The sequence below is a fragment of the Polypterus senegalus genome, chromosome 5 (genome assembly GCF_016835505.1).
Source record: "Polypterus senegalus isolate Bchr_013 chromosome 5, ASM1683550v1, whole genome shotgun sequence".
Taxonomy (NCBI): Eukaryota; Metazoa; Chordata; class Cladistia; order Polypteriformes; family Polypteridae; genus Polypterus; species Polypterus senegalus.
Window position 1 is genome coordinate 202,409,806 of NC_053158.1, and position 560,218 is coordinate 202,970,023.

Sequence of the window (560,218 nt, forward strand, 5' to 3'; positions counted from 1 at the left end):
TCGTGATCGTGAGTGAGAGGATAAAAGTGAAAGAAAAGGTAACTTTTACAAGTACAGTACTATAAATGTACATGATCTGTTACAGATGCAAACCAAATGTATGTGTGCACTGTATAATATTAACAATAACAGCAGCTCACAACGGCAAATATAGGAGGCAGTGGGGATCGAACCGGGGACTCTTGATTATAAGTCAGCAAATCTTACCACTACGCCACAGAAGCTGTTGTATCATCCTTGAACCTTTTGTGAAAGTGTTTATTTGATCTTTGGACTTCAGGCTTCACACATTCTATAGTTTATGCCTACATTTATTACTAAAATATGAAAAAGTTTCTGTTTTAACAATGTGTTTACACAGATTACTGTAGAAACAGAACAGACATGAAATGCAGTGTTCCAAATAACAATCTATTATTTCCACTCTAAAACTCCAGCAGTTCACTCCCAGATAATCAAACAAGGCATGAGCTGGGAGAACTTAGTGAATGTTCTGCAATGGTGGGGGATGGAATAGCCACCTGGTTGCTGCTTGTCTTAATCGGCACATTTACAGGACAAAAGACACTGACATAGAGGTGCGAACGGATTTAAGGTGGGCCGGATTTACGAGTTTTCTCGTAGGCTCTGGTAATGATAGTGTTAACAGGGTAATATTGATAATGATTTTACGCTAGTATTGATCATTTTGCATTAATAGTGTAAGAGCCAAATATTTGAACTTAATGTTAATAGTAAATTTACTCTTGTTTTGGCATAATTTGAGTGGAATGTAGGTAAAACATATAAAATGGCTTTTGGATGAAGTAAATGTGGAATGCCCAAACTTTTATATCAGTTAATTTAGTGCCAGAACACACCTGAATTTTACACCGTGTGAACATTTTCTAACTTTTGACTTTCTCTCTGTGAGGCACGAACCACAGTCCCAGCCAGTGTGGACCCTACTCCATTACCTGGCCAGTAGGCCTTGAATACGAAAGGTCATGGAGGGAATGAGAGTATTTCCTTCCTCAACTAGGACCTGGATGTGGAAAGACATTACAACATCTATAGTGGGGCTGGCATTCTAACAGGCACTGAGCGATACTCAGGATGGACTTGAGAACCAGTCCATCCAATGGGCGAATGCCTGCTATGGGCAGAACTCATGCATTTATCTCTAGTAGGACTGACTACTGCAATGTGTTATTCAGTGGCTCTTTAAAGAGTTCTTTATTCAGCTTTCAGTTAAGTCAAAATGCTACTGCAAGAATTATTACACAAACTAGAAAATACAAACTCATAACTTCAGCCCTCGGGTGCTTACAGTAGCTCCCAGTTAAGTTTAGGGCTAATTTCAAAATCCTCCTTTTAACAAATAAGGTCTTAAATGGCCAAGGCCCTGTTTAATTATCTGAACTTGTCATTACTTGTAAACCAGAGCACACACTGAGATCTCAAGATGCCGGTCTACTTAAGATTTCAAGGATTATTAAAATAACAGTGGGTAGTCAGCCTCTTAGTTACAGGGTCCCAAAGCTGTGGACTGATCTACCTGCATATATAAGAGATGCCCCTTCAGTCTCAGGCTGAGGGCTCATGATTTTAGTCTGGCATACCCTGACTAGAGCTGCTGATTAAATGTGCGTACTGCTAGTCATTTGTACATTGTACATTTGTAACGGATGTTTCTCTACTCCATTTCTCTTCTTGGTATCAGGTGGTGGCACTTAGCGGAGCACTGGAATCATTGGATAGAAAGATCCTCTCATCAGTTTGAATGGCCAGCACAGACTCCACCACAGAAAACCCAGGAGCGGGTAAGCGGGTCTCCAGGAATGTGACTCTATCTGTGTTGTGACTCAGCAGAGAAACAGATAACTAATTTCATGAGTTTAACTGAGAGATGCATGAAAAAGGCCACACAAACAAAACTAAAGTAAAACAAAATGACCAAAACGCAGATGAGAGTCAAAAATCACAGCCAACCCCTTCAGGCAAGAAGTCGAAAACCCGGCAAGACTTGAAAATTAATCAGAAAGAATTCAAGAAAACATTATAGAAGGATTTAACCTCAGATCGGAAAAAAAGCTGAGTGCCAACGTTAACCTTTGTGGAGTGCTTTTGCTTTACTGGGAGTGATAGCATGCTTTAGCGACACGGAATAGCCTGCTAAGAAAAAGTAAGGTTACAATGTAAGTTTGTAAGTAACGTCTCTGTAAATTGTACTGTGTAAGAGAAGAAAGAGTAAAATGCTAAATGCGTTAAACTGCAGGAAACTGCGAAGGGCTTGATGGCCATGTGTGGGGGAATGAACTTTAACCAATCAGAATGAAGGAAATAAAGTGTACAGCGCATGATTAGCACGGGCATGTAAGAAATAAGCAAATCAATGAAGTATTGTGGTCTGTGATTAAGGCATTCTCCTGAAAGGACCAATCAGTATAAAATGTAAGTTGTTGTATCACATGTTGCGTATGCCTATTCTGAAAATGAAATGCTTATAAATAAAACTCTGTGACTTTGTTCGGTTCTCATAAGAAGAAAAATAAATGCACACTGGCAAGCTTCCTCCTGCCTGAGTTTTTCTGCCTGATACTGTAAGTCTGAGGGGTGACTTTCTTCCACAGTTATTATCCCGTATCTATCTATCTATCTATCTATCTATGCTGGTAAACTCCAAGCCACACCCCCTAGAAACATGTGATGCGACCCGAACACAGTACGGAAAATGGCTTCCATAAGAGGATAAGGCTATAAAGATCCCGAAATTCTTCCCCGATCGTAACAGTCTAAATTTCATTTTCGCAATTTTAATGTCCTCCATTGTCAACTGGCCAAAGTTCATCAGTTACAGTTGGTTTCCATGTCTGTTTAATCAGCTCTACTTTGTTCTCTGTGTGTTTTATGTGTGCAGCAGTTCTGTACTTAGTAATCAGTATTATCTATACTTGTCATTTAAGTGAGAATTGTTCACAGCGCTCTGCACCTGCACTCAGCGAAGAACGCTACACAAAAATAACGGTGTATTGTATTGTATTTTCTTCATGCCCACCATACAGTCAGGCATGAACTTTGTGGCAGATGATGTTCCCTGCCTGCTGGATACCTTGCTGCATCTGCTTCAGGAGGAATACAAGCATTCTGTGAATTTTGTCGTGTCTGGTCTAACGAAATCAGAATGAAAGCCACACATGTACTACACATTAATTCTGAGGACATTTGGTTTAAACAATTTGTTATGATGTAGCTCCATGCAAACCATGCACAAAAATGATCTCCTTTTAGTGTTATGAAATAGCATAGATTTTCTTCTTTTTTTTTTTTTTTTGCTCTTTGTTATCTGAGTTTTGCACTGTCTACCACTAGATTTGCATGCATTACATGCAGTGCCTTTTTGCTTTGCAGCGATTAAGCTTTGGGTGAATCTCAGTATTAGTATTTAATGTGGTGAAATATACAAAGTGTATATATATTTTACAAATGGAAGTCAAGTTTTCATTTACTACTCTACCGTACTTCCCTTGTGAAAAAAATGAAAAAGAAAAAGAAGAAAGAAAGAGCTAAAGAGGGTTACTAGAGCTGGTCCATACTGAGTCTGGGAATCCCTCTCCAGTTGACGACAAGGGAAGAGGTCCACTTGGTGTAAAGGGATCAGTATCCGTGTCGGTCTCACCCTCAGCGAGATATCGTTTTTCTTTCATCCAGCTTGAGCTACATCCATTGAGTCCAAAAGTCAAATCCTCTTTCTCTTGAGAGATGCTGAAGCCGCTGGGGGAGCGCTCCAGTTCCTCGTGATTCACAGAAAGAAGTGACAGTGGGGTGTCCGTGTCCCTCACCGTGGTTCTCCCTTGCCTCGGGGATGTATAATCCATGAAAGGGCTTTGACCATCTCCTTCTGAAGGTGGGCTGTTTCGAGAATCCACCAGCGTACTGATAGGCAAAACGCTGGGCCGTTCGATGTAAAGCATGGAAGGATGAGGCAATCTCATGCAGCCTAACTCTTCCATCATCAAAGGCGATGAGAAGCTGGTATGGTGGGGCTCCTTCCTGAAGAAGCTGTACGGTGTAACCTTGCTGACAGGAATTTGGTAAGACATAGGAGGGCACGGCTCAGTGTAATTGAAGAAGACGCGCTTGAAGTCCGTGTATTTGTCGTCCTGCTTTTCCTCAGCTGGAATCTCTGGTTCGGAAATGTCTTTCGTTAATGGCCTGCTCTGGTCTGGAGGCAGTTGATCCATATGCTGCAAATGCATGTCGACTAGGAAGTCAAGTTTTTTCTCCATATGTTCCACCTACCAAAGAAATGTATTAAAGAAAAGTTAAAATATACCATACTTTTAGCACTAGAAAATAATTATAATGATACCATAACTTGCAATTCAGGCATTAGTTGGACCTTTTAAAACACATATACAGTGGAACCTCGGTATACGTCCTTAATCCGTTCCAGACCCTTTGACTTATACCAAACAGGACATATACCAAAACAAATTTTTCCCATAAGAAATATTGGGAAAATGATTAATCCGTTCCCATGAAAAAAAAAAAAATCCTATTGCTATTGGCATATTATACATTGATGGGGTTGTATAAAAAAATGTAAACACTGCTTAATACTAAAATACATAAATACAAAAGCAATTAGATGAAATAAATGAAAATTTTACCTCACTTTACTTTTTAATAACATCTTTGTTTTTCACAATCGTAGATACCGTCGTTCTCGGCAAACGGTATGCAACAGCCATGTCCCGGAGACGCATGCCATCTTCATACTTTTCAACAATCAATTCAAATTTACATGAAAAAAACACAAAATCACGTTGTGACGATGCAGGTTTGCTGTATGTATACTCCCATCTGCTGCCGGGGAGCCTTTGAATCCTACACCGACGGTAATGTGCCTCGCTGCTAACCTCATTGGTAACAACAAAGCAAGGGGATGGTGAAAAAGTGCAAAGTGCTTTTATTAAAACAATTAACAAAACAAGGTGTTCAAATTAAAGTGCAGTCTCCAAAGTTCCAATTAATAATCCATAAAATCAGAAGTGAAACGTGGAGGTTAAAAACAGTAGAAAAAAGTCTTCTTAAAAACAACGAAGTTAAAAGCAGGAAGCATTCTTTAAAAAAAAACAAGAAGAAGCCCGGTGCCTGCTTCCCAACTGGGGAGTCGCCCTACTTGCAGCTGACCTTCGCTCTGCCTGCTTCAGCCACTTCATCCATGCGCGCTCTCCTCGCTCTCTCTCGCGTCCGTTCTTTCTTTTTACTCCCCTTCAAGCCAACTCGCGCTTCTATTTATCAAGATAAGCAGCCCCAGGAACAATCATGAATGTGGACAAGTGCACGCCCACATCGCTAATCGCCCTGACAACCTTCAGCCACATAACCACCACGCCCCCTCACCAAGCTGCGAGCGCGGTGATTATTTATTTTAAAGCTGGACTTTGACAGGAGCTGTGGACCCGCTATATCACACACGTGAAAGTTCACAGAGAGTTATAGCGCGGGTTGTTCACTGAATGCTAGCAACTGGTGCACTCGTGGGCAGTCGTGGCTTTGTCTCGAGAGAGGTAAACAAGGTTAGCACGCGAGTCGTATTCCAAACAAAGGTCGTATACCAAGCAAAATTTTTTGTGTCCAAACAGGACGTATACCAAGTTGGACTTATACCAAAGCAGACGTATACCGAGGTACCACTGTTTTATGAAACTGTCTAAAACATGCTTTGTCCATTTTAAAACAAGGAGGATACCAAGAAATGAATTTATGTGTATATTTCTAAGAGGATTGACTACTGCAATGCATTATTCAATGGCTTCTAAAATCCTTCTTTAAGCAGATTTCAGTAAATTCAAAATGCTGTTGCAAAAATCATTACAAGAAAGTATGAACCCATAACCCCTGTCCTTAACACCTTACACTTGCTTCCAGTTAAGTTTAGAGATGATTTCAAAATCCTCTTTCTTAAATAAAAAAGCCTTTCTGTTGGCAAGCCATGTTTGCCTATCTCAATTTGTTATTATTTACAAACCAGTCTGCACATTATGGTCTTAAGATGTTGGCCTACTTGAGAGTCCAAGGATTATTAAAATAACAATGAGTGGTTGAGGTTTTTGTTACAAGTTTCCAAAGGTGGGGAACAATCGTGAAAGGAGAACCACCTGCAACTCAACATCACCAAGATGGAAAAGCTGGTGGTGGACATCCAAGATGTCAAAGAGCCTCTGAGACCAACCACAATCCAGGTGAGAAGGTGAAAGTGGTGCAGAGCTACAGGTACCTTTGGGGTTCACATAAACAGCAAACTGAAGTGGAATGACAACACAATGGTGCTGTACAAGAGGATCCAGGGAAGACTGAACTTCCTAAGGAGACTCTGATCCTTTGAGGTATGCAGCATATCCATCGTAACCGGTGTATTGTTCTGTGTGGTGGTCACCTGGGGAAGCAACTTGAACCAACTTATTGGGAAAGCCTGCTTCATTACAGGGATAACCCTGGACACCCTGGAAGCTGTTGTTGAAAGGTGGATAGTGGCAAAGTTGAATACCATCATGAAAAATCTTCTCCATCCCCTATAGGAGGCGATCTCTTAAGACACTTTTAACCACCACGATGTGCTAAGAAGCATATCTGGGGGACACTTTTAACCACCACGATGTGCTAAGAAGCATATCTGGGGGTCTTTTTTGTCAACTGCTATCAGGCAATTCACTTCTCCTCAATGTTTCAAATTAAATGCTGAAACTGATAACGTTCATTTACGTTTATTTTTGTTTGATTAATTGATGAACTGTATTACTTTTCTATGAGTCTGTGTCTTTATTTTTATTTTAATGCTATTGTATGCATCTACATTTCCACTTGGGATTAATAAAGTTTATCTAATCTAATCTAAGAGACCGAAATGGTAGTTCCCCAGTCAGACTTTGCCAATCAGAGGTGGTGCCTTTAAGAAAGTGAAATGTTAGCCTCAAAACTAAAATGAGAGTTTTCAATCCTGCTATCATCCTGATAGATAGATAGATAGATAGATAGATAGATAGATAGATAGATAGATAGATAGATAGATAGATAGATAGATAGATACTTTATTAATCCCAAGGGGAAATTCCCATACTCCAGCAGCAGCATACTGATAAAAAACAATATTAAATTAAAGAGTGATAACAATGAAGGTATAACAGACAATAACTTTGTATAATGTTAACGTTTACCCCCCTGGGTGGAACTGAAGAGTCACATAGTGTGGGATCTCCTCAGTCTGTCAGTGGAGCAGGACGGTGACAGCAGTCTGTCACTGAAGCTGCTCCTCTGTCTGGAGATGATCCTGTTCAGTGGATGCAGTGGATTCTCCATGATTGACAGGAGCCTGCTCAGCGCCCGTCGCTCTGCCACGGATGTCAAACTTTCCAGCTCCGTGCCTACAATACAGCCTGCCTTCCTCACCAGTTTGTCCAGGTGTGAGGCGTCCCTCTTCTTTATGCTGCCTCCCCAGCACACCACCGCGTAGAAGAGGGCACTCACCACAACCATCTGATAGAACATCTGCAGCATCTTATTGCAGATGTTGAAGGACGCCAGCCTTCTAATGAAGTATAGTCGGCTCTGTCCTCTCTTGCAAAGAGCATCAGTATTGGCAGTCCAGTCCAATTTATCATCCAGCTGCACTCCCAGTTATTTATAGGTCTGCACCCTCTGCACAGTCACATCTGATGATCACGGGGTCCATGAGGGGCCTGGTCCTCGTAAAAACCACCACCAGCTCCTTGGTTTTGCTGGTGTTCAGATGTAAGTGGTTTGAGTCGCACCATTTAACAAAGTCCTTGATTAGATTCCTATACTCCTCTTCCTGCCCACTCCTGATGCAGCCCACGATAGCAGTGTCGTCAGCGAACTTTTGTATGTGGCAGGACTCCGAGTCGTATTGGAAGTCTGATGTATGTTGGCTGAACAGGACCGTAGAAAGTCCAGTCCCCTGCGGTGTTCCTGACCACAATATCAGACCTGCAGTTTCCGAGGCGCACATACTGAGGTCTGTCTGTAAGATAGACTGATCCTGATCCTGCCCTGTGCATCCTAGACCTGGACTTTGATGGTGGGAGACCTCTGAGCCCTAGACAAAATTCACGTGAGATGCCTCCATACAATCCTGGGCGTCACCCTTCTTGACTGCTAGTGGAATGAGTCCATCTGACAGAGACGTCATCAGCAGCAGACCATTGAACAAGTCATCAGACTATCATGACTCAGACGTTTTCTCCACGTAGCAATAACAGACCCATCACAAATGCCCAACCGCTTGCTCCAAAAACACTGACCATCAGATTGGAAGGTGCAGTGATCAGCACCCAAATAAACCTGGGGGATTGCCATATTGAAGCAGAAATGAAACACATTCATCTCACTAAATATTTAACTCTTTTCATTCCACAGATTTATGATGTTTCTTCTACATAGAAAGAATTTAACTCTTTTAGGGCGGGTGTCGACCTTTGTCGACAGGAGGGGTTGAGGGCGATAATCAGCTGTTAATGGCGACAAATCTCACTGTCACATCACAGGCATTCCCTCTGTGCTTGGAGGAATGCTAGACTCGTTGACTCGGCCACTAATCCTAGCGTGTGCGTGAGTTGCGAAATGTAAACAATGGCAAGATGGCATCGACATGTGACAATGGAGCGAAGAGAAAACACTCGGCAGACAATGTTTTGCGCATTATCACAGAGTCGGACTCTGATTTTTCAGAATCGGATTTTATTGACAGTGATCAGGAGATCGAGCAAGAGAGTGAGAAGCCGGCATCAGCTGATCAAACACCAGCCAATGCCGCGCCAGCGGATCTGCTGCCAGTTGAGCGCCTTTGCGCAGCCGATGCATCTACGGCAAGGTTCGCGTGGGATAAATACACAGACATTGATGCGTTGAGAGCCGATCTGGCTGCTGGACTTCACAAGACGGCATGGCTCGCTGTTGGACACGACAGATCACCAGCTGCTGTACTTCAGGCTGCTCTCTCCTGATGCTGCTTTTCAGCTACCATCAGACGAGACAAACAGGTAGGCAGAGAAATTTTTTGAATCGCGGGCTGCGTTTGCATCGCATTCTCGTTTTTCAAAGTGTAAACCCACAACAAAAGACGAGATAAGTAGGCACCAAAGCAACACGTATTGTGAGCAGTGCAATGTGGCAATGACTGAAATTGGCTGCTTTGAGCGAAATCAGACTTTTCTGTGTAAAATGTATGTGATATGTACGTGAAATCATAGAGTATGCAGGCTCATACAACATGCAAGACAGTAACATTTGTCAAAAGTAAATATTTTTTGTTGATTTGATATGTTAAACAATTGCTTTGTGTTCTTTTTTAAAAAAATGTTAGTTTTTGGAAAAATATTCAGCCCTGGGAGATAAGAAACAAAAAACAAAATTAGCCCTAAAAGAGTTAAAAGAGACTCTGAAGTCTAATAATATGATTGGACAATATTCAATCAGGCATTTTATAAGCATTGAAGCAGAAAATATAATACCTTCAGACAACATAAAAGTCAATTTTTTGCCAAAAATGAAATCTTAATAAAACACACAATACCTACTTCTTACATGTAATACTTTACATTAAATCACATCCGCCACAAATCCCAGTGTGTTATCCCAGTCCCCTCTGTAATGATTCGGTTGATTTCTGACTATTTGCCATGCTTCCTCAAGCCCATGTCACATTAGACGACTTTTTCAGCAATTTACAGTCATAGCCTTCATTAATCCTAGCCAGTCTGAGGCTTTCAGCAGTGCACGCGCCTGAAAACGATTGTTAAATGACATACCCAACAACTGAGACCACCTAGTCTGCAACTGGTGTCACACACGTGTGATTGGGTGGCAGCTAAAGGACCTGAATAATAGTAGTACCACGCCACAACAGGGGGTGGCGAGCTGCATTGACTTTCTCTCTCATCAAAGTGAAATCCCGCTAGGTCCCGGCATCACTGATGATGTCACTTCCGGTCCCCACTGAAGACATCACTCCCGGTTCCGGCACTATTGATGACGTCACTTCCGGTTCCTGGCATTTAAAGCCGCCATATTCTCACACTCAAATCAATTCTGTTTTGGACTCAAACCTGTGAACATCTCAACAAAATTACCCATTCGCAGCCAGGGCATAATATACGGGTGGCTTCCCCAAACCTTTTTCAATGTCTTTGGACTGTTATTGTGACACTGGCTAGGATCAAATCAAACCTGTTTCATTTTCTCATTAGTCGGAGTGGTGGGCTGAATTGGCAGAAGAGCTGGCAACCAATGACTGCTTATCCAGAAGTACACTGCATAGAGATGCCACTGGTAGGAGACCATTGAACAAATCACCTGGGATGGTTTGGCAACATAGCGATAACAAACCCATCATGAATGCCCAACCACTTACACCAAAGGAATAAGGAACACACTTGTATGAGCAATAAGGAAAATGCGTGTTTTGAATTTCACAAGTAGATGAAGCTTGTCTGTCTGATGTCTCGTATTTTACATACCATAACGGGAAAAGGGCAGAGACAGAATTTGCTGCAATTGTTACTCCTTGGTACAGCACTGGTTCTGCCAGGCAGCACGTTATTGGCTGTCAGAAAAAGGGGCAGACACGATTGCACTACGAGAACCACGCTTGATCAGTAAATGTGATTTTAAGTTGTGAAATCCAATGGGGTGCAGTGAAGAGATGAGCAACTGCAATCAGCAAATTTGACATAACTCACGACAAAAAGTCTCATAATGAGACATCGGCTTAACTTGTGTAATCTGTGTAAGAGTGGGATTTGTGCCTGATGCTGCCCAGAGAGACTTCAACTGAAAACTGGAATAAATGAGCTCACTAAGTGGTGTAATTAGTTAACAAAATGGATGGCAGTAGATAGATTATGCTTATTTAAATGTGGTCAACTGAATCCGCTTACAAATACAGCATGAGGTTATGCGTACTATAGAAACTTCACAAGTGATTTAACTTCTCTGCTATTTAATCATGTGCTTCCATTTCAGAATTCACACTCATTACTGAAAAGGAGTTTCCAGGCCTAATGAAATCAGCAGGCCATGTTAGATGTTCACAATTCAGTGAACATTCCCAGCATTCCATCTGTGTGGCTATTAATCCATGGGGGTGAAATATTTTGAAGCATTCTTAGTGAAGTGAAGAAACCCGATTCCTTCTTGAAAGTCACAGAAACTATTCTGTACAGAACAAAGGCTTATTTCTTAGAGTGAACAACATGCGGCCACACTCCTTCAAGTAAAGGGATTGGGATTGAAAAGAAAAAAAAACTTTGCTTTGGCATTAATTTGTACTTGCTCACCTCAGAAATATGCAGTTGTTCAAAGTCTACTGGCACCCAATCGAATATACTGTACGAGGTGAGACACAAAAATAACCAGATCAATAAAAAAATATATATTTATTCTAAACATTGTCACCTTCTATAGTTGTGCTTGAAAGTTTGTGAACCCTTTAGAATTTTCTAGATTTCTGCATAAATATGACCTAAAACATCATCAGATTTTCACTCAAGTCCTAAAAGTAGATAAAGAGAAACCAGTTAAACAAATGAGACAAAAATATTATACTTGGTCATTTATTTATTAAGGAAAATGATCGAATATTACAGATTTGTGAGTGACAAAAGTATGTGAACCTCACAGATGATCAGTTAGTCTGAAGGTGAAATTCGAGTCCGGTGTTGTCAATCAATGGGATGCCAGTCAGGTGTGAGTGGGCACCCTGTGTTATTTAAAGAACAGGATCTATCAAAGTCTGCTCTTCACAACACATGTTTGTTGAAGTGTATCATGGCACGAACAAAGGAGATTTCTGAGGACATCACAAAAAGAGTTGTTGAAGCTCATCAGGCTGGAAAAGGTTACAAAACCATCTCTAAAGAGTTTGGACTCCACTAATCCACCGTCAGATAGATTGTGTACAAATGGAGGAAATTCAAGACCATCGTTACCCTCCCCAGGAGTGGTCGACCAACAAAGATCATTCCAAGAGCGAGGCACACATGTAATAGTCGGGGAGGTCACAAAGGACCCCAACTGAAGGCCTCTCTCACATTGGCTAATGTTCATGTTCATGAGTCCACCATCAGGAGAACACTGAACAACAATGGTGTGCATGGCAGGGTTACAAGGAGAAAGCCACTGCTCTCCATAAAAAACATGGCTGCTCATCTGCAGTTTGCTAAAGATCACGTGGACAAACCAGAAGGCTATTGGAAGAATGTTTTGTGGACGGATGAGACCAAAGTAGAACTTTTTGGTTTAATTGAAAAGCGTTATGTTTGGAGAAAGGAAAACACTGCATTCCAGCATAAGAACCTCATCCCATCTTTGAAATATGGTGGTGGGAGTATCATGGTGTGGGCCTGTTGTGCTGCATCTGGGTCAAGACGGCTTGCCTTCATTGATGGAACAATGAATTCTGAATGATATCAGAGAATTCTAAAGGAAAATGTCAGGACATCTGTCCGTGAACTGAATCTCAAGAGAAGGTGGGTCATGCAGCAAGACAACGACCCTAAGCACACAAGTCGTTCTACCAAAGAATGGTTAAAGAAGAAGAAAGTGAATGTTCTGGAATGGCCAAGTCAAAGTCCTGACCTTAATCCAATTGAAATGTTGTGGAAGGACCTGAAATGAGCAGTTCATGTGAGGAAACCCACCAACATCCCAGAGTTGAAGCTGTTCTGTACGGAGGAATGGGCGAAAATTCCTCCAAGCCAGTGTGCAGGAATGATCAGAAGTTACCGGAAATGTTTACTCCCCCTACCGATCACTACACTGCTCCATAGGTATCTTCCATTGATTGAAACAGTGCAGGAAGTCTTCTTCCTTGATGCTCTTCAACAGGCTTGCCGTTTCTGTCTTCACTTCATCCATTGAAGAAAAATGTGTTCCCTTTAGGTCATTTTAGATTTTCGGGAACAAGTACAAATCACAGGGAGCTAAATCGGGTGAATAGGGAAGATGATCGAAGACAGGAGTGTTTTCATCAGTCATAAACTGCTTTATGGAAAAAGCTGTACGATCATTTCGAACAATCTGATTCACCGTTTTGATGTTTTTATCCGTCCGAGATGAGCGTGGGTGATCTGGGCGTTGAACGTCTTCAACATTTTCTTGTCCTTCCTTAAATCGCTTGCGCCTCTCAAAAACTTGTGTGCAAGACAAACTGTTATCACCGTACACTGTTTCTATCAGTTTCTGTCACCGTTTTGTTAAATTTCCTGAGAAATTTGATCCTGATTCGTTGTTCGATTTTTTCACCCGACATTATAGCGGCAACTCGTGTAGCGATTGTTGTGCAAATACTGACTGGACTATTGACAGGAAATACCTAGCAAGTCGGCGGTTTGAAAGGGCATGCAGGAGGGGATATAGTTCTATGATTCACGTCCGGCCGACCTGCAGATGGTTTCCCTGGAAAGCCCCAAGCCCCGTCCTGTGATTTTTGTGTCACACTTCGTATGATAGCTAAACATCAAAGCAGTGTACTCATATATATTGTGGCAGGCGGCCGGGATGCCCCTGCTGCATATGTTCCGGGGGAGCAACCATGGGCAACTCAATACCTCCCCCAGGACACTTGTTGGCAGCCTCCCTGGCTGGCAGTGATGCCTCACCCTCCCACAGGGCTCCATGGGAGATGGAGTCCTCAACAGACCGTTTGGGAGTTGGGGTGGCCGCCAGGGGGTGGTGCATGGATTCCACAGCCCAGCTGGACAACTCCTCAGCTCCACCCGGAAGTGCAATTGGAACCAGATAGTCAAGCACTTGGAACACTTCCGGGTGGGCTATAAAAGGGGCCAGCCAACACCACTCAGTGGCCAGAATCGGGAAGAAGAGGACAAGGTTGCCAGGGATGAGTGGTGGTGCCAGAAGAAGGGTTGTGTTTTTTTACTGTGAGCACTTACCTGGGTAGTATCATGGCGCATGATGGCAATAAAGAGCAAGGTTAGGATCGACAGGATTTTAACACCTTCAACCACTTTGGGCACTCAGAATCCTCACTACCTGTGTCTATACTTCACAATTGTTCTACCTCCTGTATGCCAGGGAGACTTGCAAAAAGACAGCAAGTGTAATCAACTGCCTTGAGGTTTTTGCATAGCAAGGTTTCTCAGAACAATCCTTCACATATCTTGGAAAACTCATGTTACCAATGAAGACATTGATGAAACGTGTGACCAAGACACCGATAAAAGATGCAGATGGCAATGGGTGCAACACATGTTACAAATGTCTACTGAGGCGGGCATATGGGATTGAATTCCACCCTGTTGTAAAAGTAGAACAACAGAGAACAGTGTGGAGAAGAACAATTTGGGTGGATTTACTCAAAACCATGCAGAAGATACAGCATTGAATCAGATGGAACGATCTTACTGGTCCAAAATGACAAAAAGGAACCAAGAAGAAGAAGATTGTTAAACCTGCTTAGTGTAATTTAGGGTTCATGGGGAGCCTGAAGTACATTCCAGCAGCAACAGGCATCATAATAATAATAATAATAATAATAATAATAATAATAATAATAATAATAATAATAAGAAGAAGAAGAAGAAGAAGAAGAAGAAGAAAAAGAAGAAGAAGAAGAAGAATTTCTTTAACATGGACATTATCCCATACCTGTCTTTCCACTTTTATAAATCTCCCCATCATACTTTGGTCTTCAGCCTCTGGCAGTGGTGCTTTGGATAAATATGGCTCATTTTTGCTGTAATTAAAACAAAAGAAAAATTCAATTTTCAGTTAAATTCTAAAATTCTGTACAGGTTTAATTAAATACAATGAATAATCCTGAAGAAGAGGAAAGCAAACAGTGCTGCAAATACAATAATAATAATAATAATAATAATAATAATAATAATAATAATTCTTTACATTGATATATCACTCTTCTCACTATTCAAAGCTCTTTAGATACAGTAGTGAGAGGGGAGACACTTCAACCACCACTAATGTTTACCATCCACCTGGATGATATGATGGCAGCCATTTTCCGCCAGTGCACTCATCACACATGAGCTGTTAGATCATGAAGGAGTGAGAGAGACAGGGGGATGATTAGCGGGTCACAATGACCAGGCTGTCGACAGGACGGAAGCCAGGACATCGGAATACACCCTACTCTTTACTCAGGAGTCAGGACTTTGGTTTTAAGTCTCATTTGAAGGACTGTGCCAATTTCATAGCACATTGTTCACGTGACTGCACTGTGGCATTGGGATCCACGCTCAGACCACAGGGCAAGCGCCTCACTTCTGGCCTCACCAACACCTCTTGCAGCAGCAACCCAAGTTTTTTCATAGATGGTCTCCCATCCAAGTTCTGTCTAGGTCCAAACATACTAAGCTTCAGGTGGATAACCTGATCTGAAGTGCATGTGGTGTGGCTGTTGACATCATAACCATTGACCGGTTCAGCACTGGGATTTTTGAATACCATTTTGACCTGATCAGAGCATCTGGAGAAGATGATGGCCAAAGCACCAAGGACACCTTAGCTAATAGCTCTGATTATCTCGGTCAAAGATTTCCAATGGGGAGCACCTGACATGGACTGCATGCTAAATGATTTTAACTACATAGCTGAAAGAGTTGTGATTGTTACTGCTGTTATTTTGTCACCGTTGTGTGTTTGAGATGGCATTATAAATAGAACTACCATTCCACAGTGCATTTTCTAGCATTCTTGGAGCAAATGTTCATTGGTGGCTACAACATTACAAGGTCATTTTAAAGAAAAGTGCTATTTAAAATAAAACAATGAAAATGTGTTTATTTATTTATTTACTTTTGCATCAGCAGGTGAAAAACAGGAACCAGCCTTGTTAGGGTATAATGTTTCATGCACCTAATTGGAAGAGGTGGTTATCCTAGAAGGCATATTTGTGGGGTGTGTGAAAAAACCTTCAGACATCAGGAATCAGAACCACAGTTGCTGAAAGATGAGAGAGCCATGTTCACCACTGAATCATGCCAACCCATAATTTAGTACAAAGTAGAATATGTTGGAAATTTGAGACACCAGGAGAGCAGGAGATCTAGTCGGGATATAAACTAATGAATTATTGGAATTGTTGTTCTGGTTAACAAAGATCTTACTTTACTTCCTTGCTGTGCCAGCAGCAGTGATCACTGAAGGGTGTGAATGTGGCTTTCAGCTACTTATGGGACCACCTGCTTGGAGAAGAAGTACAGGGATTTATATGTAGCATTACTAACTGGTTAAAATAGAGTTAGTGTTGGGCTTCATTTTGATTAGTAAATGCAATGAAGAATTTCACTGTATATACATCTCTCTCTCTCTCTCTCTCTCTCTCTCTATGTATATATATATATATATATATATATATATATATATATATATATATATATACTATATATATATATATATATATATATATATATATATATATATATATATAGGGTGGGCAAAAGTAGGTTCATATGAAAAAACACATGCAGGTTATGATTATTACAATAGCTTTATTAACTCAATAGCTTTATTAGCTTTATTAACTTGAAAGAATGTCATAATGGCACAGAGCACTTACAGTAGGTACAATCTCGTAAGTGGTCAAATTGCCAGCCTCGCATATTCAGAATTGTAAGCCTACTTTTGCCCACCCTTGTGAGTGTGTATATATATATATATATATATATATATATATATATATATATCTGTATCCAATGTCTGTCTGTATGTCTGTCCGCTTTTCATGAGAGAACTACTTATCAGATTCCTACTCTTTAGATCGAGATTTAAATTGAGTTTTTTCAATAATTTGCTTGAACACTCCAGTTAATTTTGCGACCTCTCTCATCATGCTAAGTATTATAGTTTGCTTGTAGGAGTGAAATATTTGCGCTAATCCGCGACAGAGGCTGTTTAGCTCTGACAGGAGAGCGTTCCCCACGTGGGGAGAAAAGCACATGGCCGTGATATCTCTGACAAGCAGCAGCTACTCTCTAAAACACATGGAGTTCTGATCTCTCTCTCAAAAACAACAAACGCTACTCCTTAACAATCTGTAGATGATAATGTCTGTTGAACAAACAGGTATCGCTAGCTAAGCGGAGGGGAGGTGCACTTCAACATTTGGTGAGACTTAAGACCAACTCGAACGCTCTCGGCCCACAGCCACTCTGTTGGATTTGCTTAAATGCATCGGTACCGCAAGCGAACTCTGGTACTTAGCGCGATGAGAGAAGTCGAAGTAGTTCTCTCGTGAAAAGCGGACATACAGACAGACAGAACGTGCTTGGACCACGAAATTTTTAAAACTGTTTCTTAACGAGCACTTATAGGCCAAGGGTAACCTACATTCCAAATTTCAAGTCCCAAGTCCTCATGGTTGAGGAGCTTTCGTGATGAGTGAGTCAGTGGTGTTTGGCTTTTATACATATTGTGGGAGATGGCCGGCTGTTCATCCCAGCCAACACCCCCAGGCAGCCAGATTGAACCCTTCCTGTAGCATGGAAGTGCCTCAGAGACCAGCAGGGAATCCTGGACAATGGATTTTCTATTCCCAACCCTGCTGGATACCGTGGGGCCTACCAGAGGACGCTGCAGGGAGGCTCAAGGACTTGCATATGTGCACTATAACCCGGGATGAAGAAGGAGAGTTTTATCCGACCCGAGAGTGCTAAGAAGTCACGTGGACAGGGGTTCAGGAGTACTTCCGGGTCATAGACTATAAAAGACTATGAGAATCCCCAGACGAGTGAGCTGAGCTGGGTGGAAGGGTGGCAACGCATCTGGGAGAGGAGAATTGTGCATTGATTAGTAATTTGATTGTGTTTATGAATATAGTGGAGTGGAGAGTGCTTGGAGCACGTTATTATAATAAAAACAATAATAATTGGACTTTTACCTGGTGTTTGGTGGGGTACCTGAGGGTTCAAGGGAGCGATAGCACCCCCTACTATCACAATATATATATATATATATATATATATATATATATATATATATATATATATATATATATATATATATATATATATATATATAATCTCCAGTTCAGTTAAATTTGATGGCTGCTGATCATGGAAAGCTTGCCTCAAATCATCTCATAGATTTTCGATGATATTCAAGTCAGGGGACTGTGACGGCCATTCCAGAACATTGTACTTCTCCTCTGCATGAATGCCTTTGTAGATTTCCAACTGTGTTTTGGGTCATCGTCTTGTTTGAATATCCAACCCCTGCGTAACTTCAACTTTGTGACTGATGCTTGAACATTATCCTGAAGAATTTGTTGATATTGGGTTGAATTCATCCGACCCTCGACTTTAACAAGGGCCCCAGTCCCCGAACTGGCCACACAGCCCCACAGCCTGATGGAACCTCCACCAAATTTGACAGGAGGTAGCAGGTGTTTATCTTGGAATGCGGTGTTCTTCTTCCACCACTCAAAGAGCTTTTTGTTCTGACCAAATAACTCCATATTTGTCTCATCAGTCCAAAGCACTTTGTTCCAAAATGAATCTGGCTTGTCTAAATGAGCATTTGATACAACAAGTGACTCTGTTTGTGGCGTGAGTGCAGAAAGGGCTTCTTTCTCATCACCCTGCCATACAGATGTGCTGAATTGTAGAACGATGTACAGATACACCATCTGGAGTGAGATGTTCTTGCAGATCTTTGGAGGTGATCTGTGGGTTGTCTGTAACCATTCTCACAATCCTGCCTCTTCATATGCCACTCTTGTATTTTTCTTGGCCTGCCAGACCTGCTGGGTTTAACAGCAACTGTGCCTGTGGCCTTCCATTTCCTGATTCCATTCCTTACAGTTGAAACTGACAGTTTAAACCTCTGAGATGGCTTTTTGTAGCCTTCCCCTAAACCAGGAGACTCAACAATCTTTGTTTTCAGATCTTTGGAGAGTTGCTTTGAGGATCCCATGCTGTCTGTCACTCTTCAGAGGAGAGTCAAAGGGAAGGAAGCACAACTTGCAATTGACCACCTTAAATACCTTTGACCGCTCATGACTGGACACTCCTGTCTATGAAGTTCAAGGCTTGACGAGCTCATCCAACCAAGTAATCAGCATTGAGCAGTGACAGGCATTCAAATCAGCACAATGACAAGGGGACCCACATTTGTGCACAGCCAGTTTTTCACATTTGGTTTAATTTCATACAACTAAATACTGCATCACTAAAAATCTTTGTTCAGAAAACACCGCATTACTCAGATGTTCCTAGGAAATGAAAGACATACCACTGGTATCTTTTTTGTTGAAACGAGAGTCAATAATTATGCAGGCTGAGAGGAGTTCCCAAACTTTTTCATATGACTGTATACACACACTGTAGATATAAAAGCATTTTCCAAGCTTACACCTTTTCACTATTCAGATTGTAGGATCCCTTCATACAACGTAATTTCTGTAAGAAAGCAGCAAGCATTACAGAAGGTTTCGATCTCGCACTTTGGAATTTTTTGGAAGCTTAGGAACAACTTTTTGTTGAATTTCTTGCTCATGTGGTTTCAGAACCTTTTATTAAAGCTCACACTGTGCTCAAGATACACATTCCAGTCAGTGAGGATGACCTGAATGCGCGACATCGCTGGAGACGATTGTAGTGCAGAAAATGTCAAATGGCCCTGCTCAAAACGTCCGCACTGCAATATTAAAATTAGGTGGACAAACCTATTGGAATTCAATGAATTTATTACTATTAGTTGAAAAATGAAAAAAAAAACATAAAAAACCTTGGAGATTGTTGTGAGGGGTACACAAAAGGTCCTTTTTGGGGCTTCTTGTGTTTCGGAGTTGACGGTGGTCCAGGAGCCAGGATCATATCTATTCTGAAAGGGACAAAAAATATTAATGAAAAAGAAATTCTCCTAATATACCATGTTGAGTTTCCAGATGTTTCAATGGGTTGTGTTGCTAAACAAATGAGACTGACATTTCAAAGGTGCATTTGAAGGGACCTTTTATTCAACATGATTTAAATAACACATGGAAAAGGTAAATTCTCAGCAAAGTAATATACTGGAGGAGACTACAGTTAAACACACAAAAAGAAAAATAAAGCGGAGAGGCAGCCACAGGAGATCCATTTCCATCACCCACACAACTCCCTGCAATCCCAAATATTTACATGAGCTGCAGTCGAAACTGGCAGCCTCAACCCTACCATAAGTATCATTTATATTTTTGAAACAGCTTCCATGTTGCAGAACAAACTCCATAAGCAATAATTTGTTTGCATTTATATCTCAATTTTTTAATAAATAAATGATATTATTATGGTGTTATACACAGAATTACACTGGAATTATAAATATTTAGACTGATACCTAAAGCTTAATAATGTGTGCTTGTCGAATGTGCAAATCCACACCATTAAACATTCAGAACCTCTGCCGAATTTTATACGGATTCCTCATTTGCTGAGGAGAAGACCACAGGCTGCCTTTATGTCTGGAAAATTCCACCCCTTGAGATCTTAGTGTCCACACCTGCACTTTACTCAGGAAGTGCCCCTGGGAGACTGCTGTGCCATGGACTCACCCTACAGCAGGGGTGCCCAATGCGTCGATCGTGATCTACCGGTAGATCGCAAAGGTAGTGCAGATAGACCGCATTGCATTCAAAAAAAATCATATATCCTCCCTACGGCATTTGCCACTTGAGTGACATACAGGGCGGCCAGTCTGAGATCTCTTTTCTTTGGTCATCCCGCACGCACAATCAAACACACGAGCTACTGCAAAACTCCTGGCTGTGATCTAGTTAGCCTTCCAATTTATATCGACTAAAGAAGGGGTTTAAAGAAAATTTGTTTGGGGAGGGTATGGGCTGGATGTGGAATTGGAAGAGGATTTTTTTCTCTCACAATGTCACAATCGAAGTGCATTTGTCTGATCTGTCAATCTATCATTGCTATTCTAAAGAAGGAAAATGTGGAAAAGCATTTTCGAACTGTTCATAAAAACTACGAAACTGACGTCCTTCCAAAAAGCGATCTGAGAAAGAGAAAGGAGAGGAAACTAACATCGCAGATAATCGGACAGCCGTCATTTTTCACTCGGTTGAATTCAAAAGCTCCTTGACTGCATTATTTGGCTCTACTTATTTATACGAGTCAGCCTTATCCCACATGACGATTACTATATCCAAATACTGTAGTGACCATAAATGTATTGAATTGTTATTGTGCTATAAAGGTTATTCAGTTATGCAAGGTATGACAACATATATTTTATGTATAAAGTATACTCAGTATATACTGTGTATATATACTGTATATATATATATACACTCACCTAAAGGATTATTAGGACCACCACACTAATACGGTGTTTGACCCCCTTTCGCCTTCAGAACTGCCTTAATTCTACGTGGCATTGATTCAACAAGGTGCTGAAAGCATTCTTTAGAAATGTTGGCCCATATTGATAGGATAGCATCTTGCAGTTGATGGAGATTTGTGGGATGCACATCCAGGGCACGAAGCTCCCGTTCCACCACATCCCAAAGATGCTCTATTGGGTTGAGATCTGGTGACTGTGGGGGCCATTTTAGTACAGTGAACTCATTGTCATGTTCAAGAAACCAATTTGAAATGATTCGAGCTTTGTGACATGGTGCATTATCCTGCTGGAAGTAGCCATCAGAGGATGGGTACATGGTGGTCATGAAGGGATGGACATGGTCACAAACAATGCTCAGGTAGCCCGTGGCATTTAAACGATGCCCAATTGGCACTAAGGGGCCTAAAGTGTGCCAAGAAAACATCCCCCACACCATTACACCACCACCACCACCAGCCTGCACAGTGGTAACAAGGCATGATGGATCCATGTTCTCATTCTGTTTACTCTACCATTTGAATGTCTCAACAGAAATCGAGACTCATCAGACCAGGCAACATTTTTCCAGTCTTCAACTGTCCAATTTTGGTGAGCTCGTGCAAATTGTAGCCTCTTTTTCCTATTTGTAGTGGAGATGAGTGGTACCCGGTGGGGTCTTCTGCTGTTGTAGCCCATCCGCCTCAAGGTTGTGCGTGTTGTGGCTTCACAAATGCTTTGCTGCATACCTCGGTTGTAACGAGTGGTTATTTCAGTCAAAGTTGCTCTTCTATCAGCTTGAATCAGTCGGCCCATTCATTCTCCTCTGACCTCTAGCATCAACAAGGCATTTTCGCCCACAGGACTGCCGCATACTGGATGTTTTTCCCTTTTCACACCATTCTTTGTAAACCCTAGAAATGGTTGTGCGTGAAAATCCCAGTAACTGAGCAGATTGTGAAATACTCAGACCGGCCCGTCTGGCACCAACAACCATGCCACGCTCAGAATTGCTTCAATCACCTTTCTTTCCCATTCTGACTTTCAGTTTGGAGTTCAGGAGATTGTCTTGACCAGGACCACACCCCTAAATGCATTGAAGCAACTGCCATGTGATTGGTTGATTAGATAATTGCATTAATGAGAAATTGAACAGGTGTTCCTAATAATCCTTTAGGTGAGTGTATATATATATATATATATATATATATATATATATATATATATATATATATATATATATATATATATTGCATTTTTAATGTAGGTAGATCATTTTGACCTCGTCATTTTAGAAGTAGCTCACAAGCCAAAAAAAGTGTGGGCACCACTGTCCTACAGATATCCCAGTTTACACATTTTTTTAGGCACGATATCAACACCAAAGCAGCATCTACAATATATACTTGTGGATAAGTCGGGACTTGATTTTATCGTATAATTTCCGGTATTTTATAATTTCGGTCGTATAAGTCGAATGTGGAAAACATTTGCTATTGGTCCAAGAGATTATGATATGCTAACGTCCGCCTGAGACAGTAACCACGGAGTACACAGCCTTTTTATTTCCTATGTATTGTGCCTACGTGACCACACGGTAATACCCGAACTATTCCGAAGCGATGTTTGCACTGATTTTTGTTTTTTGGTATCTCACACCCTCATACACCTTTATCGTAACAGCATCTCTCATCTACAATGGAGCGTTCGATCAGAAGAAAATATGAAGCTGGTTGTAAATTAAAAGTCATCGACGTGACGAAAGAAATTGGTGACTGCGCTGCGGCAACAAAATTTGATGTGTCCGAGAAACTGGTGTGAGATTGAAGAAAATGTAAAAAAAACATATTTAAGTGTCATATTTCTGAACAGGCGTATAAGTCAGAGTCTGAGTTTATAGGTTTCAGGACTTGTGAGTATATATGGTAAATAAAATTTCTTGTTTTTTCTTGAAAACATGAAGAATATAATAAAGAACGGGGAGAAAATATTCAGTAAAAGGGCCGAGATATACTTGATGCTCAGAACATTTTCGCACACGCATCGTGGCTGCCATATGTTCCCAGCGCTCTTTTGACGGTTCCTCTGAGCACAGTATCAGAATTTAACGTAATGTGTGCACAAATTCGAGACAGATATCCCTGGAAAACGGAAAATGTCCGAGAGAAGAAGTGGGGATTCGGCCGGTACAAGATAACGCGTGTGACGGCAAGCCAACATGATCAATATGCGTGCTTCTAAATTTGATGAGCGGTTCGATGCGATGAAGCAAATCAGCATACTTAAAATCTGGGATGCGAAAGTTATCCTGGTGCTTTTCTTCATTCGTGTCTCACATAGGAACAACAAGCGTCACATAGTCCATCATCGTAATGACGAGATACATCTCACATACCGTCTTCTGTGTCGCCATCTTTTTTTTGCAATTTAGCAACAGTATCAGAATGCAAAGAATTTTGATCTTCAACTCACAACACAGCAAAACCAGATGTTGGGTTCTCACTGTGATGATTTTTCACACTGCCGCCTAGTGGAATCTTCCAGATTTATATAAAGTATGTGTGCAAATATAGAGAATGCACTGCTTACACAGCATCAGTGTACGTGTCACGTAGTGTCAAGTATATCCCAGCCCTAACCCTAACCCACTCATTGGTTTTGATTAGACTTCTTATTTTATGAAGGTACATTTTCACAGTTTACAAAGACTCAGTCTGGGACAATTATTTCAATTTGTGCTGCTAGCACTAAAACTCAATCTACTCCTCTGCCATGGCGAGCACCCTCAATGCAGCCTTTTGTCTCCATCATCCAGTTGAGCTTAAACCACTCTGATTTGCCCCGTTCCATATTCTTGAATAAAAGGTCTGGATGTTTGAAATGTAACCCTTAAAAATGTTCATCCACTCTATAGGAGAACTCATTTGACATTTTTCATTAAAATAAAATTCTGCAACATCCATCAATTCATCCATTATCCAACCCACTATTTCCTAACTAAAGGGTCACGGGTGTGCACTGGAGCCAATCCCAGCCAACACAGGGCGCAAGGCAGGAAACAAACCCTGGGCAGGGCACCAGCCCACCGCAGGGCACGCACACACCAAGCACACACTAGGGACAACATTTTTGACAGAAATTTGAAATGTACTTTTACCTTGTCTGGAGGTATTTGATTCTAGAAAGCATGTCAAGGTGCCCCGCTGAGTACTGCTCTATCACATCCTTCACATCGTAAGGCCTCAAGGTCTCTTTGAATCTCTTTTTGTTTAGAAGAAACTTCAAAATTCTGTTGAATGGAAAGAGTAAACACATTCAAAATTGAAAAAAGAATAGGGTCAGGTCAGGTCGGATTGGGGGGGGCATGCATTGGTGTATTGCTGCACCCACCACACGACAAAGCAGCTTGGAACCCTGGTTGGTAAAAGGGCAGACACACAGTCCAATCTCACCCACTGGAAATGACCCTCCATCTGCCACAGCCAGGTGTTATGTGGGTGTCCCTTTGGCCTGGTCCAGCAACTCAGGTCCTCAATAGAGAGGATTCTGTGAGTCAGATCACCCTTGGTCAGTCTGACGCTCCCTCACAATGCAGGTCATGTGCCTCATTCGGGACTCCATGAGCAACACAAAGTCAAACCAGCAGTACCCAAGGATTCTCTGAAGAGACACAATACCTAAGGAGTCCAGTCTTCGTCTTAGGTCACTGGATAGCGTCCATGTCTCGCAACCATATAACAAGACAGGAAGCACCAGGACTCTAAATCTCTCTAGAGATTTTGGGAGCACCACACAGAGACCTCATAACCCCCCAGGTTCTCCCAATCCATCTACTGACTTCATAGGAAGAGTCACCAGAGTCACATGAATGTCACTGCCGAGGTAAGTAAACCTCTCGACCAGGTCGACACTCTCTCCGCAGACAAACACACTGCTGATGGCCATGAGGTCTTTAAAGGCCTGGATGTTGTATTTTATCCAGGACACTCGCAAGCCCAGACACTCAGACTCCTCTCTCAGTCTCTCGAGAGGCCCGATCAGAGCCTACCTTGACTCCGCAAAGATCACAGCATCCTCGGCAAAGTCAAGATCAGCGAATCTTTCTTCACCAACAGACGCCCCACAATAAAACACTAAAGTCTGTGTGTCCTATCACTCTGAGCAATTTGATTGGTCAGGTTGGCTTTGGTGTGATTGGTCAGTTTGGCTTTAGTGACCCAACGAAAGAGGAAGTGAGATTGGGAGACTCACGAGGAGGGGCATGGGAGAAAGACATCTCAAGAGTCTGAGAAGTATGGAGGATTTATAAGTTGCAGTAATGTAATCTCTGCCCAAATCAAAATGAAACATATTGTATTAGCTAGCCGCAGGTTGTGAAAGGCCTGTATTTCTTACTTTACTTAATGCATGGGGAAGTCTCCTTTCTCACCAACCCTAGATCAGGAATGTGAGAAGTGATTTAGAGCATACAGAGGGAAGGTGCCCCTTAGGGACAGGTGGTAACTATGCTTTGCTTTTAAGAATAATGGTATTGGTCCAAGAAAATAGAAGAACCCACAATTATCTCTGAAATAACTTGAAACTGAAAAAAAGTCATTGGCTCCCATCATTGTTTAGTTCGTATTTAACAAAAATCAGACTTTGCTTTAGATTTTGGATTCAACAGAATGTTTCAAACAAGAAACCCAATGAAAATGGCATGGACGAAGATGACAAGAGCCTTGTTTTCACATTTTGATGTAAAACCTTTTAAGAGTTTGCAATCCCTGCCAACAAATCATTCCATGAGACCTCTGCACCTGTCCACTGGTCATTTGGCCCACTCGTCCTGAGCAATCTGCTCCAGCTGTGTCCGTTGTGAAGGGTGGTCTTCTTCAGACTGCATGTATCAGTTCTGTCCATAGGTTTCAAATCAGGGCAACTACAGTTAGGTCCATAAATATTTGAACAGAGACAACTTTTTTCTCATTTTGGTTCTGTACATTAATACCACAATGAATTTTAAATGAAACAACTCAGATGCAGTTGAAGTGCAGACTTTCAGCTTTAATTCAGTCGGGTGAACAAAACGATTGCATAAAAATGTGAGGCAACTAAAGTATTTTTTAACACAATCCTTTCATTTCAGGGCCTCAAACGTAATCAGACAAATTAAATAACTGGAAATAAAATGTTCATTTCTAATACTTGGTTGAAAACCCTTTACTGGCAATGCCAGCCTGAAGACTTGAACTCCCGGACATCACCAGATGTTGGGTTTCCTCCTTTTTAATGCTCTGCCAGGCCTTTACTTTCAGTTGCTGTTTGTTTGTCGGCCTTTCTGTCTGAAGTTTAGTCTTCAACAAGTGAAATGCCTGTTCAGTTGGGTTAAGATCAGGTGACTGACTTGGCCATTCAAGAATTGTCCACTTCTTTGCTTTCATAAACTCCTGGGTTGCTTTGGCTGTATGTTTTGGGTCATTGTCCATCTGTATCATGAAACGCCGCCCAATCAATTTGACGCATTTAGCTGGATTTGAGCAGACAGTATGTCTCTGAACACCTCAGAATTCATTCGGCTGCTTCTGTCCTGTGTCACATCATCAATAAACACGAGTGTCCCAGTGCCACTGGCAGCCATCACACTGCCTGACTCCACCGTGTTTTACAGATGATGTGCTATGCTTTGGATAATGAGCTGTTCCACGCCTTCTCCATACTTTTTTCTTGCCATCATTCTGGTAGAGGTTGATCTTGGTTTCATCTGTCCAAAGAATGTTTTTCCAGAACTGTGCTGGCTTTTTAGATGTTCTTTAGCAAAGTCCAATCTAGCCTTTCTATTCTTGAGGCTTATGAGTGGCTTGCACCTTGCAGTGCACCCTCTGTATTTACTTTCATGCAGTCTTCTCTTTATGGTAGACTTGGATATCGATACGACCAAGCCCTGGAGAGTGTTGTTCACTTGGTTGGCTGTTGTGAAGGGGTTTCTCTTCACCATGGAAATGATTCTGTGATCATCCACCACTGTTGTCTTCCGTGGACGTCCAGGTCTTTTGTGTTGCTGAGTTCACCAGTGCTTGCTTTCTTTCTCAGGATGTACCAAACTGGAGATTTGGCCACTCGTAATATTGTAGCAATTTCTCGGATGGGTTTTTTTCTGTTTTCGCAGCGTAATGATGGCTTCTGTCACCTGCATGGAGAGCTCCTTTGACCGCATGTTGCCTGTTCACAGCAAAATCTTCCACATGAAGCACCACATCTCAAATCAACTCCAGGCCTTTTATCTACTTAACTGATAAGACATAACGACGGACTTGAACACACCTGCCATGAAATAGCCTTTGAGTCAATTGGCCAATTACTTCTGAGTCCCTGAAATGAAGGGATTGTGTTTAAAAATACTTTAGTTGCCTCACATTTTTATGCAATCGTTTTGTTCAACCCACTGAATTAAAGCTGAAAGTCTGCACTTCAACTGCATCTGAGTTGTTTCATTTAAAATTCATTGTGGTAATGTACAGAACTAAAATTAGAAAAAAGTTGTCTCTGTCCAAACATTTATGGACCTAACTGTATAAGGTCACTTCAGAAGAGTCCAATGTTATGCTCTTGGGGGCTTTTCACTGTGTTTTGCCTCATTATCCTGTTGGAGGGTCCATGACACTGGGCGAGACGTTTCTCCACAACGTCTCGATAGTCTTGACATTTCGTCGTTTCCTGCGCAGACTCAAGGCATCCCCTTCCAGATGCAGTACAGCACTCCAAAACGTCTCCAAGCCTCCTCCGATGTTTAACAGTAGGTCTGATGGTCTTTTCATTGAAAGCTTGACTTTTAATTGTTAATCTGTGGACATAGAGCTGATGTGACTTGCCATAAAAGCTCCACTTTTGTCTCATCTGTGGCTTCTCAATACACATTTTAGCAAATTCCATTCTGGCTTTTGTAAGTGTAGTCCTCCTGGGTCTTCTTCCATTGAGCTTACTGGAAGTATATAAAGTAGAAAGAGTAATGGCCCCAGGACGGAACCCTGAGGGACACCACGCGACACACAGGTGAGGTAGAGGATTTATATCGGCCAAGTGTGACAAACTGCTGCACTTAAGTCAAGAAGGAAGAGACAATGAAGTGGAGCATAGTCTGCAGAGCGGAGAAGATCATTAACTACACGGAGAAGAGCTGTCTCAGTGCTGTGCTGTGTGAGAAAGCCGGACTGAAAAGGCTCATAGAGTGTATTGTCTAGAAGAAAAGCATGGAGTTGTGTAGCAAGCACACGTTCCATCACCTTAGCCAAAAAGTGGAGATTAGAGATAGGCCTGTAACTGGAGAGAGAAAGGAAGGATTTTTAAGAACTGGGGTAACTGCAGCAGTTTTGAGGGCAGTAGGAACAGAACTTGAAATGAAATATGCATTGTTTGGAGATGATTGGTGACTTGTATGATATGAATTCAAGAAAACAGTGAGTTTGAAAAATCACTCACATCTAATGATTTCGGATCTTCTCTGGGGGTCCCAACAAATGTATGCAGGCAATTTTAGAAGATCTTTGTAGAATAAGCCATACTTGATCTCTTATCGCACTTGCTTTGCTTTACTTGATGGCACCTCAAAGACATGCAGGTACACAGAGGACAACTGCTTTGCATTTCATCATGGCACATCTTCAATGAATGGTAAGGGGACCAACTCCTTTGACCACATCTGGTTTGTGAAGCTTCAACTGAGATTACCAGCAGATGAGTTTCTTATAAAGCACAGCATTGCCCGTAGTTAGATCAGTCCCATGTTAAATCACATTCATACCTCACATGATCCACTCCAGGGTTTGCCCGGTTTTCATCCACCCTCGAGTACAATTGGTGTGTCCACATCTACCTAAACAAAATGGGACTATGGGGGAAATAAGTTTCAAAATGAAATAGGTGTGAAATGGTGACCTGGTTCACGTGTGGACAGCACGAGTTCTTAAAGACCCCCCAATACATAGGAGACAGGCTGATCCTACCTGACCGCCCTGATTACGCCTTTAAGTGTTGGGATGCTCTCCTCCATCAGTATGTCACTGGGAAAGCCCTTTTCTTCAGTCCCCGGATCTGCTAGTGCGCCAGCATCTGTGGAAAAGGAAAGATTGGAGATGTAAATGACAGTAGATGTCTAGAATCTCCTAGAATCCTCTTCTTCACACACTGGCAAAAGAAATACATCTGGAAGAAACATAAAGCGTCATCAACAATTAAAAAAGCCGACTAGCCACTATAAACGAGACATGCTGACAGTGGGCTCAGAACGTATTCAGGCCCTTTCACTTTCTACACACTTTACTGTGTTGTAGATTTCATTTTAAGCGGACACATTAGCCATTTTGTCCATCACTCTACAATCAATAGCCATCAACAATAAAGTGAAAACGTTTTCAGAAAGGTTTACAAACGTAAAACATATCAAAATATAAAATCTCTCATGTATACTTGTATGCATGGCATACCCTATGGCAGTAATTCCAGCTTTGACTCTTTTTGGGTGTGTCTCTGCGTGCTTGGCACACCTGGATTTGGGCAGTTTATCTCATTTTTCCTGCCAGATCAACTCAAACTCTGTTAGATTGGATGGGAAGCATCTGTGAACTGCCATCTTCAGGACTCACCACAGATGCATTATGTTTTCCATATCTGTCTATCTATCAGTGTTTTATTATATAGTGCCTTTCTCATCTATCTATATAGTGCCTTTCATACCTATATACGAGTATCTACTATATAGTGCATTTCATATGTATCTATCTATCTGTCATTATATAGTGCCTTTCATATCTGTCTATTATATAGTGCCTTTCGTAGCTGTCTATCTATCCATCTATCATTATATAGTGCCTTTAACATCTGTCTATGTATAGTGCCTTTCATAACTATTAATTATATATTGCCTTTCATATCTATCTATCATTATAGTGCCTTTCATATCTATTTATTTATCATTATTTCATGCCTTCACATGTCTATTATATAGTGCCTTTCACATCAATCTATCTATCTATATAGTGCCATTCATATCTATATATATATATCATTATATAGTGCCTTCAAATATGTCTATTATATAGTGCATTTCACATCAATCTATCTATCTATATACTGCCATTCATATCTATATATATATCTATCATTATATAGTGCCTTTCCATCCATCCATCCATTTTCCAACCCGCTGAACCCGAATACAGGGTCACGGGGGTCTGCTGGAGCCAATCCCAGCCAACACAGGGCACAAGGCAGGAACCAATCCTGGGCAGGGTACCAACCCACCGCAGTAGTGCCTTTCATAACTATTAATTATATAGTGCCTTTCATATCTATCTATTTATCTATCATTATATAGTGCCTTCACATATGTCTATTATATAGTGCTTTTCACATCAATCTATCTATCTATAGAGTGCCATTCATATCTATATATATCTGTCATTATATAGTGCCTTTCATATCTGTCTATTATATAGTGATATTCATATCTGCCTATCTATCTATTATATAGTGCCTTTCATATTTTTCTATCATTATATAGTGCCTTTCACATCTATCTATCTATAGGGTGGTCCATATCTAATTATTCAATTTTCATTACGCTATAACTTCTTACATATAACATCAACCGAAAAATCCCGGACCATCGAGAAGCGAATTGATGACATGAAGAATCATCTTCGTGTCGAACTGGAATCGTCCCCGCATAAATCAAAGTCATCCAGACGATCTGGATCTGCATAATTAGTTTTGGAACACCCTCTATCTATCTATCTATCTATCTATCTATCTATCTATCTATCTATCTATCTATCTATCTATCTATAATATAGTGCCTTTCACATCTATCTATCTATCTATCTATCTATCTATCTATCTATCTATCTATCTATTATATAGTGCCTTTCACATCTATCTATCTATTATATAGTGTCTTTCACATCTATCTATCTATCTATCTGTCTATCTATAATATAGTGCCTTTCACATCTATCTATCTATTATATAGTGCCTTTCATATCTATCTATCTATCTATCTATCTATCTATCTATCTATCTATCTATCTATCTATCTATCTATCTATCTATTACATGTGCAGGTATGAGTGATTATGTTAGTGTAAAGAAGTGCACCCTGAAATGCACTTCTACCTACTATGGGACTGAGTCCTGTCTTGCTTCACGTCTTGCCGAATGTCGCCACTGGCTTCCCATGATCCTGTTTTGGATAAGTGGTTAAGAAACTGGATGGCTCTACAAATAATCAGGAGGATAAGCTGAGGACTTTGTTTGGTTTCTGACAGGATGCAGCTTTGCCTCGCCCGCTGTATCCCCCAGCTGCTATCGTAGGTCAGCCTTCTCTGATCACTGAGGACTGTGGTCATGGCACACTGAGCAGGGCTGCCTTCCCTCTGTGTTGAAAGGAGGGATTTCAGGGGGCAGATGAGATCGGTCAAGAGGAGAGCAGAGGTCAGAGACCCTTGCTTTAAGATAAGAGTTCTTTAATATCCACTAGACAGGTAAATGGAAGTCAAAAACAATCATTTATATTGTTAAGTTTATCTAAAAAGACAAGAGCAAAGATCAAAATTCAAGGAGCAAAAAAAAAAAAAAAAAAATTGAACTATTGTTTAAAAGAGCAGCTTTGGACAATTGAATGGCTTTTTTTTAAGTTCTTTGTGGCAAAGTGAGAGATATTTTCTTCAGGTCTGTATTCCTACCAGCTCAAAATTTAAAGATTAAATGTCATTAGCATGTAATGTACAATTACTGTCACACAGAAATGATGCCAAGGAAGCTAAAATATCCAAAATGCCCATGTATTTGACAAAAATATAAAAAAAAAACACGTGGAATGGTAAATAGTGACACAAGTTCAAAAATAGTGCAGCACTCAGGTGTGGAGTCACTGTATTGCATGACGGACAGAGGGTTTTGTGGGCAAAAAGGCTTTGTCACCAGGATTGGGCAAAAGGGTGAAAACTGCCCTGAGCAGGATTCTCAGAGGCCGCTCCCTGTCACATACTCACTCACTCACACACACACACACAGCCGCCATATTCACACACAGTGACTAATTGCAGGTGGCCATTAACATGACCTAAATTAACAAAAAAAAAGTACATTGTAATTTTGATGAAATGGGATATGCAAAGTTAGTCAGTCATGAAAAAACGTTAGGGAATAACAGAAGTGACGGGCAAACTTTATTACAGCAAGAGACCATTATGGATACCAGGTGGCACTCTGCTGAAAAATTAGGCGATGACCAGACACTCAGAGTTTGAAACTGGAACACTGTGTAGCAGGTATCACCATCATCTTCGTCTTCTTCACTTTCATTCTGTTCTATTTCTTTTATTTCTTCTTCTTCTATTTCTGTTATTTTGACTTCTTCTTTCATTTCTCCTTTTTCTTGATCTTCTTTTATTTCTTCTGTTTCTTCCTCCTTCTTTTAATATATGCATATATACAGTATGTATAGTCAGTCAGTCATTTTCCAACCTGCTATATCCTAACACAGGGTCACGGGGGTCTGCTAGAGCCAATCTCAACCAGCACAGGGCGCAAGGCAGGAACAAACACCGGGCAGGGCGCCAGCCCACCGCAGGGCACACACACACACACTCACTAAGCACAATTTAGGATTAACCTGCATGTGCTTGGACTCTGGGAGGAAACCCTAGCAGACACATGGAGAACATGCAAACTCCACGCAGGAGGTGAACCCGGGTCTCCTTACTGTGAGGCAGCAGCGCTACCTACTGCGCCACCATATATATAAGTCAATGTATGTGTGTGTGTGTGTATGTATGTTCCAGAATGGCTGGAGCGATTTTCACGAAACTCGGTACGCATGTTTCTCATTGGTTGACTAAAAATACTGTAGGGTGATATCAACCCTAACCCACCGCCTCCTGTGCATGATCCTGCACTCTTGTATGCTTGTTATCCTCCAGTTGACACTCGGAACGACCACCAGAGGGCGACCTGGAGGTGACTGCCAGCATTCTGTATGTTTGAGTGCCACCGCCGCCCGCCTGTTGCTTTTGCAATTAAATCGAGTTGGCCAGTTCCAAGCGTCAGCTGGATGATAACATACATACAAGACCGCAAGACAAGCACATTAGTGAGTCTTCATTGTTTGTTAATTGATTTTTATTTTTAACGTTATGTTTTTTTAAATTATATTTTTCTCAAACAATTTAAAAAAAAAAAACACTTTATTTTCCTCCCGGGCAATGCTGGGTATTTCAGTTAGTTTCTTCTATGTCTTCTTCTTCCTTTTACGTAACGTGTCTTTGTTTCAGAGGTTTCAGTGTGATTTTCTACCGCCCGATGTAGCAGGTATGCTCACTCATAGAGCTAATCTTCATTTGTTTAATGGCTGCTTTAATTCATCATCATCATCATCATCATCCACATCATCAAAGGTGGATCAGATCAAGGGACTAAAACCCACTTTTCACAAATGAACACTTAGGATTCTTCACAGTGGTTGATGTGGGAACAAATAACTGCCGGTCCTTTTGTCTGCTTCTTGGTGGTCCTCACGATGCTGTTCAAATTTAACACAAGCTTTCCCAGTTGGAGTTTTGACCGCTGTAGGCTGCAGTACGGGGCGTGAGTGAGTCACAAACACCCAACACAGTCTCACCAACGCAATAAAAGTATTTTTTTAGTTTACAGTAAACACCACCTTACAGGTTTCTTCTCCTTCCAGGACACCAAGCCAACAAATCTTTTCCTTTTCTCTTTTTCTCCTCCACTTCTCCCAGGTGAGTTTTCCCCGACTCCGCGCCATTAAGAAGGAGAAGATACGTAAACCAGGGAATAACCTAAACAAGTGTAAACAAGTGAAAATAAAATCGATACCTTCAGAACTTTGTCGGAAAGCATACGCCTTCATCCGAAAGGCAGTCCGGAATCGCTCTCGATTGGTGAAACCTCCCGTCTTTGGTTCCCTCGAAGGACTTTCCTCGATGGCATCAGTACTCATGGGGGTAAAGAGCTTGCCCTTTATAGCAGTGGCGCGAGGATTGGGGAGACGCACGCGATCCAGGAGACTTAGTTTTTGGCTGTAAGAGCAAAAAGTCAAATTAAACACAAATTAAGTCAAAATTGCTAAAACAAACACTAGAATTTAAGGAGGCTGCATTTGAATTCCATGCACAGTATTGGCACCAGCATGCCCTGCCTTAGGAAACATCTTTGGCTGTGTCTACCATTGTTATTCTCCCTGGCTGCTCCTTCTGGTTACTGGATGGCACCAATTAGTCTGCAGTCCCCGGAAGCCACTTGTGTGATTAACCAGCTAACAGGAGTTTTCATCCAGCGGTCCGGTAAAAATGAATGTTCTTGTAACTGCAGGACTTTCAAAAATTGCCCACTGGGTGGGGAGATACCATCAAACCCTGACTAGATAGTAGAAAGGGCCAGAAATATCTCTCCATTATATAAAAAAAATCCTGGGATGAGACGAGACTTTTTTCAAGTCCCGCGAGATGAGACTTTGGCCATGAGATTTCTCCAAGTCCCGCCCTCCTCTCATCCATATTCAACCACGCCCACGACCCTCTCACCTCTCATTCGTCTGAATGCTTTTGACAGACACAGTTCCTGCTCTCTCAGCTCTTATAAATTTTTACGTTTTACTCACTTTAAGTTCCCAATTAAAGAAGATGTATTATGTCCAAATCTTATTGAAGAATTTCATCCCGAAGGGATATCAACAGAAGAAATGAGTACACGGGCAATCCTAGCACCGAGAAACGATGAAGTCAAATGAATTAACGGGAAAATTGTCGATTGGTTACACTGCAAATTGGTGAAATGCGTATCAGTAGACTACGCTGAACCAGTTGGTGGTGATGGTCCAGAAGATGAAAACATCAACCTACAATATCACGAAGAATATCTACAACCGTTAACACCGTCCAGTCTTCCACCGCACAAATTACTGTTGAAAGAAGGATGTATGTACAGTAGTACATTTTCAGCGGATAACATTAGACACCAAAGGAGATCTTGATGTGCCATTCGTATTAAAATGTTTACAGTTTCCCGTAACTTTTGCAAAGACAATTAACAAATCTCAGAGACAAACATTTGAAAAAGCCTTAACGCGCACACGTAGCGGTCCCGGGACATAACAGCGTTTTAAAAACGTTACAGTAATGTGTGCATGCCCATCTGCCATGCATCTTGACATACTACCCATCAAATGAAACTTCAAAGTCTCGTCTTACCGATGATATAAACCATTTTGACACACAACAACCACAGCACTGACACTAAAGCCTTTTTTACAGAGAACTACATACTTTTAAGAGTTGACTTTCCCTACCTTTGAAGACCCCCTGCAAGTCAAACATCAGTATTTCCGAGCAGTATTGATCCCATTCTGTCCGTAAGGCTCCAGCGAATATAATCCAGTAAAACGATTAGGTCCAAAACACACGATATATCCTCAAAGGGGCAAAAACTCCGGAAAACGTTTCATAACTTGAGACCACCTACGTAATTTTTTTTCAATTCTATTAAACATATCAGATGTAATTTGTTTCTGCCGGTGATAACCATGCTACCGCATGTAACACGGAAGTGTTAGCTTCTGATCGACACCTAAGTTGGCCAATTACGACGGGTCTGGGGTTGACTGGCACCTCGTATAGCCAACGAGTGTCACAGACAGCTGAACGATGACGTACAACTCCAAACCCTGGTAGAATCTACCAGTTTGATTGGACACTGTGACTGACACTCAAAACTTACAGCCAATGAGCAGCCGAGCATTTTGATATGTAACTTGCCATACTAACTTGTAAACAAAACGATCGAGCTGCGTGAAGGTGGCATTTGTGCCAGTCTGCAGAGTTGGTGCGTGGTTGTTTATTGTGATTTCGCCAAGTTTTTTTGCATTTTAAATATGAATAAAAGTAGAAGTTTAAACGTAAATACACTCTCGATTAAATAATAGATGCATGTACGCGTTGTGAAAGTATTCAACCGCCCAGGGACGTCTAATGGCAGAGAGCGACATGTGACACGCCTTGTGCTTTCTGCTTGCTAGTGATTGCTGCCATCAAGTGGCACATGGAAAAACGCTGAGCTGTGTTGTAACAGTTTGTAAAAGAAATGTATATAGTTTGTGTGCATTTTATAAAAAAAGTAAAAATAAAAATATAAATATATTTTTGGCCCATAAGACTTGTATTGACTATTTTTACATAGAAATGTGTATTTTTTATTGTTTTTATTATTTTTATAACTAATAGAGTGACACTGTGTGTAGATATAGATTCCTTTAGGTGTAAGCTTTCAGTAGAGCCCTCATTGATATCTGTGGGTTGAAGCATTCAAAAGTTATTACACTTTTCCATACGTTCCAAAATGTGGATAATGGTCCCTCTAAAAGCCCTGGACATGCCCACATAAAAACTGGTGTCAAAATGTCATTTTGACAGGTATTCTTTTCAAATTTGAAATGTGAGTAGTCAACAAGTTATTCTGTTGGTACATTGTGTGTTTCTGTCCCCACCTACCTACTGCAGCTTTATTTTCCTTTATTTTCATAAAAAAACTTTGTTTTTTTTGTGAGTTCTAATGTGCATAACTTTTGATCAGTCACACCTACAGTGATTCTGACTACTAAGGGTGAAACTAGAGAATGTTACCTTTACAAAGAGACCAAACATGTGTTTATACTCCAGATAGTTCAATAACAGCAATGATTCTAATTTGGAGAGGTCAAATTACAAGCGATTTAGCAAAAATGACCCCGCTTGATAAGGGGTTTAATAGAGAGAAAAAAACAAAATTCAATCACGGGAAATTATACGTTGCGTTGTCACGATGAAAGTCCAAACACAGAATCAAAATTCAAAACGATCTTGACGAAAATGTTATTCCAAAAATTGTTTTTACTGAAGTTTTACAGCAAAAGTGTAAGTTTAAAAAGTATTTGCGTGTTAATTTCAAAGCCAAACAGAACAAATTCGCATTACGCAACAAATACCTCTAACGCAACCTGAAACATAATTTACTTTCAAATTATTACGTTTGACTGTTTTTTAATGTGGTTAATTACTCGCTGTAATGTAAAATAGTCATGCATATCTAACAATTCCCATGAAAATACCAATCTGTTCAAATTGTACATTCGTATCCCCATGCGTGAGCGGCAGAACCGCAAAGTGGTTGGCACGTGTCACTGGTCAGTTGTGGGCGAGCGAAACGAGCAGGGGGCAAAGCCCCCTAGTCTTTATTAAAAAAATAAAAAGTTTATTTAATACAGGAAGTGACAAAGAGTATACTGCATAAAAATCTTGACCAGAGCTGCACACAATACTCGCGATGTGGTCTCACAGGTGCGTTATGTAATGTCCCTTGTTTTTATGATATAATCTAACAATTCACTTGCTTTTGTAATTGCTTCTCCACATTGCTTAGATGATAAAAATGTTGTGTAAATATAAACCCTAAAACCATTTTTAGAGTTTCCTTCCTGTAGCTCAGTGTCCTCCATCTATTTATAACTGATGTTTTTTTTTGCTCATATGTAGCACCTTACACATTCCTCCATTAAACTATTAAGTGCTGTTTTTCAAGAATTCATCCAGTTCTGAACTTTGTCCAGGTCTTTCTGACTTGTCTTTGCTGCCTCCTCAGTGTCTGTCACCCCTCCAGTTTTAGAAACTGTCACAAGTTTACGAGCTGTACAGGAATCCAAGTCATTAATATAAATATTATACCCTGAATTCCAATTTCTTTCAGTTTAATGTCTTAACAATTTATGCGGAATGGCCACTGAAAATCAAAATAAATAGTACAGTGGAACCTCGGGTCACAAACGTCTCTGAACACGTATAAATCGGGTTATGACCAAAAAAGTTTGCCAAACTTTTGCATCTGTTCACGACCACACACTCGGGTGACAAACAAGCCAGTTTCACTTCCGGTTCGTACGCGCCGATGATTTCCACACATGTTCAGTCTCTCCCTGTGCATTCACTGTGAAGGCAGGAAGCAGGAGGAGAAAGCCAGTGAAGGAGAGAGAGAGAGAGAGACTGAGAGAGCGAAAGAGAGAGAGAGACTGAGAGAGCGAGAGAGAGAGAGCGAGCGAGAGAGAGCGAGAGAGAGCGAGTGAGAGAGAGCGAGCGAGAGAGAGCGAGCGAGAGAGAACGACAGAGACTGAGAGAGTGAGAGAGAGTGAGAGCGAGAGAGAGAGAGTGAGAGTGAGCGAGAGAGACTGAGAGAGCGAAAGAGACTGAGAGAGTGAGAGTGAGAGAGAGTGAGAGAGAGAGAGTGAGCGAGCGAGCACAGGCAGGCTTGCATGCAGCTGAGCAGGGAGTCTGGGTGTTTGTCTCAGTGTTATTCAATGTTTTTACATTTACTTTACTATCACACTGGGCATTCTATGGTATAATTAACTATTTTTGTGCTTAAAAATCTTTTAAGAAAATATATTTACATACAGTCCGTACAGTCTGGAACGGATTAATTGTATTTACATACAATCCTATGGGGGAAATTACTTCGGGTCACGACCAAATCGGATTAAGACTAAAGTTTTGGAATGAATTACGGTTGTGACCCGAAGTTCCACTGTACATGGGGTGTTCAGTTATAAAGAGGAATTTTCATGCTCTGTTCTTATGAAGAGTGCAAGGCAGACATGACACATTTGAGCTTGTCGTCAGTAGTGATAGCTGCTCTTCATCCCGCCTTCCTGACAGTTATAACCAACATTTCGGAGCAGGAGGCACACAGTAGTTACGCAGAAAATTATTATTACAATTTTGACAAATGAAGGAGTCATTCCATCTCAGATTTATTAAACTGATTAAAAATTAGTTTGGGGATGAGTGTCTCAGTTCATGTCAAATGAGGAGATTATTGACGCTGTGCAGGAATGGGTCAACATGCAATCAAAAGACTTCTACTGTTTGGGGATTTAGAAGCTTCCTGAGCACTGGAACAAGTGTACTGCAGTGGCAGGAGACTACATAGAAAAACAGTGTATAAGTCATTTCAATGTATTCAAATCATAAAGTGTAGCTCATAAATTTCTTTTATATTTGAATGCCTTTCATATTACTTACATTATGTAAATGTACGCATCTTAACTACCCCACAATTCAACAACCTCATGTTCTATCAGATGTATCGTTTTGTGATGAGAGCAGATTTTTATGAGAGCTTTGCAGAAGTAACCACAAGAGGGCAGCCAACTACCATTATTTTGTTTGATAAAGAGACCATTTAATTATTATTTTTATTTATTATTATCACAATGTAGTAGTAGGGTGCTGCACCGTGTTAACCATTCCGGATGCAATGAGAAAAGAAAAGGAAAATGACACCTTCCACTAAAAATATTTTATTTAGGCAGAAAAGGTGACTTCTCACTGCCTTTATTATTACAAAACAATTAAGAAAGAGTCACAAAGACAAAAATAATGAAAACTAGTAAAAAGAATAAGAGGAAATTGAGAGATGAAAAAGAAGAAGATGATGATGACGAGGGAAGCCTTGTCTTATACTGACTGAATCAGTGCTTACAAAAACTGTAAAAGAAGATTTCTGTGTAAACACCATTTCTAAAATCAGAAGAAGCCAGTGTCCTCTCAAATCGAAACCTAACGACATTTTCAGAAAGCTTTTAAAATATTTTCAAAAAATGTAAGGATTTTGTTTTAAAAAAAATTGTAATATCAGCACATTTTTATAAATCAGTGACACTTGCATAAATCAGTTTAATTTTAGTCAGTCAGTCATTGTCTAACCTGCTATATCCTAACTACAGGGTCACAGGGGTCTGCAGGAGCCAATCCCAGCCAGCACAGGGCGCAAGGCAGGAAGAAATCACGGGCAGGGTGCCAGCCCAATGCAGGGCACACACACACACCAGGATTGCCAATACACCTAACGTTAACCTGCATGTCTTTGGACTGTGGGAGGAAATCAACGCAGACACGGGGAGAACACGCAAACTCCATGCAAGGAGGACCCGGGAAGCGAACAACAGGTCTCCTTACTGCGAGGCAGCAGCGCTACCACTGTGCCCCCCAGTTTAAGTTTGTATAAGAATAAATGATACTTCATATTATTACACATATTAACTTGTTCATTTTTCAAAATGTCCAACATTTACCACTTTCCTGGCTCTGTCACGGTGCTTTAGAAGATCCTTAAAAAGTGCCAGACACAAAGCGGTGTGACCTTCATTGTACTCCTTCTCACCAAGGGCTGCTCTGCTGACTTTGGGACTTTCATCAGGCTTCACTTCACATTTTGTATTCAATACTGGACTGTAGTTTGTGAGACTCAAGGACTGTGTCTCTGATACATCCGAACAATCCGGATGAGAACAGACCATTAAGTCCACCAAAGCTTGCCAGTCCTATCCACCGAACTCCTCAAAAATAACATCAAGTTTTGAAAGCTCCTAATGTCTGACTGTCCTCCACACTACTTGGTCACGTATTCCACATGTTAATGGCTCTCTGTGTAAAGAAAAATGTTTCTACAAAATTTCCCCTTAACAAGTTTCCAACGATGTTCCTGTGATGAACTCATTTTAAAATAACAGTCTCGATCCACTGGATTGATTCCCTTCATAATGTTAAACACTTCAATCAGGTCTCCTCTTCATCTTCTTTTGTTTAAACTGTAAAGGCTCAGCTCTTTTAATCTTTCCTCATAACTCATCTCCTGTAGCCCTGAATCAGCCTCATCGCTCTTCTCTGGACCTTCTCTTGTGCTGCTATGTCCTTTTTGTAGTCTGGAGACCAAAACTGCACACAGGACTCCAGATGAGGCCTCACCAGTGTGTTATAAAACCTGAGTAGAACCTCATGTGACTTGTACTCCACACATCAAGGCGCTATATAACCTGACAGTCTGTTGGCCTTCTTAATGACGTCTGTACACTGTCTGGCAGTTGATCGTGTCAAGTCCACTACGACTCCTAAATCCTTCTCATGAGGTGTACCCTCCATTTTCACACCTCCCATTGTGTATTCACCTACGTGTAATACTTTACATTTACTGACATTAAATAGTTAACAGGCTCAGCTCTTTTCATCTTTCCTCATAACTCATCTCCTGTAGCCCTGAATCAGCCTCGTCGCTCTTCTCTGGACTTTCTCTTGTGCTGTTATGTCCTTTTTGTACTGCAAAAGTACTGCACACATCAAGGCGCTATATAACCTGCTATTCTATTAGCCTTCTTAATGTCTTCTGCACACTGTCTGGCAGTTGATAGTGACGGGTCCACTACGACTCCTAAGTTCTTCTCATGAGGAGGACTTTCAAATATGGACGTGAGCAACAGTGGAGCACCACCTGAACAGGCCCGTCTCCTTTTCTCTTCTTCTGTACACCTCAGACTCTAAATATCACAGCAGGTCAGTTCAATTGTAGAAATCCTCAGATGGTTCTGCACTTATGGGTTGTATTGATAAGGGGGGATGATACAGAGGAGAGTGAGGAGGAGAACGTTTGCTTCTTGGAACAAACAGAATTATCTACTCCAGTGGTCCCCAACTCTGGTCCTGGAGGGCCGCAGTGTCTGCAGGTTTTCATTCTAACAAGCTAAGTCAAGTCAAGTTGGGGAGCATGCAACGGTAAAGTGCGTTGCCGCACCCACTACGCGACAAAACAACTCGGGACCCCGGTTTGCAGACACGCGGTCCAGTCCCACCCTCCGGGAATGACCCTCTATCTGCCGCAGCCATGTGTTACGTGGGCAGCCCCTTGGCCTGGTCCAGCCACTCGGGTGCCCAACAATGAGGATCTTACGAGCCGGATCAACGTCAAGTGGGATTGAGTTTCTGACATTGGTAGGTTAAGACCCTTAACTCATCAGCAGGCCCTGTGTTCTGTAATCCGTCTTGTCGTTAGTTAGTTAGTTAGTTAGTTAGTTAACACTCTGAATTCTTGTGTTTCTCAAGTTTTATTGTTGTTATTGTTAATGGTGTATCATTATCTATCATACTGATATGTTATTCATGTGCATTTTGTGGCATTGCCCCCTGTTGTTTGTGAGTGGAGCCCGAGAAAGCAGCCCTCCAAAACGAGATGCCTTGGACTTTTTACATGTAAATAAAAATCCAGGACAAAATAATAATAAAAGAAAAATGTACTGCAAATCATAACTCTGTTCAGAAGTTTTCTGGCGGCCTCTACCCTTTTTCTCGCATGTTGTGTGTCGGGAGACCGCTAGGAATTTTAAAGGGCACGTCACGAGAGAGAGAAACACAAAACAGAAAATCAATACGTGCCATGGTAATAAAGTCCAAGATCGAGGACTGGGCGAAACCAAAGTCAGGAAATGAAGAGATCAATTCAGAAAAACAAAGAGGCGAGATAGCTTTTAGCAAAGTTTATTTATTCTTCGCAGCTCTGAAGTGGTTGGGTTTTTAAACCGTTTCCTGACTATTCTTGGGATTTCGTACTGGAATGTTTGATTCTGCACTGTAAAAAAAAAAAAACGTTACATTTACGGTAAAGCAGCGTTTCTCAACCTTTAAATAATTTGCGACCCAAGTTTTCATAGCAGTTTAAATCGCGACCCCCCTAACGTTATTTTAAAACCCTAATAAAATGTATTCCTATATTTTTTGCTGCCGATACACCGCTACAAGTTTTATTATACCTACTTCACTTTTATCGACATTGATCTAACTCTGTATTTATTTTTCTAGTATCAGAATGTAGTTGAAGTTCATTTGTTTTGGTTTCAATAGATGGATTTTCATATTTTCGATTTTTGTTTTGTTTTTTTTATTCACATCTTTGCGCCTCCTGTTTTGTTACCCACATGTTGAGAACCGCCGCGGTAAAGTAATGGCAGCTGGGTTGCCAGAATTTTAATGTAATAAATAATATGACTGCCTCGCAGTTAGGAGACCCTTAAGGGTTCGCTTCCCGGGTCCTCCCTGCGTGGAGTTTACATGTTCTCCCCGTGTCTGCGTGGGTTTCCTCCCACAGTCCAAAGACATGCCAGTTAGGTGGATTGGCGATTCTAAATTGGCCCTAGTGTGTGCTTGGTGTGTTTGTGTGTGTGTCCTGCGGTGGGTTGGCACCCTGCCCAGGATTGATTCCTGCCTTGTGCCCTGTGTTGGCTGGGATTGGCTCCAGCAGACCCCCGTGACCCTATTCGGATTCAGCGGGTTAGAAAATGGATGGATGGATGGATAATGGATAGGGGCGGCACGGTGGCGCAGTGGTAGCGCTGCTGCCTCACAGTAAGGATACTCTGGTTCACTTCTTGGGTTCTCCCCGTGTCTGCGTGGGTTTCCTCCCACAGTCCAAAGACATGCCGGTTAGGTGGATCGGCGACTCTAAATTGGCCCTAGTGTGTGGGTGTGTTTGTGTGTGTGTCCTGTGATGGGTTGGCACCCTGCCCAGGATTGGTTCCTGCCTTGTGCCCTGTGTTGGCTGGGATTGGTTCCAGCAGACCCCCGTGACCCTGTGTTCGGATTCAGTGGGTTGGAAAATTTATGGATGGATGGATAAATAATATGACAATATTTTTAGATCTACGGTATAACTTTGAAGTAAATAGCAGTTTTTTCTTTACAACACATTCCAACAGAAGGGAATGTTTAACCATAACCAGAAATTCATGTGGTGTAATAAACACGCCAATCAATAAACCATTAGAAAGTACTGTCAGGGTCAAACCCCAGTATGCAGTACGCTGCTGCCTCACAGTTTGGAGACTCGGGTCCTCCCTGCGTGGAGTTTGCATGTTCTCCCCGTGCCGGCGTGGGTTTCCTCCCACAGTCCAAAGACATGCAGGTTTGGTGCATTGGCGATCCTAAATTGTCCTTGGTGTGTGTGCCCTGCGGTGGGCTGGCGCCCTGCCCGGGGTTTGTTTCCTGCCTTGCGCCCTGTATTGGCTGGCCCGTGACCCTGTAGTTAGGATATAGCGGGATGGATGATGGATTTTGGAGTTGTTCACCTTTGCTATTTAACAGTTTTACGCAGTAAAATGAACAGATTTTTTCAGTGTAACTGTAAGGCATCAGAAAATGGTATGTAACATATTTTGAAGGTAGAAAAATATCGATTTTACAGAACTTGGCGGTAAAAAATAATGAAATGTATTGATTTGCAGGTCATTTTCAGTAGAACGTAAGGTAACTTTCCTTTTTACAGCATTTTTACCGTTAAATTTACTGACATTTTTTTATAGTGGGGTTTGTCTAGCCTGCGGTGGGCCTGGCGCCCTGCACCGGGGTTTGTTTCCTGCCTTGTGCCCTGTGTTGGCTGGGATTGGCTCCAGCAGACCCCTGTAGTTAGAATGTACTGTAGCTGGTTGGCTAATAGATGGATTTGCCTGGTTTGTATGCCTTTTGTACTCTTCAGAGTATTTTTTTTTCTTTTAAAAATAAATATTTTTAAATACAGATTCTTGTTTGCCCGCGTTATTAGGCGGGTTTGATGAATTCCCCTTCCGGAGGGCATTTTTAAGACGAACTCTGAGAAGCATCCAACATGCACTGCTGCACCGCCAGCCTAAATACGCAGTTGTGCTTCAGCGGTTTCATGGCAGATTTGATGTCACCCACACGTTGATGCCACACACTAACTACACTTAACTTACCCCAAATGTTAGCCGTTGATTCTACATGGTAGCCACAGTAACCATCCATCCATCCATTTCCTAACCCGCTGAATCCGAATACAGGGTCACGGGGGTCTGCTGGAGCCAATCCCAGCCAACACAGGGCACAAGGCAGGAGCCAATCCTGGGCAGGGTGACAACCCACCGCAGGACACACACAAACACACAGCACACACTAGGGCCAATTTAGAATCGCCAATCCACCTAACCTGCATGTCTTTGGATTGTGGGAGGAAACCGGAGCGCCCGGAGGAAACCCACGCAGACACGGGGAGAACATCCAAACTCCACGCAGGGAGGACCCAGGAAGCAAACCCGGGTCTCCTAACTGCGAGGCAGCAGCGCTACCACTGCGCCACCGTGCCGCCAGCCACAGTAACCCCTAATCTTAACGTACGCCGTGAAGCTGCTGGTCTAGACCTGCGTTGACGTGTGGTGCTGCGGCTCTGCAGTTGAAAATTGTTGGAGACTCCAAGATCAAAACAGAAATAACGTGTGCAGAGAGTGATGGCCGGTCGCACCACAAAAACATGAGGGTACCTGAGAACGCAAATAACATGGATGGCATGGAGAGTTTCTCTCCTCTGTTATCACTGAAGTTTGTTGTAACAAAGACGTCTAACCTGCAGAAGGTCCTTATTGGTCAGCACCCTCAGAAAATGAGCAACACGATAAGATAAACGTGAACTCCTTAACGCCAATGAACTTTATAAAATATTTAAAAAGGAGAAGAGAGTCCAGACTTTTAAGGCGACAAGAGAGAAATGACATTTTCCCGACTCTTCGGGATAATCAGCATTATTGATACTGTTAGAGTAAGACGTCACTCATAGCCAAGTCATACTTCTGAAGAATTTTGTTATTAACTCTATTCTTATTTTTGCAAATCATATGGTAAAATCTTTAATATTTATAACAACCTTTTGAAAGTAATGTAGGCATAGAAAAAGATTCACAAAGCCACGATCTATTGGGAGCAAGCAGGTTAATGGTCCCCTGTGATGGTCCTTAATTAATCTTAGCAACACTTTAAATGCAAAATCTGAAGGGCAAGGTCAAGAGGGAAATAATTCCAGATAAAACCAGTTTTTATGAGGGAAAGGCTCGAAGGGAAAGTTTTAAAACATTCAGAACTGCAGCAGGAGTGTTGTGACGTAACAGTATGACACAGGATCAAATAAAAATGAAACAAATCAACTTTTATTACCGTTAAAGGGGAAGAGACACGTTTTGCTATTTTAAAAAAGGAGACAAAGTGCTATTTCTTGTCAGAGCTTGGAAAAAAAAACAAAACTGTTCTGTGAAATGATAAAGCCACTGAAGTAAAAATGACCAGCGACACCATTAGTCTGGTGGGGAAACCTCAGACCACGAGAATCAACATGGAGGTGCTGACAAAATGTCTAGTCCACCTCATTAAAACACCCCTTTAAACTACAAGGAAGGAGAATATTAGGGTCCATCCAACCCTCAGGCCTGGGGTGCCTCAAAAATCAACGCTGAGTCCTCTCATCTTCTCTCTACACACCTCAACACTACGCCTTATCTTTGACTTCCATGTTTTTTTTCCCCCATCAGTGTGATAGATAGATAGATTGATAGATATGAATGGCACTATATAATAGATAGATAGATAGATAGATAGATAGATAGATAGATAGATAGATAGATAGATGTCAAAGGCACTATATAATAGATAGATAGATATGAATTGCACTATATAATAGATAGATAGATGTCAAAGGCACTATATAATAGATAGATAGATAGATAGATAGATAGATAGATAGATAGATAGATAGATAGATAGATAGATAGATAGATAGATAGATAGATAGATAGATATGAATGGCACTATATGATAGATAGATATACATTGGAGTTTTAATGCACACCCCTTCTGGATACCATGGGGGCTGCCAGGGGTCGCTGCAGGGAGGGCCAGGGACTACTAATTTCCCTATAACCCGGAAGTACATCTTAGTCACAGCCACAGGGGAAATGATGTACTTCCGGGATGAAGAAAAGGAGTTTTCACCTGACCCGGAAGTGTTAAGAATCACATGGACTGAGGGATCAGAAACACTTCCGGGTCAAGCACTTTAAAAGGACTGTGGGAAATCCCTGCAGTGAGCTGAGTCGGGAGGCAGAGGGACAACGCGTCTGGGAGAGGAGGACTGGTTATTGTATTGATTATTAGTGATTATTGAATGAGTATTGTGGAGTGTAGGATGCTTTGTGCACTTATTAGTTATAATAAAGTCAACTTTTGGACTTTTATCTGGTGTCTAGCGTCTGCTCGGAGGGTTTAAGGGGACGACAGTGCCCCCTATCTGCCTCAATAGATAGATAGATAGATAGATAGATAGATAGATAGATAGATAGATAGATAGATAGATAGATAGATAGATAGATAGATAGATAGATATGAAAGGCACTATATAATAGATAGATAGACAGACAGACTCACTCACTCACTATGGTCTGAGAACACAACAGAATTGTTAAAAATGAAAAAAAATTAAAAGAAAACCTTCTGACTTTGTGGTCCCAGACCTTTGCATGACATCAAATCTCAATCCAGACTCTAGTCATGTGTAGCTACTGGGTGGTAGAACGAGATGCCCACCTCCAATTGCAGTTCTGACTCCTTCAATGTGATTAAGAAGCGTGTAAAGACCCTTGTTTGGTGAATTTCTCCTTTATTGATTATGGCTTTGATAGATTATTATAACTATGGAAGTGTAACTCTCTTGTGTTTTGTGCGGAGCTCTAAATCTGTGATGATCACTTTGTACCCTCGTTCTGTCATACTTTTTCATAAACAGTGCCCCCAGACTGATGTTTATTCAATTATGTTGATTTCTTTTGTAAGTCGCTTTGGAGAAAAGCATCTGCTAAGCATAAACAATGTCAATGTTATCAGGTCGTGGTGATTTGTTTGATTTTAGCCATTTTAATCTAAGCAACTCTTCTCCCTCTACAATTTTCCGAATGCCTCTGCTCCTCCTTAGTGGTCCTTGTTAATGTTGGGAGGTGATCCACTTTTTCACATGTGAAAATGTCAGAAACATGCATGACTAGAGCCCTGCCTGTATATTTTAATTCTCCCTTAGTGTTTCTGATATATTTCACATCCTCCTTGACCGTTGGTCAGGAATCATTGAGGCAAAAATAAGACAACAGTCTTATTAAAACATTTTTCATTATTTACTGCTGTGCCAACAGTCAGTAATTATAAGGAACTGAGGGTCAGAAAGGTCAACCCAAAGTACAGATCATTACACAAGAGGGTCAAAGAGCTTGTAGCATCCTGAAAGGCCTCAGTGTGATGAAATCTAACACTCGGTTTGTCGTTCTCAGGGCTTCAGACAATGCTTCACTCTATCACTCCGGCCAGTCGAGATCAGAGTTAACCTAACTGAATGCTTTTAAGAAATAAAGGGATAACGGAGTACCAGTAGGAAAATTCACTCAAATATCGAGAGGACATGCAAACTCCACAAATGACAGTGACTGGGCTGGGACTGAAGCCCACCTTCCTGAATTTAAAAGATCTAAACACTGCACCATCATAAACTTAGTCAACCCATTTTTACACTTCACATGACATGTCATCCTCATATCTGCTTTATCTAATTCACAGTCTTGGAAGACAGGAGCCAAACTCTGTTGCACTCTGCAGCAAGACGGGAACCAAACCTGCACAGTGTGACTGCCCATTGCAGAGTCTCTCTCACACACACAAACACACAACACCAATTAACTTTTGACAGTCTAGTCACGTTGGGGAGCCTGCACTGGTACAGTGTGTTTCCACACCCACTACACGATGAAACAACTCGAGATCCCGGCTGGCAACCCCCCAGGCAGACACGCGTTCCAGTCCCACCCTCCGGAAATAACCCTCTATCTGCCGCAACCAGGTGTTACGTGGGCGACCCCTTGGCCTGGTCCAGCCATTCGGGTCCCCAACAATGAGGATCTTGCAAGCAGGATCACCCTCGGAGAAACGCGCCACATGGCCGTAGTGCCGTAACTGACGCTCCCTCACGATGCAGGGAATGTGCCTCATTCGGGACTCCATGAGCAACACAAAGTCAAACCAACGGTACCCAAGGATTCTCCGAAGAGACACACATGAAGGAGTCCACTCTTCGTCTCAGGCCACTGGATAGCGTCCATGTCTCGCAACCATATAGCAAGACAAGAAGCACCAGGACTCTAAAGACTTGGACTTTCGTCCTTCTGCATAGATATCGGGAGCGCCACACACCCCTTTCCAGCGACCTCATGACCCCCCATGCTCTCCCAATCCGTCTACCAGAGACATGAATGTCACCACCGAGGTAAGTAAACCGCTCGATGAGGTCGACACTCTCTCCGCAGACACACACACTGCTGATGGCCATGTCCAAGAGCTCATTAAAGACCTGGATCCAGCCTTTTTTGACAATGACGGTATCTATTTTTTGGACATGGAAAGAAAAGGTGAAACTCACAAATGTAAAAGAACATGCAGACTCCAGTCAGACAAGAGCCAGCCACTGTATTTAAGTACAGAACTTTGATTCATGAGGCGACAGCAGCAGCCACTGTGCTGGCCAGTTTAAACAATAATTAATAATTACAGAGCTGCCAATATGGTGACATCTACAGTGCCCTCCATAATGATGGGGACATAAACCCAATTGTGTTTGATTTCCCTCTCTGCTTCACAGTTTAAAATGATAAATCAAACAATTCAGAAATCATGATTAAAGTGCACATGGCAGACTTTCATTTGAGAGGATTTGGAGGCATTTCGGTCACACAACATTTCTTCTATATGGTCCCCTCCCATTTCAGGGCACCATAATGTTCTGCACAAAGCAATGGCAGGTCTATTAAAGTTGCCATATTTATATCCCTCATATGCAATGACTGCTTGAAGTATGTGATTCATCGACATCAGCATCCTTTTAAACTCCTGTGTGGTCTCAGCAGTATGTTTGGCTCATCATCTTGTTGTAGGATGAAGTGCCGTTCACTCAGTCTTAGAGACGTTTACTGAACTTGAGCAGATCAGATGTTTCTACACACCTCAGAATTCATTGTGCCACTGCCATCAGCAGTCAAATCATCAATGAAGAGAAGTGTGCCAGGACCTGTGGCAGCCATCCATGCCCAAGACAGAACATCCCCAGCATCGCTATGTTTAACAGATGAGGTGGAATGCATTGGATCTTGGGCAGCTCCTTGTAATCTTCACACTTTGCTCTCACCATCACTCTGATGAGGTTCATCTTTGTCTTGTTTGTCCACAAAACCTTTTCCCAGAATTCTGCATGCTCTTTGAAGTCGTTTATCACAAACTGTAATCTGGCTGTCCTGTTTTGGTGGTCTGCATTTTGCAGTGTGGCCTCTGGATTTCTATTCATGATGTCTTCTGCTGATAGTCGTCTCTGACACACACACACACACACATTGGCTCCCTGAAGTCTGTTTCTGGTCTGTCAGACAGGCATTTGGGGCTTTTTCTTTACCATAGTGAGGATTCTTCTGTCATCAGCACTGGAGGTCTTCCTTGGCCTAACAATCAGTCCCTTTGTGATTACTGAGCCCACCAGTGTGTTCTTTCTTCTTCATGATATTCCAGACAGTTGATTCCAGCCATCCTTAAGTTTGACTGTCTCCAATGGTTTGATTCTTGCTTTTCAGCCTCATGGCGGCTTCTTTGACTTTCATTGGCACAGCTCTTGGCCTCATGATGAACAACGACAGCTATAGACTCCAAAATGTAGAAGCAGGCCAAGGAATCTTATTAAGCCATGAAACCCACCTGAGGAATCACAAACACCTGTGACGCCAATTGTCACAAACATTATGGAGGGCACTATATCTAGTAAGGTAGATAGATAGATGTCAAAGGCACTATATAATAGATAGATAGATAGATAGATAGATAGATAGATAGATAGATAGATAGATAGATAGATAGATAGATAGATAGATAGATAGATAGATAGATAGATAGATAGATAGATAGATAGATAGATAGATATGAAAGGCACTATATGATAGATAGATAGATAGATAGATAGATAGATAGATAGATGTCAAAGGCACTATATAATAGATAGATAGATAGATAGATAGATAGATAGATAGATAGATAGATAGATAGATAGATAGATAGATAGATATGAAAGGCACTATATAATAGATAGATAGATAGATAGATAGATAGATAGATAGATAGATAGATAGATAGATAGATAGATAGATAGATAGATAGATGTCAAAGGCACTATATAATAGATAGATAGATAGATAGATAGATAGATAGATAGATAGATAGATAGATAGATAGAGATAGATAGATAGATAGATAGATATGAAAGGCACTATATAATAGATAGATAGATAGATAGATAGATAGATAGATAGATAGATATGAAAGGCACTATATATGATAGATAGATAGATAGATAGATAGATAGATAGATAGATAGATAGATAGATAGATAGATATGAAAGGCACTATATAATAGATAGATAGATAGATAGATAGATAGATAGATAGATAGATAGATAGATAGATAGATATGAAAGGCACTATATAATAGATAGATAGATAGATAGATAGATAGATAGATAGATAGATGTCAAAGGCACTATATGATAGATAGATAGATAGATAGATAGATAGATAGATAGATAGATAGATAGATAGATAGATAGATAGAAAGGCACTATATAATAGATAGATAGATAGATAGATAGATAGATAGATAGATAGATAGATAGATAGATAGATAGATAGATAGATAGATATTGGTCTGAAGACACACAATGGCTACAAAACAAAATAATTATAAAGGAAGAAAAGTTATAACTTGCCGATCTATGTCAATTTCTATATAACAAATGTCACACTGCAGAAGGTGATAAAGTGCAAGATTTCCAGAGAAAACTTCATTAAAAACACAAATCCAATGAATGTGTGAATATTAAATTTCAAATGGTGTGAGGAAATGAATTGGCTGGAAATTAAAAGACTTACCTGGCAACTCCTTCCAGAAGATCCTTTCTTCAGACAAAAACAAAAAGAAGAAAACACACATCATTAGTTATGAATTCAAACTAATTGTGTCCGGTTTGAAAAAAAGCATAAAACAGAGTTTTTTTAGAAGTTAGAATATTTTGAGAAAATGTGACAGATAATTAAACAAGAAAAATGTTTTTTTCCCCACTGAAGAGAAAACCTCCACATAATTAAAGGATTAAACACAAGGTGGCACTAAAACATAACTGATGTGAGTCTTTCCAAATACAGTGCCTATAAAAATTTTAATGCTAATTTATCATCGGTAAAACCATTTGCACATAATATACAAGATGAACAAAAATGAAGTTTGACATTGAAAAATCTTCTGTTCCTTGCCAGCTCTGATTCTGACTGGTATTATGTTAAGAAATTTAGCTGTGATTAATTATAAGAAAATTTAAATAGACATTTTACATCAAGCAAAATTGGTACATTTCATTAATTGGAGTGAAGTACTGTACTTTCTCTTTGTTGAAAAGTAAAAATAAAAAAAGATTTATATGAGTAGCCTCTTTGGCTTGTTGGTATTTGATGGAACAGCCAAATGCACTCTTTGACAATTTGGTCCATTTAGATCATCCATCTATCCATCCATCCATTATCCAACCCGCTATATCCTAACTACAGGGTCACAGGGGTCTGTAGGAGCCAATCCCAGCCAACACCGGGCGCAAGGCAGGAAACAAACATTTAGATCAAAGGCTGCTATTCATGTGATAGTGATTCTGATTCCTTAAGTAGATTTATCTCCACAAGAACACAGAATTCAAAGGATGGTTGCATTTTCTCTCATAAGGAGGTTTTGACTGTTCCTTCTCATGCACTTCCAAGAGAGCCTGGTATATTATGTTAAGTATTACAAATATGAAGTGAAAATGTTTGGTTTGAATGCACAATAGGAGGTCTGAAAATCGAAAGTACACCTCATGAGAAAGTCTTTGGAGTCATAGTGGAGTTGACACTGTCAACTGCCAGACAGCACACAGAAGCCATTAAGAAGGCTAACAGAATGTCAGGTTATATAGCGCCTTGATGTGTGGAGTACAAGTCACAGGAGGTTCTGCTCAGGTTTTATAACACACTGGTGAGGCCTCATCTGGAGTCCTGTGTGCAGTTTTGGTCTCCAGGGTACAAAAAGGACATAGTGGTACTAGAGAAGGTCCAGAGAAGAGAGACTAGGCTGATTCAGGGCTACAGGGGATGAGTTATGAGGAAAGATTAACAGAGCTGAGCCTGTTAACTATTTAATGTCAGTAAATGTAAAGTATTACACGTAGGTGAATACACAATGGGAGGTGTGAAAATTGAGGGTACACCTCATGAGAAGGATTTAGGAGTCGTAGTGGACTTGACACGATCAACTGCCAGACAGTGTACAGAAGTCATTAAGAAGGCTAACAGACTGTCAGGTTATATAGCGCCTTGATGTGTGGAGTACAAGTCACAGGAGGTTCTGCTCAGGTTTTATAACACACTGGTGAGGCCTCATCTGGAGTCCTGTGTGCAGTTTTGGTCTCCAGGGTACAAAAAGGACATAGCGGTACTAGAGAAGGTCCAGAGAAGAGCGACTAGGCTGATTCAGGGCTACAGGGGATGAGTTATGAGGAAAGATTAAAAGAGCTGAGCCTTTACAGTTTAAGAAAAAGAAGAGGAGAGATGACTGTGTGAAGTGTTTAAAATTATGAAGGGAATTTGCCCACTGGATTGAGACTGTGACATTAAAATGAGTTCATCAAGAACATGCGGACATAGTTCAACTTGTTAAGGGTAAATTTCGCACTAACATTAGGAAGTTTTTCTTTACTCAGAGAACCATAGACACTTGGAATTAGCGACCAAGTAGTGTGGTAGACAGTAGGACTTTAGGGACCCTCAAAACTCTACTTGATGTTCTTTTGGAAGAATTAAGTGGATAGGACTGGCGAGTTTTGTTGTGTTGAATGGCCTGTTCGCGTCTTTGACTGTTCTAATGTAATTGGCAAACCTTGACTTTCTCAAATTGGGAGGTCACCCTTAAGTTAAATCCTTCAATCCTTTAGGACCTTCTTTTTCTAACCCTAATCCTTACTTTAACCACATTTTATATGACTGTCTTTCCCATTCCCATCTAGCAATCTATCTTGATTTTCAGAAAGCATTTGATAAGGTACCACGTGAAAGTTTGGGCATCAAACTAAAAGTAGGAGTTGGGCTCAGAATTGGCTCAGACACAGGAAGCAGAGGGTGTTGGTGTGAGGAACCTCATCAGAACTGGCTGACATTAAGAATGGTGTCCAGCAGGGGTGAGTGCTGTGACCACTGCTATTTTTTAATATATATATATATATATAAACTAGCGACTGGGAGCCCGATCGAATCAGGCTACAAATTCTACGTTTGTGAAATCCATACTTTCTCTGCAAAGAATTATTTGTTTTTTTAAAGTCCTTGAAATGATTTAGTTATCATGGCACTGATTTGTGCTTAAAATAGACCTTTTCGGCCGATGTAATGAAGAGCTTCCTGTTTAAACGGGGCTGCGAGACATGAACTCAGCTCTTCGGCGCACCTCACTTGATTTTTTCCGCCAAACAAATTTTCAAAACAAACCGTATTTTACGACTCTAATCAGAGACGGAGTAATAATTATGTTGCCGTCGTCATTTTAGATCTGTTAATACCCAGCCGTCATTACTCAGTTTGCCAATAAATTTCAGAAGGTCGAATGCCAAAACCGAACTGCCCAAAGATAGTTTTCGACGTACCAAGCAAATGGTGATACGTTCTAAGTTACTTACGGTTCCGGAGCTGTCGAAGGGTTTAAGTCAGTCGACGATGTTAGTCCTGGAAAGTACACCCCACCAAACCAACGTTCCAAAAACCTGTTATCTGCTCGAACCAACACCGACTTACTATACTCGGCCATCCAGCGGCGTCACTGAAGCATTCGAACATTCTTAGCCAGTCATGCAATACTGCGTCCGCATTTGCCATGTTATGTTCTAACTTCAGAGGCAGAGTCCCATTGCATGGTTCTAACTTGTATTGAGTCGAGGTATTGACGCGAACGCCATACATACGGGGTATTGACGTGAACACTATACATACGGATAGTATCAAATTATATATAAGGATGATTTGGATAGGAATAGAAATAACAAGCTGGCTAAGTTTGCAGATGATACCAAGCAAGGTGCATCAGCAGATAATCGAGAATCCATTGAATCATCAAAGAGGCTTGGACAGATTTGTGGATGATGAAATTTAATGTCAATAAATGTAACATATAACATGTATGAAGTAAAAATGTGAGGATGAGGGGGTTGAAAACCAAAAATAAGCCTTATGAGAAGGATTTAGGAGTCGCAGTGGACTCGACAGTATTAACTTCCAGACAGTCTTCAGAAGCCTTTAAGAAGGCAAACAGAATGTCAGGTTATATAGCGCCTTGATGATGAAACTTGGATTTACGAGTTTGACTCTGGAACCATGGAACAGTCCAGTCAGTTGTAGACATCAACATCTCCAAAACTGATCAAAGAATGTCAGGTGAAATTGAACATCAGGACAGTGATGATCACTTTTTGACATTGATGGACTTCTTCATGATGGGTTTGTTCCCAGTTCATTGTTTATCAGCGACATTACATCAAAGAGCTGAGGAGTCTATGAGAAAACTTCAGGGTGAAAACGTCCAAAGAAGTGGCCCACCCAAAACTGCATTCTACACCTTGACAACACACCTACAGAAAGTATGTGGTCAGTCAGAGATTTTGACCAAAAGTGATGTAGTCATTGTTTTCTGCCCCTCATATTCACCAGGCTTCTGATTTCATGATTTGCTATCATGGAAGAAATCCAGGAAAAAATGGAGGGGGGTACTAGAGATGGCAACAAAAGTGGAGTACTGGTGATATTTTCAGGAATTTGAGGAGCTCTGAGACATCTCAAAAGGAGAGGATTTTGAAGGTGACTAAAGGATATTGCTGTAATCTATATATTAAAAGATTATTTTATTAACAATTCCAGGAATTTGTGGGTCCCCGGCTTTCCTTGTAGACCGGCATAGACCATCCCGATATATCCAAACTATAGGGGGGTCTGCTGGAGCCAAACCCAGCCATCAGGCAGGAAATAAACCCTGGGTAGGGCGCCAGCCCACCGCAGGGCATAGACCAAGAAAATTCACATTCTATAATTACAAGTAGATCATTTTAGGTTTCCTTTATTAGTAACAGATTGATAAAGCAACACAGTACACAGAGAGGGGCATAATAAAACATTTTAAAAAAACACAAGCAAGTCACAGGCGGCATCAGTTTGGTGACGTGAGGAATTATATGGGAATCAAAAACAGACATATATGCACAACACAAAGGATTGCTAACGATTTTGCCTTTTTCTGTTACCTTTCAATTTTTGGATCCGCATTCAAAATTCGCTTCCGTGATTCTATTGAAATTGAATTCTTAGCAGCGGCATAATGAGACCATGCAGACTGAATATCACAAGATACAGATAAAAAAAAAATACATATAAAAAATATAGAAAATAATGAGATAAAGAAATAAAACCAAAACAGAATTGTATCCTAAATAATTCTGCGTTGACAAAGACTTTACCTGAAACATGGCAGGGATATGACGGTTTCATAAAATCTCCAGGTGGCAATGAGGTCGTCTCGGGTGGGGTTGGTGGCATAATATCTCCAGGCTGACTGCAAATATTAAATAAGAAAATGAGGTGTAGGATTGAAATGTAAAACGTAATTTTACAGACTAGTAAGTGAATCAGGACCTCCATCTATCCATAGCATTACATATATTACTAGCTACGGTACCTGGTGAAGACAAGAAATACAATATTTTTGAAATATTTCCTATCTCTTGCCCTACGTGTATCTTCAGCACCTTTCTTCGGTATTTGCATGCATGTGAACGTCTCTTTACCATCACTCCTTCTCTCGAGTACCATCCCTTAAAGCCCCCTTCTCAGACTCTCATCATTAACAAGACGCTTTTCTCGCCTCCTGTCAAATTTTATGTTTTTTATGCTTTTGGTCTTTGAAGTTGGCTCTCTCAAAGTCCTTCTTATGTCTTTATTAATGTGTTCCCTCTCTCAAGCGTTATCCCTTAAATCCCGCTTCTTAGACTCCCATCATTATTGAGACGACTTTCTCTGATTTTGTAAGTTTTATGCTTTCAGTCTTTGAAGACGAATCTCTCAGCGTGCCTCTTACATCTTTACTATCTCATACTCTCTCTCTCATACATCTTTACTCTTTCAGAGTGTCTCTTACGCTTCTACTAACGCCACTTCACCGACACTCCATTTCTCAAAGGTATTCCTGTAAAGCCCAATTCACAGATTATTTTCAAGACTCTTTTCTCACCTCCTGTCTGTTTTTATACAGTACTTCCTGTCTTTGAAGGCGACTCTCTCAGTACGTGTCTTACGCCTTTACTAATGTGTCTTCACCGGTGCTCCATCACTTGATCGCAATCTCATAAAGAACCCCTTTTCAGATTCTGTCATTATGTTCAAGGCTCCTTTCTCACCTCCTGTCTGTTTTTATATTTCCCATCTTTGAAGACGACTCTCTCGTCATGCCTCTTACATCTTTACTATCTCATACTCTCTCTCTCTCTCTCATACATCTTTACTTTCTCAGAGTGCCCCTTATGTCTCTACTAACGCCTCTTCACTGACACTCCATTTCTCAAGTTCATTCCCTTAAAGCCCACTTCTCAGACTCTGTCATTATTTTCAAGATGTCTTTCACACTGCCTGTCCAGTTTTATACTTCCTGTCTATGAAGGAGACTCTCTCATAGTGAGCCTTTACTCCTCCTTTTGTGGCTCAAACTTCCTCTTTTGTCATGACACCTATGACAAACTGACCAATCCCATCAAAGTCAATTTGACCAATTAGATTATTCCGAGGGACCGGATATACAACTGCTTTCAGTGCGTCCAGGGCTTTCCTGATGTGTTTGTTCAGGCATTATGCATCTTTTGAACTCAGGATGCTTCCCCAGGACACCAGAGCATCCGGCAGTCTGTCTATCTATCTATCTATCTATCTATCTATCTATCTATCTATCTATCTATCTATCTATCTATCTATCTATCTATCTATCTATCTATCTATCTATCTATCTATTATATAGTGCCTTCTATCTATCTATCTATCTATCCTTTCTATCTATCTATCTATCTATCTATCTATCTATCTATCTATTATATAGTGCCTTTCATATCTATCTATCTATCTATTATATAGTGCCTTCATATCTATCTATCTATCTATCTATCTATCTATCTATTATATAGTGCCTTTCATATCTATCTATCTATCTATCTATCTATCTATCTATCTATCTATCTATATATCTATCTATCTATCTATCTATCTATCATATAGTACCTTTCACTATCTATCTATCTATCTATGAATGATGAAGGTATACATTTTCAAACCTGTATTAATCCAGCAGCAGGGTGTCTCCGTTTCTCAAAGTGCTTTTGCCGATGTTGTTCCTGAACTTTCAAAGCCAAACCAGAACCTAAAATTCCCTAGAAGAGACAATACAGATTGATGTTAATGTATATTGTTTGTAAACCAATTATTTTTAGAATCCTAGGGCCACAATCAATACAGAAGTCATTTTTCTGCTGTATTTTCCTAGGCTGGATAGGCTCTTGCCAATGACCTATAAAGGCATTAAACAGGTTCATGGCTGAGTTGTATCTTATTTTTCCTTATTGGATAAAAAAAAACCCAAAATGCTTCCCAATGCACTAGTAAAATAAAATGTGACATGCTTATTGGGAAACTGTCAAAAAATAGGATGGAAAATATAAAAGCTTTGTCTATTTATAATAAAGTTGAAGACCAGGAGATTAAACATTATTAAGGGATTTTAAGGCATGTGTCTTGACTACAGCACTGGACTGTAAACCACTGATTCTGCCTCATTCTTTGACCGTAAACACATCACATAATGGACATTAAAAATGTATCTGTAAATAGGTGTATTTTCACCTTGGATAAAGGTGTCTATATATATAATTATAAAAAAAAATCTTGGAAGGAATGGAAGGAGATGAGATGTGATTTTCTCGGAGACACCTTAATGTAATTCGAGACAAGGCAGTGAGACAAAAGGACAGCTGCTGTACAGGCTTTTAAATGTTCGAAGCAACGCGAGCGGCAGAGACTCAAAGTGGCACAACCTGACAGGGGGTGGGTGAGTGAAGCGAGCATGGAGCAAAGCACCCTAGTATGTATATATATATATTGCATAGTTTATTGTCAAATAATGCAAAGAGTACGTGACACGTGTTTCGCCCTTATTTGGGCTCATCAGGCAGACAGACTGACTGTTCCCGTGCTGGGATCGAACCTCGGACATCAGCGACGAAGTCTCTTTACGCTGCGCCACGGCGTGTGGTTCGTTTATTTGACAGCCTGTAGATCGGAGTAATTATATTCATACCATACAATCCGTTCATGACTCAGACTTCAAATGCAATATATATATATATATATATATATATATATATATATATATATATATATATATATATATATATATATATATATATATATATATATATATATATATACTAATAAAAGGCAAAGCCCTCACTCACTGACTCACTCACTGACTCATCACTAATTCTCCAACTTCCCGTGTGGGTGGAAGGCTGAAATTTGGCAGGTTCATTCCTTACAGCTTCCTTACAAAAGTTGGGCAGGTTTTATATCGAAATTCTACGCGTAATGGTCATAACTGGAAGCTGTTTTTCCATTTACTGTAATGGAGATGAGCTTGAACGCCGTGGGGCGGAGTTTAGTGTGACATCATCACGCCTCCCACGTAATCACGCAGTACATAGAAAACCAGGAAGACCTCCAAAAGCGCTGAAGAAAACATGCATTATATAATTGAGAAGGCAGCGAAACAATAAGAAGCGGCGAAGTGACATATACAACCATATTCATGAGTTCTGCTACTTGAAACAAAGCACGATGTAAACCTACACTTTAAATTAAGTTCATAGACAGGCTGCGCTGGCGTTTGTAATTTAGTGCCTGCCCATATAAGGCCGTCCGTCAGCGGCAATCCAATAGCAAACTCCCACTAAATATTCACGGGTGAAGGACTGTGCTTATGGAGAGGAAGATGAGATGGTCAGGGTGGTGTTTGACACAAACTCAGCGAAACTGCGAGAGAAAGTTTTAAGTGCCAGGACTAAGGTAACATTAAATACAGCCATGGACATAGCACGAGATGGCACCAGCACAGCTGGGAACCTTCGATGCATGTACACCGAGTGGCTCACGTGAACTGACGAGTGCACAGATAAAAGCAACAGTTCCAAAGAGCTGAACAAAACCGAATTACACAATTGAAAAGGCAGCAAAAATATGAAGCGTCTGATAAGCATATTCATAAATCCAGCTACTGTGGAAACAAAGCACACGGTGGAAAAAGTCAATGTCCCGCTAAAGGAAGACAGTGTAAAAAACCGTGCATGCAGTGTGTCAGGTCTCAGATAAAGAAGAAGACGAGCTGTTTATTGATGCAGTAAGAAACGAATCGATGAATGAAACCTGTCATCTTTACAACGATTGACAAACACGGAATGTAACTTGAACACAACACATCCTACAAATACGAACCTGATTGAAAGAAATAATGATAATCAAATCCTTGATGACAGCAACACTCAGTAACACTCACAAAACAAATACTGTATATTGACAGTCATGTTACGTTATTTTTAAAATGTTCCCTTTTCTTTTCTAGCTTTTTTAACACACTACTTCTCGCTGCGATACGCGGGTATATATATATATATGTATATATATATCCCGATCTACATACTCGAATAATGGATACTTTATTCGCCATCAATGATTGTTTTGGTAAAGCCATACTCAGTGTATTCATTAGATGAACGGTAAAAAGTAAGAGCGAGGGGAGGATGACTTATTGAGGCATGCAGGCTGTAGTCTTGCGTCAACTCTATCTGAATTGCGCGATCACATTTGAAAAATATATCTTTTCAAGTTCTATTTAGTCCATATGTGTCAAACTCAAGGGTCGGGCCACATCCGCCCGTGTAATTATATCCGACCCGAGATCATTTTATATACTGTATTATTGTTATTAATGGCCCGGTATATGAAGCGCTGGTAACACAATAAACTACAGATCCCATAATGCAGCGCTTCAGCTGCCTTGGCCGAACACTTACCGCGTTAATCAAGTCTAGCTTATGATGTTGCAAGTTATTGCGAAGCTAGCTCACACGATGCTGAAGAGAAAAGTTGATTCTGAAAATAGAGCCTTTAAAAACCGATGGGAGGCTGACATTTGTGGAGCTAATGTGGCTGTAATTACAGAATTTAATCTAAGACGGCACTATGAGACAAAACATCACGGTAACCTGAAAGACCTGAATGCAATGCAGAAGATACAGAAAGCAGAAGAATTAAATAAGAATCTGACACTTCAGCGGACGTTTTTACCCGTGCACAATCACAAAGTGATTTCAAGTGAAGCTGCTTTTATGGGAGACACAACCACTTGCCCCACTTTCCCTGTTGCCAAGTAATGTTAAACCAAGTCGTCACTACGGTGTTCCCAAATACGCACTTTGCTGATAAACTGAGCGCACTGAGTTTGCACGGCGCTTTGGTGACTTTGAAGAACAAAAAAAGTCCGTCTACATGCGGCTCGAACCTTGTGCATGTTTGGTAGCACATATCTGTGTGAGAAGCTCTTCTCAGTGATAAAGACTAACAAAACAGCACACAGGAGTCGCCTCACTGATGAGCACCTGCAATCCATCCTGAGAATCTCCACAACACAGAACCTCACACCAAACAGAAACGAACCTGTTGCCAAAAAAAGATGCCAGGCGTCCAGCTCTAAAATGACATATGAGCAAAGACAACTGAATGATTTGATTTGTTATTGCTGAAAGGAACACATTTTATTTATATTTCTAGGTTTTGTTATGCAGCATGTTCATATTTGAATTTGTATAATTTTGACAGGATATATTTTTATGGAGAGCAAAATCTTTTGGGATATTTAAAATCTAAGTTTATTTTTTATATAAAATTACATAAGAGTAAAGAAATTTGAATGTTTGTTCTTTTAACGTTTACTTTATTTCTAACTTGTATAATTTAGACAGGATATATTTTTATGGAGAGCAAAATATTATAAGTTGTTTAAGGTTTGAGTTGATTTATTCAGGAATAATATTCCTGTCTGTTTTTACCATTCCTACCAAAGATATTTCTGTCGACTAAATAAAAATTCCTTCTATTTAAAATTTAAATAGAACTTGAACAAATACGATAGTTCATAATATCCACGCAGACTTGCACGTAAGAGCGGGAGTTATCCGTTTTAACAAGCAGCGTATTGCACTGATACGAAATAGCTGTGTGTGTATATATGTATATATATGTTTATATATGTGTGTGTGTATGTATATATATATGTATTTGTGTGTATATATGTGTGTGTATGTATGTATGTGTGTATGTATATGTATGTGTATATGTATATATATCCATCCATTTCCTAACCCACTGAATCCGAATACAGGGTCACGGGGGTCTGCTGGAGCCAATCCCAGCCAACACAGGGCACAAGGCAGGAACCAATCCTGGGCAGGGTGCCAACCCACCGCAGTGTATAGATATGTATATATATATATATATATGTTTATGTGTGTGTGTGCAAATATATATATGTATTTATATATATATGTATTTATATATATATATATATATATATATGACAGCAACACTCATCACTCACAACAGTGACAAAACAATTACATTGACAATCATGTTACGTTATTTTCAAAATGTTTCCTTTTCTTTTCATTGCTTCTTTAACACACTACTTCTCGCTGAAGCTGGTATTTTGCTAGTATATATATATATATATATATATTTTGTGGTCACTGGCCCAGACAGGCAGACACGTTCATGTCACCCACAACACGTTTATTTACAATCATATATATACAAAAGTGCACCACAAACCCCCAAAGTCCCCAAAGTCCTGGCCACAATGCCTTACTTCCTTCTTCAGGCCGCTTCCTTGCCTCCTCCAGTAGGCTCAGTCCGACTCTCGCCCTGAATGAAGGGACGCGGCCCCTTTATTATCACCCGGATGTGCTCCAGGTGGGTTCCGGCAATCACCCGCCGACACGCCCCTGTGTGGCGGAAGTGCCGGCTGCTTCCCCGGGAACACTCCGGGTGTCCCTACTCTTCTTCCCCCTCAGCACTTCCTGGTGTGGCGGAAGTACTGAGGTCCAGGGCTCCCAAGGCACGGGAACGCCCCCTGGCGGTGACCACAGGCCCCTAAAGGGTGAAGCTTCAAAGCTCTGTGCCCGTGGCCCCCAAAGCAACCAGGATGGCGGCCCCCATGTGATCCAGGGCGCATGTAGACCCTCCTCTAGTCCCTCAAGGCGTCCCGGCCGGGTCATTGCCCCTGGCATCACTGACAGTATATATATATATATATGTATGTATATGTATATATAATATGACATGTGGCCATGGGGACCAGTTTAAAGGTTTGTGCAGGATGAATCTGGAGAAGCAGAAGAGTGTGACACCACCACTGACTTTGCTCTACCTGTTTCTTTTGAATAGGGGGTAGAAAACACCAGAAAACCAATGAGGTCACTTCCCTGACCCTGAAGTCCAATGAGGTCACTTCCATCACCCCCAAAGTCACACCCCTTTCAGTCTTAGCCTTGTAGAGCTTAAAGCCTCACTAGAATTCATTGTTCACTTTCAGACCAGCTTCTGAGGAGAGCAGAGTTCTGTTTTATTTGCATTTTTAGGCAATACATCAAACCTTTTGTGTAGCATGTTATTGCTACGGCATACAGAAGAATACAATTTATTTTTTGTATAGCTCAAAATCACACAAGAAGTGCCGCAATGGGTTTTAACATGCCCTGCCTTTTGACAGCCCCCCAGCCTTAACTCTCTATGAAGACAAGGAAAAATTCCCAAAAAAACCCTTTGTAAGGAAAAAATGGAAGAAACCTTGGTAAAGGCAGTTCAAAGAGAGACCCCTTTCCTGGTAGGTTGGGAGTACAGTGGGTGTCAAAAAAAAGGGAAAATACAATAAAATACACATAACAGAACACAAGTACCTGTAATCCTCAATACAATGCAATAGTGTAATAGAAATATTACAAGTACAGAGCAGAATTCAACAGTAGATGATATCACATACTGTAATAGGATTTGGATTTGTTCAGAGTCCTGGAGACCTCAGCCATCAAGCTGCCTCACACTATTGGCCAATCCACAGCCGAGTCAGCGCTGGGCCAGCCAATCCGATGAAAGGACCTCTTCACCTGATGATTCCAGGATAAATTTCACACAAACACTAGGAAGTCCTCCTTTACATAGAGAACCATAAAACACTTGGAATAAACGACCAAGTAGTGTGGTAGACAGTAGGATTTAGGGATTTTCAAAACTTGACTGGATGTTCTTTTGGAAGAATTAAGTGAATAGGACTGGTGAGCTGGTGAATGGCCTTTTCTCGTCCAGATTGTTCTAATGTTCTAGCATTTTTTTTTTCTTCTATGTTGCATTTTTTTCTAGGAGGGCATCCTAACTCTTCTTGACCTCTCAGGATTAATGAAGCTCCTGGCCAAAGCTCGTTGGTGATTGGCTATCTGGTGGCTGGTGATGCTCCAGACTTACCCTCTCAGCTTTCTATCTAGTTTCTGTCTGGATGTGCACTGCTGACCTGTGGTGATTAATCCTGCAGGCTCCATTTTAGTCGCTGTCTCCATTTACTTTTTTAACCCTTTGAACCTTGCCCTCACCACAGGGCCATCTTAACAGCATCATAAAGGCAAAGGAGTGCAATGGGGGGACAGGAAAACCAAAACATAAATAGGCATCAAAAACACTGAGTTCCCTTATGCTCCTGGGGGCCCCTGGTCAGTGCCCATTGTGCCCATACGTTAAGACGGCCCTGCACAGCATTTTTAAAAACAAGTATATTGATTTATAAAACAAAAATGATAGTACATAATGGTAATATGATGATAAGCCACAATATTATAACAACAGACTGATACAACAGAGAAAGCTGTATCACTTTCGCTCTCACAATTTTCATCATTTTCTGCCGTCCATTATAAGGCCCTAATACCAAATCTGTTATAGTGCCAGAAGCAATGCACAAAAACACGTTACGTGATTTTTCACCATCTTCTGATCAATTGCTACGCATCTCTTTTGAGACTAAAGTCAGCCAGGACTGTTGAAGTTCTTATGTGCAGGATACCCAGAGTCTGAGGTACTACATTAAAAATGACAGATTTATTCATTCTTTATGTTAATAAAACACCTTTCCTTTAAATGCTCATCATTTAGGGTTGGGGTCAACACATGAGTGGCCCCTACAGTTCACATGTTTCATTAACAAAACCTAAATACACAATCCAAGGGAACAACTAAGTAATAATGAGTGAAAAATGAACCGAAACTTATAACCTCCGAGTCTAGCTAAGCAGTAATTAGCCCTGTGCACTTTTTCACCTGTTCTCCCTGTTCTCCTCCCTACCTCTGGTTAGCAGAACCCTCGTCACCAACAGCCTCACAACTCTACACTCTCTGGTCCGAAGCATTTGAGGCCCTTTAATATTGTGTCCCGGACTTCTTCTGGTGCCCCAAACATAAGCACTTCTGGGGTCCTAACTACCATCGGCCTTTAGTGTTGCATGGGTAAAACTCCCTCTAGTGGCACCAGGTGTCCCTGCAAGTTAGCCAAACAGCAGAGGTGTATTAGAGAAGCGCATATTAGTTGTCTTTGTTAGTTGTGGTAATTATACTTCAAAGACAAATGATATTCTATATGGTGTTCCACAAGGCTCTATTCTGGGTCTGCTGCTCTTTTCGATTTACATGCTTCCGTTAGGTCCGATTATCTCAGGGCACAACGTGAGCTACCACAGCTATGCTGATGTACAGTGGTGTGAAAAACTATTTGCCCCCTTCCTGATTTCTTATTCTTTTGCATGTTTGTCACACAAAATGTTTCTGATCATCAAACACATTTAACCATTAGTCAAATATAACACAAGTAAACACAAAATGCCGTGTAGTGAACTGCTGTAATAATACACACCAAAGCAAGCCGGTGCTGACTCAGCCTGATGACATCATCATGTGCCGCGCCATCCGCTAGCTAACATCCCTTAACAATCGCTTTCTTTACCTTCGTTACCTTCTCTTTCTTCCTTAGCAATTATGCGTCTTGCTTGCCATGGTCTTAGTGAATTATATATATAGATACAGTGGTGTGAAAAACTATTTGCCCCCTTCCTGATTTCTTATTCTTTTGCATGTTTGTCACACAAAATGTTTCTGATCATCAAACACATTTAACCATTAGTCAAATATAACACAAGTAAACACAAAATGCAGTTTTAAATGATGTTTTTTATTATTTAGGGAGAAAAAAAATCCAAACCTACATGGCCCTGTGTGAAAAAGTAAATGCCCCCTGAACCTAATAACTGCTTGGGCCACCCTTAGCAGCAATAACTGCAATCAAGCGTTATGTGATAACTTGCAATGAGTCTTTACAGCTCTGGAGGAATTTTGGCCCACTCATCTTTGCAGAATTGTTGTAATTCAGCTTAATTTGAGGGTTTTCTAGCATGAAGCGCCTTTTTAAGGTCATGCCATAGCATCTCAATTGGATTCAGGTCAGGACTTTGACTAGGCCACCCAAAGTCTTCATTTTGTTTTTCTTCAGCCATTCAGAGGTGGATTTGCTGGTGTGTTTTGGGTAATTGTCCTGTTGCAGCACCCAAGATCGCTTCAGCTTGAGTTGACGAACAGATGGCCGACATTCTCCTTCAGGATTTTTGGTAGACAGTAGAATTCATGGTTCCATCTATCACAGCAAGCCTTCCAGGTCCTGAAGCAGCAAAACAACCCCAGACCATCACACTACCACCACCATATTTTACTGTTGGTATGATGTTCTTTTTCTGAAATGCTGTGTTCCTTTTACGCCAGATGTAACGGGACATTTGCCTTCCAAAACGTTCAACTTTTGTCTCATCAGTCCACAAGGTATTTTCCCAAAAGTCTTGGCAATCATTGAGATGTTTCTTAGCAAAACTGAGACGAGCCCTAATGTTCTTTTGCTTAACAGTGGTTTGCGTCTTGGAAATCTGCCATGCAGGCCGTTTTTGCCCAGTCTCTTTCTTATGGTGGAGTCGTGGACACTGACCTTAATTGAGGCAAGTGAGGCCTGCAGTTCTTTAGACGTTGTCCTGGGGTCTTTTGTGACCTCTCGGATGAGTCGTCTCTGTGCTCTTGGGGTAATTTTGGTCGGCCGGCCACTCCTGGGAAGGTTCACCACTGTTCCATGTTTTTGCCATTTGTAGATAATGGCTCTCACTGTGGTTCGCTGGAGTCCCAAAGCTTTAGAAATGGCTTTATAACCTTTACCAGACTGATAGATCTCAATGACTTCTGTTCTCATTTGTTCCTGAATTTCTTTGGATCTTGGCATGATGTCTAGCTTTTGAGGTGCTTTTGGTCTACTTCTCTGTGTCAGGCAGCTCCTATTGAAGTGATTTCTTGATTGAAACAGTTGTGGCAGTAATCAGGCCTGGGGGTGGCTACGGAAATTGAACTCAGGTGTGATACACCACAGTTAGGTGATTTTTAACAAGGGGCAATTACTTTTTCACACAGGGCCATGTAGGTTTGGATTTTTTTTCTCCCTAAATAATAAAAACCATCATTTAAAAACTGCATTTTGTGTTTACTTGTGTTATATTTGACTAATGGTTAAATGTGTTTGATGATCAGAAACATTTTGTGTGACAAACATGCAAAAGAATAAGAAATCAGGAAGGGGGCAAATAGTTTTTCACACCACTGTATTTATCAATAGCACCTGATGACCCCGACTCTGTTGATTCACTGACTCTCAATGTCTTATTGTGTTTCTGAATGGATGAGTAGTAATTTTCTCAAACAAAATAAAGAGAAAACTGAAATTTTAGTGACTGGCAATAATGGATATAATGAGGTTATTAGAAATAAACTTGATCCATTAGGATTAAAAGTCAAGACAGAGATAAAGAATTTAGGGGTAACTATTGCCCCCGACCTGAATTTTAAATCACATATTAATCAGATTACTAGGAGAGCATTTTTTCACTTAAGAAATATAACAAAAGTTACACCTCCTATAACTCTGCAAGATGCTGAGAAATGAGTTCACACTTTTGTTTTCAGTCGGCTAGATTACTGTAATGCATTCCTTTCAGGACCACCCAAAAAAGACATCAATCGATTGCAACGAGTGCAGAATGCAGCTGCTAGAAGCTTAACTAGGAAAAGAAAATCTGAGCACATCACCCCAGTCTTAGCGCCACTACACTGGTTACCTGTGTCATTTAGAATTGACTTTAAAATACTGCTTATGGTTTACAAAGCCTTCAACAATCTGCTCCATCTTATATTTCGGAATGTCTGTCACCTTACACTCCAAATCATAACCTCAATTCTTCAAATGAGTGTCTGCTTAGAATTCCAAGAGCTAAACTTAAAAGAAGTGGTGAGGCGGGTGGCCTTCTGCTGTTATGCACCTAAAATCTGGAATAGCTGACCGATAGAAATTCGCCAGGCTGCTACGGTGGAGCACTTTAAAAAAACTGCTGAAAATACATTACTTTAACATGGCTTTCTCATAACTTCATCTTAGTTTAACCTTGATGCTCTGTATATTCAATGAACTATTACTATTCATGGTGGCTCCAAAATCCTTACTAACCCCTACTTTCTCTTCTGTCCTTCTTCCGGTTTTCTGTGGTGGTGAACTGCACCACCACTATCTGATCAAAGCACCGTAATGTCCCTTCATTGATGGATTAAAGGCCAGAAGTCCACATGACCGTCATCATCAAATTCTTCCATGAGAACCCTGAGTACCATGAGGACTGATTGAGGTCATTTAGAATGCCTAGAGTGGGCTGGGTGGTCTCGTGGCCTCAGACCCCCTGCAGATTTTATTTTTTTCTCCAGCCGTCTGGGTTTTTTTTTTTTATTTTTGTCCTCCCTGGCCATCGGTCCTTACTTTTATTCCAGGTTAATTCGTGTTCCCTAATTTTAATTCTTATTTATTTTGGCTTTTTTCTCTTTCTTCATCATGTAAATCACTTTGAGCTACATTATTTGTATGAAAATGTCTTATATAACTACATGTTGTTGTTGTCTTCTCCAGTACCCTTGTGAGACTCCAACACACTGCTGACCCCCATAGCAGCTTGGGGAACCTCATACCTGCCACAATAGGGTGTATGTTTCTAGCTATAGCATTTTGAATGGCCTCCAACTGGGAGGGCAGCACCACACGGTGGTCAGTAGAGCCACTGCTACCTGGATTCAATTTTATAATACATAAAGGAGGCAAGCATTTACAATTTCACTTCAAATTACTGAAAAGAGACAATTATGTGAAGGCTCTAAAGTTGAATCTCTCATTGATTTTGAACATTTAAAAGGTTTGGCGGCCCAAGGCCAAAAGTATGACCTCCTATGGGAAGTAATTAAAATTTTTATTTGCAAGCAATGATGAGGCTTTTTTGGCAGCAGGGACATAATTAAAAAAAAAAAAAACTATAATGAGATTTGTAATATTTGATATCTAAACCCCATGCCTTTTGTTTGCCTTCAAGGAATGTTAATGAAAAATAAACAAATTGACTAATAACTGAATGAAAAAAAAAAAAAACTTAGCTGGCATTTAAGGGTTTCTAAGGATTCTGTATGGCAATGTTTTTGTAAAGATAACAACAGAAATAACAAGTAAGCTGGATAAGGATTACTGGTTGGCCAGGGGGTGCCAAGGGCTGAGGAGGTGCCAGGATGACACAGGCAGGTGTAGGTGACCTTGAGGTTAACAGAAATAAAATTGAACCTCCAACAACAACAGTAGAGAACTTGAGTTGGTGGAATACAATCACCAGGGAGTAGTGAGCCCCACAGCTACAGAACAGCACTCCAGAAACAATTTTTCTAATGGCGAGTGTGGAGAATTGATTGGAGACGAGTAATGCTTCAGTAGACCAATAGGTGGCAGCAGAGATACAGCACTTTGGATGGAAAACAAACCCTACTGACCAAACAGAATTACTACAGGCATGAAGTGCAGAAATACGGGGTGACACTAGCTCAGGGGTACTTAGGTACGTGAGGTCTGTGGACCCCTAGGGGATCCATAGATGTGTTTCAGGGGGTCCGTGAGGGTCAGATAAAAATGAACATTTATAATCACTATAAAGCCCAGTACTGTTGATGTAGAGTAGATGTAATAGTAATGGTAGTAGAAAGCGTAGTAGTAGTAAATCTGTATTTCATAATTATAAGGAGCAGCCATTACTTTTTGTATAAAAAAAATTAGTAACAATCAAATCTCGATAAATAAAGTACATTATATTAATTACATGTAAAGCTGCGTTTTTGTGAATATTTCTGGGGAAGGGAGTCAGATTCTTAAAGGGCTCCATGACTCAAAAAAGGTTAAAAATCACTGCACTAGAGAGTCCTGCAGCTTTTGGTGACTACCTATGGGAACTCTGGGAGAGGGTAAAAAAAATGTTAAATTAAGGGCACTTGGTGTCATGAACAGAGCTACCTTTTCGGGTGTTCTTGGTGAGCATCCAGGGGCCTGTGTTGGCAAGGGACCTTTTCACTATGGGGACCCGTCCCATAACCAGAATTGAACCAGAAATAGTTATTTGTGTCACAGAACATGGTTTGCCTGAGATCACCATTTTGGATCGACGTCCAGAGCAGGGAACTGTGTCACCTGAACTGGAGTGTAGTAGAGTCCGTTCCACCTGTTCTTCGATAATTTTAAAAATAGTTTCATCTACAACGGGGTCTAAAAAGGCCGCCAACATTGTAATTTGTTCCGATAAATCTTCAATTCTCTCTCTGAAATACGTAATATCTTCGGCAGAATCCATTTCATCGGCAGTAGTAAGCATTTTTCTAATTAATTCCTATGCTTCGATTCACCAATCAGTAACTAAAGGGCGTGTTAGAGCCCACCGTCTCAACTTGGACGAGTGAAAGTGACAGTTTTATTTCAAGTCGTATTTCATGACGGTTTGCAGGAATGTTACGGACAAAATGAAATAAATAAATAAGCAACAAAAAACATATTTCGTGACATGTTTATTCATTTATGCTGTCATTTCATGACATATTTATTTATTTAGGCTCACATTTCATGACACATTTATTTATTTATGCTCACATTTCACAGTACTTTTATTTATTTCATTTTGTCCGAAATATTCCTCCATACGTGAGCTGTGGAGCTCAGCTCGGAGCGAAATGAAGTGAATGAAATGAGGTGAATGGGAGGGGAGATGATCACGTGACTCCCCCACCCGCCTTAACTCTCCATCCCTCCACAAACACACAAACACAGTCTCTCGGATCCCAACTCTCCTTTATATGTACAGTGAACCCTCGTTTATCACGGTTAATCCGTTCCAGACTCTACCGTGATAAATGAATTTTCGCGAAGTAGGATTCTTTATTTATAAATCGAATATTTTTGCAGTTAGAGTATAGAAAAACTGTTTACGACCTTCTAAATACGTTTTTTTAACATTATTAGAGCCTTCTAGACATGAAATAACACACTTTAGTCACCATTACACTCATATTACCCAATACATTAGACAAAATAAGAGAAAATAAGACATATTAGACGTTACAAATATATTATTACTAGGGTCACCCGCCTTTTAAGGCGACCGACTTTTATCCTCAATTTGTGTACATCAGGCATGTAAGTGTAGGGAATGAGAACATTAAAGTGCCCATTCATAACATCTCCCAAAAACCTACGTTTTTTTTTATCCCCCTGTCCAAAGTCGTACAATGTCAGCCCGAATCTGTACCGCTAAAGACGGAGTTTCATGCACTAAATAAGCTAAAGATGAGAATAAGCAAGCACCATCTCCCCTGATATTTACTACGCGGTGAGGCATTTGTACTCCATCAACATTAATTATTTCCAGAGACATCATTTTGTCTATTTTTCCAGTGCATCGCGCACAAAAGCAAGGGGATGATGGGAGCAGCAGAACTCTGCTCACATCGAGTCGCTTCGTACCGCCGCAAGTAGTAAGTCTGTGATAAGCGGAACACCGCTACACTTTCCACTCACGGGAGGGAAGGACAATCCCGAGCGCTTTTATATAGTAGATTATTGTACTGTACGTTTAATTACACACACACAACCACTAACCTATGAAGGCACAACCTTAGTAGGAGAGTCTTCAGGTGGTGCAGTATCTTCAGCAGGTGCATCGTTGTCTTCTTCCGCTGAAGGAGTACTAAGAGTAGGCAGTGGGTATCTGGGTGCGCGGCTGAAGAAGATCTTGATAGGCAGTTGCTGGCGCTGTCTTTTCATATGCGTGAGGAGACTTTTGTAGGGTATTGCCATCTTTGATCATATCCAAGACTTTCACCTTCTCCTGGATAGTAAGCATCTTCCTCCGGCACTTAGTTTTATTGTCAGAAGGCTTAGAAAAAGCAGCACGTTTAGGAGCCATCGTGGGGCTTAGATAAAAGTTCTCATGCGTAGTGAGAGCGTGTATGAGAAAAAATCGCGATAGAGTGAAGCCACGAAAGTCGAAGCGTGATATAGCGAGGGATCACTGTATAGATGAGACAATCAGGTATGTAATACGTATGTGAATTTACACACTGTAGGGGCTCATGAAACATAAAACAGAGTGACATTTGTCATTAAAAAGTATTTTATGTTGATTTATGTGTGAGACCATTGCTTTGTGCACTTTTCAGAAAACTTATTTTTTGGGAGAAAATATTCAGCCCTGGGGTAAAGGAGAAAAAAAAAATTAGCCCTAAAAGAGTTACGGTCATTGACGTTAGAACATTAGAACAATCTGGACGAGAACAGGCCATTCAGCCCAACAAAGCCTGCCAGTCCTATCCACTTATTTCTTCCAAAAAATAACATTAAATCGAGTTTTGTAAGCCCCTACTGTCTACCACACTACTTGGTCACTTATTCCAAGTGTCTGTCGTTCTTTGCGTAAAGAAAACTTCCTAATGCTTGTGCGAAATTTACCCTTAACAAATGTCTAACTGTGTCCACGTGTTCTTGATGAACTCATTTTAAAGTCACTGTCTCGATGCACTAGACTAATTCACTTCATAATTTTAAACACTTCAATCATGTCACCTCTTAATCTTTTTGCTTGACCTATTAGAAAGTGGACCTCCATCCCAGTCTGAGGTCCAGAGCGCTCTGGAGGAAGTTTTCATTAAGGATATCTCTATACTTCGCTCTCTTGAGCTTTTCCTTGACCCTACTAGTCTACCAGTTCTTGATGCTACCGCCAACATGCGTCACCACTGAGTGGTATTCAGTAGAGGGTTACTGGTGCCAGGTTTCTATCAGACATGATGCTAATCCTGGTTTCAACAGATCTGAGAATTGTGCTTTTCACAGTCTAAGAGACCATCAGGTGTCTTTTTTCAAACTCTAAGCGGGCTTCCATGTACCATTTGCTGAGGAAAGGCTCCTGTCTGCTGGCCACTCCGCCATGAAGGTCAGTAGAGTATTGAATGGTCATTGTCCTTCTAGAAGTTTCTCCCTTCTCCACACAGGTTCTCCGGAGTTCTGACATGACATGTAGAACTGAGGCCAAACAGTTCAATCTTGGTTTCATCAGACCAGAGAATGTTGTGTCTTAAAGTGTGAGAGTCCTTCTAGATGCCTTGTTGCAGACTCCAAGTGGACTCTCATGTGTCATTGTCCCGCTCTGCCATAAAGCCCAAGTTAGAATGTTGCAGTGGTTGTTGTCCTTCTGGAAGAGTCTCCCACCTCCATACAGGTTCTCTGGAGTTCAGACATGACATGTAGAACTGCGGCCCAACTGAATCTCGTGTCTCACAATCTGAGAGTCTTTTAATTGTCCTTTTTTTGTAAACTCCAAGTGAGTTGTTATGTCATCTGGTCTCTCTGCCATAAAGATCGGTTTAGAATATTGTATTGGTGGTTGTCCTTCTGGAAGTTTCTCCTATCACCACACAGGTTGTTCGGACTTCAAACATGACACATAGAACCGAGACCAAGCAGTTCAATCTTGGCTTCATTAGGCCAGAGAATCTCATGTCTCACAGAGTGGGAGTCCTTCTAGATGCCTTGTTGCAGACTCCAAGTGGGTTGTTATAGTATGTGTCATCTGGTCTCTCTGCCATAAGGTCCAGTTTAGAAAGTTGCAGTGGTGGTTGTCCTTCTGGAAGTTTCTCCCATCTCCACACAATTCCCTGGAGTTCTGACATGACACGCAGAACTGAGGCCTAGCAGTTCAATCTTGGTTTCATCAGACCAGAGAATCTCATGTCTCACAGTCTGAGAGTCCTTTTAGGTGTCATTTGTGCAAACTCCCAAATGGGTTGCTATGTGTCATCTGGTCTCTCTGCCATAAAGATCAGTTTAGAATGTTGCAGTTATGGTTGTCCTTCTAGAAGTTTCTCCTATCACCACATAGGCTGTTTGGGCTTCAAACATGATACTTAGAAATGAGGCCAAACAGTTCAATCTTGGCTTCATCAGACCAGATAATGTTGTGTCGCACAGTCCGAGAGTCCTTCTAGGTGTCTTATTACAGACTCCAAGTGGGCTCTCACGTGTCATTGGTCCACTCTGCTATAAAACCCAGGTTAGAATGTTACAGTGGTAGCCGATCTTCTGGAAGTTTCTCCCATCTCCACACAGGTTGTCTGGAGTTCTGACATAACACGTAGAACAGAGGACTAACAGTTTAATCTTGGCTTCATCAGACCAGAGAATGTTGTGTCTCACAGTTTAAGAGTCCTTCTAGGTGTCTTATTGCAGACTCCAAGTGGGCTCTCATGTGTCTTTGGTCCATTCTGCTATAAAGTCCAGGTTAGAATGTTGCAATGGTAGCTGTTCTGGAAGTTTCTCCCATCTCCGCACAAGTTCTCTGGAGATCAGACAGAGTGACCGGACGCTGAGGTGTGGTGCAAGCCAATAAGCAGTTCTTTGATTCTGTCAATGTTAAAACCCCTTAACTCGCACACGTACCAGTCCCGGGACATAACAGCATTTTAAAAACGTTACAGTAATGTGTGCATGCCCATCTGCCATGCATCTCGACACCCTACCCATCAAATGAAACTTCAAAGTCTCGTCTTACCGATGATATAAACCATTTTGACACACAACAACCACAGCACTGACACTAAAGCCTTTTTTACAGAGAACTACATACTTTTAAGAGTTGACTTTCCCTACCTTTGAAGACCCCCTGCAAGTCAAACATCAATATTTCCGAGCAGTATTGATCCCATTCTGTCCGTAAGGCTCCAGCGAATATAATCCAGTAAAACGATTAGGTCCAAAACACACGATATATCCTCAAAGGGACAAAAACTCCAGAAAACGTTTCATAACTTGAGACCACCTACGTAATTTTTTTTCATTTCTATTGATCATATCAGACGTAATTTGTTTCTGTCGGCGATAACCATGCTACCGCATGTAACACGGAAGTGTTAGCTTCTGATCGACACCTAAGTTGGCCAATTACGACGGGTCTGGGGTTGACTGGCACCTCGTATAGCCAACGAGTGTCACAGACAGCTGAACGATGACGCACAACTCCAAACCCTGGTAGAATCTACCAGTTTGATTGGACACTGTGAGTGACACTCAAAACTTACAGCCAATGAGCAGCCGAGCATTTTGATATGTAACTTGCCATACTAACTTGTAAACAAAACGATCGAGCTGCTGAAGGTGGCATTTGTGCCAGTCTGCAGAGTTGGTGTGTGGTTGTTTATTGTGATTTCGCCAAGTTTTTTCGCATTTTAAATATGAATAAAAGTAGAAGTTTAAACGTAAATACACTCGATTAAATAATAGATGCATGTACGCGTGAAAGTATTCAATCGGCCCAGGAGACGTCTAATGGCAGAGAGCGACATGTGACACGCCCTTGTGCTTTCTGCTTGCTAGTGATTGCTGCCATCAGTGGCACATGGAAAAACGCTGAGCTGTGTTGTAACAGTTTGTAAAAGAAATGTATATAGTTTGTGTGCATTTTATAAAAAAAGTAAAAATAAAAATATAAATATATTTTTGGCCCATAAGACTTGTATTGACTATTTTTACATAGAAATGTGTATTTTTTATTGTTTTTTTTATTTTTATAACTAATAGAGTGACACTGTGTGTAGATATAGATTCCTTTAGGTGTAAGCTTTCAGTAGAGCCCTCATTGATATCTGTGGGTTGAAGCATTCAAAAGTTATTACACTTTTCCATACGGTCCAAAATGTGGATAATGGTCCCTCTAAAAAGCCCCTGGGCATGCCCACATAAAAACTGGTGTCAAAATGTCATTTTGACAGGTATTCTTTTCAAATTTGAAATGTGAGTAGTCAACAAGTTATTCTGTTGGTACATAGTGTGTTTCTGTCCCCACCTACCTACTGCAGCTTTATTTTCCTTTATTTTCATAAAAAAACTTAGGCGAGAACAAAAAAAATGTTTTTTTTTGTGAGTTCTAATGTGCATAACTTTTGATCAGTCACACCTACAGTGATTCTGACTACTAAGGGTGAAACTAGAGAATGTTACCTTTACAAAGAGACCAAACATGTGTTTATACTCCAGATAGTTCAATAACAGCAATGATTCTAATTTGGAGAGGTCGAATTACAAGCGATTTAGCAAAAATGACCCCGCTTGAGAAGGGGTTTAAGTTGCACACAGTTCTCAAAAGTTCTCCCCTTGACTCCTCTCCACCATCTCATCCCCCTTTATCAATACACCCCATAAAAGTGAAGAATCATCTGAGAATTTCTTCAAGTGACATATAATGCCACGCATGATCTCACACTCGGGCACTCTTGAATGGAGGTGGCGGGTTCTCAATGCATCAGGTGGGAGACGCTGCTCTACCAGCTGAAGACGCTCTGTAGCAAGGTGAATGCATATGTATGAGGCTGATTAGCATGCTCCATATGTGGATGTTTCAGGGCAGCATTCGACGCGCGTTCCCATAAACGTATTTACAAGGTGATTGTGGTTTATAACGGGTAAGCTGCCACAAAAATGTGCGTATGGCATGTTTCATGAATCGAATTTTATTTTATTTTTTTTGCTGTACACATTTTCCTGTCTTATTGGCATGCGCATATTTTCACGCTTGAATAGATATTCAAATGAGGCCCTAGACCGGAATTGGAGACACGGGCTTTATGATATGGAGGTCATCAAAGGACCCAGAAACAAAAGCAGGGCGGCTCAGGGCAAACGTACAAAAACCGCACAGACAGCCGACCATACTGAGGCTGAGCCCCAGACCCCTGCAGCAGCAACGCCATCCCCCTGTTGAAAATCACACGGCTGAAATCATCCTAATTGTATGATTATTATTTTTTTTTCCTCCTAGTCAAATCAAATTTATAATAAAGTAAAGACTGAAAATGAAACTACAGTCCTGTCTATTTTTTTTATTAGTGTCTAAAGTAATGCTCCTAATGGCGCCGGGGTACATCATAATTTATTATCACCGTAATGCAGATAAATGAGATGTGCATTCTCTGTCATTTGGAGAGTTTAACTCATTTATGTGATATCAGATTAAAATTTCTTCCATCTGCTCTTGTGTTCGGCTCTCACGGGAGTGTAATTGTTATTTGGCTCAGTTATTCCATTGCTGACACATCTTTAATTGACGAGTACGCCTCGTAATTTAGTACGGGTTTTTTTTTTTTTTATTATTTCTCTGTTTTGCACTCTGCTGCTCAGCCTTTAAGCCCGTCCTTCATTGGAGGAAAAATCAGAAATGACTTCAACATCATACTTACAGCTGGAAGGGCAAAGAATGAGACGCCAATGAGGACAAAAGTGCCAGCTAGAAGGCGACCGGCCCATGTTTTTGGGGTCTTGTCTCCATAGCCGATGGTGGTTAAGGTTATCTGCAAGAAAACAAAAACAAGACAACATGGAGCTGATTTTATCTCTTTAGCCAGCCTTATTACGGACCCATTATTTCCATTATAAGGATGCCATAAATTCACACCAGCATCGACGTAAAGTACATGAGTAAAACGTTAAACACAATTATTGTGGGCCATAAAAGAACTGCATAAAGCAAGCAGTGAGCGCGATGTACGAGCCGTAGTGTGCTTGCTGTTCGTGCTGGTAATGTTAACATTTATCTTCTTAATATTCAGTATTATGTGATTAATTTAACGTACAGTAAATTCTTCGAATCCATCTTAATAAAAGGACAGCTATCCGTGTGTGAGAGTCATGTCCTCCCCTGGCTGATGGGTTTCATTTTATTAATTTATGATTCTTTTAATGTTGACTTGCCTATAAGCTGCCAGTGTTAGTTTCAATGTGTTTTGTGGGTGGTTCCTTAAGAGGCGGGGCCACCTGCCAGTCACCACCAGGAACTGCCCTCCACCCTATAAACCCGGAGGGGTCTTCCACAGTTTCTAGTGATTTATTATGAATACTTTAGGGCAGGGGTCCCCAACTCTGGTCCTGGGGGGCTGCAATGGTTGCAGGTTTTCATTCCAACCCTTTTCTTAATTAGTGACCCGTTTTTTGCTGCTAATTAATTTCTCTTAACTGCTTCACTAAAAATCTTTGTTCGGAAAACACCACCGTACTCAGATATTCCTAGGAAATGAAAGACATACCACTGTTATCTTTTTTGTTGAAAGTAGAGTAAATTATTATGCAGCCTGAGAAGGGTTCCCAAACTTATTCATATGTCTGTATTTAATTATTATTAATAGTAAGCTTAAGATTTTGCCTCAGGCTTGTTATTATCAGTCTTAAATGAACCATTAAATTGGCAGTATGTTAGTCTGAGAATGTAAAGTGGGATTGATTAAATGTTTCTGTACTCAACTGGTAGCACTCTGCGTGTTGTACCTTATCTCAGAAGACAAAGAATATGGAGCAAAGAAAAAAGTAATTTGGAAAGGACTCAGAACTGGCCTGTCTCCATAAGTATGGATGTTCAATTGCTTTTAAAAAAGTTGGATGACGCAATACCTGTCAGAGCGAGTCACAGAGTGATCAGGTACAGTTACATTTCTAGAATTGCAGAGAACCAGCGAAGACCAGACAGGGTGCAAAATGCAGAAGGTGGACTATAAAGGAGCAATGGTGAAAAAGTAAGCACATTACAAACTAAAATGTGTTATCCAGTCTTGGAAATACTTACTACATTCATCAACCATACTGCCCAGGGGGATAAGTTACATCATCCTGATGAAAGTCTTTTAACTGAGGAACAGAAATTAATTACTCTGCACTAATATTGTAATGATTTAATAATTTCAACCCTCTAATGCTACTGGACTTTGGAATAAGCATCTATCTATCTATCTATCTATCTATCTATCTATCTATCTATCTATCTATCTATCTATCTATCTATCTATCTATCTATCTATCTATCTATCTATCATATAGTGCCTTTCACTCTATCTATCTATCTATCTATCTATCTATCTATCTATCTATCTATCTATCATACTGTATAGTGCCTTTCATATCTATCTATCATATAGCACATTTGATATCTATCCATCTATCTGCTGTGGCCTGTAGGGAGCATCTCACATCCACAAATCCCAAACACGACTTCCAGCAGTCCAGGACTCAAAATGAATTCAAATGTATTTATTTAAGGAGCTTTTATAAAAGGCCAAATTTCCCCCTGGGACAAATAAAGTTTTTTTTTTTTCTTTCCTTCCTTTTTTCCTTCCAGGGTGAGACTTGTCCTTTTTCTCCCTTGACTCCAACTTCCCTGATTTTAATTTGGGCTCAGTAGTATTTCCATTGTGTCAACATTGTAGTCAGCATGAAGTTCAACGACATGCAATCCTCCATGTATCAAGGGAGCCTCCTCCCCAGTTCAACAGCACCCTCTAGTGGCCCCCAAGTATCCCACAATGGCCGTCTTCCAATTAAATAGTGCCTTTCATTCTATCTATCCATCCATCCATTATCCAACCTGCTATATCCTAACCACAGGGTCACGGGGGTCTGCTGGAGCCAATCACAGCCAACACAGGGCACAAGGCAGGAAACAGACCCTGGGCAGGGCGCCAGCCCACCGCAGAGTACACACACAAACACCAAGCACACACTAGGGACAATTTAGAATAGCCAATGCACCTAACCTGCATGTCTTTGGACTGTGGGAGGAAACCCACGCAGACATGGGGAGAACATGCAAACTCCACGCAGGGAGGACCCGGGAAGTGAACCCGGGTCTCCTAACTGTGAGACAGCAGCGCTAACCACTGCACCACCGTGCCACCCTTCATTCTATCTATCTGTCTATCATATAGTGCATTTCACATCTATCTATTATATATTGCCTTTCATATCTATCTATCTATCTATCTATCTATCTATCTATCTATCTATCTATCTATCTATCTATCTATCTATCTATCTATCTATCTATCTATCTATCATGGTGATTACAAAGTTTCTTAGAAGCAGATATCAAAAATGTTCATGTGTTGCACATGAAGTCATCCTGTTCTATGTTCACATCTGAAAAATATTCCTAAATTAACCACTTCCTGAAATTGTTCTCGTGAACAAAAATGGAAGGCATTTGGATGTGCCTGAGCATTAATTTATTAATGGCTCCCTTTTGGACCTGCACAGGACTACATGAGAGCTGTAGCAGTCCTGGTGGGCAGCCCTGTTGATATCCAGTGTCACTAATGGCTACTGTATCAAGGAGAGGCTCCATCTGACCTAGAAGTGCTCTGTAATGGTAATAAGGCTGAACCAGACATGTTCCCGGGTCTGGTGTGTAAAGGAGCCACTCCACTTTCCCTAGGTGAGTACAGTTGGACAAAACTCACCCGGAAGGAGTGAAGGAGTAGACAAGAAAGAGAGATCTAATAAAGAGAAAGCACTGTGAAAAGAGAAATGAGCACAGGGGCATTCTGTATAATAAAAATACCTGATTTTGGACCCAGGACTGTGTTTGGAGGAGTTACGTTAAGGGCCCGGTGGCTGTGAGACGCCTCTTACTGGTCACACAGGTGAAAGTTAATAAAGTGGTCACTAAAGTGTAAATAGTTGTGGTATGCGTAGTCAACTCAGCAGAAACAAACTTCATACTAAAAGAAGTCAAATTGTGGATGCCTAAAATCTGTAAATGTATTCAAATGTGAGCCTTGTTGGAAAACTTAATCTATGTATGTTATATCCCATGATTTATATATCAGGAACATTAAAATGAATGGATAAAACAGGCATAGGAAAGGTAAAAACTATACAATTGAAGAAGTAAAAGCATTTAATGATTCTTACCAAGCCCCACCAGAGAGCATCTGCATAAGTGTCAAAGTCCTGGCTGTGGTTGGGACTTCCAGTAGGTGAACTCGTGATATCCATGACGACGTCGTCTTTCTCAACAAGGTAAACGAGGAACGAGGCAAGAATGAGCGACAGAAATCCAATGTACCAGGCTGTGATCAGCTCCTGAAAATAAAGAGAGGACCATTTTTACAACTAGAACCCGGCAGATTCTTTGCAGAAGCAAATGACACAAACAAGAAAATGTCCACCATGGCAGCTGCACTCAAGACTAAACTGTAGATTAACCGTTTTGAAAGCCGGAGCATTTTAAATGTTGGTTTATTTACTTCATGAAAGACACGTGATGGCTAACAGAATGTCAGGTTATATAGCGCCTTGACGTGTGGAGTACAAGTCACACGAGGTTCTGCTCAAGTCTTTATAACACACTGGTGAGGCCTCATCTGGAGTACTGTGGGCAGTTCTGATCTCCAGGCTACAGAAAGGACATAACAGCACTAGAGAAAGTCCAGAGAAGAGCGACTAGGCTGACTCCAGGAGTTGGACAGCAGACAGGCTTGGGCAGATTGGTGGCAAATGACAATTCATGTCAGTGAAAATAAAGTGTTACACATAGGAAGTAAGGATGTGAGATTTGAATACACAATAGGAGGTCTGAAAATCAAAAGTTCATCCCGTGAGAAGGACATAGGAGTCATAGTGGACTCGACAATGTCAACGGGCAGACAGTGTTCAGAAGCCATTAAGAAGGCTAACAGAATGTCTTGTTATATAGCGCCTTGATGTGTTGAATTCAAGTCACAGGAGGTTCTGCTCAACCTTTATAATGCACCGGTGAGGGCTCATCTGGAGTCCTGTGTGCAGTTTTGGTCTCCAGGCTACAAAAAGGACATAACAGCACTAGAGAAGGTCCAGAGAAGAGCAACGAGGCTGATTCAGGGCTACAGGGGGTGAGTTATGAAGAAAGAGTGAGACTTTACACTTTAAGTTAAAGAAGATTAAGAGGAGATCTGACTGAAATGTTTAAAATTATGAAGTGAATCAGTCCAGTGGATCGAGATGGTGACATGAAAATGAGTTCAAGAACACAGGGACACAGTTGGAAACTTGTTAAGGGGAAATTTCAAACATTAGGAAGATTTTCTTTACACAAAGAACGACAGACACATGGAATAAGAGACTAAGTAGTGTGGTCGACAGTAAGCCGTTAGGGACTTTCAAAACTCGACTTGATGTTTTTTTGCAAGAAGAAGGTGGACAGGACTGGCAAGCTTTGTTGGACTGGATGGCCTGTTCTCGTCGAGAGTGTTGTAATGTGTATCGGCGAGCTCCCTGTTTAGCGTCACGTCAGGCGAAACAGGAACCTCTGACTCGTCAAACCACTCGTAATGTGTGTCTTAAATTATAAAGACCTTTGTTATAGAGCTAAAAAACACAATCTCTATATATAAAATCTTCATTTGGATCTTGATCTTTGTTTGTCCGCAAATGAATTAGAAGAAGAAGCACTAGATGGCAGTAGAGAGAGACAGCTAAAACATAGGCATTGCATCAAGAATCTCCTCCAGGCTTATACTACTGAAGACTGTAGTACGCCAGTCACACCTCAAAACACAGACATTCAAACTAAACAAATTGTTGTGCTTTAAATTAACTAAAGAGATCTTCATTTAGATCTTGATCTTTGTTTGTCTGTGAATTCCACGCATGTGTAGACCACCTTCCAGTTTAGTACGTTGTTGTTACTCACGGATATCAACAATGTGTCGGAATAACGAAAGGGGTGGTGGACAGTGTTACGCTGGTCAGCTCCTGAGGCCTGGTTAGAGAATGAGATTGCCGAAGATAAAAGGTACGTGTCTACGTAACATATGAATGAAAGAAAGACAGTGGGTAAAATGAATGACAATGTAACAGCACGTTCTGGAAATTATTATTGTTACGTTGTAGCCGGCGAGTGCTGCACGTCTCACAGTTGTACCGTGGCTTGCTCACATGTGGGTGAAGTGATCCCTATTTATGCTTTAAAGAGCCTGGATACCCATGTGTCCCCCTTTTATAACCATTGTTCCGTGTATATTGCCTTACTCTTTGGATTGCCACAAAGCAACCTGCGAGATTAGAGAAAGGTTGATAAAAAGATCGTGAGAGGAAACGACAGCGTCGTGAAAATGAGGCGGACTGTGAACGGACTGAATCAGAAATAGTGTGTATGGCCTCCACGTATGCCAGTATGGACCCCTGACAATGTCTGGGTATGCTCCTGATGAGACGGCGGAAGGTGTCCTGATTGATCTGCCTGCTCTCAGACCTCCATCAGGGCATCAGTGACCTCCTGGACAGTCTGTGGTGCTCCTCTGTGATGTTGGATGCACCAATACGTGACGTCAAAGAGGTTCTCAATTGGATTCTGGTCTGAGGAACGTGCAGACCAATCAATGGCATCAGTGTTTTTTGTCATCCTGGAACTGCCTACAAACTCTGTCCATATGAGGCTGGGCATTGTCCTGCCCTTGAAGAAACCCAGGGCCTACTGCACCAGTATAAGGTGTGACAATGGCTCTGAGGATTTCATCCTGGTGCCTAACAGCAGTCAGGGTACCATTGCCTAGCACATAGAGAGGTATGTGCAACCCTCCAAGGATGTGTTTCTCGTGACTCTTTCACGTCTGTCACGTGTGCTCAGTGTGAACCTGCTGTCATCTATGAAGAGAATGGGGCTCCAATAGCGGAACTGGCAACTGTGGTATTCTTTGATGACTGCCTACTGAGCTGCACAGTGATTGGCAGTGAGGACAGGTCCAAATAGAGGGCATCAGGCCTTCATGCCACCCTCATGGATTCTGCATCTGAGAGTTTGGTCAGAAACATGCATACCAGTAGCCAGCTGGAGATCATGCCTGGAGATCAGGCACATCACAAACATTTGCAGTAATAAAATGCATTGCATTTGTCATTCCAGTAGACGGCACATCAGAAACATTTGTAGTAATAAAATGAATTATATTTTAAATACAACAGATGGCGCATCTGCTTTTATGAATCCCATACAAAATGGCATATAACAGAGACATATGCATTGTGTTTATCATTCCAAACCGATGGCACATCACAAATAAAATGCATTCCAATAGATGGTTCACAGCCACAGGGTGACACAGCTAGTCCACCTTAATAAATGAACAAGTGTCTGTGTACCGTATGTATGTGCTCATCCGGCTGTTATGTCTCTGTTATTCCCACAGACATTTGTAGTAATAAAATGCATTGCATTAGTCACTCCAACAGATGGCGCATCACAAACATTAACTCATCTTTTATGAATCCCATACAAAATGGCATATAACAGAGACATATGCATTGTGTTTATCATTCCAACCGATGGCACATCACAAATAAAATGCATTCCAATAGATGGTGCACAGCCAATGTTAACGCTGAGGTCTACGTTGATTACTTAGATTTCAACCCGTAGCACAGGGTAGCACAGCTACAGACATTAGTAATAAAATGCATTGCATTAGTCACTCCAACAGATGGCGCATCACAAACATTAACTCATCTTTTATCAATCCCACACAAAATGACATATAACAGAGACATATGCATTGCATTTGTCATTCCAGTAGATGCCTTATCACAAACATTTGTAGTAATAAAATACATTGCATTGCATTGTAATTACAACAGATGGTGCATCAGCTTTTATGAATCCCATACAAAATGGCTTATGACAGAGACATATACATTGCATTTGTCATTCCAACTGATGGCACATCACAAATAAAATGCATTCCAATAGATGGTACTTGGCCAATGTTAACACTGAGGCCTACGTTGACCACTTAGATGACAACCTGTCCTAACCAGGTAGCACATCTAGTCCACCTTAATAAATGGACATGTGTGCACTCGTCCAGCTGCTATGTCTCTGTTATTCCCACAAATGGCATATCACAAACATTTGCAGTAATAAAATGCATTGCATTTGTCATTCCAGTAGACGGCACATCAGAAACATTTGTAGTAATAAAATGAATTAAATTTTAATTCCAACAGATGGTGCATCAGCTTTTATGAATCCCATACAAGATGGCATATAACAGAGACATATGCATTGTGTTTATCATTCCAACCGATGGCACATCACAAATAAAATGCATTCCAATAGATGGTGCACAGCCACAGGGTAGCACAGCTAGTCCACCTTAATAAATGAACAAGTGTCTGTGTACCGTATGTATGTGCTCATCCGGCTGTTATGTCTCTGTTATTCCCACAGACATTTGTAGTAATAAAATGCATTGCATTAGTCACTCCAACAGATGGCGCATCACAAACATTAACTCATCTTTTATCAATCCCACACAAAATGGCATATAACAGAGACATATGCATTGCATTTGTCATTCCAGTAGATGCCATATCACAAACAGTTGTAGTAATAAAATGAATTACATTTTAATTACAACAGATGGTGCATCAGCTTTTATGAATCCCATACAAAATGGCATATGACAGAGACATATACATTGCATTTGTCATTCCAACTGATGGCACATCACAAATAAAATGCATTCCAATAGATGGTACTTGGCCAATGTTAACACTAAGGTCTACGTTGATTATTTAGATTTCAACCCGTAGCACAGGGTAGCACAGCTAGTCCACCTTAATAAATGAACAAGTGTCTGTGTACCGTATGTATGTGCTCATCCGGCTGTTATGTCTCTGTTATTCCCACAGACATTTGTAGTAATGAAATGCATTGCATTTTTCACTCCAATACATGGCTCATCACAAATATTTGTAGCAACAAAAAGAATTGCATTTGTCGCTCCAACAGATGGTGCATCACAAACATTTGCAATAATGTATTTTATTTCGTCAAATGTTGTAAAGACAAATGCAATTCATTTTATTGCTATATACATTTCTAATACATTCCAATAGATGGTGCAAAGCAAACATTAACACTGATGTCTACGTTGATTATTTTGGTTTCAACCCGTCTTAGATGGGTAGCACAGCAAGTACATTTATAAACAGATAAGCAGGCAGCGAAGCAAACAGATTAACAAATAATTTACACTTTAATTACCTAAAATACACAAAGGCTTCCTGGCAATCTATGCTGTCATCTATGAAGAGAATGGGGCTCTAATGGCGGAACTGGCAATTGTGGTATTCTTTGATGACTGCCTACTGAGCTGCATAGTGATTGGCAGTGAGCACAGGTCCAAACAGAGGGCATCAGGCCTTCATGCCACCCTCATGGATTCTGCATCTGAGAGTTTGGTCAGAAACATGCATACCAGTAGCCAGCTGGAGATCATGCCTGGAATGCACACTGCCATCAGGATGTGTAAAAAAGAAATATACTGCAACCAAAATGGACAAACTGAAGTGACCTCTGTAAGGGACGCTCCACAGCCCAACCCGGCTGGGATGTGGGAAGGCAGCATCTTTAGGACAGTGCCTTACTTGAAATGCTAGATGGCAGCTCCCTGGAATTACAGTGGTGCCCCAGATTCCCACAGGGCAATATGGGACTTGGAGTTCTTTATCTCAACCCATGCTGGGTTCCATGGGTACCACCAGGGGGTGCTGTGGAGGACTTGTATGAGATGAGGTTTTTGCCTGACCCGGAAGTGCTGGCAGGCCATGTGGACGGAAGACTAGAAAGTACTTCCGGGCTGGCCAATATCAATGGAACCACCTCAAATCCAGTCAGAGAGCCAGAGTCGGAAGGTGGAGGACAAAACTTGCTGGGAGTAGTGGAGGAGAAAAAGAGACGGAGAGAATCACTTGTGTGCCTTGTTACTTGTGGCTGTGATGGTGGAAAGCACTATGAAGGGTTTTCCTCGAAATAAAACAAATCATTGTGCTTTTAATTTGTGCCTAGTGTCTGTGGCGTTGGGTTTGAGGAGCAACAGTGCCCTCTAGTGTCCACACCTCTCAGGAGTTAAATACGAAAGAATAAACTAAATGTGTCATTCACATTGTACAGAGCATTTCTCGGTCTGTTTTAAGGATTAGTGACATGCAAGTGAGAGAATAATTAGTTTAGTTACCTTGCTGTGTGCATATATGGCTGAACCTAAAAGCTTCCACGTTCCTCCCCTCCTGTCCATTCGAAGCATCCGTAAAATCTGTAGAAAACGCAGACTTCTTAAAGAGGTGGCCAATACATTCCCTTGGTTTCCTACTGCCACAACTGGCACTGAGGCGATAAGTACAAAGATATCTGCAGGAAAAAAAAACAAAGTTAATAAATTAGGTCCTTAAATTGCTGGGGGGGTAATATTAGGGTGACCAGATTTGCTCTGAAAAAAAAAAATCTAACAGCCCCTCTGTGAAAGTCGGGATTGTGGGGTATCAAGATTTTACAGTCTTGTATGCAAACACGTTTATGCTCTTCATGCACATGACAGCTCTACTGCTGTGATCTTGCAGTGTTACCCGAGGAGCCCAAAGAAAGACATGGAGACCATAGATGGCAGGCCAAACAAGCCAAGACCTTCTACTGAGATCTGTCAGCATGTGGCCACCAAATAAGAAAGCTGGGACCAGTAGTCTCCTATCTAATCACCAGGGAGCAGCATGGATTACCACTTTGTATATTGTTCATCTCCACGGTATTATTATGAGTGTTTAGAGTTAGCATATAAGCATTCTTTCTCATGACATACTAAATGCATTCATACAACCGTGTATGCATTAATATATATTTGTAAATCGGTGGCCTTCCCCTGGACAGCTCTGCCACCTAGTTATTATGATGTAATCCACCTTAATAAAAGGAAAAGTGTCAGTGTGTCCATGCATCTGTATGCCAATCCGTTTGCTAGGCCTCTGTCATTCCAACAGACGGTAAACATTTGTAGTAATAAAATGTATTGCATTAGTCACTCCAACAGATGGCGCATCACAAACATTATCTCATCTTTTATCAATCCCACACAAAATGGCATATAACAGAGACATATGCATTGCATTTGTCATTCCAGTAGATGGCATATCACAAACATTTGTAGTAATAAAATACATTGCATTGCATTGTAATTACAACAGATGGTGCATTAGCTTTTATGAATCCCATACAAAATGGCATATAACAGAGACATATGCATTGTGTTTATCATTCCAACCGATGGCACATCACAAATAAAATGCATTCCAATAGATGGTACTTGGCCAATGTTAACACTGAGGTCTACGTTGACCACTTAGATGACAACCTGTCTTAACCACTTCAGTCCGGTTTTAGAACAAATCACAGCACAGAAACGGCACTCGTTAAAGTTGTAAATGATTTGCGGGTGAATGAGGCCGTTTATCTGTTCTCGTCCTCTTAGATCTGAGTGCTGCATTTGACACCATTGATCATAATATTCTTAGAAATCGCCTTAGTCAATGGGTGGGCCTCTCTGGCAATGTCTTAAATTGGTTTGAATCCTACCTGGCAGGTAGAAAATTCTTTGTTAGTTGTGGTAATCGCAACTTGAAGACACATGATATCCGATATGGTGTTCCACAAGGCTCTATCCTGGGTCCGCTGCTCTTCTCAATCTACATGCTTCCGTCAGGTCAGATTATCTCAGGGCACAACGTGAGCTACCACAGCTATGCTGATGACACACAGCTGTACTTATCAATAGCACCTGATGACCCCGACTCTCTTGATTCACTAACAGAATGTCTGACTGGTATCTCAGAATGGATGAATAGTAACTTTCTCAAGTTAAATAAAGAGAAAACTGAAATCTTAGTGATTGGCAATAATGGATACAATGAGGTTATCAGAAATAAACTGGATACATTAGGATTAAAAGTCAAGACGGAGGTAAAAAGCTTAGGGGTAACTGGTGACTGTAATCTGAATAATCGCATATTAATCAGATCACTAGGACAGCATTTTTTCACTTAAGAAGCATAAGTAAAGTTAGACCTCTTATATCACTGAAAGATGCTGAGAAATTAGTTCACGCGTTTGTTTTCAGTCGACTAGATTACTGCAACGCACTCCTCTCAGGACCACCAAAAAAGACATAAATCGTTTGCAACGAGTGCAGAATGGAGCTGCTAGAATCCTAACTAGGAAAAGAAAATCTGAGCACATCTCTCCAGTTTTGATGTCACTACACTGGTTACCTGTGTCATTCAGGATTGACTTTAAAATTCTGCTTATGGTTTATAAAGCCTTAAATAATCTCGCCCCATCTTATATATCGGAATGTCTGACACCTTATATTCCAAATCGTAACCTCAGATCCTCAAATGAGTGTCTCCTTAGAATTCCAAGAACAAAACTTAAAAGAAGTGGTGAGGCGGGCAGGCGGCCTTCTGCTGTTATGCACCTAAAATCTGGAATAGCCTGCCAATAGGAATTCGCCAGGCTGATACAGTAGAGCACTTTAAAACACTGCTGAAAACACATTACTGTAACATGGCCTTTTTATAACTTCACTTAGTAATACTGATACTCTGTATGTTCAATTTCCTCATAATAACTATTCATGGTGGCTCTAAAATCTGTACTGACCCCTACTCTCTTTTCTGTTTCTTTTTCCGGTTTCTTTGTGGTGGTGGCCTGTGCAATGATGGACGGAGTAAAAGGCAGAAGTCCACGTAACCATCATCATCAAGTCCTTCCGTGAGAATCCTAAATCCAAAGAGGACTGTTTGATTTATGTTAGGTAGAATGCCCAGAGGGGACTGGGTGGTCTCTTGGTCTGGAATCCCTACAGATTTTATTTTTTTCTCCAGCCGTCTGGAGTTTTTTAGTTTTTTCTGTCCCCCCTGGCCATTGAACCTTACTCTTATTCGATGTTAATTAATGTTGATTTATTTTGTTTTCTTATTGTGTCTTTTATTTTTCTATTCTTTATTATGTAAAGCACTTTGAGCTACTGTTTGTATGAAAATGTGCTATAGAAATAAATGTTGTTGTTGTTGTAACCAGGTAGCACATCTAGTCCTCCTTAATAAATGGACATGTGTGCACTCGTCCAGCTGCTATGTCTCTGTTATTCCCACAAATGGCACATCACAAACATTTGCAGTAATAAAATGCATTGCATTTGTCATTCCAGTAGATGGCACATTAGAAACATTTGTAGTAATAAAATGAATTACATTTTAATTCCAACAGATGGTGCATTAGCTTTTATGAATCCCATACAAAATGGCATATAACAGAGACATATGCATTGTGTTTATCATTCCAACCGATGGCACAACACAAATAAAATGCATTCCAATAGATGGTGCACAGCCAACGTTAACGCTGAGGTCTACGTTGATTATTTAGATTTCAACCCGTAGCACAGGGTAGCACAGCTAGTCCACCTTAATAAATGAACAAGTGTCTGTGTACCGTATGTATGTGCTCATCCGGCTGTTATGTCTCTGTTATTCCCACAGACATTTGTAGTAATAAAATGCATTGCATTAGTCACTCCAATACATGGCTCATCACAAACATTTGTAGCAATAAAAAGAATTGCATTTGTCGCTCCAACAGATGGTGCATCACAAAATTTGCAATAATGTATTTTATTTCGACAAATGTTGGCGATGCATTATCTGTTGGAAAGACAAATGTAATTTGTTTTATTGCTATATACATTTCTAATACATTCCAATAGATGGTGCAAAGCAAACATTAACACTGATGTCTACGTTGATTATTTTGGTTTCAACCGGTCTTAGATGGGTAGCACAGCAAGTACATTTATAAACAGATAAGCAGGCAGCGAAGCAAACAGATTAACAAATAATTTACACTGTAATTACCTAAAATACACAAAGGCTTCCTGGCAAATTTCAGACGCCCTCTCCATCCTTTGTATCTGCAGCAGCAGCCTGCAGCCCAAATCCTCAATGCAAACTCTGCTCCAAATATGAAAATGGTGAAGGTTTCCTAGAAGAAAAGTAAATAAATAAATGTGTAGCCCAAATGTATTTTTGTAGTTCTTATTTAATTTTTGAAGGGGTGAGGGCTGTGGTCTAAGAAGGTTCTAGATGGACATAAAACAATGCACTTTACAATAGGAGAAAAAAACCTTAACAAAGTTTGGACAGACTGGACAGATGCAGCTGATTCTCCAGACCCCTTCCCTTTCTGCACACTTTATTGTGTCATAGATCTCATTTTAAATCAATACCTACAGTCCAAAGACATTCAGGTTAGGTGCATTGGCGATTCTAAAATTGCCCCTAGTGTGTGCGTGATGTGTGTTTGTGAGCCCTGCAGTGGGCTGGCACCCTGCCCAGGGTTTGTTCCTGCCTTGCGCCCTGTGTTGGCTGGGATTGGCTCCAGCAGGCCCCCGTGACCCTGTAGTTAGGATATAGCGGGTTGGATATTGACTGACTGACTGACATCTGACATTGTTGCCCATCAATCTACACTCAACAACACATAACGACAAATTGAAAAGGATTCCATAAACATTTGCAGATTGATTTAAAATCAAATACTGAAACTTCTCATTCATGTAAGTATTCCACACCTTCAATGCCATCAACACCATCCAACCTCTGCTCCTTAGGGACAAGCTGACAGAGATGGGCGTAGATTCACACCTGGTGGCATGGATTGTGGACTATCTTACAGGCAGACCTCAGTATGTGAGTCTCGGGAACTGCGAGTCTGACATTGTGGTCAGCAACACAGGAGCGCCAACTTTCTTCGGTCCTGTTCAGCCAACATACATCAGACTTCCAATACAACTCGGAGTCCTGCAAAAGTTCGCTGACGACACTGCTATGGTGGGCTGCATCAGGAGTGGGCAGGAGGAGGAGTATAGGAACCTAATCAAGGACTTACATCTGAACACCAGCAAGACCAAGGAGTTGGTGGTGGATTTTAGGAGGCCCAGGCCCCTCATGGACCCCGTGATCATCAGAGGTGACTGTGCAGAGGGTGCAGACCTATAAATACCTGGGAGTGCAGCTGGATGATAAATTGGACTGGACTGCCAATAAGATGCTGCAGATGTTCTGTCAGACGGTTGTGATGCGTGCCCTCTTCTATGCGGTGGTGTGCTGGGCAGGCAGCATAAAGAAGAGGGACACCTCACGCCTGGACATACTGGTGAAGAAGGCAGGCTCTATTGTAGGCACAGAGCTGGACAGTTTGACATTCGTGGCAGAGCGATGGGCGCTGAGCAGACTCCTGTCATCATGGAGAATCCACTGCATCCACTGAACAGGATCATCTCCGGACAGAGGAGCAGCTTCAGCGACAGACTGCTGTCACCGTCCTGCTCCACTGACAGACTGAGGAGACCCACACATGCACTCTTCAGTTCCACCCGGGGGGTAAACGTTAACATTATACACAGTTATTGTCTGTTATACCTGCATTGTTATCACTCTTTAATTTAATATTGTTCTTTATCAGTATGCTGCTGCTGGAGTATGGGAAATTCCCCTGGGGATTAATAAAGTATCTATCTATCTATCTATCTATCTATCTATCTATCTATCTATCTATCTATCTATCTATCTATCTATCTATCTTATAGTGCCTTTCATATCTATCTATCTATCTATCTATTATATAGTGCCTTTCATATCTATCTATCTATCTATTATATAGTGCCTTTCATATCTATCTATCTATCTATCTATCTATCTATCTATCTATCTATCTATCTATCTATCTATCTATCTATCTATCTATCTATTATATAGTGCCTTTAATCTATCTATCTATCTATTATATAGTGCCTTTAATCTATCTATCTATCTATCTATTTATCTATCTATTCAGACCTTTCATTATATAGTGAATGGCAGAAGCAGTAATTATAACATTGAGCCTTCTTGAGTAAATCTCTACAAGGTTTGCACACCTGAATTTGGGTAGTTTATTCCATTCTTCTCTGCAAGTCCTCCCAGGCTCCATTAGACTGTAAGACAAGGGTCTGTTAACTGCCATCTTCAGGTCTCCCCACTCATATGCTATGGCGTTTAAGTGTGGACACTGGCTGGGCCATTCAATGACACTCAGACTGCATGTTTCCGGTCATTGTTATACTAAAAGCGCTGTGGTGTGGTGGCTCTGTGGCTAAAGGATCTGGGCTGGTAACTTGGAAAGTTGTTAATTTAAACCCTGCCAGTGACACATGGCACATCAGTGACAGATGATGCATGGCCAATGTTAACGCTGAGGTTTAAATTGATTATTTAGACTTCAACCTGTCTTAGCCAGGGAGCACAAAATGAGTGCTACTCCGATGGGCCCTCGAGCAAGGCCCATAACAAGGAGTGCTGTACAGATAGTTGACTCTGTGCTCTGACCCCAAAACTCTCTGGAGAGTAGGTTAGGGCATGACAAAAATTACACATTCCTAATACAAGAAATTATATACGGTGATTAAAGGATTACAAATCACTAAAAAAAACGCTGTCATCCCAGTATGATGTTGCTAGCGGGCAGGTTTGCTTCTAGCTGCATTCATCCTTCCCCCAATTCTAAACCAGTCTCCCGGTCCTTGCCACTTCAGAAGCACCCCAATAGCATGATGATGCCACCACCATGCTTCACTAATACCAAGTAGGTGATGAGCAGCGATGGAGAGGCTGCTCAGAATTGAGGGAAGGATGAATGAAGCCAAATACAGAAAGGTCCTTCAATAAAACCTGCTCAGGAGTGCACACCAGTTCAGACTGGGGCAACAGCTCACCTTTCAGCACGACACAGACACACATGATACAGCCAGATCAACACTGGAGTGGCTTTGTGACAAGTCTCAGAGTGTCCTCGAGTGGCCAAGTCAAAGCCCATGGAACATCTGTGGATAGACCTGAAGATGGCAGTTTACAGACGCTTCCAATTTAACAGAGCTTTAAAGGATCAGCCATGAAGAATGGGATAAACTGACCAAAGAGTGGGGTGCAAAGCTTATAGAGACTTACCTAAGAAAACTCAAAGCTGTACTTTTACTCTAATATTTCTGTTGTACGATTGTATTGTATTGACGATTACTTGTGTTCTCTTCTGTGTATTGTGTTGTATTTACCCCTTTTTTTGACAGCCACTGCATCCCCAACTTACATGGAATAGGGGTCTCTCTACGAATTGCTTTTCCTGAGATTTCTGCCATTTGTTTTCCTACAAGGGTAGACAGTTTTTTCTTGTCTTCTTAGAGAGTTCAAGGCTGGGGGTTTGGGGGATTTAAGCTGTCAAAATCTACTGCGACACCCCCTGTGAGATTTTGGGCTATACAAAAATAATTGATATTGTATTGCTGTCAGAAGGGCTTCAACAATGTACCTAATTAAGGGTCTGAAAACTGATGTGAATGAGAAATTTTTAATTTTAATCTTTATTAAATTTGCAAACCTTTCTGAAGACATGTTTCCACTTTATCATGATGAGTTATTGACTGGAGTTTGATGGGCAAAAATGGAAAACTTATCTCTCTATTATAAAAAAAAAAAATCCTGTAGAGAAAAACAGTAGGGCTACGATACGTGATCTTCACATTAAGATCACGGAAGACACTTAAAAGACCCACGAGACTAGAGAGATTGGCCACCGAGCGTCTCACGGGGACTTTAAACATGAGACTTTGTGCCAAGAGACTGACCCAGGACCGTCTCGTGATGACGTAGAACATGAGATTCTTGCAAGACAGGTCATACTTAGAAATAAATAAGAGCAGGGGCAGTCAGCAACTTGAACACGCTCAGTCGTATTTTGGCTTTGAGCACACACAGATCCAGGGCTCTCAGCGCAAATAAAGCGTATAAGGACAATACGTAGACGACAAATCAAAGAAGAAAGCAGCACGGAGAAAAGAGACACAAAAACGGTGGAAAAACAAAAAAAAAAAGAATAATCTAGGTGCAAATTCAGAAAATAAGGAAAGCAATGATCAGCCTGGAACAAGTGGAATTGAAACAAAAGCAGGTCCAGTCGGGACGTTGGCGTTATACACATGCAGAGCAGGTTAGAGATTATGAAAGCAGTGGAATTCAAAAGGCTCAAAAAAAAAATACTTGGCGCGATACACATGTGGAGAAAGTTAAAGAATATGAAAGTAGGAAAATTAGAAAGTATAAAAAAAAAAGAAAGTAAAAATCGCAGGAGTGCACACAAACGGAAATTATTACTTGAAAAAGGGAAAATAATCAGCACGGACCAGGTGTTATTAGAAAAAAAAGAAGGATGAAGCGAGGTCAGAAATAAAAGACAAAGAGTAGAAAACAAAGTAAAACACCATAAACATCGCATTACTGCAAAGAAAGAGAAACTATTACTCAGAGAAATAATGAAAAGGTGAATAGAGATCGAATATATTGTCGCACACGTGCGATTAGGAGGCAGTCAAAGAGCCTAAAGGTGAGTGAACTATCGAGAGATGTGGAGTGGTCACGTCTTACTTACCTGAATCTCTTCTCTCCACAGAAACCTCCACTTCAGGGTATACAAAATGGCCGACGCAACGTCACTTCCATCCATCACCAATGACATCACTTCCGGCTCATCCTAATGACGTTGGTTCTGGTTCCTGTCTGACGTCGCTTCATGCCAACCACTTCCTGTTTTCCATAATCCTTACTGTATAAAACCTCCATTTTCATCTGAATAAATTGTCAAATGTACCTTTGCAATCAAAAACTTTTGATCTCTTGTGAGGGATTGCCGGCCGTGTATCCCGGCCAACTACCCCAAACCGCCAGATGGAGCCATCCCTGCAACATGGAAGGGCCCCGAATTCCAGCAGGGCATCATGGAACTTGGAGTTTTTCATCACAGCCTTGCTGGATACCATGGGGGCCACCGGAGGATGCTGCGGGGAGGCCCAGGGACTTATACTTTTCCTTATTCACAATCACGGAAACGGAAGGAATGATATACTTCTGGGCTGAAGAAAATGGGAAGTTTTTACCCAACCCGGAAGTGTTGGATAATCACATGGACTGAGGGCTCAGAAACACTTCCGGGTCGAGGAGTTTAAAGGACTGTGGGAGATCCCAGACAGACGAGCTGAGTTGGGAGGCAGGGTGGCTAAGTGTCTGGGAGAAGAGGATCGGTTATTGTTTATTAGGAATATTGCTATTGGAGTATTGTGAAGAGGAGGGTGCTTTGTGCACTTTATTTTTGTAATAAATAATTATTGGACTTTTTATCTGGTGTCTGTCGTGGTGTCTGAGGGTTGAATGGAGCGGGAAAGCCCTAATCTGTCACACTCAAATATACGGGGATGGTCCCCAAACCTTTATATTTGTCAAGACTTGTTTTTTCAAGGGAAAACTTCACAATATGGACAGAGGTGATATGTCAGAAGTATGTAAATATTATAAGGCTTTGAAGTTTAAGTCAAGAGAATTTCAAAAATGGAGTTTACCTCACATGCATTTATTGGTTACATTGCAAAAAAAAATGATTAACTGCCGATGATGAAGATCGTTTTGTCTGTGCTGAAATTCCAAACAGATAAACCTATCCAGAATTACGGTAAAAAGTCATTAAACACACGTCTCACGGTCCTCATTAAGAAGATTCAGCACTTTGGGACTCGAAAGATTACAAATATTGTTTTCACAGAAGTTCTGAAATAAAAGTGAAACTAACGAAGTAGCAACAATTCAAAGAAAAAAAAAATCTTATAAGTGTGTATCTGGGAAAACAAAAACAGGGGTTGGCGAGCGAAGTGAGCAGGGGGCTAAGCCCATGAGTCTATTTAAAATAAATCTACGTACAACAAAATAAAGTGTGAAGAAAGTGAAGGATTCAGAATCCACCATTGAAAAAAATGAACAGAAGCTCAGAGAGTCGGCCATTTTAACTGAAGGGTAATAGCTATGTGAGGATTTGGTGGTGTGTCTGTTTCCAGATGAGAATAACAAAGAAAACAGTCATTTTAACTTACTAGTATGAGGAGCCAGTCTGCAGAGTCCTCTTCATATTCCTTAAAGGTCGTCAAGATAGCCAGAATTAAACATCCGAGTACAATCAAAAACCTGTAAAAGAGAAATTCTGTTATAATTACGAGACTGCAGCACCTCCCGTTCTAAAACTGAATCAATTGAACAGTTAATATTTCACAAGGAAGCATCCAGGCTACTAGAAGATCATGTGGAATCGTATATAAAGACTTTAAAAATGTCATTATCCTAAATTGTATAATGTTCAAATTGAAGCAGGGCTTGAATTTCACGTGGAAAAGAGAGGGGGATGTAGCAACGCACAGTGGACAGGGGTGGGGGATGATTTTATGGCTTGGGAGTTGTCATATATGAGTGTCACCATGCACGGTCTTCGTAATACCACAGCTGGCCGACAGGGGGCACTGCCGCTAACTGTGTCGTCTTCCTTTGCCTCCACAGTACTGAGAAACCACACAGTGAGGGCAACTGACTCCGCCCCCAGTCCATAAAAGCCCTGCCTCCCAGAAGGAGGCGTCACTTGTTAACCGGGGAGCCAAGAGTAACAAGAAGCCTTGACAGGCACAGCTTTTCTGTTAAGAATGCCAGAAGGTGACATTTCTTTCTGTAGTCATGACATCGAGTGCCATTTTTTGAAGTAAACGGGGACAGCTGGGATGGCACCCCAACATTTATTGCTGTTATCAGCCATGCAGGACCACAGTGTATAAAGAATGATACAATTATCATGGGCTTCCTGCTTTATCTTAATATATTTGACTCACAGAGGTCTTCTCTCCAGTAACTGGAAAATAAACACTGCCTAAACGCAATACAAAAAAAAAAAACCTCAGATATCATCATATCATCGTCACATGGATTACTAGTTACTAAGACAATTCGGGATTTTTTTCATTCGCACCGATGCTTCTGAAACAAGTCCCATTTCATACCAGAAACCTGCGTCAGGGTTGTGACGTTTGCATTAGTGAACATGGAGAAGACCTTTGCCGGACAATACTGCTAATCGGCGAAATTCGCCAAAGCGTTTTCCGCAATGAATATGTTGTGTTTGGCGAGGAAGTTGTTCGGAGAATATATTTCTGGAAACGCATCATGCCGCAGGCTTAGACAAATATTTTCTTTTCCCCAAAACCCATGATGCCTTGCAAGGCCACAGTGACATCACGGTGTTGTGGCAGCCGGGTGCAGAACTTTCATACGTACTGTAAGGTTGCTGCCCATCTGCTTTGCCCATGCGTGATACATTAATAAAAGAGAATACTTGCAATTTCTTAATTTGAGGGGTAGATTAACTTCTTATAATGAGAATAATACAAGAATAATAATACAAGTATTGCCACCTATATACTGTATAAGTGACTAGTTGGGGCTGGGTGGTCTCGTGGCCATGGAACCCCTTGAGGTTTTTTTTTTTTTCCAGCCCTCTGGAGTTTTTTTGCTTTGTTTTTTTTCTGTCCTCTCTGGCCATCGGACCTTACTTTATTCTGTATTAATTAGTATTGCCTAATTTTATTTTTAGATTTTTTTCTTTTTTTTCTTTCTTCATCATGTAAAGCACTTTGACCTCCATCATTTATATGAAGACATGCTCTGGAAATCAATGTTGTTGATGTTGTTGTAAGGATAATAGTAATACATTTTATTACAAGGCGCCTTTCTGAGAACTCAAGGACACCGAACAAACAAACAACAAATAAATAAATAAACAGACACATTATAAACAACTTAAAACATCAGAAAAAACAGAAGATATAAAATTAAAACCAAACAAAGCCACTGTAATCACAAAGAAAAGGCCATTTTAAACAGATGTGTTTTAAGTTTACATTTAAAGTTTGAAAGTGATTTGCTGTTTCTGAGCTCAGTAGGTAATGAATTCCAGAGCTTGGGAGCAGGACGGCTGAATGGAGGTTAGACGGGCGAGAGGGACGGAGGAAGAGGATCTAAGGTTACGGGAGGGAATGGCAACATGAAGAAGGTCAGACAGATATGGAGGGGCGAAGCTATGAATGGCCTTAAATGTTAATAGCAGAATTTTAAAATCAATTCGAAACTTAAACGGGAGCCAATGAAGGTGCTGCAAGACCGGAGTAATATGGTGAACAGATGAGGTTCGAGTGATGATACGAGCTGCAGAATTCTGGACTAGATGAAGCTTATGAAGAGATTTATTAGAGAGACCAAAGGGGAGTGAATTGCAGTAGCCCAGAAGAGAAGTTACAAGACTGTGAACAAGAATGGCAGTGGTATGAGAGTGAGGGAGGGGCGGAAGCGATTAATATTACGTAGGTGGTGTGGAACACAGCCCGGACACAGACAGGCAGACAGCGATGGTTCAACCCACACATGTTTATTATACATAATTCTAATATTTTCAACAGTGCACACAACCCCAAACAACTCCCCCAAAAGTCCAGGCCTCTAGCAAATGCCTCTTTCTTCAGGCCGCCTCCAACAAGACTTGGTCCTCTCCTCACCCGACTCCAGCCCTCGAATGGAGGGAGGCGGCCCCTTTTATCATCACCTGGATGTGCTCCAGGTGCCTCCTGATAATCTTCCGGTGAAAGTACCGGCTGCACATCCAGAAGCACTCCGGGTGTCCCTGGTCTTGGCCCCGGGTGTGGCAGAAGTGCTGAGGGCCAGGGCTTCTCCTGGCGGTGACCACGGGCCCCTATAGGGTTGAGCTTCCATGCTCAGTTCTCGTGGTCTCCAAAGCCACCAGGGCGGTCACCCCCTAGTGGTCTGGAAGAGGCACAATCCCTCCTCTGTTCCTTCCGGGCATCCCGGCTGGGTGCCACCCTCATCCGCTTGCCACAATGGAAATAAGCAGACAGGGTGATGTTATTAATGTGAGATTGGAAAGATAGAGTACTGTTGAGGATGACACCCAGACTCTTAACCTGAGGTGATGGTGAAACAACGGAGTTATCAATCACAAGGGAAAGATTATCGGCTTTGGATAATGATGATGACACCCTGACTAGAGCTGCTGATTAACTGTACAGACTGCATCTCTGTTGTCAGCCATTAGCACTAAAATATAAGTAACATGATATTTACAATTGGATACTCACCCTCACCTATTCTGTTTCTCTTCTCAGTACTCAAATGTGGCACTTGGTGCCATGGCCCACCTGCCAAGTTGTTGTGCCTGCCTAAGGTAAAGTTATCCCTGATGGAGAATAACAGGAATTATGGGAAAGAGGGGTCCTTTCATCGGATTGGCTGGCCCAGCACTGTTTCAGCTGTGGAATGGCCAAATGGGGGAGGCAGCTTGATGGATGAGGTCTCCAGGACTCAAACAAATCCAAATCCTATGATCTGTATATGTTGTGGGGCATCTAGTAAATTTAGTCTTGATACAAACCTTAAATTAATTGATAACCAAAAAATAAGCTGTATAATTAGACCAAGGGATAAAACCAGACCCTCCACCAGGGGCATCTGTAATAGAAATTTACTTTAAATTAAAACAAAAAATATATCAGCAGTTCAGAAAGAACCATGCAGTTTTAAATGCTGTTTATTGAACATTCACTCTCTTGGCACTAAAGCTGTTTTGGTAAATGATATTATATTGGTAAATGGTAAATGGCCTGTATTTGATATAGCGCCTAACTAGAGTTCAAGAACCCCCCTAGGCGCTTTACAACACAACAGTCATTCACCCATTCACACACACATTCATACGCTGGTGATGATAAGCTACTATGTAGCCACAGCTGCCCTGGGGCACACTGACAGAAGTGAGGCTGCCGAACACTGGCGCCACCAATCCTTCCGACCACCACCAGCAAGTACAACATCTGATCTGTGTCTTCTCACTGAAACCTGGCTTAGTAAATGTGACACTGTTCCCCTAGCTGAGGCGTCACCAGATGGATACTCGTTCCTTCATAAGTCTAGAGATTCTGGTCGAGGAGGAGGCCTTGGAATAATTCATTGTAACAAAATGCAAATCACTTGTAAAAATTTAGGCAGCTTTACATCCGTTGAGGCATTCATTTTAAATATTAAAACAGATTCCAACACAATTATAGTGCTAGTCTACAGACCACCAGGGCCATATTCATTGTTCATGACTGAATTTAGCAACCTTCTATCTGATTTGACTATAAATTATGATCACGTAGTTCTGATGGGGGATTTCAATGTACACATTGATGTAGAAACTGACACTTTTAGCAAACATTTTACTTATTTGTTAAATTCAGTAGGATTTTGTCAGATTGTCAAAGGTCCAACTCATAATCATAACCACACATTAGATTTAATTATAACTTACAAAGTTGAAATTCAAAATTTAAATATTACTCCATTAAATGTAGTTATTTCCGATCACTTCTTAATTACATTTGATTTAGTTCTGCCCATGCCAGCGCACTCGCAGATTAAAACAAAGACAGTGCGACATCTAGATTGTAATTCTGCTTCAAAATTTATAGATACCTTGAGTAAGTCGAGTGTAATTGTGGAAAACCGTTTAGATCAGTTAACATCAAATGTAAACGTGGAAAACAATTTAGATCAGCTAATATCACATTATAATGTGACCTTGAGAGATGCTCTGGACACAGTGGCTCCCTAAAACAAAAGTGATCAAAGCACATAGAAACTCTCCCTGGTTTAATGAAAATACTCGAGCTCTTAAATTAGAGTGTCGAAAACTGGAGCAGATGGAGAACAACAAAGCTACATGTCTTTCAAATTGCATGGACAGAGAGTGTAATAAATATAAAAAGCCCTCTTTAAAGCTCGCTCAGAATACTATTCTACATTAATAGATAGCAATAATAAAAATCCTAGGGTACTTTTAGAACAGTGGCTAAATTAACAAATGGGAATTCAGATCAACAGTGCAAAATACCAACAGATATTAGCAGTACAGACTTTATGAACTTCTTCAATGAGAAAATTAAAAATATAAGATCCCAGATCTCAGCATCACAGTACAAACCAAATACTAGCTTAGCAGACCCTGCACATTGCATTCAGCACTTTAGTAATTTTAATCCTGTAACTCACCAGGAAGTCTTAACTTTAATTACTAAAATGAAGCCCACTACTTGTTCCCTAGATCCAGTGCCAACAAAACTAGTAAAAGTGCAATGGATGTTCTTGCAGCCTATTCTAACCATTATCAATAGTTCATTACTGCATGGCACGTACCTGATGCACTAAAAGTGTCAGTCATTAAACCTTTACTTAAAAAGTCAGACCTAGACCCACACATACTAAATAACTATAGGCCTATTTCAAATTTACCATTTCTCTCTAAAATACTAGAGAAAGTAGTCGCCAGTCAGCTTCAGTCACACCTTACGCATTACAATTTATTTGAGAAATTCCAGTCTGGCTTTCGCACTGGTCATAGTACAGAAACGGCACTAACACGGGTTGTAAATGACATTCTGATATCCTCTGATGAAGGAAACTCCACTGTAATTATGTTGTTGGACTTAAGTGCAGCATTTGACACCATTGACCATTCTATTTTACTGCACAGGCTAGAAAACGATGTTGGGCTTACAGGCCCCGTGCTCGCTTGGTTCAGTTCTTATTTATCAAATCGATTCCAGTATGTACAGAAATGTGCTGACAGTACTCCATCATTATACACAGAAGTTCAATATGGTGTCCGCAGGGCTCAGTACTGGGACCTTTACTGTTTTCACTTTACATGCTTCCACTGGGATCTCTCATTAGGAAACATAATGTTAATTTTCACTGTATGCAGATGACACCCAGTTATACCTTTCATTTAAATCAAATGAAGTTTCTCCGATGTTGTCTTTAATTAGTTGTGTTAGTGAATTAAAGGAATGGATGAATGAGAACTACTTGTCTTTAAATACACATAAAACAGAGATGTTAATTGTTGAGGGAATGACGCTGATCACAGCAATATTTTGTGTCATTTAACTCAGTTGGAATCCCAATTAATTTTACTGAATCAGCCCGCAATCTAGGAGTTATCTTTGACTCTAGCATGTCATTTAAAGCACATATTACAAAGTGTCCAAAACATGTTTTTCCATCTTAAAAATGTTAGGAAATTAAGGCGCTTTCTAAATAAACAGGATTGTGAGAAATTAATTCATGCATTTATCTCTAGTAGGATTGACTACTGCAATGCGGTGTTCACTGGCTGTTCAAACTGTTCTCTATACAGCCTCCAGTTAATCCAAAATGCGCTGCAAGAATTATTACAAGAACAAGAAAATATGAACACATAACCCAGTTCTTAAATCTTTACACTGGCTCCCAGTTAAGTTTAGGGCAGATTTCAAAATCCTCCTTTTAACATATAAAGCATTAAATGGCCAAGGTCCGCTTACTTGTCTGAACTTATCATGACTTACAAACCTGAGCACATTAAGATCTCAAGATGCCGGTCTGCTTAGGATTCCAAGGATTAATAAAATAACAGTGGGAGGTCGAGCTTTTAGTTACAGGGCCCCTAAACTGTGGAATGGTCTTCCTGCTTCCATAAGAGATGCCCCTTCAGTCTCAGCCTTTAAATCCCGGCTGAAGACTCACTACTTCAGTTTTGCACACCCTGACTAGAGCTGCTGATTAACTGTACAGACTGCATCTCTGTTGTTAGTCATTAGCACTAAACATAAGTAACATGATAATTATATTTGAATACTAACCCTCACCTATTCTGTTTCTTTCTCGGTACCCAAATGTGGCATTGGTGCCACGCCCACCTGCCAAGTTGTTTGCCTGCCTATGGTAAAGTCATCCCTGATGGAGGATCACAGGAATCATGGGAAAGAGGGGTCCTTTCATCGGAGCAACGTTTCAGCCGTGGCATGGCCAAATGGGGAGGCAGCTAGATGGATGAGGTCTCCAGGACTCTAAAAATATCCAAACCTAATTATGTCATATCATCTACTGTTAAACCGTACTTCTAAAATTTTATTATTATGCTGTCTTAAGGAATTGTTCTGTTCTGTGTATTGCATTGTATTGTATTGACCCCCTACTTTTGACACCCACGCCCAACCTACCTGGAAAGGGGTCTCTTTGAACTGCCTTTCCCGAGGTTTCTTCCATTTTTCCCTACAAGGGTTTTCTTGTCTTCTTAGAGAGTGAAGGCTGGGGGCTGTCAAGAGGCAGGACCTGTTAAAGACCATCGCGGCACTTCCTGTGTGATTTTGGACTATACACAAATAAATTGTATTGTATTGTATTGTATATCATCTACTGTTAAATTCTGCTACGTACTTCTAAAATGTTTTAATTTTTATACTGTATTGAGGATTTGTTCTGTGTATTGTATTGTATTGACCCCCTTCTTTTGACACCCACTGCATGCCCAGCCTACCTGGAAAGGGGTCTCTTTTTGAACTGCCTTTCCCGAGGTTTCTTCCATTTTTTCCCTACTGGGTTTTTTTTGGGAGTTTTTCCTTGTCTTCTTAGAGAGTCAAGGCTGGGGGGCTGTCAAGAGGCAGGACCTGTTAAAGACCATCGCGGCACTTCTTGTGGAATTTTGGGCTATACAAAAATAAATTGTATTGTATTATATTTTGAGCCAATGACGAGAACCTCAGTTTTGTCACTGTTTAATTTAAGAACATTTGAAGAAAACCTGGACTTAATTTCAGCAATTCAGTCAGTAAGTGAAGATGGTGGAAAGGAAGAGGTGGGTTTACTAGCAAGGTAGAGCTGGGTGTCATCAGCATAACAGTGAAAATGAATGTTATGTTTACGAAAGATATTGCCAAGGGGAAGAAGGTAAATAATAAAAAGAAGAGGCCCCTGGACAGAGCCCACCTGAAGTAGCAGCAGTGGGTTGGGATGTGAAAGTTTTAAGCTGAATGAACTGAGTGTGACCTGAGAAGTTCAACCAATCAAGTGGAGTGTGGGTAATGCCAATCGAAGATAATCTATTAAGGAAAGTGGTATGATAAATAGTATGAAAGGCCGCACTCAGATCAAAAAGGATGACCTTAGTAATTAAACCGGAGTCAGCAGCCATAAGAAGGTCATTGGTAATTTTAACAAGTGCCGATTCTGTACTGTGAAGGGGGCGAAAACCAGACTGGAACTTCTCATATAGATTATTATGATAAGTGAGCGTGTAGTTGGATAGCTACTATTTTTTAAAGAATTTTAGAGATAAATGGCAAATTAGAAATAGGGTGAAAATTATTTAAAGTCAGTAGGATCAGCACCAGGGACCTCATGTATAACGCCGTGCGCAGAACTCGCACTATAACATGGCGTAAGCACAAAAGCCGAAATGTGCTTACGCACTGAAAAATCCAGATGCAGGAATCCAACTCCAACTTCCACGTTCTTGCGCTACATAAATCCCGATCAGCGTGAAAAGTAACGCTCGTGCACGCGCTTTATTTTAACGCCCCAACTCCTCCCAGAATTACACCTCTTTGGCCCTCTTAACACTGCAGAGGACACAAAAATGATTTTCTTTTAATTGCTGGTAATGACGGTAAGGCACATTACAACAGGCAGAAATTTGGACGTTCACGTAGAAAATGTAATTTCTATACCACAGCCGTCGTGTAGCGCCTTTCAAAAGGGATCAACTACTGAGAGATGATCCATATACATTTTAGCTGCTGTTAGTACTACTTATCTGTTGTGTTACACAGTCTTTAAAATGTAGCTTACCTGAAACCACTCCAGTAGTGCTCAATGTAGCTTTACTTCTTAACACGTTAATGTTTTACTGTTTAATAACTTATAGACTACATTTTATTTTTTTTCCCTTGTACTCAGTGACCAAAGCTATACACCACATATAGACACATATATATACCTGTGTGTGTGTATGTATGTATATATATATATATACATACATACATACATACACACACACACACCTATCTACATTATATATACACACACATACATACATATACACACACACACATATATATAATTTGTGTGTGTGTATGTACTTTGTATGTATGTGTGTGTATATATAATATAGATAAGTATGTATATATATATATATATATGTGTATATGTAGATATGTACTGTATATAGATATGTATATATGTATATAGATATGAAGATATGTATGTGTATATATGTATGTATATATGTATGTACAGTATATATATATTGTGAACTTGGACCCGGACACAGGCAGACGGACATCATATTTTCACCACACACCGTTTATTTACAACTATTATTTACATACAAGTCACGTGCACAAACCCCAGTGCCTCCAGCACCGATTCCCCCAATGTCCAGGCCACACAGTCCTGTGCCTCTTTTCCTCCTGGCCTCCTCCAGTCTTCACTCCAGCTCCGTCCTCTTCCACCCGACTTCCACTAATGACCGGAGGGAGGCGGCCCCTTTTATAGGAACCCGGATGGGCTCCAGCTGCTTCTCGACAATCTCCCGTGGACACACACCCTGTCGTCTTCCCCCCGGGATAATAAGGCACTGGGGCACCGCCTGGTGGTGGCCACGGGCCCCTACGGGGCAGGGCTTCCAAGCCCTCTACCCGAGGCCTCCAGCATAACCAGGACGGACGCCCCCTCTCGGTCTGGAGGAGGCACAAGCCCTCTTCTGGTCCTCCTGGGCATCCCGGCCGGGCTCCAGCCCCGACCAGGGACCACACAGGATATACCGGCATCGGGGCCGCCTGCCAGTGGCCACGGGTCCCTACAGGGCTGGGCTTCCAAGCCCTTTACCCGAGGCCCCCAACATAACCAGGACGGACGCCCCCTCGCGGTCTGGAGGAGGCACAAGCCCTCCTCTCGTCCTCCTGGGCATCCCGGCCGGGCTCCAGCCCCAGCCGGGACCACAATATATATATATATATATATATATATATATATATATATATATATATATATATATATATATATATATATATGTAGACTCAAACCGATTATGACAGCAGCAATCCAAGCTGTGAGAAAACACTAAAAAGGAGGCATGTCAGACGTCGTGGTACATTTTCTGATGCAGCTACAACTTCATGACGGTGCCGCCAAATACACAAAACAATTACTTTGACAATCATGTTACATTATTTTCAAATGTTTCCTTTTCTTTTTCTTTACTTCTTTAACACAATACTTCTCCGCTGCAAAGCGCGGGTATTTTGCTAGTTTTACAATATGAGCTAGTTTTACAAAAATGTTTAATACCAGTAATGGTGTACTGCACGATGACATGCATTTACTATACTTAACTTAAAGTTTTCTTCCTCTTTCTTTCTCTGTACGTTTATCCTTCGTTTGCTCAGAGGTTGATGTGCTTGCTGCTTCCTGAGCAGCTCTTCTTTTCTACACCCTAGCGGCCGCTTCTTCTCTTCTTCCGTTGGCATCTTTTCACGTTAAAACTGATTAAGTCAGTTTTTGTGCTGCAATTACTTTGTACGATTTTTCTAATTTTTTTACTTAAGCTGGCACTGAAGTGTTCAATCTGCTTCAAGAATGATTTAAGATATGAAGAGGTAGGGGAAGTGACGGCGAAGGTGGTAGGGAATGAAAATGGTGCCCGTACACATGCGCTGCACGGCCGCCCTGCAGCCCGCTGCCAAGAGTTGATTCTACAATAAAATAAAATAAAAATAAACAGAGTACCGTATATACTCACGGATAAGTTGGGACTTGATTTTACTGTATAATTTCTGGTACAGTGATACCTTGAGATATGAGTTTAATTCGTTCCGTGACCAAGCTCTTAAGTCAAAATGCTCGTATCTCAAATCATTTTTCCCCATTGAAATGAATTGAAATGAGATTCATTTGTGCCAGCCCCCAAAAAACCACCCCAATTTTTTGTTAAATGTTTTCAACATAAGAAAAATGTATTTATAATGAACAAATATTGTATACAAACAAAATAAAACCTAATACATAAAAAAGAATCTAAAGAAATAAACAGATGTTGGCGAAGCCGATTAGCGTATTGTAACGTTTCTTTCTTTTCCTTCACTTTTCCTTAACTTAATTTTCTTCTTCACTAGTTTTTTTCTTTTTTTGCCACGCTTTCATCACTTTCATTCGCAGGGCGTTTCAGTAGAAACCTGTCCAAGGAGCTTTGTTTAGTCCTCCCCATTAGAATGTTTCTGAAATGTGTTAGGCAAGTGTCATTAAATAGCGCCGCTGCATGATCAGTTGTAAGTATTTCAGGGTATTTCTTTTCTTTAAAGTTTGAAACTTTTTCCCACATTGCAAACACTTCCTTTATCTCACTTTAAGAGATAACCTCCTCCGTGATACCGATCTCCTGCAGAACCTCCGTATGCATCTGTAGTTCCGTCAACTCCTCTGTCTTCAGTTCTTTGATGGCTCATATTTCGAATTTTGGCTCGTAACTCAAGACAAACAATTGACCTAGTGACGGCTCGTATCTCAAAAATCGGCACTCATATCTCAAGGTTTCACTGTATTTTATAATGTTGGTCGTATAAGTCGAATGCGGAAAACTCACGCTATTGGTCCAAGGGATTATGATATGCTAATGCCCACCCACCAGAGAGAGTCACCGCAGAGCACATGTGAGTGTGGCAATGCGCTGTATCAGCGTGTGCTCCTAATCTCTCCCTCGCTCTCTATTGTGCCTACGTGACCACACAGTAATACCCAAACTATTCCGAAGCGACGTTTGCACTGATTTGTATTTTTTTGTATCTCACACCCTCATACACCTTCACCGTAAGAGCATCCCTTATCTACGATGGAGCATTCGATCAGAAGAAAATATGAAGCTGGTTTTAAATTAAAAGTCATTGAAGTGCCGAAATAAATCAGTAACTGCGCTGCTGCAACAAAATTCGATGTGTCTGAGAAACTGGTGTGATATTAGAGGAGGCAAGAAGATGTTAAACAAATAAATAAATACATTTTAAACGGGCGTATAAGTCAGGGTCTAATTTTATGATCAATATTTAGGGTTTCAAGACACACAATTTATACGTGAGTATATATGGTAATAAAAATTATCAACCTGAAAGCTGACAATAGAGGTCACGTAATATTGTGTGTACCGAATTTCAGGTCAATAGGTCAAACGGTTTACGAGCTACAGGTGATTTAAGATCCTGGACAGACAAACGGACAGCCACGGTAGCGTATTATATAAGAAGACAAATGGGATAACTGCCTCTTGGAAGAAGTAAATTAAACTTCCTCATCAATGAACGTAGTCGCCAGACGCACCAGAATGTTATACCACGTGTTCGTTTTCTAACTTTGTCCCAAATTTAAGACTAGTTTTAGGTAGTCAGACTTGTCAATTGAAATATATTATTTCTGAATTCCTATATAAACGGCATTTGTTTTGTTATTTCATTGTCATACAAGCACACTAGGGGGTCGTCTCTCAGGTAAGTGAGCAATGCCACCTCTGGACGAGTAACAGTCTTGTCTCCATCTTCAATAGCAGCCTCGAGAAGCCACCCCTTGAGGGCGTGGAAAAGAAAGAAGCCCCGCCCCTTCCGGTCCTACCCAATCGATGAGGATGGTGGCATCTCACGTTTAGATGTTGACCAGGCTTCTGCACTACCCCAAAGCCAGGGCGTCGTCCTTCTAGACGTCCGACGATAAGGACAATTGGTTAGCAAGATGACGCACATCGAAGTGCTCGAGATTTTGTTATTGGACGTGTGGCATCATTTCACCCCCAGTGCATCATACTGCCTGAAGCAACTACAGGGCAGGCTTGAGTATTTTTTCAGCGTCCAGACGAAGCCATGATGGCTGATGAAGCTCATGTGCTGTCACAGGCATACCTGACAAGCGGGCACATCTCTGTTGCAGTTTCAGTGATGCGAGGCGAGAGCAAATCCATTATAATCCAACGTGAAGACACTAAACGATGATATGTGATCCCCCTCTGACTCTTAACTGTGCAGCTTTTCGGTACGTCAGCACTTCTTTATTTATTTATATATTGTGAAAAAGCTTTCCATTTCAGCTAGGGGTTATAATGGGCTAAAAAAAGGCACTTAAAGGGCATCACAATGAGGATGGAGTTGACAAGGACAATCTAAATAGAGCGATTGTTGGTGTGCTAGTGTGCCTGGGCTGCCAGGATATGGTAACTCCTATTAATGTAGAAATGACCATGGAATTTAATTATCAAAATATTATTAAAATAGCCATGCAAGACGGATACAAATTTCATAAGCCAGGTGCCAGCATGGGGGGCTGGAGAAAAGCCTGCGTTCAGAGTCAGAAAGTTTACAGACACAGCTGTAGGTCTGCATAGAGAGGAAAAGAGAGAGCATTATCACACAGCGCCACCCTCTGGATTGGTGTAGAACAGTGGTCTCAAACTCCAGTCCTGGAGGGCCGCAGTGGCTGCAGGTTTTCATTCAAACTCTTTTCTTAATTAGTGACCAGTTTTTGCTGCTAATTAAGTTCATTAGAATTCATTTTATTTGACCTGCTCTGAGAAGTCAAGCAAAATGACCCCTTTAATTGGCTAAGTAAAAAGATTACAATAATACAAGCTTTCGAGGCAACGCAGGCCCCCTTCTTCAGGCAAGATGTTGCCTCGGAAGCTTGAATATTGCACTCTTTTTAGTTAGCTAAGAAAAGGTGTCATTTTGCTTGACTTGACTTGCAAAACGAATCCTCCTAGAAGAGAGATGCCCAGAGTACTTCCTTTCAGTTATCTGATATCTCTACATTTCAATTTTTTTTTCGGACGATTTCAATAGTTACTAGGACCCCGGAAATTTTACAGCACAGGCTTACATTGCTGGGACCATAACCCGGAAGTGGAAAGAACATTATTTCACCATAAACAACATCATTTTCACACACACACACTACCAGTTAACACTTCTATAACACCTCAGATGTTTTTAGTTTTTATGCAAACACATGCAGTTTAGTGTCATAATGTTTCATGAAATCAATGGCAAAAAAAAAAATAAGTCAAGGAATCATTACGTGTGCAAAATTGTATTCAAATATTTGATTTAGTCTGCTCCTTTTGCTGATCTAACAGCCAAACTGTGGTAACTCTTTTGATTCAGAATGCCAGTCACTCTGTGCAAGTCAGCAACTCTGCCTCCAGCAATCGAACCCCAGACCATCACAATTTCTCCTCCATGTTTGACAGTTGGTATCACACACTATAAGGTACCATCCTGTCACCAACTCGAAGGTGTGCAGACAACCTGGCACAGACACTGAAATGCCAGTCTCAGTCCTGCCATTCTAGAGTCAAGCAAATGTTCTAATTAAACTAAACTGGAATTAATGCAAAAAAAAAAAGAGACACAGTGGGTTTATCAAACCAAAAGTCATTTCCTGTCATTCTGTGGCCTTTTGCTGACAAATTATTTAGCAAAGCAGGGGCAGTAAAGCCATTAGCGACACAAAATGCTGAGAGTGTTGTTTCTGCTCAATGCTCTAAGCGAGAGCCACAATGGCACTTAATAATTTATTCCCACTGAGTGTTTGATGAGGAAAACGACTTCCATCTACTTGCATGTTCGGTATTTCTGATGGGGTAGTCAATGACAAAAGTGACGCCCTTTATACATAAATAAGAAATCACATTTTTAAAAACATTTTAACATCATACTGTATAAAATGTCTTGAAGCTGTTTATAAAATGTAAACTTTACTAAAACATTACTTGGAACTGTGAAGTAATACAACTTTATAGGGCTTTTTCTTGTCATTCTATCCATTATATCGTGATTTTCATTTCTCTATGAACTAAAGGGACTGCTTATTGAGTTCTGCTGCAACAAATAGCTTTTAAGCCTATACTTGGGGTGGTCAAGGGTCCGGGTCCACATGAATCACAGGCTGGACATAGATACATATATCTATAAACAGTATATATAAACATATATATATATATATATACATACAGTACATATATACACATATATATATATATATATATATATATATATACACAAACAGTACATATATACACACATATATATATATTTGTAGTAGGAGATCCACAAAGGGAAACAATGAATCATGTATCATAAAGTAGTTTTTATTCCTGAGCTTTCAGGAATCATAAAGTATATATACTTTATGATGCATTATTTATTCTCTCCCTTTCTGGATCTCCTACTACAAATATGCAAACTGTATCACAAACTATCGCTTACACACACATATATATATATATATATATATATATATATATATATATATATATATAAACTCAGCAAAAAAAGAAACGTCCTCTGACTTTCAACTGTTTTGACTTTCAGTAAACTTAATGTGTAAATATTTATATGAACAGTAAAAGAGCCAACACCATAAGACATAAAATAATAAAATGTTTCACAATGTGTCCCTGAATGAAGGGAGGCTCAAAATCAAAAGTACCAATCAGTATGTGGTGTGGCCACCAGCTGCTTGAAGTACTGCAGTGCATCTCCTCCTCATGGACTGGACCAGATTTGTCAGTTCTTGCTGTGAGATGTTACCCCACTCTTCCACCAAGGCACCTGCAAGTTTCTGGACATTTCTGGGGGGAATGGCCCTAGCCATCGATCCAAATCGATCCCGCTCCAGGGTACAGGCCTCGGTGTAACGCTCATTCCTTCAACGATAAACACGAATCCGTCCATCACCCCTGGTGAGACAAAACCATGACTCATCAGTGAAGAGCACTTTTTGCCACTCCTGTCTGGTCCAGCGAAGGTGGGTTTGTGCCCATAGGCGGCGTTGTTGCTGGTGATGCCTGGTAAGGACCTGCCTTACAACAGGCCTACAAGCCCTCAGTCCAGCCTCTCTCAGCCTATTGCGGACAGTCTGAGCACTGATGGAGGGATTGTGTGTTCCTGGTGTGACTCGGGCAGTTGTTGTGGCCATCCTGTACCTGTCACGCAGGTGTGATATTCGGATGTACCGATCCTGTGCAGGTGTTGTTACACGTGGTCTTCCACTGCGAGGATGATCAGCTGTCCTTCCTGTCTCCCTGTAGCGCTGTCTTAGGTGTCTCACAGTGCGGACATGGCAATTTATTGCCCTAGCCACATCAGCAGTCCTCATGCCTTCCTGCAGCCTGCCTAATGCACGTTCACGCAGATGAGCAGGGACCCTGGGCATCTTTCACAGTCGGTAGACAAGTCTCTTTAGTGTCCTGCGCTTTTAGAACTGTGACCTTAAATGCCTACTTTCTGTAAGCTGTTAAGGTCTTAACGACCATTCCACAGGTGCATGTTAATTAATTGATTATGGTTAATTGAACATGCATGGAAAACATTGTTTAAACCCTTTACAATGAAGATCTGGAAAGTTATTTGGATTTTTAAAACATTATTGTTGAAATACACAGTCCTGAAAAAGGGATGTTTCTTTTTTTGCTGAGTATATATATATATATATATATATATATATATATATATATATATATATATATTTAAGGCATTCGTAGTCTGAATCACAATCCGATTGTATGGGTGGTTACCTACCAGGTAACGCTTGTGGTTGGTCAGCAAGTCGGCTAACATCCACCACGGTGCCCTCTTTCAGTTGCGAGAAGCAGATCATACCCCAATCTACATACTGTCAAATAAACGAACCACACACCGTGGCACAACGTAAGAAGCTTTGCCGCTGACTCCCGAGGTTCAATTCCCGAGAGGGAGTGCAGTGAGCGTGTACGCCTGATGAGCCCAGAATTAGGGCGAAACACGTGTCGCGTACTCTTTGCATTATTTGACAATAGAAACTATTTCAACCATTCTATGATCTGCTTCTCGCAACTGAAAGAGGGCACCGTGGCGGACATTAGCCGACTTGCTGACCAACCACAAGCGTTACCTGGTAACCACCCATACAATTGGATTGTGATACAGACTATGAATGCCTTGAATGTAATTACCCCGATCTACATACTGCCAAATAAACGAACCACACGCTGTGGCGCAATGTAAGAGGCTTCGCCTCTGATTCCTGAGGTTTGATTCCTGAGAGGGAGTGCAGTGAGTGTGTACGCCTGATGAGCCCAGAATTAGGGCGAAACACGTGTCACGTACTCTTTGGATTATTTGACAGTAAAAAACTATTTCAACCATATATATATATATATATATATATATATATATATATATATATATATATATATACTAATAAAAGGCAAAGCCCTTACTGACTCACTCACTTATTGACTCACTCATCACTAATTCTCCAACTTACCGTGTAGGTAGAAAGCTGAAATTTGGCAGGCTCATTCCTTACAGCTTACTTACAAAAGTTGGGCAGGTTTCATTTCGAAATTCTACGCATAATGGTCATAACTGGAACGTATTTTCATCCATATACTGTAATAGACTGCAGCTCGATAGCCGTGGGAGGCGGAGTTTCGTATTAAAGCATTTAACCAATCACATTTCAGCCATCATTTGTTGCCAGGCAGAGAGGCTTTCACAATCCATTCTGCAGGCACTCTAACACAGAATAAATGTCGATTAACCTGTTGCTTCAAACAGTCAGATTTTGAGTTGGTGTCACTAGGGCCCTCTAGCAGGCGTACGACAACGTCACCGTATTCAGACCCATTGACTGGATAGAAGCCGATATGAGGAACTCTGCAAGGCCACTGAACGCACCGCAAGCTCTCCGAGCGCAAGATCCTCGTGTGCACTATGGCCAACTCCATGGCAGGATTCTGGACAATATTATTTGCCAGACACAGACCAGATTTCAAGACCTTCGAAAACCTAAAGTGTTTGTCACGCTCCTCGAGCCGAAGAAGTTTCGGGAATACAAGAAAAATTTCACGCATGCAGCCTTTTCCAGTTTAACACAAGAGCCACGGAGCGCTTTTTGATCTGTCTCAGCTAAAAACAGAACTGACTGTAATGTATGCCATGGATGATTTTGCAGGAAAATCCCCCACTGATCTTCTTGACTTCCTTCATCAGAAAAATCTGAATGAGAGCATCGGGCAGCTGTTCACATTGGTATATTTGGCGGTGAGCATTCCTGTGTACACTGCTTCTGTCGAGCGGACATTATCAGCCCTAAAGCGAAATCAAACTTATGCCAGAAATAACATAGGGCGGGTTCGCCTTTCAGCATTAGCTTCGAATGCGATAGAAAGGGACGTTTTGGAACTGAAGCGCACGGATAATCCGTACGACAGAGTAATTGAACTGTTTTTGAGGAAAGAGAGGAGGATGGACTTTGTTTACAAATAATCGAGTAAAATGTTGCGATTTTCCTAAATAATATTGCAAGTTTATGAGTTATTATTGATGTTTTTAATGTGTGTCGTGGCTGTCATCACTGGTTTGTCTATAAAATAAAGGCATTTATTGTGGCTACAGGAGTTATCTATATCTATATATATACCCCGATCTACATATTGTCAAATAAACGAACCACACACCGTGGCGCGACACAAGAGGCTTCGCCTCTAGTGCTGATGTCGGAGGTTCAATTCCCGAGAGGGGGTGCAGTCAGTGTGTACGCCTGATGAGCCCAGAATTAGGGTGAAACATGTGGCGCGTACTGTTTGCATTATTTGATAGTAAAACTATTTCAATATATTCAATATATATAAATCAGCGCTTCCCGATTCATTTTACCCTCGCATCCCCTTGGTTTGAGAAGAAGTATGAAAAAATATGAGGTTAACGCAGAAAAACAGATCAACAATTGAAGCTTTATGAATAATGGAAACTTTATTCGCCATCAATAATTGTTTTGGTAAAGCTATACTCCGTGTAATCCTCCTTCCATTTTCTAATTTTTTCGCGACTAGCCATGATTAAGTGAATGGTAAAAAAGTAAGAGCGAAGCGAGGGTCACTTATTGAGGCAGGCAGGCAACAGCTCAATAGCTCGCAGGCTCGATGAAGTGCACGTCAAGTCGATCTAAAATGTGCGATCAGATTCAAAAAAATATATCTTCTCAAGTTCTATTTGGATATAAGTAGGTTCTATTTAGTCGACAGAAATGTCTTTAAATTTCTATGGTGAGGAAAAATTTATGCAATGATGAGTAAATTTAACTTACATTCCTACCTAAGATATTTCTGTTGACTAAATAAAAATTTAAATTTAAATAGAACTTGAACAGATATGATAGTTCATAATACCCACACAGCACTAAGTACACGTAAGATTAGGAGTCATCCGTTTTAACAAGCAGCGTATTGCACTGATACGAAAAAGCCTGCCCATTTCATTATTTAGGAATGGATAGATAAATTAAAATTTTGTACAAAAAATGATTTTCATTTTTTCCCTCGATGGACTCTGGCACCCTCATTAACAGCTGCTCGCACCCCAAAGGGTATATATATATATATATGTGTGTGTGTGTGTGTGTATATCTATGTGTGTAGATATGTATGTATATATATATACTAGCAAATTACCCGCGCTTCGCAGCGGAGAAGTAGTGTGTTAAAGAAGTAATGAAAAAAAAAAGGAAACATTTTGAAAATAACATAACATGATTGACAATGTATTTGTTTTGTCATTGTGATGAGTGTTGCTGGCATATATATATATATATATACATATACACACACACAAATATATATACAGATACACATATATATATACATACATATATATATACACATATATACATATACATCCACATATACAGTATACATATACATATGCATACATATGTATATATATGTGTGTGTGTGTGTGCATATATATATATATATATATATATATATATATATATATATATATATATATATACACTCACCTAAAGGATTATTAGGGACACCTGTTCAATTTCTCATGAAAGCAATTATCTAATCAACCAATCACATGGCAGTTGCTTCAATGCATTTAGGGCTGTGGTCCTGGTCAAGACAATCTCCTGAACTCCAAACTGAATGTCAGAATGGCAAAGAAAGGTGATTTAAGCAATTTTGAGCGTGGCATGGTTGTTGGTGCCAGACGGGCCGGTCTGAGTATTTCACAGTCTGCTCAGTTACTGGGATTTTCACGCACAACCATTTCTAGGGTTTACAAAGAATGGTGTGAAAAGGGAAAAACATCCAGTGTGCGGCAGTCCTGTGGGCGAAAATGCCTTGTTGATGCTAGAGTTCAGAGGAGAATGAATGGGCCGACTGATTCAAGCTGATAGAAGAGCAACTTTGACTGAAATAACCACTCGTTACAACCGAGGTATGCAGCAAAGCATTTGTGAAGCCACAACACACACAACCTTGAGGCGGATGGGCTAAAACAGCAGAAGACCCCACCGGGTACCACTCATCTCCACTACAAATAGGAAAAAGAGGCTACAATTTGCACACGCTCACCAAAATTGGACAGTTGAAGACTGGAAAAATGTCGCCTGGTCTGATGAGTCTCGATTTCTGTTGAGACATTCAAATGGTAGAGTAAACAGAATGAGAACATGGATCCATCATGCCTTGTTACCACTGTGCAGGCTGGTGGTGGTGGTGTAATGGTTTGGGGGATGTTTTCTTGGCACACTTTAGGCCCCTTAGTGCCAATTGGGCATCGTTTAAATGCCACGGGCTACCTGAGCATTGTTTCTGACCATGTCCATCCCTTCATGACCACCATGTACCCATCCTCTGATGGCTACTTCCAGCAGGATAATGCACCATGTCACAAAGCTCGAATCATTTCAAATTGGTTTCTTGAACATGACAATGAGTTCACTGTACTAAAATGGCCCCCACAGTCACCAGATCTCAACCCAATAGAGCATCTTTGGGATGTGGTGGAACGGGAGCTTCGTGCCCTGGATGTGCATCCCACAAATCTCTATCAACTGCAAGATGCTATCCTATCAATATGGGCCAACATTTCTAAAGAATGCTTTCAGCACCTTGTTGAATCAATGCCACATAGAATTAAGGCAGTTCTGAAGGCGAAAGGGGGTCAAACACCGGATTAGTATGGTGGTCCTAATAATCCTTTAGGTGAGTGTATATATATATATATACACACACACACACACATATATATATACATATACATATCTACATATATATACACACATATATATATACATATCTACATATATATATATATCTACATATATATATATATATATATATATATATATATATTAGGGGGACTCAAAAATTAATCTAATTAATTAGAGGGTTTTAATTAATTAATCTTGATTAATCGCATGTAATCACGCAAGAAAATTTGTCCCAAAGCGCAAATGTTTTTTTTAATTTAAAATGGTTTTAGTGGGCGACAGAATCAAATAATAGACATGGACATGAATATTGTAAACTCAAGCTGTTTTAATTTCTGAAAAAAAAATGCATTTAAACTGCATTTCAATTCAAACCAGAAACAAAAATATCATCCCTGGCTAAAATTGGGCAGACTTAAAAATAAAGTGGTATTCTAAGTACTTTAAGTACATGTTCAGAATGGTATTGTCTTTAAATAATAATAACAAAAATTTCAACATAAAGTGCAGTTTTTCTTCTTAAAAAATAAGTCAGAAACATAAAAGCTAATTTGACCAGCTTCACCTTTAAACTCCGAGTAACCTTAGCCAAAATTATTTAGTACATTAGGCTAAAACAGTGTGATCATTGAACGTTCTGTAATTTGATGTAATTAAAATTATTAACGGTCACGGAAGTCCAATGAGCCCCAGTAAGAGCCACAAAGTCCGCTTTCCGTAATGCATCTAATTTTGCTTGCTTTTCAGTTTTATAAAGCTGTTGAATTTTACTTGAAATAGTCTCTCGGCACGGCAGTTGGAAAGCTGGATAACCTGACGCTAACTGTAGCACATTTTTTAACCCCTTATCTTCCAGCACTCTTAGTGGTCTACAGTCCAAAGCAATCCATTTTGCAAGAGAATTTGTATGTTTGACCGATGTTGACTTACGAATTTTGGTCCTGAAGCCCGTCATTTCATCAGGTTTGGGCTGCCGACACCTTTTGTTGGTACTCGAACTCGTACTGGTAGCGCTAACATCATACACAGTTTATGTGCTCGCTGTAACATGTTTTGCATTTAGATGGTACCGTAAGGTTGAAGTTCTTCGGTGGTATGCAAACTCCTTTATGCACAGTTTGCACAAAACCACGCTTTTATCAAGGCTTCCGTCGGGTAGTCTTTCGAAATGAAATTTGCCTCCGATCAGTCCTAACAACGCGCTTTCTTCAGACTCTTCCATTTTTGTAGCTGTGATGTGTGCATCAGTGTAATCGATGTACCAGGAAATCATGCATTGACAAAAGTTCCCCTTTGCTTGGAATGCAAAGTATGATTAAATGCATTATTTTTTTTAACGTGTTATAGAGCACATGCATCGAAGCTTCTGAGCTGTGCTTGTGCTTGTGCTAAGAAAAGGAAACATTTTTAAAATAATTTAACATGATTGTCAATGTAACCTTTTGTAGGGTCTGTCCCTGAGACTTATTAATTGTCATCGCGAAGCAGAGCCTTACTGGAAATTGGAGGCATTTGAATTGAAATGGGAGATCAGAGGGTGTAACGGGGATGCGAGGAATACAAACTCTCTCCCCTGAGCAACTGCCAGTAAAAATAGTTGCCTCAATTAGGTTCTTTTGCAGACACGTGACCTGAAGTCTCTTGCCGTTACAAAGTTTCAGTGGCTGTAAGGTTTTCAGTAATATTATTGGTGTCCCAACCCTCAAAATTAGATTATGCTCAGTAGTGCCTGGAGGATTCAGAGTGTGGAGAAGCCCTAGAGACAGCGTGTGTATTAACTTATGGATTTTTCTGTGAGTATTTGGTAGCAGAGTGACGAAGTTGCTTCCGCAAGACCGCGTTAGCTGCAGAGCTCAGCTCAGAGCGAACTGAAGTGAATGGGAGAGGAGATGATGACGTGACTCCCCACCCACCTTAACTGTCAATCCCCCCACAAACACAGTCTCTCGAAATTTGCGTAAGCACAGTCCTTCAGCAGCAATTTTAACTTAGTTAGAAAGTGATCAAAACTATCGTTTATACCCTGCATCCTCTCATTAAACTTGTATCCTGCAAATATCGTGCTAGTCGTGGCATGACAAATTCCAGCGGCAGCCTGTCTATAAACTTAATTTAAGGAGCGTGTCTACAAACTTACGGTTTACACCATGCTTTGTTTCCGCAGTAGCTGTACTTATGAATATGCTTGTATGCGTCACTCGCTTGATATTCCTTTTCTGCCTTCTCAATTGTGTAAAGTGTCTTTTCTTCAGTGCACTTTGGAGCTCTGCCTTGTTCTCTACATACTGCGGTCACAGTCAGTTCACATGATTACGTGGGAGGCGTGATGATGGGAGACACAACTCCGCCTCCCACGGCCACCGAGAAGCAGTCAATTACAGTATATGGGCGACAAAATAGGTTCCAGTTATGACCGTTACGTGTAGAATTTCGAAATGAAACCTGCTTAACTTTTGTAAGTAAGCTGTAAGGAATGAGCCTGCCAAATTTCAGCCTTCTACCTACACGGGAAGTTGGAGAATTAGTGATGAGTGAGTCAGTCAGTGAGTGAGTGAGTAAGTGAGGGCTTTGCCTTTTATTAGTATATATATATATATATATATATATATATATATATATATATATATATATATGTGTGTGTGTGTATATATGTAGATATGTATGTATATGTATGTGTGTGTGTGTGTGTGTATATATATATTGTCACGCACGCACAAATAGGAGACCGCAGACGGACCTTAAACCACTTCGGAAGATGTTCGCCGGCAGGGAGTGGCGGGGTACTAACCTTTCTCCTTTCATTTCTTCCAGGAAAAAAGACGCTCCGCCATCATAAGCCTTCCAGCACGTTTACTTCCGCCCTTCCTCCGCCATCTTTCCTGACGTCATCAGTCCCATCCTCCCTCACGGTTCCTTCCCAGCATTCCTCCACTTCCGGCTCCTCCCTTATAAAATGGCCGCCGACGCCTAGAATGGCTTCGCGCGTATGAACATATTTGTGTTTATATTTTGACCAGTTTTTTTTCGTTAATTGCGGATTGTCTACAATATAAGGGGCCGGATAACTCAAACCTTTATGCTGCTTGTTGTTGTCTCTTTTACAATATATATATATAATATATGACAGCAACACTCATAACAGTGACAAAACAATTACATTGACAATCATGTTACGTTATTTTCAAAATGTTTGCTTTTCACTTTCATTACTTCTTTAACACACTACTACTCCGCTGTGAATCACGGGTATTTTGCTAGTATATATATATCTATCTTCAGCTGGAGATCCTCACCATTCCCTACCAGGAGCCTTCATCAGAGGATAATGCTTAGACTTACAAGTTTGCTATAAATTGCTTTTGATTTTCCCTCTGATGAAGGCTCCTGGCAGGGGCTGAAAGCTCAGGAATAAAAACTGCTTTATGATACGTGATTCATTTTCTCCCTTTGTGGATCTCCAGCTACAAATATGCAAACCATATCACAGACCTTCTCTTCCATATATATAAGCTGGGACACCCAGGAGGACCGGAGGAGGGCTTGTACCTCCTCCAGACCACGAGGGGGCGACCACACTGGTTATGTTGGGGGCCACAGGTAAAGGGCTTGGAAGCCCAGCCCTGTAGGGACCCGTGGCCACCACCAGGCGGCGCCCCGGTGCCTGAACAACCCTGGAGCCCAGCACTTCTGCCACACCAGGAAGTGCTGGTGGGAAGAAGACAGGGGACACCTGGAGGGTGGCGTGTCTGCCGAGGAGTGCCAGGAAGCAGCTGGAGCCCATCCGGGTTCCTATTTAAGGGTCCACCTCCCTTCAGTCGAGAGCGGAAGTCGGGTGGAAGAGAGACGGAGCTGGAGAGAGGACTGGAGGCGGCCAGGAGAAGGAAAGGCACAAAGGACTGTAAGGCCTGGACATTGGGGGAACGGTGCAAGAGGCACTGGGGAGTGCACTGTAAATATTGTAAAATAAACGTGTGTGTGGTGAACTTAAGATGTCCATCTGTCTGTGTCCGGGTTCAAGTCCACAATATATATATATAATATATATATATACAGTGATCCCTCCTCGATTGCGGGGGTTGCGTTCCAGAACCCCCGACAGAATGTGAAAATTCGCAAAGTAAAAACCATGCGTTTATATTGTTATTTTTATATTGTCATGCTTGGGTCACAGATTTGCACAGAAACACAGGAGATTGTAGAGACAGTGACTTTAAAACACTGCAAACAAACATTTGTCTCTTTTTCAAAAGTTTAAACTGTGCTCCATGACAAGACAGAGATGACAGTTCCGTCTCACAATTAAAAGAATGCAAACATAACTTCCTCTTCAAAGGAGTGCACGTCAGGAGCAGAGAATGCCAGAAAGAGAAATGCAAACAATCAAAAATCAATGGGTGCTGTTCGTGCTTTTAAGTATGCGAAGCACCGCCCGACAAAGTGCTGCAAGGAAGGTGGCAATGTGAAGGTAGTCTTTCAGCATTTTTTAGAGGAGCGTCCGTATCTTCTAGGCCAGTGTGTGAACAGCCCCTCTGTCAGGAGCAGAGAATGTCAGAGAGAATGAGAGAGACAGAGAAAAGCAAACAATCAAAAATCTACGTGCTGTTTGGTAAGTATGCCAAGCACCGCACAGGAAGCATATCGTATATCATTGAGTTTTATTTAATACGTAATATGTGCTCTGATTAGGTAGCTTCTCAGTTATCCGCCAATAGCGTCCCTTGTATGAAATCGACTGGGCAAACCAAATGAGGAAGCATGTACAGGAAGTAAAAAGACACATTGTCCGCAGAAATCCGTGAACCAGCGAAAAATCTGTGATATATATTTAAATATGCTTACATATAAAATCCGCGATGGAGTGAAGCCGCGAAAGTCAAACCACGATACAGTGAGGGATCACTGTATATATATATATATATATATATATATACACACATACACTGTATATAAACTGCTCAAAAAATTAAAGGAACACTTTGAAAACACATCAGATCTCAATGGGAAAAAGAAATCCTCCTGGATATCTATACTGATATAGACTGGGTAATGTGTTAGGAACGAAAGGATGCCACATTGTTTGATGGAAATGAAAATGATCAACCTACAGAGCCCTGAATTCAAAGACGCCCCAAAAATCAGAGTGAAAAATGATGTGGCAGGCTAGTCCATTTTGCCAAAATTGAATTGCAGCAACTCAAATTGTACGCAGCACTTTGTATGGCCCCTGTGTTCTTGTATACATGCCTGACAACATCGGTGCCTGCTTCTAATGAGATGACAGATGGTGTTGTGGGGGATCTCCTCCCAGATCTGGACCAGGGCATCACTGAGCTCCTGGACAGTCTGAGGTGCAACCTGGTGGCATTGGATGGACCAAAACATAATGTCCCAGAGGTGTTCTATTGGATTTAGGTCAGGAAAGTGTGGTGGCCAGTCAATGGTATCAATTCCTTCATCCTCCAGGAACTGCCTGCATACTCTCACCACATGAGGCCAGGAATTGTCGTGCACCAGGAGCCACTGTACCAGCATAGGGTCTGACAATGGGTCCAAGGATTTCATCCTGATACCTAATGGCAGCCAAGGTGCCTTTGTCAAGCTTGTAGCGGTCTGTGTGACCCTCCATGGATATGCCTCCCCAGACAATCATTAACCCACCACCAAACTGCTCATGCTGAATGATGTTACAGGCAGCATAATGTTCTCCATGGCTTCTCCAGACCCTTTCACTTCTGTCACGTGCTCAGGGTGAACCTGCTCTCATCTGTAAAAAGCACAGGGCACCAGTGGTGCATCTGCCAATTCTGGTATTCTATGGCGAATGCCAATTGAGCTGCATGCTGCTGGGCAGTGAGCTCAGGGCCCATTAGAGGACATGGGGCCCTTGGGTCACCCTCATGAAGTCTTTCTGGTTGTTTGGTCAGAGACATTCACAGCAGTGGCCTGCTGGAGGTCATTTTGTAGGGCTCTGGCAGTGCTCATCCTGTTCCTCCTTGCCCAAAGGAGCAGATACTGGTCCTGCTGATGGGTTATGGACCTTCTATGGCCCTCTCCAGCTCTCCTAGAGTAACTGCTTGTCTCCTAGAATCTCCTTCATGCCCTTGAGACTGTGCAGGAGACACAGCAAACCTTCTGGCAATGACACGTATTGATGTGCCATCCTGGAGAAGTTGGACTACCTGTGCAACCTCTGTAGGGTCCAGGTATCGCCTCATGCTACCAGTAGTGACACTGACTGTAGCCAAATGCGAAACTAGTGAAGAAACAGTCAGAAAAGATGAGGAGGGAAAAATGTCAGTGGCCTCCACCTGTTAAACCATTCCTGTTTTGGGGGTCATCTCATTGTTGCCCCTCTAGTGCATCTGTTGTTAATTTCATTAACACCACAGCAGCTGAAACTGATTAACAACCCCCTCTGCTACTTAACTGACCAGATTAATATCCCAGAAGTTTCATTGACTTTATGCTATACTCTGATTAAAAATTGTTCCTTTAATTCTTTTGAGCAGTATATATATACACACACATACATATACACATGTATACACACACATACATACCAGTTTTACTCATGTACCACACGCCCTAAGATGCCCACACTAATTCTTACAAAGAAAATCGCGAAAATTGTTTTGCCCCATGTACGACGCACGTTGTGATTGTAAATGAAGCGTTTAGGGCACGTTTTCTGCAAAATGCCCTTCTATTTTAGTTGCATGACAAAAGTTTTTCTTTCTTCCATCGCCAATATCGAACACATGACTCTGGAACACCGTACTTGCGATCTGCTGCCCAATTTCCTATCTTCTCTGCTTACAAAATCACTAGTTTCTCTCCCGCCGTGAAGGAGCATAAACGCTTGCTACTATCCATGCTGAATGATGGCGCCAAACTGATTCAAAAACAAGAGCGAGAGAGAGACCGAGTGAGCGAGAGAGACCGAGTGACCGAGTGAGTGAGAGAGAGAGACCGAGTGAGAGAGAGAGACCGAGTGACCGAGTGAGTGAGAGAGAGAGACCGAGTGAGAGAGAGAGACCGAGTGAGCGAGCCCAAGCAGAAGAAGTAAACATTACAGAATTACATTTCCTCATGTATGATGCGCACCTGATTTTCTAATGCTAATTTTCAAGAAAAAATGTGCGTGTGGTACACACATAAATACGGTATATTTATATATATATAATGTGGCGGATGGCCGGGGTCCATGTCTGGCCGGGACGCCCCTTTGTTATATGCTTGGAGGGAGCAGCCATGACTGGTGCAAAACCTCCCCCTGGACACTAGATGGCCGCCCTCCTGGGTTGGAATGGTGCCTCGGTTTTCTGCAAGGCTCCATGGGAATTGGAGTTGGGTGCAGCCCTGTTTGGTCCTGCAGGCACCGCAAGGGGGTGCTGCAGCTGGGATACCTGAGCCCATATGGGCAACGTATTCGCCACACTCTGAAGTGCAGTCAGAACATGGCAATCAACCACCTGGAGCACTTCCGGGTGGACAATGAAAGGGCCCAGCAACCACCACTCAATGGCCAGAGTTGGGAGGAGGAGGACTATGCTTGGAGAAGGAGTGGTGGTGCAAAGGAGAAGAGTGCAGCCCTCCTGGGTCAGTAGAGGGTAGCCCTCCTGGGTGGCTGTGGAGCCACAGATTCCCACAGGGCATGCTGGGAATTGTAGTTCAGCACAGCCCTGTTGCGTTCCATGGGGTCCACCATGGGGAGTTGTAGATCCCTGCTTTGGGTTTCCATCACACCTGGAAGTGATTCCAGTTAACCCTGATGAGCCACCTGGAGCAGACCCAGGTGTAACGTAAAAGGAGCCGCCTCACTCCATTTGGGGAGACAGAGTCGGGAGGAAGAGTGAGAAAGCTCGACCGTGGAGGAGTGGAGGCAGAAAGGAGAAAAGAACGAACTGTGCTGCTGTGGGGAGCGAGGGGAAAAACGCCTCCCCACATGTAAATAAACGTGTGGTGTGCTGGAACTCGTGTCTCTGTCTGTCTGTGTCAGGGTTGGGGCAGCCGGAGCGTCCCCGGTTGACACAATACATACATAAGCAGGTCGGAGAGTTGATGGATTGCATATTTAGCTAAGCTTGTCTATGGCAGCAATATACGCAGCCCTAGTGTTAACCTTTCTCTATTCAATATCCTAACAGGAATAGGAAAAGGAAAGTCGGCACAAGTTTAATTGTGTCCTTCGCAGGGGTTTAACATCGCTACAAAATGGCACTGAGGTAATCAATCATTAGGTTTCAAGCCTTTAGCTTGCCTGACAAATACGAGGTCCCCGGGGACTTATCAGTGCTTTCCAGCAGGCGCTCTTCATATTTCTAGCTCATTGCACGCTCTGTCTTTTACAAGGCACAAGACACTAAATTACCAAGTGCTGCATTCATAAATACTCAGCCTGACAATTCTAAATAAAACTTGTCTCTATCACAGTTAAGCATGACGGGCCAAAATTATCAGTTCCTTTAGTTATTTTTTTTCAGCAAATGGAAATAATGAAAAGAAAATTGCTTTAGACAATGAAATACAGGGTGTGGCCCAGTGGCTAATGCTGCTTCCACATCGCGCCTGTGACCAGGATTCAAATCCCGGGCCCATTACTCTCTCTCTCTACCTCACTATATGGGGATTTCAATGTTCTCCCTTTGTCCCTAAAGGTTATTCTACCAGGTTCTGCATTTATAAAACTTTGCACAGATTTGATTGAAAAAATACACATATGCAAGGCCGGCTTAAGGGTACATTGTGCCCCTAGGCAGAGCTGGTTGCAGACACTCAAAAAGAGCCCACCTAAAGAGAGTCTGCACAATCAGATCTGTAAATGAAATTGAGGTTAAAAGAGGAAAATCTGCCCTCCGCAATCATATATATATATATATATATATATATATATATATATATATATATATATATATATATATATATATATATATATATATATATATATATATATTTGAAGTCAAAAAGAAGGGGTAGAGGTCCTCCTTGATGATTGGTGCCCTCATGTTCACAAACAAAGTGACATTTAGGTGCCCCTCAGGGCATGATGTCCTTTTGCCTAGAGCTAGCTCTGTACAGCAACAAACAGGACAATTCACACTCCATAAACATATCAGATTTCTAAAACCTGGCATACACATATTTGTATTGTAACGCCGTTGACAAGTTACATCAGCCACGGATGAATTACCCAAGTATGAGCTGGCATTACATCCCCAGTGCCAGAGGCGCATATATAAATGGCAAGCCTTCAAATTTCTGCACTTTTCCAACTAGTGTGGCAAAAAGTGAGCAGTCCTTCTAAGGACAGGAGGAGGAGTATAGGAAGCTCAAACCACCTACAACAAGTGCCCTCTTCTACACGGTGGTGTGCTGGGGAGGCAGTATAAAGATGAAAGACGCCTCACGCCTGGACAAACTTGTTAAGAAGGCAGGCTCTATTGTAGGAGTAAAGTTGGACAGTTTAACATCTGTGGCAGAGCGATGGGCATTAAGCAAACTCCTGTCAATCATGAAGAATCTACTGCATCCACTTAACAGTGTCATCTCCAGACAGAGGAGTAGCTTCAGCGACAGACTGCTGTCACCATCCTGCTCCATTGACAGACTGAGGAGACCCCACACTATGTGACTCTTCAATTCCACCCCCGGGGGGGGGGTAAACATAACATTATACAAAGTTATTGTCTGTTATACCTGCATTGTTATCACTCTTTAATTTAATATTGTTCTTTATCAGTATGCTGCTGCTGGAGTATGGGAATTTCTCCTTCGGATTAATAAAGTATCTATCTATCTATCTATCTATCTATCTATCTATCTATCTATCTATCTATCTATCTATCTATCATATAGTGCCTTTCACATCTATCTATCTATCTATCTATCTATCTATCTATCTATCTATCTATCTATCTATCTATCTATCTATCTATCTATCTATGGATAGTGTGTCAAGTCAAACAGCCATGTAAAAAAACAGAATTAATCAAAAACAGGACAATGCTATATTGGTGTTTGAAGTGGGATTAGAAGACCTAATGTCTGACTTATCAAAGCATGGAAATGCCTTGGAGACCTAAAATGGACCTGTTTGGCTCGGAGGAGGAGTTGCTGGAGAATCTCGAGGCACAAATCCATAATCTGGAGTGCTGCCGTCAGCAGCACTACTGGGATGAAGACAGAGGAGAGACTATCACCTTTCACTATCGCCTGTCTCTTTTCCATCTGCTAAGGACCACTAGCTGGAGTGTGCAGATGCTGAGGAGAGCCTTGGGCTCATGCAGCTGGGGAAAACTGTGACAGATTGAGTTGCCACTGACCTCAAGGGACCTGTGAGAAGCAGAGTCGGTGGTAAAAATCTGCAGGCAAAGGACAAGGCAGGTCGTAGAGGTGTTGTGAAGCAATGCCGGAGGAAGAATCTCAAAGCTGAGATCCAGACCTGGAACGCAGTTTGCAGCCCCAGACAGTGAAGAAAAACAGCCAGGAGACCGGAACATCTGCATCTCCACAGAAGGAGGTTTGCCTGCCCGCTTGCTTATAAGTGACCAACGTGCGTCAACACCTCTGCCACAGCGCATGGCAGTGCATCAAAATCTCAAGGATGAATTTTTGGACGTTTGCAATACTTTCCCTATACAAGAAAGTAAATCGGACTCAGGGTGGTCTAAAACGTAGAGATTCATCCAAATCTTGAAATCGGAATTTTTGGACGATTCCAATATTTTCCTCACAAGAAAGTAAATGGGACTCAGGGTGGTCTAAAATGTCAAGATTCATCTCGAGGTTGAATTTTTGGATGATTACAATCCATCCATCCATCCATTTTCTAACCCGCTGAATCCGAATACAGGGTCACGGGGGTCTGCTGGAGCCAATCCCAGCCAACACAGGGCACAAGGCAGGAACCAATCCTGGGCAGGGTGCCAACCCACTACAGGACACACACCCACACACCAAGCACACACTAGGGCCAATTTAGAATCGCCAATCCACCTAACCTGCATGTCTTTGGATTGTGGGAGGAAACCAGAGCGCCCGGAGGAAACCCACGCAGACACGGGGAGAACATGCAAACTCCACGCAGGGAGGACCTGGGAAGCTTAACCCGGTCTCCTAACTGCGAGAGGCAGCAGCGCTACCACTGCGCCACCGTGCCGCCCCGATGATTACAATACTTTCCCTATACGAGAAAGTAAAATAAAAAAAAAAATCTGTGTGCTGAACTTGTACCCTGCATCTGTCTGTGTCGGGTTTGGGTGACAGCAACGCCCTCTGCAGGCCACATGTATGACATTTAAAAAAAAAAAAACAGACACACTCATACTTTTCTAGTAGAGCCTGGGACCCCAAGTCTAAGAAAATGCAATAATTAAGCAGTGAAAACATAATTTTGCCCTAATGCCAGTTTTTAATTAATTCCAAATGAGGTGCAGTAATTCTGCTAAATCAATCTATTTGTTTCAGTCGGGGTTGGCAAGTTATATGCAGTTATACAGGACAATAAATCACAAGGGGCCACAATTTTTTAATTACCGCACATAACAGAAACAGTAGGTCACCTGAGACTTCCTCACACCAACCTAATATGGAGGAAGCTGAGATTGTGCTTTAAAATATGCCAACAAATGAGAGCCCCCCACCCATTTGTCAATGAATATGCGCTTTGTGTGACAGCAGGGTCGTCCCGTTAGGAGGAGGAGGTGACGGCGAGGTGTGAGTCATTGTGACCGCGCCGTCTCCAGCAAATGGGAGTCAAGTTCATAACAGTTAGATTGTGAGAAGCAACTTGATTTCCCAAATGAACTCTTAGATGTAATGTTCTTACCGAAAGAGCTGTGTTAATTGCCACACTCATTCCGAGCTGCAATATTTTAACTAATCACAGGCGGGCAGACAAGTAAAAAAAGATAGACAGACAGAAAATGGACAATATAACTTTATAACAGATCTATACAGATGTGGCTGTAAATATCAATATCTTTTCACTTCATAGTTTGCTCAGAACTAAACTCAAACTGACTGGAGTTCACATTCTTGTTTGATGTCTCAGTGTTTTCATTTTTCATTCTTTTCATTATGTGTATCTTTCTTTATTTTTCATTTCGTCAACCTGTATATGTGTTTCTGACGATGATGTGAGCGACACTGGAGCACCACAAAGAACAGGCCTGCCTCCTCTTCTCTTCAATCTGCACACCTCTGACTAGCAGGTCAGGTCACTTGAGGAAATTCTCAGGCGATTCTGCACTTCTGGGGTGTTGTGGTAAAGGAGATGAGACAAAGCAAAAGAGTCAGGGGGAGAACTTGGAGAACTGTCTGCAACTGAACATCAGCAAAACCAAGGAACTGGTCATTGACTTTCACCTCACCAAAGAACTTCCATGTCTGATCAGTAAGAAGGGTGTGGATGTAGAGATGGTGCGCTGCTACAGGTACTAGGGGGTCGACATCAATGACAGGTTGGACTGGTCTTGGAATACGGAGGAGCTAGAGAAGAATGGACAGTGCAGGCTCTTTAAACCTAACAGACTGCACTCCTTTAATGTGGGAAGTGACATCCTTCATATCTTCTATAACTCTGTGACAGCCAGTGTGGTGTGCTGGGCTGGTAGCATCACTTCAGGAGAGGTCCACCGAATCAACAAGCAAATTAAAAGGGCAGACTCAGATAAGGGACATAATGTACTCTGGACCCCCTGGAGGTCGTAGCCTAGGAGAGAATGAAGACTGAACTGAGTGTCATTATGGACAATGCTGCACATTCTCTCTGTGTCACAACACTGAGGACTTTCAACCAATGAATTATTAAGGAGAAATGCATCAGAAAACACAATGGGGGCTTCTTTATACCAACAGCAATATGCCTGTATGGTGCCTCACTGGGACTGGGACTGGGACTGGGACTGTCAAATAAGAAATTTACTTTCTTTTTAAATTTCCTTTTATGTTAGCCCAGTGTGTTTTCAAGCCATAGTGTGTGTGTGTACATTTATGTATTTATTTACATTTTATTTATTTATGTATTCATTTTCCCCAAGGACAAATAAAGTTCTCTTTCTTTCTTTCTTTCTTTCTTTCTTTCTTTCTTTCTTTCTTTCTTTCTATTATATAGAGTCCTTCCTATCTACAGGTACCTATCTACATATCTATCTACTCTATTTATCCACATGACTATTAAATAATGCCTTTCATATATTTCTATCTATCTATCTATCTATCTATCTATCTATCTATCTATCTATCTATCTATCTATCTATCTATCTATCTATCTATCTATCTATCTATCTATCTATCAGAAAGAGTCGAAGATGGAATAGCTGCCAAAGGAGCTTCTCCAAAATAATGAATTCCCCTAGGAATGAGCAATTTCTGTTTTTATTTTTTAATAAAACTGCAAACCTTTCAGACAATATGCCATCACTTTGTCAATATGGGCTATTAAGTGTCGACTGATGGGTAAAACTGGAAAGCTTATTCTTTTAGAGTTAAATTTTCAACCTAAATAAGATAAGGTCTGAATCCTGTTTGAATCCTCTGCATGTACATACCGAGGTGGATGATCCATTTGTGTCTACCTGTTGTAGGTGCGAGGAAGGAAGGACAGGCATCCTGGTGAAGATAAAGGGAAGATTCTTGCCCCACCAGCAGGTCATAATGGATTGCAAATGGGTTTACCAGGAGCACTTCATTTCAACACATGGCAGGTGGCAGTGTTCCTCAGGAATGAACTTGATCAGGACACCCACAGGGTGGCATGGGAATTGTAAGTCCAGAAATGCAGCCCTGTCAGGGTCTTTGGGGACCACCAGAGGGAGCTGCTGGGGGAGCACTGCCCTGGATTCTGCAAGATCTGTGAGTGCTCCAGACAAGTTGGGCATGAACAGTTCCCAGGTCGACTGTAAGAGAAAGCCCGCTGCCTCCAGACACTAAGTGATAGATAAATGAAGTGAAATGCACTAAATAGATAGATAGATAGATAGATAGATAGATAGATAGATAGATAGATAGATAGATAGATAGATAGATAGATAGATAGATAGATAGATAAAAGAAAGACTATATTATAGATAGATAGATAGATAGATAGATAGATAGATCACTATAAGAAAGAAAGAAAGAAAGAAAGAAAGAAAGAAAGAAAGAAAGAAAGAAAGAAAGAAAGAAAGTCTCTAGGAGGAGGAAGGAAAGAAAGAATTGTGAATGGGATATTGTGCTGCTGTTCTGGAGAACAAAGTGCTTTGTCAAATACAAATCCTTTAATTGAACCTGATACTGTGCTGGACATTAATGTGGCGCCCCCTTGTGGTTACACTGTCAACAGCCAAAGCATGCAAGTAGCAGTTGGTTTGCAGTTTTCGATGACAGCACGTAAAGCAAACTCATCTACAGGACTACACTGACTTACTGAATTTCTTTTTTGGCCGAAGCAGTGGCCCAGGGACAACATCAGCATACATAATGTCTACGCAAATATGTCTGTGCTTGAACCGTGTGTCTGACAGAAGGGGGAAGACCTGAAGCGATTGGCGGCACTCATAAACAAACAAAGGGCAGCAGCAGCTGTAAGAGTCACCCTGGGGAGCTTGACAAGAAGAATGCACAATTGCAGCGGTTATCCATTTAAGCTTGCGTTAAAATGAAAAACCCGTGGAACGTGTGTGTTAAATTTTCATAAAAAATAAAAAACTACTTTAAATTCGGATGCTTTCATTGGTCAAGTAAGTGCCTGCTTTTCTTCTTCTGAAACATTCATAGCCTTCCATTAAAACTCACGGCTTGCTCGCTTCTGAATGAGAGAACAAACTCCCCTAATGCATCAGCTTGGCCTGAAAACTTCAATAGATGCACAATAAACTCAGAGAGAAATGCCGGCTTTAGGAAGTTTCATACTCCCTGGATTTGTGATGGTGGGATTGCTTGTTTTGCTCGGGTGAAACAGAGGTGAGATGTTTTTACTACATGCTGCATGTTGATTTTTATGTAAGTCTTCTTTGTCTTTCGGATCATCTGTTTCCATTTCTTCCTGTCCTTGTCATCTTGTTCTGTCACCCCTATCACCTACATGTCCTTTCTCACCACATCCATAAACCTCCTCTTAGGCCTTCCTCTTTTCCTCTTGCTTGACAGATCTATCCTTAGTATCCTTCTCACGAAATACCCAGCGTCTCTCCTCTGCACATGTCCAAGCCAATGTAATCTCCCCTCTCTGACTTTGTCTCCAAACCATCTAACTTAAGCTGACCCTCTAATGTTCTCATTTCTAATCCTGTCCATCCTCGTCACACCCAATGCAAATCTTAGCATCTTTAACTCTGCCATCTCCAGCTCTGTCTCCTTCTTTCTGGTCAGTTGCACCATCTCCAACCCATATAACATAGCTGGTCTCACTACCATCCTGCAGACCTTCCCTTTCACTCTTGCTGATACCCGTCTGTCACCAATCACTCCTGGCACTCTTCGCCACCCTGCCTGCACTCTCTTCTTCACTTCTCTTCCACACTCCCAATTACTCTGCACTGTTGATCCCAAGTATTTAAAGTCATCCATCTTCTCCAACTTTACACCCCTCATCCTCACCATTCCACTGACCTCCCTCTCATTCACACACATGTATTCTGTCTTGGTGGTCCTACTAACCTTCATTCATCTCCTCTCCTCTCATATCTCCACCTCTCTAGGGTCTCCTCCACCTGCTCCTTACTCTCACCACAGATCACAATGTCATCGGCAAACATCACAATCCACGGGGACTCCTGTCTAATCTCATCTGTCAAACTGTCCATCACCATTGCAAATAAGAAAGGGCTCCATTTTTGCTGACCTGTTGTGTCATATTCAGCCCTTCATTCATCATTCTGGTACCCACGTAACCACCCTCTCCTTGAAATTCACCATTTTGGATACACAGCCCACTCCATGCATGCACAGCATTGGCGAAAACGTTGCACATGCAGTGACACTTCAAGTACGCGAGTGGGTCTTTTGTAAGTCACTTTGGATAAAAACATCTGCTAAGCAAATCCTGGGAAAGTAGCAATACTTATAAGGTGCCAGTTTCTCCTCTTGTACATATAACGATTTTGGTTTTCGTATGAAACTGCTCCAAATGCTCCTCAAGGCTTAACAAATTAAATACATAATCCAGAAATCGGAGCATAATGACTGCTTTGCCCTCTTTGACTTGCGGCACAGTGTCATGATGCAAATTGAGGGCAGATCTCACAAGGGGTTCTCTTGGCACCAATTTAATTCACCCTGTGCACTTCCATCACACGCACAAATTATTCAAAGGCTAAATACGTACAATTCATATCCAAAACTGGTCAGTTGCTCTTGAAATCAAGTGTGCAAACGCAGAAGTAAAGCCACTTAAGATGGACCACCCTTACGGTTGGCATGAAGCCTTCTGGATTTTTAAAATCAATGAAGGTTTTGCATAAGCCACATCGACATTTCTTAAACTTTTTTTTTTTCCACCCACCACACAAATTTTGTCCTTCTTAGTGCCTTCGAGGCTCTAAGTTCCTGATCATTGTCAATCGTGGATTCTCTTTGGAGAATCTCTGGCGAGATGCTGATTGCTGCCCGTGGCGTGTGATAAGGGGTCTGTGGCGTAGTCAGGTTCACATCGGAGAGTATGCACTGGTAAAAGCGTGTTGCCACACCCACCACATGACGAAACAGCTCGGGATACTGGTTGGCAATCCCCCAGGCAGACATGCAGTCCAGTCTCACTTTCCAGAAATGACTATCTGCCACAGCCAGGAATAACATGGGCGTCCCCTTGGCCTGGTCCTCCCACTCAACAACGAGGATCCTGCGAGCTGGATCACCCACAGGGAATCGTGCCACATGGCCATAGTGCCATAACCGACACTCCCTCTCAATGCAGGTAATGTCAAAATAGTGGTACCCAAGGATCCTCCGAAGGGACACAGTACCGAAGGGATCCAGTGCAGTGGCGCAGTGCGGGCCTTTAAATAAATAATCACATCCCGTGAGCATACAGGCTCTGAACGGATGCAGATGTGTGCATGACGGCGCTGCTCGTGGGTTGACTACGGTGCGTGGGCTGATCAGGCACTGACGTGCAAATGCGAGCGAATCAGTCAGGTGCCTCATTCATACCTATAAAGAAGAGCCAGCATGTAAAAGATGGGGGACAGAATCAGAAAAGAATAAGAGAGACGGAGGTTTAAAGAGGAGAGAAAGAGCACGAACGAACATGGCAGGATCGGGAGACTCTGGGGTGCAGATTTGAGGAGGCAGGCAGTCAGGTAGAGAGCCCTAAAAAAGGAGCGTCTGGCCGACTCTCGAAGGGACACTTCAGACGAGTAGTTTGAGGGAGCTGGACTGATCCGATGCTCAGGGGGGCTCTCGTGTAAAACCAAGGAGTGGCAGCAAGAGTAAGAGGAGTGAGGCTCGGGAGTCCCCGACGGAAGTAGTGACCCGTGCCAGTCAAAGGATTAGTTGTGCCTGTCGGCAAGACATCTCCTCTGGCTGCAGGATCCTATCGGGGTTAGCAGAGATTTTAGAACTGATTCCTGACTGTGATCTTTTAACCTTGTTTTAATGGATTATTTTTTATTTATTGTAATTTATCGACATTTCAACCTCCACATATGCCTGATTTTATGGATTACTAGGGGACTCTGAACCCTGCTCGACTTTGCTCGCCTTTTACCTCTTTGCGGTTCTGTTGCTCGCGTAATGGGAAGCGGATGTACAATTGACACAGATTGTTATTTTCATGGAAATTGTTACATATGCATAATAGAACTAACTATTTTACATTACAGCGAGTAATTAACCATAGTAAAAAATAGTAAAACGTTAAATAATTTGAAAGTAAATTATGTTTCATGTTGCATTAGAGTTATTCGTTGCATAATACGATTTCGTTCTGTTTGGCTTTGAAATTAACACACAAATACTTTTTAAACTCACACTTTTACTAAATAACTTCAATTAAAACAATTTTTTGAATAAAATTTTCCAAAATATTGCATTGAATTTTGATTCTATGTTTGGACTTTCATCATGGCAACATAATGTATGTTATGCCCGTGAGTGAATTTCGTTTCTTTCTCTCTAATAAATAAACGACTTTTTCGAATGTTTGTCTCTCTGATTTGTTAATTGTCTTTGCAAGAGCTATTCTAACGGGAAACTGTGAACGTTTTAATACGAATGGCATGCCAAGATCTCCTTTGCTGTGTAATGTTATCACCTGAAGATGTACTACATTACCTTTCTTGGATACATCCTTCTTTCTACAGTAATTCGTGCGGAGGAAGACCCGCAGGCCCGTCGCGACAAGGCAGGCAAACCAAGCAATTGCCTGGGGCCCCAAGACAGCGACTGGTTAAGAATAAAATGCAGCGACAAACTGTGTGAGCGCCCCATTGATAGTAAAAGCAGTAAAGTGCAATGACACTGTTATCGGGATCCCCCTCAAGGGGGGCCCCCTCGCTGACAGCAGCCAGCCAACCACGCGATCTCTGCTGCCGGCAAAATACAAAACTTCCTCGGCAGTCATGAAGCGGAATTATGCTTCAGGAAGCCAAAAAAGAAAGAAGAGAAAGGAAGAGGAGGATAAGAAAAAACAAGACAGTGGTAAGTGATAAATTAGACACATATAATAGCTCTACTTGTCTTGTACAAATGGTGCAATTTTGCAGCAGGTAGGCTAGCAGAAATATGTTTATGTATCATACATAAATGACATGACATTGCTGTAGCTTTGTAATAGGTTTTGATGAAAGTGGCATAGCATGCTATACTAACTATTCCACTGTGATAATCTATTTAGGAAAACCACACAATAAATTCTGTGCATCAAACATTAGCTTGGGATGTTTTTAAGCATTGGTAGTCGACTCACAGCACTACTAATAATTAGTAAACATTTAATTATAATTTCATTGTTTGTTAACAGTAAAAAGTTTATTTATATAGCACATTTCATACACAATGGCAATTCAAAGTGCTTTACATAGAAGAAATTAAAATAATAAAAAGAAATAAGAATAATTGGCCTCTGGTGAGAGGAAGCTGATAAAAAATTACATGAGATCCACGGTGGGCCAAGAAAGGCTCACAGGACTGGCACTTATGTCAATTGAGCGGGATGTTCGCCAGTCTTTGGACATGGAGGACATTGTGATTGCCTTTGCAGAAAACAAGGCTCGCAAACAGCAGTTTTAGATAATTTGCACATGTTTGAGAGAACTGAAAAATGTTAATGTGAGTATGTATGTGTGTGTGTGTGATTTTAAGTATGTTGGATTTAGTTATTGTGCACTTTTTTAATGTATATTTGATTTTATGGTACAGTGGTATTTTTTGCAAATGTTCAATTGTTGAAAATGTTCAAATTTTATGCACTTTATATGCAACAGCAGTATTTGCACTGTAAACCTTTTTTATTTATATAAAGTGTGAGTGAATTTAAACTGTATGGCTATGCTGTGGTTCCTTTGCGTGCGTGCGTGCGTGCATGCGGGGGGCCTCCATGTCCATGTTGCTTGGGGCCCCCAAATTCCTTCAAACGGCCCTGAAGACCAGATGGTGTTAACGGTTGTAGATCTTCGTCGTGATATTGTAAGTTGATGTTTTTGAACTGACTTTCCCAAGGTTTCTTCCATTTTTGTCCTTACAAGGTTTTTTTGGGGGAGTTCTTTCCTGTCTTCTTACAGAGTCAAGGCTGTGAGGCTGTCAAGAGGCAAGGCCTGTTAAAGCCTCCTTTTAAGGGTAAATTTCGCACAAACATTGGGAAGTTTTTCTTTACACAAAGAACGATAAACACTTGGAATAAGTGACCAAGTAGTGTGGTAGACAGTAAGACGTTAGGGACTTTCAAAATTCGACTTGATGTTTTCTTGGAAGAAATAAGTGGATAGGACTGGCAAGCTATGTTGGGCTGAATGGCCTGTTCTCGTCGAGAGTGTTCTAATGTTCTATAATGTATAGTAAAATAAAGTCATAGTGGTAGCAAAATATTTTATACAAACATGGTTTACATATATTTACACGGAAGTTGAGCATTGTGCATGTAAAGTTGTGTTTATCCTTTTTTGTTAAGTATAAATGGTTTATCATTTCCCTTTCTGTTTTATGTAGTTCATAAGTATTTTAAAAGTTGAATTGTTTATTAATGACATCATTTGCTTCTGATTCTTTCTTTAACTGCTGTGGAAGATGGCTGGGGCTCTTGCCCAGCTGGGACTCCTGGAGGATGAGAAGACTGGGAGAGAGGCAATACCTCCTCCAGGACACAAGAGGGTGCTTGGATGATTCTGGAGCTATTAACTGCAGCACTTCCGCCACACCTGGAAGTGCTGCAGGAAGATCATCAAGGAGCACCTGGAGCACATCCAGGGACAATATAAAAGGGGCCGCATCACTCCATTCGGGGAGCCAGAGGACGAAGCTTACAAATGGGGGAGTGAGGGCGGCAGAGAAGACGAAAGAAAGGAAAGAGAAAAGGAGAGAAAAGCACTGTGAGCATTATTGTGGTTGATTTAAGAACTGAGTAAGATTTTGTGTGTTAAAAGGAGAAGAAAAATGAAACGTGTGTGTTTTGGGACTTTTGTGTGTCCTGTGTCTGTCTGTAATCAGCCTGATCTTCCACACTGCATATCTGTAATCATCTTTGCATTGTGAGGGATGCCATGTGAGGACTGGCATCCCTGCCAGAGCAGTGCTGGGATCCTTACCCAGCCTGATTTATATGGCATGGAAGGACAGGGGAAAGCAAATTGCTTAGTCCCAGGGGTGCCCAACTCCAGTCCTGGAGGGCTGCAGTGGCTGTAGGTTTTCATTCTAACCCTTTTCTTAATTAGCGACCTGTTTTTGCTGCTAATTAACTTCTTCTGAATTCCTTTTAATTGACTTGCTCATGAAGATTCAGACCCCTCAATTGTTTCTTTTTCCTTAATTAGCAGTCAAACAAAAATGAGATACAAAATGAGGCAAGACACGGCCAGCAAACTGTGACCATCATACAGTGTCTGAAAATAAAGAAAGGTGAAGGTCTCAGGAATGCTGATCTGCTCTTAGAAAAGAGAAAATCAGTAATTTTGGAAATGTATGCTATTGCACAATGAGAGCAGCAACAAGCCATAGAATTAAAGATCGGGTTTAATTAACGACAAAATTCAGTGCCTCATTACGCAACTGCTTGGAGTGAAATTGGTTGGAGTTTGAGGCCCTGACTTAGTTGGTCTTCTATTGGCTTACTCACTTCACATTTCACTTCTGTTTGGGTGCCATTTAAGGAAAATAATGAAGCAATTCAGAGAAATGATGAAGAAATTCAGGGAAATATTTCTTTAAAACCAAGTCAATTAAAATTAATTCAAAAGAAGTTAATTAGCAGCATAAACAGAGCACTAATTAGGAAAAGGGTTAGAATGAAAACCTGCAGCCCTCCAGGACTGAAGTTAGTGTATTGTATCCCCCAAGTTAAGGTACCACAACAAATTTCCAAAGGGCACATTTGGGAATTGCAGTTCACTGCATCAACCCTGTTGGGTCCTGTGGGAGCCTCCCGATGCGTAGAAGGTACTATTAAGCCCTACTTTGTTGGGCTCCACCTTCACCCAGAAATGATCCCGGGCCACAGTTTTAGGACACCAGAAGTACTCCCGGGCTTTTATATAAAAGGAGCTGTGTGCATCAACTAATCACAGTTAGGAGGAGAAGGACAAAGCTTGTGACACGAGTGGAGGAAAGAGAAAGTATTACAGAGCAGAGTTGTGGTTGTGGGTTGTGAAACTATTAATTGTAAGAGTTTCCCACATTAAAAACCCTTTCTAGTCTGGAACTTGTGTCCGAGCCTGTTGTTTTGGGAGTTTGTGGAGCTGCAGTGCCCACTAGGGACCACAACATTAATTTTAATAAATTGTTGTTTGCCGTAAATTAGGTTTGAATTTCCATGGTGCATTATTCTACTCATTCCAGGTGTTCCCACTAAAGACGTTAACTCTACGAGACACTACACCTCCCGAAATGAAGGCAACAGCTCATCAGACCGAAGCTCGTCTCGTCGTGGGATTATTTAGGGCTGCCTACGCGGTCGTATCTGTCAGATGTTGTTCCATATTTTTCTTCTTTCAATTTTTCATGCTGATTTCCAGCTCTCCTTGGTGCAGTTTCACCTTCTAAAAGCAGACAATCAGCACTTTCCATTACCCACAGATCATGAGTGTCTTGTTGGCGGAATTAAAATGAAGGCCTATTAAAAAGAATTGCCTCTCTTTCTGTTTGCAGCGAGGTTAGTAAATTATTCAACATTTTCTAAGTAAGAATCTGAATTTCTGCCGGCCGTTTCAGGTCATTAATCTATACATTATTTTTCTGGAGCTGAAAGGCTATTTTCCATTTATCAGAACATTATACCCCCTCAGACGGGCATTTCTATATTTCTCGCTAACCCATCTGAGGGCAACCCTATGGTGTCCCATTCTAGACATTAAAAGATGTTATCAGGTAAGAATGGAATGGTGTTACAGTGGCTTGTGCTTCACTCTCACGGATCGAATGTCACACCAGGCCACTTTCCATATCGAGTTTAGTAAATTTGCCACGTGTCCGTATGGGTATGCCATTTTTCCTCCCGCTTCCCAAATAAATGGGTGTTCTGTCAATTTTTGAATCCAAATTGGCTTTGTGTGTGTGTACCCTGTAATGGACTGACACCAAATCCAGAGTTGTTTCCCATGTTAGGAAAGCCTCCAGGCCCCCATAAACCCCAAACTGGATTAACAATAATAATAATATTAATAGTTCTTGACATTTGTATTGTTCTTTTCTCACTAGGTAAAATGCTTTGAGTAGGGAGTGGGGAACCACTTTAACCACCATTAATGTAAGCATCCACCTTGATGATATGACGGCAGCCATTTTAGTGCCAGTACTCTCACCACATGTTACTGTTAGGTGGTGAAGTGGTGAGAGAGAAATAGAGGCAGGGGATGATTAGTAGACAAGAATGACCAGGTGGGCAATTTAGCCTGGACATTGGGATGCACCTTACTGCTTTCAAAGGACACTCAGCTATTGTTTTATGACCACAAAGGGTCAGCACCTCGGTTTCACATCTCATCCATTTTTACATCACAGTGTCCCCATCACTGTACTGGGGCTTTGGGATCCAGAAACAGACCACAGGGTAAGCGCCCCCTGCTGGCCTCACCAACACCTCTTCCAGCAGAAACCCATCCACCCACTTACTGGCCAGGCCCAAACATTTGAATATAAATTTAAATATAAACTTTAGTCCCCTTCTTGTCTGGTGTAGACCAACCCTTCATAACCTTAACTAAACTCTTTCAAGTTTATATGACAATTAAAAATCTCAAATTTTGAACATATGCATCCATCCTGCCTTGTGTCTGTCATACAGGCTAGCGGTGGCTGTGTCATGGCGTGTTAATGTTTTCTTGGCCTCACTAACACCTCTTCTAGGAGCAACCCAAGCTTTTTCCAAGATGGTCTCCCATCCAAGTACTGGCTAGGCCCACACACGCTTAGCTTCAGTTAGATGACCTCCTGTGAAGGGCATGTGGTATATTTGCAGGATATTTGAGAATGTCATTCTATTTCCATCGAGCAAGTAGTGGGAATAGAGAAAGGTAGAGGTTTGTGGCACAGTTCAACAATTATGCTTGGGGTTAAGAGAGAACATCATAATTAGGACTTTATTGATTATGTGCACCTTTCTGAGTACTCAGGAAGGGGATAAAGGGATCTGTATGGCGTTATGGAGGGCAGGGAATCTCACATGGATATTCAGGCCCTTAACCTGAAATTTGCTCCAGGGGTGCTGTACAATGATTGACCCTGCGCTCTGACATCTAAAGGTCACGTGACCCCATAACCCACTGAGATGAGAGAAGGTGTCATCACAACAACATTTACAACAACAACATTTATTTATATAGCACATTTTCATACAAACAGTAGCTCAAAGTGCTTTACATATTAAAGAATAGAAAAATGAAAGACATAATTATAAAAAAATAAATCAACATTAACATCGAATAAGAGTAAGGTTCAATGGCCAGGGGGGACAGAAAAAACAAAAAAACTCCAGACGGCTGGAGAAAAAATAAAATCTGTAGGGATTCCAGACCATGAGACCGCCCAGTCCCCTCTGGGCATTCTACCTAACATAAATGAAACAGTCCTCTTTGGATTTAGGATTCTCACGGAAGGGCTTGATGATGATGATGGTCACGTAGACTTCTTCCTTTTAATCCGTCCATCATTGTTGGAGCATCATGAAGCTTTGAGTAGGTGGAGGTGGCGCAGGCCACCACCACAAAGAAACCGGAAAAAGAAACAGAAAAGAGAGTAGGGGTCAGTACCGATCACTAACACTTTATCTCCTTCTTTCCCCACAGCGCTAAGAAACTGCCTAGTGAGGGCAACTGACCCTGTCCCTTCGATTTCAGCCTCCATAAAAACCCAAGCCACCCAGAAGAAGGCATCATTTCTGACCCCATAGATGCCCCAAATATGCTCAGCATGTGGAGCGGTCAGTCCTGCACCTGGCCACAATATATATATATATATATATATATGGGCGGCGGTTAGGAGACCTGGGTCCCGGGTCTTCCCTGTGTGCAGTTTGCATGTTCTCCCCGTGTTTACGTGGGTTTCCTCCGGGCGCTCCGGTTTCCTCCCACAGTCCAAAAACATGCAGGTTAGGTGGATTGGCAATTCTAAATTGGCCCTAGTGTGTGGGTGTGTTTGTGTGTGTCCTGCGGTGGGTTGGCACCCTACCCAGGATTGGTTCCTGCCTTGTGCCCTGTGTTTAGTCTGGGTTTGGCTCCAGCAGACCCCTGTGACCCTGTGTTCGGATTCAGCGGGTTAGAAAATGGATGGATGGATATATATATATATATATATATATATATATATATATATATATATATATATATATATATATATTATAATGAAAAAATCTTGGGTCGAGACGTGTTCTTCTTGGAAGACACTTTGACGTCCTGCGAGACAAGGAAGAGAGACAAAAGGACAGCTGCTGTGTCAGGCTTTTGCGCGACAAGCACAACACACAGCTCGGCAGCAGCAGGAAGCCAGCAGCTGATCCACCCGCATCTCCTTAGCATGTGTTCAGCCCCCTGCCCAGCCCTCTGCGAGCGGCAGAGATCCAGAGTGGCTGGAGCGTATCGCGCCCCTTGTGGGTGAGCGAAGCGAGCAGGGGGCAAAGCCCCTTCTGTGTATGTGCCAAGGGAGAAAGCATGGGCTGCACAATACCTCCTCCCTGGGTGACTGTGGTGCCTTAGATACCCGCAGTGCTCCATGAGAGATGGAATTCCCCACAGCCCTGTTGGGATCCAGGGTGGCCACCAGGAGGCACTGCAGAGGTTCCTGGGCCCGTTTTGACCGTAGTCCAGCCACACCCAGAGGTGCAATTGGTGGCAGGTGGTCAAGCACCTGAAGCACTTCCGGGTGATCTATAAAAGGGACCAGCAGGCACCACTCCAGGAGCCAGAGTCAGGAGGAGGAGGACAACGCTTGCCGGGAGGAGTGGTGGTGCAAAGAAGAAGAGTGTGGTGTTTTGGGTGTTTTTGATGCTTTTGGAGCTGTGTTGTGCCTGTGGGACACGGGGAAGATATGTGCCTCCAGTGTCAGTCTGTGTCAGTTCGGAGCGTATATAGCACCTTTCTTACAGTATATATATATATCTATCCACACACACATACTGTATGTGTATACAGTACATATATATATATATATATGTGTGTGTATTTATGTATATATATATATATATATATATACAGTATATACATACATACACACACACACATATATATAAGTACCTAATTTTCTTCATGTGTTTAATAAGAAAATAAAGTTGCTAGAATGGCCCTGTCAATCGCCCGACTTGAATCCAATTGAAAATCTATGGAAAGAACTGAAGATCAGAGTTCATAGAAGAGGCCCCCGGAACCTTCAAGATTTGAAGACAGTTTATGTGGAAGAATGGGCCAAAAATAACACCAGAGCAATATATGTGACTCGTTTCTCCATACAGGAGGCATCTTGAAGCTGTCATCAAGTATGAAGTCCATTTCAGTAAGCGTGTTCAATTCTTATTCCCCGTGTCATTCCACTTTATTACACATAATTTATGGACTTATTTGTTTTGATTTTTTTATGTGTGGCTCACTTGGGTTGTTACCGACAACTGGTGTAAATTTCATGTCAATAGCCCCGTTAGAAATACATTTACTGAGAAGAATGTTGACACGTTCAATACTTCTTTTCCCCGCTGTATGTATGTGACAAATAATAAAACTTGAGCTGGCAACTTGGATCACTTCCACCGGAGTTGGTGAGAAGATGCAGATTTCAAGCCCTACTTCTGGGAGCTGAGGTGCTGCAGCATTAACTACTTGACCACCAGGATGTTTTTGTGTTAGTCCCTCTTCACTTAGTGTACATGACTAGATGACACCCAAGGCCACCTAAACTAACTGCAATACTTCTCACAATGCCGTTAGCACAAAGTTCTGCACTTGAGAAGTCCTCATTTATTTGTTCTGTCGCAGTAGAGCCATAACCTGAGCCAAAGCATTGCAGACGTGCTGGAGTTAATCGACTACTTTGTATTTCCTATTAAATGATGACAGTCCATTTGCTGAATTCCTGTAGCTATTGATCTGTTTTCACCTTTCCAATGTAGAGCATTGCTGGAGTTGTACAAAGCTTGGAGGGCAGCAGCAGCCGTGACTTTCAAATGGCAAATTCACATTGTTAGGCCGAACTCTCTGACAACGATAAAATGTACTGTACATCTGTTTGCTTAGAAGATGATTGTATCCAAAGTGACTTACAAAACAGGGTACAAGTGTGATAGGACAAGATGACAAAATTGATTATCACAAGTGAGGAGCTCAGAACAAAATGGCAGAAAGTTACATGTCCCTTGATTACAAGAACATATCAGAGCCACCAGCAATTAGAAAGAAATTCACCAACTAAGGGAGTCCTCAAACGCTTCTGAAACACATCCAGGCAGTCAACTGTTCACACGGAGCAAACAAGTCCTCCAAGGAAAACAGGTGAGAATGTCACAAAAATCAGTAAATCTAACTGGAAATAGTAATTAAGAAACAGAACCCCGCAATGAACCAAATGATCTTGTAACAATGACCCTAGACTCTAAAGAGGGCCAAGCTACATTAATAATAACTGAAAACAATGGACCTGGCTGTTCTGTCACTTCTCTCCTCCCAACTTAGTATTAAGCAAAGATAAAACAAAAAGAAACATTTGGGTGCCCTTTAACCGTTCCCCAAGCAAATGCTCATCCCATAACAAACACTCCCCTCAAATACTCCAAAACCCCACTTTTTGTTAGAAAGGATGGCCAGTCCCAACCAACAGCACATATACAGTATATACATAAATATACACAAACACTTTCAATGTGGCCTGAAGAAACAAAAAGACACCCCCGAGCAGGAGAGGTACGTCACGTCCGGGCTCGATCCAATGAATGAAGAACACGTGCCCAATCCTTATGACCTCACTTCCTGTCTTCCCCTTTAAAAGCCTGCCCCTTTTCCCTTTTCCCTCAGTCTTGTTCTGGACTCAGTTGTATGCACTTCAGTGCTGTTTTTCTGATGAAAACGACTTTTGCAGCCGGGATACCATATTATTATACAGGTGGCTGCCCCAAACCTTTATCTCTTCATGTCTCGTTTTTGTGACAACAAAGAACGATAGACACTTGGAATAAGCGACCAAGCAGTGTGGTAGACAGTAAGACTTTAAGGACTTTCCAAACTTGACTTGATGTTTTCTTGGAAGAAATAAGTGGACAGGACTGGCGAGCTTTGTTGGGCTGAATGGCCTGTTCTCGTCTAGAGGGTTCTAATGTTCTAATAATCCATGCTATTCACTTCACCTGCCTCTGGTCTGAACGTTGTGGCAGATAATTTTCCATCATTTTGCGCACAAACAGTAACTCGGCCTGCTTCACTTGGTGTTAGCCCAGTCCTGCTAACAAGATGCCAAGTATTATGCTATGCAGCCCAGTAGATATTTTAAGACTTTTTGCCCCTGGTGTCACATCACGCTGTGTGTGTCGGGAAACAAAAAAAAAAAATTATAATTAAAGGACTGCAAGCAAAGCAACAGCTCTGCACCCCTGGAGGTTTTTCAACTGATATAATTCATTTTAGAAGTGTAGAATAAAAACTTCTGTTCCAATAATTGAAATGATGTCACCTGCTGAGCAAAGGATTGTTAGGGCACAACGAGCGGCCGATCACTCGCTCCAACTTGTGTGTCTTTTATTCACCGAGCGAGGTTTGAAAATCGGCCTCCTCATTCTTACAAGCCTTACTTACGTCAGGAGTTTTGTCCAATCTGCTGCGGACACAGTGGAGGCCACTCTGAATAGGCAGCGTGGTGTCACCATTGGTGGGAATTAAGGACTGAGAAGATCACTCAACAGCTTCGCTAAGTTTAAAGCCCCCTCTGGGGAGTCGGAAATATTTTTTGTGCAGTAATTACTTTAGCAAGTATGGCTTCAAGTGTCTCCAGAAAGCCTTCAGACCCTTCACTTTTTCACATTTTGTTCTGTTGCAGCCTTGTGCTAAAATCATTTAATTTAATTTTAGCCTTCATCAACCGATACTCAATACCCCCAGAATGACAAAGCGACAGCAGGATTTTAGAAATTTGTGCAAATGCATTACAAATAAAAAATAAATCTGAAATATTGTATTATCATGATGTATTTAGAGAACATGAAATCTGACTTGGTGGCATCCCATTCTGTTGCTTGACGGCGAGACGTTCCTTTCTACGCTTTGTTTGGACTCCATCTGAGGTCAGATCACACACATCTGTCTACAGAAGGTCCCGCAGTTAAACGGGCTATGAGGTCAAGCCAAAGTTTCAAGCTCAGATAAATTATTAAAACTGGTGTCAGGAAGGCCATCTGGCCATAAAAATCAGGCTATACACTCACCGGCCATTTTATTAGGTACACCTTTCTAGTACCTGGCCGGACCCCCTTATTCTTTTAAAACTGCTGTAATTCTTCACAGCGTAGATTCAAGAAGATGCTCCTCAGAGATTTGGTCCATATTGACATAATAGCGTCATGCAGTTGCTCCAGATTTGTTAGTTGCACATCTATGATGCGACTCTCCCATTCCAGCACATCCCAAAAGTGCTCTACTAGACTGAGATCTGGTGAATATGGAGGCCATTTGAGTCCAGTGAACTCCTTGTCATGTTCAAGAAACCAGTCTGAGATGATCTGAGCTTTGTGACATGGCGCGTTATCCTGCTGGAAGGAGCAATCAGAAGATGGCTACACTGCGGTCATAAAGGGATGGACATGGTCAGCAACAATACTCAGGTAGGCTGCGACATTTAAATGATGTCAGTTGGTACTAAGGGGCCCAAAGTGTGCCAAGAAAATGTCCCCCACACCATTACAAACACCACAAGCAGCGGCCTGATCCATTGTTACAAGGCAGGATGTTGTTGACGCCAATTTCTGACCCCACCGTCAGAATGTCACAGCAGAAATTGAGACTGGTCAGACCAGGCAACATTTTTCCAATCTTCTGCTGTCCAGTGTTGGTGAGCCCGTGTGAATTGTAGCCTCACTTGCCTGTTCTGAGCTGACAGGAGTGGCACCCGCTGAGGTCTCCTGATTCAGTAGCTCATGTTCGACGTGTTGTGTGTTCAGAGCTGCTCTTCTGCATACCACGGTTATAACGAGTGCTTACTTGAGTTCCTGTTGCCGTTCTGTCAGCTCAAACCAGTCTGGCCATTCTACTCTGACCTCTGGCATCAATAAGGCATTTTCACTCAGAGAACTGCCGCTCGCTGGACATTTTTTCCTTTTTCAGACCCTTCCCTGTACACCCTAGAGATAGATGGCTGTGCATGAAAATCCCAGTAGAAATACTCAGAGTAGCCCGTCTGGCACCAACCACCATGTCATGTTCAAAATCACTTCAGTCACCTTTCTTCACTATTCTGATGCTCAGTTTGAACTTCAGCAGGTCATCTTGGCAAAGGCTTCAGTCCAAAATGCATTGACTTGCCACCATGTGATTGGCTGATTTGATATTTGTGTTAGCAAGCAGCTGAACCTAATAAAGTGAACAGTGAGCGTAAATGTACCTCAGTGTTGGAAGGGTCAACTTGTAATGAGTCAGTATGGTGGCCTAGTGTACACAAGGAAGACAAAAATCACACAATAAGCAATTCCATGGATAGAGACCAGAACATCTCCAAGTCACTGAATATCTAGTTAAATCAATCATGAGGAAATGGAAAGAGTATGGCACGACTGGAAATATGCTAAACTGATGAAGACCAGTGGCCCTTAGGAGACCTCTGAGAAATCTGTAGGAGTGACAAGCTACAGTGGATGAGACTGGCAGACAACAGCCCAGGTGGTTCACCAGTCACAGCTTTATGGAAGAGTGGCAAAGAGAAAAAACACAAACAGAGGACATCTTGGGAGAAGGAACAAGGGGAGACTCTGTTGTCTGATGAGACCAAAATTGAGTTTTTTTCCCCATCAGACTAAGCATCATGTTACACAACACAACACTAAACAACACCTGTAAGGAGAATGTCCAACTTGTGGTGGGTCAGCATGGTGGGCTTGGATAAAGGCGTCAGGCAAACATATAAATGGGCTCAGCTATGCAATGAACGACAACTCCAAGCAAAAAGGTGATTGAGAAGCACAAGCCAGGGCTTGGAGATGAGAAAATGGCCACCAAGAGACCTTTGTGAGTTTTTGAAGAAGTCACAAGCTATGGTTACTGAAACCAGAGAGAATGTGCAGACAGCACTGGTGGAAGAAGGTCAATTGTTTGGAGGAGACCAAATCTGAGCAGGTTTCCTGCAGGTTGCAGTCAGGGTTATACTAAGACTTCTTAATATTTTGCTGAATTTATCTTACCCTCTACCTCCCCATGGTCTGCTGCAGAGAAGCCACCACCATGCTAAATTCTAGGAATGGGGTGTTCTTAGGATTATAGAGTAGTCAAACATGGTGCTTAACCTGATGGCCAAAAAAATCTTCAAACCATAGAATCCTCTTTTTAGCTGACTTCCGAATGAACCAGGCAGCATATTGAACTGCTGCAACGCTGCACCAGGGACAAAACAGTCAATAAGAACATAAGAAATTTGACAAACGAGAGGAGACCATTGGGTCCATCAAGCCCATTTGTTGTAGCTAAACTGTCCCAATATCTCATCCAGATCCTTCTTAAAGGTTGTCAAAGTTTTTCTGCTTCACCCCCATGCCTGGGTAGTTTGTTCCAGAGTCCCACAACTCTTTGCATAAAGAAAAGCTTCCTGGCTTCACTCGAGTATTTGATTCACCCTAAAGCTGAAAGAAACCTGCGGGATCTTCTTTATCATTCAGTGCTCTTGAGGATTTTGAATACCTGGAGGAGGTCCCCACAGAGTTTTAATTCTCGGAGTCTGTCACAGAAGGACATGCCCTCAAGCTCTGAGATGCACTTGGTTGCTCTCCTCTGCACAGCTTCAAGTGCTGCTATGTCTTTCTTATACTGTGGTGACCAGAACCGCACACAACATTCCAAGGGTGGTCTTACAAGTGCATTACATACTTTGAGCATAACGTCGCTCGACTTAATGCTAATTGATGGTGCTTCGTGACGCTCGCTGCTCTGCGGGTTGACAATCACGTGCCATAGCTTTGTGGCACTTGAAGAAGGACAACTGCCACTCAACCCACCACATCCCCAGTCTTTGTCTGTGTATTGCAACTTTGTGGAACTCACTACTTCACACAGTATCAGACAACCCCAGCTCAGAATGGAAATAAGGGAACATAAGTCTGGGAACAAAAAGTCTGGAACATTTCAGATTTTGGAATTTCGGATTAGGGATCCTTAATTTTATCCTGATACTCTGTATGTTCAGTTCATTATGATAACTATTCATGGTGGCTCTAAAATCCGTACCAACCCCTACTCTCTCTTCTGTTTCTTGTTCCACAGGCCACCACCATCTACTCAAAGCATCATGATGCTCCAACATTGATGGACTAAAAACTAGAAGTCTGCATGACCATCATCATCAAGTCCTTCCATGACAACCCTAAATACAAAGAGGACTGTTTCATTTATGTGAGGTAGAATGCCCAGAGGGGACTGGGCGGTCTCATGGTCTGGAACCCCTGCAGATTTTATTTATTTGTCCAGCCGTCTGGAGTTTTTTTTTGTTTTTTCTGTCCACCCTGGCCATCGGACCTTACTCTTATTCTATGTTACTTAATGTTGCCTTATTTTAATTTCTTACTATGTCTTTTATTTTTCTATTCTTCATTATATAAAGCACTTTGAGCTACAATTTGTGTATGAAAATGTGCTATAGAAATAAATGTTGTTGTTGTTGTAACCCATATAACAAGAAAATCAGAAAATTCCAAGGGACGAATACTTTTTACAGGTGGCTGTATTTGCAAAGCGGTTTTAAAAGCGCCACCCTTCTGCTTTCTGAAGACACTTTAACCCCAGTCTGGTATCTTTAAAACGGGGGACCGTTTCAGAAATCCTACACCAGAATGAAAGTCAAACTGCGTAAAGGAAGAGCTGGAGATCTGCTGCCTGCAACTCTGTTTTCTCTTTCTCACAGCAGCTTTTTGGCGCTTGCTCTTTTCCTCTAGAGGCCGCTTTGATAATAGCCACTAAATGTTTAATAGGCAGAAGAATACGAGACTTCCTTAAAGTCCTGAGATTTGCAGCTTTTCTTAGTTTTATTTTTCTGTTGAATGGAGAGTCCAGCTCATTGATCACCTCTGAAAACCAGGAAACGCACTTCCTTCACTTTAAGGATGAAATCACTGGACCGTAACTGACATCCCCATGAACCTGCCAACACATGAATTTTCTTTGCAGCAGTCATTGGGAAGTGTTTTAAATAATTCAAGTTTTTTTTTTTTTAAACAAAAGCAGTATGTTGGTGTGGGAATTCAAATGCATTATTTAAATACTTACTGAGCTACCCTTCTAAGGTGGGTTGAAATCTAATATACACACTCACCTAAAGGATTATTAGGACCACCATACTAATACGGTGTTTGACCCCCTTTCGCCTTCAGAACTGCCTTAATTCTACGTGGCATTGATTCAACAAGGTGCTGAAAGCATTCTTTACAAATGTTGGCCCATATTGATAGGATAGCATCTTGCAGTTGATGGAGATTTGTGGGATGCACATCCAGGGCACGAAGCTCCCGTTCCACCACATCCCAAAGATGCTCTATTGGGTTGAGATCTGGTGACTGTGGGGGCCATTTTAGTACAGTGAACTCATTGTCATGTTCAAGAAACCAATTTGAAATGATTCGAGCTTTGTGACATGGTGCATTATCCTGCTGGAAGTAGCCATCAGAGGATGGGTACATGGTGGTCATGAAGGGATGGACATGGTCAGAAACAATGCTCAGGTAGCCCGTGGCATTTATTGGCACTAAGGGGCCTAAAGTGTGCCAAGAAAACATCCCCACACCATTACACCACCACCACCAGCCTGCACAGTGGTAACAAGGCATGATGGATCCATGTTCTCATTCTGTTTACGCCAAATTCTGACTCCACCATTTGAATGTCTCAACAGAAATGGAGACTCATCAGACCAGGCAACATTTTTCCAGTCTTCAACTGTCCAATTTTGGTGAGCTCGTGCAAATTGTAGCCTCTTTTTCCTATTTGTAGTGGAGATGAGTGGTACCCGGTGGGGTCTTCTGCTGTTGTAGCCCATCCGCCTCAAGGTTGTGCGTGTTGTGGCTTCACAAATGCTTTGCTGCATACCTCGGTTGTAACGAGTGGTTATTTCAGTCAAAGTTGCTCTTCTATCAGCTTGAATCAGTCGGCCCATTCATTCTCCTCTGACCTCTAGCATCAACAAGGCATTTTCGCCCACAGGACTGCCGCCTACTGGATGTTTTTCCCTTTTCACACCATTCTTTGTAAACCCTAGAAATGGTTGTGCGTGAAAATCCCAGTAACTGAGCAGATTGTGAAATACTCAGACCGGCCCGTCTGGCACCAACAACCATGCCACACTCAGAATTTCTTAAATCACCTTTCTTTGCCATTCTGACATTCAGTTTGGAGTTCAGGAGATTGTCTTGACCAGGACCACAGCCCTAAATGCATTGAAGCAACTGCCATGTGATTGGTTGATTAGATAATTGCATTCATGAGAAATTGAACAGGTGTTCCTAATAATCCTTTAGGTGAGTGTATATCTATATATATATATATATATATATATATATCCATCCATTATCAAACCCGCTATATCCTAGCTACAGGGTCATGGGGGCAACACAGGGCGCAAGGCAGGAAACAAACCCTGAGCAGGGTGCCAGCCCATCGCAGAACACACCAACACACACACACACACCAAGCACACACTAGGGACAATTTAGGGTCGCCAATCCACCTAACCTGCATGTCTTTGGACTGTGGGAGGAAACCCACGCAGACACGGGGAGAACATGCAAACTCCATGCAGGGAAGACCTGGGAAGCGAACCCGGGTCTCCTAACTGCGAGGTAGCAGCACTACCCACCGTGCCACCCTACATTATATATAGATCTATATCGACAGAGACTTCAGTGTTAACGTTTGCAGTGCAAAATGTATTTTGTAATCCATCTCTACATATAAAAGGCAAAGCCCTCACTGACTCGTCACTAATTCTCCCACTTTCCATATTGGTGGGAAACTGAAATTTCGCGCGCTCATTCCTTGCAGTGTACTTACAAAAGGTAGGTATGTTTCATGTCCTATTGCAACACCCAAGGGGAGGGTGGGGAGGAAACGGGTGAACCCCCTAAACTGTATCAATAGATGGGGGAAACCCGTCCTCACTATTTCTGTGACTTCCAATACACGTAGGAAGCCCAAGTTTCCCATGCTCATCCTTTACACTGCACTTGCAAACGTTCAGTATGTTTCATTTCGCGTCGTGCCCCGTAATGAACTTTCGAAAATAACGTCTTCTTTTTGGCAGTTCTCACCATTGTGCTGTAATAAACTTTCAGAACTGGCCTCTCCTTTTGTTGGTTTCATTCCTTATTTCCGTTAAAAGTGAATTTACTTCACAGCAGAGACATACAAGGGCTGCCCCCGGTCCCCCTTCCTTTTTCCGTACAGCCGCTGTCTGCACACTTACCACATGGTTGGCTCCCTACATAAATACATTAACGACATCCCGCGCTCAAGTGCCTCCTCACTCACTTCTTTACTTTCCTCAGCTGTTTGTTGTGCTCGCTGCTCCCTTCTTCTTTACTCCACCGCTTCAAGCCTGTTATTGCTGGCCTCACTTCACGTCTTCCTGCTGGTGACTCCTGCCTTTTCATTTAGTTTCTTCACATTCAGGCCTCTACATATCTCTACTTTTGAAGTTCGGTGCACCAATGATGTTACTACGAAACTTACAACCACCAAAGCTTTTTAACGGCACCAGGCTTCAGATCAGATCTCTGTACAAGTCTTTACTGGAACTGGCTCAGGGAGAGACTGGATTTACTCCTCACATCGCTCTCATACCCTCTGACCTCTCATTCCAATTCAAACGCCGGGTCTGCTTCGCTATGACAATAAATAAGTCACAGGGCCAGACTCTAAAAAAGGTCGCCATTGACTTGACACAAGATGGCTTCTCACGGTGCTGACTGTACGTTGCATGCTCAAGAGTAAGCTCAGCTTGGTCATTTTACAGCCCGAGGGCAGAACTGCAAACATCATTTACAAAGAGATCCCTACATCCTAAAAATGTGCATTTCTCATACACGACATTTACAATCCGAAATGAAACTCTTTACAATCATCAAACTCTCTCTCAATACTAAAATAACCCTACGACAATTACATTGACAGTCACGTTACGTTATTTTTAAAATGTTTCCTTTTCTTTGTCATAACTTCTTTAACACACTACTTCTCTGCTGCGAAGCGCGGGTATTTTGCTAGTGTAGTAATAAAATGCATTGCATTTGTCATTCCAACAGATGGTGCATCACAAACATTTATAGCAATGAAATGTATTACTACAAATGTGACATCTGTTGGACTCACAAGTGCAAGGCATGCGTCTCTGTTATACGCCATTTGATATGGGATTTGTAAAATGCGCCATCTGTTGGAATGACCAATGCAAGCATATCTCTCTGTTATATGCCATTTGTTATGGGATTCGGAAAAGCAGTGTTAATGCTGATGAGATGTCATCTGTTTTGGATGCATTAGCGAGGCCTCATTTGGAGTACTGTGTGCAGTTTTGGCGTCAAGGCTACAAAAATAACTTAGCAGTGCTAGAAAAAGTCCAGAGAAGAGCGACTAGGCTGATTTTAGGGCTGCAGGGGATGAGTTATGAGGAAAGATTAAAGAGCTGAGCCTTTTCAATTTAAGCAAAAAAATAAATAAATAATTAAGAGGAGACATGATTGACGTGTTTAAAATTATGAAGGGAGTTACAGTAATACAGTGGATTAAGACTGTTACTTTAAAATGAGTTCATCAAGAACATGGGGACACCATTGGCAACTTGTTAAGGGTAAACATCGGCCAAACATTAGGAGAACCACAGACACATGGAATAAGTGAACAAGCAGTGTGGTAGAGAGTAAAAGTTTGGAGACCTTCAAAACTCAACTTGATGTTGCTTTGGAAGAATTAGGGTGGATAGGACTGGTGAGATTTGTTGAGCTGAATGGCCTGTTCTCATCTCGATCGCTCTAATGGGTTGGAACGACCTAGTAAAACTGATGAAAATAACCGAGCCGACCAAGAAATGGAAGTAAAGAGAATGACAAATGCAATGCAGGTGTCTGTGTTATATATCATTTGGTATGGAATTCGTAAAAGGAGTGTTAATGATTGTGAAGCGCCATCTGTTGGAATGAAAAAACTGATCAAAATAACCAAGTCAACCAAGAAATCGATGCAAAGAGAAACAGGGGAAAAAATACAGAATATTAAAAAGAATGCAAAACAAACTCAGAAATGGCTTTGACTTTTGATATCCACAAATGTGGATAAGGAAGTGACCCCAGAAAAAGTTCCCAGAATTGTTAACAAAAACTCTATTAGAAAACGTACAGCTCTGCGTTTTTAGTTACCTTCAAAATGCACTTCTTGAGGTACAACCATGTTAACATTAACGAAGAGAGAATTGATACCAGCAACTTGAGTTTGAAATGAAGCTCAGTGTTTGGTGTCAAAAAAAAATTGTGAAACAAGTAAAGCTTTGCCTTCAGCATAATTTGTATGACTGAAGAAATGCATTTTGAATAGTTGCTGTCTGGAAGTCTTTCATTCTCCATTCTGAATACGTCTGCCTCTCGATTAGTATTTATATGAATATCTATAGCGGGAAAAAAAAGATAGCCGAAGTTTTAATATCCACAACTACAATTAGAAGATTCTCTTATATTTGTTATTGTTTTTTTAACTATTTGTGTTTGTGTGTATGTGTGTGTGTGCACGCTTGAGACCCATTTGTGTGTTCCTTTATATTCATATAATGGGTGTAGAGGTCACAAAAGGCCTCTTGCTGTTTCTGGTAGCTGACCGGATATCTTGCTGCATTAGGACTCGAATGTAAATCACTCTTCACCGTGTTGCTGTTCAAATGGCTGGAAATGAAAGTCTCGGAGGCGGACGGGGCACATTCATTATGTGAAGGGCATTCCAACTCCAGAATCGGGCAAGGAGAAGAACCAAGTCACTCATCAGCTCACCAGAGGACGGCCACTTTTTAAAATTTTCTCCAAACATGCGCAGTCTCTGCCAGATGATTCACATTAATTGCAGAATATTGGAACAATTACACTTATTAGTGTAAGACAAGACACTCAACGATAACAAAAAAAAAAAGAACGATATTTTTAAAAACTGAACGAGGAAAACATTTTGTTCTTTTAGTATTCATCAACATCTCCACTCGAGTGACCTTGGCTGTGTCTGGCTACGTTTTGCATGTCTGTATAAGGGGATTTTCACTGATTCACTGCTTATGTCATCACAAAATATTTTAAGAAACGCCAAGATGGGAAACAGAAAAAGTGCACAGAATTAACAGTTAAGGCCTCTCTTTATAAGTACGTATTTATTAATTCAATTTGCTTTTATTTATTTTGTTTCGGAGAGCAAACTTCACTGATCACAGATGCAGAGTGTTGCAAAAAGATGGACAGAAATGAAAAGGACTACACAATAGATAGATAGATAGATAGAATGACTACTATATGATAGATAGATAGATAGATAGATAGATAGATAGATAGATAGATAGATAGATAGATAGATATGAAAGGCACTATATAATAGATAGATAGATAGATAGATAGATAGATAGATAGATAGATAGATAGATAGATAGATAGATAGATAGATAGATATGAAAGGCACTATTATAGATAGATAGATAGATAGATAGATAGATAGATAGATAGATAGATAGATAGATATGAAAGGCACTATATAAAACATATACAGATCTTTATTTGCCCTAAGGGTGCTATGGTCAAGCCAATGTGCATCCCTTGCCTCATGATTAAAGTGCTTCTTTATTTCTTTTTTGTTCTTTTTTTAATTATCATTTGTTATTTTCTATTGTATTTCTATAACATTATTCTGTCCATGTATTATTTATATGATAATCTAATATTATTTAGTACAGTATTCTCGTGGTTTTGTTAATTCTCTCGCATTCCTTGTATTTTGTGGGTGGGTCCGCAAGGGGATGGGGGGTCACCTGTCCTTCACAGTTAAGTGACCACCCCCAGCTCTAAACAATGGGCGGAGTTTTAAAGGTTATATTAAAAGCTAACTTTTCTGGGGCCAGGCTTGCCTTGGGGTGAGCTGTTTTGGGGGGGGCCATTTTTGAAGGTCTTGCTCTTCAACTGTGTTATGAAATCAGAGCATTCATTACCAGGATAAAATGAAGCTTCAAAATAAATAAATGTAGCAAAACACAACAACACCCCATAAGTACAAAACAAAATTGCTAAAATGAACAAAAAACTTTCTGACTATGATATAGGACACTGACACCATTGGCCTTCTTTGTAATTTGCTATACTTTGAATGGACGACCTATCTGTTTTATTATTTTTTTTTGTCCTTACCTGCGTGTCAGCTGCTTAGAGTTGTATAGAGTGAGAAGTCAAGCAAAATGACATCTTTTATAAATACTACTGTATATCGTTATTTGGAACACTTGCATTTCACGTGTGTTCCGTGTCTACAACGATCTATGAAAACACATCGTTGAAACAGAAATGTTTTTCATGTTTTAGTAATAATTGACAAAATGTAGACATGAAGTGTATAATGTGTGAAGCCTGAAGTCCAAATATCAAAGAAACACTTTCACAAAAGGTACAAATGTAACAGAACAAGTGCGCTTCTGTTCAAGAATATAACTGCAGAAAAAGAAGCCGCATTAGGGTGCAACATTGACACACATTTGCTACGACAGCTTCGGTGGCGCAACGGTATTAATTGTTGACTGGTAATCAAGACTTCACGGGTTTGACCCCAGATGAGTCCATTTTGAGAAGTGAGCTGCTCGTATTCTTTCTATCTTAGAATAAAAACATACATTTGATTTTAGTTTGTAACAGCCAGTGAAAAATGCGTTATACTTGTAAAGGTTAGCTTTGTTTTTATTCAGTTTTATTCTCTCAGATGCGTTCACGATCCCCCCCCCCTTCCCCATCTGACACTGCTGCTTTCACATAAAGACAGAGGTGAACTCAAATGATAACGACGGATCTACATCGGAGAAAGAATGCACGTCGCCACGCGGATTTTGCTGTCGCTGTACTTTATATATGTACACGGGAAGCTCTGCAGTCTACTTGTGACTTTACACTGAAGGAAGTAAGTAAATAAATAAAGGTAAATAAGTAAATAACATTCAATCTGGCTCTTATATACAAAGTACAGCGACGGCAGCTTCCACCTGCAGCTACAGACTCTTCAGTACGCGAGCGACCGTCCACGCTAGTGTTTAGATCTGTTTAGACCCAGCGCGGGTTCTTTTTCTGCAGTTATATTTTTGAATAAAAGCGCACTTGTTCTGTTATATTTGTACCTTTTGTGAAAGTGCTTCTTTGATATTTGGAAATCAGGCTTCACACATTATCCACTTCATGTCTACATTTTGTCAATTATTACTAAAACATCTGTTTTAATGATGTGTTTTCATAGATCGCTGTAGATACCGAACACACGTGAAATGCATGTGTTCCAAATAACGATCTAGTATTTATAAAAGGTGTCATTTTGCTTGACTTCTCACTGTATACAACTTTAAGCAACTGACACGCAGGTAAACAGACTTGAGCTGAGAAAACTGTGTGGGGTGGGAGATGTGATAGCAGGCTGCTTGCTGCTTATCAACACATTTACAGGACAAAAGACGCTGACGGAGAGGTGCGAAGTGATTTAAGGTGGGACAGATCTACAAGTTTTTTCATAGGCTCTGGTAATTCCATTGCAGGTGAAAAGTTGTTACGTTGTTAACATTTTAGACTAATTCCCTAAAAAAGGCCTTTTTGTATAAATGAAAATTACATTAGTTTTTAGTTTTTGGTAACTAAAACCTTTTTTTAAACCTTTGTCAGTTTACTTAAAATACTCTTAAAATACCAGCGCAAATGTTCATTCAATATCCCTGATTTGTTATAAACACAATCAATGGTTGTACAAATTGCTCTTTTGAATTTCTATTTTTGCTGATTTCCTTTTGATTTTGATTACCGGTTAGGGGTTAGGCTGTGGTGCAAAAGCTTGGATTTTTCTAGGTTTTAACTTATTTTTGTACATTTCATGTCCTGGTCCTCTTCCACCTTTCTGGCAGAGCACATGGGAAGTTTTCACAAATGGAAACTGTGTCATGATGTTAGGTGCTTTTGCCACTGGTACTTTGAAAAGTATCATTTTGGATGACTATTTCGATATTTTGAGGGCCACTTTATGTTTTGTAATTTTAACCCCATCATAACCCCATTGTGTTTACTTGCGGATATGAGATGCTGTGTTTGAGGGTTGCTATGCAGTTATTAAATGCAATGTCAAAGGTCATGAATCAAATGATTTTAGAGGTCAAGGCATATAAATTTAACTCTCTGGCGTCACTTTTTCAACTGATTTTGTGAATTCCCTACAGAAATACCAAGCTTATTCACGTTTCTTGTTTGCTTAATATTATGAATATTCTGACCCATTTCTGATGTTTTTGACTATAAGTTTTGCTTCAGGTTTTAAATTTGTCACTAGATTCCCTTTCTGATCTGCAGGTTTTTCTGACTTCGGCTTTGGTATTTACCTCCCATTTACCTTGCAGTCCTTTGATTCTTTCTGGCAAGACAAAATAGTTGTGAAGGCCTCGAAAGAATTTTCACTGGCCTGTCCATCAAAGGTTCACCTGAACTTTTTCAGACCACAAATATTTCCTGCTGACCCAAAAATAAGGGAGATGGAAAAACAACTAGAAATACGGCATAAAGCTTCACAAGAGGAGGGGTAACCGTAAGCCCATGGCTTGTATAGAAATTGACGAACGGTACTCTTTATGAATCAAAGATGTATTTGAAAAAAATTGCAATATACATAAACAGGCTCAGCAAAGCACAAAGCACAAAAAGGCATAAAGTAGCTAACTAAACTAGCAGTCCTCAGCAAACAAGTCACAATACCAAATACAAAATTTTAACCCAAAAACAATGCCGAAAAATAATCAAAAAATGAGTACATCCAGAAGGGAAAAGCCAGATCACAATACTCCACAATGAATGAATGATCTCCTGAGTCTTCTCGGCTTACTTATATAGCAGGAGGGAAGGCTAAAGACAAGTGGATGTCAAGAGGTCACGAATCAAATGATTTTTATAGAGAAAAGGGATATAAAAGGTCACTCTCTGGCATCACTTCTTCAACCGATTTTGTGGATTCCATTAAGAAATACCAAGCTTATTCATGATTCTTGTTTGCTCAATATTACGAATATTCTGACCCATTTCTGACATTTCCGCCTATGAGTTTTGCTTCACGTTTTGGGTTTGTCACTAGATTCCCTTTCTGATCTGCTGCTTTCTCTGACTTCGGCTTTGGTATTTACCTCCCATTTATCTCTCAGTACTTTGATTCTTTCTGGCAAAATGAAATAGCAATGAAGGCCTTAAAAGGAAGCAAAGAAAAACAGGCCGGGATCTTCACTGGCCTGTCCAGCAGAGGCTCACATGAACTCCCTCAGAGCACAAATACTTCCTGCTGGATTCATCTGGAGGCAACCCAAAAATAAGGGAAATGGAAAAACAACTAGAAATATGGCAAAAAGCTTCACAAGAGGAGGGGTAACCATAAACCCTTGGCTTGTACAGAAAATGTCAAACAGCACTCTTTACGAATCAAAGATTTATTTGAAAAAAAAAACATACAGAAACAGACTCAGCAAAGCACAAAAAAGCAGAAGGAAGCTAACTAAAGTGGCAGTCCTCAGCAAACAAGTCACAATACCAAATCCAAAATTGTAATCCAAAAACAAAGCAGAAAAATAATCAAAAAATGAGTACATCCAAAAGGGAAATAAGTCAGATCACAATCCTCCACAATGAATGAATGATCTCCTGCTCCTGAGTCTTCTCAACTCCCTTATATAACCAGGGGGAGGGCTAAGGAGCAGTGATGTCAAGATGGCCCCACCTCCTTGGGCTCCACCCACAAGGAAAAAGGAACAGCAGAGCATTAAAAAAAAACACAACATAATTATAGAATTAGAAATAAACCCAACAAACATAAGGACATGAAAAACTCAAAATTTGCAAAAACAAAATTGAACCAATATATAACACTACATGCCCACCCTTTGTCATATCCCTGACTGAAATCCCTAAGGAATATGTCCAGCATGTTCTTTTGGAAACCAAAGGGGGTTCCCTTCCTTGGAATTGATAGTAAGGTGTAGATGTGTACATAATATTTCGATATGGTCCGCTAATTCCTTTCTCTCTGTTTCTTACCAGAATCCTGCAATTAGTCTATAAAAATTGAGCCAGAAGCTTTACTTTTATTACCGTGAGTGTGCAAAATAATTCCTGGCTCCATCTGTTATTAAAACAAAAGGCTTTTAATGTTTCTTTCCTTTGTATTTAAATCAATGATTTTCCTGGAAACAAATAATCGATGCCTCCATCGCAGACACAATTTGAATGCTTGCTTTTCCTCCGGGGAACACGTCCTCATTCATTTAAACCTCATAACGAACGTCATTACCATGCAAAAACTCAAATCCCTCTGTGGTGCCAGCAAATGGACGGCATCAAAATGATGAGCTTAGCAAAGGCTTTGTGCTGAACAAGCCTTTGGCAAAGAAGCCACAAATTAAACTCAGTTAAAAACATAAAATCTAACACAATTCTGAGCATTAAACATAATTTTTTTCTTCCATATGGGCATGTTACTGCATTGCATAAGCTGCCGTCTAAAAGTAAATTCCTGAAAATGCCCAATTCAAAATTAAATGAACATTTTGTTCATACTGCATGGCTCTGCTTTCGGTTTATTTCTCTAATTTCCATGCAAATTACACATTTATAGTGACACAGTGGTCCTTAGGGAGCCAGTAATCTGGGTCCTAAACCTCCTAGCATACTGAAATACCATAAGGCGTTTAGAGAAAGCAAACAAGGTCTCACTGGGGTGCAGGGATCCCTCAAACCCCACATAGCTAGGAAAGGGCAGATATACGATGTTTATAAATGAACGATTTATTTCTCTTCTTAACAAAAAGGTCCACAGAGCAAGAAAGGCATAACAGGAGTTTCCGGAAAGACAATCCCAAAGCAAACAAGTCCTGTTACACAAATCCCAAGAGCACAGCAAATCAATAAACAATAAAGAGCAATAAATCACCAGAGAACTCAGAAACGCCAGTGCATTCAATGAACCGCAAGGGACTCAGGGTTTTCCACAGCCTTTATAAGGCTGCAGGCAATCCCTTAATGGTGATAAGCAGGTAAGCTTACCGTGACTTACAAATTAGAACACATATCGAGATCTCGAATTACCAATCTCCTTAGGATTAATAAAATAAGAGTGGGAGGCCGAACTTTGAGTTACAAGGCCCCTGAAAATGATCTGCCTACTAATATAAGAGATTTTCATTCAGTCTCAAGCTGAGGACTCGTGACTTTGTTCTGGCATACCCTGACTAGAGCTGCTGATTAGCTGTGCACACTTCATCTCTGTCTGTTAGTCATTTATGCAGATATAGAAGTAATACAATATTATATAACCCTCCTCTACTCTGTTTCCCTTGTTGACGCCTGGATGTGGAACTTGGTACCACCGTTCTACTGCCAGGCTGCTCTCGTGCATATGAAAAAATCACCTTGGATAAAGGAGCGTTGGAATAATCAGATGGAAAGATACCCTCATTGGACTGGATGGCCAGCACAGACTCCACTATAAAAAAAAACCCAGGAGCGGGTAAGAGGCCAGTGGGCCGAGGTCTCCAGGACTGTGACTTTCTCTTTTGCAATTGATATCTCCTCCATTGTCAACTGGCCATAGTGGATCTATTAATTAATGGATAGATACTGTCAGATTTCATTTTTGACAATTCAGTGTCTATCTTGTTCTCTGGGTGGCCCACTGATTTTAGGGCTGCTGCTATATTTAGTAAATGATTTGGATCAGAATATAAATAGCAAGCTGGTTAAGTCTGCACATAATACAAAGATGCAGTAGGAGGACTTGGAGAATCCATTGAATCATCACAGAGAGACCTGGACAGCAGACTGCCTTGATCAGATCTTTGACAGACAAAATTTAATGTCAGTAAATGTACTGCACCACATGTAGGAAGTCAAAATGTGAGGTTTGACTACATAATGGGAGGTCTAAAGATTGAAAGTCTATCTTATGAGAAGGACTTGGGACTCGTAGTGGACTTGACACCATTACCTGCCAAAAAGTGTTCAGAACCCATTAATATGGATAACAGAATGTCAGGTTATATAGCGCCTTGATGTGCAGAGTACAAGTCCAAGGAGGTTCTGCTGAAGCTTTAAAAGCTTTTATAAGCTTGGCTCTTAGAGAGTCGAGGCTATGGCTGTCAAAAGACAGGGCCTGTTAAAGCTCATTGCGGCACTTCTTGTATGATTTTGGGCTATACAAAAATAAATTGTATTGTATAACACACCGGTGAGGCCTCATCTGGAGTTCTGTGTGCAGTTTTGGTCTCCAGGCTACAAAAAAAGACATAGCAGCACTAGAGAAAGTCCAGAGAAGAGTGACTAGTGACTATGAGGAAAGATTAAGATTAAAAGAGCTGAGCTTTTACAGTTTAAGCAAAAAAAGATTAAGATAAGAGACCTGACTGAAGTGTTTAAAATTATGAAGGGAATTAGTCCAGTGGATCGAGACAGTGACTTTAAAATGAGTTCATCAAGAACACGGGGACACAGCTGGAAACCTGTTAAGGGTAAATTTCACACAAACATGAGGAAGTTTTTCTTCACGCAGAGAACTACAGAAACATGGAATAAGTGACCACGTGGTGTGATGGACAGTAGGACTTTAGGGATCTTCAAAACTAAACTTGATGTTATTTTGGAAGAATTATGTGGAGAGAACTGGTGGGCTTTGTTGGACTGAATGGCCTGTTCTCGAACCCTAAAGAGATATAGTGATTATGACAATCACACCTTTTCCCTAAGGAAAAGCTAAAAGGGGCACTTAATAAAAGAAAGGAATCAGACACAAACATACTGCAGCTTTGTAAGCAAGTTTATAGATGAGGAGGGTGATAGGGTGCAATAGCGAGGTCAAGAGTGACAGCTTTACAAAAAAGAAAATGGATTTAATAATCATGAAGGTGGTAACATTGTCAATAGGCAGACAAAGCGTCAGATACGTGACACTGGCAATAATCTGGCATAATGACAGAAAGGCAGAGAGTGCATCTAAAAAAAAACCAAACTGGTGCCAACAATGTAAAATGGTCAAGAGCAGATTCAGACTGGGGCTACCACAACTTTCATCAATGGCGGAGCTCTATATATTGTCACACAAGCAGGAAGGGCGAATGTCTTGCACAGATTTATTTTAGGGTGCACTAATGGTGAAGCAGGGTATACATTTCACACTGCCTCTTTTGACCTCTTAAGTGTGGTAAGGAAGCAACCTGACATCACATCCCATTCAAACTCTGCCTCTTCCTACCAGCCAGCAAAAAAGAGATGAGTAAGGTATGTAATTTGACCGGTGATGTCTAAGTAATTGCTCCTGCAACTATTCTCACGGCACCACTAGAGGGTGGCAAAACACTACTTTGCATGATTGTGGGCATCTTTTTATGTTTATTTTATGTTGTATTTTAAATGGCAGCCAAACAAATAGATAGATAGATAGATAGATAGATAGATAGATAGATAGATAGATAGATAGATAGATAGATAGATAGATAGATAGATAGATAGAAAAAGGCACTATATGATAGATAGATAGATAGATAGATAGATAGATAGATAGATAGATAGATAGATAGATAGATAGATAGATAGATAGATAGATAGAGTGAAAGGCACTATATGATAGATAGATAGATAGATAGATAGATAGATAGATAGATAGATAGATAGATAGATAGATAGAAAAGGCACTATATGATAGATAGATAGATAGATAGATAGATAGATAGATAGATAGATAGATAGATAGATAGATAGAAAAAGGCACTATATGTTAGATAGATAGATAGATAGATAGATAGATAGATAGATAGATAGATAGATAGATAGATAGTGTGAAAGGCGCTATATGATAGATAGATAGATAGATAGATAGATAGATAGATAGATAGATAGATAGATAGAGTGAAAGGCACATATGATAGATAGATAGATAGATAGATAGATAGATAGATAGATAGATAGATAGATAGATAGATAGAGTGAAAGGCACTATATGATAGATAGATAGATAGATAGATAGATAGATAGATAGATAGATAGATAGATAGATAGATATGAAAGGCACTATATGATAGATAGATAGATAGATAGATAGATAGATAGATATGAAAGGCACTCTATGATAGATAGAAGTGAAAAGTTAAATTTGTTAAAATACAGGTGAAAAAATCCCAGTAGCAAAATGCTTGTTGACCAGTGTACTTGGTGGTCATCTGTTGCCTCACTTCACTCCAACCAGTATCTGAATTAGAAGACATTTTTGTTGTTAATTAAACCCGTTATTTACCTCCATGGATTGCTGGTGTTTCCATTCTGCCACAGCAGACATTTCCAAAACAGTTGATTTTCTTTTTTTCCTCATAATGTTTTGTGGACCTGAGCAGATCAACATTACCGAGACCTTCACCTTTATTTTTTAATTACCACGCTTCTTTTAACTTCACCTGCTTGTTGTCTGGTACAGATCTTGCAATTGATGTGTAACGCACTTCCTACTGTCCAAAAGACTTGACATTTTCCACACTTACTCACTTCCCGATGACAATACATGAATCAATAATCAGTTCACTAATTGATCAATTAACCCATGTTAATTAAGAAATTAAATTTTCATATGAATAATAGTTAAAGATTTCACCAACAGATGGCGCTAGTAACGGATAGAAACCTGCACAAGGCCGCCAAATCCCAGGAGCCGGCACGCCAATATATATTGAATATAAAACAGAAAGAGAAAATAACGACACAGCTAAAAACGCAGCAACAAATTTCGGCAAAAGTTAAATGCTTGTGTGGCGGCTATGCAGTGTCCGCAATGGAGGTGGCCATCTGCCATGCATAAGATATCATATTGACATTGGCAGGCAAAGGGGCCACTGATTCTTTCTCTGCCCAGGGCTGCCTCGAGCCTAGAGCCGCCCCTGAGTACTGCTGCAATAAATTATTTAATCGAAGGTCACACACAATCACAGTGGCACCGTGTTTCCATGTTTAATAACTCCTATCATCATGAAAATTATATCACGTATACATCTCAGTATTTTAGTTATTCAGAGAGCTGTAATATCACAAATGTAATGGATGTAGTGTGTCCTGTCGGAAGACGAGAGTCGGTTTAAGAAGCACATAGTGATTCACACACACAGAGCACATAGAAGATCACATACAAAACAAAGCATTTAACGTGCTACTTTAATTACGATGTGATTTGAGAAACTGGTTAATTAACTTTAATGACAAAATAAACTACATGATTAAAGTGGAAATTTCGAGATTGAAGTTGACATTTCGTGTTTTTTCCCCAATGTGTGCCTATTTTTTTTTCTTTGTACCCTAATAAGCTTTCATGTGACACTCAGACGGTGGGCTACAACTCACCTTTTCATGGCGACTTTGATATCTGACAACTTCTTTTTTATTTCTGGCACTGTGCGACTTTGTGAACTTGAGCTTACGAGTTTCTCCAACACTCTATGTCACTCGATCAACTTCCTTTTGTTGATTATTCCACTGCTTAAACCAACAAATAGTACGTTTTTCTTTGCCTCCACTTGGTATTCGCTGAAATTCTTCCATTTTCCCTCGTGCTTTTCCCATTGTCTTTCCACAGAACGCTGAGCTTAAGGGCTATTTATATTGATTTGCATATTCAAAGAGGTATAATTCTGGGAGGAGTTGGGGCGGGACAGCAGGCGCGTGCACGAGTGTTACTTTTCACGCTAACTGGGATTTATGTATCGGAAGAACGTGGAAGTTGGCGAACGCACAGATTTATGCATCTGGATTTTTCTGTGCATAAGCACATTTCGACTTTTGTGCTTGCGTCATTATGCATGAGGCCCCAGGTGTCCATCATACAATATCAGAAAATGAAGAAAGAGGACGGTCTCAGGAATGTTGATCTGCTCAGGTCCCCAAAACATTTTATCAGTGCTCTTAGAAAAGGGAAAATCAACAATTTTGAAAATGTCTGTTAATGCAGCAACAAGCGACAAAATTAAAAAATTGGTTTAATTAACAACAAGAATCGGCACCTCATTAAGCAACTGGTTGGAGCAAAATTGGGTGGAGTTTGAGGCCCTGACTTAGTTGGTCTTCTGCTGGCTCCCTTACTTCACATTTCATTTCTATTTGAGTGCCATTTAAAGAAAGAAATGAAGAAATTCATATAAAACGATGAAGAAATTCAAGGGAACAAATCTGAAAAAAACAATACAATTAAAATGAATTCACAAGAAGTTAGTTAGCAGCATAAATAAACAGGGCACTCATTAAAAAAAAGGGTTAGAATGAAAACCTGTAGCCACGGTGGTCCTCCATGACCAGACTTGGCGTCTCCTGCTTTAGGGAGAGATGTTTCTTTAAAAGTATGTTATTCTAAAGCTATATTATGAGAAAGCAGACCACCTAAAGAATTAAAACACACAGCAGGGCTCTGTGACTCCTTGTAGCTGGATAAGCCGTGTGTTTACAATTCTGTCCACAGCACATCATTTCTAATGATTTGACACATTCCTGGACTGTGACAGCGAGCACATTGCTTTCAAAAGCCGAGATTCAGTACTGCAGACAATCTTGCTGATCTTGTCTTCCTCACTTCATTACCACGGATTAAGCTGTCTGTGGTGCTGACATGCATGCCCATATCTAACACCTACTCTTCGAGATCCGACTTGGAAAGCCACACTTGAATAATTCTTACAGAATAAAGCTTTCTGATAACCCGGGCAGTAGGAAGTGCAGACTGTCTGAAACACAGAAATGGCACAAGATAACCAAGAGGAGTGGCAGCAGGGTCCCAAGGCATTTGTGACACCACACTTTAGTCAGCTTCTCTGAGACCCTCCTCAGAATAAGAGGGTAAGGAAAATGGATGGATGGACTTAAGCATACATTAAGCTGACAGGAAATATGAATAGTAGTACTGCTAGTAATATATACTGTATGTATTGTCACGCTTGGGACACAAAGTTGCGCAGGTCCACACAGGGGTTACAAGAGACATTAAATTCAAATACTGGCGGAACAAACACAAGTCTCTTCGTGGTGCGATTCCGGGCAGACTGTCAAACCGGTTGCCACAGCTCAGCCTCTCGATCAAAAGAACACAAAATCTTCCTCCTCAAAGGGGGGCAGCGGCTTGAGAGCCCCGACCGGAGCAGAGGATGTCTGAGGGGATGAGAGACAAGATAGCCGTGGAGCGGACTTTTGAAAAGGGTTACTACTAAATGAATATTATACATCTTCTTATTTTATTCATCAAATTATATGGGGTTTGGGGTATATATATATATATATATATATATTGTGGAACATGGCCCGAACACAGACAGACATTGTTTTGACACCCAACACACACATTTATTATTTATAATATTTACAAATTTTGTCAAGTGCACAACCCAGTGACTCCAGCACCGATCCACCAAAGTCCAGGCCTCACTCTCCAGTGCCTTCCTTCCGGCCACCTCCACTCCTCTTTCTCTGGACTCCAGTCCGCTTCCACCCGACTCTTGACTCCGAATGAAGGGAGGCGGCCCCTTTTATAGCAGCCCGGATGGGCTCCAGCTGCTCCCCGACACTCCTCCGTGGACACTCCCCTGTGTGGCGGAGGTGCCGGCTGCGCACCCGGAAGCCCTCCGGGTGTCCCCATTCTTCTTCCCCCCAGCATTTCCTGGTGTGGCGGAAGTGCTGAGGTCCAGGGTTCTTCAGGCACTGGGGCGCCCCCTGGCAGTGACCATGGGCCCCTACAGGGTTGAGCTTCCAAGCTCTGCACCCGTGGTCCCCAGGGGTTACCTCCTCGTGGTCTGGAAGAGGCGCAAGACCTCCTCCGCTCCTCCTGGGCGTCCTGGCTGGGTACCACCCCCAGCCGCCACAATATATATATATATATATATTAAATATATATATAAAGCAGAGTCGATGTGGGTATGTATGTTTGTTTGTCCGCCATACAAATCTACACCGGGCGTCCGATCGCCACCAAACAGGGCATGGGGCTCCTTTGTGACCAGGAGAAGGTCATGGGGTATGTTTGGTTCAGAAAAACGTCCGTGGTGAAATGCAGGCCACCTTTTCACTGACACAACGTTCAGCACACGTCCCCGTACTTAAGATGGCCGCACGTTGCAACAGAACTTCACCGCGGCGCCATCAAGCGGTAGCTTTGGTCCCTGTGCATCGCTCTTTACCCATGTTTCTTTAAATTGCCAGAAGATGGTGGAAGTGTCCAAGTATGAGAAGGTCGACTGCTTTGATCGGGTGAAGGGGAACTACCGTATCAATGTAAAATGTGAACGACCTAGTGCGCCTGACCGGCTGACATACCCAAGTTTCCACAAGTCACACTCCCACATACTAACGTTCGTTATATGGCAGCACATTTGAACAGAGACTCGCCTTAAAAAGATAGCATCCTTTCCCCACTATTTTCCACACACGCAGCAGCGGTTGTATGTCACTTCTCTCTGTAGTTACCATTGCCAACGTCTGTTAGATAGCAGCACGGTTCAACACAGACGCTCCTTACTGTCACGCGCGCGAGTGGGAGACCGCGGAAGGATCTTGACACACCTGGGAAGACATTCGCCGGCAGGGAATGGCGGGGTACTAACTTTCTCCCTATGCTTCCTTGCAGGAAAAAAGACGCTCCGCCACCATAAGCCGGGTTTGCCCACACTACGTCTACTTCCGCCCTTCCTCCGCCATCTTTCCTGACGTCATCGATCCCATCTTCCCTTACAGTTCCTTCCCAGCATTCCTCCACTTCCGGCTCCTCCTCCATAAAATGGCCGCCGACGCCATGATTCGGCGTCGTGCATATGAACAGTTTTTTGTTTATAGTTTTGACCATATTTTTGAATATATTATGGATTGTCGACAATATATGGGGCCGGAAAACCCCAAACCTTTTTGCTGTCTCCTGCTATCTCTTTTACACACCACTCGCCTTTGTGTCAAGACTCTCCATCCAAAAACAGAAAACGGTTTGTTCTACAGTATTTCTATATTCTGTTTCTTTCATTTCGGAAATTCATCAGTTATAGATTCCTGGGCAACGCCAGGTACTCCTGCTCATCAGTTATAGATTCCTGGGCAACGCCAGGTACTCCTGCTAGTATATATATATATATATATATATATATATATATATATATATATATATCATACATGCAAAGAAAGGTATCAAGGTATTATGTAACAACCCTCCATGAAGAGAGTGGGTGATGTCACTAACATTTTCTTCTCCTTCTCTTCACAAAGCAGCGCACCAGCCCACTTCAGGCCCCATGTACAGCACAAGTCATAAGTGATGGTATGCCTTTAAACATTTGCACAGTTGAAAAGGGGTCCACCATGGACTGAACATTATTCACCATATTAATTATTTTTTGGTACAATGCTTAAAACATTCAGTTAATGCCATAGGCCAGGTAATTGTGCAGCTTGTAAACGTCAATATTGTATGCGATAAGCTAAAGTATACCACAATTCAGTGTATGTTATTTTTGCTGTAAACCAGGGATGGGCAAAGTCGTTCCTGGATGGTCGCAGTGGCTTCAGGTTTTTGTTCCAACCCAGTGGCCTAAGGTGCTCAAGTAACATTTCTGCTTTATTTTAGTTGTCTCGCTCGTTAAGATTTTGAACCCTTATGGCTTATTTTAGTCTTAAAGAGCTGTATTCTCGGTTTTTAATGGCTCCTTATTAGCATTAAGATGGGAATGACAAAGGAAAGCAGAATTTCTCCAGTTAGTTTATTTCCATTTCCACCTGTGCATATTCATCATGCACTATTGGGTTTAATTAAATGCTTGGAAGGAAAGTGAAGAGAAAAAGGTTAAGGACTGAGAATTACTCATTTATTTTAGGCTTCATATCATTTGGATGATATCCTTAGAAAGGAAAAAAAAAATCTAGGGTATGAGACTGACTGGACATGGCAGAGTTAAAGCAGTAACAATTCATGAAATTTAATTATTGGTAAGGTTTGGTTTCTAATTAAGCAACTAGGTTGGATCAAAAACCTGCAACCACTGTGGCCCTCCTGGACTGACTTTGCCCACCATTGCTGTAAACCTTCCAAAGCTTTGTCGAGGTACGAGATTATAGATCAATCCATTAAAGTTACCATTTTTACACGATGTGTTACAGGCTGAAATTATATTTATACTTAAAATCTTTCCTACTAATTACCTGCTTGGATTCAAATTAACACAGTTTTCAGTAAAATTGTGTTTCCCCATGACCATCAACAAAAGCCTGGGAAGCAAGAACTGATTTTACTCCTGGACACTTGAAAAGGGGCATATTCAAGACTAAGGCACTCAGTGAACTAATAATAACAACTCTCGGCGGGATATCGTATAAAGAAAAGTACTCAGTTACAATGTACATGTGGTATAACCGATTAACCGACATCACTACAACCAAGGCCCACTGTCTTAGGAAATGTTCTGAGTGAAGCTGGGCAATACAGTTAGTAATAATCAGAATTGTTTCTTTTCTCCTATATTTGTTCCTGTTTTAGATAGACAGATAGACAGACAGATACATAGAAGGAAAGGTGAAAATGTAGATTTTTACAGAAACTCAAGAAATTTAACAAACAACCCCCTTCAAATACACATAAAGAATTAAAAAATAAAAAGGAAAGCTTCTGACTTGACTAATGATGAGTGAGCAGGCAGACTGTAGCACTATGCAGGCATATTACTATATGTAGGAAGATGGGCCAAATAGCGTTTCTTCACACACTCCTGTTGACTAATATGTCAACTAAAACACTGCAGGGTCATAGACAGGATGAGTGGTATTGTTCATAATGGCACTCTGTTTTATCTAAATCCTGTCATTTTCCATTATCTCCAGTTGGTCCAGCGATTTTAAAATTAACTTAATTTTAATTTAATTAACAGATTTTTTAATTAACTCATTGGTTCGGTGAGCCTGCCTTGAAGTGTTGTTGCTGGCCAAGCATACCACAACGTAGAAAATCATACAACACCTTTCAAGTCTGTCTCTAGTATATTCTGCCTTTTCTAATTTTAATGCTCTCTCTCTCTCCCTCCACACCTTCTGACAGTCCCTCTGTTTCCTGAAGAGGCATTAGCTCTCTTGAAAATGTGTTCTTTTGAAATTGTGGCATATTAAATAATTAAACAATATCATAATATACCAGAAAAGGTGATATCCCTCCCATAGTGATTACGGCGGTATAAGAATCACATGAGACAAAATATCTTTTATCTTACATTTACTGACGTTTAACGCGGTTACAGATGGGAGGACATATGGACAGACTTTATCCAGGTGGGAAATCTGGATCAACACAGTCAGCCATTTTTTCGTCCCCACGCTGGGAGGTTTTTCGACAACTCTTTGTCGACACAGCCTCAAAGGGTCTGGCTACTGTCCAGGCTTTTTATACGGTTCTTCTTCAGCTTGCTGGTCCATTCTGTCTCCAAAAGGCTGAATTCCTCTTCCACAAAATACAGAAATATCATAGTGCTTACATGCCGATTCTCATTCTCCCAATAAGGAAAGAAGATTTGTGCTGACAGAGGACAGAAATACCCTATCCTGTGTTTAAGCTGACTATGCAAGCCTCCAGTTGTCTTTGGCTATCTACTCCAATGCTTGGCTAGCAATTCTAACTGCTGAGCCCCTGTGTGCCAAATTTAATATGCACATGTGAATAAAACTCATAACTCAAGTATTGTCCAGATATAGTGACATAAAGAAACATGTAGTATAACACCCTCTCTCTCTCTCACTGCTCACTGTCTTTCTCTTATGCTCCACCCCTTCACACATTCCATCTCTCCCTCTCTCTCTCTCTGTCTTTCTCCCTCCCTCCACACCTTCTGACAGTCTCTCTCTCACTATCTTTCTCTTCTGCTCCACCCCTTCAGACATTCTGTCTCTTTCTGTCTCTCTCAGGCTCCACCCCTTCTGACATCCTCTTGCTCTCTCTCAGGCTCCACTCCTTATGACATTCCATCTCTCCCTCTCTGTCACTCTCTCCCTCCCTCCACACCTTCTGACAGTCTTTCTCTCTCTCTCTCTCTCTCTGTCTCTCTCCTTCCCTCCATACCTTCTGACAGTCTCTCTCTCTCTCTTTTTCACTATCTTTCTCTGTCATGCTCCACCCCTTGGACATTCTGTCTCTCTCTCTCTCTTCTAACCCTTCCGACAGTCCCTCACTTTCTCTCAGGCTCCACCTCTTCTAGCAGTCCCCCTCTCCCTCTCTCTCTCTTGCTCCACTTCTTCTGACTGAATTTCTATCTTACTCTCCCTCACTGCCCCCTCCCCCTTTTATTTCAGCCTATGTGCCCCCCTCACTACACTCAAATCCAAAATTCCAACAGGTGAGAAACAACACAGGGTGCCACCCGTCTCCACTTCATGCTCTCCCACGGACAGGCTGGTTGCAAACCATGGAGCTCCACTGAGCATCTCTTGCCCAATTATAGATTCAGCTTCTACAGTAAACTAATATGACACCCTTTTTTTGTTGTAATTTATGTAATGAGCACCTGGTTTTGATTAGCAGAACAGAAACACAATTAACATTTAATCACGAGGCCACGCAGAAGCACAAATCAGATTTGATTCTGACTGGCAAGCATTCCATTGGGATCACTCTGCCAGAGCTGACATTATTACTATAAACAAAGTAGAGTAACACAACACAGAATGGCCAACAGAATTTCTAACACAATTTACCCATCTAATAATTACTGAATTACAGCAGTGGTTAATGTATACCAAGTGTAATGACAGGCTGAGATGCTGTAATAGAGTGTGCTGAGCCCTCTGCTATGACTGCATGGCCAGTCACGGACACACAGCCACCTACTCCATATTTAAACTCACTGATGATGTAACAACCATGAAGAGGAAAATGAATAAATTAATGAAATACCAAGAACACCGTCCACTAATTTAACATGAGAATTGTTGCAAAATTACTTGAGGGGCAAATCTACCATCAGGGCAAAATGGGATGCACGCCCAGAGTTCATTGATGGCAAGGTGTCTTTACATCTTGCATTCCAATAATTTTCAACCTCCTTTCCCAAGGGAAAATCTCGATTAACAAATCATGAGCCTTGAAACCAAGGCAGAACCCGGGTTTGTGTGACAGTCACATAAAGTTGCCCCTGAACCAGGATGAGCAGAGTGTGGCACAGCCTTGCAGTGCCTGTGTGTCTTAAATCTCCATGGAAGGGGAATCTTCCCAACCCAAGTTCATCACCACTACCCTGCTCAATGAAACAATCAAGTTTCCGCATTGAATTCACCACAGGGGACACCAATCCCCACTCGATGAAATGACCAGATGCCTGCAGACGAAAATGAACTGTTAAAAGTAAGATTAACTCCCTTCTACTCCCTCCCTTAACTCCCAGAGAGCATAACTACTTCTCAAGCCCTACTCTGGGGTAGGACATATTCTTGTTAAACACTATTTAATAAGTCACCGGGGAGTCTGTGGGGATCATAAACCAGCCCTGGGAGCAGGTTATTGTTCCACACAAATAAAACAGTATACTTGGCATAGATTAAGTTTAGTTGAGAAGATGTAATGTTAGAGTTTAGTAAGTGACAGTCATCTGTAATTTTATAAATGGCTGGGAATTGTACTGTAAACCGCTAACCACTACAAACTTTTTAAATAGCTGTCAGCCCTATCTTTGTTTCTTTCTCTCTCAGCTTTTCTCGCACACTCTCTCTCTTTCTCAGGCTCCACCCCATCTGACAGTCTCTTTCTCGCTCCGCCTCTTCTTAGAGTTTCTGTCTTTCTTTCTCTCGGTCACTGTACCGCCCTCCCCTTCTCTGTCTCTCTCTTTGATATCAGACTCGCTGCACCTCACTGCGCTCTCCCCACCCCTAATTAAGCCCAAAATCCCCAAATACTGTCCCCAGATGTGTATTGTCATTCAAGAACCATATCTGGCTTGACAAGACTACCGTGGGTAAGTATGTAGGTAGGTAGGTAGAAAGAAAACAAGAAAGAAAGAAAGAGATGTAGGAAGGACGGTCCTTGTGTGTGTGTGTGTGTGAACTGTTAACATTTGAATTTGATGATTGCATATACCTGTGGTGGGCTGGCGCCCTGCCTGGGGTTTGTTTCCTGCCTTGCGCCCTCTGATGGCTGGGATTGGCTCCAGCAGACCCCCGTGACCCTGTAGTTAGGATATAGTGAGTTGGATAATGGATGGATGGATGGATGATTGCATATACTGTAGTGCTGAACTGACCTCTCTGCATTATTCTTTCCTCTGCATGTCCTGGAGTACAAAAGAAACAGCACCATACAGCAATGTGGAGACTGGCAAGATCGGGAAAAAAAGCTCAAGAAAACGAACGATTACAAACGCAAGATGTTAGGCGAATGAATATGAATAATATGAATAATGTTGCATCCGTGCCACAATGTTTTCCGAAATGTACTATACAGGTCATGAAATGAATAATTCCAAATATCATATATACCTATGTCTCTGTTTTTTTTTTTGACATTATAGACCATAAGGTGCATACTAATTCTGCGTGAGCACTTGATTAAGGCAGATTCACCAGCGTTTGTGTGTCAGCTTTTATTCCTCCAGATCAGAGAATATCCAGTTCCATTGCCTTAAAACACCACTCACATTTACAGTTACTCCCAGTTTCAAATAAAAAACTAACAGCTTCCGATCCCTAGGGCGGTAGTATGTCAATTGTAATTATTATTTATCACGTGCGTGTGCACTGGGGACAGTTTAACGGCTCTAGTGACTGCAGTTCTACTACCGCTCCAGGGGGCTCCTTCCCTCTGCAGACTGGATGATACATCTCTGACGTCACTTCCAGTCTGCAGAGGGAGGAAGAAAAACGGCATTAGGGCACAGTGCCAACCCCTGGAGCGGTGGTAGAACTGCAGTCACTTGAGCCCTTCAGCTCTCACCTATGAGCACACGCATGACAAGGACATTGCCACTGTAAGAGAAATGAAATGACGACAATAAAGAGTTGGGGTGCCAACCTGGCATCACTATATGATGCCAATTCTGGTTTATGTTCAAGTGGACCCGGCTCTTCCTGCTGGAAGTGTCTAAAACCGTAAGATCAGCCATCTTAGTCCGTAAAGACTAGGGTCCCATCTGAATCGACATATTCAGCCAGTTATATGGGGTTTGCCATCCTGTGCACCAACTCTTTATGCTTTTTCTGTGTTGTTTCTCATATATTATTATTATCATCACTCTCCTCTCAGAGCACTAAGGTACGCTGGTGCGTTCGCCAAAGGTTCGACCGGACCTATCAGTCTTTGAACTCCACTTGTTGTTCAATGGAGGACTCATCTAAGAATGTGCCCAGCACATCGATCTTCAGGACTCTCTTTTCACACTGACTGTACACTTGAGCTGGTCCAGCTGCTCTTGGAATGTGGTCCTGATGGTTTCCAGTACACCTAAAGCTATTTTTATCCTCATGTTCCAAACATGTTTGACTTTGATCTGAAGGTCTTCATACCTGACGACCTTCTTAGCTTCCTCGTTCAGGATGTTGCACATCACATCGATGAAGACACACAACTTGCTCTTCCTGCCGTGGAACACAATTTACGGCCTACTCCCGGTAATGATATGGTCTGTGGGAAGGGTCTTGTTTCACATGATGACACGCTCTCTGGTGTCAACAACTGCCATTATTATTATTATTACTACTATTACCATTTTTTTCAGTGAAGCTGCAGTATTAGTATCAGAAAATTATGAGACATCACCATGATTTCCAACTGCAAAACTCCCTCATGAGTGCTACTGTGAGGCTTAGGGTGCCATAAAATTGTAACGTTCATCATTCTGAAATGTGAACTTCTAGTCTGTGCTGGGAGTGGGTGCAGGATGCTTCGTAACTACTTCTCAAGCCCTACTCTGGGGTAGGACATATTCTTGTGCTAATCCAACTTTATGTGCATTTCCCCAGGAGTCATTTGGAGACGCTGGACCTAATCATAGGCCTTATTTCATCTCCCTTCATCGTGCTCTTGTAAAATTAAATAGCAAATTCCAAGTTATTTATAGCTCATTCACCTTAACTGGATTTGCATGATGGATTTCATCATCTATTACATATTAATTAGGAGTCAAGAAAATAAATGAGCTCTCCTACTAAGTTTCTGTCTAACACCACCATGCCACATGACATTAGTTAACCTGTGATCTGCCTGCATATAATTCCTCTGGCGTTTCCTTCAGCAGGCGACTTATTTTAATATTTTCTGCATCAAAGACATGAAAGTTGGGGTAACACAGTACCACTCCGACTTCTCAATCCAGCAAATGCATGAATGAACTTAGCTCACTGCAATGGCCTTACTGAATTCCTGCTGAATTATTCAGCACACTAAACACCCTAACACAATGACTGTCAGGACAATGTGATGATGTAAACGTATAAATTATATGATAACTGTAAACCTTCTTCTTCCTCATCATCTTTAACCCCACCTCTAAGTGGAGTCGATGAGCTTGATCAACCTTCTCCATACAGCTCAGTTCTGAACCTCCTCACCAGTCAAGCCCTTTTCCTTCATATCCTCCATCTTTATATTAATTCATCCACCTCTGCTTTGGTTTCTCCAGGTCGAGAGGGGGCACCAACGCTAACCTTCTCCTCTCTTTGGCACAGAGAAGATGCCCAGTGAGCGTAACCGACTCTGCTCCTTTCCGGTCTCTGTTACCAGAAGAAAGTGTTTAGCGTTTCACCAAACTTATCGCAGGACGGAATTCCTTCTTCGCAGTATAACCCTTACGTAGCCCGATGGCAATCTTATTTTGGAAACATTTATTGTATTGGCGTGCAAAGCGACCCAAATTTTCATTTACTTTTTAACAGGTTTTTTTTTTTGGATTTAAACATGGACAACCAGTTTGGAACCCCAGCATTTCCCAGTGGCGACATGCAGCACCTTTCTCAACCACTAAATGTATATGTAACCTTCCCACCGTCAAACTGGCACGTTAGTTCTGTCACAGGATCAGATTACACTGGCGGGATCCACATTAAACACATCCCAATTTATTTTAATAACCAGTGGGTCCACTTATATTTATCCCTACTGTTATAACATTTCAAAGTTATACTTTATAAACACTCACCCTATTGTTAATTACATAATATAACCCCTCTCTTTTATGCACAAATATACATATACATTTAATCACTTATTTGTATACAAACAACATGTACTTGATTAATTAATTATAGATATGAAAGGAAAAAAAACACATTTATTAAACACACCACTTAATAGATATTATAGATAGATATTATCATAGTGTGACACAGACACACCCAATGTATAAAAAAAAAACACTTTGACTTTTATTACATTCAAGTTGTACATTCAAGTAACGCGATCACTACAAAATGGCAATACTCAACTTCAGCACCCTCTTTAGTCCCGATACCTGCACTCATAAACCAGGCAGCATCGGTTAGTAGGCAAACTCCAACCTCCCCTTTAAGCTTTAATAAAACACTCCCGTTACCGAAAGCTATAATCCAACATTATTATTCGTTTCTTCATTTTCGAACCGGACGTGGAGGTCGCTACCATTTCTTCATTTTCAACGTGGAGATCGCTACTATATAATAATGACCTCCACTTCAGGTTCGAAAATGAAGAAACATAAAAGGACGAAGCAGGGATCAGAGAACACTTTACTGGAACAATAAATAAATAAAAATGAACGTCTTTGAACTTGAACTATTTACAATTGCCTACAAATCTCTCATTGTTCTGGCCCAGAAGAACAGAGTAAGACACTGACTACGTAAAGCAACATCTTCTTTCTCGAACCCTCTCCTTCGAGACTGGCCCCCAAAAAAATAAACGTTAATCATACCCTCATTGTCAGTCCTCCACCCTCCCTCAATCGAGCGCAAAAGTCACTCCCAAGGGCCATCATCCTGGCTGAACATTACACTATATAACATATATGTTAACTATGTGTGTATAATATCTATATACACACACACATACACACATACAGTTAGGTCCATAAATATTTGGACAGAGACAACTTTTTTCTCATTTTTGTTCTGTACATTAATTACCACAATGAATTTCAAATGAAACAACTCCGATGCAGTTGAAGTGCAGACTTTCAGCTTTAATTCAGTGGGTTGAACAAAACGATTGCATAAAAATGTGAGGCAACTAAAGTATTTTTTAACACAATCCCTTCATTTCAGGGGCTCAAAAGTAATTGGACAATTGACTCAAAGGCTATTTCATGGCAGGTGTGTTCAAGTCCGTCGTTATGTCTTATCAATTAAGCAGATTAAAGGCCTGGAGTTGATTTGAGGTGTGGTGCTTGCATGTGGAAGATTTTGCTGTGAACAGACAACATGCGGTCAAAGGAGCTCTCCATGCAGGTGAAAGAAGCCATCCTTAAGCTGCGAAAACAGAAAAACCCATCCGAGAAATTGCTACAATATTACGAGTGGCAAAATCTACAGTTTGGTACATCCTGAGAAAGAAAGCAAGCACTGGTGAACTCAGCAACGCACAAAGACCTGGACGTCCACGGAAGACAACAGTGGTGGATGATCGCAGAATCATTTCCATGGTGAAGAGAAACCCCTTCACAACAGCCAACCAAGTGAACAACACTCTCCAGGGCTTGGTCGGCGTCTCGATATCCAAGACTACCATAAAGAGAAGACTGCATGAAAGGAAATACAGAGGGTGCACTGCAAGGTGAGAGCCACTCATAAGCCTCAAGAATAGAAAGGCTAGATTGGACTTTGCTAAAGAACATCTAAAAAAGCCAGCACAGTTCTGGAAAAACATTCTTTGGACAGATGAAACCAAGATCAACCTCTACCAGAATGATAAAGGCAAGAAAAAAGTATGGAGAAGGCGTGGAACAGCTCATTATCCAAAGCATAGCACATCATCTGTAAAACACGGTGGAGTCAGGCAGTGTGATGGCTGCCAGTGGCACTGGGACACTCGTGTTTATTGATGATGTGACACAGGACAGAAGCAGCCGAATGAATTCTGAGGTGTTCAGAGACATACTGTCTGCTCAAATCCAGCTAAATGACGTCAAATTGATTGGGTGGCGGGCGTTTCATGATACAGATGGACAATGACCCAAAACATACAGCCAAAGCAACCCAGGAGTTTATTAAAGCAAAGAAGTGGAAAATTCTTGAATGGCCAAGTCAGTCACCTGATCTTCACCCAACTGAGCAGGCATTTCACTTGTTGAAGACTAAACTTCAGACAGAAAGGCCGACAAACAAACAGCAACTGAAAGTAAAGGCCTGGCAGAGCATTAAAAAGGAGGAAACCCAGCATCTGGTGATGTCCAGGAGTTCAAGACTTCAGGCTGGCATTGCCAGCAAAGGGTTTTCAACCAAGTATTAGAAATGAACATTTGATTTCCAGTTATTTAATTTGTCCAATTACTTTTGAGCCCCTGAAATGAAGGGATTGTGTTAAAAAATACTTTAGTTGCCTCACATTTTTATGCAATCGTTTTGTTCAACCCACTGAATTAAAGCTGAAAGTCTGCACTTCAACTGCATCTGAGTTGTTTCATTTAAAATTCATTGTGGTGATGTACAGAACTAAAATTAGAAAAAAGTTGTCTCTGTTCAAATATTTATGGACGTAACTGTAGGTGTATCACATTTCAGGTCAATGGGTCCAATGGTTTGTGAGCTACAGGTGATTTAAAATCCTGGACAGACAAATGGACAGCGTATTATATAAGAAGATAAGCAGTCTTTGTGGCGATGCTAATCGCTTGCTGGGATAGGCGCTGGCCCACTGTGACCCTTTCTCAGGATTAAGTGGGCTTTGAATAAGACATGATATATATACATAAATATCAAAACTGGCAGTCCGTAAAATTTTATACAGAGCGCAAGCCATATCATTTTTCATTGAGAGGAATAAGAAGCTGTTCTGTTTCCAAACTAATAGAAAGTGTAGGCCAAACAGACCCCACAGACCGAAGGTGATGAAACAGTCCATTAAACCATCAGGAAAGGCTGCTTTAGCTTGACAAAGGATACAATTTGTGAAGCAGCTATTAGGGACCTCGGGCCATCCTGAGTGGGTACCATAATGAAAAATGACCAGGTTCTTTGTTTTGATGAGATAATTTCCAAATTGGCAAACTCTGGCAAGCTCTCAGCTCCACTCAGCAGACATTGTGCAGCGGTTCCCCTGCCTTCCAGCCTCCATTTAATCATTAAAGAGGTCAGACCAGGAGCCCGGGTGGCACTCTTCAAACAGAGAGACTCCTGGTCTTTTCTTTCATTTTGACAAGATCACAGAGGGTGGTCTATGAAAACAAGAAACTACCGGTGACTTCTGTGGTGTCACTTCAGTTCCCAATTCACAAATAATTATGGCACTGTGACCAGTCCTGCCAGGAGAAGCTTTGGCCCTCACAAAATTGGGGGGGGGGATTTGATTATGGATGAATGGACAGCTGACATAACAACGCAAGAAGTTTGAGAAACAAAAGAAGTCCATTCAGTACATCAAACTCATTTGTTTCACGAATAGCTAAGCTGTTCCAATATCTCATCCTCATTCTTATTAAAGGTTCTCATAAAAAAATATATAAATACATAAAAATAAAAAACAAATTAAAAAAATAAAATATCTATATAAAATATAAGAAAAAATAAAAAAATAAAGCAAGAAAGGTTCTCAAGGTTTCTGCTTCAACTCCGTGCGTCGGTAGTTTCTTCCAAAGTCCCACAACTCTTTTCATCAAGAAAAGAGGACTTTCAGAAAACATTTGATGAGGTGCCACATGAGAGGTTGGGCATCAAATTAAAAGAAGTGGGAGTTCAGGGTGATGTTTTTAGATGGGTGCAGAATTGGTTCAGACACAGGAAGCAGAGGGTGATGGTGTGAGGAACCTCATCAGAATTGGGTGTAGTTAAGAGTGGTGACCAGCAGGGGTCAGTGCGTGGGCTGCTGCTATTTTTAATATCTATAAATGATTTAGATAGGAATATAAGGAACAAGCTGGTTAAGTTTGCAGATGATACCAAGATAGGTGGATTAGCAGATAATTTGGAATCCGTTATATCATCACAGAAGGACTTGGATAGCAGACAGGCTTGGGCAGATTTGTGGCAGATGAAATTTAATGTCAGTAAATGTAAAGAATTACACATAGGAAGTAAAAATATTAGGTTTGAATACACAATGGGCGGTCGGAAAATCGAGAGTACACCTTATGAGAAGGAATTAGGAGTCATAGTGGACTCCAAGCTATCAACTTCCCAACAGTGTTCAGAAGCCATTAAGAAGGCTAACAGAATGTCAGGTTATATAGCGCCTTGATCTGTGGAGTACAAGTCACAGGAGGTCCTGCTCAATCTTTATCACACACTGGCGAGGCCTCATCTGGAGTCTTGTGTGCAGTTTTGGTCTCCAGGCTACAAAAAGTACATAGCAGCACTAGAAAAGGTCCAGAGAAGAGTGACTAGGCTGATTCAGGGCTACAGGGGTTAAATTATGAGGAAAGATTAAAAAAAGCTGAGCCTTTACAGTTTAAGAAAAAGAAGATTAAGAGGTGACATGATTGAAGTGTTTAAAATTATGAAGGGAATTAGTCCAGTGGATCAAGACTTGTATTTTAAAATGAGCTCATCAAGAACACGGGGACACAGTTGGAAACTTGTTAAGGGTAAATTTCGCACAAACATTAGGAAGTTTTTCTTTACACAAAGAACGATAGACACTTGGAATAAGCGACCAAGTAGTGTGGTAGACAGTAAGACGTTAGGGACTTTCAAAACTCGACTTGATGTTTTCTTGGAGGAAACAAGTGGATAGGACTGGCGAGCTTTGTTGGGCTGAATGGCCTGTTCTCGTCTAGATTGTTCTAATTCTAATTCTAATTCGAAGAAGAGCTTCCTGACTTCAGTCCTAAATGCACTTCTCCTTGATTTCCAGTAGGTGTCCTCGAGTATGTGAGTCGCCCTTAAGCTGAACGAATGTTGCTGGATTTCCTTTATCGATGCCTTTGAGGATTTTGCACACCTGGATGAGGTCCTCACACAGTCTCCTACACTCGAGACTGAACAGGTTTAATTCTCGGAGTCTGTCACAGTACAACATGTCCTTAATTAAATCCTCAGATGAATCTCGTGGCTCTCCTCTGCACAGTTTCAAGTGCTGCTATGTCTTTTCTTGAAGCGACAAGAAAGTCCTCGGCCTAAAATCACCACAACTCCAGTTAAATACTCCAAGATGGCTCATTCTTCATTTCCTGCAGTGACCGCTGCCTTGACACAAAGTTCAATTGAATAACACTGAGTCACAGACATTGGGGGTTATGAATCACCACCCATAGTTCATATACAGTAACACAAACTGACCTTCAACCCTTATCTTTTCCTTCCGTGTGTGGGAAACAGCCCGGACACAGACAGGCAGACATTGTTTAAGCACCACCACACGTTTATTTACAAGTCAACTATATACAGATGTGCACACAAACCCCCAAAACTCCCCCAAAGTCCAGGCCTCACAATGCCTTTTCCTTCTTCAGGCCGCCTCTGTTTCTCTCTTCCCAAGCTCTGTCCATCTACACTCCCGACACCAGCCAACGAATGAAGAGATCCACCCTGGATGTGCTCCAGGTGCCTCCCAATTAGTTTCTGACAACACTCCCCAGTGTGACGGAAGTACCGGCTGTGCACCCGGAAGCACTCCGGGTGTCCCTGGCCTTCTTACCCCCAGCACTCAGGTGCCTCAGGCATTTGGGCACCTTCTGGCCTCCTCTGGTCCTCTTGGGTGTCCCAGCAGGGGAGCATCCCCAGCCACTCGTCACACGTGCTTTATTAATAACCTCTGATAATTACTGTATCAAAGAATGACAAATCCTCCAACTACTGTCCCTAACAGGTAGACGTGGTGGCGTCACCCTGCTTTCTGGCCACTTCGTCTTCTGCTTTGTCCTCAGTTACCTGCACCTCACTGTCTCTGCAGTTTCACCACACTGTACACAGCGTATTGTGTAATTCAAATCTCAGTCTTGCTTTGAATGCTTTTATAAAAGCATCTTTAATAACGTGAGGGAGATAACACAGGCTCTTTATGTCGAGTGTCACGTCATCCATAATCTAAAGCAGAGCATTAGACGCTGGCCAGGTACGGTGGTTGATGAGTACCTCATTTACAATTGATTTCAAGACGACTGATTTAAGACACGATTATGTGGGACAGGCTGACTGAACAATACCTACACGATCATAAGGAGAAAGCAGGCCAGGATAGCATTTGAATCCAAGTCCCTGTAAATTTCATACAAAAATGTTAACCACTGCAGCAGTGAGCTCAAAATACAGAGAGGCGAGAACTGGAATGTCTCCAAGTTAATGGAAATTCATAAAGAGACGGAAAGATTGGAAAGGCAACCGGGACCCGCCTCTTTCTGCCTGGTTCCTGTACGACCAGAATAACCGCCAAATTGAGTATTCACAATAGGACTTATGGCGGAGTGGACTCATTCTGTGCAGTTTCATGAGATTTCTTTGAATTTCAGTTATTCAATAATACGGGGTTTGCTTAAGGGTATCCCAAAACACTGACTGACTGTGTTCTTGTTATTACAGCAAACAGATAATTAGATATGAAAGGCACTATATAATAGACAGACAGACAGATATATATGAAAGGCACTATATAATAGATAGATAGATAGATAGATAGATAGATAGATAGATAGATAGATAGATAGATAGATAGATAGAAAGGGCACTATATAATAGATAGTTAGGATATGAAAGGCACTATATGATAGATAGACAGATAGATAGATATGAAAGGCACTATATGATAGATAGACAGATAGATAGATATGAAAGGCACTATATAATCGATAGATAGATTTTTTTTTTAAAACAACGTTTATTGATATAATTGTTAAACAAAAACAGTATATAACATCACCCAACAAACAAAACAACACATATATACAGAAAAATAAAAATAATCTTGTTCAATATAACAAATGAGGAAAACATTTCCAAAAAAAAAAAAAAAAATCTGTCCTACCACACTGTAATTAAGCATATGGGGAAATATTATAACATCAAGTGTAACTCGTCTTCTTCACATTCACAGAGCACACTATTTACACACCATATATCGCTAAACCTTTCCAAATTCTTTGTACATTTATAAAAATTAAACTCCACTAAGATTCTTCTTTTACATAACTGTTTGAAGAACCCAATGGTATCCTATATATGAAAGACACTATATAATAGATAGATAGATAGATAGATAGATAGATAGATAGATAGATAGATAGATAGATAGATACTGTATTTTGAATAAGAATTATTCACTGTGTTCTCTGCCTGTGCTCATTGACAGGCGCTATACAAGAAATAAGTTGCATTGTTCTCGTTCTTTGTCATTATAGGTTATTGAGTGTAGATGGTGGACAAAAGCTGAAAATCCATCCATTTAAAATTAAATCTGTAACACAGTAAATTGTGCAGAAAGTGAAGGTTTCTTAAGACTTTCATATACTAAGGGAAATTAATGTTTAATTATGTTTCAAATTTACATTTTTTAAATACATTTTTAAGCACATACATTTTACATTATATTAATTTATACAGTATGTTTAGAAGGAAAACTTCTTCTCTAGTACAAAAGGTGACCGTGAGTCACATAAGGAATTGGCACTGAGAGTTGCAGTTGGCCGATCGGGTCGCCTAAAAATGTCTTTGTGTTTCACTGGAATATTACAGCCGTCCCTCAGAATCCTATGGCAGCAGTCAATCACAGAATGTGGCCGCCTGAGTATTTGCTAAACACATCAGCCTAATAACACTGCATTTCAGTAAACAGCAGGCAAAGCACAGCAGCACTCACAAAGCGCCGCGCTCTCCATGGGGAGTGATCGCTTTTCCCTAAGTGATGCAGGCATTTATACAAATGGTTAGCCTCCGTTCACCTTGGTTTCTCCGCAAAGATTCAAACATAGCTATTTATCTCAATCGCTTAAACAAGTCTTTTAACAACTGAAAACATTAAAAAAATACCACTTAGCACAAAATCCAGTGCAAGTAGGAGAAAAAAAAAAAACAACAGTAAAAGTTAAAACATAAATCAAGTAAAGCTTAAGATTTAATCACACAACAACTAATCCTCTTTTCCATGCGAGTTTCTCTTTGCTTTAAACCAGTGGTTCTCAACCTGTGAGGTGGTCTCCCCTAGGGGGGCTCGAAGTAACAAAAAGGGGGGCACGAAGATGTGAAAAAAAGAAAGCAGGAATCAAAAATGTGAAAAAAGCATCTGTAAACCAAAACCAAATTAACTTAAACTACATTCTGATACTAGAACAATAAATTTAGAGTTAGATAAATGTCGATAAAAGTTAAGTAGGTATAATAAAATATGCATCTACAAATTAAAAAAAAGTTAGGGGGGGCGCGATTAAAACTGTTATGAAAACTCGGGTCGCAAATACTTAAAGGTTTAGAAACGCTGATTTAAACCGAACTTTCTGTGATATAGAGAGGATGCTTCAGCTTAAACCGCTACCCCTACGGATCGAGAAGAGACCATTTTGGATTTGGCCTGTAATTAGGATGTCCTTGGAAGGTCTCACATGGGAGGTGCACCAGGAATGGCCCACTCTGGGGATGACACTGAGGCAGATCCAAAACAAGCTGAAGAGAGCAACCTTAAGGCATCTGTGAATTATCCAGGAGGAGTTGAATGAAGCTGATGAGGATGTAGCAGACCTCCCCGGCTCGACATGTTGCCACCTTGACTCTCATCAGGATGAACAGAATGGAAAATGAATGAAACGCATCTAGCCGAGTGAGCACACAATGGAAATGTGATCTTCCTGAATCCATCCATTATATAGTGCCTTTCCTATCTATCTATTCATTATACAGTGCCTTTCTTATCTATTTATCAACAATACATTCATGTTCATATCCATTATAGATATCAAGGTGGGCAAACTGGCATGCCGACCATGAAGGGAGATGTTTCCTTACCTGGTCAGGGCCCAAGCCTGAAAACCATGAGGACTGATTGAGGTCATTTATGTTAGGTAGAATGCCTAAAGGGGGCTGGGTGGTCTCGAGGCCTCGGACCCCCTGCAGATTTTTTTTTTTCTACAGCCGTCCACAGTTTTTTATTTGTTTTTTCTGTCCTCCCCGGCCATCGGACCTCACTTTTATTCTATTTTAATTAGTATTACCTAATTTTATTTTTATATTTTGTTCACCCTATAAAGCACTTTGAGCTACATCATTTGTATGAAAACGTGCTGTAGATATAAATATTGTTGTTGTCTTTTACTCCTCTGTTCATCTCAGGAAGCTTTATCCACCTACCACCCAACTCTGGCTCATCACTACAAGGTTGGTCTGGTCATGTGACCTGCCAGAACTTCTGGGTCAGGTGGAAAACCTCATTGCATATAACTCCTCCACATGCCCCCTGGTGGTACCCACGGCATGGCACCCAACAGGGCTGAGATTAAGAACTCCAAGTCCCATATTGCCCTGCGGCAATCCAGGGCACCGCTGTAATCACGGGGAGCTGCTATCTAGCATCTTCTTGTTCAGTGCCCTAAAGAAGCCACCTTCCCTCATCCTTCCATATCCTGGGCATCCTGGCCAGGTTTGGCTGCCGTGCATCTCTTACACTGGTTACTCAGTTTAGATGAACAGCCAACTGTAGGAAGAGTCCTGGTGGTTCTTCTTTTTCATGATTAAAAGGCCACTGTGCTCCTGGGAATACGCAAAGCTTTAGAAATGGTTTTGATCTCCTTGCCCATCACGTCTACCTCACCACAATTTGATGCCAGAGGACCACAGAGAGTTCCTTGGATTTCGTAGCTTGGTTTCTGAGGTGACATGCAGCGTGAAACGCTGATCCTTCTGTGTACCACCATCATGCTTCACTGGAGGTGAAAGGAATTAGGCAGGTGATGGGCAGTGTCTAGTCTTGGCCAGACAGAGTACTTAGTGTCTGTCCAAAGAGTTTTGTCTTTTCAGACCAGAGAATCATTTTCCTCCTCCTCCTCCTCCTCCTCCTCCTCCTCCTCCTCTCAGGGTCCATTAAATGCCACACAATGGTGGATTCCATGTAGCCACTCTAAAATAAAGCCAGATAAATGGAGTGCTGATCAAATGGCTGTGCTTCTGAGATGGTCACCCTTCTCCATCTCATCCAAGGACTTCTGGAGTACTGTTAGCTTAGCTACTGGGTTCTTCATCATTTCCCTGACTAAGTGTTCTTTCTCTAGGAAAGGAAAGGAAAAATAATCCTGGCGGTTTCAAACATCTTCAATTTCCAATCGTTGAGGTCATTGTACTACTGGGAACAATCAAAGCTTTAAAAACAGTTGCATCCCCTTGTCCTGATGTATGTCTCACCACAATTTGGTCAATTGAGGTCTACAGAGATTTCCTTGAACTTCACAATTTGGTTTTTGTCCCTGACATGCAATGTGAATTGTGGCACCTTTTATACACCCGGTCCACGTGTGCCTATCTAAACAATGTCCAGTCAATTCAGTCTGCCAGTGGTAGACACCAATCAAGTTCTAGAAACATCTCAAGGAGAATTACAAACAAACGGGATGCACAGTCTGCAGTGTCACAGCCAAGCGTTTGAATACTTAAAGGAATGAGAGATTTCAAGTTTTGATTTTTAATACATTTGCAATCTTTTCCGAAAACATGTCCTCACTTTGTCGTGAAGGATTATTGAGTGCAGATTGATGGTCACAAATGGCAAAATAAGATATAAAGCAGAACAGAGTTCTCAGAAATGAAGAGTCTGAATACTTTCTGAATCTGCTGCACACACACACACACACACACACATCCTCTGGATTAGCTCCTTTAATAGCCAGCTTCTCAGGATGGCACCACCCTTTCCAGCACTTTTCTGGTGTCTCTTCTTCTCACAGGTCCATGTGCCCCCCTCAGAACTGTCATTCCAAAAGCACAGTTGGGCACCAGACACCATCTGAGCCAAGTTAACAAACACTAACTCAACTACTGTTTGGGTACAACACTGAAAGCAATGGTTTGCTGTCTCTCCTGATATTACTGAATCCTCACTGAAAAAATGCAAGCGGACCGCAGGAAAGTATCTTGCATTACTGACTCTGAAAAGCACTTTGGGTCGTAATAGCATTTTAACTTTATCTGAGCTCATTGTTTTAAATTAGGCACTGTGTGAAATGATAAATACCTAGCAGCTCTAAAATTACCATCATTATCTGAACAGTAATGGCTCGGAGTACAGAACAGCCTATTATTACTCAACAAAATAAGGAACACAATAATTAATGAATTTCCCAAAACAATTGAAATGGAAAAAGGCATAGAGGGAGTTATTAATTTAAATTGCAAATGTAATTTTAGAATCCATGAAGATTTTAACGTAAATCATATCATCCCATTAACCAGCCTATTATCTGGTCTGTTGCGAGAGCGAGCCGTTGCCTTTGTGCGTATTGAACTGCGCTTCTGTCAGTGAACGGACTGTAGCATGACGCTCGTTTCCTTAAAGCCTTTTTTCAGGGATGCTTGGGAAGAGTACGGTTGCGGTTAAAACCTTGAACTTTTTGCCTGAATAAGGCAGTTCTTAAATACTTCAAATCTAGTTGAGCTTGGGAGGATCTGCCAAAAAGAATTGGATAAAAATAACTGAAATTCAGGTGCACAAAGCTTCTAGAGACTTCTATATATTTCAGGCTTTTTGAGGTTTCCCCCTCTTTTTAACCTTCTAAACCTGAAAAAAAAATTTCTGGGCCATCTCTAGACCATATGTTATGAAGGAAATTGCAGTACATCTTTATCATAAAGAGTAAACCAATAGGTGTCTTCAGCAAAAATGATCAGAAGAACCTGAAGCAGGTCATGATATATCAACCAACACCAGGGGCTTAACCCACTAATGGTTTAAGAGAAGTCAGCGTGGCTCCTTTTCACAAAACTTCAAAAACATGGGGATTGGTAACAAAGGCATGTGTATGTAGATAGATAGATAGATAGATAGATAGATAGATAGATAGATAGATAGATAGATAGATAGATAGATAGATAGATAGATAGATAGATAGATAGATAGATATGAAAGGCAATATATAACAGATAGATAGATAGATAGATAGATAGATAGATAGATAGATAGATAGATAGATAGATAGATATGAAAGGCAATATATAATAGATAGATAGATAGATAGATAGATAGATAGATAGATAGATAGATAGATAGATAGATAGATAGATAGATAGATAGATAGATAGATAGATAGGCGGGTGGTCCCAGGTGTCTGTGAAACCTGCTCTGGGAAATCCTCTGGGACAAAGCCTGAAAACAATGAGGGATGACATAAGGACATTTATGTGAGGTAGAGTGCCCTCTGGTGGCTGGGCTGCAGATTTTTTTTCAGCTTATCTGGAATTATTATTATTATTATTATTATTTTCTGTCCTTCTGACAATCTGAACTTATCATTGGGCTCATCTTTAGAGACTCAGAAAACAATATTATATATTAGAATCTACGTTTCTACTAATTATATACACTCACCTAAAGGATTATTAGGAACACCTGTTCAATTTCTCATTAATGCAATTATCTAATCAACCAATCACATGGCAGTTGCTTCAATGCATTTAGGGGTGTGGTCCTGGTCAAGACAATCTCCTGAACTCCAAACTGAATGTCAGAATGGCAAAGAAAGGGATTTAAGCAATTTTGAGCGTGGCATGGTTGTTGGTGCCAGACGGGCCGCTCTGAGTATTTCACAATCTGCTCAGTTACTGGGATTTTCACGCACAACCATTTCTAGGGTTTACAAAGAATGGTGTGAAAAGGGAAAAACATCCAGTATGCGGCAGTCCTGTGGCCGAAAATGCCTTGTTGATGCTAGAGGTCAGAGGAGAATGAATGGGCCGACTGATTCAAGTTGATAGAAGAGCAACTTTGACTGAAATAACCACTCGTTACAACCGAGGTATGCAGCAAAGCATTTGTGAAGCCACAACACGCACAACCTTAAGGCGGATGGGCTACAACAGCAGAAGACCCCACCGGGTACCACTCATCTCCACTACAAATAGGAAAAAGAGGCTACAATTTGCACAAGCTCACCAAAATTGGACAGTTGAAGACTGGAAAAATGTTGCCTGGTCTGATGAGTCTCGATTTCTGTTGAGACATTCAAATGGTAGAGTCAGAATTTGGCGTAAACAGAATGAGAACATGGATCCATCATGCCTTGTTACCACTGTGCAGGCTGCTGGTGGTGGTGTAATGGTGTGGGGGATGTTTTCTTGGCACACTTTAGGCCCCTTAGTGCCAATTGGGCATCGTTTAAATGCCACGGGCTACCTGAGCATTGTTTCTGACCATGTCCATCCCTTCATGACCACCATGTACCCATCCTCTGATGGCTACCATGTCACAAAGCTTGAATCATTTCAAATTGGTTTCTTGAACATGACAATGAGTTCACTGTACTAAAATGGCCCCCACAGTCACCAGATCTCAACCCAATAGAGCATCTTTGGGATGTGGTGGAACGGGAGCTTCGTGCCCTGGATGTGCATCCCACAAATCTCCATCAACTGCAAGATGCCATCCTATCAATATGGGCCAACATTTCTAAAGAATGCTTTCAGCACCTTGTAAATCAATGCCACGTAGAATTAAGGCAGTTCTGAAGGTGAAAGGGGGTCAAACACCGGATTAGTATGGTGGTCCTAATAATCCTTTAGGCGAGTGTATTTATATTATGTAAGCTAGTATTGATTTATTTTTTAGTTACTCAATATTGCTCTTGCATAATTTAATTTGTCTTTCTTTCCTTGTAGCAATTTCTTTGATATCTTGTAAAGCACTCCATTCTGTGTATGAAAATGTGTTATAGAAATAAATGTTGTAACTTTTTTGGCCAAACGTTTCACGAATGTATCTCTGCATCATGGAGCCTCAAGTAGGAGGAGTTGACTCCATTGGACGCAAAAAAAAGTCTACCTGCAGACATCCAGCTACGCCCACTAACTCTGTGGTTGAGGTTAGGGTTCTGGGAGGGTTATCTGACTCTGAGACCCTTCTAAGTGGGGACAACTCCTCCAAGGGGTAGTAAGTCAGCTCCATCTACTTGTGGCTCCAGGGTTGAGGCTCTGGGCTGCAGAGATCCCCCTCTCAAAAGTTGTGCAATTAAATGGGGTCTCTCAGTTGGAGCACCCCCTTCTTTTTCACTCATCTTGTCTTTTCTTTTACACTACCTATCAACTCCTCCATCCTGATTCACTCCTTGCTTTCCTCCTGTAGCACTTGGTGCCACGGCTCGACTTCCAATCTGTTTTCCAGCCCAAAAAAAAGCCCCCAGAAGTGCTGGGTGCTTTGGAATCAAAGGAGCCCAGCAGAGACTTATGAAGCCATTTTATCTAAAAGACTGGTCATTTCAACCAGAGACACGCGAAGATCAAAAAACAGTTAACTGACGTTTCATCAGAACATACGTGAAACAAGAAACAAGCAGAAAAGCGTTAACAAAATCACAAATAATTTAACATTGTTTATGCATCTCGGAAACAACACAGAGGACAAGGTGATACTTATATGGCCACGTCAGTGACATCACATGTAATGCAACCCATGAAGAATTTTGTGACTTATCGCCATAGCAACCATCAGCGCCATTTCCAGAATAAGACAACATCCACAGGAAAAAAACAAAATGGTGTTCCAGCATAGCAACAATAAATAAAAGCCCTTCTCAGGAGAATTTAAAAGTCAAAAATGAATACCTTGGCTATAAAAATAAAAAAATCGGGAGTCGTCTCCCCTCGACTTTCTCGTATACTCAGATATAGGGATAGATATTTGAGGAGTAAACCGCAAGACAATGATTACATTTTTACCAGTAATGGCGTACTGCACGATAACGTGCAGTGAATATACTTGACGTGAGCATTCCTAGTTTTCATCCTCTTTCTTTCTCTTTCTCTGTACGTTTACCATTCATTTGCTCAGAGTTTAATGCGCTTGCTACTTCCTGAGCAGCTCTTCTTTTCTCCACCCTAATGGCCCACTGCTTCTCTTGTTTCGCCGGCATCTTTTCGCATTAAAACTGATTACGTTAGTTTTTGTGTTGTAATTACTTAGTACGTTTCTTTAATTTTTCACTTCAGCTGGCACTTAAATCTTCAATCTGCCTCAAGAATGATTAGCGAAGGTGATAGGGAATGAGAACGGCGCCCATACGCATGCGCCGCACGGCCACCCTGTTTGATTCTACAATAAAATAAAATAAAAAGAGTAATACAAATCATCACCCCAAAAGCGGATAGTAGACGTCACGTTGTATATGTGTAGCAAATTTCAAGTCAATAGGTGAAACGGTTTGCGAGCTACAGGTGATTTAAAATCCTGGACAGACAAACAAACAGCCACGGTAGCGTATTATAAAAGAAGATATTAAGTACATTAAAGAACCATGAACAACAAATCAAATCAAATTAATAATATATTGAACATTTATTATAAAACTAAAGTTGAATAAATCGGACTCTGCAGCTGCATGAGTGATAGGTAAAGTACCACTTCCAGTTAGCAGAATTACCGCATATACTCTCGTATAACACTTAACACCACACAGCTGGTCAAGAGGGCTCAACAGCGGCTGGACTTTCTGAAGAGGCTGAGGAAGTTTGGTATGTCGACTAAGATCCTCGGCAACTTTTACAGCTGCATTGTTGAGAGCATCTTGACCAGCTGCATCACCGTGTGGTACGGCAACACTACTGCGATGGACCACAAATGCCTGCTGAGAAGATCACCAGGACCCCACTGCCCTCTCTGCCCTAGCATCTGCAACTACAGAGTCTGCAGGAGAACTGCCTTGATCCTCAGGGACCCCCAACACGAACTGTTCACACCAAGGTTATTACTGCTAACGAAAACTAAAATCAAAACTGAAACTATAATTAAAAAAACGTTTTCATAAACTGAAATAAAATAATTAACAAAACCGAAATGAAAAACTAAAACTAAATAAAACTATTAAAGTAGTTGGAAAGACTAACTGAAATAAAATAATAATTTATTAAAATATTTTTAGTTTTCATTTTTGAATGAATATTCTTGACGTTAGTCCTTAACCTTTGTAAGTTTAACTCTAAAACAGAATTTCCGGTGACAGAGCAAGCTGAGTACGGGTGTGTAAAGCGTGTGAAATAGAAAGCAATTTGCGTGCTGCCTTTCTTTGCGCTTGTTGTATATCAAGATGTAATTGAAACGGCTGAAATCAGAATGTGCTGGTCAACAAAACATTTACCATATGGACAGAAAAATCGCGAGTGAGTAACGTTTCAGTTTATTTCTCATGTGACTGCTTTTTGTCGACAGCAATTCACCTGCCACTTCACCCAGGAGAAATCATGTTTACTTTCTCATATACAAGGTATAGAGATATGGAGGAATATTTCGGACAAAATGAAATAAATAAATAAATAAATGCGTAAATAAATAAAAGTACTGTGAAATGTGAGCATAAATAAATAAATGTATCATGAAATGAAGCCTTAATAAATAAATGTTCAAAATATTAGTGTGCGCTGCTTTGGGCATTCCATGTCAAAGTACCTAAACTAATAGAGCCGGTGCAGCTTACCGTATATCAAACTGGCTCATTCGCCTTGTGATCGTCTTCTCCGATACACCATATAGATCTGCAATCGGTCGTACTTTTAAACCGCATAACAGAAGGTGTTCTATTGACTCGGCTGGAATGTCAAAGGATGGACGTCCAGAGCAGGGAACTGCGTCACCTGAACTGGAGTGTAGTAGAGTCCGTTCCACCTGTTCTTCGATAATTTCAAAAATAGTTTAATCTATATCGGAGTCTAAATGGGCCACCAACATTGTCATTTCTTCTGATAAATCTTCAATTCTCTCTCTGAAATACGTAATATCTTCGGCAGAATCCATTTCATCGGCAGTAGTAAGCATTTTTCTAATTAATTCTTGTGCTATCGATTCACCAATCAGTAACTAGAGGGCGTGTTAGAGCCCACCCTCTCAACTTTGACGAGTGAAAGTGACAGTTTTATTTCAAGCCGTATTTCATGACGGTTTGCAGGAACGTTACGGACAAAATGAGATAAATAAATAAGCAACGAAAAACATATTTCGTGACACATTTATTTATGCTCTCATTTCATGACATATTTATTTATTAAGGCTCTCATTTCATGACACATTTATTTATTTATGCTCACATTTCACAGTACTTTTATTTATTTACGCATTTATTTATTTATTTCATTTTGTCCGAAATATTCCTCCATATAGAGAAAGTATAATAATCATGAAAACATTCAACCTCAATATTTTGATGAATCTTGACGTTATAGACCTACCAGAGTCCAAAAATACCGTTTTTTGAAATGGTATGTGTGCGCAAGTGTGTCTGTGTGTATATAAACGCGATAACTCAAAAAACGCAACTAGATAGATGGATGAAATTCGGCATGTGGTTGCTACACTACAATTGGGCCAAATACATCACCCGGAAGTGGTATTTTACCTGAACACATTTTTTTTTTTTTTATTCATGCAGCTGAAGAGTCAGATTTATTCAACTTTACTTTTATAAGAATTGTTCAATATATTATTAATTTGATTTGATTTGTTGTTGACGGTTCCTTAACGTACATAATATAAAAATATAATAATTTTCTTGCGGTTTACACCTCCAAATATCCATCCCCATATCCAAGTATACAAGAAAGTGTACGGGCGACCACTCCTGGTTTTTGAAAATAAAACGGCACTGACTGAGAGACTGACTAGGTCATCATACAAGATCAGCATATTGTTGCTGACCAATCACTTTTGCTTTAAAAACATTGTTTAACAATGAAGCGACACAAACAAAGGTAGGTAGGCTAAGAGAGTCTGCCAAGTGATGAAAAACAAAACATATTATGTGGTTTTTTGTATTTATTCTATATTTATTCATTTATCTTTTTTAGCTCATATTCTCAACTCAAAATACCTGATATTGTGAAAGTAATCCATTAGCGGAATTGTATTTTAAAATATTTGTTTTCCTTTTTTCATGTTTCTCTCTCTCTCTGTCAAAATAGATAGTTGAAATATCATATTCTTTTTGCTCTTAACATGAACCTCATTGCATACCAGGGATTTTTCCTGCCTTACATCCAAACCTGCTGCAGTAGGCTCCAGGTTTCCTGGAATCCTGCTCTGGATAAACAGGTTTAGATAATGTATACAGTAATCCCTCCTCGATCGCGGGGGTTGCGTTCCAGACCCCGAGCCCCCCCCATCCCCCCCCCGCGATAGGTGAAAATCCGCGAAGTAGAAACCATATGTTTGTGTGGTTATTTTTATATATTTTAAGCCCTTATAAACTCTCCCACCCTGTTAACATTGTTAGAGCCCTCTAGACATGAAATAACACCCTTTAGTCAAACGTTTAAACTGTGCTCCATGACAAGACAGAGATGACAGTTCTTTCTCACAATTAAAAGAAAGCAAACATATCTTATCTTCAAAGGAGCGCCATTATAAAGGAGCGCGTCAGGAGCAGAGAATGTCAGAGAGCGCTCGCAAAGAAAAGCAAACAATCAAAAATCAATACATGCTTTTAAGTATACAGAAGCAACGCGATAAAGCGGCATTTTGTAGAGGAGCGTCCGTGTCCTCTGTGCAAACAGCCCCTCTGCTCACACCCCCTCCGTCAGGCTGAGAAAGCGAGAAAGATAGAGAGAAGCAAACAAGCACAGCGCGGGAAGCATATCTTATAGCATTGAGGAGTTTTAGTTAATATGCAATACATGCTCTGATTGGGTAGCTTCTAAGCCATCCGCCAATAGCGTCCCTTGTATGAAATCAACTGGGCAATCAAACTGAGGAAGCATGTAACCTAAATTAAAAGACCCATTGTCCGCAGAAAGCGGCGAACCAGCGAAAAATCTGTGATATATGTTTAGATGTGCTTACAATTAAAATCCGCGATAGAGTGAAACCGCGAAAGTCAAAGCGCGATATAGCGAGGGATTACTGTATATTGTTCTTACTCTCAGATGCTATCTCTGTCATTTTATGCCTATCCGTACTCCTATTACCTGCTCTTGCTCTGCTCATTATGGGTTTACTGTGCTTTATGTCTCACTGCCCCTAACCTTCACATTACATGTTTGTTGTTCTTTGTTTCCCTCAATAATGCTAGGTGGGGTCTGCACACTGATTCAAGTCTAAGAGTCCTGTTCTTCCTAAGCCCCCGTGATTTTTATGAGAAAATATTTTAAAATTTATAAAATTGTTCATATTCACTATTTGGTTTGGATTATGCCTTTTTTCATCAGACAAAATCAAAACCTGATTGTAAACCATGTAGTGCAGTAAGCTTCCACTAACATTAAACTTGTATCCAAATCTTAAGTGTACAGTTGTGTCTGATTGTGACACAAAACTAAACTCCGTAGGAGCTCCATGTCATAATTACTAAAACTAAAACTGAAACTAACAGATATAAAAATAAAATAGAAATGTCTTTGTGAAATAAAAACTAAACTAAAACTAAAAATACACGATGAAGGAAAACTAAAACTAAACTGAATTTCCAAGTAAGGTCAGAAAAAATATAGAAATAAAAACTTATATAAAAAGGCAAAACTATAATAACCTTGGTTCACACTTCTACCCTCAGGAAGGAGGTATAGACTTATGAAATGTAGGACTTCCAGACTAAAGAACTCTTTCTTTCCCAAGGCCATTAGACTTCTAAATAACTGACTGGAGTTTATAGCTGTGGTCCACCTCATTCTATCGACCTCACACAACTGTATTGGACTTGTCCATCACACACCTACCTGCACATTACATTTTGTACTTCTATTCTGTTTTTATACTTTATACTGCCTCTGTTACTTATTATCTACTGTATCTGCTACTTATTATTTATGTTTATCTTTATACGTTGGTTTTGGAATTTGGTATGAACAGCAAAAAAAGAATTTAATTGTACAGGGAAACGTGTTTCCTTATTGTGCACATGACAATAAACTTTGAACTGAACCAAGTAAGTCAGGTCTTGAAACATGAAAAATCGATCATAACATCGGACCCCGACTTGTACGCCCGTTCAAAAATACGACACTTCATATTTTTTTACATCCTCTTACCTCTGTCCAATCTCTCAGATCAGTTTCTCAAACGCATCAAATTTTGTTGCAGCAGTGTAGTTACCAATTTCTTTCGCCACGTCAACGACGTTTAATTTAAAACCAGCTTCATATTCTCTTCTGATTGAACGCTCAATCATAGATAAGGGATGCTCTTATGATAAAGGTGTATGAGGGTGTGAGATACAAAAAACACAACTCAGTGCAAACGTTGCTTCGGAATAGTTTGCGTATTACTGTGTGGTCACGTAGGCACAATAGAGACAGAGAGAGGTTAGGAGCACACGCTGATACAGCGCATTGCTCACCTGCATACAACAAAAAAGGCTGTGTGCTCCGTGGTTACTCTCTCAGGTGGGCGTTAGCATATCGTAATCTCTTGGACCAATAGCGCGAGTTTTCAGCATTTGACGTATGCGACCGACGTTATGAAATAACAGAAATTATATGTTCAAACCAAGTCCCAACTTATCTGCAGCAGAACTTATCTATACATCTATCTTATATGCAGCAGCCCAAAAGTTGATAGAAATCTACATTTTGTACCTAATACTTGTACGCAAAAATTGGTTGACCTAAGTGAAAGTGTACTCAAGTTGTCGTGTTTACACACACACACAGACACGGGGGGTCTAAAATGTCGAGATTCATCAAAATCTCAAAACGGAATCTTTGGAGGATTGAAATACTTTCCCTATACTTCATATACGAGAAAGTGAAAACATAAAAGATGTATAAATTGACCCAAACATTTCAAGAATAAACTAGAAAAAAGAAATAAAGAAACCAATCACAAGAGGGGTGATGGCTGCCTGGGGTGAGGCCTGTTTCTGAGGCTGACTGGCAAAGTTCTGGCTAGGTTTTCAATTATTTTGAAGCCAGTTCACTCCTTTTTGCCAAGTTATGATGTAGCTTCAATAAACACTGATTGATTAACTGATTGGGGCGGCACGTTGGCACAGTGGTAGCGCTGTTGTCTCGCAGTAAAGAGAGCTGGGTTCGCTTCCCGGGTCATCCCTGCACGGAGTTTGAATGTTCTCTCCGTGTCTGCGTGGGTTTCCTCCCACAGTCCAAAGACATGCAGGTCAGGTGCATTGGCCATCCTAAATTGTCCCTTGTGTGTGTGCTTGGTGTGTGTGGTGGGCTGGCGCCCTGCCGATTGCCCGGGAGTTGTTCCTGCCTTGTGCCCTTTGTTGGCTGGGATTGGTTCCAGCAGACCCCCATGACCCTGTGTTAACTTATAGCAGGTTGGATAATGACTGACTGACTGACAGATTAACTGATTGATTGACTGATTGATCGAATCACATGACACTTTAAAATAAAGGAACCTGCCTGTCTGTATTCACAATCCCGTCAAAGGAGACTGGAAGTGTGCCCTGTGCAGGTGCCATAGAAAATGAAACAGACATACATTTTCTTTTGACTGATATATTAATTTAGTATCAACAACATAATAAAAACTAAAATTGAAATTTGTAAATTAAAGTTTCTTCATTCATAATCCACATTACAAAAGGAAATACAAGTCACGAAAGGTGCTACAGTGGCTGGCGAGGCAACACAGTGGCCCAGTAGTTAGTGACATGGGGACACTCCTTATGACTTTTCTACTCATCCTTCAAAGACTTCATCACAGTAGCTATATCTTGTGCCCACCATGTACAACACTACCCCTAATTCTGAGCCGGAAGACTCTTTGTGATGACGAGTTACCTCAGAGCACATCAGAGGTCGGACCTCCAGGTACACAAAGGCTGATTTCTTTACAAAAAAATGACACGATGTGGTAGAAGTAAGTGTTGAAATCGAGCTGGCATAGCAAAAGAAACAAAGCCAGACAGCTTATTAGAGCTTGTGACAGTAGTGTGTGTCGTGTGCTGTCAGGGCAGAAAATCAAAGAAGACACAGAGGACTAAGGGAGAGCCGTCAAAGGGCAGCTGGAAAAAGACACCAGAAATGTGAAAAACATGACAGAGTGGGAGCAGAAAAGAGGATCTGAAAGAAGAGACGCATCAAGAATCGGCAGACTCCCAGGACGCCGCTCCTTTGTTCGGGAAATGCAGTAAACCGCAGAGCACAACGCGTACGTTGTTGTCTGTGCTGTGGCCTAATTGCTTCATTTGTTTTCAGCCTTGTGGAGATTTTAAATTAAACTAATGCTAAAAATAGAGAGGCAGCATGATGCATTCGTCTCTTTACATTTTTTTTTTTGGCAGACGCCATGCATGACATTAAACTTTAGACGTTCGAATCGGCTCCACCCGAAGTGCGCTTTGAAATTGCTGAGGGAATTGTGCAGCCAACAAAACTAAATTGAATTTGACTCAAAAGGAAACAAAACAACAGACGCCTGTTTTTAAATCACTGGCCGATAAGAATTTAATGGACTTGCTGTAAACAAAATTAGATGAGATATTGTGGGGCTTGACTCACTGGAGAACATCTATAAAATCAGTAAAGTAGCATAAACAGAAAGAAAAGACAGAAACATAAAAACAAAAGGCACTATATAACAGATAGATAGATAGATAGATAGATAGATAGATAGATAGATAGATAGATAGATAGATAGATAGATAGATAGATAGATAGATAGATAGATAGATAGATAGATAGATATGAAAGGCACTATATAATAGATAGATAGATAGATAGATAGATAGATAGATAGATATGAAAGACACAATATAATAGATAGATAGATAGATAGATAGATAGATGTGAAAGGCACTATATAATAGATAGATAGATAGATAGATAGATAGATAGATAGATAGATAGATAGATATGAAAGACACAATATAATAGATAGATAGATAGATAGATAGATAGATAGATAGATAGATAGATAGATAGATAGATAGATATGAAAGACACAATATAATAGATAGATAGATAGATAGATAGATAGATAGATAGATAGATAGATAGATAGATAGATAGATAGATAGATAGATAGATAAGGCACTATCTAATAGATAGATAGATATGGACTGGGGGAGAAAATGTTCACAAGGCATTATAGATTATAGAACTGATAGATGGCAGCCCCCCTGGGCTGTGGCAGTGCCATGATTTCCCACAGGGCTTCATGGGTATTGGAGTTCAGTGACTTCGCCCTGTAGGTGCCGCCAGAGGGTGTTGCGGGGACTGGGGAGCCCTTCTTAATGGGGCTTCAGCCTTACCCAGAAGTGCTCCTGGGCCAAGCCTTCGGGACACTGGATGTACTTCCGGGGATCACTTATAAGGAGCCACATGCCTTCATTCCAGGAGCCAGACTTGAGAGGGAGAGGAGGAGGAATGGAGGCAGAAGGAAGGAGAAGAGAAGAAGAAGTAAAGACATTGTTGTGTGTTTAATACTTTGCTGTATACTATGCATTGGTGGGGTTTGAAATAAAAGTGTTTCCCGCTCTTTAATAAAAGCCTTGTGTTTTGCTGGATTTATGCTTAGTGTCTGTCTGTGTCGGGTTTGGGGAGATGGTGTGGCCCCCTGGTGACCACAAGTGGTATAGTAGGCAGGAGTACCTGGCTGTCTGCTGGCAGGGACCTGCATTGAAAAATTTCTTGAGGCAATAGATAGATAGATAGATAGCTGAAATTGTCATAATATTTGTGTTTTAAATATTTCTCCAGTGTGTCTGGTATTTCCTTCAAATGGATCAATCGATCGACAGCCAGTACTTGGCAGTAGGGTATCACCATGAGATTTTGGGAGAATTAACAATATACCTAACTACTTGGCAGACTACAATCACCTTGAGATTTGCTGGCTTCTAGGCAGTGAGCCACCATTATGACAGCCATTACCACACAAGCTATCCATCACTTGGCAGGCGATGGTCATGTTGGAAACTACCCACCTCCAGACAGTTGGCAGTTACCTGACTTTCAGTCACTACCAACCACCACAAAAGCCGTCTGACGCCCACTGGTGGGCGACTATCGTACTCTCAGGTTTCCCAAATGATGGAGTACATTACAAGTAGTGTAGTAGACAGCAAGACTTTAGGGACTTTCAAAACTCAACTTGATGTTTTTTTGTAGGAGTGAAGTGGACTGGACTGGCGAGCTTTGTTGGGCTGAACGGCTTGCTCTCGTCCAAGTCTTTCTTAATTTTCAGAGACAGTCGAAATCACTTTCAGGCCTTGACAAAGAAGCTTAAGAGAATTCTGAACATCAAGGTCCTCTCCACCATGGTGAGAAAAGTCACCAGCCTCCAACTACGGAAAACCCTAGTAGGTCACATCTTTCAAGTTTTTGGCAAATTGAGAAAATGATGTCGCCCTTATAATTAACAATCTCTATATTTCATGTTGCCTGCCTAATGAAATGTCATCTCTGATAGAGGATCGCAGGAATCATCGGGCAGAAGGGTCCTTACATCGGATTGGCCAATGTTTGTGCAGCTTGATGGCCGAAGTCTCCAGGACTCTGAACAAATCCAAATCCTATGATGTGATATCATCTGCTGTTGAATTCTGCTGTGTACTTGTAATATTTCTATTGCACTATTGTATTGTATTGAGGATTACTTGTGTTCTGTTCTGAGTATTGTATTGTAATTACCCCTTTTTTTGACACCCACTGCACACCCAACCTGCCTGGAAAGGGGTCTTTATTTGAATTGCCTTTCCTGAGGTTTCTTCCATTTTTTTTTTCCCTACAAAGATTTTTTTTCAAGATTTTTCTTGTCTAAGTAGACCTGGGTTCACTTCCCAGGTCCTCCCTGTGTGCAGTTTTATATGTTCTCCCCGTGTCTGTTTGGGTTTCCTCTGGGTGCTCCGGTTTCCTCCTCATGCAGGTTATGTGTGTTGGCGATCCTAAATTGTCCTTGGTGTGTGTGCCCTGTGGTGAGCTGGCGCCCTGCCCGGGGTTTGTTCCTGTCTTGCGCCCTGTGTTTGCTGGGATTGGCTCCAGCAGACCCCTGTGACCCTGTAGTTAGGATATAGTAGGTTGAATAATGGATGGATGGATTTTTCTTGTCTTTATTGAAAGTCAAGGCTTGTCAAAAGGCAGTGCCTGTTAAAGCCCATTGCGGCCCTCCTTGTGTGACTTTGGACTATACAGAAATAAATTTTATTGTATTATAATGTATTTTTCCTGCACTTCATGTACACAATATTGTTTTTTTTTTCACAAATCATCAACATCAGCCATTTAAATCACGCAGTTGCAGCATTTAAATCACATGCTCGTAATCAGACATTTTAATTGGTAGGCGGTTTTTCCTCATTGGTCAGTGGAGTTGCTAGGTTTTTGTCTTGCAGTATGTGGACATACCAGCTTCTTCCATTGTGCTGTGACAGGAATGAAGACATATTTGGCCATCACCACTACCTTATAACATCGAGAAAGACCTGGAGGAGGAGGTTAGTAGCACGTACTGATACAGCGCATTGCCGCACCCACCACACGACAAACCAACTCAGGATCCAGATTAGTGCAGCCATGCGACGGGTGATACCTCAACACCACACTAGTTCAGATGGAGTGGAACAGGGTGAGGTCTTTTATGGTGGCTGGAGTGTCAATTCTGCCACCAACCCCCAAGTTTTTCCCTGCATGTTAGACAGCCTACAGTGCATCCGGAAAGTATTCACAGCGCATCACTTTTTCCACATTTTCTTATGTCACAGCCTTATATAATATAATATAATATAATATAATATAATATAATATAATATAATATAATATAATATAATATAATGGATTAAATTCATTTTTCTTTCCTCAGAATTCTACACACAACACCCCATAATGACAACGTGAAAAAAGTTTACTTGAGGTTTCTGCAAATTTATGAAAAATAAAAAAAATGGATAAATCCCATGTCCATAAGTACTCACAGCCTTTGCTCAATACTTTGTCGATGCACCTTTGGCAGCAATTCCAGCCTCAAGTCTTTTTGAATATGATGCCACAAGCTTGGCACACCTATCCTTGGCCAGTGTCGCCCATTCCTCTTTGCAGCACCTCTCAAGCTCCATCAGGTTGGATGGGAAGCGTCGGTGCACAGCCATTTTAAGATCTCTCCAGAGATGTTCAATCGGATTCAAGTCTGGCTCTGGCTGGGCCACTCAAGGACATTCACAGAGTTGTCCTGAAGCCACTGCTTTGATATCTTGGCTGTGTGCTTAGGGTCGTTGTCCTGCTGAAAGATGAACCGTAACCCCAGTCTGAGGTCAAGAGTGCTCTGGAGCAGGTTTTCATCCAGGATGTCTCTGTACATTGCTGCAGTCATCTTTCCCTTTATCCTGACTAGTCTCCCAGTTCCATCCCCACAGCATGATGCTGCCACCACCATGCTTCACTGTAGGGATGGTATTGGCCTGGTGATGAGCGGTGCCTGGTTTCCTCCAAAGTGACGCCTGGCATTCACACCAAAGAGTTCAATCTTTGTCTCATCAGACCAGAGAATTTTGTTTCTCATGGTCTGAGAGTCCTTCAGGTGCCTTTTGGCAAACTCCAGGCGGGCTGCCATGTGCCTTTTACTAAGGAGTGGTTTCCGTCTGGCCACTCTACCATACAGGCCTGATTGGTGGATTTCTGCAGGGATGGTTGTCCTTCTGAAAGGTTCTCCTCTCTCCACAGAGGACCCCTGGAGCTCTGACAGAGTGACCATCAGGTTCTTGGTCACCTCCCTGACTAAGGCCCTTCTCCCCTGATCGCTCAGTTTAGATGGCCGGCCAGCTCTAGGAAGAGTCCTGGTGGTTTCGAACTTCTTCCACTTACGGATGATGGAGGCCACTGTGCCCATTGGGACCTTCAAAGCAGCCGACATTTTTCTGTAACCTTCCCCAGGTTTGTGCCTCAAGACAATCCTGTCTCAGAGGTCTAAAGACAATTCCTTTGACTTCATGCTTGGTTTGTGCTCTGACATGAACTGTCAACTGTGGGACCTTCTCTAGACAGATGTGTGCCTTTCCAAATCAGGTCCAATCAACTGAATTTACCACAGGTGGACTCCAATGAAGCTGCAGAAACATCTCAAGGATGATCAGGGGAAACAGGATGGACCTGAGCTCAATTTGGAGCTTCATGGCAAAGGCTGTGAATACTTATGTACATGTGCTTTCTCAGTTTTTTATTTTTAATAAATTTGCAAAAATCTCAAGTAAACGTTTTTCACGTTGTCATTATGGGGTGTTGGGTGTAGAATTCTGAGGAAAAAAATGAATTTAATCAATTTTGGAATAAGGCTGTAACATAACAAAATGTGGACAAAGCGATGCACTGTGAATACTTTCCAGATGCACTGTACATATGCAGGGATTGATGCAGATTAATGTCATACCCAGGACGGAGCAATTGTAGGTTAAGGGCCTTGCTCAAGGGCCCAACGGAGCAGAGTTCCCTTTGGCATTTTCCCTTCTGATTGCCAGTGCAGATCCCTAGCATCAGAGTCACCACTCCACCCCAAAAAGACCCGGTAACCCCAAAAACTAAAAAATACTCACTTTTGATAAAAAATGGCAGTTACTAGTTTTTTTCCATTGCATGTGAGTTTTGTTTCGGCCTAAGGTTGTGTAGACTGAAGAGCTTGGCATAAGTCATTTGTTGAATTTTAATGCCACAGGTAGAGCTGTCATCAATCAGAAGTACAATAACATGGAAGTAAATGGTGGAAAAATCAATTAACACCTTTTGAGTTTCTGCAGTCGTTGACGTGCTGACGTGCAGTCATTGCTGGTTCCAAAATGGAGGATGCTGGACCCATCCGTCCATCCATCCATTATCCAACCCACTATATCCTAACTACAGGGTCACGGGGGTCTGCTGGAGCCAATCCCAGCCAGCACAGGGCACAAGGTAGGAACAAACCGCGGGCAGGGTGCCAGCCCACCGCAGGGCACACACACACCAAGCATACACACGGGACAATTTTGGATCACCAATACACCTAACCTGCATGTCTTTGGACTGTGGGAGGAAACCCACGCAGACACGGGAAGAACATGCAGACTCCACGCAGGGAGGACCCGAGAAGCGAACCCTTAAGGGTCTCCTAACTGCGAGGCCGATGTTGGACCCACGTGTTGTAATTTTGTTTGTTCTTAATTCTTCTAGGCCTCTCTTTCATATTTTCTGTGCATTAATTGTCCCTTTCTAGGTTTTGGACTAGGAGGATGCCAGATATTTTGTTGGGTTTATTTTCCATTGAATATTTTTCTCTATCCATCCATCCATTGTCCAACCCGCTGAATCTAAACACAGGGTCACGGGGGTCTGCTGGAGCCAATCCCAGCCAACACAGGGCGAAAGGTAGGAACCAATCCCAGGCAGGGCGCCAACCCACCACAGAATATTTATTTCACACTGTTGAAAAAAAATGGTGGCATTGTGACATCATTGTGACATTGAGTTATGGCTGATGACAATTTGTAATAAATGTCATCAAGGCACAGCTTTCCCGGTTATCCCGGGGTGAAGTCTCAGAGGTGGTTTCAAGTTCATGGTGTTGAACTCACGTTCCATTCCCAGTAACAATTTGTGAAGAAATGTCACTCTAAGAAGATTGGAGTTCTCCTGACTGGATTCCCGGCGACATGCTCTCTGACCCGATGTCAGCATTCCGAGAACAAATCAGGAACTGACCTGTGACATCGTCAAATGGGTATGGTTGATCGTGGAAACTGTGCCAACTGAAATGCTTAGTTCATGCCTAAACACAATGATCATCCATAATCATAGTCTCCACTTGTTGACACATTTGCTTGTTAAAATGTTTCCACAGGACACCCCTCATGATTGCTGGGGTCATCTTCAATTGACCATCAGCCCCATTTAAATAGCCTGGCCCAACACTTCACCTTATAAGACAAAGGTGCATCATCACCATACACAGTACTCAAGCTCTCATGGATTTTTTTTGGCTCCTTTCCGTCCTTTGTGAGGAACTGAATGACGGAATGATGCCCCCAAAATGTCACTTTCATTGTGGTCTTGCCGGAGTGCTTGATATGAAAGGACCTCAAACCGCATGGTGTGATAACGTCCTGATCTTCAGTGACCGGTTTGGACCAAGCACGCAATACTCCGGTGGATCATTTATTGAAACTGCAGTGGGGATGCCATCTTACACCATAATAGAATGCTGCATGTTCTGTTCAAACCGTCTCCCTAAACATGTTGAGATGGCACTCCAGTCATATTATTAGAGCAGTTCTTGGCAGGGAGCTTATTTCCTCCCACTCGGTCAGACGGTGAGTATAAATGTTACTTCAGACCTGCTGTAGAAATAGCAAGAAACTCAAAGGAAGTGTAGAATCCATATTTTAAACAAAATGACTCACTTGAAGCTCTATTTTTGCTCCCATCAATCGATTTCTATGCCCACTTACTACTCAGGGCTGCAGAAATGTCTTAAGGCCTTTCAGTGTTTCTATTTAGTGTGATCAGGGAATGCAATTTGGCATTGGGACAGTAGATGGTCTGGGGAGGCATATCCATTGTGGGTTGCAGGGACCTCCACGTGGAAGACGACGGTACCCTGACTGCTCTTAGTTACCAGGATGAAATCCAATGGCCACTGTCAGACCTTACACTGGTGCAGTGGGCCCTGGGTTCTTTCTGGTGGAGGACATTGTTTGGCCTCATGTGGCCAGAGTGTGTGGGCAGTTCTTGGATGATGAAGGCATTGATGCCAACGATTGGCCCGCACATTCCCCAAACCCGAATCGAATCGAGAACCTCTGGGATGTTATGGATCGGTGCATCCGCCGCTACCGTCAAGTAGCACCACAGACTATCCAGTTACTCACTAATGCCCTGATCAGTTCTTGCAGGAGATCCCCCAGGAAAACATTTGGCGTCTCAACAAGAGCATGGTCAGACATTATCAGAGGTTTATACTGGCACAAAGGGGCCATGAACACTACGGAGTCACATTAGAAGTCACCGTGGTCAAATCTACACATGTTGGATCAACCTGGGATTTCAATTTTTGACTTTTAGTGTGATGTTGAATCAACACGATACAATACAATTTATTTTTGTACCCCAAAATCACACAAGAAGTGCCACAATGGGCTTTAACAGCCCCCCAGACTTGACTATCTAAGAAGACAACCCTTGTAGGGAAAAAATGGAAGAAACCTTGGGAAAGGCAGTTCAAAGAGAGACCCTTTTCCATACACAGAACAGAACATGACTAATCTTCAAAACAGTATAAAAATATTACAAGTACAGAGCAGAATTAAACAGTAGATGATATCACATAATATGGTTTGGATTTGTTCAGAGTCCTGGAGACCTCGGCCGTCAAGCCAGCCTCCCCTATTGGCCATTCCACAGCTGAAACAGCGCTGGGCCAGCCAATCCGATGAAAGGACCCCTCTACCTGACGATTCCTGCAATCCTCCGTCAGAGATGACTTTACCTTAGGCAGGCAAAACAACTTGGCAGGTGGGCCGTGGCACCAAGTGCCACATTTGAGTACCGAGAAGAGAAACAGAATAGGTGAGGGTTAGTAACAAATTGTAACTCTCATATTTCTTATGTTTTAGTGCTAATGACTAACAACAGAGATGCAGTCTGCACAGTTAATCAGCAGCTCTAGTCAGGGTGTGCTAAGCTGAAGTTGTGAGTCTTGAAAGCTGAGACCGAAGGGGCATCTCTTACAGTAGCAGGCAGGCCACTCCACAATTTAGGGACCCCCTGTAACTAAAAGCTCGACCTCCAGCTGTTATTTTCTGTTTTTCACTGTGATTCAGCCCTCAATGCAATGGTGATTTTGGTTTCCATTGACTGCCATTACATTATTTTGCAGTTCCATTAACTTATCTGGCTGACGCCTTTATCCAGGCAACTTACAACATTTATGATACAACTGGTTCCATTTCTTTTGGTTTTTCAGTTGGAGCACAGGCAGGTCATGTGACTCGGTCATCATCTCAACATATTATACAGGATTACTCAATAAGGATGTAAACACTTGAATATTTTGTTCATCAAGTGCCAATGTGTTATTTAAGTGTTCCCTTCATTTCTTTGAGCAGTGTATACTGTAAACGAAGATATTTATCAGATTTGTGTATTTGGACAGGGATCCCTCAAGATTTGACATAAAACCAATGGGCTCGATGAACTGAACGGCCTCCTCTCATTTGCTAAATCTCTTATAAAAGTTGGCAGTATGGGAAGTTTTCACTCTCATATGGGAAAGAGCTGGCAGTGAGAAATGTGTGATGACGATGACACCAATATTCCATCCATCCATCCATCATCCAACCCGCTATATCCTAAATACAGGGTCACAGGGGCTTGCTGGAGCCAATCCCAACCAACACAGGGTGCAAGGCAGGAAACAAACCCCGGGCAGGGCACCAGCCCAACACAGGACACCAGTATTGGTTTTCGCAAAGTCTGCTGCTTCAGTGTTTTTAGATCTTTTTGTCAGATGTTTCTCTGGTATACTGAAATAGAATTACAAGCAGTTTATACGTTTCAAAGGCTTTTATTGATAATTACATTAAGTTTATGCACAGAGTCAATATTTGCAGTGTTGGCCTTTCTTTCTTTTTCAAGACCTCTGCAATTCGCCCTGGCAGACTGACAATCAACTTTTGGGCCAAATCCTGACGGATGGCAGCCCATTCTTGCATAATCAGAATTGGTGGGTTTTTGTTTGACCACCCGCCTCTTGAGGATTGACCACAAGTTCTCAATGGGACGTTTCTTGGCCATGGACCCCAAATTTTCGATGTTTTGTTCCCCGAGAATCTTAGTTCTCACTTTTGCCTTATGGCCCGGTGCTCCACCATGCTGGTCACCAACTGTTCTTGGATGGTTCGGAGAAGTTGCTCTCAGAGGATGTTTTGGTCCCATTCTTTATTCATGGCTCGGGATCGTTGGCACCACCAGTGCAGAGCTTCCTCAGGAATGGCAGCAGGCAGGTGTGGGTGAGGTGAAAACTTTTGAAAGATGGCCTGGTGAATGTCAAGAAGAGCAGCAAAGAAGCCAAGAAAAACATCAGGGACAGACTAATATTCTGCAAAAGGCAGAGCTGTTCCGTCATGTGGTGGGTTCTGCAGCTTGCTGTACCAGTGCAGACTCCTCAACCTGACCTCACCTGGGTAAGTCTATTAAAGACAGAAAATATTACATTATGAAGAAACCTTTCAAATGTGCTTCTTCATGCATTTAATATTTTTCTGAGCTTCTCTAGCGCCTTCAACACCATCCATCCTCTGCTCCTTAGGGACAAGCTGACAGAGATGGGAGTAGATTCATACCTGGTGGCATGGATCGTGGACTATCAGTATGTTTGTCTCAAGAACTGCAGGTCTGACATTGTGGTCAGCAGCACAGGAGCACCGCAGGGGACTGGACTTTCTCCGGTCCTGTTCAGCCAACATACATCAGACTTCCAATACAACTCGGAGTCCTGCCACGTACAAAAGTTTGCTGACGACACTGCTATGGTGGGCTGCATCAGGAGTGGGCAGGAGGAGGAGTATAGGAACCTAATTAAGGACTTTGTTAAATGGTGCAACTCAAACCACCTACACCTGAACACCAGCAAAACCAAGGAGCTGGTGGTGGATTTTAGGAGGCCCAGGCCCCTCATGGACCCCGTGATCATCAGAGGTGACTGTGCAGAGGGTGCAGGCCTATAAATACCTGGGAGTGCAGCTGGGTGATAAACTGGACTGGACTGTCAATACTGATGCTCTGTGTAAGAGAGGACAGAGCCGACTGTACTTCATTAGAAGGCTGGCGTCCTTCAACATCTGCAATAAGATGCTGCAGATGTTCTATCAGACGGTTGTGGTGAGTGTCCTCTTCTACGCGGTGGTGTGCTAGGGAGGCAGCATAAAGAAGAGGGACGCCTCACGCCTGGACAAGCTGGTGAGGAAGGCAGGCTCTATTGTAGGCACGGAGCTGGACAGTTTGACATCCGTGGCAGAGCGACGGGCGCTGAGCAGGCTCCTGTCAATCAGGGAGAATCCACGGCATCCACTGAACAGGATCATCTCCAGACAGAGGAGCAGCTTCAGTGACAGACTGCTGTCACCGTCCTGCTCCACTGACAGACTGAGGAGAACCCACACTATGCGACCCGGGGGGGTAATCGTTAACATTATACAAAGTTATTGTCCGTTATACCTGCATTGTTATCACTCTTTAATTTAATATTGTTTCTTTGTATCAGTATGCTGCTGCTGGAGTATGGGAATTTCCCCTTGAGATTAATAAAGTATCTATCTATCTAATAGAACCAGGATATAACAAGGATTCTTTTTTGAGGGAAATAAAAGATGATTCATTGAATTCCCTGTATCTATTATAGAGAGTTAAATAATACCAGAAACAAGAACAAACAATCCTCTGCCACGTATTGCCTTGTTTCGGAATCCCATCAGACTTGTCTTAACTCTTTTAGGGCTAATTTATGGGGTTTTTCTTGTCGTTTTGTCCCATGCGGCTTAATATTTTTCCCAAAAAAACAATGTTTTCTAACAAGCACACAAAACAATGGTTTCATACATAACTCAACATAATTGACGTATTTATGACTAATGTCACTCTGTTGAATGTTCCATGAGCCTCAACAGTGTGTACATTCACGTACTTATTACATACCTGTTAGTCTCGTCACTCATAAGCTGAAAGGCACCTTCTGGAAAAATCACAGCTTGAAGTAGTCAAGTGGCTGGTAATCCATAGCGTACACTAGAAGACCCTGTCCTTTGATGACGTCCAGTAGCCAGCTTCCCTCCCACGAATCTGTGTCTGTGTTGTCCCCTCTGGGCGACTATTGCCACAGGCACGTGTGTGTTCAGCATTACGATCAGCTGATGCAGGTACCTGTCTTTCATTTTCGATCTCCAGATTGGTTGCATCAAAATTGGAGTTCCACAAGTCAGAGTCCGATTCAGAAATAATATGCAAAAAAATAAATAAATAATACACGTGGCGTATTTTGCTTTGCCCATTCACTTCAGATGGCACAGTGGCGCAGTGGTAGCACTGCTGCCTCGCAGGTTAGGTGCATTGGCGATCTTAAATTGTCCCTAGTGTGTGCTTGGTGTGTGTGTGTGTGCATGCCCTGCGGTGGGCTGGCACCCTGCCTGGGGATTTGTTCCTGCCTTGCTCCCTGTGTTGGCTGGGATTGGCTCCAGCAGACCCCCGTGACCCTGTGTTAGGATATAGCGGGTTGTTTAATCACTGACTGACATTCGCTTCACTCTCTTGCCTGATGTCAATGCCATTCTAGACTTTGTTTACTCTCCGCCACTCTCACACACTCACACACACAGTAATTCAACGACAAGTCGATGGGTCTAACAGTCCTCCTCGTAAAGAGCATCTACCTATAATGTAATGGTGAGTTTTATCAACGTTTATAGTTTTCATCACCCAGTGCCCCTTTAGTCGACATCAGCCCTCAAACTCTTGAGTAAACAAAAGTCGACATCCGCCCTAAAAGAGTTAAATAGCCTTCAGGTGACTGCGACTGTAATGACAGCAGCACCTGAGGGTTGCAAACTAATCAAAGACTCGATCCCTGCTGACAAACAAGACAGAAGGGGCAAAAAACTGGAAGGAAACAACAAACGCAAAGTTAAACGAAAAGAAAACAAGGCAAGGGAGTGGGAACTGCGTCTGTGGCTCATCCTTGGTATGCAATACCACACAGGTGGCGAGAGGAGGCGCTATCGCCAATACTATCATCTCTTTCTGTTCCTAGAGGAAGAACAACACGCCCAATGCGGACAAATGACTCCACTCCTTCCGGTTGGCACTTCCAGAAAGTGTCATCTTCATTGTGGACTAACACTTGTCAGAGACGGGGCTCAATTCCAGCCATGAAAACCTTGAGAAAGGCATTGCCACACCTTCTTTTAGGATTATACACACCATCAGGCCCAATTTTTGTTAAAAAATTTAAGATAAACTGGGCGACCCACATTTGGCAAAAGTTAGGGCTGCATGGGACCCAAGACTCGATTGGGAGTGGAATTTGACCGTGTGAGTTGAGGAATGAACCTGTACAGGTAGGAGAAAGCTTCTTCTTGTTCTTTGGGGAAAGGGCGCAGTCCTGGGTCACTATAAAAATGAAACAAAATCCTACTTTGAGGAAGATAGGGTTTAAAGTGGAATAGGTATGAGTTTTGAAAATGTGTGATATTTGGTAAAATGAAAACGTTTCCACTGTTCCTTATAAAAATGGTTGTAAATGTGCAAAACATCTCTCCTTCCATCCCTGATCAAGATTTAAGGAAAAATAGTTCTTTTGACAATTATAAAATACTAGCTGTGTAAGCCCGTGCTGTTAAAAACCTGAGCTCCTAGAAACTATTGAAATCGTCAGAAACAAAAATTGAAATGTAGAGATGTCAGGTAACTGAAATGAACTACTCTGGGCGTCTATCTCCTAGGAGGATTCGTTTTGCCGATGTGCTCGCCTCGCTTGAGCATTAGCAGCGGGAGGAAAAGTATAAGGGATACCGTTTTGCCGATGTTAGTGGCTAAGCGATATCATCTTTCTTCTGAGGTTTCGTTTCGCCTACGTGCTCGCCTTGCTGGTGGATTAGCGGCTAAGCGAGTTTTCGGTTTCCTCAGAGGCGGAGCCCTTACCCTGACTCCACCTCTCACTTCCGGGCTGGACAGATACACACACACACACACACTTCCACGCGTTGATATTTATATATGTTATCAGCAATGTATGAAATGCAGGCATTGTATAGAATGCCTGGCGTGTTTAGGCAAAGTATGAAACATCCGAATTATTTTAATATTAAATATATTTTCCATAGGCATTGTATGTAATGCGTACGCATTATATAGAATGACAAATGCTATTTATGCAAAGTATTGTCTTTTGGCATTGCATAGAATGCCTAGGAAATGCATGAAATATTAATCGTTTCATACTTTGACATCCAATTTTTGGCATTCTATACATTGCCTAGGTATTCTATACAATGCCTGCATTCCATACATTGCCGGTAAGATATATAAGACAAAGGAGTGTAAGGTTTCTAAACTCTTTCGGGACTCCCCCCAACGGGACGACACGCTGAAGGGTCTCCCGAAGTGCGATTGCCGCATATGTGGAAGACCGTTTATCAGTTGCCGGGGCTACCGTGGACTCACAATGCTGCAGCGGCTCGCAGGTAAAGCAGATCCGAGTCGGCACTTGCCGTCAATGGGTGATGCCAGGAACATTATAAATGCAAGGAACAGGATTACTTGGCCACTAACCTGGCCATGACCCTGCTCAACTGCTACGTCTGTGTAAATGGTAGATCCCGCTACAATAAAAAACCACGCTGTTCCTGTTTCAAGTGAATAAAGTTGGTTTTGCTAAAGTCCTGAGACTCAGCCTTGTGTTTTGGGGTGCAAGACAGGGACTTGCATGTCACAGGAGATGATTTCTCTCAAGCATAAAAAAAGCTACTGGTGTGTGTGTGTGTGAGGCTGGGTGCACTGGGACAATTTTGGGAAGTGCACATGATTTTAAATGCTTTGAACTTGAGTTGTTAGGCAACTTCAGAACTTTTAACGAGGAGAAGTATGGTGGCACAGTGATTAGCACTGTTGCCCAGCAGTAAAAAACAAAGGCTCAGGCTTGCAAGTTTCCTGTGTAGAGTTTGTATCTTCTCTCTGTGATTGGGTAGATGAACCTTTTTAGCTGTGTCGTTGAATATTTTCCTGGTTCCCGAAATCGATTTGCCAATTGAAATCTGTTTGACTCATAGACCAGCGCCATGTGGAGTGGAGTCACATTAGGCGTTGTTGTCACAGGATTGTGATGATGCGGGTTCTGCTCCATGCTCCCATCTGGCTTCTGGGGAGCTCTCGAACCCGACACGATTGGTAATGTAACCGGATGAGCTGGCCACAAGGAAACAAGGGGATGGTGCAAAAAGGCACAAAAGTGCTTTAATTCAAAATGTCAAAACCAAAAGTGTTCATATAAATAGTGCAGTGTTCACAACGTTATTAAATAAATAAAAACAGGTAACAATCCCAGACATTTCAAACAAGGCTAAAATGAGATTAAAATCCTGCTGACAACATTGGGGTCACACCAGCCAAGCTCTACTCCTTCCCAGTCTCTCCAGCTCACCCAAGGTATATTCAGCGAGAAAGACTTCAGCCATCGTGGTCCTCATTCTACCGACCCCCGTCATGGCTGCCTGACCGCTCGGGGTTGGTTGTCCTCTCGTCTTCCTTCTCGCACTCTAAGTCATCCCTCAGATCCCTAGTGCAGACTTTTCCCCAATCGTACCCACTCTATTAACTCAGTGGGCACAATCCTGTCCCACGGGCGTCGATCACTCGCTCCATCTAGGACCCCTGACCACGCTGACCTCTCTCTTTCCCCAATGCTGCGCTCTCACTCTCCGCCTCTTCCTTTCTTTTACCGTTTTCCCCTTCTGCTTCGCGCTTCTATGATTTATTATGGGGATGTGGCTCAGGTGTGGTGATTAGTAGCTCCCGGCTTCAATTACGGAGGCGGACGATTCCTCACCTGTGCACATAAGCAAGGAAATGCCCGCCTAATGCAGCGTCCAGGAACCCCTCTGGGCACAGTACCGCGCCCCGTCTTTAAGCGGCGATTATTTATTTAAAAACCAGTCTTTTCTTCTGAGCCGTGGACCCGCTATACCACATGGATCAAATCTCCAAAAAGGATTCTTGATTGTTGTTGCGGACTCAGTTTGCCAACTGAAAAGCCAGATGAGGAAGGTATTGTTGTCGCAGGATCAAATCACCACGGGTTTCTTCCTCGTTGTCACCGACTTGATTCGCCACCAGAAAGAAGGAAAGTTTGCAATTTCCTCACCCAGTTGAAAACTGGGGCTGCTGGGTCAGAAGAGGTTGCAACCAGCGGGAGGGTGAATCCCATACCTGGCTGGTGCCCCACCATTTATTTTGGACCCCGTGTCATGCCTCGCATGACCACACCACTACCTCTGTTGAAGGACCGCACCTCCGCTTTAGTGCTCAGAACCTTTCTCATGACGACAAGGACTCTTTAAAAGAAGGAACACTGTGATCTCTGTCACTTCTGAGAAATCTCAGTCCCGACAGGGTTCTTCTTCCATCCAAATTTTAACAAAACAACACCTAGGCTGAAAATGCAATTCCGCAGAAACAAATGAGTGGCTGCTGGCAGGCAGTCCAGCATTTCCCCAGCGTGCCTTCCATTTGTTCTTTTTTGTATCGAATTACGTTTTGTTCTCTGCTCGGGAATCTGTAACAGAGTTTTTAACAAAGGCTTTCCTTGAGCTCTTTATTTTATTTATTTTTTTTTATGTTCTGTTCCTACATTAATGGCCTGTGTAATTAATGTTGAGATTGCCCTTGTCATTTAGCATAATTTAACACCATTGCCATCTTGGCTTTTAACGTTGCATCATGTTATTGCTGATAACATCACTTTGGCCTCATGGTAGTACAATACGGGCAGACGATCAGCCAAGTTTGGGTGCCAAACTTAATTATCTAGAGTGCCTATCTGAACAGGCCCACCCGTAGAAGCAGGAGAGAACTCGGCATCAGCTTTACTGCCATTTAAGCCACCCATCCTGTCGTTTTCTCCTCTGGCTGTGGTTCATATTTGTGTGCTTTGCTCCTATTGTTTAATTTTATGCCTTTTATTTGCATTTATGTTTCTTTTATTTATTACTAGCAGCCACGTCTCCACCCATGTAGTAGTGAAACAGGACAAACTTTAAAAATCAATAAATAAAAAGGTATCGCTAACTAACCAGCGGCAAGGTACGGTCCAAAACGCAGAGGTAGACCGGCTCCCCACTCCTGATGTCACACTCCCTCGGCCCGCAGCCTCTGTCTCAGATTAGCATGAATATATCGCTCCTGCAAGCGAACTATGATACTCAGCGCAATGATAGATAGTCGCAAAATCAACCAGAATGTTCAAGCAAATTCAAGAAACAAAAACAGATTTAAATCCGTTAAGTAGTTCTCTCGTTCGCTAGCTAAGCAGAGGTAAGGAACAGCCTGAGGCTGGCATGTGAGTGAGAAAGGATACGCCCCCCTCTCCTCCTCTTGGCCCTCTGCGTCTCTCTCGGATTCGCGTAAATAAATTGGTACTGCAAGCCATCTCTGATACTTAGCACAATAAGAGAGAAGTCGCAAAATCAACCGGAATGTTCAAGAAAATTCTAGAAATAAAACCAGATCTAAATCCGTTAAGTAGTTCTCTCGATCGCTAGCTAAGCTGATGTAAATTATGCTCAGAGGCTGGTGTGTGAGTGAGGAAGGCCCCTTACCTCCCCGGATTCACTCAAATAAATCGGTACAGCAAGCCAACTATGATACTTAGCACAATGAGAGAGAAGTCGCAAAATCAACTGGAATGTTTAAGAAAATTCTAGAAAATAAAACCAGATCTAAATGCATTAAGTAGTTCTCTCATACTCCAGCTAAACGGAGGTAAGGAACACCCCAAAGCTGGTGCATAAGTGAGGAGGGTCCCGCCCCCCTTTCCTCGGCCCACTGTGTCTCTTTTGGATTCGTGCAAATAAATCGGTACCACAAGCCAACTATGATACTTAGCACAATAAGAGAGAAGTCACAAAATCAACCAGAATGTTCAAGAAAATTCTAGAAAAAAAACAGATCTAACTCCATTAAGTAGTTCTCTCGTTCGCTAGCTAAGCTGATGTAAATTATGCTCAGAGGCTAGTGTGTGAGTGAGGAAGGCCCCTTACCTCCCCGGATTCACTCAAATAAATCGGTACAGCAAGCCAACTATGATACTTAGCACGATGAGAGAGAAGTCGCAAAATCAACCAGAATGTTCAAGAAAATTCTAGAAAAAAAACAGATCTAACTCCATTAAGTAGTTCTCTCGTTCGCTAGCTAAGAGGATGTAAATTACGCTTAGAGGCTGGTGCGTGAGTGAGGAAGGCTCCACACCCACCCACCTCCAACCCATTGGATTCGCTCAAATAAATCGGTACAGCAAGCAAACTCTGATACTTAGTATGATGAGAGAGAAGTCGCAAAATCAATCGGAATGTTCAAGCAAATTTTAGAAAAAAAACAGATCTAAATCCGTTATGTAGTTCTCTCGTTCGCTAGCTAAGCGGAGGTAAGGAACAGCCTGAGGCTGGCATGTGAGTGAGAAAGGATATGCCCCCCTCTCCTCCCCTCGGCCCACTGTGTCTCTCTCGGATTCACGTAAATAAATCGGTACTGCAAGCCAACTCTGATACTTAGCACGATGAGAGAAGTCGCAAAATCAACCGGAATGTTCAAGAAAATTCTAGAAAAAAAACAGATCTAAATCCGTTAAGTAGTTCTCTCGTTCGCTAGCTAAGCGGATGTAAATTACGCTCAGAGGCTGGTGTGTGAGTGAGGAAGGCCCCTTACCCTCCCCTTGGATTCACTCAAATAAATCGGTACAGCAAGCCAACTCTGATACTTAGCACGATGAGAGAGAAGTCGCAAAATCAACCGGAATGTTCAAGAAAATTCTAGAAAAAGAACCTGACCTAAATCCGTTAAGTAGTTCTCTCATTCTCTAGCTAAACGGAGGTAAGGAACACCCCAAAGCTGGTGCATAAGTGAGAAGGGTCCCGCCCCCCTTCCCTCGGCCCACTGTGTCTCTCTTGGATTCATGCAAATAAATCGGTACCACAAGCCAACTATGATACTTAGCACAATGAGAGAAGTCGCAAAATCAACCTGAATGTTCAAGAAAGTTCTAGAAAAAAAAAACAGATCTAACTCCATTATGTAGTTCTCTCGTTCGCTAGCTAAGCGGATGTAAATTACGCTCAGAGGCTGGTGCGTGAGTGAGGAAGGCCCCTTACCCCTCTCCCCTTGGATTCACTCAAATAAATCGGTACAGCAAGCCTACTATGATACTTAGCACGATGAGAGAGAAGTTGCAAAATCAACCGGAATATTTAAGCAAATTCTAGAAAAACAACCTGACCTAAATCCGTTAAGTAGTTCTCTCGCGGATGTAAGGTATGCTCTGACGCTGGTGCATGAGTGAGGCGGGCCCCACCTCACCCATTTCCCCCTCCCCTTGGTCCGCTGTGTCTCTCTCGGATTCACGCAAATAAATCGGTACCGCAAGCCAACTATGATACTTAGCACATTGAGAGAAGTAACAAAATCAACCAGTATGTTCAAGCAAATTATAGATAAAAACCCGATCTAAATCTGTTAAGTAGTTATCTCGTGAAAAGCAAGACAGACAGACAGACATTAGATTTTATATACATAGAGATGTCCATTTTTCTTTGTGTTCAGTTATAAGTAGAAATAACCCCGCTTATGTCCCTTGTGTTTTGTGGGTGGTTCCCCAAGGGGCGGGGCCACCTTCCAGGAACGGCCCTCCACTTTGTTTATAAGAGGGCCTCCCATAGTTTAAGCGTAAATTTAATATTGTCACCGTGTTCTGTGCAAATATATCTTATAAAATCAGATTTTTATTTTTTACTCACATAGCCAGAAGCTGAAACAAAGAACTGCCAAGCAAGCAATATGACGAGAAGCTAAGACTAACGGACACCGTGTGCAGTCGAAATGTGGGAAGCTGTAATCGTTTACTGTTTCTATCTGTTAATTCAGCACAAATTTGAGCCTTGTTTGGAATTTCATGTTTGTCTAAAGAGTGCCCTGGACGTGAAGAAAAGGTATAAGGCTTTGAAACATGGCCAGGCACTGCTTTGAAGCCAATGAATGGATGGAAGACGTCGCCATTTGTGCCTGAGAATGCCCTCTACATCTGTATTGAAGACACCAACAGGCTCCACTCCTTGGGCCACCACTCCAGGACTGGGACTTGTCACTGGCTTCATTCCTCTTTGTACTATCTGCAGTGTAAGCCGACATTAAACAAAATAAAGTTATTTCTCCTACATGATTTCTTACCGCCGTATCACTAGGGAGGAGTGTCGCCTTTAAGTGCTCCACCATATTAGCCTGGCGAATTTCTATCGGTCAGCTATTCCAGATTTGAGGTACCTAACAGCGGAAGGCCGCCTCACCACTTCTTTTAAGTTTCGCTCTTGGAATAATAAGCAGACCCTCATTTGAAGTTACGATTTGGAGTGTAAGATGAGAGACATTCCGAGATATAGGAGTGAGCAGATTATTGAAGGCTTTGTAAACCATCAGCAGTATCCATCCATCCATTATCCAACCCGCTATATCCTAACTACAGGGTCATGGGGGTCTGCTGGAGCCAATCCCAGCCAACACAAGGCAGGAAACAAACCCTGGGTAGGGCGCCAGCCCACCGCAGGGCACACACACACACCCACCCACACACCAAGCACACACTAGGGACAATTTATGTTCACCAATACACCTAACCTGCATGTCTTTGGACTGTGGGGGGAAACCGGAGTACCCGGAGGTATTTTAAAGTCAATTCTAAATGACACAGGTAACCAGTGTAGTGATGCTCAGACTGGGGTGATGTGCTCGGATTTTCTTTTCCTAGTTAAGATTCTAGTAGCTGCATTCTGCACTTGTTGCAATCGATTGATGTCTTTTTTTGGGTGGTCCTGAGAGGAGTGCGTTACAGTAATCTAGTCGACTGAAAACAAAAGCGTGAACTCATTTTTCAGCATCTTGAAAAGTCATAAGGGGTCTAACTTACGAGGAGTGTCTCTTCTGCTTTCTCTGTCTCGTTGTTGCTTTTCATGTTTCATTTTTTTTTTTTAACCTGTGCTAAGTTTTTTTGACTATGATTTTGGATTCTGTATTTGGCCTTTGTTTACTGTCAAATACCGTGCCTTGTCGGGCAGTTCCTTTGTGCTTGCACAGCCTTTTGTTAAAATACACTTTTTATTTTACAAAGATCTTTCATGGCCCTTTCAGCTTCTATTCAGGGTTTTGACAGTTTTTTCCCAGTGGGCCATTTTCTGAAGGTGTTTTGGGATTTGTGCTTTTGGGACTCCCGCAGTCACAACGCCTATAAATGTTATGTACCAGCCTTGGTTTGTGTGCATTTTCTGTTTAATTGTTGTATTTGATTTAGAATTGTTCATATTCTTATATCATGTCCATTATGTCTATTTATCATGTTAATGTTTATGCACGGGCGGCACGGTGGCGCAGTGGTAGTGCTGCTGCCTCGCAGTTAGGAGACCCGGGTTAGGAGACCCCTGCGTGGAGTTTGCATGTTCTCCCCGTGTCTGCGTGGGTTTCCTCCCACAATCCAAAGACATGTAGGTTGGGTGGATTGGCGATTCTAAATTGGCCCGGGTGTGTTTGTGTGTGTCCTGCGGTGGGTTGGCACCCTGCCCAGGATGGGTTCCTGCCTTGTGCCCTGTGTTGGCTGGGATTGGCTCCAGCAGACCCCCGTGACCCAGTATTTGGATTCAGCGGGTTAGAAAATGGATGGATGTTTATTCACTGTTTCTTATGTTCCTTGCATTCTATGGGTGGAACCCCAAGATGTACAGGCCATCCTGATACACTGCTGGTCCTTCTTCTGGCTTAATAAGTCCGTCAGAAAGAGAAGACCCAACAGTGGAGCACTGAGTTTGAATCGACGTTTGTGAGTTTTAAATTCCATGTTTATTCTGGTTTATCGGAATCTCCTTGGATTTGCCTTAGGATTGTGTATTGGGAGCTGTTCATTTTGAGGCAAATCCTTTTTTTTTTGCCATTTTCCATTTTTAGCTATATTTTCTACTTTGTTAGTAAAATGTTTGTTTCTATGAGGATTCTTAGCTGGCACTTTTTTCAGAAGCCAGAGGTTTATAGCCACCCTCTCCCTTCTTTGGTATTTGATCCCATTCTTTCTGGCAGATCTGCTCAAGCTCCATTAGATTGGAAGTGAAGCATCTGTCAACTGCCATCTTGAGGTCTCTCCAAAAATTTTCTCTAAAGTTTAAGTCTAAGCTTCGGCTGGGTCACTTAAGGACACTCAGAGACTTGTCCTGAAGCTGCTCCTCCACTGGTTTGAGATGTATGCATCATGTCAAAAGATGAAGCATTGCCCCAGCCTGAGGTGGCAGTTTTTCTTCAGTTAGGACCAGTCTTCCTGTACCTACCACTGAGAAGCATCCCCCTAGCATTATGCTATCACCACCATGCTTCACCGTAGGATGGTATTAGGCAGGTGATGAGTAGTTCCTGGTCTTTGTTCTGCCCAAAAAGTTCTATTTTTGTCTCTTCAGACCAGAGAATCTTTCCTCGTGCTCTCAGAGTCCATTAAATGCTGTTTGGCAAGAGTGGCACCTGACTTGACATTCTACCATAAATGACAACCTCATAGACTGCTGCTGAGATGACCATCCATTCCAACAGGCTCTATCATCTCATCTCACCCGTAGGGGTGCTTGGGAATTGAAGTCTGGAAGTGCAGCCTGTTGGAGTCCCTGGGTCTCATTAGAAGGTGCTGTTAGGGAATGACCTTCTTACTTGTTTTATGGTCTGGAAGTGTTTCCTGGAAGACAGGGAGACGGCATAAAAGGACATAAAAGGAATCCGCTGCCTCACATCGGAGGGTCTGAATTGGGTGGCAGTGGGCAACACTCAATGGAGGTGGAGAAGGGGAGAGAATTGTTTGATTTATTGTATTATGGTGGCAGATCATTGGAGAGAATAAAGTCTGTCGTTGTATCCTAATAACGTGTGGGGCTTTACTGCGACTGGGGTTTGGGGCTCTCTGGTGCCCCTTTGTGGTTACCCTCCACTTCTGTGACTCCCATAATAACACCAGCTGATTGATCGATTCCTTGATTGAGATGCTGAACTTTTCTTTTCACACCCAGATATCAGCTTTTCTGCTCCCAAGTATTTCACTCACTTATCGCCTTCTTTTTCAAACTTACTAATAAAAAGTGACATTTTGGTCTTTTCTTCCACTTTGTTTGATGCCTTCCTGGGGTTAAACTGCTTTCACCGTTCAGGTTTCCATCACAGCTGGGGTCTCGTGGATTGTGTCTTGCTCTGGCATATCCGATTCTCTTTCCTGTAACAGGATCCTCCTCTGGGCCCGGATCTCTTGGACGGCTCCTTCTCCTGCTCAGTTGTATTGATCCCAGACAGCAGCGGTGATGAAGCCTTGTTTGGACATTTGATAGCCCTCTATTGCAGCTAGAAGTTTGACCTTTGGTCCTCCGAAGAGGCGACATATTGCCAATTTGCTGATCACGTGACCAGAGTGCAATCTGTTTGCTGCCTAGGTGGATTGCCGCATTCAGGTCTAATTGTTTTATGGAATTGTTTGGAAATGAATAAGAAATGAATGTCAGGGTAATTTGAACAGGCTGCTGCCTCACAGCATGGGGGACACGTGCTCAAGTAATGCCTGTTCTCCTTGTATCCATATGGCATTTTTCTCCACTTTTCCTCCCACATGCCCCCCAAAATGTGCAGGTTAAGCAATGTGCAATTTAGACACAGGGAGGACATGCAAAGTCCATATAAACAGCAACGAGAACTGCAAGCAGCATCGTGTAAGTCATCAGCGTTGAATGGGACCCCGTTTTAGTGGTTTTAGAGTGTGATAGACCAGGGGGTCACCAACTCCGGTCCTGGAGGACCACTGTGGCTGCTAGTTTTCATTCTAACCCTTTTTCTTAATGAGTGACCTGCTTTTGCTGCTTATTAACTCCTTTTCCATTCATTTTAATTGACTTGTTCTTGAAGACTCAGACCCCTTCATTGTTTCTTTTTCCTTAATGGGCAGCCAAACAATAATGAGATACAAAATGAGCCAAAACATATGGTGTCCATCATACAATATCAGAAACTAAAGAAAGGTGAAGGTCTCAGGAATGTCACTCTACTCAGGTCCACAAAACATTTGACCAGTGATCTTGGAAAAAGAAGATCAATAATTTAGTAAATGTCTGCTAATGCACCACTAAAGTTGCAACAAGCCATGGAATTGAAGAACGGGTTTAATGAACGACAAGAACTGGCGCCTCATTAAGCAGCTGGTTGGAGTGAAATTGGTTGAAGTTTGAAGCCGTGACTTAGGTGGTCTTCTGTTGGCTCATTCACTTCACATTTCATTTCTGTTTGGGTGCCATTTAAGGAAAGAAATGAAGCAATTCAGAGGAACGGTGAAGAAATTCAGGGGAATTCGCAAGAAGTTGATTAGCAGCACAAACAGGGCACTCGTTAAAAAAAAATGAGTTGGACTAAAAACCTGCAGCCACGGTGGTCCTCTGGGACTGAACTTGGTCACCCCTGTGATAGACGACCTGGGACCTTGCTCCACTGGGACGTCTGGATAAGGGAAGGACCGGGAGAGGGGATGCAAGAGGGCATTGCTCAACCCTGTGAGGAAGGCCGTGGCCACCGCCAGGGGGTGCCTGGATGGTTCCAGAGCCACACCAAGAAGTGCTGCTGGATGAGAAAGTAAGTACACCCGGTGTGCTTCCAGGTGCCCATGCAGCACTTCCGCCACACCAGGAAGTGCTGCAGGAAGGTCTTCAGGGAGTACATGGAGCACATCCGGGTGAACTATAAAAGGGGCTGCCTCACTCCATTCAGGGAGCCAGAGTCGGGTGGCAGAGGATGGAGCTTGCGAGAGAGGAGTAGAGGCGGTAGAAGTAAAAAGAGAATAGAAAGAAAGAAAGTAAAGGATTGGCTATCTGTGAGCATTATTCTTGTTGGTTTGTGCACTGTGTGTGCTGTGTGGTATATGGCAGGCCATTCATCCCGGCCAATACCCCCAGGCCGCCAGATGGAGCCCTCCCTGCAGCATGGAGGTACCCTGAATGCCAGCAGGGAATCTTGGACAATGGAGTCTTTATACACAGCCCTGCTGGATACCATGGGGGCCGCTAGAGGATGCTGCAGGGAGGAACAAAGATTATTTTCCCTACAGCCTGGAAGTATGGGTTGAAGAAAAGGAGTTTTCACCTGACCCGGAAGTGCTGGATAATCACATGGACTGAGGGATCAGTAGCACTTCCGGGTCATGGACTATAAAGGACTGTGGGAGATCACAGATGGATGAGCTGAGTTGGGAGGAAGGGAACAATGGGTCTGGGAGTGGAGGATTGATTATTGTATATTGTATTGTGGATATTTATGAGTATAGTGGAGTGGAGGGTGCTTTGTGCACTTATTAATTGTAATAAAGTCAATTATTGGACTTTTACCTGGCGTCTGATCAGAAGGTTCAAGGGGATGATGGCACCCCCTATCTGTCACAGCTGTTAAGGACTCCGCATTGTGCAGAAACAAAATAAAAGCGTGTGCTTTGGGACATTCTGAGGCCGTCTCTGTTTGTGTTCCGGGCGTCTTTCACAAGAGATTGAAAAATCTTTTAGTCATCCCATTCTTTAAGGCAGGGGTCTCCAACACGTCACTCACAAGCTACCGGTAGCTCACCACCCCTTTCCAAGTAGCTCACCAAAGGGTTAATGAATCCTACATAAATTTGAAAACTTGATTAGTCAAATTGGGGTGGGCAGTCTGTCCAGAAAACCATATCATGATTCTTTTAACAAAAAATCACAATCTGAACTGCAATCCATCTTGTCAATGCGGCATACACTTAAGAGAATATCCGGACTCAAACTCATCAAGACCTAAGTAACACTTTATTTTGAATATCAAACAAAGTTCAATTCAATTGTTCTCTTGTTCGCTAGCTAAGCGGAGTTAAGGAACACGCCCAGAAGCTGGCGACTAAGTGAGGAAGGCCCCTCCCCTCGGCCCGCCGCGTCTCTCTCGTATTCGTGCCAATAAATCGAAACCACAAGCAAACTATGATACATAGTGAAATGAGAGACATCGCAAAATCAACCGGAATGTTCAAGCAAATTATAGAAAAAAACCTGATCTAAATCCGTGAGGTAGTTCTCTCGTGAAAAGCGGACAGACATACATTGTATTTTATATATTATACTGTATATTAGTAAACCTTCAAAATAATGCGCAGTTTAAGTCTCAGCAGCATTCTCAGCATTAGTAGAGCTTAGCAGAGCCAGATAACTATAAGGTTCTTCAGCAATGGGCTCTGAAAATGTCCGCCTAGTTTGGGTCTCCACACCTCTGTGAGTCTGACATGAATGTCATGAAGTCAAAGTTCAGAACAAGACTGACAGACGGACATTTAAATGACTCCAGATGAGTGAACCTCAGTGGCTCCACTCCACCCGACACCTCAGTGTGTGGACGAAACTCAGACCCGACAGCAGGTGCGGTTATAAAGCAGCTTTATTTTTCAGAGTCACGGTGAGAAGAGTTCCAGAAAAGCAGACAATCAAATATACATGACAGCGTCAGGGCTCTTCTGAACCCCGTCTGTTGGGTGGGGTCCAGTTTTATACCCCTAGAATGCGTGATTTAATATCATTATAAAATGTAACAGTCAACACTTTATTATACACAATCCTTGAGCCCCTTTAACGTCCCTTGTAAAACTTGATTTCTTGGCCCCTTTTGTTATGGCGTTCAGATGTAAGCTAAGGGACAACGTGATAAGGCAGACTCATGTGTGGAATGCTCAGACCTTGAGTCCTTTGCACAAACATTTTTCTGTTTGCTAAAACAAAGCATGCTGTTACATGGTTTTGTAAAGCTTACTAGTCAGACATGAATTAGTACAAGGGAACGAAGAGAACATTCATCTTCCACAAGTGCCAGTCATCTGACTAACTAAACAACACATCACACATGTAGGGTTGCCAGATTAGAAAATTAGAAATACTGTACAGGACACTCTTAAAATCTCTCTCTATATTACTATATATATTGTGGCCCCGGCCGGGACGCCCAGGAGGACGTGAGGAGGGCTTGTGCCTCCTCCAGACCGCGAGGGGGCGTCCGTCCTGGTTCTGTTGGGGGCCACGGGTTGAGGGCATGGAAGCCCTTCCCTGTAGGGGCCCGTGGTCACCGCCAGGCGGCGCCGATGCGGTTTATCCCCGCGGTTGCCGGTTGGGGCTGGAGCCCGGCCGGGACGCCTTGGAGGACCGGAGGAGGGCGAGTGCCTCCTCCAGACAGAGTGGGGGCGTCCGTCCTGGTTAGGCAGGGTGCCTCGGGTACAGGGCTTTGAAGCCCAGCCCTGTAGGGACCCGTGGCCACCGCCAGGCGGCGCCCCGGTGCCTAATTATCCCGGGAGCCCGGCACTTCCGCCACACCAGGAAGTGCCGGGGAAGACTTTGGGTGGCGCCCGGAGAGCCGCCAGGAAAGCAGCCGACACTTCTGCCACGCTGGGGCGTGGCTAAAGAGAAGAGGCCGGAAACACCTGGGGCTCATCCGGGGCATTATTTAAGGCCGCCTCCCTCCAGTCATTTGGTGGAAGTCGGGAGGAAGCAGACGGAGCTGGAGAGAGGACAGGAGGCGGCCAGAGGAAAGGCACAGTGACTGTGGGCCCTGGACTTTTGGGGAATTCGGTGCTGAAGGCACTGGGGTTGCGTGAGTGCATAACTTGTATATAGTGGATAATAAACAGTGTGTGGTGAAAAATATGTCGTCCGTCTGTCTGTGCTGGGGCCAGCGTTCACAATATATATATATAAATTTATCCATGCCACTTACACACCCAGACCAATATATTATATAAAAGTAGAGACATAAGTTAGAAACATAAAGCAAAGACTTTAATGGGTTATGAGGAAAACAAAAATAAAATCAATTGAAAATTATTGAATATGTGGACACTTTTTCTATAGTGTCATTTCTTGTGACTGAAGGCAGAGAGATATAATTAAAATTAGTAAAAATCTTTTATTGATACACACCAGGCAAAGGTAAAATGACAGAGAAGCACAGTCCTAGGACACCTGCCCTTCGTCTGCCCTGAGGGGTTGGTGTCCCAAATTTTTATAGGGCTTTTTGTCTTATGACTTTAGTTACACAAGTATTTCAAAATATTAGCCTGAATCAGTACTACCAGAAATCTAAAGGTGGAATACATCTGTTAGTTTCCTTAGTTTGGGGCTCGATGAGTCCACACTTGTGGTTTTTTGTGTAGTAACCTTAAAACAAGAAGTAGCACTTAGCACGCATACTTTGGGCAAGCAGGGTCTTCATGACCCTTGTCACGTACACCAGATTGATCAAGCTGTTTTGTATTCTTCCACAAATACAAGCTAAAAAAAAAATTCTATAAAAGTGAAATCATTTGAAAATATTTATTTAATACAGGGGCGGCACAGTGGCGCAGTGGGTAGCGCTGCTGCCTTGCAGTTAGGAGACCCATCTGGGTTCGCTTTCCGGGTCCTCCCTTTGTGGAGTTTGTATGTTCTCCCCGTGTCTGCCTGGGTTTCCACCCACAATCCAAAGACATGCAGGTTAGGCACATTGGCGATTCTAAATTGTCCCAAGTGTGTGGGTGTGTGGGTGTGTGCCCTGCCCAGGATTTGTTCCTGCCTTGCACCCTGGGATTGGCTCCTGTGGCCCTGTAGTTAGGATATAGCGAGCTGGATAATGGATGGATGGGTATTTAATACAGACAACAGAGAAATATTATTATTATTTAACTCTTTGAGGGCTGAATATTTTTTCCAAAAAACTCACACATAGCAATGGTTTCACACATAAGTCAACATTAAACATCTGTGGATATGTGCTGTGGTTGCTGTTGGCGTATGTTCGGCATCTCTGGTGACAGTGGCTGAATGGGGGCACCTCGATGGTTAGCAGGAATGCATGATGGGCCAGCTGCCTGGCTGTCTTCACACAGCAGGTGAGTGGCGGTGGTGATTGCAGTGTGACGCAATCTGGTTTGTACCTCTTGAAATCATAAGCGGTGGTCCTACCAGGCAAACGCTTCTGTAAGTGCATCAGTGACACAAAAGTGTTCAGTGCCACGATCACCTGGAGACCGATCAGATGGTACTGGTACCTCACTTTCATTTTCGATATCCATCTCCAGATCACTTGCATCATACACGGAGTCCAACAAGTCAGAGTCCTATTCAACGAAATGACGTAAAAAACGTCCATGGAGTATTTTGCTTTGCACATTCGCTTTGGTCTCTCACCACAAGTCAGTGCCATTTTAGTGGTTCTTTGCTCTTCACTACTAGGGAATCGAGGTTAAATCAACTAACCTGCGTAACTTTCCTTCTAGCAAAGAGAGTCAAACTAAAATGTTACAAAATTTGAAAATGAACTAAATACGAGACATTTGGGTGTCCCTGAAAGGTCAGTACAGGACAGGGGGACAATATTATGAAATATGGGACATGTCCCATATATAATAATAATAATAATAATAATAATACATTGTATGTATAATGCGCCTTTCCCATGTTCAAGGCACTTACAGAATATAACAAAGAACAACAGGGTATACAGTATATAGCATTGTACAAACCAAATAAATAAAGAAGATTACGACAGTGAATTCAGAGAAAAAAAGCCTAACAGACACCATAATTGATGGTCTCGCACACACACACAGGTGACATGAGCATCTTGACATGGAGGTAAACTGAGAGAAGGGTAATAAAGTCAAGTAGAGATAAAAGCCTTCCTGAACAGATGAATTTTGAGTTGTTTTTTAACAGAATTCATGGAGTCGGCTGATCTAATTAATTTTGGTAGGTCATTCCAGAGTCTGGGCACTCGCTATACAGTTGAAGGCCCTGCTGTCACCCATGGAGTGTAGATTAGTGTGGGGCACAACAAGTTGGCCAGAATCAGAGGACCTTAGTGGGCGGGCAGGCACATAGTGATGGAGAAGGTCACTGATGTAGTTTGGCGTGAGGTTATTTAAGGCTTTGTAGGTTATTAGTAGGATTTTATAGTCGATTCTGTAAGACACAGGGAGCCAGTGAAGACGGAGCAGGATGGGTGTGATGTGCTCGCTGCTGCTGGTTCGAGTCAGGACTCTTACAGCCGAGTTTTGAATAAGCTGGAGCTGTGATATAAGATTAGAAGGGGCACCTGCCAGCAGCGAGTTACAATAATCGATGTGGGATGTGATAAAATAAGGGACAAGTATCTCAGCATTCGTAAAAGGAGAGGAAGGAACGAACACGGGATACGTGATGGAGGTGAAAGTAAGAAAGTTTCTTAATGTGATTTATATAGGGGACGTCTGGCAACCCTACACGCATGCGACTGGACCTGTAAATAAAGTGACACAGTGACATGGAATAAACTGACAAATGAATAAGTCATATCTGTGGATTTGGAATTGCATTGTTCTGTTTTGACAGCATTCATGTTTTAATTCAATAGGGTGAGATACACTAGGAAATGCGTATAAAATGCACTTGCAGGTGAACTCAATATTTTTTTGTGAAGTTTTAATGCAAAACATTTTGTAAATGTTCAGGCAAAATGAGCTTGTTTAGTTTGTTTGGGTTGAAATAAGCTATGAGAAGAAACTTTAGAAAGCTCTCGGCCATCTTTATTTTGTAAAAGGAGTTCTCAGGGGAAAAAAACATTGGAGACCCCTGGATTAAACAATTGTTTAGTCACCTCATTCTTTAAGGTCTTTAACTCTTTGAAGGCTGAACACAGCTTTCTGAAAAGCACACAAAGCCATCGTTTCACACATAAATCAACATAAAACCTCTGTTGCTGCGTGCTGCGGCCGCCATTACACAGTCTCTTGTGGCTCAAGCCGCTGACGGGTGGCATGATGGCTGGCTGGCAATAATGCGTGACAAGATAGCTGCCATGCCGTCTTTGCGTGGCAGGGGGACAGGGGCGGCAGAGGTGGTCGCAATCGTAGTGCAATGCAATCTCGTTTGTACCGCTTGTCATTGTAAGTGGCGGCCCTGCCAGGCGCATCATCTCCACGAAAGTGTTCAGCACCACGATTGGCTTGTGACCGATCAGGTGATGATGGAAGCTCATAATCCATTTCTCGAGTACTTGTGTCAAAATCAGCGTCTGACAAGTCAGAGTACAATTCAGCGATAAAATACAAAACGTCATCCACGAAGAATTTTGCTTTGCGTATTCAATTCGATATCTCGGCCGGTTGTCCATACAATTTTTGCCACCGTTTGCTCTTTGAAACTCAGGGAATCTTGGTCAAACCAACAGAGCTCACATTCCTTCTAGCAAAGAGTCAAATTAGAACGTAATGGCGGTGGGCTCACAGAGGGGCTTTCAGTGGAGAAGGGCAAACAATCTGTAATGGCCTTTACTTCACTATTAGCACGTAGTCTTATCTTGGTCAACTGGAAGAATGCTAACTGACCTCTTTTAAGTCAGCAGGTCACTGATGTTGTACGTATATTATCTGAAATTGGAAAAAATTAAATCCTCACTTTGTCTGTGCAAAACTTTTTTAAAACCTGGCAGGATCTAATCAATAACATTTTAGAATAAGATTTTATATTGACGGAAAGGATTCTCTTCCCACTTTTCTACTCTTAAAGTCTGGCTGTTGGCCATTCTCTTGGGTGGGCTCCGATTTGAATTTGGTTTTCGTGAAGTTTGACTTGATTGTATGGAATGTTACAGGCTTTAAAGAAATTCAATAAAAAGGGGCAACCCAGCTGGCACCCCAACATTTAATTTTCGGATCCCGTGACATACCACGCACAACCACAACACATAACAGAGTCAGCAAAACACCAACGGGGAACGCTTGACAAAGAACTTGTGTTAGATCTAAAGCAGCATTGTGAGGACCACCAAAAAGAAGACAAAAACAGACCATCCAACCTGCCATTTTTTTGTTTCCACTTCAAGCACTGTGTGGAATCCTAGGTGCTCATTTGTAAAAGTATATAAACTTTTCTTTCTTCATGATGTAAAGCACTTTGAGCCACACTGTGTGTATGAAAATGTGCTATAGAAATAAATGTTGTCGTTGTCATTATTTATATTATAATATTATGCTGTATAAGATTAGATGAGGGCAGCACGGTGGCGCAGTGGGTAGCGCTGCTGCCTCACAGTTAGGAGACCTGGGTTCGCGTCCCAGGTCTATGGAGTTTGCATGTTCTCCTCGTGTCTGCGTGGGTTTCCTCCCACAGTCCAAAGACATGCAGGTTAGGTGTATTGGCGATCCTCAATTGTCCCTAGTGTGTATGGGTGTGTGTTTGTCTCCCGTGGTGGGCTGGCACCCTGCCCGGGGTTTGTTTCCTGCCTTGCGCCCTGTGTTGGCTGGGATTGGCTCCAGCAGACCCCGTGACCCTGTAGTTAGAATATAGCGGGTTGGATAATGGATGGATGCAAGATTAGATTAGATAAACTTAATAAATCCCAAGGGGAAATTTATATGCATACATACAGCAGCAGCAACAGGATAAAATACAGTGGAACCTCGGTTCACGACCACAATTCATTCCAAAGCTCTGGTCGTGAACCGAAGCAATTTCCACCACAGGATTGTATGTAAATACAATTAATCTGTTCCAGACCGTACAAACTGTATGTAAATATATTTTTTTTAGTTTTTAAGCACAAATATAGTTAATTATACCATAGAATGCACAGCGTAATAGTAAACTATATGTTAAAATATTGAATAACACTGAGAAAACCTTGAACAACAGAGAAAACTAACACTACAATAGTTCACGCTATAGTGCTAGGAACCGCTCACTAAAAACATTAAATTTTTTTAATGAGTTTTAAGCACAGGGAAAAAAATGAACATTTGAAAAATCCGTAATTTAATAAACCACCAAGAAAAGTAACATTGCCACAATGCACGCTATGAACCGATCGCTGTCAACAGAACTGAAAACAAAAACCAGCCTTTTCTACCTTGTGCATCCAACACTTCCTCTCGCTCGCTCGCTCACTCACTCGCTCTTTTGTGTGTGCCTCTGTCTCGCGTGTCTCTGTGTGTGTGTCTCTTTCACGAGCCTGGAGCGCCTGTGTGTGTGCCTGTGTCTCCCACGCCTGTGTGCGTGTGTGTGTGTGTGTGTGTGTGTGTGTGCGCCTCTGTCTCTCGTGTCTCTGTGTGTGTGTGTCTCTTTCATGCACGCCTGTGTGTGTGTGTCGCGCTCTCTCTCTCTTGCTCGCTCGCTCAATGCACAGGGAGAGACTGAACATGTACAAACCGAAAGGGAAACAGGCTTGTTCGTATACCGAGTGTGTGGTCATGAACCGAGGCAAAAGTAAGGCAAACTGTTTGGTCATAAACCGATTTGTACGTGTACCAAGACGTTCGTGAACCGAGGTTCCACTATACAAAGATACACACTCATAGGACAAATAACACAATCGGTTAATAGATCAATGAATCATTTATATTATATTATTTTATTAGATGGGATTAATAAAGTTTATCCAATCTAATTTATAGAGGAAATTTAGATGCATACAGCATCAGAAACATTACAAACAAGAATACAGACTCATAAGACAAACAATCTATAAATATATATCTTATACATAGGGGCTTTCGCCCCCTGCTCACTTCGCTCACCAAAGCACTACACGTTAGCAACTTTGCATCTCTGCTGCTCGCAAACGACAAAACTTTTAATTCTTGCGGATACGCCTCTTCATTTGGAAGAAACATTACTTTTTCCCTGATGGCAACATGAATTAGATGATCTACAAATCTCCGACTTAAAGTTTAAAGTCAAACAACGTCTACATACTTCTGTCATATCACCTATGTCCATATATTCGATCTCTTTTCGCTTTTCGTCACTATCACATTGAATTTTCATTTTGTGTTTGGAATTACATCGTGACAACTCAACGTATAACTGCCCGTGAGTGAATATCGTTTCTTTCTGTCTATACAAACTGTGTCTGACACTAGCATTCACACAAATGAGTAATGATTGAACCGTGTGCTTGGTTGTAAATGTTTTAGTTGTGGGCAGGACTTTTCCAAACCTCTTTCCATAAGCTCTTGTCTCATTGGGCTTGAAATTTTCTCTCACGGGATTTCACTTTCACCAAACAACTAATATTTCAATTCTCATAGATAGGCCTCTTCATTGGGAAGAAACACAACTTTTGTGTGATGGCAACACGAATTAGACGATCTACAAGTCTCCGACTTAAAGTTTAAAGCCAAACAATAGCTAAATATTTCTGTCATATCAGCTATGTCCATATATTCGCTTTTCGTCAATATCGCATTGAATTTTCATTTTGTGTTTGGAATTACACCGTGACAACGTAACGTTTAACTGCCCGTGAGTGAATATCGTTTCTTTCTCTCTACATGAACTGTGTCTGACAATATTATTCACACAAATGAGAGATGATTGAACCGTGTGCGTGGTTATGTGGACGGGACTTTTGCAAACCTCTTTGCATAAAGCCTTGTCTCGCAGGGCTTGAAATTTTCTCTCACGGGATTTCACTTTCACCAAACAACAAATCTTTTAATTCTTGCAGATACATCTCTGCATTGGGAAGACACACGACTTTTCCTTGATGGCAACACAAATTAGACGATCTACAAGTCTCTGACTTAAAGTTTAAATCCGAGCAATATATTCGATGTCTTTTTGCTGTTCCATTATTTCACAGAGTAATCATTTCCGTTTGTTTGCGCTAATGCGATCTTTACTATCATTTTTTTGAGACTTATGAATTTTCGTACTTCTATTATCTCTAACTTGTTCTGCATGTGTACCGCGCCAACGTTTTTGAATTCTTTACGACGTTCTACTTGGTCATCTACTCTTTGTCTTTTATTTCCGGCCCCTGGCGTGGTTAAATCTCTTGGCACAAAGTCTCGTCTTGCGGGACATGAAAGTGTCTCTCTGAGAAAATCACGTCTCTTCACAGGATAAAAAGTCTCGTCTCCCAAGATTTTTTTATTATAATAGAGAGATATAAACGTCTACATGAGGAAGTGTGTGTGTCTGGCTGTCCGGCCTGGAAGTGAGAGGTGGAGTCGGGGTAAGGGCTCCACCTCCGAGGAAACAGAAACTCGCTTAGCCGCTAATACTCAAGCGATTCAAGCGCGTCAGCAAAACAAATCCTCCAAGGAAGGAGACACCCAATTACCTGACATCTCTACATTAAATTTTTTTTTTCTGATGATTGCAATAGTTTCTACAACCCCGGGCTTTTTACAGCACGGGCTTACACAACTAGTATGCATATTATCCAGCATCGGTCTGTCAAATGTCCGCTTTTCACGAGAGAACTACATAATGGATTTAGATCGGGTTTTTTTCTATAATTTGCTTGAACATTCCAGTTGATTTGTATCATAGTTCACTTATGGTACCGATTTATTTGCGCAAATTCCAAGACAGCAGCTGTGGGCCGTGGGGAAGTAGGCGGGGCCTTCCTCACTCACACGCCAGCCTCTGTTTGAGTCGCTCTATTTCACGCCATGTGTTGGAGTGCACCTCGCCTCCACTTAGCTAGCGATACCTGTTTGTACAGCAGACATTATCACCTACAGATTGTTAAGGAGTAACATTTGACGTTTTCGACAGAGAGTTCAGAGCTACTTATGTTTTGGAGGGTTTCTTGCTCAATGCCAGAGATATCACGGCCAAGTGCTCTTCTCCCCACGCGTTGGACGCTCTCCCGTCAGCTGAACACCATCAGATACGGTGCCAGTGTTTGACGTCAGGGCGTACCCACCTTCTGCTCAGTCAGAATCAGTCAGTCATTCTCCAACCCCCTATATCCTAACTACAGGGTCACGGGGGTCTGCTGGAGCTAATCCCAGCCAACACAGGGTGCAAGGCAGGAAACAAACCCCAGGCAGGGCACCAGCCCACCACAGGGCATGCACACACACACATCAAGCACACACTAGGGACAATTTAGGATCGCCAGTCCACCTAACCTGCATGTCTTTGAACTGTGGGAGGAAACCCACACAGACATGGGGAGAACATGCAAACTCCAGGCAGGGAGGACCCAGGTCTCCTAACTGAGAAACAGCAGCCCTATCACTGTGCCACTGTGCTGCCCAGCCAGAATTAATTTTTTTTTTATTGTTTTTAAAGGTTGTCCTGTTTTACTACAATGTGGGCAGAGCCACAGGAGACAGCTAGTATAATATAAATGATTGATTGATTGTATTCTATTCTGTTCATCACGCCATGTCTCTTTTCCTCCATGTTCACCGCCATCCCTGATGTGCCCCACAGCGCCTTTGTTGCCCCGGCTGTGTTTGTGGTGCCGCCTTCCCATCTGCCGCTGGTTTCTGCTTGTGCCTCATGCTGCCAAAATTGACTTCTTCGCCTCCCCCTAAACTCCTGACACTCTTTAAGTAAGTAAGATACAGTATAACTTTCAGGGGTAAACAAGCAAAATTATAATAATATAAGGATTAAATCTTTTTCAATAAAAATAAACCAATGAAAAACTTAATTAAGGCGATATAAATAAAATATAAGGAAATAGTGCTAATAGTCTATTGAAGATCCTGCAGCTTTGCTTTCTTTCTTTCTGTTATTTTTTTTCTTCTTTTTTTTTTTTGCAGTGTAACTGAAAATAAAACCTCCCAGCATTGATTATGGCAGCAAAGTTAACAGAGGCACAGCTTTCTGGGATTTCACCATGGAAACCGAAATCCATCACGAGTATTAGTATTCCACGGTATGTCTGCACTCAGACAGGCCTGCTTTACATGTCTGCTGTCACGCTGAAGAGCAGGTTTGTGACTGATGTCTCACTTTCTCTTTTATCGCTGAAGAAATGTTTCAGTCGTTTATAATGAATCATCCACATTCAAACAGGATGCTTGGCTGTTTTCTTGCTCTTACAGACGGATTGATCCTGGAAGGGTTTTATTGCACGGGATGACCTGCCCATCTTCAAAATATTCACCTGCAGCACTTTTAAAAACTTGGAATTCAGATCTGTAAAAGTAAACAGGAAAGAGAAGAGACCACCCTACCCCAGTCTGCCCATGCTGTGGGGGTCTGTGAACGCCTCGATCAACAGTTGGCACAACTCCTGCTGTCTGCAGATGTCACAACTTGCTGTCTGTACCGTTCAATTCACGTTTAGCGTGCCAAAATGGAATCTTGGCTTGTCAGCAGGTTGTTTTTTTGTTTTGTTTTTTTTTTTACAGACAGACCAAGACAGCACAATAAAAATACGACAAACGAGAACTCGGCTATCAAACATAATCTGCACAATTAAATACAATGGAGAGTGGCAGACCGGAGTGCTTAGGGGACATCTTCAGGGTTCGGATAAGGTAAGCAGTGCCACTTCACTCCACACTAAGAGGGGAGTGTGGTTAATAACATCTCTTTTTTTTCCCTACAGTTTTGAAGACCACCCAGAACTCGACTGACTCGATTTGTCTGCCTCACCTGTAGGGCCAGCTCTAACATTTTGAGTTATTTCACTTCTTTTTTTCGTAGAGCGGTACCAACAAGTTTGTCCAAGTCTGTATTGGTGCACTGCAAACGTTATTGCTGAGGTTTACGTTACCTACTGTGTTATCGCGATATTTCCCTCTACTTACCCTTTACTTAGGGGTAAGTGTACTCATCAGGTTCATTACCAGGTTGGTCTACTGTGGCACCTTGAGATGAAAACATACATACATAGTGTCACACACGAGCGAGTAGGGAGCAGCTGAACGGCTCAATGGAGTGTGATACCTCGCAGGGAAGAGGTTTGGAACAGAGCGCTAACTCCTCTCTCTTTTGTTTAGCAGGAAAACTGAAGAACAAACAAGCCCATCAGGAGTCACACACTTGAGTTCCCTTCCATGTTTACAAACGCACCCCCTTCCCAGTCTGATGACATCACTTCTGGTTCCATGCTCCTACATCACCCAAATGTCCCTTGGATTTTTCCCATCAACCTTTGTACTTCCTGTCCATCCATTATATAAATCCGCCTGTTATTACCAACATGTCGTCCTGGCTGTATTCTTTATGTATACGAAAGTCTTGATAAGACGAGCGGACCTCACACTATATACAGTAGGGCAGGAAAAACCCCAAACCTTTATAGGAGTGTTGTCTCTTCCTTTCTATCGTTCAAAATAGATATACACAGACACACAGAAACTCAACAGTTCCCCATGAATGACACACACACACACACGCACTGCTGGTTAACCTCAAGTACTTTAAACCACACAAGTGCCATAGGAATCTGGCACTTCAAGAGACTTACTTATTGTCAGCATGAACATGCGATATTTTAAATCCAGCATGTTAGAGCCATTTTACTAATTATAAAAGATTCATAAATATTTTACTAGATGACAATGCATAATCTATGGGAGATTCCTAAAACCATAAGTAGAATTGTATTGGTACATTCTTGCCATTTCTAATAGCACTGAGTAAAAATTATTCTTCACTTAGTGACAGCCTTGCCATGTGTAAGGTGTAGAGGCATACGGTTTTAAACTTTAGTGTAGCCGCCAAAGTGTAAAACGCATGCTGAAAGAAATCTCTCAGTCCAAAAGTTTGTTTTAAAATTATTTAGTGAAAGTGAAAAGCAAATAATCCACACAAGAATAAAAAAAAAATAGTTACGCACGTAGAATAAAAAGCAAAAAAAGGAAAACTGTATCTTCTATAAACTTAGCTTTTCTTGAGAAACTTAATTATTTCTTTACTTAAAAGTTCTTTGCTTCTTCTTTACTTAAAGATTCTTAATTTCTTCTTCTGTACGCCTTAAGCGTACGGTACAGTACTTAAATAAGCACCGTTTTCTTAGAGTTGTTTCACGCACTCAAAAGGCCCGTAAGCCTGCAGGCACGGTCACGGTTTAAAACCGCAGGCTTCTACACCTTACACATGGCAAGGCTGTCACTAACTGAAGAATAATGTTTACTCAAAGCTATTAGAAATGGCAAGAATATATCAATACAATTCTACACATGGGGGTGTTAGGAACCTCCAATAGATTATGTATTGTCATCTAGTAAAATATTTATGAATATTTTATAACTAGGAAAATGGCTCTTACACAGCACATCTCAAACCAAAATATTACTTTAGCCCCTAGGAATATATTCAGGCATACAAAGGCTCAACACCCTCGGTTATCAGCCATTTATCAACCAAGAATACCTTACTTGACGTCCCTGCTCCCTACTATTGGGTGGAGCTCACACCCTCAACCTTAAAAAACCTTGCAGCACGGAGTGTATGGCAAACTTCCGGCAACCCCAGGTGTTCAGAGAAATCTAACTTATTACTTCAATCACTCTAGACATGAAGACAAAGCATAGAAAGTTAAAAGCAGTGTGGTATTTATTACAGGAGTAATAATATCAAATGGAACAAAGAATAATAGAAAATAAAATTGATAGTAATGTCTGGATATATACTGCTCAAAAAAATTAAAGGAATACTTTTTAATCTGAGTATAGCATCGAAGTCAATGAAACTTCTAGGATATTGATCTGGTCAGTTAAGTAGCTTAGGGGTTTGTTAAATAGTTTCAGCTGCTTTGGTGTTAACAAAACAAACAACAGGTGCACTAGAGGGGCTAAAATGAGACAACCCCCAAAACAGGAATGAATGGTTTAACAGGTGGAGGCCACTGACATTTTTCCCTCCTCATCTGTTTTGTCACTCGTTTTGCATTTGGCTACGGTCAGTGTCACTACTGGTAGCATGAGGCGATACCAGGACCCTACAGAGCTGGCACAGGTAGTCCATCTTGGACAATACGTGCCATTGTGTCTCCCAGCATAGTCTCAAGGGCATGGAGGAGATTCCAGGAAACCGGCAGTTACCCTAGGAGAGCTGGACAGGGCCCCTCGTAGAAGATCCTTAACCCATCAGCAGAACTGGAGAGATTTTGTATGAAGAATGGTCAGAAATACCTCCGTCCAGAATGCAGACACTCATCAAAGGCTATAGGAGGACAGCGTCTAGAGGCTCAAAGGAGCAAAAGGAGGCTCAACTAAGTATTGACGTCATATCTCTGTTGGGGTGCCCACATTTATGCACCTGTCTAATTTTGTTATGATGCATATTGCATATTTTGTGTCAATTCAATAAACTTAATGTCACTGCTGAAATCCTACTGTGTCCATAAGGCATGTCAGATATTAAAAGGAAGTTGCTACTTTGAAAGCTCAGCCAATGATAAACAAAAATCTAAAGAATTAAGAGGGGTTCCCAAACTTTTTCATATGACTGTATTTGATTGTACTGAAGCGGAATAATAATAAAATCTCTCATTATAATAAAAAAAAATCCAGGGACAAAACGAGACTTTTTCAGAGAGATTCTTTCATGTCCCTCAAGACGAGACTTTGTGCCAAGAGATTTCACCACGTCCGGGCTGGTAATAAAAGACAAAGAGTAGATGACAAAGTAAAACGTCGTAAAGAATTCAAAAACGTTGGCGCGATACACATGCAGAGCAGGTTAGAGATAATGGAAGTATGAAAATTCGAAAGTCTCCAAAAAATTATAGTAAAGATCGCATTATCGTAAACAAACGGAAATGATTACTCGGTGAAATAACAAAACAGCGAAAAGAGAGCGAATATATTGTTTGGATTTAATCTTCAAGATCGTCTAATTCGTGTTGCCATTAGGGAAATGTAGTGTTTCTTCCCAATGAAGAGACGTATCCGCGAGAATTAAAAGATTTATTGTTTGGTGAAAGTGAAATCCACGTACACTGTCACGCTTGGGTCACAGAGTTGCACATATACATGTGAGGTTTTAGAGACAGAAACGTTATTCAGACACTTCAAACAAACATAAGCCTCCTTCAGGAGTGAGTCGAGCTCCGTGTGTAGTCGGAGGGAACAGTTCCGTCTCTGAATTTAAAGAATAGAAAATCTTCCTCTTTGTAGGGGCGCACCTCGGGAGCGGGACTCCAAATAGGAGCAGAGGATGTCTGGGGGAGAAGAGAGACAAGGCAGTGAGAGAAAAGGACAGCTGTTGTACAGGCTTTTAAACGTTCGAAGCGCAGCACGAGATGCAGATCACGTGACACCGCAGCAGCAGTAAGCCAGCAGCTGATCGAGCAAAGAGGAGGTAAAATAATAAAAAAAAAAAACTGTGTTTGTTTCCCATTGTATCACTGCTTAAGAGAGGGTTTCAGAGGAGCAACCGCGTCTCCTTGGGGTGCATTCAGCCCCCCTCTTCACAATGCGAGTGGCAGAGATCGGCGAGCGAAGCAAGCAGTGAGCGAAACCCCCTAGTAAAAACAATAATATAATTTACTCATATAGCACCTTTCTATTGTAGTGTAATATTAATCCAAGTTGGTTTAATGCTTATATATTTGTGAGAAGATGTTAATCTGTAGAATTTAAATTGCCTATAGGAGTTCTACAGGTGACCATGATAATGGACTATCTGTGGACCGCTGGACATCACAATCACGAAGTTTTACATAGAAGCAATGTAGAAATACGGGCACCCCTTCACATTCATGAGGGTTTACAGGCTAAATAAATCTGAAAATTCATGCATGATACTTTTTTTCATTGAAGTAAAAACTTGACAAAGTGCTTTGAATTTTCCTCAAGTTATCATTCCCTAGTACTTTTTCCAATTCTTCGCAGTTTCCTTGTTAATTTCCTATCTTGAGTAAGTGGGCCATTCGCTCGATTGCAATACAGTTTGAGCTTCTTTTACCTCAGTTTGACGTTTATTTATGGTATTTTTTTCCTTTCCATTTACACCTTTATTTTTGCAAGCACTGTGCATTGCTGTCATAAGAATAATAGTTTCTGAGCCCGTTATGAATCCTGACAATATGAGAAATAAAAATACTTCACGTCTGGACGTCTGCTTAATCGCTAAACTGGTCAGCATACACTTTACATTGTATATTTAATTCTATGTAATTTTTGCCTTTTTTATATTGCTGTATCAGTAATAATAACGTTTAGTATTCTTTTTTTATCATCGGCTGCATCCGTCCCCCTCTCTCCCCACCTTTTACATCATTCCTTCCAGTCCTTCCTCACCACATCCATAAACCTCCTTTCCGGCCTTCCTCTTCTCCTCTTGTCTGGCAGTTCCATTCTCAACCTGCTTTTCCCTGATGTATTCCTCATTTCTCCTCTGCATGTGCCCACACCATCTCACTTGGTCACCCATACCCGTGTTGACCCTCTAATATACTTATTCCTAATCCTGTCTTCCCTCATTACCCTTGTAGGGTCTTCAACTCCGTCACTTTCAGCTCTGCCTCCTGTCTTTTCTTCTGTGCCACTGTCTCCAAACCATACAACACAGCTGGTCTCACTGTTTTATAGACCTTCCCTCTCACTCTTGCAGGTCCTCTTCTACCTCAAATCACTCCTGCCACTCTTCTCCACCCAGTCCACCCTGCCTACACTCTTCTCTTCACCTCTGTGCCGCACTCTCCATTGCTTTGGACTGCTGAACCCAAAGATTTAAATTCGCTGACCTTCACCACAGCCACATCCTTTCACCAGCTTTCCTCTCATTCACACTCATGGACTCCATCTCACTCCTACTGACTCTCACTCCCCTTCTCTCCAGTGTGTACCTCCACCTGTCCAGGCTCGCCTCAACCTGCTGTCCGCTCTCACTGCAGATCACAATGTCATCCGCAAACATCACAGTCCACGGAGACTCCTCTTTGACCTCATCCGTCATCCTGTCCATCACCATTGCAAACAGGAGAGGGCTCAGAGCCGATCCTTGATGTAAGCGCCTTGAGCATAGGAAAGGCGCTATATAAATAAAATGTATTGTTACTATTACAGTAATCCCTCGCTATATCGCTCTTCGACTTTCGCGGCTTCACTCTATCGCGGATTTTATATGAAAGAATAACTAAATATATAACACGGATTTTTCGCTGCTTCGCGGGTTCTGCGGACAATGTGTCTTTCTTACTTCCTGTACAGGCTTCCTTAGTTGGTTTGCCCAGTTGATTTCATACAAGGGATGCTATTGGCGGATGACTGAGAAGCTAACCAATCAGAGCACGCAGTTAAGTTCTCCTGACTGAGAAGCTAACCAATCAGAGCACGCAGTTAGGTTCCTGCGTGCTGAATGCAGTGTTAACCAGGAAGTCTCGTCTCGCTCATTCAGCATCAACGTGTTTCGCTGTGTAAAGAGTTGTGCTCTTTTGTGTTTTTGCGCATAGTCAAGCCCTTCATTATGGCTCCAAATGATCTGCCACTACTTCAGGGGCTGTGCTGAAGCGCCAACGGAAGATGTTAACGATTGCCAAAAAGGTAAACGTTTTGGATTTGTTGAAGGCTACGATTCTTTTTATTAAAAAAGTAGGAAAGGAATATAAGATCTACGGCCGCAGTGTCCTTTTAACCAGGGTGCAAAACGAGTTGTAAGTGGATGTAATAAGGCAGCAGTCTGGATGGAATCTGCTTTAGGGGTTTGGATTGAAAACTGACGGAAGAAGAACAACGGCAGTGCTACACAATCGCCTGAAGAGGCTCCTTTAAGGGCTGTAACGCTCTCCTTTGTTGTGCAGTAAAATTAAACTCATTGTTATCGGACAAGTCATCGTGTCATTGTTGGTGAGTAACCATAATTAATTTTCTATTTGCAGTATTTAGTACATGTACGTACGTTTAGTGTCACTGTACACACATTTACTGTATACTATTTTTCTTGCATTGTACGTATTTATTGCTGGTGGCCTGTCTATCGTAATGGCTGTAACATATGTGATATCGCAGACACTCAATATCTTTAAAATAATATTTAGGTTTTACTGTATACACTCACCTAAAGGATTATTAGGACCACCATACTAATACGGTGTTTGACCCCCTTTCGCCTTCAGAACTGCCTTAATTCTACATGGCATTGATTCAACAAGGTGCTGAAAGCATTCTTTAGAAATGTTGGCCCATATTGATAGGATAGCATCTTGCAGTTGATGGAGATTTGTGGGATGCACATCCAGGGCACGAAGGTCCCGTTCCACCACATCCCAAAGATGCTCTATTGGGTTGAGATCTGGTGACTGTGGGGGCCATTTTACTACAGTGAACTCATTGTCATGTTCAAGAAACCAATTTGAAATGATTCGAGCTTTGTGACATGGTGCATTATCCTGCTGGAAGTAGCCATCAGAGGATGGGTAAATGGTGGTCATGAAGGGATGGACATGGTCAGAAACAATGCTCAGGTAGCCCGTGGCATTTAAACGATGCCCAATTGGCACTAAGGGGCCTAAAGTGTGCCAAGAAAACATCCTCCACACCATTACACCACCACCACCAGCCTGCACAGTGGTAACAAGGCATGATGGATCCATGTTCTCATTCTGTTTACGCCAAATTCTGACTCTACCATTTGAATGTCTCAACAGAAATCGAGACTCATCAGACCAGGCAACATTTTTCCAGTCTTCAACTGTCCAATTTTGGTGAGCTTGTGCAAATTGTAGCCTCTTTTTCCTATTTGTAGTGGAGATGAGTGGTACCCGGTGGGGCCTTCTGTTGTTGTAGCCCATCCGCCTCAAGGTTGTGCGTGTTGTGGCTTCACAAATGCTTTTCTGCATACCTCGGTTGTAACGAGTGGTTATTTCAGTCAAAGTTGCTCTTCTATCAGCTTGAATCAGTCGGCCCATTCATTCTCCTCTGACCTCTAGCATCAACAAGGCATTTTCGTCCACAGGACTGCCGCATACTGGATGTTTTTCCCTTTTCACACCATTCTTTGTAAACCCTAGAAATGGTTGTGCGTGAAAATCCCAGTAACTGAGCAGATTGTGAAATACTCAGACCGGCCCGTCTGGCACCAACAAACATGTCACGCTCAGAATTGCCTAAATCCCCTTTCTTTGCCATTCTGACATTCAGTTTGGAGTTCAGGAGTTTGTCTTGACCAGGACCACACCCCTAAATGCATTGAAGCAACTGCCATGTGATTGGTTGATTAGATAATTGCATTAATGAAAAATTGAACAGGTGTTCCTAATAATCCTTTAGGTGAGTGTATAAACAGTGTGTTTACAAACATAATTTCAATGAATCTTACCTAATATCTAAGAGAATACAAAGGGATTATGCTGTATAACTCTGCAGGGAATATTTATAAACAGTGTGGGAGAGTTTATAAGGACTTAAAATATATAAAAATAACCACAGAAACATATGGTTTCTACTTCTCGGATTTTCACCTATCGTTCTGGAACGCAACCCCCGCAATCGAGGAGGGATTACTGTATTATTATTATTGATCCCTCTCTCACCTTAAACAAGGCCTTCATTCCTACTGCACACCTCACCGCCATCACACTGTCCTCATGCATACCCTTTACCATTCTCTCATACTTCTCTGCTACTCCCGACTTCCTCCTACAGAACCGTAACTCCTCTCTTGTCTTCTGTCATACGCTTTCTCCAAGTCCACAAACACACAATGCAATTCCTTCTGGCCTTCTCTGTACTTTTCCATCAACACTCTTAAAGCAAATATCACATCTGTAGGACTCTTTCCTGGTATGAAATCGTATTGCTGCTCTAGCATTCTCGATTTGAGGAGGAGGAGGAGGAGGTTAGGAGCACGTGCTGATACAGTGCATTGCCGCACCCATCACGTAACAAACCAACTCAGGGTCCAGATTAGGACCCGAGTGCAACCATGCAACGGGTGACACACTAGTTCAGAAGGAGTGGCACAGTGGGAGGTTTTTTTTTTTTTTATGATGGCTGGAGTGCCAATTCTGTCACCAACGCCCATGTTTTTCCCTGCAGGTATAGAGGGCCTACATGCAGGGCTGGATGCAGATTAATGTCATACCCAGGACGGAGCAATTGCAGGTTAAGAGCAGAGTCCCTTTTGGCATTTACAGGATTCGAACCAGCAACCTTCCGATTGCCAGTGCAGATCCCCCACCTCGGAGCCACCACTCTGCATTCTCGATTTTCATTAACATAAACTATTTTCAAAATTAGTTAAAGCTATAGAAAAAAAAGTCCAATTGATGTATTTCAAATGAAACATGTAACACAGTAAACCAGTGCTAATCAAAGCCCATTTGGGGTCCCAGGAGATGTGGACTGATGTTTCCCCCCTTGTGGTCCCTAGCAGGTAGTCAGTATTATTGGACTCTAATGACGTGTGTTCTCCCCTTGGTGTCCGGAGAATACGCACATTCAGTAGCACAAATGGCGCCCCTTTGTGTATATACTGCAGACTTTCAGAAATGTGCACCCTCTTGCATGCCCACTTTTACTTTCATAAGTGGTGCCCAGCAGGTAACAGTGCCCACTCAGTATCATCAGAGTTCCATGACCTTTCACCCTTGGCATCCAGATTGCACGCCCCTCAGATGACGGCGCCTTATGATGCCTCATGGGTGGACGGGCTCTGCAGTAAAGTACAGAAAGTGATGGGGTCTGAAGGCTTTTTGAATCCACTGTATCTATTATAGATAGATAGATAGAAATGCACTATAAGATAGATAGATAGATAGATAGATAGATAGATAGATAGATAGATAGATAGATAGATAGATAGATAGATAGATAGATAGATAGATAGATAGATAGATAGATAGATAGATAGATAGATAGATAGACACTTTATTAATCCCAAGGGGAAATTCACTATTCACTATTGTGACGGATGGCACACATGGGCTGGCATCCATGCTGGGATGGGTCTGGTTTCCTTACCTGGCTGGGCTGCTATTGTAGTGAGTGGGCAAGAGGCAAGGCAGGGCATTTCCTGCCCCAGCCAGAAGACTATCAGGAGATGCCAACGTCAAAGTGAATACGCTGGCATCCTGACTGAGATGAATTGAAGATCCTTACCCGGCCGGGAGGCAAGTATAATGGAGGTACAAGGGCAGATAGCCAATCTGGACTAAATTGCTCCCTCGACACTCTAGGTGGCAAACATCCCTGGGCTGTGGTACCTGTATGGACATCTGCAGGGCATGCTGGGAACTGTAGTCCTGTGGGGGCCCACTGCAGGAATTTGTGTGCCTGCTTTAAGGATTCCCGGGTCAAATATAAAAAGAGCTGCTCTGTCACATCCAGGCAAGTTGGAGTCGGGTGTGAGTAGACAAAGCTTGGCAGGGAGGAGTAAAGGAAGAGAGGAAGACGAGAATTGTATTATATTGTAATAAACTTTTCATTTGAGCCCATGTCTTGATGTCTGTGAGGCTGCGTCTGAGGTTTAGGGCTGTATGGCACCCCCTACCGGTCACACTATCTATCTTCCCAGAAGAATAGGCAAAGCGAATAGAAGAAAGAAGTAAAAAACAGAAAATGTAAGTTTTAGTGGTACCCTGAAGTTCAGACATCTCATTCTTTTTAAATGTTATTTGGCAGCGCTAATTAGATTAGGCAATCAATTGTAATGAAATCATCATTTGCAAGTGACTCATCTGCATCAGCTAAGTTCATTAGTCATCCCACATGTGCAGGCTATTCCAGACATTTACCATTAAATTCCCGAATCCAGTGTGCACACCTGGTCAGGACTCCAAGGCAGCCCACTATCTGCTGGGTCCAAGGCCTGCAATCAGTGACTATTGGAAAATGGAGAATATATGAGCTTCCCAGTGGGAAATTTCACCTCAGCATGTGAAAATCAACACAGAGAAATCTGATCATGTTTACACCGAGGGCAGGCTGGCATTCTGGAGAGAAACACGTTGAGAAGAGGATATCGGCGTCTGCACTTTATAAAGCAGTGAACGCTGTGTAAGCATATTGCTGGAAGGGTCCGATATGAGGAATTGTCAGGCACTTATTAGGAGGAGCAGGAGTTCCGGTAAGCGGAGAAAACAAAGACCTGCAGATGAGATCAATAAAAGGAATCGGGCAGAGACATGGCGAGGGACAAGCACAGGTTGGGCAGGCAGTGTGGTGGAGTGGCTAAGGCTTTGGACTTTAAACCCTGAGGCTGTGGGTTTAAATCCCACTACTGACACCAACGTGTGACCCTGAGCAATTGGAAAACCAAAAAGAAATGGAACCAATTGTATCATACAGATACATACATATATACATGTACACACACAGACACATGATTCTAGGAGACAAGCAGTTACTCTAGAAGAGCTGGAGAGGGCCATAGAAGGTCCATAACCCATCAGCAGGACCAGTATCTGCTCCTTTGGGCAAGGAGGAACAGGATGAGCACTGCCAGAGCCCTACAAAATGACCTCCAGCAGGCCACTGGTGTGAATGTCTCTGACCAAACAACCAGAAAGACTTCATGAGGGTGACCCAAGGGCCCCATGTCATCTAATGGGCCCTGAGCTCACTGCCCAGCAGCATGCAGCTCGATTGGCATTCGCCATAGAATACCAGAATTGGCAGATGCACCACTGGTGCCCTGTGCTTTTTACAGATGAGAGCAGGTTCACCCTGAGCACGTGACAGAAGTGAAAGGGTCTGGAGAAGCCATGGAGAACATTATACTGCCTGTAACATCATTCAGCATGAGCAGTTTGGTGGTGGGTTAATGATTGTCTGGGGAGGCATATCCATGGAGGGTCACACAGACCGCTACAGGCTTGACAAAGGCACCTTGGCTGCCATTAGGTATCAGGATGAAATCCTTGGACCCATTGTCAGACCCTATGCTGGTACAGTGGCTCCTGGTGCACGACAATTCCTGGCCTCATGTGGTGAGAGTATGCAGGCAGTTCCTGGAGGATGAAGGAATTGATACCATTGACTGGCCACCACACTTTCCTGACCTAAATCCAATAGAACACCTCTGGGACATTATGTTTTGGTCCATCCAATGCCACCAGGTTGCACCTCAGACTGTCCAGGAGCTCAGTGATGCCCTGGTCCAGATCTGGGAGGAGATCCCCCACAACACCATCTGTCATCTCATTAGAAGCAGGCACCGATGTTGTCAGGCATGTATACAAGAACACAGGGGCCATACAAAGTGCTGCGGACAATTTGGAGTTGCTGCAATTCAATTTTGGCAAAATGGACTAGCCTGCCACATCATTTTTCACTCTGATTTTTGGGGCGTCTTTGAATTCAGGGCTCTGTAGGTTAATCATTTTCATTTCCATCAAACGATGTGGCATCCTTTCGTTCCTAACACATTACCCAGTCTATATCAGTATAGATATCCAGGAGGATTTCTTTTTCCCATTGAGATCTGATGTGTTTTCAAAGAGTTCCTTTAATTTTTTTGAGCAGTATATATATATATATATATATTGTGGCAGATACCTGGGGGGGCGACAAGGCCGGGACACCTCGGACCACGTGGGAGCGACCACCCTGGTTGCTATGGGGACCACAGGTACAGAGCTTTGAAGCACGACCCTGTAGGGACCCGTGTTCACCACCAGGGGGCGCCCCAATGCCTTGGGGACCCTGGACCTCAGCATTTCCACCACACCCGGAAGTGCTGGGGGGGAAGAAGAGCAGGGACACACGGAGTGCTTCCGGGGATGCAGCCAGCACTTCCGCCACACTGACGTGTTGGTGGGAGATTGCCGGAGCACACCTGGGTGCTTAAAGAAGGTACGCCTTCCTTCAGACAAGAGCGAGAGTCGGGAGTGGAGTAGGATGGAGCTCGGGAGGAGAGACAAGGAGTTGGCCTGAAGAGAAAGGCATTCGAGGTTGGCCTGGACTTTGGGGTTTGTGCACAATTGTAAAAATGTATAATAAACGTGTTGTGAGTGATGTCAATGTGTCCTCTTGTCTGTGTCCGGGCCGGCTACCACAATATACATATACATATATACACATATACATATACATACAATGATAGCCGAAATTATCGGCACCCCTGGAATTATCCCAGAAAATGCACCATTTCTCCCAGAAAATTGTTGCAATTCCAAATGTTCTGGTATACACGTTTATTTCCTTTATGTGCATTGGAACAACACAAAAAAACAGAGAAAAAAAGCCAAATCTGACATCATGTCACACAAAACTCAAAAACTGGGCTGGACAAAATTATTGGCACCTTTTTAAAATTGTGGGTAAACCGTTTTATTTCAAGCATATGATGCTCGTTTGAACTCACCTGTGGCAAGAAACAGGTGCTGGCAATATAGCAATCACACCCGAAGCCAGTTAAAATGGAGAAAAGTGGACTCAGCCTTTGTGTTGTGTGTCCGAGTGTGTCACACTAAGCATGGAGAACAGAAAGAAGAGCAGGGAATTGTCTGAGGACTTGAGAACAAAAATTGTGGAAAAATATCAACAATCTCAAGGCTCCAAGTCCATCTCCAGAGATCTTCATGTTCCTTTGTCCACTGTGCACAACATAATCAAGAAGTTCACAACACGTGGCACTGTAGCTAATCTCCCTGGACGTGGACGGAAGAGAAAAATTGATAAAAGACTGCAACGAAGGAGAGTCCGAATGGTGGATAAACAGCCCCAATCAACTTCAAAACATATTCAAGCAGATTCTGCAGACTCAGGGTGCAACAGTGTCACCTTGAACTATCTGTCGACATCTGAACGAAATGAAACGCTATGGCAGGAGAGCCAGGAGGACCCCACTGCTGACACAGAAACATAAAAAAGCCAGACTAGAGTTGGCCAAAATGTACTTGAGGAAGCCAAAATCCTTCTGGGCGAATGTCTTGTGGACAGATGAGACCAAGGTAGAGCTTTTTGGTAAAGCTCATCTTTCTACTGTTTACAGAAAAAGGAATGAGGCCTACAAAGAAAAGAACAACACAGTATCTACAGTCAAACATGGTGGAGGGTCGAAGATGTTTTGGGGATGTTTTTCTGCCTCTGGCACCGTATGGCTTGACTGTGTGCAAGGCATCATGAAATCTGAAGACTACCAAAAGATATTGGGGGACAATGTAGGGCCCAGTGTCAGAAAGCTGTGTCTGCGTCAGAGGTCATGGGTGTTCCAGCAGGACAATGACCCCAAACATACCTCTAAAAGCACCCAGAAAGCGCTGGAGAGTTCTGAAGTGGCCAGCAATGAGTCCGGATCTAAATCCGATTGAACACTAATGGAGAGATCTCAGAATTGCTGTTGGGAGAAGGCGCCCTTCAAATCTGAGAGACCTTGAGCAGTTTGCAAGAGAAGAGTGGTCGGAAATTCCAGTTGAGAGGAGCAATAAGCTTGGTGATGATTATAGGAAGCGCTTGATTTCGGTTATTTTTTCCAAAGGGCGTGCAAGCAAATATTAAGTTGAGGGTGCCAGTAATTTTGTCCAATCCGGTTTTTGAATTGTGTGTGAAATGATGTCAGATTTGGCTTTGTTTCCCTGTTTTTTGTGTTGTTCCAATGAACATAAAGGAAATAAACATGTGTATACCAAAACATTTGGAATTGCAACAATTTTCTGAGAGAAATGGGGCATTTTCTAGGAAAATTCCAAGGGTGCCTATATATATATACACATACACACACACACAAAAACATATTATATATACATATTGTGGACTCGACCCGGACACAGACAGGCGGACATGTTGTTTCTCAACCACCACACGTTTATTTACAATATTTACAATTATTTACTTGGTCACACAGACCCAGTTCAGTGCACAAAACACCCCAACACACTCAGTCCTGGCCACAAATGCCTTCTTCGGGCGCCTCCACACCTCCTCTGTGCTTCGTCCTGCCTCCTCCCGACTCCAGCGCTGAATGAATGGAGTCGGCCCCTTTTATGCAGTCCCCGGATGAGTACCAGGTGTTCCCGGCATTCCTCGCTTGGCCACGCCCCAATATATATATATATACAGACACACACACACATATGTGTGTATGTATACTGTATATATATATATATATATATATATATATATATATATACAGTATATATATATACATATATATATATATATATATATATATATGTGTATATATAAATACAGTATACATATATACATATACATATATATACACATATAGTACATCCAGAAAGTATTCACAGCGCATCACTTTTTCCACATTTTGTTATATTACAGCCTTATTCCAAAATGGATTAAATTCATTTTTTTCCTCAGAATTCTACACACAACACCCCATAATGACAGTTTGACATCCGTGGCAGAGCGACGGGCGCTGAGCAGACTCCTGTCAATCATGGAGAATCCACTGCATCCACTGAACAGGATCATCTCCAGACAGAGGAGCAGCTTCAGGACAGACTGCTGTCACCGTCCTGCTCCACTGACAGACTGAGGAGACCCCACACTATGCGACTCTTCAATTCCACCCAGCGGGTAAACGTTAACATTATACAAAGTTATTGTCTGTTATACCTGCATTGTTATCACTCTTTAATTTAATATTGTTTATTATCAGTAGCTGCTGCTGGAGTATGGGAATTTCCCCTTGGGCTTAATAAAGTATCTATCTATCTATCTAGATAGATAGATAGATAGATAGATAGATAAGGCACTATATAATAGATAGATAGATAGGAAAGGCACTATATAATAGATAGATAGATAGTGTGGCAGTAGGGGCAGTAGTGCACCCTTGAACCCTCAGGTACAACTCCAGACACCAGGTAAAAGTCGAAGACCTTTTATTTATCTTTTCCTCAGTGCACCAAGCACCTTCCACACTACTCATTCAAACCACTATAACAATAAACACTCCTCCTCGCCCAGACACTTGCTCCTCTACCTCCCAGCTCAGCTCAGTGTCTGGACTGAGGCACGTCCTTTATAGCCCCTGACCCGGAGGTGTTCCTGTCCCAGCAGTCCACAGTTCCTTATTCCTTCCGGGTCAGGGCAATCAGTCTTTCACATCACCCCGGGAGCACGCCATTCCTTCCCGTCACGTGACTGTGACGTACTCCCGGGTCATAGGGCACAACAGATCCCACAAGACCCCCCACAGCGACTCCTGGTGGTCCCAAGGTATCCAGCAGGGCTGTGTATAAACACTACAGAGTCCATAAGGCCCTGCTGGACCTCGGGGCACGATCGTGCTGTCGGAGAGCTCCTCCTGTCGGCCTGGGGTGCGGACCGGCCTGGGAAGCCGGCAGTCTTCCACAATAGATAGATAGATAGATTCTAATACACACACACACACACACACACACACACATACACACACACACACACAAAGTATTGAGTAAAACAAACTAAAATGTGTCATCTTGTAATTGAGACGCCAGTTAACGCATTAAACCTAACTGATCATTTTGACATCAACATGTCTGTAACGTCGCTGACTCCGCCATATGCTAAGCATTGAATTATTTCAAATATCTGCAAGTAACCACCCATATTTTAACATGAAGGTCTCAGCCTTCCCGATGAGTGCTAATGTCAAATGTGAATTCAGAATTCCTCCTTGCACTCAAAGTGTAAAATCTTCATATTTAACGTATCTAACACACGTCTCTCCCAAGTGAGCTGCTGTGACCACAGCTTGTCAGTGCCCCCCTAGTGTCACTAACGCCATGACTTGTCTTCCTTTTGCACTCTCCCTTTTTTGATGCTAACCCACATTTTCTAAACTTTGAAATAAATAAATAATAATAATAAAATGACCAAATTCAAAATCAATAATACTCTCGAAATTCCTGTGTCTAAGCAGATTTAGAACATGTCACCTTTCTGCCAGTTTTTCAAGGTTAACGGCGTCAAGCCCGTCCTGCCCACTCAATGATCCACACAGAAAGGCCACCGGAGCAGAGGCAGTAGGCACATACAGAGGGGCTGGCGGACTGACAACATGAAGGTTTTAGCAGGTGGTCCTTTCTTTAGACCCAACACAGCTTTTCAGAAGTTGCCATAAAATGAATACGCCTAATAATCTTTAATAACTGTTGTCACAACTGTGGGGATTCTGTCATAACAATTTATTAAGCCATCTGTTCCATGCACCGCTTTCATGGTTCATAAACTCACCATTTCTCAATCTACCGCCTTCAGAATACCGGAGAGCACTGTATTTCAGGACCATCAAAGGAGAAATGTTACTTTAAAATGTTAGATGTACTGTACAGTATAATGTCTGTGCCGTGGTCCACCTTCACTCCTACTTTCCTCTGACCATTCCTACCCAAGTGCAGTTCACCTTGTATTATTGTGAAGAGGACTGTATGAAGTGCTATGGCAGTGAATGAAAAGCTTTTATTTTATTATTTACTAGCCATGTGCGCCCAACTACGTTGCGCGTGTTAAAGTTGTCTGTGAAGGGCTCCCTGTTTAAACGCGGCTGCCAGTCGTGAACTGGGCCCTTCGTCGCACAGCATTATGATTTTTTATAAGGGAAACAAAATTACAAAAGAAAACCCTTGGACGTTGATTCGATAGGAATGGCCTACTCGGAATCACTGTCCGAATCGTAATTATGTGGTGGTGTAGGAGCATTTTTGCTTCTGTCCGTTCACAGTCCGTCTCGTTTTCACGACGCTGTCGTTTCCTCTCACGATGTCTTCTCAACCTTTCTCCAGTCTCGTAGGTTGCTTTGTGGCAATCCAAAGAGTAAGGAGATATACACGGAGCAGTGGTTATAAAAGGGGGACACAAAGGTATCCAGGCTCTTCAAAGCATAAATAGGGATCACTTCACCGACATGTGAGCAAGCCACGGTACAACTGTGAGACGCGCAGCACTCGCCGGCTACAACGTAACAATAATAATTTGCGGAACGTGCTGTTACGTTGTCATTCATTTTACCCACGTACCTTTTATCTTCGGCAATCTCATTCTCTAACCAGGCCTCAGGAGCTGACCAGCGTAACACTGTCCACCACCCCTTTCGTTATTCTGACACATTGTTGACATCCGTGAGTAACAACATACTAAACTGGACGGTGGTCTACACATGTGTGGAATTCACAGACAAACAAAGATCAAGATCTAAATGAAGATCTCTTTAGTTAATTTAAAGCACAACAATTTGTTTAGTTTGAATGTCTGTGTTTTGAGGTGTGACTGGCGTACTGCAGTCTTCAGTAGTATAAACCTGGAGGAGATTCTTAATGCAATGCCTATGTTTTAGCTGTCTCTCTACTGCCATCTAGTGCTTCTTCTTCTAATTCATTTGCGGACAAACAAAGATCAAGATCCAAATGAAGATTATATATAGAGATTTTATTGTGTATTGCTGGGTCTGATTTTTGGGGCTCTCTGGTGCCCCCTTGTGGTTACAGTCTTTATTTTTGTTTTTTTTACTCTCTCTTTTGATTTGGCTGCTTTAGACCAGGGGTCCTCAATCACCGCCCTGGAGGGCTGCAGTGGCTGGAGGTTTTCATTCCAACCAGTTTCCTAATTAGATGACAATCCTTGCTGATAATGAAACCTGGCATTTAACTATTTGGCTTGTTAGTGCTTTCATTCATGAAAGAACATTTTTAATTGCACTGTAGAGTTTCCTTCTCTGAGAACGTATCCATGGGTTTTGTGGGCCAGAACAGATTGAAACTTAACGGCCCTTCCAACAAATACTTCATGGTGGATATGCACAGGTTTAAAAGGAAGCACGTTAGCTGGGGAGCTGCTGGTTTATTGGTTGTCTGCGTTTCGTTATTAACCAATGTCTGGTTAAGAAAACAGGCAACAATTCAAACTTAAATGCAGCTGTTTAAAGCTAAAATAGACAATCAAGGGTTCTGAATTGTAACTAGCAAGATGCCAAAAATTAAGCTAAAAAGCATATTGGTTTATTAGTAAACTAGCAGGAGTACCCAGCGTTGCCTGGGAATCTATAACCAGTGAATTTTCCAAATGAAAGAAACAGAACATAGAAATAGAACAAACAGTTTTCTGATTGACATTTTATTGTAATAGGTAATATACAGTAAGTGGTCATTCCAGAGGCTTTGGATACACTATATTTTTTGTTTTGCCTTGTGCTACGAAAATGAACAAATTCTGAGGATTGCCCGCTCTAGAACATGCTACGTAGAGTTGTCGGTATGAAAAGTATGGATTTTTCAAATTGATGCCTTTAACTTGCAGTGATTGGCCTTGAGTCTTATTATTTGACAGAGCAAAAGCCAAACGAACAGGAAAATGTAGTCGTTTGAAATAAAAGGGTAAATCATTCTGAATCATTGGAATTCTTCGTATGAAAACATCTTCACGTCTTGCTCAACGTTTCAGACACCCTTGAAACAGAGTTTTTTCTGACATCGGAAGTGGACTTTCTAATTCTACATCCTTTTTTTCGGTGGCATGGGTACATTAGCGAAAAGCAGGACAATTATAACGTGTGCTACACGGCATTACGTATGGAATAACCACCACAGTGAGATGAATGTACATGATTTACAATATGTCGGAAAGCAAACAAATCGCACCAGTCAGTCAGAAACACCAAGACTGAAATCGTACTGTGAGTCGGAAAGCGAGCAAATAGCACCACAAATACGGAAAGCCGGTCACGTGCACTGGGTCGTTCACGTTTTATATCCATACGGCAGTTCCCCTTCACCCGATGAAATCAGTCAGCCTTCTCTTACTTAAACACTTCCGCCATCTCTTGGCAATTTAAAGAAACATTGGTAAAGAGGGATGCACAGGGACCAGATGTGCCGCTAGATGGCGCCGCCGTTAACGTCTTTTGCAACGTGCGGCCATCTTGTTGATGATAAGTATGGGGCGTGTGCCGCACGTTGTGTCCGTGAAAAGGTCTCCTGTGCTTCACCACGAACATTTTTCCCAACCAAACCTACCCCATGACCTCCTCCTGGTCACAAAGGAGCCCCATCCCCAGTTTGGTGCCGATCGGACACCCTGTGCAGATTTGCATGGCGGACAAACAAACATACAGTACATACACACATACATAGACTCTGCTTTATATTAGTAAATAAATGGGTTCTAATTAAGGAATTGGTTGAAATGAAAACCAGCAGCCACTGTGGACCTCCAGGGCTGTAACTAAAGACCCCTGATCTACAATGTAACTAACATTTGTCTCTGATAAATAAACACGCTAACAGGGCATAGAATTAAATACCAAGTTTCATTATCAGCAAGGACTGAGTTCTAATTAGGAAACTGGCTGGAATGAAGACCTGTAGCCACTGCGGCCCTCCAGGACCATGAATGGGGACCCCTGCTTTAGGCCCATCTAGGCTTTGAGCTTGACGCCTGTTCCTCTTCATGTCTTTTTGACTGATCGCCAATGGACCCTTCCCCACCCTGCACGTATCTCTGTGTTGCCCTGGCCTTCAGGATCTCTAGTCTGAATCTGGCCCTTTAGTGGGTCGCTCCCTCTTCAGCATTGGACGAGTCTTCTCTGCTCACCCTCAGAAAGAGGGGTCACCCAATATCGATGAAGAGGTGAGAATCCGGTCCAAGCGGAGCTGAGTGGTGTGCAGCAAAGCCATACAGACTTTCAGATTTATTGTTTGGTTTTGCGTTGGCCTCCTCTAACACAGAGAGTCAGCACGGCTGAGCTTGCTTTAATATCTAACCAAGTCTCCAGCATCTTGTCAGCTGTCCACTTTAATGGCTAAATATTGATAATGGCCATCTTCATGACAGGTTCAGCTTCAAAGAGCTGACAAAATTGGCAGACGGCCTTTGTTCACTGATCTGCCTGAAAAGAGGCCGTACTCAGCTACGCTCTAATGGCTTGGAAGCAGCGCCGAGTTTCTCCTTATTTATTTATTTTTTTTTCTTCTCCTCCATTAATTTAAACACTTGCTGAAAAGTAACCTAAAAACATCTTAAATGTAAAAGTATCTTAAATATACGTTTCTAGTATAACTGCCTCAGTTTTTGATCTGTTATGGCCAAGGTGAGGTTTCTCCTCTAGTTCATGTTCAAAGCAGGGATGTCATAAAATGATAAACATCCATGGAAAAATGAAATGTTCCTTGTCTTGCATAATCCACGGTCTAAAGTGCTTATTTCATACTCTGTGTTCTTCACTTCAGGATCGTTTATTGTTTTCTTAAATATCCCATCCGTCTCCTACCATTTATCTGAGCCGGATCAAGGGAACAGCAGTACAAACAAAGATTCCCAGATTTCCCTTTCCCCCCCCACCACCTTCTCGTCCAAGTCTTTAGAGTCCTGGTGCTTCCTGTTTTGCTTTATGGTTGCAAGACATGGACACTATCCAGTGACCTGAGATGAAGACTGGACTCCTTCATGTATGTCTCTCCTGAAAATCCTTGGGTACCATTGGTTTGACTTTGTGTTGCTCATGGAGTCATGAATGAGGCACATGACCTGCATTGTGAGGGAGCGTCAGTTACGGCACTACGGCCATGTGGCGCGTTTCCCCGGGGGTGACCGGCTCGTAAGATCCTCATTGTCGCGGACCCAAGTGGCTGGACCAGGCCAAGGGGTCACCCACGTAACACCTGGCTGCGGCAGACAGAGGGTCATTTCCGGAGGGTGGGACTGGACTGCGTGTTTGCCTAGGGGGTTGCAAACCGGGATCCCGAGTTGTTTCGTTGTGTAGTGGGTGCGGCAACGCACTGTATCAGTGCATGCTCCCCAACTTGACTTGACTTGACCTGACCTTCTCCGACTCCTCTAGGAGGATACCAAGGCCAATAATCCTTTCACAGGCTTTTGGCATCTGCCCTGAGATCTTCTCCCCATCAAACCATGAACCATCAGGAGGCATCCTAATCTGATGCTCATACAGCTTTTCAGGAGGGATACTGAGGCATTCCCAGGCTAGAGGTGAGACATAATCTCTCCAGCATGTCCGTGGTATTCTCCAAGGTCTCCTACAGGTTAGGCATACCTGAAACCCATCTGCAGGTAGGTGTCATGGGATGCATTCTAATCAGATACCCTAACAACTTCAACTGGTTCCCTTCGATTTGGAGGAGTAGTGGCTCCATTCCGAGGTCCTTCTGAAAGTCTGCATTCCTCACCCTTTGCCCAAGATTGAGCCCAGAAGACCGTGTGAAGGAAGCTCATTTCAGCTGCTTGTATCTGTGTTTTTGGTCCTTTTGGTCACTAATCAAAGCTTGTGGCCATAAGTGGGAGATTGACTGTTAAATCGAGAGTTTTGCCTTTCGAGTCAGCTCTCTCTTCACCATGACTGACAAGAACAATATCTGTATAACTGGAAGAATAAGACATCATCCAAAGAACAAAGCGAGGGTCAGAGCGAGAAGACTAGCAATGCAGTAACCAAACCCAGGAATTGTTAGACAAAGTCGCAGTCAAGAAGAATTGCTAAGAGTTAAAGAAATTAGAGAAATCAAGGTAAGTGGAGCAGAACCCTGATTATCCACGCACCGATTAACCGAGGCGAGTACAGTAGAAGAACATCCGTGCAAAGATTAAACTACATGAATACAGTACGACAAGATTAATCAAGTTGAGTACAGCAGAACCCCAATTATCCACACAACAATTAACTGTGGTGAGTAAAGTAGAACCCAAATTATCTGTGCACCGATTAGTCAACGTGAATTCAGTAGAACCCCAATTATAGATTGGCCAAGGTGAGAACAGTAGAACAAGATCATCCTGCAAAGATAAAGATAAATGAACGTCAATATGGTACAACAAGATTGTCCACGCCAAGATTAGCTGAGCGGAGTACAGTAGAACCCAGAGTATCTACATACTGATTAACCAAGGAGAGTACCGTAGAACCCAGATTATCTGTGCACCGATTAGTCAACGTGAATTCACTAGAATGCCAATTATCCGCATACTCATTAACCGAGGTGAGTACAGTAGAACAAGATCATCCACGCAAAAATTAACCACGAGAATACAGTACAACAAGATTATCCTCACCAAGATTAATTGAGGTGAGTACTGTAGAACCCCAATTATCCACACACCAATTAACCGAGGTGAGTACAGTAGAACCCAAATTATCTGTGCAGCGATTAGTCACGTGAATTCAGTAGACCCCTGATTATCCACTTACCAATTGACCATGGTAAGTACAGTAAAACCCAGATTATCCATGCACCGATTAGTCAACGTGAATTCACTAGAATGCCAATTATCTACATACCTATTAACCGAGGGGAGCACAGTAGAACAAGATCATCCTCGTAAAGATTAATCAACGAGAATACAGTACAAGATTATCCTCGCCAAGATTAACCGAGGCGAGTACAGTAGAACCCCAATTATCCACACACCAATTAACCGAAGGTGATTACAGTAGAACCCAAATTATATGTGCACCGATTAGTCAACATGAATTCAGTAGAACTCCAATTATCTGCATACAGATTGACCGAGGTGAGTACAGTAGAACAAGACTATCCGCGCAAAGATTAACCAACAAGAATACAGTACATCAAGATCGTCTGCACCAAGATTAATCAAATTGAGTACAGTAGAATCCCGATTATCTACACCCTGATTAACCGAGGTTCTGCATTATCCGAGATGAACTTCAAGTGTAATAAGCTACTTGTCCTATAATTCAGCTTTGCTGTGAATACTGTACCGAATGTGTAAATACTAAACTTTTAATCTCGACTGTATCGTGCAAGTAGCCAAGGAGCTGGTAACTCTGGGAATGTGGGCGTGACTCACAAACTCCTTCCAATCACACTCCTCAGATACGGTCAGTGTGTCATCGGTACTGACCTTGTATACACATGCTCTCCTGTTTTGTTCCCTTTGGGTTTTTGTGTTTATACATTTCTGTAGTTCATTAACTCTTCATCTTGAGTATCACAATGAGAAGGTAAAGGAAGTGTGATGTGGTATCTTTACAAGGTAAAAAGGAAGTTTTGAAATGGATGGACTGGGTAGAAAAGTGGCTTGTAACTTAGGTGTTGGTGAAGTGTGTTACACTCCAGGTCACGGAACCATCTTCAAAAAAAACAGCGAGGGGAGAGATAAATTCAATGCAGCTCTGTATGTAGAAGCTGGAAAAGCAGGCTGAGAAGGTACAGCTGATGGGGAGATCGGCAAGATAATGGTCGCGTACAATTGAGTGACTTACAAAGAACGAGTACGAGAGAGATGTGGTCATACAGTAAACCTTCAAACTTATAACGGGATATACACCACTTGTGGATGATTTTCCTTACACTGGAATGATTCCTTCCGTTTGTCTACCATGATGTAAGCGCACCCCGATGACTCCCCATTGTTGACTGTCCTGGAACAGTTGTTCAGCCTCCACTATAGACAGTCTTCTCTGATGTTGTCCAGCCAACGTTTCTTTGGTCTTCCTTGATGTCTTTTGCCGTGAGTACAGCCATATTGCAGAATATGAGGAATTCTGTCTGTTGTCATACTTACTACAAGTCCAAAGTATGACAACCTTCTCTGCTGGATCTTAAATATTATATCAAACTAGATCCCAAATGAATGCCTGATGTTTTCATTCCGTAAAGAGTCTCTTCTAGATACGTCTAGGATTTTTCTAAGTATTGCCATTTCAAAAATACAGAACTTTCTCTTGTCTTCTTGTTCTAGTGTCCATGTTGATCGATTGGAATTTGATTGATTTCAGATCATTTGATTGATTTCAAATAATGGGGTGATCTATTGCCAGACACCTAGGCATTCACAGCCTTCTTTCTGAAGGCCTTAGAGATCTCTTTTGATCTTTGCATGATGACACCACACGTGTCAACAGCAAAGAGAACACCAGACCCTCATTATTTGAACTTTAAATAAGATAGTCAGGTCCAGCTGAATGCTCTACCAGGAAGTTTTAATCATTGGCCCCTCATCCAGAACTCCTGATTCTAATTGGATGGATTTGAAGTGGTGACAAAGGGAGGGATGGACTTACTTTTTCCACTTGACAGATCTGCATTTTTCTTCATTTAGATTATGAGAATGAATTCACCTTATCAATTTGATGTGTCATTTGTTCAAGTAGGTCACCTTTATCTGCTGGCACTGTCTGTGTGAAGATCTACCATTTACCTGATCAAATATGTTGAACAGGGGTGTACTTACTTTTTCACATGACTGCAATTTGTCCTAAAATATGGTCTGAACAAACACAATCTAATAACAAACAAGTGACTGTGTTGTTCTTGTATATATTGAATACTCCACTTAAATATTCACAGGTAGAGGATGGAAAAAGCCTGTGAACCCCTTGGCTGATGGCTTCAACAAACAGGAACGGCAGTCAGGAGGTAGCAAACGTGGAGTCGAACCAATGAAATGAGACAGGAGGTGTGGCTTAGAGATGCTTTGACCTACAAAAAGGCTCCAACATTATGAATTTATTATTCACAGAAACAATCTGCTAATGTAAAATGTTATTTCAGAAGATCTACAATCAAAGATTGTTGATTTGCAAGATGCTGGAAAGAGTTGGAAAGCCATTTCAAACAGTGTTTAGATCTTCACTTGTCCACAGTTAGACAAATCCTTATATATAATTTGACACTATCCGTATGTATGGCGTTCGCGTCAATACCCGTATGTATGGCGTTCGCGTCAATACCTCGACTCAATACAAGTTAGAACCATCCAATGGGACTCTGCCTCTGTAGTTAGAACATAACGTGGCAAATGAGGACGCAGTATTGCATGATTGGCTATGAATGTTCGAATGCTTCAGTGACGCCGCTGGACGGCCGAGTATAGTAAGTCAGTGTTGGTTTGAGCAGATAACAGTAAGGTCAGTTGGTTTTTGGAACGTTGGTTTGGTGGGACGTACTTTCCAGGACTAACATCGTCGACTGACTTAACCCTTCGACAGCTCTGGAGCCGCAAGTAATTTAGAACGTATCACCATTTGCTTGGTATGTCGAAATCTATCTTTGGGCAGTTCGGTTTTGGCAGCTGTTAAATTTTAACCGATCTCGGACCTAAAATGACCACGCCATCATAATTATTACCCCGACATCTGATTTGACTCATAAAATACGGTTTGTTTTGAAAATTTGTTTGTCAGAAAAAAATCAAATGAGCTGCGCCGAAGAGCTGAGTTCACGTCTCACAGCCCCGTTTAAAACAGGAAGCTCTTCATTACGTTGGCCGTAAAGGTCAAATCAGTGCCATGATAACAAAATCATTTCAAGGACTTAAAAAAACAAATAATTCTTTGCAGAGAAAGTATGGATTTCACAAACGTAGAATTTGTAGCCCGATTCAATAGAGCTCCCAGTCGCTATTCTTTATATTTGAGCAACCACCACTGTGCACACCTGCTGCTTTTGAAATGAAATTGAGTTGGCCGGTTACAAGCATTAAATGGATGATAACATCCAAACAAGACTGCAAGACAAGCACATTAGTGAGTCTTCATTGTTTGTTAATTTATTTTACATATACCCTGCTGTTTTTTTCTAAGACTCTGTGAAGTGCCATGAGCATGGGAAAGGCGCTATATAAATAAAATGTATTATTATTATTAAAGCTGTATTTTTATTATATTTTTCTCAAAGTAAAAAAAAAAAAAAACACTTTTCCTCCCGGGCAATTCTTGGTATTTCAGCTAGTTGTATATAAATGGAAATAGTTTAGTACTATGACTGCTCTCTCTAGACCTGGGCGCCAGCCAAGATGACTCGAAAAGGCACAATGAAAGGTAAAAGGCTTGAAGGAATCATTAGAGCAGATGAACATCTCCATTAATTCATCCTACCATAACCACTTCTTCTTCCTCTTTCAGCTGCTCCCATTAGGGGTTAGCACAGTGGATCATCCGTTTCCAGATCTTCCTCTTCTCTCCATCTCTTAGGCCTTCCTGGTCTCCTCTTGCCTGCCAGCTCCATCCTTAGCACCCTTCTCTCATTATACTCAGCATATCTCCTCTGCACATGTCCATACCAACACAAATCACACTTCTCTGACTTTGCCTCCAAACCGTCCCACCTGAGTGGACCCTCTAACGTCCTCATTTCTAATCCTGTTCATCCCCGTCACACCCAAAGCAAATCTTAACATCTTTAAATCTGCCACCTCCAGCATTGCCTCACCATCTCCAGCCCGTATAACATAGCTGGTCTCACTACCGTCCTTAGGACCTTCCCTTTCACTCTTGCTGGTACTCATCTGGTGTCCACACGTATTATTCATAACTAGCCAACCCACGGCGTACCATACTCCGCATAATCAGGCCAGTTTTTTTAATAATTTTTAAGCACAGGGAGAAAATTAACATTTGAAAAATCGGTAATGTAATAAATCAGCAAGAAAAGCAAAATTGTAACAATGCACGGAATGAACCAGGTGCGGAGGGTGGTACGGGAGGAGAGGAGAAGGACATCCACTCCGCTCCCTCCGTCATGCTAGTCTGCTGATTTCTCGTCCAGTATGCACTGCCTGCTCATGTGCCCACCTCCAACTCGTCACTCGAGTCGTTGTCGTCTTTGTACAGTCCTAGATGCAGCTGTGCCTCACGTAGACTTTTCATTGCTCTGTACGGTTTTGGCTGCCTTTCTATATATAATCCACCAAGACACCCGACCACGATGGGAGGGCGGTGTGTACGAAGTGCAGGAGCATCTAAGAAGACACATGTTTTGTCGCGGATGCGAATTGCTGTATGTAGCGTGTAAGACAGTTTGCTAGGGTGCACGTACGTCGTGCGTTGTAACTGAAAACTCGTTTTTTTAAAAGACTGCTCAATTCATTGTGTATACGACTGTAGGTGAATGAAAAGATCCAACTCTGGAGAGGGCAACATACAATACAGCGTTTTACACGCTGCATACAGCAATTCACATTCGCGACAAATTGCTTTACACGCTGCATACAGCGATTTACATCGGTAACAAACATGCCTCTTCTTAGATAGTCCTGTCGCGTCCACCCTCGTTCTCGAAGCATACACACCGCTTGATCATGTGGTGCCTCTGTGTGAACCGGTCAGGCACAGAGAAGGTCAGCTGCCGAGAGAGTGTCTCGACTGCTGCAGGGCCTGCATTGGTGAAGCAGGTGAGACGGTAATGAAACAGAGGTGCAGGGCTTATTGGTTTTTAAAGACTGCTTCCTTCATTGGGTTTTAACCAATGCACGGAACGAACCAACACACGTAACCGAAAACTCGTTTTTTTAAAGACTGCTCACTTCATTGTGTTTTAACCTCAGTTGTAAAGGATTTTTTTAGGGATACCCCTCACAAACAGTTTTACACGCTGCATATGGCGATTCACCTCCGCAAGAAACATGCCTCTATGAACAGTCAACGTGGGTCAGAGCTGCATGTGACCTCTACGACAGACGAATATAAATGACGCCAGTTTTTCTGTGTCGTCGCGTCCGAGTTGTCGTCGTATCCAATGATCTTGGAGTTGGTGGGCGTGGCTCTGTGAGTTGTCGTCATACCCAATGGTCTTGAAGTTGGTGGGCGTGGCTCCTTCCTGCATGCGCCATAGGTGTCTCACTTGTCGGCGGCTTAGTGAATCCACGCCCCTTCCGGCGTGCTATCCATGGTGGTCTTGCCTTAGTGAATTATATATATATAGATGTTACAATGAAGTTGATTCTTGAGTACTTCACGAGGGTGGAATAAACCTTTTCTTTGAACGTACTTGCGTCCCTTTGAATACTTTGTATTTTTATTTGTCACACATGTGCGCCTGTGGATCCCCTTCCTGGCTCTGCTGAGGTAAGCAGTGCCACATTGGGTACACTAATAGTTTTTCCCGTTCTACCCACAGTCCCAATTAATTATCTGCCAATAGAGGACAACAGACCCAAGCATAGCACCCTTGGCTGGCCCTGCCTTTCTAGTGGCCGGTGTTTGGGTATCTAGAAAGTTCCACCAACCCCTTCAGTAGGTGGTCTACTGTTTGATCCTGAACTTGGTCTGGATCAAGCTCCTACTATATGTGATATCCAGACCTCCCAAAGACAAACCCTTTTCTGTCGATTCGGCCAGCCCACCGTCTTTTCTGTTATTTGTGCCATCAAACACAGTTTTGGTTTGTTGTTTTGTGCCAATTAAATGGGGACACCCAATTGATGCCCCAACATTCTGAAGTAGGTTGTGCATTCCTGCCCATATTATTATTACGAAACGGAATGATAAAGATCCGATGACTCCAACAACCCAGCATAGCTGAGGAAATTCGGAAAAGACGACTACGCTGGTTTGGCCATGTGTGCAGAAAGGGCGAAAGCCGACTCCCTTACCGACTGCTGTGACAAAACCACCCAAAAACCTGGAAGGTACAACGAGATGCGCCAAAGATAATTTGGACACGTCAACTTGAGGATGACCTCAAATGACATCGAGCCTAACGGAGGCCAAAGTGACACCAAGATCAACATCGATCCAGCCGGTAGCATATTGTATGGGATGTCCAAAACCCATCGGTACCTACAAGAGCAAAATGGCTTAGAGGGAAGCTAAAGGACTGACGATGATTATTATGATCTTTGTGGTGAAGCCTTATCATTAGTATCAGAAAGTAAAACGCATCATCATGATCTCCAAACAAAGTACAAAATGCCCACATTTCGTTGGTCAAAGTGCCGTAAAATCTTGACGCCACTCACTCCCAAATGTGAGCTCCTGCTCCTCGCTGAGGGTGGGTGTGGGACGCTTCATAGCTTCTTCTCACACCTTAATCTGGGGTTGGACAAATTCTTATCCTAGTTAAACGTTTGGTGCAATTTCTAGAAAACCAGGGATAAACGATCCAGTCATTGCGGGACCCCCTAACTAACTGTCCAGGTTTTTGCTCACTAGCTAAATACAGACACAGATGACATTTTATGACCAATTAATCCAGGAAAAGCAGGCCATTCCAAGTGGTTCACATACTTTAGCTTGCCACTGTAGGTTAAGCAATACCTCAGGGACGGAGCTGGGAATTAATTTCAAGTCCATAACTCATATTTCTGTATGTGATCAATCACTTAGAGCTATTGTAAAATATTTTTCGAGGTTGCGTTCAAACCTGAAATCCCCCCCAAACATCTATGTCTATGAATGTAACATTTTATTTTATAAGTCATAAAAGAATAACGCATTGAGTGTGCAGAGCATTTTGGACTGAACAGAATGTAGAGACAGGAAAACTAAATAGACAAGGCATTCAATTAAACGCAGATGAGCATGGTCCACCGGGAGAAGACCAAGAAGCAGATGCTGGAGGGTTAGGGAATGGAAGAACTAGCTAAGGACTTGGTGGTCTGGTCATCTAACTGAAGCCTTCATTCAGGTAAGTAGAGATAAAGAGATGGTGTTGGTGAAGTTGTAAAGTCAAAATTGAATTAAAACAGAATGGAGACAAACATAGGTGGCATGGTGGTACAGCTGCTGCTTCGAAAAATAAGGAGACTGGAGTTGGCATTTAAGGGCTCCCTGCATGGAGTTTGCCTGATCTCCCCGAGTCTATGTAGGTTTCCTGCCACCGTCCAAGAACATGCAGGTCTGGTTGACAGAAGTTGCTATATTGACCCGTGTGTGTGTGTGAGTGATGGACTGTCTACCTGCCCAGCGTTATTCCTGCCTTGTGCCCAATGAGCTGGGATCGGCTCCATCTGCCCTGTGACTTCATGATAAATAAGCAGGTCAAGTAAACGGATTGATGGAAAGAAAAATCATCACTTCACAGAAAGCCCTATAGACTCCGGCTGCGTACTCAACACTCATTTTCTTTGTGAGCTTCTTCAAGTTCACATTTTTAACTGGAAGGGCCTTTCAAAAAAAAAAAAAAATCACTGAAACATCTTAGTCACCCATATGCCTGTCCTATAATGCTAATAATTATTTTAAACAAAGGAGTGGGAAATGAAATGTTTCATTACGTCAACAGTCAGAAGCTGTACACATCAAAAACCATCAAAACAAAATATGACTTCTTTAAAAAATGAAATGAGCAGAGTGTAGCGTAACGCTAGGAGAAGCCAAAAAACACCCAACCACAAAACAACTCGTGTTCACATTTCCTTGGGGGCTGGAGGTAGAATAGCGAGGATATCCCTACAATGATTAAAATATACAGGAAATCAGTTTTGGATATCATCTCACATCCAGTTAAAATGGCAACAGAAATCGGTCTTCACCACAGGAACTTTAAAAAGCAGCTTAGCTACTTCTGGGATCCCATAACTCGTGCAATAACTTGTAAAGAGCAAACCGCAAAGTACAAAGAGTAATTAAGAAAGCGTCGGACTTTTTAAGCCTCTGCGCAAACTGCTTGGTGGAGATGTTGGCATATGAAAAAATAAACCACAAGGTGTTAAGACACTGCAGGCTCAGACATGAAAGGCGCTATATGATAGATAGATAGATAGATAGATAGATAGATAGATAGATAGATAGATAGATAGATAGATAGATAGATAGATAGATAGATATGAAAGGCACTATATGATAGATAGATAGATAGATAGATAGATAGATAGATAGATAGATAGATAGATAGATAGATAGATAGATAGATAGATAGGATCTAAAATAGGCATTAACAATTCTAGTAAGAGAGCATGTTAAGAGCATGATTAAAGATACACAGAGAGATGTGAAAGGCACTACAAGAATAGATGTGAAATATGTCATATAAAATAAACCTATATAAAATAGATAGTTGTTCAAAGTGCAATATAAAATGATAGGTATTAAAGATACTATATAAAATGTGTATGGCTGTTAAAGGTGCTATGTGAAATAAATAAATGTGAAAGGCACTATAAAAAGTAGCTAGATGTGAAAGATGCTAGTCAAAGTAGATGTTACGTTCACTATATAAGATAGACAGATGTTGAAGAAACAATATAAAATCTATAGATGTGAAAATCACTATATTAATAGACGTTAAAATAGATATGTATTAAAAGTGTTACATTGAATATATAGATGTGAAAGTGCTTTATGAAATTGATGTTAAATGTGCTGCAGTAAAGATAGATAGACAGAGACATCAACGGCACTATATAACAGATAGATAGACATGAAAGTCACTATATAATAGATAGATAGATAGATAGATATGAAAGGCACTATATTACAGACAGACAGTCATACAGAGAGTTACGGATGAAGCGCACTCCCTGTTGCTACTTAACTTCATTATTTTCTGTTTATTACCCAGTCCTCGAACTTGTGGTCTTTGTATTAATTCGTAGTCTTCCCTCCACATAAGACCCCCCTGCTACTGACTGACACGTACTGCTCACACCTCACCTGTCCACTGCAGTCCATTACCACGCAGTTACTTTTTTTTTTTTTTTCAGCTGAAAGTGATCTTTGTATCCTAAAAGTAACAAATCATCACCACCGTGATCACGAACCATTTATTTACGAGCCACCTGACGCTGTAAACCCATCGCCCCGGTCTCCCCGCCGAGGACCCCACGCCCTCCAGGACGACTTATCTGGTTACTCACACGAACGCGTGGTAGAGCAGCGCCCATCCTCGGGGTCTTTCCAGCGCGTCGTAGATCAAGTTTTGAATCCTCCGATACTTTGCATTATTCCTCTTGACAGGTCTACCATAACCCAGGGGCGTTTTGGCCAGAAGCCCCAGACCCTGAGATCCTCGTTTGAAGTCTTCTCTGCCGGGCCCCACCAGCAAGAGGGTTCCATCTTTATCGGCTCCGGACCCCAAGCCCAAGTTGCCTTGGTCTAAGTCGCCCGTCAGCCCCGCCTTTTTGTCCTTTTCCTCTGCCGAAGCACTAACACCATTCCTGGACTTGATTCCCATTTTCTTTAGCGGTGGTGAGCTGAAGGCGTATTGGAAACTTAAAAGAGCTGCATGCCATGATCTGCGCGATTCAGCTCACATCGTCGGCGGCAGGAGGTCATCTGAGCATCAGGTCCCCAATAGCAGGAGCGAGGTGCTCAGTCTGGTTGGATGGAGAACATCGCAGGCAAGCCTTAGTGAAACGCTGCCATATCACAATCTTGGCGGGGCGTCGGTCAGTCAGATCAGCTTCGGCTGAGTACAGATGTCCGTTATACGGACGAACCCGAAGACCTAGCCTGTTATCTTCTTCATGGTAGCGGCCCGAGGACACGGATTTGCAAGACGTGCCGTGTGTGTGTGTGTGTGTGTGTGTTAGTAGGGGGAAGTCGTGCTCTCCGTTTTTTTGTTTTTTTTTTTGTTTCAGAGAAATCCTCGTTTATCTGGCATCTTCTGTAACGCTTCGCATGTGAAAAGGTTCATTCTGCACCGCCTGTGTTTAACAGCCGCATCCTTTGTTGAAGGCGGATTAGACGGACGAGCCTCCTCCTTGTCAAAGACAGACGCGTCCGCTCGCACGCAGTGCTGCCGCTGCCGCGATTGGTGCCGCGGCGCTCGCCACGACGAGAAGATCCAGATGTTGCTGGTTGGAAACAGGAGCTGCGCTGATGGGTGTGGAGGATGCGCTGGGAGAGAAGAAGCAGAGCTGATCACACAAAGTGCACGGAGCACACGTGATCACTTACACTCGCGTGTCAAAGGGGGAGGGGGGAAGGGGAGGGGAGGGGGCTTTGCTTACTCAGCTAAAAGTGACCCGTCTCACCATTCGAGAGCGGCATCGATATGTGCTGCATGTCTGGGGGGAGAAACGGCAGGACCTTACGTGGCACTGCTCATACTTCGGGAATGTGAGGATCATCTCGACTCTTCATGGGAGTTGATCATCTCACTCTCTCACTGGAATTATGGAAGGCACGAACTCAAAAGGCCTACACGATGAACGGCCGTGGGAAGAAGTAAGGACACCCCATGAAGGTGTTTTTTTTTTTTTTCCTTTAACATATGTGGACATATCAAGATGTGATCTTTATTTAATCGGTATCAATAGGTAAAGGTGATGTATAATTATTCAATTAAAAACGAACACCTGTCATTGCAATCTGTGGAAAAACTAAAAGTACACCAATGTCACCTGCAACAGAGAAAACATGACACTGAGACGCTGACCATAACACACTTTTCCAGTCATCTTTTGTCCAATGTCTATGTCCATTGAAACTTGGTCATTAAGGCCAGAATCCTGAAGCAATCTTTTTTTTCTTTTCATATGATAATCTGTCCGTCCATCTTCTAAACTCATTTTATCCTGAGTAGGCTCACAGGGAAGCAAGTGCCCATCCCAGAAAACAAAGGTTGGAATAATCCCTGGATAAGACAGCTGTCCATCGCAGGGTGTTTGCGATAATATACATTTTATATATACACACACACACACATATATATAAATTCCTGCATTCGGGACTTATGCCAAAGAGCATTATTTTGTAACCCCATGGACAATGAAATTGATGACCGGTTTGGTGCCCCAGTATCTCTTTGGACACCTGTCATTCCTGCACCTGGCCACTATATATATATATATATATATATATATATATATATATATATACACACACACACACACATACTGTCAAGGACACTAGAGGAGGTAATTACCCGCTGAACCAGGGGTTGGCGCTGTGTACTAATATCTTCTCTCTCTCTCTCTCTCTTTCATACTCCGTAGAATGATGTCACTTCCATTGTCTGCCTTCCTGGACCCGCCCCTTCCTGCCTCAATCCCATATACAGAAGGTCAGCCATGTTTGACTCAGTTTTACACTGAGCTCCCATCTGGAAAGATGTTGTCACTGTTGCTGTAAAAAGATAATTTGTTTATTTGATTTATTTTTATTATACACCCCAAACCTTTTTTGTGTCTGCTTCTTGTTTGTGTGTGTGTCTCAAGTCAAGTCAAGTTGGGGAGCATGCACCAGTACAGTGTGTTGCCGCACCCACTACATGACGAAACAACACAGGATCCCGGTTTGCAACCCCCAGGCAGACATGCGGTCCAGTCCTACCCTCTGGAAATGACCCTCTATCTGCCAAAGGCAGGTGTTATGTGGGCGACACCTTAGCCTGGTCCAGCCACTCGGGTCCCCAACGAGGATCTTACAAGCCAGATCACCCTCATGGGAAACACGCCACATGGCCGTAGTGCCGTAATTGACGCTCCCTCACAATGCAGGTAATGTGCCTCATTTGGGACTCCATGAGCAACAAAAAGTCAAACCAATGGTACCCAAAGATTTTCCAGAGAGAGACAGTACCTAAGGAGTCCAATCTTCATCTCAGGCCACTGGATAGCGTCCATGTCTCACAACCATATAGCAAGACAGGGAGCACCAGGACTCTAAAGACTTGGACCTTCGTCCTTTTGCAAAGATATCAGGAGCGCCACACACCACTTTCCAGCAACCTCATGACGTCCCAATCCATCTACCGACTTCATAGGAAGAGTCAGCATAGACATGAATGTCAATGCCAAGGTAAGTAAACCCTTCAACAAGGCCAACACTCCCTCCACAGACACACACACTGCTGATGGCCATGCCCAAGAGGTCATTAAAGGCCTGGATCTTGGTTTTTAACAGGACCCTCGCAAGCCCAGACCCTCAGACTCCTCCTGTGTGTGTGTGTGTGTGTGTGTACATATATAAAGATCAGATTAGGTTGGGCAGCATGCATTGGTACAGCACATTGCCATACCCACCACAAAACAAAAATTCTTGGGATCCCAGCTGGCAACCCCCCAGGCAGTCATGAGGCCCACCCCCAGAAATGACTATCTGCCATACCCAGGTGTTACATGGGCATCCCCTTAGCATGGTCCAGCCACTCAGGTCCTCATCACCGAGGGCCCTGTGAGGCAGATCACCTTCAGGGACTCGTGCCACATGGCCATAGTGCTGTAACTGACACTCCCTCACAATGCTGGTCATGTGCCTCATTCGGGACTTCATGAGCAACACAAAGTCAAACCAATGGTACCCAAGGATTCTCTGAAGAGACACAGTACTGAAGGAGTCCAGTCTTCATCTCAGGTCACTGGATAGCATCCATGTCTCACAAACAGGAAACACCAGGGCTCTAAAGACTTGGACCTTCATCCTTTTACAGAGATATTGGGAGCGGCACACACTCCTTTCCTTTCCGGTGACCTCATGACCCCCCCATCACTGTATTGACTTCATAGGAAGAATGTCACCAGAGTCACATGTATGTCACTGCTGAGGTAAGTAAACCTCTCGACGATATACGTATTGATAGATACTGTATACATTGGTGGGAAAAAAAATAGGTTTACAGCAAGTAAGCAAAACACAGTTTATTTTTGTTGTCTTTTATTATTATTATTATTATTAATATTATTGTGTGTTCGTGTGTAGCAATAGACAATAAGAATATGTAAATAATAAAGTCCTTCAATTTGAATACTTATGAGATTGTACCTAAGTGCGCTGTGCTATTGTGACATTCTTTTCAGTTAACAAAGTTGAGTTAATAAAGCTATTCTATATTAGTATAATCATAACCTGAATTTCTTTTTTCATGCAAACAACTGTAAACCTACTTTTGTCCACCCATATATATATATATATATATATATATATATATATATATATATATGCATACATACATACATATATATGCATACATACATACATACACACATACACATATATATACACACATACACATATATATATATATATATATATATATATATATATATATATATATATATATATATATATATACACACACACACACACACACACACACACACACACACACACATACATACACACATACATACACATATATTCAGTATACACACACAAATACACTGAGCAAATTTCCAGGGATATTATCAGGAATACCTTTACACACACAATTATCTAATCAGCCAATCACACGGCAGTAGGACAATGCATGAGTCAGGAGCTTCAGTTTATGGTCAAATCCAATACCAGATAGGCAGGGGGGATATGGGGCAGTAGGGGATGCAAAATCTTGTGGATTCTGACCGCGACATGAATGTTGGTACCAGACAGGTGGGCTGCTTTGAACATTTCTGTAATTCATGGTCTTCTGGGATTTTCGCACACACAGTAGTCCCTGGAGTTTATTCAAAATAATGTGGAAGAAAGAAAGAATTAAGTGATGCCTTATTGATGAATGAGGTAGGAGAAGAATGCCATATGTGATAATCCAGATAACCCCATGTACAACTGTGGTGAGGAAAAAAATCTTATAATAGATAAAGAGAAATGAAAGGCACTATGATAGATAGATAGATAGATAGATAGATAGATAGATAGATAGATAGATAGATAGATAGATAGATAGATAGATAGATAGATACAAAACCATGATTCTTGAGATATAAGTTACATATTGTATATATGTCCACCCATTTTTCAAACACACTTATTTAGAGTGGGGTATCTAGGCAGGCAACACTGAGTGATGTCAGTCCATAAAAGAATCACAAATTCATCTAACACAACCGTCTTTGAGATGTGAAGTAAAACTACCTAAAATCCATCAGGTATATGTGGGTGGGCATGGTGGTGGGAGTATAGATGAGAGGATTTCAAATGGGCAATGCCGAAGAACGGACTTGAACTGAGGAAAGAGCCGCTCCCATGAATATGCTACATTTCTTTCTGTGTTTACTTGTTTTAGTATATTAAAAATATTCCTTCCTTTATTCATCTATCTCTATCCTCCATTTACTGAAGCAGATTAATCTAATTTCTGTCACTTTTATTTAATTCCACTTCTCTGGACAAATGCATACCTTTGAAAAACTTTGACTTAATCTAATTAGTGACAGACCAATAGAAAAATTGAACGTTTTGTAACTTTCGGCTACGATGAACAAAAGAAAATCAATTCGCCGCTCCCTATAAGAAACTAAATAAATAAATAAATAAAGTCTTAGCTTTAGACCCTCTGGTAAATTCCATCATGTCCTTCGATTTATCGATCGGTTATCACTAAAAAAGGATGCAGAGCGGTTTCAAACGCGGCTGTTTATTAACCCCATTCAATGTTTTACCGAATTCACGGGTGTCGCAGTGTTTAGCGGAGGTGCCCAACAGTGCCAGGGTCCGCTTCGTGGCATGAAGACTTCATTCTTCTTCTTCATTCTTATGGAGTAGGCAGGTGCACAGATATGAGAGATGGGGAGGTCCCCTTGTGTTGAGGAGTCTCGCTCGTTATTTAGTGGCCGTTGAGTTTTCCGCTGACTGAGCTGTACAGCATATCTACAAGACCAAAACGCTAACCTCGCATAGCCACTTCACACCTTGTTGTCCCACGGCCCGTAGGTTTTCTTTTAATATTTAGGTGTCCGCCATCCCACGTCCCAAAGACATACCTGTGGCGTGAAGTGCACATTTCCGGTTAAATGCGCCCCGATTCCGACGGCATAGGCTCCGCTTCCACGCAGACTTGCAGTAAAAAGAGCGAGGCAAACGCACGCACACCTGGCCAATTTAAACTCAAGCACGTGCGGAACTGCTTGCTAAAATTAAGATGAATATAACAAACAACTCCTTCAGAAATGAAATCGGGATGTAGTTTGCATAATAACTTATCTTATATTGAAATTAGTCAGTAATTGGATAGTTTGCTTTGAAATCAACCAATTAAATGGAAGATGCTTTCATAAATCGTAAAAAGATATAGTGACAATGAACTGAGTGAACTGCGCCAGGTGGTCGCCCCCCAATACTTTAAGACCGAGCGATGTAGTCCGCCTCAGTCGGGGGGCAGTCGAGGTCACTAAATATTGAGTGACGCTCCCTAAGGGCGCCCCTACAACGCATCCTCCAAGTCCCCACCCATTTGCGCCTCTAATTGTGAATGACGCGAGTCTAAGATAGCGCCCCCATAAAATGGTGACGTGCTCGAGCAGACAGCCCGTGCTCGTGTCACACATCGAACTTAAAAGATATGCATAACACATTACACCGCTGCGTCTCGATAAGCAAAAGTATTTTGTCGTAACTCTCATTCATCCGTTCGTTTACTGCCTCTGTTCAATCCATTGATTATGGCCGCCGACGATCAGCTCGTATTTTCTTGGCGTCGCGTTGATTTTGGTTTTCTTCGGGTCCTGAACTTTCCTTTCACGTGCTAAACACGGGATGTCGTGTTATCCGGAAGAATCCGATTAGCCCGGTAATTGTTGCGTGTAACTGAATGGGTTAAGTGTAGTTTGTCGGGTGATCGTTTGAGTCTCGGGCTCGTTGCGACCGAAAACGTAAAAGGCTGTTAGCCGGGCGGTTAAACTCAAAATGTTTTAACCAAACACACAAACATAACTTGGAACAGAAATCATCATAAATACCTACACACAAGAATCCCGTGGATAAGCAGGTAAGGAAGACGGATTGTTGCGGTGGGCTGGTGCCCTGCCCAGGGTTTGCTTTCCTGCCTTGCGCCCTGTGTTGGCTGGGATTGGCCCCAGCAGACCCTTGTGACCCTGTAGTTAGGATGTAGCGGGTTGGATAATAGATGGAAGACAGATGGGTGGATGGATGGATGGATAATTCTTCTTTTCTATTCTTCTGCAGTGTGTCTTTGTCATTCCAACACATGGCACATCAAACATTTGTACTAATAAAGTGCATTACATTTGTCATTCCAACAAATGGCACATCAAAAACATTTGCAGTAATGCATTATTATTATTAAATATGTTTGTAACCTGCCCTCTGTTGGAATGACAAATACAGTGCATTTCATTACTAATCATTAAAAAAATATATTCCAATAGATGGTGAAAAGCAAATTTAACGTTAAGACCTAAGATGATTATTTATATTTCAACCCATATTATTTGGGTAGCATAGCTAATAGAGTATAATATATACAGCAGTGGTTCTCAACCTGTGGGGGCCGCGAAGTAACAAAAAAGGGGGCGCGAAGATGTGAAAAAAGGAAAACAAGAATCAAAAATATGAAGAAAAAAAATCTGTTGAAACCAAAACAAATTAACTTAAACTACATTCTGATACTAGAACAATAAATATAGAGTTAGATAAATGTCGATAAAAGTTAAGTAGGTGTAATAAAATATGCATCTACATTTCAAAAAAATGTTAGGGGGGGTGAGATTAAAACTGTTATGAAAACTCGGGTCGCAAATATTTAAAGGTTGAGAAACGATGGTATACAGGCAGACAGACAAACAGACAGAATGATAGATGTGAACAGCACTATATGATAAATAGAATAATTGAAAGGCACTATATGATAGAAATAAAAGACACTATATAATAGATAGCTAGATAGACATGAAAGGCACTATATAATGATAGATACTGTACGCAGAATAATTGAAGGGCACTATATAACAGATACATACATACATACATACATACATACATACATACAGTAATTGAAAGACACAATATAATAGACAGACAGAGAGACAGAAATGATAGGCACTGTAAAATAAATAGATGGAATAATTGAAAAGCACTATATAATAGATCAGGGGTGGGCAAAGTTATTCCTGGAGGGCCGCAGTGGCTATACAGGTTTCTGTTCCAACCCAGTTGCTTAATTAAAAAAAAATCCTTGTCAATTATTCAATTTCAGGGCTCGTTAGTGCTTTAGCTCTGCCATGTCAGGTCATTCTCATATCCTAGATATTTTTTCCTTTCTAGGGATATCATCCAAATGATTTGAAGTCTAAAACAGATGAGTAATTCTCAGTCATTCACTTTTTTCTCTTCATTTTCTCTTTAAGTATTTAATTAAACCAAATAGTGCACGATAAACACACGCAGGTGTAAATGGAAACAAGCTTAATGGAGAAATGCTGAAATTCTTTTGTCATTTGCATCCGATTGCTAATAAGGGGTGATTAAAAACCAAGACTGCAGCTGTTTAAGACGAAAATTAGCAATAAGGGTTCAAAATCTAAATGAGTGAGACAACTAAAATGAAGCCGAAGTGTCACTTGAGCAATAAGGGCTTCTTATGAAGCAACTGGGTTGGAACAAAAACCTGCAGCCACTGCGGCCCTCCAGGAATGACTTTGCCCACCCCTGTAATAGATATGTAGATAGAAATGAAAGGCACTATATAACAGACAGATACTGTAGGCAGAATAATTGAAGAGCACTATATAACAGATACATACTGTACATACATACATTCAGTCATAGATAGAGTAATTGAAAGGCACTATATAAAAGACAGACAGACAGATAGAAATGAAAGGCACTATATAATATATGTGAAGGATGTGATGTCCCACATTAAATGAACACAGTCTCCCAAGAAAAAACTGCCTGCCCTTTCTTCTCTAGTTCCTCAGTGTTCTGAGACTAGCCCAACCTGTCATTAATGTGGACCTCCAAGTACATGTAGGAGTAACTTAAATGGTGACCAGACATAGAGGCTCTTTGGTGTCATGAAAGTCAACGAGCAGTTCTTTGGTTTTACTGATGTTCAGTTGCAGACAATCCTCAAAGTTCTTCCCCTGACTCCTCTCCTCTGTCTCATCCCTTTTATCACAACTCCCCATAAGTGCCGAATCATCTGAGAATTTCTGCAAGTGACCTGACCTGCTATTATATTTTCTAGTCTGAGGTGTGTCAAGTGAAGAGAGAAGCAGGCAGGCCTGTTCCTTGTGGTGCTCCAGTGTTGCTCACATAGTCATTGAGCCTCACAAACTGCGGTCTGCCCCACAGAAGGTCCATTACAGTGGACACCATAGGCTCATCCACCTGCATATCTCCACGTTTACCCCTTAACAATGATGGCTGGATGTTATTGATAGTGCTGGATATTTAAAACAAAACACACACAGAATCCTCATAGTGCTCCAGCTTTGTCCAGGTGAGAATAAGCCTTGTGGAGCAGGTAGATAATTGCATCTTTTACACCAATCTTTATCTGATAGTCAGACTGTCATGGGTCCAGGTGGTCTACCACAAGAGGACTCAATATAGTCCAGGACCCATCTCTCAAAGGTCTTCATGATGTAACACATAAGTAGTATAGGAGCGTCACTATTATACATCATCAGATTTTGACAGGTGTATGTCCGCCCCTGGCATTTCCGGTACCCACCATATGCCACCTGTTAATGGGCATTTCCCCCCGCGGTCTGATCTCTGCCTGTTGTTGGGTGCGCTGTTTGACCGGCATCGGACCTTTTGTCAGTCGTGCGCAAGGAAAATGGTCGGCCGATCTTAGCCTTGATGCTAAAACTGGGGCTGATCATCTTTGTGATCCGAGACGGACCTTTGGGAGCCTGTAAGGTGTCATAAAAGGTAAGTCATCAATGGGGCGGAGCAGACATCCTGCTCCTATCTGCTTGCAGCGCTCGGGGTGTGTACAGAGAGTACAGAGAGCGTGATTGACAGATCCCGCGAGAGGATGTACAAGAAAACTTTAGAGAGAATCTATGACACACCCAAGGAACCTGGCAGTACAGCCCAAAACACCCCTTGAGCATCCGTTACCTCACCCACCTTGTAAAACCATGCCCTTTATAAAGCAAGGCATATGCCCAAGTGTTTAAAACAATAACTTTCAGAGTGGATGTACAAGGAAAGGTTTAAGAGGAATCTAGGACACATCCAGGGAAAAAAACCTGGCAGTGCGTCCCAAACACACCCATGGGTATAGCGTTACTTTGCCCACCATGTAAAAAACCATGCCCTTTATAAAGCAAGGCATATGGTAGATGCCCAAGTGTTTAAAACAATAACTTTCAGAGTGGATGTACAAGGAAAAAGGTTTTAGAGAGAGTCTATGACACACCCAAGGAACCTGGCAGTACAGCCCAAAACACCTCTTGAGCATCCGTTACCTTGCCCACCTTGTAAAACCATGCCCTTTATAAAGCAAGGCATATTTCAGATACCAAAAGTGATTTAAAACAACAAGTTTTATTCAATGATTCAAAAAAGATGCCAAAGTGTCTTAAAAACAACAAATTTTATTGAAGCAAAATTCCAAACATAGCAAAATAAGATCTGGTCTTCACTTTGAGTTACAAATTGTTTGCTATACATTAAAATTGTTTAAACTATGACTAAAAGCAGGAGAAACAGCCGTAAAATAATCACACAAGCTTAATTGTATAAAGATTTGCAATTCACTTGAAAAGAAAAAAAAACACAAGAAAATGTATACATATAGGGATGCAAATGAAAATTCAAAACCTGGTCCAACAGTGAGTCGGTAATACACCTAAAATAAAAATGTTTAAGCCAGCAAATATACTTTATATATTTATATTTCACTAAATTATGCAAACCTATTTTCTGTTTGGAACAGAGCCGACCACATAAAGCTGGTCTTCACAGGCTGAATCAGTTTTGCATATCCATCAATGGGTCTCTCTCCTGCTCAAATTCAGCTATAACATCATCCACATCAATCTTGATAGCTTTACGAAAACAAGGGAGATTGTACATTTTAACAAAGCACGCACACAGGACACAAATCTATCTTTTCTAGCCCTTTTGAGCATAAATAAGCTATGTCTATATGCAATAATTGGTTATATTACAAAATGTGTCCATCTGGTATGCATTTTTTCTCTTGACATTCCATACATTTTCCACTAAATGTTCAACAGAGCTAAACACATAAGCCCAAATGACTGAGCGACCAATATGGTCATAATGAATCTTTATTAGATATAATAAAAGGAGAAAACCTTCTATAGGTTGCATTACGTGTCACGCTGGGCAGGGACCTGGTTTTCCTTGTTCTAGCTGCCGAGTCTTGGTTCCTCTGACAACAGAAACAAAACACAAACAGTTAGCCGACAGAAAATATAACTCAAACAGATCTTGTTTAGCATGGATAATGCAATTTGCTTAGGTTTCTGTAAATTAATGTTGGTTTTAAAAAATAACAGTAATGGTGATTAGAGACAAGTTCAAAAGCTGCTGTCCGAATCTTGGACTTTGTTGCATGGTCTTTTGTATAAGCGAAAGTGTTTACTTCAGCAACAAACTGCTTCAGACAGTTTAGTATGAATTTTACTCGGTTTCACAATTCTTAAGCCACACAAGGCTTTAACCAAATAAAACACCGTGTGTATTAATCTTTAAATACTGATCTGTCGACAGATGCTGGAAACACAAGGGTGTATTTCCTCAGGATCACATTCTAGTAAAAGACAAGTGTGCCCATCCTGAGATTCGAACCCAAACGGCATGCTAAACAAGACCCAGTTAATACATCTTACACAGGTGCAGAACACGTAAGCTACAACAGACTTTACATAATGCTTCATTAAAATCAATCCGGCTCTGTGACTGCGATGGCTGACAAGTGTTTGAGAAAATACACAGGTCTTGAGACTTCCGCCTTGAAGTTGAACAATCTTTCACACTGTGCTTAAATACGTCACTGGCCATCGTCACTCTATGGGGGAAAAAAAGAAAAGAAATGTCAAGCAAAAACGTGTTGGAATGGATGAGTGAACAATACACTTACAGTATGCACAAACAAGCACAGCTGAGGTTCAAGAGAAACAGAACAATTGTTTCAATGATCAATTACCAGTAGCAAGTAGATTTAGCAGAGATGTCTTATTACTCAAAATTCAATGATGGATATAAAATTTATCCTCACTTGTATCAATGTGCTCTCAAAATATGCTTGGGCTGTGTAAATAAAAGGCCAAGACAGTTTCTCTGGGTTTTAGTTTGATCTTTAGACAGAGTCGAGTTCCTAAAAAGCTACATACAGGCCAAGGCAAAAAAATTTATAACACATTGGTACAAAACTTCTAAGACAGAACAATATTGTACATTTGTACATTTGTCACGAACAGCGATGTAAAGGCCAGCATAGTAAAACGGTTCAAAAGCACCTTAAAATCCAAAATGTGGAAATATTTTACATATGCCAATACTTTTCGGTATATAGATGTCCCGTCAGACGTTCTGCAGAGTTATAACCACAGTTTACACACCACGATTAAAACAAGACCTGTAGATGTGACTCCTGAAAATGCCCGAGTGTTTGGAAAACAATCTATGGTAGGGCGGGCAAAGAAAATCTACTCCGTGCACTTTGAAAATAGGTGATCATGTCCGAGTTTCAAAATTAAAAGTGTATTCGAAAAGGCTATGAGCAGTGGTTTATAGATGAGATATTTATTATCGTTGACTCTTTTAAAATGAATCAAACCTGTCTATAAACTAAGGTTACCCAGGTGATGAAATTAAAGAGAGATTTTATGCAGAAGAGTTACAAAAATAAAGCCCGATGCTAACCAGGTGTATACGCATCCAGAAAATTCTAACCACTCACGGGCAGGCGTGGTAGAAACAAGCATGTGTTGGCAAAATGGCTTGGTTGGGACAAGAAATTTAACAGTTGGGTCAAGACTTCAGAAGTGAAAGACAAGGAGTTGAGAAACCAAGAAAAAATGTCTAAAGTCAGAAGTGCATTTTATATAACACTGCTGAGTAATTCATCGGCCAGAACTTTTCCCAACACAACAGCATCATTAACCATTCAGGTAGCCAAGACAATAAAACAGCCCAGAGACTGGAAAGTGGCACTGGTGGAACTGACTTACCCACAAATGTTCAATTCCATCACCCAGGAAGCACCATTTACACTAATGAATGAGGAAACAAGAGAGTATGAAGTGACAGACCCAGAGACAGGATGTACCAGAAGGTTTCAGAGAGAGAATCTATTACACACCCAAGGAAACTGGCAGTGCAGCCCAAACACACCATGGGCATCCCATTACCTCAGCCACCTTCCAAACCATACCCTTTATAAAGCAAATCATAAAGTAAACACCAAGGTGTCTTAAAAACAATAACTTTATTGTATATTTCAAGGACACACACAGTTTGCATCCTTTACCTCATGATCTAACCCAACCCATCTGTTATAACAGGATACATAAAGGGAGAGAAAAAAGGATATCAAAGTATCTTAAAACAACAAGTTTATTGAAGCAAAATTCCAAACATAGCAATTAACACGTAGTCTTTGCTTTCAGAGTTACACACTGTGTGCTATACATTATATATATTTTTTTACATGTATGAATAAAGCAGGAGAAACAGCAGGAAAATATTCACTGATACATACAGTATATGATGTGGGCATCATAAATGTTTATGTTGGTGTAATGCACTCCTAGACAATAATGTTTTGTACTGTATGTTGCAAACTTCATTGAAAAGATTCCTTGAGCATTCTGTTCATAAATTTGTCAAAAGAGACTTTGGGTAAATTACAGTATGAAACTGCTTAGGAAAATTATACAAACAAGCTTGTGTGAATGAGATCAGTAACCCATTTGAAAAGAAACAAAAACACAATTGTATACAAGTATGAGAACACAATCTAATTGCAAACCAGGTCCAAACCTATCAGTGAACCAATAATACCCCTAAATAAAAGTGTTTAATTCAGCACATGTTTAATATATTTGTATTTCACCAAATTATGCAAGCCTATTTTCTCTGTTTGGAACAGAGCCGACCACTAAAAGATGGTCCTCACAGGCTGAATCAGTTGTGCATAAGCATCAACGGGTATCTCTCCCTGCTCAAACACCGACAGAACATCATCCTGCACCTTTCTCTTGACAGATTTAAGAAAACAGGGAGATTACACATTTTAGCATAGCACAGACACAGGACACAAGTCTAGCCTTTCTACCCCTTTGGAGCATAAATAAGCTAGGTCTATAAGCCCAAGAACGTTTTTAGACAGGCATAGATCCAAATTACCTGTTTAGATTTCTCTGGTTCATGTTCTACCGACTGGTTATCTTCTATAATGATGACACCGGTCTCTGCTTTAGCGGTATGTTTTGTTGTTGCAGAATCCATGTTTTGCTTCTTTCTAGTAAAAGAAAACAGATAATGGTGTGTCTCGGGATGGACCAGCAAGCTCCAATGCCACGAGGGACCAGCGAGAACGCTCGACTGGCCAAGCGACACAGGGACACGGGTAAGCTGGGATCGGCAAGATCCGATGCCGCGACGGACCAGCGAGGGCACTCGCCTGTCCAAGCGACACAGGGACTATGGTTAGCGTAGCCAGTTAAAACCTTGCAAAAGTGGTGGACTCAGCCAACCAACTTAAGCTCGGTCAAAGGAATTGTTAGCTGTAAAACAAGCGTTGGTGTCTCCTTTCTGACTTGGACAGCGGTGGACTCAGCCGACCTGCTAGGTCTCTGTCATAAGGAGATGGCTACCAGTGCTTGGTTTTAATCAAAGGAGAGACAGAAAATAAAAGGAGAGGAAAAAAAGAAAGAAAGAAAGAAAGAAAGAAAGAAAACACAGCACAACTTACCCAATTCTTATTACTGAGGAGCCGGGCCTTTTGGGTCCAAATATCTGTACTTAAATATGCTTTTGGGCGAGGCTTTTACAACGCTGGGGCCAATCAAAACGTTTTAAGAAAAGATTTTTTAAGATAACCCGCCAACATATTTTTAACCAATCAACAAACACATGCCGCATGTTAAGCTAGCCAATGGAATTACACCATGCTGGTTCGGGCGTGTGCTGAGTGCATCCAGCGCTTCCCAAATTCAGAACCGACAATCAGGATACACACCAGGCAGCTGTGATGTGAATGGTCTCATATGGCTAAAAGGCAATATGGCGCGACTGAATAAATGTGTGAACTGGTCTGTCAATGAAAACGGTGTTAGCATATGAATTTAACAGTAACAGACAAAATCTTTGTAATACTGCACATGCAATGGTGGCGCACTCTAACCCAGGAGATCTGGTTTTGCGATTGGGGACGAGAGCAAAAATAAGACGGTCTATCTATCTATCTATCTATCTATCTATCTATATTATCATGATTAAAATATGAATGTGTGTTATTCTAACATAGCCCCATAAACAATTAGTAAAAAAAAATGGAATGCTTTTCTTGTCATTCTTAATAAACACAATTTAATTTATAATACGCCTAGAAGTTGGTAAGACACGCTAGGGCTAATGGTTTTGTAAATAAATAAAAATCCGGTAACGCTTTAATATTTATATATAAGTCATGAATGTGTGTACACGTTTAATTAGTCTTTTCATTCCTGGCATGATTAACTTGTACCTTTAAAAGAAGAAAATGCATTATTTTGGTGCATAGCACCCATTTATTAAGTAACTAGGATATGTTAAGGAAAAAGAAGCAGCGTTGCTACTCTCTGTATTGGCCCGTGGCGCATGTATAGAGCTGTCGCTTTCTAAATCAGCACATCGGGGTTCGCACCTGGACAGTACAATATGACATTGACTCTTAAAATGTGTATGTTATTATGACCTTACATTAGGCCTACGGTGTGTCATTCTTTTATAGACACATAAATGAAAAGGTAAAATGGAATTCTTTTGTCGTTATTCTTAATACGCGCAATTTAATTTATGATAGGCCTAGAAGTTGGTAAGTCACGCTGGGGCAGACGGTCTTGTAAATAAATAAATAAATAAAAACCCGGTAACGCGTTAATATTTATGTATATATAGGTCATGATGGTGTGCACGTGTAATTTGACTTTTTATCCCTGGCATGATTAACTTGTGCCTTAAAATAAGAATAAGAAGAAAAAATGAACCAGAGCAGCGCATGCGTGTGTTGTCCGGTGGCGCACCCGTAGAGCTGTCACTTTCTTAAGATAGGGGATCTGGGTTCGAGTCCGGGCAGACAACAAAAGTAAAACATTGACTTTTCAAATGTGTATATGATTATGCATTACTGTATGTTATTCTATTATAGCCAAGTAAACTAAGTGGTCAAATGGAATTCTAGCAGGAGTTTGAAATGAGTAATAGATTTTTACTCGCGAAGGCAGATAGGAAGAGCATGCCAAATTTTAGGGGCCATCACACTGAAAGTTCTGCCACCCATAGTTACAAACCTGTATTTAGCTACGGTGAGTAAATTAGCGTCACGATGATCTTAAATCCTCACCCAGGGTAATCCGAAACACGTTTCTAACGGTTCAAAATCCTTATAAATAATTTTTCTTTACAAAAAGTAACACTCGTCAGGGGGACACTGGAATCTGTTGCTGCTCTTTAAGATGAGGCGAGTGTAGAGGGCCTTGTTGGAACATTCTAGATGTACTCTATTACATAAAATGAAATGATAAAATTCATTGGAATATACGTTTCATCGTCTGTCTATAAGTGATAACGGTGGAACATTCCAGAGGTATTACATATAATAAATGATGCAATTTAATTGTAGCACCTGTTTTACAGTTATGTTTCACCATGTGTCCATAAACGATAACAGCTGATTACGTCATGTTTGGTGGTTATTGGTCTATTATATATAACATGGACGGAATTACACATTAAATATTTTATGCATTTTGCATTATGGAGCATTATGGCTCGCTTCTTAGATTCGGATGAAACTGATGATCACCTTTCCGATTGCCACAGAATTAAGATTTGTATATTATATATTCATGCATAATTAGTGAAAAAAACTTACTTTGTCCCGGTCTGGAGATTGCTCCCGAAGGGATATAATGCTATTTGTATGTACAAAAGTGGATATCTTTTGGTTTTCTTCACTTAAGGATATAAACTCGTGAAATCGTAGTAATATATTTTTCTCCAGCGCACACCTTGCAATATAAAAGTGTTGCAAACACAATCTTATTCGCTGTTATACAATACTAACACGTACATCCGTTCACTCAGCTCGCCGATGGGCCCCAATAATCACACACGCCCATCCTCTTTTTCTACCGTGTGCCCATTTGTGAGGCCCTTGGCCAGCAAGGGTCTTATCGCTGCGGTCCATTGAGCTCAAGCAATGAACAGTGGCCCTGGACTGAACACAGGCCCCACTGCTTGTTGGTTGAACAAATACTTACAGCATCCAGATCGGTTTTAATAATGAAAGGATTCGTTAAACAACCAATGTTTATTTATTTATTTATTTATGTTTTTGTTTTGTTTTCGTACCTGGGATCTGTCATACTAATAATGTCGTTAAGACGTGTAAGGGTTCCTTTATGGTGCTCTTTTTCGGCGAGACAGTCATCAATAGAGATTCAAGCAATTTCTCACGTGCTGAAAATCCTGGTAAGAAATATTGTGGCGGTATTTTAAAATTGACTTTGTACATACAAATAGCATTATATCCCTTCGGGAGCAATCTCCAGACCGGGACAAAGTAAGTTTTTTTTCACTAATTATGCATGAATATATAATATACAAATCTTAATTCTGTGGCAATCGGAAAGGTGATCATCAGTTTCATCCGAATCTAAGAAGCGAGCCATAATGCTCCATAATGCAAAATGCATAAAATATTTAATGTGTAATTCCGTCCATGTTATATATAATAGACCAATAACCACCAAACATGACGTAATCAGCTGTTATCGTTTATGGACACATGGTGAAACATAACTGTAAAACAGGTGCTACAATTAAATTGCATCATTTATTATATGTAATACCTCTGGAATGTTCCACCGTTATCACTTATAGACAGACGATGAAACGTATATTCCAATGAATTTTATCATTTCATTTTATGTAATAGAGTACATCTAGAATGTTCCAACAAGGCCCTCTACACTCGCCTCATCTTAAAGAGCAGCAACAGATTCCAGTGTCCCCCTGACGAGTGTTACTTTTTGTAAAGAAAAATTATTTATAAGGATTTTGAACCGTTAGAAACGTGTTTCGGATTACCCTGGGTGAGGATTTAAGATCATCGTGACGCTAATTTACTCACCGTAGCTAAATACAGGTTTGTAACTATGGGTGGCAGAACTTTCAGTGTGATGGCCCCTAAAATTTGGCATGCTCTTCCTATCTGCCTTCGCGAGTAAAAATCTATTACTCATTTCAAACTCCTGCTAGAATTCCATTTGACCACTTAGTTTACTTGGCTATAATAGAATAACATACAGTAATGCATAATCATATACACATTTGAAAAGTCAATGTTTTACTTTTGTTGTCTGCCCGGACTCGAACCCAGATCCCTATCTTAAGAAAGTGACAGCTCTACGGGTGCGCCACCGGACAACACACGCATGCGCTGCTCTGGTTCATTTTTTCTTCTTATTCTTATTTTAAGGCACAAGTTAATCATGCCAGGGATAAAAAGTCAAATTACACGTGCACACCATCATGACCTATATATACATAAATATTAACGCGTTACCGGGTTTTATTTATTTATTTATTTACAAGACCGTCTGCCCCAGCGTGACTTACCAACTTCTAGGCCTATCATAAATTAAATTGCGCGTATTAAGAATAACGACAAAAGAATTCCATTTTACCTTTTCATTTATGTGTCTATAAAAGAATGACACACCGTAGGCCTAATGTAAGGTCATAATAACATACACATTTTAAGAGTCAATGTCATATTGTACTGTCCAGGTGCGAACCCCGATGTGCTGATTTAGAAAGCGACAGCTCTATACATGCGCCACGGGCCAATACAGAGAGTAGCAACGCTGCTTCTTTTTCCTTAACATATCCTAGTTACTTAATAAATGGGTGCTATGCACCAAAATAATGCATTTTCTTCTTTTTAAAGGTACAAGTTAATCATGCCAGGAATGAAAAGACTAATTAAACGTGTACACACATTCATGACTTATATATAAATATTAAAGCGTTACCGGATTTTTATTTATTTACAAAACCATTAGCCCTAGCGTGTCTTACCAACTTCTAGGCGTATTATAAATTAAATTGTGTTTATTAAGAATGACAAGAAAAGCATTCCATTTTTTTTTACTAATTGTTTATGGGGCTATGTTAGAATAACACACATTCATATTTTAATCATGATAATATAGATAGATAGATAGATAGATAGATAGATAGATCCGTCTTATTTTTGCTCTCGTCCCCAATCGCAAAACCAGATCTCCTGGGTTAGAGTGCGCCACCATTGCATGTGCAGTATTACAAAGATTTTGTCTGTTACTGTTAAATTCATATGCTAACACCGTTTTCATTGACAGACCAGTTCACACATTTATTCAGTCGCGCCATATTGCCTTTTAGCCATATGAGACCATTCACATCACAGCTGCCTGGTGTGTATCCTGATTGTCGGTTCTGAATTTGGGAAGCGCTGGATGCACTCAGCACACGCCCGAACCAGCATGGTGTAATTCCATTGGCTAGCTTAACATGCGGCATGTGTTTGTTGATTGGTTAAAAATATGTTGGCGGGTTATCTTAAAAAATCTTTTCTTAAAACGTTTTGATTGGCCCCAGCGTTGTAAAAGCCTCGCCCAAAAGCATATTTAAGTACAGATATTTGGACCCAAAGGCCCGGCTCCTCAGTAATAAGAATTGGGTAAGTTGTGCTGTGTTTTCTTTCTTTCTTTCTTTCTTTCTTTCTTTTTTCCTCTCCTTTTATTTTCTGTCTCTCCTTTGATTAAAACCAAGCACTGGTAGCCATCTCCTTATGACAGAGACCTAGCAGGTCGGCTGAGTCCACCGCTGTCCAAGTCAGAAAGGAGACACCAACGCTTGTTTTACAGCTAACAATTCCTTTGACCGAGCTTAAGTTGGTTGGCTGAGTCCACCACTTTTGCAAGGTTTTAACTGGCTACGCTAACCATAGTCCCTGTGTCGCTTGGACAGGCGAGTGCCCTCGCTGGTCCGTCGCGGCATCGGATCTTGCCGATCCCAGCTTACCCGTGTCCCTGTGTCGCTTGGCCAGTCGAGCGTTCTCGCTGGTCCCTCGTGGCATTGGAGCTTGCTGGTCCATCCCGAGACACACCATTATCTGTTTTCTTTTACTAGAAAGAAGCAAAACATGGATTCTGCAACAACAAAACATACCGCTAAAGCAGAGACCGGTGTCATCATTATAGAAGATAACCAGTCGGTAGAACATGAACCAGAGAAATCTAAACAGGTAATTTGGATCTATGCCTGTCTAAAAACGTTCTTGGGCTTATAGACCTAGCTTATTTATGCTCCAAAGGGGTAGAAAGGCTAGACTTGTGTCCTGTGTCTGTGCTATGCTAAAATGTGTAATCTCCCCTGTTTTCTTAAATCTGTCAAGAGAAAGGTGCAGGATGATGTTCTGTCGGTGTTTGAGCAGGGAGAGATACCCGTTGATGCTTATGCACAACTGATTCAGCCTGTGAGGACCATCTTTTAGTGGTCGGCTCTGTTCCAAACAGAGAAAATAGGCTTGCATAATTTGGTGAAATACAAATATATTAAACATGTGCTGAATTAAACACTTTTATTTAGGGGTATTATTGGTTCACTGATAGGTTTGGACCTGGTTTGCAATTAGATTGTGTTCTCATACTTGTATACAATTGTGTTTTGTTTCTTTTCAAATGGGTTACTGATCTCATTCACACAAGCTTGTTTGTATAATTTTCCTAAGCAGTTTCATACTGTAATTTACCCAAAGTCTCTTTTGACAAATTTATGAACAGAATGCTCAAGGAATCTTTTCAATGAAGTTTGCAACATACAGTACAAAACATTATTGTCTAGGAGTGCATTACACCAACATAAACATTTATGATGCCCACATCATATACTGTATGTATCAGTGAATATTTTCCTGCTGTTTCTCCTGCTTTATTCATACATGTAAAAAAATATATATAATGTATAGCACACAGTGTGTAACTCTGAAAGCAAAGACTACGTGTTAATTGCTATGTTTGGAATTTTGCTTCAATAAACTTGTTGTTTTAAGATACTTTGATATCCTTTTTTCTCTCCCTTTATGTATCCTGTTATAACAGATGGGTTGGGTTAGATCATGAGGTAAAGGATGCAAACTGTGTGTGTCCTTGAAATATACAATAAAGTTATTGTTTTTAAGACACCTTGGTGTTTACTTTATGATTTGCTTTATAAAGGGTATGGTTTGGAAGGTGGCTGAGGTAATGGGATGCCCATGGTGTGTTTGGGCTGCACTGCCAGTTTCCTTGGGTGTGTAATAGATTCTCTCTCTGAAACCTTCTGGTACATCCTGTCTCTGGGTCTGTCACTTCATACTCTCTTGTTTCCTCATTCATTAGTGTAAATGGTGCTTCCTGGGTGATGGAATTGAACATTTGTGGGTAAGTCAGTTCCACCAGTGCCACTTTCCAGTCTCTGGGCTGTTTTATTGTCTTGGCTACCTGAATGGTTAATGATGCTGTTGTGTTGGGAAAAGTTCTGGCCGATGAATTACTCAGCAGTGTTATATAAAATGCACTTCTGACTTTAGACATTTTTTCTTGGTTTCTCAACTCCTTGTCTTTCACTTCTGAAGTCTTGACCCAACTGTTAAATTTCTTGTCCCAACCAAGCCATTTTGCCAACACATGCTTGTTTCTACCACGCCTGCCCGTGAGTGGTTAGAATTTTCTGGATGCGGTACACCTTGTTAGCATCGGGCTTTATTTTTTTGTAACTCTTCTGCATAAAATCTCTCTTTAATTTCATCACCTGGGTAACCTTAGTTTATAGACAGGTTTGATTCATTTTAAAAGAGTCAACGATAATAAATATCTCATCTATAAACCACTGCTCATAGCCTTTTCGAATACACTTTTTAATTTTGAAACTCGGACATGATCACCTATTTTCAAAGTGCACGGAGTAGATTTTCTTTGCCCGGCCCTACCATAGATTGTTTTCCAAACACTCGGGGCATTTTCAGGAGTCACATCTACAGGTCTTGTTTTAATCGTGGTGTGTAAACTGTGGTTATAACTCTGCAGAACGTCTGACGGGACATCTATATACCGAAAAGTATTGGCATATGTAAAATATTTCCACATTTTGGATTTTAAGGTGCTTTTGAACCGTTTTACTATGCTGGCCTTTACATCGCTGTTCGTGACAAATGTACAAATGTACAATATTGTTCTGTCTTAGAAGTTTTTGTACCAATGTGTTATAAATTTTTTTGCCTTGGCCTGTATGTAGCTTTTTAGGAACTCGACTCTGTCTAAAGATCAAACTAAAACCCAGAGAAACTGTCTTGGCCTTTTATTTACACAGCCCAAGCATATTTTGAGAGCACATTGATACAAGTGAGGATAAATTTTATATCCATCATTGAATTTTGAGTAATAAGACATCTCTGCTAAATCTACTTGCTACTGGTAATTGATCATTGAAACAATTGTTCTGTTTCTCTTGAACCTCAGCTGTGCTTGTTTGTGCATACTGTAAGTGTATTGTTCACTCATCCATTCCAACACGTTTTTGCTTGACATTTCTTTTCTTTTTTTCCCCCATAGAGTGACGATGGCCAGTGACGTATTTAAGCACAGTGTGAAAGATTGTTCAACTTCAAGGCGGAAGTCTCAAGACCTGTGTATTTTCTCAAACACTTGTCAGCCATCGCAGTCACAGAGCCGGATTGATTTTAATGAAGCATTATGTAAAGTCTGTTGTAGCTTACGTGTTCTGCACCTGTGTAAGATGTATTAACTGGGTCTTGTTTAGCATGCCGTTTGGGTTCGAATCTCAGGATGGGCACACTTGTCTTTTACTAGAATGTGATCCTGAGGAAATACACCCTTGTGTTTCCAGCATCTGTCGACAGATCAGTATTTAAAGATTAATACACACGGTGTTTTATTTGGTTAAAGCCTTGTGTGGCTTAAGAATTGTGAAACCGAGTAAAATTCATACTAAACTGTCTGAAGCAGTTTGTTGCTGAAGTAAACACTTTCGCTTATACAAAAGACCATGCAACAAAGTCCAAGATTCGGACAGCAGCTTTTGAACTTGTCTCTAATCACCATTACTGTTATTTTTAAAACCAACATTAATTTACAGAAACCTAAGCAAATTGCATTATCCATGCTAAACAAGATCTGTTTGAGTTATATTTTCTGTCGGCTAACTGTTTGTGTTTTGTTTCTGTTGTCAGAGGAACCAAGACTCGGCAGCTAGAACAAGGAAAACCAGGTCCCTGCCCAGCGTGACACGTAATGCAACCTATAGAAGGTTTTCTCCTTTTATTATATCTAATAAAGATTCATTATGACCATATTGGTCGCTCAGTCATTTGGGCTTATGTGTTTAGCTCTGTTGAACATTTAGTGGAAAAATGTATGGAATGTCAAGAGAAAAAATGCATACCAGATGGACACATTTTGTAATATAACCAATTATTGCATATAGACATAGCTTATTTATGCTCAAAAGGGCTAGAAAAGATAGATTTGTGTCCTGTGTGCGTGCTTTGTTAAAATGTACAATCTCCCTTGTTTTCGTAAAGCTATCAAGATTGATGTGGATGATGTTATAGCTGAATTTGAGCAGGAGAGAGACCCATTGATGGATATGCAAAACTGATTCAGCCTGTGAAGACCAACTTTATGTGGTCGGCTCTGTTCCAAACAGAAAATAGGTTTGCATAATTTAGTGAAATATAAATATATAAAGTATATTTGCTGGCTTAAACATTTTTATTTTAGGTGTATTACCGACTCACTGTTGGACCAGGTTTTGAATTTTCATTTATGCCCTATATGTATACATTTTCTTGTGTTTTTTTTTCTTTTCAAGTGAATTGCAAATCTTTATACAATTAAGCTTGTGTGATTATTTTACGGCTGTTTCTCCTGCTTTTAGTCATAGTTTAAACAATTTTAATGTATAGCAAACAATTTGTAACTCAAAGTGAAGACCAGATCTTATTTTGCTATGTTTGGAATTTTGCTTCAATAAAATTTGTTGTTTTTAAGACACTTTGGCATCTTTTTTTGAATCATTGAATAAAACTTGTTGTTTTAAATCACTTTTGGTATCTGAAATATGCCTTGCTTTATAAAGGGCATGGTTTTACAAGGTGGGCAAGGTAACGGATGCTCAAGAGGTGTTTTGGGCTGTACTGCCAGGTTCCTTGGGTGTGTCATAGACTCTCTCTAAAACCTTTTTCCTTGTACATCCACTCTGAAAGTTATTGTTTTAAACACTTGGGCATCTACCATATGCCTTGCTTTATAAAGGGCATGGTTTTTACATGGTGGGCAAAGTAACGCTATACCCATGGGTGTGTTTGGGACGCACTGCCAGGTTTTTTCCCTGGATGTGTCCTAGATTCCTCTTAAACCTTTCCTTGTACATCCACTCTGAAAGTTATTGTTTTAAACACTTGGGCATATGCCTTGCTTTATAAAGGGCATGGTTTTACAAGGTGGGTGAGGTAACGGATGCTCAAGGGGTGTTTTGGGCTGTACTGCCAGGTTCCTTGGGTGTGTCATAGATTCTCTCTAAAGTTTTCTTGTACATCCTCTCGCCGGGATCTGTCAATCACGCTCTCTGTACTCTCTGTACACACCCCGAGCTGCAAGCAGATAGGAGCAGGATGTCTGCTCCGCCCCATTGATGACTTACCTTTTATGACACCTTACAGGCTCCCAAAGGTCCGTCTCGGATCACAAAGATGATCAGCCCCAGTTTTAGCATCAAGGCTAAGATCGGCCCGACCATTTTCCTTGCGCACGACTGACAAAGGTCCGATGCGGTCAAACAGCGCACCCAACAACAGGCAGAGATCAGACCGCGGGGAAATGCCCATTAACCAGGTGGCATATGGTGGGTACCGGAAATGCCAGGGGGGCGGGACATACACCTGTCAAAATCTGATGATGTATAATAGTGACGCTCCTATACTACTCACATAATATAATATAATATAATATAATATAATATAATATAATATAATATAATATAATATAATATAATATAATATAATATAATATAATATAATATAATATAATATAGGGCAACACGGTGGCAGTGGGTAGCGCTGCTGCCTCGCAGTTAGTCGACCCGGGTTCACTTCCCTGGTCCTCCCTGCGTAGAGTTTGCATGTTTTCCCCATACCACCGTGCCACCCGGGATTCCCCCATTCACTCCTATTTCCTCCCACAATCCAAAGATATAACCAAAGGTTAGTTGGATAGCTGATGATAAATTGGACTATGTATGTGTGTGTGTGTTATATGTCTGCCATGCAGTGAAGTGAATCTCATGTTGTGTTCACCACATTCACCAGTTAATCTTTATTGGGCACATTTTCCACCCTGTGATAGACTGGCTTCCTGTGCAGGGATTGTTCCTGAATTGCACCCTGTGCCTGCTAGGATAGGCACCAGCTTCCCTGTGACCCTACTCAAGATAAAGCAGTTTTAGAAGATGAATAGATTCATTACCTAATCTAACCTAACCTAATGCATTCTGTGTATAAAGATTGATACAGCACTAAAACAATAGGTAAGAAAGCATAGAAACTGCTGTTATAAAGTAAATAAATGAAATCTTCCGGTTTCATTTAGTTTTATTATAGTTTACTAGACTGCGCTGTCTTTTTAAAGAAATCAAAGATAAAAAAAAAAAAAGTCTGACTCAAAATTAAATGTTTAATTTCAAACATCGTATAATCGGAACGCATTGTTATCGGCAGGTTCAGCACCCTGGATAGAGAATGCGGCGCATTATGCCGACGTAAATATAACAAGTGAAGCGTTTGCGACTGAAAATTCTCACCGTTTGTCAGAGCGCAACTAACAACCTTTAGAGGAATGGGCATAAAATGATAAGCAAATAAATGTCAATACAGATTAGCTGTTTGTTGTCAATCAACGTGCATTTCTGTACAGTGGATTAAGAACGTCTTCAGACCCCTTCATTTACTTATTTAGCCGACGCCTTTATTCAAAGCGACTTAAAATATTCATGATCAGACGCACCCTTAGCGGTGTGCGGGGGGCATCGGGCTGACCAACCCTATGCGGGGCCGGTTTATGTCAAACGCTGTTACCGGTATGTGTGGACTGTAGAAACTTGCGCGCGAATTTAATAAAAACTAATGTTAACATGCACCGGATTTTCTCATTACAGTATTCAGCTAATTTTTGCAAGACAACATGCAGACTTTAATAATAATAATAATAATACATTTTATTTATTTGTAGGCGCCTTTCTAAACACTCAAGGACACCGAACAATAGATAAAACACAGATTATAAACAAAAGTAAAATAGAAAAGTTAAATCAGACAGAGCAATTGTAATCAAACAGAAAAAGCAGTCTTAAACAAATGAGTTTTAAGTTTAGATTTGAAAAGTGAAAATGATTCAATATTTCTAAGCTCATATTGTAGTGAGTTCCGGGGCTGGGGAGCAGAGCATTCATTTGGTGGTGGTAAGACGGACGAAGGGGTCAGTCAGGTGGATGGAGGAAGAGGATCTAAGGCACAGGTGTCTAACTTTTTTTGGGGGATTTAATTTTTTAAAACTTAAAACCCCTTTTTTCCCCAAAATTTGGGGTTTTGGGGCCAGGCCCGTCCCGGGGGTTTTTGTTTTCCTTTTTCCTTTCCCCCTTTTTTTTTTCCCCCCCGGGCCCTTTTTTAAAAAAAGGGCCGGGCCAAATTAAACCCCCCTTTTTTAAGAAAAAAAAAAAAAACAAAATTTTTTCCCCAAAAATTTTTTAAAAAATTTAAAAAAGGGGGAAGGGCCCCTTTTTGGGGGAAAAATTTTAAATTTTTTTTTTCCCTTTCGGGTTTTGGGGGAAAGCCCTTTTGTTTTTTTAAAAAACAGCTTTTTAAAGGGCAGAAAGGGAAAATCGGTTGATTTGGTATTTAAAATTAACTTGTTTAAACCCTTTTGGGTAATTGCAAAAATGGCTGTTTAATTTGATTTTAACGTAAATACGTTGTGTTTTGAATTTCTGGCTGTAGATCCACTTGTATTGTTTTTGTTCTTAAACGGAATGTCTCATATTGTAATTTACCAACAATATCTAAACATTTTGACAAATTTATAACAGAATGCTCAAGGAATCTTTTTCAATGAAGTTTGCAACATACAGTACAAAATGTATTGTCTAGGAGTGCATTACATCTCAACATAAACATTTATGATGCCCACATCATAACTGTTGTATCATGAATATTTTCCTGCTGTCTTCTCCTGCTTTATTCATACATGTAAAAATATATATATAAGTATAGCACAACAGTGTGTAACTCTGAGCAAGACTACGTGTTAATTGCTATGTTTGAATTTTGCTTCCAATAAACTTGTTATTAAGATACTTTGATATCCTTTTTCTCTCCCTTTATGTATCCTGTTATAACAGATGGGTGGTAGATCATGAGGTAAAGATCGTAACTGTTGTCTTGAAATATACTAATAAAGTTATTGTTTTAAGACACCTTGTTTACTTTATGATTTGCTTTATAAAGTGGTATGGGTTTGGAAGGTGGTAGGTAATGGGATGCCCATGGTGTGTTTGGGCTGCACTGCCAGTTTCCTTTGGGTGTGTATAGATTCTCTCTTAAAACCTTCTGGTACATCCTGTCTCTGGTCTGTCACTTCATACTCTCTTGTTTCCTCATTCATTAGTGTAAATGGTGCTTCCTGGGTGATGGAATTGAACATTTGTGGTAAGTCAGTTCCACCAGTGCCACTTTCAGTCTCGGCTGTTTATGTCTTGGCTACCTGAATGGTTAATGATGCTGTTGTGTTGGGAAAAGTTCTGGCCGATGAATTACTCAGCAGTGTTATATAAAATGCACTTCTGACTTTAGACATTTTTTCTTGGTTTCTCAACTCCTTGTCTTTCACTTCTGAAGTCTTGACCCAACTGTTAAATTTCTTGTCCCAACCAAGCCATTTTGCCAACACATGCTTGTTTCTACCAGCCTGCCCGTGAGTGGTTAGAATTTTCTGGATAGGTATACACCTGGTTAGCATCGGGGCTTTATTTTTTTGTAACTCTTCTGCATAAAATCTCTCTAATTTCATCACCTGGGTAACCTTAGTTTATAGACAGGTTTGATTCATTTTAAAGAGTCAACGATATAAATATCTCATCTATAAACCACTGCTCATAGCCTTTTCGAATACACTTTTAATTTTGAAACTCGGACATGATCACCTATTTTCAAAGTGCACGGAGTAGATTTTCTTTGCCGGCCCTACCATAGATTGTTTTCCAAACACTCGGGCATTTTCAGGAGTCACATCTACAGGTCTTGTTTTAATCGTGGTGTAAACTGTGGTTATAACTCTGCAGAACGTCTGACGGGCATCTATATACCGAAAAGTATTGGCATATGTAAATATTTCCACATTTTGGATTTTAAGGTGCTTTTGAACCGTTTTACTATGCTGACCTTTACATGCTATTGTGACAAATGTACAAATGTACAATATTGTTCTGTCTTAGAAGTTTTTGTACCAATGTGTTATAAATTTTTTTGCCTTGGCCTGTATGTAGCTTTTTAGGAACTCGACTCTGTCTAAAGATCAAACTAAAACCAGAGAAACTGTCTTGGCCTTTTTATTTACACAGCCCAAGCATATTTTGAGAACATTGATACAAGTGAGGATAAATTTATATCCATCATTGAATTTTTGAGTAATAAGACATCTCTGCTAAATCTACTTGCTACTGGTAATTGATCATTGAAACAATTGTTCTGTTTCTCTTGAACCTCAGCTGTGCTTGTTTGTGCATACTGTAAGTGTATTGTTCACTCATCCATTCCAACACGTTTTTGCTTGACATTTCTTTTCTTTTTTTCCCCCATAGAGTGACGATGGCCAGTGACGATGGCCAGTGACGTATTTAAGCACAGTGTGAAAGATTGTTCAACTTCAAGGCGGAAGTCTCAAGACCTGTGTATTTTCTCAAACACTTGTCAGCCATCGCAGTCACAGAGCCGGATTGATTTTAATGAAGCATTATGTAAAGTCTGTTGTAGCTTACGTGTTCTGCACCTGTGTAAGATGTATTAACGGGTCTTGTTTAGCATGCCGTTTGGGTTCCGAATCTCAGGATGGGCACACTTGTCTTTACTAGAATGTGATCCTGAGGAAATACACCCTTGTGTTTCCAGCATCTGTCGACAGATCAGTATTTAAAGATTAATACACACGGTGTTTTATTTGGTTAAAGCCTTGTGTGGCTTAAAATTGTGAAACCGGTAAAATTCATACTAAACTGTCTGAAGCAGTTTGTTGCTGAAGTAAACACTTTCGCTTATACAAAAGACCATGCAACAAAGTCCAAGATTGGACAGCAGCTTTTGAACTTGTCTCTAATCACCATTACTGTTATTTTTTAAAACCAACATTAATTTACAGAAACCTAAGCAAATTGCATTATCCATGCTAAACAAGATCTGTTTGAGTTATATTTTCTGTCGGCTAACTGTTTCTGTTTTGTTTCTGTTGTCAGAGGAACCAAGACTTCGGCAGCTAGAACAAGGAAAACCAGGTCCCTGCCAGCGTGACACGTAATGCAACCTATAGAAGGTTTTCTCCTTTTATTATATCTAATAAAGATTCATTATGACCATATTGGTCGCTCAGTCATTTGGGCTATGTGTTTTAGCTCTGTTGAACATTTAGTGGAAAAATGTATGGAATGTCAAGAGAAAAATGCATACCAGATGGACACATTTTGTAATATAACCAATTGTGCATATAGACATAGCTTATTTATGCTCAAAAGGGCTAGAAAAGATAGATTTGTGTCCTGTGTCGTGCTTTGTTAAAATGTACAACTCCCTTGTTTTAATAAAGCTATCAAGATTGATGTGGATGATGTTATAGCTGAATTTGAGCAGGGAGAGGAACCCATTGATGGATATGCAAAACTGATTCAGCCTCTGAAGACCAGCTTTATGTAGTCGGCTCTGTTCCAAACAGAAAATAGGTTTGCATAATTTAGCGAAATATAAATATATAAAGTATATTTGCTAGCTTAAACATTTTTATTTTAGGTGTATTACCGACTCACTGTTGGACCAGGTTTTGAATTTTCATTTGCGTACCCCTATATGTATACATTTTCTTGTGTTTTTGTTTCTTTTCAAGTGAATTGCAAATCTGTATACAATTAAGCTTGTGTGATTATTTTACCTGTTTCTCCTGCTTTTAGTCATAGTTTAAACAATTTTAATGTATAGCAAACAATTTGTAACTCAAAGTGAAGACCAGATCTTATTTTGCTATGTTTGGAATTTTGCTTCAATAAAATTTGTTGTTTTTAAGACACTTTGGCATCTTTTTTTGAATCATTGAATAAAACTTGTTGTTTTAAATCACTTTTTGGTATCTGAAATATGCCTTGCTTTATAAGGGCATGGTTTTACAAGGTGGGCAAGGTAACGGGATGCTCAAGAGGTGTTTTTGGGCTGTACTGCCAGGTTCCTTGGGTGTCATAGACTCTCTCTAAAACCTTTTTTCCCTTTTACATCCACTCTGAAAGTTATTGTTTTAAACACTTGGCATCTACCATATGCCTTGCTTTATAAAGGGCATGGTTTTTACATGGTGGGCAAAGTAACTATACCCATGGGTGTGTTTGGGACGCACTGCCAGGTTTTTCCCTGGATGTGTCCTAGATTCCCTCTTAAACCTTTCCTTGTACATCCACTCTGAAAGTTATTGTTTTAAACACTTGGGCATATGCCTTGCTTTATAAAGGGCATGGTTTTAAGGTGGGTGAGGTAACGGATGCTCAAGGGTGTTTTGGGCTGTACTGCCAGGTTCCTTGGGTGTGTCATAGATTCTCTCTAAAGTTTTCTTGTACACCCTCTGGGATCGTCAATCGCCTCTGCCTCTGTACACCTAAAGGATGCAGTGTCGCGGATATTCTTTACCACAGGCTGGTGCTTCTGTCACCTTTTAGACTCTAAGGCACAGGTGTCTAACTCTAGGCCTGGGGGCCAGCACAGGTTTTCATTCCAACCCTTTTCCTAATCAGTGACCAGTTTTTCACTGCTAATTCACATTTTAATAGCCCTGTTAGAAGAATTCAGTCCTCTGAATTGATTCATTTCCTCATTAAAATGCAGCCAAACAGAAATGAGATGTGAAACGAGCCAACAGATGACCAGCTAAACTGGGATTCAAACTCCAACCAGTTTCTTAATAAGAAGCCGATTCTTGCTGTTAATTAAACTCGTTATTTAATTCCACGGCTTGTTGTTGCTCTCGTTGCCACAGCTGACATTTCCAAAACTGTTGATTTTCTGTTTTCATAAGAACATCGCCAAAGTGTTTTGGTGAGTTGAGAGATCAGCCTTACTGAGGACCTTCACCTTTCTTTATTTTCAGATATTGTGTGATGGGGTGGCTTGTTTTGTGTCTCGTTATTGTTTGGCTGCTAATTAAGGAAAAAAGAAACAACTAAAGGGCCTGAGTTAAGTTAATTAAAAAGTAATTGGCAGCAGAAACTGGTCACGAATGAAGAAGATGGTAAGAATGAAAACCTGCAGCCACTACGGCCCACCAGGACTGGAGATTGACACCCTGATCTAAGGGTGCGGGAGGGAATGGCAACATGGAGGAGGTCGGACAGATACGGAGGGGCGAGGTTGTGGAGAGCCTTAAAAGTTAACAGAAGAATTTTGAGTTGAATGCGGAACTTAACTGGAAGCCAGTTAACTTTAGTAATTCTTTTTAAAGTTAAATTTATCAAAATATAACGATACAATCTATTAAAAAAGTACAATTCATAATGCATGACAATACCACAACAGTGCGAAATGCGATGCGGTGTCATGCGGAAATTAGGGGCCTCTTCTAGAAAAGGACCCAAATTGCGAGACCGATATGCAGGATGTCATCGTCATAACTCACGTTGATGTCATGTCAGCCGGTTATCACGTTTTTGTGCATTAATATTCGGACATATTTACGGCCTGCAAATAAAATGTGAGTTTCAGTGTTTCGACAGGAGGTGTGAAATTAACGTAGAGGTAATCATCATGAAATCTCTTACTGGTTTCCAGGTTCAGAGACGAAAATTCTCTTTTCTTCCGATTGGAAAAGCCGTTGATGACATCTTCATAGTCTAATCTGGATGCCATTTCTTTTTCTATACATAGAATCACCAGACCACAAAGCCTGTCTTAAGACATGGTTGATCTTTACTGAAGAATTTAACTTGACAAATCTGCTCGAATGGGACCACGACCTCAAAAGCAGAGCCCCTTAGGCGTGAGGTCACCCCAAGCGCTACTCTTATTTATGATACAAGTGGTTCCACTTCTTTTCTTTTCAATTGGAGCACAAGCAGGTGAAGTGGTTGTTCAGGATCACACAGTATTGTGTCAGCGGTGGGATTTGAATTCCCAACCTCAGGGGTTGAGGTCCTTTATCTTTAACCACTGCACCACACTGCCCTTCACCTTCCTCTCACTTTGTGTTTTAGATTTCATTTCAAGCTGATACAATTGCAATTTTTGACCATCAAGCTACACTCACAAACCCTTAATGACAAAGTGAAAAGATGTTTTCTATACCAATTTGTTACAAATCAAAATCTGAAATCTCACTCATTTCTAGAGGTTTGCAGAATGTTTGACGTGGTTCTGGCGAATGCTGATCACTTTTAAATCCTTTGAGAGGTTACTAGAACTTGAATGGTGTCCACCTGTGACTAAAATAAATTGACTGGACATCATTTAGAAAGGCATAGAAGGTCCAACAATTGAAATCTGGGGCGGCTACAGCCAGTACCAGCAAGCAGCACTGGGAACATGGAAGGAAACAACACTGACCAGTGTGGTAGTCCAATACAGGGCCCACCCACTAATCAACAGTTGACCTAATCTGTTAAGAACATGCCCAAGGAAGACTTCTAGCCCCACCCACAGTGCCCAGAGAAGGCTCCACCCCTTTCTTTTGGACACTATTAAAGTGTGCGGTTCTCTAGGAGGCGGAGTCTTATTTTGAGCCTTTGCCTCAACAAGGACAGAGCTCCCGCTGACGGAACCTAGCGGGCAGATAAGAGCCATTGTTATTTTGTGCTTGTGCATCTTTTCTGTTGTGTCCAGTGGCAGACCTTCATTTTTCGGTCCCTGAAACTTGAACTGTTATGGTGGCCCCTTCACAACAGACAGCAAGGTCTGGGTAAACCACCATTATCTTCTTCAAAGATACAGCAGATCACTACAGTTTTTTTGATACTTTAATAACCTTTTACTTTTTAATGATTATTTTGTATTAAAATACACTATATTATTAATATCTCTCAATTATAATAAAAACAAATCTTGGGACGAGATGTGACTTTTTGAAGAGACTTTTTGCAAGGAAGTCCGGCAAGACAGAGAATTTTACCATGAGATTGTTTCAAGTCACCTACTTATAACTATTTTCAAACAAGACCACAGTCATCAGGTGCATTCCGGCACTTAACCTGGACAGACACCAATCCATTAAAGGGCTTACTTATGAACACACACACACATTTACGAAGATCCAGTTTAGAATGACCCATTCCTCTAAATATGGCAGCGAGAACCAATGAAGTCAAACGAATTAACGTGAAAATTGTCAATCGGTTACTCAGCAAATTGGTTCAATGCGTAGCATTAGATTGAAACAGTTAGTGCGGAAGATGAAAACGTCAACTTACAATATCACGAAGAATATCTACAACCGTTAACACCGTCTGGTTTTCCACCGGCCCGAATTACTGTTGAAAGAAAGATCTTGTATCGTAATGTTATTGCGTAATTTATTGTTGCCTTCAAAGTTGATCGAACAATTCTGACATGTAAAATTTGAACAGGCAACAAGAAAGGTAATGTAGTCCATCTAACATGAGACACCAAAGGAGATCTCGATATGCCATTCGTATTAAAACGTTTACAGTTTCCCGTTACAATAGCTTTTGCTATGACAATTAACAAATCACAGGGATAAACATTCGAAAAAGTTGGTTTATTTATTAGAGAGAAAGAAACGAAATTCACTCACGGGCAGTTATACGTTGCATTGTCACGATGTAACTCCAAACACGGAATCAAAATTCAATTCAATCTTGAAGCAAAGTTAATATTGTTTATATCTAAATATTGTTTAACTGAAGTTTTATAGAAAAAGTGAAAATAATGCATAAGTAACAATTCCCATGTATTTGTGTGTCATTACCTAAACTAGATGGTGCTTGTTCGTTATTGCCACTTTGATGATAAGCAGATTGTATTTTAAGACAAATATACGAGGGGGGGACCCAAAAACAACAAGAATTTTTTTTTTTTTTTAAATCGTATATTTCTCAGAACATTTCCGAAATCGAATCACCCTCGAAATACTCTCCCCGAGATGCAATACACGTGTCCCACCGCTTTCTCCATTGTTCAAAACTGTTCTGGAACTCTTGCAAAGTTGATGGCCTTCCGTGCCTCTGTCGTTTGTTTCTTGACCTCCTCTAAGCCTGAAAATGTTTTCCTTTAAGGTCCCTCTTGATACTTGGAAATAAGAAAAGAAATCACAGGGTGCAAGGTCCAGGGGTGGGGGGGGGGGAGTTTGAGGCTTGCCATTGTCATCCCGTTTTTCGTGAGAAACTGCCGCACACTCAGAATTATGTTGCCTGCTCACCACAATTCGGCTCGTTTTCTCCGCACCTCATCACACAATCACTTGTGCACTTCAAGGACGCCGCTTGGCCAAATGACGTATGGCAGTCTAGTACAACTTGGAAAACGTCAGAACTAATGCCCCTCCAGTATTTTTGGGTCCCCCCTCTTTGTACACATCATTGTGGTTATTTCCAAAGGGGTCAACTACTGGTCCCTGCGGTGGGCTTGCGCCCTGCCCGGGGTTTGTTTCCTGCCTTGCACCCTGTGTTGGCTGGGACTGGCTCCAGCAGACCCCTGTGACCCTGTGGTTAGGATATGGCGGGTTGGATAATAGATGGATGGATGGGTCAACTACAAGGTGGTCCAGATCTAATTATGCAGATCCAGATCATCTGGATGACTTTGATTTATGCGAGGTTGATTCCAGTTCGGCGTAAACATGATTCTTCATTGTCGTCAGTTAGCACACTTCTCGATGGTCCGGGATTTTTCGGGTGATTTTCTATGTAATAAACTTAATAAGTTAGAGCGTAATGAAAATTGCATAATTAGATCTGAGCCACCCTATACTTTTTCTTGCCACTGTATCTTATAAAGTTCTTATATCTGATCTGTTATATGTTGCCCATTCCATCTACCCCTCTCTCTATTGTATGCAGTGTCTCTCAAATCAATTGTAAGGCACCCTTCCTTTTTATATTTTGCCTTTCCAATATTTCTATCAATTGTATGCGTTGTGCCTTTCATATCTGCTTATTACATGGCGCCTTTCCTCCTATCTTATACTGGGCCTTTTCATACCTATTGCTTTTTCTCTCCATTTTAAATAACCAATCAATCCATCTAATATGCAGTGCCTTTCATCACACGCACGTGCTCGGTGAGTCTCTTATGATGACTGATTTTGTTAGGACATGGGGGAGAATGGCAGAAAAAAATGGCAGAAAAGCCACCAGGAAAGTCTGAGTGACATCGCCTCATTTCCTCCTTTGATTCCCAGTCTGGTGCCAGCACTGAAGTCTGGACGGGCATACTGTGGGAATATGGGACAGCACAGTGGAAGACGCACTGGCGGCACACTGTTTTTTTTTCCCATGTGCCTCTGCCAAAATGACAGCTAAATGGGACCGCAGAACATTTTATAATAATTGTCTTGGTATAGTTTACATTATCCATGCCTTCATCTATTATCTATTGACTTTCAAATTTACCTCTCCATGCTATATAATGGATCTACTTTTCATTCCTACCTTGCATTTCCTATATATTATATGCAACATTTTATATCTATGTATTATGTACTATGTAGTGCCTATGGGGATTGTGGAAGAGAGGTGAAGAAAAGAGTGCAGGCAGGGTGGAATGGATATTGGTGGATCAGCAAGAGTGATAGGGAAGGCCTACAGGATGGTAGTGAGACCAGCTATGTGATATGGGCTGGAGACGGTGGCACAGGAGACAGAGCTGGAGGTGGCAGAGTTAAAGAGGCTAAGATTTGCATTGGGTGTGACGAGGATGGACAGGATTAGAAATGAGGACATTAGAGGGTCAGCTCAGGTGGGACGGTTGGGAGACAAAGTCAGAGAGGCGAGATGGTGTTGGTTTAGACATGAGCAGAGGAGATGAGGGGTATAATGAGAGAAGGGTACTAAGGATAGAGCTGGCAGGTAAGAGGAGAAGAGGAAGGCCTAAGAGAAGGTTTATGGATGTGGTGAGAGAGGACATGCAGGTGATGGGTGTAACACAGCGGTTCTCAAACTGTGGGGGGGCACTGAAGCTGTACAAGGGGGGTGTCGAATAAATGAACAAGACATCAAAATACATTTTTTACATTTTTATTTCACATTTACATTTGCAAGCATATCACAACGAATGCATTATAACTAAAATTAAAATAAAACATTTCTAAGGCACAGATCTAATCTATACTAATAAAAGGCAAAGCCCTCACTGACTGACTGACTGACTGACTCACTCACTCACTCACTCACTCATCACAAATTCTCTATCTTCCCGTGTAGGTAGAAGGCTGAAATTTGGCAGGCTCATTCCTTACAGCTTACTTACAAAAGTTAAGCAGGTTTCATTTCGAAATTCTACACGTAACGGTCATAACGGTTGACAACGTCCGCCATGTTGAACTTTCTTATTTATGGCCCCATCTTCACGAAATTTGGTAGGCGGCTTCCCTGCGCTAACTGAAACCAATGTAAGTACTTATTTTGGTGGTATGACGCCACTGTCGGCCGCCATATTGAACTTTCCAACATCACTAATTCTCCAATTTCCCGTGTAGGTAGACGGCTGAAATTTGGCAGGCTCATTCTTTACAGCTTACTTACAAAAGGTGGGTAGGTTTCATTTCGATATTCTACGCGTAACGGTCATAACCGTCGACAAAGTCCGCCATATTAAACTTTCTTATTTATGGTCCCATCTTCACAAAATTTGGTAGGCAGATTCCTTGCGCTAACCGAAACCGATACGCATACTTATTTCGGTGGTATGACGCCACTGTCGGCCGCCATATTGAACTTTCCAACGGTCTTTGTTACTTATGGGCCCAACTCCAAGAAATTTGGTAGACAGGTTCCCAACGCTAACTGTATCCTACTTACGTACATATATACGTCCATAGCCTGCAGCTCAGTCACCGTTGGGTCTCCCATGTTGTTGGCTGCCTGCTTATATAAGACCGTCTGTTGCTCCGGACTCTTCATTCCCTTCCTTGCTTCGCCACGGAATTCACATCTCCCTGCTGATAACTACAGCCTTTTTATTTAATCCACGGCTTCTCCACTGTGTTATTGTTCATTTATTACGATTATAGTTATTGTGTAGGTATTTTAGACTTACTTTACATTTCTCAGGTACCCATTTCCTTTATCGTTCCAACTGTACCCCGATTAACATGTCTATCGAGGTGATCACCATCGATCAAAGAACTGTCACTTACCGAGTGGTTTCCATGCCCGGAGATACCACCTGCCTTTTCCATTTTCTTTGTTACATATTGCGCGACCATATCAGGCTCACTCTTGATATCTGGAGGAACATTGTGTCTTCTGTATTGAATGACTGGGACAGGTTCAAGGTGTGGACTGATGACGGTACAGGAGATAATTAGACTACACAGGAGCTCTAGAAGAGTGAAATGCTTAAGCCCTTCACCTGTGGATCTGCATGTGAGTTGATGGCTGCCGCTGAATTGTTCGGGTGGTCGCTTTCAAGTGTAAATGGCCAAATATTTTACACCTTTTGCCTCTTCAACATCTTAGATTGACAGGTGACGATTTCAGTAGTGGACACTTTGAAGTTTATGAATGTTTAAACTCTCAAAAGCTGGATGTGAAGTTATCAATGAAACTGGTTGTATGCTTACAACGCTTGACAGATGCCGAATGTCACTTCAACACAACAAGTCCTACAAATACTGTCGAATTGAAACAAACCATGAAACTCAAACCGATTATGACAGCAGCAATCCAAGCTGTGAGATTTGAGACAAGATTACTGTTCACATGGCTGACTGTACGTTACATGATCAAGAGTAAGCTCAGCACAGCTTGGTCAGATTACAACCGGAGGGCCGAACTGACAATGTGGTATACAAAGAGATCCTTAACAAATAATTATTGGTATATTTTCCCTCAGTTTAATATGTGCCTGCTTTAAAGTACACTGCCTGTCCAGGTTTGGTTTGATATTCGAGATACGACACTCTGAGCTCCTTTTCTATTTGAAGTTTGTTTCTATGACGCAGCCGCTGCTGCTGCTTTTATAGTCGCGTATGAGAAGGCAGTCATTATGCAGTTAAATGGCCACCTCAGTAAACCTGCTATTCTTGATAAATTTCAGTCAGGCTTCAGAACAAATCACAGCACAAAAACTGCACTCGTTAAAGTAGTAAATGATTTGCAGTGAACGCAGACAGAGGCCGTTTATCTGTTCTCATCCTCTTAGATCTGAGTGCCACATTTGATACCATTGATCATAATATTCTTAGAAATCGCCTCAGTCAATGGGTGGGCCTCTCTGGCAGTGTCTTAAATTGGTTTGAATCCTACCTGACCGGGAGAAAATTCTTTGTGAGTTGTGGTGATTATAACTGGAAGACACATGATATCCGATATGGTGTTCCTCAAGGCTCTATCCTGGTCCGCTGCTCTTCTCAATCTACATGCTTCCGTTAGGTCAGATTATCTCAGGGGACAACGTGAGCTACCACAGCTATGCTGATAACACACAGCTGTACTTATCAATAGCACCTGATGACCCTGACTCTCTTGATTCACTAACACAATGTCTTACTGGTATTTCTGAATGGATGAATAGTAACTTTCTCAAACTAAATAAAGAGAAAACTGAAATCTTAGTGATTGGCAATAATGGATACAATGAGGTTATCAGAAATAAACTTGATGCATTAGGATTAAAAGTTAAGACGGAAGTAAAAAACTTAGGAGAAACTGTTGACTGTAATCTGAATTTTTTTCACTTAAGAAACATAGCAAAAGTTAGACCTCTTATATCATTGAAAGATGCTGAGAAATTAATTCACGCGTTTGTTTTCAGTCGAGTAGATTACTGTAACGCACTCCTCTCAGGAAAGACATAAATCACTTGCAACGAGTGCAGAATGCAGCTGCTAGAATCCTAACTAGGAAAAGAAAATCCGAACACATCACCCTAGTCTGAGTGTCACTACACTGGTTACCTGTGTCATTCAGGATTGACTTTAAAATACTGCCTATGGTTTATAAAGCCTTAAATAATCTGCCCCATCTTATATATCGGAATGTCTGACACCTTATATCCCAAATCGTAACCTCAGATCCTCAAATGAGGGTCTCCTTAGAATTCCAAGAACAAAACTTAAAAGAAGTGGTGAGGCGGACTTCTGCTGCTATGCACCTAAAATCTGGAATAGCCTGCCGATAGGAATTCACCAGGCTGATACAGTAGAGCAGTTTACAACACGGCTGAAAACACATTACTTTAACATGGCCTTTTTATAACTTCACTTAGTAATCCTGATACTCTGTATGTTCAATTCATCATAATAACTATTCATAGTGGCTCTAAAATCCGTACTGACCCCTACTCTCTCTTCTGTTTCTTTTTCCGGTTTCTTTGTGATGGTGGCCTGCGCCACCACCACCTACTTAAAGCTTCATGATGCTCCAATATTGATGGACTGAAAGCCAGAAGTCTACGTGACCATCATCATCATCAAGCCCTTCCGTGAGAATCCTAAATCCAAAGAGGACTGTTTCATTTATGTGAGGTAGATTGCCCAGAGGGGACTGAGTGGTCTCTTGGTCTGGAATCCCTACAGATTTTATTTTTTTTCTCCAGCCGTCTGGAGTTTTTTTTTGTTTTTTCTGTCCACCCTGGCCATTGGACCTTACTCTTATTGTATGTTAATTAATGTTGACTTATTTTTATTTTTTTATTGTGTCTTTTATTTTTCTATTCTTCATTTTGTAAAGCACTTTGAGCTACATTTTTTTTTTTGTATGAAAATGTGCTGTATAAATAAACGTTGTTGTTGTATTTTCAATCCAGAATACGTGACGGTATCTGTCGTGAACATTTGGGTAACAGTAAATCGGTGATAATGCGGCGCGACTGCACTACATTGGCAGCGTAGCCAATATTGCCAAATTGAGTTCAATAATTGACTGCCTATTGGATTATTTTCATGATACAACTAACAACGGTATAATATTTGTCGGACGAAAATACATTTGTCTCGCGCAGATTGACTTCATCGGTGTCCTTGTTTACGAGATTTTTAAAAATTAAAACATATTTAATCATTTCTTTACATTAAAAAAAATGAAATTAGAATAAATTATTTATTCTTTGTTTATGGGGGCGGCACGGTGGCGCAGTGGTAGCGCTGCTGCCTCGCAGTTAGGAGACCCGGGTTCGCTTCCGGGTCCTCCCTGCGGAGTTTGCATGTTCTCCCGTGTCTGTGTGGGTTTCCTCCGGGAGCTCGGTTTCCTCCCACAATCCAAAGACATGTGGATTGGTGATTCTACAATTGGGTCCGCTTGTGTGTGTGTCCTGCGGTGGGTTGGCACCCTGCCCAGGGTTGGTTCCTGCCTTGTGCCCTGTGTTGGCTGGGATTGGCTCCAGCAGACCCCCGTGACCCTGTATTCGGATTCAGCGGGTTAGAAAATGGATGGATGGATGTTTATGGGATTAGAATTACTACCAAAAACCACACAAAGCATTTTAACAGTTATTAAAGCACTTAAAAAATAAATTGCAAATATTTCATCGGTTAGCCGAACACATGCAAATCTTATGGAAGTAAAAATAATAGGATAGGATACCGCGACACCGCACGAGTATCATACGTTTGTTAGTTGTATCGTGGGTTATTCTCATCTATCTTATATTATGCAGGGGGCGCAGAATTATTCCACATAGAAAAGGGGGGACGTAAAATACGAAAGTTTGAGAACCGCTGGTGTAACAGAACAAGAGGACAGAAAGATATGGAAGAAGATGATCTGCTGTGGCGACTCCTAACGGGAGCAGCTGAAAGAAGAAGAAGAAGATCTGCCAATGAACAGTGCCGCACATTCTCAATCCCTTCAGACAAAGTTCTATCCATCCTTCTATCTGCTGTAACCAGTAGAGGGTGCCACTGAGCCCCAAACCTCAGATACATTTACATCCAAACCAGTCATGGGTTCAAATATAGGCCTTTTTTTTATAAACATTATTTTCACCGATAGTTTAAGACAGTGCTTCCCAAACTCGGTCCAGGGGACACACTGTGGCTGCAGGTTTTTGTTCTAACCAGATTAAATTTATTCTGTATTCAGAAAAGCACAGCAGCATGACTTTTACATTTATAAGACATTTAGAACTATGTCTGCTTTTGCTATTGATTTAAATGCTTAACTCTCTTTTGTTGGTTTCATTCTGTTTTGCCTTTTGTCTCTCTCTGCAGTTTTCCCCCTTCGTTGTTTCTTATTAAAGACAATTAAAAACAAGCAGAGCAGACAGCCAGGCAAATAACACGGAATAGTCAAAGGCTGCAACTACTTTAGCGTCAGAGCCACTAATTAGTAAATAATTAATTACTTAACCAGTTAGAACACCTGGAAAAGTAGAATGGAAATATCTCTCAATTAAGTAAAAAATCTTGGGTCGGGATGTGATCTTCTCGGAAAAACACTTTGACGCCCGCGAGACGAGACTTTACAACCTTAGGAAGCAAGACACGTGAGACGGTGACTTTTGCACGTCACGCCCTACTTAACATCCATTATCCAACCCGCTATATCCTAACTGCAGGGTCACGGGGGTCTGCTGGAGCCAACACACACAGGGCGCAAGGCAAGAAACAAACCCGGCATGCGCCAGCCCACTGCAGGCACACACACACACACACACACCAAGCACACACTAGGGACAATTTAGAATCACCAATGCACCTAACCGGCATGTCTTTAGACTGTGGGAGGAAACCACACAGACACGGGAGAACACGCAAACTCCAGCGCTACCCACTGCGCCACCGTGCCCCCACTTCACCCGAACCCTGACGTAAAATTACAAAGTCCTAAAAGGGGGAAAGGGGTTCTTAAACCATCAAACCATTGCTATTATTATCAATAATGTAACACTAATATTACATTTGCTTTGTGTAGGTTATAAATAAAGACATACAAAATATTGATCAACTTGTATGCAAAATTTCACATCACAACAATTGTACAAGTACTTGTCGGTTACACACAGCGGGATGTTTTCACTGACAATAACATTTATGCAACAAATTGCGTTTTCCGACCATTTTGATAGACGTCAGTATACTACGTGACCCGACGGCCACACTTCACACGCCCCTGCTTTTCCCTTCTTATCCAATATGTTCTTCTAGCCTGTTCATGTTACGCTATGTATTGTAAAGAAGTGACTATAATAACATCCCATACTAATTACGGGCCTATTCTAATATCGAGTCCTCTCACAAGTCACTACTAATTAAAATAATCTCCTTTCTTCCTGTAACGTGTGATGTTCTTCTCTCCCTCATCATCATTTCATTAAAGCGCTTATTCTTGCAAGCACGTTTTGCTAGTCTGCTCTACAGCCCACTTTCCTATCCTTAGGTCCGTTTGGCTATCTGGCTCTGCCCCGCGCTCCTCCTGGTAACACTGAAGGCTCCTCTCTAGTGTCTCACAGCCCATCTATAACAGCGGCGATCGCAGAATTGGGTCTGAGCGGCTCATTCTTTCCTTTCCTTTCCTTTGTTTATCTGCATTGGCTCACTTGAAACGGTCTGTGAGAAGAACCTTCATAAAAAATGCATGCCGGATTAACAGAACTGGGGCGATGCAAACAGAGAGATTTACAGTTGGCTTTAGCAAATGAATCAGAGGATGCGGCCGGACCCGATAAACGTACAGAAGAGCTGCTGCAGTATTTAACGTTGGCAGCGAAGCTCAAGCTGAGGGTGGTGCGATGACAGGCTGTCAAAACACACCATTAGGAGGCTGCAGTTCTAAAAAGGAGCCAATTATTCAGCTGATATTTAAAGTTGGGTTTATGAAGATAATTAACGTGACATCTAAGAACCACTAAGTGGAAATAAGAATTTAACAGATGAAGACATAAAGGGCTTCATTGCAATGTAACTGTAAAGGAGGGAAGCCCCAGCCTGCATTTTTAATTCAATTTCCCCCAATTAATGCAAAATCAATGCAAACATCTGAACTCAGACCAATGGCGACTAAGCATTCAGCCCGTCATTAATAATCGTCATCTTGCCGTGCTCTGGTCCTAAGCGTCCCTCTTTTCTCTTTCAGACTCTTTGCTATGTAGACCCGGACAGGACGCCCCAAATCAAACCCATAGCCCTCCTACCAGCCTGGTCACAGTTTGCCACGGACTTCTGTAATCATTCAATATGCCCCACTTTCTTTTACAGCTGTAGCGCCAGGTGACTGCATAGAGAACCAGAACAGAAGGGAGAGAATGTTAACACTGTTTACTCATACATAACTTAAGATTTGTGCAGAGTAAAAGAAGAGTTGGCAAAGTAACAGCACCTGATTAACAGGCCGCTTAGCTGATTTAGGTGTACCAGGTGGCTCTCCGTCTGCGTATGTTGATTGGTGTCTGGTCTGACACGGCCCAGCATGGCCCTTAGATGGAACAGCAGAGACACAGCATGGGCCATCTGCGGGTGTGATATCAATACGGTCGTCTGTGGGAGTGGAGCAGCATTAAGACAGCGAGCTTCAGCAAGCGCCAATGTATCCAGTCCTTGGCACACACTGGTGGTCTGTTTGATGTCCTGTCATCTCAGTCTCCATTTCAGTCCTCCTTGGCTTTCATCTCGCCACCTGTATTCTGTGTTACTGGAAAGGGAAGGGGTGCTCGTGCTTCAAAAACTTGTCCTTATATTCGACAAAGCAGAACTTTAAAAAAGTTTGTGTCTGATCTAGCAGGCTGCTATAAGTTACATGTGAAAGGCAGACTGGTTTCATAGAGTAAGAAAGGTGCTTATACAACTTCCGGTTTGAGTGAACGCTGGCGGGACTGGGCGCCGCTGCCGCCGGTAACTAGAATATTGATTTTGCTAGACTAGTGATTTTGATGCTTCAGCCTAACCTCCGCTTCGCTTGAAACCATCCATCCACCCATTTTCCAACCCGCTGAATCCGAATACAGGGTCACGGGGGTCTGCTGGAGCCAATCCCAGCCAACACAGGGCACAAGGCAGGAACCAATCCTGGGCAGGGTGCCAACCCACCGCAGGACACACACAAACACACCCACACACCAAGCACACACTAGGCTTACCGGTTTATTCTCTGACGCCTGAGCTGCCTGCGGCCTCCTCGCCTACAATGTGGACTGGTAGGATATTTGCTTGGTTAATGCTTCTTTGGAGTCTTCTGTCGCTCGTTATCCAACCTGCGACTGGCCTCCTCCAGTACCCAGCTGCTGAGCTGCTTCGACTGCGTCTTCTCCAGTCTGTGCCTCTGCTATTGGTGCTATATTTCAACCCGGACGCCATACTTCTCCCTCGCCGGAGATACATCCATCGTGGGTCCCGCCGAGATTCCAACGGACGCCTTGAAAAGGAATTAACTCTTTTGGTCTGATTTTCGCGCCCTCCACATAACACAGATAGGAACGCTGACCATAGCGTGTTGGCCAGCTTAGCTCGGTCGACTAACACCACTGTCAAATGCGACAGCAACATTGTCAGCTTTGGTCTATTGAACATCCACTCACTTACGAGCAAGGGACATCTCATTCAGGATCTCCTCATTGACCGTAAGTTTGACTTCTCTGTTTAACTAAGACTTGGCAGCAACCTCAAGACTTTTCACAACTTAATGAATGCACCCCCGGGGTTTCTTTACACTTGTCAACCCCGTGCATCTGGCCGTGGAGGAGGCGTCGCTGTAATGAAGAATTATGTTGGTTCGATTAAATTACAACCACTGCACACATCCGGTCAGGGATGGATGAAGATGTCCAAATTCTATTTATTAATTTCTTCCAAACTTATACAATGTGAAGATATGGTCTAAATAAATAATAATAAACAGAAATTAGCTATGCCACTTTCTTTCTCTGGCACGGTGGGCAGTGGTAGCGCTGCTGCCTCGCAGTTAGGGGTCCAAGTTCGCTTCCCGGTCCTCCCTGCGTGGAGTTTGCATGTTCTCCCCGTGTCTGCGTTGGGTTTCCTCCGGGCGCTCCGGTTTCCTCCCACAATCCAAAGACATGCCGGTTAGGTGGATTGGTGACTCTAAATTGGCCCTAGTGTGTGCTTGGTGTGTTTGTGTGTGTCCTGCGGTGGGTTGGCATCCTGCCCAGGATTGGTTCCTGCCTTGTGCCCTGTGTTGGCTGGGATTGGCTCCAGCAGACCCCCGTGACCCTGTATTCGGATTCAGCGGGTTGGAAAATGGGTGGATGGATGGATGGGCTTTCTTTCTCTTCAGTTCGTCAATGTTAACATTAGTCATTAACAGGTACTTCATTTATCCAGTAGATGGCATACTACACCCCAGATAACATCAATATCGGAAATTACTAGAACGTTAAACAATAAATCATTTACTCAACTTAAATAAGTAATTATTCTTAAAAGATATACATATTATATATGAGGAAACGATAATACCGCAATTCCATAACAAACAATGTGAGAAATTCTATATAGCGCCTGTTCAACTATACTTTAACTTCTTCAAACGCCAATATTTAGAAACAGTACTAAATATATATATATATATATATATCCAAATTACAAATGTAAACATATAAACAATATACTTTAATGATAAACGAATTCCACTTACTTTATAATTAATTACGCAAACTTTCACATTTAAACGAAGCTCCTACTCTACTGCTCAGACGCCACCAAACTAATCTAAATGTTCAAAGTGAAGCCCCGTGATTGGCCAAGTTCCAACTCACCACGGGCCAATCACAATAACTAATAAATCAAGATGGAAGACAACTAATTAAAGGGATACAACACATAAATAATACTTTGTATATTGCCTTTTCAACAGTCGCGATAATTTATCGCAGAAGTGGAAAGTCCTGCGTTGCCTGCTCCTGCTGTTAGCTCTTTTGAATCGACTGCGTGTCAACTGTCTGGGCCAGTTCCAACCATCATTGCAACTGTCTACCGTCCTCCTAAGTCTAACAACAATTTTTTGAACGATCTTGCTACCTTCCTTACCAATCTATCTGTAATTACTCCAAATATAATTCTGCTGGGGATTTTAATATACATCTGGACAATATCAATATCCCTCTCACTAGAGACTTTTTATCTTGCCTGGAGAGTTTTGGATACCAGCAGCACCGATGTTCCTACCCATTGTAAAGGACATATCTTGGACCTGATTGCTGCTCTGGTGTTGTTCCTTTTGATCTTACAGCAGATGAACTCACTATAACCGACCACTTTCTCCTCTCATTCAACGCTAAACTTACCTTTTCTGTTCCTAAGCTTCCACGCCTCATAGCCTTCGTAACATTAAGAATATCAACTTGAATTTGCTGTCTTCTAGAATTGATTCGCAAATGGACTTTTATAATTTATCCTCTCCCATAGAACTGGTCTCATATTATGACACTTGTCTTAATGGTATTCTTAATTCTCTGGCTCCGCTAAAAACCAGATCTGTTTCTTTTTCCTTTTCTGCCCCCTGGTTTACACCTGAACTTCGGCTTCTGAAAGCTAAAGGCAGGCAACTTGAAAGGTTGTTTAAAAAAAACAGACTCTTGTCCACAAAGAGATGTATAAAAATCATCTACTCTATTACAAGGATTGTATAGCTCAAACCAAATCTAATTATTACACTCAGTTAATTACTTGTAATACAGGTAACACCAAGTCTTTGTTTTCTTTACTTAATAATGTTACACAACCTCCAGACTCTTTACCATCTCACCTTCACTCAACTGCCTTCTGTAATTCTCTTATGTCTTTTTCAATGAGAAAATCCAAAAGATACATCAGCACCTTGGTCCAGATCCTTTCTGTATTTCTTCTGAACTACACTCACCTATTCACTCTTTCTCTTCTTTCCAGCTTCCCACTTCCTCTGAAATCTCAGATCTCATCTGCAAATCCAAGTCATCTACTTGTCAGCTGGACCCCTGCCTACAGTTTTGGTTAAAGCCTGCCTCCCTCTCTAGTCCCTCTTATTTCTGCCATCATTCACTCTTCTCTTACTACTGGTATTATTCCCTCATCTTTCAAAACTGCTGCTATAACCCCAATACTAAAAAAACCTGGTTGTGATCCTACTAATTTCAATAATTTTCGCCCCATTTCTAACTTGCCCTTTATCTCCAAAATTCTTGAAAAATAGTAGCTATCCAACTTCACACCCACTTGTCTCACAATAATCTATATGAGAAGTTCCAGTCTGGTTTTCCCCCCTTCATAGTACAGAAACGGCACTTGTTAAAATTACTAATGACCTCCTTATGGCTGCTGATTCTGGTCTAATCACTATTCTCATCCTTCTTGATCTGAGTGCGGCCTTTGATACTATTTGTCATACCACTCTCCTTAATAGATTATCTTTGATTGGCATTACTCACACTCCACTTGATTGGTTTAGATCTTACCTCTCAGGCCACACTCAGTTCATACAGCTTAAAACCTTCACATCCCAACCCACCGCTGTTACTTCTGGTGTGCCCCAAGGCTCTGTCCTGGGGCCTCTTTTTTATTATTTACCTTCTTCCCTTGGCAATATTTTTGCAAATATAACATTAATTTTCACTGTTATGCTGATGACACCCAGCTCTACCTTGCTGGTAAACCCACCTCCTCTTTTCCACCACCCTCACTTATTGACTGCATTTCTGAAATTAAATCCTGGTTCTCTTCAAATTTTCTTAAATTAAACAGTGACAAAACTGAGGTTCTCCTCATTGGTTCAAAATCATCATTATCCAAAACCAATAATCTTTCTTTTATTATTGATAACTCTGTTGTTTCCCCATCATCTCAGGTCAAGAGTCTGGGTGTCATCCTCGACAGTACTCTATCTTTCCAATGTCACATTAATAACATCCCGGTCTGCTTACTTCCACTTACGTAATATTAATCGCATTCGTCCCTCCCTCACTCCTCATACCACTGCCATTCTTGTTCATAGTCTTGTCACTTCTCGCTGGACTACTGCAATTCACTCCTCTTTGGTCTCCCTAATAAATCTCTTCACAAGCTTCAGTTAGTCCAGAATTCTGCAGCACGTATCATCACTGGAATCCCATCTTTTCACCATATTACTCCGGTCTTGCAGCAGCTTCATTGGCTCCGATCAAGTTTCATATTGATTTTAAGATTCTGCTACTAACATTTAAGGCCATCCATAACCTCGCACCTCCATATCTGTCTGACCTTCTACATGTTGCCATTCCATCCCGTAACCTTAGATCCTCTTCCTCCACCCATCTGACTGTTCCTCCCGCCGTCCAACCACCATGGGGAGCAGAGCTTTCAGCCTCTGCTCCCAAGCACTGAACTCATTACCTGCGGATCTCTGAAATATCAAATCATATTCATCTTTCAAATGTAAACTTAAAACACATTTGTTTAAAATGGCTTTTTCTTCTTCCTCCTAATTATAGTGGTTTTGTTTGGTTTTAATTTTAGATTTTCTGATGTTTTAAGTTGTTTATAATTGTGTGATATTTATTTATTTATTTATTTATTTATTGTTTGTTCGGTGTCCTTGAGTTCTCTGAAAGGCTTGCATAAATAAAATGTATTATTATTATTATTATTATTATTATTATTATTATTAGTATTATTATTATTAAGATACATACAGTATGTAAGGAGATATACTGCATAATAAATAGATTCATAGACAGAAATTCACTATAAGTGATAGTGAAACAGACAGAAAGACAGACAGGCAGAAGACAGAATATAAAACAGAATATAAGAGACAGGCAGACAGACAGACAGACAGAAGACATGATATAAAAGACAGAGACAGACAGACAGGAGGAAGACAACATAAGTGACAGACAGACAGAAGAACACACAGTGTAAGAAACATACAGAAAGATAGACGGAAGACACAATATGAGAGACAGACAGACACAAGACACAATATAACAAGCAGGTGGGTAGACAGACAGACAGAGAGACAGATGGAAGACATGATGTAAAAAGACAGACACAGACAGATAGGAGGAAAACAATATAAGAAACAGACAGACAGCATAAGTGACTGACAGACAAAGGAACACACAATATAAGAAAGAGACAGATGGATGGACAGACAGACAGAAGACAATAACAGACAAACAGAGGCGCACACAATATAAGAGACAGACAAACAGACAGAAGACACAATATAAGAGACAGACAGACACAAGACACAATATAACAAGCAGACAGACAGATAGGCAGGCAGACAGAGAGACAGACAGACGGAAGACACGATGTAAAAGAGAGAGACACAGGCAGACAGTCAGGAGGAAAACAATATAAGAGACAGACAGACAGCATAAGTGACCGACAGACAGAGGAACACACAATATAAGAGACAGGCAGATGGATGGACAGACAGACAGAAGACAAAAACAGACAAACAGAGGCACACACAATATTAAAGACAGACAGGCAGAAGACAAAAACAGACAGACAAACAGAGGAGCACACAATATAAGAGAGAGACAGACAGACTGACTGAAGGTACAATATGACAGAGATCTATCCATCATTTACTGCTTTTCATATTTGGATCCCCATTATGAAGTGCCTTTCATATCTATCTAGTTTTCAGTAAGTGCCATTCAAATCTATCTCATCGCCCTTCAGCACATTTCAAACACTAACTTGTACTCTTCTATGATGTACAGTATATACCTGTATAGCACATGTTAGTTTATCTATATATCTATTACTAGACAGCACAGGGATAACAGCTGGTCAGGAAGGGAGCTGTGACATTTCCAGACCTTGGCAGGAGGCCATAATAATGAATGGATGACTGGAATCGCTTGACATCCTGAACGGGATGGTTAGCAGTCCCTTTCCCAATTAGGAGGCCAGTGGAAATGCACACCGCTCCAAAAGCTGGCGGTCCACAGGGGTGCGGGGTCTCTTTTCATCCCATAAGGAGACCCAGACCGCCATTGTGCCAGCCATGGCTCCCCAGAGTGAAAGCAGGAGGATCCAAAGACTGAGGACCGGACCGTGTGCCTACCTGCAGTCGTCCTCTGTGAGTGCAGAGGGAAGCTCCAAGCCTGGCTGGGGACAAGGCGAAGCACAAACACCCGTCCTGTTTCCATGTCTGAAGGGCAGACATTGGTATTTTAAGCGCAACAACCACGGTCACAGGTGGAGGCGCTGTCCATATTACGCTCACGGATGACGCCATGGGATGGCATCATGGTCGTGTCTCCCGCCCTTCTCTTGTTTAACTCTTTTGGGGGAGAACTGTGACTTGGGACATGCCGGCGCTCCAACCTGTCAGAGGAGAGCCCTTGCGGGACAGGCTGCTTCGCCCTATGGGCTTCAGCTGGGGAGGAGCAGTGTGACAGATGACCAGGGATCCTGCCTCCGGGATGCCTGGAGGAAGGACGGACTGGGAGAGCGGCACTACTCTTACCTGGGCATCTGGACAGTCCTAGAGCCCTGGAGGACATCGCTTCCACCACACCAGGAAGTGCTTCCAGGTGCAAAAGCAGCACTTCCGCCACACTGGCGAGTGCTGCTGGAAGTTCATCATCATCAGGCACCTGGAGCACATCCGGGGCACGATAAAAGGGGCCGCCGCACTCCATTCGGAGAGCCAGAGTCGGGTGGAAGAGGACGGAGCGTGCGAGATAGGAGTGCAGGAGGCTGAAAGAACAAGGACTGGGCAAAATCTGTAAATAGTGTGTAAATAGTGTGAATAAAGTGTGTGTGAGTGTTTGGACATTCTGATGTCGCGTCTGTCTGTGGTCGGGCTATCCTTTGCACCTTTTAACAGATAGAATAGTATCATGATGAATAATATTTCAAAAGGTTCTAGAAAGGTACCCAGTCAAACATAAGACATCTAGATAAGACAGGACTTCATTACAAAGTATGCTGTTTAGTCCTGCACAAGTGACAAATGGCCGCACTTCAGCAGCTAGCAGCTCTTGGCCGCCAATGTTATCACCTGCAGGAGTGTTCAGGACAAACTAGCAGCAGGTCATCTTTAAGAGCCGTAATTCACTTCCATACTGAGAGCATAGCACTTTACCTTGTGAGCCACTGGGGAACACTAAAACTAAAAGCAGGTCAGAATCGGCAGGAAGCAGGAGCTCATCTGCAATCTGTGCTGCCTCCTGTAATCAGGTCTGACCTGCACTTGGCATCCATTTGACATCAGAGCTGAACAAAAGCCGCGTCTTTTATAAGAAGACTTAAGAAATGGCAACGGTTAAGCATTTTTCAGGCTGAGTTAATAAAAAAAAGGGAATTTTTGATTCCTACAGTGGATCTTCTTGAGCATCATCATCATCTTCTTCACACTGGAGCTCTGCTCTCTGCATTATGAGTGATTGGCCTCCATGGACACTTCTTATTGACTTTCCAATCTAAGTGGTGAGGCGGCCTTCTGCTATTATGCACCTCAAATCTGGAATAGCCTGCCAATAGGAATTCGTCAGGTTGATACGGTGGAGCACTTTAAAACACTGCTGAAAACACATTACTTTAACATGGCTTTCTCAAAACTTCATTTTAATTTAATCCTGGTGCTCTGCATATTCAATTAATTATCATTACTATTCATGGTGGCTCCAAAATCCGTACTAAGCCCAACTCTCTCTTTTGTTCTTTTTCCGGTTTTCTGTGGTGGCGACTTGCACCATCACCACCTGATCAAAGCACCGTGATGCCCTTACATTGATGGATTAAAGGACAGGAGTCCACGTGACCATCATCATCATCAAGTCCTTCCATGAGAACCCTGAATACCATGAGGACTGATTGAGGTCATTGATGTGAGGTAGAATGCCTAGAGGGGGCTGGGTGGTCTCGTGGCCTCGGACCCCTGCAGATTTTATTTTTTCTCCAGTCGTCTGGAGTTTTTTTTGTTTTTTTCTGTCCTCCCTGGCCATCGGACCTTACTTTTATTCTATGTTAATTAGTGTTCTCTGATTTTAATTCTTACTTTGTCATTTTTCTCTTTCTTCTTCATGTAAAGCACTTTGAGCTCCATTATTTGTATGAAAATGTGCGACAGAAATAAATGTTGTTGTTGAGTCTAATTTGCTGTTGGTCTAAACCAGCGGTTTCCAAGTTCAGTCCTGGGGGACTGGTGCGGCTGTTCCCACCAGCTTCATGATGACTTTGTCATTTTACCTCTGACTAACCTCATTGTAAGATTAGCTGGTCCCTTAGCTTCTTCACTTACTCTGCATTCAGAAAAGATGAGCAGTGCAAGATTCACATTCATATGAAATGCTGAAATATTTGTATTTTTGTATAGTTGTAAACTAAAAACTCTTTGCTTTTTCTTCGAACACTAATGTAGTACAATAGGACTAATAGAGACACCCTAAACCCATGAGCAGAGATTTTCATGATGAGTATTCTGCATGTCCTACCATGTCATTTGAACGTCTGACGTGGATCTGCGAGGGAAGCGAAGGTATTTCATGCGATGATGACTCCAAACGGACATTCCAAACAAACACTCCACATGATACAGTTGTGCTTGAAAGTTTGTGAACCCTTTAGGATTTTCTATATTTCTGCATAAATATGACCTAAAACATCATCAGATTGTCACCAAGTCCTAAAAGTTGATAAAGAGAAACCAGTTAAACAAATGAGCCAAAAATATTATACTTGGTCATTTATTTATTGAGAAAAATGATCGAATATTACATATTTGTGAGTGGCAAAAGTATGTGAACCTCTAGGATTATCAGTTAGTTTGAAGGTGAAATTCGAGTCCGGTGTTTTCAGTCAATGGGATGCCAATCAGGTGTGAGTGGGCACCCTGTGTTATTTAAAGACCAGGATCTATCAAAGTCTGCTCTTCACAACACATGTTTGTGGAAGTGTATCATGGCACGAACAAAGGGGATTTCTGAGGACCTCACATTATGATATGAGATTTTGCATATAACTTGATAAATATTTTGTATGTCTTTATTTGTAATTTAGGCAAAGCAATGTAATTTAGTGTTTACCCCCTTTAGGAATGGGTCTCTTTGAATTTTATGATAGAGATGGGGGGGATGTGTCTTAAACCAGTTTGGCGAGTATTTCTCTGCTAAAGTCTTTCAACCCCCGCAAGGAAGCCAGGTTACCCTAACATATGGTCTTGGGGTGGCAGGTGTTAAGATGTTCTATTTCTGCCATTGGTCTGAGGTATGGCTGTTTGGATTTGGCTTGTCTCAGCGGCCTTTAAGTACCATGATGTCCTATTGGCTCTAGGGGTTGGACAGAGAATCTATAAATCTGCTTGCTCAACCACATTCTCGCTCTTACTAACCTCTGATGATGAAGAAGTATCTATCTCTTATTAACATATGAAAGAAGCCTCTTACTAATCTCTGATGATGAAGACGACAAAATGAAGAGCACAGCTCAGCAGACATATTGAACAGGCTTGCACCCTGTTCTGAAGAAAGCTGAGCACCAATGATGCCTTAACTAGAGACATTAAGTAACAAACAGGTCTGTGTGCCGCCTGAAACTACACATCAGCATTTAATCAGGTTGTATGGTTGCCAATATTCAAATGTACTGTACATATTGTTATTACTTATGAATATTATTAATAATACATTGTTTAAATTATAACTTTACTCCTCTAGATATAGAAGAGAAGGTGGGGAGAAGTTATATACTATAATACCTTATAAACAGTGGTAAGTCTGTGAGATTAGGCATTGTGACAGAGGCTACATATTTAAAATACAAAAGGGGAAAGTAGAGCAATATATTACTCTACCAAGACAAAAACAAGTTGTTGATGCTCATCAGGCTGGAAAAGGTTACAAAACCATCTCTAAAGAGTTTGGACTCCACCAATCCACAGTCAGACAGATTGTGTACAAATGGAGGAAATTCAAGACCATTGTTACCCTCCCCAGGAGTGGTCGACCAACAAAGATCATAATAATAATAATAATAATAATAATACATTTTATTTATATTGCTTTATATTTAACAATCTCAAAGTGCTACAAAATAAGAATTAATTAACAAACAAGATAATCTATAGAAATAATTTAACAAAATGCCTTTCTAAAAAGATAAGTTTTTAGGTTTCGTTTGAAAGCATCAGTTGACTGTGGGGCTCTCAGGTAGTCAGGGAGAGAATTCCACAGCCTCGGCGCCATTGAAGAAAAGACCCGATCACCCATACTGCTAAGCTTAGTTCTAGGAACTTGAAGAGTGTTAGTATGCACAGAGTGGAGGGTGCGTGAGGAAGTCTGAGGGATAACGAGTTCCTGTAAATACAAGGGGAGCAGATCCATAGATGCACTGATGGGTAAGGAAGGAAACCTTGTACTCTATTCTAAGTGGTACAGGGAGCCAGTGAAGGGTTTTCAAGATAGGAGTGATGTGGCTATGCTTTTGCACCCTCATGAGGATCCTGGCAGCGCTGTTCTGAATGTACTGGAGTCTCTGGAAATTCTTGCCAGGAATCCCAATAAGGAGCGCATTACAGTAATCCAGCCTGGACGAGACAAAGGCATGGACAAGCCCTCTGCATCTGCCAGGGTGATTGTTGGACGGAGTTTAGCAATGTTCCTGAGATGGTAAAAAGATGACTTACAGAGATGTTTAATGTGGGTGTCAAAAGTGAGTTGAGAGTCCATTTTAACACCCAAATTTGTAACAAATGTAGAAAGAGGAATGTTTTGACCAGAAAAAGTGATACTGGTGATGGTAGAAGAACGAAGATGGTGTGGTGTGCTAACTAGAATGGCTTCTGTTTTAGATATGAAAACAGTTGAGCCTCATCCATGCCTCTATTTCCTCCAAACAAATAGTCAGTGTAGATGTTGGCAGAGGAGCAGTAGAGGAGGTGGGGGTAGTCCTAAGATAAAGCTGAGATCACTTCAAGAGCAAGGCACACGTGTAATAGTCGGTGAGGTCACAAAGGACCCCAGGGTAACTTCTAAGCAAATGAAGGCCTCTCTCACATTGGCTAATGTTCATGTTCATGATTCCACCATCAGGAGAACACTGAACAACAATGGTGTGCATGGCAGGGCTGCAAGGAGAAAGCCACTGCTCTCCAAAAAAAAACATTGCTGCTCATCTGCAGTTTGCTACAGATCACGTGGACAAACCAGAAGGTTATTGGAAGAATGTTTTGTGTGGACGGATGAGACCAAAATAGAAATGAAAAGCGTTATGTTTGGAGAAAGGAAAACACTGCATTCCAGCATAAGAACCTCATCCCATCTGTGAAACATGGTGGTGGTAGTATCATGGTTTGGGCCTGTTTTACTGCATCTGGGCCAGGATGGCTTGCCTTCATTGATGGAACAATGAATTCTGAATTATATCAGAGAATTCAAAAGGAAAATGTCAGGGCATCTGTCCATGAACTGAATCTCAAGAGAAGGTGTGTCATGCAGCTAGACAACGACCCTAAGCACACAAGTCGTTCTACCAAAGAATGGTTAAAGAAGAAGAAAGTGAATGTTCTGGAATGGCCAAGTCAAAGTCCTGACCTTAATCCAATCGAAATGTTGTGGAAGGGCCTGAAGAGAGCAGTTCATGTGAGGAAACCCACCAACATCCCAGAGTTGAAGCTGTTCTGTACGGAGGAATGGGCGGAAATTCCTCCAAGCCGGTGTGCAGGAATGATCAGAAGTTACCGGAAATGTTTAGTAAGGGGGGTCACAGCAGATACTGAAAGCAAAGGTTCACATACTTTTGTCACTCATAAATATGTAATATTCGATCATTTTCTTTAATAAATAAATGACCAAGTATAATATTTTTGTCTCATTTGTTTAACTGGTTTCTCTTTATCTACTTTTAGGACTTGAGTGAAAATCTGATGATGTTTTAGGTCATATTTATGCAGAAATCTAGAAAATTCTAAAGGGTTCACAAACTTTCAAATAAAGTCTGCACTTCACATTTAAATTCTGTGCTAAAACACATCAACCCCTGAGAAGAAGCCAGATTGCAAAGTACACCCTGTTTGGGTTAAAGACTGAAGTCTCATTTGATCAGTTGAACTTGATTGCGATTTTATTTAATTCTCCGTAATCCTGGAAGTATTTAACCCAGTAGGAAAAACACATAGAAGCTACCAATTCCACTCCAGCCACTGCTGGGTCGGGCGCATTGGTAGGTTACAACTCTCTACTCTTTGAAACAAGGGTGACCCACCTCTGAACATTAGTCATTTGTTACCAAGTTGTCACTCAAGAAAACATGTCACGATGGGTAGAGGCCAAGAGCTCTGCCAAGACCTTTACATCAGCATTGTTGAACAACCTAGTGATGGCACCGTTGATTTCTTTGACATCTTGTAAAGCACTTTGAGCTCCATCTTGTGTATGAAAACAGGCAATATAAATAAACATTGTTGTTGTTGTTGACCAATGGATTTCCTAACTCCTAAAGACCATCTGACAAACTGAGCAAATTCCACCTGCACTGAAAAAGGCCATCGTCATACCCATCGACGAAAGGCGACAGCTGTGATTGCACAAACTATCGTGGCATCAGCCTGCTTTCCATTGTAGGCAAAGTTTTCATGAAGATCACTCAGTCCAGACTGTCGAGGTGTCGAGGAGCAGACTAACCAAGAAGAACAGGCAGGCTTCTGTCCAAACCGGAGATGCTGCGACCAGGTCTTCACTATCCAACAGTTGATGGAGAAAAGAATGGCAAACAAACAGTACTCGCCTTCATCGATTTTGAATTGGCATTTGACTGCATTCACTGGTACACCCTGCAGCAAGCACCGGAGACCAAATATATACCTGAGAAGATTGTCAAGTTTCTCCAAACGAATTACGACCAATCATCCACTCAAGTGTGGATCCGTAATGATCTTTCTGAGGAGCTCACCATCATTACTGGTGTCCGCCAAGGAGATGTGGCCTCCCCACTGCTTTTCAACATTGTGTTCCAGGATAGGAGTGGAGTTCAGTTTGGTGAGGACCAATTTCTAACAGATCTCATGCCTGCTGATGATAGCACCATATTGGTCAATAAGGATGCGGAGGCCACAGATATCCTCTACGACATCGTTCACATTGCCCATTCATATGGGCTCAAAATCAATGCAGACAAGACAAAAGTACTGACAACCGACAGATTGCCAGCCATTGTTCAACTCAATGACGTTCAGATCAAGCAGGTCCAAGAGTTCAAAAATTGGGGTCGTTGGTGCAGGAAAAGAAAATTGCATCAATGGCAGAAATCCACAGCTAATATGGATCAAGCAGCTGCAGCATTTCTTCCCTGAAGTGGTGTCTGTGGAGGCAAACCAACATCTCGACCAATGCCAAAGTTTGCCAATTCTGGACTCTGATTCTGCCAGTCCTCCTGCATGGATCAGAGACGTGGATCCTACTCAGATCAGATTTAGTGAAGCTCAAGGTCTTCTGAATGAGTTGTCTACACCAGATTCTACGTGTCTCTCCATGCATTCACAAAAAAATGAAGAGATTCGACACCAGTGCGAGAATCTGCCAACCATTAACGAGAAGATCCAGAAGAGATGACTACGTTGGTTTGGCCATGTGTGCTGGATGAACCACAATCGGCTTTACACTAAAGTCCTCTGGCAAAATCTACCCACCCAGTGGATTTTCCAGAAAACCTGGATCAAGCAGATCAAAGAATTGAGAAATTGTAGACTTGACATCGAGGAGGCCAGAAACACAGCCATGGACCGCCGGGCATGGAAACACATTAATCCGACAACCATTGGCATCCACAGCAGGTGTCTGGCTTAGGAACCAATCCAAACCAAATGCCAGATAGGGATCAAAAAAAGAAGAAGAAAATGTTCCTCATAGGTCCCTAAAAATACCTAAGCTTTGGAGATGTAAGCATCATGGTGTTGGGTGGTTTTTCTTCTCATGGTACCGGTGGATTGCAAATTATTGAAGGGCATGATGAATGGTGCCATGTACTGGAAGATTCTTGAGAAGAATTGGTTGCCATCAACCAGGAAGATGTAGACATCCTTCTAGCAGGACAATATTCCTAACGACGCTGCAAAGGAGACTTTGAAGTGGTTCCAGATTGAGAAAGTAAAGAGGTCTGAATTACCAGACTTGACCCCAATAGAACATTTGTGCACGTTTTCTTTTCTTGTTGTTTTGACTCCAGTATTGTGGAATGTGTGTGGACTGTCAATGAGCCACAGTATTAGCCAGCTACTCAATGGCTCTATAATCGGGCATACCAGTCATCGATCTTCGTCACTGAAGTGCCTCCTGTGTTTGACTAGAAGCTCAGGAGTTGTCACCGCTGTTCTCCTTTCACACCATTATGGTGTGTAGCGTTGCATTTTGCGATTGTAACAATCACTTTGGTATAAGGACATGTTTGTGTAGGTACTCATCTTCCTCGGACACGTGTGCATTCTGTTTCCTGTACTTGAGGCTCAGCAGATGACCCTGCCATTCTTCTTCTTCATCATCTTCCTCTTTTCTTCTTCCCATATAAGCTCCCTCAGCAATGAACTTCTTGCTCAGAAGATGTTGCTGCTGTTTTGTCTTTCTTGTCATGTCACCCCTTACGAGCAATTGGCTGTAAGAAAGACTTGAACCCCAAGACCTTTACAGAGGATGGCACTGGCCATGTTTTTTGCTTCAATTGTAGCTATCATGTCATAAGCTCTCGATTAAGTCCAAGATTAAGGTTCTAGCCTCAGTGGTTAGTGAGTAATCGCATCACAGATGAACACAGTATATCTTTGCTGTGCTACCCATCGAGTACAGGTTGAAATCTAAGCAATCAACATAGACCTCAGCATTAACGTTTGCAGGGCAACATCAACTGCAATTTATTTTGTAAAGCATTTAGGAATAAAATGTAGTCTATTTGTCACTCCAACAGATGGCGCATCATAAATATTTGTAGTAATAAAATGCATTACTACAAAATAACTGCCATACAACATACATGCTACAAACAGTGCCATCAGTTGGAAGAACAAATGCAATGCATATGTCTCTGTTTTATGACATTTGGCATATGATTCATAAAAGCAGTGATAAATCTGTGATGCACTATCTGTTGGAAAGATAAATACAATGCATATGCCTCTATTATATGCCATTTGGCATGGAATTTGTATAAACAGTTTTAATGTTTGTGATGCGCCATCTGTTGAAATGACGAATAAAATGTGTAAGTCACTGTTATCAATCAATCAATCAACATTTATTTCTATAGCACATATTCATACAAAAAAAATGTAGCTCAAAGTGCTTTACAAAATGAATAGAGAAATAGAAGACACAATAAAAGATAAACATAAGTCAACATTAATTAACATAGAATAAGAGTAAGGTCCGATGGCCAGGGTGGACAGAAAAAAAAAAACTCCAAAGGCTGGAGAAAAAAATAAAATCTGTAGGGGTTCCAGACCAAGAGACCACCCAGTCCCCTCTGGACAATCTACCTAACATAAGTCAAACAGTTCTCTTTGTATTTAGGGTTTTCATGGAAGGACCTGATGATGATGGTCACGTAGACTTCTGGCTTTCAGTCCATCAATGTTGGTGCATCATGAAGCTTTGAGTAGGTGGTGGTGGTGCAGGCTGCCACCACAAAGAAACCGGACAAAGAAACAGAAGAGAGAGTAGGGGTCAGTATGGATTTTGGAGCCACTGTGAATAATTATTATGAAGAATTGAACATACAGAGTATCAGGATTAAGTTAAAGTGAAGTTATAAAAAGGCCATGTTAAAGTAATGTGTTTTCAGCAGTGTTTTAAAGTGCTCTACTGTATCAGCCTGGTGAATTCCTATTGGCAGGCTATTCCAGATTTTAGGTGCCTAACAGCAGAAGGCCCCTGCCCGCCTCACCACTTCTTTTAAGTTTAGTTCTTGGAATTCTAAGGAGACACTCATTTGAGGATCTGAGGTTACGATTTGGAATATAAGGTGTCAGACATTCCGATATATAAGATGGAGCGAGATTATTTAAGGCTTTATAAACCATAAGCAGTATTTTAAAGTCAATCCTGAATGACACAGGCAACCAGTGTAGTGACATCAAAACTGGAGAAATGTGTTCGGATTTTCTTTTCCCAGTTAGGATTCTAGCAGCTGCATTCTGCACTCGTTGCAAATGATTGATGTCTTTTTTGGGTAGTCCTGAGAGGAGTGCGTTACAGTAATCTAGTCGACTGAAAACAAACGCGTGAATTAATTTCTCCGCATCTTTCAATGATATAAGAGGTCTAACTTTAGCTATGTTTCTTAAGTGAAAAATGCTGTCCTAGTGGTCTGATGAATATGCGATTTAAAATTCAGATTACAGTCAACGGTTACCCCTAAATTTTTTACTTCCGTCTTAACTTTTAATCCTAGTGCATCAAGTTTATTTCTGATAACCTCACTGAATCCATTATTGCCAATTACTAAAATTTCAGTTTTCTTTATTTAGTTTGAGAAAATTACTATTCATCCATTCAGAAATACCAGTAAGACATTGTGTTAGTGAATCAAGAGAGTCGGGGTCATCAGGTGCTATTGATAAGTACAGCTGTGTGTCATCAGCATGGCTGTGGTAGCTCACGTTGTGCCCTGAGATAATCTGACCTGACGGAAGCATGTAGATTGAGAAGAGCAGCGGACCCAGGATAGAGCCTTGAGGAACACCATATCGGATATCATGGGTCTTCGAGTTGCAATTACCACAACTCACAAAGAATTTTCTCCCTGTCAGGTAGGTTTCAAACCAATTTAAGACACTGCCAGAGAGGCCCACCCATTGACTAAGGCGATTTCTAAGAATATTATGATCAATGGTGTCAAATGCAGCACTCAGATCTAAGAGGATGAGAACAGATAAATGGCCTCTGTCTGCATTCACCCGCAAGTCATTTACTACTTTAACGAGTGCAGTTTCTGTGCTGTGATTTGTTCTGAAGCCTGACTGAAATTTATCAAGAATAGCAGGTTTATTTAGGTGGTCATTTAACTGCATAATGACTGCCTTCTCTAGAATTTTACTTAAGAAGGGCAGGTTAGAAATGGGTCTAAAATTTTCAAAGGCAGAGGGTCAAGATTATTTTTCTTGAGCAGGGGTTTAACTACAGCAGTCTTAAGACAGTCTGGAAAGACCCCCGTATCTAATGACGAATTAACTATGTCCAGAATATTGTCAATTAGCACGCCTGATATTTCTTTGAAAAACCTGGTTGGTATTGGATCAAGGACGCAGGTGGAGGGTTTCAGTTGAGATTATTTGGCATATGATTCCTAAAAGCAGTGATAAATTTGTGATGCACCATCTGTTGGAATGATAAATACAATGAATATGCCTTTATTATATGCCATTTGGCATGGAATTTGTAAAAACAGTTTTAATGTTTGTGATGCGCCATCTGTTGAAATGACGAATAAAATGTGTAAGTCACTGTTATATGCCATTTGGTATGGAGTTTGTAAAAACAGTTTTAATGTTTGTGATGCGCCATCTGTTGGAATGACAAATAAAATGCATAAGTCTCTGTTATATGCCATTTGCTATGGGATTCGTAAAAGCAGTGTTAATGAATGTGATGTGCCATCTGTTGGAATGACACATGCAATGTATTTTATTACTACAAACATTTTCAAGGAGATATAGCAACTGGACAGACACACGGGCATTTATCCTTTTATTAAAGTGGAGAGACTCTGGGTTTAATCCTATTTCTAACCTTCATTTTGTTCATATTAAATGAAACTATTTTTTTAAAATGCATTGGATACTTTAAAAGCAGGTGTGTGCATCACCATGCTCCATGAGGGCATCACTGGCACATTGATACACAATAAGTGACAGAACAGATGGAAGAAAGCAGCCACCTCATTTGAATGTGCAAATAAAAATAAAACAGTGCTGACAAGAGCAGCAAGTGGAAAATGAGAAGTCTTTGGGAAGTGCTACTGCAGTGCTTGGCAGCTCCTGCGACACACATCAAGTTTTATCGTTCAGAACGATGAGGCTTGTGTGCCTGAAAGAAGGGTCTCGGAAAGCGGTGTGTATTCATTCTATAGCCGGGCTTCATTTAAACAAGAAAGAGTGCTGAATAGATGTAACAGAGATGGTGTGCAGTGCACTTGCTCTTTATTTCTCGTGCCAGTGTCCATGGAGTTCATCCATTTGGTTTGTGTTTAGTATCCTTCAGGCTGCAAACCCACCTGTGGCTTCTCAGAACTCTGATCAAGTCTCTTCATCCACCTGCCGAAAACCAAAATGAGTCTGAGGAAGTCATATGTGCAAGTGAGAGCACTGGCAGTCGGGTGGCTCAGCGGTTAGCACTCTTGCCTCATAATTCTCCTAACTATGTTCAATCCCCATTGCTGTGCCCCTCTACGTGCAGTTTGGACATTTTGCTCAGTTCTGATTGGTTTTCTGTGGGTGCTCCATGCATGTCAGGATACTTACTGTATGTTCTTACTATAAATGGGTACATGCAAGGGCTACCTGGGAGGTCCCATGATGAAATTCTGGGGTTCTTCACAACTTCTTTTCAGCATCTTGAATTCTGCTGTCAGGTTGAGCTTGCTGGTATGGCCTGGCCTGGCCAAGATGTCAGTGTTTGAAATCTTCTTTACTTGTAGATGATCTTCTTGACAGTGGAATGGTTGACATCCATCCAATTGTTTGGAGATCTTTTTAAATTCCTTCACAGATTCATAGGCATCTATAACCTTCTTTATGGAGGCATCAGAGAGCATTTTTGATCTCAATAAAGTCCTGATGTACACTTCAGCAACAAAGAGCAGCCCACACTAATTATGTGAGGTCAGACAAGATCCTCTCTCATGATGTTTTGATTCTAGATTGAGATATCTGAAGTAATGCTAAGTGTAAAGGTACACTTACTTTTTCCTACATGCAAAAATCTACATTTATCGTCATTAAAATTATACAGTGGACTACAAAATGGAAAGGTGCCATGATGTTTGTTACATTTGGTCACCTTGATCTATAGGTGCTACTTAAATGAAGAAGAAATCTTGACATGTCCACATCTGTTAGATCAGGAGAAAAAAATTATAGGGTGCACTTACTTTTTCACATTAGTGTTGGTGTGTGGGCTCAGCAGTGGACTGGCATCCCATCCAGGATTGGTTCCTATCTAGGATAGGCACTGACCCCCATGCATGCTGAGGCTCCAGGTCTCAATAACCCAGAACTGGATTTAGCAAGCTGTGATAATGTTCTGTTAAAGTTTTCTTTTGTGGCTATTTGAGTGTGTGGAAGAAGTTATGGACTGGAGGCCCATCTAGAATTGGTTGCTACCTTGAACCCAGTACTGCTGGGACAAACATTGGCCCACAAGACTTGTAAATTGGATTAAAGGGGCTTGAAACTGTTATGTTAAATCTTCCAAATGTGGATGTTTGTGCATGATGTGGAGTTTGTCCCATGAAGGTGTTTGTGTGCCCTGGCTCAAGAATGGACTAAAGTGCCAGCCAGGACAGGCTCCTGCCTTGCTCCCCATGCTGCTGAGTTAGGCTCCAGGTCTCAATGACCCAGAAATACATTTAGCAAGCTGTGAGGATTTTCTGTTAAAGTTTTCTTTTGTGGCTATTTGAGTATGTGGAAGAAGTTATGGACTGGAGACCCATCTAGGATTAGTTGCTACCTTGAACCCAGTGCTGCTGGGATAAAAGTTGTCCCACAGTGATCCTAAACTGGATTAAGTGAGCTTGAGAATGTTATGTTAAATCTTCCAAATGTGGATGTTTGTGCGTGATGTGATGTTTGTCCCATAAAGGTGTTTGGGTGCCCAGGCTCAAGAATGGATTAAAGTACTCACCAGGATTAGTTCCTGCCTTGATCCCAGTGCTGCTGGGAATGGCTTCAGTCCTCAATGAGCCAGAACTGGCTGTGGCAAGCTTTGAGAATGTTTTGCTAAATTTGTTTCATGTGGCTGTTTGAATGTGTGGAAGCCATGGTGGACTGTTGCCCCCATCCAGGATTAGTTCCCGCTTTGAATCCCAGTGCTGCCCAGATAGGCTTTGACTCCCACTAACCCTGAATTGAACTAACCAGGCTTGAGAATTTTGGGCTAAATTTAACCTAATGTCAATGTTCTCATGCGTTGCAGCAGAGTTAAACTGGCTTTGCCTACGGGCTTGATTTCTGCCCTACAACCCAGTGCTGCTCGACTCGGCTCCAGCCTCCCGCGGTCCTCGGTTAGTTTAAGTAGGTTCGAGGATGTTATGTAAATATCCTGTGCCGTTTTGTTCACGCATATCAAGCAAAATTTTCAGACTGAACCCTCGCCCCTGGCCTACACGTCAATAACTGAATACAAATTTTCAATTGTAAAGTCAGTGAGGTTACACTTTAAAGTCCAAGTCCCTTGGTGTCCATACTATGACGTTTTTAAAAGCAGTTGTGCTGTTTCAGAGGAGCCATCTGTGCTGAGCCTCATGTCTCGGCTCCAAACCCGATCAGCGTTTGTTTCTATGGTGATAGTCAAAGACAGAAGAAAATTCTTATATTTTTATCCTCCTTGAATTTTAACTAACAGCCGATGAGACTTTACCTCTAACCTCGCCTGCTGTACTAACATTCACGTGTGAAATGCTGCGGCGGCGGAGACTGCCGCTGTTGATGCCATTTTCAAACTCTTTGCTTTATTTATTTATTTCTCTCTATTGACTAAGCATATCATGGCAAGTCATTTTTATTTACAGAGCGCATTTAAAACAGAAGCAGTTGACCAAAGTGCTGTACAGTTTCCATAAATAGACCAATAAATATATCCGTTAAAAATGAACAAGATAGAGCAAAAAGTACTCTCTTATGCCAGTTTAAAGGAACAGAGATGGGTTTTCAGCCTACTGGATCAACCAAAATTGGTCCAGAGCTAATATAAAGAGGTAGACTATATTCCAAAGGTTACGGGAAGGTACTGCAATGGCGCGCTCCCCTTTAAAGTTTAAGTCTAGACCTCCGCACGGCCAGCGACTTCTAGTCAGGGGACCTGTAAGTGATCGTGAAGGAGAATCAAGGCTGGCTGTATATCTGACGCGAGAACCCGAGATGGGTGTTGATGCAGCCTGGAGTAAAAAGGGCGTGACCGTCTGTCAATCATTTCGGACTTCAGCATCTGTTTGGAGAGCGCCACCGCCCAAAAGACGTCAGACTTGGAGACACGCCTCCGCTCGCGCGGTGTTGTCTCTGCTCGCTGCGCTTGGAAATTTTCTAACTATGTGCCTATGAGGACGCGACGCCGTGCATCCAAAAACAAAAAAGATGAACGATGGCAGACCGACTCCACGGGTTCTGTTAACCGGGCTAATTCCCCCCCAATTCATGTCAGAGCCGCCCCACCCACGCTATGACGTCAGTAGGCTCGCCACAGTGAATCGATAGACGCTTACAAGAAGGTCCTGGGACGGCCTCACTCTCTTTAATCTTCTAATTGGAAGAAAAGGTGTTGCTGTGCCTTGTTGATGGTAATTGGGTACTTGTGTACTAAACGGACGGCACGCACCCTTTTTATTATCGTAATTGACGTGTGTGGCACCAAGAGAAGTTATTTGTGATATTCACCGCCAAGAATTTAAAACTGCAGACCCTCTCCACAGGTTCATCATTTAGGAACAATAGAAAAAAAAAGTCAAACAATTAAAGCGATTAACTTCAAAACAATAACAACACAAGAATTGGTATTTAAAAACAATAAACATAATACAGAATGGAAGGCAAAACGAATCTCTGCTCTACACTTTTCTTGGTCATTTCAAACTGCCCAGCAAGCTAAAAGACGTCTTACCTTGCTTTCTAAGTAACACACTCGATGTGTGAACTTACGGGGTTTTTAACAGACTTTGTGACTGACACCTTAAACAGATTCCAGTAATTAACTAACAATTTTACAGATTGACCGGATCAGAATTTATAATGTTTGAGCCACTGTGCCCGCGGACCTGAGGAGTGCAACCCACCGGGGCTTAACAATACAACGCGATGTGCAGTGGCAGCAAAAAAGTATAGGATTACAAAATATTAGATAATAATCCAAAAACAATCATAATAATAATAATTATCATCCTTATACTAAATAGCGTGGATACGGAAGCGTATTAGGGCCACGGGTGAAAAAAAAAATACGAACACAGTGAAGAAAAAAAAAATCTAAACTTTAATCTCGACATTTCCACTTTATTCTATTGTTTATTTTGTCAGTAGAATGTGGCAAACTAAACATCTTAAAATGAATGTTCAATTTACTAGATTTTCACGAACCCCTTCATTAATTAATGTAGCACATTAAATGCTTTATATTAAGTGTTCCCCGACCCAGTTTTTAATCTCTATGCGCTTCTTCAACTGACTTCCTCTTACACTGTGAAGCGCAGACAGCGATCGCCGCACATTGACTTCATGATGTTCCTGCTCTAAGAACATTCAGAATACTAAGAGAAATACTTGATATCTTCTTCACGATGAAATGCACTAAAGCATGTATTAAACATGGGTGGCGGGGCACGGTGGCGTGGCTATAGAGCTGCTCCCTTGCATTAAGGGGTTCCCAGTTGTATGTTCCATGTAGTGAACTTTATGGCAAGTGTGACGAGGCTCCAAAAAACTGGATATATAAATGGGTATCGCACAGGTTTAACTGCGATATCGTGTAAATGTTGGGTTCGTGATGTGGTGGTCGGAGACACGAACGCAGAATTCAATGGATGTTCTTCTGAGCGGGCTTTCTTTATTACATTACATTATTTATTATTTCTCTATCTGACGTACTAAACTTCCAGTTCCAATCCTTGTTTTTTCTTTCTGCACATAACCAATCACCACACGATAAACGTCTTTGTGAAATTAAAACAAGTTATAAACCTAGACCCCAGAGTTTTCAAAACTTAAAATGTACAGAACTTAAAATGTATTAAAGCATATGGGGGCACGGTGGCGTGGTGGTTGCACTGCTGCTTCGCAGCAAGGGGGTTCCGGGTGTTCCCTGCCTTGAGTTTGCATGTTTTTCTGGTGGGCCTACTCGGCGTGTTTCAGTTTCCTTTCAAAGACATGTAGGATGTGGGGTTTTGTTCTGTATTATTGACCCTGCTACTTTATATGTTGCACGTATTCACCCTGCGATGTGTTGGCGTCTCATTCAGGATTTACTCCTGCCTCGCACAAGATGCTTGCTGGGATGGGCGCAACCCTGAATGGATGGCATAATTAAACATGTATAATGAAGATTTTTTTTTTAATTTCTGAAAACTCCACCCCAGCAAGCACCGTGCCCCCCACATGCTTTAATAATTTAAAGTTCTGAAAACTCCGAGGACTAAGTTTATAACTTGTTTTAATTTCACAAAGACGTTTATCTTGTGGTGATTGGTTATGTGCAGAAAGAAAAAGCAAGGATAGAAACTGGAGGTTTAGTCAGATAAAGACAGCACGCATGCAATAAAGAAAGCCCGCTCAGCAGAACATCCATTTAATCCTGTGTTCGTGTCTCCGACCCACCAAGCCCAATATTTACACAATATTTAAGTTAAACCCGTGCGATACCCATTCCTATATCCAATTTTTGGGACTTTGCACTGCACTGAACATACAACTGGGGACCCCTTAATGCAAGGGAGCAGCTCTATAGCCACGCCACCGTGCCCCCCGCCACCCATGTTTAATACATGCTTTAGTGCATTTCATCGTGAAGAAGATATCAAGTATTTCTCTTAGTATTCTGAATGTTCTTAGAGCAGGAACATCATGAAGTCAATGTGCGGCGATCGCTGTCTGCGCTTCACAGTGTAAGAGGAAGTCAGTTGAAGAAGCGCATAGAGATTAAAAACTGGGTCGGGGAACACTTAATATAAAGCATTTAATGTGCTACATTAATTAATGAATGGGTTTGAGAAAATCTAGTAAATTGAACATTCATTTTAAAATGTTTAGTTTGCGACATTCTACTGACAAAATAAACAATAGAATAAAGTGTAAATGTCGAGAATAAAGTGGAAATGTCGAGAATAAAGTCAACATGTCGACTTTAATCTCGACATTTAGACTTTTTTTTTCTTCGCTGTGTCCGTATTTTTTTTTTTCACCGTGGTCCTAATACGCTTCCGTAATACGGAATATGCCATCGGGAATGCAACGTTAAACTTTGAACATACTGATAGAGATTTAGATCAAAGAATAAGCATCTGTAAAATTGGGCTTACATGAAAACTGTCTTTAAATCTCCGTAAATCTCGTCCTCTGTTGTTTACCATCATCAACGACCCGCTATTCTTTCATTCGTCACATTCGTTATAGTTGCACTATATACCATCGCGACATTTCTCTAGCAACGCTCCACTAAGAACCTCTTAGGGTTTTAAAGGTAGTGTATAAATTAGGCACTGGATGTGTAGTATTCTTTATTCGCTATGGAAGCTTCCGTAAACGATTCAATGCAAGGCAGATGGTTAACTCAGAAAAGGCGTTTAGTTTATTAGCGCACACAAAACAGAACTTTACCAAAGACGTCCGTCCCCATTACTCTCTATTATTAACCACTCCCCTCTATTTTTTCATTGGTTATCTGGTTTATGACAACTTTATTTAAAACCTTAATTCACAATATATCACATCCCCCTTTTTCCAAAACAAAATCCACTTTTCTTCCTTACTGTTTTGCATTTTGAAAATAACCAACTATGTACACATGCACACACATTTTTTTCTTTTCATATTATCAGTTCACTGCTGAGTACCGTGTGCTTATGTAGTCCTGAGACTCCGAGGTCTTGAGTACTTGGCCTCCTGCTAGATCTTACATTTGACTGTTGCCCATTACAAAATCTTTATATCTTTCAGGTATTTTTACAACCCTGCCACTTCTAGTGGATCTTTCTCGAACTTGACTGCCCATTTGGTCTTCCCCTTGGTGGCTTTCTGGAGGTGGTATGCCTGCATTTTCTTGTGTCGGCACTTGTTCTGTACTACAGTGGTCTTCTTCATCTTCATCAACTATAAAAGTGTCACCATTGTGTGGCCTAAGATGTCGTCTGTTGCATCTATACTGCTGGCCTGTTGAAGTCACAGTGTCATATGACCTTGGTTCTTGACGTTTTTGTACCACTATTGCTGGTTTCCAGCCTTGCAGGGTTTCTACATTGACTTTTGCTCCTGGACCAAGGACAGAACGTGACTTTGTGTGTTGGTTATAATAAGTTTTCTGTTTTTGTTGCTGCTGTGTTAGTCTCTGCTTCATTTTCTTTGTGTATCTGGGTTTCAGCATGGGACTTGTTACAGGGAGGGTGCTTCTGAGAACACGACTCATCAATAACTCTGCTGGTGAGAAACCTAATCCTGTAATTGGTGTATTTCTCAGACTGAGTAATGCAAGATGTGCATCTGAGTTCGTTTGTAGAGCCTTCTTAAGCATCAGTTTGATCGTCTTTGTTTTTCTCTCCGCCATACCATTTGACTGGGGATATCCAGGGCTGGAGAACTTCCATGTTATATCCCAACCTTTGGCAAAGTGCCGTACCTCAGTACTTGCAAAAGGAACATGGTCACTAATCACTTCTTTAGGAATTCCATGCCTTGAAAACACAGCTTTCAGTTTCGCAATCACTGTTTGCGCCATTTTGTCCCTAATCTGCTGTACTTCTGGGTATTTAGAAAAATAGTCCACTGTGAGAAGAAATGACTGACCTTGTAGCTCAAATATGTCTAAACCAACTTTGTACCACAGCAATTCAGGTAAGTCATGACTTTTTAGAGGTTCCCCTTGATTTCTTGGGAGATGTTTGTTGACAAGCACTGCATTTTCCTATCATTTGTTCTATATCTGTGGACATGCCAGGCCAGTTCATGTACTTACGTGCTTGTTCTTTGGTTCACTGAATACCTTGATGAGCGATGTGTAACTTTTCAATCATCATCAACTTCATTCTGGTAGGGATGATAATTCTGTCACCAAACATAAAGACACGATTACTGATCTTGATACTGTCTCTGATTGGCCAGTATACTTGCTGTGCCGCATCTACCTGCTTTCTGTGCATTGGCTAGTACTCAATTCTTGGAATGTTTCATCCTCTAAGTTAGTTGTGTATTGTGGAGGATGGCCGACTGTTTATCCCGGCCAATACCCCCAAGCCGCCAGGTGGAGCCCTTCTTGCAGCATGGAGGTCCCCAGAAGACCAGCAGGGCATCATGGACAATGGAGTTTTTATGCACCGCCCTGCTGGATGCCATGGGGGCCACGAGAGGGAGCTGCAGGGAGGACCGAAGAGTTCTTCGTGCCCTATGACCCGGATTTTCTCCAGCCGTCTGGAGTTTTTTTGTTTTTTCTGTCCCCCCTGGCCATTGAACCTTACTCTTATTCGATGTTAATGTTGATTTATTTTTTATGATTATGTCTTTCATTTTTCTATTCTTTAATATGTAAAGCACTTTGAGCTACTGTTTGTATGAAAATGTGCTATATAAATAAATGTTGTTGGAAGTTCGTCATAGGAAGAGCGACGGGCTTCCGGGGTGAGAAAAAGCATTGTTTACCCTGACCCGGAAGGAATTAGGACTGTTGGATTGGGAACACTTCCGGGTTGGGGATATAAAAGGACTGTGGGAGCTGAGTTGGGAGGTAGGGTGGCTAAGCGTCTGGGAGTGGAGGATTGGTTTATTGTATTTTGTGATTTATTATTGGAGAATTGTGGAGAGGAGCGTGCTTTGTGCACATAATTATTATAATAAATAATTATTTGGACTTTTATCTGGTGTCTGACGTGTGGTCCGAGGGTACAAGGGTGCGAGAAAACCCGTAAATCTGTCACAGTATATAGATCTTCCCCAATAGCTTCAGTTGCTTCCATGGTATAAACAACTTTCTCATCTTCACACATGCGTTCCTCAATAGCTTCTTCTACATCATACGCTCGGGATAAGGCATCAGCTATGAGCATATCCTTGCCTGGTGTATACTTTATTTGAAGATTATAGCGTTGCAATTGAAGAAGCATCCTTTGCAGACGAGCTGGCGTCTGTCCTAAGGGCTTTATGAAGATGGCTTCCAGTGGTTTATGATCTGATTGCACAACTACTGGGACACCGAAAATGTACTGATGAAACTTCCTTGCAGCAAAAACTACAGCCGGCAGCTCCTTCTCGATCTGTGCATAGTTGCATTCTGATGGCGTCAGAGCTCTGGATGCATATGCAACAGGTTGTCCCTCTTGCAAAAGACATGCACCAAGTCCATCTTTTGAAGCATCAGCCTGAAGAACTATTGCTTGCTTTGGATCAAAGAATTTTAGTACTTGTACCTCCATCAGTGATTTCTTGAGATTATCCAGTGCTGTATCATGTTCAGGACTCCAGAGCCATTGTGCGTCTTTCCTCAACAACTGTCTCAAGGGTGCTGTTATTGCTGCTTCATTGGGAATGTATTGTGCCAGATATTTAATCATGCCCAGTAGGCACTGCAAAGCCTTCTTATCTTCTGGGTTTGGCATATTAACAATTGCTTTCACTTTGTCATTATCTGGCTGTACTCCCTCGCTTGTCATTATGTGTCCCATATATTTAACTCTTCCGACCTTATATTGTATCTTCTCTTCATTGAATTTAATACTTTTCTGTCTTGCTCTCTGCATCACCTCATGAATGATCTCTGCATGCTCCTTTTCATCTATAGCTGCAATAATCATGTCATCTGCTATGATGTGCACATCAGGTATGTCTCCAAATGTTTCGCTGTTCTTCTGTTGGAAGACCTCACTTGCAGATTCGATTCCAAACGGGAGACGTTTAAATCTGTACCGTCCCTGGCAGTGTACTGTGCTGTCTCTGGCAGTGTCTTAAATTGGTTTGAATCCTACCTGGCAAGGAGAAAATTCTTTGTTAGTTGTGGTAATTGCAACTCGAAGACACGTGATATCCGATATGGTGTTCCACAAGGGTCTATCCTGGGTCCGCTGCTCTTCTCAATCTACATGCTTCCGTTAGGTCAGATTATCTCAGGGGACAACGTGAGCTACCACAGCTATGCTGATGACACACAGCTGATGACCCGACTCTCTTGATTCACTAACAAAATGTCTGACTTGTATCTCAGAATGGATGAATAGTAACTTTCTCAAGTTAAATAAAGAGAAAACTGAAATCTTAGTGATTGGCAATAATGGATACAATGAGGCTATTAGAAATAAACTGGATACATTAGGATTAAAAGTCAAGACGGAGGTAAAAAGCTTAGGGTGATTGTTGACTGTAATCTGAATTTTAAATCACATATTAATCAGATCACTAGGACAGCATTTTTTCACCTAAGAAACATAAGTAAAGTTAGACCTCTTATATCACTGAAAGATGCTGAGAAATTAGTTCACGCGTTAGTTTTCAGTCGACTAGATTACTGTAACGCACTCCTCTCAGGACCACCCAAAAAAAGACATCAATCGTTTGCAACGAGTGCAGAATGGAGCTGCTAGAATCCTAACTGGGAAAAGAAATTCCGAACACATCACCCCAGTCTGAGTGTCACTACACTGGTTACCTGTGTCATTCAGGATTTACTTTAAAATTCTGCTTATGGTTTATAAAGCCTTAAATAATCTCGCCCCATCTTATATATCGGAATGTCTGACACCTTATATTCCAAATCGTAACCTCAGATCCTCAAATGAGTGTCTCCTTAGAATTCCAAGAGCTGAACTTAAAAGAAGTGGTGAGGCAGGCGGCCTTCTGCTGTTAGGCACCTAAAATCTGGAATAGCCTGCCAATAGGAATTCGCCAGGCTGATACAGTAGAGCACTTCAAAACACTGCTGAAAACACATTACTTTAACATGGCCTTCTCATAACTTCACTGTAATCAAACTCCTGATACTCTATATCTCCAAATCATTATAATAACTATTCATGGCGGCTCTAAAATCTGTACTAACCTCTACTCTCTCTTCTGTTTCCTTTTCCGCTATCCTTTACTCAAAGCACCGTGATGTTCCAACAATGATGGGTGGATTAAAAGCCAGAAGTCTGTATGACCATCAACATCAAGTGACTCCATGAGAACCCTAACTACAAAGAGGACTACTGTGTCTCATTTATGTTAGGTAGAATGTCCAGAGGGGACTGGGTGGTCTCGTGGCCTGGAACCCCTGCAGATTTTATTTTTTTCTCCAGTCGTCTGGAGTTTGTTTTCTGTTTTTCTGTCCACCCTGGCCATCGGACCTTACTCCTTTTCTATGTTAACTAATGTTGTCTTATTTTAATTTCTTATTTTGTTTTTTATTTTTCTTTTCTTCAGTATGTAAAGCACTTTGAGCTACTTTTTTGAATGAAAATGTGCTATAGAAATAAATGTTGTTGTTGTCCCCATGGAGTGTTGAAAGTGCAGAGCATTGATGACTCTCTATCCAACTTGATTTGCCAATATTCATCCTTTTCATCCAGAATGGTGAATAATTTTTTTCCAGCCAGTTTGCTGTGGACTTCATTGGGAGTTGGTGTGGAGTAATGTTGCCCTTTTGATAGCCTTGTTCAACTCATGTAGATCTAGACACATTCGGAGTTTGCTGTTTTTCTTTTCTGCAATCACCAGACTGCGAACCCATTTTGTCGGTTCTGTTACTGGTGTGATAACATTTTGCTGTTCTAGATGACGTAGCGTTTCTTTCAGTTTGTCCATAATAGCGAATGGAATTTTCCGACAGCAATGTATAATTGGTGTCACCTCTGGATCAATATGAATGTGATGTTCACCAGGGAATTCACCCAGACTTTGAAATACATCAGGATATGTGCTCACTAACTCTTGTATAGTTGCTGCTGAGTGCACTTGTACCTTGTCAACTCGTTTGACTATAGGTTCAATGGTTCACATGCTTCTCTCCCTAAGATTGAGGCTGTTTAGTGATGAAGAACTTTAATTCTGCTTCTATGCCAGCAGTACTGCCCTGGTCAAGGTCACAAATGACCTTCTGATGTCAGCAGATACTGGTTCTCCTTCTTTACTCATTCTCCTTGACCTGACAGCTGCTTTTGATACAATTGATCATGATATTCTTCTTCACCGTCTGCAATACACCCTTGGACTTTCAGGAACTGTTCAAAATTGGTTTACATCTTATTTGACCGGTAGAACTGAGTATGTCGCACTTGGCAGCGCAAAATCTCACACCCATAATGTTACCTGTGGTGTTCCACAGGGCTCTGTGTTGGGCCCCATCCTTTTCATCATTTATATGCTCCCCCTTGAAAGTGTCATTAGCAGACATGGTTTTTCTTTTCATTGTTATGCCGATGACACTCAGCTTTATCTTAGGACTACTCCCACCTCCTCTACTGCTCCTCTGCCAACATCTACACTGACTATTTGTTTGGAGGAAATAGAGGCATGGATGAGGCTCAACTTCCTTCAGCTAAACAGATCTAAAACAGAAGCCATTTTAGTTGGCACACCACACCAGCTTCGTTCCACTACCATCACCAGTATCACCTTTTCTGGAAAAAAGATACCTCTTTCTACATTTGTTACAAACTTGGGCGTTAAAATGGATTCTCAACTAACTTTTGACACCCACATTAAACATCTCTGTAAGTCATCTTTTCACCATCTCAGGAACATTGCTAAACTCCGTCCAACAATTACCCTGGCAGATGCAGAGAGGCTTGCCCATGCCTTTGTCTCGTCCAGGCTGGATTACTGTAATGCACTCCTCATTGGGATTCCTGGCAAGAGTATCCAGAGACTGCAGTACATTCAGAACAGCGCTGCCAGGATCCTGATGAGGGTGCGAAAGCATAGCCACATCACTCCTATCTTGAAAACCCTTCACTGGCTCTCTGTGCCACTTAGAATTGAGTACAAGGTTTCCCTCCTTACCCATCAGTGCATTTATGGATCTGCTCCCCTGTATTTACAGGAACTCCTTATCCCTCATCCTTCCTCACGCACCCTCCGCTCTGTGCATACCAACACTCTTCAAGTTCCCAGAAGTAAACTTAGCAGTATGGGTGATCGGGCCTTTTCTTCGGTGGCGCCGAGGCTGTGGAATTCCCTCCCCGACTACCTGAGAGCCACACAGTCGATTGATGCCTTCAAACGAAACCTAAAACTTATCTTTTAGAAAGGCTTTTTGTTAAATTATTTCTATAGATTTTTTGTTTGTTAATTTTATTCTTATTTTGTAGCACTTTGAGATTGTTAAATATAAAGCGCGATATAAATAAAATCTATTATTATTTATTATTATTACTGCATCTCAGGTAGGCACACCCAGCAGGATTGATCCTGGCTCCACCATATGCAACCAGCTTTGTTTTGGTAGGTTCAAGAAATATTTCTCCTGGAAGTCTTTGAAATTGTATTACTGACATCACATTGGCATCTGCACCAGTGTCCAATTTAAATTTTACTGGAACCCCTTGAACTGACAAGATCTCATGCCAAGCTCCATTTTCAGCTGTCTGTAGCACATTCCTCTGGGAAAACTGTAAGATTCCAACAAACAGCGCATCAACAGTCTGAGGAGACTGTTCTGCTTTAGACCTGCACATCTTATCATAATGGTTCATTTTGCCACAGTTTCTGCACTTCAGGCCATATGCCGGACATGTTTTGGGACGATGCTCTTTCCCACACCTGTTGCATGATTTTGTGTCACCTTTATCTCTTTTGTAAGAGACCAGTTTATCATTTTTGTCTCTATGCTGATTCCTTACCCCATTCTGAACAGCTTTCTATTTGCTATGTGCCTGTGCTTTTTGTGCCCGGGTAAGCATGTGAACTTCATTTTCTAATTTCACTTTTGTCATTGTGTTCATTTGCTCTCTGGCTATCTCTGAAGCTCTGCAAATGTCAATGGCTTTTTCTAAAGTCAGACCAGGCGCTCTGAGAAGTTTTTCTTTCACATGCTTGTCTTTAACACTGAAGACAATTTTATCCCTTATCATATCATTCTCTGTAGGGCCAGATTCACAGTTTTTGCTCCGTTGCCAGAGTTCGGTAACAAACCGCTCTATTTGCAGAGGCTCTTGCATATTGTAAGTCCAAAACGGATGTCTTTCAAATACCAAATGTTTCTTGGTGTGCAATAGTTTTTTAAAGATTCCAAAACTGCATTTACTGTAATCGTTTCTGGATCTGCCTTGGCTATTTCAAGTGTATTGTAAACTTCCAGCGCTTCCTCTCCTAATGTATGCAACAAAATGGCAATTTGCACTTCTTTTGTCTTCTTGTTTATTTCCACCATCATGTACAACAACAACAACATTTATTTATATAGCACATTGAGAATTTCCCCTTGGGATTAATAAAGTATCTATCTATCTATCTATCTATCTATCTATCTATCTATCTATCTATCTCTCTATTATATAGTGCCTTTCATATCTATCTATCTATCTATTATATAGTGTCTTTCATATCTATCTATCTATCTATCTATCTATCTATCTATCTATCTATCTATCTATAATTTTCATACAAAAAGTAGCTCAAAGTGCTTTACATAATGAAGAATAGAAAAATAAAAGACACAGTAAGAAAAAAAAATCAACATTAATTAACATCGAATAAGAGTAAGGTCCAATGGCCAGGGTGGACAGAAAAAACAAAAAAAACTCCAGACGACTGGAGAAAAAAATAAAATCTGTAGGGATTCCAGACCATTAGACTGCCCAGTCCCCTCTGAGCAATCTACCTCACATAAATGTACAACTTACAGTGCATCCGGAAAGTATTCCCAGAGCATCACTTTTTCCACATTTTGTGATGTTACAGCTTTATTCCAAAATGGATTCAATTCATTTTTTTCCTCCGAATTCTACACACAACACCCCATAATGACAACATGAAAAAAGTTTACTTGAGGTTTTTGCAAATTTATTAAAAATAAAAAAACTGAGAAAGCAAATGGACATAAGTATTCACAGCCTTTGCCATGAAGCTCCAAATTGAGCTCAGGTGCATCCTGTGTCCCCTGATCATCCTTGAGATGTTTAATTGGAGTCCACGTGTGGTAAATTCAGTTGATATGACCTGATTTGGAAAGGCACACACCTGTCTATAGAAGGTCCCACAGTTGACAGTTCATGTCAGAGCACAAACCAAGCATGAAGTCACAGGAATTCTCTGTAGACCTCCGAGACAGGATTGTCTTGAGGCACAAACCTGGAGAAGGTTACAGAAAAATGTCTGCTGCTTTGAAGGTCCCAATGAGCACAGTGGCCTCCATCATCTGTACGTGGAAGAAGTTCAAAACCACCAGGACTCTTCCTAGAGCTGGCCGGCCATCTAAACTGAGCAATCGGGGGAGAAGGGTCTTAGTCAGGGAGGTGACCAAGAACCCGATGGTCACTCTGTCAGAGCTCCAGAGGTCCTCTGTGGAGAGAGTAGAACCTTCCAGAAGGACAACCATCTCTGGAGCAATCCACCAATCAGGCCTATATGGTAGAGTGGCCAGACGGAAGCCACTCCTTAGTAAAAGGCACATGGCAGCCCGCCTGGAGTTTGCCAAAAAGCACCTGAAGGACTCTCAGACCATGAGAAACAAAAGTCTCTGGTCTGATGAGACAAAGATTGAACTCTTTGGTGTGAATGCCAGGCGTCACGCTTGAGGAAACCAGGCACCGCTCATCACCAGGCCAATAACATCCCTACAGTGAAGTATGGTGGTGGCAGCATCAGGAACTGGGAGACTAGTCAGGATAAAGGGAAAGATGACTGCAGCAATGAACAGAGACATCCTGGATGAAAACCTGCTCCACAGCGCTCTTGACCTCAGACTGGGGCGACGGTTCATCTTTCAGCAGGACAACGACCCTAAGCACACAGCCAAGATATCAAAGGAGTGGCTTCAGGACAACTCTGTGAATGTCCTTGAGTGGCCCAGACTTGAATCCGATTGAACATCTCTGGAGAGATCTTAAAATGGCTGTGCACCGACGCTTCCCATCCAACCTGATGGAGCTTGAGAGGTGCTGCAAAGAGGAATGGGCGAAACTGGCCAAGGATAGGTGTGCCAAGCTTGTGGCATCATATTCAAAAAGACTTGAGGCTGGAATTGCTGCCAAAGGTGCATCGACAAAGTATTGAGCAAAGGCTGTGAATTCTTATGGACATGGGATTTCTCAGTTGTTTTTTTTTTTAATAAATTTGCAAAAACCTCAAGTAAACTTTGTCACGTTGTCATTATGGGGTGTTGTGTGTAGAATTCTGAGGAAAAAAATGAATTTAATCCATTTTGGAATAAGGCCGTAACATAAGAAAATGTGGAAAAAGGGATGCGTTGTGAATACTTTCTGGATGCACTGTACATTTCTGTTCCCATCTACACCAATTTTCACTAACATTGCCGGTTAGGACTAGCGGCGGCGGAGGCTTAAACTGGTCCATTTCACTGGTGCGGACTTAAAATCAAATGAAGCAACTTACTGCCGGCCCTGTTGCCTGTCGTAAGTTCTCCGGGTCTCTTTATCTCGCAACTGGCAGCTCTCGCTGTGTTTTGGCTTGAGAAGTTCATGAAGTTTTCTACAGGACGAACTATCTCCCACTTCTGACACCATGTAGTATTCTTTATTTGCTACGGAAGCTTCCGTAAATGATTCACTGCAAGGCAGATGGTTAACTCAGAAAAGGCGTTTAGTTTATTAGCGCACACAAAACAGAACTTTACCAAAGACGCCCGTCTCCATTACTCTCTGTTATTAACCACTACCCTCTATTTATTCATTGGTTATCTGGTTAATGACAACTTTATTTAAAACCTTAATTCACAACATACCACAGGATGCATGCATGTAAGTGTATGAGGGTTCACATTTCACGTTTTTGGTTTTATTAGTGGGTGGTGCAGTGGGTAGCACAGCTGCTTCACAGTAAGGAGACCTAGGTTCACTTCCCTGGTCCTCCCTGCGTGGAGTTTGCATGTTCTCCCCGTGTCTGCGTGGGTTTCCTCCCACAGTCCAAAGACATGCAGGTTAGGTGCATTGGCGATCCTAAATTTTCCCTATAGCGTGTGCTTTGTGTGTGTGGGTGCCCTACAGTGGGCTGGCACAGTGCCCTGTATTTGTTCCTGCCTTGCGCCCTGTGCTGGCTGGGATTGGCTCCAGCAGACCCCGTGACCCTGTGTTAGGATATAGCGGGTTTTATTATTTAGCAAGTTTCATGACAATGACTCCTTTACCAAAGTGCCCCCTACAGGTCATCCCCCTTGTTGCCTCACTGCACGCAATGACCATGCTGCGCAAGAGAAGAACAGAAGCTTCTGCAACAGTTCAACAGAGCTGCCCAAAACAGCTGCCAATGAGGAGGACATTTACCTGTACAGGTGTCAAAGCAAGACCTCCAACATCATTGGAGACCTCACCCACCTGGCACATCACTTCTTTAAGCTGTACCCTTCAGGACTACAGGACTATCAACGCACGCCAGAAGACTGAAAAACAGCTTCATTCCCAAGAATGTTAAACTACTCAAGACTTTACCACGCTAGAGAACCTCTCTTATGTGCAATATTGAAATATAAGCGCAATATATATTTAAGTTAAATCAATTCTAGAATGTTAGACACTTAATTGTTTGCACTTTTAAGTATTTCAGGCTTCGGTTATACAGTAAGTATTGTCATTTTGCTGATTGCTGTCCTTAGTGAAACAATGCCAATAAAGTCTTTCTATCTTACCCATCCTACTGCTGCTGGATTATGTGAATTTCCCCTTGGGATTAATAAAGTATCTATCTATCTATCTATCTATCTATCTATCTATCTATCTATCTATCTATCTATCTATCTGTCTGTCTATTATATAGTGCCTTTCATTCTATCTATTTATTATACTGTATAGTGCCTTTCATTTAATTATCTATCTATCTATCTATTATATAGTGCCTTTCATTCTATCTATTTATCTATCTATCTATCTATCATTCTATCTATCTATCTATCTGTCTATTATATAGTGCCTTTCATTCTATCTATCTATCTATCTATCTATCCATTATCCAAATGCAAGCAGCGCTTATTTCTCCTCCATAAACTCAAACTATTTAAAGTAGACAAGGACCTCATGTTGTCCTTCTATCGCAGTCTGATCCAGTCTGTGGTCTTTTTCAGTTTCATTGCTTGGTTTAATAGTCTGACAAACCAAAACTCATAAAAGCTCCAGCAGATTACGAAGTATGCAGCTAAAGATATTGGGGCTGATGGAGATGATCTGACAAGTGTGTGTGTGTCAGAGGGCAGGCAATGTTGAAGAAACTGGAAATCATCGTAACTGATAACAGTCATCCATTACATGGAGAACTAGAGTTCAGTAAATCAGGAAGGAGAGTCGCTTTGAAAACCCACACAAATCATTCCAGGAACTCCTTTATTCCTAGTGCCATACTACTTTTCAATAAGAAATATCGGAGATAATGATTAAGGTTTTGATATGCAGTATATCCTGTAACCTTTTTTTTTGTGTAAATATGTATTATCTAACTGCCTTACCTTAACCTTTCTTGTTTCTATTTGTCTGTTTTATTTCATTCTGTCTGATATTAGATGCAACTGAGAAGGCACACTTCATGTTTTCTTGTGTAAACATGACTAAATAAAGAAATCTTAAACCTTAAAACCCACTATATCCTAACTACAGGGTCATGGGGGTCTGCTGGAGCCAATTGCAGCCAGCAAGGCAGAAAACAAACCCGGGCAGGGTGCCAGCCCACCACAGGGCACACACACCAAGTACACGCTAGGGACAATTCAGAATTGCCAACACACCTAACCTGCATGTCTTTGGACTGTGGGAGGAAATCCACGCAGACACGGGAGAACATGCAAACCCACGCAGGGAGGATCCAGGAAGTGAACCAGAGTCTCCTAACTGCGAGGCAGCAGCGCTAACACTGCGCCACCATGCCACATCTGCTTATAATCCCAATGATTCATAAAATAAAAGTGGGAGGTCGAGCTTTTAGTTACAAGGGGCCCCTAAACTGTGGACTGGTCTGCCTGCTACTATAAGAGACACCCCTTCGGTCTCAGCTTTGAAATCCCGGCTGACGACTGACAACTTCAGTTTAGCAAACCCTGACTAGAGCTGCTGATTAACTGTGCAGACTGCATCTCTGTTGTTAGTCATTAGCACTAAAACATAAGGAATATGACAGTTAGAATTTGTTACTCACCGCACCTATTCTGTTTTTCTATCCTCTATCTTATCTTATTACCCTAAACATACACACAAGGAATTATATATATATATATATATATATATATATATATATATATATATATATATATATATATATATATATATACACAGTGGTGTGAAAAACTATTTGCCCCTTCCTGATTTCTTATTCTTTTGCATGTTTGTCACACAAAATGTTTCTGATCATCAAACACATTTAACCATTAGTCAAATATAACACAAGTAAACACAAAATGCAGTTTTTAAATGATGGTTTTAATATTTAGGTAGAAAAAATCCAAACCTACATGGCCCTGTGTGAAAAGTAATTGCCCCTGAACCTATTAACTGGTTGGGCCACCCTTAGCAGCAATAACTGCAATCAAGCGTTTGCGATAACTTGCAATGAGTCTTTTACAGCTCTGGAGGAATTTTGGCCCACTCATCTTTGCAGAATTGTTGTAATTCAGCTTTATTTGAGGGTTTTCTAGCATGAACCGCCTTTTTAAGGTCATGCCATAGCATCTCAATTGGATTCAGGTCAGGACTTTGACTAGGCCACTCCAAAGTCTTCATTTTGTTTTTCTTCAGCCATTCAGAGGTGGATTTGCTGGTGTGTTTTGGGTCATTGTCCTGTTGCAGAACCCAAGATCGCTTCAGCTTCAGTTGACAAACAGATGGCGGACATTCTCCTTCAGGATTTTTGGTAGACAGTAGAATTCATGGTTCCATCTATCACAGCAAGCCTTCCAGGTCCTGAAGCAGCAAAACAACCCCAGACCATCACACTACCACCACCATATTTTACTGTCGGTATGATGTTCTTTTCTGAAATGCTGTGTTCCTTTTACGCCAGATGTAACGGACATTTGCCTTCCAAAAGTTCAACTTTTGTCTCATCAGTCCACAAGGTATTTTCCCAAAAGTCTTGGCAATCATTGAGATGTTTCTTAGCAAAATTGAGACGAGCCCTAATGTTCTTTTTGCTTAACAGTGGTTTGCGTCTTGAAAATCTGCCATGCAGGCCGTTTTTGCCCAGTCTCTTTCTTATGGTGGAGTCGTGAACACTGACTTTAATTGAGGCAAGTGAGGCCTGCAGTTCTTTAGACGTTGTCCTGGGGTCTTTGTGACCTCTCGGATGAGTCATCTCTGCGCTCTTGGGGTAATTTTGGTCGGCCGCCACTCCTGGGAAGGTTCACCACTGTTCCATGTTTTGCCATTTGTGGATAATGGCTCTCACTGTGGTTCGCTGGAGTCCCAAAGCTTTAGAAATGGCTTTATAACCTTTACCAGACTGATAGATCTCAATTACTTCTGTTCTCATTTATTCCTGAATTTCTTTGGATCTTGGCATGATGTCTAGCTTTTGAGGTGCTTTTGGTCTACTTCTCTGTGTCAGGCAGCTCCTATTTAAGTGATTTCTTGATTGAAACAGGAGTGGCAGTAATCAGGCCTGGGGGTGGCTACGGAAATTGAACTCAGGTGTGATACACCACAGTTAGGTTATGTTTTAACAAGGGGGCAATTACTTTTTCACACAGGGCCATGTAGGTTTGGATTTTTTTTTCACCCTAAATAATAAAAACCATCATTTAAAAACTGCATTTTGTGTTTACTTGTGTTATATTTGACTAATGGTTAAATGTGTTTGATGATCAGAAACATTTTGTGTGACAAACATGCAAAAAAATAAGAAATCAGGAAGGGGGCAAATAGTTTTTCACACCACTGTATATATACCCCATATATACTGCCCATAATAGGCCATGGCCCACCTTGCTGCCCTTTTCCATACCTCAGTCCATGCCAGGTGGCTGCTAGAATGCCCACCCTGGAGTAGGCGCTGCTACTGTAGCCTCTTCCTGCAGCCTTGTCCTGGCACAGCATGAGAATGTCACTCCTCCTCCTCCACAGGTGTGCTTCGTATCCCCTGGCCTCCGGGTCAGGTAAGGGAGTAGGACCATTAAAAGGCAGGGACACCCATTGGTCCCTCACATGTCACATACACAAAATCCAACTGTGGAACAGAGAAGACGTGAGGCAGTAATCAGAAATGGCTTTTGTGCCATCTTGTATTCCAAACACACACACACACACATTGGCACGGCTGCTGTGTTTCTCTGTAACTGGCAGGCCAACTCCAGCCTAATTGAGCCTTTTGTTCTGTTCTTCCCGCCTGAGTCAGTGATGCGATTTCTTATAAAGGGTTTTATTATAATACTGTATCTAGTAAGTGAAGCGTATATGACGTGTTAGAGACAATAGCTAAGATTTTTCATTTTGAAATTGTTTAAGCCATTTTTTTTTTATGTTGCACGTTTCACAGTTTGGTAGGTCTATGAGGTTTACACGGATTATCAAATACAAAGGAACAATAAATCTATTAAAGATTCAGAAAACAATACAACACAAAACTGTGCTGACTGGAGAAAGCCAGTTAAAGAATTTAAAGAGAAAAAATGGGAAAGAAAAATGGCGTACAAGAAATGATCGCATCATGGGGGCTGCCTAAGGGCTCTAATGAATGTAATTATCCTCCAAGCCAGGGGGTGGCGCTGTTTTCTGATCCTATCCCTTACTTTCTCCCTCTGCAGACTGGGTGATTGACGGCCCTTCCATCACTGATGTCATGTCTAGTGTCCATCCTCCTGGACTCGCCCCTTCCTATCATCTTCCTTCATAACCTGGAAACCCAGCTACGTACTTCGGTTCTTTTTTGGACTCATATCTGTAAAGACCTCTCTGTACCTAAATGCGCGTGTATTTACACAATCAAAAACTCTCACATTATAAGGGGTTGCCAAGGTACCCCACCTCTTTATCTGTGTTTTTTGTGTCAATTTAAAATGTATAAATCAAAACCGGAAGTGCGAGAAATGGGGGAACAGAGCCCGAAACGCTAACCAGAAATCGAAGTGAAGAAGTCAGGAACCCAAAGAAACAAGAAGATCACATGAAAAAGTCGTAGCTCTGATCCAATCTCGGAAACTGAGGAATGGCTCGGGTGACCTTAATAGCAGCATGCTGGTGAAGTCTTTGCCAGGCCATTCCAATGAACTATCGGAATGTTTCCATAGAAACGGGTGATGCAAACATCCCAAAACTATAGGTGGGCAACGGCAAAACAAAAAATCATAAACTTTTCAATATCATTTCCAATTAAGAAACGAATGACAGGAATGGAGTCTGCGTGTATAAAAACCTCCTAAAACAGGTTACGCCATAATTTACAAACACACACAGAATTTAGGAAAAATGACAGAAGCTGTCAATCATGACAAAGGCTATGTATGCCTCAGTATTTATGTGTTTACTGTTTTACTGATAATTCTGAATTATTATGTTTCATATTTATTTTTGATTTTCTGCAATGGACTGGCACTTGTTCCAGGGTGTTTTGCTGCCTTGCGCCCTGTGCTAGCTGGGATAGGCTCCAGCATCCCCCTGTTTAGGACTAAGCAGGTTAGAAAATGACAGATGATGTATTTTTAATTATTTTCCATTGTGTGGCAGCCCCATGTAGTTAGTAGGTGGAGCCCTACTAGACGGGACCACCGTGATGTCACAATACAATACAATTTATTTTTGTAGCCCAAAATCACACAAGGAGGGCTGCAATGTTCTTTAACAGGCTCTGCCTTTTGACAGCCCCCCCCAGCTTTGACTCTCTAAGACGACAAGAAAAACTTCCAAAAAAAACCCTTGCAGGGAACAAATGGAAGAAACCTTGGGAAAGGCAGTTCAAAGACAGACCCCTTTCCAGGTAGGTTGAGTGTGCAGTGGGTGTCACAATACACAGAACAGAACAGAAGTAATCCTCAATAAAATATAATAGTGCAAAAGAAATATTACAAGTACAGAGCAGAATTCAACAGTAAATGATATCCCATAATATGATTTGGATTTGTTCAGAGTCCTGGAGACCTCGGGGATCAAACTGCCTCCCCCTATTGGCCGACTCCACAGCTGAGTCAGCGCTGGACCAGCCAATCTGATGAAAGGACCCGTCTACCCGATGATTCCTGTGATCCTTCATCAGAGATGACTTTACCTTGGGCAGGCAGAACAACTTGGCAGGTGGGCAGTGGCACCAAGTGCCACATTTGAGTACCGAGAAGAGAAACAGAATAGGTGAGGGTGAGTAACAAATTCTCTCTATCATGTTACTTATGTTTTAGTGCTAATGACTAACAACAGAGATGCAGTCTGTGCAGTTGATCAGCAGCTCTAGTCAGGGTTTGCTAAACTGAAGTCGTGAGTCTTCAGCTGGGATTTCAAAGCTGAGACCTCAGGGGCACCTCTTATAGTAGCAGGCAGACCACTCCACGGTTTAAGGGCCCCCCTGTAACTAAAAGTTTGACCTCCCACTGTTATTTTATTAATCCTTGGGATTAGAGGAAGACTGGCATTTTGAGATCTTAATGTGCGCTTAATCCGGTGAAAGGACCCCTCTACCCGACGATTCCTGCAATCCTCCATCAGAGATGACTTTACCTTAGGCAGGCAGGTGGGCAGTGGGCACCAAGTGTCACATTTGAGTACAGAGAAGAGAAACAGAATAGGTGAGGGTTAGTAACAAATTCTAACTGTCATATTCCTTATGTTTTAGTGCTAATGACTGACAACAGAGATGCAGTCTGTACAGTAAATCAGCAGCTCTACTCAGGGTGTGCTAAACTGAAGTTGTGAGTCTTCAGCTGGCATTTGAAAGCTGAGACCGAAGGGGCATCTCTTATAGTAGCAAGCAGACCAGTCCACAGTTTAGGGGCCCAGTAACTAAAAGCTCGACCTCCCACTGTTATTTTATTAATTCTTGGTATCCTAAGCAGACCGGCATCTTGAGATCTTAATGTGCGCTCAGGTTTATAAGTTCAGACAAGTAAGTCGGACCTCAGCCATTTAATGCTTTCTATGTTAAAAGGAGGATTTTGAAATCTGCCCTAAACTTAACCTGGGAGCAGGTGTAAGGATTCAAGGACTGTAGTTATGCGTTTTCTTGTTCTTGTATTAATTCTTGCAGCAGCATTATGGAGAAACTGGAAGCTGAACATCTCCATGCCTCCACTACTCTAAACTTCTCTCTTTCTTTCTTTCCTAGGACACGATCCGGAAGCGGAAGTAGACAATGGCCGAGATGGACCACATAGTCGAAGAACTCCAGCCCCTCGATATCCAGATCCAGAAACTCCTGTCCAGACGGAGGCACCTGAGGGATTTGAAGGCTCGTCTACTAAAAGAATCCTCCCCGACATCTGAAATTTGTCACAGCAAATCGCGGTTCAGTAACATCGACTCCACGCTGTGCCACTCACTTTCAAGACCAAGTGAGTTTTACCCCCACGCCTCGTCGTCGGAGAAACGGCGTCAACAATGAGGAACTTGGCCTGTTTCAGCTATGCTGGTGGGGGTTTAAGGCTAGAGCACCTCCACCGGCACAGGCAAGGATCTCCATCCAGAACCGATTCGACCTTCTCCGCTCCTCAAGTTTGCCTTCAAGTCATCATCAAGCTCTTCCATGTGAAACCTGAAAACCATGAGGACTGATTGAGATCAGTTATGTTAGGTAGAATGCCTATTGGGGGCTGGGTGGTCTTGTGGCCTCAGAACCCCTGCAGATTTTATTTTTTCTCCAGCTGTCTGGAGTTTTTTTTGTTTTTTCTGTCCTCCCTGGCCATTGGACCTTACTTTTATTCTATGTTAATTAGTATTGCCTCATTTTATTTTTTAATATTTTTTCTTTCTTCATCCTGTAAAGCACTTTGAGCTGTATAATTTGTATGAAAATGTGCTACATAAATACATATTGTTGTTGTTGTTGTTGAACATCCAGTGACCACTGCATTTGTAGGATGGATAGATAGATAGATAGATAGATAGATAGATAGATAGATAGATAGATAGATAGATAGATAGATAGATAGATAGATAGATAACTGCATTTGGAGGATAGATAGATAGATAGATAGATAGATAGATAGATAGATAGATAGATAGATTTTTTTTTTTTTTTTAAAAGCAAAGATAAACACAGGAATAAATACAAAAAACACAGTAAACTCAAAATCTTAAGTCTTACAAAAACACGTACACACATTCCTAATGATGAATATTCATTTTAAACCATTACATATTCATATGTTCTTGGATATATATTTATCTAATCCCCCCATTGTTTCCACCCTCCAATCCCACTTATTCTCAATTTATCAACCCAACTAAAACATCAGAGCACAAATTGCAAATTATCTTCATCACATACATAGCACATATTCACACCACATTTCCTTAAAGCTAAATTATTTGTGGACTTATAAAAATTAATCCACTAATATCCTACTTTCACATACTTTTCTAAAAAATACAACAACATTTTCATTTCCTCTCCCAGTAATCTTGTTTTACGGTCTTCCATATTGACAGTTTTGCTTGCCCGATAATAAAATTAATTAAGTTCATATTTTCTCTGGCATTTGGATTTAACCCCAAACACAAACACCGTGCCATTATAGACCCCAGCCCTTCTACTAGACTAAAAAGGTCTGGAGCCTCTCACAATACATAAAAGCATGAAAGACACTTTCCCTCAGACCACAAAAGGGCAGCAATCTGAGACCCCGGACATATAATATAAGAAGGAGTTCACCGCTAGTATCCCAGTACCAACCTCCACTGCAGGTCTAGCCAATGGCGGCTTGTACAACGACCTCCATGCAGGGTTCATGAGGGGAAAGTGTCCTCAGCTGCTCCAGGTTGTTCACCTTCACATAATCCTGTACAGCTGTTTCCCGGCACTGTAGGTAGAGATAACGCCTCTAGAGAACTTAAGGCTAAAACATTAGTCTCACCATCTCATCAACAGCCGGAGACACAGTGTTGGAAAATTTCAATTGGCTTCAGTTGTGATGAGAAAATTCCGTGCAGGAGTGTCATGGATTCCCTGTCCATTGATGATTGTACCTGCCACAGAAACTTCTCCATTAGCTCATTTTCCCAGTCAATTATGTCCTTTAGTTATTCCATGTATTATGAAATGATTAATAAAGTTTTCAGAAAGTCCTGTAGCAGTGCCAACAGCAGGATTGTAGAACAGTGGTTCATGAAGGACCCAAAATGTGGAGAGGTCATCACAGTCCTTTTTATCCATAGTTGCCATGCTGCTAAAGGCTTTTATAAAACTCTGGCACCTGTAAAGTCTTGATCTTATCAAGTGGCACAGCAGACTTTTCCCAAGTCCCATATGCCTGGCCTGTTTAAAGAAGAGTACGGCTAAGTTCATCCACTGGCTCTGCTCAACAGGATACAACAGTTTTGAATGAAGGCGGAAAGCAGCAATCCTGCTGGTAATGTCAATAAGTCCTTGTCCGCCTTCATCCAATGGTAAAATAGAACGCCCTTCTGTATCCAATGGGTACCAATGATCGCCTTCTGTATCTGCTGAACAAGCAAAGTGGAGGTTGTAACAAATACATGCCACAGGCTGGAGGTCACCAGGTTATTAATGACCAGCATCCGTCCTCTATAGGATAACTGAGGGAGTATCCACTTCCATTTGGCAAGCCGAGCTGTAACCTTGTCCAACAGACCCTCCCAGTTCTTTTGGATGTAGTGGTCATCTCCAAGATGGACTCCCAGGTACAGGAAGCCTCCAGTTGTCCACTGCAGACCTCCTTCCAGTCGAGGAGGACTACATCCTGTCCAGTTCCCACCAGCACTGCACTACTTTTGTTCCAATTCACTTTAGCCGAGATGCTTTACTGTAATTCCTAGGTCCAAATCCTTCTGGCTTGTGATGACTACAGCAAGATCATCTGCATAAGCAGTGACTTTCACAGGGTCCATGTTGCAGTTGGGGATGGAGAGACCAGTCAGCACCTTCCTCAGGTGCACCAGGAAAGGCTCCAGCGCCAGAGCATATAACATGCCGGACAAAGACAGCCCTGTCTGACTCCTCTTCTGACACTGAAAGGCGCACAAGCCACCATTGACCTTTATGATACCAGAAATGGAATATATTTAATAAAAGACCCCCCAAACCCAAACGCCTTCATGGCATTCCATAAAAATGAGTGACTGACCCTGTCAAAAGCTTTTTCCTGGTCAAGAAAAATAAGACCAGTCTGAAAACCAAACAGTTCTGCAGCAGCCAAAATGTCCCGAATTAAAAAAATGTTATTAAAGATGGACCTGCCAGCCACGCAGTAATTCTGATCAGGATGCACCACTCTCCCTAAAACTTGGACCATCCTGTTGGCTAAGGCTTTAGAGAGAACTTTATAATCAGCGCATAAGAGAGACACAGGCCGCCAGTTCTTAATGAGACACAAGTCTCCCTTCTTCGGCAGCAGCGTGAACGGCTCTACGGCAGCTCTGTGGTAACAAGCCAGTTTAAAACTCCACGGAACACTCCAATAAGTCCAGGCCGATGACATCCCAGAACTCTTTATAAAACTCCACTGGTATTCCATCGATTCCAGGGACCTTCCCTGTTTTCAGCTGTCCCAGGGCTGTGGTGAGTTCTGCAAAGGTCACCTCTCTATTTAGCTCTGCCACATCTGCATTGGGCAGCTGCGGTAAGTCCTGCAAAAAGGCCTGTTGGTGTTCACTGCCACCATCACCATCTGCAGCAAACAGAAGTTCATAAAATTCGCGGACCACCTGCCTTATTTCACTGGGCTCTTGTGTCTCTCTGCCATCGGGTGTTCTTATGCAATGTAAGATTTTACTCTGCGAGTTTTTTTTCTCTAAACCAAAAAAGTATTGAGTTGGTGCATCCATCTCAGTCAGTCGTTGAAAGCGGGCCCTCACTAAAGCCCCCTGAGCTCTGGTCTCAAGCAGGTGGGCCAACCCCAGTTTAGCAGAAGTCAGGCTCGCCTGAAGCTGCTCATTTGGACCCTTCTCTAGAAGCTGTTGAAATTCAGCTATTTTAATTTCTAAAGCTGCCATTTCTGACCGCAATACTTGGGTGACATTTCTGGTATACTCCTGACACAAGGCCCGGATGTGACTCTTCCCAACCTCCCACCACTGTTGTAAGCTGGTGAACTCCTTCTTCATAGCCTTCCAGCCTCCCCAGAAATGAACAAATAACTCTTTAAAGTTCTGATCTTTAAGGAGGAGTGTGTTAAAATGCCAGTATGGACTACGGGTCTGTAAGTGTTACAAATAAGTGTACAACACACCAAACTGTGATCAGAGAATCCAGTAGGCACAATAGAGCACACCTTAAATAAGCCTAACAGGTGCTTAAAACTATAAAAATGATCGAGTCTCGCCATTGAGATCGTATTTCCACTCGTCCGCCCCCAGGTGTATTGCCGACAGGCCCCATTTTGCCCTCCACACATCTTCCAGCCCAAAGTCCTTAATTATTTTACCTAAAGCTCGTGCTGAGCAAGGGTGCGGTTCCACATTATTTCTGTCCATTCTGGTATCAAGTGTACAATTAAAATCCCTCCTAACACCACCACTTCTCAGGGTCACACTTGGATAAAAGATCTCCTAACTTGTTAAAGAAGTGGAGCCTCTCCTCACCCTCATTCGGTACACATTAATGAAAGTGACGACACTGCCATGAAATTTCACCGTACTTTTAGGAGTCTCCCTTTCACCAGCTCCTCAGTACTACAGACTTCTACTTGAAGCCCCCAAGAAATAAAAGCCACTCCAGCACTAACATTTGTCCCATTACTAAATAAAATGTCCCCTTCCAATCCTGCTCCACTCCCACTGATTTGCTCATCAATGTGGGTTTCTTGTAGAAAGGTGACATTCAAGTCTTTTGTCTCAAACAATGCGACCCTCTTATCTGGACTTCTCCCACCGTTAATATTTAGGGTTCCTATGTGTACACTTGCCATGGTAACAGAATATATAGATAAACACACAATAAAACACAGGGACCACCACAAAGACTGTGGAGTGGATTTAACAGGGGCTTAGCCATTAGGTGGTGTTTAGATTGGACTGTTTTCTCAGTTTACTTGTTAAATTCTTTAGCCTCACTAGTTCTTTAACATCAAACATTGCGGAGGCTGCTTTGTCTCGTCGCAACCCGCGGACAGACGATAGAAAGAGGTCAATGTCAGGGAAAAATTCGGCCACGTCCACCCCCTTTTTTCCGGCGGTATTCACCAAAAACTCTTTAACACTTTGAGCGCTGTAACCCCCCCTGGCTTTTAACTCTGGGGGCTCCGAGGCAGCAGACCCATCGGAGATATTACCGTCGTCATGCTCTTCCCCGACACTCCCGCATTTGAGACGTTATCGGCCGTCTCCGCGAAGACGGAAAATCCTCCTGACAAGGACCATAGGCGGGATCCTCTCCAACGACCCCGAGCCCTGACTTAAAACAATTTTCTTTCGTGCCCGATCTTCTCTTTCTCCTTGCCTTTTCTGAGCAGGAAAATCACTTTCTGCTGCAGCCGCTGTTTGATCTACCGTTTCACTACCGCCTTCATTCGGCTCATCTCTGGGAGGCACTTGATTCTCCTGCCCTTCAGCTCTAGTAGCATTTTTATTCTTATCACCTTGCGCCTCTGCGCCATCAGCCACAATTTCGTGATCTTCCACTTTCTGCCCCTCTATTTCTGTGTTTGTACGGCCAGTTTTCTTGCTCCCTTGCTGTCTCTCAGGACACTGTTTAATTAAATGAGCTTCACTCCCGCAGCCAAAACATTTCATTTCGTTAGAAGTGACGAAAATCACATAATCGAAACCGTCCACTCTAAACTTCATTGCCACATTTAATTCGATAAATCCGAATTTTCGATACCAGACGCCCATGCCGCTCCAACTCTTTCGCTATAGTTTCATTTTTGAGACCATACAAAGGAGAGATATTCCCGCTCATTCGTGAAGCTGACTTAATATTGTCACATCCGACCCCAGTCAGTTCCACTCGCTCACACTCGAGACAACCACCCAGCATGCACAGCGACAGCAAGAACAGGAAGGAGATAGATAGATAGATAGATATGAAAGGCACTATATAATAGATAGACATTTATTTCTATAGCACATTTTCATGCTCAAAGTGCTTTACATACTGAAGAAAAGAAAAATAAAAAACAAAATAAGAAATTAAAATAAGACAACATTAGTTAACATAGAAAAGGAGTAAGGTTCAATGGCCAGGGGGGACAGAAAAAAAAAAAACTCCAGACGGCTGGAGAAAAATAAAATCTGTAGGATTCCAGACCATGAGACCGCCCAGTCCCTCTGGGCATTCTACCTAACATAAATGAAACAGTCCTCTTTGGATTTAGGGTTCTCACGGAAGGGCTTGATGATGATGATGGTCACGTAGACTTCTTCCTTTTAATCCGTCCATCATTGTTGGAGCATCATGAAGCTTTGAGTAGGTGGAGGTGGCGCAGGCCACCACCACAAAGAAACCGGAAAAAGAAACAGAAAAGAGAGTAGGGATCAGTACCGATTTTAGAGCCACCATGAATAGTTGTTATGATGAATTGAACATACAGAGTATCAGGATTAAGTTAAATTACGATTAAAATGAAGTTCTAAAAAGGCCATGTTAAAGTAATGTGTTTTCAGCAGTGTTTTAAAGTGCTCTACTGTATCAGCCTGGCGAATTCCTATTGGCAGGCTATTCCAGATTTTAGGTGCATAACAGCAGAAGGCCGCCTGCCCGCCTCACCACTTCTTTTAAGTTTTGTTCTTGGAATTCTAAGGAGACACTCATTTGAGGATCTGAGGTTACGATTTGGAATATAAGGTGTCAGACATTCCGATATATAAGATGGGGCGAGATTATTTAAGGCTTTATAAACCATAAGCAGAATTTTAAAGTCAATTCTGAATGACACAGGTAACCAGTGTAGTGACATCAAAACTGGAGAAATGTGTTCGGATTTTCTTTTCCTAGTTAGGATTCTAGCAGCTGCATTCTGCACTAGTTGCAAACGATTTATATCTTTTTTGGGTAGTCCTGAGAGGAGTGCGTTACAGTAATCTAGTCGACTGAAAACAAACGCGTGAACTAATTTCTCAGCATCTTTCAGTGATAAAAGAGGTCTAACTTTACTTATGTTTCTTAAGTGAAAAATGCTGTCCTAATGATCTGATTAATATGCGATTTAAAATTCAGATTACAGTCAACAATCACCCCTAAGCTTTTTACCTCTGTCTTGACTTTTAATCCTAATGTATCCAGTTTATTTCTAATAGCCTCATTGTATCCATTATTGCTGATCACTAAAATTTCAGTTTCTCTTTATTTAACTTGAGAAAATTACTATTCATCCATTCTGAGATACAAGTCAGACATTGTGTTAGTGAATCAATAGAATCAGGGTCATCAGGGTCTACATAATAGATAGATAGATAGATAGATAGATAGATAGATAGATAGATAGATAGATAGATAGATAGATAGATAGAATGAAAGATAGATACATAATAGATAGATAGATAGATAGATAGATAGATAGATAGATAGATAGATAGATAGATAGATAGATAGATATGAAAGGCACTATATGATAGATAGATAGATAGATAGATAGATAGATAGATAGATAGATAGATAGATAGATAGATAGTGAACCCAGGTCTCCTAACTATGAGGCAGTAGCACTACCTACCATGCCACCGTGCCGCCTTTGTAGAGAACATCCCAAAAGAATATATGGAAGATTTTAAGAATTTTTAATGGTAAGTAAATACAAACATGAAAAATAAAAGGAAAGACGAGTGCTTCCCTCCATACTTTACTGATTCACTTTGTGAACATATTTCTTAATAGAAACTGAATGAGAAGAACTTAGGGCCATTTCTCCTGTGAAATGGAGTCACAAACATAAGGAAAATGAGTAGGGCCTACGAAAAGTCCCAAAAAGAGGGCCAGGACCTACACAGACGTGCCTGGATATGGCCTTAGCCCAGGCAGCCAGTCTACAACTACCAGATGCAGGCTTTGGCCTGTATATATCCTTATATATAATTTGATACTATCCATAAGTATGCTGTTTGCAACAATACCTCAAGCAGCCACAAGAGCAGCGGCCGTGGGAAGGATGCGTAAGAAACAAAGTCACATGACTGACGTGGAACGTAGACTTGCTAATGTGACCACACGCACACAACGAGCACAACAAATGGATGAGCAGCGTACGGCTACAAATTCTACTAACACTGAAAGAAATCGTGCAAATCGGTAACAAATGACAGATGAAGAACATGCACTACAGAATGCTACTAACGCTGACTGACATCGTGCCAGCCGTGCACAAGCGACTGAAGAAGCTTGAGCAGCCGCAAATGCAGCACGGGTTGAAAGAAATCGAGCAGCCCGTGCCTTGTGGCAGCCGAAAAGGTCTATTTTAACCAAAAATCAGTGCCATGATAACAACAACATTTCAAGGACTTAACAAAACAAATAATTCTTTGCAGAGAAAGTATGGATTTCAAAAACGTTGAATTTGTAGCCCGATTCGATGTCTTTGTAAATTTTCAAGTATTGGATATGTGTTTATTTTACAGTATTTTTTTTTTTAATATCTCATTACACTTACATTTTGTTTAACATCTATGTGTAAAAAAGTCTATTTATCTATCTATCATCAATCTATCAATCATTGGGGTTACAAGTGATAAAGTCCAAAGAAATGTTAGCCACCCCAATTAATAAGAGAGCAACAAAAACACTTCACCTGGCAGCAAAATAAACAAGCACTTCATGGAGCAAGCACAGAAAATAAATAAATGAATCGTAGCCTCTGATGGCTTTCTGCTAAGTGTCTGTCTGTAGAGCTCCGACCTGCAGTAGCCTCAGGGCAGGGTCACTCACCCTCAAGGGGGATCTTCTTGAACCTGCCCAGGAAAGAGACAAGACTGTTAGCTATAGCACCCCCTCTTGCTCTGGAGTGGTATTGCATACAAAATCTGATAATGTGATTCATAGACACACATGCTATCTATCTATCTGTCATATAGTGCCTTTCATATCTATTTATCTATCTATTGTATGGTGCCTTTCATATCTATCTATCTATCTATCTATCTATCTATCTATCTATCATCTATCTATCAATCTGTCTATTGTTTAGTGCCTTTCATATCTATCTATTATATAGTGCCTTTCATTTCTATTTATCTATCTATTGTCTGTTGCCTTTCATATCTATCTATCTATCTATCTGTTATATAGTGCCTTTCATATATATGTATCTATCTATCAATCTATCTATTGTTTAGTGCCTTTCATATCTATCTATCTATCTATCTATCTATCTATCTATCTATCTATCTATCTATCTATCATATAGTGCCTTTCACATCTATCTATCTATCTATCTATCAATCTATCTATTATATAGTGCCTTTCATATCTATCTATTATATAGTGCCTTTCATATTCCTGTATGATTTATGCTTAACGTAGTAGAGCTGCATTTCATTCAAATGGTCCCCCGTATTTATTGTCAGAGTGACTGTCACGTATGCAAGGCAGCAATTAAAGGAAATCACGTCATTAGTTATGCAAAAAATGGCAAAAACTCGTAGTCGTCTGATATTTTCTCCCTGCAAAACCAGAAAATAGAGGTGGGTGGGAATACCAATGGCGTTCTAATGACTTGCTGTCTCATGCTCACAATTTTCAGCCTTGTGCACAGAGAAGAAGTCATTTGCAGAGACAAAATAACAAGTCATCATTAAAGGCACACATTTTCTTTCCGCTGTGTTCCCTCCGGAGTGACAGAAATCATTTCCTGACAGAAGATTTTGCAGCATTCAGCAAGCCGTGCCCTCTCTGTGGTTTTAAATCTGGAGAATATGAGCTGGCAAACTTTTAAAGATAAATGGTGGCAAATTCAATTAAACTGTAGGCACCACAGGAGAAAGAGGAAAGCAAAGCAGAACTATGAAAGGACTCCGGTTTGTATTGTTGTCACTGTTTCTTACTCATCATCTGAACCTGAGGAGATGCCAGTCCTCTGTTGGGTACACCTCACAGTGCACTTATAAAGTACTCAGACCCTTCACTTTCTTCACACTTTATTGTGTTGTGGATTTCACTTTAAATGGATAAATTGGCCGTCAGTCTACATCAGGGGTGTCCAACTTTGGTCCTGGTGGGCTGCAGTGGCTGCAGGTTTTCATTCTAACAATCTTTTTAATTAGTGAGCCGTTTTTGCTGCTAAATCACTTGTTTTGCCTTCATTTTAGTTGACGTGACTCAGACCCCTTAGTTGTTTCTTTTTTCTTAATGAAAAGCCAAACAATAATGAGACACAAAACAAGCCACCACATGACCAGCTCACCTGAAAATAAAGAAAGGTGAAGGTCTTAGTCATGTTGGTCTACTCAGGTCACAAAAACATCTTGACTGTGGTCTTAGAAAAAACAGAACATCAACAGTCCACTATGTCAGAATGGGAGCAGCAACAAGTCCTGATATTCAATAACGGCTTTAATAAACAGCAAGAACTGGCTTCTTATTAAGAAACTGGTTGGAGTGAAATTGGCTGGACTTTGCCGTTCATCTGTCAGCTCCTTTCACATCTTGTTTCTGTTTAATGAGGCAGGTCCTTGAAGAAAACCTCCTTGAGAGTGAACTCCATGTCAGACTGGGACGACGGTTCACCTGCACACAAGACAACAACCTGATGCATTCAGCCAAGACAATGCTGGCGTGTCATCAGGGCAGGAATCTCAGAGTCCTTGTGTGGGTCAGACAAAGCCCAGACTTTAAAGAAACCCCATGGAACAAGCGGGGAGGGACATGAAGACGGGACTTTATGGACGCTTCCCATCCAGACTAACAGAGCATGGGAGGATCTGCCAGAAGAAAGCGATGAACCAGAGAGAAAGTTTTAGCATACTCTGCCCCCCCCTGGTCAGACATGGAATTACCTTCATTTGAGCCCTTTGGCTGCCTCCCATGCACATGTGTGTGACAAGGGGAGCTTTACAGATTACTGCATGAACGGTCTAAATACTTCTAGGATAGATAGATAGATAGATAGATAGATAGATAGATAGATAGATAGATAGATAGATAGATAGATAGAAAGGCACCACATAATAGATAGATAGATAGATAGATAGATAGATAGATAGATAGATAGATAGATGAAAGGCACTAATAATAGATAGATAGATAGATAGATAGATAGATAGATAGATAGATAGATAGATAGATAGATAGATAGATGAAAGGCAGATAGATAGATAGATAGATAGATAGATAGATAGATAGATAGAAAGATAGATAGATAGATAGATAGATAGATAGATAGATAGATAGATAGATAGATAGATAGATAGATAGATAGATAGATAGATAGAAAGGCAGCACATAATAGATAGATAGATAGATAGATAGATAGATAGATAGATAGATAGATAGATAGATAGATAGATAGATTGATGTCAGGGATGCCAGGGGCAACGACCTGGCCGGAACACCGTGAGGGACCGAATGTGGGTCTGCACCCACCCTGGATCACATGGGGGCTGCCTTCCTGGTTGCTTTGGGGGCCACGGGTTAAGGGCATGGAAGCCCCACCCTGCAGGGACCCGTGGTTATACCTTGGGGACCTGTTCCCTCAGCACTTGCGCCACACCAGGAAGTGCTGGGGGGAAGATTAGGAAGGACACCCGGAGAGCTGCCGGGAGAACAGCCGGCACTTCCGCCACGCTGGGGCGTGGCCAACGAGGTAATGCCGGGAGCCACCTGGAGCTCATCCGGGAGAGAATAAAAGGGGCCGTCTCCCTTCATTCGAGGCTGGAGTCGGGTGGAAGAAGGACAAGGCACGAGAGAGGTGTGGAGGCGGCCCGAGAAAAAGGCATTTGTGGCCAGGACTCTGTGTGTTGGGGTTTGTGCACTGACTTTATTTAGTGTCTGAGTGACACATTATTGTAAATAATTGTAAATAAAACGTGTGGTGGTTTGAAAACAACATGTCCGCCTGTCTGTGTCTGGGTCAAGTCCACAATAGATAGATAGATAGAATGAAAGGTACTACATAATAGATAGATAGATAGATAGATACTGTGGCGAATGGCCGGGGCCCTTGACTGGCCAGAATGCCCAAACTGTGGAAGGACCTGAGGAAAGAGGATTGCCGGGACAGTTTCATCCCCAGGCTGATAAAGAGCAGCCCCCTTGGTTTTCATTGGGGCCGCAGGTTATGAGCATGGAGGCTCAACCCTGTTGGAATCCGTGGCCAATGCAAGGAGGCGCATGGACCTTTCCAGGTCCTTATTTGGTCATGCTTCCACCACACCCAGAATTGTGGTCAGAAGAAGCTCGTTAGACACCTGGGATCAATCCAGGTGCCTTATAAAAAGGAGCTGCTTCACTCCATGGGGGAGCCAGAGTCGGGAGGAGAGGACAAAGCCTGAAGAGGAGTGGAGGGAGAAGGACTGGTGGCAGAAGGGTGTTAGTGGTGCTGCATTATACTTATGCCTATTGTTGACTGGTGAGAAGAAAACTGTAAATAAACGTGTGATTTGTGTGGCAAACTTGTTTGCTGCCTGTCTGTATCTGGGTTAAGGGGGCGGTGCGCCCCCTAGTGGCTTACAATAGATAGCTAGATAAATAGATTGATAGAATGAAAGGCACTACATGATAGATAGATAGATAGATAGATAGATAGATAGATAGATAGATAGATAGATAGATAGATAGAAAGAATGAAAGGCACTATATAATACAATACAATATATTTTTGTGTAGCCCAAAATCACATAAGGAGTACCACAATGGTCTTTAACAGGCCCTGCCTCTTGACAGCCCCCCCAGCCTCAACAAGAAAAAAATCCCAAACAAATCCCAGTAGGGAAAACAAAATGGAAGAAACCTCGGGAAAGGCAGTTCAAAGAGAGACCCCTTTCCAGGTAGGTTGGGTGTGCAGTGGGTGTCAAAAAGAAGGGGGTCAATACAATACACAGAACAGAACAAATACTCAATACCGTATAAAAAATAAAAATTTTTGAAGTACGTGGCAGAATTTAACAGTAGATGATATCCCATAATATGATGTGGATTTGTTTAGAGTCCTGGAGACCTCAGCCATCAAGCTGCCTCCCCCATTTGGCCATTCCACAGCTGAAACAATTCTGGGCCAGCCAATCCGATGAAAGGACCCCTCTTTCCCACGATTCCTGCGATCCTCCATCAGGGATGACTTTACCACAAGCAGGCACATCAACTTGGCAGGCATAATAGATACATAGATAGACAGACGCATTATGTTCTGAACACACACCAGAAGGACTAAAACAGAAAAATAAACTTAAAAGAAAGAAAACCTTCTGACTTGGCAGTCCCAGTCCACATAAGTCACTATACAGACGCGTTGCTGTTGGTATGAAGGAGCCCCCATAATGTTTCTTGATGTACTATTTGTTGGCTGAAAGTCCTCCATGGTGGTGTGTCAGAGAGAGGATGTGCAGTGTTGTTCATAATGGCACTCTGTTTTGTTTTCATTCTCCCCAGAGTGCATCCTGTAACTGAGTCTGCCCATTTAATCAGTTTGTTGATTCGGTGGTCTTCTCTTGAAGTGATGTTACTGGTCCAGCTCATTACTCTGGCAATCACATAATTATAAAAATTGTGATGGATATCATTGCCCACATTGAAGAAACGCAGTGTTGTACGTAAAGAGTCTGCTCTGCCCTTTCTTTCTCTGTGTTCCAAGACCATTCTAAGGTGTCACTGATGTGGACCCCCAGGTACTTGTAGGAGTGGACCACCTCTACACCCACGCCCAGTATTGTGACCTGGCACAGAGGCTCTTTGGTGTGGTGAAAGTCAATAAGCAGTTCCTTGGTGTTCCTGAAGTTAAGCGGCAGACACTTCCTTTGCACCAAGACACAAAGTTGTCCTCCTGACTCCTCTCCTCGTCCTCATCGTCATTACGGATTACTGAGAGCAGATGGATGGGCGTAAAATGGCAAACTTTCTCCCTTTCAGATTAAACGTACAACAGAGTAAAGTGTGCAGACAATGAGGGGGGCCCCGAACACTTTCTGAAGACACTCCAGGCCTGTTTGATGAAGTAAACGCATAAAAAGGTGTAAACGACGTTTCATGTGTCAGAACGGTTCTCGTATTCCCAACCCGCGCCCGTATGTTGCTCCATGCCTGCTTTTTCTCATCGGTTTCTCTTTTTTTTTTTAGCGCTTGTAGTTGCCATTTCCCTTAGGTGTTACACGCACACAAGCAGGGCTGCTGTCGGCCTGGTTTAAGTCTGACACCCTTACAAGAATATCTTCAGATCTGGTCACAAAATGGAAAAAAAAAAGAAAAGGTGATAATTTGATGAAACAGTGTGATGATAATCAGAATCTTTCTTTCAGTTCTGCTATATTCGGCAGATACAGCATCCTATGGTGCTTCATCAAATTAAAAATTAAAAGTTTAGAAAGGCCCTTCCATAGAATTCCACCTGGCCTCAGCTTTGTCCGATGACTGATTGAGGGTCCGCTTCCATGCCAGTTTTGGGGGGGGGGCTTAGTGAACTTATTACCCGAGGCTTCACCTCCATTTGCCCTGCGGGGTCATCAGCAGGTCAGTTTGTACGGAAACGATGCGTTCTTTTTTATAAATCTCCAAATGGTTTGCACGTCAGGCACCTGTTCATGCTGGCATCGTTCAAAACGAAGAGGCCCATTTCAGAGATTTATGTTAATGTTCAATGACACCTGGCAAGACACAATTACGGAGAAAGGCAAGATTAACGACTTGAGCCTGTCACTTAAGATTGGAGTCTGACGGAATGTCATTGGTCCAGGCCAAGGTCGTGGAATCCAATCAAAAGATGGGAGTCGGGAGGGAAGCCGAGCAAACATCCATCGTAATCTGTGAGACGTGTCGGGTCTTCTCACTTGAGGTCTCCTGTGTGTAAATGTGGATCCACAAATTCTTTGCCTTTTGTCGCGGGGAAGTGCGTTTATTGGAAGTCAGTTATTGCCATTTTGCCCCCTCTTGGTTTACGAAGTGCCGATACCCACCATCGGGGCAGTCGAAAGAAGAATCAGCAGATCAACTGAGCAAGTGGCTGGAGATACCGCAACACGTCTGTATGGTGTGAGGGGCGGCCGGGACGTCTCCATATTGGAAGGACTGGGGCAGAGAGCATGCATAGGGTATTATCTCCCCCGGAACGCTAGAGGGCAGCGCACCATGGATTCCTACAAGGCTTCATGGGAGTTGGAGTTTGGTACAACCCTTTTGGGTTCCATGGGTGCTACTAGAAGTTGCTCTAGGGCAGGGGTGTCAAACTCCAGGCCTGGAGGGCCGCAGTGGCTTCAGGTTTTCATTCTAACCCTTTTCCTAATCAGTGACCAGTTCTCATTGCTAATTAACTTCTTTTCTCTTCATTTAAGTAGCCCTGTTTTTAAGGATTCAGGCCTCTAAATGCATTTGTTTCTTCATTAAATGACAGCCAAACAGAAATGAGATGTGAAATGAGACAAGAGATGACCAGCTAAATTGGGATTTCAAACTCCAACCAGTTTCACTCTAACCAATCTCTTAATGAGAAGCCGATTCTTGCTGTTAATTAAACCCAATATTTAATTCCATGGCTTGTTGCTGCTATCATTTTGCAACAGCAGACATTTACAAAACAGTTGATTTTTCTGTTTTTTCTAAGAACATTGTGAAAATGTTTTGGTCACCTGAGAGATCAACCTTACAGAGACCATCACCTTTCTTTATTTTCAGGTACTGTGTGATGGACACAGGTTAGCTGGTCTTGTTTTGTGTCTCATTATTGTTTGGCTGCTAATTAAGAAAAAAGAGACAACTAAGGAGCCTGAGTGAAGTTAATTAAAACTAAGGCAAAAGAAGTTAATTAGCAGCAAAAACTCGTCACTAATGAAGAAGATGGTTAGAATGAAAACCTGCAGCCACTGCGGCCCTCCAGGACTGTGCTCTAGGGACTCCTGATCTTTACATCATCGGGCTCCCATTTTACCCAGAAGTACTTCCGGACCAATCCTATGGGAAACCAGAAGCACTCCCTGGGATGACAGCGGCCCCTGCTGCAGGAGCCACAGTTGGGAGGAAGAAGACAACGCTTGCTGGAGAAGGAGTGGAGGAAGAAGAAGATTCTGAGAGAAGGTGGTGTTGTGTGCTTTGGTCTGTGTGCTGTGCTGAGCAGGTGGGAAAATGACTGAGAAGCGTTTCCCACAAGAAAATAAAAACAACAAAAAAACACGTGTTGCTGATCTTGACTCCTGTGTCTGTCTGTGTTGGGTTTGGGGAGCTGAGCGCTCCCTGCAGGCCACAATGGCAACAACTGCAAGTTAACTCTAACCTTAATCCCCTTGGACTTGTGGGCTTTGGGCTGTGGTCTTTGCCACGGTCTCACTGACCCTCGTCATCTGGGCTTCTCACTGGGGTTTGGTCCTGGCCACGGAGTCACCGGCCTTCATCGTCTAAGCTGTGGACTGGTCTGCCTGCTACTATAAGAGATGCCCCTTCGGTCTCAGCTTTCAAATCCCAGCTGAAGACTCACAACTTCAGTTTAGCACACCCTGACTAGAGCTGCTGATTAAATGAGCAGACTGCATTTCTGTTGTTGGTTATTAGCACTAAAACATAATTAACATGATAGTAATAATTTGTTACTCACCCTCACCTATTCTGTTTCTCTTCTCGGTACTCAAATGTGGCACTTCTAGCTCCCTGATGGGGTTTGGTCCTGGCCACAGAGATACGGGCCCTTGTCATCCAGGTGCCCATAGGGCCCTGTAGGCTTTGACTAAGGTTAAAGAATGGGAAGAAGCGTCTTTGCCTGCTGGAGAAAGACAGCAAACAAGCCGGTAACTCTAAGGACCCCATCCTTATCCTACCCTAGCTAAGGACCCCATTCTTAGAACCACTTGCCCAGAGAGGGCTGGGCGGTCTCATGGTCTGGTACCCCTGCAGATTTTATTTTTTCTCCAGCCAATATGGAGGGTTTTTTTTTGTTTTTTTCTATCCTCCCTGGCCATCGGACCTTACTTTTATTCTATGTTAATGAGTTTCATCTTATTGTAATCCTTACTTTGCCTTTTATTTCTCTCTTCTTCATCATGTAAAGCACTTTCATCTACATTATTTGTATGAAAATGTGCCATTGAAATAAATGTTGTTGTCTTTAAACACTGATTAAACAGAGAGGTTAATTATTGGAGGGAATGACGCTGATCGCAACAATATTTTGTCATCATTTCACCCTTTTTTTTTACCAAATAAATCACCCATAACCTGCCTGAATGACTATCGGCCAGTAGCGCTCACCCCAGTGTTGATGAAGTGCTTTGAGAGACTCGTCCGGAGTCATATCATGTCCTTCATCCCTCCCAGCTTTGATGCACACCAATGTGTCTACTGAGGACGCTGTTGCTGCTGCTCTTCATGCTACCCTGTGTTTCCTTTAGGAGCAATGGCTCCCTAATTGGAATAAGTTCTTTTAAATTGCGGCGTTTTAAGTAACCAGAAACTATCCTCTTTAATAAAACCCCTGTGTGCGTCCAGGTGTCCGTGTTTGTGTGTGTGTCTTTTGGTGAAGTACGCAGGACCGGCATCGTGGACGCACACACACTGGAAGCTGAGCACACGGTGAATGGCGTAGCCGCGCATGATAAGCAAATAAAGGACAGCATTGCTGGGGATCGTGCTGATTGGGTAGTTGCGGCTGCGCACATAAAATCCATTGCTGGGGAGACGCCACACATACTGCCCCGGGCATGTTTACTAACTAACTAATCTACTAACAACATGCCACCCAAAAAAAAAAAGGACACGTCAAGTAGGACAAAAGACAAAAAGACACAGCCACTCAGATCCTATATAAGCGACATCTCCCGGAAGAACGGTCAACGAAAGAAAGGCTGAAAGACAAAGAAAAATACGAGCAAATAGATCGATTATAAAAAGCGTCAGAATATTCCCAGTATTGATTTGGCTCTGTCCTCTACTAATTTACACTTTACCATAAGAAGGCGACAATTTACAGTTACATTAGCCTTAGCCATAACAATTAATAATGAAGAATCCACTGCATCCACTGAACAGTGTCATCTCCAGGCAGAGGAGTAGCTTCAGTGACAGACTTTTGTCACCGTCCTGTTCCACTGACAGACTAAAGAGATCGTTCCTCCCCCACACTATGCGACTCTTCAATTCCACCCGGGGGAGTAAATGCTAACATTCATTTTATTTTAATTCTTTTCATTTTATTACTATTTAATTTAATATTGTTTCTTTGTATCAGTATACTGCTGCTGGATTATGTGAATTTCCCCTTGGGATTAATAAAGTATCTATTTATCTATCTATCTATTATATAGTGCCTTTCATATCTATCTATCTATCTATCTATTATATAGTGCCTTTCATATCTATCTATCTATCTATCTATCATATAGTGCTTTTCAAGCTCATCTATCTATCTATTATATAATGCCTTTCATATCTATCTATCTATCTATTTATCTATTATATAGTGCCTTTCATATCTATCTATCTATTTATCATATAGTACTTTTCAAGCTCATCTATCTATCTATCTATCTATTATATAGTGCTTTTCATATCCATCCATCCATCCATTTTCCAACCCGCTGAATCCGAATACAGGGTCACGGGGGTCTGCTGGAGCCAATCCCAGCCAATGCAGGGCACAAGGCAGGAACCAATCCAGGGCAGGGTGCCAACCCACCGCAGGCCTTTCATATCTATCTATCTATTTATCATATAGTACTTTTCAAGCTCATCTATCTATCTATCTATCTATATAGTGCCTTTCATATCTATCTATCTATCTATCTATCTATATAGTGCCTTTCATATCTATCTATCTATCTATCTATTATATAGTGCCTTTCATATCTATCTATCTATTTATCATATAGTACTTTTCAAGCTCATCTATCTATCTATCTATCTATCTATCTATCTATTATATAATGCCTTTCATATCTATCTATCTATCTATCATATAGTACTTTTCAAGCTCATCTATCTATCTATCTATCTATCTATCTATCTATCTATCTATCTATCTATCTATCTATCTATTATATAGTGCCTTTCATATCTATCTATCTATCTATCTATCTAATAAAGCTCAGGGGCAAACCTTAGAAAAAGTTGCCATTTACTTGCCAGCACCAGCATTCAGCCATGGTCAGTTATATGTTTCATTATTATTGCAGTTAGAAGTTTTACAGATGTTGTTGTCAACGTTGTAGATGGTCCTGAACAAGAGTGTTGACAAAAAAATGTTGTCTATAATTAAATTTTATTGAAACATTTCCTGAGGTAAAAAAATAAAAACATTTTCCTAAATATCTTCTTCAGATATTGTGTATTACAGATTGTTATAAAGTTTTACACTAAGGCAATATTAATTATACTTACTGTATTATCATATATGTTTCTATTTTTAATATTATTTTACTTTTACTTTAGGCTTCTTGCAAAAATATTTTTAACAAAAAAATTAAGACAACAAACAGAATGAGGTCAAGGTCCCTTGCCATTTAATATCAACTGTTCCTAATAATGTTTATGCACTGCTGTTCTAGCGCCCGTTATTGTAACGGGCTTAATGTCTAGTATATATATATAATGTAAAAGGCAAAATCCCTCCCATAGTGATACGGCGGTAACAATCACATAAGAATGAATAACTTAGCTTTCTTTAATGATGATTTACGTGGCGTTACAGACGAGGAAGCCATGACAAACTTGATTAAGGTGGGATATTGATAAATACAGTCTGCCATCTTTCGTCACTGCGCTGAAAGGATTTTCCGGACGGATGACATCAGCTTCGAAGGTTTTTGCCTTTGTCCAAGCCTTTTTATACAGTCTGCTCCACATGCAGGCCCCTCTCTGGTCTCCAAACAAGGACAGGAACCCCATCTCCAAAATATAGAAATAGCACAATGCCTACCCTCGCAGTTGTCCCCTTCATTCTTCAAACTGTGGTTTCTAAATACAGTGCCTAGCCCCTGTGTACCAAACTTGGCCTGCACATGTGCATGAATCCATAAAATAATTTCTTGTACAAAGCACAGTGACATTAAACTTACATTCGTGTTACACCCTGTCCCATCTGGAGCACCAGGGCAGCTACGCACGTCTCCTCTTTATTGATTTGTAGCTCTGCTTTTAACGCCATCCTCCCTCACAGATTGGTGTGTCAGCTGCTAGCCCTGCGACTCCCGTATTCCACCTGTCTATGGATTAAAGACTTCCTGACAGACCGAGCGCACACAAAGGGTTAGGGTGGGCCCTCACATCTCCTTGGCCATCAGCATCAACACTGGCTCTCCTCAGGGCTGTGTGCTGAGCCCTCTGCTCTTCATGCTGTACACAAATGACTGCGCTCCCGGCCACCACAGCAACACCATCGTCAAATCTGCAGACGACACCGCTGTGGTGGGGCTCATCTCTGGGGAGGATGAGTCCAGCTATAGGGACAAAGTGGAATGGCTGACAACAACCTGCTCCTGAACACAATTAAGACCAAGGAGCTCATTGTGGACTTCAGGAAAAAGAAAACGAACAACAAACCACTTTACATCGCTGGGGACTGTGTGGAGAGGGTGTCAAACTTCCACTTCCTGGGTGTCCAAATCATGGAAGAGCTGTCCTGGGGTGTGAACACAGCTGAGCTGGCGAAGAAGGCTCAGCAGAGACTTTACTTACCTGAGAGTCCTCCCAAAAACTGCTGGTGTCCTTCTATCGCTGCTCTATCAAGAGTATCCTGTGCTAACTGCCTCCACGTGGGGTTTTCCAGCTGCACAACAGCGCAGAGGAAGACACTTCAGCGGATCGTAAAGACGGCCCAGCAGATCGTCGGCTGTTCTTTACCCTCTCTGGATGAACTGCACAGCTCTCGCTGCCTCAGGAAAGTGGAGAACATCTCGAAAGACTCCTCACACGCCGCTCATGACATCAGGCAGAAGACAGAGGAGCATCAAAATAAAGACGAATAGGCTGAATAACACTTTCTACCCTGCTGCTATCAGGGCACTGAATGCCACCTCATCACCTCCAATGCAGCAGTGCAATAGATGACATCTTCTGCAATAAGGTCTTATGTTGAATGTTTGTGTTCTACCTCATTTCTTCTTCTCCTTTTGTAATTCTATTTATTGATATTTTGACACTGCAGGGACTGCACCTCATTTCGTTGTATTTGTTACAATGACAATAAAGAGATTCTGATTCTGATTAAACTGCCGCAACCGGGTATAGTCGCTTCCAAGTGCAATAATCCAGCCCGCAGGAGCTGATCAGTCTGTGCCGTACGTTCATTGAGCAGCCAGCTCATGCCCACTGGCGCCCCCTAGCGAATCAGCATCACCGTCACGGGGATTGAGCCGCTGCACTAGACTAGCCTGCCAGCCTCAGCGTTGGCCACTGCGTGCAGCCAGTTCAAGTGCAGTTGGCTCGGCGATTTACCGAATTTCATCAATGGCCTCAGTTGCACCTTGTACATATAATAATTGATTGTTCCAGTAGTTTTTACAGTTCATTGACAGTCTGTAAAATGATCAGTGTTGCAGTAATTGTGATGCTGTTTGCATGAAAAAAAATATCTGCTCCATTAAAATGTCACTTTTTCTTGGTGAAATGTGACGTTTCCTTAAAAAGTGCAGGAAAAAAGTATTTGACGTTCCGGGGGGTGCATTAACCCCCCCAAGTATGTGGCGCTTTAAGGGTTAAATCGATTGGAATCCCCATTAATTCTCAGAGTCATCTTGGACACTAGCAGGTCATTTAAAGCGCACATTACGAAGTTGTCTGAATCGGGTTTCTTCCATCTTAAAAACGTTGGGAACATTAGGCATTTTCTAAATAAGCAGGATTCTGAGAAATTAATTCCTGCATTTATTTCTAGCAGGACTGACTACTGTAATGCGGTGTTCACTGGATGTTCAAACTGTTCTTTTTACAGCTTCCAGTTAATATAAAATGCTGCTGCAAGAATTATTACAAGAACAAGAAAATACGAACACATAACTCCAGTTCTTAAATCCTTACACTGGCTCCCAGTTAAGTTTAGGGCAGATTTCAAAATCCTCCTTTTAACATCTAAAGCATTAAATAGCCGAGGCCCGGCTTACTTGTCTGAACTTATCATGACTTACAAACCAGAGGGCACATTAAGATCTCAACATGCCGGTCTGCTTAGGATTCCAAGGATTAATAAAATAACAGTGGGAGGTCGAGCTTTTAGTTACAAAACCCCCTAAACTGTGGAGTGGTCTGCCTGCTACTATAAGAGATGTCCCTTCGGTCTCAGCTTTCAAGACTCACGACTTCAGTTCAGCACACCCTGACTAGAGCTGCTGATTAACTGTGCAGACTGCATCTCTGTTGTCAGTCATTAGCACTAAAGCATAAGGAACGTGAGAGATAGAATTGGTTACTAAACCTCACCTATTCTGTTTCTCTTCTCGGTACTCAAATGTGGCACTTGGTGCCCACTGCCCACCTGCCTGCCTAAGGTAAAGTCATCTCTGATGGAGGATTGCAGGAATCGTCGGATTGGCTGGCCCAGCACTGATTCAGCTGTGGAATGGCCAATAGGGGAGGCAGCTTGATGGCCGAGATCTCCAGGACTCTGAACAAATCTAAATCATATCATGTGATATCATCTACTGTTAAATTCTGCTCAGTACTTGTCATATTTGTCTTGTACTATTATATTGTATTGAGGATTACTTGGTTGGCGATTCTAAATTGGCCCTAGTGTGTGCTTGGTGTGTTTGTGTGTGTCCTGCGGTGGGTTGGGACCGTGCCCAGGATTGGTTCCTGCCTTGTGCCCTGTGTTGGCTGGGATTGGCTCCAGCAGACCCCCGTGACGCTGTGTTCGGATTCAGCGGGTTGGAAAATGGATGGATGGATGGATTACTTGTGTTCTCTGATTGGCTCCAGCAGACCCCCATGATCCTGTAGTTAGGATATAGCGGGTTGGATAATGGATGGATGAATGGGACTTGTGTTCTCTTCTGCGTATTATGTTGTATTTACCTACTTTTTTTTTTTTTGACACCCACTGCATGTCCAATCTACCTGGAAAGGGGTCTCTCTTTGAACTGCCTTTCCCAAGGTTTCTTCCTTTTTTTCCCTACTACAACAACAACATTTATTGATATACTGTAGCACATTTTCATACAAATAATGTAACTCAAAGTACTTTACATGATGAAGAAAAGAGAAATAAAAGACAAAGTTAAAACTAGAATGAGACAACACCAATTAACATAGAATAAGAGTAAGGTCCGATGGCCAGGGAGGACAGAAAAAACAAAAAAAATCTCCAGATGGCTGGAGAAAAAAAATAAAATCTGCAGGGGTTCCAGGCCACAGGACCGCCCAGTCCCCTCTGGGCTTTCTACCCAAAATAAATGAAAAAGTCCTCTTTGTATTTAGGGTTCTCTTGGAAGGACTTGATGATGATGGTCACGTAGACTTCTGGCTCTAGTAGGGTTTTTTAGTCAAGCGGCAGGGCCTGTTAAAGCTCATTGCGCTACACAATACACTCACCTAAAGGATTATTAGGAACACCTGCTTAATTTCTCATCAATGCAATTATCTAATCAACCAATCACATGGCAGTTGCTTCAATGCATTTAGGGGTGTGGTCCTGGTCAAGACAATCTCCTGAACTCCAAACTGAATGTCAGAATGGCAAAGAAAGGGGATTTAAGAAATTTGGAGCGTGGCATGGTTGTTGGTGCCAGACGGACCGGTCTGAGTATTTCACAATCTGCTCAGTTACTGGGATTTTCACGCACAACCATTTCTAGGGTTTACAAAGAATGGTGTGAAAAGGGAAAAACATCCAGTATGCGGCAGTCCTGTGGGCGAAAATGCCTTGTTGATGTTAGAGGTCAGAGGAGAATGAATGGGCCGACTGATTCAAGCTGATAGAAGAGCAACTTTGACTGACATAACCACTCGTTACAACCGAGGTATGCAGCAAAGCATTTGTGAAGCCACAACACGCACAACCTTGAGGCAGATGGGCTACAACAGCAGAAGACCCCACCGGGTACCACTCATCTCCACTACAAATAGGAAAAAGAGGCTACAATTTGCACGAGCTCACCTAAATTGGACAGTTGAAGACTGGAAAAATGTTGCCTGGTCTGATGAGTCTCGATTTCTGTTGAGACATTCAAATGGTAGAGTAAACAGAATGAGAACATGGATCCATCATGCCTTGTTACCACTGTGCAGGCTGGTGGTGGTGGTGTAATGGTGTGGGGGATGTTTTCTTGGCACACTTTAGGCCCCTTAGTGCCAATTGGGCATCGTTTAAATGCCACGGGCTACCTGAGCATTGTTTCTGACCATGTCCATCCCTTCATGACCACCATGTACCCATCCTCTGATGGCTACTTCCAGCAGGATAATGCACCATGTCACAAAGCTCAAATCATTTCAAATTGGTTTCTTGAACATGACAATGAGTTCACTGTACTAAAATGGCCCCCACAGTCGGCAGATCTCAACCCAATAGAGCATCTTTGGGATGTGGTGGAACGGGAGCTTCGTGCCCTGGATGTGCTTCCCACAAATCTCCATCAACTGCAAGATGCTATCCTATCAATATGGGCCAACATTTCTAAAGAATGCTTTCAGCACCTTGTTGAATCAATGCCACGTAGAATTAAGGCAGTTCTGAAGGCGAAAGGGGGTCAAACACCGTATTAGTATGGTGGTCCTAATAATCCTTTAGGTGAGTGTATAAATTGTATTGTATTGTACTTCCATGTACTCCAGCAGACCCCCGTGACCCTGTGTTAGGACATAGCGAGTTGGACGATGACTGACTGTATTGTATTGTATTGTACTACGCCAGCTATAACCAGATATGGCCCATACAACAATACCAAAAAGTCTGCCATGTGCACTTTAATCACGATGTCTAAATTCTTGGATTTGTAATTTTAGAGGGAGAAATTAATTAAAAATGGGTCTTCATCCCAAACACCATGGAGGACCGGCCCTGTAGTAGGGCAGCAAGTGAACAGTCAGTTCTTGAAGGTGAGGTGTTGGAAGCAGGAGAAGTGGTCAAGTGTAAGGATCTGAGTGACTCTGACAAAGAGCCACGTGGTGATGGCCAGACGACCGGGTCAGAGCATCTCCAGCACTGAAGGCCTTGTGTCAAGATACGACCCTTGAAGGCTCATCTCAGTGTCAAAGTAAAGAAGATGCTGAATAGGGTGGATGCAAAGGACACGGCCTTGTTTCACGCCATTGCAGATGCTGAAGCCATTAGATGAAGCGTTGTCAAACTGGACAACACCCTTCATGTCTCCGTGGAAGGAGTGGATCAGGCTGAAGACCTCGGGAGGGCATCATTAACTTACTGAGGTTCTTAAACAGACCATCACAACTGACGAGATAGGAAGGCTTGGGTCAAATTAGAAACGTTGCGATGGACACCCCAATTTCTCTGAGTTCACTCTCTCTCTGCGAGTTTCTGGAGTCCTTTTAAAAATTACCTAAACAACAACCTTGCCCACTAACGTCCTCAGAGAAATCCCCCTCTGGTTTCTGCAGTCGCTTCTTTTCTTCTGGTGACGTTACTGTGGCCTCACATGTCCTGAAACAGCAGACAAAGCAAGGTGAAGATCACTCAGTCGGATCAGAGGCTCAGCACGCAATCATCTTCCTTTCGAGACAAAACATTTTTCTCCTTAACCATAAAGATCATTCGAGATTTATGGAGAGCTGCCATTAACTGTTGTCACTCTGTCCTTATAATTAAAGCTGCAATAATAGAAAGCCAGGACAAAATCTCCACCTACGTAAGGTCACAACATCCTAGCAGGTCATAAAATGTGCGTCATCTCCTGCCGAACGACTGATTTAATTAGGTGGACACTCGGCCTGGCGACCTTCATGAGGGCAGGGATGTTATATATCACCCCTCAAAGTTACACCTCGGAGGAGGCTGACCCAGCAATTAGCCGCCATCTGTCCATTTATTTCTACCGGTGACACCTCCGTTTAACTCCGCCAGTCGGTGACGATGTGCTAAAAGCATTTGTCTTGTGTGCATCACAAAGCTATACTGTGCAGAATACATCGATTATAAAACATTTTGTTAGATTAGAATATTTAAATTAATCCTAAAAATGTATTAAGCACATTTTTATAGTGAAAAGCAAACAGCAGTGCTTTGAATGTACAGGAGGACAAGGTGTCCCTCTGGTGGCTAAAATGTGGTACTGCACAACACAAACTTGCTGGTCTGCTTCAGGCCACTGTGGGAGGCCCTTTTTTACCTGCCTAAAAAAAGGGGAGGAGCTAAGGAGGACAGGCACTGTATAAAATGAGCAGATCACAGATCGAATCCCCACAATGTACCTGTTGGGTAGTCCTGGCTTACTCACTTCACTGCTTTGAGCTCCAGTGATATTAATGAAGAGCCGTGCTGTACCTGTGAAGGAACTAGGGAGGAAAGGCACTATATACAATTGTAAGGTTACAGATTCAATCCCCGTCGCCATTCCTGAGGGATTCACTGCACCTGCTGGGTTTCCAACCACAGTAATGCAGTAACTTGAAAAAATATCTGCAGATCATGATAACTATGAAAGACACTATATAAAATGAGCAAATCACAGAGTGAAATCCCCACCATGTAGTTTTTGTGCAATGTTGAGTTCCCACATCACTGCTTTGAGCTAAGGCTAGATTAAATGAATTAAGAACAGTACTACTCTTGTGAAGGAGCTTAAGGAGGACAAGCACAATTGAAAAAGGCGCTATATAAAATTGCAAGGTTGCAGAGTCAAACCTCATCACTGACACAGTGTCTAATCATGATGGGCTCACTTCGCCTGCTTGTAAAAGATATGTGGATCACGAGCACTATGAAAGGCACAGGCCCGCACCCGAGGGGGGGGACAACCATGACACTTGTCAGGGGCCTTTATTATCAACAAGGGGCGCGTCAACGTCATACAGCGGTTGCCGGTGGGTACGATCTCAGATCTAGCTGCTTTGAGTTTGAACTCCATTTCCGTCATCCGTTGAACCGTGGGAAAATGCAAGACCGAGAGCTTCAGCGGCATTCTCATAAAGGCTGTCAAAGCGTTAAGGGATCAACCCACCAGCCAGTAACTGCTGATTACCATGATGTTTACACAATATTGAGAGATATTTTATATTCAGAATGAGTTTTTCAGAATAAACTATTCCTAGTTAACCGTTGACTTTCAAAACCCTTCGCCAAAAACCAGGTTTTCGAAATTAAGTGGCGTTTTAAAATATACGCACATATTTGAAACACCAAAGGGGCCCGAACTCTGTCAGCTGCCTGGGGCCCAGAATTTTCTAGGTGCGGGCCTGAAAGGCACTATATAATGACCAGATTAGAGACCAACTTCCCACAGTGTATTTATAGGGTAATTCTGGGTGACTCCTATCGCTGCTTTGAGCTCCAACAATGTTAATGAAGAGCAGGAAGTACTGAACTCGTGAAGGAGCTAAGGAGGAGATGCTCTATGGCAGGGGTGTCCAGGAGATCGCAAAGGTAGTGCAGATAGATTGCGTTACATTCAAAAAAAATTTTTTTAAATGTTAGTCTATCAAACATCCTCCCTATGGCATTTGCCACTTGATTGACATACAGGACGGCCAGTCTGGGATCTCTTTTCTTTTAACACACTGGTCATCCCGCACGCATACGATCAAGCCTTGAGCTACTGCAAAACTCCGGCTGTGATCTAGTTAGTCTTCTAATTTAAATCAACTAAAGAAGGGATTTAAAAAAAAATGTGTTGGTTATGGGCTGGATGTGGAATTGGAAGAGGATTTTTTCTCTCACAATGTCACATCAAAGTGCGTTTGTCTGATCTGTCAATCTATCATTGCTATTTCAAAGAAGGAAAATGTGGAAAGGCACTTTTGAACTGTTCATAAAAACTACGAAACTGACTTCCTTCCGAAAAGCGACCTGAGAAAGAGAGAGGAGAGGGAACTAAAATCACAGTTAATCGGACAGCCGTCATTTTTCACTCGGCTGAATTCAAAAGCAAAGGCAGACACACCGAAGCATCGTTCCGGGTGAGTCACTCGATCATTAAGCATAAGAAGTCCTTCCAAGAGCTACCTCACTGACTGCATTATCCGGCTCAACAATTATTTATTCGAGTCAGCCTTTTCCTACATGAAGATTATTAAATCCAAATACTGTAGTGACCATAAATGTATTGAATTGTTACTGTGCCATAAAGGTTATTCAGTTAGGCAAGGTACGACAACATACATTTTATGTACAAAGTATACTCAGTGTATATATATATATATATATATATATAAATATATATATATATACACACTACATACATACATACATACATACATACATACATACATACATACATATATATATATATATATATACACTCACCTAAAGGATTATTAGGACCACCATACTAATACGGTGTTTGACCCCCTTTCGCCTTCAGAATGGCCTTAATTCTACGTGGCATTGATTCAACGAGGTGCTGAAAGCATTCTTTAGAAATGTTGGCCCATATTGATAGGATAGCATCTTGCAGTTGATGGAGATTTCTGGGATGCACATCCAGGGCATGAAGCTCCCGTTCCACCACATCCCAAAGATGCTCTATTGGGTTGAGATCTGGTGACTGTGGGGGCCATTTTAGTACAGTGAACTCATTGTCATGTTCAAGAAACCAATTTGAAATGATTCGAGCTTTGTGACATGGTGCATTATCCTGCTGGAAGTAGCCATCAGAGGATGGGTACATGGTGGTCATGAAGGGATGGACATGGTCAGAAACAATGCTCAGGTAGCCCGTGGCATTTAAACGATGCCCAATTGGCACTAAGGGGCTTAAAGTGTGCCAAGAAAACATCCCCCACACCATTACACCACCACCACCAGCCTGCACAGTGGTAACAAGGCATGATGGATCCATGTTCTCATTCTGTTTACTCTACCATTTGAATGTCTCAACAGAAATCGAGACTCATCAGGCCAGGCAACATCTTTCCAGTCTTCAACTGTCCAATTTTGGTGAGCTCGTGCAAATTGTAGCCTCTTTTTCCTATTTGTAGTGGAGATCAGTGGTACCCGGTGGGGTCTTCTGCTGTTGTAGCCCATCCGCCTCAAGGTTGTGCGTGTTGTGGCTTCACAAATGCTTTGCTGCATACCTCGGTTGTAATGAGTGGTTATTTCAGTCAAAGTTGCTCTTCTATCAGCTTGAATCAGTCGGCCCATTCATTCTCCTCTGACCTCTAGCATCAACAAGGCATTTTCGCCCACAGGACTGCCGCATACTGGATGTTTTTCCCTTTTCACACCATTCTTTGTAAACCCTAGAAATGGTTGTGCGTGAAAATCCCAGTAACTGAGCAGATTGTGAAATACTCAGACCGGCCCGTCTGGCACCAACAACCATGCCACGCTCCAAATTGCTTAAATCACCTTTCTTTGCCATTTTGACATTCAGTTTGGAGTTCAGGAGATTGTCTTGACCAGGACCACACCCCTAAATGCATTGAAGTAACTGCCATGTGATTGGTTGATTAGATAATTGCATTGATGAGAAATTGAACAGGTGTTCCTAATAATCCTTTAGGTGAGTGTATAATTCACTAAGGCAAGACACCCATGGAAAGCACGCCGGAAGGGCTATGGGCTCACTGAGCCGCCGACAAGTAAGACACCTATGGCGCACGCAGAAGGAGCCACGGCCACCAACTCCTGGCACCTCTGAGCCACGTTGACTGTTCATAGAGGTATGTTTCTCGCGGAGGTGAATCGCCATATGCAGCGTGTGAAACGGTTTGCGAGGGGTATCCCATGGGATCCTTAAAACTGAGGTTGAAACACAATGAAGTGAGCAGTCTTTAAAAACCGAGTTTTCGGTTACGACGCACGACCGCGTGCACCATAGCAAACTGTTTTACTGTGTTGGTTCATTCTGTGCATTGTTATAATGTTGCTTTTCTTGCTGATTTATTACATTACCGATTTTTCAAATGTTAATTTTCTCCCTGTGCTTAAAAATCATTAAAAAACGGGCCTGATTATGCGGCATATGGTAGTGTACTTATAATGTAGCCTGAATTACTCGCATCACTGAGCTTCAACTACATTAATGAGGTAAAAACAGCACTGCGCCTCTAAAGGCAATAGATGGATATGCTCTATGAAAAGGCGCTATATAAAATCAGAAGGTTAAAGAGAGAATCCCTCCTTTGTGGACAAATTTCACAATTCCTGAACTGTACTTTTCGCAAAAAATGCATGCGTCATTGTGAGAATCCAACTGGATGACTCCACATGTGGATTATCCATCCATCCAATTATCCAACTCGCTTTATCCTAAGTACAGAATCACCGGGGTCTGCTGGAGCCAATCCCAGTCAACACAGGGTGCAAGGCAGGAAACAAACCCCAGGCAGGGTGCCAGCCCACCGCAGGGCACACATACACACCAAGCACACACTAGGGACAATTCAGGACCGCCAATACACCTAACCTGCATGTCTTTGGACTGTGGGAGGAAACCCAAGCAGACACGGGGAGAACATGCAAACTCCACACAGGGAGGACCTGGGAAGCAAACCCAGGTCTCCTACCTGCGAGGCAGCAGTGCTACCCACTGCGCCACCATGCCACCCATGGATTATCCATCCATCCAATTATCCAACCTGCTATATTCTAACTACAGGGTCATGGGGTTCTGCTGGAGCTAATCCCAGCCAACACAGGGTGCAAGGCAGGAAACAAACCCCAGTAAGGGTGCCAACCCACCGCAGGGCACACACACACACCAAGCACACACTAGGGACAATTCAGGACCGCTAATGCACCTAACCTGCATATCTCTGGACTGTTGGAGGTAACCCACGCAGACACGGGGAGAACATGCAAACTCCACGCAGGGAGGACCTGGGAAGCAAACCCACGTCTCCTAACTGTGAGGCAGCAGTGCTACCCACTACGCCACCATGCCACCCAGATGTGGATTATCCAACGTTATAAAAGTGACACTTTCTCAAGGACTTGTTGCTGTTGTCACCATTGGCTCCTGTTCGAACAGAAATGTTATATCTGATCTCCACAAAAACATTTTTTCTTGGCTATCACTACAGCAGAGGTCCCCAACTCCGGTGCTGGAGGGCCTCACTATCTGCAGGTTTTCATTCTAACCCTTCCCTTAATCAGTCACCTGCTTTGCTGCTAATTAACTCCTTTACCTTTCATTTTTATTGACTTGCTTTTATTAAAATTTGTTCCCCTGAATTTCTTCGTTTTTTTTACTGCTAATTAACTTCTTTTTAATTCATTTTATTTGACCTGCTCTTGAAGACTCAGATACCATAATTGTTTCTTTTTCCTTAATTAACAGCCAAACAATAAGGAAATGCAAAATGAGCCAAAACATGACTGACTTTGTCGAATACAATATCTGAAAATAAAGAAAGGTGAAGGTCTCAGGAATGTTGATTTGCTCAGGTCCTCAAAGCATTCCCGATGTTTCTTCCATTTTTTCCCCTACTAGGGTTTTTTGGGAGTCTTTCCTTGTCTTCTTAGAGAGTCAAGTCTGGGGGCTGTCAAGAGGCAGGGCCTGTTAAAGCCCATTGCAGCACTCCTCGTGCGATTTTGGGCTATACAAAAATAAATTGTATTTTAAAAGCGTTCATAGAAATGAGGAAATCAAAAATTTCGGAAATGTCTGCTACTGCACAATGAGAGCAACAACAAGCCATGGAATTAAAGAACGAGTTTAATTAACAACGAGACTCGGTGCCTAATTAAGCAACTGGTTGGAGTGAAATTGGTTGGAGTTTGAGGCCCTGACTTAGTTGGTCTTCTGTTGGCTCCCTCACTTCACGTTTCATTTCTGTTTGGGTGCCATTTAAGGAAAGAAATGAAGAAATTCAGAAGAACAAATCTTAAAAAAAAAGCAAGTCAATTAAAATGAAAGGAAAAGGAGTTAATTAGCAGCAAAAACAGGTGACTCATTAAGTAAAGGGTTAGAATGAAAACCCACAGCCAGTGCGGCCCACCAGGACCGGAGCGGAGGACCCCTGCACTACAGGCTACATGGGATAAGTAGCATATAAAGAAGATCAGCATTCCTTTAAGAATCCTACCAGAATGGAGAAAGGGTTTGGTTGCCAAATTAAAGCCAAACTGCCTTTTAAATCTTGTGCTTGTTTTGTATTCTTTAGCACCAGGCAGTGAGTTTTTCTAATATTTTTAATAAATTTAAATATAAAAACAAACAGTTCAAAATCTTCTTAAATTAATGGTGGAACATCAGGGTCATCTTCAAAGTCTCCATCTCCACTCTTTGAGACGTCCGTCACCACAGGTTGTAACTTCAAGGGTCCCAGACCGTTGGACTTCTTGTTCTGCACAATGTCGGCCAAGTTGAGCCGGGAATGGCAGTTGGGATCCACTTCTAACTTTTCCATTTGTGTTGATGTTCTAAAAAGCAAATACAAAGACGTAAAGGCTTGGGGTTAAATAACACTTTCAATTATGTCAGCAGTAGCTACTGAGGTATACGGGGGTGCTCTGAAATGGAAAAAGGAGCCTGGGAAGGATGTTCATCTTGATTCTCCTCCACCTGAGATGGAGGGTATGTTCATATCTTGTTTGATTTTTACTTTCTTGTATACAAAGTATAGGAAAAGCATTGTAATCGTTCAAATATTCGATGTCACGATTTTGATGCATCTCGACATGTTAGACCTCCCCGACTTTCTCACATACAAATTATAGGGAAAGTATTGGAATCCTCCAAAAATTCCATTTCGAGATTTTGATGAATCTCAATGTTTTAGACCTCCCCGAGTCCGAAAATACTATTTTTGGATTTATATGTGTGTGTGTGTGTGTATAAACACGTTAACTTGAGTTCGCTTTCACTTGGGTCAACCAAATTTGGCATACAAGTGCCACGGTGGTGCAGTGGGTGGCGCTGTTGCCTCGCAGTTAGGAGACCCGGGTTCACTTCCTGGGTCCTCCCTGTGTGGAGTCTGCATGGTATCCCCGTGTCTGCGTGGGTTTCCTCCCACAGTCCAAAGACATGCAGGTTAAGTGCCATTGGCGATCCTAAATGGTTCCTAGTGAGTGCTTGGTGTGTGTGTGCCCTGCCCGGGGTTTGTTTCCTGCCTTGCACCCTGTGTTGGCCGGGATTGGCTACAGCAGACCCCCGTGACCCTGTAGTTATGATATAGCAGGTTGGAGGATGGATGGATGGAAGTATTAGGTATAAAACGTAGATTTCTATCAGATGCAGCAGATCTAAATAACCTGACAGTCATTGCGATTTGGAATATGCGACGCTTGTACTTCCTATGCGAGAAATGGATAAAGAAAGCACCACTGGTACTTTTGTATCTCAGCATTTAAGTTTGAGGATTTGCTTCACCACACCAAACCATTCATCAAACATCGAAACACGGATCTTGATCCTGTTGGAAGCTGCAATGCTGCTTGCCGTCACACCGCGTTCTCTTGCAACGGCTGAATCCCCACTTCTTTTCTCAGCCAGTTTACGCTTTTCACGGATGTATCTGACTCAGACGTGCTCCCATCTCATCTTGAAGTTTCCACATCCACTTTCAAAGAGCTCCGCCATTGTGGAGACGCTGACGTCATGTACCAACTTGAACACACTGCGCCCTCCCCCAAATTTTGGCTGGCACTGCAACTTGCGCACACGTCGCCTCAATTTCTAACGACATACTCAATGGAGGGCTGGGAATGGGTGGCAGCCATGAAGCATCATGTGTAAGAATTTTGAGCGAAAAGTATAAACCTGGCCGTAGCTGAATCAAGTGATGACAATGTGACACGGAGAGCGAAACTGATGCACTTGCCACTGGATGAGCAAAGAGTTGTGACTTTTGCCACCTGGAGGTTCATCATGGTGCAAGTGAACGCGTGGAAAGAAGGCAAAGTGATTGCGACTAAGTAGAAAGTTGAGAAAGACGTTAGCCACCGACCAAGTACCGTTCACAATGCAGTAACTGTCGGGGGAAATGTGGACGTCACCAATCCTAAAATGACACAATGGGTGGTGTCAATCATATGAATCAGGCACTGAACATTCTACGCTCTTATGTGCAATTAAATTTAAATAAAAGAGAAGTGTGCAATGAAACAGGCATCTCCTGTCCTGATTGTGACATCGGGCTGTGCATTGACGGCTGTTTCAAAACATGTCACATGGGGACGTGTACTCAACCTGCATCAGTGCAGCAGTGGACACGTGATGTGCCTTTCCTTCCGTGATTACGTTGACGTTTTTATATTAACAAGTTTCTGTTACGCATAATGACGTCTGTTCTTGTTTTTCCAAGGTGGTGGACATAACACTAAGGGGGCTAACGAAACCAGGCTTGCTAGAGAAATGAGTTCACGCGTTTGTTCTCAGTCGACTAGATTACTGTAACGCACTCCTCTCAGGACTACCCAAAAAAATGACATCAATCGTTTACAACGTGTGCAGAATGGAGCTGCTAGAATCCTAACTAGGAAAAGAAAATCTGAAACACATCTCTCCAGTTTTAATGTCACTACACTGGTTACCTGTGTCATTCAGGATTGACTTTAAAATTCTGCTTATGGTTTATAAAGCCTTAAATAATCTGCCCCATCTTATATATCGGAATGTCTGACACCTTATATTCCAAATCGTAACCTCAGATCCTCAAATGAGTGTCTCCTTAGAATTCCAAGAACAAAACTTAAAAGAAGTGGTGAGGCGGGCAGGCGGCCTTCTGCTGCTATGCACCTAAAATCTGGAATAGCCTGCCAATAGGAATTCACCAGGCTGATACAGTAGAGCACTTTAAAACACTGCTGAAAACACATTACTTTAACATGGCCTTTTTATAACTTCAATTTAACTTAATCCTGATACTCTGTATGTTCAATTCATCGTAAAAACTATTCATGGTGGCTCTAAAATCCGTACTGACCCCTACTCTCTTTTCTGTTTCTTTTTCCAGTTTCTTTGTGGTGGCGGCCTGCGCCACCTCCACCTACTCAAAGCATCATGATGCTCCAACATTGATGGACTGAAAGCCAGAAGTCTACGTGACCATCATCATCAAGTCCTTCCGTGAGAACCCTAAATCCAAAGAGGACTGTTTCATTTATGTTAGGTAGAATGCCCAGAGGGGACTGGGTGGTCTCTTGGTCTGGAATCCCTACAGATTTTATTTTTTTCTCCAGCCGTCTGGAGTTTTTTTGTTGTTTTTTCTGTCCACCCTGGCCATTGGACCTTACTCTTATTCTATGTTAATTAATGTTGACTTATTTTGTTTTCTTATTGTCTTTTATTTTTCTATTCTTCATTATGTAAAGCACTTTGAGCTACTGTTTGTATGAAAATGTGCTATAGAAATAAATGTTGTTGTTTTAGACACAACAAAGTGAGCAGAAATTGAAGGGGTCTGAAGACTTTCTGAACCCCTCTGCAGTTAGGCTGTCCCACGCCCATCGCTCTCCATTGGTGTACTGGAAATGTCTCACTTGGTGGGAGCGCCGAGAACACACCAGGGGAATTTTATCTCTTGGCTAGGCCTGGGAGTATCTGGACATTTCCTCAGAGGAGCTGGAGACCACTGCTGAGGGACAGAGTGGCCTGGTCTGGTCAGCTTGGCACGCTGGCATCAAGAGAAATGTACAGAAAATGCCTTTCAGGAGAGGGAGCCACCGACACTTCTTTTATATAAAGGACTGAAAATTTCGACTAGTACATCCCTGGATTTTTAAGCTAGCGGGTAAAATAAACGTGCAGCAGAGTCAGTTAGTGACCCTCGTTGTATTCTGACTCAGTGGAGAATATCAGCACGGCACAGGCAAAGATGAAAATAGCAACAGTGCGCACCGTTTTCTTTGTAAAAGATAGGGATGGGTGATAAATCAAGGGTGACTCATTAGGGATGAACCCATAAATCAAAATGAAGAATCGCTCAAAGGAGAAACCTCTTCTATTCTTGTTGTCCCTTCTGACTGAGGTATTCTCAGACACGACGACACCATAAACAAATTACTGTTATTTTATACAAATGCGAGCTATCCATCTATACATATTTGAAAGCCACTGAAGTGCACAGCCTGCTTCTGTAGGAGCAGATATCACAGCCCAAACCGAGAGTCGGGGAAAAGTAAATACACCCCATGGAAACGGTTTAACTCTTCAATTGATTTGAACAGGCAGACAGTAGATCTTCATGCAAACAGTGCGTATGGATAAAGGCGATCTGCATGAACAAAGACACATCAAATCAATGCAAATTCTATTTGTCACATACTGTACAAATTATACATTGTCACGAATGAGCATCACAGGGTCATCCTCAGGGCTCGTTAGAGATGAGTACTATCAACTTTAGGAACACAAGGGGGCGCCATCACCGACTGCCTTGTCTTTTTTTCCCCACCCACAGCTTCAAGATAACACCCAATGAGAGCAACTTACTCTGCCCCTTCTGGTCTATGGCCTATAAGAGCAGGGCGGTCCCAGAAAGAGGTGTCTCATTTGGGTACAAGCAACCCACCAGACAGAGGTCCCTCCTGATGCTTGACGACTCTTCAGAGCCTAATCTCAACAGCCAATGGTTGTAACGCATACTGTTACTTTTTGTACCATCATGCACCTGTTATTTTGTTTCAATTTATTATATCAGTAAATGGCATGACCCGATTGGTACCCCAACATTTCACTTGGACTTGTGTGTTCCTCTCAATTGACGACAACACACAATACAATATGTAGTGATATGTTTAGCTGTTCAACTCTAATGAATTCCCTTTAAGAAGAATGTAAAAGGACAATAGCAATAAAAAGTGACATTACAAATATCAGAAATCATTCATAGAATTATAAATATTTGATAATAATAGTAAAACAAATAAATTAATGTAAGAACGTTTACAATACGGGCGGCACGGTGGTGCAGTGGGTAACGCTGCTGCCTTGCATGTTCTCCCCGTGTCTGCGTAGGTTTCCTCCCACAGTCCAAAGACATGCAGGTTAGATGCACTGGCGATCCTAAATTGTCCCTGGCGTGTGTGGGTGTGTGTGTGCCCTGTGGTGGGCTGGCGCCCTGCCTGAGGTTTGTTTCCTGCCTTGCGCCCTGTGTTAGCTGGGATTGGCTCCAGCAGAACCCCGTGACCCTGTAGTTAGGATGTTGCGGGTTGGATAATGGATGGATGGAAGTTTACAATACACCATCATGCATCTCCACACACTTGTTTTATTCAACTTGTGGATGGACTGTGGACAGAAAAGTCTCTATGGAAGATTATTGATGTGAAAATTAAATGCAATCCAATGTGTTAAATACGTGGAAAGGCAACACAAGTGCAAATAGGTCATTTGATTTTATCACTGTGTCATAATGAAAAACATATCAACTGAGCAATCGATGGCCTTTCACTGAAATATACAATTTTATTTACTGGCGTAAATTTTAAATGACTGCTAATTTGTCCAAGACTGGAAGACCCAGCAAATTCATCCTTAGAGCTGACCATTTGATACTAAAGGAAGTCTCCAAAAACACTCAGAATTTCATCAAGGGATTCTGCAGGTAATTTTGCAAAAATTGGTGGCAAAATGCAGGCATCTAGAATCCGCAAGAATCTGCACAAGTATGACCTGCATGCCAGGTGTGCCAGGAATAAGCCTTAACTGTCCAAAATGAACCTCAGGGCAAGATGACAGTTGGTCATTGAACATCTGGACAAAGACCTGACCTTCTGGAACAATGCGCTCTGGACAGATGAGTCAAAGATGGAGTTTTTTGACAAGCACAGTAACAGCAGACATGTGTGGCAGCATTTCTGTAGAAGACCCTCATACTGAATGTGGAAACATGGTGGTGCAAATGTTCTGGTTTGGGGTTGCTCTGATGCCTCAGAGTATGGACAGCTTGCAGTCAGTGAGTCAACTCTGAATTCTGCATCCTGTCAAAGTGTGCTTGAAGAGAATGTGAACCCATCTGGTCAAACGTTGAAGCTGAAATGATAATGGACCTTTCAACAGGGTAATGACAGACAGACAGTATCACAAACGTGCGAGTAGGAGACAACTAAAGGGTCTGAATAATGATAACTCCACACCCGACCAAGGGGCGGTGGGGTGCACTAACTGTCTTTCTCGATTCCTTGCAGACCATTCTTGGGAAATCCCACAGGATTCCGGCGCCTCTGATGACGTCACTTCCGAACCCGGGGCCCAATGACGTAACTTCTGGTTCCGGGCCTGTAATGTAATTTCCTACACTGGCCTTTAAAGCAGCCATCTTGTCTCTATACCAGCAGTTCAGTATATACAAGATATATATGGGAAGCATGGTGGTGCAGTGGTAGCTGCTCTGAGGAATTTGTATGTTATCCCTGTGTCTGTGGGGGTTTCTTCTTACAGTCAAAGACATGCAGATTAGGTGGACTGGCTATGCTTAATTGGTCCTGTTGTGTGAGTGAATGTGTGTGATGGACTGTCATCCTCTCCAGGGTTTGTTCTTGCTAAGCTCTCCATGATATCTGGGACAGACTCCAGCACCCCCTGCAATTCTGTCCAGGATTAAGCAGGTAAGAAAACAGATAGATAGATAGATAGATAGATAGATAGATAGATAGATAGATAGATGTGAAAGGCACTATATAATAGATAGATAGATAGATAGATAGATAGATAGATAGATAGATAGATAGATAGATAGATAGATAGATAGATAGATAGATAGATAAGGCACTATATGACAGATAGATGTGTGGAATGAAAATCCCATGTGGACAACCCTCTAATTGAAATGTAAAGTTTTGTCCTACCAGGTTCCAGTTGTAGTGTGAAGATTTGGAGTGATTGGGAGTTCTCACCCGGGGAAACAGGACTATTGACCTAGTATGCAAATGTTAAAGATGCATACAGTGCCACCCAGCTGCCTGCGCTTGGGAAAGCAGATCATAACCTGGTTCTGCTTCAGCCTCACAACAAACCAAACCAAACACGCTCATTCAGGAAGTGGTCCCCTGAGGCAGAGCAGGCTCTGAGAGGCTGCTTTGGAACTACAGATATACTGCAGGGGTCACATAGTGAGAACATTGAAGAGGCTGTTGAATGCACAACTGATTACATCAACTTCTGTATGGACATTGTAGTTCCAGTAAGAACAGTACGCTGCTATGCTAACAACAAGCCATGGATTACAAGTGACATCAAAGGCCTTTTGAACCAGAAGAAAAGGGCTTTTAAAGGTGGTGATCAGCATGAGCTCAAGCGTGCAGAAGGAACTCGAGTCCAGCTCAGGGCGGTGAAGGAGCAGTACAGGAGAAAGCTGGAGCAGAAGTTGCAGAACAACAGCATGAAGGAAGTGTGGGATGGGATGAAGATTATCACTGGCTGCAGCTCGAAGCGGGTGCCGCCGAGACAGACGTGGAGAGCAAACCAAATGAACAACTTCTTTAATAGGTTTGATCACCCTAACCCACTCTCACCTCGGAGTACTGCATCCTCCAACCATCCTTCTGCTGATACCAGCATAGGTGAGACATCCCCACCCACAATTACAGCAGCCCATGTGAGCAGAGAGCTGAGAAGACTTCGTGCCAGCAAAGCAGCGGGTCCAGATGGTATATTGCCACGACTGCTATAGGCCTGTGCGTTGGAACTGGGGAGTCCTCAACAGCGCATCTTCAACCTGAGCCTGGAACAGGGAGAGTCCCAAGGCTTTGGAAAACATCTTGTATCACCCCTGTCCCAAAGGTATCACGTCCTAGTGAGCTGAATGACTTCCGGCCTGTTGCTCTGACGTCACATCTGATGAAGACCATGGAGCGGCTGCTGCTTCACCACCTGAGGCCACAGGTCCGCCCCGCCCTCGACCCTCTGCAGTTCGCATACCAGGAGAAGGTGGGAGCGGAGGATGCCATCATCTATATGCTACACGATCCCTCTCCCACTGGACAGAGGCAGTGGTGCTGTAAGAATTATGTTTTGGACTTCTCTAGCCTTCAACACCATCCAACCTCTGCTCCTTAGAGACAAGCTTACTGAGATGGGAGTAGACTCACACCTGGTGGCATGGATTGTGGACTATCTTACAGACAGACCTCAATATGTGCGTCTTGGGAACTGCAGGTCTGACATTGTGTTCAGCAATACAGGGCGCAGGGGACTGTACTTTCTCGGTCCTGTTCAATCTATATACATCAGACTTCCAATATGACTCGAGTCCTGCACGTGCAAAAGTTAGCTGATGACACTGCTATTGTGGGCTGCATCAGGAGTGGGCAGGAGGAGGAGTACAGGAAGCTAATCAAAGACTTTGTTAAATGGTGCGACTCAAACCACTTACACCTTAACACCAGCAAAACCAAGGAGCTGGTGGTGGATTTTAGGAGGCCCAGGCCCCTCATGGACCCTGTGATCATCAGAGGTGACTGTGTGCAGAGGGTGCAGACCTATAAATATCTGGGAGTGCAGCTGGATGACAAATTGGACTGGACTGCCAATACTGATGCTCTATGTAAGAAAGGTCAGAGCAGACTATACTTTCTGAGAAGGTTGGCATCCTTCAACATCTGCAGTAAGATGCTGCAGATGTTCTACCAGACGGTTGTGGCGAGTGCCCTCTTCTACGCGGTGGTGTGCTGGGGTGGCAGCATAAAGATGAAAGACGCCTCACGCCTGGACAAACTTGTTAAGAAGGCAGGCTCTATTGTAGGAGTAAAGTTGGACAGTTTAACATCTGTGGCAGAGCGACGGCGCTAAGCAAACTCCTGTCAATCATGAAGAATCCACTGCATCCACTGAACAGTGTCATCTCCAGACAGAGGAGTAGCTCCACTGACAGACTGAGGAGATCGTTCCTCCCCCACACTATGCGACTCTTCAATTCCACCCGGGGGAGTAAATGCTAACATTACTCAAAGTTATTGTCTGCTTTTTTTTATTTATTCATTTTTTTATTACTATTTAATTTAATATTGTTTTTTTTTTTTAGTATCAGTATACTGCTGCTGGATTATGTGAATTTCCCCTTGGGATTCATAAAGTATCTACAGTATCTATCTATCTATGAACCAAGATGAATTCACATGGAGAAGGAGGTGCAGAACACCACATAAATCCGTGAGAAACTGTAATCCATGGTGGCTACAGTTGCAGTCCAAAAGTGTGTGTGTGATGCATATAAACAAATACAGACAGTTGATTACAATCCCCTCAGTGTCTTTTTAGCTGCTTTTTTTTAACAATATCACTGTAGTTATCCTTTTTCTGTGTCCTCTGAAGCTGCCAGGGCTGCTGGGAATTGTAGGCAATTTAAGTAGCTTGCTACAATGGACGAGTGATGCGAAACATTAGTTTTAAAATTAGCTTACTTACATTAATCATTATTTGCAAAAAATGACTAAATCTGTTATGTAGTGACTCTTATAAAATATAATGCATTACAAACTGTGCTTTTTCTTTACATTATTTTTTTTCAGTAGAGATATGACCCACACTTGTAATGAAAATAAATGTTTCCTTGAACAAAGAGAAAAAAGAAGACTGTAACATGCATCACTACTCCATTCCAGATTAAGAAAGATGATAGTATAAAGTGGGACAGGCTGAAAAGATAAAAAACGTACCATGGCTATAGACAATACAGGATAGCCTGAGAGGGCTATTTATTTAGATGTTTCAAACTGCACATTGTCATAGAATGTATTATATATGAATTACAAAATAGATTAACCTTCAGCTCAAATGGATGGAAATATGAACCTGATCAATGTGCACTGCTTATTGGCTAGTTCTATTTGTTTCCATACAATAATGACTAATGTAGGTAATAATGTAGGCCACTATAGGAACGCACAATTAATTAAACAGCAGCAGCATACCAGGACTGCACTGGAGGAACTGCAAATGAGGAGGAAGGAATTGAGTGATTCCACTCTGTGTCATCTACTCTTTAGCTGCGGACAAGTGGAGCATCTGCACCTGCACCGTGCTGTTTCAGGTCAGAAATCCATTAATGAGGGATGCAAATGCCCAAAGGCAAGCGTATGTGTTGTCAGGGACAGGAATGACCCACTGACAATCTGGCCTCCCACTCAGACCTAAACCTCGACAACCAACAGGCGGACTTGGATTAGCAGACATCACATCATGCGTTATCTGCTCTTTAGGTGCTCGGACGCGGGGAGCACCTGCATTTTGGCGTTTCAGGTCAAATATTCTTCAGGGACAAGCCTGACCCGTTGACATTCAGTCTCCCACTCCCACAGTACCTCAACAGTCTGTCTTATGGGCAGACTTGGATTTGCAGACATCACCGTAGTATTTTGTTTTTTTTTACAATTCCTGCATTGCCTTGTTCTGTATGCTGCGCTACACTGTGCAATGTGACTTTTTATTTCATCAATGTGTGAACGCAGCCTTGATATCGGTGACGCGCAGTATCACGGAGCGCACTGAGCTTGTCTGTCTGCAACGTTAGCATGCCACGGAAATGAAACTCATTCACTCCGCTTGTGTAATTGGTTTGATTTAAATTGTACTCATGTTATTCTCTGCACTTTGAAAGGCTAGTGTTTCTATGAAACTATGTACACAAAAATATGGGATGAATCTCATCCCTTACTGATATCAATATCATATGTGCCATTTTATGTCCCAGTACTGGACAATCATGTATTAGGCGGTGTTTATACTTCACGCGAGATGTGCTCCTGGGGACGCTACTGCTACACAAGTGGTGTACTGTACTGTTTATACGAACATGTGTACTTTATGTAAATCTGGAAGATTCCACCAGCTGGCAGAGCGAGATATCATCACAGTGAGAAAACAACATTCAGCTTCACTGTCTTTAGATTTGCCTGAAACGTCCATTAAACTCCCAGGACACCTTGCCACAATATCTCTGAAAAGGATGGATGTTTAATAATTACATTCATAAATTCAGGGACCCCCCCAGTCCAGCAAGCATCGGGTGCGCAAGGTGGCAGTGTTGTGCATGAACTAGTTCAAAAGAGAGCGTTCATTGAACAAGCTCATTTTTTTTTTTAAGAACGGTGAGCTTAACGTAACGCATTTGCAAGTGAAGAACTTGAACGTGGATCTGGTTTAGGTCCAGATTAAACATTTTGCCTTACCCTGTAATGTAGGGGTGGAGCCAAATACGAATACGGTACTCGGATAAGCAGAAATAGTGGATCTTTGCAAATATTTATTTTGTACAAATTTTTTGGTATTCAGAAAAAATAACGTCAAATCAAATAGGTGCTGTCTGCGTCTACCTGCTTGTGCTTAGGCTGCACTCCCGCTGACACGAGCACGCAGTGAAGCTCCGTTTTCGCTTTTAGGAAAACGTACTTCGCGAGGCCACTGTATATTTTTGGGACTCATTTGGCGCTGCTTCATGAACAACATGCGAAGAGCAGTGAAATAAGCCAGAATTAACTAATGGGACTGCGTTTAAATATTTAATGGGAAAATCTTTTAACGCATTAATCTCAGCAGCTCTAATAACAATCTGTGCTTAGCTCGCACAAACTGTAAAGGAAATCATACAAGGCTTTAAATGCTAGAAATGTAAAACAGGTCTAAACATGAAAGAGCACTGAAATTTAACGCGTGAAACGATTTCAGCTCTGAAAATGATCAGTTAGTGGCTTCTTGGCCATTTTCGATCTTCCATCACATGTATTGCAGTTATTCTGAAAGTTCTATAAATGTCAGGAGTCTTTAAAATTGTGAATGGTCTGGCTGCTGTCCGCCAGTAGCAGACCCGTTTGGGGGTGCACCAGCCACAGGACCCCCGTGACATCATTCAGAGGCCTGTGGCTGTAGGTGTAAAGTAGAGAGTCTTGGTACAGGGCCAATGTCCGCACATAAAGGTGGGTAAGAGTGCTGTGTATAAATAAATAAATAAATGTGGCTGTAAAAAAAAGTGTAATTTCAAAAATCAATGACTATATGACTTCGGGTAGCGCTGCTGCCTTGCAGTCATTACTATTTAATTTAATATTGTTTCTTTGTATTTACTTCTGCTGGATGATGTGAATTTCCCCTTGGGATTAATAAAGTATCTATCTATCTATCTAGAAGACCCGGGTTCGCTTCCCGGGTCCTCCCTGCGTGGAGTTTGCATGTTCTCCCCTTGTCTGCGTGGGTTTCCTCCCACAGTCCAAAGACATGCAGGTGAGGTGCATTGGTGATCCTAAATTGTCCCTGGTGTGTGCTTGGTGTATGTGTGTGTGTGCGTCCTGTGGTGGGCTGGCACCCTGCCTGGGGTTTGTCTCCTGCCTTGCGCCCTATGTTGGCTGGGATTGGCTCCGGCAGACCCCCGCGACCCTGTAGTTAGGATATAGTGACACTAGGGACAATTTAGAATCGCCAATGCACCTCACCTGCATGTCTTTGGACTATGGGAGGAAACCGGATCACCCGGAGGAAACCCACGCAGACACGGGGAGAGCATACCCGGGTCTCTAACTGCGAGGCAGCAGCGCTATCCAATGCGCCACCGTGCCGCCCACAATTTAATATATATATACTATAATATTTCTGTTACACTATGCTACAGTTTAAAACAGGCATGTCCAAACTCAGGTACTGATGAGCCTCAGTGGCTGCAGGTTTTCATTCTAACCCTTTCCCTAATCAGTTTTCACTGCTAATGAACTCCTTTTCCCTTCATTTTAATTGCCCTGACTTTAAGGATTCAGTTCTCTGAATTGATTTGTTTCTTCATTAAACAGAAATGAGACCTGAAACAAGCCAACAGATGAACGTCAAACTCCAGCCAATTTCACTCCAACCAGTTTCTCAATGAGAAGCCAATTCTTGCTGTTAATTAAAGCCGTTATTGAATATCAGAACTTGTTGCTGCTCCCATTCTGGCACAGCAGACTGTTGATTTTCTGTTTTTCCTAAGACCACCGTCAAGATGTTTTGGTGACCTGAGAAGCCAATATGACCGAGACTTTCACCTTTCTTTATTTTCAGGTTGGCTGGTCATGTGGCACCTTTTTTTGGGTCTCATTTATTGTTTGGCTGCTCCTTAAGAAAAAAGAAACAACTGCAGGGTCTGAGTCACGTCAGTTAAAACTAAGGCAAAACGGGCAGAGAATGCGGACCACCAGGAATGGAGTTGGACACCCCTGGTTTAAAACTTGCCTTGTTACAATTGCTGAACATGTGCTGAAGAAATGATTGACAAATCCTTGTATATTAAGAAATAATTGGCAAATGTCGCCACAAAACTTGGACATACGGGAACACATACGTCAGGTCTGTCCATGTACCTGTCAGTACGACTGCCTGTTGACTGATGACTTACAGATTTTTCGGACCGTTTTGTGGTCTGTTACATTGTTTTGAAAACCAAGGTCACTTGTTTAAAGATGTTGAAAATGAATTTATGTTCTTCTGCATGGTCATATTGGTTTCTCACCGGTGAATACATTTCTGTTGATGCCATTACTGAGCACGACAACTGGAAATGTGACACACGTCGTCATCAATGCAACTGTTTATAGGTCGTCATCATGCATTTCACGATCAGAAGTAATAAAGTACAAACTTTCTGTTATTATTTTCTGGTCCTCAACTATATTTAACATCTACTTGAGTCAGCTCTGGTTACATGTCCCATTTTGCTTACAAAATCCTGTGCGGTTTCCCAACATTGAATATTTTTTCCTGTTCGGAGTTTTATGTATTTATTTCACAACTTCACGTTTATTCTTCTGCCAAAGCAGAATGATTTTTATTTTGGGACCAGAAGATGAAATAAGAACAAAGTGGAGTATGCGCTGGGGTCAAAACCAAAGAGACAAACTGAACTTTTACCAAGCCTGAGACGTGAGACAAGAATCAGAATCACAAACTGGAAAGTAAGTCAGAAAACCAAGAAAAAAAATTACCAAGAAGCGCATGTTTGGTCTTTTAGGTGTATCCAAAACATGTAAACCCAAATAGTGCATAAATGACCCTGTTAAATGGTAACTAGCCGATGCCCACCGTAGCATACGGCAGTGTAAGAATAAGAATGGAAGATGGTGAGAAAGGAATTCAGAAATCAGGAAAGAAAGAAATACTTCTTGAAAGACACAGTTGTGAATAGGTGCTTTGCTGGAGACGATTTGTGTCAAGAAATAACCCACTGATAGGAACAGGCAGTTGCAGGATCCTGGAACAGAGATGACGTTGTACAAAAACCCATCGACAGAGAAGATACTGTCGTTCATTTTATAACAAAGGCTTAGGAAACAACTGTCGCAGTATAACGAAAATAGCAAGGAGCGAAACCAATGGCAAGGAGCGAAACAAATGCCAATGGTCGAGGGCATAGACATATATAGATAGACGCCGTATTCACTGTGTTGCCCAGTAGACACGATGTGTCAGCGCGTCCGTCCTATTGTGAGTGGCAAAAGTGCCACTTAAACTAATACAGGCAGACGTGGAAACCGGGTTTTCTGATGAAAAAACAATAACGTTTAAAACAGCATCATTTACATATAACAGATTTTGGCAAATCGTTTACATGCAATTATTTATATCCATTTATACACTAATAATGGCAATTATTAAATAATAATAATAAGTATTATTATTAAATAATTCCTCCCATATAAGTAACATATACTTATCAATAGCACCTGATGACCCCGATTCTCTTGATTCACTAACACAATGTCTGACTAGTATCTCAGAATGGATGAATAGTAACTTTCTCAAGTTAAATAAAGAGAAAACTGAAATCTTAGTGATTAGCAATAATGGATACAATGAGGCTATTAGAAATAAACTGGATACATTAGGATTAAAAGTTAAGACAGAGGTAAAAGCTTAGCGGTGATTGTTGACTGTAATCTGAATTTTAAATCACATATTAATCAGATCACTAGGACAGCATTTTTTCACCTAAGAAACATAGCAAAAGTTAGACCTCTTATATCACTTGAAAGATTTTGAGAAATTAGTTCACGCATTTGTTTTCAGTCGACTAGATTACTGTAACGCACTCCTCTCAGGACCACCCAAAAAAGACATAAATCACTTGCAACGAGTGCAGAATGCAGCTGCTAGAATCCTAACTAGGAAAAGAAAATCCGAACACATTACTCTAGTTTTGATGTCACTACACTGGTTACCTGTGTCATTCAGGACTGACTTTAAAATTCTGCTTATGGTTTATAAAGCCTTAAATAATCTCGCCCCATCTTATATATCAGAATGTCTGACACCTTATATTCCAAATCGTAACCTCAGATCCTCAAATGAGTGTCTCCTTAGAATTCCAAGAGCAAAACTTAAAAGAAGTGGTGAGGCGGGCAGGCGGCCTTCTGCTGTTATGCACCTCAAATCTGGAATAGCCTGCCAATAGGAATTCACCAGGCTGATACAGTAGAGCAGTTTAAAACACTGCTGAAAACACATTACTTTAACATGGCCTTTCTATAACTTCAATTTAACTTAATCCTGATACTCTGTATGTTCAATTTCCTCATAATAACTATTCATGGTGGCTCTAAAATCCGTACTGACCCCTACTCTCTTTTCTGTTTCTTTTTCCGGTTTCTTTGTGGTGGCCTGCGCCACCTCCACCTACTCAAAGCTTCATGATGCTCCAACATTGATGGATTAAAAGCCAGAAGTCTACTTGACCATCATCATCAAGCCCTTCCGTGAGAACCCTAAATCCAAAGAGGACTGTTTCATTTATGTTAGGTAGAATGCCCAGAGGGGACTGGGTGGTCTCATGGTCTGGAATCCCTGCAGATTTTATTTTTTCTCCAGCTGTCTGGAGTTTTTTTTTTTCTGTCCCCTGGCCATTGGACCTTACTCTTATTCTATGTTAATTAATGTTGACTTATTTTGTTTTCTTATTGTGTCTTTTATTTTTCTATTCTTTATTATGTAAAGCACTTTGAGCTACTGTTTGTATGAAAATGTGCTAAAGAAATAAATGTTGTTGTTGTTGTTGATTTCTTGGACTGCCTTCTTCCATCTCCGAAACATTTCTAGAGTTTGTCCTGTTCTCACCCAACACAGTTCTGAAGTATCAGTTAATGCCCGAGTCACCTCACGTGTAGATTACTGTAATGCTATTCTAACTGGCATCCCACAAAAATGTATCCATCGCTTACAACTTATTCAAAATTCTGCTGCCAGGATAATAACCTGCTGTTCTAAATCCACTGAACATATCACACCTACTCTCCCTCAACTTCACTGGCTCCCTGTGAAGTTGTGAATAGGTGTTTTGCTGGAGACGACAGTTGCCGGATCCCGGAATGCAGATGATATTGTACAAAAACCCGTCGACAGAGAAGATACTGTCTTTCATTTTATAACAAAGGCTTAGGAAACAACCATCACAGTATAACGAAAATAGCAAGGTGTATGGGAAGCCGCAGGCAGCGTGGGGAAGGGTTTGGAAGAGGACGAATAGGAATCGAGAAATGCCGTGTCGGCTGCGTGTTGGCGGGACAGGTTTTGAAGTGGAAGCAGGACGAACCAGAAGAGAAATATATATAAGAGATGACGTCACGCAGGCACACTCCCGGGGACTTCTGGGAGGTTGCCCAGGCAATGACCAACGGAAAAATTACAAAATGGCACAGCATCTCCATTTTCAAAATGGTGCTTTGATAAGACCCTAAACAATGAAAACTTAGTGTGGAGCCAAGACGCACTGGCATGTAAAAGAACTTAATCTCCTTGGAAGTCATCGTAATTTTCTGCATGACAAAAGATTTGTCTACATATTTATCCATTCAGTAATTATAATGTTCTGCTGTAACAGTACATTTCCAAAATCCAAATAAATCATTTTCTGAAGATATTTAACTGAAGAACAAACAACTCCAAAGTTCGTGTTTGCATAAGTATTTAAACGTCTGTGCTTTGAAGGATCCTGGTTTACACAAATGACACAAAGGTGATAGTCACTTAACAGTCATAATTAAACATAATGTGGCATGACTTGTGAGTCTGTTCTGTCTATCTGAATATAAAAAGCCCCCTTTGGAAGGTCATAGTCTTAATTGGACAATCACTGCAAAAACGAAGACCAAGGAGCATCCTGCTGATGTGAGAAACAAAGTCACTGAAATACACGAGGCAGGAAATGATGAAATATCAATGAGATGAATGTCCCGTTGTGCACTGCTGGCTCCATCATCAGAAAGTGGAAGGTTCATCACCGCATCTAGACTCTTACTAGAACAGGCTGTCCCTCAAAACTAAACATCAGAACAAGACATCGACTGGTGAGACAGGCCACTAAAAATCCAAACGTCACTCTCAGAAGTCTGCAATGGTCTTTGGGTGACATGGGAGTGAAGGTGTAGGGGTCCACAATTTCAAGAGTTCTTCATAAAACAGGTGGTGGTGCTGGCGGTGGATTTTAGGAGGCCCAGGGCCCTCATGGACCCCGTGATCGTCAGAAGTGATTGTGTGCAGAGGGTGCAGACCTATAAATACCTGGGAGTGCAGCTGGATGATAAATTGGACTGGACTGCCAATACTGATGCTCTGTGCAAGAGACGACAAAGCCGACTATACTTCCTTAGAAGGCTGGCGTCCTTCAACATCTGCAATAAGATGCTGCAGATGTTCTATCAGGCGGTTGTGGTGGCGCCTCTTCTACGCGGTGGTGTGCTGGGAGGCAGCATAAAGAAGAGGGACGCCTCACACCTGGACAAACTGGTGAGGAAGGCAGGCTCTATTGTAGGCACGGAGCTAGACAGTTTAACATCCGTGGAGGAGTGACGGGTGCTGAGCAGACTCCTGTCAATCATGGAGAATCCACTGAACAGGATCATCTCCAGACAGAGGAGCAGCTTCAGTGACAGACTGCTGTCACCGTCCTGCTCCACTGACAGACTGAGGAGACCCCACACTATGCGACTCTTCAGTTTCACCCGGGGGGGTAAACATTATACAAAGTTATTGACTGTTATACCTGCCTTGCACTTTCCACCTTGCATTTATTAACTTGTACTGCACTTTTATCACTCTATAATTTAATATTGTTCTTTATCAGTATGATGCTGCTGGAGTATGTGAATTTCCCCTTGGGGATTAATAAAGTATCTATCTATCTATCTATCTATCTATCTATCTATCTATCTATCTATCTATCTATCTATCTATCTATCTATCTATCTAAAACAGGCCTCTACAGGGGAGTAGCAAGAAAAAAGCCATTCCTTAAGAAGGTCCACATAAAAGCACAGATGACATTTACTACAAAGTATGAGAAAGACCCTGTTAAGATGTGGGAGAAGGTTTTATGGTCAGATGAGACCAATATAGAATTTTTTTGGTCAGACTTCAAAGAGGTATGTGTGGTGTAAAATAACACTGGCCAGGCCTCAAGAACCATCAAACCTACGGTGAAACATGGTGGCAGCAGCATCAGGCTATGGGGATGCTTTTCATGTGCTGGGACTGGGAATCGTGTCAGAGTTGAAGGGTCAATGGATGGACACAAATACCACACAACACTGCAGGAGAACTTGTTCCAGTCTGCTTGTGAACCTATGGCTCTGCAGAAGATTCATCTATGAACATGACAAGCACCCTAAGCAGAAGGCCAAAGTGACACTGGAATGGCTTGAAAATAGAAAGGTGAATATTGTAGATTGACCAAGTCAAGGCCTTCATCTTAACTCTAAGGAGAATCTATGGTACTGTTTGAAAACTGCAGTCCAGAGATGCCAGCCCACCTACCTAGAGGACCTCAATCAAATCCACCAAGAAGAATTAGGAAGAATCGCATTGTGCAAAACTGGGATATACTAACATACCCAAAGAATGAATACTGTTATTGTAGCAAAAGGCTTCTCAACAAAGTGTAAGCCTTGAATACTTAGGCTAACACAAACTTTGGAGTTTTTCTTCAGTTAAATATCTACAAGAAAATGGTTTATTTGGACTGTGGAAATGTATTGTTACAGCAGAAGAGCTCACATTAAAAATACAGAATAGATAAATATATGTATAAACATTTTGTCATTCAGACAATTATGTTGACTTTCAAGGGGATTGAATACTTTTGCACACCACTGTTGGACAAAATAAATGCCTCAGTCAAATTCCTCTGCCTCAGAAACGGCAGAACAGCCACCAAGATGTCCAAAAAGCTCCTCAGGAAAATGTAAAAGAAATGAATAAAGGACAACAATCAGAACAGTTATGACGTTTGGCTTGTTATTTTGACATTGTGACGTCTCCCAATTCAATCTATATTAAAGACTGCTACCACGTATACAGCTCTGGAGTTTAGGTGTGGGAATTAAACCCGGGGGACTGGATCTGTAAGGTGGCAATTCAAATCACTGAGTCACCTAACAGAGACAAATTAATGGTAAGGAAGGAGAAACCCAGGACAGGACACCAGTCCATTACACACACACCCACACTCAAACTCCGCCACTGTAAAGTCATCAATTTACCCAAACCTAACCCTAACTCTAACCCTAACCCTGGGATAAAGCAAGGACCACATGCAAGTTCCACACAGGTAAGAACCAGGTGTGGGATTTCAATTCAGGACACTGAAAGCAACAGCAGTAACTAGTAGAACACCTCTAACAGATCACACTCAGCCTTAATTTTTACTTTTTTTTTTTTTAATCATCCTCTGATGCTATTAACAGATAAATAAGCTTTTTGATCACCATAAAATCCACAGGGATGGAAAACATCAGCAATTTCATAAGGCCGCTTTCGAGAACTACTCTGACATTAATGCACTCTTTGATGCAAAGGTCAGCAGCTAGCATTTAGATGCTCACAGTCAGATCCACCAGAGGGGGAGTCTGTTTTGCTCCTCTTCATCATAAAATCAACATATAGAAAGCATCCGCCATTAAACGCAAGTCCTATCTCCTCCAAAGGGGCTCCCTGGAACTGCAGGAAAACTGCACATGAACCTCTGATATCTCAATAGTATGTTTTGAAGGCAATCCGTGAAAATCAGCAACAAACCAAGGAAGAGACTTATACAACTAGAGAGCCCGCTATTTAAAATGGTGCGTTATATAGGATGCAACAACAAGTTAGGCAAAAAGGTTGAGGACAGGCTTGGGTTGTATATCTTAGAATTACGTTGACCACAAAATGATGAACAGATCCTTGACTATCCTGCAACGTCACTTTTCTCACTTCTTGACAAATGGTAGAGGACAATTGGCACTCATACCAGTACACAGATCATGAGGTTACTAAAGAGCCATTCATAATAACAAATATTGTAATGTAAAAGACACTGTGTGCTTATATACACACACACACACAGAACGAGAGCGAGAGTGAGAGAGGTTGGGAGCATGCACTGATACAGCATGTTGCCACACCCACCCATGACAAGACACGACAAAATACCTCAAGATATCGAATTAGGACCCAAGCTCAGTCGTGCAACGGGTGACACCTCAGCACCACACTATTTCGAATGGAATGGAACATTGCAACGTTTTTGACAGTGGTTGGAGTGCTAATCCTGCCCCTATACATATATATACCTCCAAAGACCTGCAAGAATATCTCGCTGCAGAAGGTGTATCTATACATCGTTCTACAATTCAACGCAATTTGCACAAAGAACATCTGTATGGCAGGGAGATGATAAAGAAGCCCTTTCTGCACTCACGCCACAAACAGAGTCGCTTGTTGTATGCCAATGCTCGTTTAGACAAGCCAGATTCATTTTGGAACAAAGTGCTTTGGACTGATGAGACAAAAATGGAGTTATTTGGTCAAAACAAAAAGCGCTTTGCATGGCGGAAGAAGAACACCGCATTCCAAGAAAAACACCTGCTACCTACCGTCAAATTTGGTGGAGGTCCCATCATGCTGTGGGGTAGGCTGTGTGGCTAGTTCAGGGCTGGGGTCCTTGTTAAAGTCGAGGGTCGGATGAATTCAACTCAATATCAACAAATTCTTCAGAATAATGTTCAAGCATCAGTCACAAAGTTGGTTACTTAAGTAGGGGTTGGCTATTCCAACAAGACAATGACCCAAAACACGGTTGGAAATCTACAAAGACATTCATGCAGAGGAGAAGTACAATGTTCTGGAATGGCCGTCACAGTCCCCTGACTTGAATATCATCGAACATCTAAGGGATACTTTGAAACAGGCTGTCCATGCTTGGCAGCCATCAAATTGAACTGAACTGGAGGGATTTGGTATGAAGAATGGTCAGAAATACCTCCATCCAGAATCCAGACACTCATCACAGGCTATAGGAGGACAGCGTCTGGAGGCTGTTAGATTTACAAAAGGAGGCTCAACTAAGTATTGAGGTCATATCTCTGTTGGGGGGCCCAAATGGATGCACCTGTCTAATTTTGTTATGATATATATTGCATATTTTCTGTTAATCCAATAAACTTAATGTCACTGCTGAAATCCTACTGTCTCCATAAGGCATGTCGTATATTAAAAGGAAGTTGCTACTTTGACAGCTCAGCCAATGAGAAACAAAAATCCAAAGAATTAAGAGGGGTTCCCAAACCTTTTCATATGACTATATATTTACTGCTCACAAAAATTAAAGGAACACTTTAAAGAAACACATTAGATACATCAGATCTCAATATGAAGTTGGATATCTATACAAATAACGACAGGGCAATGTCTTAGGAAAAACAAAAGGATGCCAAGTCTTTTAATGGAAATAAAAGTTTTCTGCCTACAGAGGGCTCAATTGTGTAGACACCCTAAAATCAGAGTGAAATGAAGATGTGGCAGGCTAGTCCATTTTTTCAAAAACTTAATTTCTGCTACTCAAAATGCTTTTCAGTATCTTGTGTGGCCCCACGAGCTTGTATGCATGCTTGACAACGTCGGGGCATGCTCCTAATGAGACGACGGATGGTGTCTTGTGGCATTTCCTCCCAGATCTGTATGAGGGCATCCCTGAGCTGTTGTACAGTCTGAAGAGCAACCTGGCGGCGCCTAATGGACCGAAACATAATGTCCCACAGATGTTCTATTGGGTTTAAGTCAGGGGATCGTGAAGGCCATTCAATTGTTTCAATTCCTTCATCCTCCAGGTACTGCCTGCATACTCATGCCACATGAGGCCGGGCATTGTCGTGCATTAGGAGGAAACCAGGACCTACTGCACCAGCGTAGGGTCTGACAATGGGTCCAAGGATTTCATCCTGATACCTAATGGCAGTCAAGATGCCGTTGTCTAGCCTGTAGAGGTCTGTGAGTCGCTCCATGGATATGCCTCCAAGATCATCACTGACCCACCACCAAACCAGTCATGCTAAACGATGTTACAGGCAGCATAATATTCTCCCATCTTCTCCTGACCCTTTCACGTCTTTCACATATACTCAGGGTGAACCTGCTCTCATCTGTGAAAAGCACAGGACGCCAGTGGTGGACCTGCCAATTCTGGTATTCTATGGCAAATGCCAATTGAGCTCCCCGGTGCTGTGCAGTGAGCACAGAGTGCAGTAGACATTTGGGCCCTCAGGCAACCCTCATGAAGTCTGTTCCTGATTGTTTGGTCAGAGACATTCACACCAGTGGCCTGCTGGAGGTCATTTTGTATGGCTCTGGCAGTGCTCATCCTGTTCCTCCTTGCCCAAAGGAGCAGATACTGGTCCTGCTGATGGGTTATGGACCTTCTATGGCCCTCTCCAGCTCTCCTAGAGTAACTGCTTGTCTCCTAGAATCTCCTCCATGCCCTTGAGACTGTGCAGGGAGACACAGCAAACCTTCTGGCAATGACACGTATTGATGTGCCATCCTGGAGAAGTTGGACTACCTGTGCAACCTCTGTAGGGTCCAGGTATCACCTCATGCTATAAGTAGTGACACTGACTGTAGCCAAATGCAAAACTAATGAAGAAACAGATAAGATGAGGAGGGAAAAATGTCAGTGGCCTCCACCTGTTAAACCATTCCTGTTTTGGGGGTCATCTCATTGTTGCCCCTCTAGTGCATCTGTTGTTAATTTCATTAACACCACAGCAGCTGAAACTGATTAACAACCCCCTCTGCTACTTAACTGACCAGATTAATATCCCATAAGTTTCATTGACTTTATGCTATACTATTAAAAAGTGTTCCTTTAATTCTTTTGAGCAGTATATATATACATATACATACATACATACATACATACATACATACATATATATATATATATATATATATATATATATATATATATATATATATATATATATATATATATAGTGGAAGACTGCCGGCTTCCCAGGCCGGTCCGCACCCCCAAGCCGACAGGAGGAGCTCTCCCGACAGCGGGATCGTGCCCCGAGGTCCAGCAGGGCCTTATGGACTCTGTGGTGTTTATACACAGCCCTGCTGGATACCTTGGGGGCCACCAGGAGTCGCTGTGGGGGGACTTATGGGCTCTGTTGTGCCTTATGACCCGGGAGTACGTCACGGTCACGTGACAGGAAGGTATGGCGTGCTCCCGGGTTGAAGTAATAGACTGATTGCCCTGACCCGGAAGGAATAACAGACTGCTGGGACAGGAACACCTCCGGGTCAGGGCCTATAAAAGGACGGTGCCTCAGTCCAGACAACGAGCTGATCTGTGTGGGAGAGGAGCAAAGTGTCTGGGCGAGGAGGAGAGGTTATTGTGTGTATTTGTAGAGATTTGTGAGGAGTGTGGAAGGTGCTTGGTGCACTGAAAGAAAATAAAAAGAGTCTTGGACTGTTACCTGGTCTCCGGAGTTGTACCTGAGGGTTCAAGGGTGCACTACTGCCCCCTACTGCCACAATATATATATACACACACACACAGACAATGTCACATAAAAATATTAGTGTATTTTAAATTGGTCAATTCATACTAACCAGCAACGTCACGTACCATCACTGTAAAGGAACATCGAACATTATCTGGAAAAATGTTTTGATGTGTCGAATGTTGTTTGGGGCCTTAACGTCTGGGAATGTGAATTGAATTTCTGAAATAAGTATGTCTCAGTTTATGTGAAATTTCAGAAATATTTTGTTAAAATTTTGCAAGTAGATTAAAAAAATTGGCATGTGTCCCATTTTTTCAACCACCCTGTATAAAGATAACTGTTTTTAAAAAATAGCAAAAAGTAAAAAAAACGAAAACAAAACTGATGTATTTTGCCATTTCTGAGAAATATTTGCAATTTTTGAGATGGACAACAATGGCCAGTGGATCCATTTAAAATGAAATCTACAACACAATAAAGTTTGCAGAAAGTGAAGGGGTCTGAGTACGTAATGAATCAACTGTAGATACTAAAGCTGCCAGATTGAATGTTGCTCTTCAAATAAAATCAATTTGATTAAAAAAAAAAAGACATTAGCAGTGGAGGTCTTTCTTGGCCTACCAATCCTTTTGTGATTACTGAGCCCACCAGTGTGTTCTTTCCTCTTCATGATATTCCAGACAGTTGATTTCGGCCCTCCTAAGGTGTTACTGATGTCTCCAATGGTCTGATTCGTGGTGTTCAGCCTCACAATGGCTTCTTTGACTTTCTTTGGCACAGCTTTTGTCCTCATGTTAAACAATGGCAACTTCAGACTCCAAATGGCAGAAGCAAGCCAAGGAGTCTTATGAAGCCATAAAACCCACTTGAGGAGTCACAAACACCTGTGACGCCAATTCTCTGAAACATTATGGTGCCCTGAAATGAGGGGACTGTGTAGAAAAAGTGTTATGTGACCAAAATGTGTCCAAATCCACTTAAATGAAAGTCTGCAATGTACACTTTAATCATCAGTCTGAATTATTTGATTTGCAATTTTAAACAGTGCAGTGGAAGAGTAAATCAAGGAAAAATGTGTCTTTGTCCCAAACATTATGGAGGGAACTATAAGCTAGAGAGCAAACGTAACTCACATAGACAGAAGCCAGCCTTATGGATTTGTGAGACCACTAGTGTTACCCATTATGCTACCAGGCAAGAGATAATAACAAATATTTTTTTTGGTAGGCCATATGTCTTTTAGGTATAGCAAGTCTGCTGAAGCTGAATTTTAATTAAGAAGCCATTTGGACTTTTTTTTTGGGGGGGGCGGGCACAAGGAAATCTGTACACCAGCACATTCCTGTTAATCACTTATTGTGAAGATGGATGACCTCATTACTGTTTAAACATAATATGCATAGTTAAAGACAGGTAATAGCCTGGCTAATGTGTTCATGACTAATTGCTAATACAATGTGACTTCTCTGGCTATTAAATCCCAGCTCTGTCATATAGCTGAAAAATGTCAGGCATTACAATAAAACTCTCTTGCAGCACAAGGATTCTTTTTTCTGACCCTCATTTCTTAGTTAAGCATTGTGAGGCAGTGGACATCTCACCACAAAGTTGCCAATTCAGTTCTCGCCTGTGACTCACGACGTCACCCTGAGCAAGTCACTTAACATCCATGGCAATAACCCCGAGTGCTACTCAGGCTTGATATTCTATATAATTACTATTATTCCCGAGTCAGCCTCAAGGTAACGCGTAATGACCTGCTTTATAGCATTAAGCTTGAATAACGGCTGGGACAGTATTCTACTGCCATCTCATGGATAAAAAAACATCCTTATGCAAAAAATCATAAATGTGTTCTGCCACTCTATGGTAACTCATCAATATTCATGAGTGAGGCGGAGCCGTTATCCAAAACACAATGGGATGTACTGTAAACAAGAAGCTGTAAAGCCAGTTTTAGAACAAACTGAAACTGAACCATTAGCTGAATTAAGCAATAGTGATGACAATATGAATTGCTCATGAGACATTGTGAAACTAAAGCATATGGCACTTGACAATCGAAATGCCTAATATGCACGGTGAATTCAAGCATCTGAAGATTGACAGTGCAAGTAGGTGCAGGGCAAAAAGACAAAATGATTGTAGTCAAGTAAAAGAACAAGAAAGGCGTTAGCCCCCTAAGAACCGTTCATAACACAGCATCTGTCATTGTCGGTGTGGGAGGAAATGTGGACGTCACTAAGCCTTTTTTCACTTAACAAACATAGCAAAAGTTAGACCTCTTATATCACTGAAAGATGCTGAGAAATTAGTTCACGCGTTTGTTCTCAGCCGACTAGATCACTGTAACGCACTCCTCTCAGGACCACCCAAAAAAAGACATCAATCACTTGCAACGAGTGCAGAATGCTGCTGCTAGAATCCTAACTGGGAAAAGAAAATCCGAGCACAACTCTCCAGTTTTGATGTCACTACACTGGTTACCTGTGTCATTCAGAATTGACTTTAAAATTCTGATTATGGTTTATAAAGCCTTAAATAATCTCGCTCCATCTTATATATCAGAATGTCTGACACCTTATATTCCAAATCGTAACCTCAGATCCTCAAATGAGTGTCTCCTTAGAATTCCAAAAGCTAATCTTAAAAGAAGTGGTGAGGCGGGCAGGCGGCCTTCTGCTGTTATGCACCTAAAATCTGGAATAGCCTGCCAATAGGAATTCGCCAGGCAAATACAGTAGAGCACATTAATAAACTGCTAAAAACACATTACTTTAACATGGCCTTTTTATAACTTCACTTTAACTTAATCCTGATACTCTGTATGTTCAATTCATCATAATAACTATTCATGGTGGCTCTAAAATCCGTACTGACCCCTACTCTCTCTTCTGTTTCTTTTTCCAGTTTCTTTGTGGTGGCGGCCTGCACCACCTCCACCTACTCAAAGCTTCATGATGCTCCAACATTGATGGACTAAAAGCCAGACGTCTACGTGACCATCATCATCAAGCCCTTCTGTGAGAACCCTAAATCCAAAGAGGACTGTTTCATTTATGTTAGGTAGAATGCCCAGAGGGGACTGGGTGGTCTCATGGTCTGGAATCCCTACAGATTTTTTTTTTTTCTCCAGCCGTCTGGAGTTTTTTTTTTTCTGTCCACCCTGGCCATTGGACCTTACTTATTCTATGTTAATTAATGTTGACTTATTTTATTTTTTACTGTGTCTTTTATTTTCTATTCTTCATTTTGTAAAGCACTTTGATCTACATTTTTTTGTATGAAAATGTGCTATATAAATAAATGTTGTTTTTGTATTAAGGACAATTTAGAATCTCCAGCGCACCTAACCTGCATGTCTTTGGACTGTGGGAGGAAACCAGAGTACATGGGGAGAACATGCAAACTCCACACAGGGAGGATCTGGGAAGTGAACCCGGACCTCCTAACTACGAGACAGCAGCACTACCCACTGCACCACCATGCCACCCCACTATTAAATTTAAAATTTAAATTATTTATCATAGGCTAGCTGTAATCAGGGAAAAAAAAGGCAGCTTATTTCGTTGCTTGCGGCCATAATAAAGGACAGGAATTCGGTAACTTTTTATTTACACATGTAACCTGGGCTAGGTTTAAAAAAAAGAATATCAGAATGCGAGTTTTGTGCTAATAAAGTTTATTGACTGAAATGGGGTACAAGTTGCTGGGGTTGTGTAAAGTTAAGCTTGATATGCAAGTGTCCTTTGATTTGCCTATTGACAGTCCACGTAAGATAATTGTGAGACAGGATTGAAGGAAAGTAGCGAGAGCACAGGGGAAAAGAAAACAAGAGAAGGAAAAAAAAGGACACTTTTGAGGGAGAACGCCAAAACGAGAAGGAAAAAGAAAGATGAAATAATTTTAGCAAACCACTAAAACATAAAAGAAGAAGACGGGAGAAGAGAAAGCTGTAGCAACACGCTAAACTGATTAAACAGAAAGAAGCGATAGAAGAACGGTAAAGGGAACGTGAAATATACAGAGTATTGAAACGCCGCAACCAGTGAGAAAGAATAGCCTAGCAAAACGATGACGCACAAAGCGAAACACAGAAGCGATAGATATTTCAGAGGGGAGAAAGCAAGTGGGGAACACTGTAAAAGTGCACCATCAAACAGAGGGTGTGTAGCCAGTGAAAAGGACAAGTAAGTGTGCCACTGAAGGACCCGAAGAGAGTCGAGGGCCTGACACGTGGTGGACGGAGTGATCTGGTGACCTGAAAGAGAGAAAGACGGCAGGACACGAGTTCAGCACTGGCAAACCGTGAGTGAGGATGTTGTTCAAGACAAAGTGAGACGAGAGGCCCAAAGGAGTTACCCAAAATGAAAGGGGAGTACATTCAACCAAGGTCTGTGTGTGTGTTTTTTTTTTTTTGTTTGTTTCATGAGGCTTGAGTTAAATCCTCAAGTGAAGGGGCCAGTTTGGTTTTGTTTGTTTGACCACCACGTACCTGAGCTACGGTTTGGGGACCCCAACGTAGTGAGTAAACGTCATTGACTGTGATAATTAATAAGGGTGCGCTCACCAGTAGTATCGGATTGACGATATACATAGCTGTAAATAATTTAGTGTTTGTGTTTTATTATGTGCTGCGTATATTTGTAAGATGCCAAGTTTGGAAACCTGTTATTCATCTTGCATTTAAGTAAAGAGAAAGTTTTCTACTTAAATTTGGAGTAAACTGTGATTTGGTTATGTGTTCAAAGGCTGAAGGTGACATATATTGTACATGCCAATAATGGAGGTGGCGACACCATAATAAAGAACGCTGATTAAAGGAAGGGTGGTGCAAGGGGAATATAACCATATAGCCATTCAAGAAATGTTACCTTTCTAGCTTGTTCACTGCTGACGATGGCTGCTGCTTGGACGGTGAGGACTCTTTCAATCGGGTTTTAATTACATCCAAAGCCTAAAAAGAGAAACACTTTTATTTGTTTTTATTTGATAAATTATATTAATCCCCGAGGGTAGTTTATTAACCTTTCCTTCCCGGTGTGAAATGGCTTACTACGTGTGAGCGGGTACACTTTCCTTTTCTTCATTTACAAATTCTAATTTTGGCAAGCTGTGGGTTTTGAACCTCAAAGTATCCATTGAGACGATTATCCCATTCATATATTAGTTGCAGAATAAACTTACTTTAGGTGCACATTACGTTTTGAGTTCACCACATCACCCTTTTTCACAGAAGCTTCCATTTTGTGGCTTAGTTACTGTCACCCTTTGATCTGATGCCAGCTGGGTGTGGTTCCCAAAAGTCACACTTGAGACACAGAAACATTTAAATAAAGAAGCACAAGAACATAAGAACACAGGCAATTTGACAAACAAGAGGTGACCATTCAGTCTAGTTGTCGCTATTAGCTGACAGAGAAGTTCTGGAAAAGCCCCTTGGGTATGTAGTGCAAATCTCAGGGTACTGACCTTAGGCATAGTGATGACCAGGTGACCAGTAGTTTGGGATCTTTTTGCGCAACTGCTGTCCGCTTTCACTTCTGTAGGGAGCACTAGCTGGAATACCTTAAAATAAACGAACATGTTTAAGAACTAAAGGTTGATCTTCAATTAATCTAGAAGAATCTTTTCATTGTTAAAGTGAATCATATACCCGAGGACACATAGTGGAGACTATCCATCCATCCATCCATTATCCAACCTGCTATATCCTAATTACAGGGTCACGGGGGTCTGCTGGAGCCAATCCTAGCCAACACAGGGCACAAGGCAGGAACCAAACCCAGGCAGGGCGGCAGCCCACCTCAGGGCACACACAAACACCAAGCACAACTTAGAATCGCCAATCCACCTAACCTGCATGTCTTTGGACTGTGGGAGGAAACCCACGCAGACACGGGGAGAACCCGGGAAGCGAACCCAGGTCTCCTAACTGCGAGGCGGCAGCGCTACCCACTGCGCCACCGTGCCACTCTATTATTTATAACTGATTAAAAAAATACCAAACCTGTTCCTATGCTTCAAAATGGAGTTGAATGGCACCAGATAACACATGGACTCTCCAGTCATCCTTTAAACCCGTCACAGTGGTATCAGACATCATGACCTCTTCAACAATACCTCCGGGAAACTGGAGGTGCGTCCCAGCAATGGGAACATAAAGCATCAGTGCTCGTAATAATCAAAATGACAGCAGGAAATGGCACAAATGACTAATAACTATCAGTCCATTCATTATCCAAACCGCCATATACCTGCTGGAGCCAATCCCAGCCAACAGAGGGCGCAAGGTAGGAAACAAAACCCAGGCAGGGCGCCAGCCCACCGCAGTAGTGGAGACTAAGGAAAGTGTATTTCAGAATGAAACCAGGAAACTAAAATTTACCAGACATGGGACGCTGGAACAAACTACTGGTGTCGTGAATGAGAACACTGCCAACATTTAAAAAGTATCGGGATACACAGCCTACAAAAAGTATTCACCATCTTGCAAAATTTCACACTTTATTGTTACACAACTTTGAATCCCAGTGAATGTAATTTGGCTTTTCTGACATTAAAAGACATTAGTGTCAAAGTGAAAACATCCATCCATCCATTATCCAACCCGCTATATCCTAATTACAAGGTCACGGGGGTCTGCTGGAGCCAATCCCACCCAACACGGGGTGCAAAGCAGGAAACAAACCCCGGGCAGGGCGCCAGCCAACCACAGGGCGCACACACACACACCAATCACACACCAGGGACAATTTAGATATCTCTTTAAATTGGTCTAAACTAATTATATGGGTTGGAGACGGTGGCACTGACCAGAAAGCAGGAGACAGAGCTGGAGGTGGCAGAGTTAAAGATGCTAAGATTTGGATTGGGTGTGACGAGGATGGACAGGATTAGAAATGAGGACATTAGAGGGTCAGCTCAGGTTGGAGACAAAGTCAGAGAGGCGAGATGGTGTTGGTTTGGGTATATTGGGAGAAGGGTGCTAAGGATATAGCTGATAGGTAAGAGGAAAAGAGGAAGGCCTAAGAGGAGGTTTACGGATGTGGTGAGAGAGGACATGCAGGTGATGGGTGTGACAGAGCAAGATGACGAGGACAGGAAGATATGGAAGAAAATGATCCACTGTGGCAACCCCTAACAGGAGCAGCCGAAAGAAGAAGAGGTCTAAACTAATTAGAAATATAAAACAGAAAATACCTGATTGCATAAGTATTCCCCCCATGAAGTCATTATTTAGTAGATACCAGCCTTGAGCCTGTTTGCACAGGTCTCTCTCTCTCTCTATCTACCAGCTCCGTCATTTTTCTCCACTGCTCAAGCTATGGTATCACAGAGCCTCACTGGAGTCAGATCTGGACTCCACTCCAAGGTAATAACGTTGTTTTGAAACCATCCCTGTTAAGGGGTCGGCTCAGAGATCTGCAGGTGGGGGAGCCTAAGGCATCCTAGATATTGGACTATCTGACTAGCAGACCACAGTTTGCAAGACTCAAAGGCTGTTTCTCTGATCTGAATGTGAGCAACACTGGAGCACCACAAGAAATGGAGACTGACTTTTTGAAATGAAGATGAGACTCTTGGCCAATAAATGATTTGCTTTTACGGTTTATGATGTGCACTGATTTTTCCCAAAATACTGTACCCATTTCACTTCATTAATTCCAACAATGACCTGTTAGGGACGGACATCAGCAGTGTGTCTGTCTGCAGGAAGAGTGTTGACCTCGTCGAGAGGTTTACTTACCTCGGCAGCGACATTTGTGTCTCTGGTGACTCTTCCAGTAGATGGATTGGTAGGGCATGGGGGTGGGGGGGGATGGGGGTCATGGGGTCGCTGGAAAGGGGTGGGTGGCGCTCCAGATTTCTATGCAAAAGGACGAAGGTCCAAGTCTTTAGAGTCCTGGTGCTTCCCATTTGTGAGACATGGACAATATCCAGTGACCTGAGACTAAGACTGGACTCCTTTCGCACAGTTAGAGCGGACAGAGATGCAAATACCTGCGGGAAGTGGAAAGGAGGAGGACTCGCTCTCTATGTGGATACAAGGTGGTGCAACTCTGGACATGTAAACGTTAAAATCTCCACTTGCTGCAGGGACATCAAACTGTTGGCTGTAAGTTTGCATCCCTATTACTTGCCCAGAGAGTTTGGACACATCATTGTTGTTATTGTTTACATCCCTCCTCGGGCAGACATGGTGATAGCGGGTGACATCATCCATTCCGCTGTTGCTAAACTAGGTGATTGTGCTAATCTCTGGAGATTTTAACCATGTGACGCTGGACAAAACACCTGTCTTCTTCCAGTATGTGGACTGTAACACCCGGGGAAATAGGACTATCGACCAACTGTATGCAAACGTTAAAGACGCATACAGAGCCACCCCGCTGCCTGTGCTTGGGAAAGCAGATCATAACCTGGTTCTGCTTCAGCCTCACTACAAACCAAGAGTGAAGGCGCTACCTACAACCACACGCTCATTCAGGAAGTGGTCCCCTGAGGCAGAGCAGGCTCTGAGAGACTGGAACTACGGACTGGGATATCCTGCAGGGGTCACATGGTGAGAACATTGAAGAGGCTGTTGACTGCACTACTGACTACATCAACTTCTGTATGGACATTGTAGTTCCAGTAAGAACAGTACGCTGCTATGCTAACAACAAGCCATGGATTACAAGTGACATCAAGGACCTTTTGAACCAGAAGAAAAGGGCTTTTAAAGGCTGTGATCAGCATGAGCTCAAGCGCGTGCAGAAGGAACTCTGAGTCCAGCTCAGGGCGGCGAAGGAGCAGTACAGGAGAAAGCTGGAGCAAAAGTTGCAGAATAACAACATGAAGGAAGTGTGGGATGGGATGAAGATCATCACTGGCTGCAGCTCGAAACAAGGTGCCACCATCGAGAGAGACGTGGAGAGAGCAAACCAGATAAACAACTTCTTTAACAGGTTTGACCACTCTAACCCATTCTCACCTCGCAGTACTGCACCCTCCACCCATCCTTCTGCTAATACCAGCATAGGAGAGACATCCCCACCCACAATTACAGCAGCCCAGGCAAGCAGAGAGCTGAGGAGACTTCGTGCCAGCAAAGCAGTGGGTCCAGATGGAGTATCACCACGATTGCTGAAGGCCTGTGCGCTGGAGCTGGGGAGTCCTCTACAGCATATCTTCAACCCAAGTCCAGAGGCTTTGGAAAACAGTCCCAAAGGTATCACGTCCTAGTGAGCTGAACGACTTCTGGCCTGTCGTTCTGACGTCACATGTGATGAAGACCATGGAGCGGCTGCTGCTTCACCACCTGAGGCCACAGGTCCACCACACCCTCGACCCTCTGCAGTTTGCATACCAGGAGAAGGTGGGAGCGGAGGATGCCATCATCTATATGCTTTACCGATTCTTCTCCCGCTTGGACAGAGGCAGTGGGGCTGTAAGAATTATGTTTCTGGACATCTCTAGTGCCTTCAACACCATCCAACCTCTGCTCCTTAGGGACATGCTGACAGAGATTGGAGTAGATTCATACCTGGCGGCATGGATTGTGGACTATCTTACAGACAGACCTCAGTATGTGCGTCTCAGGAACTGCAGGTCTGACATTGTGGTCAACAGCACAGGAGCGCCGCAGGGGACTGGACTTTCTCCGGTCCTGTTCAGCCAACATACATCGGACTTCCAATACAACTCGGAGTCCTGCCATGTGCAAAAGTTCACTGACGACACTGCTATGGTGGGCTGCATCAGGAGTGGGCAGGAGGAGGAGTATAGGAACCTAATCAAGGACTTTGTTAAATGGTGCGACTCAAACCACCTACACCTGAACACCAGCAAAACCAAGGAGCTGGTGGTGGATTTTAGGAGGCCCAGGCCCCTCATGGACCCAGTGATCATCAGAGGTGACTGTGCAGAGGGTACAGACCTATAAATACCTGGGAGTGCAGCTGGATGATAAACTGGCCTGGACTGCCAATACTGATGCTCTGTGTAAGAGAGGACAGAGCTGACTATACTTCATTAGAAGGCTGGCGTCCTTCAACATCTGTAATAAGATACTGCAGATGTTCTATCAGGCGGTTGTGGCGAGCGCCCCTTTCTATGCGGTGGTGTGCTGGGGAGGCAGCATAAAGAAGAGGGACGCTTCACGCCTGGACAAACTGGTAAGGAAGAAAGGCAGGCTCTATTGTAGGCACGGAGCTGGACAGTTTGACATCCATGGCAGAGTGACGGGTGCTGAGCAGGCTCCTGTCAATCATGGAGAATCCACTGCATCCACTGAACAGGATCATCTCCAGACAGAGGAGCAGCTTCAGCGACTGACTGCTGTCACCGTCCTGCTCCACTGACAGACTGAGGAGACTCCACACTATGCAACTCTTCAATTCCACCCGGGGGGGGTAAACATTAACATTATACAAAGTTATTGTCTGTTATACCTTCATTGCTTTCACTCTTCAATTTAATATTGTTTTTTTTCAGTATGCTGCTGCTGGAGTATGTGAATTTCCCCTTGGGATTAATAAAGTATCTATCTATCTTTGGTACCATGTCTCTTTGGAGAATCTTTGGGTACCGCTGGTTTGACTTTGTATCGAACGAGGAGTTGCTCATGGAGTCCTGAATGAGGCACATTACCTGCATTGCGAAGGAGCGCCAGTTACAGCACTATGGCCATGTGGTGCGATTCCGAGGACCTCAATGTTGAGGACCCGAGTGGTTGGACCAGGCCAAGGGGATGCCCACGTAACACCAGGTTGCAGCAGATAGATGGTCATTTCCAAGGGGTGGGACTGGACCACTTGTCTGCCTAGGGATCCTGAGCTGTTTTGTTGTGTGGTGGGTGCGCTGTACCAGTGCATGCTCCCCAACCTAACCTAACCTGACCCATTTCAATAATTTTTAGCAAAAAATGCATGTGTTTTGTATGTTTTGAGCATACAAATGGATAACTGATACGTGGATTATGCTACACACATAACATAAGTTTTTTTATTCCTCAATGGACGTTTTTCACATTCATTCACAATGTAAAGCATTGTCTTGTATTGTATCATTCAGTTATTCATCTTCACTTGGCATGAAAACTTTGTCTCAGTCATCACTACAAGGTTCATTGGGTAAGAAACATATAAAAAAAAATATCACTTTTGGGTGGAGTATCCCTTTAAAGAATCAAGACAACACATTCCTTACAAACAACATAAAAGCACAAAGTGGGAGTCTTAAATGGTTCTCTCACGTGACTGCAACCCTAATGACCACAGCACATGAGAGCTGGAACTGAAAATTATGCTCCGTCTCTGCAAACAAGACGCATACTATAGTTAGAGGTAACAAACTTGGAGAAAATTAAAAAGAAGATGACATAGGTAAGGAAGTGAGGTACAGCAACAAACGCAACGTAAAACATTGAAGAAAAGCGCTGCAGTAATCTTAAAGGCTTGGTGTGAAGCCATTTTTTACATACCTTCCCTTTAACTTTTATTCTTACATATGAAGGCTGAACATCAACATCAATCAAGGATGTATCCAAAAACCTACAACAAAAAAAATCAAGAATAAGAGTTTACATACGTCAGAAGACATATACTGTTGAAGAATTTTACAGCTAAGTGCTGGCAAAATATTTAAAAACCACATATCATAATTTACGTGCATTAGGGTGGCATGGTGTTGCAGTGCTGCTGCCTCACAGTAAGGAGACCAGGGTTCGCATCCCGGGTCCTCACTGCATGGAGTTTGCATGGTCTCCCCATGTCGGTGTGGGTTTCCTCCGGGTGCTCCAGTTTCCTCCCACAATCCAAAGACATGCAGGTTAGGTGGATTGGCGCTGCTAGATTGGCCCTAGTGTGTGGTTGGGGGATGTGTAGGTGTTTGCCCTGCGATAGAGTGGCACCTTGTCCAGGGTGTGTTCCTGCCTTGCACCCTATGCTAGCTGGGATAAGCTCCAGCACTCCCCTCAAGACCCGGTTCAGAACTAAGAGTGTAAGAAAATGACTGACATCACAATTACATGCATTACTTTTGTGACCCAACTGCATGTTGCCCTCAAGACATTATCTATTAATTGAGCATGCAGTGTGACTCCATGGCTAGCATATTAAACTGCAAACTAAAAAGCTGCTTGTTTAATCCATATCTTCATTTCTTATGCTAACAGTTACCTAAATAAGTGAACTTGGGTCTGACCAGGGAAGCACATAGGTGGTATACAGAATATGCCCAATCACCTGCTGCAGAACATCAGAATATAAGAAATCTGACAAACAGGAGGAAACCATTCAGTCCATCAAGCCCGTTTGTTTAGCAAATAGCTAACTAAGTGTGTCTCAATATCTCATCCAGATACTCCATGTCTCTGTACTTTGTTCCAGATTCACACAACTCTTTTTGTAAATAAGAGCTTTCCTGACTTCATTTTTAAATGCATTTCCCCTTACTTTCTACTGGTCAATCAATCAATCAACATTTATTTATAAAGCACATTTTCATACAAAAAAATGTAGCTCAAAGTGCTTTACAAAATGAATAGAAAAATAGAAGACACAATAAAAAATAAACATAAGTCAACATTATTTAACATAGAATAAGTAAGGTCCGATGGCCAGGGTGGACAGAAAAAACAAAAAAAAAAACTCCAAAAGCTAGAGAAAAAAAAATAAAAAAAATAAATATGCTATACAGGTGTCCTCGAGTATGTGATTTCTCCTTAAGCTGAAAGAATTTTGCTGGCTCTACTTGCAAAACTCGATGGTTTTGCAAATTTTAAAGACCTAGATTAGGTCCTCGTGCAGTTTAATTCTCCGACTCTGTCACAGTATGACATGTCCTTAAGTCCTGGGGTGCACTTGGTGGCTTTCCACTGCATAGCTTCAAGTGTCATGGTGACCAGAACTGCACACAGTACAGTGGAAGTTCGGGTCACAAACATACAAATCAGGTTACGACCAAAAAGTTCACCAAACTTTTGCATCTGTTCACGACCAAACACTCGGGTGAGGAACAAGCCAGTTTCCCTTCCGGTTCGTACGCCGATGATTTCTGCACGTGTTCAGTCTCTCCCTGTGCAGCGAGTGAGCGAGAGAGAGAGAGAGCGCACGAGAGAGCGAGTTGACCGCGTAAGGCCGAGAAGGCAGTTAATGTTCAATGTTTTTACATTTAGTTTACTATTACACTATGCATTCTATGGTATAATTAACTATTTTTGTGCTTAAAAATCTTTAAAAAAATATATTTACATACAGCTCGTTTGGTCCGGAACGGATTAATTGTATTTACATACAATCCTATGGGGGAAAATTACTTTGGGTCACGACCAAATCGGGTTACGAACAGAGTTTTGGAACGAATTATGGTCGTGACCCGAGGTTCTACTGTACTCCAGATGTGGTCCCACAAGTGTTTTATATAGTCCGAGCATAACGTCTCTCGAGTTATATTCAACAGTTTTTATGATATACTGTAACTTAACATTGTATTTGCCTTTAAGTTGCTTCTGCACACTGCTTAGGTGTTGTGTCACCATAAACCCCCAAATCCCTTTCAGAGGTCACTTCCTGTAGCTCAGTGTCAACTTGTGATGGTGCGGGTCAGCCCCACGCTACTGGATCTTTCCAGGTAGCCACTTGAACCCACAACCGCCGATAACTTAACTGAGGGATGAGCAAAGCATAGGAGGACACAACACACAAAGGAAGGAGTAGGTGTGAAAGTGATCCTGTGCTTTTATTTAAAACTCCAAAACAGTGTTCAAAAATGCAGTGCATCAAAAGTTCCACAAATAAATAACCCAATAAAAAGAAGTGAATTGTGTAGGTTAACATCAATCAAATTATTCCATTAAAAACGAGGTTAAAATTTCAAGGCAGGCATCTGTCCTTTACATGTTAGTCCCTGGTGCTTTCCTTGAGCCTGGTGTCTCCTCCCATTATCCTAACCAGACCTTGCAGCAGAAGAAGATGCCTAACCAACAGTCAAATAGTCCTTCCACAGGTTCAGGGTCCCTGCTGTCCCATGGCTGCCAGCAGGGCTACCCAATCCGAACACAGGCTCGAGTCCCTATTATCCATGGCTCCAAATAAGGCTCCCACTCCAAACCTTGCTGACTCCCACCGCCTTTCCAGTTCCCTGAATCGCTCAGCCAGAGTGATCCACTTTACTACCCCAGAGAACTGGCCGCACACTCCTTAACCAAAGGGGCTCTCTTCCCGACTCTCTGCCGTTAGTATTGTTCTCACACACTTATACACGCATAAGCTCATTCTTGTCTCCCTGCCTGCTTCCCTCTGTCCAGTCTTTTAACCTCTGGCTCCTTCTCTTTCCTTCTGCCGATTTGTTTTCTGATCCTCCCACCTTCTGTCCCATGTAGGCTTCTATTAACTCTGCTCCCTAATTGGGTACGGGTGTGAGAAGCTGCTCCCTCCACAGCATCATTGAGGTGTCTGAATGAGCCGCCTGCCTCCACACGTGTATGCAGCACAGTCAGGTAGTTGCCCCAAATTAACTGTAGAGCGAAATGCAATCATGCACACCCGCACCCGATTGGACCCTGCACTTTATCGGGGCGTGATTAATTATTTAAAATTGGCTTCCAATTGCTGAGCCATGGACCTGCTATTCCACATTCTTATCTTGTATTTACAATTGATGTTCCTTTTGCCCACATGTAGCACTTTTCCATTTTCGAAGTGTTTGCCCAGGTCTGAGGGTTGTCCAAGTCTTTCTAAATGGATCTTGCTGCCCCCTCAGCATCTGCCATTGCTCCAATTTTAATGTCAATTGTGAATTTCACAAGTTTAATAACTATAAGGAATCAATATCATTAATATAAATCAGAAAAATGATCGGTCCCAGGATAGACCCCTCAGGACTCCATAGATCACCCTATTCTACTCATAGATGGACTATTTGTCTACTACCAGTGATCCAGTTTTCAGGTAACCTCTGATGCCCACAATTTCTAGTTTCACTTCTAGCTTCTAGTTTCAGTTATAGTTTTGGAGTGGGACTGAGTCAAAGTTTTTTTTTTTAAATGTCTATGGTAATTCTGTCATATGCTTTGCTTTTGTCAACTATTGAAGCCTCATGTTCAAAAAAATACAAATATTGGTCTGGGAAGATAATTACGGAAGCGTATTACTGCCACGACATAATAAAAAAAATATGCTCACTATCACGTTATAACGTGAAAATATTACATTATAACGTGAAAACATCACGTTAAAACGAGAAATCGTATCACGTTAAAACGTGATACTATTTCACGTAATTACGTGATAAAGTTTCATGTTATAACGTGAAACTTTTTTGGTTATCCAGTGAGGAGTGCACGTCTGCAAATGAAACGGCTCATTTACACGACTTGATCAAATTCTACTTTATGCTTGGGGTCAGACATGGAGCGATTCTGCTCCTGCTGACTAAGGTGGATGGTTTTGTAATAAGTATGCATACACTGAGAAGAATTTTAAAAGACATGGAGCTTTACAGAAGAAAAAATCAGTCCGACATTTTGGAGGTAGCATCATTTCTCATTGACCAGCTGGAAGGGCACGGAAGGCTCCATGGATACAAGCTACACCATCTCAGCTGCATTCAAGCTGGGCATGTTGTGACCCAAACCAAGGTGAGGCATTTAATAAAGTTTCTAGACCCCCGTGGTGTTGAGCAAAGACGGAGGAATCGACTGATGCGACGCGTGTACATTAATCCTGGACCTAATTTTATGTGGCATGTTGACTCTTATGACAAACTAAAGCCGTTTGGAATATGTATAAATGGAGCGATTGATGGTTTTTCAAGGCTCATGATATGGCTTCATGCTTATTCAACAAACAGCGATTTTACGTTTTAACGTGATACTATTTGTCGTTTTAACGTGATGTTTTCACGTTATAATCTTATATTTTCACGTTATCACATGATACGATTTCTCGTTTTAACGTGATGTTTTCACGTTATAATGTAATATTTTCACGTTATAACGTGATAGTGAGCAAACTTTTTTTATTATGTCGTGGCAGTAATACGCTTCCGTACATAATCCCTTGCTGGTTATAATGTAGTATATTATTTTCATAAAGGTACTTTTCAAATTTTTTCCTTACCAAAGTTTCCATAATGTACGAGGGGGGACCCAAAAATAACCAGAAATATTTTTAAAACATGTTTAATTTAATTTTCTGTACAAACTACAATTAGTCTCCTTCAAAGTACTCTCCATTGGCGGAAATACACTTATCTAACCGTTTGTTCCATTGTTCGAAACATTTTTTAAATTCGTCTGAAGTAATGCCCATTAATGCTCTGGTCGTTTCTTGTTTTACCTCTTCGACGTCAGCAAAACGCCTTCCTTTCAAGTGTTTTTTCATTCAAGGGAACAAAAAGAAAATCACACGGAGCTAAATCCGGTGAGTAGGGTGGGTGGCTCAGGGTTGTCATACCGTTTCAATAATAATAGTTTGTGCAACAAACAAAATTTCACTGCCGCGCGTTGCTCACGATAATCGGCCATCGTAAAAAAATGACGCTTGCACAAAACTTCTTTTACAAAATTCACTGAACACAAGCACAACCTTCCAGACTGAAGGCACTTGACACACTGACTTGTGAGGAGTGTAACCAGATCGCCCTAACGGCCCAACCACGTACTACAAGCACCAACCTAACAACAACAAAATTCCGGTTATTTTTGGGTCCCCCCTCGTATATCAAATCAAATCAAAATCAAATAATTTTGCATGGCACAGAAGAAAGAATTATTGGTCTGTAATTACCAGAATCCATTTTGTCTCCCTTCTTGATGACTGGATTTACATTTGTAACTTTCTAGTCCTCAAGTACTTCTCTTTTTTCAAGTACAGTGGTACCTCGGTGTACGTCCTTAATCCATTTCAGATCCTTTGACTTATACCAAACAGGACGTATACCAAATGAATTATTCCCATAAGAAATTAAGGGAAAATGATTAATCCGTTCCCATGAAAAAAAATTCTATTGTTATTGGCATATTATACATTGATAGGGTTGTATAAAATAATTTAAACACTGCTTAATACTGTACTAAAATACATAAATACAAAAGCAATTAGATTAAATAAAATAAAATTTAACCTCACTTTGCTTTTTAGTAATGTCTTTGTTTTACACAATCATAGATACCGTCGTTCTCGCCATACGGCATATGCAGCAGCCATGTCCCGGATACGCATGCCATCTTCATACTTTTCAACAATCAATTCAAATTTACGTGAAAAAACACAGAATCACACGAAAATTCACAGAGAGTTATAGCGCGGGTTGTTCACTGAATGCTAGCAGCTGCCATACTGACGCTCGTGGGCAATCGCGGCTTTGCCTCGAGAGAATCTAAACAAGGGTAGCGCGCGGTGTTCTAGCACACGAGTCATATTCCAAACAAAGGTCGTATACCAAGCAAAATTTTTCCCGTCCAAACAGCACGTATACCAAGTTGGACTTTTTCCAAAGCGGACATATACCAAGGTACCACTGTAATACCAGTCACTTGTATTAAGAAATTCTTATTGTAGATACAGAATGAGGAGGACCAATGCAGAAGGGTTTCCACCCATTTTACCTTGTGTGCCCCTAAGTATTTGTAATACTTCATTTGTGTCGTTGGCTGTAATGGGTTGATTTGCCTATTGCCAGTCATGTGATACAGAAGTCACTTAACACATTATGTCATTTTGACCCACCTATCTAAGATGGCTGTGCACAGCTTGCAAGCTTTGGATCTGTTCTTTTACAAAATGAGGAAGATGGGTGTTGGTTGGTGGAAAATAAAACAAAACAAGTTAGTTTGAGAAGTCTGCCGCATTACTTTTGACTACAACTCTGGTTTTGTGTTCTGATTTTGATGCTCAAATGGTTTACTGACTCATTAGGGCCTACATTACAATTCTGAATGCCCTGTTCAATCCTACCACATATCCATCGTTTTCCATCGGCCCCAAATTCCCGTGAACAGTTTCCTCTAGACAAGTGATCATAAAAATAAGAATTTTATTTGTACTATCCCATACTTGCTTAATTAGTTCATGTATATAAAATTGTATTGATTCATTTTAACAAAATAAAAAAAAACAGGTACAGGAAAGCCCACGAGACACAAGGACACACAACCTCAGTCTCACCTGTAGATTGCTAAATCCAGGATAATCTGATTTGTGTCATCATCTTCAGTCAAGGAGAAATCCACTCTGCCAAATAGACAAGAAAAACAAAAATATATGCATGAGCATGGGGCAACATTCAGGTGCATTTGGGGGACTTTGAATACTAGAGAAAAGTATCTCTATAACAGCTTACACACATACTTATACATATATAAACTGCTCCAAAAAATTAAAGGAACACTTTGAAAACACATCAGATCTCAATGGGAAAAAGAAATCCTCCTGGATATCTATGGATATCTATACTGATATAGACTGGGTAATGTGTTTGATGGAAATGAAAATGATCAACCTACAGAGCCCTGAATTCAAAGACGCCCCAAAAATCAGAGTGAAAAAATTATGTGGCAGGCTAGTCCATTTTGCCAAAATTGAATTGCAGCAACTCCAAATTGTACGCAGCACTTTGTATGGCCCCTGTGTTCTTGTATACATGCCTGACAACATCGGTGCATGCTTCTAATGAGATGACAGATGGTGTTGTGGGGGATCTCCTCCCAGATCTGGACCAGGGCATCACTGAGCTCCTGGACAGTCTGAGGTGCAACCTGGTGGCATTGGATGGACCAAAACATAATGTCCCAGAGGTGTTCTATTGGATTTAGGTCAGGAAAGTGTGGTGGCCAGTCAATGGTATCAATTCCTTGATCCTCCAGGAACTGCCTGCATACTCTCACCACATGAGGCCAGGAATTGTCGTGCACCAGGAGCCACTGTACCAGCATAGGGTCTGACAATGGGTCCAAGGATTTCATCCTGATACCTAATGGCAGCCAAGGTGCCTTTGTCAAGCCTGTAGCGGTCTGTGTGACCCTCCATGGATATGCCTCCCCAGACAATCATTAACCCACCACCAAACTGCTCATGCTGAATGATGTTACAGGCAGCATAATGTTCTCCATGGCTTCTCCAGACCCTTTCACTTCTGTCACGTGCTCAGGGTGAACCTGCTCTCATCTGTAAAAAGCACAGGGCACCAGTGGTGCATCTGCCAATTCTGGTATTCTATGGCGAATGCCAATCGAGCTGCATGCTGCTGGGCAGTGAGCTCAGGGCCCATTAGAGGACATGGGGCCCTTGGGTCACCCTCATGAAGTCTTTCTGGTTGTTTGGTCAGAGACATTCACACCAGTGGCCTGCTGGAGGTCATTTTGTAGGGCTCTGGCAGTGCTCATCCTGTTCTTCCTTGCCCAAAGGAGCAGATACTGGTCCTGCTGATGGGTTATGGACCTTCTATGGCCCTCTCCAGCTCTCCTAGAGTAACTGCTTGTCTCCTAGAATCTCCTCCATGCCCTTGAGACTGTGCAGGGAGACACAGCAAACCTTCTGGCAATGACACGTATTGATGTGCCATCCTGGAGAAGTTGGACTACCTGTGCAACCTCTGTAGGGTCCAGGTATCGCCTCATGCTACCAGTAGTGACACTGACTGTAGCCAAATGCAAAACTAGTGAAGAAACAGTCAGAAAAGATGAGGAGGGAAAAATGTCAGTGGCCTCCACCTGTTAAACCATTCCTGTTTTGGGGGTCATCTCATTGTTGCCCCTCTAGTGCATCTGTTGTTAATTTCATTAACACCACAGCAGCTGAAACTGATTAACAACCCCCTCTGCTACTTAACTGACCAGATTAATATCCCATAAGTTTCACTGACTTTATGCTATACTCTGATTAAAAAGGGTTCCTTTAATTCTTTTGAGCAGTATATATACTCACGTATAAGTCGAGTCTTGAAACCTGAAAAAATCGATCATAAAATCAGACCCCGACTTAAACGCCTGTTCAAAGATTCGACACTTAAATTTTATTTATTTATTTTTACATCTTCTTGCCTCCTCCAATCTCGCATCAGTTTCTCAGCCGCATTGAATTTTGTTGCAGCAGCACACTTAAAAATTTCTTTCGCTACTTTAACGACATTTAATTTAAAACCAGCTTCATATTTTCTTTTGATCGAACACTCCATCTTAGATAAGGGATAATCTTACGATAAAGGTGTATGAGGGTGTGAGATACAAAAAAACACAAATCAGTGTAAACGTTGCTTCGGAATAGTTCAGGTATTACTGTGTGGTCACGCAGGCACAATACATAGAAAAAAAAAAGGCAGTGTGCTCTGTGGTTACTCTCTCAGGTGGACGTTAGCGTAATATAATCTCTTGGACCAATAGCGTGAGTTTTCCGCATTCAACTTATACAACTGACATTATAAAATACCAGAAATTATACGGTAAAATCAAGTCCCGACTTATCCGTGAATATATACAGTGTGTTTATATATGTTATGCCCAAAACCGGAAATCGGCCAAAGCAGGAAGTGTCCACCCAAATCGGAAAATGGCCAATGTTGCTGTAAATTGACCAGCCAATGTCCGATCTTTTCCTTGATTTCGGAATTTGGCCAGCCAGTTTGCAAAATAGCACGGGGCGATCGGCCAAAGTCGGAAGAAAAATGGCACGAGCAGCGATTTGTTGCACACTTAGTGGTGCAATTGCAGAGTGTAGCCTTGGCGGCTCTTGTTCAGAAAGCCGACGCCACGTGGTTGTTTCACAATAATTAAGATTAGGTATATAAGTAGGTTTCACATTTCTGTTATCATTTTAACCCTAAAATAGTGACTTAACATCAGGGACCTATTTTATTGACCTTAAGGTTAGTGTTTGGGCGAGGGGGGAAGGCCGCCTCAAGTGGCATCCGCTTTCTGAACAAGAAAGTTTCTTGTGCCAGAATGGAAAACTCACTTCTGAATCTGCATCTGAAAGTTTTTGAGCATCTTTGCACGTTCAGCGGACACAGTCTTACATCAGCGCATCAGATTTTGGCCAGGGAGTTCTCGCCACTTCGCGAAATGGCCGGCCAAAGTAGCATATACACTGGTCATTTCTAGTAATTTGGACTTTGGCCACACCTCTCAGCCAAAATGCGGAATGGCCGGCCAATTCGGGAAATGGCAGAACTTCGGGTTTTGGCCATAACATATATAAAAATATATACTATTTTAAATAATTAAAATAATTTCAGCATAAGGCTAAAATTAAAAAGTGGAGAAACTGTATGTAAGAACACAAGCACCAGCGTGTATACTGTAGTACTGCTTTTATAATTAATTGTTCGGTAACTTTGCAATGGTTCAAAGTGGCAAAACTGTATGTCCTATAAAGCATCTAAAAATTCAAGTTTATTGGCATTTGCACAGTGAAAATCTAACCTGCATGTTGCTTGACAAAGTCCATGTTATTTTCCTACCTGTTACCTTTGAAACAGACTTGACGGCATTTCAATCATTCTTTCCATTCATGAAGGCCAGTCTCGCCATGGAGATGTCATGTACAGATTAATGATGGCTTGTAGTGCATTTGCCATCCAGAGGAATAACAATCCATATTATTGATTTCATTTTTCCCTTTTTGTCAGTTAATCCCATTTTGATTAACTCAGTGTTGTGCTAAGTTCGATAATGCAGAATGATAACGAGTTTCATGGACTGACATGTGTTCTCCTTGGTGCAAAGAGCATCTGAAGTGAATGTCTCCCAAGGGTTCAATTTGCAGCACAAAGTGTGCCCAATATTTGCTTAGTGGCAGATGCTGGCTGCATCAGAGACAGTAATGATACAGGTGACAACACAATCGGAAATAAGCAGTCAAAACTTGGAAATTCCCACCAGCAAACTGAATGGATTTAAAATGAGGCTGAAGGCGGGTTAGTTTAGGGCAGCCAGAGCTACAGGTAGGGCAGTTCATGAGGCACTAGGGTGGACCAGCACACCACAGGACCAGCACTCAAATTCACATGGGCATAGGATAGAATTTATCACGTGGTGGAACTTTAAAGATGTTAAAGGAAAACCCACAGAGAGACAAAGAGAAGGTGCAAACGTCACATTAGTGCTGGGCGATATGGAAAAATCATATATCACGATATGGATTATTTTATATCACAATAACGATATATATCACGATATACCACCCACAATGAAGTACGTTTCCAGTTATTCTCTGAAAAGTTTGACAAAAATATCATTGCATACTTTTTTTTGCAACTTTAATTTGAAGTGACATTTAACTGAACTGTCACAAAACCACAAGATGGAGTTTCTTTGCGAAAAAGTTCATTTTTATTCTTGATTATCACTTATATAAAGGGTAGAGTATGCATTGCATAGCGACAAGACATTATCATTCATTTGTCATAGCCTATTTAATGCAATATTTTCTTTAGTAATTGATAAAATTAGGTTAGAAACGATAGAAACGATAGAAGAGAAATAGGACGATAGACACTTTTCTATCGTCCCCACGATATATATCGTCATATCGCCCAGCACCACGTCACATAGATTCTGGATCCATGTAATAGCAACACTAACAACTGTACTAATAGTAATGCAGTGGATTTAGTTCAAAGACAGGCAAGTGGGAAAGGCACTATATGACTGATAAGCAGACAGACAGATAGAAATGAAAGGCATTATATAATAGATAGATAGATGTGAAAGGCACTATATAACTGATAGATAGTTATATAGTGCCTTTCACATCTATCTATCAGTTATATAGTGCCTTTCACATCTATCTATCTATCACTTATATAGTGCCTTTCACATCTATCTGATAGATAGATAGATGTGAAAGGCACTATATAACTGATAGATAGATAGATAGATAGATAGATAGATAGATAGATAGATAGATAGATAGATAGATAGATAGATAGAGTGGCAGACAGCTGGGACCCTTGCCCAGCTGGGATACCCCCATAATGGAAGGATCGGGGAAGAGGACATATTCGGGGCAATGACTACAAATGACATGACTACAGATCTACATTGTATGGAAAAACTCATCATAATACTTTGTTGGATAGTCACCTTATGAAAATATCTTGACTATACTGTACACGATGTTCTCCTCTCCTGCTAAATGAATCTTAGCCTGGACAGGTCTATTCATTCTTTACATTTAAGTCGACCCACTTAAAGGTTTTCCAATGCTGTATCTGTCCTGCCGTCTATATAAACTCAGGGAACTCCAGTTTCTGTATTCCATCTTGTCTGAAGAAGGGGCCTGAGTTGCCTCAAACGTTTGCTTATTGTCATTTTTTTTAGTTAGCCAATAAAAGGGGTCACTTTGCTTGACTTCTCACTACATGTATAACACGGTACATCACCCTAGTACTATACAGTATGTGATGAAATTAAAACATTTGGAACAGATGACCCTGCATGGTCAAAGCAGCCCCTTCAAATTTATCAAAATTTGAGTTTTTGGCTTCACTATGTTTAGGCCTCAGAAACACAGATTTATAACCAACACAGACATTTGATTTTTTTTTTCCTTATTCAGATAACTGTATGGGCTTTCTGAAAAAGCTGTAAACAAAAAATTAACGGTATCAGGGTTTGAACAGCAGATTTCTCAAATCCAAAAAATCATCTTGAATTTCCAGAGCACCCTAACAATGAGTGGGAATGTGCAGATATTTTTTTTTCAATATTGGTCATTTATTCTACATTGTCCCTTCTTTCTCCAAACACAAACCTTACTTTTCTTATGCAAATCTTTCACGTTTATTTTCCATCCTGCGCCAAGTGTCAGTAATGCTAATCAGTAAGTTATCAAATTGTCAAACTCTTTTTCATGTCAAATGATATGAACGGAGGATGCGATTCTCCGTAGCCAAATGAGTAGCCAGTCCTCGAAGACACCACCGTGACATCCCTACTGAAGATGGCAGACTCGAGAGTCATCCGGGCGTCTGGTGATGACGGTCCATTGACTGTCTGAATGTTCAGCACTGAAGCAGCAACTGAGCTCCTGCCCTGTCACCATCACAAACTCCGAAAGGATCAAATACATCCCTCATATTAGGCCACTGTCCTGCAGGAGGCCATGTTGGGTGCATGTCTGATGAAAAATGTTGGATTGGTGTGATTCGTGACAAGAGTGAGGTGGAATCGGACATCCTGATATGTTTCATGCATCCAGACCATCATGCCCAGTCTCTCCATTGGCCACCTAGTGATGTTATTTGTTGGGTGCCATTCCAGTGTGTCATTCCACTGCTCGGTGCACCTACAATGGTCAGTGGGAGGCTACGGGACCACCTTGATCTCTGTGTTTTTTTTTGTTTTTTTTGAAGTTTATTGACTTTATTAAAATCAAATAACATTCCATACAAATAAGTCAAGTTTTATTAAAATAGGTTCAAAACAAATCAACCCCCAACCATGAGAAAGAGAGCTAGGCCCAAACTTCCATCCATCCCGCTATATCCTAACTACAGGGTCACGGGGTTCTGCTGGAGCCAATCCCAGCCAACACAGGGCACAAGGCAGGAAACAAACCCTGGACAGGTCCCCAACCCACCGCAGGGCACAGCCCAAACTTTAAAACTAGTAAAAATAAGTATATAGATAAATAAATGAATAAACATAAATAGAATAAAAAAAAAGAGGGGAGAGAATCTGCTTCCTCAATTTAAATGCTTATTCTAAGATATTATTGATGAGAACCTGCCAGGTTTTGAAAAAGTTTTGTACAGATCCTCTAAGTAAGAATTTGATTTTTTCCAATTTCAAATAGTATATAACATCAGTTACCCACTGACTTGACTTAATAGTGAAGTAAAGGTAATTACAGTTTGTTTGTCCTTCTCCACTTTAAGACCCTCTTGTGAGCCCACCAGACACAGCTGTTAATGGATTAGACGAGATTGTGGCAACCCGGCTATCTGATGGGCATTGAAAGATTTTTGTTCAAAATGTTGTTAATTTGGTGCAGGCCCAGAACACGTGGCCCAGTGAGGCTGGAGCTCGATTTCAATGTTCACAGGTCGAGTCTTGCCCTGGATGCATTTTTAACAGTTTGAGCCCACCTAACACAGGTGTTAACAGATTAGGAGGGATTGTGACCCCAAGGCTGTCTGAAAGGCATTTAAAACATGTGGCCCAGTGAGGCTGGAGCTCGATTGCAACGTTTGTAGGTTGGATCTCACCCTGGAAACATTTTGGACAATTTTAAAAGAGACAGATGTGTTCGATAGATAATTTTGAGTTGAATAATGGTATGCTTTGTGCATATGGAGCTCGAGTGAATTCTGGGCATGGCTACCTTCCACTCCGTTTCTGAAATGTTGAGTGAGAGATCCTTTTCCCACTGTACTCTGGGATCTGTGAAAGGGAGGGACTGTAAAATGGTTTTATATATTACGGAAATGCTGTCCGAGTCCTCAAGACTGATCAATATTTTTTCCGGCATAGAGGTAGGTAGTGAAACCACCTTGATCTCAAAGACAAAGACGCCCGACACTCTGCACTGGGATTGAAACAGAAAAGAAATGGGTTATAGTCCTACAGCAATACCGACATGTTAACATTTCATGATAACGAGAGTCGTATTTAGGGATAAATCAAGCAGCTGTTGTTCATGTGTGGCGTTTAACGTGTCTTTGCCGATTTTCTTTTTTTTCCATTAATTCTCGACCCCAAGTTAGTGCGACAAAGAGCTTGATGATTATCATTACTGACAAATGGTTAATGTTTAGAATGGAAAATAGCAATGAAAGCTTCACATTAGAAAAGCAAGACATGTTTTATGAGAAAGAAGGGACCGTGTAGGATAGAGGAAAAATAATTTTAAAAATGTCTGGACATTCCTACGGTGCATTAACTCTCTTAGGGTTAATTATTTTGATTCCCTTTTCTCCCAGGGCTGAATATTTTTCCAAAAAATCAATAGCTTCATACACAAATCAACATAACACACTTATTTATGACAAACTAGGAGACTTTGCCCCTTGCTCTCTTCACTCGCCAACCCTCGGGCTTGTGCTACGTGCCAGCCTCTTTGCGGTTCTGCTGTTCGCGTATGGGGATGCAGATGTACAATTTAAACAGATTTTTAATTTTCATGGGAATTGTTACATATGCATCAATGCAACGTATAACTACCCATGATTGAATTTCGTTTCTCTCTCTCTATTAAATGAAACAACTTTTTTGAATGTTATGCTCTGAGATTCGTTAATTGTCTTTGCAAAAGCTATTCTAACGGGAAACTGTTAACATTTTAATACAAATGGCATATCAAGATCTCCTTTGTTGTGTAATGTTATCCCCTGAAGATGTACTACATTACCTTTCTTGGATACATCCAACAGTAATTCATGCAGTGGAAGACCGGATGGTGTTAACGGTTGTAGATATTCCTCGTGATGTTGTAAGTTGATGTTTTCATCTTCCACACCATCACCACCAACTGTTTCAGCAGAGTCTACTGCAGGGGTGCCCAATGCGTCGATCTCGATCGACTGGTAGATCGGAAAGGTAGTGCAGGCAGATCACGTTGCATTCAAAAAGATTTTTTTTTTAAATGTTAGTCTATCATATACTGTATCCTCCCTATGGACGTACAGGGCGGCCAGTCTGAGATCTCTTTTCTTCTAACACACTGGTCATCCCGCACGCACGATTAAACACGCGAGCTACTACAAAACTCCGGCTATCTAAGTAATCTAGTTAGCCTTCCAATTTATATTGACTAAAATATTGATTAAAAAAAATTGTTGTTTATGGGCTAGATGTGGAATTGGAAGAGGATTTTTTTCTCTCACAATGTCACAATCGAAGTGCGTTTGCCTGATCTGTCAATCTATCACTGCTATTCCAAAGAAGGAAAATGTGGAAAGGCACTTTCGAACTGTTCATTAAAACTACGAAACTGACTTCCTTCCGAAAAGCGATCTGAGGAAGAGAAAGGAGGGGGAACTACACTGAAAAAAGTCTAACATTGATGTTGTTCATTCAACGTAAATTTTCTCTTTCATGCAACCCCTTAACGCGCACACGTACCGGTCCTGGGACATAACAGCGTTTTGACGACGTCACAGCCATGTGTGCATGCCCATCTGCCATGCATCTCGACACCCTACCCATCAAATGAAACTTCAAAGTCTCGTCTTACCGATGATATAAACCATTTTGACACACAACAACCACAGCACTGACACTAAAGCCTTTTTTACAGAGAAGTACATACTTTTAAGAGTTGACTTTCCCTACCTTTGAAGACCCTCTGCAAGTCAAACATCAATATTTCCGAGCAGTATTGATCTCATTCTGTCCGTAAGGCTCCAGCGAATATAATCCAGTAAAACGATTAGGTCCAAAACACACGATATATCCTCAAAGGGACAAAAACTCCAGAAAACGTTTCATAACTTGAGACTAGCTACATCATTTTTTTTCATTTCTATTGATCATATCAGACGTAATTTGTTTCTGTCGGCGATAACCATGCTACAGCATGTTACACGGAAGTGTTAGCTTCTGATTGACACCTAAGTTGGCCAATTACGACGGGTCTGGGGTTGACTGGCACCTCGTATAGCCAACGAGTGTCACAGACAGCTGAACGATGACGTACAACTCCAAACCATGGTAGAATCTACCAGTTTGATTGGACACTGTGAGTGTCACTACAAACTTACAGCCAATGAGAAGCTGAGCATTTTGATATGTAACTTGCCATACTAACTTGTAAACAAAACGATCGGAGCTGCGCGAAGGTGGCATTTGTGCCAGTCTGCAGACTTGGTGCGTTATTGTGATTTCACCAAGTTTTTTCGCATTTTAAATATGGATAAAAGTACAGATAAACGTAAATACACTCTCGATTAAATATTAGAGGCATGTACGTGGCGTGAAAGTAATCAATCGGCCCAGGAGACGTCTAATGGCAGAGAGCGACATGTGACACGCCCTTGTGCTTTCTGCTTGCTAGGGATTGCTGCCATCAAGTGGCACATGGAAAAACGCTGAGCTGTGTTGTAACAGTTTGTAAAAGAAATGTATATAGTTTGTGTGCATTTTATAAAAAAAAAAATAAAAAATAAAAAATATATATATATTTTTGGCCCATAAGACTTGTATTGAGTATTTTTATATTGAAATGTGTATTTTTTATTGTTTTTATTATTTTTATAACTAATAGAGTGACACTGTGTGTAGATATAGATTCCTTTAGGTGTAAGCTTTCAGTAGAGCCCTCATTGATATCTGTGGGTTGAAGCATTCAAAGTTATTACACTTTTAACATACGGTCCAAAATGTGGATAATGGTCCCTCTAAAAAGCACCTGGACATGCCCACATAAAAACTGGTGTAAAAATGTCATTTTGACAGGTATTCTTTTCAAATTTGAAATGTGAGTAGTCAACAAGTTATTCTGTTGGTACATAGTGTGTTTCTGTCCCCACCTACCTACTGCAGCTTTATTTTCCTTTATTTTCATAAAAAAACTTAGGCGAGAACAAAAAAATTGTTTTTTTTGTGAGTTCTAATGTGCATAACTTTTGATCAGTCACACCTACAGTGATTCTGAGGGTGAAACTAGAGAATGTTACCTTTACAAAGAGACCAAACATGTGTTTATACTCCAGATAGTTCAATAACAGCAATGATTCTAATTTGGAGAGGTCGAATTACAAGCGATTTAGCAAAAATGACCCCGCTTGAGAAGGGGAATTATGATTAGTCATTTAGTGTTGCAGCTTGAAATATTTAGTTTCAGATCTCAATCAAAGTAAAAAAAATTGTTTGTACCAAATTAAGTTATCGTGGAGAGAATAAACGTAAAAATCCTATTTCATTTAACTTAATATTTTTGGTTGTTCATGTGCTGTGTTTGAGGGGCCGTTTGTATATTCTTTCGGTCAAACTTTCCAGTTTGATGGCTTTCCAACTTCCAAAAAAGAAGAACAACTTAAAAAATAGATTTACTTCAGTAAAAAACAAGTGAATTGCACCCAATCACTCTAAATGATTTGCCTCAACTTAAAAATTGTGGGATCAATAAGCTAAAAAGAATTATATTGGTTCAGATTGAAAATATTAAGTGTGAATCATCACATTTTTTTTTCAGTATAAAATCGCAGTTGAGACGCAATGGAAGGCGTGTGCGCAACTTGACAGCATACGCTACAGAGCAGATTGAAAATTGTCTGTCAGACTTTATCTAATTGAAAAAAAGTAACGATTCGAGTGTTGCCCAATGTAGCCGTGTAAGAGTAGCGTTTCTTCTTCACAAATGTACTCAAGTAAAAAGTATGGTGCAGTAAAACTACTCTTAGAAGTATAATTTTTTTATTTTAATGCAGGTAGATCATTTTGACCTGGTCATTTTAAAAGTAGCTCACAAGCCGAAAAAGTGTGGGCACCCTTGGTCTACTGATACGCATTTAACTAATTTGCCGTGTAACCGATCAACTATTTTTACATTCATTCGTTTGACTTCATCATTCTTCCGTGCTAGGATTGCCCGTGTACTCATTTTTTCTTTTGATAATCCTGAGTGGTGAAATTCTTCAATAAGATTTGGACATAATACATCTTCTTTAATTGGGAACTTAAAGTGAGGAAAATGTAAACGTTTATAAGAGCTGAGAGCGCAGGAAGTGTGTCTCACAAAAGCATTCACATGAATGAGAGGCGAGAGGGCCTTGGTCTTGTTTGAAAACGGTTGATAGGAGGGCGCGACTTGAAAAAAATCTCATGGCCAAAGTCTCGTCTCGCCGGACATGAAAAAATCTTTTCCAAAAAGTCTCGAAGGATTTTTTTTTATGTAATAGAGAGATGTCACTCTGCTTTATGTTCCATGAGCCTCTACAGTATGTAAATTCCCATACCGGCTTGTCTCATCACTCATAAGCTCAAAGGCATCTTTCTGGGGAAAAAAAAAACAGCTTGAAGTAGTCGAGTGGCTGGTAATCTGTAGTGTCCACTAGCATGCCATGTCATTTGAAGTTCAGTTGCCAGCTTGCCTCCCACGGATCTATGTCTGTGTAGTTCTCCCAGGTTGAACGTTGCTGTAAACGCACTACAGTACAATCAGCTGGAGACCGATCATCTGATGCAGGTACCGGTCTTTCATTTTTGATTTCCAACTCATGGAGTTTGATAAGTTAGAATTAGAATTAGAATTAGAATTAGAACAATCTAGACGAGAACAGGCCATTCAGCCCAACAAAGCTCGCCAGTCCTATCCACTTGCTTCCTCCAAGAAAACATCAAGTCGAGTTTTGAAAGTCCCTAACGTCTTACTGTCTACCACACTACTTGGTAACTTATTCCAAGTGTCTATCGTTCTTTGTGTAAAGAAAAACTTCCTAATGTTTGTGCGAAATTTACCCTTAACAATTTTCCAACTGTGTCCCCGTGTTCTTGATGAGCTCATTTTAAAATACAAGTCTCGATCCACTGTACTAATTCCCTTCATAATTTTAAACACTTCAATCATGTCACCTCTTAATCTTCTTTTGCTTAAACTGTAAAGGCTCAGCTCTTTTAATCTTTCCTCATAATTCAACCCCTGTAGACCTGGAATCAGCCTAGTCGCTCTTCTCTGGACCTTTTCTAGTGCTGCTATGTCCTTTTTGTAGCCTGGAGACCAAAACTGCACACAGTACTCAAGATGAGGCCTCACCAGTGCATTATAAAGGTTGAGCATAACCTCCTGTGACTTGTACTCCACAGATCGTGCTATATAACCTAACATTCTGTTAGCCTTCTTAATGGCTTCTGAACACTGTTTGGAAGTTGATAGCTTGGAGTCCACTATGACTCCTAAATCCTTCTCATAAGGTGTACTCTCGATTTTTCGACCGCCCATTGTGTATTCAAACCTAATATTTTTACTTCCTATGTGTAATACTTTACATTTACTGACATTAAATTTCATCTGCCACAAATCTGCCCAAGCCTGTCTGCTATCCAAGTCCTTCTGTAATGATATAACGGATTCCAAATTATCTGCTAATCCACCTATCTTGGTATCATCTGCAAACTTAACCAGCTTGTTACTTATATTCCTATCTAAATCATTTATATATATTAAAAATAGCAGCGGCCCTAGCACTGACCCCTGTGGAACACCACTCTTAACATCGGCCAGTTCTGATGAGGTTCCTCGCACCATCACCCTCTGCTTCCTGTGTCTGAGCCAATTCTGCACCCATCTAAAAACATCACCCTGAATTCCCACTTCTTTTAACTTGATGCCCAACCTCTCATGTGGCACCTTATCAAATGCTTTCTGAAAGTCCAGATAAATAATCTCATCTGCTCCACTTTGATCGTATCCTTTTGTTGCCTCCTCATAGAATTCCAACATGTTAGTAAAACACGACCTCCCCCTTCTGAACCCATGCTGACTGTTCAGAATAACTCCTGTCTGTGTAGTGTCTGTGTAGTCCTCTCAGGCGAACATTGCCATAGGCACATCAGCTGGGGACCGACTTTCGTTTTTGCATCAGAATCAGATTTCAATAAGTCAGAGTCCGATTCGGCAATAATACGCAATAGATAAAAAAAACACGCATGGAGTATTTTGCTTTGCGCATTCACTTTGCTCTTGTGCCCGATGTCGATGCCATTCTAAACGTTGTTTACACTATGCTACTCACGCACATGCAGGGATTCAACATCAAGTCAATGAGTCTAACAGTCCTCCTAGCAAAGAGGGTCTACCTATATATTGTAACGGTGAGTTTTAGCAACATGTACAGGTTTTTTTTTCACTTTCTGTCCCTAAATGTTGACTTTAGTCGACATCCGCCCTCAACCCCTTATGTCTACAAAAGTCGACATCTGCCGTAAAAAAAAAAAAGAGTTAAGCTGGTCTGAACATTAGACCCCAAAATGATTTTTTCACATTTGAGAGGTGTGCTGGTGTTATACTAAGGTTGTTATAATATTAAGAATTGTGTCATTATATCTGTTTTAGATCTCTTTAAATGTATTTTTCATTCTTTTTCTGTATAACATGCCATGAAGAGCTGAGCCAGCTTTAGCACAGGGTGTCAACTTTCAGAAGTGCTGGGATAGGCAAAGCATAAAGATAGACAAGAACAGCTGTTGTCAGCCCTAAAAGGCCTAAGTGTTATATGATCTGACTGTCTGCTGCTTAGCCTAAGTTTGCCTACCTTGTTTGGCATTGTACTGGGGGATGTGGTCGTGTGGACACAATATAAAAGAACGCTGAAACCTTGCCAAGCTTTGAAGACCTGCGGGAGTGTAAGACATAGACTCCAACGGCACCTCCGTTGTGACAGAAAAAAAAGCCATTTCTACACGACCAAATCCCCGTGGTTAGAAAAGAAATGTGACTGGTCTTCCCTGTCATTTTAAAGCAACGTAAGCCGCATTAAACAAGCTAAGTATATTCTGTATTTTCTGTGACTTTGTCGCCGCCTATCGCCGAAAAGAGGGATATCGCCGTTATCATTTATACTTATTTAACTAAAGGGTTATTAAAACGCCGCAATATAAAAGAACATATTTCCACGGAGCTAAACACTCCCATCGGAAACAGCTGGTCAAACCCTGATGCAGTTTCTTATTTGTTCAGAATCTTTTTGAAAAGCCCTGTGTGGGCATCTAAACATAGAAAAAAAAAAAATGTCAGTAGGCCATATCAGTTGGACGTCTGCTTTCTGAAAGCCTAAACGTGGTAAAGCCAAAGACGTAAAATTTGTTTGTTTTTTTTTTTTTTCTTCACTTTTCAAGGTCTACTCTTACCAAGCGGACCAAACATTTTGATTTTGTTAGATACTACGCCTATAAAGGCACCGGTTTGCAAAACTTGAGCCTACTAGGCGGTTTCGTTCTTGAGATTCGGTCTTGTGAGACTGATGACAAAATAAAGCCACGTGAAAATTTGACACCTCCCTCCCCTCACAAAACTGGCTGTATCTCGGAAATTATTGGTCTTGCTTCAAAATTATTTTACTGGGCGTCTCCTGGATAACATGGGTACACCAAAGTGTGTGGGATTTCTGGAAAAATCGGATAATTTGACATGAAATGACGCAATTATTGCTAATAACATTCACTACACTCTTATTGCCTCTCGTTTCTTCTTTCGTTATCACTTGTGTACACTGGGATTACCCTTTTAGTGCCAGCAGTGGTGTGCTGGGGAGGCAGCATAAAGAAGAACAAACTGGTGAGGAAGGCAGGCTCTATTGTAGGCACGGAGCTGGACAGTTTGACATCCGTGGCGGAGCGACGGGCGCTGAGCAGACTCCTGTCAGTCATGGAGAATCCACTGAACAGGATCATCTCCAGACAGAGGAGCAGCTTCAGCGACAGACTGCTGTCACCGTCCTGCTCACTGACAGACTGAGGAGACCCCACACTATGTGACTCGGGGGGGTAAACGTTAACATTATACAAAGTTATTGTCTGTTATACCTGCATTGTGAGAATCCTAAATCCAAAGAGGACTGTTTCATTTATGTTAGGTAGAATGCCCAGAGGGGACTGGGTGGTCTCATGGTCTGAAATCCCTGCAGATTTTATTTTTTCTCCAGCCGTCTGGAGTTTTTTTGTTTTTTCTGTCCCCCCTGGCCATTGAACCTTACTCTTATTCGATGTTAATTAATGTTGATTTATTTTGTTTTATAATTGTGTCTTTCATTTTTCTATTCTTTAATATGTAAAGCACTTTGAGCTACTGTTTGTACGAAAATGTGCTATAGAAATAAATGTTGTTGTTGTTAAATGTTGTTCATTGTTATCACTTTTTAATTTAATATTGTTTATCATCAGTATGCTGCTCCTGGAGTATGGGAATTTCCCCTTGGAATTAATAAAGTATCATCTATCTATCTGTCTATCTATTACAGTTCTCTTTGTTCATCTGGCTGACTAACTAACTGTAACTGAAATGATCTGTGGGTTCTTTTGACTTACGTACTTTGGCTCGTTTACGTTCAACGCTCGTCCATCTGCAGTGATCAGCGTCCTCGGTGGCTTCTTCTTTTTAGTCGCTTCACTAAAACAAAGGTAAGATAAACAAAAAAAATAAAAATAAAAAATGTCAGACAATACCAAGATCCATCGATTGGTCACTTTCACTGAAGTCAGTGCTTCTCAACATTCAGTCCTCACGAATGCCCTCTAGCTGCAGGTTTCTGTCCCAAACCATTTCTTCTCTAAATTGTATTCCTACCTTAATTAAGCAAAATGTTCTCTCCCACTTTCTATGTGTTTTGCAACCATCCAAACATTACAAACTGGTTTTTGGTATAGTTTTCCAAAATGAAGCAGAAATTCAAACGTGCTAGATGGAGAAGAATTTGTTCACTTTGGTTTAGGCAATGCTTCAGTTTAGGAGCTGCAAAAATGCATCCATGACTCGTTTACTCTTAAGTAACAAGACGTGAACAAAGGCTTCTTCTGGTGTTAATAACTCTTACATAGACAGCATTAGTAAAGTGGATATTCATCTGTGCAATACGGGCTACTAAAATATCTTCACTTGGAATGCTCAGAGGTGAAATAAATGAGACACGTTTCTCTTGATGCGGCATACTTCAGGATGAGAAATGGGAATTCTTCGTATTTATAAGTCGTTTTAACAGCATATCAAATGCTTCACACACAGACATGAAGAACCCATTTAGCAGATGGTTTATAAGTTTAAAGAAGACCAAAAAAAGCCTTTGCTAAGGTCTTGTTACATAAGACTAAAAGAGTAAGATGTATTTCTGCAGTAAGTAAACTAAAGTGTTACCTTTTCTTTTTTCTTATTTTTTTTTGTTCTAATTGTCTAAACAAGTGTTTCTCAAACTTGATCCTGAGGACTTCCTGTGACTGCAGGTTTTTTTTTAATCAGTGAATTTGGACAGTGGGAGGAAACCCAAGCAGACACGGGGAGAACATGCAAACTCCATGCAGGGAGGACCCGGGAAGCGAACCCAGGTCTCCTTACTGTGAGTCAGCAGCGCTATCACTGTGCCACCGCATCATCATTTGTATGACCATGCGCCACCCAAACAAATATTGCGATTGTTGTTGTCACTCTCTCTCTGGTGACACTATTTCATTCCAACAAACAATCTATTTTGTCTGTTTCAACACACGGTAAGTAGAATTTTAGGGCCTCTCTTTGCTGTTTTTTTATCCCATGGATTCACAATTGATCTCCCTTTCAAATGGATGATGTCTGGTGAGGAGATCACTTTGAAGTTTTTAAGTCATAACTAGTTAGTGTACTTGGCACCTGGCAAAATTACTCTCATACTAAAAGGGATCTTGGAACCATTAGGTATATTCTGGGCTGGGGTGCACTACAAGACCACTAAAAGAGAGTCCAAAGGCCAGTACCGCCGCTCCCTATACATAGAGTATGCAATCTGCGTAGGGCACCAACTCCCAGGGGGGCACCATCCCAGCTGCTCAAATAAATTGTTTTTATATATTATAATAAGAAATTAATATTAATAATATACATATACAAATAAACAAAAATATAAACATATATATTGCATTTTACGGTGAACACAGAGTAGGCTAAGCACACGTGATGATGCGCACGGCGCACCCTCACCTCTGTTACGGCTGCCTATTTGGCCAAAAATGATAATAATTGAACAATATGCCTGGTCCTGGAAAAAGACATCAACAGTCCGGCACCGAGAAACGAAAGAAAAAAAAAAGACCCAAGATGAAGCCCGTGCATCACTTTCAGGTACGTTCATAATCCTGTGAAACTTTATTTTATTCTGTCGACGTTAATAATGTGTTTTAATGTCGGTAATAATTTCACGACTAACGCATCTTTCTTAATATGAATACAAGCAGATCTAAATAAACAAAATGACTTAAAATGCATTATATTAAAACACAGAGGCAATTATGATTATTGATTAATAATGACCATATGGTGTCATTAAGTAGGTTTTTTTTTTATTATTTTATTTTTACTTCCGTAATATTTGGGGGCAGCACGGTGGCGCAGTGGGTAGCGCTGCTGCCTTGCAGTTAGGAGACCCGGGTTCGCTTCCCGGGTCCTCCCTGCGTGGAGTTTGCATGTTCTCCCCGTGTCTGCGTGGGTTTCCTCCCACAATCCAAAGACATGCAGGTTAGGTGGATTGGCGATTCTAAATTGGCCCAAGTGTGTGCTTGGTGTGTGGGTGTGTTTGTGTGTGTCCTGCGGTGGGTTGGCACCCTGCCCAGGATTTGGTTCCTGCCTTGTGCCCTGTGTTGGCTGGGATTGGCTCCAGCAGACCCCCGTGACCCTGTATTCGGATTCAGCGGGTTAGAAAATGGATGGATGGATATTTGGGGGAGGGGGCACAAAAGTAAATTTCTGCTTAGGGCACCCATTTGGCCAGCAGCGGCCCTGCCAAAGGCTAATGCTGGAAGAATATGGAGTTCATGACTAAGCAGGTGTACAATTAGTTGAGATTCTTAAAGATCAGAATGTCAAGATTTTTTAAGAATTTTACAATGTGAGGGTCCAACTCCACCAGGAAATCTACTTCTGATTATATAAAGAACCAAAAGGAGCAGTCATGTCCCGTAAAGACAGCACTAGATGTCCATATAGTTTCATATGCGAAAGCACTTTGGTCAAATCCGTAAGTGTCACAGGAGTTGGGGTATGGAGATCCAATGTTCCTCCTGGGCACTAGATGGCATATAATCAAGTAGGTTCCAGGAATGCCTAATCCTCTTCCAATAAGAGAATACCCTAAGGAAGTAATGCCAGCCTCTATCTTTTTGCCCTAAGAACATAAGACATTTACCAAACAAAAGGCGACCATTCAGTCCATTGAGCTTGTTTATTCTGATAATAGTTAAGCTGCCCCAATATCTCAAGGTTTCCCTTGTGCCCCTGGTGGATTCTATTTTTTTGGTCACCACATGGAGTCGTGTCATGCAGGGTTGCCATATCATTGCCAATGCAATTCTCTCTAGTTGGTGGCACCGTTGCCTATTGCAATCCCATGCCAGCCGGGCACCACTTCACAATACAAATTCTCAGGCATGGCTCTCACAGTAGACATACAACCTTTGTGCCTCTTTAGCCTTGCGCTTCTCCTCCATGTGCCTGTGGGTTTCAATCCTGGACTCGGGAGTAAACTGCGTTGGCTTCTCCCAGAATTCCTTGTCACTCTCCTCTTCATGAGTGTCACTGATGTGCTCTTCCTCAGTCTGGACTTTTTCAGGCAATTTTCCTTCCTTATTGCTGCACCAGGGAAAAAAATAAATAAATTAATAAATCCTTATATATAATTTGACACAATCCTTATGTATGGTGTTCGCGTCAATACCTCGACTCAATACAAGTTAGAACCATGCAATGGGACTCTGCCTCTGTATTTAGAACATTACGTGACAAACGTGGACGCAGTATTGCATGATTGGCTAAGAATTTTCGAATGCTTCAGTGACGCCGCTGGACGGCCGAGCATAGTAAGTCGGTGTTGCTTCGAGCAGATTACAGTAAGTTCAGCTGGTTTTTGGAACGTTACTTTCGTCGACTGACTTAAACCCTTCGACAGTAATTTAGAATGTATTGCCATTTGCTTGGTACATCGAAATCTATCTTTGGGCAGTTCGGTTTTGGCATCCGTCTTTCTGACATCTATTGGCAAACTGAGTAATGACGGCTGTGTATTAGCAACGGTCAATGTTTAAATTTTAGCCAGATCTAAAATGACCATACCAACATAATTATTACTCCGACTCTTATTAGAGTCGTAAAATACGGTTTGTTTTGAAAATTTGTTTGTCGGAAAAAATCAAATAAGGTGCGCCAAAGAGCTGAGTTCACGTCTCGCAGCCCTGTTTAAACGGGAAGCTCTTCGTTACATTGGCCGAAGATAGATAGATAGATAGATAGATAGATATGAAAGGCACTATATAATAGATAGATAGATAGATAGATAGATAGATAGATAGATAGATAGATAGATAGATAGATAGATAGATAGATATGAATGGCACTATATAATAAATAAATAATTTAATATTGTCCTTTATGTATGCTGTTACTGGAGTATGTGAATTTCACCTTGGGATTAATAAAGTATCTATCTATTGATATTAAAGGCACTATATTAGATAGATAGATAGATATGATAGGCATTATATAATAGATAGATATTCACAATATTATTATATTAATATTTTAAGCACAAATCAGTGCCATGATAACAAAATCATTTCAAGGACTTAAAAAAAAAATAATAATTCTTTGCAGAGAAAGTATGGATTTAGAGAAAGTATGGGGTCCCAGTCACTAGTAAATACATAAATAAATGGTGAAAGGTGCACCTCATTTAATGCAACCTTGCACGTGATGTCTGGGCTAATTGGCACTAAACTAGATGAGCCTTAGCAATGGCAATGGAGCACTTGTAACACGGTTCATGTGGGCATGGAAGACAGCTTAAAGGCTTGGGTGATGGTAATTCTCCACCGAGACAGGAGATGGCGCTGTGTAGAAACAGGAAGAATAAAGGCTTTCCACCTCTGACATCACTTCTGGAGTCCCACCACCTGGACCTGCCTCTTCCTCCCAGAATGCCGCATAACTGGAAGAGTCCCAGCTTCCCAGCCAACAACTCTTAAGTAGCTGGTTACATAATGGATGGAACAAACTATTTCTAAATGTAACAATGCAGACTGTCTATCTTATTGTAATAATAATAATAATAATAATAATAATAATAATAATAATATTAGATTTTATTTATAACGCACTTTTCATTGACAAAATCTCAAAGTGCTACAACAACAGCAAAACCACAAAGTTTAAAAGACTTAGAGATTTACAATCTCAGCAGTTATATGCTTTCCTAAATAAAAAAGTCTTCAAATTTGCTTTATAAGTGTCCAGGTTTTGTGTAGTTCTCTGTTCAACAGGGAGCTGATTCCAAAGCTGTGGGGCAGCAGATCAAAAAGCTCGACCCCCCATAGTACGGAGCTTAGTAAGGGGAGTCTGAAGCTGCATGCTGCCAGATGATCTGAGGATCCGATTGGAAGTTTGTAAGTGAATCAAATCTTGAAGGTAAGAAGGTGCCTGGCCATAGATACAGTGGTGTGAAAAACTATTTGCCCCCTTCCTGATTTCTTATTCTTTTGCATGTTTGTCACACAAAATGTTTCTGATCATCAAAACACATTTAACCATTAGTCAAATATAACACAAGTAAACATAAAATGCAGTTTTTAAATGATGGTTTTTATTATTTAGGGAGAAAAAATCCAAACCTACATGGCCCTGTGTGAAAAAGTAATTGCCCCCTGAACCTAATAACTGGTTGGGCCACCCTTAGCAGCAATAACTGCAATCAAGCGTTTATGATAACTTGCAAGGAGTCTTTACAGCTCTGGAGGAATTTTGGCCCACTCATCTTTGCAGAATTGTTGTAATTCAGCTTTATTTGAGGGTTTTCTAGCATGAACCGCCTTTTTAAGGTCATGCCATAGCATCTCAATTGGATTCAGGTCAGGACTTTGACTAGGCCACTCCAAAGTCTTCATTTTGTTTTTCTTCAGCCATTCAGAGGTGGATTTGCTGGTGTGTTTTGGGTCATTGTCCTGTTGCAGCACCCAAGATCGCTTCAGCTTGAGTTGACGAACAGATGGCGGACATTCTCCTTCAGGATTTTTTGGTAGACAGTAGAATTCATGGTTCCATCTATCACAGCAAGCCTTCCAGGTCCTGAAGCAGCAAAACAACCCCAGACCATCACACTACCACCACCATATTTTACTGTTGGTATGATGTTCTTTTTCTGAACTGCTGTGTTCCTTTTACGCCAGATGTAACGGGACATTTGCCTTCCAAAAAGTTCAACTTTTGTCTCATCGGTCCACAAGGTATTTTCCCAAAAGTCTTGGCAATCATTGAGATGTTTCTTAGCAAAATTGAGACGAGCCCTAATGTTCTTTTTGCTTAACAGTGGTTTGCGTCTTCGAAATCTGCCATGCAGGCCGTTTTGCCCAGTCTCTTTCTTATGGTGGAGTCGTGAACACTGACCTTAATTGAGGCAAGTGAGGCCTGCAGTTCTTTAGACGTTGTCCTGGGGTCTTTTGTGACCTCTCGAATGAGTCGTCTCTGCGCTCTTGGGGTAATTTTGGTCGGCCGGCCACTCCTGGGAAGGTTCACCACTGTTCCATGTTTTTGCCATTTGTGGATAATGGCTCTCACTGTGGTTCGCTGGAGTCCCAAAGCTTTAGAAATGGCTTTATAACCTTTACCAGACTGATAGATCTCAATTACTTCTGTTCTCATTTGTTCCTGAATTTCTTTGGATCTTGGCATGATGTCTAGCTTTTGAGAAGCTTTTGGTCTACTTCTCTGTGTCAGGCAGCTCCTATTTAAGTGATTTCTTGATTGAAACAGGTGTGGCAGTAATCAGGCCTGGGGGGGCTACGGAAATTGAACTCAGGTGTGATACACCACAGTTAGGTGATTTTTTAACAAGGGGGCAATTACTTTTTCACACAGGGCTATGTAGGTTTGGATTTTTTTTCTCCCTAAATAATAAAAACCATCATTTAAAAACTGCATTTTGTGTTTACTTGTGTTATATTTGACTAATGGTTAAATGTGTTTGATGATCAGAAACATTTTGTGTGACAAACATGCAAAAGAATAAGAAATCAGGAAGGGGGCAAATAGTTTTTCACATCACTGTACATTTATGGATTAATAGAAGAATTTTGTACTCAATCCGGGAGGAAACAGGGAGCCAATGAAGTGATTTGAGGATGGGAGTAATATGTTCGAATTTCCTTACTCTTAGTAGGATTCTTGCAGCACTATTTTGGATATATTGAAGCTTTTGTATGTCCTTGGTATGAATACCCGCAAAAAGTCCATTGCAGTAGTCCAGCCTTGAGGAGATAAAGGCATGGACAAGTTTCTCTGCATCTGGGAGGGTTAAGAGGGGGCGGAGTTTGGAGATTTTTCGTAGAAGGTAAAACGATGTCTTACACACGTGTTTTATGTGGTCACTGAAGGTCAACTGTGGATCAAGCCGAACCCCCAGATTAGTGACTGTGGAAGAAAGAGTAATGACCCGGCTGTCAAAAGTGAACTGGAGTATTGGAAAAGAACGAATCTGGTGTGGGGTGAAAACAAGAAGTCCCTCCGTTTTATTGCTATTCAGCTGTAGAAAATTGCTGTTCATCCAAGCCTTTATCTCCTCCAGGCATGTAGTAAGATGTAATATGGCCTCTGAAGGGTTTGGGGCAGTTTTAATGTAGAGCTGCGTGTCGTCGGCATAACAATGAAAAGATAGTCCGTGTCTGGCAATGACATGCCCAAGAGGTAACATATAGATGGTGAACAGGATAGGACCAAGAACTGACCCCTGCGGGACCCCACATAAGACGGTGGACAATCTGGAGGAGCAATCTCCCAACGAGACCCGTTCAGTCCTGCCAGACAGGTAGGACTGGAACCACCGTAATGCAGTTCCCGAGAGTCCAGCTGTATGATGATGACGATCCAGGAGGATGGAATGATCGAAGGCCGCTGACAAGTCCAGAAGAATAAGCAGGGATGGTGAGCCTGCATCAGCTGCCATCAGTAGATCGTTTGCCACCCTGAGCAGTGCTGTTTCCGGGCTGTGGGCTGAACGAAAACCTGACTGGAACTTTTCAAACAGGTTATTACATGTAAGATGACTCTCGAGTTGAAGGGCAACTGTCTTTTCTATAATCTTTGACAAAAACGTCAGGTTTGAGATGGGCCTGTAGTTTGCAAGAACCTCAGGATCTAATGAGGGCTTCTTCAGCAGTGGGCGAATGACAGCTGCTTTGAGAGATGGTGGCATATGGCCTATTTGTAGCGAGAGATTGACTAACTTTGTAATAGTTGGACTGACAATGGGGATAAATGACTTAAGCAGAACTGTCGGAATAGGATCCAGTGTGCAGGATGATGGTTTCATTCCTTGCACAATTCCACCAATGTAGCTGCTGGAAACCTCCGTGAAATGTGGGAAAGATGGCATATTCCCAGTTGATGGATTTGAAGCAGGCATAGGCGGAGCATGTGGTCCAGACATTAAGGAGCGAATGTTAGAGATTTTTGATCTAAAAAAGTCAATAAAGCTGTTACAATGCTCCTTAGTAACTGGCATTGTGAAAGATGGCTGCTGTGGTTCCATAAGTTGATTTATTGTAGCAAACAACTGCTTTGAGTTTCCTATATTTTTATTTATCTGATTTGAATAAAATTGGCCTTGCGCATCTTTTAGGGACTTGGAATAGGCCTTTTGATGGTCACGAAATGCAAGCTTATGGACACTGAGTCCAGTTTTCCTATAGTTGCGCTCCAAAGCACGTCCTGCCATCTTGATTTGGCGTAGTTCTGGTGTATACGCAACATTTCTGTGCGTACGCACCATTTATACATGAGGCCCCAGGTGATGCAGGTGTTGATAACATTGCCCTATTTTATTTGAATGCACCTAATAAGCTAAACTGAATTGAAGAGAGACACTGTACCTCTCCTGACCGATGACGGGACCTCGTTCCTCAGACTGAGTTTTTGATTTGCTTCTGTTTTTTTTCTCCAGATTCCTTTCAGCCTCACGCTTCTCCTGGATTCTCCTCTTTAGATATGTCTCCTCCTGCTCTCGGATCCATTGCCGTATCGTTGGCAGGTCCTGCGTTGCTTTAATACGTTCGGATCTCTCAATCTTCTTGCCATCTAAAGACTACAAAAGGAACCACAGCCATAATGCTATTAAAGTCATATATTACACCTTTAACCTATGAAAAATAAAAAACTGTGCTCACCTTCAGCTGGTGCAATGTGGCCACCACAAACTCTCTGTAGCCCTTAAAGTCGGTACAAGGATTCCCCACTAGGTAGAGCTCTTGCAGGTGGATGTTGTTTTGCAGGGACTCGATGCTGCTCAGTTCTCCAATGAAGTTCACTGTGAAGTCCAGCTTCTGTAAACTCTCACATCCTGAGGGAAATAAACAAAAGCAACTTGGGAATTTCAATTTTAAAAATTGAACTACAAAGATACACACACTGTATACACACACACAGAAAGTTTGGTTCTGGGCACTCACTACCTAAATATAGGGGGCATCTTCAGGGCTTTAATGCTTGTAATTCCACCCCAAGCCACAGGTTGACACTGCCACGTACATCTTTCTCTCTTTTGTCCTCAGAACTGAAGATCAGAGGCTCAAAGAGTTGTAACGTCACTTCTGCAGAGAGATTTGTCCCTTTCGGTCGAGGGTATTTATAGCCAGCCCTTCACTATGTAAAATACGGTGTACATATGAACTTCTTCCATCATGCAATTAAGACATAGTTGGCCATTCCCACTACCTTATAACAACATCAGGAAAAACCTAATAACTCCAAAAACTAATAAAAACTCAATTTAAGAAATAAAGTGGCAGTTACTAGGATTTTCCATTGCATGTGAGAAATCTTTTATCTTTTCGTGACTCCTGTCTGAATAACACATTTCAGGACCAGTGCACGGGCTGAAAATGTTTTTTCTTTACTGCTTATTTTTTGGTTGTATTACCAATCCAAGTTAAACGAGGCTGGTGCCCAAACTCTTTATCTTTTTTATCATTCTTATAGTGGCGTAGTCGGCAAGGATTTCAGTGGAAAAATGAGCAATGCAGAGGACCTTGCAGCTTTGGTGGCATCCCTGAGCTAACAACTCCAGACTCTACAAGTACAGGTACTCACCCAGGGGATAAACTTTGTGAAAGTAGAAGCATGAATGACAGCAAGGGAACTCTTGAGTAAAGAAAGAGCATTTGTCTGTTGGTCTCATCCGTTACGGGAGATGGACGTCTGAAGCGGAGCTCCATTAGCAGCTGTGTTATTTTTTCTCTTATTTCTTATTATTCCGAGGTATCCAGGATCTACCCAACCCGAGGAAGTTTTATTGCAGTATATGCAAGCATATATAAACACGAGCGGCAAGAAAGGGGCTCAGAAAGAAACGAAATCTAAAGCTACATCCAAGCCTAGACAGGGATCAAGTCCAAGTTCAAGGTACAGCCTTTCGGAGACTGACCTGTAACGGACAGGCAACCGCACAGACTCCCAAGGACCCCCCCGCTCTGCTGCATCATCTCCAGTCGAGAGCAAAAATGGGAGTGAATGTGCAAGTGATGCAAGTCACGATAGTTTGCCGATTCCAGAAGATCACTTGAAACTGGAAATGGCCTTGCAAGATGCGCTTTCATATACGCCTCACGAGCATCAGCTGTAATAGGGCTTGCCGCTTCACCTGCGGAGCACGAAAGCCGAAACGATCTGTCCGAACTGAAGGTAATGATCGCTACAATGGCCACGGCCATGTATGAGCTCAAAAAAGATATTCAGAAAGAAATAAATGGTATGCTCAAGATAAACGAGAAGACAAATGAGAAGCTGCGGCTGGAGCTGCAGCAGGCTAATAAAGAAAAAGCATGTGAACCCTTGCAGCTACTTGTACCATTCCATCCAAAGGAAGATGTTTAGGATTTTCCTCTTAATCTTTGAGACAACTGCTTTTAGACATCGCTGGCCTAAAAAGCAATGGGTGCATACGATCGTGCCACTCCTGACTCAGACAGCTTACTACTGATATGACATTTTGAAGAGTAAGATTCTCATCAGATATGAGGTGATCTGACTTGTGATATTTTATCTTGTACACCCCTGCCACAAGTGGCACATCATCCCTGAAAGACCTTCCAGGTGTCAAGCATTCTGTCTTGGGACAACCTGCGCATTGGTGGCAGTCTCCCGCTGTCCGACATTTCTTCTGACTACCCAACCATTATAAGACTGCTAACCATCCTAGTCAAGATGCCTCATAATCCACATCATCCATCCAAAAATGCTGGACTGCCAACTGCATAAGGGATTCCCATCAATTGCTGCTGGGATGCCAGTCCCTGTGCATGAGTGGCTGCCTCTCTGCCATAAAGAGAAATGTCACACCTGCCACACCACATAATACAGTGGATATAAAAAGTCTACACGCCTCTACCAAAACTGCAGAGTGTGTGTAATAAAAAAAAATTAAACCAAGAGAGGTCCTGTCAGAACTAATTCCACCTTTATTACAAAACCGCAATCCTTACAAAGAAGCTGATAACAAATCAGAGACTGTTTAGTGAAAAAAAAAATCCCACACAAACCTGGTGTCATTAGTGTCAAGACCCCACTAAATAACCAATGAAGTGGCTGCGTTCAGAATCAACCAAATCCCAGTAAGTCTCATCTCATACAGTAGTCAGCAGACCCCTGACATCAATTCAAGTGGCTCTGATTGAGCTCAGCTATAGTTTAGTTGTCCCTATAGGATTATTCGGATATCCTCTTGGCTGCCACACACTACAAAAGCCATGGTGGTCCACAAAGAGCTTTTAAAACATGAACGGGATCTCTTCACTCAAAGGTCTCAATCAGGACAGAGGTACAAAAAAGTATCCAGAGCATTAAACATCCCATGGAGCACAACACGGTGAAGACAGTCATCAACAAGTGGAAAAAAATATAGTGACTCTACGAAGATCAGGACGACCCTCCAAGATTGACGAGAAGACAAAGAGAGAACTGGACAGGCAGGCCACCAAGGGGCCTATAGCAACATTAAAGGGGCTGCAGGATTTCCTGGCAAGTCCTGGTTGTTCCCCCATATGTGACAACAATCCGGCGTATTCTTCACATCTTTGGTTTGTAGAGTAGGACAGCAAGACAAAAGCCTCTTCTCACCAAGAAAGACATCCAAGCCTGGCTAAACTCTGCTAAACAGTCTACCCAGTGTTCCACCACCACCATTATGGTCCGATGAGACCAAGGTCGAACTATTCGGCAAAAATAACACAGCATATCATCAAAAGAATACCATGAGACCCACAGAGAAGCATGGCAGAGGCAGCACCAGACTTTGGGGCTGCTTGTCTTTAGCTGGAACTGGGGCCTTTAGTCAAGGTGGATGAAATCATGAAGAGCTCCAAGTGTCAATCCATTTTGGCATAAAACCTTCAAGGATCTACTAGGAAGCTGAAGATGAAAAGCAACGTCACCTTTCAGCATGACAACGACCCATTCATCATTTTTAATTCAGCATTCATCAAAATTAATAAAGCAATGGCGTCATCAAAGGAGGCTCAGTGTTCTGGAATGGCCCATCCAGATCCCACCCAGATCTGTGGGGTGATCTGAAGAGAGCTGTGCACAGGAGATGTCCTCAGAATTTGACAGATGTAGAAATTTTTTGCAAGGAGGAGGGGGCAAAAAAATCACCAAGATGTGCCAAACTGATAGACTTACCCTGAAAGACTCAGTGCTGTAATCAAATCAAAAGGGGCTCCAGCTAAATGTTACTTTAGGGGGTCTGCACACTAATGCAACAACATTTTTGTAGGATTAGTTTTTTTCCTTTTTTCACAACACAGCTTCTGATTTGTTTTCATCTTCTCTGTATAGATAGCAATTACCGGGCTTGGATGCTTTCCTTCATGAGAAAAGGCTTTCGTCTTGCTAGCCTACCCCATAAGCCAGACATACGAAGAATATGACTGATTGCTGTCACATGTAGGGGACAACCAGAACTTGCCAGGAAATCCTGCAGCTACTTAAATGTTGCTTTAGGCCTCTTGGTGCCCTGCCTGACCAGTTCTCTCCTTGTCTTTTTGTCAATCTCGGAGGGCCGTCCTGATCTTCATAGAGTCACTATATTTTTTTCCACTTGTTGATGACTGTCTTCACTGTGCTGTGCTCCATGAACTTCTCCAGGCTGATGGTAAGGCTGTCCTCCTGGCATTGCAAGCTATCTTTGCTTCTATTTGGGAGACTGGCATCATCCCAACTGACTGGAAAACGGGACTTGTTATCCCTATCTGGAAAGGGAAGGGCGATCGCCTGGATTGCAGCAACTACAGGGGGATAACACTGCTCTTGGTGCCGGGTAAGGTCCTTGCTAGAGTCGTCCTCAATAGGATCCGTGATCCGCGACCGGAACAGTCTGGTTTTACCCCTAAGAAGTCTACCATCGACTGCATCTTGGCACTGAGGGTTCTCGTGGAGCGCAAACGCGAATATCGGCAGAGTTTCTTTGCAGCCTTTGTCGATTTTCAGTTGATCGAGCTGTCCTGTGGGACGTCCTGAAGGTCTGTGGGATCCCCTCGAGGTTGCTGGATATCATGGCCGGCCTGTACAATGGGACTGTGAGTGCTGTGCAGAGTGGAGGCAGGACCTCTGTGTTTTTCCCAGTTGATTCTGGGGTCCATCAGGGGTGTGTTCTGCTCCTACTCTGTTCAGTGCTTGTATGGACTGGGTGTTGGGCAAGATCATGAGGTCCAGCGGCTGGGGGGCATCTGTTGGTGAAGAAAGATTCATGGATCTTGACTTTGCTGACGATGCTGTGATCTTCACGGAGTCAATGGAGGCTCTGATCGAGGTGCTCGATAAACTGAGTGAGGAATCTGAGTGTCTGGGCTTGTGATAAAAACCAAGAGCCAGACCTTTAATGACCTGTTGGGCACGGCCATCAGCAGTGTGTCTGTCTGCGGAGAGAGTGTCGACCTTGTTGAGAGGTTTACTTACCTCGGCAGTGACATTCATGTCTCTGGTGACTCTTCCTGTGAAGTCAGTAGACGGATTGGGGGAGCATGGGTTGTGTGGCGCTCCCGATATCTCTGTAAAAGGATGAAGGTCCAAGACTTTAGAGTCCTGGTGCTTCTTGTCTTGCTATATGGTTGTGAGATATGGACGCTATCCAGTGACCTGAGATGAAGACTGGACTCCTTCATGTGTGTCTCTCCGGAAAAATCCTTGGGTACCACTGATTTGACTTTGTGTTGCTCATGGAGTCCCGAATGAGGCATATTAACTGCATTGTGAGGGAGCGTCAGTTACGGCACTATGGCCATGTGCCACATTTCCCCGAGGGTGATCCAGCTCGAAAGATCCTTGTTGTTGGGGACCCGAGTGGCTGGACCAGGCCAAGGGGTCGCCCACATAATACCTGGCTGCGGCAGATAGAGGGTCATTTCCGGAGGGTGGGACTGGACTGCATGTCTGCCTGGGGGGTTTCCAATCAGGATCCCGAGTTGTTTCGTCGTGTAGTGGGTGCAGCAACGCACTGTAACAGTGCATGATCCCCAACTTGACTTGATGGCCAAACTTTACCTGAGCTCAATCAGAGCCACTTGAATTGATGTCAGGGGTCTACTGACTACTACCTGAGATGAGACTTGCTGGGATTGATTGTTTCTGAAAGCAGCCACATCCTTGATTATTAAAGGGGGTCTTCACACTAATGACACCAGGATTGTGTAGGACTTATTTTTCGCTAAACAGTCTCCAATTTGTTTTCACCTTCTCTGTATAGATAGTAATTTTGCAATAAAGGTGGAGTAAGTTCTGACAGGACTTCTCTTGGTTTTATTTTTTCAGCGATTTTGGCAGGGGTGCAGAGACTTTTGATATCCACTGTAATGTGATGTAGGGACTGGCATAGCAGCTGGGATAAAACTTATACCCATACCTCACTGGGAGACCAGTATTACAGATGGCCAGGAAGGTAGGCGTGAATATTTATAACAATAAAAGCTCTGACTGAGCATATAAGCGATTATAATGCAAGACCAACATCTTATATAGTATGCTCCTGAGACATTTGTTAAGTACATTTCTTAATACACTGTGTGCACAATTATTAGGCAAGTTGTATTTTTGAGGATTAATTTTAATATGGAACAAACACAGTGCTATCAGTCAATCCAAAATGTTAATAAACCTGAAACCTGAATGTTTCACAACGGAAATGTGAGTGTGAACATCATCAGGGGAATACATATGTGCGCACAATTATTAGGCAACTATTAGTGTGCAGATTTATTATGCAACTAAAGGAAAAATGAAAATGCTCCCATCTCACTTGTTTCTTTTCATCTGTTATAGTGAGAATAATAAACAAACACCTCAAAATTTACAAATAAACATCTCTGACATTTCAAAACAAATCAATCAATCAATCAATCAATGACCAATATAGCCACCCTTCTTTCCAATAACAGTCATAAGCCTTTCCATTCATGGAGTCTGTCAGTTTCTTGATCTGTTGACGATCAGCTTTTTGTGGAGCAGTGACTACAGCCTCCCAGACACTCTTCAGAGAGGTGTATTGTTTTTCTCCCCCGTAAATCTAGCGTTTAAGAAGTGCCCACAAGTTCTCGATAGGGTTTAGGTCAGATGAGGAAGGGGGGCCATGTCATTATTCCTTCATCTTTAAGGCCTTTACTGGCTGGCCACGCAGTGGAGAACTTCGATGCAAGTGATGGAGCATTGGCCTGCATAAAAATCATGGTCTTTTCCTGTATCACTGTTTGAAGAAAGTGTCTTCGAAAAACTGGCAGTAGGTTTGGGAGTTGATTTTGAGTTCATCTTCAATGCAAAAAGGTCCAACTAGCTCATCTTTAAAATACCAGCTCATACCAGTACCCCACCTCCACGTTGGAGTGGAGCTCTGTGCCCATTACTGATCCACAGGTCCATCCATCTGGTCCATCAAGAGTCACTCTCATCTCATCGGTCCATAAAACCTTTGAAAAAAATCTGTCTTCAGATATTTCTTGGCCCAGTTTTGATGTTTCAACTTATGTTTCTTGTTCAGTGGTGGTTGGGTTTCAGCCCTCCTTACCTTGGCCATGTCTTTGAGCACTGAACACCTTGTACTTCTGGGCACTCCAGGTAGGTTGCAGCTCTGGAATATGAAAGTACTGGAGGATAATGGGTTCCTGGTAGCTTCACGTTTGATTCTTCTCAAATCTTTGGCAGCTAATTTGCGTCTTTTGTTCTCAACACATTTCTTGCGACCCTGTTGACTATTTGCAACAAAATGTTTGATGGTTCTGTGATCACACACCAATATCTTAGCAATTCCAAAAGTGCTGCATCCCTCTGAAAGACTTTTACAATTTTTGACTTTTCAGAGTCAGTTAAATCTCTTTTTTGGCCCATTTTGCCCGAGGAAAACTAGCTGCCTAATAATTCTGCACACCTTGATATAGGGTGTTGATCTCCTTAGGCCACACCCTCCCTCATTACACAAATACACATCACCTGACGTGCTTAAATCCAATAAGCATTCAAGTTAATACAGCTTGGAGTTGGAATATACGCATTAAAAATGATGATATGGTCAAAATACTCACTTGCCTAATAATTGTGCACACAGTGTACCTGCTGGAGTCCTGCCATTCTATGTATACAAACTGACAAAATGAATCAGGGATCAAGAATTCTTCCCCATCAGACCCCATCACTCTGTTTTCCTGTGTTTTCTCTCATTGCGACAGTAATTGGACCTAGTAGGCCTTGAACCTGTGACACTGGGTCTGTGAGGCAGCAGCACTAACCAATGTGCCACTGTGCTGCCCAAGACATGTTTAAGGGTGCATTGATTATAATTAATAACAGAACGGAGAGAAACACAAAACCACCAGATATGGATAAGCATGGACACGTTACCTTCCAGGTTTTCAACGCGCTCAATATTGTTTAAAGCAAGATTCAGATACTCCAGTTTCTTCAGCCGGCCGACATTTTCTGTAGGGTGAAAAAATAAAAAGCAAACATCACTGCCTTTTGATGTTTTTATTGCATCTTAAAAATTTACCAAGCTCAACTATAAAACTTCTCTAAAAATAACAAAAAAAAAAAAATATAGTGAACATGAAAAATTTAGGAAACCAAACCCCTAATTTCACATTTTCAACAAAATCACTTAAAGGAATAAGGGAAACGTCAAACCCCTGGCCAAAAATAAATGAAAACTTGATCTTTTTAATTCTGATTTATTTAATGAAGGCAAAGATCAAAAGTAATCCAAAGAACCCAAAAATATTTCAAAAAAGTGTTTAATAAAAGAGATACTCCAATATTAGACAACACCAAATCTGCTAAGGGCGGCTTACGGCACACGTGCGACTAGCAGTGAGCTGAATGGACCGAGTGGAGGTGATTACCCACCAGGGCAGGGGGTGGCGGGGAGCTCTAAACCTATTTCTGTTATTTCTGCAGATCAAATACGGGAAAACCTGCCTGATCTGACGTCACTTCCTGTTCCGGAACCCAGACTGACGTCACTTCCGGGTTACAGGCTATAAAATCCTTCATCTTGCCAAACTAAGTCAGTTCATTCTGGGAACTCAAACGAGAAACATGATTGTGTTCAATTTAAATCTTTTGCAGCCAGGAACAATATACGGGTGGCTGCCCCAAACCTTTTTCAATGTGTTGAGACTCGTTCTTTCACACTGTGTGATTTTCTCACCGGTCATGACATCGGGAGGTCCATTGTTACTACAGGGGGTCCTCGGGTTACGACACAGTTCCGTTCCTACAACAGTGATGTGACCCGAATTTTGGTGTAAGGCGAAACAGACCCTAGCCTAAGTCACTTACTTATCCTAACACATTTGCAAAATCATAATCTAGAACATAAAAACACAACTAAGCCACAGAAAAACGAAAAGGACATAAACATACTGTACTGTAGTAACAGAAAAAAGGACAAAAAATGAGTGCAAAAAAAATTTCTTACCTTTATTCCTTCTGATCTCTTTACAATGTCTAATTTCACTTCCATCGTGATGGCTTTTCACTTCTTCGAAGCATCTGAAGACTCTGACTTTCGTTTAGGAGCCAAACAAAGCAACACAAACGGAACACTTCCTCCATGTGCAACCAAACTAGATCACTTATATGCCGCGTTACTGCGTATTCTTCCGCTGCACACAACCAAACTAGTTCGCCCACAAGGTCTGTAAGTACGACGCTAACGGCGTAAGCTGAAACACTCACGTCTTCATTTTTTATGGGAGTGAGCGTTGTAAACTCGAAATGTCATATGTCGAGATGTTGTAACTCAAGGACCCCCTGTATCAGAGCGTGATGAGCGAAGTGAACCTCACAGAATCTGCTTCACTTCGACTTGAGTGAAAATGAGGAAATGTTTGGAAATTTTGGCAAACTCTGAGAAATGCACTGAAGTGAAATGGGAAGGAGAGTTTTTCCCAGTCCTGATGACGTCATCAATAGCGTCGGAGCTGGAAGTGATGTCATCGGGACAGGAAGTGATGTCATTAAAGGCCCCCGTGCCAGAAGTGATGTCATCAAAGGCGCCGGGACTGACGGGCTGCAGAGGATTGAGAGAGAAGGTCAGTGCAGCTCGTCATCCCCCGGTCTGGCGTGGTACGATTATTATTCAGGCCCTTTCGCTGCCTCCCAGTTGCACGTGTGTGACACTTGTCTTATTTGTCCTGTGCGTCTCTACCTGGATCTACTAAACAACTGGAATTATATCGTTCGATAGCCGCTTCACAAAATTAAAACTTACTTTTATATTCTGGATCAACAATCACATTATAGAAGAAAACTGAAATGACTCACCAATTTTGCCAATCAGGTTGTTCTGCAAGTAAAGGATTTTCAGCTCCTTGCACCATTTGTCAATGTATTCGATTTTCTCGATTTCTTGCTGATGTAAGGAGATTTCTTCCAGTGAAAAAATTTCACAGTTGTTATGCTCTGCACGCTTCCTAATCAAATCCTCTGTAACTGTTGGGGAGTGATTTGAATAAAAATGAAGAATTAGTGAAAAGGTGCCACACCATCTATTAGGGCTGTGCGATATGACCAAAATCTTATATCCCGATATTTCATTTCATATCCCGATATCACGATATAGTACATTTTCTTTGTATTCAGTGAATAGTTTATATAATCACCACTCCTTCTTTTTTTTTTTTCATTTAAATTAAAAAAACAAAAATGAGAAGTACTCAACTTGTAATTAATTCTGTTCTTTTATTTAGAACATTTGAGCAAATGTTTGACTTAGAATGTAAACATAAAATGTTAATGTATCAAATATAAAACACTTTTCAAAAACAAATTACTAAAGGCCCAATATAAAATACTGCTATATAAAATGCCTGACATAAACAAAATGTGAACTGTAGCAGCAATAACTCTCACAACATATATTAAATATAAAAGGATCAAAGCACTAACAACTAAACTATATAAGGCCAATAAACCCTTTAAACAAAATAAATACAACATTAACTGTCAAAACCAAATGTAAACATTGTACTTCAAACTGTAGCAGCAATAAGGCTTACGACAAAAATATATTAAATGTATAATATTAAATATAATATTTTTTAGGCTACATTCTAGTAAAATGTTAATTTGCATCGTAGTGTGGCAAATCTCCGTTAATGAGTTACAGCTGATTGCCCGTCGCGTGGGACTGGGCGGCGCTAGCGTGTTGATGCCGTCCAGCCCCAAGCACGGGCGATCCTGTAACTCATTAACGGAGATTTGCCGTGTTAATGCAGTTGTGGCGTAAACGTAATGTAGCGTTCTGTTCTTTATTGTAGAGTTCTGTTCTGCAGTTTGTGTTCTGTGATTTACATCCCTCTCAGTTATTTATTCTGTTGTCCCTGTTATTTCTGATGGACTGTAATAGAGTGGAAGGTAAAGGAGGTTCCGGAGGGATGGGGGGGTTAGCGCTGTGAAAAAGAGGACTGGACGACGATCTTGTCGCCCCTAGCTAAGAGAGTTTGTTTTTGGATTGCTGTCTGTTCGCGTGGTTGTGGCCAACAGCAACCATTTTTTTTGTTTGTGTTTAATAAAGAGGGAACTAACCAAGTGACCGTCTCGGATCGTCATTACGTCTGGAAGACGCTACAGTAATTTTAACAAGATTAACGCTGACAGCAAATGCTGCAGGGAAAATTATGCCTTAAGCAAATTGTTTTGGTAGCAATTAATCTTCCAAGCTTTTAACATGCTCGTTTAAATAGTACCTTTACAACTGTAATATCCTACGTGGCCTGCCTCTCAGTTGTAAACTCTCTGCATGCTCGCTCACGTGCTTTTTGCGGAGGCGGTAGAAGAGGTTTGTCGTGTTGGAGTCTGTGGTAGCGATCGGTTTGCAGCATAATTTGCACAGTACCGTTTTCTGGTCCGTGTCAGACTCTTCAAATCCAAACCATCTCCATACTACAGAGGTAGCCCCTCGTTTAGGAACAAGGTCCTTCTGTGTGGAGCTACCTGGTGTTGCCTCGTCTTCATCAGCCATGCTAGTGTGTCTGCATCCACGTGGTGGCCATCAAAACAATGAAAAAAATATTGCCGTAAACAGTTTATTTTGCGACACCACGAAACAAACGATAGCGTAATGTGCAGCGATAGACGTTTTCATATTGTCATCCGATATATATCGTTATATCGAACAGCCCTACCATCTATCTATTTATCGATTTACAATATACTGCCTTCCACAGTCATGTTCATATCTAATCGAACTACAATATTGTGCCTTCCATATTCAGGTTCTTAATTATCTATCTACAATATAGTGTGCTTTAATCGTGCCAGAAATGAAAGTAATCAAATATCCAATCAGCACCAAAAGACGAGACAAGGGGCATCAACAGGGGCATCAACGTTAGGGACTTTCAAAACAGAACTTGATGTTACTTTATAAGAATTAAGTGGATAGGACTGGCGAGCTTTGTTGGGCTGAATGGCCCGTTCTTGTCTAGAGTGTTCTAATGTTCTAACAGTTGTGGAAAAGAGATCATAGATGGGTAGCGCTACCCTCCATCTCACATTAGCAGGGAGAATCAACACTGTCACAATGACCATCCTTCCCAAGCTTCTTTTTCTATTTCAAAGCATCCCCATATACATTAACAAACCATTTTTTAAGGAACTAGGGGGCTCTGCCCCCTGCTCACTTCACTCGCTAACCCCCGGGCAGGCGCTAAACGCTAGCCACTTTGCGGCCCTGCTGCTCGTGTATGGGGAGTGGATGTACAATTTAAACAGATTGTTATTTTCATGGGAATTGTTACATATGCATAATAGACAGGGCTGTGGAGTCGGTAGATAAATCCTTCGACTCCGGTACTTTTGACCCCGACTCGACTCCTCTGTATTTAATATGCTAATGTATTTTCCATGTTGATTGAAGGAAGGCAACATACACGTCATTTAACCACAGATCTACTGGCTAGGAAGCCGACTCTCTACCGTATTGGCCAGTTGAACTCTTTCTGAGCAGATGTCGACTTTTGTCGAAATTCAGAGGTAGAGGACGGTAATCCGCCATAGAACTCACCGTTACGTTTCAGTTCGACTCTCTTTGCTAGGAGGAAAGTTAGCTTCGTTGGTTTACCTGCATATGCGTGAGTAGTGAAGAGCAAACAACCTCTAAAATGGCATCGAGGTCTGGCGAGAGACCAAAGTGAATGCGCAAAGCAAAATACTTCGTGGATGACCTTTGACGTATTATCGCCGAATCAGACTCTGACTTGTCGGACTCCAATTTTGATGCAAGTGATCTGAAGATGGAGATTTAAAATGAAAGTGAGGTACCGGCTTCAGTTGATCGGTCCCCAGCTGATGTACCTACGGCAACGTTCGCCTAGAGGGACAGACACTTACAGTTTAAAGAACAATACAGTTTATTTTTTGTATGGCCCAAAATCATACAGGAAGTGCCGCAATGGGCTTTAACAGGCCCTGCCTCTTGACAGCCCCCCAGCCTTAACTCTCTGAGAAGACAAGGAAAAACTCCTGTAATGGAAGGATTTTTCTAAAGAGAGGGGGGGAATCAAGAGAGCAGATGGGCGTTGGTCGCTCAGCGCGAAACCCAGCTGCATTACTAATGTTTTGGGAGAAACAGCCGGGAATGTTCTAAAGATACAGCCAAGGTTATGCTGACTTGTTTTTCACTTCGAGGGGCTTCACTATTTTTGTGTGCCTTTTGGTACCAGACGCCGTCTCCGTCAGGATAAAGGGGCATGCTGACTTGTTTTTCACTTCGAGGGGCTTCACTACGCAATTCTTACTTTAGTGTGCCGTTTGGTACCAGGTGTCGTCATCATCAGGACCAAGTGCAAAACAACACCGCGTCCCATGGAGAGGTGTGTGTGCTGAAACTAATCACTTCTGTATACACTGCTTGCACGTAAGCCGCTTTGGGCAAGGACGCTCAATTAGTATATAAGGGAAGGTTTCGCCTCAGTTTCTTTGGAGGCTCAACCGTGGGGACAGCGCACCGCCGGTATTTGAAAGGCAAAATGAGTTGGTCCTCTGACAAGACTGACAAGCGGGCCCCCTCAGTCTACTGGTCTGGGATGATGGCTCTGTGTCTTTTATATGTCTGTAAGTATTGTTTTGTTTTGTATGTCTGCATTATATGTGTTTGATTATTATAGTTGATTAAGTAAATAAAATAGAAGTATTGGACCTCTTCTCTCTGATTCTTTGCCTACTTATGTTCTAATCCCTTAAACCATTTTCCTGAAACAAAACAACTCCCAAAAAAAAAAATCTTGTACGGAAAAATGGAAGAAACCTCGGGAAAGGCAGTTCAAAGAGAGACCCCTTTCCAGGTAGGTTAGACGTGCAGTGGGTGTCAAAGGAAGGGGGTCAATACAATACGATGACAAGTGGTACAAACCAGATTGTGCCACACTGCCACAAGACGACAGACCAGGCAGCCGGCCCACCATGCATTCCTACTGGCCATCGAGCTGCCCCTATGCAGCCACCAGAGACCCTGAACAGGCACTGACTGCGGTCACAGCAACAGACGTTTTACGTTGATTGACATGTGAAACTTTTGCTTTGTGTGCTTTTCAGAAAAGTGAGTTGCCTGCAAAACATATTCAGCCTTCAAAGAGTTAAACAAAAGACAAGAACCCCTGAACACACATCAGGCCGTAGCACACACCTCCACCTACATCATCACACTGGTTTACACTCAGATTAACTTGTTAAACACATCCATCCATTATCCAACCCGCTATATCCTAACTACAGGGTCACGGGGGTCTGCTGGAGCCAAGCCCGGGCCAACACAGGGTGCAAGGCTGGAAACAAACCCCGGGCAGGGCGCCAGCCCACCGCAGGGTACACACACACACACAGACAGACTAGGGACAATTTAGAATCTCCAATGCTCCTAACCTGCATGTCTTTGGACTGTGGGAGGAAATGGGAGAACATGCAAACTCCACGCAGGGAGGACCCAGGAAACGAACCCAGGTCTCCTTACTGTGAGGCAGCAGTGCTACCCACTGTGCCCCTGTGCCGCCCTAAACACATTATATCTGAAATAAAATGAAAACTCTTTTTGTAATGTACCATAATCCAGATTTCAATATGTGAACGTCAGGTTGTATAATCGCTCAGCTGAACTTCACACTAGTAGTAACACAGCTATGCACTGGGCTTTATTCTTACATCAGACGAGTACTTCATTAGGACTATTGTTTGTGAAATGGAACATTCATATTTGCTGTATTTTTTTCATTACAATTTAAATTTATTAGGAGTGGGAGTAATTACACTTTTGTACCCAAAATTGTCTCTGACTCCTCGACTCCAACTCCACAGCCCTGATAACAGACTTAACTATTTTACATTACAGAGAGTAATTAACCATAGTAAAAAATAGAAAATGTAATAAATTGAAAGGAAATTAGTTTTCTTGTTGTGTTAGAGGTATTCGTTCTGTTTGTCTTTGAAATTAACACGCAAATACTTTTTAAACTGAAACTTTTATTGTAAAACTGCAACAATATTTGGAATTAACTTTTCAAAATCGCATTGAATTTTGATTCCGCGGTTTGACTTGCATCATGACAATGCACCGTAAAACTGCCTGGTAGTGAATTTCGTTTCTTTCTCTCTCATAAATAAACCAACTTTTTTGAATGCTTGTCTCTGTGATTTGTTAATTGTCTTTGCAAAAGCTATTCTAACGGGAAACTCTAAACGTTTTAATACCACTGGCATATCGAGACCTCCTTTGGTGTCTCATGTTAGATGGACTACATTACCTTTCTTGTTGCCTGTTCAAATTTTAAACGTCAGAATTGTTCGCCCAATTTTGAATACAGCTAATCTCGTCCCATTGCATACCTCATCACTCAGACATGAATTATGCAATAACATTACGATACGTTTTTCTTTCAAAAGTAATTCGTGTGGAGGAAGACCAGACAGTGTTAATGGTTGTAGATATTCTTCGTGATATTGTAAGTTGATGTTTTCATCTTCTGCACCATCACCACCAACTGCTTTAGCGTAGCCTATTGATACGCATTTAACCAATCGACAATTTTCACGTTAATTCATTTGACTTCATCGTTTCTCGGTGCTAGGATTGCCCGTGTACTCATTTCTTCTGTTGATAACCCTTCGGGATAAAATCCTTCAATAAGATTTGAACATAATACGTCTTCTTTTATTGGGAACTTAAAGTGAGGAAAACGTGAAAATTTATAAGAGCTGAGAGTGCAAGAACCGTGTCTGACAAAAGCATTCACATGAATGAGAGGTGAGAGGACCGCGGGTGTGGGCCGTTAATCGGAAATGTGTGAGGGGAGGGCGGGACTTGAAAAACTCTCTTGGCAATAGTCTCATCTCAAGATTTTCTTTTATGATTAGATAGATAGATAGATAGATAGATAGATAGATAGATAGATAGATAGATAGATAGATAGATAGATAGATAGATATTAAAGGCACTATATAATAGATAGATAGATAGATAGATAGATAGATAGATAGATAGATAGATAGATAGATATATTAAAGATAGATAAAGGCACTAGATAGATAGATAGATAGATAGATAGATAGATAGATAGATAGATAGATAGATAGAAGATAGATAGATAGATAGATAGATAGATAGATAGATAGATAGATAGATAGATAGATAGATAGATAGATAGATAGATAGATAGATAGATAGATGTTAGGGCCTTTTTGTAACTACTAAATGGCCCATTTGTAACCTACAGGGAACATTTGTACCTCTAGTAGGGACATTTTGTAACTTTAAGGCACATTTGTACCACAGCACAGGGAACATTTGTAGCTTGTAGGGCCTTTTTGTAACACAAGTCAGGCCCTTAAGTAACAAGCCAAAAAATGGTTATTTTGTAACACAATTGGCACTTTTGTAACACAAAAAGGTGACTTTTTAAAAAATATTTTTCTATTTATATTTGTTTTAAACATTAATCTTAACCTTAGTAGGTTCCTGGTTTTAGCACATTGTTTGTTGAAAGGCTATAGCACCATAATACTTCATGCTGGATACACTACAGTATTAATACACAGATAGATGTGAATTTTTTAGCTATACAGACATATTTAACTTTTATATTGAGTCATTAATGTCACTCCTGCACCCTCTCCTTCTTTCCTATTCTCTTCACTGCCAAGATAAGATGAGGTGGACTGTTAGGCCGAGCTCTAATCCTGATAGATTGTTGTTCAGGTGTTGATGTCTGATACATGAGCTAAGATGTGAGGCTTCAAGTTTTAAAAGTCAGTGTGTTGTGCTGATAAATTCCATGTTGTATTTGTGTATTTTTGTGAACGAAGGCTTACCTGCAAACATCCTCAAGTCTCACAAAGACAGGCTGATTAGGCTGAATTGGTGTATTTCTGCTTTTTAAAAATGTTGTTGCTTAAGTAATTTCAATTTGAACTAAAGGTAAATTTTGCTTCCCCTCTGAGGCTTGCAAGAAGATGCAATTTGAAGAAAGAGAAATTTGTCAGGAGGATTAGGTCACAACAGAAAATATTAATAATGATTAACAATAATGTAGTTTTATATTAAAAAAAGGAAATCAAAGGCCTAGTAAATTAATGTGAGTTTTATAAAAAGTAAAAGAATTAATATAAGGAATCCTAGCAATAACGATTGATTGCTAACAAAGTATGAAGGTTTTCTTATTAAGGCACAGTGACGTGTCAGAGGCCTAACACAATTCTGATTTGTGTCTCGAGTTGTTTCTGCTCCTCTCTAAGGCCCACCACACGACCACTGAGACTGCTTTATGAATGTAACACTCCACTGGAACTCAGACTAAATAGTTTTAAATGCAAAAAAGTGAATTAAAACTTTAATGGAGACAAGCCTTGTGTAAATGTGGCCAGCACCTGGTTATATGAAGTTATTGATTAATCCAACTTACTGAAAACTACTGTGATTTTTGAATTTCTTTTCTTCTTTCCTGTAATGTGAGCTCAGAGTGCCTTGAGTTACAAAGGCCAGCTGGTCAGCGGTGGTCATCAGTTGTGCTGACCTTTCTGTTCCTTGTGCTGTACACCCAAAACATATAGAAGTGCAACCACAGAATGTCAGGTAATAACTATTCTGTTTAAAAATGCAGAATAGTATTTCTAAGTTTTGAAATCCTTAAAATATTATATTTAAACTTAAATAAACTATGTTTAAAAATGGCAACATAAGGGAGAATAGTAACTGTATTATTACAATATAAGACAAAGACCACCATGTCGCCATCCAAACTTAATTTTCACAAAGTAGTTTCTTAAGTCAAATTTGTAAAACTGAAATTTCAAATAAAACTCTACATTCACAACAACCCTCCTCCATTCACTAAACATATTTGTTTTTTTTGTAAAATAATGTATATTTTATAAAGAAATAGTCCATACCAGACTAAAGTAAATGTTTTATACACTCCATCAAACAATGTAATCACAAACAAAATAACAGAGAACAAATAATACAAAAACATAATTCAGGAAAAAATATTTTTATTGAACAAAATATTACAAGTACAAATGTCAGTGTAGTTGTTTTTATTAAACAAAACAATTGTCATACTAATTAAATATTTAATTCATAATGCAATAATGAGTCAGTGTAATAAACATTTCAAACTCTCAGTAACAGACTCTGACCGGATGTTCAAGCCACACATTCAGCTGACATCTTGTGATCCTGAGGTACTTCACGTTTGTTTTTCTGTGTTCAGATTTCATTCTTGTCAGACTGTGAGTGATCTGAACGTCTCTGCCATCTCCTCTCCTTCAGGGCAGCTGCCTAAAGCTTTCTTCACCCTCTCTTGTACTGTTGGGCCCGATGCCATGATGTGGTGGCACTTCTCCATTATCACACTGCCCCCTGAAGATCCCCTTTATGGTGTTGTACAAGAATACAGCAGCTGAAAAAATCAATGAGATTTATTGTTCATTTTCTGTTCTTTCCATTTCCTGACAAATTAAAGAATATGTGAAATTTAAATTATTTTATTTGTTCATCCGCTCATTTACAAAACCTGCTTATTCAAGTTTACAATCACAGTCATTTTAAGTTGTACAATGTGATACTTAAGCATTTTTCTTAAGGCAGTGTAAGAAATGTGATTTGTTTTAAAGATCGATTTCTCTCTTCCATTAAAAAGGGTACAGAATCAGCCCGTCTTGGCCCTGCTCTTCTACAAGGCCAGCACACTCTCTAATCAGATGGTCATCTTTACATTGTCTGACCTCTTAATTTCATGATTTTACAGTCATATGTTATTAGTTCGGAATGAACCTGTCATCTTTAAAGTTTGTATTTGACGTTGTTTGTACTCACTGTACTTTCAGTAGTTGTTTTGTATTGAAAGGCTTCAGGCCTAACTAAGATATTGTATTCTTGTGGGTTACTTCATTGATTGTTTATCTGAATTTGACAGACCCTACTTGTGATAACATTCAGACCCCCTTGTTGTATAAATCTCACAAAGCAATCCATCCATTTAACCATCCACTTTCTAAACCAGGACAAGGTTGCAGGTAGCAGGAGCCTATCCCAGCAAGCAAGGACTAGAGGCAGGAACAGCATCTGTTCAGTTCAGTTTACATGGTGAACACACACACACACACACACACACACACACACCAGGACCAGTCTAGTATTGGCAAATACACATAACCTGCATGTCTTTGGATTGTGGGGGAGAAGCACCTGGGGAAACCCATGCAGACACAGGGAGAACATGGAGACGCCACACAGGGAGGACCTGCAATGAAAATTCTGGTCTCCTAACTGCAAGAGAGCCGCACTGCCACTGTGGCACCGAGCTGAACAATCATGCCATCCAGAAGGGTTAAAGAAAATGCACAAAATATGTTAGCATGGAAAAGCATGAATTACAATTAAGTAGAATCCTCAAATTAAATGCATATTTTAGAAAAATTGTTTAACTATAGAAAGAAAAAGAAAAAAAAAACTTCTGATTGTTTCTATGCTCAAGATTTATATCAGAAGCTTTTTCATATTTCACTGGTGTGTCATATGCCTTTTCTTTAAGGCTATATTAGCTGCAATTCCTCAGCACCACTAACCTATTTAATTAAAGAATTCATTTTTCTATAATGAATATCATCAGATGGCAGAGTAACTCAGTGGTGCTGCTCCTGCCTCATAACAAGAAGACCAAGGTTTATGTCCCAAGTGCTCCTGTACAGAGTTTTCATGTTCTCTCCATGTTCATGTGGATTTACTCCCACAGTCTAAAGACATGCAGGTTAGGTGGGTGGGTAACACTAAACTGGCCCTGATGTGTGTGTGTGCGTGGATGTGTGTGAGAAAGAGTGTGTGTGTGTTCACCCTGTGAAGGACTGGCATAGGCTTCAGCTGTGTCCTGCCCTATAAGTCGGTTAGGAAGGTGGCTGGATGGAAAAATTGATTAGTATTGGATTTTGTTACAGCTATACCTTATGCTTCAAATGCATATATGTCTGCATTTTTAAGCAGTGCACTGTTATTAATGAGACCATAGGAAGCAGGTTAAGTAAAAGAATGAAAGGACAAATTTGATTAATTAGTTTACATCACAATGCATCTTAATTATATAATACATTACATGCACAAGTTAAATATGTACAAAAAAAAAAAAACACTTAAGCAATGTACAGAAAGCACAAAACTTGAATAATCTTACCTTATATATGATGTCAAAGATCAGTGAAACTTCCAAATTTTCAGAGGTCTTCATCCAGTGTGCTTGAAAACTCTTCCGGATAGCAAGATTAACATGTTTGTTATTTTATATATATATATATATATATATATATATATATATATATATATATATATATATATATATATATATTATTTATATGTGAAAAAGCTCCATTTCTCGATGTCCAAGCAAGGCTCTTCATACCTGAAATCTATTTTTCTGCGTATCAAAACTATCAGTTTATATTTCATATAGCAACTTATATTTATTATTAAAATAAAATAAAAAAATAAATATTCGTGCACGACCATTACATAAAAACATATTGCTTCTGTAAAACAAAGCAGTAAAAATAAGAGACATTTAAAATAAACAGGCAAAAATATCCACTCATTACACATATCACGCAATATTCTGAAAAGGGTTAAATATTAAAATCATGTACAGTATAGTACACCGGTAATAGAAAAAAATAGAACCATCTAGCGGGTGCTACACCGGGCGCTGAGCGCTTATAAAGACGTCCCAACGTGTTTATCTCTTGCGAGTTTTTGATGAAGTACCGCTAGAAAAAAAAAATAGAACCATCTAGGGGGCGCTCCACCGGGAAATGAGCGCTCATAAAGCCGTCTCAACATGCATTATCTCTTGCGAGTTTTTGCTGAAGTGCCGCTACTTGAATGGATTGTTTTCTGCTCACCACGGACCATCAAAACGATCAGGACGTTCAGAGACATTCATGTACTAATACATAAACGACACCCAGCTGTTAAAAACTGATCAGTTATTCCAAAATATGCTTAATTAAGAATAAAAGATACAAATGCTCCCGAAAGTATTTTTTTGCTTTCTGAGCAGATAAAAGAAGATAATTACGATTTAAAAGGAAAGATGGTACATCAAAACACCCTTTTTCAATTACTAAAGGTTATTAAGTGTCACCATTAATTAAAATCACGATTTATTATAGATTTAAAATATGGAACATTAGTAACTGGGGCAGTTAAAATTGAAAAAATATTAATAACTTTAAAAATATAAAACCAAATTACACAATACTTTGCACATGTCTTGATACAAGTATTTAACACATTTTTTGAAAAAATCAGCACAATCGGTCATGTGGATCAAGAGTAAAATAAAATCTAAATTCAAACACCTTTTCCACTTCACGCTGGGTGACAGGTCGACCTGATGGCTAATACCCTTCAGGGCATTTTTTGGACGATCATGATGGGCAATTTGGGAGGTTGTTACAGACTTAGATAATTATGTGTCATTAATAAAACGTGTGTCTTCCGCGAGATAACTGAAACTTTTTTACTTTTATCTTTTTTTCTGACAGAATCAACGGGTAGGGCTACTTTGTACCAGGAGGGAGAAAAACATGCAGTTTAAAAAAAAACAAACAAACTGTACAAGAAAAAAATATGGGAAGATTGAAAAGCAGACATGAATTAATACAAATGACACAAAATCCATCATAAAACATCATTTTTGTTTTTTTAGGAGCCCAAAAGAGAGATTGGTACAAATGTTCCTGATGAAGCATCTAAAGATAGATAGATAGATAGATAGATAGATAGATAGATAGATAGATAGATAGATAGATAGATAGATAGAAAAGAAGGGCATTATTTAATAGATAGATAGCTGGAAATGAAAGGCACTATATAATAGATAGATAGATAGATAGATAGATAGATAGATAGATAGATAGATAGATAGATAGATAGATAGATAGATAGATAGATACTTCAATCATAACCTTATTTGTTTGGAATTCAAAACATCCATGCATCCAAAGGGTGACTCTATGACGATCTAAAGCAGAAGAGGGCATGGCACTGCCTATCTTTCAATGCTATTAGTGGGCAGCAAATATACAGGCTATGGAGACCTGGATACTGACAAAAATCAATGAATATACACAAGCCTGGGGCTGCAATAGAACTCAAATCTTGCAGTACTTCTATATATGGGCTGGTGTATCTGGCTTAGCCCTCGACTGGTTCAGGTCATATTTCTGCAACAGGACTCTCAGAGTCATGCTAGACGATTTTTCATTTGAATCAGTCCCACTCCCATGTGGGGTTCCCCAGGGTTCCATTTTAGGGCCACTACTTTTTTCAATCTACATCCTGCCTTTAGGTGCAATTTTTAGAAAGCATGCAATTTCATATCACCTATATGCTGACGACTGCCAAATTTATTTCTCCCTCAAGCCAACTGACTCCACCAAACCTCTCCTCGACTGCCTAGCTGACATTAAGGACTGGCTGGCTGTAAACTTCCTTCACCTGAACGATTCAAAAACCGAGGTCATTGTTTTTAGTCCCGACTGCAAACAGGCTCCACCCCTTGGCCTCGTTTCTCTTCCCATTCCAGTAACTTCGTCTGTCTCCAATCTTGGAATCAAAATGGATACGTTCCTGAAAATGGATGCTCAAGTCAACAGCACAGTAAAATCCTGCTTTTTCCATCTAAGGCGAATCGCCAAACTCAAGCCTATTCTTTCTAACCACCTCCTGGAATCAGTAATTCATGCATTCATTACGTCCCGGCTTGACTACTCTAATTCCTGCCTTTTTGGTATCAGTAAAGCCACACTTTCTAGACTCCAACTGGCTCAAAATGTGGCTGCAAGGCTTCTAACTGGAAGTAGCAGAATCCAACACATTTCACCAATTTTGAAAACCCTTCACTGGCTGCCGGTTAGATTCAGAATCGATTTTAAGATTCTCCTCCTAACCTATAAGGCATTAAACGGTCTAGCCCCGCCTATTTGAGTGTCTTGCTCCATTGTCACAATCCCCCTCGTGTTCTTAGATCCGCAGATCAGCTGCTCCTAACCGTTCCCAAGGCACGTTTTAAAGCTCGTGGTGAAAGGGCTTTCTCCGTCTGTGCACCCAGGCTCTTAGTGGTGAGGCGAGCCGCTTCAGTCGCCACATTCAAATCTCGCCTAAAAACGCACTTCTTCACATTGGCTTTTAATTCTTAACCTGTTTCATTTTCCACTTGTCTTTTGCTATTTTCTCTATTTTATTTGGTCCCTTGACCTGTTTTTAGTATCTCTGTTTTAATTCTCTCTTAATGTTTATTTTTAATATTTTGCTTTTAGTCCTGCTTGTTGTAACTGTACAGCGCTTTGGTCAGTTGTAATGCTGTGTTTTTAAGCGCTCAACAAATAAATATGGTATGGTATGGTATGGTATATGTCCCAGCTCTGTGCTCCAGTAAATTCAAACTATCACCAATACACTAATCAAATTGTGCCTGAATTCACTCAAAAAATGGAACCAATGTAGGAAACACTTGAAGACAGAACCTCTAACTGTTGCAAAATATTTTGTATTAAGACACGTTTGAGATTTGCACGGGCGGCACAGTGAGTAGCGCTGCTACCTCGCAGTTAGGGGACCCGGGTTCGCTTCCCGGGTCCTCCTTGTGTGGAGTTTGCATGTTCTTCCCCGTGTCTGCGTGGGTTTCCTCCGGGTACTCCGGTTTCCTCCCAGAATCCAAAGACATGCAGGTTAGGTGCACTAAATTGTCCCTAGCGTGTGCTTGGTGTGCGGGTGTGTGTGTGCGTGCCTGCCCTGCGGTGGGCTGGCGCCCTGCCCGGGGTTTGTTTCCTGCCTTGCACCCTGTGTTGGCTGGGATTGGCTCCAGCAGACCCCCGTGACACTGTAGTTAGGATATAGCGGGTTGGATAAGGGATGGATGGATGAGATTTGCACAAAAATTAAGTCTTTGCATCCTATGAACAATTTAGCTTCAAATTTAACTCCTCATCAATACATTTTTTCTACTACTTTCAAGCTAGAAACTTTGCTAAATGGAACCAACACAGTTTTCCTCACCTCCCATGTATCTCAATTTGAGAAGAAATATCGATCAGTCTTATTTATAAATTTATTAAAAAAAAAAAAACATTTTAAACTCCTTTCCTTTTGAAGATCCCAGAGAACAACAGGGATAGGATCTGTCACTTAATATTTCAGAAAAGGAGTGGAAGGCAGCCATGCACAGAATACACTTGAGCTCCAAATGCACAAAGAACTCAGTCATTCAAACTAAAAAATCTTTCATTCAGCGTATTTATCTCGTTTCAAACTGTTAAAAATGCATCCAGGGCAAGACTCGACCTGTGAACATTGAAATTGAGCCCCAGCCTCACTGGGCCACGTGTTCTGGGCCTGCACCAAATTAACAACATTTTGAACAAAAATCTTTCAATGCCCATCAGACAGCCGGGGTGCCACAATCTCGTCTAATCCATTAACAGCTGTGTCTGGTGGGCTCACAAGAGGGGCTTAAAGTAGAGGAGGACAAACCAAATGTAATTGCCTTTACTTCACTATTAGCACATAGACTTACAGTATCACCTCTTTTAAGTCACTGAGTAACTGATGTCCTTTACAATTTGAAATTGGAAAAAATCAAATCCTCACCTAGACGATCTGTTCAAAACTTTTTTTAAAACCTGGCAGGATCTGATCAATAACATTTTAGAATGAGTGTCTACTGCATACTGGGGAAAAGGATATGCTTCTTACTTTGTGGCTTTAAAAGATTTGCCATTGTTGTTGGCTCTCTTTTCTTTCTCTTCGGTGGGGTTTTAATTTTGGTTTGTTAAGTTTGATTTGATTGGATGCTTATTTGCTTCTAATAAACAATAAAAATCAATAAAATAAAAATATGGGTAGCACAGCTAGTTTGTAAATAATAATAACACAATAATAAAGGTTTTGTAAAAACCATTTAGCATTTAACACTTTCGAGGTGGATGTCGACATATAACAACATGTAGGAGTGTCTAACGAAACATCGTACCCATTGAAATGATCTACTCACTAATACTACGCATGCGCAGAACAAAATTACGCAACTTAGCCTTACTACATGAATGCATTTATTACAGTTTACTGCATAGGTATTTACTGTCAACATTTTATAAGTTGTATATTTTGCATGTGTGACTTTTAATCTTGTACAGGCCATTGTATCCATGCACGAGTAATGACCGTCTTGTGAAATCTTTGCATCGGGCTGTGTCTCTTTCGGGCATTAAATGATGCATATAGAATAAATTGAGAAATGTTAACATTTCCATAAATTTGATAGACGACTTCTAAATACAACATGTTAAATGATGACATGGTATAACGTTATAAGTTTAATGTTACGACTTACAATAAACTACGATACTTCGACAAAGTAGGACAAATCGTCAGAACACCGGCCGCTACGCGAACGAGTTCAGCACTACGATCGGCTGACGAACCAATCAGCTGACGCTGGTACATAACTTTTGTTTTCGATCTCCAGATCACTTGCATCAAAATCGGGAGTCCAATAAGTCAGAGTCCCATTCAGCAATAATACGCAAATCACTGTCCACGGAGCATTTTGCTTTGCACGTTTGCTTCAGTGTCTCGCCAGAGCCGGGTGGCGCCTGTATGAAGACAGCTCGGGCAAAAAGCAGCTGCTCCGATGCGCATTCCTGCCAGCTGCTGAAAAAAATATTCACTACTCAAAGAGTAAAACATGACTAATTACAGACACAAAAAGGGAATTGACCATTAGGGCACTAAAGGAACGGCAACTGGAAATGGGGTTTTACATTCATATGGGAATTATAAATGAAAAAATCAGTCACTTCAAATGGTAATCGCCTTTAGAAACACTAATTGTATCTAGCATGTATTTTAATTCATTTTAATGGTGTGTTGATTTAAAAAAAGTATCAAATTCTACCAAAAATCATATTTCTAGATGACTCCAAAATTATGAATGCTACTGTTCACGCAAACAAAAGGCCAATTTAGACATCCCAGTTGACATAACCCGTTTATTTTTGGGAGTTAGGGAGGGGGAAAAAAAAACAAACAGCCCAGAGAGAATAAAAACATGCAGACATGAAAACAGGGAGAACATGCAGAATATAAGATAGGAGTAGCATTAATAGCATCGATTGTCCTTTTCAATCCGACACCTGACTTTATCTGTGATTGCTCAAAGTTCATAAAAATAAATATATTTCTAACTGTGATGACGCCTGGCACTGCGGCTCTGCAGTTGAATATCATTGAATGGGAATGGCGCAATAATGTTATGGAATGATTAACTGAAATCGATGCGTGGCCCGATTTTCTGATCAGTATAGTCGTAAATAACACTTATTGAGTACAGTATATCGTTCATGAAGACGTATACTTCGTTTGACTGTCATTGCAAACCAGACACTACTAGTACACGAGGGAGATTTGCATTGCAAACTAAAGCGAACTCCACTCCTCCAGTATCTTCCGACGGCATATTGCATCGAGCACGTGTTCAGTGGCCTCAGGTACAGGTATAAATAGTCTGTTTAACAGGTTCAATAGATTTCCCCGACTCGTCAACTTCTAAACGGCACCCTTTTTCGGTGGACGCCACTACAGTACACGATAAACAGCCAACTCCCCGACGTACGATTAGTCTACCGGCGGGCCCAAGCACGAGGTAAACGCAAACAGGGCAGAACATACTGTGTTTATGTCAATCACGGAAAATCGCCAGTCACAAATACTTGTATGTATTTAAATCATACTCACTCCGCACCATGTTGTCCCTTTCCTTTCTGGCTTCGCAAACTGCAAGTCGAACTACCGCAACGCTTCCTCTGTAGCCATGGAAACTAAACAACGGCGGCTGAGACAGGCCAAACTAAACATAGTACGGAGTTGGTAAGGACGGACTGACGTGTTTCAGCACGGAATTTATATAGTTAATAACTTGATTTAACTCAATGTAAAGCATGTCATCAAAGTAAATCATTATTAGTAGTATTGTTATTTCTTTTAACTATGCAATACCAGCATATAATCCGATATGGACCATTATGAATACAGAATCACCAAAAAAAGAATGTTTTTGACTCATTTTTCACGGGGTAAAGTGTAATGGGCTAGAATTCTGTGTTTTAAAGAAAAAACAAAATACCTGGAAAATTCTGCAACAGGTTATTGTTGATTGATATCTACAGGACATAAATAGTTACCTCTCTTGCAAAAGAGTCACCTGCTTTAAATAATCAGACTGCTTTGTTTAGTATCGCATCCACACGCAATGTGGTGATACAGAACTGTCTGCTTCCTTCGAAAATGAACGAGTTCTGGGGACATTGGTTTCTAATTAGGTACTTCTTTATAGCTGACAACAATACTATTCTTGAACCAAAGTAAACGTGTTTACACTTTTGTAATGCAGAGGAAATTTTCATGTACAATTGTTGAACTGATCGTCAATGCTGATCTATGCAGGGTTTGAAGCATTTATATATTTCTGGGTCTGAGACTCGGGACTGCTGCCTGCTACTTTTATGTTTTTCACCATATCGCTGTTACTTCACCCTGTAGGGACAGTGGCTTGTACCTGGCCCGGGTGCCCCTAACATAGACGTAACGCTAAGGATACTTGCTACATGTACCCAAATCTGAACGTTAATGTTTTTAATGAGCATGTTCCGCCAGCAGGTGTCGCTACTGCCTATGAAATAACAGTTTAGAATTCAGTTCTCTCCCCATAAAGAGAAGTCGCTGCTTTCACGTATTCTTTTTTTTTGTTCCGTTCTTGCTCCTTTCCAAATTGTGATGGCCAGATTTTTTCTTTCCAAATGTCGATGCACAATTATCCACTGCAGCATTCTTTTTCTTACGGGGATATTAGATTAACAGCAGCTGCTTTATGTGTCCAGTGTGGGCCACACCCTCCTTACTGTGTGGCAGTAGTGCCGCCAATGGAAGGCTATGCCAACCTACTAAACTTTTACAGTAGAAAAAAACATGATAAACTAGGAAAACCATAGTGAATTTCACTGACAAAACTGTCTCTAAGCTATGCCGGCAATTCCCTAAGCCTCATGACTTGGTTTTTGCTCACCTGTGGCACCTTCTACAGCAGCGTTTCTCAACCTTTAAGTATTTGCGACCTGAGTTTTCATAACAGTTTTAATCGCGCCCCCTAACGTTTTTATTTTTGTTTATTTAAAGGAGCCCACTAATAGCAATATGTTCTTTTTTAATTAATGATATATCATAGATGCATATTTTCTTATATCTACTTAACTTTTATCGACATTTATCTAACTCTATATTTATTTTTCTAGTTTCAGAATATAGTTTAAGTTTAGAATACATTAGAACACTCTAGACGAGAACAGGCCATTCAGCCCCACAAAGCTCGCCAGTCCTGTCCACTTGTTTCCTTCAAGAAAACATCAAGTCGAGTTTTGAAAGTCCTTAATGTCTTACTGTCTACCACACTATTTGTTTTTGATGAACTCATTTTAAAATAACAGTCTCGATCCACTGTACTAATTCCCTTCATCATTTTAAACACTTCAATCATGTCACCTCTTAATCTTCTTTTGCTTAAACTGTAAAGGCTCAGCTCTTTTAATCTTTCCTCATAACTCAACCCCTGTAGCCCTGAATCAGCCTAGTCGCTCTTCTCTTGACCTTTTCTAGTGCTGCTATGTCCTTTTTGTAGCCTGGAGACCAAAACTGCACACAGTACTCAAGATGAGGTCTCACCAGTGTGTTATAAAGACTTGAGCAGAACCTCCTTGGACTTGTACTCCACAGATCAAGGCGCTATATAACCTGACATCCTGTTAGCCTTCTTAATGACTTCTGAACACTGTTGGGAAGTCAATAGCTTAGAGCCCACTATGACTCCTAAATCCTTCTCATAAGGTGGACTCTCGATTTTCCGACCGCCCATTGTGTATTGAAACCTAATATTTTTACTTCCTATGTGTAATTCTTTACATTTACTGACATTAAATTTCATCTGCCACAAATCTGCCCAAGCCTGTCTGCTATCCAAGTCCTTTTGTAATGATATAACAGATTCCAAATTATCTGCTAATCCACCTATCTTGGTATCATCTGCCAACTTAACCAGCTTGTTCCTTATATTCCTATCTAATTCATTTATAGGTATTAAAAATAGCAGCGGTCCTAGCACTGCCCCCTGCTGGTCACCACTCTTAACATCAGCCAGTTCTGATGAGGTTCCTCACACCATCACCCTGTGCTTCCTGTGTCTGAGCCAATTCTGCACCCACCTAAAAACATCACCCTGAACTCCCACTTCTTTTAACTTGATGCCCAACCTCTCATGTGGCACCTTATCAAATGCTTTCTGAAAGTCTAGATAAATAATTTCATTTGCTCCTTTCTGATCGTATCCTTTTGTTGCCTCCTCATAGAATTCCAACATGTTAGTAAAACACGACCTCCCTCTTCTGACCCTACGCTGACTGTTCCTAATAACTCCTGTCCTTGTCATGTGTTGCTCAATCTTATCCTTAATAATTCCTTCCATTAATTTTCCTGTGATGCATGTTAAGCTTACCAGCCTATAGTTGCTCTGATCTGCCCTGTCACCCTTTTTATATAATGGGATGATATTTGCCATTTTCCAGTCCTTCGGAATCTTTCCAGTGTGCAGTGACTTCCTAAAAATACGTGTCAAGGGTTTATATCTGTACACACTAGTCTCCTTAAGAACTCGAGAGTAAATATGATCTGGGCCTGGTGATTTGTTTGATTTCATCTTATTTAATCTGAGCAGCTCTTCTCTCTCTACAATTTCCAAATCCCTCAGTACCTCCTTAGTAGTCCCTGTTACTGCTCTGAGGTTATCCACTTGCTCACTTGTAAACACCTCAGAAAAATGTAAGTTTAGGGCATCTGCTATTTCATTGTATCTTTATTCCCTTTACTATTCCTGATGATCTTGACCTCCTCCTTGACTGTTCTTTTACTACTAAAATACTGAAAGAATCTCTTTGGTCTTCTTTCGCCTTATCTGCTCTGTTCCTCTCCAACTGTCTTTTAGCCTCTCTGATATCCTTCGTAAGTTAAGTTAAGTTCATTTGCTTTGGTTTCAATAGATGTATTTTTCATATTTTTGATTCTTGTTTTCATTTTTCACATCTTCGTGCCCCCCTTTTTGTTACTTTGCACCCCGCAGTTTTAGAACCACTGTTCTACAGTCAGGTGTGTACCTTTCCTACTCATCGACACACACACACACACACGTCCATTTTATTAAGGTGGATTATATACAGTGCTACAGAAATTATTCAGATCGGTTCTGGGGACCCCCTGTGGCTGCAGATTTTTGTTCCACCAGATTCATAACACTGGTCTATATATCACTGTAAAAAATAAATCTTGCATGTGTGAAAAATAATAACAAAAAATAGCTAACTATACACAAAATAATCATTACTTTATTAAAAATGGGGTTTACCCTTTTTATTGATTATTTAGTTCAAATTCAATAAAAAAATTAAGAATAATGTTAACTTATTTTTCTTAAAATGTAAACTTTTTTTATTACTTATTCTAATTAAAAAAAAAAAAAACTATACTGTGAATTGAACACATTTAAGTTAAATTAAATTTAATGACACTGCACTTCCTATCACATCGATTTCTTGGTCTTTACAACAACGCATTCAGCTGTGTGTAGCGTTTATCCATAATAAAAGCTATTTTACTACGAATGTGTAAGTATAAAGCATATTAATTCCGTAATGAATACCTAGTATTTCATTTCGTATAGTTACAGATGTAAGCAGTTGTTGTTTTCACGAAACCTTTCCCTTAGTAAGCATGGCGAGCAAAGTAGCCTCTTTTTAACAACCTACCTTGATGGTTTGATTTAAAAAGCAAGCACATTTCTCGGATAGTTATGCATGTTCATATATATTTGTTATCATTTAAAACTACTGTTTTACACAGAAAAAGAAAATGACACTTTGAGTACGATAGCAGTAAGATGCTGCAGATGTTCTACCAGACGGTTGTGGCGAGTGCCCTCTTCTATGCGGTGGTGTGCTGGGGTGGCAGCATAAAGATGAAAGACGCCTCACGCCTGGACAAACTTGTTAAGAAGGCAGGCTCCATTGTAGGAGTAAAGTTGGACAGTTTAACATCTGTGGCAGAGCGACGGGCACTAAGCAAACTCCTGTCAATCATGAAGAATCCACTGCATCCACTGAACAGTGTCATCTCCAGGCAGAGGAGTAGCTTCAGTGACAGACTTGTCACCGTCCTGCTGCACTGACAGACTGAGGAGACCCCACACTATGCAACTCTTCAATTCCACCCGGGGGAGTAAATGCTAACATTAATTTTATTTTAATTTTTTTCATTTTTATTACTATTTAATTTAATATTGTTTCTTTGTATCAGTATACTGCTGCTGGATTATGTGAATTTTCCCTTGGGATTAATAAAGTATCTATCTATCTATATGGCGTTTGTCCTAAACTACGGCCTGTAAACAACATAAAAAGACATTTGCCTAACCGTCACGGCATTATTTGACTTCTTATTTAATTAGTGTTCTGCATAGGTAATGTATTTTCTGCTTAATTATTAACACTGTGATTTATTTAATGATGCAATAAAAAAAAAAAAAACTGTTGTAATTTCCTATACAGTTGTGCTTGAAAGTTTGTGAACCCTTTAGAATTTTCTAGATTTCTGCATAAATATGACCTAAAACATCATCAGATTTTCACTCAAGTCCTAAAAGTAGATAAAGAGAAACCAGTTAAACAAATGAGACAAAAATATTATACTTGGTCATTTATTTATTAAGGAAAATGATCGAATATTACATATTTGTGAGTGGCAAAAGTATGTGAACCTTTGCTTTCAGTATCTGCTGTGACCCCCCAATAACTGCAACTAAACGTTTCCGGTAACTTCTGATCATTCCTGCACACCGGCTTGGAGGAATTTTCGCCCATTCCTCATACAGAACAGCTTCAACTCTGGGATGTTGGTGGGTTTCCTCACATGAACTGCTCTCTTCAGGTCCTTCCACAACATTTCGATTGGATTAAGGTCAGGACTTTGACTTGGCCATTCCAGAACATTCACTTTATTCTTCTTTAACCATTCTTTGGTAGAACGACTTGTGTGCTTAGGGTCGTTGTCTTGCTGCATGACCCACCTTCTCTTGAGATTCAGTTCATGGACAGATGTCCTGACATTTTCCTTTAGAATTCTCTGATATAATTCAGAATTCATTGTTCCATCAATGAAGGCAAGCCGTCCTGGCCCAGATGCAGCACAACAGGCCCAAACCATGATACTACCACCACCATGTTTCACAGATGGGATGAGGTTCTTATGCTGGAATGCAGTGTTTTCCTTTCTCCAAACATAACGCTTTTCATTTAAACCAAAAAGTTCTATTTTGGTCTCATCCGTCCACAAAACATTCTTCCAATAGCCTTCTGGTTTGTCCACGTGATCTTTAGCAAACTGCAGATGAGCAGCAATGTTTTTTGGAGAGCAGTGGCTTTCTCCTTGCAACCCTGCCATGCACACCATTGTTGTTCAGTGTTCTCCTGATGGTGGACTCATGAACATGAACATTAGCCAATGTGAGAGAGGCCTTCAGTTGGGGTCCTTTGTGACCTCGCCGACTATTACACGTGTGCCTTGCTCTTGGAGTGATCTTTGTTGGTCGACCACTCCTGGGGAGGGTAACAATGGTCTTGAATTTCCTCCATTTGTACACAATCTGTCTGACTGTGGATTGGTGGAGTCCAAACTCTTTAGAGATGGTTTTGTAACCTTTTCCAGCCTGATGAGCATCAACAACTCTTTTTGTGATGTCCTCAGAAATCTCCTTTGTTCGTGCCATGATACACTTCCACAAACATGTGTTGTGAAGAGCAGACTTTGATAGATCCTGTTCTTTAAATAACACAGGGTGCCCACTCACACCTGATTGGCATCCCATTGATTGACAACACCGGACTCGAATTTCACCTTCAAACTAATTGATAATCCTAGAGGTTCACATACTTTTGCCACTCACAAATATGTAATATTCGATCATTTTCCTTAATAAATAAATGACCAAGTATAATATTTTTGTCTCATTTGTTTAACTGGTTTCTCTTTATCTACTTTTAGGACTTGAGTGAAAATCTGATGATGTTTTAGATCATATTTATGCAGAAATATAGAAAATTCTAAAAGGTTCACAAACTTTCAAGCACAGCTGTACGTCCTATTTTATTTCAGGTTTTTCGCTATCTCATACTGAAAAGCAGCGGAAAAGGCGGCAATTCATTTAATTGGATATGTTGACGTAAATGCAGGACGTGTTTGAAGAGCAGCATCTGCCTCAGGATTTCACTCTTTCACTCTCTACGTTTCCTTCCGTTTACCTCTCATTCCTGGGATATTATTTGATTGAGATATACTTTTTGTGTAAGTCGGCGGCTTGTGGGAGCGTCAAGTAACAAAAAGGGGGGCGCAAAGATGTGAAAAAAAAAAAACAAGAATCGAAAATATGAAAAATACATCTACTGAAACCAAAACAAATTAACAAACTACTTTCGGATACTAGAAAAATAAATATAGAGTTAGATAAATGTCGATAAAAGTGAAGTAGGTTTAATAAAACTTGTAGCGGTGTATCGGCAGCAAAAAATATAGGAATACATTTTATTAGGGTTTCAAAAAAACGTTAGGGGGCGCGATTAAAACTGTTATGAAAAGTCGGATCGCAAATACTTAAAGGTTAAGAAACGCTGGTTAAAAAAAAATGAATTGACATTTGAATGTCAGTAATTCAGTAAAAATTATCCTCAAATATTTGATTTAATTTTCAAATGTTTACGTTTCTGCGGTGGGTTGGCACCCTGCCCAGGATTGGTTCCTGCCTTGTGCCCTGTGTTGGCTGGGATTGGCTCCAGCAGACCCCCGTGACCCTGTATTTGGATTCAGCGGGTTAGGAAATGGATGGATGGATGGATGGATGGATGTTTACGTTTGAAAATATATCTCCGTTGTTGTGACTATCTGGGTATGTTCAAATAAATGAAGATATATGGAATTTGAGCATTTATTTGTTATACAGTCATTACTGTCTAACGTTGCATCATTACTCATTTTTTTTTTTTAGTAATTCAAATGAAAATCGAAGTTAAATAAAAATATTTTTGCCACTATATATTCAATCAAACTCTTGAGTAAATTAATAAATTAAGTTTACTCAATAGTGCAGTATATTAAATATGCTCAAAAATATTGCTTGTAATTTGTTGCCTTATTTTTTTTAAGTACTTTTAACGCATTATTTTTTACAGTGTGCAAAACATATTTTCTTTGCTACTGGGAACATAAAAGCAGATTTTTATTACATTTTTTTAACATTGATTTCATATATGAAATTGGAATTAAGCTAGCACGTCAGGTTTTTGAGATACGCATCATTTAAGTTTCGACACTTTTGAATATGAATATCTCAACACGATATCTAGAGTTTGGACTCTGTCCCACCAAAATTGTTTTGATGTGTTTAATCTGAAAACAAACCAGAAGACGATACCAGAGACACTTTAAAACATATTTATGTCAATTTACCTCAATATAAAAGTGAGGTCAGCGTGCCCAAAAATGTTGGAGGCACTCGCTTTTGCGCTTGTACTGCACAGCCGCCTCTCTTTGCAAGAACCAACAGTTGTCACCCATCATGCTCGGAGTACGTTTTCCCCCGACATCAGTTTTCCATCACCTGATGAAATCTTTCCCCGTGCTCATCTCTGACATCGCTTAGATTTGGTGGAAAAAAGTCGAGATGAGAATGTAAAAAATGCGCCTTCAGTGACATTCTGGCTCCCGTAAGCTGATACGCTTTCAGTAGAATTCTCTGCTTCGGTGACTGCCAAGAAAATTGACAACCTGCACGAATGAGGGTGCTGATTCAGCGGGGCTTCAGTTTCCTTTTAAACTCCTCGTCAAGCATCAGTTCACGGATTTTCAGGGCCAACAAAAACACCTTCCTTAAATTTTGGCTTCACTTTTCTCGAGACCAAACTTATTTCTTAAATGCTGAAAAGCGTCGCCATTTCTGTCCATCGCCTTGACAGAATTTTCAAAGTAACGGTGAATCTAACGAACGAAATGTCCTGAAATGCAATGTTATATTTAACAGTGGGGTGGCGCAGTGGTAGCCTCGCAGTAAGAAGACCTATAGGGTGGTCCAGATCTAATTATGCAATTTTTATTATGCTATAACTTTTAAGTTTATTTAGAAAAAACCCGGACCATCGAGAAGTGTGCGAACTGACGCCATGAAGAATCGTGTTTGCGCCGAACTGGAATCGTCCCCGCATAAATCAAAGTCACCCAGACGATCTGGATCTGCTTAATTAGATCTGGACCACTCTCTATTTGCTTCCCAGGTCCTCCCTGCGTGGAGTTTGTATGTTCTCCCCGTGTCTGCGCGCGTTTCCTCCGGGTGCTCCAGTTTCCCCCCACAATCCAAAGACATGCAGGTTTGGTGCATTGGTGATACTAAATTGTCCCTGTTGTGTGCTTGGTGTGTGTGTGCCCTGCGGTGGGCTGGCACCCTGCCCGGTGTTTGTTTCTTGCCTTGCGCCCTGTGTTGGCTGGGATTGGCTCCAGCAGACCCCCGTGACCCTGTAGTTAGAATATAGTGGGTTGGATAATGGATGTTTAACAGTAAAACCTCTACCTACTGCACCGTCATGTCTGAGTGGTGTCATTTAAGACCTGGTAATCAGTAACAAATAATTTTTTCTGCTAATTAAAAATTAATCATTTTTAAATAAAATTAATAATGACAAGGTAAATAACTCACAGCTTTTAGCAACGTGTGGCGAATTCTTTAATCGCAGTGGCATCCCTAGTGGAATTAACGGTATTTATCAAAATGGTCATCCACCTTCACTGTCCAGTCACCCTAGTTGTCCAAGACCTGGAACATCTTAACTAAAAAACGAGACGTGCTGCTGGACGAAAACGGTTTTCAGATTTGGAGTCAGCAAGTGAAACCTGTTAAAGGTGAAAGACTCCCAGTAGCAAAATGCTTGTTGACCAGTGCTCAGTGACAACAACTCCTCTCATTTAATTAGCTGATATTTGTATTCCTCTCTTCTCTAATTCTACATTCAGAAAAGCACAGCAGCATGATTTTTACCTTTAAGACGACATTTATAGTACTAGGGTATTGTACCGCGTTAGCCATTATGAATGTAGTGAAAAGTCAAGCAAAATGACCCCTTTTATTGGCAAACTAAAAAGATTACGATATGCAAGCTTTCGAGGCAACTCCGGCCATAAGACATTTAGAATTATTTCTATTTTTGCTCGAGATTTAAATGCTTAACTCTTGTGCTGATCTCATTCTTCTTTTGCCCTTTATTTGTGCCGTTTGCTCCCTTCATTGTAACTTAATAACGACCATTAAAAATGACAGCCAGGCAAACACCACAGAATCGTGAAAGGCTGCAACTACTTTAGCACCAGAACCACTAATTAGTTAATAATGGATTAATTAAAGAATTAGAACACATGGAAAAATAGAATGAAAATCAAGACAAAAATATTGTAACAAAGAAAATAAATAAATAAACAACATTATTCCCATATAACTGCTTAGTACATTTAAATTATATATATAATACACACACACACACATACATATACATATATACACAGTGGTGTGAAAAACTATTTGCCCCCTTCCTGATTTCTTATTCTTTTGCATGTTTGTCACACAAAATGTTTCTGATCATCAAACACATTTAACCATTAGTCAAATATAACACAAGTAAACACAAAATGCAGTTTTTAAATGATGGTTTTTATTATTTAGGGAGAGAAAAAATCCAAACCTACATGGCCCTGTGTGAAAAAGTAATTGCCCCCTTGTTAAAAAATAACCTAACTGTGGTGTATCACACCCGAGTTCAATTTCCGTAGTGGCCGGCCAACCAAAATGACCCCAAAAGCACAGAGACGACTCATCCGAGAGGTCACAAAAGACCCCAGGACAACGTCTAAAGACCTGCAGGCCTCACTTGCCTCAATTAAGGTCAGTGTTCACGACTCCACTATAAGAAAGAGACTGGGCAAAAACGGCCTGCATGGCAGATTTCCAAGACACAAACCATTGTTAAGCAAAAGAACATTAGGGCTCATCTCAATTTTGCTAAGAAACATCTCAATGATTGCCAAGACTTTTGGGAAAATACCTTGTGGACTGATGAGACAAAAGTTGAACTTTTGGAAGGCAAATGTCCCGTTACATCTGGCGTAAAAGGAACACAGGATTTCAGAAAAAGAACATCATACCAACAGTAAAATATGGTGGTGGTAGTGTGATGGTCTGGGGTTGTTTTGCTGCTTCAGGACCTGGAAGGCTTGCTGTGATAGATGGAACCATGAATTCTACTGTCTACCAAAAATCCTGAAGGAGAATGTCCGCCATCTGTTCGTCAACTCAAGCTGAAGCGATCTTGGTGCTGCAACAGGACAATGACCCAAAACACACCAGCAAATCCACCTCTGAATGGCTGAAGAAAACCAAAATGAAGACTTTGGAGTGGCCTAGTCAAAGTCCTGACCTGAATCCAATTGAGATGCTATGACCTGCATGACCTTAAAAAGGCGCTTCATGCTAGAAAACCCTCAAATAAAGCTGAATTACAACAATTCTGCAAAGATGAGTGGGCCAAAATTCCTCCAGAGCGCTGTAAAAGACTCATTGCAAGTTATCAAACGCTTGATTGCAGTTATTGCTGCTAAGGGTGGCCCAACCAGTTATTAGGTTCAGGGGGCAATTACTTTTTCACACAGGGCCATGTAGGTTTGGATTTTTTCTCCCTAAATAATAAAAACCATCATTTAAAAACTGCATTTTGTGTTTAGTTGTGTTATATTTGACTAATGGTGAAATGTGTTTGATGATCAGAAACATTTTGTGTGACAAACATGCAAAAGAATAAGAAATCAGGAAGGGGGCAAATAGTTTTTCACACCATTGTATATACACATATACATACACACAAACTTAGTTTTCTAATTTCTATATTGTTCCCAAAACACAGAATCTGGGAAATAACAGTTCACGTAATTAGCCCAGGAGTCCAATGAGAAACAGAAGCTTGGAACAAAAACCTGCAGCCACCGGGAGGTCCCCAGGACCGAGTTTGCTCCAGGGTGGTCCTTTCTGTTGCACTTTTTGGTTCAAAAACGAATCAGCACATCGTCGTCTCAGCACAGGGTTACGTTTCGACTTTAGTATTTTTCTGCCCAGCCGTTTTAGCTGTAGAAACTGACAGACAGACACCCATCATCGAGATATAAATGTTTTCGGTACCAGGAGACCCCAAAATGACGAAATCCGTCGAAAACTGAAATTTTTGACGAAGCAAAAGCTTTTGCCAACCCCCCCCATAAATGGTGGGATGGAATCAAAGCAATTAGATCTGAATTCTTTTCAACACTTTAAAGCACAAGAACAAAATCCCCCGGCCATAAAATCCCATTTATTGACACGGGTTCGTTAGAATCAAACGTTTGTAGAAAACAACATTTATTAAAACATGAAAGCAGTCTTACACAAAAAGAAACATCTTTCTTTGTATTTCATCAACGTATAACAATTAACAAGTACCATTTTACAAAGACTTAAAATGTATTACTGGATCCACAGAAATCAAAAAGCAATACACAAATGATATGCATTACAATAATTGTCATAAAAAACAGCCTCTTTACATTCACTTATACTTACAATCTAAAGTGCATACTATGAGCAATACTGTGCACGCTTCATAATCATCTACAAAAATGAGCTTGTATTATTATACGGCTATGAGGAGAACAAGCCTGTCCTGGGCAGCAGCGGGCGATCATCAAAGCAGCCAGTGGTCTACAACCAGAAATGTCAAAAAAAAGTGCAGTTTAATGGTACCTCAGTTTCATTTTTTTCTTTTTAATATGGGGACAAAGTAAGGAGCAGGATGGCGCAGTGGTTAGTGCTGTTGCCCCTCATCTCCGGTCACCCCTGTTTGGACTCCACGTCTGGCCATCATCTTTGGAGTTTGCGTTGTCTCCTTTACATCTTTGTGGGTTTCCTCCTTTTATTTCCCCCTTTCACATCTCAGCAACATACAGCTTAGGTGAACTGGTGACACATTTGCTTCATGTAAGTTTGCCCACTCATACTGGCACCCCATCCAGGGTCGATTCCTGCCTTGCACTTATTGCTGTCAGGGGAGGACCCTGGGCTGGAGCCAAAGCTAAATAAGCAGGTGAGAAAATGAGTGGATGGATAAGACGTTTTAGGGGTACACTCATTGGAAAAATAATTCCCAACAATATGGGATTTTTATTTATCTGTTGAGCTGTGAACCAACAGTTCTGTCCACTTGCCTCTTTATATAACTCATACACACAGGATCACATTCATGGCTCAGCAAAGTTTTGTGATACGACAGGAGGTGCTGTTGCGCTTTCATCTCTTCCCTCTGTAGCCCTGAGGGGGGGATGACCAATGAGGGCATAGGACCCGCCCACGACACCCAGAGAAGGCCACGCCCCTTTCACGCACAGCCTCATTAGAATGGACGTGCCAGGAAGGAGGTGTCGCATTTGCACCTGAGCCCAATTAGGGCGATATAGGGAGCCTGCTCAGGCGAGGCCATAAGACAGACATGAAGGTTAAAGGAAAGGAGTGGAGTGGAGAGCAACTACAGGATATAGGATGAAGCTCCCAACCTGGCCCACCACTTCACACTGCTCTCTGCTGAGGCTTACGGAGACAGCCCTGGATTGCCCGTTTTGTTTGTTGCTGTCCCAGCATGCAATTCTGTGCTTATTACCTGGCCCTTCCCTAATCTGGATCCTGCTCAATACAACGGTCTCATTCCCAGATTGGTCATCTCCTCCCTCGAAGAAAATCTCATTCCAACATGGTGGAAATAAGAGGAGTTGCTTTCTATGGCACTTGTTGTGTTGCTTACCTCCGTGTGTCTGAAATAGATAGCAACCAGGTTTGGATTTGAACCCACTGAGGCAGAGCAGGAAAATCTACTTCACTACTGGGAAAATGTGCAAAGTCGGCACCGATCGCTCAATGGCCAGAAGCTGGACCAAAGACTCTGGAGTCCAGCAAAAGGATGGGATGGAACTGCAGTTCAAGTGTTACCAGTCAACAAAACGTGTGGCTTAGTGCAGGGGGTCGCTAACTCCGGTCCTGGAGGAGCACGGTGGCTGCAGGTTCTCATTCTAACCCTTTTCTTAATTACTGATTTGTTTTTGCTGCCAATTAATTCTTTTTGATTTCATTTTCATTGACTTGTTCTTGAAGACTCAGACCCTTTGTTTCTTTTTTTCTTAATTAGCCGCCAAACAATAACGAGATACAAAATGAACCAAAACAACTGGTGTCCATCATCCAATATCTCAAAATAAAGAAATATGAAGATCTGCTCCGGACCCCAAAACATTTTAACTATGCTGCTCTTAGAAAGAGAAAAACAACAGTTTAGGAAATGTCTGGTATTGCACAATGAGAGCAGCAACAAGCCATGGAGTTAAAGAACGGGTTGGATTAACAACAAGAATCTGCGCCTAATTAAGCAACCAGTTGGAGTTTGAGGCCCTGACTTAGTTGGTCTTCTGTTGGCTCCCTCACTTCACATTTCATTTCTGTTTGGGTGCCATTTAAGGAAAGAAATGAAGAATTCAGAGGCACAATGAAGAAATTCACGGGAACAAATCTTTTATAAAAAAAAAAAAAAAAAAAGCAAGTCCATTAATTCAACAGAAGTTAATTAGCAGCAAAAACAGGTCACTAATTAAGAAGAGGGTTAGAATGAAAACCTGCAACAGGACCGGAGTTGGGGACCCCCGTCTTAGTGAAGGAATACTGAAGTACCTGCAGAAAAGGAAACAAATATGGAGTTGCATAAACCTACACACTCAACACAGACACCTGGAGAACATGCCAATTCTTCATGGAAAGCAAATGTGTAAGGATTTAAAGCAGGGACTCCGGGACCTACAAGGAGAGCCCACCAGAGAGACATGGGAAGGAGGCACAAACTCCACGCTGATAGCAGCAGGGCCACAGTTTGCACCTAGGGATCAGAAGGATGAGAGCAAACCTCACACAGAAGACGACGCAAAAACACCGCACAGACCATAACTGGGCCGGAATTCAACAGCCAAGTCTCTGGGACACGGGAGGAAAACACACACAGAAATGGCAGAAAATGCACACTAATAGCAACTGGGCTGGAATTTGAAACCTGGAACTCTGGGGCATTGGGAGGTCAAACCCCTGCAGAAAGAGACAAACAGAACATACAAAAAAAAAAAACCCAACACAGAGATAGCAACCAAAGTCTCTGAAACATGGGAGGAAAAGCCACACAGACGAGTGGAGAGTGGACCAACTCTGGCAAATCAGTTAGGGATTTGAACTAAAGACCCTGGGAGCAGTAGAGGAAAACCAATCGGGAGACGTGGAGTATGTGCAAATTCTTCATGGCCAACAAATGTGCCAGGATTTGAAGCAGGGACTTCTAGTAAACGGAAGGAGAAGCCACACAGACATGGGAAGAATGTGCAAACTCCACACAGATAGCACCGAGGATTCAGAAGGATTGGAGGAAACAAGAAGAAGAAGAAAACACCACACAGACAACAACTGGGCTGCACTTAAACAGCCGAGTCTCTGGGCCATGGGAGCAAAACCCACACAGACATGGCAGAAAATGCATAAAGTCCACACTAAGAGTAACTGGGCTGGGATTTGAAACCAGGAACTCTGGGACATTGGAGGTCAAACCCCTGCAGAAAGAGACAAACAGAACATACAAAAAAAAAAAAACCCAACACAGAGATAGCAACCAAAGTCTCTGAAACATGGGAGGAGAAGCCACACAGACGAGTGGAGAATGGACTAACTCTGGCCAATCAGTTAGGGATTTGAACCGAAGACCCTGGAGCAGTAGAGGAAAACCAATCGGGAGACGGGGAGTATGTGCAAATTCTTCATGGCCAACAAATGTGCCAGGATTTGAAGCAGGAACCTCTAGGACACAGAAAGAGAAGCCACAGAGACATGGGAAGAATGTGCAGACTCCACACAGATAGCACTGAGGACTCAAGCATTGGTGGGACAAAAAAACAAACATGCAGAAGAGACACAACACGCAGACTGGGAGCAACTGGGCTGGGATTCAAACCCAAGTCTCTGGGAAGAAAGCCCACCCACAGAATGTGTAAACTCCATAGAGACAGCAACCAGGCTTAAAATCTCAGAGTCCGGGGCTCTGGAGGACAACCCACAAGACACAAGGAGAATATGCAGCTTCCACACAGACCACAACTGGAGCAGGATTTGAACCCAACATTTTGGGACATGGGGATGACAAACTGAACCACCAAGCCACCCACGTTCTTCTACAGAACTTTAGCCAAACACATTGGGCTCAGTAACATATTGTTACTACTGCCAGGGTCTGAATAATTCTAATTGAATAAATGCACTCGCTGGTCAGATTCTTCGGATCACTAATACCGATACTGTACTGGGTAGGACCCTCCTTTTTGCTCTCAGTTCTTCGTGGCGTGGACTCCACAAGATGTCAGCAACATCCCTTTTGAGATCCTCGTCCATGACGGCATGATGGCATCACGCAAATTCTGCGGGTTTCTTGGCTGCACCTTCATGCCAACACATCACCTGTTCCACCACATCACAATGGTGGTCTATGGGATTCAGATCTGGTGACTGGAAAGGCCACCACACACACAGTTTACTTTGTGACCTGGTGTGTCATCATGCTGGAAGCAGCCATTACAAAATGGGTGGTACATTGTGGCTGTGAAGGGATGCATGTGGTCAGCAACAATACTCAAATAGTCAGTGGCATTCAAGGGGTGATTGATTGGTATTAAAGCGTGCCAAGGAAATGTTGCCCACACCATTACATCTCCACCACTAGCCTGGACTGTGGACACAAAGGCAGATCGAGTGCATGGGTTCATGCTAAATCAGCAGAAATGGAGTTACATCAGACCAGGCTACGATTTTCCAGTCTTCAGTTGTCCATTCTGGGTGAGCCTGTGCCCACTGCAACCTCAACATTTTGTTCTTGGCTGACAGGAGCCCGACGTGGTCTTCTGCCACTGCTGCCCATCCACCTCAAAGTTCAACGTGTTGTGAATTCAGAGATGCTTTTGTGCTCACCATAATGGTCCAGAGGGGGTTATTTGAGTTACTGTAGCCTTTCTGTCAGTTCCAACCAGTCAGGCCATTCTCCACTGTCATCAATAGACCAGACGCTCACTGGATTGATTTTTTTTTTTTGTTTGTTTTCGCACCATTGTGAATAAACTCAGGAAAACATCCCAGGAGATCACCAGTTACAGAAATACGCAAAGCAGTTCGTCTGGTGCCAACCATCACACCACGGTCCAAATCACAAGCTCTCACGTGGTGTTTGATGTGAACATTAACTGAAGCTCCCGACCCATATCAGCAGAATCCGATGCACTGCACTGATTGGCTAAATAGGTCACTGCATGGATACACAGGTGTACAGGTGGTCTGAAGAATTTGTTCAGTGAGTGCCTGTTAGCTATTTTTTAAATAAAAAAACCTCCTGCCAATTATTACACCCAAATATTTAGAACACAAGTGAAAAGGGTCTGATCTTGTTCCAACGTTAAGAATTACAATTGACACAATTCTTTCAAAAATAGGATTTCTGTCTAGCAAAAAAAAAAAAAACCCACAACAACAAATGTTTCCTCTTGTTTTACGTTCACCTACTGTGCTATAAAGGGTTCGACACAGACCAGCTGTTAAGTTACCCAATTACTGCACCCTAATATACACTTTTTTTTAAATGTACTTTCTGTCATGCAGTCTAGCACCTCACTTCCTCTGAAGAGGCTTCACCAGGCTGCACATTTTCTTCTGCTGGTTCTTGAGAAATCCCACTCAGTCCGGACAAAGCAAATTTCACCAAGATTCACGAATATGGGTCACTTCAGTCTTGTATGCCGCGAACGGTCAGTCACACTGTCTACTCTGGACCTTCCCACAGACAGTATGCCGTCATCCCCAAAGCAGCCATTCCAGTTACTCTGTAGAAAAAGAGAAGAAAAGTGGAGGTCAGGACAGAAGGGGATTTGGGGGAAACCGTTAGCTATTCGTCAGGAAGAGTGGCAGGAGAACCTGGCTTTGTGGTGACACCCGTGGCCATCTGTCAATTTCTAGTCCCTTGTCCAGTTCAGCATCAAAGAAGGCAGTGCCTAGTTGTTATTTAGTGTGTGAGATACCTACCTACCGGATTATTAGGACCACCATACCAATACGGTGTTTGACTCCCTTTCGCCTTCAGAACTGCCTTAATTCTACGTGGCATTGATTCAACAAGGTGCTGAAAGCATTCTTTAGAAATGTTGGCCCATATTGATAGGATGGCATCTTGCAGTTGATGGAGATTTGTGGGATGCACATCCAGGGCACGAAGCTCCCGTTCCACCACATCCCAAAGATGCTCTATTGGGTTGAGATCTGGTGACTGTGGGGGCCATTTTAGTACAGTGAACTCATTGTCATGTTCAAGAAACCAATTTGAAATGATTCGAGCTTTGTGACATGGTGCATTATCCTGCTGGAAGTAGCCATCAGAGGATGGGTACATGGTGGTCATGAAGGGATGGACATGGTCAGAAACAATGCTCAGGTAGCCCATGGCATTTAAACGATGCCCAATTGGCACTAAGGGGCCTAAAGTGTGCCAAGAAAACATCCCCCACACCATTACACCACCACCACCAGCCTGCACAGTGGTAACAAGGCATGATGGATCCATGTTCTCATTCTGTTTACGCCAAATTCTGACTCTACCATTTGAATGTCTCAACAGAAATCGAGACTCATCAGACCAGGCGACATTTTTCCAGTCTTCAACTGTCCAATTTTGGTGAGCTCGTGCAAATTGTAGCCTCTTTTTCCTATTTGTAGTGGAGATGAGTGGTACCTGGTGGGGTCTTCTGCTGTTGTAGCCCATCCGCCTCAAGGTTGTGCGTGTTGTGGCTTCACAAATGCTTTGCTGCATACCTCGGTTGTAACGAGTGGTTATTTCAGTCAAAGTTGCTCTTCTATCAGCTTGAATCAGTCGGCCCATTCATTCTCCTCTGACCTCTAGCATCAACAAGGCATTTTCGCCCACAGGACTGCCGCATACTGGATGTTTTCCCTTTTCACACCATTCTTTGTAAACCCTAGAAATGGCTGTGCGTGAAAATCCAGTAACTGAGCAGATTGTGAAATACTCAGACCGCCCGTCTGGCACCAACAACCATGCCACACTCCAAATTGCTTAAATCCCCTTTCTTTCCCATTCTGACATTCAGTTTGGAGTTCAGGAGATTGTCTTGACCAGGACCACACCCCTAAATGCATTGAAGCAACTGCCATGTGATTGGTTGATTAGATAATTGCATTCATGAGAAATTGAGCAGGTGTTCCTAATAATCCTTTAGGTGAGTGTGTAACACACAAACCAGTATTTTTTCCAGCTATACTTACTAAATGCAATCTCTAAACATCCAAGTGAAAAATATCAGAGCTACAGTTCAGAAGAATTTTTAAAAATCCAAAATAAATACTAATAAAAATTATTAACAAACAATAGAAGAATAATCTCTCTATTTTGCAAACTCTCATATATATGATCACCCATACATATACATACACACGTATATATCTAGTGGACTATAGGGGGCGCTCATGTCTCATCTCTAAACCCAAATGACAACCAAAAAAAGAAAAGTAGCAACAAAAGAAAAGGGTTTTATCAGCCTAAGGAGGTGAACATTCAAACCAATTCCGCACACTTAAGGGCTTAAAAATAACATTCAAAGCCTTTTGGCTCTTCTATTTATCCTTTAGCCACCATTCCTTGCCTAGCCACTTAATCAACTCTGAGGCCACCTGTATACTGACCACAGTGGCCTTTTATGCCTGGTGCCCAGGCCAGTAGACCCCACCTGGGTAAGGCCTCACTATTGTTTCTGGGTTAGGCATTATATAGCGCTAAATGTCTGCTGGTACCCCTCATGAGTTCCCCCTAACAGCATTTGGTTTTCCTGAAGGCTTCTCCCACCACAGAGAGTAACTGGGAATGGCCAGTCGATCTGTCCTCTCCAAAACTCCAGTGAAGTTAACTCCATGTGTACTCTAGTGGCCTGGGGGACATTATCAAGGGTGATGGGTTGGTTGTTCTCAATCCTATTTTCACTATATACAGTACAGTGCCCTCCACTATTATTGGCACCCTTTGAAAACATTAGTGAGAAGGGATAGAAGGAAAAAAAAAAACTGCTGAAGAAGTGTCATCTTCCACTGAAAGAATGAGAAACATCTGACTTTGAATTCAAACAAGTTAGTTCAATGAAAAACAAAGCCCTCATCAAGAAATGCATATTAACAAAAACATGTGCCACAATTGTTGGCACCCCTGCATTTAATACTTTGTACAACCTTGTGATGAATGTACTGAAATTTATTGTATCTTGTAGATACAATTTTACAAAAATGCTACAGCAGCCATATACTAAGATACGAGTTATATCATATGTCGCGCATTGATGGGCTCAATGAGATATGACTTAACTCATACCTTGCGTATGAAGTGTTAAATGTGTGTGGCTCTCTCCTGCCTGTTCTTTCACTCTGTTTGACTGACTGAAGATGTAGAAGGGAAGTAAGTGCTGAACTGAAGTACTGTATCTGACCACAGAATGGCAAGTGTGTGGGATTTGAGGCATTTTGGTTAAGTTTACACAATAAAGACTATAAAAGGGTCGCTATAAGTCTCTATATGACAAAACATTTTTTTGTTATTAGGTCACTTATTCTTAATGGAGGTGCAAGTGCCGCAGGTCTTGAATCAGCAGGTCAGTTTAGACTGCAGGATAAATTCAGGCTTATTGTCAGATCAGTTTCAGTGTTGACTTTAGGAAGCACAAGCAGGACATGACAATGGGACCATTGCAGGACATCAGAGGAATATGTAGTAGCGAAGGAAGCAACCTCCCGATATGCAAATACACTCGGGCCAATGTACGTATTGGGGATGATTAACTTTGTAAGAGATCAGACAAACTTACCTTTGTTTTTGTTCTCAGCGCCAGCAAAGGTAAAGAAGTCAGACTTGGTGAGGACTGCAAAACACAGAAATCACAACTGTAAATGAATGGAAAAATATCAGGGTCCTCCTCCTCAAAAAATAACAAGTACACGGATGACTTCCTCCACAAAAAAAACCTTTTTGAAAACAGTTTTCATTTTTTTTTAGAACAGTAGATAGAAATAGAACGTAAGAGGCAATCCAATAAATAAAACAAATCCCAATTTATTAGAAGTATGGTAAGTACTTACGGAAGGATAAAAAAAGAAGAACGAAGGTCAGGAGAACAACAATCATGGCACCGCTGTTCAGCCTTAGAAAAACAAATGAATACATCAAGATAGGAAAAAGGCACCAAATATGAATGGGATAGATAGATGTGAAAGGCACTATATAATACACAGATTTAATAGATACTATAAAATACACAGATAGATATGAAAGGCACTATATAATACATAGACAGACACAAAAGGCGCCACATATTGTAAATGATAAACAGACATAAATGCACTATACACTCACCTAAAGGATTATTAGGAACACCTGTTCAATTTCTCATGAATGCAATTATCTAATCAACCAATCACATGGCAGTTGCTTCAATGCATTTAGGGCTGTGGTCCTGGTCAAGACAATCTCCTGAACTCCAAACTGAATGTCAGAATGGCAAAGAAAGGTGATTTAAGCAATTTTGAGCGTGGCATGGTTGTTGGTGCCAGACGGGCCGGTCTGAGTATTTCACAATCTGCTCAGTTACTGGGATTTTCACGCACAACCATTTCTAGGGTTTACAAAGAATGGTGTGAAAAGGGAAAAACATCCAGTATGCGGCAGTCCTGTGGGCGAAAATGCCTTGTTGATGCTAGAGGTCAGAGGAGAATGAATGGGCCGACTGATTCAAGCTGATAGAAGAGCAACTTTGACTGAAATAACCACTCGTTACAACCGAGGTATGCAGCAAAGCATTTGTGAACCCACAACTCGCACAACCTTGAGGCGGATGGGCTACAACAGCAGAAGACCCCACCGGGTACCACTGATCTCCACTACAAATAGGAAAAAGCTACAATTTGCACGAGCTCACCAAAATTGGACAGTTGAAGAGTGGAAAAATGTTGCCTGGTCTGATTAGTCTCGATTTCTGTTGAGACATTCAAATGGTCGAGTAAACAGAATGAGAACATGGATCCATCATGCCTTGTTACCACTGTGCAGGCTGGTGGTGGTGGTGTAATGGTGTGGGGGATGTTTTCTTGGCACACTTTAGGCCCCTTAGTGCCAATTGGGCATCGTTTAAATGCCATGGGCTACCTGAGCATTGTTTCTGACCATGTCCATCCCTTCATGACCACCATGTACCCATCCTCTGATGGCTACTTCCAGCAGGATAATGCACCATGTCACAAAGCTCGAATCATTTCAAACTGGTTTCTTGAACATGACAATGAGTTCACTGTACTAAAATGGCCCCCACAGTCACCAGATCTCAACCCAGTAGAGCATCTTTGGGATGTGGTGGAACGGGAGCTTCGTGCCCTGGATGTGCATCCGACAAATCTCCATCAACTGCAAGATGCCATCCTATCAATATGGGCCAACATTTCTAAAGAATGCTTTCAGCACCTTGTTGAATCAATGCCACGTAGAATTAAGGCAGTTCTGAAGGCGAAAGGGGTTCAAACACCGTATTAGTATGGTGGTCCTAATAATCCTTTAGGCGAGTGTATTCTGTGATAGATAGACAGAGATGTGAAAGGCACTATATTACAGATTTGACATTCTATGCTGCACAGCCACATTCTATTCACTTTAGGGCTGTGGTCAGCTGTTGCTACACATAACGAGGTCCCAGCCCCACACAAGGCACACACACACTCATGTAATTCAGTGTAATCTCCCATCATCCCAGTGTGCACATTTTAAATATGTCTGTGGGACATTGGCAGATTTGCGCATTCGGTGCTGAGATCTGAACCACTGGCCATTAATTATCTTAAACCCGCTGGGTTTGGGTTGAGAGCACAGATGACCTGTACGCAGTAAGTGACCAAGCTGGGATCTGCACCTTCAAGCTGGGAAGCAGCAGTGCCAACTAATAATGTAACACAAGCCCAGTCTTTCCCCACCATTAATTAAAATTAACCATAATATCAAAGAAAAAAAAATGCTTACCTTGAAAGCACCGCTATGCAAATACAAATGGCCAGGACAATGAAGTAGAAGATTCTTATGAAAGCAAAGTCTAAAAAAAGAGAGCAGAACAGAGCAGGATTTGTGTGTGTGAAGGCGATTGACCAGTTTTTTCATTCATGTTGCTGTTCGGCTGATCTGTGTTATCTGATGCCCCCTCACTTTACGATATTAACTTCGTCATACTTACAAGTTGCACTTTAGATGGCTACCATACATTTGTGTCTTACATCAAACTACACTTCAAAGTGTTTCATGTTGACCTTCGCACTGCTCTCTCCCACTTCCAGAATCATAAATTCAAATCCTAACCGAGTTATCATCTGGCCAGACCCCCACACTGCTGACACTCGGCCAAAATGAATTGTCAGTTAGCCTGACATTCGTATCTTTTAGCAGATAATGGAAGGAAATCCAACACGGCCCCGGAGAAAGCGGAACTCCACAAATCCAAGGTCCCTCAATCTTAGAACGCCAGAAGCCTCTTGAATGACAGAAATTATTTCATAAAGTCACTCAATGTGCCTAAACCCCAGTCTGTGCGACCAGAATCTCCATCTTGTCTTGCACACGTATCCTCCTAAGAATTGCTGAACAAACAAGAACGATAATGGACATTGGCGTGTATTCCTTGTATTCCTTGTTGAACAACAACAAAAGAATGTTAACTTTTCACTTTTACATGCCATAAGTGACTCCAGGCCAGTGACGAGTCCACCTCTGACCTCACTTTGAGTGGTCCATAACTGATGACCAAGTGAGGAGACAACTGAGGGACCAGATATACTCAGTCCTTCAGCTCTGAAGACCTGTGCTGACCAGCTCTCTGGTGGCCCTTGTCACCTGTTCTGTCTGTCCCCCAAGGCTCCAGAAAGTGTCACTGCTACAGAAAAAAACCTGCATTGTTCCTATTCCGATTACAGCAGGTACCTCTTCACCTGATGAAGAGTGACCCTTGTTAGTCCATCATTATCATCATCATCAAGACCTGTAACAGACTGGTTCTGGATTGTAAGCCCATTGTGGCACCACTTGTGTGATTTTGGGCTATACAAAAATAAAAATTGTATTGTATACGAGTGCTCTTGTGGTAGGCCACCTGGACCCACTGCAGTTTGCCCATCAGACAAAGACGGGAGTGGAAGATGGAATTATTCATCTCCTCCATAAAACTGGCAGAACTATGAGGATTAAGTTTGTCGATTTCTCCAGCATCTTCAATACCATCCAGCCATGCCTGCGAAGGGGTCAGCGCAGATATATGCAGGTGGATGAGCCAATGGGGTCCTGGATAATGAACTATCAGACCACAATTTAGGAGCCTCTGTGAAGGTGCAGGTCGGCTCCATGCTCCCTCTTCCATTTTGGGAACTTCTTGAACCCAACACCGCCGATACTGGCCACACAGCAAGCAAGGAGGTGGTGAAAAAGAACTCTTGTGCTTTTAATAAACAAGTAGTCAGAAATCAAAACCGTGTCCATTAAAGTGCAGTACTTTTAAAAATCAATCAATTATTAAGCTATAAAATTAAAATGAAAGAAAAAGATCTAAAATGAGGCCAGAATTAATGCCACAGTCAGCGGGTCATTGTCCCTTCCAGATTTGGACAAGTCTCCCCAGCTCACCCACAGCTCACTCAGTTGGCGGAGACACTAGCAGCTGCGGTCATCTCCTCCGAACCCCCATTTCAGCCACCACAAGTGGCATCATCCAGACCATTTGGGGTCAGATGTCCTCCAGTCTTCCTTCATGCTCCCTCATTTGTCCCTTGGATTCCATTTCGATGGCATCCGCTCCTGAGGGATAATCAGCGGGCACAATCCACCCCCTAGAGTGCCAAACCTTTCCTTCTACCTGCCTTTCCCCACACAGGCTCTGCCTCTCCACCCGCTGCTGTTCTCATGGCTCTTCTACTCTTTGTTCACTGTCTCCCTCTGTTGGAGAGCAGTTGCAGGTGCCATGGGCTGATAATGAGACAATCAGACCATCGGCACGTGCCAGCATGGCAACACCCGGATGGCAGACCAGATGAGCCGTCACACACACACGCACCTGCTGCACTCCCCAGCGTGAACGCAATCATTATTTATGTGAATTTTCTGAGCCGCGGCCCCACTATACCACAGACGCAAGGACTATGTGTGTCTGTTATGGATGTGAGGAACATGGAACACCACAAGGGACAGGCCTGTCACCTTTTCTCTTCACTCCATACACCTCAGACAAGAAATATGACAGCAGGTCCTGCCACATGCAGAAATTCGCAGAGGATTTTGCATTTTTGGGGTGTATTGATAAGGGGGATTAGACAATGGAGAGGAGTCGGAGATAGGACTGGACCACTCCCTGAATAGTGACCAGACACAGTTGCTGTGGCAGTTCTTTGGTTTTGCTGATTTTAGACATCTGTCTGCAACTTAACATCAGCAAAACCAAAGAACTGCCACAGCAAAGTGACACTGTGTCTGGTCACTATTCAGGGAGTGGTCCAGTCCTACAGGTACTTGGGGGTCCACATTAAATGACTAAATGAACTAAAGCAGGCTCTTTTTCCTTAGGAGACCCTATTCCTTTAATGTGGGTTATGGCCAGTGTGGTGTGCTGGGCTGGTAACATCACTTCAAGAGAGAGGACCACCGAAAATCAACAAGATCATTAAAAGGGCAGGTTCAGTTATGGAAGTCACTCTGGACCCGAGGAGGTAGAACAGGAGGACAGAATGAAGACCAAACAGAGTGCCATTATGAACACTGCTGCACATCTTCTCTGTGACACACCAACACTGAGGACTTTCAGACAAAGAATTAATCAGCAGAAATGCCAGGGGGGTTCATTAATACCAAACAGCAGCACACCATTATAGTGCCTCACTGGGACTGCTGCGACAGCCACACCACATGTCCATCAGAACAGGCAGTCCTCCAGAAGCTAAGTATGTTTGGGCCCGGCCTGTACTTGGGTGGGAGACCAACTAGGAAAAGCTTGGGTTACTTATGGAAGGAGTTGGTGAGGCCAGATGATTCTGCACTTATGGGGTGTGTTGATAAGGGGTATGAGACAAAAGGAGAGAGGAGTCAAGTGAGGGAACTTTGTTTTTTGCTGATGTTGCAGACAATTCTCAAAGAACTGCCACAGCAAAGAGCCTCAGTGTCTGGTCAATATTAGGGGAGTGGTCCACTCCTACAGGTACTTGTGGGGTCCACATTAAATGACAGAACACAGAGGAACTAAAGCAGGCTCTTTTTCCAAAGGAGACCCTATTCCTTTAATGTGGGAAGCGACATCCTTGACATCTTCTACCACTCTGTGATGGTCAATGTGGTGTGCCGGGCTGTCAACATCATAAGAACAGAATTTAAGAAATGTGACAAATGAGAAGAGACCATTCAATTCATCAGTCTGTCCGTGTATCTAATAGCGGAGCTGTCCCACCATCTCATCCAGACCCTTCTTAGAGGTTCTCATAGTTTCTGCTTCAACTCCATGCCTCGGTAGTTTGTTTCAGAGACGACACAAATTATTTGCATAACAGAAGAGCTTCCTGGCTTCAGTCCTACATGCACTTCCCCTCATGTCCTCGAGAATGAGATTCACAGCATGAATGAATGTTGCTGGATCTCCTTTATCAATGCCATTGAGGATCTTCAAGACCTGGAGGAGATTCCCAGGCATTCTTCTTGAGGTTTAATTGTCTAAGTCAAGAGAATTAAAACTTCAATAGGAGGTCCACTGAGCCAACAAGTTAAATTAAAAAAGGGCAGGCTCAGTTATGGGACGCATTCCGGACCCCCTGGAGGCAGCAGTGGAGCAGAGAATGAAATCAGAACGGAGTGCCATCATGAGCAACACTGCACATCCTCGCTCTGATGCACCAGCTTTGAGGACCTCAGCCGAAGTGTGTCAAGAAACGCTACGGCAATACGCCCTTACAGTGCCCAGTCATGGCTATCAATGCTCTTTTTGTCTGTCCAAGTCAGAGATGTGTCTTTCAGTTTTCTTTCCTTGTAGTTATTTTGGTATGTATTTAGCATTGGGTTGTTGCTTGTTCTAGTAATATTTATTTACAGATTTATAGAGCTTCTGTAAAAAGCCAAATTTGACCCTGGGGACAAACAAAGTAATCTCTGTCTACCTATCTACTGCACGTATCAATGGTCTAACAACTGGTTAAAGTTGGAAATCGCTCTTACCTATGTGCTTGGGAGATGTCGCAGAGTAAGAGGGCTGTGACAAAAGCTGGCTGGGGGGCTGAAGGTCCAGTAGGCTCTTTGTTAAGCGGCTGAATTGTTCTTTGGAGTAGCAGGCTTCACTTTCATATTCAGACATCTGTGAAGTAGGGAACCAGGGGGTATGGCTCTGGGAATGAGCAGAACTGTTCTCTGTGAAAAAGAAGAAGTGCAGAAATGTCAGTACGCATTATTTAAAATTAAAAAAAAAAAATTGGCTGGGATACCCGGTCTTAGATGGCATGAAATCTATGGAATCAATGTAGACCTCAGCGTTAATCTATTGGAATGTACTTTGTAAGAAAATGCATTGCATTTGTCATTCCAACATATGGTGCATCACAAACATTAACACTGCATTCTCATACAGTATCCCATACCTAGTGGCACAGAACAGAGACATACGTATTGTATTTGTCATTCCAACAGATGGTGCATCACAAACATTAACACTGCTTTCTCATACAGTATCCCATATCTAATGCTATATATCAGAGACATGTCCATTCCAAGATGCACTGCAGACATTAACACTGAGGTCTATGTTGATTAGTTAGATTTCAACAGATCTTAGACAGGTAGCACAGCCTGTTTACAATACAAATATTATTGCTTTGTTTTTTTATTTTTTTTTTTAATAAATCCAGCTTTTATAATCAGACGTCTACCATCTAACTAATCTGTATTTCTTCATAATCACATGTCTTAGAGAAAATGTGCGATAAAATATGCTCCCTTTTTACTCTTTATTATAGGTACTAGTTATGTATTGTGAAGATCAAAGAGGTGTTGATGAACAGACATAGCGAAGATAAGGATAAGGAATATTATTTATGGCCTTATTAAATTGCTGGAAATATTTTATTTCCTTGTCTTCTCCCCTGCCTTGCTTGTTACATTCCTTGCATGGCATGGTGTGTAATAAAATTACCATTTGACCAGATTGTAAATGGAATCGCGTGCTTTTTCCAGCTCCGTTATCACCACTGTGTAAGAATAATAAAACTTTAATCTAAGTCTTTAAGGGCAACTCCTGCCTATAATTGCCTCTGCTGTTGTCAGACTCAGACCGGCGCTTTCAAGCCTTTTGCCAGACTTGTTCAAGGGGGGCCACAGCGAACAGGTCTTTATAGCTGTGGTATCTGCAGAAGTGCACAGGATGATGTCGGATCTTGAAGATGGGCGACAGCAGCAGATGGTAGTAATGGTACTATTGTGGGCCCGTGGTCAGTTGGAAAAAAAAAAGTTGGAAAAAAAAAAAAGTCATCGTTTTGTAAATCTTGAGATCTGCTACAACACGGTAAAGTTAGCTGTGGTCGAGGGAGACACGACACGATCCCAGAAAATGTTGGGGTGTGTTGTGAAAAAATACGAAAGAAAGAAGGGAGTCGTGAGCCATCGTTAACATGTGAAATTCAAACATGGCCGCCCTTTATTTGCACCTCTAGGTGGAGGCCCCATGTAACTCCCTCAAGGCATCATGGCGGACAGAAGACTCAAACAGAAAGGATGAGTGTGTCCGGTGAGGGTTTACCACCATTCTCGTCTTTGTGCCCAATGATAGGCTTTGTAGAACAGGACCCTGACCAAATAATGGACGGATAAACCACATACTGTGCATAAAGGAAGGGTCAATCTGTTAAATACATTTTTAATTGTTAAATGTGTACATATGCATTAACATAAAACATACAGTTGTGCTTGAAAGTTTGTGAACCCTTTAGAATTTTCTAGATTTCTGCATCAATATGACCTAAACCATCATCAGATTTTCACTCAAGTCCTAAAAGTAGATAAAGAGAAACCAGTTAAAGGAGACAAAATTATTATACTTGGTCATTTATTTATTGAGGAAAATGATCGAATATTGCTTTCAGTATCTGGTGTGACCCCCCAATAACTGCCACTAAACGTTTCCAGTAACTTCTGATCATTCCTGCACACCAGCTTGGAGGAATTTCCGCCCATTGCTCCGTACAGAACAGCTTCAACTCTGGGATGTTGGTGGGTTTGCTCACATGAACTTCGCTTCAGGTCCTTCCACAACATTTCGATTGGATTAAGGTCAGGACTTTGACTTGGCCATTCCAAAACATTAAATTTGGAAGTAAGTAAATAAAGGTAAGTAACATTCGATCAGGCTCTTACATACAAAGGACGGTGTGTGTAAGGATGATGTATGTGCCCAAAACATTAACATTTAGATGTTATTTACATAAAAGCCAGATCGAATGTTATTTACCTTGAGTTATTTACTTACTTACGTACTGAAAAGTCTATGGCTGTAGGTGGAAGCTGCCATCGCTGTACTTTGTATACAAGAGCCAGATCGAATGTTATTTACCATTATTTACTTACTTACTTCCTACAGCGTAAAATCACAAGTAGACTGTGGAGCCTCCCGTGTACATATACAGTGGTGTGAAAAACTAATTTGCCCCCTTCCTGATTTCTTATTCTTTTGCATGTTTGTCACACAAAATGTTTCTGATCATCAAACACATTTAACCATTAGTCAAATATAACACAAGTAAACACAAAATGCAGTTTTTAAATGATGGTTTTATTATTTAGGGAGAAAAAATCCAAACCTACATGGCCCTGTGTGAAAAAGTAATTGCCCCCTTGTTCAAAAATCACCTAACTGTGGTGTATCACACCTGAGTTCAATTTCCTGATTACTGCCACAACTGTTTCAATCAAGAAATCACTTAAATAGGAGCTGCCTGACACAGAGAAGTAGACCAAAAGCACCTCAAAAGCTAGACATCATGCCAAGATCCAAAGAAATTCAGGAACAAATGAGAACAGAAGTAATTGAGATCTATCAGTCTGGTAAAGGTTATAAAGCCATTTCTAAAGCTTTGGGACTCCAGCGAACCACAGTGAGAGCCATTATCTACAAATGGCAAAAACATGGAACAGTGGTGAACCTTCCCAGGAGTGGCCGGCCGAACAAAATTACCCCAAGAGCGCAGAGACGACTCATCCGAGAGGTCACAAAAGACCCCAGGACAACATCTAAAGAACTGCAGGCCTCACTTGCCTCAATTAAGGTCAGTGTTCACGACTCCATCATAAGAAAGAGACTGGGCAAAAACGGCCTGCATGGCAGATTTCCAAGACGCAAACCACTGTTAAGCAAAAGAACATTAGGGCTCGTCTCAATTTTGCTAAGAAACATCTCAATGATTGCCAAGACTTTTGGGAAAATACCTTGTGGACTGATGAGACAAAAGTTGAACTTTTTGGAAGGCAAATGTCCCGTTACATCTGGCGTAAAAGGAACACAGCATTTCAGAAAAAGAACATCATACCAACAGTAAAATATGGTGGTGGTAGTGTGATGGTCTGGGGTTGTTTTGCTGCTTCAGGACCTGGAAGGCTTGCTGTGATAGATGGAACCATGAATTCTACTGTCTACCAAAAAATCCTGAAGGAGAATGTCCGGCCATCTGTTCGTCAACTCAAGCTGAAGCGATCTTGGGTGCTGCAACAGGACAATGACCCAAAACACACCAGCAAATCCACCTCTGAATGGCTGAAGAAAAACAAAATGAAGACTTTGGAGTGGCCTAGTCAAAGTCCTGACCTGAATCCAATTGAGATGCTATGGCATGACCTTAAAAAGGCGCTTCATGCTAGAAAACCCTCAAATAAAGCTGAATTACAACAATTCTGCAAAGATGAGTGGGCCAAAATTCCTCCAGAGCGCTGTAAAAGACTCATTGCAAGTTATCGCAAACGCTTGATTGCAGTTATTGCTGCTAAGGGTGGCCCAAGTAGTTATTAGGTTCAGGGGGCAATTACTTTTTCACACAGGGCCATGTAGGTTTGGATTTTTTCTCCCTAAATAATAAAACCATCATTTAAAAACGGCATTTTGTGTTTACTTGTGTTATATTTGACTAATGGTTAAATGTGTTTGATGATCAGAAACATTTTGTGTGACAAACATGCAAAAGAATAAGAAATCAGGAAGGGGGCAAATAGTTTTTCACACCACTGTACAACGTACAGCGATGGCAAAAGTGCATTCTTTCTCCGATGTAGAACCGTCGTCATGATCCGAGTGGACCTCTCTTACAGCATGTCTATGTGAAAACAGCAGTGTCAAATGCGATGAGGGGCAAGGTGGGATCGTGAACACGGCTGAGAGAATAAAACTGAATAAAAAAAAAAAGCTAACCTTCACAAGTATCATAAATTTACACCAGCTGTTAGACTTAAATCAAATGTATGTTTTTATTCAAAAAAAAAAAAAAAAAAATAGTAAGAATACGAGCAGCTCACTTCTCAAAACGGACTCGTCCGGGGTCGAACACGTGAAGTCTTGATTACCAGTCAACAGTTGATAATGTTGCACCACCGAAGTGGTCGTAGCAAATGCATGTTAATGTCGCACCCTAATGCGGGTTCTTTGTCTGCAGTTATATTTCTGAATAGAAGTGCACTTGTTCTGTTATATTTGTACCTTTTGTGAAAGTGTTTTTGATATTTGGACTTCAGGTTTCACACATTATACACTTCATGTCTACATTTTGTCATTTATTACTAAAACATGAAAAACGTTTGTTTTAACAATGTGTTTTCATAAACGTGAAATGCATGTGTTCCAAATAATGATCTAGTATTTATAAAAGGTGTCATTTTGCTTGACTTCTCACTCCATACAACTCCAAGCAACTGACACGCAAGTAAACAGACTTGAGCGGACAAAAACTGTGCGGCGGTGGGAGATGCGATAGCAGGCTGCTTGCTGCTTATCGACACATTTAAAGGACAAAAGACGCTGATGGAGAGGTGCGAAGTGATTTAAGGTGGGACGAATCCAAGAGTTTTTTCGTAGGCTCTGGTAATTCTAGTGTTAAAGGGGCAACAGTGCCACCTAGTGCCTTACACAGCACAGACATAACTTTAAAGACCGAGGGGAGCAGACCGAAACAGAAATGTGCAATACAGGAGGCAACTTTGCGTCATTTTGTGTTTAAATTCCAATTCAGCTCACCACAAAAGAAACCACAGCCGTTGTCCAAATCAGAGTTCCCTTCAAGCCACGAAGACTCGGCTGCCGGGGGGTCCAGAGTGCTGAACACACTGCTGTTTAGCCAGGACTCGCTGGGGCTGCTCAGGTTAAAGAAGCTGGCCAATGATCTGCGGACCCTCCTTCTACGCCGGAAGATTCTGCAAGAAAGACAGGAAAAAAAAAAGAGAGAGAGAAGATAACGAATTTGAATTGAACTTTATTAAAATCGACACTCAACAAACCATTTAAAAAATTATCGTACCAAAAACTTATTTTCTTCAAGCTTACAAATTGCCTCATGAACACACCACATTGGCAAAGAAAATCTTATTTTATGAAATTTGAGTTGAACTTGAACAAGTCATTTAAAATAACAAAAAGGCAAGCAAACTAACCCCAACTTACCCCCAACCCAAAAAAAAACAATTCATATGTCAAATAAGAAAAATCAACTTATTATCTTCAACTTTACAAATGACCCCATGAACATCCCATTTTTTCACAAAAGAATTCACATCTGCAGTCATTCTGTAGCATTTATATTCCAAAAACACCCTTTGCTTTTGCAAGTCCATGAAATGTTCTGATCAGGTCACATTGTTTGTTTGTTTGACTTCACTTTCCTTCTGCCTTTTTATAGCAGTCTACTCAGAGCTTCTTGAGCATCGCGGCGACTGGAGCTCTGCCAGTGTCTTATGGGCTCTTCAATACCCAGTCCTGGACCTCAAAGTCACATGGGCTGTAAGAGTCCAATTATTATTAAGGAACTCTACAATGATCAAATAGATCTGGAAAAGCACGGAGAAGATGGTGGAGGTGTCGAGACTTCACACACTGAGGCAGGCTAACCAACTGCGGCAAAAAAATCCATGCCAACCTCCCAGCTGGAGCAAAATGTCTTATTGGGAATTTCCTCGCTGGCAGAGATGAACTGGAGTCCAGTGAAGGCTTTTCTGATGGGACTGTTGTAGCGGCTGGTTTGGAACCTGAGGATATTGAAGTCATGTGTGCACACAATCTACAGCATACAGTGACTTCATTAGACAGCACTGTGGGCAAAGAGCTCTAACTGTACAGACTCAGAGTGCGGACGCGTCCCAGAAAACCGCCAAGTACAAACAAACAACGGAGACAACCTCTTTCTCTTTGGTTTTAGACTTCGGCCTCTTTTAAAATGTTCTTAACTCTGTTTTTAGTGTTCATAACTTGCCTTTTAATGATTGTGTATTTACGAGAGAGAGAGAGAGAGAGAGAAAGTACCCTCAAGTTGAAATGACCAAAGTGGAATTCCCCGACAAGCTCTGCTCATACAAACAGTAGAGTTTTAACTAAACTTTATTAATCATCAACAAGCATGACAACAAAACACCAAATAAGACAAATCCAGATGCAAGCCAGGACCAGGCAGCATGTCGTACTTTCAGAGTTTTTCCAATCACAACAGAAAAATAATCCTTGTTGACAATTTTGCAAATTGCGTTGATTGAACGCCATTCTTCTATAACATTTTGCAAGTTATGAATCATCTACTAAAAGTTATAGACTATAAATATTCCCAGTTTTAAATCGTGCCCTTTGTCTCTAAATTTCTTCTTGGTACTATAAACGTGAACCTTGGGCAGACCCAATAAAACAACATTTGCCAGCTGGCCAGCTTGAGTTAGTAGCACCAAAATAAAAATCTAATCATAAGAAACACACAACCAAGAGACACACACACACACAGTTTGCTTCCCGGGTCCTCCCTGCGTGGAGTTTGCATGTTCTCCCCGTGTCTGCGTGGGTTTCCTCAGGGTGCTCCAATTTCCTCCCACTTGTCACAAGTGTGTGCTTGGTGTGTGGGTGTTTGCCCTGCGGTGGGCTGGTGTCACTGCCCAGGGTTTGTTTCCTGCCTTGCGCCCTGTGTTGGCTGCGATTGACTGTTAGGATATAGCAGGTTGGATAACGGATGGAGAGAGAGAGAGAGAGAGAGAGAGAGAGAGAGAGAGAGAGAGAGAGAGAGAGAGAGAGAGAGAGAGAGAGAGAGAGAGAGAGAGAGAGAGAGAGAGAGACAAGCCAAGCATGGATAAAAGATCTCATCCTAAAAAACAAAGAGTGAAGGGCAAAGTTTCATTGTTCGTAAAAAGGAGACGTCTTCAAAATGTTGGGGGTTAAGTAATGAGAAAAAAAGAGCCCCAAATTCATGCACAATTCTCCATTGCAGGTCAGCAGTTCACTTATTTAAATGGTGGCCGACACACTCTTCACTTACCAGAAAGAAAGATTTTTTTATTTTAAAACATATACTTTACTATTCAGTAACAATCGTTACAACAATCTTTGCAGTCATAAACTCTCAGAAAGATAAATTTCAGAAAGCACAAAATTACAAAACGGGTTCCTCTTTCTTCTATAAACTGCATCACTTATACACCACTGGTAAATAAACGTTTGCAGGCTAAAAATCATTTGATAAAATTTGTAATCAAGAATTGCTCTTGCTTTTACTAAAGCAAAAAAAAACCAAAAAAAACAAAACAAAAACAAAACCAAAACTTAACTACATCAAATTCGCTTTAATTATTGTTCTTTTCTTGACATATAAATAGCCACTTATTCTTAACCCAAAATAAAATTGGCAATCCTGCTATTACACTTATTAACCTTTGACTAAGATACTCCACAAATAAATATAAACTCATTAAAATCCAAATCCAAAACATTAAATAGAATTAGATGGATAGGTACTGTAGATGTGAAAGGCACTATATGATAGGTAGATAGATTTTTAGTATAGTAGGCAAGACAGACAGACAGACGTGAAAGGCACAACTTTATTTGACTCTAGGAGGAAATGTGGCTTTTTACAGAAGCTTCTGAAATAAATATATAAACAGATAATCAAAATAAATAAATAAATAAATAAAATAAAATTACAGTGTATGAATGGCTAAAAAGAAAGAAAATTTAAACAGAAACAAAGCCTCCGACTTGGCAGTCAGTCAGAGTGAAGCTGTATCTGTCTCAAAAGCGTAATCCCTGCAGCATGAGCTAAAGAAGTCGCTCCATTAGTCGGCTATGCAGAGACGGCCTCTGAACCCTGTGAGTGGTGCACTTCATGGTGGCGTCGGCTGATCTCTCGGTGTCAGCTGCACCTTTTCAAACGAGCACTGCCACTACACTCCCCTGTCCACAGTGCAAATCCCATTCTTATCTCTAAGTGAATTAGGGTGGATTGTCAACCATAAAGCATCTCAATTCAAAGATCTATAATGTGGTGAATTGCTGGTGGTCTGCTGCAAACCCACAGCACCCGAATCAAAAGCGGTATTCTTGTGATGTGAGCTAAAGTAATAACTCCATTAGCCAATTGCCTGGGGAGGGTCTCTGAACAATGGGAGTTCCTTGTCACCATGTGAGTTGAAGTGGACTGTCAACCTTAAAGCATCTTAATTCAAAGATCTTTCAAAGATTTGCAGTGTGAGGAATTGTTGGTGGTCAGCCACAAACCCACAGCACCTGGATCAGAAGTGATAGCTGTGTAGTGAGAGCTAAAGGGAGGACTCCATTAGCTCATCCCACCGAGGCCATGCATGAATACTTGAAGTGATGCACTTCGTAGAGACGTCTGTGTCAGCCCCCATCTTTTGTGTGCAGCCTTGCCACTCTAGGCTTTAACACACCACACTGTACGTCACTTCAGGAAATGAAGAAGCAGCCTCCCCCCTACCCCCGCCATTAAGCTGAAATCCAGGTATACTATACCTGACAAGATTCTCTTTGTAGGATACGTTGATTTTAGATGGAGTCAGGCTGACGTTACCCTCATCATCATATACAAAGCTGTCCTCAGTAAGGACGTAGTAGCCATTAGAGAGAAGCCGAGGACTCCTGCGGCACATACAGGGGGATCCCGTCAGTGGGTTCACCGAGTAGCATTCATAAGAGCATTCATCAGAGAGAAAGGAAAGGCTCCTAAAAAACAGACAGATAAAACCATTAGGGATAAGCTAGTCAAAATGACAGCAAGTGAGCCCTGTGATGAATGGGCACCCTGTGCTGGGTTTGTTCTGGCCTTGTGTCACATGCTACCTGGGATAGGCTGCAGCAGACACCCTCTGACCCAGTTCAGGACTACGCGGGTTATAAAAAGACAATAAGGCACTGTAGCAGACTGGCGCACTTCTTAAAACATGTAGAGCCAAGTGTCTGCAGTCATCTTCGTGTCCGATTATTTTATATATATATAGCCGAAATTTTTTATATTATATATACATACATATATATATACATACATACATATATATATATATATATATATATATATATATATATATATATATATATATATATATATATATATATATATATATATATATATATATATACATACACACACATGTACATATAAAAAAATTTCGGCTGACATTGAAATTGCACAAATTAGGCTTCAGTTGCTTTGTGCAAATGAGCTCCTGAATTGATAACAGCAATTTTAGCTATTTGTTGTCTCAGCGTTCGGTCTTGTTCAGCTCCGTTTGTTATCTTTAACTTGTTTTAATCCAGTTATCTACAAGGGAATAACAATAATAAACAAGGAAAATTATTTTGGTGTTGGTGTTGTTGTTGTTGTGAAACACTGGGACCTTAAAAATGTCAAAAATCGATAGTGGTCTCCCCTAGACTTTCTCGTATATTTAGATATTTGAGGAGTAAACCACAAGACAATGATTATATTTTTACATACATTAAAAGAACCATCAACAACAAATCAAAATCAATAATATATTAAAACAATTACGCTAAAAGTTGAAAGGAAAGAAAAAAAAAAAAAAAAAATCTAAAAAAAGTACCACTTCCAGTTAGCGGACATAGTTCAAAAGCGGATAGAAATCTACGTTTTGTACCCAATACTTGTATCCAAAATTTGGTTGACCTAATTGTAACTGTACTCAGGTTATCATGTTTACACGCACACACACACAAATTCCAAAAAGGGTATTTTTTCGGACTCTGGGAGGTCTAAAACGTTGAGATTCATAAAAATCTCGAGATCGAATTTTTGGACGATTCCAATACTTTCCTTATACTTCAAACTTGATTTTTACTTTTCTCCTATACGAAGGACATGTAAAGGGTCAAAAGTGAACAAAACACACAGAAATATTTAGAGCAAAGATTTTTTGATAGGGCGGCAGGGTGGCTCAATGGTAGCGCTACTGCGTCGCAGTTAGGAGACCCGAGTTCGCTTCCTGGGTCCTCCCCAAGTGGAGTTTGCATGTTCTCCCGGTGTCTGCGTGGGTTTCCTCCCACAGTCCAAAGGCATGCAGGTTAGGTGCATTGGCAATCCTAAATTGTCCCTAGTGTGTGTCTGTGTGTGTGTGCCCTGCCCAGGGTTTGTTTCCTGCCTTGTGCCCTGTGCTGGCTGGGATTGGCTCCAGCAGACCCCATGACCCTGTAGTTAGGATATAGTGGGTTGGATAATAGATGGATGATTTGATAGAATATTGGTATCCGCAGATCAAACAATAAAACAAAACCCTATTCATCATTTTATTCCGTTGTCTCGATAATGAACAGGTCACGACCTCCGAGGACACACCCCTAGAAGTGCAGGGAAGGCAGCCCTAACAGGAACGCAAAATGGCAGAAATTAAGGACCTAACTTGTTAGGCAGGGTGTTGCAAAAACACACAGCATGCAAACCATTAATTCTAAACAAAAATTGATAGAAACCGAATCCTCAATCTCAAAAACCCTCAATTCAAGTACAACATAATAACATATAATTAACAACAAAATCAAATCACAACATCATGGTTTAGTGCACTCGCTAAAAGAAATTAGGGGCGCATTTTTAAGAAGCGTTCCGTGGGCGGAGCCTTAGCAATGCCGAGTTCTTTCGCTATTCGCTACAAACTTGTTAACGAGTTGTCCCCAAATGTGTATTGTCATTCGAGACTCATGTCTGATCCTGCGAGGGACACCCATCAGAGCATAAACACCCGATCTCCTGATGTCAAGACACTCGAGAAGACTGCACAGCGAACGGCAGGTTTTGGTTTTATCCGTTAATGGATTTAGTTTTGTTTGGTTTATTATTTTTACACTTTTTTTTTTTTTTAATTTGATCGTTTTTGAAAATTTTTTGTAGCTTTGTGTTTTTAAAAATCTTTCCTTCATGAAATAAATCACAAGTTGTCCCCCCAAGGTGTATTCTTGTTCAAGAATTACGTCTGGACCCCCACATGCCACTCACCTGTTCAAGGACTGATCTTCTGAATGTTCTTTCATTTTCAATGGCGAGCCTGAAAAAACAGAAGCAAACATGAATTACAAATGACGGAGGCAGGAACAGATGTTCATGCTCTGATCTCTCCGGTTCCAGGGTGCCGGATTTGAATCCTGTTCTGGTGGTTGGCTACATGGAGCTTCTCCCGGTGTCTAGGTGGATTTTTATCTCTGGACACTCCTCTTATATCCCCAAGATGTTCAGTTTCTGGGATACACTAAATGGTTCAGATTTGTGTCAATGGGTCCTACAATGGGCTGGCACTCCATGCAAGGTCTGGCCTTGAACAAAGTGCTACCAGGACAAACGCACACATGCTGGCTCTCCACCCCATAACCCAGAATTAGGGACAGGGTGAGCAAAGGAATGGGTGGGTACTTACTCGTTGCAACTGCTGAAAAGAATGACGCCATCTTTGAAGGCTTCCTGCACTTAAAAAAGGCTCTAAAATCAGAAAATAAAACATCATCAAAATTATGGAACAATTCATACTGTGGTGAAGATGTTAAGTTCATTATTGCATACACTGCCTTTCTATAGTTAACATCATTCCAATGGGCTTTTCAAGGACAGACCCCCAGTTTTGTGAAGCTCAGCCAGGAACGCACAGTGAAGTGTATGATGGGGACTCGCCACTTAACACCAAAATCAGCAGGGCATACTGCCAACCAGCAACAGCCGCTCAAAGGCGATACTCAATTTGGGTGGGGGTGCAGCGGATTGGGGGCAGTAGTCAGCTTACAGCTATGAATAAGATGACCCCCGACTTAAATAGACAAACAAAAGCTGTTATATAGTGCCTTACAACAGTCACCTCCACCCCACAGAAAAGTGTAGAAGTGCAGCATATTACATGTGCATTAAAGTTAATCTTACAATCAGAGCTCAATAACGATATGTGACTTATGTGGGGCTACTCACTGATCCAGCAAATCTTAAATTCTACAGTGTACCATTCAGCACCAAGTGACATGTAGCATGGTGTATTGCCTCATGGATTCAAGTTGCGGAGTTGAAGTCCTAAGTCTAGTTGTCCTTCACAGCAATCAACGTAGACCCCAGCATTAAACTTTCTCAGTTCACCATCTATTGGAATCAGAGGTGGGTAATAACGAGTTACATCTACTCCGTTACATCTACTTTAGTAACTTTAAAAAAAATAAATAAATAAATAAATTCTTCTAAGAGTAGTTTTACTGCACCACACTTTTTACTTTTACAGTAATCCCTCGCTATATCGCACTTCGACTTTCACAGCTTCATTCTATCGCTGATTTTATATGCGAGCATATCTAAATATATAACACAGATTTTTCACTGGTTTCTGCGGACAATGGGTCTTTTTATTTCTAGTACATGCCTCCTCAGTTGGTTTGCCCAGTTGATTTCATACAAGGGATGCGATTGGTGGATGGCGGAGAAGCTAACCAATCAGAGCACGGAGTTAAGTTCCTGTGTGCTGATTGGCTCAGCGACGGAGAGCCAAATTCGATTCCACAGCGTTAACCAGGAAGTCTCATCTCGCTCATTCAGCATCAATGTGTTTCACTGTGTAAAGAGTTAACTTTTGTGCTCTTTTGTGTGTATCTTTGTGCGTAGTCAAGCCCTTCATTATGGCACCAAAACGATCTGATCCTGCTACTGCTTCAGGGACCGTGCCCAAGCACCAATGGAAGATGCCAACGATTGCTGAAAAGGTAAAAGTTTTGATATGTTGAAGGAAGGGAACAGCTACACCGCTGTAGGACGCCATTACAACATCAAGGAGTCCACGATTCTTTATTTAAAAAGGAGGAAAAGAATATAAGATCTATGGCCGCAGTGTCCTTTAACCAGGGTGCAAAACGAGTTGTAAGTGGATGTAATAAGGCGGTAGTCCGGATGGAATCTGCTTTAAGGATTTGGATTGAAGACTGATGGAAGAAGAACAACGGTGGTGCTACACAATCGCCTGAAGAGGCTCCTTTAGAAGAGCTGTAATGCTCTCCTTTGTTGTGCAGTAAAATTAAACTCATCGTTATCGGACAAGTCGTCGTGTCATTGTTGGTGAGTAACCAGAATTCATTTTCTGGTGGCCCATCTATTGTAATGGCTGTAACATATGTGATATCGGAGACGCTAGATATCTTTAAAATAATATTTAGGTTTTACTGTATATATAAACAGTGTGTTTACATACATAATTTCAACGAATCTTACCTCATATCCAAGAGAATACAAAGGGTTTATGCTGTGCGGGAAATGTTTATAAGAGTGTGGGAGAGTTAAGGGCTTCAAATATATAAAAATAACCATATAAACATCTGGTTTACACTTCACGGATTTTCACCTTTCGTGGGGGGGTTCTGGAACGCAACCCCCACGATCGAGGAGGGATTACTGTACTCGAGTACATTTGTGAGTAAGAAACGCTACTCTTACTCTGCTACATGGGGCAACACTCGACTCGTTACGTTACATCCCACCACCCCTTACACTATATTTTTGCCAAAGAGAAGCCACCAGTGGATCTACTGCAGGACTGTTTCACAATCAGATGTAGCAATAATAATCACAAGACTCCATTTCACCAATCAGATCTAGCCATGCCGTCACATGACCACAGAAACTGTGGCCACAGAGACACTGCCTGACAGCGGCAGATCCTGCTACAATAAATTATCGTGCTGTTCTTGTTTCAAGCTGAATAAAGATGGTGTCGCTAAAGTATTGAGACTCGGCTTTGTGTTTTGGGGTGCATGATGGGGACTCGCACATCACAGCACATACACGTGGTCACAATGCTGCAGTAAACAGTATACGCTCTACAGATGTGGACTATATGAGTGAGGCATGCCGACTGAGGTTTGTCCACAATCCCGCAGCGAGAGAAAAGAACCATCAGCTCAGTTATCACGGGATGCTCGGCAGACAAAGCGTAAATGGACTACTCGTATTGCAAGACCTCGCTCATTTATCAAGTCAAAATGTATTAAAAACTTTAGGTTGTCTTGCAAAACACTCGTAAACCAAGTTACTCGCAATCCAAGGTTTTACTGGTACTTGAAAAATGAGAGCCAACTCCTGCTGAAACTTAACCATCACTTCACTGAGTGAAGAACAAGAACGTGTTAACCAAACACGCACAGACAGTCAAGGTAAAGTGAGACTTCTTGTACGTGCACAAGCGGCCTTCTTCTAATGTTATTTTCTATCAGCCGTGCTATTTGGAGGCCGAGTGAATATGCAGTATTATACTGTCGGTGTGCAGGAGATCTCGTCACTCCAAGTAGCTGGCACTGTTCAGACAGACATGTTACCTACCGTAGGTATCGGCTTCAAAAGCTTTGTTGTAAAAAACGGAGATTTGGAACTTGGTGTTATTTGTGCATCTTTATTTTATAAAGATGTTATTTATTTTTACTCAATTTTTATCTCATTATTTAGAAATAGCAGAATTTGCACATTGTATTTTTGTCCGTCTTATGACAACATTTCTAAAGATCAAACAGTTACTCGGTACTTGAGTAGTCTTTTCACCAAATACTTTTTTACTCTTACTTGAGTAATTTTTTTGGACGACTACATTTTACGTCTACTTGAGTAATATTATTTTGAAGAATCGCTAATCTTACTCGAGTACAATTTTTGGCTACTCTACCCACCTCAAGTTTGGAATGCATTTTGTAATGCAGGAAGATAATAAAATGCATCACATTTGTCATTCCAACAAATGGCGCTTTAGACAAAACCAGCAAATTAATTAATCCTTTGCTTTTACTACTCAACGTGCTTTGCATAGTGAGTGGGGAGCCACTTCAGCCACCACTACAGTGCAGCATCCACCAGGATGATGCAACGGCAGCCATTTCTGTACCCGTACACTCGGTACACATGAACTGTTAGGTACTGAAGTGGTGAGAAAGAGAGCGAGCCAATTAGAGACAGTGGGCGATTAGGAGGCCAGAATGACCAGGCCATGTTGGGCAAGTCAGGATACCCCCTACCCTTTATAAAAGGACGTCCAGGAATCTTTAATAATAATAATAAATAATAAGAATAATAAATTCTTTGCATTTAAATAGCGCTTTTCTCAATACTCAAAGTGCTCAGCAAATGCAGGTTAAGGGCATCGCTCAAGGGCCCAACAGAGCAGAGTCCCTATTGGCATTTGCGGGATTCAAACCAACAACCTTCCGATTGCCAGTGCAGACCCCTAGCCTCAGAGCCACCACTCCATCTTTAATGACCACAGAGAGTCAGGACTTCGGTTTTACATCCCATCCAAAGGTCACCATTTTTACAGCACAGTGTCCCCATCACTGGGATCAATACTCAGACCACAGCCCCCTGTTGGCCTCACCCACACCTCTTCCACCGTCAGCAACCCAAGCTTTTCCTAGATGGTCTCCCATTCAAGTACTGGCCAAGCCTGAACATGCTTAGCTTCGGGTGGGATGACCTCTTTCTGAAGTGCATGTGGTATGGCTGCCGTGGAATGGATCAGACCGTTTGACTGGCACTTGTCCTGGACAGCAGGGGTTGAAAAGGAGCGGAGGTCACCAAAAAGTGCCTCAAAAATACTGATCTTCACTGGACTTTTCTAAAATAGCTTCACTCCAAAATTACCCGAAGTACAAGCTGCAGGCATCAGCCTAAGCAGGCCCCACAGGAACGTAACACCAGCCAAGAAAATGGAGCAGACAGATAACAAAAACGAGGAACAAAAAGGACACAACACATACTTCTGAACCCCAGCCATTTGGCGGAATCTCTGGCCGAAATCTAAAACTTTTGTCTGGATGTAGACAGTGAGGAGACCCCCAGATCATTCTCATAAGGTTTCAGACCTCCCATTGTGTCGTCAAACCTAACATTTGCTTTATACCTACGTGTAATACTTTACATTTGCGGACATTAAAATGTCATCTGCCACAGATATTCCCAAGTTCGCCTACTGTCCCAGTTAGGGAATCCATTCCTGGGCATTTTTCATTCCCACATCCCCAGGATTGAAACTGCTGTAATTTCCGGGAAACCGGGAATGGCCAAGCTCACATATATAGCATGTAAAAGTGTAAAAAAAAAAAATCGATCAAGAAATGGCAGAGTTATATACTGCTCAAAAGAATTAAAGGAACACTTTTTAATCAGAGTATAGCATAAAGTCAGTGAAACTTCTGGGATATTAATCTGGTCAGTTAAGTAGCAGAGGGGTTGTTCATCAGTTTCAGCTGCTGAAATGAAATTAACAGATGCACTAGAGGGGCAACAATGAGATGACCCCCAAAACAGGAATGGTTTAACAGGTGGAGGCCACTGACATTTTTCCCTCCTCATCTTTTCTGACTGTTTCTTCACTAGTTTTGCATTTGGCTACAGTCAGTGTCACTACTGGTAGCATGAGGCGATACCTGGACCCTACAGAGGTTGCACAGGTAGTCCAACTTCTCCAGGATGGCACATCAATACGTGTCATTGCCAGAAGGTTTGCTGTGTCTCCCTGCACAGTCTCAAGGGCATGGAGGAGATTCTAGGAGACAAGCAGTTACTCTAGGAGAGCTGGAGAGGGCCATAGAAGGTCCATAACCCATCAGCAGGACCAGTATCTGCTCCTTTGGGCAAGGAGGAACAGGATGAGCACTGCCAGAGCCCTACAAAATGACCTCCAGCAGGCCACTGGTGTGAATGTCTCTGACCAAACAACCAGAAAGACTTCATGAGGGTGACCCAAGGGCCCCATGTCCTCTAATGGGCCCTGAGCTCACTGCCCAGCAGCATGCAGCTCGATTGGCATTCGCCATAGAATACCAGAATTGGCAGATGCACCACTGGTGCCCTGTGCTTTTACAGATGAGAGCAGGTTCACCCTGAGCACGTGACAGAAGTGAAAGGGTCTGGAGAAGCCATGGAGAACATTATGCTGCCTGTAACATCATTCAGCATGAGCAGTTTGGTGGTGGGTTAATGATTGTCTGGGGAGGCATATCCATGGAGGGTCACACAGACTGCTACAGGCTTGACAAAGGCACCTTGGCTGCCATTAGGTATCAGGATGAAATCCTTGGACCCATTGTCAGACCCTATGCTGGTACAGTGGCTCCTGGTGCGCGACAATTCCTGGCCTCATGTGGTGAGAGTATGCAGGCAGTTCCTGGAGGATGAAGGAATTGATACCATTGACTGGCCACCACACTTTCCTGACCTAAATCCAATAGAACACCTCTGGGACATTATGTTTTGGTCCATCCAATGCCACCAGGTTGCACCTCAGACTGTCCAGGAGCTCAGTGATGCTCTGGTCCAGATCTGGGAGGAGATCCCCCACAACACCATCTGTCATCTCATTAGAAGCATGCACCGATGTTGTCAGGCATGTATACAAGAACACAGGGGCCATACAAAGTGCTGCGTACAATTTGGAGTTGCTGCAATTCAATTTTGGCAAAATGGACTAGCCTGCCACATAATTTTTTCACTCTGATTTTGAATTCAGGGCTCTGTAGGTTGATCATTTTCATTTCCATCAAACGATGTGGCATCCTTTCGTTCCTAACACATTACCCAGTCTATATCAGTATAGATATCCAGGAGGATTTCTTTTTCCCATTGAGATCTGATGTGTTTTCAAAGTGTTCCTTTAATTTTTTTGAGCAGTTTAGTTAAAAATAATTAAGTGGCACGGTTTTTTTGGCCCACGGTGTAGTGTGTTGCCGATTAATGCAGTCAACAACAGACCAGCAGCAGTCGCCAGTCTCCCGACTCCCACTAAGACTGAGCACAGTGGACTGGGAGGAATCTGCACTCTGCAGCTCACAAATGCCGGGACGGGGCAGACTTCATTGACAACGGCTTTGAACAGCAACTTGAAATTGCAATGCGTCCGTCAGTCTGTTGCATCCGCATTATCTGCGCCAAGAAACTTGCCATCACAGAATGATGACAAGAAACTGGATGCATCAGTAAAAGCTGAAATGGCGGCGTTTCAGAGCAATGGCAAGCATGGGCGATGTTTGGAACAAGTGTATCAGAATCTGATGACCGTGCAGCCTACTTCAGCGGAGTCAGAGTGTGCTTTCTCAGCGTCTGGCGTACTCTGCATGAAGGTGCACTGGATGACCGCACGCTGGACACGTTGTGCTTTCTATGCTCTTATTACCGTAACTAACTAGATACAAGTACTAATAGGACAGCATGAACTGCTTGTAGAGGTGGTTAGTCTTTTATTGGTGTCAACATATTGCAGTAGTTTTATTAAAAATAAGTGTCGGCGTTCTAAAACTGTTCACATGGGAGATGCTCATGCACGGTGTCATTTTTCCTGGGAGCCCGGGATTCCCAGGAATGACATGCGGGATTCCCGAATTCTCGGGAATGGATTCTCTAGTCCCATTGCCCCCAGAACGATTCAGCCAATTCTAGTTTTTACCTTCCAATCCACCTAATCTGGTAGAATGCTGGCCCATCTGCAAATTTAACCAGCTTGTTATTTACACTTCGATATTAAGATGCAGTTTGAACTTGAAGTTAGAGAGGACAAGATAATGAAATGAAAAACACCCCTCCAAATCCACAATGGAACACCTCAAGAGGCGCAAGCTGACATTTTTGCCATGACCCTCACAGTCCCAAAGACCCAAACATCATTTACGATCGGTGGAGAGACCTCAAAAAAGAGGGAGAGAGCGCGCGGGGCTGGAAGACGGCCCAAGAATCTCACAGAATAAGAAGCCTTTTGCAAGGACAAATGGGCGAAAAGACCCCAAGTAAGAACTCGTCGCTGGTTACGAGAAGCATTTACAAGCTGGGACACTCAAAGAGCAGGGGTCTTACAAAGTACTGACAAATTCGGGTGCACAAATTTTTCCTTTAGGTCAATTTCTAGTATTTTATATCAGCTGCGGTGGGCTGGCGCCCTGCCCGGGGTTTGTTTCCTGCCTTGCGCCCTGTGTTGGCTGGGATTGGCTCCAGCAGATCCCCGTGACCCTATAGTTAGGATATAGCGGGTTGGATAATGGATGGATTTTATACCAGTGAATGATGGAAATCAACATGTAAGCTTGCTTAAAATATTAAAGAAATGTGTCATCTTTAGCTTGATGCCTGTTGGTGATCAAGCGCATCTTCTGCTCACTTAACTATTCACAGTAACAGATGACATTTTAAGCAAGGGGGCCTAAACTTTTGCATGCCACTCTAAGCACGTCCATCAATCCAAATTCAAACTGCTCTTGATATCCAAGTATGAAAAACAACAAGCTGGTTAAATTTGAAGACGGCTTGGCTTTCTACCCGAGTAGGTGGATTGGATTGGAAGGTAAAGACAGAATCGGCTGCATCATTCTGGGTAGCACTTGGACAGCAGGCAGGCTTTATGACAGATGATATTTAATGTCAGTAAATGTAAAGTATTACACGTAGGAAGAAGAAATGTTAGATTTGACTGCACGATGCGAGGTCTGAAAAATCGAGAGTACACCTTATGAGCACGATCTGGGGGTGCCCAAACTTTTGCACAATGCTCCTTTCCTTTTTACACTACAAAAACAAAACTCTAATAAAATGCTTAAAAGAAACTTATCTTTAACTTGACACCTTGTGGTTATCAGTTCATCTTCTGCTCACTTAACTATTTACAGTAACAGACACTTTAAGCGGGGGGCCTACACTTTTGCACACCACTGTACAGGTTACAGTAAAATGCACAATTAGCTGAAGTGACTCGCTCTTGGTCACCACGTCACTTTGAGGTGTGGGCTCGAGTGACAAGCCTTGTTGTTCAAATTCCAGAGCTTTTTGTAATTTGGCCACCAGATATAACAGAGACGGCCTTGGGGGTCTAGGCTGGGGGGGTTTCCAAGAATGGAAAGAAGAAAAAATGTCTGTAATAACGGGCGGATATTCAAGCCAATGTGGGACCTCACATTTTAAATTTATTTGATCTGCGGTCAGGCAGGTTTTTTTTTCTCCTCTATTTCTTCTCCACCCTCTGTGGCTCCTTTTTTTATCAGTGGAACGCTTAAAATTTTTACATGCCGTTCATTATGTCAAGCAGCTGGCATTCCCAGGACCGGCACATCCGACATGCACTCCGTCTGACCCTCTGCGATTGTTTCCTTTTAAAAACAGTCTGGGGGTGAGAAGGGGGGGGGGGGGCCTGAATGAGGTCACCTTCTCCAGTTAACCCACTGCTGCCCACGAGCCGAGCAGTGCATCATTTAAAAAACGACCGAGGCCGGAAGCTTTACAGGAGTGGGCGCCTCAGCTGACTGCACTACTTTGAGGGGGTTGTGGGTTTGAATAGCCTCATTTTTCGTCACAAGTTCACCAATCCTGCTTTCCAGCTTCGAGATCTGAAGGTCCCTAAAGTCCCACTCTTGAGCACACTACTGGGTCACTTAATCCATGGGGCTGCGGTTCCAAGTTAGGAAACACACATCAAGTTCTCAGGACCTGCCTAATCCAATTCAGGATTGTGGGAGGTTGGAGCCAATCCTGGCACCTTAAAAGTCCGTCACACACATTTACACAAACAGGGGCCGTTTTGGACTTGCCAATCAACCCGTAGATGTCTTAGGGCAGGGGTGTCGAACACCGGGCCTGGAGGGCCTCAGTGGCTTCAGATTTTCTAACCCTTTTCCTAATCAGTGACCAGTTCTCATTGCTAATTAACTTCTTTTCCCTCCATTTAAGTAGCCCTGTTTAAGGATTCAGTCCTCTAAATGGATTTCCTTTCTTCATCAAGTGAGAGCCAAAACAGAAATGAGATGTGAAACGAGACAGATGACCAGCTAAAGTGGAATTTCAAACTCCAACCAATCTCTTAATAAGAAGCCGATTCTTGCTGTTAATTAAGCCCATTATTTAATTCCATGGCTTGTTGCTGCGATCATTTTGCAACAGCAGACATTTACAAAACAGTTGATTTTTCGTTTTTTTTTTTTTTCTTTCTAAGAACATTGTGAAAATGTTTTGGTGACCTGAGAGAGCCTTACCAAGACCATCACCTTTCTTTATTTTCAGATACTGTGTGATGGGCACAGGTGAGCTGGTCATATGCCGGTTTGCTTTGCGTCTCATTATTGTTTGGCTGCTAATTAAGAAAAAAAAAAAAGAGACAACTGAGTGAAGTTAATTAAAAACTAAGGCAAAAGTTAATTAGCAGGAAAAACTGGTCACTAATGAAGAAGATGGTTAGAATGAAAACCTGCAGCCACTGCGGCCCTCTAGGACTGGAGTTTGACACCCCTGTCTTAGGACAAGCAAGAGAGATTTGCAGAGTAGCTGAAAGAAAACACAGGAGAACACACAAACTCCACACGGATAAAATCTGGGCATGGGTTTTGATGCCAGGGGGCCCTACCAGGCAGTGTATAAACATAGTAAGACAGAAAACAGACAGACAGGTAAAGAGATGTGGAGGACACTGTATAATAGATAGATAGAAAGATAGAAAGATAGACAGAGACACTGTTTGTCTGTGTGTATAGATAGATAGACAGAGGGTGGTCCAGATCTAATTACGCAGATCCAGATTGTCTGGATGACTTGGATTTATGCGGAGACGATTCCAGTTCGGCGCAAAGATGATTCTTCATGTCGTCAATTAGCACACTTCGATAGTCCGGGATTTTTCAAGCGATTTTCTAAGTTATAGCGCAATGAAAATTGCATAATTAGATCTGGACCACCCTATAGATAGATAGAAAATGCACTATATACAGAGGGTACGGAAAGTATTCAGACCCCCTTCAATATTTCACTCTGTTATATTGCAGCCATTTGTTAAAATCATTTCAATTCATTTTTTTCCTCATTAATGTACACACAGCACCCCATATTGACAGACAAAAAAAAAAGAATTTTTGAAACTGTTGCAGATTTATTAAAAAAGAAAAACTGAAATCTCACCTGGTCCTAAGTATTCAGACCCTTTGCTGTGACACTCATATATTTAACTTGGGTGCTTTCCACTTCTTCTGATCATCCTTGAGATCACCTTCATTTGAGTCCAGCTGTGTTTGATTAGGAAAGCCACACACCTGTCTGTCTATAGAAGACCTTACAGCTCACAATGCATGTCAGAGCAAATGAGAATCAGGAGGTCAAAGGAACTGCCTGAAGAGCTCAGAGACAGAATTGTGGCAAGGCACAGATCTGGCCAAGGTTACAAAACAATTTCTGCTGCACTCAAGGTTCCCAAGAGCACAGTGGCCTCCATAATCCTAATGGAAGACGTTTAGGACGACCAGAACCCTTCTGGCCAAGCTGAGCTACCGGGGGAGAAGAGCCTTGGTGAGAGAGGTAAAGAAGAACCCAAAGATCACTTTGGCTGAGCTCCAGAGATGCAGTCAGGAGATGGGAGAAAGTTGTAGAAAGTCAACCATCACTGCAGCCCTCCACCAGTCAGGGCTTTATGGCAGAGTGGCCTGTCAGAAGCCTCTCCTCAGTGCAAGACACATGACAGCCCACATGGAGTTTGCTAAAAGACACCTAAAGGACTCTGAGATGATGAGAAGTAAGATTCTCTGGTCTGATGAGACCAAGATAGAACTTTTTGGCCTTAATTCTAAGCGGTATGTGTGGAGACAACCAGGCACTGCTCATCACTTGTCCAATACAGTCCCCACAGTGAAGCATGGCGGTAGCAGCATCATGCTGTGAGGGTGTTTTTCAGCTGCAGGGACAGGACGACTGGTTGCAATCGAGGGAAAGATGAATGCGGCCAAGTACAGGGATATCCTGGACAAAAACCTTCTCCAGAGTGCTAAGGACCTCAGACTGGGCCGAAGGTTTACCTTCCAACAAGACAATGACCCTAAGCACACAGCTAAAATAACAAAGGAGTGGCTTCACAACAACTCTGTGACTGTTCTTGAATGGCCCAGCCAGAGCCCTGACTTAAACCCAATTGAGTATCTCTGGAGAGACCTAAAAATGGCTGTCCACCAACGCTTACCATCCAACCGGACAGAACTGGAGAAGATCTGCAAGGAGGAATGGCAGAGGATCCCCAAATCCAGGTGTGAAAAACGTGTTGCATCTTTCCCAAGAAGACTCCTGGCTGTATTAGCTCAAAAGGGGGCTTCTACTAAATACTGAGCAAAGGGTCTGAATACTTAGGACCATGTGAGATTTCAGTTTTTCTTTTTTAATAAATCTGCAACAATTTCAAGAATTCTTTTTTTTTGTCTGTCAATATGGGGTGCTGTGTGAACATTAATGAGGAAAAAAATTAATTTAAATGATTTTAGCAAATGGCTGCAATATAACAAAGAGTGAAAAATTGAATGGGGTGTGAATACTTTCCATACCCACTGTAATAAGACAGAAAACAGACAGGTAAATAGATGTGAAAGGCACTATATAATAGATAGAGGTTTATTTTAATATTCTATCGAGGATGACTTGTGTCCTGTTCTGTGTATTGTGTTGTATTTATCCCTTCTTTGGACACCCACTGCATGCCCAACCTACCTGGAAAGGGGGTCTCTCTCTCTGAACTGCCTTTTCTAAGGTTTCTTTTTATTTTTTCCCCCCATAAGGTTTTTTTTTTGACTTCTTAGAGAGAGTCAAGGCTGGGGGGCTGTCAAAAGGCAGGGCCTGTTAAAGCTCACTGTGGCACTTCTTGTGCGATTTTGGGCTATACAAAAAAAAAAATTTGTATTTTTCCCCAGGGAGAAATTTCTCCATTTCTTTAAAGAGCTTCCGTAAAAAGCTAAATACACACACAAATATACTAAGGTCCAAACACACCAGAATGACTAAGCAAAACGAAGATTTAAGAAGAAAGAAAAATGTCCGACTTGTCAGTCCCAGTCTCAGTGAGGCGCTATACACACACATATTGCTATTGGTATATAGGAGCCCCCAGGCGCATTTCTTGACATACTACTGCTGAATAATTCATTGGCTGAAAGTCCTCAGTGTTGGGGTGTCTGAGAGAGGCTGTGCAGCATTGTTCATAATGGCACTCAGTTTTGTTTCAATTCCCTCCTTTGCTACAACCTCCAGGGGGCCCAGAGTGTGTCCCAAAACTGCTTGCCCTTTTAATTGGCCAATTGTTTTGGTGGGCTTCACCTGCAGTGATGCTACCAGCCCAGCACACCACACTAGAGCTCAGAGTTGCCGAAGATGTGAAGGATGTCACTTCTCACATTAAAAGGAGCTCAGTCTCCTAAGGGGGGTTTTCGGGTGGGGTTGGGGGCAAAAGACCCTGTGCTGCCCTTTCTTCTACAGCTCCGCTTCGTTATGAGGCCAGTCCAGCCTGTCACTGAATGTGTTCACGTCCCTTTGATTATTATTATTAGTTTTATCTTTGTGGTGAAGCCCTAGCATTAGTATCAGAAACCTACAAACCACTACTGTCACGATATCCAAAGAAACTACAAAATGCCTTCCCAAGTACCACTTTGTGGCTCGGGATGCCGTAAAATTGCGAAGTCAATCATTCTGAAACGTACCCACTTTATCACCATAGTGCACGTCCAAAGTGTCCCAACTGCCATCCAAGCTGTGAAGTTGCAGGAAATCGAATGAGAACTCATGGTGCCAACCTTGACCCCTAACAGGAAGCTTACCCAACACGTTCGGTCTTTGAGAAGAGACAAGCAAATAGGCGTAAAAGATGACAAATTTCCCTCTGTGACAATAAAGTCTTCCTATCCATTGATCCAAAAAGCGAATAAAGTGCCAACTCATCCTAAACAAGCCCCTCGCTAACCACAGTGGGCAGCGGCAAACTAAGCCACTTCTGTGCCCCCTTCAACCGTTTCACTTACAGTGGAGCCTTTGTGTCCTTAAATAGCACAATGACAACACTAAAAAGGAGGAGGAGGACGGCTGCTATCAGGCCCAGCACTGGAGACATAAAGCAGGGTGCCACGTCCAAACAAACGACTAACAGCCATTTTCAACTTTCGAGAGCAAAGTGAACAGCAAGTAAACAACGGAGCCAAAGCACAAATACACAACACAAACACAACATGGTCACCTGAGCTCCTCTCTCGCACAGAGCCTCAGCCGGACAGCCAGACGGTCAAGCGCCTGCTACTCTGCAGCCGCCGCAAGGACCCTTTGTGTGACAGCCTGACGAGCACAGCTGATGTTCTCCTGGCTTTTGATCATGTGACCCCCCAAACTTGTTTATGTTCAAAAAAAGTGTAGGAGGATGCAAGTCGGCAGCCATCAGTCGAGCGGGTTCTGCGGTTTCCTGAGGAAGCTGCTCAGCATGAATCGGCTTGGCTTGCCGAAAAGGCTTTCATGCCCGTCCTGAAGTAAAATCCACCTTCTTACTGGGCAGAGCGTGTGCAGAATTTCAAATTTAAAATAGGGGGACTCCCTTGGGATCCAGAGAACCCTTTTCCCCTCAATTATAAACTTATTGGATACTGCCACCCTAAAGCAAAATAACAGTCACAAACTCACTCATACCAGTTCATCGATCTTACTGGGTTTCATATAAGAAACAGTCCCAGACATCACAGGGCCCACTCAGACACTCACATTTGGGTGGGCTTGGAATCACTGATTAACCGGAAAAGCCCTACAACCAGTACGCCCACTTTGAAATTGGCCAGTGACTTTGCCCTTCTTCCCATAAACCTCATCTGATGGCCCTTACAGCGGTCAATACCACTAATGTCACCGGTTAACCTTCACCCCAACCCATTCTACAAATTTCTACCCTCCTGGTATACTAAAAGTGTGACCCTAAGGCCTCACCCATGATCCATTCTGCCATTTGTAACCTTCTGGTATAGGATAATCATCATCTGATGGGCATCAATTCGGACCTGCTCTCCCCTTTGTATCCTTCCGATATCTTATAGGCATCACCGGATGTCCCTTACCTTGACTCATTCTGCCATTTGTGCCCTCCTAGTAAAGAATAAGCATCAGCAGATGGACCTCACCACTGGTCCTCCCTGCCACCGGAGTCTTTTAGGTGCAGAACAAGCATCACCTCATGGGCCTCGTTGCTGACCAACTCTGCCTTTTATTCACCTTCTAGTATAGGATAAGCATCATTCGATGGGTCTCACCCTGACCTACCCGGTGTCCCCTGTATTTGTGTCCCCTGATACAGGACAAGTATTATTTGATGGGCCTCACGCTAACCCATTTTGCCATTTGTGTCCTCCTAACGCAGAAAGAGTAGCATCGAAGGGTCCTCATCACTGATCAACTCTGCCTTTTATTCTGTCTGGTATAGGATAAGCATCATCTAATGGGCCTCGCCTCTGACCTGCTCAGCCACTTGTGCCCTCCTGGTGCAGGATAAGCATCATCTGATAAGCCTCACCCTGACCCATCCTGCCATTTGTGTCCTCCTGGTGCAGAATGAGTGGCATCTAGTGGTCCTCATTGGTGACTAACTCTGTCTTTAATTAATCTTCTGGTACAGGATAAACATCTGAAGGACCTAATCACTGACCAACTCTGCCTTTTATTCTCTATTTGGTATAAGATAAACACCACCTGATGGCCCAAACCCTGATGCATTCTGCCATTTGTGTCCTCCCAATAAAGAAACATTATCATCTAATGGGCCTCGTTGTGGACCATCTCTGCCTTTTATTCACCTTCTAATATAGGATAGGCATCATTTGATGGCCTCACCCTGACCTAGCCTGTATCCCCTGTATTTGTGTCCCCTATTACAGGACAAGTATTATTTGATGGGCCTCAGGCTAACCCATTTTGCCATTTGTGTCCTCCTAGCGCAGAAGGAGTAGCATCTAAGGGTCCTCATCACTGATCAACTCTGCCTTTTATTCTATGTATAGTTTGGATAAGCATCATCCGATGGGCCTCACTTTGACCTGCTCTACCCTGATGCATTCTGCCATTTTTGTCCTCCCAATAAAGAAGCATTATCATCTGATGGCCTGCACTTCTGGGCCATTCTGCCATTTGGGTCTTCCTGGTATAGGGTAAGCATCACCTGTTGGGACTTGTCGCTCACCAACCCTGCCATTTTCTACCCTGGTATAGGATAAGCATCATCTGATGGACCTCAATTCTGACCTGCATTCCCATTTATATCCTTCCGATATCCAATAAGAATCACCCGACGTCCCTCACCTGGACATGTTCTGCCATCCTAGTAAAGAATAAGCATCACCTCATGGGCCTCACCCTCTGACCCGCTTTGTCACTTGCTCATTCTTCAAAAGGAGTACACATCATCTCATGTGACTCACTGAAGACCAACTCTGCCTTTTACTCACCTTGCAGTACAGGATAAACATCTGATGTCCCTCACTTCTGACCCATTCTGCCATTTGTGTCTTCCAGGTATAGGATAAGCATCGCCTGTGGGTACTTGTCATTCACAAACCCTGCCATTTTCTACCCTGGTATATGAGAAGAATCATCTCATGGGCCTCACTTCGGACCTGCTCTCCCCTTTGTGTCCTTCCGATATTCAATTAGCATTTCCTGATGACCCTCACTCAGACTCATTCTGCCATTCTAGTAAAGAATAAGCATTAACTTAGAAGGCTGGCGTCTTTCAACATCTGTAATAAGATGCTGCAGATGTTCTATCAGGCGGTTGTGGCGAGCGCCCTCTTCTACGTGGAGGTGTGCTGGGGAAGCAGCATAAAGAAGAAAGACGCCTCACGTCTGGACAAACTGATGAGGAAGGCAGGCTCAATATATTGTAGGCACGGAGCTGGAGAGTTTGACATCCGTGGCAGAGCGACGGGCGCTGAGCAGGCTCCCGTCAATCATGGAGAATCCACTGAACAGGATCATCTCCAGACACAGGAGCAGCTTCAGTGACAGACTGAGGAGACCCCACACTATGCGACTCTTCAATTCCACCCGGGGAGGGGGGGTAAACGTTAATATTATTATCACTCTTTAATTTAATATTGTTCTTTATCAGTTTGCTGCTGCTGGAGTATGTAAATAACCCCTTGGGATTAATAAAGTATCTAACTGATGGCCCTCACCTTTAACCCGCCTTGCCACTTGTATACTCCTGGTGCATAATAAGCATCATCTCGTGGGCCTCATTGCTGACCAACTCTGCCTTTTACTCACCTTCTGGTACAGGATAAGCATCACCTGATGATCCTCACCTCTGACCCATTCTGCCATTTGTGTCTTCCCGGTATAGGATAAGCAACGCCTGTTGTGACTTGTCACTCACCAACCGTGCCATTTTCTACCCTTTTGGTAAGGATAGCATCATCTTATGGGCCTCACTGACCTGCACTAACCCTTCGGATATCCAATAAGCATCATGCGATGACCCTCACCCGGACATATTCTGCCATTTGTGCCATTCAAGTAAAGAATAAATCATCAACAGATGGGCCTCACCTCTGACCCAGCCTACCATTGTTTCCATTCTGGTATAACCATCACCCGACGGGCCTTTGCTGCGTTTGTCCTTCCGGCAACAACAACACCATTTATTTATATAGCACATTTTCATACAAAAAAAAAATGTAGCTCAAAATGCTTTACAAAATGAATAGAAAAACAGAAGACACAATAAAAAATAAAAATAAGTCAACATTAAATTAACATAGAATAAGTAAGGTCCGATGGCCAGGGTGGACAGAAAAAACAAACTCCAGATGGCTGGAGAAAAAAAAATAAAATCTGTAGGGATTCCAGACCATGAGACTGCCCAGTACCCTCTGATGCACACTGATGTACCAGATGGACCCGACGGACCCCTGACCGACTCCACCATTTATGCCCTCCTGGTATGTAACCTGCACAGGGCGTTTGAGGAATGCGTGTTCAAGAAGCGTTCTCTGGTTAGGTGAAATTCTGTCTTAAGTAATTACAGCTGTTAAGATTTGTAAGTCTGTGAATTGTAAACTCACTTATATTTTAGTTTGAGCTCGTTTTGTACCCTTGTCCTGTCACACTTGCTCCCAAACAGACCCCAGCCTGATGTTACTGCGTTAATATCGATCCCTATTCTAAGTGTCTTTGGATAAAAGTATCAGCTAAGCAAATAAATGTAAATGGTACAGTAATCAACCCTCGCCCACCAGTGCCATGAGGTGACATTGGCATACACACTGCATTACCATCACACCAAAACACACGTATCAGAATGCTGGGGACAGCTTTCATTAATTAGGTATTAGTTGACCAACAATTTCCAGGAAAATTGAAACTCGGCTGAGATATTGGAATTTATTAAATACATATTAAAAAAAGGTAAGAAAATCAAAACATTCAACAGCATTAAGAATACAAATGATTAAATATAGTGCCACAGACCGGCGAGTTTCTTAACAGTCTGATACTAATTGTCGAATACATTTTTGATTGACACATGGCGTTGATTTTGTTTATTCAGTAATAACATCTACACATTTATCAGATATAGTAGTTGTTAAGAAACCATAAAAACAGAACAATGAAATAGGACGGTTAAGGTATTCTGAATTCTATTAAGATCATCTGAATTATGATATTCTATTAATAAGATAAAAACTCAGATCACTGAAGTGGCACTCTTACCTGTGCTGTGGCACCTGCCCGCTGAGTCTGACGCAAGAGAAAAGCAACGACGGGGCAGCCGAACTGGGCGAGCGAGTGAGCGAGCGAGCGAGAGAGATAAGGAGCATGCGCATTAAGACGGGACTGAAAGGCAGTGGCAGATTCTAAAAGAAGGGCAAATCGAACTTCTCGGGCTGCGTGTGTTTTGCGTTCAAGCATATCGATGTTCTCATTTCTGACAATTTAGATACACACTCTTATACTCGGATTCAGCTTGTCAAGATTCGCAAGGCGAGTTCTGGGCGCATCCAGCAGTGGTGACCTACGGATCCAACACGCGTCATATGCATGTAAGCACTTTCAGTTACAATTACATTTAAATTATACTGAGATATTAAATTTGGCGAAACGTACTTTTTTACTCACCGACTTCCAAAAAAAAAAAAAATTCATATAGCGCCTTTCAAAGTAGTTAAGTCTATATTAGTGGCTCCGTCACCTTAATATTACTCAATTTCACGACGTAATAAAAACGCTTACATAGTGCATACATCCAATCGGGTCCCCCAAGTTGCTCAGAAGGGGTGTCATCGGGGAACACTGGTGTGCAAAAAAAGTTATTGGGGGCAACGGATGTGATGTGCGTCTTTAGTGTGAACTTTGAATTTAGCGACGGTGTAGGAAAATGCGAAGAGAAGTTTCTCCGTTTTGTAGCAAAAATAACATTTCGACAGAAGCATTGACGGAGGAAACGTCAGCTGCTCAAAGCCGAACGAGCCAATTCGAGGAGTACGCAATACTTTTTAAAAAATGCCTGACTGTTTACCACGACAATCGGACAGACTTACCGATGTGAGGAAATATTCTTCAAAACCGAACGGATATCAATCAAATGTTCTGCAAACTACCTGTGGAGTACATCTCCGCCTCTTTAAATTACTGCGAGCTGAAGTTCAGCCTCCAAACAGTTCAGAGCTCACTGACTGACTCGGGGCAGCGCAACTCAAACGCTCCGCTCCGCCCACTTCACGTGAGAACTGCGTGCGCAATTTGCTGCGCTTAGTAACCTTCTCTGTCATCGGTGCTCATATTAAAAATTCAAAGAGCATTGTACTTACTAACTAACTTACTTCTAACTAATGTATACTGACTCTGTATAACATATAAAAACCTCGTGAAACTACTTTGCCGATAATTTATGCCACTTGATTATTTTATTGATTGATTCTTCGACGATGTACCCTAGCAGAGCCATCTTATTTTCTGTTAACAAGTCCGTTAACTAAGCCGTGTATACGATTCTCAAGCCTAATTGTTCCGATTCGCAGTTCAATATATCATAATGCACGATTTACAAAGTTTATACATTATTCTTTAAACCAGTTGTAAAAAGGTGAAGGACCCGAGTCTAAAGTTGGACACCAAGGCACGAACCATCTCCGGATGGGATGCCAGTCCAGCACAAGGCACGTTCACCCACAAACATCACGCAGATTTACGACCCCTGATTAATTAACCCAACCTAACCCTCCCTACGTAAAACATTTTGTGTAGCTTAGAAAAGCGCTTTAGAAATATTATTATTGTCAATAATTAATCTCTCATTAATATCTCATTACTGAAACCCCCACCCCACCCCGACTTAGGTCCAGGTCTCCTGGCAGTTTTGATAAACCTGATTATGTCAAATGCAGAAAATCCAATAATTATTAATTTCCATTATTATTATTATTATTATTATTATTATTATTATTATTATTATTATTATTATTAACTGAATAGCTCTTTAATGAACCCAGAATTACAACCAAGTGTTCAGGCAGTAATGTAATCCTGTTTATGTAAAGTGCTTCGAGAAGGTTAGGAAACTGTTATATACATGTGATCATTATTATTATTATTATTATTATTATTATTATTATTATTAACAACTGAATATCCTTTTAATAAGCCCAGATTTACAATCAAGTGTTCAGGAAGTAGTGCTGACCCTGTCTATGTAAAAGTGCTTTGAGTGGGTTAGAAAAGTGCCAATAAATGTAATTTATTAACTATTATTATTATTATTATTATTATTTTATTATTATTATTATTAAAATATTGAATATCCCTTTACTGAACCCCTTGAATTACAATCAATTGTACTGGCAGCAGTGCTAAACCTGTCTATGAAAGTGCTATATTCATGTAATCAATTATTATTATTATTATTATTATTATTATTATTATTATTATTTTTATTATTATTAAGCACTGAATATCCCTTTACTGAACCCATCCATTCACATTCATATCCCCAGTCCAGTCCAGTTCAGCGGCAGCAACTGATGACAGACAAGAGCCAACTGGGGACAGGACATCTGTCCACTGCAGTCAAATTTAAATAATATATTTTTTTAATTGTGCAATATTTTTAACACCTGGTCAGGACTAATCAGTAAGTCTTGTTTAAATATCTGCCAATAAGTGTAAGGAGATAAAAAGGACAAGCAGTTATTTATCTTCTATGCATATCAAAGCATCTAGTAATGTAAAACATGATTAATGGATTCAGGTTTAATAATAAAGTTTAAAATGTCACCTTTCACTTCATAGAACATTGTTGCTCATCTCTGTTATTTAATATACACAGTAGTACCTGAATATCTGTGTCGTTATAAACTGCCCTAGTCAAACGGGCCTGGTTATTCTTTATTTTATGGTCCACAATTATTTTAGCTTTGGATAATTAATAATACAGAATAAAAAGAGGGGTGGCTGGCCTTGGGTTCAAGACATGTACCAATCCAAGAAGGGCGCCAGCCTTTCATGGGGCTCCGTCACACTCATTCACAAAACAAGAAGTAAACAGTGAAAAAGAATATTTTCAATCCGGTTTAGAGTTGCTGAGGGCTGCAGCCAACCCCGGCAGCATTAGGTGCAAGGCAGGACATGTACTGGCACCAGTCTAGTGCAATGAGGGAGCAAGTCCTGAATAATTAAATATTAAAATATCTCTTATTCACTTTGATCCTACCATTAATCCAGTAAAGGGTCGCTGGATACTGGAGCCTACCCCAGCAGCAATATCACGGGCAAGGCAGGACCCAGCCCTGAATGGGATGGCAGTCTACTGCATTAAAGATTTTGGACATTGTTTTAGATTGATCTGCTCTCTGGGTCATCACTGAATGTCGGAGCCTACGTCAGCAGTATCAGGCTCAAGGCCAGAACCAGCTCTGGACTGGACACCAGTCTATTGTAAAGAGGGGCCGTGTCATACATAATTACATTAAAAAGTATAAATATATCCAAACTCTTAGCTAAACTACTTAAACCGGTTTAGGGTTAGGGGATACTGGAGCCTACCCTAGCAGTAGCAGCCGCCTGCTGGACTGGACACCAGTCTACTGCATGAAAGATATGCAGAAATATAATGCTACAGTGTTTTGGATTGAGCCCATCTCTTTGTAAATCCTCCTAATCCGATTTCGGTTCACTGGATATTGGAGCCTGAATGAGCAATCGAACGGACACCAGTGTAAGGGATTAAACGTCTAAGTTGTACTTAAAGAAAACTAAAAATATTATATATGTATAGTAGGCAGTGTTTTGGATTGATGTAATGTGTTGATTAATTTACTTGATCTAATTTACAGTTGCCGTATACCAGAGCCTTCCCTGGCAGCATCAGCTTCAAGGCAAGAACCAGCCCTGGTGGGAGTGCCAGTCTAGTTGGTGCAGGCAGAGAGAAAGTCATATATTTAAAACATAAATAAAGTGCAACATGGTGGACAGGTGTTTTGGATTGAACCAGATCTCTTAGTTAACCCAATTTAGGATTGTTGAGGAGTGCAACCTGCCCCATCAGCATTCTCCAAATGCAGGAACCAACCCTGGACTCGGCCCTAGTCTGTGGCACTGCAGACGTGGAGCAAAATCATCCTTAAATAAAAGACAAAAATATTGGAAAGTGTTTTAGTTTTACCTCACCTCCCACACCACCACCACTAATGCCTGAATCATTGGCTCAGAAGTCAGAATTAATGTCATTCTGTCCTGTTTCTTTTCTTTTCATTCATTCATTCATTCATATGAGAAATGCAAAATATATGGAAAATATTAATAAAATAAACCTCAAGAAATCTGAAAATATACAATTATCCATAATTAATTAAATCCCGTAAGCACTTGATGTTTGCTATGTTCCTGGATTACCAACATGTGTAAAATATAATAATGATATAAATAAGTGAGTCTTAGAAACTTCACTCCTAGCTGCTCACAGTACAGTCAGCCCAAGTGTTGCCCCATCATGGTGGCGGCCTCAGCTCGGTGTAAAGGTCGCTCCTTTATCTTAGTGAAGTCCATTCTTTGGATTCCACCATTTCTCCTTTCTTATTATAGTAGGAGTACAGGAGCTTTGGTGGAGCCGACACATTTGGTTGTGACACTTGAACTTTCTTTCCGATGCTACTTAGTTGGCATTCCTGCTCATTCTGTGGATTCTTCTCCTTTCTGCCCATTTCCCCACAATACCTTCATGTTCCTGGCACATTCTTCTAATTTTTCTTCCACCTCAATCCTAAATCGTTAGTTTTTTGTTCATCACGTGTATTTAATCAGAATATTCCTCTTTGTCACCTTCCATTTTGCAGATCTTTGCTGTTAAGGTGCTGTTCAGCCTTAAACCCTCCAAAGGTTTTGCCATCCACCCATCGCCTAGAGTTCGACGTGGCTGATTTTTGAGGCCAAGAAGACGGCGCTACCTGCAATCACGATGCCTCCACAGAAGGCATAGAGCACCCCGTAAATAACAGGCCACATCCAGCTATGTGTGCGCCTCTGGTTTAGAGGAGGCTCACTCTTCATGGTTGATTCGGTGGACTCACACTGTGGGGTCTCTTTTCCATTCTTACCGTTGTTCTGGGAAGTGGCCTGCGCATTTTTAGCCTGCATCTCCTTTAGGTATTCCTCCTTATACTTCCTACTCATCAGCAACTTCCCATTAGTGCCTTCCTCCATTCTGGCACTTAGGAGTTGTCCAACAGACAAATGGTTGTCCTTGGTGACAAGCCAGTTCATCATAAATTTCTTGCATAGTTCTAGATTGGTGATGATGGTCTGTGTTTTCTTGGTGAAGTCCGGGCTGCTTTTTGACAAAGAAAACCACGAACTGCTCGTCGAATGGTCGGGTTCTTGGTTTGAAAGGAAACGGAGGGAATCCTGGCATTCTTTAGGGAAGAAGAGATCAATGATCACGTTTAGTTGTTGTGGACCATTAGTTTCAGCTGAATAAATTGCCCCAGAGAAGAACAGAATAAGCAGCAACAGTGGACTTTTCAGGTCCATGACGATTTAAAAGCTGGAGCCCAGTTAACAGTGTGAACAGAAATTGATGCTAACTCTAGCAGCCCCTCCCCTGTAATGGCTGCTGGGCTCCTGCCTCTTGGATTAGAGTGGCAGGGCTTAATTTGCATATTGAGTTCTGATTGGCAGATGGAAACGTCCTTAGAATGTAACCCTTCGAAGCACACAGCTGTGATTCTTAAACTGCATTCTTACAGATAGACAGACAGACAGACAGATGTGAAACACACAATATAACATATATTTATTATTTTATAATAATCTTTATTTCATAAAGTAACAAAAATACAATTTCAATATTTTCACTTGAGATAAACATATATTATAAAGGAAACTATTTCTAACATTGAAAACATGTACATACTTACATATACACACCCATACATGTATCTACATATTATTAAGTCAACATGTTTCCTTCTCTTCAGCTGAATTCCATTGAACTGTGCATCTCATTCCCACATAATGTATAGAATTAATTTTCAGCTCTGCTACCCCAGCACATGTCTCTTACTCTGCACATAAATTCAGACAGTATTTGACATAAATGACTTACTACCCTAGCATGCATCTATAATCTCATACAAAAATTTCAAAAAAGTCCAACTTAGAAAAAACAATTATAATTTTCACTAATTTTCATATATACAGAGAAAATGATCCTTTACAACGATAGAGAGATAGATATGAAAGGTGCTATATAACAGATAGATAGATAGAGATAGATAGATATGAAAGGCACTATATAACAGATAGATAGATAGATAGATAGATAGATAGATAGATAGATAGATAGATAGATAGATAGATAGATAGATAGATAGATAGATATGAAAGGCACTATATAATAAATAGATAGGGCACTATATAATAATAAATAGACAGAGCACTATATAATTAGATAGATAGATAGATAGATAGATAGATAGATAGATAGATAGATAGATCGAGCACTACATAATGACAGATAGATTAAATTTCATCTGCCACCAATCTGCCCGAGCCTGTCTGCTATCTAACCCTTCTGTTATAATATAGTGGATTCCAGATTATCTGATAATCCACCTATCTTGGTATCATCTGCAATCTTAACCAGATGGTACTTATATTCCTATCTAAGTCATTTATAGATACTAAAAATAGCAGCGGCCCTAGCACTGCCCCCTGCTGGTCACCACTCTTAACATCAGCTAATTCTGATGAGGTTCCGCACACCCTAACCCTCTCCTTTCTTTGTCTGAGCCAATTCTGTACCCATCTACAAACATCACTCTGAACTCCCACTTCTCTTAGTTTGATGCCCACCCTCTCATGTGGCACCTCATCAAATGCTTTGGAAGACCAGAGCCTACCGCAGGATGGAGCGATGTCCTAGCGAGGTTAAACCAAATTTCTAATTCCCATCTGGGGAGCAGCGCAAAGTCTCACATTTTCTTTACAGTTTTTCAAAACTTTAAGTTTGTCTGGAGGTGCATAAAAGGGGCAACCCTGCTGACCTGTCCCAAAATTTCTTTGTTTTTGAGACTGTCTTTTCACCGGCTGACCACACCATACTAACATAAAATTCCCAGCCCAAGACATGCTCAGGATCATCATAAAGAAGGTTAACAGTCTGAGGTGTACAGGGTATACAGAGTACAGTGTTTATACTTCACATGTGGCAACGCGTGCTCCAGTGGACGCTACTGCTACACAAGCGTTGTACTGTTTAGACCTGCATGAAGACTTTACATAAATCCATAAAATTCCACCAGGTGGCAGTATAAGATATCATCATGGTGACAAAACGTTTGGCTTTGCTGTGTTGTGAATTGCCTAAAACAGCCATTAAATTCCGAGGACATCTTGCCACAATACCTCAAGAGCATCTGGCTGTAGCCACTGTAAGGTGTTGAGCGCCACAGTAGGCGGAAACACGTGACTTCAAATTTTCACGTCGCGCACGAAATGTTGTTTTTGTGTTGAATCCAAGGTTTAAAAAATATAGGATATACTTATAATACAGTGGGATGCAAAAGTTTGGGCAACCTTGTTAATAGTCATTATTTTCCTGTATAAATCGTTGGTTGTTACGATAAAAAATGTCAGTTAAATCTATCATATAGGAGACACACACAGTGATATTTGAGAAGTGAAATGAAGTTTATTGGATTTACAGAAAGTGTGCAATAATTGTTCAAACAAAATCAGGCAGGTGCATAAATTTGGGCACCACAAAAAAGAAATGAAATCAATATTTAGTAGATCAGCCTTTTGCAGAAATTCCAGCCTCTAAACGCTTCCTGTAGGTTCCAATGAGAGTCTGGATTGTGGTTGAAGGTATTTTGGACCATTCCTCTTTACAAAACATCTCGAGTTCATTCAGGTTTGATGGCTTCCAAGCATGGACAGCTCTCTGTAACTCACACCACAGATTTTCAATTCTATTCAGGTCTGGGGACTGAGATGGCCATTCCAGAACGTTGGACTTGTTCCTCTGCATGAATGCCTTAGTGGATTTTGAGCAGTGTTTCGGGTCGTTGTCTTGTTGGTGTGACGATGTGGGTTCTGGCTCCACACTCCCATTGCTGTTGGAAGCACTTGAACCCAACACCGTCGATAATGTAACCGAGTGAGCTAGTCAATGGAGGCAAATTACTGAGCAAGGGGAAGGTAGAAAGTGCAACAGTGCTTTTATTTAAAACAGTCAACAAAATAAACAGTGTTCATAAAGTGCAGTTCTTCAATAAATAATCCACAAAATGAAAAAACGTGGAGGTTAAAACCATTGGAAAAAAAAAATCCTTTAAAACGAGAGGTAAAATGATCAGGAAGCAGTCTTAAAACGACAATAACTCCGGTGCTTCTTTTCTGTATGCGTCTCACCTGCTTATCCCGTATGGGCTTAGCAGCAGGCAAGACGCTCTCTGCAGCTGCCCTCCTACAACACACGCAAGACTGGAGACCTCCCGATCCCTGGCTTCGGTCTGGCACTCATCCCAGTCCCCGAGACTTGATGTCCACCAATGACCAGGACGCACACATTGGGGACTCCACCACCAAGCCTCCCGACTTCCGCTGCCTTTCCACGGCCTTCTGCGGCTCGTCGCTTTCCTCTAGGTACTCCTGCTACCTGGTCACTCAGCGGGAGCAACCTCAACTCAAACGCCTGGATGTCGGCCTAACCCCCAGCTTCCTCGCAGCTGCCCACGAGCGCTCGATCGCGCGCTCACCACACTCACGCACCGCCTGCTTCCTTCTCTTGCACTGCATGCTTCCTCGCTCCCTGTAACCTCTGACCTCTGTCCTCTTTCCTCATCTCCCTTTTTTTTACCACACCCCCACAACCGACTCGCGCTTCTTTTTAAAACGTGAGGGGCCATTACAGCTGTAGCATTAGCCACGGGAGCAATCACGAATGTGGGCAGTTCCTCACCTGTGCACACGGTGAGAAACGCCCACATCGACGACTGCCCCGCGGCTCGCTACAACATCGCCCCCCTCACGAAGCCGCCTCGGGTGCGGTGATTATTTAAAATGGATGGCCTTTGCTCAACGAGCTGTGGACCCATAACACCACAGTTGGAAGATCCAGCCCCGGCGCAGCTTCAGCTTTGTCACTGATTCCTGGACATTGGTCTCCAGAATCTGCTGATACTGAGTGGAATCCATGCGTCCCTCAACTTTGACAAGATTCCCAGTCCCTACACTGGCCACACAGCCCCACAGCATGATGGGACCACCACCATATTTGACTGGAGGTAGCAGGTGTTTTTCTTGGACTGCTGTGTTCTTTTTCCTCCATGCATAACGCCCCTTGATATGCCCAAATAACTCCATTTTAGTTTCATCAGTCCACAGCACCTTAATCCAAAATGAAGCTGGCTTGTCCAAATGTGCTTGACCAGACCTCAAGCGGCTCTGTTTGTGCTTCCTCTTCATCACTCTCGAATACGGCATCTCCTTGTGTAAAGTGCGCCGAGTGGTTGAACGATGCACAGTGACTCCATCTGCTGCAAGATGATGCTGTAGGTCTTTGGTGCTGGTCTGTGGTTTGACTCTGACTGTTCTCACCATTAAGCTTCTGTCGATCCGAAATCTTTCTTGGTCTGCCACTTCGAGCCTTAACTTGAACTGAGCCTGTGGTCTTCCATTTCCTCAATATGTTCCTAACTGTGGAAACAGACAGCTTCAATCTCTGGGACAGCTTTCTGTATCCTTCCCCTAAACCATGATGGTGAACAATCTTTGTCTTCAGGTCATTTGAGAGTTGTTTTGTGACCCCCATGTTGCTACTCTTCAGAGAAAATGAAAGGAGGAGGGAAACTTACAATGGACCCCCTTAAATACTCGGATTCACCTGTGTATGTAGGTCAGGGGTCACTGAGCTTACCAAGCCAATTGGAGTTCCAATAATTAGTTTGGGGATCAATAAAATGACAACGGTGCCCAAATGTATGCACCTGCCTGATTTTGTTTGAACAATTATTACACACTTTCTGTAAATCCAATAAACTTCATTTCACTTCTCAAATATCACTGTGTGTGTCTCCTATATGATATATTTAACTGACATTTTTTATCGTAACAACCAACGATTTATACAGGAAAATAATGACAATTAACAAGGTTGCCCAAACTTTTGCATCCCACTGTAAATAAATTAAGAACAATCGACTTTGACAGCGAAAACTAAATTGCGTTTTTGTTACTGTTGATGTTGCTGAGAAATAAACATAGTTCTGATTAGCAGTGTTTTTAAATGTGTAAAATGTATAAAAATATGACAATATCTATTCTTATTGATTACAAGGTAATACATTACTGTTAATAGCAACTGTAAGCTTTTTATTTTAAAGTTACAAGTACAAACAATGCTGTTACATTTACACTGTAATCTTTTATTTTCACTTCTAGTAGCATAGGCCTTTGTTTTAAATATTTCCATGTTGTAACGCATACAAAGTGCCAACATGATCAGTGTAAGCGGACTAGTTGATTACTAACAGCACATTTGTATATGAATGACTCTGTCCCAACCTTTACGATCCACTTGCGCGGTTTCCAATGTATCTGTGCAGGCCACGTGTTTCCGCGTACTGTGGAGCTCAACACCTTACAGTGGCTGCAGCCTGACCCTTCTCTAATATCTCTGAAAGGGATGGAGGTTTAATGATTACATCCATCAATCCAGGGATGCGCCCATCGCAAGGTGAATACAAGCACACACACTGGTGTCATTTTAGTGTCATCAAATCCCCAAACTTTCATGTCTTTGGAAGGAAACAGGAGCACACGGTGGAAACCCACCAGCAAAACATGCAAACTCCAGGCAGGGAACACCAGGGACGTGGCTTCAGACTGTGAGGCAGCAGTGCTACATACGTACATATTAACAGTATTCATTATTTAAATGAAGTTAACGACTTATCTGTAAAATGTAACATACACATGTGGACAAAATTGTTGGTACCCTTCAGTCAATGAAAGAAAAACTCACAATGGTCACAGAAATAACTTTAATCTGACAAAAGTAATAATAAATAAAAATTCTATGAAATTTAACCAATGAAAGTCAGACATTGATTTTCAACAGAATTATTTAAAAAAATCAACTCATGAAACAGGCCTGGACAAAAATGATGGTACCCCTAACTTAATATTTTGTTGCACAACCTTTTGAGGCAATCACTGCAATCAAACGATTCCTGTAACTGTCAATGAGACTTCTGCACTTCTCAGCAGGTATTTTGGCCCACTCCTCATGAGCAAACTGCTCCAGTTGTCTCAGGTTTGAAGGGTGCCTTTTCCAGACGGCATGTTTCAGCTCTTTCCAAAGATGCTCAATAGGATTGAGGTCAGGGCTCATAGAAGGCCACTTTAGAATAGTCCAATGTTTTCCTCTTAGCCATTCTTGGGTGTTTTAGCTGTGTGTTTTGGGTCATTGTCCTGTTGCAAGACCCATGACCTGCAACTGAGACCAAGCTTTCTGACACTGGCCAGCACATTTCTCTCTAGAATCCCTTGATAGTCTTGAGATTTCATTGTACCCTGCACAGATTCAAGACACCCTGTGCCAGATGCAGCAAAGCAGCCCCAGAACATAACAGAGCCTCCTCCATGTTTCACAGAAGGGACAGTGTTCTTTTCTTGATATGCTTCATTTTTCCGTCTGTGAACATAGAGCTGATGTGCCTTGGCAAAAAGTTCAATTTTTGTCTCATCTGTCCATAGGACATTCTCCCAGAATCTTTGTGGCTTGTCCACATGTAGTTTGGCAAATTCCAGTCTGGCTTTTTTATGATTTGTTTTCAACAATGGTGTCCTCCTTGGTCGTCTCCCATGAAGTCCACTTTGGATGGTGCGATCTGACACTGATGTTCCTTGAGCTTAAAGTTCACCTTGGATCTCTTTAGAAGTTTTTCTGGGCTCTTTTGTTACCATTCGTATTATCCGTCTCTTTGATTTGTCATCAATTTTCCTCCTGCGGCCACGTCCAGGAGGTTGGCTACAGTCCCATGGATCTTAAATTTCTGAATAATATGTGCAACTGTAGTCACAGGAACATCAAGCTGCTTCGAGATGGTCTTATAGCCTTTACCTTTGACATGCTTGTCTATAATTTTCTTTCTAATCTCCTGAGACAACTCTTTCCTTCGCTTCCTCTGGTCCATGTTGAGTGTGGTACACACCATGTCACCAAACAACACAGTGACTACCTGGAGCCCTATATATAGGTCCACTGACTGATTACAAGATTGTAGACACCTGTGATGCTAATTAGTGGACACACCTTGGATTAACATGTCCCTTTGGTCACATTATTTTCAGTCTTTTCTAGGGGTACCATCATTTTTGTCCAGGCCTGTTTCATGAGTTTTTTTTTTTTATTAATTCTGTTGAAGCATGGTTGAAAATCAATGTCTGACTTTTATTAGTTAAATTTCATAGAATTTTTATTTATTATTACTTTTGTCAGATTAAAGTTATTTCTGTGACCATTGTGAGTTTTTCTTTCATTGACTGAAGGGTACCAACAATTTTGTCCACAAATGTTTTAACACATTTCATCATGAAATTGATATTAAGTATAAATCTAAGCTTTCTAAATGTGCAGATAGCTGGAATATCACATATTCAATGTGTTCTGTGTGGCAACCACTGCCTGCTGCTGCTGTCGGTTCAGGAAGAAGCCCCAGAAGCACATAGCAATTAACAACAGGGTCGGTTTTAAGATGACATTTACGACGGCCTTCTTCAATGACAAAATAAACTACGAGATTAAAGCAGACATTTCGAGATTTCAGCCAAAATTTCCACTTTAATCACAAAATACACCTTTTCACTGTGTCCTTAATTTTTTTTTCTCCGTGGCTCAAATACGCTGCCACACATTCTGATGCTGTTGTGAAGGTGCAAAAAAAGAGAAGATGGTATGTGAGACCTTTAAAATGTATCGTGTCATTACGTTGGGAAATATGCGACACTTGAATATAAAAACACCACGAATGCATTTGTATAGTTGTGCTTGAAAGTTTGTGAACCCTTTAGAATTTTCTATATGTCTGCATAAATATGATCGAAAACATCATCAGATATTCACTCAAGTCCTAAAAGTAGATAAAGAGAAACCAGTTAAACAAATGAGACAAAAATATTATACTTGGTCATTTATTTATTGAGGAAAATGATTGAATATTACATATTTGTGAGTGGCAGAAGTATGTGAACCTCACGGATGATCAGTTAGTTTGAATGTGAAATTCGAGTCTGGTGTTTTCAGTCAATGGGATGCCAGTCAGGGATAAGTGGGCACCCTGTGTTATTTAAAGAACAGGATCTATCAAAGTCTGCTCTTCACAACACATGTTTGTGGAAGTGTATCATGGCATGAACAAAGGAGATTTCTGAGGACCTCACAAAAAGAGTTGTTGATGCTCATCAGGCTGAAAAAGGTTCCAAAACCATCTCTAAAGAGTTTGGACTCCACCAATCCACAGTCAGACAGATTGCGTACAAATGGAGGAAATTCAAGACCATTGTTACCCTCGCCAGGAGTGGTCGACCAACAAAGATCACTCCAAGAGCAAGGCACACGTGTAATAGTCGGCGAGGTCACAAAGGACCCCAACTGAAGGCCTCTCTCACATTGGCTAATGTTCATGTTCATGAGTCCACCATCAGGAGAACACTGAACAACAATGGTGTGCATGGCAGGGTTGCAAGGAGAAAGCCACTGCTCTCCAAAAAAAACATTACTGCTCATCTGCAGTTTGCTAAAGATCACGTGGACAAACCAGAAGGCTATTGGAAGAATGTTTTGTGGACGGATGAGACCAAAATAGAACTTTTTGGTTTAAATGAAAAGTGTTATGTTTGGAGAAAGGAAAACACTGCATTCCAGCATAAGAACCTCATCCCATCTGTGAAACATGGTGGTGGGAGTATCAGGGTTTGGGCCTGTTGTACTGCATCTGGGCCAGGATGGCTTGCCTTCACTGATGGAACAATGAATTCTGAATGATATCAGAGAATTCTAAAGGAAAATGTCAGGACATCTGTCCATGAACTGAATCTCAAGAGAAGGTGGGTCATGCAGCAAGACAACGACCCTAAGCACACAAGTCGTTCTACCAAAGAATGGTTGAAGAAGAATAAAGTGAATGTTCTGGAATGGCCAAGTCAAAGTCCTGACCTTAATCCAATCGAAATGTTGTGGAAGGACCTGAAGCGAGCAGTTCATGTGAGGGAACCCACCAACATCCCAGAGTTGAAGCTGTTCTGTACAGAGGAATGGGTGAAAATTCCTCCTCTCCAGTGTGCAGGAATGATCAGAAGTTACCGGAAACGTTTAGTTGTAGTTATTGGGGGGTCACACCAGATACTGAAAGCAAAGGTTCACATACTTTTGCCACTCACAAATATGTAATATTCGATCATTTTCCTTAATAAATAAATGACCAAGTATAATATTTTTGTCTCATTTGTTTAACTGGTTTCTCTTTATCTACTTTTAGGACTTGAGTGAAAATCTGATGATATTTTAGGTCATATTTATGCACACATATAGAAAATTCTAAAGGGTTCACAAACTTTCAAGCACCACTGTATGTCGGCAATTTGCTTCACCACAATGAACCATCCATCAAACATCGAAGCAGGCACTTCGATCCTAGAGGATCTGCAAAGTGGCTTTCTGTCACAAGTAGATAGTAAACAGAGACCCTGACGTCACATTCCAACTTTATCACATCGTGCCCCCAAACTTTTTGCTGGTATTGCAACTCGCTCACACATCACATTCATTTCTGAGGATCTGCTAAGAGGACTCTTCACGAATGCTGGGAACGCATGGCGACCATGATGCATGAACGTACACGTTCTGAGAATGAAGTATAAATGAGCCCTAACAGGGATGGCTGGATGGTATTGAAAGTGCTGGAGAAATCAACAAAAGCAGTCAACACAGTTCTGCCAGTTTTGTGGAGCAGATAGATAATTGCGTCCTCCTCTCCAGCCTTTGTCTGACACACAAACTTCCATGGGTCCAGGTGATCTACCAGAAGAGGACTAATCACTTGAAGCTCACCATGATATGGGATACAAGGTTCACTGGTCTGTAATCATTAGGTAAAGAGGCGCCTGCCTTCTTTGGAACAGGAACACTGCAAGGAGCACTTGTGGCGGGTACAATGTTGCTATGATTCTCACTGCTTTACGGTCTCCCCCACTATAGTCTATCATCTATGCGGGAGAAGCGAAAGTTTTACATTTGTCAAAAATGTTTTAGGGTCCCCTGTGTGGCCAGGATGCCCAAGGTGTGGAAGGACCGGAGGAGAGAGTATTATAAGGACAGTTTCTCTCCTGGGCCGATGGAGGGCAGCCCCCTTGGTTTCCAGTGGGGCCACGGGCTATGAGCATTGGGAGCTCAACCCTGCTGGAACCTGTGGCCACCACCAAGGGGTGCATGGACCTTTCCAGGGCCTTATTTGGCCATACTTCTACCACACCCAGAAGTGTGGCCGGAAGAAGATTGTTAGGCACCTGGAGTCCTTCCAGGTGCCCTATAAAAAGGAGCCACCTCACTCCATAAGTTGGCCAGAGTCAGGAGGAGAGGACAAAGCCTGAGGAGGAGTGGAGTGAGAAGGACTGGTGGCAAGAAGGGACTGACTGGTATTTTTGGCACGTCAAATTGTAAATAAATGTGTGTAGTGTGGCAAAACCTGTCTCCTGCCTGTCTGTGTCCGGGTTAGGGAGGCGGTACGCTCCCTAGTAGCTCACACCTGGTACTGAAAACACTTCTATATCTCAATGGAGGGTCCATGTCTGTCTGTGTGTCACAGTTTCTTGAGGATGGTCTAGAGCTAAAATGGCTGGACAGAAAAATACCAAACTTGAAACTTCAGCCTGTTATGAGATGACGATGTGTAGATTTGTTTTTGAGCCAAATCGTGCAAGAGAAAGAGGCTCTCTTGAGGAACCCTCAAATACCGTAAATCTGCAATTAATTATGAATTTTTCTTGTCAATTGCAAATCCCAGTGATCTATGTTATGGTCAGAAAGATCCTCATCAGAGCGGTAAATAATTACTGAAATATCACAGAATAATTTGGGTAACTTGGTTCCTAGGGCACCAACCTTACTGACTCTCACATCCGAATTTTTTATTTGTTCAGTGAGGACCCCAGGAATACGCCCAGCCTTGGCACCGATTCTCAGCCCTCACACACAGAGACACAGAACCACAGGGCTTGAACAACAATAATCAAAATGAGTATCTCTCTATTATAAAAAAAATCTTGGGAGGGAGACGAGACGTGATCTTCTCGGAAGACACTCTGACGTCACGTGAGACAAAAGGACAGCTGCTGTACAGGCTTTTAAATGATCGATGTGCAGCGCGACAAGCAGAACACGCAGCTTGGTAGCAGCAGCAGCAAGACAGCAGATGATTCGACCGCATCTCCTTAGCATGCGTTCAGCCCACCCTTTACAACGCGAGCAGCGTTATGCGTCCCACAAGAAAGAGATTTCACCACGCCCGGGGCCGGAAATAAAGGACAAAAAGAGTAGATGACAAAGTAGAACGTTGTAAAGAATTCAAAAATGTTGGCGCGGTACACATGCACAGCAGGTTAGAGATAACAGAAGTACGAAAATTCCAAAGTCTCAAAAAAAAGGATAGTAAAGATCGCATTAGCGCAAACAAACAGAAATTATTACTCGGTGAAATAACGGAACAGTGAAAAGAGATCAAATATATTGTTCAGATTTAAACTTTAAGTCGGAGACTTGTAGATTGTCTAATTCGTGTTGCCAGCGAGAATTAAAAGATTCCAAAAACGTTAGCGCTTTATGAAGTGCCGTGAGACTTTTAACGTGAGATTCTTTCAAGTCACGCGCTACTTACAACTATTTTCAAACAAGACCACGGCCATCTAACCTCTCAGTCGTGTGAATGCTTTTGGCAAACACGCTTCCTGCGTTCTCAGCTCTTATAAATTTTATCAGGGCAATAATTTTATACGTTCTAGATGACACGTCAACGACAAAGCGAAGAAGAAAGAGCATGGACAAACATTTGATAAAGTTGTTTTATTTATTAGAGAGAAAGAACTGATATTCACTCACAGGCAGTTGTACGTTGCATTGTCACGATGCAAGTCCAAACACGGAATCAAAATTCAGTGCAATCTCAGAGAAAAGTTCATTCCAAGTATTGTTTTTTACAAAAGTTTTAAAGTAAAAGAGAAAATAATGCATATGTAACAATTCCAATGAAAATAACAATCTCTTTAAATTGTATATCTTGTAAACCAAACACAGGGGTGGGCGAGCGAAGTGAGGAGGGGGCGGAGCCCCCTAGTATTAAATAAAAAATAGAAGGGAAAAAAAATCAAACTAAATGTTAAACCAAACCAAACCATCCCCAGCTACCTGACCTGCGATCGCAAAAGTAACTCAATACTGAAACAACAAATACGATAAAAACACAAATGACAAGGTCCATAACACAGTCCAATACGCAATGGCAACAGATGGGGTGAAATGAAGAAGAAAATGGACAATCCAGTGAATAGCTTGCTGTAAGTAATGGACAGCCAGTCCTACCAGTATCCATGATGGGGCAAGGGGTTAGGAGATCTGATGAAGCACGAGGAGAAATCCGACTCACTACTCACACGACTGGCAGGCACAAGATGGTCCATGCATCCATACAACAACTACTAAAATATTTATTTATATAGCACATTTTCATATAAATGATGTAAGGCATGATGATCCAGGAAAAGACGATAATCCACAGGTGATGGTATAGTTGACGAGCCAGACGGGCACAAACAACGGGACCTCCTCTTTTACAGTATAGTCACCTTCCTTTTAAATCTCCCGCTGACCAGTCTTGTCCCCAGCAGCCCCTGTGCTCTCCTTGGACGTCCAATCAGGGCCAAGGCAGGGACTGCCAGGAGCTGAAATTCTCAAGTCATGTAGTGCTGCTACACACTTGGGGACAGACTGAGCAGGTGACAGAGGACACCACGGAGTTGGTCAGCACAGATCTTAAGAACTCGTAGACTGACTCCATCCGGTCCTGTGGCTATTCCCATGTGTCGCATACTCAGTTTTCTCCTCACATGGCCATCAGTTATGGACAGCCCGTACTGATGGTCGGTATGAAATTAGCCTAATTGATTAACATTTTGGTACTGATGGAGAAGTACATGGCGCTTTTCCACTGCATAGTACGGCACGACATGGTTCAGTTCAGCTCACTTTTGGGGGGTTTTCCACTGGGAACAGTACCTGGTACCTGGTCCGTTTTTTAGTACCACCTCAGCCGAGGTTCCAAGCGCGCCGAACCGTTACCAAAACGTGACGTGTAAACTCTGCTGGTCACTGTTTGGCCAGAGAAAATCGTCATTACTGCGTTACTGAACTTGCGACACGAGACACAACAGACCCGCTAGATTTTTAGCACAGCCAGCGAAGGTTCGGACGGACCATTTTGTTTTAACCAAAAATGGCGGTTTCGTGGTCTATTGAGGAAGTACAGACGTTCCTCTCGTTGGTAGCCGAGGAGCGGATCCAGCGAGAGCTGGATGGGGCGCACGCTGGATGAAAAGTTTTCAGGAGGTCGCTTGTGGCGCGTTTACGATGATGTCACGGCACGACACGTGAATAATCCCGCCCACTCTAAAGTGGTACTAAACTGCAGTCGAAACGCAAACCGAGCCGAACCAAGGTGAGCTGTACTGAACCGTGCTGTGCCGTACTATGCAGTGGAAAAGCACCAATAGAGAAGGCCAGAAGGAGTTGCATTGTGTCTTTGTGGACCTGGAGAAAGAATATGACAGGGTGCCTCAAGAGGAGCTGTGGCATTAAATGAAGAAGTCGAGAGTGGCAGAGAAGTACATAAGAGTGGTACAGAATATGTATGAGGGAAGTGTGATGGAAGTGAGGTCAGTGGAAGAAGTGATGGAGATGGGATTACATCAGGGATCAACTCTGAGCCCTTTCTTATTTGCAATGGTGATGGACAGGCTGACAGATGAGATTAGACAGGAGTCCCCGTGGGCTGTGATGTTTGCTGATGACATTGTGATCTGTAGTGATAGTAGGGAACAGATTGAGGAGACCCTGGAGAGGTGGAGATCTGCTCTAGAGAGGAGAGGAATGAAGGTCATAGGACCACCAAGATATAATACATGTGTGTGAATGAGAGGGAGGTCAGTGGAGTGGTTAGGATGCAGGGAGCAGAGCTGGTGAAGGTGGTTGAGTTTAAATACTTGGGATCAACAGTACAGTGTAACGGGGAGTGTGGAAAAGAAGTGAAAAAGAGAGTGCAGGCAGGGTGGAATGGGCGGGGAAGAGTGTCAGGAGTGATTTGTGACAGACGGGTATCAGCAAGAGTGACAGTGAAGGTCTACAGGACAGTAGTGAGACCAGCTAATGTTATACGGGCTGGAGTGGCAGTGACCAGAAAGCAGAAGACAGACCTGGAGGTGGCAGAGTTAAAGATGGGTGTGACGAGGATGGACAGGATTAGAAATGAGGACATTAGAGGGTCCACTCAGGTTTGGAAGGTTGGGAAACAAAGTCAGAGAGGCGAGATTGCATTGGTTTGGAGATGTGAAAAAGGAGAGATGCTGAGTATATTGAGAGAAGGATGTTAAGGATAGAGCTGCCAGGTAAGAGAAGAGGAAGGCCTAGGAGAAGGTTTATGGATGTGGTGAGAGAGGACATGAGGGTGATGGGTGTGACAGAGCAAGATGTAGAGGACAGAAAGATACGGAAACACATGTGGTGACCCCTAACAGCAGCAGCCGAAAGAAGAAGAAGATGACTGATAATTAGAAAGTATTAATATTGTATAAGCCACTTGTATGGAAAGTTTAAATTTACGAATCAATGCATTCTCAGTCAAGTTAAAACAAAAGGTGTTGTAATAGCTTGTTTTAAGGTCATGTGACAGTTAAAGATGAAAAGCTTGTGTCCGTTTCTTCCAAATAGCTAGAAAACTGCCTGTACTTATCCGCTTGGCCTCTGCTTGCCCGCCTGCCTGTCTGTTCAGAGAGAGGCACGAGGCGATGACAAGCCAAGGACAGTGTGTCCTGTTAGAAAAGTAAGTGCCATTGTCTTAGGAATCCAGCTGGTTAAAACATTAGCCTTGAGCGACGCTTGTGCAACAAGCCACAATTTATTTAAGTATCCCAGGACCGTATATGTGGGTCCTCCTGATTCCAACTTAATGATGGGAACTGATCAACAAACAGGTCTCAGACACCACGTTGAGTGGTTTACTTACCTTGGCAGTGACATTCATGTCTCTGGTGACTCTTCCTATGAAGTCAGTATGACAGATTGGGAGAGCATTGGGGGGTGTCATGAGGTCGATCCAGGCCTTTAATGACCTGATAGATAGATAGATAGATAGATAGATAGATAGATAGATAGATAGATACTTTATTAATCCCTATACTCCAGCAGCAGCATACTGATAAAAACAATATTAATTAAAAAGCAATAAAAGCGCAGTGCAAGTTAGGAAAAAAAAAAAAAAGCAAGGTGGAGAGTGCGAGGCAGATGTAACAGTTTATAATCTTGTATAATGTTAACGTTTACGCCCCCCGGGTCTCCTCAGTCTGTCAGTGGAGCAGGATGGTGACAGCAGTCTGTCGCTGGAGCTGCTCCTCTGTCTGGAGATGATCCTGTTCAGTGGATGCCGTGGATTCTCCATGATTGACAGGAGTCTGCTCAGCGCCCGTCGCTCTGCCACGGATGTCAAACTGTCCAGCTCCGTGCCTACAATAGAGCCTGCCTTCCTCACCAGTTTGTCCAGGTGTGAGGCGTCCCTCTTCTTTATGCTGCCTCCCCAGAACACCACCGCATAGAAGAGGGCGCTCGCCACAACGTCTGATAGAACATCTGCAGCATCTTATTGCAGATGTTGAAGGACGCCAGCCTTCTAAGGAAGTATAGTCGGCTCTGTCTTCTCTTACACAGAGCATCAGTATTGACAGTTCAGTCCAGTTTATCATCCAGCTGCACTCCCAGGTATTTATAGGTCTGTACCCTCTGCACAGTCACCTCTGATGATCATGGGGTCCATGAGGGGCCTGGGCCTCCTAAAATCCACCACCAGCTCCTTGGTCTAGGTGGTTTGAGTCACACCATTTAATAAAGTCCTTGATTAGGTTCCTATACTCCTCCTCCTGATGCTGCCCACGATAGTGTCGTCAGCGAACGTTTGCAGATGGCAGGACAGCGAGTTGTATTGGAAGTCTGATGTATGTTGGCTGAACAGGACCGGAGAAAGTCCAATCCCCTGCGATGCTCCTGTGTCGTTGACCACAATGTCAGACCTGCAGTTCCCGAGACGCACATACTGAAGTCTGTCTGTAAGATCATCCACGACCCATGCCATCAGGTATGACTCTACTCCCATCTCTGTCAGCTTGTCCCTAACGAGCCGAGGTTGGATGGTGTTGAAGGCGCTAGAGAAGTCCAGAGACATAATTCTTACTGCACCACTGCCTCTGTCCAAGTGGGAGAGTGTGTTTGTCTGCAGAGAGAGTGTCGACCTCGTCGAGAGGTTTACTTACCACAGCAGTGACATTTACATCTCTGGTGACTCTTCCGATGAAGTCAGTAGACGGATTGGGTGAGAATGGGGGCGATGAGGTTACTGGAAAGGGATGTGTGGCATTCCTGATGTCCCTGCAAAAGGACGAAGGTCCAAGTCTTTACAGTCCTGGTGACTCTCGCTATATGGGGTTGCTAGACATGGATGCTATCCAGTGACCCAAGATGAAGACTGGACTCCTTCAGTATTGTGTCTCTTCGGAGAATCTTTGGGTACAATCGGTCTGACTTTGTGTTGAATGAGCGGTTACTGATGGAGCCCCAAATGAGACATTACCTGCATCGTGAGGGTGTGTCAGTTACGGCACTACGGCCATGTGGTGCGATTTCCTTAAGGTGATCCGGATCCTCATTGTTGAAGGCCGAGCGGCCGGACTAGGCCAAGGGGATGTCCATGTAACACCTGGCTGCAGCTGATAGATGGTCATTTCCAGAGAGGGGGACTGGACTGCGTGTCTGCCTGAGGGGTTGCCAACTGGGATCCCGAGATGTTTCGTTATGTGGCGAGTGTGGCAAGGCGCTATACCAGCACAAGGTATGAAGTAATGATGGCCAGTTTCAGTCAGGTGACGGGCATTGGGTAACGGTAGGCTTGGACATTAAGTAATGGTGGGAAAGACTAGAAGGAGATTATTTTACATAGGTGTTAAGAAACGTAATATAAATCGATGCACTTCCTAGTTTAATCACTTGCACTATGACTCAAGTCTCTCCTTTAGATTGCTGTGTAATAAACTGCTCAAAAAAATTAAAGGAACACTTTGAAAA

The 560,218-nt window shown here is 41.7% G+C and overlaps 3 protein-coding genes across 3 annotated transcripts; all 3 read right to left on the reverse strand.

Annotated features, from left to right (window-relative positions):
* Positions 1-583: 583 nt before the first annotated feature.
* On the reverse strand, positions 584-270,434 carry kcnq3 (potassium voltage-gated channel, KQT-like subfamily, member 3). The gene is made up of 15 exons (XM_039753985.1): positions 269,512-270,434; positions 97,449-97,539; positions 91,357-91,483; positions 87,633-87,805; positions 81,550-81,720; positions 78,054-78,164; positions 58,535-58,630; positions 56,678-56,772; positions 52,032-52,058; positions 34,225-34,427; positions 29,334-29,439; positions 24,509-24,640; positions 19,765-19,860; positions 14,668-14,755; positions 584-4,277 (listed from the first exon to the last, which is right to left on the reverse strand). The coding sequence occupies exons 1-15, from the start codon at positions 269,826-269,828 to the stop codon at positions 3,546-3,548; spliced, it is 2,565 nt and encodes an 854-aa protein (XP_039609919.1). The 5' UTR covers positions 269,829-270,434; the 3' UTR covers positions 584-3,545.
* Positions 270,435-388,330: 117,896 nt separating this feature from the next.
* Positions 388,331-481,383, reverse strand: dnaaf11 (dynein axonemal assembly factor 11). Its single transcript, XM_039753986.1, has 12 exons — positions 481,341-481,383; positions 464,330-464,497; positions 462,407-462,484; positions 454,696-454,868; positions 454,402-454,613; positions 448,943-449,119; positions 445,841-445,918; positions 430,043-430,108; positions 423,355-423,424; positions 417,360-417,455; positions 416,762-416,844; positions 388,331-388,589 (listed from the first exon to the last, which is right to left on the reverse strand). The coding sequence occupies exons 1-12, from the start codon at positions 481,348-481,350 to the stop codon at positions 388,400-388,402; spliced, it is 1,401 nt and encodes a 466-aa protein (XP_039609920.1). The 5' UTR covers positions 481,351-481,383; the 3' UTR covers positions 388,331-388,399.
* Positions 481,384-497,955: 16,572 nt separating this feature from the next.
* Positions 497,956-533,151, reverse strand: tmem71 (transmembrane protein 71). Its single transcript, XM_039753987.1, has 10 exons — positions 533,082-533,151; positions 519,905-519,966; positions 519,490-519,538; positions 516,996-517,205; positions 513,234-513,409; positions 508,190-508,378; positions 503,981-504,050; positions 502,057-502,118; positions 501,786-501,839; positions 497,956-498,749 (listed from the first exon to the last, which is right to left on the reverse strand). Exons 2-10 carry the CDS (start codon positions 519,933-519,935, stop codon positions 498,745-498,747), a joined length of 846 nt encoding a protein of 281 aa, XP_039609921.1. The 5' UTR covers positions 519,936-519,966; positions 533,082-533,151; the 3' UTR covers positions 497,956-498,744.
* Between the last annotated feature and the right edge of the window lie 27,067 nt (positions 533,152-560,218).

What these genes read in the sequence shown, in the direction of transcription:
- dnaaf11 (XM_039753986.1), bottom strand. An exon ending in CTGGATTTAGCAATCTACAG is followed by an intron (nt 423,425 to 430,042) that starts GTGAGACTGAGG and finishes TTTTTGTTGTAG; the next exon opens with GTTTTTGGATACATCCTTGA. An exon ending in GCAGTGAACAAGCTAGAAAG is followed by an intron (nt 388,590 to 416,761) that starts GTAACATTTCTT and finishes TTTGCTTTTTAG; the next exon opens with AACATCAACACAAATGGAAA.
- tmem71 (XM_039753987.1), bottom strand. Translation starts at nt 519,935, where the DNA reads ATGGCGTCATTCTTTTCAGCAGTTGCAACGA. An exon ending in GACATCTCCCAAGCACATAG is followed by an intron (nt 504,051 to 508,189) that starts GTAAGAGCGATT and finishes CTCTTTTTTTAG; the next exon opens with ACTTTGCTTTCATAAGAATC. An exon ending in TCTTCTTTTTTTATCCTTCC is followed by an intron (nt 501,840 to 502,056) that starts GTAAGTACTTAC and finishes TGTGTTTTGCAG; the next exon opens with TCCTCACCAAGTCTGACTTC.
- kcnq3 (XM_039753985.1), bottom strand. Translation starts at nt 269,828, where the DNA reads ATGGGAATCAAGTCCAGGAATGGTGTTAGTGCTTCGGCAGAGGAAAAG. An exon ending in CAGACTGGCTCCTCATACTA is followed by an intron (nt 91,484 to 97,448) that starts GTAAGTTAAAAT and finishes CTTTTCTTCTAG; the next exon opens with GAAACCTTCACCATTTTCAT. An exon ending in ATATCCCTGCCATGTTTCAG is followed by an intron (nt 52,059 to 56,677) that starts GTAAAGTCTTTG and finishes TTTTGTCTGAAG; the next exon opens with AAAGGATCTTCTGGAAGGAG.